This window comes from Cyprinodon tularosa, unplaced genomic scaffold (genome assembly GCF_016077235.1).
Source record: "Cyprinodon tularosa strain WSP-4 unplaced genomic scaffold, ASM1607723v1 ctg210, whole genome shotgun sequence".
NCBI classification, from domain to species: domain Eukaryota; kingdom Metazoa; phylum Chordata; class Actinopteri; order Cyprinodontiformes; family Cyprinodontidae; genus Cyprinodon; species Cyprinodon tularosa.
The window spans coordinates 2,144,785-2,716,043 of NW_024038779.1; the positions used below are offsets into that span (position 1 = coordinate 2,144,785).

The window sequence follows — 571,259 nt, forward strand, 5'->3', positions numbered from 1 at the left end:
AAGTAAATTGAGTTTCAGTTTGGTTTCTTGGGTGGCTCTACTTTCACCCTAGTACTGTCAGATACCACCAGGTGCTAACAGGAGGGCAAACTTCCTCAGGCATAAGTCCCGGTTTAAATTATTTAATACATTTTTACCTGCTCAAGCGAACATAAAGGAGACTAAGTTTAATTCTCTTCTTTTTAAGTTTCGGAACCGAAGAGTTTTTGGAAAATTCTGGTTTTGTAAATGCTCTGTATCAGACCTCATCTGGGCTTAAACTGTCCACAAGATTCCTTTAAAAACAGCATTTCAATGCTACACTTGCACCAGGGAATGAAAGCAGCAGTTACTACCTGTAGTTGAAAGGTTTACCTCATTCCTACCATTTACTAAATGTAGAACTAACTTATATGCAAAAAGCAGTAATTTCTAGATGACTCTCTAATATGTAAACTTTAAAAAGACTTTTTAAAGATGTATTTGAAAATGTATTTTGAGTAAGCATTGTCTTTGTAAAAAAACATTTGATTTGTTGAGAGCACACTGAAATAGATCAAGAGCACTGTAAAGAGGGCTTTCAACCTTTTGTATTTACACGAGAAGCATCTAATTCCATTGCAAGCACAAATTCTGTAAAAACAGATGCCATCATGGAAAAAATATTACATGCTTGTTTACTTTGTCCAGTTTAATGTATTCTTAAAAAGATGAAATTAAAGAAAACCAGGTTGATAAAGTATGTTATCACTGTATCAAACCATGCGTGTGCAAGGTTATTTTTCCTTTATTTGTTTCAATCAATACTGAATATAAGACTGACAAATAAGAGACTATTCTGTTTAAATTGAGTTGTTTTTACATATATGCATTTGCTGTAAATAGTCCCTGCATGTGTGTTATTCTTCACTGCTCGACTAAAGCCCACATATTTACATGGGAAGACGAGATTCAATTTAATAAAAAAAAATGTATACTTTAAATATGTTAATATAAATTCATTAATTGTTGCAGTAACTCATACAGTAGGTGTTTTTTTTTTTTTTATGGAGTGGTTGTAGGTGTTGATAGCTGTAGGCAGGAAGGATCTTCTGTATCAGTCTGTCTTGCACCAGATCTGGAGAAGCCTCTGAATGAAGGCATTTGTTGTCGCTTTAAAGTCTCCCAATAGGTTTTCTATCGGATAGATTGTTCGAATTAACCTTTGATAGGTTGTCAATAAGGTTCTTCACTTTATAAAGAATTATTCTTGGTGAAATAGTCTACAGATGTTCTAGATGTGTTCCTTAATTAGGCTGGTGAAGACTCTGTCATCCATGTCATAGTCATCCCAAATGAAGTTTAAAACAAAACCACTGGGCTCTGTTTTCCAAGTTTGAGGATGTTTCCGTTCTCATCCAGGAAGCTTTCTCAATTCAAAATGTCTGGTGTAGTGTGGATCTCCAGGCTTTATAGAATAGCCCAACAAAAGCCTTGTTATAAATGAGAAAACATGCAAATTGAACTCGAAACAGGTCAACCCCTTGTATTGTTAAGATCGTTGCTGGCCTGCAGGTTAACCGAAAACTGGCCCATGCCTACATAATGGGGAGTTGTTAGGGTCATCATTGGCCTGGCTTACCGGAGCGATGTTTTGACCACCTGTATAGCGATGAGGATTGAGTTTATAATGGGGAGAAATCAAATCTAAAGCTGCGTTATAGGTTTTTGAGAGCAAAAACCTGAGTCTTCCTCCTCTGCTTAATATTGGTTATTCTCTCTTAATGTAAATGGCTTCCTTCACACCCCTTTAAAATCATCTGTCTTCTTCTTCCAAAATGTGAATGTTTTGGAAACGCTTTTGAGGATGCTGATAAGCTGTCTGGACAAATAATATAGCTGAAGATTAACTGCTAACAGTTCAATGTCTAGGCTGACAAATCTTCACAATAACATGTCCTGCATGAGAACATCTGTTTTTCACGAGCACTCTTTTCAATTTTTAAATCCCCTTTGAATCTCTGTCTGCTCATATGTTCAGAAAGCCTGCCAGAGAGAAGCATAAGTTTCAGTTATGATGCCATGTTTCTGAAATGTACATAATGCTGCATTGTCAATATTCTGGCTGGATCATTGCTAGGGCCAAGAGTTCTTGTAACTTGTTTCCTAAAGATCTCACATTTCCCACAATGATTGATAGAAGGAATGGCATAAATTCCTCTCTCATATCTTTGCTCCTGCTCTGCATCCATGTTGCCTCGTTTTTAATTCAGCTTGTACTTGAGGAAGTATTATTTTACCTTTAGATATGTTAATTAGCTGCTCTCGCACAACCCTGTACCTGCTCCAGAGAGGGAACGCCTATTAAATGCATGCAAGAGCCAGCATGAGCCTATTTCTCCTTGTACATGCTGTGTTTTAAAGTTGCTGTTCTCATAGCTCATACAAGCTTATTGTGTCTGAACATTCGTCCTAACCCCTAAATCACTTAATCACTATAGAGTGGGGACTATATAGTGGACTATATAGTGGACTTTATAGCGAACTCAGTTAACTGTTCCGACAGATGATCACCACTTTTTGCTCCCTGTGGTTCACGTAACTCCTCCTCCCATTGCCTAAGCCATCTTTATTATTAGTTGCCATGCTGTCGGGTAGTGACACCTTATGGCGACAGCGGGCCGCTCTGACAGCAAATCCCATAATGCGATGAGTGCCTATCTGCCGCCTCTTCTCCATTATTAATAGCCTTTCCTTTCTGTTACGCACATGCACTTACTTATTATGGTTTTAACTATGTTTCCCCCCATCTTTGTCCAGAGTAGCTTAGTTTAGTTGGGTTTTCCTAGAGTCAAGAGTCTTCTTTTCAAACACTCTGTATACACTTTTTTTTCTAATGACCCTCGGCCATTTTCAAAGAACCCCAGTTAGAATTATCTTTAAAAAGTTAATTTATCTCACTTATTACGTTCTCTAAGATAAACACATTACACAGACTGATGTTTTTAGGACTTAATTTACTGTATGCTAATTATGAATAATTTTTATTATTATTACTTACAACTAATAAAAAAATTATAATATAACATTGCATAAATATAAAAGAAAAAAAACTGCACTGTGATTATTAAATGTAATTTAGGTACACAAAGTTTGGTATTTTCAAAAGTTTGCTTTAACACAGGAACCTTGATGGAACATGTATTCTAATATGGTTGGTTCTGTGATTGTCACGGCAGGGATCGTACTCAGTGCTGTGTTCACATCAGCCACGACATCATCTGGTTAATCATCTTGACTTTGCGAGCGTTGCCAGTCTTGACAGATTCCTATCTGAGCCATGATTTTACATCTTAGGTCAATAGTTGATCTAAAGGAAAAATGCCCAATAGTGGTTGTGAAGAGCCAAAGACGCACCCCTCCAGAGCACCGAGGCGTCAGACATTGGCATTTTTGGCACCAAGACAATTATTCTTATTGCCACATTGCCAGACTGTAAAAAAAAAATGTATTAAAAGCTGTAGATCCACAGTAGGCCCTTTTCAAGGCAAAAGATAGGACCATCCTGAGGCATAACTCTCCTGCGCCCAGAGCTGAAAGCAATTTTATTTGCACACCACCTCCCTCCACAGTGCTGATGTCACAGTTGACTGTTTGACTGATTGACAGGTTTGTATAATTATTTAGCAACAAGGCTTTGCTAACTGCATGCAGTGAGGCTGCAACGCATTATTCTGCTTTTCCCACCTCCCTTTTCAAACGTCAGGATCTGACCCAGCATGGATTAAGACCGATATGACTGATTTAAAGCACTTTTTAGAAACTTTTATAATGCTGTTTTTTGTTGTTGGCATTCATGTAAATATACTGGTGTGATACCTTAGTATATATTAGATTAGTTTTGGGTATAAATCTTTAAAAAGTTATAGCCATCCCCACCATCCCTGGAGAACACTCCACCAGCCCCCATTGTCTATACTGTACTGGCCTAACATCTGTTTTATGGGTTTTTTTGGTTCTTATTTTTATTCTTTGTGTAAAATGAACTTGCCAGGGGGATCTACACTCACCGGCCACTTTATTAGGTACCCCATGCTAGTAACGGGTTGGACCCCCTTTTGCCTTCAGAACTGCCTCAATTCTTGGTGGCATAGATTCAACAAGGTGCTGGAAGCATTCCTCAGGGAGTTTGGTCCATATTGACATGATGGCATCACACAGTTGCCGCAGATTTGTCGGCTGCACATCCATGATGCGAATCTCCCGTTCCACCACATCCCAAAGATGCTCTATTGGATTGAAATCTGGTGACTGTGGAGGCCATTTGAGTACAGTGAACTCATTGTCATGTTCAAGAAACCAGTCTGAGATGATTCCAGCTTTATGAAATGGCGCATTATCCTGCTGAAAGCAGCCATCAGAAGTTGGGTACATTGTGGTCAGAAAGGGATGGACATGGTCAGCAACAATACTCAGGTAGGCTGTGGCGTTGCAACGATGCTCAATTGGTACCAAGGGGCCCAAAGAGGGCCAAGAAAATATTCCCCACACCATGACACCACCACCACCAGCCTGAACCGTTGATACAAGGCAGGATGGATCCATGCTTTCATGTTGTAGACGCCAAATTCTGACTCTACCATCCGAATGTCGCAGCAGAAATCGAGACTCATCAGACCAGGCAACGTTTTTCCAATCTTCTATTGTCCAATTTCGATGAGCTTGTGCAAATTGTAGCCTCAGTTTCCTGTTCTTAGTTGAAAGGAGTGGCACCCGGTGTGGTCTTCTGCTGCTGTAGCCCATCTGCCTCAAAGTTCGACGTACTGTGCGTTCAGAGATGCTCTTCTGCCCACCTTGGTTGTAACGGGTGGTTATTTGAGTCACTGTTGCCCTTCTGTCAGCTCGAACCAGTCTGGCCATTCTCCTCTGACCTCTGGCATCAACAAGGCATTTTCCGCCCACAGAACTGCCGCTCACTGGATGTTTTTTCTTTTTCGGACCATTCTCTGTAAACCCTAGAGATGGTTGTGCGTGAAAATCCCAATAGATCAGCAGTTTCTGAAATACTCAGACCAGCCCTTCTGGCACCAACAATCATGCCACGTTCAAAGTCACTCAAATTCCCTTTCTTCCCCATACTGATGCTCGGTTTGAACTGCAGGAGATTGTCTTGACCATGTCTACATGCCTAAATGCACTGAGTTGCCGCCATGTGATTGGCTGCTTAGAAATTAAGTGTTAACGAGCAGTTGGACAGGTGTACCTTATAAAGTGGCCGGTGAGTGTAGATCGATGCACAGAGACGGAGAAATAGACAGACCCTCCCTCCCACCCTCTTCTCCCCTCTTCAACTGCTTGCTAACATACACACCACAGTCACAGTGAAGAAAATCAAGATAATGAATAAATAGTTTATAGCTTGTTTTCAATTGCCGCTGGAATCAGCTTGACTATAATCTGGAATATTTACATCAGTTTAGATCAGGGGTCCCCAAACTTTTCCCTGTGAGGGCCACAAAACTTTTCCCTTCTCTGATGGGGGGCCGGTGTCAGTTTGTAACAGAAAAAGACGATCGTAGGGGAGCTTAAAGAATTTATTGTTTTCCAGAAAGCCACACATAACCAAATAACCCTTTCCAGATTCTTTACAGAAAAAAAGTCAGGAAACAAATAATAACACTATTAATGAAATAAATAATAACTAAATATCCCTCTCTTAGTTCTTCACAGAAAAAACAGGAAATAAATAACACTATTTATGAAATAAATAATAACTAAATAACTCTCTCTGGGTTCTTCATAGAAAAAAAAGCCATGGAACATTAACTTTCTGTTGTGCCATGCACAATCTTAACACATAAAAGTTCAGCTCAGTTGTCAGAGCAGAATCTCTCTGACACATATGAGCAGTCTCTTAAAGTTCCTGTGTTCCTTCCTTATAATCCTTTTGTAGGTTCCAGTAGGCTTGTAGACACCGCTGTTTCAGCTCTCCCTCATCAACTTCTCTGTGAAAACCACAAAGGTAACAGGTTGAGAAAGTGAACTAAGTGATACAGCACCTACACAGCACAATACATTTCACTACCAGTATGGTTGTAAAGATGGATTTTATCCCAGTAGATTTTATTATGATTATATTTGTTTATGCTCAGAATTACTCATTCAAGTCAGAAAAGTGAGCTTACCTATGTATGTTCATCAGTGTGAACTATGGGCCTGCATCTGGCTGGTGAGAAGTTGAATATCAGGTTCCATTCTAGTTACAGCCAGTCTCAAGCACTGATGCAAATGTTCATCTGTCTATCTTGATCTCATCAGAGTTTTCAGCAGTTTCATGCGAGAAAAGGTTTTCTCGCAGATATACGTGCTGCCAAAAACTGTGGACATTTTCATTGTGTGTTTTTTGATGTTTGGATATGTGTCGTTTGGGAGGGCGGCATAGAAGTCAATGAGACTGTTGGGCTTGAATGCGTCTTTCAGAACATCACAGTTCTGTAACTCAGCCAACTCAAACTGATATGAAGGCTGGGCTTCATCAATGTCAGCAACAAAGGGGTTCTGAAAAAGATGGATTTCTTTTGCATGAACATGTAGTTCACTGAATCGCACACCGAACTCCGCCTTCAGCATTTACAGTGCTTCCACGCACTTTTCAGCTGGGAACGGTACCGCTGGGTTCTCTGTCGACAGGTTTTGGGCAGCAGGAAGATGGACAAAGTTGCGCTTTTTCACTTGTTCCAAAAGAAGCGCTAATTTCACCTCAAATGCTTTTATGTGTGAATACATGTCGCAAATGAGTTTCCCCTCGCCTTGTAGCTGCAAGTTAAGGCTGTTAAGTATTTCTGTCACGTCTGTTAAAAATGCGAGGTGCCATTTCCATTCTGGGTCGATCAGCTCTGGGACCGTTTTGTCTTTTAAATGAAGAAATGTGTTAATTTCGGGTAGCAGCTCGCAAAAACGCCTCAAAACTCTGCCCCGGCTCATCGGACCTCTGTGTAGTACAGCACATCTCCGTGCGTGGGCTCCAGTTCAGACAGGAATTCTTGGAACTGCCTGTGTTTAAGTCCCTTTGCTCTGATAAAGTTTATGCATGACACCACAACCTTCATTACAGAATCCCACGTCAACACTTTGCAGCACAGTGCTTGCTGGTGAATTAGGCAGTGGACTCGTAGCGGGGCGGTGAGACCCCTTTTTTCCAACTCCCGGTTCATGCGTCTCATTAGACCGCGAGTTTCGCCTACCATGCTAGGAGCCCCATCAGTCGTGATGCTAGCTAGCTTTGACCAGTCCAGGTCCAACTTCTCCATGGTTTGGCACACTTTGTCAAAAATATCCTCTCCCGTTGTAGTCCCTTTGAGACTTTGGAGGGCTGCCAGCTCCTCGCATATCTCAAAGTTTGCGCTAACTCCACGAATAAAAATTAGCAGTTGCGCTGTGTCTTGCACGTCCGTGCTCTCATCCAGTGCTAATGAAAAAAAGTCAAATTCTTTCGTCTTCTGCCGCAGCTGAGCATATACATTACTCCTGATTTCTTCAACGCGTCTGGTGATTGTACTCGCCGACAGACTTACGGCATTAAATGCATCTTTCTTCTCAGGACACACCTCCTCCGCGACAGCATCCATACATTTCTTAACAAACTCTCCATCAGTGAAAGGCTTACCGCTGCTTGCTATCAGTTTAGCAACCCGAAAGCTGGCCCGAGCGGATGCCTGGTTCAGCTGAGCTTGGCGTACAAATGTATTCTGCTGAGATAGTAGTCCACTATTTAGCTTTGAGAGTTTGTCTGCTCGTATTTGGCCTTGCAAGCTATCGTACTTGTCTTTGTGACGGGATTCATAGTGTCGGCGAAGATTGTATTCTTTGAATACCGCCACCGTCTCTTGACAGATGAGACAAACAGCCGTTTCTTTGCATTGAACAAAAAAATAATCGTTTGTCCACTGCAGGTTAAACACCCTGCATTCTGAATCAATTTTTGTCTTACCTAACCTTTTCGCCATTATTCCATTCTCTCTTTGACAGGGTGTAACGTGAAAAGGGGGTGTCGACGGAGAGGCTAGCAGGGTTAGCCGTTAGCTCGGAGAGTTAACAGGCTATGAAGTTGGGATTTCCACAAGGCACTTTAATCCACGATAGGCAAATATTAAACAAAGACCTTATAACGCCAGGTCTCCATGGCGCTACATTCACCAAACAAACATGAGCAGTAAAATGTAGGCAGCTCAAACATCACCTCCATCACTGAGAGTCTTAGAATGTGTCGAAGTCCGGATGTAAGGAAGAAGACTGGCGGACAAGATGGCCGCTGCCTATACCTTGTGCCTCAAAAAAGAGGTAACACCACCTTGTGGCATTATTTGGTATTGCAGTAACACATATAGTCTGACTGTTACAAGGGCCGGGCCTAGGATTTTTTTTCTGGAGGCCAAATAGGAAAAATGTGCTGACGGGCCGTATCCGGCCCACGGGCCGTAGTTTGGTGACCACATTCCATTAACCCTCATTACTAGCTTGGTTTTTACTATAATGTTCCAGTCTGCGGCTGATTATGTAACTACTTCTATGGTAACTGAAGCCAATTCAGTGTTTTTTTTTGTCAGCTACTATAAGTCCATGAGAACTTACGTCTAACTTTAAAGATTACACCAAGTAACACCAGCTCTAGATTTCAGTGTCATAAAATTGAAAGTCTTCATGTTTGGAATCTTGGTCACCTAAACAGCACCTGTTCACACCACATTGGACCTCTCATACTGTAGCCTTCATCACGGATAACTCTTACCTCTCCAAGACAGCTCCTGAAAGCCCTAAGCATTAAACATCTACAGGTGCTGGTCATAAAATTAGAATATCATGAAAAAGTAGATTGATTTCAGTAATTCCATTTAAAAAGTGAAACTTGTATATTATATTCATACATTACATACAAACTCATATATTTCAGATGTTTATTTTGTTTAATTTTGATGATTACAAATGACAACAAATGAAAATCTCAAATTCATCATATCAGAAAATTAGAATATTGTGAAAAGGTTCAAAATTGATGGCCCCTGGTGCCACACTCTAATCAGCTAATTAACTCAAACCACCTGCAAAAGCCTTTAAATGGTCTTACAGTCTAGTTCTATAGGCTACACAATCATGGGGAAGACTGCTGACTTGACAGTTGTCCAAAAGACGACCATCGACACCTTGCACAAGGAGGGCAAGACACAAAAGGTCATCGCTAAAGAGGCTGGCTGTTCACAGAGCTCAGTGTCCAAGCACATTAATAGAGAGGCGAAGGGAAGGAAAAGATGTGGTCGAAAAAAGTGTACAAGCAAGAGAGATAACCGCACCCTGGAGAGGATTGTGAAACAAAACCCATTCAAAAATGTGGGGGAGATTCACAAAGAGTGGACTGCAGCTGGAGTGAGTGCTTCAAGAACCACCACACACAGACGTATGAAAGACATGGGTTTCTGCTGTCGCATTCCTTGTGTCAAGCCACTCTTGAACCACAGACAGCGTCAGAATCGTCTTGCCTGGGCTAAAGAGAAACAGGACTGGACTGCTGGTGAGTGGTCCAAAGTCATGTTCTCTGATGAAAGTAAATTTTGCATTTCCTTTGGAAATCAAGGTCCCAGAGTCTGGAGGAAAAGAAGAGAGGCACTTCATCCACGTTGCTTGAAGTCCAGTGTAAAGTTTCCACAGTCAGTGATGGTTTGGGGTGCCATGTCATCTGCTGGTGTTGGTCCATTGTGTTTTCTGAGGTCCAGGGTCAACGCAGCCACATACCAGGAAGTTTTAGAGCACTTCATGCTTCCTGCAGCTGACCAACTTTTTGGAGATGCAGATTTCATTTTCCAACAGGACTTGGCACCTGCACACAGTGCCAAAGCTACCAGTACCTGGTTGAAGGACCATCCCTGTTCTTAATTGGCCAGCAAACTCTCCTGACCTTAACCCCATAGAAAATCTATGGGGTATTGTGAAGAAGAAGATGCAATACACCAGACCCAACAATTCAGAAGAGCTAAAAGCCACTATTAGAGCAACCTGGGCTATCATAACACCTGAGCAGTGCCACAGACTGATCGACTCCATGCCACGCCGCATTGCTGCAGTAATACAGGCCAAAGGAGGCCCAACTAAATACTGAGTGCTGTACATGCTCATACTTTTCATGTTCATACTTTTCAGTTGGCCAACATTTCTATAAATCCTTTGTTTTTATTGGTCTTCAGTAATATTCTAATTTTCTGATATGATGAATTTGAGATTTTCATTTGTTGTCATTTGTAATCATCAAAATTAAACAAAATAAACATCTGAAATATATGAGTTTGTATGTAATGTATGAATATAATATACAAGTTTCACTTTTTAAATGGAATTACTGAAATCAATCTACTTTTTCATGATATTCTAATTTTATGACCAGCACCTGTATTTAAGAGATGATCATTTAATCATCCACACTTAGACAATACCTAGCTGTTTACTATCGCAGACAACAACTCTGGACTAAAGCAGAGGTAGACGCTTATTGCCTCCTAACCTTTGAATAAATAAAAAGTGTTATTTTTCATCACAACTCTGTTTCTGTGCTTGCTGCTACTGAGTTAACTATTCGCTTTGTTCCAAAGCCCAGTCCAGGTAAAGACACAAAATAAAAAAAAGTTTTAGATACATTAGAAAAGTGAACTAAAAAAAAGTTTGGCCATACAGGTTTTCACTTTCTCTCCAATGCTGCTCATATTCCAAACCAGGGCCCATTTCAGAAGGTGAGGTAAGCAAAAACTTCACTTTTGCTTTATTCAAAGCACCTTGATTTTGAAAATCAAGGTGCTTTGAAAAGAAACACTCTGCAGCAATTTCCACTTTTGTATAATGCATAAGATAAACATTTGTGGCCTAATAATGAGTCATTTTGTACCTTAAGGGTTGGAATAATTACCTATAATTACGTATTTGCACTACTTTTTTATTTTTTTTGTCTCCAATATATCTTTTAAGTCAGTTTAACTGTCATGGTCTTGGTTCTGTTGTTCTTCACTTTGCTCCTTGTTTTCTAGATTTATTGGTTTAATTCCAGTTTTGTTGTAATTTCTAGATTTATGTTAGTTCTAATGTTTTTCTGTTGTCCTCTGTTGCCCTCTTGTGTATGTGTGTTCCTTTCCCCTTGGCTCCCTCGTTGTCTCCTTTCACACCTGCTCCTTGTCAGCTCGTTAGCCCTCCCTTTGTCTCTGTCAGCTATATATGCTCTCCCTCTGCTCTCACTCTTTGTTGGTTCCTTGTCTTTGCTGTCCTCCCATGCTGTTGTCCACATACCTCGTCTCTCCCTGGCTCCTAGTGTTTGGTTTCCCTAGATGTCTCCATAGTTCTGGTTTGCTTTTCTTTATTAGTTGGATTTTTGCATCCCTGCCTTTGTTTACTTTTTGATTAAATCCACAAGAAATCCCCTCAGCCTCTCTGCATTTGGGTCCTAAACCACAACCAACCCTGACATTAACACCTTTCCTCACTTTATCATGTCTCACATTACTTAGGCCGTATTTTATACCTGATAATGTCAAATGCTTTGCTACTGTGGTTGGCACATAAACCTCACTGGAAGACATCAAAGCAGATTGTCATTGTTAAGAAGGCATATAACTGTTGAAACACAACTTTTTCAATAATATTACTAATGAAGGGGAGGTTTGAGATGAGTCTTTTCTTCTGAAGGACCAATGTGTCCAAGCTGTACTGTAGCTACTTTAGCTATTGATCGGGCCTGAGTTCACTCTTTCTTTTGTCCTAACACCACAACTATTTGCTCATATGTTCGCAGACAAAATATAACATACCAAAAGTTATTTAGATACATTTGAAATAATATAAATGCACTAAATGCACAACACCATCAAAAACTAAACAACAACCCTACTAATCTCATTCCAGACAGTCGATGTTTTATTTTTGCATTTACTATTTCTAGATATTTTACCATTATCATTATTATAATTTTATATTATTTACAGGTTTAAAGTAAATCAAAGACATATTTCCTACTGCATTATATAGTTTGCTGACCATTTCAGTTTATATTATTTCTTTTTTTAGCTATCTGTTGTTCTACACTAACAAGGAATTCATATTGTTTATTTTCTTGAAGTAAGTCTTACATCGAAGTAAGACTAGTTAGACATAGAAAATGTTTCATCAGTACAACTCATTTCTTGTTTATTGCTGACATGTACAGGGAATTTTGTATCCAGTAAACAGACAGATATGGATATAAATGACATTTCAGTTCTTCACAACATGGCAACAAACTTTGATTTACTGTAAATAACTCACATAGCCACAGCAAAATATTATGATGATATCTTTGTTTCATCACATAATTGACAGCTTTATTTCCATTTGATTTCCTTATGAGGATATCTAGTCAGATGGCTCCAACAATGATGATCTCACATATGCAGTGTAAAAATGCCTTCTGGAGAGGGAATGGCTTTAATTTTTTTTTTCTTTAGCAGACCTTTTGAATTGCCACATAAATAAAAGGTTTTTGCAAATCATAACACTCGCACACTGTGCACTTAAAATGTCCTGCCCAGACCAACCTTATGTGTATTCTTTATACATTTCATTACTATGAAACTTTTTTTAAATTATAAGAAATGTCATTGAATGTCATTAAATTTCATCTCAACTCAGAATTCTTTGTTATTTTTTCCTTCTGAAAGCATTAGGCAAATAAAACCCAACTTCTATGGCTGATTGATTTGCCTTCTGCTTTTGTGTACATCCGATAAGGTGGACGGTTGTTAAACATGGCTGACATTAGTGAGGTGGTATGGGCACAGATTGAGGTGAGGCAGTATAAACAGATTTCTGCTAATGGCTTCTTCGCTCAGTGTCTGTTATTCACTGAAGCACAGAGATAGCTGCAAACCCTCCTGCTTGAAAGTTGCTCCAAGGAAATTAGAGGCAAATAATTGATGATAGGCTTTAAAATGTGTCTACTCATCCAATATGACAATCGGGCCATTATTCACTGCTTCACAGACATCTCTAAATTATTCTCAAATTATGTTTGTTTTTGTAGGTTGGGTTTGTTTCCTTGACTGAAGTATAAATTTAAATTCATGCAAAAAAAAAAAAAAAGGAAAGTTTATGCTTTATATTGACAGTTGTGGATTCATGTAACTATTGGATAAAGAGAAGAAGCCTATAAAATTCAGTCTCTTACAGTTGTATACAACTCAAAACTGCATGAACAGCAGTACTGTGGACAATAGAACAATCATTTACAAATGCAACAAATGAGAAAAGAGCTGTGTAAATGTTGATTAATATGATAAACCTAATTTATATTACTAATTTATCTATCAGTACTAGGGGTGGGTATTGCCAAAGACGTTTCGATTCGATTTGAATCACGATTCATATGCCACGATGCGATTCTATCACGATGCATCACGATACTTGAATTATTGCAATGCATTGCAATATTTTCTCCTCCATGTTTTGTTTTTGAATGACTCGGCGCAGTATCCCGTGGCCGGAAATGCTTGTAACACAAGGCAGCGTGCGTCAACACATCCGCAGCGACATCTACTGGACTGGAAGTTGTATTACACTTGAATTTGGCTGATGTTCGCCAACCATTCATGCAATTTTATTTATTAATTTTTTTAAATTAATAATCGATACTTGCCGTCAAGAATCGATGCAGTAGATCACGAAAATTAGAATCACGATGTATCATCAGGACGATTATTTTGCACACCCCTAATCAGTACATGTAAACTCTAGCAATCACAGTATGTGGAGGGTTGAGCTTTAATTGTAGAAGTCTTCTATTTTTTTTTTTTAGGCTAGTGTACCTCATAGACCTACTGAGTTGCTAAACAATAAACTTCAGTTTCAGTCGGTTTCATCACATAGAATCTTAAATAAGATGTTTGCAAGCAACCTGTCAAAACGTTTTAGATTTGAGACTTTAAAATCAAACTATTTTTTAATTCAGTTCAAAAGTACCTAAATAAACTTAACTTAATTGAACTAAATAGAAAAGAGGCCCCACTACTGCAAATACCTTAACCAGTTCCAGCCCTTTACATTAACATGTAAATAGATTGGTCAGTATCAACAAACACGTATTAGTGTTTCTTTTCTCATTTCAAGAACACTCCACTCCTGACCAAGTTGGAGTGGCATAATGACTTTCCTAGAGTTTCAAGGCTCAGAACAGAGGACCCAGTATTCAAGGCAAGACAGACAGTGGGATTCTTCAAAAAGCATTTGTTATAAAAAAGGATCTACGGTAGCAGCGGCTAGGGTGTCTAAGGCAGGAAACTCTTCAGGAGAGAAACAGGTTAATCACCATGATAATCTGACAGAGGAAGATTATGCAAGGGATTCACTAACCTGGTTCGACAGTTCAGTCCATGCCCAGAGAACAATGTAGAATCCGGCCGGTGGGCTGCCAACAAGATGCGATGGTGGCGCCCAGAGTGTCCCATACATGGCAGCCCCTGATGATGGAGAACAAGCAGGAGACCAGATCCAAGCAGACAAATAAGGCAGGATAATCCAGAGACTGAAGTCAAAGCCCAGTTAGGACATGCTCAGGATTCAGAACCAGAAGATCAGAAGCCCAAAGAGGTTCCAAAGGGTAATCCCTGTTGGTAAAAGGAAAAAGTCCATAGACAGGTCAGGCAAACAGATCAGATGGGAACAGACACGCTCACTGGTTGAGAGACACAATAGGATCAGGTAATAGGCAGTGTTGTTTTTCACAGCCATCTTCCATTTAGTCTTATACCCCATTTACATTACCCTTGAAAAACCGATCCATGCCGAGACCGGTCCGAGCTTAGATCAGTTAACCAGGCCGAGCTTGGTTCTGACGACCGTTTACACATCACGCTATCTTGGTTCCTTGACTCCTCGCCTCCTAGTGACGATCTGCGGTATTACTGCCAGTATTGAAGGAGGAAATCAAGCAGTTGGTGGCGGTAATGCACCAAAAGTTGTTTGCCAACCACCATAAAACACAAGAAGAAGACGACGAATGAGGGAATCAAGCAAATCAAAATGGCGGCGCCCGTCACATTCAGAAAGTTATGCTTAATTATTATTGCTGTACTTCAGTGTTTGCGGAGGGTCAGGCGAAGACGGCAACCTTTCATGGATGTTTATAGTTGTTTATAGTTGTTCTTCTTCTTCTGTCTTGTGTTGGTTGGTAAGCAACTTCCGGAGGGGCCTTACCACCAACTATTGGAATGGAGTGTGAATCTGGATATGCAGCCAGACGGAGATGACGCGTTCTGCTCATGCGCTCTTGTTATCAGAGAACCGAGCCAAGGAAAAACCGAGCTGAGCCGAGACCACCTCCAGAACTGGTCTGCAGTTAGCTCGGTCCGGTTGTGTCTAGCTCGATTTGCTTTCCATTTACACACGATAAGTTATCTCAGTTACTGAGCTTGGACCGGTCTCGGCAAGGTTTTTCAAGGGTAGTGTAAATCGGGTATTAGTCTCTGTCTTCAGGACGAAAACTATTATCAGTCTTAGTCACATTTTAGTCATGATATGTGATAGTTTTATTCTGTTTTAGTCAACTAAAACTTAAAAAGCTTTTAGTCAAGTTTTAGTTAGTTTTATGTTGCAAAAAAAGTTAACCTTTACAATTTCAAGTAATTGGCATGATTTTAATCTAATTACCTACATTTCAGAAGAGTCGGTCGAAGGCATAATTTATTACATTTGTGTTTACCATATAGAGACATGCCAACATAGATCTCTGCTGGAAATTAAAAATGGGACACTTTTTTTTTACCTTTCCTAATGGCATACAAGAAATATGTGGTGCTTGCTAGTTTGAGCACCGCTCTGCATATAAGACATGACTGCAAAGTGAGAGAAATTTTGGAGGTGAATTTTTGGAGTGAAGAAAGACATTAACAATATATTGGACAGTATTGCAAATTAAGAGGCTCGGCCGCTGCCAAGTGGCCCTGTATGCTGTCAGTCTCTGCGGACGCTCCACCGACAGCTGAACATGACTGATAAGAAGTGAGCCAAGGCACAGCAGCAGAACGAGAGGTACCAAGTGTTAAATAGATGAGGAAAAGAGGAGGTGGGCAGCAGCAGGAAGGATGATGCTTATGTTGTTGAACAAAATTCATACACTGTTAGCTGAAATAATATCTGGACTGATTCAGAGCAAGAGCCTTCCTTAATAAAACAAGTAGACTCTTTACCACAAGAAGATTTTTGAAAAAATCAGAGGTATATATTTTGCAAAGTTTTACTTGTCTGCATTTTTCTCCAGCATTCTTTATATACAGTATAAATGCTCCATCATCAGTATCAGTATGAAACTCTTGTTTATACACTTAGGTTCTTTTTGAGATCCATAACAGCTTTTTCTTAACAAGTTAAATTTTAACAAATAAAAACTTTCAGACAGAAACTGTGTACTGCACTGAAGTATTTGTGAGCATAAAACGGTGATTCACTAAACTAGCTAGGTTTTCAAGCACTTTTCCCTGATGGTTTGGCACAGCAGGCAGTTGATTTTAATAACAGTTCAGGCTCAGAAATTAAATAGCATATTTGGACTTATAAATTCCCATCTGTGACAGAAGAGAACAATGTTGCCTATTCACATTTAGCTCTAATTTAAAAAAATATCTACTCCTCAGTTTTCCTAAGATTTTTCTTTAACCATTTCCATTGTTATGTTATATTCTGAAATTTTCTTTCATTATCTTTTGTCTTGGAGCTAGAATAAATTGGACAATGAAAGAAGAAAGAAAAACAGAAGCAAGAAATAAAACAGCTTTACTGTGGCCTTTGCAACTGACAAAAAAGTGGACATCTGATGGTAAACCACATGTTTGCATGAGAAGAACATAAAACACCACAGAGAAAAAAGGGTTGGGCCTGGCTATGATTTTAACCCTGTAACAAACTGGTTAGGGAGACCTAACATTCAACCACGAATAGCAAACAAAAAGATTAGAACCACTCCAGAGAATAGTCAGAAGTTTCCAAGGGGGGAGATCCTGGCAGCTTTTAACAAGGGACTAGCTGGGATCAACAGTCCAGAGGTAGAACACAGAACCAAATATGAATAATTAGAATGTAATAACCAGAAGGGAGATCCACAGACTGTAAACAGGAAGTCGGGCCAAAGTGCGAGCAGAGGTAGTCAGTCCAATCCAGGGATATAGGAGGAGACAGGAACCAAGGCACACAAAAAAGTCAGTTTATTGACCAGAAGCCGATGAGAGATCCATCAGGAGCAAGAAAGAGCAGGGCTATGTAGGAGAAAGAAACAATGTTGTGATAAGGCAGACGGGAAGAACGGTAGACTTTACTCAACAAGGGCTTTCAAATAATCTGGCAGAGTCCGTCTGCCAGAGAGCTGTATATAAAGGCAGCAGAACAGGTGAGTGGAATGAACTGATTACAACTCCTCCAACAGAGCTGCAGGTGGAACTGATGAACTTGAGTACAGAGGAGCAGGGAAACAGAGTCATGACAAACTCAAGACATTCTTTAGAGGCTTCCTCACACAGAAAGCTTTTAAAATTGTTGGATGATTTTCAAAACTCAAGAGATCCCAGACATTACCTCAAGGCAAATGAGAAGGACAGCACACCACACATGGATTGATTTCACTTAGGAAATTTAGTTGTCAGCTGGGAAATCTCATTAAATATCTAGATCTCAATTAGAGGGTCTGTGTGCAAGTCATAACAAAGTAGGACTGTTTACTGTTTTACATACTGAAGAGGAATTGAGAGCCCAGGATGTTGTGACAGGATATTGCTTGCTTGGTTGTCCTCTGGCAACTCCAAACACACTAGAAAATCAGGTCATGACAATCAGACATGTGTGATTTTAAGATTTGAGTTTGGAGCAGTCCCAACATTCTTCTGAGCAAAACCGACAAATCCTAACACACAACACGTGTCAGGATCGACTATTCGATAATCGGGGTCTCCCCTTCCGTGAGGCCCTGATAATTACAGGCAGACTTGATTATTTTGCTGTGTAAATCTGTCTTAAGCCAGGTTTAACATTTCAGAAAGTAGGTAAGGGACAGATATTCGGTCAATACTAAATAGATTTTTAACCAAAATAATGACCAGACCAGTTCTTTGGCTACAACTCAAATATCTATTCATCAAGCTATAGTGAAAAGTTTAATCCACGCATTAGATTTTTTGAAAGAAGTAGATTTAGGTGGCATTGCTCTTGATGGGCATATCTTGATGTACTGAGATATAATCACAAACATCTTTACTGTTTACAGTAAAATTGTTAAAGAAAAGAGCATTTATCAAGGGTGCAGCAGTTGTGAAAATGGAAATACCTGTTAGAGGACAGAGCAGAATGTCAACTCTTTACCTACAAAGTATGTGTATTATCATTGTTGGCATAACTTGTTGAAGCTTGAAGCAGATGTGAGGAGTGGCAGATTGCTCATACCGAGCGCCGCTCATTTCAAGCCAAGAACAGAACACAGAGACTATAATTTAATTTCTTACATAATTGGAGAAATACAAATTAAAATATCTTTTTTGGTTTAGTATTTCTCAATATTTATATCTACTACTCTATTTAAAATTTTTGTTTCCCTTGATTTATAATCAACAAATAACTGCTTGTAATTGTTGTCTTTTATATAATACCTTTTTAGCGCAAAAAAAAGACAATTGTTTAAGCATGGAGAAAACTAGAGGAGGACCTCAAATGATATATGATTTCACCTAAGCTTATACATTTAATTTTGTAGAATTGTCATTTTGTCCAAATTGTTTTGACAAGAAAACTAACTTAAAGTATAATACTGTGATATTGGTCAAAATTGATCATTAACTGACAAGAAGTATCTCAAATATTTCCCATTCAAACCAGTTAGAATACGAAGTTGGTTTAAAAACAAAAATACACAAATGAAAACTTGGGAGTAAAGAATTTCATTTTAACACAATCAATCCATCAACCATTCCACCATCTATAGACCTCCTTTTTTTCTGTAATCGTGACTCGTGATTCTGTGGGCAGAGCATAGCTGGAGGAAGAAAATTATTTAGCAACAAACTGTATTTACGGTGTTGTTTTAGCTTGCTTTTTTAACATTTATGTTATGTTTTAGTATTGAGGCAATTAATTGCATAGCTCAACAGAAATATGGTAAAATACACTAATAATAAAAATTAGATTAACTCAAAACAATTTTTTTCACAAGGAGGTTATGGTAGCACTAGCAGCTTGGAGGACAATGAAAAAGTAATGACAATAAATTAAGCAGACAGAACCAGTAAAGGAGAATGATAATCAGGAAGCTTAAATAAATGGAAAAGTTGTAGTGAAAGCATGGAAACACGGGTGAGACTAAACATGGATTTCTTTGTCACTGCCATCTGTGGCAGTGAAAAGAAAATGCTGGGCAACTATGAAAAGAGGGGTAATGTAACCATTCCAACCTGTAAACTAGTAGAAGTTTAATGTGGGGGTACTTTAAAAGAGGAATACCTCTGACACACCTGTGCTTTATTAACCTGCTGAAGAGAATGTTGGTCCTTGAGATCATTAACCCGAAAATAAAATTTTTGTTAGCAACCCCACAGAAACCAAATCATGCAAGTCACAGTAACCGCCATGAAGGTGGGCCAAACCACCTCTCCTTAACGTCCCCTCTGACCCATAACAAATGCACTGGAGCTGTCCTGCTGTTTTTGTACAGGGTATGATATTGTACATGCCTCTTTAGGAAGAGACTGTGCTGTTGCCTGCTAGATACTTTTAGACATCTTAAAATCTTATTCACTGCAAATCCCTATCTTACCTTAGAGATATTGACTATCTGTAAATATATTCTTCCAGGCACCTTATGTCTAGCAGCAGTTTCTCCTGTAATAAGAAAATTTGATACAAAGCAATGATTAATGCAAACTTTTCTCTAGCAAAACAATACCAAGAAAAAGTAATTTTACACATTCCTGCCCCTTTTGTAGCAATTAGTATGCTAATTTGATTATTAGCGTCTTTGTCATGCATATTTTGGTGCAGTTATTATGAGATACTATCATTTACCATCTACTATTCTAAAGAAATGTCCTTAAATGCTTTAATCAAAATGAAAAGATGAGCATGTTGATGTTCTACTGTCACATTGCAATTGACAATTTATTTCAGTATTATTTATAATAAGAAAAAGTAATTAAATAAACTCAACGATAAAAGAAAATCATCGTTTACCTATTAGGAAATTAACAGTGCTGCCATATGTGTCAACAAGTGCAGTGTTGGCTATTACAACTGTCACCATATGAGGATAAGGACTGTGAAAATTATGAATAATAAAGGGATTAATTATTTTTCTTACCCATACTACCCAGGGAGCGTTGCCATATGGAGTTTTCACAGAGCGAATTAAACTCACAGATGTTTCAGCATCTGGGTTGATCCTTTTGGCATTTGCCAAGGCAGAATCTATCACCAAGGGGGAACCGAACATACTCTTTTCCCTCCACACTTAGGCACTTCAAAAGTCTAGCACTTTAGTCTGTACATAAGCTAAACAAACACCCACCAGGCCTGCCTTCAGCTCACAGCAGATCACACATGTTGTGTTTAAAGTAGTATTTTATTCACAGCATCAAGTAAAATCTCTTTCAGTTGTGGTGTTATTTAGGCAGATATGCTACTACAACCTTAAAAAGTAAACATGAGGAATGTGCATGATAATGTTCGGAATGTGCATGATAACGAAGAAGCAGTCGTTTTCCCTGTTGACAATCAGTTGCTGATTGTCAAGTGATGCAACAGTTCAATAGATGTTATAGGAATGCCAAAGTTGATATTGATATTGATATTGCTTCGCTTGCTTCAATTTAAATAAAACGTTTTATTTTTATCATTCATTTTAAATAAGATGTTATTTTGTCTATAGACTTTTGTCTCTATACTTATGCATTTTCTTTCACAGACAGGAAGCCAAAAACAGATAGTAAGGAAAATCAAAGTCAGTTAAAAGAGCCCCATTCTGCCAGATTTTTATCACCGCTTGTACCTGATATAATAAACAACCACTTTGAATATATTATTGTGTAAGAAATTCCCCCAATTCCCCTTCATCTGCAGTGTACTTAGAACATCTGACATGCCTTTAACTCTAGCTGCAAAGAACAGGATGGATTAGAGAGAAATCCCCCTTTCCATCACATCGCTTATACTTAATCTCAAACCATTTTCTTGTGCTGAAATCACACCTAAAGCACAGCAAACCATGACCTCTTTGGGTTTGCATATAGATTTTCCCATCACTTCAAAAGCCCTCTCTTTCTGGAAGTAAAGAAGTTAAGTACTTTGCATCAGCTGTAGCCTGCCGACATAAACAACTTTACTTGATAGCTTACAAACACCCTGCAGTGTCTGAAGGAAGTCAAAAGAGTTTAGACATGTATTCTTTCTATGAATCTTTGACTGGGGTTAAGTCAAATTTGGTGAAATAAACTCTTGGCACTACCCCACAGACTGCAATAAAAAGAAGACATACAGATATACTGTATAAAACTGATATCTGTCCTATTTCTGAAGAGAAAATAAATATCAACAATAAGCCGAATTTCTCAAAATGTCAAGAGGATAGAAATGAAATATAAATTTATAATAAAATATTTGTTAAATTAATATTTGCTCTATTGATTTTTTTGTTTGTTCTTTATTACCATGTAATTGTAATTACGTGGGATGCATTGTGCCCAGTGCATTTACTGTATTTCACTGTATAATAATTTTGCATAGTTACAAAGACGTTTTAAAAAGTCTTCAGACAGTTGTTACCATGTCACAGCCATCTAATTTTATGGTCTGTTATAAATGAAACCACATTTAAACAAATAGAATCCTTATATTAAAACATTTTAAAGATTTTTTGCTAAAAAAAACCTGTTTCTTACCACCATTGTCCCATTCTTGAGACTTACAATCTCCTCAACTTTGAGAATTTTAAATACATTAAATTTACTTGCATGGTTTATAAAGTACTCAATGGACTTGCACCACTGCCATTAGGGGAATTCATAAAACTAAAATCCTCTTCTGGCAAATGGTTAGGGGAGATTTTGAGTTGCCCTTCAGAAGGACCACCTTTGGCCAGATTGGTCTTTCAGTCAGGGGCGGTAACATCTGGAACAGCATCCCTCTCACTATCAGAGAATCCTCCGCTTTTAAAACATTCAGAACTCTCTTAAAAAACTGGTTAAAATCAAATCAACAGTGTGCTCAGGGGCGGCCGGCCCATAGGGGGCGCTGGGGCACCGCCCTCCCTGATAAGAAGAGAGAAACGTAAAATATATTTTTAGAAATTAACTCATAAATGTCAGTTTTACTCTCTAGAGTGTGTACCTATAAGCAAAACAAATTATATAAACTACATTTCCCTATCTACTGTTGTTCATTTGTGGATTTCCACAGACAGACTCCTACCGTCTCTGTCTTGGGGCTGTGATCAGACAGCCCCACATGTGCAGAGAATCTGCCAATCATGTACTATTGCTAGGTCAATTTAATAATTTAATGGCCAATCAGCGTCTCAGAATTTTATGGTCTTGGGGCGCTGAAAATACTGCGCTTTAACAGGCTTCTGCACCCAAGCGCAGGTGCAGACAATTAGAGGGACGATGGCGAACGTAACGAGTGAGATGCAGCTTCCACCAAATTCGGTGAGATCCTTATTTATCCACCCGTTTGCCAGAAGAACATCCCTGTTGTAGGGTAGGAAAATTTCATGTCATGGTTATTGTGACTGTGACAAATCCACCTCGTCACTTAAAACAACCTCTAACTTTGTGTGCCACACACATATTCCTGTTATACTGTGCTTGTGAGGACCAATACACTCGCGCTGAGCCCAGTAGCTCCATTAACTTAAAACACACAAGCTGTTCCTGGTTACCTGCTGGCGTATTGAGGGTGCACACTTAATATTTCAGTGGGGTTAGCCGTATGTGTGTGTGTGGGTGATGTGTGTGTGGGTGGGTGTGTGTGTGTGTGTGTGTGTGTACACGTGTTTATGCTACGGGGACTTGTCATCTTCAGTCTGGTGGTGTCTTTGCTGGGTTCAAACCCAGTTTGGTGTAATTGAATAAGTCAATGAATCTGTGTAAAGGAATTAAGTTGTAAAAATTATTTGTTTTTGTACATCAATTGTTTGTGGAGGTAATATATGGACAAAACTGATTAATGAGAAGAAATCAGAAATAAGAGAGCCTGAGGTGAGGGGCTTAAACTATTTAATGAGGGCTGTGGGAAGAAGAGCAGCCATTTTTGTTTTCTGTTTCTTTGTTACATTGCTGGTAACTGGAGGGAGGCTGAGGCCCAGAGGATCTTGTATATGTTTAGTTTCTTTTGCACCCTGTTTTGAGTTTTTGAGCACAATAAATCACCAACACCGGTAACCCGACTGAGCCTGGATTCTTGGAGGCCAAAGAACCCCGTCACAGTGACCAAAATCATCACTGTTACTGTTATTATATAGTAAATTAAATCATTACTGTTAAATTGTATTTCATTTCCAATTGTTTATTTGAATTCTTATTCCGGATCAGCCCCACCAAAAATATTTTTCACCAGCCGCCTCTGAGTGTGCTCATTAGACCTTAGCGATCTCCTGGTGCATGACTTAGCCATATGTCAGGATCGAGTTTTATCTTGTAAATATCTGTAAATATTTATACTAATGTCTCTGTTTGGACTGTATGACCTGCCCGCGTAAGTATGTAACCACAAGTTTTTTTTTATTTTTTTGTTTGTTTTATAGTTTTTTTGTAATTGTTTTTGAACACTATTTTCATAGCTCATACTGACACATTTAAAGAAATGTTAATTAATGTGTATTGTCCCTGACAAATAAATGAATGAAAAATAAAAAATAAATATCCTTTTTAATGGATGTTTATAGCAAATGTTTGCAGCTGGATCCATCCTAAAATGACATTACCATGCTGCAGCCATCCACCTCTTTGCTCTTCTGCCACTTAGGTATTGCCAGAACCGGTTCCTTCACATTCTTGCAGTCTCAATCCCTCCTTAAACTACCAGATTTTGTGCCAACCTTTCCTTCTGTCTAAACAAAAATAACACACTTTCCAGCTTCATCATTCTGCATAGCAAACACACTTTTCTTATGCACACAGCTAAAGGCATGTTGAAAGCCTCTTTATGAATATTTGAGTGAGCTGAAATTAAAATTGGGTAACTATTTTTTTTTTTTTTTGCTTTACCTGACAGAAAAATATTTAATCAGAAAAATGAAACTAATCTTAAGTATGTGATGTATGAAGAAAAAGCTCAACATAATAAAAGCACTGACCAATGTGTATTCTTCCTCACTGAAAAATTTTAGGGTTTCTGGGGTTTCGATGTTTTTCTAGTGTGAGCTGTGTTACTGCACACCTGAGAACGTTTCTCAATCAAGATGACTAGTGTGTATATAAGGAGGTGAAGGATCATCTCTATTTGCTGAATGAATACCCCTGATGGTATTTCAACCAAAGACCTAAACCAGCAATAGCTTTCTTGTTGAGTCTGTCTTCTTGTGAACGTCTTTTAATCAGGACTCTGTTATTGTTCCAGACAACCAGCAGACCACAGTTTGTCTTCAATCCTAACGGAAAAAGGTTTTACCTGTGTTACACAGCTCTTTCTGACCCTGCAAATGAATATTCATAAACATTTTTAACAGTGTAGAATGTCGGATTAATCGTGATTAATCAATTATTGAAATAATTGTCAACTATTTAATAATCAATTAATCATTAATTGGGGTATGGAGACTCTAAAACATGACTGACCCACTTATAGCAGTAATTATATCACAATTGTAAAAAATATATATAAATATTTTGCATTTAAGATTTTCGTCTGTCAATATGCTCTATCCAGAACTCCTCAAATGGAAATGTTTTAGTTTCACCTGTTTTAATTTCGTAACAAAATTAATCGATTAATCGAAAAAAATTATTAACTGATTAATTGATTTTCTAAATAATCATTAGTTGCAGCCCTAATGTAGAAGCTTTACCACATGTATAGTTGCTATGTTCAGACTTTTGTTGTAACTAAACAGAAAGAGTGGTTTCATTAATTCTCCAAGGAATATGGAAGTTCTTTTAAAAGGTCCGAACATCACCTCTCTTCAGGATGAGCACTTTTCATGTGTTTTTATGTAATTGCACCTTAATTTTCAGTCTCTTGAGCACCCCCTGCCATGAGGCAAGAGAACTGCCTGCCTCACCTCGAACTTGTTCTCTGCCGTTTATAATCGCTCATTACACGAAACACGTTACACAAACACAGTTGGTGACAAAAAGCTCTGTACATTAAGCCAAATTATTAGAAATAAGTTCACATATTACATTTGTTTAAACCATTTTATTGACGCCGTACAGCAACATGCTCTCTCCGCTTTGCAGCCAGCGCAGAGCCAGGGGTTGCGCAATCCAAGGTGAGGCAGAGCTCGCTGCTGCCTCACCGGCATCGCTTCCAAGCATTTGAATGGGAAAATAAGAAAATTCAGCGATTTTGAACAAATAAAAATCGAAATTGGTGAAGCTACATGAAAAATGAATATTTTTTAGTACAAACCACCGGATGAATATAACAATTTAAATTACTTTATGATTATATATTTTCTTTCTTTCCATGATGGCTGGTGAGGCACTGCCTCACCTGCCTCCCCTGACCGCACGTCACTGGCAGTTAGATACAAATTTGACTTAATAACATATCTTACTTTTTTTCCTCAGTCTGTAATTAAACTGAAAAAAAAAAAAAAAAGAGAATTGTAATTTCAGGTGCTCTTTTGGCTGACAAAAAGGTTTGTACTTTACTGCGGTACAAATGTACCAATGCACATACAAAAGGCCGGAGTGCACAAATTACATGGTATTCATCAAAGCCGTTTCCTCTGCATGACTCTGTGAAATAGAAAGAGAAACCTTAGAGTTTTAAAGCGTAAGATAAAGACCACAATTACACAGAGTGTTGCTGTTATTTTTGGTCTGTTTAGCAGACTTGCATCATCAGTTCACCTGTTTGCTCTGCATGATTTATTTTTCACTTATTCTTTTCTTGCTCCACAGTATATTTTAATAAAGCTTAAATCTATACAAAAACAAGGCCACAATATACATTTCCCTAAAGAAAATAAATAAATTGTGCAATAATAAAAAGCTTTTTTCTCATTGCAGTTGTATGATCCACACAACAATATGTGACTGTGCATTATATATCTTTATAAGTAGCAGTTCAATAATGAGCATTACATTAAATATTGTCTAAGGAAGCTGAAACATGAAGCCTAGGCAAAATGTTTTTCAAATGAAATATTTCTTTTAAACCACTTTTGCTCCACAGGCGAGTTTTAAAGCAGCAGCAAAACAATCTAACAATATCAAGCCATTTGTTGTGAATGACTGTTGATTATGAAAGAAGTGATCAATCCATCTGTTATTATTTCCCTTTATTGGTGTAATGGATAACTTAAAGTGGTACTTTACCTCAACATTTATAAATATATCTTAATCAAAACGCTTTGTTGTAGAGGGTTACCAGATTGCATTTCTCTTATAATAACACGCTGCTTAAAACTGAATTGAATATGGATTGTTTGCTGATTTGCAGCTGTCCTTTTTCCTTACTTTGCTCATGGTTAATTTCTCAGACAATAAAAAAGACATATAGGATAGGTGCATATTCTGGTATTTAAAAGGCTAAACTACAAATAATAACATGCAACAAACAAACAAATTTAGGCTGAAGAAATAATTGTTTCAACATGAACCCTTTATTAATAGGTTTCCGTCATTATTGATGTTAGAACTAAAGCACAACCCAGCAGAGTTTTCCTTCGTCCTGTCAATTTAATCAGGGCTCTCATCTATAAACTTTCGTACACACAAATAGTGTATGAAACTTGTGTCTGTCACTTTTCATGCAGCTATTGCGATTAATAGAAAAAAAAGATATTCTGACCTCTGCATACAAGACACATGCATTTTGGAGGCAGGGAAAATTAGCAACACAGATGTTGAGCTAAAAAAAAAAAGAAGCAAAATTGTCTCATAATTCCTCTCAGACATTACACCTTACTTCATATCAAGCGTTTATCATAGATGAACATTAAAGCTGAAGTCTGTAAGTTTTTAAAAATCACTTTTTTGTCATATTAGCTAAAACTGTCCCTATGCCCAGACAGCAGTACATGTGATATGTAACCTGTGAAAAAAACTGCTTCAATTGGTACCGCCTACTGCCTGTATTTCAATCTGGAAAGAATAATTTGGGACGAGTCAAAACAACCAATCACAGCCAGAGGAGCGTCTGATGGAGTGTCTACTTTTAGATGTGTCCCTTGCAATACACCGCTGATTGAAATGTCTTAAACATCCCATATTATTCTGCATTTAAAAATAAAAATATTAACAATGAGGCCCCCTGAGAGTGCTTTTGCTGTTTGTGTTGGAAAATTCCTCTCAGATCATGCAGATGGCCTTTACCAAAAAATCTCATTCAGCTCTCTTCTGAATGAGCTGTTTTGGCTTTCCAAGCCCCCTAGGAATACCGCATCCCCACATGACAGCCAGAGTTCGTAAAGACAACCTAGGAGAGTGGGATAATACATCAGATGAAGGCCACAGCTCTACAGATGGGCTGCTAAAGACCGCTCTAGATGGGTCTTTTCCCCCTTATGATGTCATAAGGGGAATGCTTCTGAAACAGAGCATTTTGAGCATATCCAAGAGGTGGAGAAAAGCAATGATAGTGGTGAAAGGGTTTGTTTTTTTTCATTTGTGAATCTCATACACAGGCTTCAGGACAGTATAAGTTAGTATATGTTTGACTGGTGTGTGGTAAACGTGTTAGAATTTATAGCCCCCCCTGGAGAAAACTCCACCAGCCCCCACTGCTGTTAATTGTCTTCTTCTTCAAATTGAGACAGTAGTCATTTGCTTTGCCTCCTTGGGTGACAAGTTTACACTACCAATGCGAGTTGGTTAAAACCGCACTGTTCTGCAGTCCCAGCTTTTTGTGTTTCTGCTTTTTAACAGATTACACAAACATGAGAAATGAAAGGCTTCTACTAATGGAAAACCATTTAACTGTTGGTTCATTTTCATCCAGCTGAATGACATAGCCTGGTCATTTGGACATCCTGGATACTAATGTCTTTACTGTCCAAACACATTGCGGGGGATCAGTGAACACATACACAAGAATATGCTTATACACAGGCCTGAAATATAAAGCTCTGTTTTTAAAACATGAGAGAGTCAAAGTCATATATGTAATACTGTATATCAAAAAGCGCAAGCATAACTTACTTTATTTAATTTTAATTGAATTTACTATAACCTATCACAGTGATTTTAGGATCACTATAACCGGTAAAATAGTTATTTTAAGAGCACTATAAAATAGTGACTTTCAATCATGATTGTTATTTTGATTTTTTTTTTTGCCAAAAACAAATACCATAGCATCTTACGACTGCAATATGCAGTGTTCATCTGAGTGGTCATTCTTTGAAGTGTTTTGGTGAAGCAAAATCAAACAAAATGTCGTAACTTAGTAATAACATTTTTGCAACAAAACTGATCTTAATGCTGAGTATTAATATATTACAATAAAACATGCCTTCTCAAGGCAATTGTTGTCAGTTAATTTAATCCAGACATGCAAATAGGCCAATAGTTTTCTATCTGAGGAAACCCAGCAGATTGCAATGACCTATTTACTTTAAGAACTTACTCCTCCTAGATAAGCAGGTGCCAACAGTGGACAGTCGCTTGTATTGTGTTGTTGACTATTTAGCAATCCTTCCAACCAAGCATGCATGTAGCAAAAGGGGAAAGGAAAACTCTCCTTCAACAGGACAAAACCTCCAACAGTACCTGGATCAGAGTGAGCCACCTTCTGCTACAGCCGACCGACGTGGAAGTTAGCAGACTGAGCAGACACATGGAAAAAACAGACAGATCTATATCTATTCATATCACAGTTGTGCTTGAGACTTTACACACCCCCTTTAAAGACAATGATACATTTGCACAAGTCATTCAAATAACACAAAACTGAAAAAAATATAATAAATAAAAAAAACATTAAATTATCATTTAGTAAAGTAAATATTGATTTTGAATTTTTATTCAAAGAATAAACTCTAACAAACAAACTGACCCAGACAAATGAAAATACTTTGCTCAAGAAGAGTGAACCAACATACCTGTCAACAGCTGCAGAAGTCTGTCTGAATATTTCAGAAAAATGTAGGGTTTCTCAACAAAATTTTAGTTCAGGATCCATCAGGCTTGTTTGCATGTTTTATTTATCTGTTCCTATATGCAGATATGTGCAAATGTATTAGAAATCAATGTCGTGATTACCTTTTTATTGTTATTATTAATTTTGTCAATTTCAATTTATTTTAAAGGCAGGAGATTTTCTATATCTTTAATGTAGAATTTCAAGCACAACTCTATCATCTATCTATCTATCTATCTATCTATCTATCTATCTATCTATCTATCTATCTATCTATCTATTTATTTTTCAGAATTACTATAAAGAGTTAACCTTGAGAGTCTAAATGCTGATATTGTTCTTGTAATTATTCTTTCTCCTTGAACATGTTAAAAGTTTATTTAAAGTTTGCCAGCTGTACTTTAAAGCCTCTTATTAAAAAAAAAAAATATTTCCAAATGTTCACATTTAGTTTTTGTTTTGTCTTTGTCTTGCTTGATATGTTTTTTGTTTTTTAAGGAATGTAAAAAAAAGTAACTTTCTTCTTGCCATCTGACCAGCAGTTTACAGAAACTGATCAAATTAGGGCTATCTTTTCTATTTAGCTGCATAGAGCAGGAGAACTTGCTGACTTCAGCACATTCATTGGTCCTTTACCAATTATCTTAAACTGCAGGGAAGGGATTTAATAAAAACGTTGTGGCTTTAAAACCATATCTTTTTAAATCCTTCTATACCTTAAATCCAATAACCAGCCAATACCTTGTTAATACCTTAAAATCACAGGGTGTCCTTCAAGGTTAATATATTCTCAAAATGACATACTGGCCTATAGTAGGGAAATATTTAACAGGAACCAAACACATATTCAAGTATACCAGCCTGGTGTCTCAATCACTGTCTATGAAGTATATTTTGATCAGCTTAAACCTAAACACAGCAAACCTTCACCTGGAAGAAAGTACACACTTTTTACAAGTTTTAAAAGCACTGTGTAAAAAGTGTTTTGGTTGAGTTCCTGAAGTCTCAGTATACTCAGAATGTATTCAGGTGTCTTTTATTGCTGTATTATTTGTTAATAGGGCTTCTTTGAAGGAAATATGTCTTTGTCTTTCTTTATGTTATGTTCACATATTTCAATAATAACTAGGTTTAAACAAAGCACAAGTGGATATAAATTAAAATGAATATCACACCTTTAATAGGCTTGAATTCTTAAATTTCAAAAAAAATTATAAAGATAGTTTTTCTCAAACAAACTGTGTTACAGGAAAGTAAAAGTGGGAGTCACTTAGGCATGAAAGATTTACACATGCACAGAATACATGATACTGTATGTGCTGCTTGTATGTTGTGTATGGGATGTCCGTGTGGAACCATGAAAGAGTAAAAGATCCCTTTCAAGCTCTTTGTGTAGGTTCAGAGACATGGGTCATTGTCTCTGGGACTGTCATTTGCCAGAACATTCGGTGACACTGTTGGTTGACTTCTTGAGCTCCAGGGAAAATGCTGGGCAGAGAAACTCATCTCTATGCTGAGGCTATAAATAAAATCCTTGGACTTGTGATATTGTTTTAAACCTCTAGGCTGCTTGCTTACCCAGCTGCCGTGAAGGACAATTTTCTGGGTGTGGCAGGTGTTACAAGATTGTTGTGCACCCTGTAGCATTGTAGATGAGGCTCCCTAGATGCTAACAGCAGACCAAATGCATGCTGGGACCAAAACAGTGGCTCCCATCAGGTTTGTCATCTCATCTGATATAACAGAGTCTGTTGAACTAACTGCCACTAAAGGGTTTCCCCACAGCACTAATCCACCAGACTGGGACATAGTGATAAAATAGAGTATAGGGAGAATGCCCCTGACACCACAGCTCACAGATTGGGGCCAGTAATGCCACTGGTCTCTGGCTTTGGCTTTGGGTTTTATCATGCATACTCCCACCAAATGACTTTAAGTTGAGATCAAATATTATAAAGTAAACAAACAATATAGAAAATAAAGTTTGAGGCTTGTGAAATTAATATTTTCCTCTCAGGATAGTATAATTCTCTCAGATTTCAGTGATATAGGAAGATGCACTTCCTTTGGTACATAATGATTTGCCATTAACGTTTCAAGATAAGCAGCACCAGAGGATTGAAACACACACGACATCTCAGCGCCCCTTTATATGCAGCCACTGTAAACTTTGCAGGTAAACAAAATGCACCAGATGCTAAAAACCCTTTCGGTCTCTATTCTTCTTACTATCCTCAATTTGGTTTGCTTTTGTTTTCTTGCTTTAACTCTATAATCAGTCTTCCTGATTTTCTTTTCATATGCCCTCTTTTACCAGTCCTCCACTATTCAAAAACAGAGACATAATATATTCCAACCCGCACAGAAAATATTAAAATCTAGGCCTTTACCATACTTGAAAAATTCAGTTGAAGAGTGAGTTTCTTTTTTTTCAGATAAGATTTAGATCTTTTCTTTTAATAATTTTTTTTGAGTGAGATACTTGGGTGAAATACATACAATATTCATGTTTTCCGATTATTCAATTTATTTCCTTAACTAAAGAAATAAAAAAAAATCATAATTTTTGGTATCTCAAAAGCACCAAAACTAGTATTATGTAGAGCTAAGGTAAACAGAAGAAAAGCACATTTAACGAGGTGATTTTCTCTGTATGCCTGTATGAAGGGATAATTAGTAGGCCTATGCAGGACTACATGGCTGCTGAGGAGCTCAATGCAATCATTTAAAACAGATATGCTGCAACAGAGAAACATCTAAAACATGATACTTGAGGTCCAGGATTGAGAACCATTGCTCCAGACCAGCGATGGGCAACTCCAGTCCTGGAGAGCCTGTATCCTGCAACTTTTAGATATGTCCTTTACTTAGCACAACTGAATCATGTAAATAGATAATTAAAAGGACTCTGGAGAAATGTATGCATACTGGAGAGGCAATTCAACCATTTGATTCAGGTGTGTTGTACCAAGGGTTAATCTAAATGTTGCAGGAAACCTGCCCTTTAATGACGGGAGTTGCCCAACTCCTTCTTTAGACTATATTCACTCTTTCACACACTGCTAATAAATTAGCCAAACATCTCATAACTAGCAATGGAAATACAAACTGAAGATCCCCAGTTAATTCTAGAACATATTTTTTGTATGAACCCTTGTTGACACTGTGGGCAGTGCTTTCCAAGGATTTTCATTTCATATGTAACATAAGCATTATGATTTGCACATCTCTCTCATGCTGTAGCTACCCTTGTGTTCTTTAATGTTCTGCTTGTTAAAGGAGAAGTTCGGTTTTTTACACTTTAAGCTCATTTTCTGTAGTGTCCAGAATGAAATCGAATGATGGACACCAAAAGTTTGACAATTGCTCCTGTCTCTACTTTTTGGCTCATTTAGAATCAACCCCTGGCTGCTTTAGAATGGCTAGCATAGAGCATGTCCGATAATGTCCTTAAAACAACCTTAAACGTTCTTTTTTTAAAATATGCTACTCACCGTGTCGTCAGCGCTGTTCAATGACGTTCCAAAAAAAGTTTCGTGAAGAAAAACCGTTCCTGTCTTGTTTTATTTAGCATTTTGTAAATCCCAGAACTATTTTTTCCGATACATCACAACCGCTTATAAACTTCCGCTTCCCGTTCGAATCTGAAGCGTTGCACACTCCAGACCACTAGTTGGCGACAATGTCTCTATACTTTGGGAATGTAGGACCACTGTCTAGGACATAGCAAACAGAAGAAGAAGATGGTCATCGCTGAGTTCCAATCCAAGGTAGCAGCAGGCAGCTAACTGAGCTAGCGAATTATAACAAGATGGGAAGGATTTGTGCTGTCAGGAACTGCGGGAAAATCCCTTATAATAGGTGCTGTCATCGGCTTCCTTTCCACAGTCCTGAACGACTACAGTTGTGGCTGTTATTTCTCGGGTTCGACCCAAACACACCTGTGGATGTTCTTCGGGAAGCTGACCATCGCGTTTGCGCCTTGCATTTTCGGCGAGAAGACTATGTTCAGTCGACTGGTTTGCGAAAAAAGTCTCCCAGGAAACTATACCTGAAAAGGGCAGCTGTACCGACGCTGTTGGGACCAACGGTAGACGAAGAAGATCTTGGGGTAAGTCAAATATTTTTTATTTTTACTTTATTTTTATGATTCGTTTTTGAACAGTGGGACCTGAATGAGGACACAGACAAAAAAAACGATTTCGTTGTTTCTTTTTTTCTTTACGTTGATGGTTTTGTAGTTTATTAGCCTATACAAGTATTTTGCTTTATAACAGTATTGCATGGTGTGGTGGTGTTGTAGGCATTTTCTACAGAGCTGATGGTAACTTTAGCCACAGAGGTTAGAATTCTGAGGGGGGAGGGTAACGTTAGCCTGCAAAACTTTCCAGGTTAGTCATAAGCTTTCCTTTGTAGCCACAGAGGTGTGAGAGTGTTGGGGGTGGGGGCTAGCATACAAGTATACAATGTCCTCATCGTCTACGCTGTCTCTTTTTTTCTCATTCTCATTTCTCTTTTTTTATCTGTCTCTGTAAAGCATATTGAAATGCCTTGATGTATACGTTTGTAAAAAAATACCCTTGCTTTGCTTATTTGCCTCAATACCCTTCTGGGTAGCCACATTTCAACAGTTTGAATAATGGCCTTGCAGATGAAAAAAAATAATTGTGTCATATCACCAACCACATTTAGCTTATCGACCATATCTCTTCAGTAACTGTTCAAACCACTGTCTGAAATGGCACAGTCTGAGCCTTGTGTCATTATTTTTGATGAAATATTGTGTATTGCAATTTGTTACAGGCTGTTGGTGGTGTTCAACCCTCCACTACCCAACCTCTACAGTCAACCCCCATCAAGGACAGGACCCCTATCAAGGACAGGCCTTCCACCTCCAGCTTATCTTTGGGCCTCACCAGTCCAGAGCCCCAATCCACAAAATCCTCAAAATCCCTATCTGGCAGTTACCTCGCTTTTCCTGTGATCAGGGAGAGGCCGTCAGTAATGGTAAGTTTGTATACAGTCTGTCTAACTTGGGATTTTACAATTTCAGTTGATATACATTTTATGGATTCCTATGTTTCACTTTTCAACAGTCAGATGTTTGTGAAACTGAACTGGACACCACCACCACTGAACTGGACACCACCATATCCTCATTTCACGAGTATGAACCAAAAGACATGAGCTTCAGCCTGAGTCAACAATCAAGTTCAAGCACAACCTCCAGTTCAAGTGCCACAGAAAGTAAAGGGGAGTGGGATGAACGCAAATGGATTGTGAACGAGTCTTGCCTCATGACGCTGTTCAGAACATGCCATACATGTGGTGTAGCCATCAACGATAAAAAAGTGTCAACAAGAGGCAGCCAAATTAAGATTGAATGGACATGTTTAAATAATCATCATGACAAGTGGGCATCATGTCCTGATGTAAGAGGAATGGCAGAGAATAACCTCATTGTTTCTGCTGCTACGCTTTTCTCTGGTACAACCTTCACTGAAGTACATGAGTGGGCCAGCATCCTAAACTTGCAGCTGTTGAAGAAAACAACTTACTATTACATCCATTCAAAATACCTCATTCCAGTCATACACTTTGCATACAAGGATCATCATGAAAATCTCATCAAGCGACTTGTGAGGGCAAAGGCAGAAGGGGAGCCCATAGAACTGTGTGGAGATGCCAGGTCTGACTCACCAGGTGAGTGTTTGTCTTTTTTGAGAAAAAAAATTATCACATGGAGTTATGGTTTGTAAGATTTTTTGAAGTGTTTTCCTCAAAATAGTAAGGTTGACTGATGTGTTACACACTACATTCTACAGGTTAGAGCTGCAAGTACTCCACCTATTCTTTTCAGCTTCTGTCCAGTAAGGAGATTGTCCACTTTGAAGTACTTCAGGTATGACCGTAATACTACTTGTCAGATTTTTTAAAATACAATCTGTGTTACAGAAACTATAGATAAAACATAATTCAATGTGTATTGCATTTGTTTTCCCTTATCCCTCTCTTCCATAGGTAACACAAGCTACCAGTTCAGTTGCCATGGAGTCCGAAGGACTTAGGAGGGGCCTCAACAATCTACTTTTTGACAAAGGACTGTACATAGACCTCATAACTACAGACCGGGCCCCATCAGTACGAAAAATAATGAGGGAAGAGTTCCAGAACGTTCACCATGAATTTGATCCATGGCATGTCTGTAAAGGTAGATAGTTGTATCAATACAATTTACAATCTGAGTGACTCAGTGACCGTCCTCAAATCATAACCTGCTATATTGTCCATGTATCCACAGACCACATATTTTGTCCATTGATAAGTCTTTACATTTGCTTATTAAAATAGCAGTAATATGTGGTCAACTTTGGTTCATGCATGAACCCTTAAAGCATTGAATGATTTCTCCACATTCGCCAGAGAAAGTCTTACAAATCTGCATTTTTATGCTTTTTTTTTTTTTTTTTTAAATATTGCTTTTCTATTATTTTAAATCAAAGTTCTTAGGAACTACTGATGAAGATCCACATAGCCTTTCTCAAGCTGCAGCTTGCAGAACCCTGCTCCAAAATAACCGATGCCTGTTCTACCTGTAAATAATACCACTCATTTAATGTTTTCTGCAAATGTTTTCAATTCAGGGTTTACGGTAAACTGAAACTGATGATAAAACAAAACCTTTTGTAGCGAAAATATTTTTGTCAACTGAAATGAGTAAAATGACTTCCTGAAACTGTGTAGCCCGCTTGTGGTAAACTTGACTTTATTTTCCGTCAAGCATTTAGACCAAAAAATAAATAAATGCATGTTTCAAATCAATATTTTTTTCGCCACTAAAAGGCTATTTTTCAAGTATAATCTAAAGGTTTTAATGTTCCACTTTTGATTGGCAAAAACTTCTAATAAAACGCAATCCAACAAAGAACATAGAATATAGTTTGTAATGTGCACAATAAATATATTTATAGTTTATTTCTTCAGAATTTATTTCCAAATTACTTTTTAAAATATATTTTTCAGAAATATCTTTTTTTAGTTTTTAAGGTTTCATTTTTTAAATCCTTGTCCTGGTTTTCTTTCGATTAATCTTTTAAAATGTGTTTTTCCTACAGATTTTGATAAAACATCTGTAGGAATTACCACACCCACATTTTCACTTGTTAATTTTATGTGTTTATGATTATACACAGGCATAAAGAAGAAACTGGTTGCACTCTCCAACAAAAAGGAAAATCGCGACCTGCAGGGCTGGCTTCGATCCATCCTGAATCATTTTTGGTTCTCATGCTCAACATGTGGTGGAAGTGCAGAGGTAATACCAGAATGTATAAAGACAAACTAGTGGTACTGAAATCCATTCAGAAGATGATCAAAAAGTGTTACAAATAGTATTGAAATATAATCTATTCTTTAGGAACTGAAACGACGGTGGACCTCACTCCTCCACCACATCAGCGGGGAGCATACATGGGAGCAAGGCGGGAAGATGTGGGCATGCCCTCACCCTGCTCTGAGACCAGATGAGCAACGTTCCAAGCGATGGTTACACCCAGAGTCGGCAGTGTTCAAGAGTTTACGGACAGTTGTTGAAGATCCAAGACTTCTAAAAGACCTTGAGCAGATGACTCACTTCAAACACACAGGTATGTGTATTTTTTACGAAGCCGATATACCGTAAATTCTCTAATATTGGCCCGTATTCCAATAGCGGCCGGGACTCTAACATTGGCCGGTCTCGCTGTCAGAGGAGGTAAATAATGGCCGGTCTCTCATACAGGCCGGGGCTATAAACGTTTTTTCTGGGCATACCTCAACATTATACTTGTGGTAGTAACATACAAGTACCACAGCCCTGCGCTGCTGAACGACAGGCCCTGACTGCTGCCCGTCTGCGCGAGGAAGAGAACAGACATGCAGCAGAACATGAGGAGGAGCGCGAGTGATGAGGAGATTAACCTCTTACACCCTAAGGGGGTATAAATAAATTTCTGCCTGACAAAAACAAACAAAAGTAAATAACTTATAGCCTCAAAGCTATTAGATTTAAGAAGAAACTTTTGGTACGTCTGTAAAGCTAAGATGTCATAGAATGGTTTTCTGGTGTCAGCACCATTGTAGCTTTGACCCTGCCTGAAATATTAGGGACAAAATACAAAATATTTTGCATTTTTTTGAACCTCGCCAAAATTTTCTTTGAAATAAACATTGCAAAACACTACCAAAATATTATTTATAGCACAAAAAAGTAGTACATACTTTCAAATCTAAATGTATACAATATATATCTAAAAATATACCAAATTTGGACTCAATCAGATGAATCATATTTATTTTAGAATGGTATTAGTGTGAAATTTCTTAGGCAGAGGGGCCATTTTGGCACATTTATCCATAAATGTCACCAAACTGTGCCAAATATGTTTTTTACATCAATACTGGGGGTTTTGTAAAATTACGAGGTCACATAGCAGCTGGACCCGCCAGTGGGTCCGTAGGGTTCTAGGGGTTAAAGGGAGAGATGAAGAGGAGGAGGAAACTGAAGAGGAGGATTAAACAGAATTGGAGGATTTTCTTTTTTTTTTTTTTTTACTTCAAAACAAACGAGACATGCTAACTGTACTTTTTCAATAAATGAACCTAGTGTTTAATAGGTTCAAATAGACACAAAATCTCATTTTTATTCATTCCACTGGTAGTCTGTTTTGCTCAAATAGCAATAGAGGCCTGTCTATAATTCTGGCCTCTTTCCAATAAAGGCCTGGACTGCGATGCACTTGAGTGAAAAAAAGGCCCGGGCCTATATTAGAGGATTTACGGTATACAAGAAAGGAAACAGTTGATAGACATTCTATCTAATGAAACTGTTTCATTTACAGGTTCTCTGGAGGTGTACCACAATATCATGCTGAAATACATGCCTAAAAGACTGCATTTTGGTTACGACACCATGGTAGCCAGAACACAACTAGCCATCCTGGATAATAACTACAATGTCGGCAGAGAGCAGGCAGAGACTTATGAAGGTATTGAGATCTCCTAACAAACCCCCCAAATGTGTTTGTGTAACAACTTGGCTAAAACTACTTTTCTCTTTTTAGGAGTTCCAAGACACAGTTTTGTGTTCCCAAAACAGACAAAAGAATGGGTAGCCAAGAAGATCTATGAGCCTACAAGCCAGTACTTCACACATCACCTTGTGCAACGCGTGTTGGAGAGAAGGGAGGAACAAACACCAAAAGACATGCCACATGTGCAGCAGCCTCCAAACATTGCCAGTAAGGAGAGACCCCCCAAGGAAGATGTGATCAGAAAACATCAGTCTAGATTCTCTCCACAGTAAAGTTTGATAAAAGAATCCTGGTTGTAATTTTTTATGTAAATATTTGTATATACTGTTCGCCAACAAGCAATTAAACCCAATCTGTTTAGTTCTAAAAGCTATGGTGTGCACTTCACAAATAAAAATGAAAACATTTCTGAGAAATATTTTTTCTTTTATTGAAAAAAGAATGCACAGAAGCTCAATGCAAAGTATAGAGTGCAGGTAGGTAAGAACAGTAGAAATATTATTTCAAGAAGGTCAGAATATGTCCTCTATCTCTCTGGGGGTAAACCCCCCATACTGTCCAGTGGGGGATGGGAACGTATCCCTAATGGCCCACACCACGCAGCTGGGTAACGCCACTCGATGTCCTTTTCCCAGAGGTTGACCTTTCAGGGCCCACTCAAGAATGACACGATACGCCACAAGTCGATATTGCCTATGGAATACAAAACACAGAAAAGACTACGTCAGTAAATGCTAGGCTAATAATCTAGCTTCATGTAAATACGGTAGTAGAAATGGACATCTGAATATAAAATGTATTTCATCAGTAACTTACCTCTCTGACAATTGACCATTTGGTCCTTCGGGTGCGTGGCGTTTTTTCCAATTATTTTAGGGACCCAGAAGAAAGTCTCAAGCCCAGGTTTGTTGAGTAGTAGGCGCACTTCATTTTCGGTGATGCACACCGGCGACAGATCTGTCTCGTCAACAGAGACATTTAGCCTGGCCATACCAGTCGTGACAATAAGGTCCCATTCTGTGCAGCACATGCTTTCTTCCTCAGTTGGCATCTGTCTGCACTTTCCACACGCACACCACCAAGTTCCCGTGGTTCGCTGGGCCGCTTCTGCTGTAGCTTCAGGCTCCTCCGTAGCTCTAGCTTCAGGCTCCTCCGTAGCTCTAGCTTCCATCTCGATCTCCATTTGACGAAGCTCCTCCTCAGTATATTCCGGTTCAAAACGGTATCCTCTACCGTCAAACTCAAAGTCCAATATGTCCTCCTCAAGAATCCACCTTTCGTATTCCATTTTCTGAGTTTTTTTAAGTGTTTAACAGAGACGTTAGCACCTCGACGTCGGAGTACACAGAGTGAAGCGAAAAGACTACAAATAAACGTAAACAGGCCCCATTTCCGTTTCCGGTGGCGGAGGGATATTGACTATTCCTACAGAACTCAATGGGATTTACAAAATGCTAAATAAAACAAGACAGGAACGGTTTTTCTTCACGAAACTTTTTTTGGAACGTCATTGAACAGCGCTGACGACACGGTGAGTAGCATATTTTAAAAAAAGAACGTTTAAGGTTGTTTTAAGGACATTATCGGACATGCTCTATGCTAGCCATTCTAAAGCAGCCAGGGGTTGATTCTAAATGAGCCAAAAAGTAGAGACAGGAGCAATTGTCAAACTTTTGGTGTCCATCATTCGATTTCATTCTGGACACTACAGAAAATGGGCTTAAAGTGTAAAAAAACGAACTTCTCCTTTAATAAAAGCTTGTTTCCTTGTCATCTTTAGTAAAAGCACCCTAGACCATTTTTTACACGAGCACAGGAAATGATGACAACACTATCAATGCTGAAACAAACCGTTGTCACTTCAAGGATCAGCCCAGTCCAAACTTTGCTGACTGGGACTTAACATCAGCCCTGTTATCTATGACCATACTGATCCACTACCTTAAATAGCACCTTTTTGGTTTTTCTGTTGAGCTTGTAAGCCAACTGTGCAACTTCTTTAAAAAAATCAAGCCAATGGTTATAAATTCAAGTGACATATTGAATACATCCAAAAAGTGTATTTTGTTAATTCTACGAAATGTTCTCCAATCTATTTTAATAAGTCCTAGTGAAGCTTTCATACTATTGAGTGACCCTACGCTTTTCAGGGGGGGAGAAAAGAGTAGACATAAAAGAGAAATAATATAGATTAGAAGTGATGGATTACAGCAGAGAAGGATTATCTCAGGCGTGTACAGAATGTGAGCTACTATGGTTACAGTTTAATCTAATAAAATAAATGATCTTTTCTTTACAAATTAAAGATTTTCAAGTCATTTTTGTCCCTGCAAATTTGTAAAAGGCAATCAAGAACTTGTTAAATGTGTTAATGAAACAGAGGCACACTTTAAATATGTAAAAAATTACAAGTCCTCTTTGAGTTAACTGAGCATTACTGAAGTGACTGGGCAATAACTTCTACTTCATTTATTTCTTTTTTTTTGCTTCCTTGTCTCTTTCTTCACATGTGTATTTTCCCTTAAGTTTATTGGATTTTGCTTGGTTTTCAGTATTGTATTTTCATGGATTTTGCCTCAGTTGCCTGCAAGTCCTTAATTAAATCAGCAAAACTCATCCCTGCATTTCGGTCCTCAAACCCTCCACCCAACCTGACTTGTTGTTCTCATTATGGAATACACAGCATATTTTTAGAGTAAAAAATTATTTGCAGTGCTGCATTTCAAATTTAAAGATACATTTAACAAACTTTAACTTTTATTCCAACTTGTTTATCCATGTTCATCTTAATGGCCCATTTTCATTTTAAATGAAGTTTTCAAATAAAGTATATTATGGGTCACTGCAAAATTCAAAGAAACCCAACTGGTATTGCAGGTTGCAGCAATTAATCACTCAATAGGTGAGAAAATAAAACAGTGCTTTGGTGGTATATGATCAATGTGTGTGTCTGTATAATTGCAGTTAAAACTTGCACTGCAGTTATTTAATTTGTACTCATCAAAGGTGGTGCTGTTACCTGCAGCTTGATCAGCGCCGGCCACCCACCCACACTTAACATACATTGTAAATCCCACAAGTTACAATAAGGTCCCATATATGGTCAATTGCCAAAGATGCCAAAAAAAAGACTTCTTAAATATAAAATAGAGCTGCAGACATTGCTACAGAGCTGGGCCAACTGTCATATAAACAGTGATGGGACTAACGGCGTTGAAAGTAACGGCGTTACTAACGCCGTTACCTTGTTTTAGTAACGAGTAACCTAACTAATTACTTTGACTGTAACTATAATGCAGTTACCATTGCAGACACCCCGTTACTGCGCGTTACTCAGGTCGCACTATGAACCTTTTTTCATGATAGGACTCGTGCGCTGCTGCGTGAAGCTGACACCCCACCCACGTCAAAAAACTCTGCAAATAGACTGAATGGTTAGTGCAACGTTAGTGCAGATTTGTGCAGAAAAACATATTGTTTGTGCTACTTTTGTTTAACAGATATTAGAGATTATTTTTTAGGTCATCCAGAGGTGCGCGCCTTGTCATGAGAGAGGGGAGGATGAGAATGGCTGATGTATGGTGAGATTCCGTCTGTCAGTTGGGTAGGTGGGTGTTTCTGCTGGCGGGTGTTAACGTACAGCACACACAGAGAGATGGAGAGTGAGGATGAATCCAGCAGCAAAACAGCTTTTTCCTGATGGAAATACCGGTGTTACGTCGAGCTGCGTTTCCTCATCAGATACGGTTTCCTCTGCATCTCCGCACAGCGCAGGCGACAAGAGTCACAGCGCAAGCGACAGGAAACGCGCATGCTCGCTAAAGGCGCGCAACAGTCGCCCTGTGCTCGCGCCACAGGAGAACTATGGAGAGCGTGAACGATCAAATGATTAACCTGATAACAGTCAGAAATGATAGCCTATATGGAGAAAGGGAGAAATCTGGATGCTTGGATGGATGGATGGATGGATGGATGGATGGATGGATGGATGGATGGATGGATGGATGCATGCATGGATGCATGCATGGATGGATGGATGGATGGATACTCTGACTTTTCAACCTACTGTATTTTTTATTTTAAACATTATTTGATGGCCTTTGTGGCAGGGATGGAGATCCATATTTTATGTCACACACAGAGTATACATCTAGATAGATAGATAGATAGATAGATAGATAGATAGATAGATAGATAGATAGATAGATAGATAGATAGATAGATAGATAGATAGATAGATAGATAGATAGATAGATAGATAGATAGATAGATAGATAGATAGATAGATGTTGCAGTATCTATAACAACCCAAACACACAGGATTTCAGAATTAGACATCCCCAGTCATTAATTTCACCAGATCTGAACGCCCTGTTAAAAAACTTCACATGGCGTTCCCCCCTGATGTCATTTACATTGACTTGCAATAAAAGCTAAACTCTATGCAGGCTCTTGTCTTTGTCGTCCGCTCTATTCAGCTGGCTTTGGAAACACACAGCGAGAAGGTGGGGGCTGGGTGGGGAGGGTTACGGGGGTGAGAAACGCAAAAGTAACGCAATAGTTACTTTTACTAGTAACTAGTTACTTTTATTGTGGAGTAACTCAGTTAGTAACTCAGTTACTTTTTGGGAGAAGTAACTAGTAACTATAACTAATTACTTTTTCAAAGTAACGTGCCCAACACTGCATATAAAATACCCAGCAGCTTGCCATGTCATGATGAACCTGCAAACAATGCTCTAAAAATGAATTAGAGCAGATGAGGGATTTTAATAAATATTAATAGATAAAAAATAATACAAGCCAATTTAAACAAATTAAAAGTTTGCCACAGCAAACGCTGAAATTGTTTATAATTGCATTAGGCCAGTGAAAGCTGATTCTCAGAGAACTTTTTGTGAAGTTATTTTTTAAAGATGGTGACAGGATGCAAAGCAATCCTATAAAGGTGACTCACACAAAGAAATGTACAGTTGAGGAAGCATTGCGTGTTCTACATTGTCCCTCATAATCATTGTTACTGTCTTTCATTTGTTTTTCTTCCAAACCAAGAGCATAATCCACTACTCTGTGTGTGTAGAGTACAAAACTAAGTGCACAATTTAGTGATAACATTAGCTTTTTCTGTACCCTATCAACATAATAATTTTTTTGTGCTGTCTTTTCTATCAAGCAAAAAGCTAAAATATTCAGGCCTCCAAAAAAAAAAAAAAAAAAAAAAAAAACCAACACTGGCTCAATCCAGGTGCAATAGCTGCTCACATTTCAGTCAGAATGAAGCTTCGGAAGTCCTTTTGGAGGAGACCAGACACAATCCCATCAATATTTTTAAACAGAAGTGGGCTATCTTCTTAGGTAGTTGTGTGCTTACTTGCAGCATGCAACTTATTGACCTAGGTACATGACAAAGGATGTGCTGAGTCAAACCAAGCTCATATATAAACCCCACCACCAAAACCACCACCATTGGTTGCGGCAAAAAACAAATGCAAGTGTAATAATTGACCATGTTGCAGGTGATCTAGAAAGATTGCTTGCACAAATAATAAGTCATACCAACAGATTTTTTTATAATCTATTTAAATGAGAAGTTTGTGTTTGGCGGGTTAAAGAGTGGCCGTAAAAGAAATATGAAATTCTCAGCCATTCTTATCATTCAGTGTGCCATGACAAGTTGAATCATCATGCAGACCACTGCCGCTCTCTGAAACAGGGTGTCCGTGGTGTTAATTAAATTAAAACGTCATGTATTGCATTAAAAAAAATTTTTAATACATATAACACATTACCACAACGGGTAAAACCACAGCAAGAGTTCAGCCCAAGCTGACTGTTCTGATCACTTTTCCAGAGGGAAGCTTCCTCACTGTCTGACCACTGTAAGTCAAAACTCCATAACTATGTTTTCCAATCAGCATCAGTGAGCCAGCTTTATTGGGGCATGCAGGTAGCGAATTGGTTAGCGCACACAACCCTTGTACAGAGGCCTTAGTCCTTTACATGGCTGACCCAGGTTGAATCTGACCTGTGGTCCTTTGCCACATGTCTCATACCCCCTTTCCTGTCAGCCTACTGTTGAAAAACGTACCACTAGTGGTGCAAAAACTCAACAAAAAAAAAGGAGCCACCTTCATGACCCACCCCTGCTTCATAGACCCTCCCACCCCTGCTTCATAGACCCTGTAAAAGACTAAGCCACAGTGTAAGTGACGTATTTTGGCATGTTATCCAATTGGGAGTCTGTTTTCTCACTTCTTATGTCAGTAGACCGAGGCTCAAACCTCAACAAGGATTTCTCATAGAGGCTGACAGGCAGCGTCCTGTTGCTCCAGAGAGGAGGGAAGGTTGCATCCGATAGCAGAATAAACTTCTTATTTATGCAAAACACATTCATGAAATCAGGCTTATTTTAGCTCATATTTAATGCAGCTTAAGTTGGACGATGCATACAGTATTTTACCAATAATTTTACCAAATTTACAGGGGAGGTTTAGCTTCCCTAGTATTCAATGAAAAATCATAACTGCTGCTGACTGTCTGCATGGTGAACATTGTGAGTATTTTTCAGAAGAATTTTTCAGCGTCCATGGATTTTTGGAACGTATCCTCTTTCTATCTTAGGACCGTAGTCTTCACAGGGAGTGTGATCAAATGTCAACAAAAACTTTCTCTATCAGGCTCATTTTCTTTTAAGTAATATGATTCCTGAGTCTTGTGAAATTAAAAGGAAAATAAATTGTTATTCATTTTAGAATATCAGGTATTTTAAAATGAATTATTGTTCCTTTCTTGGAGGGTGTCTTTCTTTGTGGGAGCTTAGAAAACCAGAGAACTCCACTTTAGAAAAGAGCATATCGCGTGAGAATGAGACGGGAAGAACTGAACAGATGGAAAGCGCATCATGCTGCAGTATCCAAAGCAGATGGAGCATTGACTTTAACACAGTGACTGAGATGAATAAAGGTGGGGCTGAGTTTGTATGATTGCACCTAAAGATTTTGAATATATTTCTTATATTTAAAATGATTTCAAACAAAATCTGTTCTTTCATCATGCCTGTAATTTTCAATATTTAAATTCAAATCATCAAAATTCATTTTTTTCCTGTTAGAACTGATTTGGAGGTGACCGGATGCAAAGATTAATTTAAGTTAACCATATAGTTATTTTCCTATTATGACTGGTCCAATCTGTCATGGTAGCAATGGAGCTGTTTATGTGTTTAGTTGGGGGTGATTACGTGCAGGACATTTGATTGAAGCTTTCACCCTTTTAATTATCCCTCCAGTTGTGAAGGCTTGGTCATTTGCATATCCGGTTTGGAGCTTCACTGCTGGCCTCTAATAAAAATGGAACAAGATTAATCACGTAGCTATTACTAATACATGGAATATATCACAGTAAAGTATAAAAATGGCATGATTACTAGGCCTCATTTATTGTCAATGAAAAACAGTAAACATAAAAAACATCAAAATAGTTGGGTTTTAAGTAACATCATCTTTTAACAGTACCTATTGTTTGACTGCTGTTTATGTCTATGTAAATCTGTTGTTTATGGCTGGAGACGGTCTAAAGGGATTCCTAAAACAAAAGTGTATTTAAATTTGAGAGTTGAAGTCTTAAACTTGTTTCTTGTGACTCAGATTCTGTATAATAAAATAAACAACAAAAAATGAGTTTAACCTGGTAGCAATTAGTATGTATATTTACAATCTTCTAAGCAGTAACTCACAAATTAACTTTTTATGGTAGATAAACTTTGGGCCTTAACACTAGGCTCCCACTGAATGTTGTCTGGCTGCAGTGAATGCAAAAAGTCTCTCACACTAAAAGCTATGACTACCTATGGCCCTGGTCCCTTAAAGTATAACCAAAGACTCACAAATTATGTCATGAATTATAGAAGTTGATGCGTAGTATAGTGTAGGAACACCAACATGCATGTAGGTTAATTTCATTCTTCCAGTAATTAGCTATATTCTTTCTCCACAACTGTGAAGTTTAGTTTAATAGCTTATTTAAAGAGGCAATGTAAAAAAGCATTAATCAAAAAACCTTTGTACCAGATTTCGCAAAAGCTGGTTTACATTTGTAGATCCTAATCATTTAAGTCATATTACAACTTTGTTCAAGCTTACAAAATTTTTACTTTTCTCTCTAAGGAGATGAATGTCCCCCACCAACTTCTCTAACATGTCTGGTCTAAATATACAAAGGAGCTAGAAATAATGGTGCGATTCCTGTTTTTTTACCCTCCCTCTAGGAAATAACCGTGTAACTGTAGCAATCAGGACTCACCAATGTCCCGATAGTCCATAGTCTGTGTGGCATAGCACTTCTTTTCTCCTGCACAGATTGAGTTCAAGCCCTGAAACTGCAAGCAACAATCGAGGCCATTTCCTTATATGTTTTTCTGAAATGAGTCGTCTATACGATTGATGGGGTGTTAATGGATCAAATCAGTTGTCTGAGAATGGCGGCATATCTTGCATACAGTACATCCGAACAACAACGAGACACCCACTCAGTGGCCTTTAATATATGCTGACACTTTCAGCTTCCCAAGAGACATTTCTCATCCAAAGCAGGTTACAGAATGGCAGAGTTCAAGCTATTTAATATTACTTCTTTATACATTTTCTGCATGAACACCTTTGAAGCTTTTATGCGACTTTGTCAGTACCAAGGCTGTCTGTTGTCTTGGTGATGTTTAGTAACTTTATGTCTCGTTATATTTTTGAATGCCAACAGCATGCATACGAAAAGACTTAAAAGCTCAAAAATCTTCTAAATACCAAGCATTCAACCCTAATGTAATTGCAGTAAATAGTAAATGGAGACTTCATTTGGAACTTAAGTGGTTTTTGGATTGGACCATTACACCAAGAAGTCAATCTTCTGAATTCAGTTCAGTTTATTTATATAGCGCCAAGTCACAACACGTCATCTCAAAGCACTTTACAGAGACAATTCAACCAGATCATACAGTCAAATTGATTCAAATACATACAAATGTGCAAATGTTTTCTAGAGATTAATGTGAATAGAGCAAAGATGGCCTGTGTTTAGGATTTAGAAAAGAATAGCTATGTACATGCAAAGTTCGTAAAAAAAAAAAGGGCGATATACTAAAAGTTAAGCAGATAAAATATAAATCCCAAATCTTGAACATCATCCTAAGGTATTGTGCCAAATCTGCCAAAACCTCCTACGTACACTCCAGGATGAAACAGTTCGGAACAGTATTTTTTAAGCAACACAACTTTTTGCAGGCAACACCAAAGTATAAATCTTGATTTAAAAAATTAAGATAAAATTTTTTATGTTTTTTGATAAAGTTAAATTTCCAGTGAGTATGCATAGAATAGATCCGAAGGAATGTATACACTGTAACTTTTGTCCATTTAAAAAATTTTACTAATATTTCTGAAGTTTATAATTTAGACTAAGACTTTGCAATAACATTGTGCATTCATTTTTTTATCACTGCTTTCGAATAAAACTGTAAATATTGTTAGAGAATGGTACCATATTGCATTGTTATGCTGTACAAAGTGAAGCCTAGAGGGCACTGAAGCTTTCACAATGCAATTGCTTTTCTAGGCAAACTAGTTGTTTTTCAAACAGACTGTTAATCTATGTTTATTGGTAGCAAGTTTTTATATGGAGGCAAATTATATATATAAAAAAAAAACTTTTATATACAGTTATGTACAGTTGCTGTATTTATAGAGTTTAAGCCAATTAAATAACTTTAAATAACAGCATGAGAGAGATGGGACCAATAAAATGACCAATGGCACAGGTGGGGAGTGCCCAATGAGGGAGTTGGTGCCAGCTAGACTTACTAATGAGAGCTTGGACCCTTAAATATCTGTTTGCAGGTGTAACCCTCTGGGGTTCCCAGAAATGTGTGTTATTGTTGTTTTAAAAATGACAAGGCTAACAAATTTAATGTCGGTATATTAATATCTTAAAGTAAGATATAATAATATCCAAGACTTATGGTGGGAGAAAAATAACTTAAAAAGTCAAAGTAAAAGACTGGTTAATATGTGGTGTTCTGTTCCTTTAAGAGAGAACAAGTATGGTATAGTTTATATGGAAAGCACACCTCAACACGAGGTGTGACAGACAAGGATGCTGTGTGGACCTTTGCTATTGGGCAACGGCATTTCTCCTAAAATCTGATTGGCCGGGAGGCGGGACAAGAGGGGAGCGAAAAGAAAAAGAGAGAAAAAAGAGAGGATTATAGCGCGTGCGGAAAGGACGTCGGGGAGGAGACTTGGCAGAGTGCCGCTGGAACTTTGAGTGAGCCGTGGTGTGAGAAAAGTTTGCTCACCCGTGCAACTACTGAGTGGTTGGAGGACAGAGTAAGGACGGCTGACGGACTAAGAGTGACGCGTTCGGTGAGCTGAAACGGAGGGTTGCCATGGAGACGGTGGAGTGAGCTGGAACGGAGAGTTGCCAGGGAGACGGTGGATCCGGAGCGACCTGCTGCACCGGCGGTGGGTTGAGGTGTGGATTTTACTCGCCTTCGCGGATAAAGGAGTCGTCGGGAGCTTACCTTCATCAGTTGGGTCGAGGTTTGGATTTTCTTCACCTTCGTGGATAAAGGAGTGCGGGGTTTTACTGCTGTCAGGATCTAGGAGTCGTTGGGAACCTACCTTCATCATCGGGTTGAGGACCCGGTGTGAGTGGAGTCAATAACAGGCCTGCAACGTGGGGTTTGAATGAGTATTTTGCCGGCATTTATTTGTTTTCTTTTGTTGGGTGGGCCCACCATTTAAACAGTACCAGTTAGTGTGTATAATTTGTGGTTATAAATAAGAAATGTTATGTGTTCCGGAAAGTTATAAATAAGTTACTTTTGAGCTAACAAGGTGTTTAATACTGAGGGAGAGTCCCTATTTATCAACCAGTAGTAGGTTGATAAAGTCTGGTTTACTTTTATTTGTTATTGGTGTTAATTTTTGTAAGGGTAACAAAAATACATTTGGGTTTGAATGTGGTTCCCACAGTGATAACCGTGGCATAGTTAATTGTTATTTCTTGAGTTAAAGAATAAATTCTTTATTCTTATAAAGTGTCCTTATTTCTGGGTCAGACATACTCGGTCTCACTGGCAGGACCATGGGGTGTTACAGATAGCTTTACGAACCCGAAGCGTTAAATCTAGCCTAGATGACAGAAAGCGCTACATAAATGGAGGCACCGCTGGGATTGGAATTCGAAAAACAATAAAATAGATAAGTATAAAATAAACTTGCATGTGAAAGCTAGTCCCCAAGGTTTCTTTAGTTAGGCTGTGTTTTGTTTTTGGTTACTGTCTGACCCCGATTACTAACTTGGTTAAATTGAACCTGTAGTTTAACAAGGGAAAAGTAAGAACTACTTAAAACTTTCCAAAACAGAAATAAGTTAGTAAAACATTAACTACAAAATGTCTTTGTTGGAAAATTGGTGTATAGGGGAGGGCTTAGATGCATCCCATGCACTTGTAGTAAAACAGGTCCCCATTGAGACCACAGTTAAGCACATTGAAGAAACTTTGATGACTATCAAAGTCCTAGGACGAGTTAGGGTGAGAGGGCGCATGTTTAACCCTCAATCACAGTCCTTGATGGTTTTATGTGAGTGTAGTGAAAGAGTAAATACAAAAACTATACCGCTGGATGTGCCGCCTATTGAAGGAGGGGAACTGTGGACATTGCATGGGCCTGCAGATGAAGAAAACGTCAACCCTGAAAAGAGACAAACAGATCCTCTCTCACAAGATAGTCCTACATCTACTGAAGAAGCAGCTGCACCAGAAATGCTGTCATCAGAAGCTATGCCAGGAAACTCGGCCGAGTCGATCATCAGAGCGGTTGGTGATCTGCTAGCAAAGACACTGAAGCCTGCCCAAGAAAGTAATGTCTTCAGGCGTCTCCGAACATATTCTGGCATAAGTCCCACACCTCCAGGAGAGGAGAGTTTGGAGACATGGATGGAGCAAGCTCAGCTAATGGTGGATGAGAGTGACTGTTCCTTTCGAGAGAAAAGGAAAAGGATCGTAGAAAGCCTGAAAGGACCCGCTCTGGAGATTGCTCAAGCCGTAAGAGCTAATGATCCAGATGCATCCCCAGGGGAATATATTGAAGCTCTAGAAAGAGCATTTGGATCCCCAGAGATCTCTACTTCTCCTTCAGAGCATTGCGCCAAAGCTCAGGTGAAAGACTTTCTGATTTCTTACGGAGAGTAGAGCGAAAACTAACAAAAGTGGTTCAGCGAGGAGGGATAACTCCCAATATGAGAGACAGTACACGTGTGGACCAGCTCCTTCGTGGAACCACAGAGTCTGAAATAATGCTACTACAGTTACGCCTAAGAGAAAGAAAGCGTAATCCTCCTCCTTTCCTGACACTGTTGAATTAAATCAGAGAAGAAGAGTTTCAACAAGCAGTAAGGAAGAAAAATATTGCTCCTTCTGCTAGACCAATTGTCCGGCAAGTGAGGGTGGAAGATGAAAATAAGTCAGAATCTGAAGTTCAGGAGCTGCGGGCTCAAGTCCAAATGCTGCAGTCCCAAGTGTCTGAACTCACAACTGGCCAGTTAAAAGCCACCTCGGATGCTCAAAATGCATTCCACACAGATGACATGAAACCCAGAAAAAATTATGAAGTTCAGGCTTTGAGAAAACAAGTTGAGGAGGTGCAACATCACCTCAACATGATGACGGTGACACACACAAATCCTCCTCAGACTAAAGGTGCAAGATGGAGACCAGAAAATAAAGTGAATAAAGCTCCCCCTCACCTTAGTAGCCAAAGACCTACTCACACCAGCTATGATGAAGAGGACTTCTTCTGTTACAGGTGTGGGGAAGGAGGACATGTGTCTACTCATTGTACAGCCCCCGAAGACCAGGGCAAAGTCATTCAGAAACTGATCCGTTCTCTAAAAAGACAAAAAAGAAATGAGACAAACAAACAAGCAAAAGAGACCTCAAATACCAACTGCTCTGTCAAAAGGAATGCGGTTGATGCCCAACATGCTACCGGCATCCCGGAGGGACTAGTAGGAGAGGCCTCCCTCAGTAAAGTAATCATTGAAGGTCAACCAACCAACGCCCTGATGGACAGTGGGTCTAGTGTTACCATAATATTTGAAAGCTGGTACACAGACCATTTGTCCCACTTACCTCTTCATCCTATTTCCAGCTTGGCCCTCTGGGGACTCAGTGAATCCTGCTACCCATACAAGGGCTATATAGCTATGAATGTTGAGTTCTTGGCTGAGGGTTGTCGCTCAGAGCCAACGACAGTGTTAGCATTAGTCTGCCCCGACCCTAAGGGTCCAGATCAGGCCCCAGTAATCATGGGAACTAACGCCTGTCGTTTTCGTCACCAGCCCAAGAGTTCAGACGAAGCGGAAGGCCCTGGACAGGCTCGAGCTTGGCGTGTTTCTGTCAGCACACCAAAAACCTTTAAACAGGAACGCCCCTCAGTCCAGCTGGATGATAATGTTGGCCACATAAAATGGATGGGTCCTGGGCCTCTTAAGGTCCCCCCTGGTGGCTCAGCCCTGGCAGCCTGTAAAGTCATTGCAAAAGAGTCCTGGGAGCAGGATATGTTGGTGGTTGAGCCTCCTGAGCAGCCCTCTCTCCCAGATGGAATAATGGTGCCACCATGTGTTCTCTTACCATCTGACATGAATGTAAACAACTTCTCACTGGTGTTAAAAAATGAGTCAAAAAAAACCAAAGCCATCCCTAAAGGCACCATTGTGGCATGTATTCATAAAGCCAAAGTTGTGACTGAGTTGCCTAAAAGCAAAGAGTCAGGTCAAGCAATAGATCCTGGATTGTTTGATTTTGGAGGCTCTCCAATCCCAAGTGCCTGGAAGGAGAGGCTTGCTCATAAACTATCAGAGAAAGCAGGAGTGTTCTCCTTTGAGGAATGGGATGTTGGACTGGCCAGAGGAGTCGAGCATACCATCCGCCTCAGTGACTCACGACCTTTTCGAGAGAGATCAAGACGTCTTGCCCCTGCTGATATTGAAGATGTGCAAAGTCATCTGCAGAAACTGCTGGCAGCAGGAATAATAAAGGAGTCACGTAGTCCTTATGCTTCGCCCATCGTGGTGGCAAGAAAAAAGAATGGCTCCATCAGGATGTGTATTGACTACCGCACCCTGAATGCACGAACAATCCCTGATCAATACACAGTTCCCAGGATTGATGAAGCCTTGGATTGTATGACAGGAAGCCGCTGGTTTTCTGTATTGGATCTTCGAAATGGCTATTACCAGATTGGCATGGCTGAGCAAGACAAGGAGAAAACGGCCTTTATCTGCCCCCTAGGGTTCTTCCAATTTGAGCGTATGCCCCAAGGCATAACAGGAGCCCCGGCTACTTTTCAACGGTTAATGGAAAAGACTGTCGGAGACATGAACCTCCTGCAATGTTTGGTATACCTGGATGACCTAATAGTGTTCGGCCGGACACTAGAGGAACATGAGGAACGTCTCCTCAAAGTTTTGGACCAACTACAAGAATATGGTCTGAAGGTGTCTATTAATAAGTGTCAGTTCTGTCAACCTCAGGTCAAATATGTCGGCCACATCGTGTCTGCTTCAGGAATTTCTACTGATCCAGAAAAAATCAAAGCAGTCCTTAATTGGGAGCAGCCTACGGATCTTAGGAGCCTTCAGTCGTTTTTGGGTTTCTGTGGCTACTACAGACGATTCATTGCCAACTACTCATCCATTGTGAGACCCCTGACTGACTTAACCAAAGGCTACCCTCCTGTTAAAAAGGGACAGAGAGCAGTTAACTCCAATTCGGCCTACCTTAAAAAATCTGAACCCTTTGGGGACAGGTGGACTGTAGCCTGTACGACTGCTTTTAAGAAAATAATACACTGCCTTACAACTGCACCAGTCCTGGCATTTGCCGATCCAACTAAGCCCTACATATTGCATGTAGATGCCAGCTTTGATGGACTGGGTGCTGTACTCAACCAGGAACATCCAGAAGGTTTGCGTCCTGTAGCCTTTGCCAGTCGAAAGCTGAGAAACTCTGAGAGAAATTATCCCGTCCATCAACTCGAGTTCCTCGCACTCAAGTGGGCTGTGGTCGATAAGTTACACGACTACCTGTATGGAGCCAAGTTTACGGTGAGAACCGACAACAACCCACTGACCTATGTCCTTACTACGGCCAAATTAAGTGCTGCAGGTCATAGATGGTTGGCTGCCCTGTCCACCTATGATTTTGGCATACAGTATCGACCAGGTCGGGAGAATATTGATGCCGACCTGCTTTCCAGAAATGCAAACTCTGAAGAGGAGGGGTGGATACCTCCATCTGGAGTGAAAGCTCTGTGCAAAACTGTAAGTGTGGCCGGGTTTCCTGGAAACACGCGGTGTGTGGATCAACTGGGTGTTTCCCCATCTGCCATTCCTGATCTGTATGTGTACCCTATCTCTCTCGGTGAGAACCCAGTACAACAGTTCAGCATGTCAGACCTACAAACTGAACAAGACTCAGATGAAGCTATTGGAAAGATTAAAAATGAGATAAAATCTGGACATTGGCCCTGTAGCTTCCAGACTGAGCATCAGGAGGCCATTCTGCTACAGCGAGAGAAAGAAAAGTTGCAGATAAAGAATGGATTGTTGTACAGGAGGCTTATAAGGCCTACAGGAAAGGAAGTGTTCCAGTTGGTGCTTCCTCCAAAACATCGGCTGCAAGTATTAAAGCAGTTACATGATGATTTTGGGCACCTTGGTATTGAAAAAACGACAGAGTTGGTGCGGGATCGGTTCTATTGGCCGAAAATGGCATGTGACATTGAGCATTATGTCAAGACGTGTGGGGTTTGTGTGGCCCACAAGACCTTGCCTCGCAAAACGAGTCCCCTGCACCAGATCACTAGTCGAGGCCCATTAGACTTGGTCTGTATAGACTTCTTATCTATCGAGCCAGATTCTCGTGGGGTGGCCAATGTTCTCGTTATTACCGATCATTTTACTCGGTATGCTCAGGCCATACCCACTAGCAACCAAAGAGCTACTACAGTTGCTAAAGTTCTGCTAGAAAAGTTCTTTGTGCACTATGGCTTACCACGCCGAATCCACTCTGACCAAGGGCGTGATTTTGAGAGCTCTCTGATAAAAGAACTCCTTAATATGCTGGGGATAAAGAAATCAAGAACTACACCCTATCATCCCCAAGGGGATCCCCAGCCAGAGCGCTTTAATCGCACTCTCTTGTCTATGTTGGGCACTCTCGAGCCAAAGGACAAACAAAAATGGAGTCAGCATGTGGCCTCTATGGTTCATGCCTATAACTGTACTCGTAATGAGGCCACAGGATATTCACCATACTTCCTGATGTTTGGCCGGGAGGCTCGTCTGCCTGTGGATGTGTGTTTTGGTTTGTCTCAAGCTGGAGAAGAAGACATTACACATCATCAATATGTGGACAAACTGAGAAACGAGCTCTGTCAGGCTTGCCATCTTGCGACAGAGGCTTCCAACAAGAATCATCAGAAAAACAAGAGAAGCTACGATGGCAGGGTTCGAGCTCAGAACCTGGAGGAAGGAGATCGGGTTCTAATTCGAGCCTTGGGAATCTCTGGCAAACACAAGTTAAAGGGGAAGTGGAATCCGCAACCTTATGTGGTTGTTGGAAAGCTCCCTAACTTACCGGTGTATCGGGTGAAACCTGAAAGTGGACACGGGGTAGTAAGGACTCTGCACAGAGATCATCTGTTACCAATAGGGATTCTGGTGAGAATTCCAGAACTCACTGAAGGAAGCTGCCTGCCTCGGAGACCTTCAACCAGGTCCACTGATGTAGCTAAAGCCGAGTTTGAGGCGCAGCATTCAGCAGAGGGAGCGAGAGATGAGGATATGAAAATGATGAAGAGGTCCCTCGGCAGTTCTGCAGAGGAGTTGTCCAGGATGCCTGGTTAACACGCCCTCCAACTGTTCAGTCATTGTCCCTTGCTAAGGACAGATCTGATGTCATCTCTGAAGGAGACCTTGGCGGACCAAATCTGTCATGCAATGAGGAGGGAGGGCTTGACCACGACGCAGTTGTAGAAGAGGACACGGGAGATATACTTTCGTCAGAGGACCCTGTGGCAGACACAGGGCTGGAGGTGGGAGACGTCCCAACTTCTAGTGTATCTAATGATGAAGTTCATTCTACCAGTGTTCCTGCTGCTAAACGACTGGTTAAGCCTGTCATCCATCTGAGCTACGACGAGCCTGGAAAGCCCACAGACAGGCCATTGGTCATTGTGCACAGAGGGGTTAGGATATATATAACCACAGGTCCTGAGGAAGATCCCACTATTGTCTGTCATCCGCCCTGCAATGTCCCGGTTCATAGAGTAGCAAGCTGCAGTTTTGGGAGTTGGTTGCATACCGAACAGTCTGATGGGGACATCTAGACATTTAACCCGGGGAGGGTGTAACCTGTTGGGTTCCCAGCTAGGAGAGTTTCTCAACTCTTTTGACACTTAGAGAGTTGTCTGATGGGGACATCCAGACATTTAGCCAGGGGAGGGTGTAACCCTCTGGGGTTCCCAGAAATGTGTGTTATTGTTGTTTTAAAAATGACAAGGCTAACAAATTTAATGTCGGTATATTAATATCTTAAAGTAAGATATAATAATATCCAAGACTTATGGTGGGAGAAAAATAACTTAAAAAGTCAAAGTAAAAGACTGGTTAATATGTGGTGTTCTGTTCCTTTAAGAGAGAACAAGTATGGTATAGTTTATATGGAAAGCACACCTCAACACGAGGTGTGACAGACAAGGATGCTGTGTGGACCTTTGCTATTGGGCAACGGCATTTCTCCTAAAATCTGATTGGCCGGGAGGCGGGACAAGAGGGGAGCGAAAAGAAAAAGAGAGAAAAAAGAGAGGATTATAGCGCGTGCGGAAAGGACGTCGGGGAGGAGACTTGGCAGAGTGCCGCTGGAACTTTGAGTGAGCCGTGGTGTGAGAAAAGTTTGCTCACCCGTGCAACTACTGAGTGGTTGGAGGACAGAGTAAGGACGGCTGACGGACTAAGAGTGACGCGTTCGGTGAGCTGAAACGGAGGGTTGCCATGGAGACGGTGGAGTGAGCTGGAACGGAGAGTTGCCAGGGAGACGGTGGATCCGGAGCGACCTGCTGCACCGGCGGTGGGTTGAGGTGTGGATTTTACTCGCCTTCGCGGATAAAGGAGTCGTCGGGAGCTTACCTTCATCAGTTGGGTCGAGGTTTGGATTTTCTTCACCTTCGTGGATAAAGGAGTGCGGGGTTTTACTGCTGTCAGGATCTAGGAGTCGTTGGGAACCTACCTTCATCATCGGGTTGAGGACCCGGTGTGAGTGGAGTCAATAACAGGCCTGCAACGTGGGGTTTGAATGACTATTTTGCCGGCATTTATTTGTTTTCTTTTGTTGGGTGGGCCCACCATTTAAACAGTACCAGTTAGTGTGTATAATTTGTGGTTATAAATAAGAAATGTTATGTGTTCCGGAAAGTTATAAATAAGTTACTTTTGAGCTAACAAGGTGTTTAATACTGAGGGAGAGTCCCTATTTATCAACCAGTAGTAGGTTGATAAAGTCTGGTTTACTTTTATTTGTTATTGGTGTTAATTTTTGTAAGGGTAACAAAAATACATTTGGGTTTGAATGTGGTTCCCACAGTGATAACCGTGGCATAGTTAATTGTTATTTCTTGAGTTAAAGAATAAATTCTTTATTCTTATAAAGTGTCCTTATTTCTGGGTCAGACATACTCGGTCTCACTGGCAGGACCATGGGGTGTTACAGATAGCTTTACGAACCCGAAGCGTTAAATCTAGCCTAGATGACAGAAAGCGCTACACAGCTCTTATTTAAATCCCTTTTTATCTTATATAATATTCTTGATAGTTTCTATAACAATACAGCCATGAAAAGAATAGAGAATTCTTATCATTCTCATGTGGGGTCTAAGGATCTGGGAAATATGTATTTGTATTACCAGCCAAACAGAGTTACGGTAATTGTAAAAGCTGACAGCTGCCTCTTACTTGGTTCTAACCTAAAGTGACAGAGCTATCACAACAAATAAACCTATTCTTTTCTGGAATTGTGAGTAGGGGATCAGCAAATGATTACAGTTTAGAAACAGTACAATCAGCACAGTGAAGAATTGTTCCTGTCAGGCATGAACTCTAAAGAGACACTGATTTATTGACAGAGGTTTGAGGGGTGTATGATTTCCTACCACTTCTCTCCTGACTCAGGGGTCACTGACAATGACTTATGTTAGGCACAGAAAAAAAATGGCATTGCTAGGAAAATATAGGATGAGTTTCCGCTCACCACAGCTCTTTTTCTGTGTGTCCATCAAAAGCTAAATACTTCCTGAATCTGAAAAAAAAAAAAAAAAACTGCCACAAACTTAGTGAATTGAATTTGAGTTAAAAGATTTACATTTTAAAACACTTTTGTTATGATGCATCTAATTAATAGCTTTGACGCTAGCTAGCATTCTTTTTTAATCAGGTAAAACCACCGACCTCTAATTGAAAACTCAAACTTTCTTGTGCTTTTATTTTAAAAAACAAAAAGGCAACAAACTGAATCTGGACTTTAGTGTATATCCTAAAAACTATAGATATTCGACATTATTTTCAAGGTGCACCATTTTGATTGTTCCTTTCAGAGTTTGTTCCACAATGTTTTTACTAGAAAATTTTCTGAGGGTTCCAGCACAGGAGACAGTTAAGAGCATTTAAGAATCAACAATACATTTAGCATGAGATATGCACAGTAAAAGGAATTCAACTCTCATCTCTGTTGCTCCTTCTCCTAAGTCTCTTGATGGATGAAAGAAGGCTACTTATTCACAAAAAGATTTAAAAAATTTATCTAGTAAGTGCTGAATTCTGGGCTTGCAGGTTGCGCAGTGGTTAGTGGGCATGACCCATGCATGGAGGCCTTAGTCCTCTACGTGGCCGACCAGGCTTCAAATATGGGCTGTGGTCCTTTGCAGCATGTCTCTCCCCCTCATACCCCCTTTCCTGTCAGCCTACTATCAGAAAAATTGGCCTCTAGTGCCATAAAAAGTAAAAAAAACAAAAAAAAAGCTTATTTCTTTTCACACCCAGAACTTCAACAGCTATTAATATGATGTGCTGTCATCTGACATCAAAGAGTTTTTTCAATGTAATATTTGAATATTGTAGTGGGTTAGCTTAAATCAGGAGAGTTTCAGTCAAAACGTCTGTTTAATCTTAAGTTAAAGCAACATATCTAAGCTTTAACCCAACTATCAGCTTCATCTCAGATTGATTAAATTATATATTTTTTCATATCATTATACAGCACCTGATATATATTGATGTCCCAAGTGGGGTGTTTTAAACACATTCTTCATTTTTTCTTTTCTTTTCAGCATTAATATGTCTAGTTCCCCTGGGGTGAAATAGGAACTTCATGTTGTCATGAAGACTTGTCGTATCAATGCTCCACTGATAATGACTTGTCATACATCTGAGTGGCTCTACTTAGAGTTGATAGAACTAATTTATAGCAGCCATCGGAAACCAAAAACTCTGAATTTGGAGTTGTGGATTTGAATCTGAGTTTGTTAAACCTGCTTCGTGAAACGAACCCCTTGTGGCTAAAAGTTACACAGTGTTGCTTTAAACAATTACATAAGGGGGGAACTATATGATCAAACAAAATTCAAATATTTTTGTCCTTGCTGAAGAACTGTTAAATCTAGTTTGGTGCAAGAAATCTGAGACTGAGATGGAGTATTTTCCTTTTTTTCAAGAATCCTACATAAATGAAAAAAACACAAGCGAGTTTGAATAAATGAAAACAAAACAGATAAATGTTTTTTTATCAGTGTGTTTTCACTGCAAACTCACTATGTACAAAATAGGTCAAAGCTATTGTGTGATAAATTATTGTTCAACTGTATGACAAAAATTGGATTTAGCAAAAATCTGTCAGAAAGGCAGAGGTTATAAAACCAGACTATAAAAAATCTGTCACAAAACATTTGATCTGTTCTTTCTTAGTTTTTATTGACATCCCCTTCTTGCTGCTGAATGACAACATAATCTTTCAAAGACCACATGTTAAAAACGTTATTAAAATGTTGAAAACCACTTGCAGATACTTATTGCAGTTCACATCAATGCAGGAAAGCTATCCAGACATCAGGCCAGAGATAAATCCCACTCATTTCCTGTGTTGACAGTCTGAGCCTGTTTCCTTGACTTGGTAAAATTAACGGCCCAGAACGTTATTTTCCCATCCCATATACTGCCATCAATCATTCCGTGTGGCTTCACTTTAAAAAATTATGTGTCACTGTTTTCCACAAAACTATACTGTCACATTTAGTCCCAAGAAAAAGAAGTAAAGGAAAAACAAAAAGATAGTCATAAACCATAACAACTTTCCAATGAAATCTTGAACTATCTAACCATACATGAAGCAAGATGTAGTGCAGACCAATCATTAAAACATCATACCTAAGATGCTTAAAGTCTGTTGGAGCTTAAGCTTAATGTGGGTGAAAAACGGACTCTGAGGTGACGACCTGCAGTGCGGTAATAACCAACAGTTACAGGTTTCCTCTTATCAGCTGTTTGACAAGACATGTGAAATGTCTGCAGCTTAGAGAGCCCAGACTGACAGTCCTAATCTGATTAAGCACTTGTATAGAGGGTTATTCATCGTCATCTCTTACATAAAGTGTCAAAGCCAAATTATTAATAGTTAAAGAAAAAAAAACAGAATCCTGTTTAAGAACTTTGCATCTCCCTGTTTTGAATATGAAAGCATCATTTATTTTAACTTAGACATTTTAACATGAGTAAAAAAAAAAAAAATGCTTTGCATTTCAATTCTTTGCTCATTTCATCTTAGGAGTATAAAATCCAGCTCATGAGATGAGACTATAGATGATGTTGGGTTCATGTAAATAGCCAAAGAGGAGATTTCATTAGTGTTTTTGGGAAACAAAGAATCACATTTTTTTCTAGTTTTTAACAGAGATATTTAAAGGGACATAGCACTAAGCTGATAATAACATTAATAAATCTCATGCAGTGATATGCCCCAATGAAGATTCATTCATCTCAGGATGACATGTCTAAAATTTAATATGAAACAGACACCTTTACCCACTTCCTAATTAATTTGTCATATGATATTATAAGCCATTTGGGGCAATTCTATACAGCAAGGGAACTTTATTCCAAAATTAAACAATTGAAAGTAAACTTCAACTTCAATGATGGTGCAGTTCTACTCCTCCATCATTGAGTCCATCCTCACTTCCTCCATCACCATCTGGTACGCTGGTGCCACCGCTAAGGACAAGAGCAGACTGCAGCGTGTCATCCGGTCTGCAGAGAAGGTGATTGGCTGCAACCTCCCATCTCTCCAGGAGCTGCACGCCTCCAGGACTCTGAGGCGTGCAGGGAAGATTGTGGCTGATCCCTCGCACCCCAGTCACAGATTATTTCAGTCACTTCCCTCTGGTAGGAGGCTGCGGTGATTCTGATTCTGAAGAGCAACTTTGAACATGTTGGATTCCACACCCTCAATCCTATAACTAAAACAGTATTTAACCACTGAATTCACTGTTCAAAAGTTACTTACAAAACAACACACAGCACTGCATGTTTCTCTAAATCTCTTCCACCATCTTCAAATACTCCAACATATTTGGCAAAATACATAAACAGTGTGACAATAACGAAGCTATCCTCACAAATCTTTCCCTTTTTTGTATGTCTTTAGCATTGGTTTATTATTGTACTGTTTTATGAATAGTAGTCTGTTTAGGTTAACACAAAATTAACAATGCAACAACATGCGTTTAATAAGTGAATTGCTGTTAACTTAAAGAGTCCCATTTTTTATGTTCTTAAAGGCGGGTAGTGCAACATTATTAAGCTAAAAACGTTTCAACAATGTGCCTTAGTGCATTATTTCTGTCAAGAGTTTAGTAATCTAAAAGCTTGTGTAAAATAACTATCTTTGAGCTGGCAGGTACCTGTGCTGCCTGCTAGAAGGTAGCAGATGGAAAAGTATAGTGTGCAATGTCGAGGATAGAAGATTTTTTTAAAATACCTTTTTTGTACAATATAGATATTAAGTTGAGGTTGCTGCATTAAATATGAGTATCCAAGAAGTACTAACTTCAGCCCAATTAGCAGCAATTGGTGCCAATTGGAGTATTCTCATTGTGCTTATTTAACTGTATTTGATATAGTAATGTCTAATTTGAACAAAGTACTGCAAATGCTTAATACAAAAGCTAAAAGCGATGGAGGCTTGTTCAACGCTTTTGTAACTAAGCGTTATCAGTCAAATCAGCAGGCTTCAGTCTTTTGTGGGTACAATGTAGGAATTTAAGAACTGCTACCTTTATTACTTTAAAGTAATAGCCCCAAACACACAGTAGGCTATCAAGCTTAAAAAAATTACCATTATATTCATAATACTAGGTTTCATTTACTTCAACAGATGTAGACACAGGTCTCATATTGATGAGAATTATTATGGTCTATTAATATCTTAGCACATCTCTAGCAATTAGGGGCAATAACTGGCTATTAAATCAAATGTATTTATCTTAGAACAAAGAAAGTCACAGCTCACAAGGTGGCCTAATAGACTTACAAAATGGTATATAAATATAGGCTGTTATTATACCTGTGAAGTGCAGGGTTTTATTGCATAGCGAGAAATTGAGGAACAGAAGTGAGTGACATCAAGGAGGATGGTATGGTTAGGAAGCATGTAAAGCACATCCTCATTTCCCTTTTGGGCTGATGCTCTGCCATTCCCTGATCATAGAGTACCAGAGGCTGATGGGACCCTGGACAGGTTGTGGGGGAATGAGGAGCGAGGGGTGTGTGTGATTTGAGGGCACCAAGAAGCGGAACTGACAGAAACGGATTCACTGTGGCCCAAGCATGGAATTGCTTTTCCCTTCCGATGGAACAGAGCTGGAGGTGACTGCAGCTGCAAACAATCTCTAAGCAGCAGCGTTCAAGAAAGCAAGAGCACTCAAAGGTGGGAGAAACAGTGGAATGCCCAGAGTGAATGAAAACCTATGGTGGATAATGCCTAAGAATCAGCATGACTGTTCAGAAACTGTTGAATCAACAAAAAAATAAGAACCATGACATATTAAATCTCCTATATCAGCTGAAGGTCTTCTCATGTGAAGCATGCATTATGCATGATTTACAGAGTTTTTTATTTAGTTTTTGGTAACATGAGCTTGAAGTTTGACTGTGGCATGTGTCAGTTGCACCACTAATAGGTCTTGTGTTAAAGGAAAAGTCAAGTCAGCAAGAAATAACCAATGGGTCAATATTTTTATCTAAAACTAATACGTTAACTAATAAATTAAGTGTTAATCAGTATAAAAAAATATATATAAATATATATAAATATTTTGATATATATATATATATATATATATATGTATTTTTTTTTTCTTTTCGTCGCAATCATTGAGTCCGGGACCCGACCATTTTTGCCCAAATATAGTAACACCTCACTCCTGACATCTTCCGACAGTGACGTCACGGTGCGGTAAGCCGAGCTCTGTTCTCCCCGCTTTACAAGTAAAGTCATTTACTACTAAGTCAACTACTAGACACATCTGCAATCAATAACAATTACTTAGGATTTCAAGAGGACTTTACCATTGAAATTCACTAGAACAATAGTTAAACTGACAATGCCCTCTTGCATGGCAGTTGGATCTTGTAATACATTGGGTAAAATTGAAAAAAAAAATAGTTATTTCACCTTTTCAATTCTTGATTCACCATGTGTTCGTCATTGGTTTGTCAACTTGTAGAGGGAGGATTTGCCATCGTACTTCTGGCCAGAGAAAAAACACTTAATTAATAATTTACTCTCTGCTTCGCATAGTGAACTGATCGTCACCAACATGGATAATAGCGTGTTGTGACAAACACCAAATACAGCACTGGAACTTGCTCAACAGCCGATAATGCACGTGACATCACAAACCGTCAGGTGGCAGTAGTGTTCTTTGACAAACATGAATGTATCCAGTAAGGCACATTCAAATGAAATTACTCTTAATTAAAAAAACTTATCATTTATTGAAAAGTATGTAATACTTTCATACTTTAAGTACTTTCAGAAGTTTGTATTTTGTGACCAGACTTTTCCTTTAAAGAACCACAGAACAGAGAAATAAAAAGAGGGAGGAGTTTTATTCTTTGTTTAGGATAAGATGAATGGGCCTATCGTAAATTTCTCTTACTTTCTCTCCTACCATTGGCTCCTTCGAATGCACCACATCAGATTCAACAAATGTTCTTAACTTCAGTGAATGCTCGTAAAGAATCCTCATAAATGTGATGAAATCGACATGATCCCAAGAAATTTAAATCCTCAAAATTACCACTCTAATAATGTCATATTAGACTAAAACTTCCCACGCTGGTCATTGAAGATGAAAAGAAAACTCTACTGAGGCAGAGATTGAGGTTCTGCTGGCTGAGAGCTCAGCAGCAGCATTAAAGCACCAGTAAAAGCCAATCAGTGGGGAATAGATCACACAAGCAGTAAATGATGTAGTTGCACTGTTACAGAAAAAAAATAAAGAAATAAATAAATAAAAATAAGAAGAAAAAACATTTTTTTTTACTCTTTATCCAAAATCAGTCAATGAAAACTACTGCTCGAGGTACAGTAAGAAGTTCAACATGTGATGTAAACACTTAATATGAGTTCACTATTAACCAACCAATCACAGCACTCTGCAAAATCTACTTTTCATACTTTCATACACATTCACATGTGTACTGTACATCTCCAGACCACATCTGTCATTCCTTCATCACACTCTCTACCTCTCTCATACAAGGCATAGACATAAAAATGTTAACGGTTATACTCTAATTTCACGAATTCAGACAGACCCTAACCCAAACATTCCATAATTTTTTACCAAAGATTTAAGAACAAATTTGTTCATAAAACTCTTCTTGCATGAGACCCAATGTCTCCATTTAAATATACACACTGACCTTAAACCTTAAAGTATAATGAAGCCAGACTATCCATGGCTTTATTTGGATCAAAAGTTATCCCATATTTTAAGTAAATGTTGTCACTAATAAAAAACAAATTAAATGCATTGAATTTTAAAGAGATCCACATATGAGAGATAAATTATATAAACTCGATGATTAGAAAGCATCTGTAAAATATAACATATTTAAATTCAAAGTGACTAATAGCTTTTCCTAATGAACCAAAGTATCAGAGTTAACATTTGTTTTTCAGAGAAGACATGACAGCCCCTGTTGTTCCAATCCTAATGGTGCCTGTCCGCAAGGACATGAGGCATTACAAAAATGAGAACTTTGTTTTTACACAACTTGCACTTGATAATCTATATTAGTTTTTTCATGCACTTATGAAAAACTTATCTTATTCATATTTTTTTCCTTTCTCATCTTATCTTTTTAGTCAAACTGACCGCTGAAAGTGCTTTTCATTATAGCAACATTCGTCAACATGTAACATGAAAGAAGCCTGAATCTTACCTAAAACGGTCACGCAGTGCAGCTGGTAAAGTCAACGTAGAGGCAGTCAAATATTGTCAACATCAGTAATTAGGTTTCTTTTAAACACTTACTCTAAATGATCTGTGAGCTTCAATTAGTTCATTTGAGTAAATAAGCTTTTTAAACAGCTTTCTCAAAGTTCAGTGGTGACATTATTCAAAAGAAAGAGGAAAAAGATATAAAGAAAAAAAGAACAAGCTTAACAATCATATCAAATAGGTCTGAACAGTTTTTCATTTCCAGAAATTAAATTTGCAATTATTGTCAACCAAACTTATGATTACAATTTATCTAAATATTCGTTTGCACTTACTAAAAGATTTTGGATGTTTCCCCTCTAGAGTTTCATTGTTTTCATGACTTCCGAAAGTTGTGGCAGTAAGTTAGTATTTGAACACTTGCAGCTAGCTGTAACTCTAATTCATTTTACATGTATTACCATTACCTGAAGGTGAGATAAGCAACCAAGTGTCTTACACCTGTTTAACGTAATGTGACCAAAATCGAGTGGCTCTGTGATTTGAAAATTGCATTTTGTTAAATTGTGATTACATTGTAAATGAAATTATTAGCCCAGCCCTAATGTCAATGCATATAGATTAAATGATTGCTTGTAAACCAGACATTGTCTTGATGTCACATTCTGTATAAATATCTACGCTTAAAGGGGTCATAGATTGCAAAACCGAGTTTACATTGTCATAGATGAATAACGATAGCTCAGTGGGTGAAAAGGACGTACAGAGAAGTTCAAACCCCATCGACACCTATCTATGCAAACCTCATAATTCCAAACTTACACCATTAAACAGGCAAATCTAAATGAAGGCCCGAGATGAAGTGAACTCAGGGATGTTCCCTATTTGGTTCTGGCCTGTACTTTTGTCATGCCCCGAAATTCACATACAGCTGTAGTGTCGACTGCTGGGCCACTGACTTGACCGGACCTCAGCAGAGAGCCATGAGCCGCCTGTCCTCAGCCCATTGCCGCCCTTCCTCAGCCCACTGTATTCGACCAAAATCCTGGACGATTTTGAAATTCCCCCCGAAGTTTTTATCATGTATAAAAAGTAGGACATGTCTGGGAAAAAGAGGACGTCTGGTCACCCTATCATATCAGCAATTTCGATGATTCAGTGAGTGAGTGCTTGTTGCTATGATGCGTCTTTGCTCAGCAGCTTCGCTTGTTGTAAACCAACCAATCAGCGCACAGCTCATCTAAATATTCATGAGCATACCATAAAAGGAAGAAAAACCTGTTGTTTAATTCTACAGCTTTTAATTAGGCTGGCATTAGGGCTCATAGAACAGCAGATATGCCATTTTCAGCCCAACAAATGTTACACACCCTATTCAGAGACCTTAAGGACCAGCACCAAATACCTTACATAATCATTCTAGGACCCCTTTAATAAAAGAGAAAATCCAGCTGTTCCATTTAGCAACCTTTCTACGTCCCACATGTACATAGATGTCATGAAAATAGGCTAAGCTCTGCGCTCAGAGATGGAGACATTTAACCAGTCTTTTGTTTTTTGTATCTACTTCATTCCTTGTTCTCACCATGATTTTCTTTAACCAAGGTAAGGTGTACTTTACAGGATGTACCTACACTTTTAAAAAGAACCACCTTCGAGACACTGAAAATTTCAAGTAAAATCTTGCACATTCTCTAAATAGGGAGAAATGGATTAAATTAGTACACTGAGTTCTGGGCAGTCTGAACTGAACTATTGAGCATGTCAAAGATGTTCTCCCTGTCAACCAAAAGGAGGTTTTTCCACAGTGTGATTTCATGTGTGAAAAAGACAGCACACTTTATATTGTGGCTGAACCTCAATGTTTTCCTTTACACTAAAGCAATCCACTTGCTTTAAAGCCTGCTGAATGAGAGACCAACACTGAAGAAGTAATATTTGCCTTTTAATAACATCTCACAAGGTGTGTAGATAGCACAGCACTGACACTTCCGATGTAAGAAGTAGCTCTCCATACACTGGAGCATCATACATCATACATAAAAGAGTTAAATTAGCTGTAGAGTGAAGTTTTCAAAACGTAAGGCACACAGAAAAAACTGAGAAGCATCAAATGCTGTGTATAAATGTTACAGCAAAGTTTATCTTCATATAACGTACAGTTAAATACAGTCTCATGTAAATTTTTTCCTTCCCATAAATACAAATTTAATTCAATATAAATGCCAGTAAGGCTCAGTTTAGTTTAGTTTTTGCTTAATGCCAATCACTGTAAAATTGAACAAATGAAGACAAGAACATTACCCTGTTGATTATAGTAGAAACACTGTCCCAAAACAGACTCCGGGGAATACAGTGACCGTTTAGAAGAATTTTGGCGAACGCTAAAAGTAAAACAAACAAAAAAACAAAACAAAAAAAAAATTATATATATATATATATACATTTTTTTTTTCAAATTATTGACTGATAATAGCCCTCACGTAAGGAACTGCTTGAAATCAGTTCCAACCTCAATTATTATTTTGAAAGGATGTAATGATGATTACAAAAAAGATCAGTCAACAATCAAATATAGGTGCACCGCTCGGTTATTAAAATGCTTTCTATTCTTTGAAGTAAAGCACACATATAAATACTGCGCTCTTGTATTTATATGGGAGCAAACATATCTGTAATTTTATTTGAAAACTGGCTGCAAGTGATGGCTCAGGGTCAATGGCGTAACAACACAGCAATAGGCCCATAAGAAACATTATCTGGGTGGGCCCCATATGAAGTACAACATCCCATCCCCCCTGCCACCGCTGCCGTAGAAAAACAACCTAAAATGTGCACTCTTCCATACACGCTTTATTGATATACTTTAGTATATTCTGGTGTAAGATAAGTCTTATCGGGCTACCTTGAGCTTCCCCTCCTCACCCACGTTCTCTACATTCATCTCCGGGTTGCAATCCTTACTCACTGTAGCAGCAACGTCTTCCTCTCCCTCTTTGGGTCTTCGAAAGAACGTGTTTATTTTGGAAAGTTTTTTCCATTCTTCCAGCAGCTCTTCTTTCCTTTTTCTTTTCTTTTTGTTATCCATCGACGCTAGAACATTGTACGTAACAGTTAATCTACACTCTGGATTACCCATAATTCCAAGTCGTATTGTAAAGTATAAAATACTCAAATACATTGTTCTTTCAAGATCTTTATTGTGGTTTGAAACATATTATATGAGTGTATTTTTTCCCAGCCGTCTAATGAACTATACACAGTTATTAGCATAGTAATTAAAAGTACCACTGTCTGCTTTGCTATTGATGTCGTGTTTAAACGGCTCCCCATTATGGTAAAATCTGCCATGTTTTGGGGTATAAATAAGATACAGTCAGTCATTGTGGTATCAGGTGGGTTAAAAGGAATTTTTCACACCATTACGTCTGCAAAGAGATGTCCTAGTGTACAATTGCGTAGGGGGCCCACCAGGTGTCAGTGACGTGGCCCCAAGAGGTCGGGGCCCTAAGCAACTGCATAATCTCCTTACCTATAGTTAAGTTCAGGGTGACTGTTAAAATTCTCAGTCAAATCCTTCTAAAACAAAAAGTGATTTGCAAAAAAACTAAAACTAAACCTTGAACCTGAATGAAGACACAAGGTTCCTTAGTGTTCCAGCGTGACTCTTTGTTTTAGGGGTTATTGATGCTCCTTGCTTTTTGTATGGTTTGTTGCTATGGAAGTGTTCCTCAATTTGTTGTTTGTGCTGCGCTTAACTGACTGGATGCCCTTCCTCAGCTCTCTCAAGGCTCTGCCGTAGGACAGTTTGTCTCCTGATCTTAAAGTTGCATGTAATGTAGGCCTTTTAGCAAAGTCCCGACTGTGCTATATGGCCAAAGCTTCTGGATGGAATAATAAACTAAATTGATTTTGTTGGTATAACATTATAAGTACAGAAGCAAATGTAGGACAGCACATATTGTGTATATTGTATATCTTTCAAAGCAGCCCTGTAAGACTTAGTGGACCTCATTAGTACAAACCTAGATGGTTCTGATGGTGGGATTGGTTCTACAGATCAGGCGTTTAGATGCTACTATCAGGTTTATGTCCATTCTTATGCTATAATGACACTGAAATCAATGTACTTTAATATTCAGCTCTTCTCCAATTAATACAATATTTCATTTTACTCTCATTGAAAAAAAAGTACTATTGTGATTAAGTCCTCATCTATTACCTTTATCTTATATTTTATTGGAGTTGAAATGCTCAGTGGTTAATAACTATCTTCAGGTAAATGATAGTAGGCTACAGTAAGTCGTAGTTGAGAAAATTATCAAATGATCTTCAGGCCTCTGTAAGTCATCTCGCTGGAATCTTAGATTCTCAGATGAAATAAGCTATTCAAAAAAAGGTAAAAAGCTCTTTTTTACACCTTTGCACAATCTTTATCAACCCTATATCTCACTGGCATGGACACCATTATCTAAATATAACCACTGACTGAACAATCTAAACTTTTTACTTTAGCATTGATTGACATTTGCTGTGCACCTGTGTACGTTTCTTTGATATTTGATTAATTTACATTTGGTTTTCTGTGAACACATGCCTCTGGCTATTTGTTTAATCCAACCAGCCATCCCCGTGTCCTTCTTGGGCTGTACTTGTAACACTTCAACACGGCTAGTCTTGCTCTGAATGTGTTTTATGTGTTGTCTCTGTTTTATAAGATCAATCTGCACACCTTCCACCATAAGTTAATGTCATATTAGAGTTTAAACCCTTATTGAAATAAGGTTTGTTAGAACTTTAGAAAGACAGCTCAAAACATGTTAGCATCTAGTTCTGCTAGCATCAGCATTAGCATGTGGTGGCTATTAGATTATGCTGTTTGGTTTTAAAACACTGTAAAAACACATCAAACCAAATGAAATTATTAAACACCCAAATTGGTTAGCTGGAATCACATTCCTGGTCATACTGAGTACTTCTGTTACATTATTTTCTTGAATGTTACAAACACATTCACTGAAAACATGCCTCATATTGTAGGAAATTTACACACAAATAAAAAAAACATGCACACAATCTTCAAAACCCCTCAATTCTCCTCCAAAATCAACCTTTACTTTAAAACAACATGGATTCCTCCCAGAGTGCTATCTTGTTTGCAAATGACAAACACAAACTGTCAAATGAGTAAATATTCATAGGAATAATTTACACACTGATGTGCCCAGTTAAAAACACTATGATGAATTGAAAAACTTAGACCCTTTTTGTCTTTAGCATAATGCTGCAGACTTTAAGTTTTTATATCTGCAAACTCAGAATACACAAAAACAGTCATGTCATAAACTGTTCAGTATTTTATTTTCCCCACAAAAAATAGCATCTACTGTAACCAACACAAAGTTTTACATGGTGCTACAACTAAATATAAACTGAATTTACTGTACATGTAGTACCAACAAAAAACATTTAAGCATTTTTTTCATATATTCCAATGTGTGCCTCAATTTCACGACAACAGAGGGTCTTATCCTTAGTCCTTTTTTGCTATGATTGCTAATAGTAAACTATGTGACAGGTGTTTTCTCATGTGATGAGTCATGTACAAAGTCAGTGCTATTGCCTTTAGAATTTTGAATAATGTATTCCTTGTTAGAAGAGGATATTTTACTTACATTGTGCTAAATGCTTGAGAACTGTGTGTAGTGTTTTGAAAAGCATATGATTTAGAAGTACATCTACAGTAGATAAAAAAAGCCAGGATTGTGTTTGTAGTTAGCAGAATTGGTTCCAGAGTTTGGTTAATGAGTTAAATGATGTGGTCATTGTGACTAAAACATCAGCTATTTATGTCAACATTTTAGTAAAACAGCAATTTCCATTTTGCAAAAGCTGAGACGTTTCCAATATTTAGGAAAATGTTAGCATGTCCAAGCTGTGGTACGCCGCTTTGCTATAAGCTCTGTGACTTGTGGAAGGAGCTGCTTTCATCATGTTGCTGGTGGTCTCTGGTTCCAGGCCTTCCTGCAAAACTCAAAGTGAAAAGTGCAGAAAACCTGAACTATCAGGTTGTCTGAAGCAGGATAGCCCTCCTTATTTAACGTTGGATCAAAGTTAAAGAATTCAGTCCCTTGCAAGCAGGGGCATTTTTTAGCCTGTTGAGCAAAAATGCATTTTATAGCATAGGAAGTGTAAAGATTTTCCAAGAAGCTTCTTCTCTGCTTCAGAGTTCTATCAATCTTGTATCCTGGTTCAACCAATGCTTATTATTCCATCATTATTCTCTGAAGCCTAGACATGTACTGCCCCCACCCCATCAATCTAAAGCAATCATTATAATCCTTTAGATTATTGTCCTTTTGCACCTTCTACATAACATGTATTTTTTTCCTAAAACTGCCAAGTAGAAGTACTGCAGTTTATCTAAAATGTAGGCAGCAAACAAAAACCGCTAGCATGATGAAACTGTCATTTTTTGATGACAGGTAGTAATGTTAAGCTGTTTGCAGCATATCAGGATGTCTCATCACACGTGGATATCTTCTGTCTGTAGCTTTCAAATGTCAGCCCCCTTATATTTAATATCAACAAACTCTACTCACATAAACACTGTTTAAGTTTGCTCACATTTTTATTCAGCACTGGTTGATGATGTATCACCATAAAGCCTTTGAGCATTTTATGATGGATTTTCTTGCACTAAGAAATCTGATATTTTTCAATCACCAGACCAGGAAGAAAACAAATGTAAAAAAAAAAAAAAAAAAAAAAAGAGAGAGAGAAGAAGGAGGATACAGCTTCTGTTTTAAACATAAGATACATGCAGAACATGTAAGGAAAACTTAAATCATTACTAACTTTAAAGTTACTATTATTATATTTAGTAATGTTATAGTAATATTTTCTTCAAAAAATTTAACAAATCAACAGATATAGTTGCAATAAAGCCTGTTTTTCTTTGGGATTCAGAGCCTCCTTAAATGGTATTAAAGCTGGATATCTCTAACTGGGCTGTGATCTTTTTGTATAACCATACTTCAATGAAATATTAATAATGAGAAGAGAAGAAAGCTGTCATCAGAATAGAAAGGTTTTATCTATGAAGCAAAACATTACATTTGCCTATTATAGTAATTACAACTAGTTTGTTGTTGCTTTTAAGACACGTGTCAAGCACAATACAATATGCATCACGGTCCAGTGTTTTCCTGTTTTTCTAGTCATTCCAGCAGATTATCATCAAACACAGAGGTAGGAGAGTGCCAGTGAACATCAGAGAACTCAGCCTTTAAACGACAATGTTTAGGCACAGAGGCACTGTGCAGTTATTGTTAACACCTTGATGAGCGTGACTTTTCTTTTGCCTTTTTATTTCCAAGCCAAGGAGCAGCTCTTTTATTAATATGAGAACTCAAACATCGATGCAAATGTTACGGGTCTCAAGCACGATGACCACAGTAACAAAGAGAATCTGTAAAATAAAGGTTGAGTCTTAGAGCAATGAACACAGGAACACTCAAGTCTTCATCCAGGTTAGATATATTAGGTCAATTCCACACACAAAATCTACAATCAGTACATTTTCTTTGTCCTGTTTTCAATAACAAATAAAGTCTAGATAAAGTCAATTTACAGGGATCTCCACCTGCAATTACAGCATTTGTTATTACTGCTTATTACAATCTTAGTTGACTGACTAACTAAACAAGGCCTGTAACCATCATTTCGGTCTTCAACGAACAGTGCTAAATTTGGGATTTGCCCTTTACAATCTTATATTCAATAAACTTATTCAGGTATAAACACTGCTCTTTAGAATATATGCAAATCACCTTTACATCCCGGCACCCGAGCATATATGTGATAAAGCATTTATAATTTTAAGCTCACTAAGCTCAATTAGATGTGGACAATGTACTTTATAAAATATGCTAATCACTTTAACCTCACAACTTCTAACCATATTTCCATGCAATAAACCAACATTCATACAACATGGTAATCACTTTCAAACCTGAACAAATATTCTGGATCCTTTAAACACATTTGAGTTCCATCAAGAGCCTTCTCAAATAATTTGGAGCGATCTGTAGATTGTAAAAAAAAAACCTAAACTATCTGATTTTACTATCAAAGAGATTACATCTCAAACGAACGGGCGAACTCTCGCGAGAACAATGCTAAGTCTCGCGAGACTTCCGGCGCAACGCGGCTCGGCTTTCCCGCCACACAACGACGGTGGACAAACAAACACCCACAAAACTAATTCAAAGTTACGCCCATTGTCATAAAATTATTACCTGTCACTTACAGAAAGAATACGAAGCTTAAAGCTCTCATGTATGGCAGTTTTAACCATGTACTGACCTGTAAAATAAAGGTTGAGTCTTAGAGCAATGAACACAGGAACACTCAAGTCTTCATCCAGGTTAGATATAAGGGGAACACCGGGGTGCCTCCCCAATTAGCAACCGGAATGAACGACCGTAGCGTCAAAGGTTCCGCCTACCCTTTTCTCTCCTTTACCCACCAATATTCACCCAGGAAAACATCTCCTAAATGTAAGATAATGTTTGAATCGACTACTGCCGTATGTTTTTTTCATACTTAACATCTATAGGATAAAAATTACTTTTTTTCCCTTTTGATCCATAAAGTAATAATTCCAAATGTGGTTGCACATACACTATATTGCCAAAAGTATTTGCTCACCTGCCTTGACTCACATATGAGCTTAAGTGACATCCCGTTCCTAATCCATAGGGTTCAATATGACGTCGGTCCACCCTTTGCAGCTAGAACAGCTTCAACTCTTCTGGGAAGGCTGTCCACAAGGTTTAGGAGTGTGTTTATGGGAATTTTTGACCATTCTTCCAGAAGCGCATTTGTGAGGTTGCACACTGATGTTGGACGAGAAGGCCTGGCTCTCAGTCTCCGCTCTAATTCATCCCAAAGGTGTTCTATCGGGTTGAGGTCAGGACTCTGTGCAGGCCAGTCAAGTTCATCCACACCAGACTCTGTCATCCATGTCTTTATGGACCTTGCTTTGTGCACTGGTGCACAGTCATGTTGGAAGAGGAAGGGGCCAGCTCCAAACTGTTCCCACAAAGTTGGGAGCATGGAATTGTCCAAAATGTCTTGGGATGCTGAAGCATTCAGAGTTCCTTTCACTGGAACTAAGGGGCCAAGCCCAGCTCCTGAAAAACAACCCCACACCATAATCCCCCCTCCACCAAACTTTACACTTGGCACAATGCAGTCAGACAAGTACCGTTCTCCTGGCAACCGCCAAACCCAGACCCGTCCATCAGATTGCCAGATGGAGAAGCGCGATTCGTCACTCCAGAGAACGCGTCTCCACTGCTCTAGAGTCCAGTGGCGGCGTGCTTTACACCACCGCATCCGACGCTTTGCATTGCACTTGGTGATGTATGGCTTGGATGCAGCTGCTCGACCATGGAAACCCATTCCATGAAGCTCTCTGCGCACTGTTCTTGAGCTAATCTGAAGGCCACATGAAGTTTGGAGGTCTGTAGTGATTGACTCTGCAGAAAGTTGGCGACCTCTTCGCACTATGCGCGTCAGCATCCGCTGACCCCGCTCCGTCAGTTTACGTGGCCTACCACTTCGTGGCTGAGTTGCTGTCGTTCCCAAACACTTCCATTTTCTTATAATACAGCTGACAGTTGACTGTGGAATATTTAGGAGCGAGGAAATTTCACGACTGGATTTGTTGCACAGGTGGCATCCTATCACAGTTCCACGCTGGAATTCACTGAGCTCCTGAGAGCGACCCATTCTTTCACAAATGTTTGTAAAAACAGTCTGCATGCCTAGGTGCTTGAATTTATACACCTGTGGCCATGGAAGTGATTGGAACACCTGATTCCAATAATTTGGATGGGTGAGCAAATACTTTTGGCAATATAGTGTATTTGGGTGCACCACACGCTCCCCAACAGTAGAAGTGGCTCCCGACACTTAACTCAAGTATTTCTGAATCCCTTTAACATCAATAAAGTCTCTTTACAACTGTCTCTGAGATGTGAAGTGTCTTCCTTTTTTTTTTTTTTTAAGTCTCTGATCCATTCAGTAGTTACCAACAGCCCATGATCCCGGTAGGTAAGGACTAGAGGTGAGAAGGGGGGAATAAAGGGTTTGAGAATAAGGGGGAGGGTAATGCAAAAAAGGATATAGTGCCGGTACACTGGCAGCGTTTACTGACGGATGATGCTGGTAGGCTGGCTGACCCAGAGATGGGTAGGTGAAGACTGTGTTGGGTCGCCTCTGCCTGGTGGACTGCCTCAGGCGGGGTGGTGGCTCTGAGTGATGGTCCTGGTCTGTCTCAGGGCTTGGTGCTCTCTCGGTGTCCAGTTCAGGTCCAAGCCCTTGGGTGTGCTCCTCTTGGTGAAGCTGTGGCACTTGCAAGTCTCTACCTTGTTGTGTGTCCGTGTCTTGGTTATTTTGTTCCTCATCGGGGGACTTGTCTCTTTCCTCATCGGGTCGAATGTGAACTCTTTCCACTTGTCCTGTCTGGCTTGGTTTAAGTCTGTGCTCTTTGGTTGATCCTTGACTCTTCTGCAGGTATCTGGGTAACCGAAGCCAGTAGGGAGCTTCATCTTCCTCTGAGTCACTGGTTTCAGAACTTTGGGATTTTCCTGGTGCCTTTGGTCTTACTGTGGTTTTGTTATTCATCCTTCGTGGCCTGGCGGCTGGACTTTGGATAACATCTACCGGCAGATCATTCACTTGCAGCAGCAAGTTTCTGTGCAAAGTGCGACTAGGACGGTTCCCTGTCTCTGGGCTCACCTTGTACACCGGATTTTCTCCAAGCTGCTCTCTTATGATGTAGACCGTTTGTTCCCAATAGGGTCGTAGTTTGCCAGGGCCACCTCTTTCACTTAGATTTCGCACCAGTACTCTGTCCCCGATCTGTAGGGTTGGTCCTTTACATCTCTTGTCATAGTTTTCTTTGCCCTTGGAGCTTGACTTTTCACTGTTCGCACTTGCAATCCGATATGCTTCTGTCATTCTTTCTTTCCATTTCTTTGCATATCCTTCTGATGTCTTTATATCTTCTCCTGCCAGGAGGCCAAAGAGAAGGTCTACTGGGAGGCGAGGATGTCTGCCATACAACAGGTAGTATGGAGAGAAACCGGTGGCCTCATGCTTTGTACAATTGTAAGCATGGATCACATGGGGTAGGTGTCCTTTCCAATCTTGTTTCTCTTTCTCTCCCAGGGTACGAAGCATCTGTAATAAAGTGCGATTTAACCTCTCGGCAGGGTTGCACTGTGGATGATAGGGGGAAGTTCTTGAGTGACCAACTCCTGCAAGCTCTCTGAGGGATTTAAACAGCTCGTTCTCAAACTCACGACCTTGATCGTGGTGGAGTTTGGATGGATATCCGAATCTGGGGATGAAGTCGTTGAAGAGACGATCAGCTGCTGTTTTTGCAGCCTTATTCTTGGTGGCGTACGCTTGCGCGAATCTAGTAAAATGGTCCACTACAAGTAGGATGTATTCAAATCCACCTTTGCAGGATTCCAGATGCAGAAAGTCAATACAAACAAGCTCGAGTGGGGAGTTGGAGACTATGCTACCCATTGGAGCTCTTTCATGTGTTGCTGGTTTCTTTTGCTTTAGGCACTGGCACTTTCTTGTGACATACTCCTCAATCTCTCTTCATGAAAGGCCAATAGAACCGATCTCGGGCTAGGTTTAGGACCTTCTCTACACCCACATGGCCCATTTTGTTATGGAGGTGTATGAGAACGGTCTGTTTATAAACAGCATGGAGAACCAGCTGCTTACGTTCTGTGGTCTTTCTGTAGAGAAGGCCTTCCTCCAGGTGTAGCCGACTCCACTCCCTCAGCAGTCTCTTTGTGTTAGTGCCAACCTTGGCTTTTTCATCTTCAGTTAGTGTTAAGTTTTTCTCTTTCATCTCTATGACTTTTCCAATAGTTGGGTCTGCTTTTTGTTCTTGGACCAACTCGTCATGACTAATGGATGTCAGAGGTTCTTCAAAGGGCGGTCCTGGTGAGGTGAGGTTCAGAGCTGCAATCCATGCAACATCCCCTTGCTTGGCCCTCCTGCTTCCTTCCCATACTGCATCAACAGCCTCTTCTGACAGCTCCTCCGAGCACTCTTTCATGAAGGTTTCGATGTTGAGGGGGCAACGGGACAGTACATCAGCATCTATGTTGACTTTCCCTGGGCGGTATCTTATCTCAAAATGGAAATCTGCCAGTTGACCCACCCAGCGATGTCCAACCGCGTTGAGCTTTGCAGTGCTGAGGACATACGTCAAGGGGTTATTGTCTGTAAAAATTGTGAAATGTGGGGCATAGAATAGGTAGTCTCTAAACTTGTCGCAGACTGCCCACTTCAGAGCTAGGAACTCCAGTTTCCCGCTGTGTAAGTGGTAGTTCTGTTCTGCAGGTGTTAATGTGCGAGACCCATACCCTATCACTCGCATCCTATTGTCCTGGTTCTGATAAAGGACTGCTCCAAGCCCCTTTTGGGATGCGTCCGTGTGGAGTATAAAAGGGCGGGTAAAGTCAGGGTACGCCAACACTGGTGGCTGGGTTAGCATGCTGATTAGGCGTTCAAGGATCTCTTGGTGTTCTTATTCCCATTGCACTGGAGTCCGAGAAGATTGCTGGGCACCCTTCGTTCTGGCCCTCGTAGGTTTTGGTGATGATGGGTCTAGCTTAACTTGAAGTAAGTCATACAGTGGTTTCGCAATACGTGAAAAGTCCTGAACATATGTCCTATAATAACTCAGGAATCCCAAGAGCTGCCTGACATCCCCAACTGTTTGTGGTTTCCTGTGTTTGAGTGCCTGCACAGCCTCAATGTCTCTAGGGTCCACTTTCACACCTTCTTCCGACACGAGACGTCCAACATATCGAACTTCCTTGCGGAACAGTTCACACTTTTCAGGCTTCAGCTTAGCTCCATGACGCTGCAAAGCTTTGAGAACCTTCTGTAGTACTTGGACATGTTCATCGAATGACTTGGAGAAACAGAGCACATCATCAAGGTAAGGAATGCAGCACTCATCGCGGAGTAAGTCGAGCATTTCTTCCATGCTCCGTTGGAAGGCTGCAGGGGCATTTGACAATCCGAAGGGTATTCTCACCCATTCGTAGAGGCCCCATGGAGTGGTGAATGCGGTCAGGTATCTGGAACCTTCTGCGATAAAACCTTGATGGTAGGCTTTACCCTGATCCAGGATCGAAAACCAACTATAACCTCCTAGAGAGTCTGTGAGGTCCTGGATCCGGGGAAGGGGGTGCCTGTCTGGGACTGTTTTGCTATTCAGAAGGCGATAGTCAATACACAGGCGTAACGATCCATCCTTCTTTCTTACGCAGATGACCGGGGCCGCATATGGTGACCGAGATTTAACAATCCATCCTTTGACTATCAGTTCTTGGATGTGCTCTTTCACCTCCCTGTAAAGAGGTTTTGGGATAGAAACGTAGGCCCTCTGGACTGGCGTTTCATCCTTGAGTTTAATGTCCATTTGCAGCGAAGTGATACAGCCTATATCAGTACTATCACGGGAAAACGCCCCACACTCCTCTCTTAACACTTTTTCTACTGACTGCCGCTGGACTGGACTAAGGTGGCTCAGGTCGACTGGGGGCAGCCAGGACTCAGCAGGGGGGCTGTGTGTAAGAGTTGTTTCACTATTTTCGACCAGAGTCACTGCTGTCTGTGCGGATTGGGTTGTGATTGGCCCTGGTATATCTGTTTTAATAATCTTGGCGACATGTTGGATGGTAGCTAGGGTCGTTCGTTTTGGTAGGATCACCTCATGTTTTGAATGGTTGGAAATTGGGATTTTTACAAAAGGTCTTTGGGGGTTGTGTATTTCTAAGAGACCATCTCCTACGCTTAGGTGTCTTAAAGCAATGTTCCCTTCAGCAGATTCATATAGTACAAGGGGGTCAGAGGTGTCAAAGTTCTGGGGCACCCTGCACCATACTTGAACTGTTTTGCCTGCTGGGATAGTTATATTTTCTTTTCCAACTCTCATTGTAGCTGAGCCACTGTCTGTTCTTTCTGGTACTTGAATGAAGTTAACCATGGCCTCAACCTGGTTTTCATCCATTTCAAATGCTCTGCACAGTAGATCATAGAGTACTCCAGTAGCTTCCTTATTTGACTCCTGTCTTTGGATAATTGCTCCTAGCACATTAGCCCCTACTAGCGGTTGTGGCAGTGATAGTTGGCTGACTAGGAATGGAGCTTGTACAGTGAGGTTTGGGTTTTCATGACCAGCCAGGGTTACTGTCAGCTCAACCCACCCATCATAAGGGACTACTTGGCCATTAACTGCATAAACTTCCAGATCATCATTTAGCAGCTCTTGGAGTGGTCTCACTTGGTAACTAGGAATGTATCTTTTGGCCCACTGTCTATCAACAATGCTCACTTGTGAGCCTGAGTCAAATAACACTGTTACAGGATACCCACCAACCAGGCATTTAAGTAAGCTTTTCTTGCCAACCAGAGGAACTTTGCGTCTTACCTGACCTTGGCTAGGTGGTGTGCAGTGTTCTCTTTCGCCAGCTTTAGAATAGTTCCTCAACTGTTTACTGCTGTGCCTGGGTCGCCGGGTTGTAAGTTGTTCAGAGGTAGACTTTACTGACTGGGACCGGCATTCTTCACTGGCCTCTGGCTGTCACGTGACAGAGGCCGATTCCAGTTTCCCTGAATCCTGGGCCGCTTTAGACATCCAACTACCCTGTGCCCTAACTCACCACACATAAAGCAATGGCCACAGTCCTCCAAGTTCTGCCCAATGCATTTTTGGCAGAGAGATGTTTTCTTATGGGGTGTAGTAAGTTGGGTTGTTGATGGCTGAGGAGGTTGGGGGGAAGGGTTGTAGGAGTCTGTAGTTCCACGTTCCATTAAGGTGGCCACCATGTTGGTTAGGGTCTCGACTTGTGCAGCCAGCTGTTTGATCGTCTGTGAAGTCTGTTGTTCTCTAGCTAATTTCTCTTTTGTTTCAATCACAGCACTTTGAGCTTGCGCTATCTTTTGGCGGGAAATTTGGCCTAATCGCCGCTGATGCTCGTTCTCATCACAAATAATCTTTGTAACTTCTTGAAGAATCTCTTCATCTGTGACGTTACTATCAGAGGTGAGAGGTCTTAGTCTTCGTCGTAAATCTGCATACTTAACCCCCAGGCCCTGATAGATGGTATGCAGGAAGACCTCCTGGATGGTTCTTGGGTCATAGGAAATGTCTGTATCTGCATGCTTTGACTGGAAAATAAGCTTCTGTTTGAGTCCAATCATCCTGTATAAAAAATGCTGGGGTGACTCTTGTTCATATTGTCTGGCACACATGAGCTCTTGAAACATCTCAGTCGCGGCCTTTTCTCCGAGGTGGGACCTAAGGAAGCCTTGGAGTTCAGGGAGCGACAATTCATCTTTGAGCATAAGCATGTCCCTGAACGTGCCAGGTTTCACAATTCTTAGGACACCCCTCACAATTTCTGCTGGTGTAAATCCTCCTTTATTCCTTCATTGATCTGTTTTGTGAGACTGTTGTAGCTGAGCTCGGAATTATTGTCTCCAATCTGCCCTCCGAGCACTTTGAATTCTTTGCGAGACAGATAAGCAAGATCTTTGAGGGTGACAGGTCTCTCTGGGCATGACAGTAGGGGACTCTGATGATTGGAGGTAGCTGATAATCGGGTTGTCTTTTCTGCCAGTCGTATTCTCTCCCCCAGTCTTTCATACGCTTTCTTCAGCTCCTCTACTGATTCATTTTCTGTGTCAGCTTCAGTCTGAATGCCCGGTTGGTTGTTAGTTGGTGGGTCTGGCAGCTTATCAGACGGGCGTGGGCTGAGGTCGTTTGGTGTTGCAGCTCCACCAGCCGATTGCACAATGGAGTCACTTGTTTGAATAACTCTGTCAATTAGATCATCCAGCGCTAGTAATTGGCTCATGCCTTCATCCTCAAGTTGCAGCAGAGTTGGAGATTGCAGGTAGGAGGTGACATACTCCATACAGCCCTCTTTGTCCCCCTCACTAACCTGTAATGTGTCCCTGTTTTCTGTAGCAAGGCTCTTTGCTAGCTCAAAAAGGTCTCTGTTGGAGAGGGCAAACAGGCGTCCCCTGATGCACCATACAAGTTCTTTCCGTGTGGTCGACATGTCACTTGATCCCCTTTTTTTTCTTCTTCTTCCTTGTTTCCAGGCGTCGTGTAATAGCTCTGTAGTGACTGGTGCACACTTTGCTTCCTCCTTCAATAGTGCAGTTCCACTTTAATCTTCCAGTTTGGACACTCACTAGTTGGTTAGGATCAGATAGCAACCTGGTCACTGTCGTGGTTCTGGTATCACTTGGATCTTTCCTCAACTGCTGGCGAGAAGAGATCCCGGACGAGCCCCCACAAATTGTTACGGGTCTCAAGCACGATGACCACAGTAACAAAGAGAATCTGTAAAATAAAGGTTGAGTCTTAGAGCAATGAACACAGGAACACTCAAGTCTTCATCCAGGTTAGATATATTAGGTCAATTCCACACACAAAATCTACAATCAGTACATTTTCTTTGTCCTGTTTTGAATAACAAATAAAGTCTAGATAAAGTCAATTTACAGGGATCTCCACCTGCAATTACAGCATTTGTTATTACTGCTTATTACAATCTTAGTTGACTGACTAACTAAACAAGCCTGTAACCATCATTTCGGTCTTCAACGAACAGTGCTAAATTTGGGATTTGCCCTTTACAATCTTATATTCAATAAACTTATTCAGGTATAAACACTGCTCTTTAGAATATATGCAAATCACCTTTACATCCCGGCACCCGAGCATATATGTGATAAAGCATTTATAATTTTAAGCTCACTAAGCTCAATTAGATGTGGACAATGTACTTTATAAAATATGCTAATCACTTTAACCTGACAACTTCTAACCATATTTCCATGCAATAAACCAACATTCATACAACATGGTAATCACTTTCAAACCTGAACAAATATTCTGGATCCTTTAAACACATTTGAGTTCCATCAAGAGCCTTCTCAAATAATTTGGAGCGATCTGTAGATTGTAAAAAAAAAACCTAAACTATCTGATTTTACTATCAAAGAGATTACATCTCAAACGAACGGGCGAACTCTCGCGAGAACAATGCTAAGTCTCGCGAGACTTCCGGCGCAACGCGGCTCGGCTTTCCCGCCACACAACGACGGTGGACAAACAAACACCCACAAAACTAATTCAAAGTTACGCCCATCGTCATAAAATTATTACCTGTCACTTACAGAAAGAATACGAAGCTTAAAGCTCTCATGTATGGCAGTTTTAACCATGTACTGACCTGTAAAATAAAGGTTGAGTCTTAGAGCAATGAACACAGGAACACTCAAGTCTTCATCCAGGTTAGATATAAGGGGAACACCGGGGTGCCTCCCCAATTAGCAACCGGAATGAACGACCGTAGCGTCAAAGGTTCCGCCTACCCTTTTCTCTCCTTTACCCACCAATATTCACCCAGGAAAACATCTCCTAAATGTAAGATAATGTTTGAATCGACTACTGCCGTATGTTTTTTTCATACTTAACATCTATAGGATAAAAATTACTTTTTTTCCCTTTTGATCCATAAAGTAATAATTCCAAATGTGGTTGCACATATTTGGGTGCACCACACAATAAATATGATAAAAACTGCTGGCGGTAAATTAGTATTTTGCTTTGCTCCTTAACTTTATTTTGATGCTGTGACAGTTACACAACAATCTTTTGTAGTATGTAAAGTAAAGGTGGCCTTCAACAAGGAATCTACTTTCCTTACTCTTTGATTGGCAAAGCAACATCTAATACAAGTTTCCGCAGCACATGTCACGACCCCGTCACCTCTTACGAATGGCTTGGCAGACAGCTGATGAGACACCAGGCAGAAAAACTCTGCCCTGCTAACGCTGGAGTAGCTGTCAGAGAAACCGCACTTCCACCTCCTCTTTCCCTGACAGTGCAGGAAAATAAGACAAGAGAAGGCGCTGTGCCAAAGGAAGAGATAAAAAAGGTGTTTTTAAATAGAGAAAACAAATGCAGGGGGGGGGGGGAATAAAGGAAAAATAGATTAATTGCATTTGCAGGTTGGAATTTTGTTAAAGGATAGAAGAACCTAGAAAAAACAAGGATCTGAATAATTTTAAGGTCTTTCTCTGATAGGCATCTCTAAAGACTTATTTTTTTTTAACAACAGTGGTTTTCTTCAGGTGCAAGCAGGCAGACAGAACTGAGCAATGAAATATTAAAGAGTTGACATCTGCATGCTGGTAGAGATGAGGGCTCGGCCTACATGACACGACAGCATAATCCCCAATACTCTCTGGTTCAGGCACAGTATTAAATGGAAAAGCCAAGGAGAGAGATAAAGAGGAGTAGTTCTCTTCGCCATCTAATTAGGTTTGAAGGTTGTGAAAGAGCAGAGCATGACACTGACGGTTGTTCTCTCTGGAAAGGAGACAGGACTCTTAAATCTCCCAACCAATTTGTACCAAAGTCAGTCAGTCTCACTGTTTGAATGATCTGCGGGGGCATCGGAGGATAGCTGTGACAAAACATAACCATCCTCCTCCAATGTATTAAATTAATGCATCATGCTCCTGGGCAACCATTTAGAGCAAAGTTTTAATGTCAACAGAAAATAAATAGTGCTGTCATGCTCTTTTGTTGTGTGTTTTGTTATATTTGTGTTAGTATTTTGGTTTCTACTTATTAATTTTTGTCTTTTAGGAACAAAAAATGCCTTAGCTCATTTGAGAAGTTTTCTCCCTTGTCCTTATGATGCTGCTTTGGTAAAAAAAAAAAAAAAATATATATATATATATATATATATATATATATATATATATATATATATATATATATATATATATATATATATATATATATATATATATATATATTATGTGGATTTAAATAGGGGGGAAATTAAACCAATTTTGCTAAACATAAATCCTCTACAATACTATAATAAGTGTGTCTTTAGGATTCCCCTGTGTAACATAAAAATGCTGTCTATATTATGAAGAATCATGCAAAATTGATCTGTGTGTCAATGCATGGGGTCTAAGTAATCTTCACTGTGACCTCACCATCTAGACTTTCTGATTTTTCACACATGACAACCTACACTTCTTGGAATGAAAGTTCAAACCCATATCCTCAATCTGAGTGACCGGGATGGTTGAATGATTATTACCTGAATCAATCAGAAAATATGATGATATGTCAGTCACTTTATACATTCAGCTTGAAGGAATCATTATCATCAGCATAGAGCATGAGATTAAAGGCTCAGTTATGAGGTTTTGTGAAATCATTATCAGTAATAGTTCCCTTACCTGCAGTAGAAAAATGTCATCTCTTGTTCAAATGACATCATGTTAAAAAATAAAAAGCTTACCAAGATGTTGAAAGAATTGGAATAAACCTTTTGACTGTTGTTATTTAAACCGCTAATATATGCTATCTTAGCGCGTTGAAAATGCTGCAGCAGGTAATACACGTCTATTTTGTAAGAAAACATCCCCTCATGGGGCTGGAAATACAAATATGACATCTTCCAACTATAGCTGTTTAAGGCACTGGCTGGTAAGGCATATCATGTCATTTCCTGTTTTGATTGTTTTAGACCTACTTTGTTTGGTGCCGCTCGGGCTCTCTCCATTTGATGTAAATTCTATTTTTGTGATACCTCTGAGTGTCTCTAACTGAGCAGAAGTAAATTTAAACACATTTTCTACTGCTGCACTTTTCTATTGGGCACTTTTCACGATTACATGGTTTGTATTACAGGTGGTAAGGGTAGCTAGCCCCATGCAAGCTTAGCACTAATATGTCTTCTCTGTCCTCTTGATGATTTTTCAACTCTTTCTAAAGCTCTATGTGTCATATGTTCAGTTATTCCTTTACCTTCTTTAATAATAATCATACTCATAATGAATGTAGTATTTATGTGGCATTGGAGACGAGGGTGTCAGAGCTAGAGTCCCAGCTTTGGGCTGTTGAACTCTCAGTACCTAACAAACTGGAGCGACCAAAATCAATAATATATCCATGTAGTTCTACTCCAGCAGTTGCTGATTAGCCAGGAACTGAGAACAACTGAGTAATGGTATGGCGAAAGCATAGTTCTAGATGTCATAAACTGAGAACTTACAATAGCAGCCATTCACAATGGTCCTTCCCAGTCAAATGGCAGCCAAATGGCAGCCCATTTCCTTGCAACTCTCAGCAAAATCCCCTCCAACTTCCAGCCACTGGAGTGACCCCTCATTCTCCTGGGTGTGCATATTTTTTACTCTGATTCCACGCTTTCACTAAATTACAGGGTCTGACCAGGAGAAGGTGCTTCTCTTTAGATCTTAATGTCCACAAATCATGAAAGAAAGAATATTTTAGTACAAAGATTGATGTTTAAAAAAGAACTGTAGGGGACCAGCCAAGGGCTGTGGATCTGCAGCGGATGCGGCTAGGGTGGGACACCGCCCATCACTGGAAACTCTGGTGGAGAAAATCACAGGTAAGTGACTATGAAAATCTGACGGAGGAGGATTATCCATGAGAGTCACTTACCTGGTTTATTAGTTGATTTAAAAGGTAAGATCCAGCTGGAGGGCTGTCAATTAGTGTCAATTAGATACGGCAAGCGCCGCCCAAGAACAGGGCATGCTCAGTGGATAAGAGGTAGAACATAATCAGGAAATCAGAAACTCTTAGTCTCTTACTACTGGCCACCAAGAACAAGAATATGGACTATGCCATCAGCAATGATCTAAACATTAACAACAATAATCTGGATCCTATGGCTGGGGCTGAACCATATATATAGAAGCAAGAGCAAATTGGAAACTGGGCAGAGTTAGGCAGGTAAATGAAATGACCAATAAGACCAGCCACCAGCGTCATGAGCATGACCCTACATCTTTTCCCACTGGTCATTACCAACCTGTTAGCATTTCTGATTTTCCCAGCTCAACGACACACCCGCTGAGAAGTCTGGTATATTGCAGCCTGGTATATGGCAGCTCCATAGTATGAAACATGGGACTAGAGACTGAAATAAATGTTGCTTCGGTGTGCAAGTTTCCCCAATATCGGCTGTGGTGATACTTTGTAAATTTTTATTTGGAAAACTCTGAGAAAACCCTGACATAAAAGAAGCCCAGAATGCAGACCAGGAAGGAGAGACGTAGTTTTAACACATCTGCTATAAAATAATCCTTGACCCTCATATATTGTGACACGAGGAGGTGCTAGGTGTATTTCACTACAGACACTGTTACAGCAGGTGCTTGAGCGTCAATACAGTATATGATGGGTCTCAGATTCATCCAGACATGGTCTTGCCCACAGACAAATTCAAATAAATTAGAAGAAATTCTACAGGAGTTAATCATGTTAATATAATTACATTTAAAAAAGGATTCTATAAAGAAAACACGTAAAAATAAATTTCTGTTGTTTATTAAACATAAGAACTATTTCTTCAAAAAGTTAGTCATACAATGGCTTGATCTGTGATAAATGTATTAATTTGTGTTGTCTTACACAAACCTGGCTGCAGAAAGATAATTATGTTTGCATAAATGCAGCAACTCCTTTCAGCTATTCAAATTTTGTATTCCCAGAAATACTGGGCAAGAAGGAGGCGTACAGTAAGAACGATCTCCAAGTCTGACTTATTTATTTGTTAACAGTTACAATTCTTTTGAACATTTAACCCTTGGTATTCTTCGTCCTAATCGTAAAGAAACAACCCTTCTGTTTATAGCTTTGTATCATCCACCAGGTTTTCACTCTCCCTCTTTGAGATCAATTTTCAGAGTTTCTATCTAATTTTGTGTTAAGTACTGACAATGTCATTATAGTGAGGGATTTTAACATTCATTGCACCATTATAGGTTATAGTGTCATGATTACTGGCACTAGTGCTGGTTTGATTCAGGATTCAACACTCATGTCAGCTCTGCCCTGTTTCCAATCAGCCTTCAACTGATTCAACTGCTCACCTGACTATTGTATATAACCAGCTCTCAGACCAGTCACCAGTGCCAGATTATTACGAGCCCTCGGTGAGTTTTATCCAGCATTCCTGTGTACTTTGACCCAGACCTGTCATAGTTGTGGATTGTCTTTAGATCTCTACTCACCTGGCTTTGACTCTGGACCGGCTTTTTGTCCCCTTGATTATTCTGCTCTTAAGGATCTGGCCCTGTGCATTTCCATGGACCAAGGAATAACTGTCAAAGTAGTATTTTTCCAAATCAGTCTGGACAGATTAGGGAATCCTCTGAAGTTCACCAGTGGCGTCTCACACCAAGCTGCAACATTGAACCTGGTTGTTAGAGGTTTCTTCCTTTTAAATTTGTTTTTACTCTCTACTGTCACGGCATGCATGATTGGTGTGAAGAACTGCAATCAGTCAACATGTGTTTTGTGCAAATCAATTACTTAATGCAGTCAGCTGATTATCCTTAGAAACTTTGAATTGCATTGAAAGTATTAAATTTAACTTTTTTACATAACCTAATTTAAACAACTTAAACCCCAAAAGTAGCAATATTAACCAAAATGTTCCAATAAATCAGCAGATGATTTATTTTCAGCCTGATCCTCCCTGACAAACAAGCTGCTGATTGAAAACCTTTAACCCTTTTTCTGTTCATTGACATATAGTAGCATAGGATGCAAGAGTTCATGTAAAATATCTTGAATCTCAGCAGTTAGAAGGTACAGAATGCAATGATGTTGCTATAATTCATCCTTCTGGGCAATTAACTCCCATTTGTCATGGGATATGCTTGATTTGGAAATGTTGATAACTTTCTGTTAAAGTAATGACACATGTTTAGGTGTCTTTTTTACATACAAGAGACTGCTGTTTAAGCAATGATAACAACTTTAAGTGGTAATTTAAAATGTTGTAAACGGTTACATTTCAAAACTATAATGTGCACTTTATTCTAAAGCTTTGCTTCTTGTATAAAGTACTCATAAATGCTCATGACAGAAAGACATTAGAGAAATATACAGACTGTTATCTTTATACATTCTTTTCAAGCTAACGTTTTTATCAGCAGGTCAATCATTTACTGTAACTAGAGATCAGACTTTTAATCTCAAATACCTGTTGGTCCTGGTCGATGCTGCTACATTTTTTTTTATTTTTTCTGTGGAAATTTTGTAGCTCTACTGTCTGTACTCATTTCTGTATGTTATGACCCACTTGGCACCAAGCTTTTTAACCCTTGTGTGGTGTTTATAATTTGGTTATCAGTGCCAGTGTTCAGGGGTCAGGTAGACCTGTATGTTACTTTTTAAAATAAGACACATAGGTGGATAATTCAGCTACAGGAACTAAAAACCCTGTCTATTTCCCTCTAATATAGATCCCTCATCCTTTTCATTTATTGAGATGATTCAAAGTTTATGTTGTGGAACTGGTAATGGAAAAGGTTAGAACTACTCTCTGTGAAGGCTTTTTGTTTTTTTCTCTGGACTTGGATAACCCCCCTTTTACAAGAATACAAAGTCATATATAAAAAAAACAAAATGGGTGTTTACTTTTAAACAATTATATCAGTACAGGCAGCATATATGATTTGTTGTTACCTCTAACTGCCTGATTCTCACATTTTAAAAACATGGTCTTTATATTCTGTTACATCGCCCTATATATGAGAATACCTTTCTCTTCTGAAGCTAATTTGAAAGACTGATCCTCTAGATGTTCTGGTTGTTATATGGATCTGATAAGCAGCTAAATCAGAAAGGTATTTTTACATCCCCATCCTAACACCAGAAATATGTCTGTTGTTTTGCATCAGACAAAGCTCTGAATGTGAGGGAAAGTTAAAACACAGAGATCTCATTGGTTACACTTTTCATCAAGGTTTTGAGTTAAAAAAGCCAAGATTCACAAAAACAAGCCAAGAGACCCTTTTATCAGGTCCAGTAGACCTGAACACCCTGGGTGCCATATAAATGTGCTGGTGGATGAAGAGTGGATGATAATAAAATTGTTTACCTAATTTATATTCTTTACAAAAAAATTAGCCAAAACTGCTGAATATACCAAAACAAGTCTGAATTAGATTTCTATAATTTCTTTTCAATTTAAGAAAAATGGATCCCAGAGCCCAATCATCATACAAAGATAAACTCATCTAAAACAAATTCCCCACATTCTCATTTTGTTAATATTATATATGCTAAAAGTAATTTTAGAGTGTTATGAAATTAAAGCTATATTTATTTGCAATTGAATCATTAGTTAACTCATTTAGCTTTTCATGAAAATCAGACATTTCACAATCTAAATGTTCATCTTTCCACTGTAAGACAGATTACTTTCTTAAGGACAGCTGAGGCTAAACTGGAGTAACAAAAGCCATGGCTTTTAGGTAAAAATCTTTTAATTACATTTTTAACACTGATGTGTGATTGCAAAAAAATGTCGAAAAGTGTCATCTTAAAGGATTTAGCTAAATTTGAAACACTTCACTAATGAACATGCAAGGATAGTTCAAGAACAAGCTTTATCAATCTATTTTTTACTTTCCTTCAATATTTAACAGTATTTTTTTTTATTGCAAAGAAAGACCTAAAAGCATTTTTGACTGTACATAACATCAATTTCATGGACATACGGTAATAATAAAAATAATACTGGTTAAAACCTAGGTTTTAGTTTAATTCATCTTGTCTTAGCAAGACATTATTCATAAAGATTTCTTTTAAAAGATGGACATTTTATATTAGATCTATTTTATATGAGTAATAAATATTAGGGTTTACTTTTGTCCATTTGCTCTGAAAGATTACTATTTAAATATTTTTTCATCTGTTTTTCTCACCCTTCTTATCAACAGTGTGCTACATCTGAGTGCCTCAAACAAAAGAAAGCAAATGTTTTCCATGGTTTTCATTTTGTATCTATATCAAGTGGGGTGTCCAAAGGGATTTTTGGGTTTTGTGCTCATACTTGACTAGAAAGTCAAGGGCTATCAATGTTTTCATGTAACCAGAAGCTGAAGGAACAGATTGAGCTGAAGCTAATTTTTGAAATTTCTGTCATGTGAACCACACTGATAGATGTGGCAAAATGTCTCAACAAGTTTGTGTTTACAGCACCCTTTAATGAAGCCCTTTATGTGCAGGCAATTATCTCTATTTATTCACAACAAGGGATTTCATGTTTTGGTTATTATATTTGCTTTACGGGCCATAGGAGATAAACCACCTGAACAGCGTCATTCCCCTTTCGTCATCTTCATCAAAATTATAAGAATTTATAAAGTATTTATGGAATCATGGAGAATCTAAAAGAACTTCTCACAGTTACACATAAATATAAGTACATTTAGAATACATTCATAATACAGTTGTAGCAGTTTAAAAGTTCCCCTTCAGGCCTAAAGCCAGCCGAACAGCTTTGTTTCCTGATATCTTCCAGCCAGCTTCCCAAATTCCAATAATTCAAGAGCACAATTTTGTTTCCAGTTGGAGAATTAGTGAATTAGCCTCTGGGTGTACAGTTTCCAGCATGGCCATCTTAACTAAGAAATTGCAGTTTTTAATTCCTGATAAAGATTTAAACTGAAAATAATCAACAAAGTAGCAGCAAAATAGCAACCAACAGACCAAGCTTTGAAATATTAATAAGGATTCATATCAACTAGATTTTCTGGTAGATGCACATGGTAAAAAGTATGTGAAAATACTTAGTCATCTGGATCATGGAAATGACAAAACAGTCTTAAGTTGGAGGGCAATTTACGGTAGGTAATGCTTACAGTATGTAATTTATTTGGAGTCAGTTCCATGACTGAATTATACAGTAAATGCTTGGAGCCAGAAACCACAACCCTCCCCCTGTGTTAAATTTTTTTTTCTTTTTTTTTTTCCCACAAAGATAGCTTCCTTAACCCCTCTTTTAACCAACTGTCCTCTCTGTCAAAAATTTTCTGAACACTGCGGTCTTCAAAGGTGTGTCCTTTGTCCTTGAGGTACAAGTGTACAGCTGAGTCTTTCCAGAGCTGCAGGCTCTCCTATGCAGTGCCATGCATTTGTTTAGTTCTTTGATTTCTCCAATATAGGATATAGGAGGCTGTACAGTCTTACTGCACTGGATCGCATACACAACACGGCTCAGCTTAGGTTTGGGTGTTCTGCTTTAGGATGAACCAGTTTTTGTCTGAGTGTGTTATTGGGTTTTAAATTCAGCAGTATGTTCTCTTTCGAGAAAATCATTCTGAGTTTCTCAGAAAGTTCTGACACATGGAATTACAATGTTTTTGCCTCTCCCTGTTTTGTCTTCTGTTAGATGCATTGTTGTTCTTCCCGCTAGTTTTTTTTTTGGCTGACCTAACAAAAGCCTAGTTTTTATAACCACATGCTTCAAGAGATATCCTAACATGTTTGTGTTCTTTTCATTTCTCCTCTGTAATGGAGGGAATATTGTCAGCCCGTAACTAGAGTTCAGATAACAGAAAGCTTATGTACAAGTGGGTGATGTGAATAAAAATGCAGGTTTTTGTTAAAAGAAAAAAAAAAAAGAAAGGGAAAAACCATCAGAGGGGGAGGATTGCGGTTTCAGTTTCCAAGCATTTACCGGTACAAGAAATTACATACAGTAGACACACATGTAATCTTATAGATAGATAGATAGATAGATAGATAGATAGATAGATAGATAGATAGATAGATAGATAGATAGATAGATAGATAGATAGATAGATAGATAGATAGATAGATAGATAGATAGATAGATAGATCGATCAAAATTGAAGTATTTAAGCATTAACAGTTATATTCCATAAAGATGTAAACTAAAGCTTTTTTCCTGTTTTCAAACTGATTTTCTATATTTAACTTTATTGCAATAATATGTTTAGGGCTAAATTATATGTTTGCTTTTTAATGAAAGTATAAATAAATAATATATAGCATAGTATAAATGTATAAATACTGTGCTTTTCTTTTAAAACTAAGCTTTGAAACATTCCTATTAAGTTTATGAGGAAACTGCTTTAGTAAAATTAACACTCATTTACTCTATCTGAGAAAGCCTAGAATAAACATATTTATTTTTGATAAACTTAGTTTTACTGAGCACTGCAAAATTAGATATCTGTACCACACATTCTGTGGAGGTCTAAACATTTAGATGGAGTTTCTAAATCTACAGTGCAGTATATACTATATGCAGCTTACGATGCATTTGAAGAAGTGAGATGAAAAGATGCTGATTGAGTCGGCAGTAGTGCTATTATTAATTTAAAGTGTTTTTTGGTACATTTTACAGCTTTTTTAGAAAAAATCTATTAGTATAAAAAAAAAATACTGTTGCTATATATTTAGATGTAGAAACATTAGAAAGGTCAAGCTTAATTAAACCAGAGCTTCATTAAGAGTAAATGCAGCTCAAAATTCTGCCTCAATATCTCCAATCTAAAACCAGTAACTTTTAAATGGGGGGAAAATGTGTCAGCAAATAACAAAACCATTTGTAACATTTAGATCATGGTGTAACAGTATGAACTGGTTTGGGAATAAAAATTGCTTAATCCAGATGTTAATATGAGGCTTTGTGTTAATGTTGATTGGTAAACTATATTGCTGTGATGGTCACCTGGTCAGTAACCCCACACACCACCAGTTTTTCACTTTAAGTTTTAACACACAGTAGCATAGATATATTGGTTTGTTTATTTTTACATTTGACAATTTTAAAAGACATTAGTTCCAATTGTAGCGTACACATTTGGTTAACTTTTGTATATTTAATTTTGATAAATGCTTAATATTGTTTTTGCTTCCTTTTCTGGTGTTTTGGGAGTATCTTCAACTGGGAGAATGCAAAGGACTCTGGCTGGCACACTCACTGACTGATTGGGTGATACCATCTGGAGTTCCACTATGGGGGAAGACCATGGAGTTTACATTCGAATATGCTGCACAATCTCTTCTTTTGCTTTTGTGATTTGCTCATTTTTTAAATTTTGTTTAGTAATAGTAATGTAAGTTTAATCCGTAAGCTAACTGTTTAGTTATTTTTTGTAAAAATTTTGTAGATGTTCTCCCTAGTTCTTCCTCAGTGTGTCAGTCTGGTCTGATCAGCCAGTATTTAAGTCCCCTTTGTTTGCTGTTTGTCAGGTCAGTTTTTTTTCTTTGCAGTTAATTTGATGTTTTGCTTTGTTTAACCTTGATTTTTTTTTTTTTTTTTTTTTTTGCCCTAAGTTAATCTCTTCATTTGACCTCTTTTAAGGGCCCTGTACTCCTTGTTTGGATTCTTGTTACTTTGGAGAAATAAAACACATTTTTCTTGATAATCACCATTGTGTCCTCATGCTTAGCTGGCTCGGTCCCTCACAATCACTCTTTTTGCCATTTCTAATCTGTTCAGTGTAGATTAGCCACCCCAAAAATGTACACAAAATAAAGTAAGATATTTCCCAGTAGAAAAAATATATTATTTTGTTTATAAGCAGGACCCCACTATGTTTATGACTTAAATGAACAAAGGAAATGAAGACTTAGAGAAAGAGAATCATCCCAAAGAGCTTAAGGCTGTTCAGGTCTACAGATACCAGATCAACAACAAATAACTTATAGTAAAATAATTAAAGTAATAAACCTAAAGCTCCTTTCGCTCCTTTCAGTTAATTGATTTAATAGTGACCCAATTTATCGGCTCCAAACACTGTTCTGCTTTTCTGTTCTTGAAAATGTTCAGATTCACAAAACTATATTTATGCTCATTTTTAATCTGAGCTTGTCTTTTAATCGTGTACTATACATCAAACACTGCCCTTAAGAAAATGCACAAGAGGGATTGTCGTTCTTCCTCTGCAAGCTCGGGCGCCGCACCAAAATGAGGACACTGAATGACAGAGAACAGGTGTTCAAGATTTGTTGAAAGGGGGGCAGCATTGCAACTCACATTATTATTGGGATGTAATACCAGGTTTTTTTTCCAGAAGACTCAGGATTGGTTGTGTGCAAACAGAGGCTCCAGGGATGTTACAACTATGGGGAAGAGAGATGGGGTAGCATCCTGCATCTACAGCAAAACCTGGATCCGATGTAAAAACAATCGAAAAATGAGGACAAAAGATGGAAAAAGAAATAGGGATGTCAAAATGCAGATTTAGAAATACATTAAAAATATAGATGTCATCACTTTATACAGGTGTGATAGTTAGGAAAACACTTAGGATACTTACTTATGTATACAAAGATTTATTTACTCTTTCTAAACCAAGACTCTTCAAACAAGGCATCTGTCTGCGGTTGCTGAATTTGGATGAAAAAATAGTTTGTTTCGTAGCGATAAAGATACATAACCCAATGGGAATTATTAATCGAAACAGCTTGTTTTTGTTTGTTTGGGAACCCAATGAAATATGATTGATTTTAGTCGCTGCCTGTGGCCCCATTTTTCTGCTCCAAATAAACTAAAGGATAAATCCAGTTGCAAAGCCAGTCCCTCAAAGGACTGACCTTTTGAGAAGCTCATCTCTCATATTTATGGCAGCTCCAAGAAGCTTTATTGCCACAACCTAGAAATTGCTCATGTTGACACAGAATCATTTACAACCGTCTCCTCGGAAACCCTTCAGGTTCAACATTGCTTTATGTGTACTAACAACGGGAGATTATCCTTGGAGCACAATGACTTGAGGCAATGTTTCATCTGAGACTGATTTCATATCAAAGAAGAGCTGATGGAAACCTGTTGTATGCATAGTTATATTTTATCTATCTATCTCTTTATGCAGTTCTGCAAAGATAGATAGATAGATAGATAGATAGATAGATAGATAGATAGATAGATAGATAGATAGATAGATAGATAGATAGATAGATAGATAGATAGATAGATAGATAGATAGATAGATAGATAGATAGATAGATAGATAGATAGATAGATAGATAGATAGATAGATAGATAGATAGATAGATAGATAGATAGCAAGCAGCTGGAGATTTATTCTTCTTTTCTGTAATAAAAAATCATATATTCAACTCCATCTTCTCCTGACCAGCTTCATCAAAAATGGTGATGAAAAGCATCCCCAGAGCATGATTATTCCACCACCATGTTTTACTGTGGGAATGGTTTGCATGTATTGTTTCCACACATGGTATTTTGCATGTATACATAAACAGTCACATTTTCCCTCCCAGAGCACCCTCCTAAACATGATTCTAACTACCCTACATAGCATGTGTTCAATTTAGAAGGACTTGAAATGTGTGCATTCAAAATAAAACATATTATTCTTACAACTGGATTGTGTGTCTCTAACAGAAACTATGAGCAAAGGAACTGTATGAGTCTTTAACAGCAAAAAGTTTGTGTTCTTTAGAGAAGTGGGCTGAAATAGCCACTGGATGAGTTCTGGTTATCTGTCTCAGGCCCTTGTTTGCCTCTGTGATCCTAGCTCAAACCATCAGGAAGGGCACTTTCTCTCCTTGTTAACGTGAGCCACGACTTTCGCTGAACTGGAAGCTCTCTGCAGAGATAAGGGGCTCCGATCAGGCTGGCAGCGGTTCTGGAACCAGTGAGAAAACATGGTGGAAGGAGCCATCTGGACAGCTTTTCTCTGGCCTCGCTCTGCTGAGCACAAAGCTGGGGCCACCTGTCTCTGTCTGTTGGATCCAGCAGAAGCCGACTATCACCGGGATCACAAGACAAGATAATATAGGTGTGCATGTGTTCACTTTTACCTTGTGTTGGTGTGTGTGTGTGTGTGTGATAAGGGACACACTGAACAAAAAAAGAGAAAGTTTCCTAAAAGCCTGAAACATAATTTTCATGTTAGATGATATGCATATTCTCTTTCGACTTATTGACTGTGGCTTGGACAAGGTCACTGTCAAAAGCTGTGGGGACAATAATCTCCAAGAGAATATAGTATTTTATCTGCTTCTATTAGCAAAGCTTTTGGCATAACAAAGGGACATCTAGACCGAGTATCCACTGTGCTTTGGATAATAACACTAACACAAGCATTCAGTCAGCATTTTGCCATAATTCTTGATCATGGAACTATGTAATTAAGAATATCCAATTTAGAATAATCAAAATCCTTAAAGCAATGTCTATTGCATTAGAAGATTTGTCAGCCAGGTGCCTTTTTGTATTTGTTTGTAAATTACAGTGGAAAAAGCACAAATTTCCTTGCAATCGGTCAGAAGATAACCAGTAATGCTCTTCAAAGGCAACGTGCTTGTATTTTTGTTTGAAAGGTTTATATTCCTATCTTCTAAAATCACAAGCTGAGCTTTTTGAGGAAAGTCTACTTAACAACATATAAAGAAGGAAGATAACATTACCAAGCAGAGATACAAAAAGTTTGCTGTTACATCTCCAAGATGTTTGTAATTTTGTTTTTTGCACCCAAATAACACCTTGTTCTGTTTATTATTAGGAATAATACTGGGTGCTGCTTCCTGAGTCTCAGCCCAATCAGCAATCACCTGCCCAATATTTAAGGCCTTTTAAGCTGTACTTCAGGGCCTCTGGGCCTTTTGTCTGCCATATAGCTCTGCAGTTGTATGTAGCATTTAATCAGCTGTTAATTGGCTGCCATGTAAACCTGTTCAGATGTTTTTTGTAGGGGAGCGCTGCCTTTTGTTTGATCCCTGTTTTCTCCTGTTTGTGTGGTTGTTTTGTAGGTAGGTTTGTAGGCTTGTATATTTTGGTTTTAGTTTGAGTCCACTCTTCTTTTTCTGTTAGGGTTCTGCTGTTTGTTTATTTGAGCTCCTACGGAAGCTTTTACCTCTCTCGATAAACTGTCTTTAAAAAAGATGATAGAATAAACCTCCTTAAATGCCCTTTTGACTCCTTGATGTTTGTAGGTCCCTTATACCCCCTAGACCCAGCCAGGAGACGTAACACTTCTTTTTAGTCTAAAAGATAATAATTTAATCAAAACACAGCAAATAAATTGTGTTCTTATATTTATGCATTTGACAAAGGATTTTATTCAGAGAGGCTTTCCAATGACTAAATATCATTGCAGTTTATATCAAAGCTAATAACGAGCTACTCCGAAGGAAGAGACCTATTCATGGTCTTACAGAGGTCATGCAGTTGACAGTGTAGAAACAGAAGGAGGCATAGAGGGTGTGCAAAAATACCATGAAGGGAAGTACAGGGTAGGTGCTAGTGATGAAAATGGTCTTTAAAAAGGTGGATCTTGAAGAGCTTCTTGAAAGGTCCCTTGTTGTGTTGTAGGGGTCATTCCATCATTGTAGAACAACACATGAAGAATTTTGATTGTCTTGAGTCTGGAGTAAACACCGTGAGTCATCACCACAAAAGCCCTCGCAAAAGTTTAAGTTGATGGAAACCATTTAATTAAGCATTTTGTAGGTTATCAAAGCTTGAATTTCATTCAGGGTTTTACAGCGCAGAGACCAGTAGAAAGGTGCACCAATAGTCAAGGCAGGAGATTACCACAGACAGCAAGAGCTGATGTTTGATGTTTGATTAAAGGTTGGGTTATGCTTCACCCGTAGAGTATGTGCGGGAAAATGAGCCTCCCGTCACAACATTTGGAACATTGATGTGGCATTGGCCCCATTCTGGCCAACTCAAGGGGGGTGTATTCAGCACAAACTGCAAGCTGAAAACAACACACTACACAAGGAAGCAGAAAACACAACCATTTCCAGCTTTTTCAAAGTCTCTTCATGCCGTCCAAGGGTGACAGTCCCTTATTTGCAAGAGTTTTACCACAATCAATTACCACAAGCCAAAAATTGACCTGTTAAAGTGAGGAGTCCACTAACCTTGTGAAGATGTGCTAGGGTGGACTGTAAGTTTTGCAAGTGGAAAGGTGGGGGCCACACAGATCACAATTGTTTGTTCCTTACACCCAACAGATGCATGATTTTATCTAAGCTCTAGTGCATTTTAAAGCTAAGCCAAAAGTTGGATCTTGTGCTATGGTTTTCTGAGTCAAGGTGCATTATGTTGCGGAAACAGATCTCAGCTATCAGGGAATACATTATCCATGAAGGATAACATGGTTTGTAGCCAGTGATGTGAATTTCTGAGAAATTTGATTCTGTTTAAGTGAGGAATGTGGAGAGAACTGAGGTTGCCCTGACGTGATTAAACAGTGCTCTGATAAGGATTAACAAAATATGTATACTGTTTATGCTAGAGAAAATTTAGGATGTTGCGCTAAGACAGAGCAGCACCATATTACACCCTGTTGTCTGCTGGGCCCCTGGCAGAAACCGGTTAGAAAGGTAATTTCTGTCCTAGGCTACGCTCTCGACTTAGTGGAGGAAGTGGCTTAGAGGAGAGTGCTTTCCAAGCTTACATCCATCATGGACAACACCTCTCAATCACTGCACCAGACTGTAGAGGAGCTGAGCAGCTCCTTTAGTGAAAGATTTTACACCATGTTTGGTAAAAGGAGTGCTACCGAAGATCATTTATCATTGCTGCCACCAGACTATATAATGTGACACTACAATGACAACTTGTGCAATGCATAATGTGCAATTACTATTTGAGACCCTGTGCAATAACCTGTCTCTCTATATTTGACACCCAGTGCAACAACTATGTATATATATATATATATATATATATAAAAACATCTATATAAATACCCATGTAAACACCCTGAGCAATAACCATATATAATAATCCTGCTATAAAAAAAAAAGCTGTCACATGTGGAAGCCCTGTATATACTGTATGCATCCAATGCACCCTTTTCGGCAGCAGGCTGACCCATCGGAGAGAAAGTGGCAGCAGCAGGCTGACCAATCGGAGAGGAAGATGGGAAGGTGGTCTAAAAAAAAAAATAAATCACTTGCCTTATAGTTAGGCGGCTCTGCTGTACCCATGTTGGCTGGTTCCTTCTGTCACAATTTGAAAGGAGGTTGGTAGAGTACCCAAATGAAGACTCTGAGTTTTCTGTTATCAGTTGTTTTGTTTTTATTTTCCATAATATTCTAGCATTCTTTAGTTACTCTCTGTTCCCCCCTTTGTGATTGTTTTTTTTCCCCTTGGATTCCCTCTTACCAGTTCCACCCACACCTGCTCCTCATTCAGCTCGTTAGTCCATCCTTTGTTTTGTTCTCCTTAAATACTACGCCTCTGCAGTCACTCAGTGCTGGTTCCTTCTCTATGCGGTACTCATCTACTCAGCTCATCTCCCCGTGGCTCCTCAGCCTTGTTTTTCCCCTGATGTCTCCATGGTTTTTGTTTTGTTAAACTTTTTATTTAGATTTCTGGATTTTTACCTCTGTTTCCTTGTTCTTCAATTAAACCTGTCAGAACTATCTTTGCTTCACTCGGCTCTGCATATGGGTCCTTAAGCAACCTAACCACCCATTGTTGACACCAGGAGGCATACAGTAGGGGAATCTTGTAGATTTAATAAAAAAAAAACAGTGACAGAAAACCAAAAATCTGAAATACCAAGAGCTGAAAAACCAGAAAGCATCAGGGAAAACTCGCGTGAGAAGCAAGAGACGAGGCAACAACAAAACAAAAACAAGGAATCAGCACTGAGTGACTGCAGAGGTGGAGTTTATAAGGGGAACAGAACAAAGAATGGACTAATGAGCTGAATATGGAGCAGGTGTGAGGGGAACTAACTAGAAGGAAGCCAAGTAGACAGGAAACAAGCACAAAGGGGCAACAGAGAGTTGCTAAAGACTGCGTGAATACAATGGAAAATAAACCAATCAACAAAACAGAATGACTTATAACTGAAAACTAAAAGAGGAACAGAGATGCAGATTAGCTATACAGTAGAAAGACCTACATTGATAATTGAGGTCTCTGTCTACTGTCACTTTAAATTTGATTATGCCACCTTTTGGCAAGCTGATTTGATCATAATCAAATAAAATCAGCTTGTGCCATAAAAATTGCACAATAAAAGAGTTTTTTGTGAAACACAATTTAAGCATGCATTATCAGTCAGATGTTTGATATTAATGTGAGCTTTTGAATGTGCAATAATTTAATAAGTAAAAATAAGTTTAAGTTTACTCCTTGTAGTGCAACAAATAGATTATTGAGGAATTATTCATTGAAGGAGCTACACTGAACAGTGCTTCTCTACAATTAGGTATTATCTACAATAATGAAGTTTAGGTCTGGGAACTTTTTCCCCTTACATTCTATATATTTTTGGCTCCACTTGGGCCTCTTCTTTAGGTGTTTGAAATCACACAGACATATATATAGGCATAGTGGGGCATAGTTTTTTCTTTTATGATTAATCTCACTGTAATCCTGGAATTATTTTAGATTAAAATGGCTCATTTAAATTCATCTCCTGTCTCCAAAATTGGTTGAGAAAGCTTTTCTACTATGATAACTGGTGAGTAAAATAAATAATATTCAATAATATGTATTTGTGTTTAATGTATATTTACGACAGTGGTGTTGGATGTAGGAGTGCCCTGAAATCGAAAGGTTGACGGTTCAAGCCCCTACTCCGACTTTCAGTGTCTTTGTGTCCTTGGGCAAGATACTTCACCTGCATTGTCTACTGATGGTGGTCAGAGGGCCCGGTGGCGCCAGTGTACGGCAGCCCCGCTTCTGTCAGTGAGCCCCAGGGCAGCTGTGGCTACAATGTAGCTTGCCACCATCAGTGTGTGCGTGAATGGGGGAATAAATGTAGTGTAAAGCGCTTTGGTCAAGTCTGCTGGCTTGAATAAGGGTGCTATATAAGTACATGCCATTTATTCAGACAAACATGAATTCTGAACTGTAGGCCTAAATAATAGGTCATGATGAACTGTTAACAGTGAGTAGCCTTGTGTCAGTCAGTCCAAGCTCTATTTCTCCTTTTTCCTGGTGTGACTCAGGCAGACCAACTTTGGGGCCAAACTTTGGGGCAACAGTCATTGAGGACTAGAACCTGTGTTTAGAATGTCTCTTGTGTTGTGAAGATCCAGGGGTTCTTAAAAATGTATCACATGAAACTCTAGCTCCAGAAATTAAATAGGCCAAATAAATATCACAGAAGCTACACTTTGAAAAAGCATCACACTTTATGCACATAGAAAAAAGCAATCATCAAGAAGCTGACATAATGTTATGGTAGTCATTCGTAGGGTTGTGGAAAATGAAATTTAAAATTACATAACATCGCCTACCTCAAGCGAAGGAGTGAAGTTCCCAGCTGGCATCCATGAGGTGTACAGTAACGCAGTGGACTGGAAGAACTCCTGCAGTAAACTAATTATGCATTGCACGATGTGCAAACAGCTTTAGTCTTGACAAGGTTTCCATTGGGAAGCTTCTTAAAAATACACTTTCCCTGAGGCAAACCCAGCTTTATAGCTGCATTTATGTCAGCATGTCACGTTCAATGTGGTAATTTCACAGTACGCCTACACAAGTTAGAAGACTGACAGACCCCAGATGTACATTTGCACCAGATATACATCTGTGCTAAAATATCAAGGTGAAAGTCATTATTATACACCAAAGGTCACGGATTAGCAGAACAGGGTAGGGATCCAGACCCACCTGCAGGCTAATCAGGACCCAACCTGATTTAAAACATTTATAAATTACTGCATGTTGTCCAACGACAGTGTCTAAAGGTTACACTTCTCCTGTTTGTATGGTACAACTTTTTGAAGCATCCACCATGAGGCTGCACATGATAAAAATTAGCCAATGAGCTGTGTCAGTCATGGTTGCTGCTGCCAGCTGCTTTTAGACACAGCAGGTACAGTAAACCTGTGGCAAGCCAGGTAGTCGGAAAGAGGGAGAAGACGATGCGAAGAAGAGAGCAGAGAAAGTGGGGACTGCTGGAAGAAGCACAGTGAACTAGAGAAAGAAAAGTGAAATGGTGTGCTCAAGGTGACCCTGCACATTTTGAATATTTTTAGCTCATTCTACTGCTGTGAGGCAGGATTCTCCACCATTAACATAATCAAATATAAATCAATAGATCCAAGCTAAAAATGAGCACCTTGATATGAAAACCACAAATCAAAACCACTTCTCTCATTAAGCCATAAAAAAAGAAAGAAAAAAGAAAAAGGCCAGGTCAGGTGTTTTATAAAAAAAAAAAGGGAGTCAGGATATTGTCTATATACCAAGCTGAAAGATTGTTGTTCTCTACTTGAAAAACAATTTAGATTTTAAAATTGAAATATTTTTTATTTATAAATTCAATGTATTACATGGATGCCTAAACACCTGCATTTTATTTCAGCGTTAAATGCCTTTAAAGTAATGGATTATAATTAAAAATGTGTCTGTACCTAGACATATGGTGTGTATGATACTTACTTTTCCCCTCTCTCATTACTTTCTTCAGTGTATGTGTATTTTTTTATCCTAACACCAACTACGAAAGCATGAGGAAATACACATATGGAAGAAAAAGATATAAATATAGCTGGATTATTATTTTTGTTGTAGCTGTTTTTGTGTGATACTATAGTGGGCATGCACCAACTTGACCAATACCTTAATGTCTCTAGTAATCTTCCATTAGCTAGTTCACATAAAATACTGCAAATGTCTCCAAGCCTCAGTTTGCCACATGTTTCCAAGTGACGAGATGCTTGAAAAGTGGCTGGAAATCAAATTTTTGTTAAATATTGAGGTTATTGTGGAAACTGCCTCACTTTACAGCCCCTGACATCTGTAACTCATCTGCCAGTCCTCAGTCAGCAATCATACCTTTAAATTGATTTTTTTTCCTCAGTCAGCCAGGAGATGATCTGGCTAGGATGAATGGTGGAGAGGAGTGAGAATGGTTTCCTTAAATGAAGGGGAAGGCATTTCTTAGGAGCAGGATGAGAAGATCTGTCTCTGACAACATGAAGAACAATCTTGAAATCTAAATGACCAGTGATCACGGGCTGATTGATACACAGAAAGTTTAAAATTCTCCAAATTGATTGCCTCAATTATATACAGGAACATTTCTGTCAGACTCCTTTATGTTTATAAATGCCACATGGTCAAAAATGGCATCTCTTGCTTTTCTACATTATTCTGACATCCACCACTAAGACCTGCCTAGATGGTAATGTCCAGCTATATCACTGTAATATAGGCTTATAATTTTCAAAAGCTTCCACAATAATTTTGGTTACATGTTTAACAATTCTGCCTCATTAAATCCTATTTAAATTATTAATCTTAATTTTGTAATTTTCTTCCTGTTGGCAATCTTACTTACAAAGCAAATACCGGATTAGGACAAAAAAAGGACAAAAATAACCACACATATATCAAATGAAATCTAGGGTTTGTAATTTTGGATTAGTTATGTCTTAATATCTTTTAACTTCATCCCAGTTCATTACAGTAGCTTGATCTTAACAAGAAAAGCAGTAGCACTAAACCAGTGGGTGTGACTGCATCATCAGAATACAATGACAAGATCTCAATCTGCTAGATTAAGTTTAGCATTTATTTGTATATGAATGGAATATCTAGGATTCTTTTTATAGGTGAAAGAGGAAACAAAAGCATTTATAGATGTTCAACATGACTAAAAAAAAGTAAAGAATTCCTTATCTGTCTATAAGCATTACTGCTCGCTTCTATTGACATGACAAACAGAAACTTACTTTAAATAGTCTTTTTCTTCTCCCTAACGGTTTGTTTCTGAAGGCTAATCAAGGAGTAAACCCAAACGCCCCACTTTGTCTTTAAACCTAACAGCTAGGGGGTCTCCCCCTCTAATTAATCTTACTTGTCCCTCAGCTAAGTACTGGATCAGTTTTCAGGACTATTGCATTATTCAGCGTAGCTGTGGGTGGCAGAGGAGGTCGGTAGACTGGTGTCGCATTACTCTGCGATACAGCAAATCTGCAGAGATGGAATGAAATTAAAAGAAGAGGAGCCAAGGGCGAGGGGGAGGTATTATGATGAAATACGATAAAATGGAAGAAATAAGGTGAGCAAAAAAAAAACAAAAAAAAACAGTTAAGATGAAATAGCCTCATGCCTTCGATTTCAATTGTAAATGGCTGCTATTCAAATCACATTGTAGTATCTTCCGAACTATGTAAAAAGCTTTAAGATTTTGTTAACAAGATTTATGCTTTGAGGTCCTTCTTGATTCAGTGACCCTGATGATTCTTATGAAAAAGATCAAAAACAGACTCTGTTGAAACAGAGTTGTTTCTCTCCACTGTCACTAAACTTGCTTTCAGATATGGGACTGTGAAACAGTTCATGGGGCACTCTGCTGGGCTTACCTAGATAACTTTTTACCCTTAGGCATTATGATCTCAACTCAGCTGCATTTTTTTTTAAATAACTAAAATCAAATTAGATTACACAGTAATTGAGTCACTGTAGAATGGATCTATCACATTTTAACATTCATTTTCAATTGAATTTTTTTTTATATATAGTGCCCAATCACAACACATATTACCTTAAGTCACTTTAAAGACACAATTGAATCAGATCATACAGATTGGCTGGAATGTAAAAGGGAACATTAAACTAGCTCCATAGGTGTCTCTGTCTTGGAAAGAAACAGTTAAGCAGATGAGCTCTGAGCTGGTTTTCATACCAAAAAGGATGAAGGAGACCACATAAAATTAGTGATAGTAAAAATTAGCTATGTCTAGGAGAGAAAAACACAAAGTACAAAAAAAAACAGGACCAATAACATAATTTGTAATCTAAGGTGTTGATGGCAGAAGCCCTGCTTTTCAATAACTTTTTATGATTTCAGTAAACATAAAAAAAACACATTTTCAAACCACGATTGCCTTTATTAAGGAAATCTACCATTCTGGATCCTCCTTAAAATTAAAAATAATTTAACTTAAATTTTCTGAGTTTCGACATGGGTAACCAGTTATAAATTATTACCTAAAATTGACCAAACTTGGGTTTTAAAGTCAAACAATAACCCAAAGAATATCAGTGAGTCTAAATCGAAATTAAAGCTGCGAGTGGCATTTGGCGGCCCTCGTAGCTCAGCGCCGCTCAGCCTATCGCACCTGCGGGAGCCAAGCAACCGGGACAAATCTCATCTGTTGGATAGACGCTGCGGCCATCTCAGTTGGTGGATCTAAAGTGATGTTGCCACATGACAATGTAAGCTTGCTATCAGCAGTCTATGTTTAGACACAACAGTTGGAGCATATATGTTTAAAGCAAATATGCTTAATAGCTTTGTAGGAGACATTAAGTGAGATGAAGTTGCTGGGAACTTCAGTCATTCGGTATATATTTGCATCTAAGTCTTAGATTTTATTCTTGTTTCTGCAAATTCATAACAAAGTTAAACTTTTAAGTTAAACCTGAACTAAAGTACCAACAGTTCTATTTGCTTTACTGCCTCCTTTTATGATGTCTTTGCCCCTAATAGTTTATATTCCATTACTAGTCCCTCTTATTTTATTGTTTAATTAATGTAAAGCATTTTGAATTGGCTCCCATGCAGCACCACCTCCTTTCTTCTTTCCAGTAAGCCAATAAGTTCCAGACTTCACCATTAGATGAACAGAAGACATCCAAAGCTTTGGTCAGCAAGGTTTGAACTACAGTTAAAAGACATTACCTGGTCAACATCAACAGTACGTTCTTATAAAAACATTTTTATTATGCCTATTATAGAGGAGAAAACACATTAATTCCAGATATACAGTACCTTTGAGCTGTATCCAAAAAACATGACTTAAATAAGTAAACACCATTTTACATGTAAAGGATTTATGAAAAATGTCACTTTATAAGTAAAGAGGCTTTAATTTATCCTGTCTTTCCAGAAATATTCTTCTAAAATTTTGAAATTATATAGAAAATTAAAATATTTTCCAAGTTATTATCATAATATATAATCAAAAAAGGGAGAAACAGTGCCCCCCCAAAGCCAGTGGTTGGAAAAGCGGTGTTAAACCCAACAAAAAAACTATAAAAAATCATAAAAAAATCCATAGTTTGCAGTAAAACCCCCCCCCCCAAATTTTTTTTTTGAGATGATTTACTAAATAATTCAAAGAAAGAAAAATCTTTAAACCTTAATGCTATATAGTGAGACAGTGAAAATGCCACTAAAATGCTTAAATAAGCACAGATTCATACCAAACCTGGTAATATTGACTGTTATTAAAGGATAAATAACTGGTTCAAATTTGACTTGGATTGTTTTAAAACTTTTTTTAAAACAACAATTTGCTGTAAATACACAACAACTCTTGAAAAATTGAGTGATAGACTTTTAAGAAGAGCTATGTTAAGTGTACCATCAAACAAGTAGCTATTAAAGGAATCTATTCTAAAAATCCTATCTCTTTTGGGCAAATGGCTGATTTATAAGAAATACTTTTAGGAGATTAATTCTTTTGTTGTTTGGTTCAAAATGAACGACTTCCTGTGGGGTTTAGACCATGGCCCCAAATCAACTTTTTGTAGGTACTGGGCTCATACAGATATGTGCCAAATTTCATAATCCTTGGAAAGAGCATGGCTCTGGGCTGATTGATTTTCTGTTCAAATGGCCAACGATTAAGTAAGCACACAAACTCTGATGGGAAACAAATGTGTACAAAGTTTCATGATTCTTGGACTAATCATGGCTTAAGGCTGACGATTTGAATTATTTTAATTCTAGGGGGCACCGTTGTGAAATTAAGCCACAAAATATTGCTCTGGATTCCTGTTTGGGGTTGGACTAAAATAATCTCTTGTGATTTTGGTCCAGATCTAAATATTAATGAGGAAATGAGAGCCAATCGTATTTTCATGGCGAAATACCTCACTTTGTCAGGTCGCCATGGCAACAGTTTTTTAACTAAAACTCTGTGCTTTAAACAAAGTTAGACCAACATGTTTTCTGCCTTCTTACCTAGTTTCAAGGTGATCAGATAAAAAATGACAGAAAGGGACCCTCCCAAGTGAAAAAAGTGACTTTCCTCCCTCTGGGGCAGGGCTTTGATGATGTTACCATTTGACCAGCCAGTATCGTAAAGCAACCAAAAGGGCTCCTTACTGCCTAACTTGGTTGGATTAGGATCATTTTTTTGTTAGTTATTCCATTTCAAATTTCTCAAAAAGTACCCTAACTTAAGGGCCCTGGAGGACCCTTTCAGCATGCACGAAAACCTAAAAAAAAGATCATTTCTGATCTGACATGCCTTATCTGCATATACAACAATTTTCAAGCCGATGGCTCAAAATCTCTAGGAGTTAATTAAAGTTCAACTTAACAAAATTTTAAAAATAGCAACAATCGGCCTTTGACCTAAAATGGCCGACTTCATACAGGTTTTAGAGCATACCTCCAATCTACCTACCTGCCAAATCTCAATACTCTGTGACTGTTTTCCTTTTGGCCACACCCATTTTTTATTAATTTCAAATATGTACATTTTCGCAGGGGGACAATTTACTGCCAAGTTTGGCAACATTTTGAACATGTTAAAGCCTCCTAAAAGCCGCTTCTTTTGTACGGAGAAAAATAATAAACAGTAGAGATACAATAGCCAAATAATTCATAAGAAAGGACAAGGTTTTGGCCAAGTAAAAGTCCAGGCTTTGGTTCAGTTAAGAGCATAAATCATTCATGCTTAATAAAACTTTCTGTGGCTGATATTAGATCTCGATTCAGCAGAAGAGTGGATCAAAATTCTTCAACACACCTGAAGGCTCCCATTTCCAGATATTTCTGACACTTGATGACAAATGGCCAGGCTGAATATGGCTACATTACTGAAAAAAAAACCTACAGTACATAATTTGAAAACTGGATTTGTATAAATTATTCATGTTAGGTGTGTATTGTATAAAATTGTATTTATTGATGCAAGATATTCTGTTGAGGTTAAAAAAGAAAAACAAATGACATCTTACAGGAGGGGAGGAAGTTTTTTGCAGCTATGTTCACTGCAGTGAGTTTTCTAAACAGGTAAATGGTTGGGAGCAAGGAGGAAAATTATTAAACTGAGTCTAGGGTTTGTGAGCTCTCCTGCAAACAAAACCTTCGTAAAAACAGGAAAAATATTTTTTCTTTTTGTGTGCACATTTAAATAATAAAAAAATAAAAAAAACAACAAAGCATCTAATTCTCCCCATTTCTTTTTTATTGTTGATCAATATCCATCACAGGGAATTCCTTTCTAAGATATACATCCGCCCCCCATCTCTATATGTCCCCTTAAACAAACTCCTATTCTCCACAATTACAATGGTTCAAAAACACAGTAGTCATGTATGTTTCGTACAGGTATAAACATGGGTTTTCAGGGAGGCTATGATGGCAGTCGGAGCCATAGCCAGAGAGCTTTGGAATGGTTTAAGTACAATACACACACACAGCGGGTAAAATAAATCATATGCACAGCAAGATAGGCTGAAATCAATAAACAGAAATGAAAAGCTGAATAATTCATGTGTGCTTTGATGAGTGCAGGGATCAACACCCAAACTTTGATGTCTAGCAAAACCAAATGATCACGAAAGGTCATTTACAGCACATTCTGCTTTATGGGTTTGCAGTGCTTACGTAATGAACGTCTTTACTCAGATCAGACATTTAACATATTATTCACATAGTATTCACAGAACAATATAAATCTGTATGTACATATTCCTTCCACTCTCAAGGAAAAAAGTGTCCAGGCACTTTCTCCAGCAAGTCTGGAGCCAGATCATTAATTGTTATTCTTTAGCTTCTCATCAAAACTCAAAATACTTTACTTTGTATGTGTGTGTTTGTGTGAATAATCCTTCACACGCTCACGCCAAAATAAAGTGGACTGTGAGCAGCAAACTTTCAGCAGAGTATGTCTATAGCTGCCATTTTTCAGCTTCATTGAACTTCTGGCTTTTTCTTTGCTTATCAAGGAAGGTCCTGCAGCCAAGGTCTTCACCTCCACCAAGAAACCCTTTTTATCTCAGAAGAGATGGGTGAGCACACGCTTTAAGTGGTGATAATACAAAGTAGTATATATTAGTTGTTCTAGAAAAGAAGATCTATAATGTATTAGGCATGGGTTGGTTTCAAACTGAGGAAGGCAAATATGTAAAACATACTCTAATTATTATTACTCATAAACAATCTAATTTTTTTTTTCAGCTTTGTTGCTGAAATATAATATATTGATCATTATAACTCTACAAAAATGTATTCCAAGAAATGTATATCTATTCAGAAGAAATATGCATGAATTTTATTAGAAGGCTTAGACATAACAGAAAAATGACAAATGAGTGTTTGGATAGTTTTGCATTTTTAAAATCAGTTTTGAATTTAAAAACCTAAGTTTATGTCTAAACTCAGTTAGTGTTACTGAAAACTATAAGATAAATGTGTTAAAACTGTAAGCTAGAAATATGTTTGTGCAGGCCTTTCCACCTTAGCTTGAGATATTTTATTACTTTTTTATGTACAAAAATGGCATGAGGCTGCTCATTCCAGCCGTGCGTCAGTTTGAACCAGTCTGGGAAGTCTTTTAAGATTGGAGGATAATGCAGACTATCTTCTTCATTGATTATTCAAAATACTTAACGAAAAATATAAATAAGCTAACAAGCAACAGCTAAAGTTAGAAGAGCAACACAATCTTGCAGCATCATATACAGTAATGTGAAATGCTGATGAAATGTGCATAATGCTACACCAAAATAGCAAAGTTTTACTCTTTTGAATTCTTCACTGTAGCTTTGAAAGGCCAAAGGGACTATTTCTATTGCTGCTCTAGTTATAGGAAAATATTCTATACAGTTTTTCAATTTGTTAGTTGTATGTACCATACTAGAAAGGTCTTGTCATGTATTTATATTCAAAATATAATGACAAGACTTTCTGCCTCTTGATGATTCATCAGATTATAATCTAGGGCCAAATCGTTGCTTTTCTTTTACTTGGATTGTAAAGAAATGCTCCTAAATCTAAACCTTTAGCTCTCGGACTTGTAAATAGGGAATGGAATATCTTACCCCAAATACAGACACTTTAAAGCAGTGAACATATACAGATTAGAAAATTAACAGTAAAATAGTTCAGTCCTTTCTTTAAGAATTTAACCAGACCCAGTTTAGAAATCACAAGTCCAGTTGAAGCTAAAAAAAACAGCAAAATAAATTGTAAAAAAAAAAAAGTCATGATGTGACAAACAATAAAAACAAAGGACATCATAATATCACGTTAAGTCTTCAGCATGCAAGATGTTGTCCTTAAGTAAAAAATGTCTTGTAAGGTAAATATCTTTCCCTACCCGTTTAGACCTGGCCCTTCATTAAATTGAATAAAGCACATTACTGTAAATACATGTCTTATTATTTAAACATGTGTAAAGCTGTTTTGTCTCTGATTAAAAAAAAAGTGCAATAAATTAAACAGGAAACCAGCCCATGCCAAGAAAAAAAAGTTTCTGTTATATTTAGAAATGTTGCTGGTTGGGCCAACTAATAGGATGAACCATATTCCTTATTCTGACCTCATGCAGGCAGACAGATCCGGTTGTCAGCAACATTGACCTGTAGCTGAAAAATATATATAACTCTTCTTCTTCTTTTTTAATACAGTATCTGATAGCCATGGAGCAGCTTCTGAAGTCAGAAGTTATTCCTTTTCTTTACCATATTCTTACCAAAAATAGGATGGAAATCCACCAGTAATGCTGATGGATAAGAAGTTGTTTCCCTCTGCACAATCTTAATGCAGCTCTTTATTAATACAGTACATATTTACTCAACAACAATAACAACAACTAATTTCATGTCAAAAAATCTCTAATTCCCACACCTGAAATGTTCAAATTGAAACTGATTTAGCTTTGATAGTTTACAGAATAACCTAATAATTCAGACAACGAAATAGTAAAACCAGGTAACGCTGCACTGGTAAGACACATCACCACAGTATTCATGGAACATCAGTTTTCACATCAGCACTATGGCAGCTCAGCACAGTTTCCTGCTGATCCTTTTTCTTTTGCATGGGGGTATATAAAATACAAACAATCACTTGCATGATACAGTTCAGCTGCATGTTTGTTGACATACATCGAGATGAAGTAGAAGAACAAAGCAAAAGGATTCAAGTCAGTCAGTCAGTCAGTGGGATTGGCACTGTGAGAGTAATGAGACATGAATCTCTCTTCGTGGTACCAGAAGTCCTGCTGCGCTGCCTGGAAATGCCCGGCTGTAGCACACATGGTAATCCAGCACACATGTAAGGGCAAAACACATCACACTGCAATACTATACAGTTTATTCTGCAATGCTGCTTAATTCTGGAGAATGGAGACTTTAAGTTCGGATTCTGAATGAGCTTTTCTCCAGCAGTATAAGTTTTAAAATTCATGTTTAGATTTAAAGATTTTTTTTATTTTTTTTTGGTTACCATTATACAATAAGGCAGTTTATGGTACTGTACATAAGTCATGCCACAATCACAACGGATTGTTTTTGCAGAGAGCCATTTGGAAAAAAAAAATGATTTACCCAAGTTTGAGTAAGTCAGCTCCAGCTTTGGAATAACCAGCCAGTCTCCATCCTGTTTGAAGAAAAATGACGCATAGCCATGGGGAACGTTCCTTAAGGTAGGGTCTGGATGTTGTATTTAGCACAAGAGGTTCAGTCCAAGAGGCAAAAATAGACCAGGTGAAACAGATATATCAAAAGGAGATACACATCACCAACAAGAAGGAAATAACTATTTTACATTAAAGGTTAAATGTTAGAACCTTTTTTTTTTTCCCTCAACATTCCTTCTGTTAGTTCAAGGCCGAGTCCAGAGGTCCATATTTTAAAGACGAAGGGAGGACACCGGTTGGCTCCAAAGCACATCTCCCACGTAGGAGGGAACCGCTGCAGCTGTCATAAACATTTAGCTGCTATCTGTCTTCAAAGCAGTCCAAGTACTCCAGGACAAGGTCATAGCAGAATCGATACTGGTCCTAAAAGAATAAATAAAAACACAGCCAGAAATTGTTATTTCTCTCTTTACTGTTCATTTGTAATAAAAAATATTTAACTCTTTTTTTCTTACCAGGGACTCCACCATGTTAGGTTTACAGTTACGTAAAGTTTTGACAGCATAAAAGATGTCCGCCATGTTCTGGTACTGGATCATCTCCAGGAGGATGTTGCAGGCACAGAAGGTCCCACTACGACCCCCACCATTGCTACAGGTAAGTATAAAAAGGATTTTAATGAATGGCAACACCTGTGAAAAACTCTTTTTTCTCATTATCTGTCAGTCTTCATCAAAGGCAGTACGCAGTGAGAGTAAAGGAATATGATTTCATTAAAGAGCATTTTGGTATTTAAGGTTTGCAGTCTTTTTGTTGTCTTCTTTTTCCAGCAGCCACTAGCATCTTTTGACCTTAGAATTTACAAAACGACATGCTGTTAAGCAGCTTGTCATATATCTTTTCTTCCTCCCTTAAAATGTTCATACAGCTATACTAGACCAGAGAGCTAAAATATCAACACAGAGTTTTACACCTAAAGCAATTCAGTGAGTATTTGAATGAGCATCATTTAGAAGCATCAATATATGGGGGGAAAGAGAGAGAGAGAGGAGGTGGAAACATCCCTTCAAAACCTTCTCGGTACATATAAGACTTAAGGAAAATGTGTTTTGCTCTGAACTTGAGATAACGTTTTAATGCTTATTGAAAGAGCTGTCAGAAATCCTCTCTTCTCATAAATACAGACTGTTTGGAGCACTTGGTCTTCGTTCAGTGGACGGTAATTTGTTGCTGCCCCCCAGGTGGGTATAGAAGTTGGATGGATAGGTATTTTTAAGTTTGGCTTTATTTATTCAGGTACATTGATGGGTTGAGGTCTTATTCTTTATTCAAAACTACTGTTAGAAACTTGTCGTGTAACACAGAATGCATCCAGTATGTGTGTCTGTGTGGAAAAGGAGCGCATTGCAATTCTTAGTATTGCATAATTTGCATAATCTCAACAGAATTGATCAAAACTTGTGAATGTTGATCATTGTGAAGAATTTGCACACATCATTCATACTTTTTCATAGTACATTCCTACTTTTAAAGCTTGCAAACTAGATTAAGACTGTATTGAAACATGTTTCTTCTTTTTTTTTTCCATCAAAAAAGTTATTTTATATATTTCGTACTCTTTTAGTTTTATTCTTTTGTGCTGGACTATATATATTAGCTAATTTAACAGTTCCCAGGACCCATTTACAACTCTCTGCTTCCCCCAAAGGGCCAAATGTTGGCTTAGCTTCGCATGTCTGTGGTTTATGCAATGATCTTAGATTTCAGCTGCATTCTTTCTAAATCTAAGTTCAATAGGTTCAGCAGTGGTGTAACTAATACCTTAAAAGAAAGCATCATTGTGGTGAAAAATTAGTAAAAATTTCCAGAGGGAGTGAATATAAAGCTCAGCTGCCCCACTTTCTTCCACAAAAACACCTACTGCCTGTTTGACCCATTATATACTAGTGTGTCGCACTCACAACCATGACAACCAAAGCACAAGCATGGCTGCAGACACAATCACAGTGACAAGCCGTGTCATCCCACCGACACAGTCATAATCACAGCTACAGTCTAAATTAGTCAGTGCAGCTTTTGTAGTGAGACATGGATGAATCAACTCTCCAAGTTCTGTTTCTAAATGCAGAGGTTCAGAGTTGTGCATGAACATACACACAGTTCAGGGCAAATCCTGTGGCTACAAGCGGGATCATTTAAACACACACAGCATGTAGGACTGAGTCAATCTTGTGTGGATCAAAGGGAAAGGAAAAGGAGCTGCAAGTTTAAAAAAAAAAAGTGAGGAATAGCAAAACATCATGCAAGAAAACACAAAGCTTCAAGAAATAATAGACGCTGACCCCCTGGGATCCCCTCACATGTATCGTTCCGGTTAAGAATAATACAATTTTCATAATTCTCTTAGTACTTCACAGAGCAAGGAGAAAGGACAAGTGAGATATAGTTCAGCCTACTATTTCAGGCTCCGGTATGTCAGCAAAATATAGCTGGATTGCCATGAAATTTCACTTAGCTAAGTTTTGATTATCCCTGAAGGGTTTGTCCTCTGAGGTTACCACCAAATTCAATATGAGTCTCAATTTTCCTCTAAGAATAAACAATTCTTTTGATCAATAAACTACTTAGATGGGATTATTCCACAACAAGTTTTAAAAGAGGAATTTAAATACAAAGAATGTCATTTATTAAAAGGCTTTTTTCCTAAAACGTCAACGTGACATTATTTTCTAACCTAAAACTTAAATAGTTTGTGTTAACATATGTGTTTATCTGTTCACTGTTGTTTTTCAAAGGAATGTGGAAGGGTGGTCATTCTGGGTTAGAGGTAATGACCACAGCGATTACATGACTGGAGTCAATGCCAGTCTCAAAACAACACTGAGGATCAAAGAATCCCAGAGCTTTTCATTCATCTGCTGGAAGAAATACAAAGCAATGCAAGAAAACCTGATAGGTGTAATGATATTGGTATAAATCTGAAACAACCTCTGAATTTCTGAAATCAAGTGAGATTCAATCAGATAGTGATTATAATGATCATAAGGATCTTCATGGCAAAACGCCCAATGACTGAGCTGGGACTGGGGAATGGTGAGAACTGATTAGCCCCAGTTCATTGAGTATGTGTTAATTTGGTGCATTAATTAGATTTTCTTTTCTCTAGATTTAAAGAGCAATGCTAAAATAGTCTATAAGCCTTTTAGCATAATACGGCTATGCTTATGGATATGTTCATAAGGAGGGTCAGTGTCTTTCAGTGTCTGTCTTTATGTATAGTCATCGTACCACTACAGGAATAATGATGTTAGTGCACAGTTCATGGTTAGGTTGGTAACCCATTTACTTCACTTAGCCCTATGTTTTCCAAGGCTAAAGTTGGCTAATTGTAGCTTCTGGTTTTATAATTAATCTAGATTCAAACGTACAACTTTTCAAACTAGGACTAGATTATTCTAAACTAATAACATAATCAAACCAACCCAGTCAAGTTCAAGTTGTTAGAAAGGGCAATTGTTATTTAGTTGTTATTTGTTATGACAGAGGTAATTGGAAAGTAAATAACACAGGTAACATACAAACATACTAAGTGCCTTGCAAAACTATTCAAATTCCTAGTTGTTTCAAAATTAACATGTGTAACATAAATGTTTATGTTATAATGCAACTATATGTCAATCTACAGAATCAGATTGTGTCATAGTTGATATAGTAGGAAAACATCAAATAAATTTGATGTTTAAATTTAAAGTAGAAAGATTTTGTAAAAACATTAGAGCTGCAGGTCTTCTGGGTATCTGGCTATAAATAGAGACATTCTCAGATGGCCATTTTACCCCAGATAGCTTAAACTTGGCCAAACTCGATGGTGACTATTGGTAAATATCAATATCCAACTCTTACTCCCAACTTTCCATTAAATTTAAGTCTGGATTTTGAAGCCGTTAAGCTAATGCATTAATATATTGGTCCTTAACCAGGAGTATCAAACCCCAGTTCTCAAGGGCCAGTACATTTAAATGTTTACATCTAACAGTTGTTTCATGAGCATTACAGTAGAACTTGGTCACATCCTTAGTTAAGGTCAATCTATGGCAGATATTTTAAACTCTAATCTGATCTGAATGATGTTTAGAGATAATGTGGTACTGGAAAGTAAATTTCATTTGCACGGAGAATGCCTTTACAGCCACTAAAAGATTTTCTTTTAGAGATGTCATGAAACCTGTGTTATCCAGCTGGACTTCCATCTTCCAGGTCCCTGAGTGAAGCTCTAGTATCAGCTCACGCAATCCACTGGATCTCCCCATAAAGCTCAGCAGACCGTCTCACTAACCAGGAGTCTGCAGACTGACCAACTTCATCTATCTCCACTCCACCACCAGTTTCAGGCCTGGGGGAAAACAGCCCTATTCTTTGCTCCTGTTCACGCATATCTATTAAATTCAGCGATATGTTTCCTGCCGAGGTCTGAGCGCCAAAGACAAAGTAATTCTATCAATACATTTCTTCTAATTGTCTTTTCTCTTCCTGTGAGTTTTTCAGAATGAATTGTATTCAGCTCCATTTATTGTCCTGTTAACACTGATCGCTCCCCTTTCCTGCTTAGAAAGCAAACCAACAACGTGATGCTGTTACCACCAGAATTCACTGTGCGGAAATGTTCAGGCAGACAGCATTATAAGTATTCCGTTGCACAAAGGATTTTGCATGGAAGGTCTCATGTGACCAACATGCTCCGTTCACTATAGATTCTCTCTCTCTAACAAATCTTAGAAGCTGATACAGAATAATAGTTATAGTGGTCTTTGAATATTATTATTGCCAACGGTAGCTGGGTTTAGGACTAAAAGCAAGTATTGGTTAAAACTTTTTAAATTTGTATTTGTGGTGAAAATAACCACTTGTATAATTTGTTTGTCCTTCAAATGTATGTTCTAGTTTATGTTCTTCCAGCACTTTCATTTCAACAATGATTTTGATAGTTTTGATGTGAAAAGGTTCAAAAGGTATGACTGTTAACAGCTACTGTAAATCCTATAGGTACCACACGTACAACGTTATGTTGCAGTAAAAAGAGTACATATAGAGAGAAAGAGATTTCTCTCTGCAGTAAACAAGGCTTTAAAATGTTTAAATCAGTTCTGGGAAACAATATTGGATTTTCTCGAAGCTACATCTGTCTAATCTGATTAGGCTGTTTTTGAGTTTATAACACTTCATAAAAAAACATGCATTTGATAGAGTGCTTCTTGCATAAAGTAGAAATATGTCCTCTTTACAAAACATAAAAATAGCAGTAGGAGAAATGCTACAAGCAGCAATAAATTGAGAAACAACAGCAACGAGTGGCATGTCTGGTGAAATACTGTCCTGGTCATCAGAAATGAAAGGCAATATCTATAAAGTACTGGAGGACAATCCACTTCCTCTCTCCTGGGACAGATGCAGCAAATGTGGGTGTGGGCGACTCTGCAGCATATACAAGCAATATTAAGGTAATCAATCGTCGTCAGTGCTTTGGCAGTGCTGGATTTAGTGTAGTTGGAGCCATCGCATTCTGTATTAAGGCATAATTGATTTGATCTGAATAATCTCCCTCCTGGTTGTCGTGTGTAACGCTGTGTGACAGCACTGAGTGATGTGTTTTCGGATGAGAGAGGGAGAGGGTGGCGGGTAAAAACGTGTGACGGGTCGGCAATGAGCTAGGCGCTCCATTCATATTCATCAGTAGGGTGTTCTCTTCAGGGGTTTGGTGTGACAGAGGCCCGTAGATACAGCATACTGCTCCATACAGTAGCCCAGCATGAAGCATTACACCAAAAATTTCATTTTCCACATTATAAAAATGCAGCCATGATGAATCGTGCAGCTTCTCAATGCACCAAATGACAGAGCAGGCTTGACACAGCCTCTGTCTCTCATCAAACAGATTTGCTTATGATGTACTGTGTTATTTTGCATTGCGCCCCTCTGCGAAGAAGCCTTATGTTTTAAATGTCATTCTTCACAAGCAGTGATTTGCCATGCTAGACCCTTTTAAAAAAGGGACAGAATGTTTTTCTTCCTCGCCTCTCTGTTCTTTGATTTACAATACATTATAGATATCCAGAAATGGTGACTTACAGGCAGTGCACAACAGTACGCCCTTCTCCACACTCCCTTTGCCACTTGTGCACTTGAGCCAGCAGGCTGAGGAAAGCCTTCTTGGAGTCGGGAACGTCCCGATACGCGGACCAGCGAAGGAACTGGAACTGACACACCACAAGCTGGCCTTCCTGGAGCTTTAAAACACATAAGATAAAATACATCAGCAAGTGTTGTAACTGAGTAGAACTTATGCCAGATATTTCTATAGTTTACAGACTTTCAATACCTAACCTGATAAAAACAGGCTGGTAGAAAGGAAGGGAATGAAAAAAGATACATTTAGATGGATGGAGGGACGGACGTCCCTCCATCCATCTAAATGTATCTTTAGATCAGAATCAGGGAGTTGTAAAAACTCTCCAAACTGCCTCCAGCCTTATCAGCTGTGCTCACTCAGCAGCCTGACTGTCACATATACTGTATGAGTCTGTAGGTGTAAGTGGGCCCTGTGTTCTGTGTGAAAGAGGTCCCTGTATGTTCATAACCCTATCTTGTACAATCTCACCCAACACTGAAGGACCAGCGGAGGACTGTAACTCATGCAAATTGGGCCAGCAAAGACATTCACGATGCACTAAGGAATAGCTTCTCAGAGATGTGAATTTATACTTTCCACATTTGCACTGTTTTCTTCCACAGATATGTGCTTACAATGCACATCCTCTGTCTTTTCCTCTCTAGTGTAGGATATCACGGTCTGAAACATGACATCTTCCCTATACAGCATATAGACTAGCTTAAAGTAGTTGAGGTATGAGTTATTTCTGTCTGATTTGATTCTGCCCGTGTTTTGTTAAGCTGCCCTTTGCCTGACTGATGTGAACCGAGTGGAAAAAAGGTGCCACAGGTAGAGAAGGGGAATGACAAGGGCAACCAACTGAAGAGGGAAGGCTGCCAATCAACAAAGAAAGTCGTTGTGGATTTTATAATGGCACAGGGGAGAACACTGTGAATACAGATTCCCTCTATAATTGGCGCAATAGTTATCCTCAGAAGAATGCATGCATGTTCTTAAGCAAAGAACTGCATATGGGGGGAGCCATGTTCTGTAATCTACTATCTAAGTCAGTGTCTTTATTTGGAATATATTACAATCACTTTGTAGTTCTGTAAAAGTTTAGACAAGTTTTTGAACAAACAAAAGGAAAATCTGCTTTCGAGTGTTGGAAAATACTCTACAACTCATAAATAAATCAGCCATTGCGGCTTTAAAATTTCTTCTTTTGAGATGCTAGAAACCGCATAAGAAATAATGACATCTAGAAATTGAAAAAGGGAAGAGAATGAGATTTACGGTACGAGTGTCAATGAGCTTCCCTTAAATCTGTTCCATTTAAAGAAAGCTTGATAAGATTCACTTGTGTGGCAATTTCATTTGATGTATGAAAGCATTCACATCCCTGGTACTTTTTAACATTTGTCACCTAAGGAACAAAAAAATTCAATGTGTCTGAAATCCAATATTGCTTTAAAATTTTTGAAAATGTTAATAGTGCAGAATGTCTCATGCATTTGTATGTAGCCCACTTTTATTTGATCCCATGGCAGCAATGCTAAAAAAAATGACTGGTTTTATGAGAATAGAGAAACATACAGCAATACAGCAAGTCTTGGAGAAAATCTGCTGGAGCCTTAAAAAGCCTTGGAACTAACATGAAGGTTCAATACTTTGTGTTAGAGTGGTCGAAGACTGTACCTAAAAAGATTTCATACAATGCATTTTCTGCTTGCAAACTGATGTACTTAGGTTTTCTACATCCATTCTAACCTAAATCAAGCTATTATACAAATAAATACTGCTATACTTTTCAGTCTGGATGTGCAATACTTGAAGACACACACTCACAAAGAACAGTGGTGCCAAAAAATATAAAAAGCATAGAAAATATAAGTTTTTAGTTAGAATGTGACAAAAATATAAAAAAGCTAAAGGTGTATTACTTGATTTGCACAGCATTGCTTAAAGTACTGTGCAGAAGTGTTGTTCCTCATAATTTTAAAAAAGTCAGATTTATAAAATTGTCTAAATCAACTTTTAATCAGTAGTTTGATATGCTTTCAAAGAAATAAGGGCTGTATAAAGATTTTTACAGTACTCTTGCTTTTTACTTAACTGCTACAATCTAAAAACTTCCACATACATTATACCTATAAATATCCGTCATAATAAATCAGATACACACAAACAAGAATTCAGACTGAGAGATATTTTATGTCTTATCCATCATCTATTTTTCAGGAGCAGCTTTTTAATGCTATATGATTACATTGCCAGTGAACACAGCTAATGTAGCTCTTAAAAGGTTATTTGAAACAACATGTCCTCTGCAGTGGACTTACCCTGGTGACGTTCTTGACCCTAAACAGCCGGGTAATAACATCTTCATCAGCCGAAATGGACAGAAACTCCACCTCCATGGGTCCGTACTGCTGTAAACCGGGCTCAGGCCAGTATTGCACACATGGCTGTGGAGAGAACAGGGGTCACAAAGAGAGGTAGTTTCATTAGTGATCTGACCTGTACAGCTTTAAAAATTATAAAAGAAGAGAGAATGCTGTGTATAGTTAGAACATCTGTATAAACTGTTGAAATGAAGAAGACAACAAGCTTTCCACACCAGTAATGAGTAAGCTAGTGTTACTACCTTTAAACTGCGGTTAGGAAGAGGATGCAAGGCATTAGAAAATGACAATAGAAGTGCAAAATAATAAAATCCAAAGTCACAAACAAGTTCTCAAAGTACGACGGAGTATTAGGGCCATACATGAAGAGAAAAAATATTTTTGCCATGACGAGATTAAAGTCGACATGTCGACTTTAAAGTCGAAATGTCGACATTAAACTCAACATTTCGAGAATAAAGTTGAAATGCCATGTTGAGTTTAATCTCGACGTGTCGAGAAAAGAGCAACCGCGCTCCACAGCTGCAGTCTGCGTTTGGAGAAAAGAGCAACCGTGCTCCACAGCTGCAGTCTGCATTTTAAGAGTGAAGGTAGTCTTTGACGTGCTGCAACTGTATAATCATCACAGGAAGCGGTGGCCTACCAATAATAACGTAACGTCTTTCCCTATGCTTACCCAGGCTCGCAGTTCTGAATTTGAGAACATGTCGACACGTCGAGATTAAACTCAACATGACATTTCAACTTTATTCTCGAAATGGCGAGTTTAAAGTCGACACGTCGAGATAAAACTCAACATATTTCAACTTTATTCTTGAAATGGCGAGTTTAAAGTCGACAGGGCGACTTTAAAGTCCACATGTCGAGTTTAATCTCGTCATGGCAAAAATATTTTTTCTCTTCATGTGTGTCCCTAATACTCCGTCGTACAAAGAGATGTCCGAGCAGGACCCTTCCATAAACAATAAAGTGGAGTCTGTAGAGCAGCTTTTAGGCTGAGGTCACAAATCCTCCTTTGACCCTAAGTTTTTAAGATAAAAGATCCTCAAAGTAGAGAGATTGAAAGGCAACAATGTTAGCAACTGTCTTTGATAAAATCAAAATTTACACCATCTTACTAAATATCGTATTCATATTAAACAATTGCAATATTTACCTACAAAAAATTAAAGCGGATTGTACCCAAATAAGCACCATATAACGATGAGTTACTCTAACAATTACTAAAAGTCCAGAGAAGTTGATATGGATTCCAATATGTCCAAGTCCCAAATGTTTCATGACTAAGGATGAAAGCAATTCAACAGTGTTTACATTCTAACTAAATGAGTGAGACACTGTACTGTGATAAATAGAAACTTTAACCTCTTAATGATCAGAGTGGAAAGTGTTCTTGTATTGAACTAGAAGTATGTGAGAAGTAATATTGGGTAAGTAATATGTATGTCTTCCTGAAAGAAAGGTACAGTTTTCGGTTGGAGAGTAAAATTGTTTGGAGTGATTAATCGCCTGTGGTCCATTAATATTACTGGCTGGCTAACATACATGCCTCCTTAAACTAGACAGAAACTTTTGGTGATACTAGAGTCTAAGACCATAAGTCATAACAGCACATATCTTAATCAAGTCTGAAGAATTAGTTTTTTGAATCTCGCTACTCGCTACTCAATTTCGAATCCAAAACGGGCCCCAAAACACTACCCCTACTAATAAACCCTCCTTTGAACACCCTGCTATTGTGCAAATTCTCCCACTTCGAAATCATGGAGGTGTCTAAAATTGTCATCGAAGGTGCATGTCCACTGTGAGAGAGTTTGCATGAAATGCTGACGGATCTCTCCAAGCCAAAACAGTAACATCCATCCTTCCCCTTTCTGTCTGATGCTTAATAGGTGCTCAGCTTGGGGGAACTAGGTAGAATAGAGAGTTGTGTTTTTGTTCTATTTGAAATAAGCTTTCTGATTCAACTGCTGACGATTTTAAAGAATTTTAGAATTTTAAACCCCTCTTCCTTTTGTTTATTTGTGCTTATTTTCAGTAGTGATTAGTGTATGCATTGTTATTATATATCATAATACTGTGATTTTTAGCTAATAAAGGTTCTATTGTATGGTGTTCTTATGTATTTATTTTATACAGTGAATGATTAATTAATTGGATTTATTCTTCTTTCACTAATATCCGTATGAACGGAGACACATTTATTTGGTTGGTGATGAATAATTTTGCTAATAGCCATAGTCTAACTTACTAAACTGGGGAAAGACAGCTGAATATAAACAGCTGATTCAGGAGTCCAACCTTTTATGTAAGAGACTAAGAACCATGGCCATTAAGGAAATTACAGATATAATCATTCAGCTAATAATAACTAATTAGTTTTACCCTTGATTTGAATGACCTATTAAATAACTAAAACTTCCAGTTGTAGTTAATAAATATGTTTATAATATTCTAGTAAAATGGCACAAAAACTTTCACAACATAATCTAAAAAAACTTCCACAAATCACAATATATATATTTTTTTAACAATTTATTTGTATGAAACAGCTGCAAATAAGTATTTGAACACCTGACTATGAGCTAGAATTACGACCTTAAAAGACCTGTTAGTTTGCCTTAAAATTGTCCATCTCCACTCCATTTATTATCCTAAATTACATGCACCTGTTTGAGGTCCTTAGCTGCATAAAGACACCTGTCTGCCTTATACAATCAGTAAGAAAACGACTACTAACATGGTCAAGTTCAAAGAGCTGTCCAAAGACTCTAGAGAGAAAAATGGAACCCTCCACAGGCTGAAAAGGGCTATGGGGAAATGGTCAAGCAGCTTGGTAAAAAAAAGGTCCACTGTTGGAGCAATCATTAGAAAATGGAAGAAGCTAAACATAACTGTCAATCTCCCTCGGACTGGGGTTCAAAGCAAAATCTCACCCCGTGGGGTCTCAGTGATCCTAACAAAGGTGAGAAATCAGCCCAGAACTACAAGAGAGGAGCTGGTCAATGACCTGACAAGAACTGGAACCGCCGTTTCCAAGGTTATTGTTGATAGTAAGGTAAGAAGTTGAAAAGTTAAAAAACATACCACTAAACTTAATTTTCCAAGTTTGAAGACATTTCCAGTTCAAATGTCTCGATTAGCGTTGAGTTCCAAGCTTTGTAGAGTAGCTTAACAAAGCCTTGTTGCTTAGAAAAAATGCAAATTGAACCAGAAGAACAGGTCCAGCCCCAAGAAATGAGGAGTCATTGAGGTCTTTGTTAGCCTGCAAAACCCGATACTGGCCTACGCCTCTGAAAAGGGGAGTCGTTGGGGTCATTGTTGGCCTGGCTGAACAGGTGAGATGTTTTGTTCCCCTGCATGGAGATGAGGGTGGAGATGATAGAGGGAAGGAATTAGCTCTTTCGCTACATTGTAGGTTTTTTAAAGCTGAAACCTGAGTCCACCTCCTCTGTTTAAGGCTGGGCTTTCTCTCTTAACATAAGTGGCTTCCTTTACACCCCTCTCAAACCACCTGTCTTCTTTGTCAAAAATGTGAACAATCTGGTCCTCAAAAGAATGTCCTTTGTCCTTCTGTCTCTGTGTTTCCTTTCCCTACTTTTCTAAATCTTAGGGATACACTGGTTCAGAACTTTGAGCTACTAAATAACCCCAACACCATGTTATGCTTCCTCCCACCTGCAAAATTTTTAAAGAATAAAGTATTTATTTTTCTTTCATAATAATCAAGGACATTTTACTTGCTTTCATTTCCCTGAATCTGTGCTTGATTACTGTAATGATCCCTTTTAACTGTCCTATTCAAGAGGCAAGGAAACAGCTCAGCTATTCCAAAGCAGAAAGAAATCTTAACAAAAAAAAATCTGACAAATGCCATTAGGTTTATGTTGATGCAGATTTTAAAAATATTTTTTTCAGTCAATAGTCTGGTAAGCAGTCATGCAAATGTATCAAAATAAGTAGTACAGATCATTTTATCAGCATTCTACAGATGGATTTTTGTCTTTAGCTTCATTATTTGTTTAGAATTATAAATAATCGAAATATTTACAGATGCTTCTCAATACATTAGAATATCATCAAAAAGAGCATTTATTTAATTAATTCAAATCAAAAACAGAATATTTATTTACAGATAAATTTTTCACATAGTAGTTAAGATTAAGTATTTATTCATTTTAATTATTGTGGCTAGAGTCAGCAGCTTCAAAAGGCAGAAAACATGAATACAAAAAAAAAAAAATCGCTGTTCACACAGAGCTGTATGCCAGCTTAATCATGGCCCATTTAAAGGAAGGAATACTTTGGGAATAAAAAAACCCAAGCAACATGGACAACAGTAACCTTAAAAGGTTTGTGTCACAAAGCCATTAAAGACTTTAGGGCTGCATGGACTGTAGCTGGACTCAGTGCTTTAGCAGCCATCAAAGACAGATGTACCAAGAACACAGGCTAAAACATTGGCTTTTTTCATTTAAAGCTACTTCAAACTCAGACACGATGCCAGAAACTATTAATTCAAAAATCTATGTTCCAGAGTCTGGAAGAACAGTTGAGAAGCAATTTTCAGAGATGCTTGACATCCAGTGTGAAGTTTCCACAGTTACCAGTATTGTTTTTGACAGCCATCTTAGATTAAGTCTTAGGCTGAGGCCGTTTCTTAATATGTGTATTTCTGCGTTCTCAAGTGCTCGTGTACTCGTGAAACGTCATCAACCTCAGCCCTAGTACTGTTCCGATTCACAAGAGCAGCAGACCGAGATCAAAGTCCCCGGATGTCCCCTCCCTATTTACTGAGTATGCATCAGAGCAGACTTGTCCGTTCTTGAGCTAGACAGCTGACCCAGCATGCACTGCGGCAGCAACAGCTTTCAATGGAGCGCTCTATTGAAAGTTCAAAGTTCTCTTTTCTGTTGCTTTTTTTCAATAAAAGTACATTTTAAGATAATTCGAGGCAAGAATATTATACTTTAAAGCGTCACTATATGGTCTATTTACCGATTTAATGCGTAATTAAAAAAACAATTTCCGAAGTTGAGTGGACTGCAGCAACCAGCGGACCTCTGAGGCTAACGGCAGCCCATCTGCAGCAGCCCTCTCTAGACATAGCTGTGGGTGAAGTACCGCAGGCTTTGATGGCGATTGTTTTTGTTTTATTTGGAAATTTTTTTTATTTGATTAGTGCTTATCTGACTGTGTTAATTATTATTCCCCCACTAAAGAGGGAATATTAGGGAATAATAGGCCCATCTAGGCATGTAGTATGAGCCGGGCATGAGGTGACATCACAGGTACGCTTCTGTTCCAATTGACCCATGTTTATGCTGCATACTCCCGTTCTCACCAAGTCCATACTTTTCTGTGTTCTTCTCAAGAACATACTTGGCAAGGACACGAGTCCGTACTCGCGTTCTAGTGAATTTAGAAACAACCTTAATTTTCAGGACGAAAAGTATTATTAGTCTTAGTCGCATTTTGGACATTATGATATGTGATAGTTTTAGTCGGTTTTAGTCGACTAAAACCTAAAAAGGAATTAACAACCAGATTCTTCACCGGACAGACAGCTCTTGCCTAGATACTACAGTTGTTGGGTATGGAATGCTGCCATGCAGTTCATCATTGTTGTTGGGCAGAAAATTTTTATAGACTTCAAATAAACCTTTTAATGAATTAATGCCCTACTTTATAAAAAAAAAAAGTGTCTCACAAAAGTTGTGAAAATAACAGATCTTGTTCAACACATTACATTGTTTAATGTAGCAGACAGGCAAGCTGACGAAATGTACAATAAAGGAATGGTTTAGATATAAAAGGTTTCCATCCCAAAGCAAACACTTCCTGATTTACATTAAATTATGCATTACACACAGATCAATGATATCTTCATTACTACCAAAGAACAAAAACATTATTCTTTCTACCCTGCAATTTTCTGAGAATTTGCCCCTTGGATACCACTGCTCAGGAGTCAAAATAGATTTAAATTCACAGGGTTTTGGTATTAAAACAAATACAGAGAGAACCTGTAATGCCATGGCAATCCAGACCTAAAATGAATGAATATGCTAACTAAAATGTTGAAATATTTAAAGGAAAGATAGAAAATGTTTTAATAACAATACAAGGAAACATTTACATCATATTTAAATAGATAGAAATGAGAACAACGAGAGAGAAATATTCGAAGATCTATATACCTTTTCATCTGGGTCTCTCTGCAAAAATAAACAGAATGCAATGAAATATTTTCTTTGGATATTAGTTAGGGATTCCTTTTGGTAGAAATTAAAGAATGTTTAGTATCACCTCTTGTTAGCTGGAAGAAATAAAATCTTGAAACTTAGAGAAAAGTATCTAAGTATCACCCCTTCTCCTCCTCCTACAATATGGAGGCCGTCAAGGTACAGTACAAAATGGCATCTGCAAAGTCTACATGACCTTTCTTAAGTGATGGTTTGTTTACATGGATAATTCTATCAATCATATTTTATCCGGTCTGTATAGGATATAGATATAAAATAATTGCCATCATGGCTTTGTCCAGCTGCTGCCTACCTTGGTGAAGCAGGAAAAAGACTAATACAAATTGAACCCAGTAGAACTTTTTATTGCCTACCTGGAATGGGTTACAATAGTTGAATAAACTTTTGTCTCTCAAAATGGTATCGGTGCCCTATTTGTTGGTACTCGCCGATACCAATACCACCTTTTTAGTGCTGGATCGGGGCCCCGTCCGATACTGGTATCAGTATCGGTGCAACAATAGTTATTGCACTGTAAATATGACAAACTTTCTAAGTGTTTTGTGAATAAGTCTTTTATAAATGAATCAGGTAAAAAAAAAGGCTTGCACCTGTGTTTAGGTATATATCGTGAGGACTGAGGTGGATTAGTGGGATGTGTGTTATTTAGTCATGCCTTAAAGTCTAGCTTGTAATAACTTAAAACCTGACAAACCGGGATGAAGTAAAGGAAATAGGAAAAGGAAATGTGCATTTCAATCTTTGAGCCTGAAAGCAAAAACGTGCAGAGGTTTGTGTGTTTTAGTAAGGTGAAACATTTTGTTAAGTTTGTGCCAACAAATCACTTGTGATAAAAGTGAGCAGAAGTCCTTGCTCTTACCCATGGTGAGTTTGACTGGTTGAGTTGGTTGAGCATGACGACTGCTGTGCAACCATAGTCCGAAAACCAGCCTCCAAAAATCTGCTGTGGTTCCAGGCAAAGGGTGAGGGGTCACAATGAAGGCAGCCTGCCGGTGGAAACTGTCAGCGAGAGCCGCATTGATGTAGTTATTGCTCTCTCCTTCTGTAGTGACCAGGAAGGCAAGGGCACGATCAGGAGGCAACACATCCATGCTGCGATTCTTTTCTCGGTTTCTGGGCAACAGAGCGATGCTGCACTCTTCCACATCCAGATGGGGAGTCACAGAGTTCAGTGTCTACAAATGGAAATGTTAAAGCAGAGCATTAAAGTAAAATCAGTGATCAATTTAGAAAAAGACTAAATTAAGAAACGAGGTACACAATAAATCTAACAAATATGAACTAAAGCACCATTTCCAGTATAAAATAATGTATCGATTGCTGTTTCAGTGATGTAAGGAGAATGGTTGGGATTTCTGCAGAACTAAGGAAAAAAGATTATTGAGAATTAGCCGAAATGAAGCACCTAAAGGTCTAGTTCCCCTTATTCAAATAATTTAGATTTGTCAACACATAATATGACATTTGTTTCAGGAAAAATACAGGTAGGGGTTATTAACTATGTTATACTTTATTAATCCCACCTAGAAATACAATAACAAATATTGTATATGTATGTGTTTATATGTATAAAGTATTTTTGAATTGAATTGTTGTGTGATTTAACAAATCTCATTCATGTCTGCTCAGACCTTTTCATATTTAATCAATCACTTTTAGCTTTATAATCCCAAAAGCAACGCTATTTTAGACATAACAAACAGACATTTGACAAAGATAAATCCTTTATAGTTATAAGGTTTTTATCTATTTATAAAACATAGTGTGATTAAAAATAACAAAAGATGTTTAAAAGGCACATAAAGCACATCTTGACAGTAAGTCACATTTCATTGCTTGATGGAGGTTGGATATAATTGTAGATTCCATCCATCCATCCATCCATCCATCCATCCATCCATCCATCCATCCATCCATCCATCCATCCATCCATCCATCGAACCAAGCCATCAGCTCCGGGGCTGGTCCGGGAACCCAGGTGGACGGGGGTAGCGAGCCAGCGAGGGACGGAGTGCCCAAACCTGACCCGGTGACGGTAGCCTGGACACCGGCGGCCCCGTGCTCCCACCGTCTGCTTTATGGCGGAAGTTTAGAATAATGAAATTTGCTAAGAAAGGAAGTGTCGATGGGGTTTGAACTTCTCTGTTCACCCACTGAACTATCGTTATTCATCTATGACAATGTAAACTCGGTTTTGCATTCTATGACCCCTTTAATAAAACACCAAAAATTTAAAGATGCATTAAAAGCATTTGGGAATACTCCAAAGTCATGTGACTAATTTGAAATATGTATCTTAAACAAAGCAGTTGGAGGCAATCAAAGAGCACAAGGCATTTAAATAATTTAAAAGCTGCCTCTGTTGATGTCTACCTGTACTGCTGTGGACTTCTTACTTAACCGAAAATTATACATGTTGGGAAAACTGTATTTATACAGAGAAAAGAGAAATACAAAGGATTTGCTACAAACCAAGTTGCAGTTGAACTCTCTGTTCATTTGTTTCTAGTTACTTTAGACAAAATAAGAAAATATGTGGGTCATTAGAACAGAATATCAATAATACATCTATGAGCTGCTGATCTCCATACTGTTTGCAGAGCTCATTGGGTGGTGAACATGTTTTTAAAGTCAACGCCAAACAGATAAGATTACAAGATCAAAGAGAGCAAGACTTAACATTTTCCTTCATGAACAAGGAACAGTTTGTAATCAGTGCTGCACCACCTACAGTGACATTTCTTAATCATAAACAATCTATCCATCATCACTCCAATAATATGCAAACTGTATGAGGATAAAACAGAATGAAATTAAAGTAGGAGTATAATCCTTTTCCTGTAACACTTTGAAATGCTAAACATGGAAGTGAGTGTTGAGCAGAGCAGCACATGGAGGTGGCTGAGATGGGTAAGATGTGGAAACAGCTGGCTCTCCACATTCTTAACAACATCTAATAAAACGTTCTGCAAGTGGAGGAGGATCTTGATGTCAGTTATACAGAAATAAAACGGAAACTAACACCTCCTTGTAAACACAAATACAAGCATATATACAGTATGCATGTTTGTTTATGTCATCATTTGTCATAAAGCAAATCTTCTCCAGAAGCATTTCTGAGCAAATAATGAAGGAGGTGATGTAGCTGAGATTAAAGCATTCAGGGTAAAGAGTGAGTCATCAGTCTCACCTGAAACTCCTCCCGTAGCGGAGAGGAATTGCTTTGAGAATCCACCCTCAGCATTTCCTTGTAAGTGACTGCGAACTCGTTCACCAAGATGGCCGTCTCTCCGCACAGACAGGCCTCTAAAATGGCATCATGGATAAAGATATACTGCTCCTGAAAAGACAAAGGGTCAATCAGTGCATTGCTTTTGAATCCATGTGCATGTGTCATTTCAGAAAGCACATCAGGGTAGCTGTCAAGTAACAGCTGAAAGAAAAAGGAAAGCTGAGAAGTATATGTACAGTGCCTCTTGCAAAAGTAATTTATTTTACACAAGTTTTCATGTGTTGAAGTGAAAATAGGAAAGGGGGTATGTGTTGTTCTCAGCAACTCTAATTGTAGACAGCATTTCTTCAAGGTTTGATCATCATTCTTTTTCTAGATCAAATTCAACCACATTATTTAGAGAAAATCTGTGAACATATTTAAATCCTCAAACTTTGCCATATAAACTCATTTGGATTGGGGCTGTGACTTTGATGTTGCAATTCTCCGCACATGGTTTAATCTCTATCAATATATTGTGAAAAGTGCACGAAATTATACATCACAATTATAAATAGGAAACCAGATCTACTTTTAGAATGAGTTGTTCTGTTCTCTTTTGTTCTTTAATGTGTTTCTCTTAATGAATTGAGTTACAAAATTAAAGGATATTTTAGTAATATTTTCCTTTATTGGAAATATAGCTGTATAATACTAATACTGTTCAAAAAATACATAGGGCTGTCAGCTCCAACATGTAGCGGTAGGAATGTTGATGCCTTGTTTAGCCAATTTGCACACAAAAAAAAAAATTACATATATTTATGAAAACTAATTATATTTTGTTAGTTTAGAATCAGATTGAAACAACTAATAAAACAAACAATAATTTTCTCATAGAATTGTAAAGATTTTGTGTAAAATACTTCATTTAAGCACTACATTTTTCTACATTGTATCGCAAAATACAAAGACTTTGAGGTGTATGAATAATTCTGGTCTGCTTGTAAATAAGCAAACAATCAAAATGTGTTCAAATAAATGACTTTTTGTTAGTGATATTTAAAACGTGTAGTGGGATTTGTTTACAACACATAAGTATTTATCTCCAGTCTAAAATGCAACTAATTCATTGCAGGATTTTCATTGCATGGGATGGCTATTTCATTTTACCAACCATATCGAAGACAGCTCATAGCCACACATTGCAAAATGAAAGACAATCTATTACATCTAAATCTATTACAGTGACACAAGAACCAGAATTGGATTGTATGATTGTAATATGGCTATACTAATAGAATGGCTTTTATCAGTATATCAATCTGTCCAGGCTGCTGAATATGCAGAGCGGTGTGCATTAAAATAAAAGAAGTGTGACTCAGTCTGTGAGGAGGTTTTCCCTGCTGCACATTTGTTCTGACCTCTGTCTGGATCATGTTGATGCGTCGAGAGCAGAGGGTTTTCACACAGTTGTAGATATCCACCACACCTTCGCACTCGGCCATGTCCAACATGACATCCAGCACGATGTAGCAGCCGGTGCGTCCTGCCCCCGCACTGAAACATAAAGGCCACAGTTCGCTGAAAATTCTCAGATTAGCTCTTGGGATCTATTTAAAGGTAAGAAAAGGCTCCTGAATCTCTGATAGATCCTGCAAATCTGTAAGAAATAATAAAATGTTGACTTTTTTTAATTACAGTTTAAACAACCTATGTTCTTAGTCATTCACTATCTGAAATAAACAAGCGTTTCCCACTCCTGACTGAGGCATGGAGCAGGGGTGCAAAAAGAGCTGTTATGGAGGCCAAATATATATTCTAGGGAACCACAAATAAGGGTTGTTTCTTCCATCTAATTAAAATAGGGTATATCAAATCAATATATCCCCAAAAACAAATTCTTTAAATTTCCATAGAAAAGGGATGCCTCAATCACTGAAGATGGGAAACCTAAAAACACTTTTTAAGGTTTGAGTGGTTGAATATCAAGGGAAAAAATGGCTTTCAGTGTTTTAAATTGTGTCTGGATGTTTAGAATAGAATAGAATAGAATAGAATAGTCCTAGCCAGTGCATTTCAATATAGTGGGCCAGTATGATCAAGTTTGTTACTGTTATAAATTCAGGCCACAATGCTAATTTTTTATGAGCATGTAAACCCTTTAATAGACATTAATAGAATTCTGTCCAGCAACATTTCAGTAAGACTGTTGCTACGCTGAAAATAGTTAAAATTACATTGAAATGTTGCTGATAAGCTGACTTTTAATAAGCTTAACAGCTGGTTTATAAACACATTTACCTCCTTATTCGCATATATACTGTATACATATGATGTTCAGACTCTGTCTCCCTAATTGCTTGAGCCAGCTTTGAAAGCAGAACTTATTGAAAGCAAAATGGCTTGTTTATCCATGAGAACCGACTGATGGTCAGAATGTTTGTTTGTTTTTTCTGCCAAACGTCACTGGTTCAGTCTGAGAGATCACATGTGGAGGGGAGATACTGTATGAACATTGCCTCTGGAGAAAAGGCAGAAAGAAAAAGGGGGAGTCCTAATTAGCAAAGAGACATAGAATAGAGACACTTTCAACTGTAAAAATGTTTGCTGTGTTAGAAGCAAATGATAGCATAGAAGACAGAATAGTATGACAAAGGACACAGTTCAATGTCCAGTTCAGTTAAACATTACAGAAATAATACCAAAAAAAACGTACTGACAAAACAATTGCATATTCAAAATGATCATTGGATGGAGACTTCTTTCCAATCAGACTATATGATCTGATTGGATTGTCTCTGTGAAGTGCCGTGAGATTATGTTTATGAATTTCTGCTATATAAATAAAGTGAATTGAATTATAAAAACAAATAAAAAAATAAACAGAAGCCTTTTTGTTGTACAAAAACACCTGGAAAAGCTATTACCTATCTGAGCTGATTAAAGTTTTAAAGTAAAAGAGGAATATAAGTGGATGAAATTGGAAGTGGTGCAAATAACAGTGTGTATAAGAAAAAACTATGTCTATCCAATTCAGATATGGAAACTGTGGCAATAAGAATTGGACCTGCAGGGAAAAAGAGAGAAAGAAAACTGGGAGGAAGGATCTTCCGTAGCTCTGATTTGTGCAACCTTGTGGTCCTATTTAATATCCAATTAAATCAAAATGATAAAAAATTGATAAAAGATGCATACTTTGGTACACTATTTGAGTATTATTTTGCATCTGCATCAAGGAGTGGACTAGTCTATATCATTTGAAGTGTGCAGAGGAACAATTTTCAAAGTATGTGCTTTCCAACTCATGCATACCTGTGGGGAAATATTGGGATACTTTGAAGTACCAGAGGCTACTTAACACCTAAATGTTGTTATGCTGTTGGGAAACGTTTGCATTGCATTCCAAAGTGATGTAGGTTATTTGCATGATAAAGTACAATAAATGCCCACATCACTACTGAAGTGACTTTTCGTGCGAAAACAAGTGTATGAAAATACTGATTTACCTCTGTGGGTGTGCTTTGCTTAAAAACAAACACTGTACAGACTGTTTTTTTGTTCTTTATCTCATTTTGCTGGTGAATCCTGGACAATGATATGGACTTTTATGATAGTGGAAGATCAATTATTCCAAAGTAACATACTTCAAATGATTCCTATGTAATAAACTCTATTAAAAGGATGATATTACTAAATACAGTGGATGCTTGGCTAGGTCTACTCGTGTCCTCAATAAGCCCTGTTTAAATAAAAAAATAGAATTTAAAAGTTTTGGAAGCAAGGTCTTTGCGTTAATCTCTGCAATATTTCAGACTGGCTAGGTGGGCCAGTGCAGTCCAGCAGTGCTTTGGGAACTCTGCAGAAGAAGTAGGTGAAAAAAGGTTGTTAGTAAACTATAATCCATCACATACGGCCAGACAGCACATCTCATCTGCTTTCTATGACACTCTGGGGGCCTTCTGCAGCTCTTTAAGCATAGCATAGCACTGCTGAAACAACAGCGCAAGAAAGAATGCTATTTCAGATCCTTATTCTTCAAAAGCAGTCAGGCTCATTAGCAGCAGCAGGGCCTGTTGCTAAAACAGCTTTTTGTGATTTTATGCAATGTCAACTGACTCTTTTTTTAACGACTCTTTTTTTAATGCATGTTTTCCTCTCCTTAAATTGGTAGTGATGATTTATCTCAGTATATCAAAACTGCAATATGATTTTGATGATTTTGTCAAAATTTTGTTTTGTGCTTTTTATATGAAACTGTAATAAAATAGTATAGCTTTCCAGATGTATACTGATGAGAGTTTTATATATGGTTTGTAAGCACCTTGCTTCTGCTTCGACTCAGCTTTCATAGTATTTATCTGGAGTCTATTGCTGACTGTAAATTCTCACTCTGAGTATAAAAATAATCTTCTTTTTTTTACATTAATTATTTATTTATTATTTTTACATTTATTATTTTAAAGTTATCAAGTAAGTCTCATAGGCAAAACACCCTGATGTCATGGCATGTCAACCTATTAAAAGACTAAAGCAGACAGGAATACCTACAGTATATAGCAATTAGATCTACCATTTAATGATGCAAATATTTCCAAGCACTCTGATTTTTTTTTTCTCCAACTAATTACCCAGCAGACTCTTCATCACAAGCAGCACCCACAACAATCAAGCCACTAAGAATGATAATCAGGCTGCTATTATACCAGACAGGAAGCCTTTTAGATCATATCATTGTCAGGTTCTTAAGAAACAGAATATGATGAAACCCATTTCTAAGTTCTGATACTGTAAGGCTACTCAGGCGCTTGTTGATCACTGTCTTCCACTTATAGTTTTTGTTACATTTAAAGCAGTATTCAGTGTAATGTACAGTGTAAAAATTCTTAATGACTAACATCCTGTGAGGGTACAGCTGGCCTTTTTTCTTTTTGGGGTCACAGCAAACATGCTCCCTAGATAATGAGTAGTTTCTTTTGAGAAAATAAAATAAAATTATTTTCATCTTAACAGTGATATATCATTGAATAAGATGTGTTTGCTTTTTCTTCAAGATTTTTCCATACTTTTTCCCCTTATTACCTTAAAAAATAAATGACTTTTGAACCTAAATATATTACAGGCACAGAGAGCATTAAAAGTCCTTAAAAAAAGGAAATAGCATTCATTGCAGTCCAAGCAGTTCACCCCAATATGCCTCTAACAATAGATAGCACCCAGATGAGGTTGTGTTGTTATTGTATTAAAAAAGGGTTAGGGTTAGGGTTAAAGATGGCGCAGGCACTTTACTTTACCTGAGTTACGTGAGTTATGTGACAAATAGAGCAAAAAGCAGTGATCAAAGCAGTAAAAAATGGCCTGCTGCATGCTCTTGCATTCGCATTTTCTTTTGAAGTGGAGAATGCAGGTCTTTTAAGAAATCCTCCCCAAATACTTTAAATGGTTTTAGAAATTTGGATGTAGCTTTAAAAATGTAAAGCTACATCCAAATAAACAATGAGGAATAGAACAAAAAATCACTTTCACATACTAATCACCACATTTCTGTCACATTCTTGTAAAAAAATTTATATCATGTTGTATCTACATTATAGGAACTAGAGGCCGGATGAGGAAATGAGACTCATGAGAGACATGATAGTTGCTGTCGGTAACTGCAGCCACCAGCCAAGCCGCCACAGGAGAAAACAGAAACAACTTTACAGAAAGGCCGTAAACACTGCACTGCACTGGTGATGTTGTTTGCATGTTTACTACGTCACTTCTTAGTGGGATTTGAATAGATGTCAGTTGTCTGCCGACTATAGAGGAGTCCATTGCTACCCCTGACAATGTTTGAAACAAGCTCTTATTTTTCTTCAAATAAAAACCAAAACAAGCACCACTTCCTGTATCAAAGCTGTGTCAGTGTTCCCATCTGTAGGGCTGAGCGAGAAATTCAGCCTGTGAATTGCGGTGTATTATGCAGCACACAGCCTATTGAAGACAATGGAGAGATACGTGGATGGGCCCATTGGTTTTTAGCGCCATATCAGCCTTTAGCATTAAACAAAATGGACATGCATGTATATTCTTCCCCAAGTTCTATTTTTTTTTTTATTATTATTATTTTGAGACAATAGATGAAGGCCATATCAGCATACAGAACTATTATAAGCAAATATCATTTACTTATATAGAAAAACAACAGTTTCCTTACCCTGCATTTTGCATTTGTCCTCTTCATGTTGATCTACAGTGTACTAATAACAGTCATCTTTACTTTAATCCTTTTACAGATGCATGATGTAACTTCTAACTTGCCGCAGTAGTTGAAAAAGCCATAATTCAGATAAAATAGATAAATAAGAGTAAAAACGTCTGTGATGCATTAAAGCCTCTGCTCATTTCCAGTCTTCTGGGAACAATTTAGTGCAATATATTGTGAAGCCTCCCACCTGGACTGCGTTAGTTTCTTTCTGTCATTCTCAGGGGAATAAAATGATGAAACCTACAACAAATCTAAAATCAAACAAATCATGCTATAAAAATATATTGTACCTGCAGTGGACCACCACTGGGCCAGCATCAGGGGGCGTAGAGGCTTTTACCCTTCGTATAAAAGCCAGCAATCCAGTGGCATGATAGGGCACGCCATGTTCAGGCCAGGAGGTAAAGTGGAACTGACGGACCTCATGCTTGGTTGAGTATCCTCTCTGTCAACAGGAAGATAGTTGTGTTTAAATAGACAGGCACCCGAACATCAGAACCAATGGAAAAGCTGCTACCCCGTTTTCAAATTTTGGAGCGGAAAAAAACAAAACATGTTTCCACTCCTCTGCTTCTGCTAAAAATGTCTGATTTGTTCCTTCAATCAGAGAAATGCGAGGCAACATCCAGAGGCATGATGACAGAGCTGAAAGTCTTTTACTTGCTTTTGTCTGTCGCTGCATGTCTTCACAAGAGTTCACAAGAACAAAATGATTTACGTAGAGCCTCTCTCGTTACCTTAAGGCTGTGTGGAGGTTTCTCTGCAGCCGTCATACAGCAATTTCATCCTCTGGTCAGATATGATAAATTAAGGCAAATACAAAAAACAAATAAAAAAAATTCAAAGAGGTTTGAAAATGAACAGTTACCAGATTCCAAATTCACCCTAATTTAAATAAGCAGTCATACAGCAAATGTGACTGTGTGGTGATAATCCTGTGTTTGTGCCACTGTCACTCTAGCCTGACTCTGAGCCTTTCCAACACATGATTTCCCTCAGAGATTGACAGGATGGAGGCCATCAGGGGTGAAAACACTGTAGCAGCAATGCTAGAAACCTGTTAATTCCTCTCAGATTAAAATATAGACTTCACATTCATCAGCGCAAAGTCCTGTCAAGCATCTAATCCTTTTTATTCATGTTTTACCTTTAATTTTACTTTTCACTATGCTGGGTAACATGAGTACTTTTTATGAGGTATAGCTGCAGTAGAATTCAATAAGGGGACCAGATTTTACTATTTAGAACATGCAAACATGTAAGAAATATGTACAAAAAAAAGATTTAAGAAAGAAAGGAATATAAAACATATGGGAAGCATTAACTAAAGATAAACTTACCCTCTCCAAAGCAAAGGTGCGGACTGTGTATTCGGCCAGGGTTTCTGCCTTAAGTAGAGTGATTTTAATATCCCCATACATCTCGCTGTCATCAGGCCAGTATTTACAGCACTTGACCTTTCAAAAACAGAAACGCATCATTTTAAACTTTGGAGTGTAAAAATAAGATAAGATGAATCCTTTCCTTTAACATAATTTGAATTCCAAAACCATTTGTTCAATTATCTAGAAACATCTCTGCACATGCAGTCCATAATCACTAAAATGCACACTATTTAACTTCATTTATGTTATTTAAGGAGCTGGTTATATGCTATGGCTTAATCCTATGGTGATATTTGCTGGTAGTTTGACCAGAACACAGGCTGACAATTTGTTTCATCACAGCTGTCCTTTAAATGCTGCACCACCTGCTTCTGTACATATGTTTTATCTTGCAGGGCGAAGGGGAAAAAAGCATAATAATGACATAATGGTACGGAGCATTATGAAGAAGAGTGCATCATTTTTCTTTTATCGTCATTCAGCACAATGGAGGCAATTTATTTCTTTATATATATAATGGAGGTGTTATTTGGATTCAGCCACACAGATCGCTTCTCAGTTATTGATTGTTTCCGGAAAGGTAAGGATGGAGAACCAAAGCGCATGAGGGGCTTCTGCTAGAATGGTGTCATTTTAACCATCTGCTCTGGTAATATGATTTTTTTTTCTTTTCCTCTAACGGAAAAAGATAAGGTACTTGAAGCTAAATTCATGGTGCATGAGAAATGAAACATAATAGTTCTACATCAATATGCCCTGTATATCCAAGGACAGAAGCACTGCAGATGCTGTCACAAACATTTTGTTCTATGCTTTTTATATATATATATATATATATATATATATATATATATATATATATATATATATATATATATATATATATATATATATATATATATATATATAAAAGCTATGAATTTTCACAAACAATCAAATTGGGTCTATTTTTTTCTAATATTTGAAAATTCATGAAGGCTTTAGACCTGATATTACCTGATATATGTCTACAAGTAAAATATTTTGAAGGACAAATGCCTTTGACCGGTTCTTATCTATGTTTAGATCCAATTAACAACTTAAAAAGCCTTCTGTAGGAGGAAATGATCAAAGATGAACTTGTTTAAACCCAGAAAAAGGCTGACCCTTTTCTTAAACTTTCAAAGGCAAAACCGAGCTGACAAATTAGAAAGTTTGATCTCATAGGAATAAAATAAATATATATTTTATGTTTGTTTGCTGCACCTAGTATAATGACTCTGTTAGTTTTAGTGGTTCTTCACCGTTTTTCCCTGATAGGCATCCTTCTCTTTAGGACAAATAGGAAATGTTGTGAGCTTGATATTTCTGTGTTTTTTTTTTTTTTACTTTTGGAAAGTAATCACCAGAATTCATTTAATGAGGAAAATAAACAGAAGTTGTTCAAACTGAACAGGCAAAGTAATTTTTTTCCAACATCCTCCGAAAATTATTCACAATATGATTTAGCCTAAAAACAGGTTGGATCATTAAAGCTCAAGTATTCTATATTCTGAAAAAAAAAGGTCCACTCAGTTAATTGTTTTCTACAAATCATTTTAATCAAATCATACAGACCGACTGGTTAAATTTAATCTGTCTGATGAGCATGTGGAGAGATTAGAGATTAAATTGTGTTGCTGACTTTACGGCAACCCCTAACACCATTTCTCATAATTCAGGACTGAATAGGTGTCAGTAAAACCCCCAAAATATTGTCTCTCTTTTTGTTTTACCAGCTATATTGTAGACATAGCTATGGTTATCCAACAAGGTTGCATGGCTATGAACATAAGAAATAACAACATAGGATGTGTAACATATGTGTAGCTTTTGTCACATATGTCTAAGGTTGGACTACCCCTGTAAGCCAACTTTTTCTCATCATAATGGCTTTATCTGGCCTGCTGCTCAGTTTAGTTGTGACACCATCCAGGAGGGAGGCATCAGCTGGGCTGCTACTGTCAACAACATTCATCTTAGATAATAGACTTGGACCTGTTTTTAGATGTTTAGCCATTTTAACCGCCTAGACATGCAAAGAAAACTGAAACTGAATATGTGGGGTATATATTTCTGACCTCTGATATTTACTACCCAGAATTCTTGGATACATCCCAAAAAAGGCTTTTGTGGTAGTCTTAGGCCAGAACTCTTCTTTCTGAGGCTCTGAATATGAGCAGTTTGGACTGTACTACAGAAAAAGCAAAAGTCAGATTTTTCCTGTTCTTGTTTCTTTATCTGCGGTGTGTTATAAGACACCTTCTGAAAAGCTGTTTTTTGCTCCTTCTCACAGTCAAAAATCTCAATAAATCTGGATCGTAAATAGACATCAGCAGATGTCCACTTGGAGAATAAGTAGCTTGGACCTTAGATCGAACAATGTTTGCAACAATATCTGATGCAAAAAAAGACAATGCTGAACCATTATTCCCTCAGTATTTTGCTGCGAGGCATATATGCAATACTTTCAGACATATTTAAGCTAACTAATTAAAACCTGTGTTGAACTTTATCATATCCAGCTTTTTGGAAAATATCTTCCTTTTCAAGTGAACAGCTTGTTTGAACAATTTGATCTGCTGTTACAGAAAGCTACAGCAGACCATCATTAAATCTAACAGCTTTAAGCCTTCTGCAAGGCAGATGCCCTTCAAAGACATAAATGCTTCATTCATAGACACAAAACAGTTCCCTTTTAATGGTTTCAGTACTTCTGTGAACGCTGACAGAAGGGGGATAAGCATGAATAACATACCCTGCCAACCTCCACCAGCTTAGTGATCATGACGATGCTGAAGCAGTTTTCCTGCCACACCATCCTCCAAAAATCATACAGGGTCTCCTGCTTGGGCCCTAGTTGGAAGAAAGAAGATAAAACATAAAGAGACATGAAACTAGATCCATACAAACCTGCCTTGTGAAATTGAGAATTCTTTCCATTGTGACTGAATATAATTGTAACCCAAGTGACCTTTCTAGAATGACAGGGTGCTGACTTTTCAAAATTTTGCCAAATATATATTTGTCATGCCAATTTTAAACAGGCAGCAGGGAAGGAGGTGACAGGTGACAGAAGTAACAACAATAATGAAAGACTGGAAGACCACCAGTTACTGTCATCTGAGGAGGAGACATTTAGGAAGTAATGCTGAGCATCAAAACCGGCTAAGAAATATTAAACAAGACAAAGAAGTGCTCAAATCTTCTGTCTCTCTTGCTAGTTTTATCTGCTTCTCTGAGTCTGCGAGGAAGGGGTTGTTGGTGGAAGATAAGCAGATGAGCAGACCACTCAACTTCTGAATGGGAGCTGCATAAAACCAACAATCCCCAGGGTTCAGAAACAGTAGAGGGGAGTTTGTAAACACCCTCCCAGCACACAACTCCCATATAGGGGTAGCTACATCTGTTTAGCAAAGGGTACACTGAGGATTGGAAAAATCTTACCCCTAAATGTCAAACACAGGGCAGGGATAAATTATTCACAATTATCTAACTTTTTTCACTTTTGACAGGGTAAAAAAACAAAGGCATCTAAGGCAAACTATAGCATAATTGCAAAGTGGAAAAAATCATGAAGTGTAATGAATATTTTTTTTCTAAATAGAATCCTCAGAAGTTTGGAATGGGAATCTCTACCTATTGTCCCTATGTCCGTAACTTATACAACCTCCTTTTGGGTTCTGCAACTATGCTGCAGATCTACAGACAAAAATCGCACACATTGTACTTGCAAAAAAGCCTTAAATTCAGTGAGATTAAATTGAGGGCATCAGTAACTATAACATTTTAGGTCAGGTAATGGATTGCCATTTGGATTTAGTTGCCAGTGTCCAGCTCTGATTTTTGATTGGGTCATTCTAACACAAAAATGATTCAGTAAAAACCTTTTCTGTACATGTTTAGGTTCTGCTGGGAATTCAATCTCCAAACCAAACTTCTTCTGCTGCCTCATAACAAATGTTCTTTTTAGAGTTGTCTAGGTTTCCTGACCCTACTGGAGATAAGTTTTCCCACACCATGATGCTGCCACCACAATTTTTCATAGACAGAAAATTGTGGTCAGGGGTTGTCAATATATTATGTTATATTTTGTTTTGCAAATAGGCCAGACAGTTTGATTGTTCTTTCTGTCCATAGCATCTTTAAGATGTTTCCCCCTGAATGCTTGTAGCTGGTGAGATTTCTAAAAACTTTCATACAGCCATTAATGTTAATAATGTCCATGAAAGGACAGATTTATGTAGACGCTGATTCTGTAGCTGGCTACAGATCTGATTAATGGTCTCCTTGCCAATCAGGTCAGTTAAGGTCAATAGCCATATATGTTGCTGGATTTGCATGTTATGCCACAATGCAAACCATCTGAGACTGTTTTTCTGAACATAACAGTGAGGTAACTGTACTCCATTTCTCAATCCAGTAGAGCACTGTTCTACCAGGGACGTGGGGGAATGGAGGATTTACATCATGGATATGCTGCTGACAAACCTGCAGCGTCTATGTGATGCTATCATGGCAATATGGATCAAACTCTCTGATGAATGTGTCAAGGATCTTGTTGAATCTAGCCACATAGGATTGAGGCAGTTCTAAAAGCACAAAAATGCCCCAACATGGTACTAGTAAGGTGTACCTAATAAAGTGGCCAGGAAGCTATATTCTTGGTGGTGTTTGTTTATTTGAATATTACCTGACTATGTCCCTTTATTGTTAAACAAATCTCTAAATTATTCAAAGAGGAACTGGATTCAAAACAATATTAAAGCCCCATCTGCACAGAGATGAGCTTAGATTTAAACCTAAAATGTGTTTTGTTGTTTAAGCCATAGATCCAAAGGGAGGTGCATACTTTGGAAGAAAATAAAAGATAATTTTAGAATTCAGATAAATTCAAAAAATGTAATGACGCCCGTTTCCTGCTTCAGTGTGTACACACAAGCAGCATGTTGATGTAGCTCTCTAGCTCTGTAATTCATATGCACCTCTTTATTACTTTGTGTTACCATATGTACTACAGAGCCTTCATTGGTGCTATGCACACTTGTGTGGAAGCTTTCTTCTGAGCGTTCATAAAGTGTTTGTTTAGGTTTATTTATTTTTTATTTATTTCTTGTAAGTCTTTAATTATCAAAATAATATGAAAACCAAAGGTGATTAATTGTGCTGTATTGTATTTAGGGGTATTAAAGAAAAGGGGGTGGTTATAAATCAACAGGTCTTTATATTTTTATTTGCTGAAGGATAATGTTTCCACAATTTTACAATTAACTGGTGACTAGATTTAATGTAGCCTCCAACCTACACACATTTGATAGTACTGTAACAAAATGTAAAAAAACTTAAATGGGTATCAACATGTTTTTGCAAAATGCTATAGCTCTAAACTGAAGCTAAAAGCCAAGAATTCTACATTATATTTAGTCAAATGATATATTTTTCCTTCACTGCTTTTAGATACGTTGCCACCCCTGTTGTCACAACGAAAACAATTCTTTAGGAGAGCATCTTTAAACTATTAAAAAAACTATTTTCTATTTTCTAATCCACACACATTCACCCATAGAAACATCTACTCTAGCCTTGTGGGAATACTCACCCTGAGTGGCGATGAAGTGGTTGGATCGATGGTAGCCCTGAAAAAGAGAAGAGGGATGACATGCTGAGTAAGCCATCTGAGCCTCAGGCACAGCTTTAACAGAGGATGTCCCTGACCGTCTACCGCCTTTTTTTCTCCTCTTCTGCCCCTTACTCCCCTCCACTGAAAATTTCACCCTTCTTCAAAATGTTCATGTTTTAATTTTCTACTATTTCTGCTGAGGAAACCATATCTTTTGCATTCAGTATGAAATGTTTTTGAAGGATAAGCATCTTTAAACAAAAGGAGTCCTGGGAAATATTTGAATAGAGAAATAACTAAAAAAAAAAAAAACACAACTGAATCACTGTAGCTATTCAAGGAATATATAAAAACCAAGAGCTTAAGCATTTGAGTTTTAGATGCCCAATTTACAAAAGAATGTCCCTTATAACCGAATCATTAAAGAAAAAAAGAAAAAAAATCAATTTACAACGTCCGAGGTCGAAGAGGTGGACGGGGAGTAGAGAAAGAAGAGATACAGGCTAGTTAATAAAAGAATCTTTGTAGGTACAGACATTTTTCAGTGAATGTTCACTGTGTGCTTTATCCAAGCTGATTAGTTAACCAAGAACAAGAAAATTCAAACTGTATATAAACAAAATTCCTCAAATATTGTAATAGAACAAAACCCACTTCAAACCAAAATTAATAATGAGCAGCAAAACAGTCTAAAAAGCTGTATATGAGAAAAGCATCATTTGATTTAGATGAAAGATGTTTTCACACAGTGTACATGGAGTGGATATGAATGAACAATGAATTGTCACCTCTACAGCGTGGAGGTGAACAAATGTGAATTATAAACACTTTCAGGGAGAGAAAACTGTTCAAAGAAACTCCCAATTTTAAAAAAAAAAGAAAAGGACAGGTGAGGTTACCTCTGCGATTCTTCAAAAAAGGTCACCTAGAAAACCACTCTGATGCTGTGGTTCACTGTTGATTAAAAGGAGTAGCTGGAAGGATAATTGATGCTGCAATTACACAATATCACGATTCTGCAGTGTGAAGAAGGCAGGTCTAAAATAATCGACATGAACTCCAGCTCGAGCCCACCGGCTCTCATCAAATCAGTCCCATGCAGCCATCCATGCAGATACCGGCTTATATCTTTTTTTGCAGAGGGCATCCTCGTTAAATGTCGAATCCATCTATGTTGCTGATGAATTGTAGCTTGGAATCGCATCTGGCCAGATAAAGGGGAAGGGGGGGGAGGGACATGTTTAAAATGGAGATGGATGTCCGTCGCTGCAAGGCCGCTATCCACAATTCCTCAGGCCCTGGCCAAACTTGATGATCGGGAATACAACCACTCCTCTTCTTCAGACAGTTGCCATAGCAACTAAACTTCCTGATTCTTGGCCACTTTAAAAAAAAGCCACTAACAAAGACAGCAGGGTCCTCTATCCAGAGAGGACACATCTCCTTGTGTTCATTTTAAATCCTTCACTAAAAAAGGGGTTTTCTGTTTTTGATCGAATGTGCACCTGAAACGCTCTGACCTTTGAGCACTTGTGGATAGAGGACAGCTGAAAGCGAGCGGAGAGGGGACAGCAGAAATAAAGCAATGGGAGGCAGAAGGATGAGCAGTGAAGTACTTACTTCCCTGTTAATCCGAATCTACAGGGTCCGAGGTCGAGGAGGTGGGATGGGGAGTAGAAAAAGAAGACACACAGGCTAGTTAATGAAAGAAGCTTAGAAGTTACAGAGAAGTGGGAGGTCTGTGAGTATGCAGAGATGTTTGTGCAAGGGCTAAAAGTTATGTTAGTGCAAATAAAATATTAGTTTATGTAAAGTTATATATTATTTATGAATTTTTGTTGTTGTGAAATAAGCATTGTGAATCCTTTCTTTGTTGTTATACTCAAATACCATATGCTGCTAAATACAACACACACACATATGTATATATTCATAAATGTGTGTGTGTGTGTGTGTGTGTGTGTGTGTGTGTGTTCATCAGCCAAACGGTAACTTTCATTGTCTTGACTTAAATATCAGATATATCATAGAGAGAACACAGTGAGCTGTATATATATATTTTTTTATTTTTTATTTTTTGCTTTTTCATATAAATAAAAGCACGAAAGAAAGCATGTAGTTATTTCAAAAATGAAAAAAGTTGTTTGCAGCGGTACAATGCCTGGAGTGTAATAACATGGGGAAATCATGTCCAAAAACTGCCAGACTTTGTTATTATACTGTAGGTGAGGGAGAATTCCTGTTGTGAAATCTTTCGGGAACTGAGCTGTTACAGGAGAGTTGTTTTAAAAGTAAACATGACAGAGAGCAGAGCGACTCCTAGCAGACTGGAGTGAAGGTTTAAAGGTTTTATAGATAGATAGGTAAACTTTTTCACTTTTTCAAAACTTTGGCAAGGAAGCAATACAACTTCCTGACTGCCTTGAGGGGACATTGAGATATTGAAGCTGTAACTTGTGATAGAATAGATGAATGCTTTGTTGACATAATTTTTTGTCTATATCTTAATCAATGTCATTACCTGGAAATTACACCGGTATTAAATATTGATTATTAAAGAACTATTTGAAGAAAATCATTAACCATTTACAATGATCAATATTGGAGATGTTATTCTCTTCATTTAGTCTCTGCATGTAGAATAGGTCATGTGTGTGCACCAATTAGTATCTATTGCATACTTGCCAGTTTGGCAGGATTCTGAGTTCATAAGAAGTCTTCCTAAAATGAAGAATATTATAGACAACCTATAGATTACCCTCTTCAAATAACTGTTAACAACAACAGAGTGTCTTCAGTCTAAGGTTTTTCCAGATCTGATGCTAGACAGACTGCTAGATGCTATCTTTCCCATCCTTTCTTAAAGCCAGAGTATCAACATCTACTATAACTCATTTAGAAAAAAATCATTTAAATTACTATAATATTGAATTTCCCTTAGGGATCATTAAAGTATATTTGCATTGAGTTGCAATGAATGTTCTCAGCCTGTTTGTTACTGGTGCATTTTCATGCAGTCTGACTGTGAATAAGTTGGACTGCAAATATCTTTGAATTTATAAATAATTTAACATCGAATAAAAGTTAAAATAGTAACACCGTTGAAAAATGTCAGCACTTAATGTTTAAAACAGCTCTTTTTATTTAGGAGTTACTGCTATAGGACAGCAGGAAACAGGACTAGCACCGCTCAACCTTGTGCTATATCATATCAATTTTACCATATTAATGTTGCCATTTAATAAAACTGGAAAATGGAAATGCACTTATTTTAACAAAGTAAACCTCAAAAGACAGAGATAATGAGTTTATAATTAGGCATTATCCTTATGCTCAGATCTCAGAGGTATGGGCACCAGGCTTTCTCTTCAGGTTCTGAAATTTGTGGCCCCAGATTCATTCTATTTTTACATTTAAATGTTTCAAATGAACCTGGCCCTATGTAGGTATTTTACTTCACTGTGGATCAATTTACTCTTCTCTTCAATGCAGACTCAGATGGTATTGTGCATTGACTGTTTGTGTCCTAAAACACCCTCTTCATCATACTTAAGTGTGAACCTTTACTAGGCTACTGAACTAATGGATGGAAATCCCCTACATGAGCAAAATTTAAGGTTCCATTAGTTAGAGCAAGATGTCCATGTTTTGTGGCCCACATAGCTGTGTTCCCGAGGTGCCTACCATGAAATCAACCCCTGGAGGAGACTAGAATTAGGGATCTCAAGCTAAAAAAGTCCTACCAAGTCTTATTGGATTGTGGGGCCCCTGAGGCATAATTGGTACTGTAAGGCATCAATTATGTTACCAAGGTGGAGATGTTCAGAGAGACCATGGAGAAAGACTATAGATGAAGATTAAAGGCATTCTGGTAAACTATCCTGCTCCTCCAGAAAGGGAAGCACTGGTTGGCTAACATTTTAGTCAAAGTTGGAAGCTGCTGACCTTGACAGAGGACATTGTTGGAAGACTTCACACCTTCCCTGGTGGAAGCAAAAACTGGACGCTCGAAGTTGAACTTTTTCATCCAGGCCCAAGTCACCAGGGTGGTCAAAAAACTCAGGTCCCTGTATAATGTTCAGCTGTCGTGGTTGAAACAAAGTTTCAACATTATATTCCAGTTTAGGAAATAGCTTCCAGACTGGGGTGGTAGTTCTCCTTCATAAGAAGGGGGGCATGAGGGTGTGTTCCTACTAAAGGGAAATCACGCTTCTCAGCCTCCCTAGAAAGGTCTTTGCCAGGGTGCTGGAGATGAGAAGTCTACTGTTTGTAGAAGGTCGGTTTCTTGAAACGTGGGGTTTTCCCTACTAGTCCACGTGTGCTTTTTGGTCCTGGCAAAGTCATATGACCACATCCCTTTCGATGCCCTTTGGGGGGACACTTATGGAGTGCAGAGTCCTTGGTCCTTTACCAGTGGACATCCTGTTTCCTTATAAGCAAAGCAGAAGTCTGGCCCATGTTACCACCTGGTAGACCCATTTCTGGTGCATATCAGACTACGGCAGGGCTGCCCCCTGTGACCTGTCCAGTTCATAATTGTTGGTTAATAGGAACTGGCTTGGTCATCACAGCAATTAGTAATAGTCTTGTGATTACATGCTTTTCTGATATACCAAAGAAGCCTACAGTCTTCAATGGCTTTAGAACTGTTTCCCTGACATTCCACATCGTGATGGTCCTATGGACACTGGTTTATCCACCTCCGCAAGCAACAAGCAGCTATCAGCACAACCTGCCGTTTTCCTATTACCGTAGAATTGAACTTGAAGATGTCATCAATCACCTGCTTCAATTAGACAAGGCAGTCTGCATAGTGAGGTTCTTTGATTTCTCCAGTGCATTTAACACAATTCAGCCGGACTTATTTCATGGAAAACTCCAGAAAACTAAGGTGGAGGCATCAACAAATGCCTCGATTAAAGACTACCTGACAAATGGATGGTTAGTGAGAATGAGGGATCAGGTCTACCCAGGTAGTCGGTGGCACAGGAGCACCAAAAGGGACACTCTCACCATTCCTTTTTACTCTGACTACCAGTACCAGACTGTCATCTCCAGGAGTACAAGAAGCTGAGTACAGAGAACTAGCAGACTGCTTTGTGGCATGGTGTGAAAGCAATAATCTGAAATTAATGTGAAGGAGATGATTGTAGATTTAAAAGAAACAGGTTGAATCCTGTTAACATCATGAAAAAAAAGTGGAGTTGGTGGAGTATAACGACCTCGGACAACAAACCTGACTGGAGACAAAACTGTGGAGTTATCTACTAAAAGAGGGCAGGCAGACTGTAATTATTATGGCAGCTTAGGTCTTTCTGTTGTGGAGAGTCACTTCCTCTATCCCCTGCTGGGGTAACAGCATCAGAGCAAATGACTTAAAAAGCTCAACAAGCTAATAAGGAAAAACGGCTCTGTTCCAAGACCTCCTCTAGAACATCTAGATATTATTTCACAAAATACTATTCTTCATAAAATGTGTAAGATTGTGGACAACAGTGTGGATCCATGTTTAGAAGATTGTTAAACAACCAAAGACTGTCTTCAGTTAAAGGCTGCTCCATCTGGTTCAGGGAGACCGATAAAGAAGATCCAACTTTAAACCCAGGAAAGGTTTTCATATAAATTTCAAGTACTTAGCTTTCCTCATTCAGTCGCATCATTACAGAAAAAACAAACGAGTTGTATGTGAAACCATTGAGCAGTTATCCAAAGTTATTGTTTGTTTTAAATAACTCAAAGAAAACCTTTAACACCTAAATAAGTTTTAAACATGTACTATAGCTGGATGCATCCCAACAACAGTCCACACATCTGTCATATTATGACAACAAAAATCTGTTGACAATCCAAGAGCTTAATGGTTTATTTTTATTTGTACTTTGGGAATATAAAGTCAGACAAATTTTCCAAATAAGCACGACTCGTTTTAACAAAGATCTGAAAAGCTTCGGCACCAGGGTTTAAGGTGGGCATGAGCTGGGTACCTGCTTCATAGGATAACTTCAAAACTACTACATCACGTTTTACAGTTTGACATCATGCTGTGATGTCAAACTGTAAAACTTATTTTTTTTTTATAAATAAAATCTAATCAGAAAGAGTGCAACAGAAGAACACAAGCACCACTAGAGAAAGAGTGTTGTCCGCAGTGCAGGATGTGTTTTCAAACAGTGACAGCCAGTGGAGATGATGCATAGATCTACAGTATAGGTGCATCACTCATCACTATTTGCTAAGCAAATGAACAAGCTACCTTTGCCATCAGGCATTAGTGAAACAAATGCTAACAACTTTTTACTGAGACAGCTTTGTGATTATGTGGGTCACAACTTGTCTCTCAGAGTGTTCAAGTTTTTGGAGTGTATATTTGATTAGTTTTAAGAGAAAGTATCAAATTACTTGGTAGCAATGTATTCTGTGTGTACTTCTTGATCATTTTAATTTCTATTGCTTCTTAGTGCATGTATCATAAATAGATATACATATAATTATTTGTATATAATTTTTTTCTAAGTTGAACACAACTGCGGAATCTACAACACAATTAAAAGTTCCAACATGAAATGTCATTCAATAAAGAAGATGTCTGTTGTTGTGCAGTATACCCTGATTTATTTCATCTATTTAAGAAATGAAAAGCAATCATCCTATCACATATAAACTTTTTTTATCAGTAGTGCTCACTTGTGTTAGGTGCCAGAAGTCATAAGTGAGAACCTGCAGGAAAGTGAGATTTTAGCAGACACGTGTGATCTAAAAACAGATCCCACCAAATATTAAAGTTGACTCTGACTATAGAAGTTCTTTTACAAGGTTAATTGTAAATGTAGGTCAAATTCAAATTTCTGTCTTAATTTTCTTTTAGATCAGCGACAGATCTGGCAACAACAGGCCACCCATATCAAAAGCTGAAAACCAGCTCACAGCTCAGCAAGCAGTTCATTTTCTTCCCCTTTCTTTTTTAATGAAGATATGTCAACATTATAAGCACTGTAATAATAATGTTGGGAAGCCTTGATATTTTTTCTTAAATTTATCATATTGTCCTTTTTTTTTTTTTTTTTTACCGAGCCATACCTAATTAAGGGTAATGATGCAGTGGAATAAGAGTGGGCGAACACTGATCATTGGAAGCTACCATGGTTCCTGTAAAATGTTGCTGCAGTTGAAACTTGCCTAAAGAAAACATTGCAAACTTAAAAGTAAGGAAACAAAGAGCTTTTACTTTCCTCACACTGTTCAAAGCACAAATGTGTTTCAAAGGAAAGAAAAACTTTCCAATTTGACCTCTGCTAAAATAATAACAAGGTATCTAAAGTATGTTCCTCTGTGGCTGAGGAGATACAATTCAGTGAGCAGGGGTCAGGGCAACCGGAGAGTAACATCTCTGACACTGAGACTGTAAAGGCTGCAGAGTGGTGTTTTTCCACTAATGCCTGCACTTCTGCACCCTAGACACTAATGGAGACCCTTACAATAGCTACAGCCCGAAAGCAGCCAGGTTTTTAGCACCCTCTCATTGTGACAGCCGCTCTAAAAGCACGTCACCGCTGACCTTTCTCCACAATGAAATAAAAGAGAGGAAATACTCTTTAACTCCAGTGTCAAGCAGTCTGATGATAAAACTTGGTCAAAAAAAGGAGGATTCCAAAAATGAAGCCATCCAATACCAAGATGCAGCTGGACATTTTACCTTTAATTAAAGGTAAAGGAGTGGTAGGTATTTTTTTTTTTTTTATATATCAAGTACAACTATTGTTTACAGAGCTGGTGTCCTCTAGCCCCTTATCATCTGCACACAGAAGTGGGAATGCAACAGTCTCAAGATCTCTCCGAGTGTCATATTTACTTTGCAGAATTCCCCAAGAGACGCGTGCAAAATAATCTTGGGAGATAGAGAAATCAAATCAGATTTCTGGGCTTCCCTCGACACAACTCAAATAAATGGCAACAACTGTGGACTATAATAGATATTTCACTCTGGGAAGCAAACCGCAGGTTTCTCTTTGCAGCAGAATATATATATTTTCTGCCTCCCTGATGAACCGTTCCACAGATGACCAAAGAGCACTTTAAGATGCACCTTGGGCTTTTATGAACAAAAACACAAATGAATGAAACACATCAACAACACATGTATTTGTTTTTACACCATGAGCAGTTAGTATATTACTGCAGTGCTGCATGTACGACAGTTAAACGGATCATCTCCAACTGCCTCATACAGAGATTGAATAACGTCAGTGGCGTCTATTTAATTTGGGGGGATTTAAACTGTGGGGTCTTACAGAGAGGCTCATCTCCTCTACAGGAATTAAATGCATTTTTTTCCACTCTGTATTAATAAAAACGATAGCAGAGTTGGCCGGGGTCAGGGATCTGCAGCAGCACCTGACAATGATGGCATCTGGCTCAACCCTGCGGGGGCCGGTGTTTGATTGGATGGATGCTCTAAGGTGGAAGCCGAGCAGCAGTATGGTGAGCTTATGAGAGAGAGATGGGCCATGGTTTTGCAGTATGTGGAAAAGAGCTTGAGATTGGGGAGTTTTAAATTTTGAAAGGGAACAGACTTACGTCAATGTAGTTAGCGTTGATATAGTCTGAGTTTAGATCTCCCAGCAGAGGGTGGAGCTTTACTCGGTGACGATCATCTGGGATGAAAAAGCAGAGAGAAAACATTTAAAAACAAGGTGTCACAGAACTTGTTTTACCAATTAAATGCTTTCAATGACATACATCCCAGCAAGGTGTCGTGCCTCCCTTTAGTTTTGTCCTTCTTTTTAGTGCAGTCCCAGCCATCGAAAAAGCTCTGTAAATATGAAAATGAAATAGATTTAGCATACAGAAAAATATTTTCATAATAGAGGAGAATAAATTCCACATGGAAAAGGATTCAAACACCTTGATATCCTCTAGATCAGGCATGCCCAAAGTCGCTCCTCGAGGGCCACTGTCCTGCAGGTTTTAGCGGTTTCCCTCTCCACCACAACTGTTTTTCATTGATAGCTGATTAACAGGCTTTTTCTAAACTGCATTCATCACAAAAGGCTGTTGCACTACAATTAGTTTGCCAATCGCCATAAAATACCACAACAAGAAGAAGAATGAGGTGTGCTAAGACAGGGAAACCTGCAGGACAGGGAACTCGAGGAGTGACTTCGGGCATTTGCTCTAGATTGTGTACAATTTGAATATCAAAATTGAAGGTTTTTTGATTGGTGTATTTTCATCCCTGACCACACAAGGTAGAACACATTGTGCAGCAGAACAAAAATGATAGATTGTTTGCAAAATGATTTAGAAAACAAAAAAAGTTTCATGAATTAGCACTGAGGATCTACTAAAGTCAATCGGAATCACTTGCCCTCAGAATATACCAACTTACCTACAAACAAATATACAGCTACTCCAAGTGGTTGAATGTCATACTAACACAGGTTACCATTGTGTTTGGTCTACTTTGATGTTGGCTCGCACCTGGTTTCAATAAGTCAATTAAACAATTAGAATAATGTCTATCTTTATCCTATTTGAAGAGTAAATCTGCATCAGCTATAGTTGGCCTTTCGAAAACATCATGACAGGACATGTGACAACAGAAAAAAAATAGGAATAAATAAATTACTAAAATACAAATTAGACAAGTCAAAAAATATCATTATCAAATATCAAAATAAATATAAATGTGCAAACTTATCTCAGAATCAGTCCCTATTTGAAAATAGTTTTTTCTTTGGACAGTGGAATTTATTTGAAATATGAAAATATTAGGATATCAAATAACGGTAAATAAAAAATAAACACCATGGCAGATGATCTGTAATTCAGGGTCAGATTCTAACAGAGAAAAAAAAAACATCCAGCAAAACCTTTTTGACCTTTTAGCTAACCTACTGTAAGCTACATTTTTAGCACTAACCCTTTGATAATCCCCTTGGTGTTGGTTAATAGCAATTTTTTAAAAGTTCATCCACAGGGTGGGGGCAGTTCTGTTTTTTCATGGTTTCAGTGATAATATTTGGGGTTTTTTGTGTTTTAGTAGATGCTGCTGTTTCACAAATTCTAAAAGCATGGTAATCTTTTTGCAGTGAATTTATTCAAACCATTCTCTTTGCTTCTCAATCGATTCATGATAAAGATTATGCTAAATAGAGCATAATAGTTTTCCTGTTAGGTTTCAGTTCTTGGGCCACAAAAACAACAGATGCAAAATCACCAAGGAGAATAAGAAAAAAAGCATTTCTTTTTTCCATTCTTCATTTAAATAATAGTACTGTACTTGAACAACAGCTAAGCTCAGCTAAGTTGTGCAATAAAGATGTATCATAATCATGCAACTTAAGTTAAAAAGAAAACCACATCACTCATTAGATATATGTTGTTTTCTTTTTTTTTCTTAATACAGCTGCACAGCGGGTAATTCATTTTTCCTTTTCTTCTGCAAAACAACATATCACCAGCCCTATTCATACTAAATTTAGCACAATCGTTTTAACAGCAAAAGGGAACAGCATTAGGGACATGCCAGGTAATTTACTCTGGCTATAAACATGCATATCTAAATACATAAAGAAAGGCTATCTTGCATTCAAGGTGCTTAGTTTGAAGGGATGCTCCCACAGTTGGCACCAGTAGAAACCTTAATGAATGCGTTGTTAGGGCAACAGATCTGTTTCAAACTGAGATTTTAGGTATTTTGTGTCAAGCAACAAACAAATTCATCCCTGGATTTTCTGACAATGGTTATAAGAAATGTACTCAAAACTACCCAAAAAGAAACAGTCAATGTTTCAGGAAATAAACCTGAGACATACAAAAAGAAAAAATATGATATAAGTAGGCTTTAAAATTATGAAACAAAATCTGACTTGTGAGACCTATATGAAGGAATGAAGACTTCCACATATTATTATGTATCTATAAGAGACTACTCCCAATAGTTTCTGCAACTATGGAGAAATTTGGTACAAATTCTGCACAAGTCTGAATGGGTAGCAGGGGATTACAACACATTTCTCCTCACAGAAAGCCAAGAAGCATCTAAATCCTGCCTGGGATTACATCCTCCCCCTCACTTTTTCCCTCCTCTTTCATGCGCTGCCTCTATAGATGTTACTTTCTGAATCTCAGAAATTTTGTTCCCTCCCTTTTACTTCTTGGCTTCCTTCCATGTCCACCTCTTCCTTCTTGGCATGCTTTTACTTTTGACAGAACATCTCTAAGCCCTGTTTTTGTCTCTTCCCACCTCACTGACACTAAGTTCCCAAGCGAGATGACAGAGATTATTGGGGACTGCAGGGAAATGACAGTTCTTTGAAAGAAAGCAAACGAGAAGCAGAGAAGAGCTGATTGCATTAATTCACTGCATACATCTTAGAGGTGAAACGGTTGCAATCACCCAAAAATCGAATTACATAACTTTGTAGAGCATAATGATATATTTTAGTTTAAACATTTTTGTTGCGTCTTTCATTTATTGTTTCACCCCAAAATGTCACATATTCAAGTTAAAGTAGGAACAAAAACATATCACCAGCTGTTCTTTTTTATAACAAATCAGCAGAGTTCCCAGCAGTTACTGATATAACTGCTCTGTGGGTTAGTTTTAAATGACTCTATCAGTTCTCCAAGCCAAAAGTGTTATATTGGGACATGTGAGTTCTACTCAGCTGTTGTTTGGTTGAGGCTCCGAAGGGAATATGAAAGCAGTTGTCACACAAGCAATCCCATTTACTAGCAGACAGTAAAATCTTGATCAGAGTTTTTACAGAAAGCAGGTATTCCCCAGGGAAATAAAAACCTATGCCTGCAGTGTGAGTCTAATATAATAGTCCTCATGATTTTCCTTCATAATATCGAGACACAATCCATCAAAACACACACTCTTAGCGCAGAGAGGGTAAAAAATACAAAAGAGGTGTGTATTGATTTTTAGAGTGGAGTGTGTTTTGGCCGTGAGGGACCATTTAATGAGTCTACAAGCAGAGTTCCAGAGGGGGACACCATGTATTGGAGACAAAAGGTGTTTTCTGGTGCCTATGAATGCCACAGGCTGTGGGTGACAGAGATGGACTCCTCCCCAGGGAGCTAGCTAAACTCTCAGCCACAAATAGCTTCAAGGATCTGGGTCCTTCATTGTGTTGGCTGAATAATAAGGCTTGATGCTATGGCTGCAGCGTTGGGGCTGAAAAAGCTTTGTTCAATGAACTTTTCTGTGCTGATGGGTCGATGAAGGATAAAACACCCATGACGCACAGGGTCCAAAAAGCCTTCCAAGAAATCTTAAAGTTTTTATACAAACAAACTTAGTGAAACAGCCAGAGGGTATACAGTGCTGTAGGTTTTGAATTGGGATGATCCAGCAAATTTTCAAAGGTACTAAAAAAGTTGTTTGTAACTGGCAAGTATTATCGTTCATTAAAAAAACAAATACAAGAAGTTAAATTAACCTCAGAACAGTAGACCTAAGCAGACCCCGAATCGCCTGCATATAAAATAGCATGCATCCCTTTTTGCTCTAGAGGTGGGATGTGTCTGGGATGATTGTAGATTATCCATTATCCTCACAACGGCACTTTCAAAAATAAGATGAGAAAAGCACTGATTAATTAGCCGACAGAAAATAAGCAGGTGAGTGAAATAATCAATGCCCCATTTGAAATGGAGTGTTCTGAAAAAGAAGTGCCTCACAACTTTCACCTAAAGCAGAGGTTTAGTGTGTAGTTCTTTGTGTACATGCAGCTGGTGTGTAACAGGTCTTGAAGTTATACAAACTATGGTTGTCACGATACTAAACTTTTCAACTCGATACCGATACTAAGGAAAATATTCGATACTCGATACCATTTTCGTTACCACAAGAATAAAAACTCAAAATTTCAACAGAAATATTTTGATAAATAATAAATACAATAAAAATAAGAACAATATTTTGAGGTTGTATGCTGTGCACAGTATTAAGCAAGCTTGATAAAAAACTTACAAAATTAAAATTAAGTTTTCCTTCCTTTGCTATGCTTTGCACACATAGCAATGACATTAGCCAAACCGGTTAAGAAACAAAAATAATTCTCAGCAGCTGCACCTGTCACAAAAAAAAAGTCTGAAACTGAAAAGTGCACAGAATTATTCAATCACACAGTGTTCAGAAAGTGCATTTTCCTCTATTCTGCACTTTAGATGAATGACTGTTTAGGTGCCACTGGGAGTAGCACTGTATCGATACTTTAGAAAATGAGTATTGTATCCGGATACAACGGTTCAGTATCGATACTTTTTTGAGTATCAATACTTTTGACAACCGTAATACAAACTCCCAATTTGCAACAATATTACTTCCTCTTAAAAGAAAATGCTGTCTATCATTGGAAAGATTAGTTTCTCTAGTTTCATACGGTGCTGGATATGATGGGTTTGACTAAGAAGATGGGTGTCTTCTGTACTTTTTTTTTCACCGAGTCAGCCATGTCTAAAGGACCTGTACTGTAAGTGTGCTTGCTTATGTTTAGATTGCTCTGAAGCCACAACCATTGGCAACTTGTTTAGAGGCATTAATGCCCTCTAATGGGCGTAGATTAAGGGTAAATACATGTGAGCATATTTGACCTATTTTAGGGATGGCTGGGTAGAAAAAAAAAACATTTTTTTTAATCATTTAATTTTTTTCAATCTTTTCTTATGCCCTGTATTTATTGACTGCCCCTGAAAAAAAAGGCAATAAGAAATTTTCTGGACTAAAAGCATGCTGCCATGGCGACACTAACAGGGTGTGATCACATGTTCTTCTGTTTGTCCTCTCACCCTGTCAAGATGTTTATTGCCCCCCACAAATGTTCTCTAACCCTGGGTTAGAAAAGCTCACTTCGAGCGGTAATGATTAACAAATGATTAGTTAGAGTTTAATTTTACAAGCTACTTAATAATGCAAACTTGCAATGAAACTATGCTGCTCTCAGCACTTCATGCTGCTGTTTAATGGATAGCAATGCTGATGATCAAACACACTATAATCAACAGACCTCAAACTCTATTCTGTGTTGCCTTCACTTGCATTGGCTCATTTAGTATGATGTTTTCTCATTAAACAGCTAGTTTACATACCATATGTTTAACACACATTTGACTTAAAACAGGTGCTTGGGAGGCTGGCATTCCTTCCCTCCTCCAGCTTTCCTGGGCAATATGTCAGCCTTGTTTTTGGGGGCCCTGGAAATCAATTCTAAATATTTTCATACATCATTGTTTTCTTTTGTAAATAAACCAAAATTACTGTGAAAAACTCCCAAGTCGTAGGTAAATATGAAATGCACTAGGACTAGTACTGCTTTTATTTACAGTACATGAGGGTATGTTGGTCAGGACAGAATCACTGATTTACAGACAGCATGGTTTGCTGACATGAATTCCAATCCTATTGTCAAATCTCACCCGAGGGAGGATGCTGTATTGATTTCAAGGACAAACAGTCATATTCAGGAAATCGCATCAAACGTGAAGAATTTTGATTTGGCTGAAAGTAAATACTTTTTGCAGAAATTCGAAGACATCAAGGTTTTGAAATTCCGTAATGTAGTTTTCTTTTAATCACAAGGTCAGAAAAAAAAGAGTTTACACTAATTCCTATTAATTTGTCATCCCTTTTCCATACACACTTTCATCTGATCAGGGATGGGACGTTTGTGAACAGGTTTATGATAGAATGGGAAATCAGATTAGTTTTAAGTGAAACTAGTTTCATGTCGTGCAACTCATTAAGAAAACTACAGAACTTAGACGACACTACTCATAAATGCCAAGATGTTTTAGTTATCATATAGAAAACACTATCAGGCATAAAATCTGGGACTTGGACATGGCCCATCAGAGATACATAAAGACAGTTACAAAGTCTGTCTGGCTTCACCTAATGAACTTTAAATGACTAATTCTTTAATTAATCTTTAATTTGTATTAACTAAACAATTTTTGAAATTATTAATAAAACAATATTCACAGGTCTGCCTGAAAAAGTTGATCAGACAGCTAGAGTTGAGGTAGAATGTTGCTGCCCAGGTCCTCACTAAAACTAGGAAAGCAGATCAGTTGATTAAACTTTAGAGGACTTCTGTTAATTTATAAATCACCAAAATACAAAAAAGATCTGACGTTGTATCAACCTTCCACAAACCCTCTCTACTTCCCGTTCAATTTTCCACATAACCTCGAATCACAGCAAAACATGGAGAAGCAGCACTCTGTTATAGTGCTCTAATAAACTCCCAGAAAACAAAAAGAATGGTAAAACACATTTTTTTAATTAAGGACAAAAACACATTTGTTCAAGCTGTTTTTGAATGTTTTTTTTTTTTTTTTATTACCAGAAATATTTTTTAAATTTTTCTCCTGCCAATCGTTTATTATTCTGCTTTATTAAACTACTCTGTTCTTGAGCCAAATACTGGCTGTCGCAGGTTTGAGTCCCGGTCCTGCTGACCTTTGCCGAATGACTGTCCCCTCTCTTCTAACCCACTTTCCTGTCTTGAAAAATAATGAAAATAAAGGCCACTAGAGTCTAAAAAAAAAAAAAAAAAAAAATTGCTCATATATTTTCATCATGTATGCACTTTGAATTGTCTTGTTGCCTAAATATGCTTATACCGTACACTTGTCATGCCTTGTTTCATCTTTACCACCGCAGTTTGTTTTAACATTAAATATCTTGTGGTTACAAAGAGCTTAAAGAAATGTCAGTAGGTCCCAACTACTGACCTCCAAATGTCAATCCAATAGAATACACCTTCTGTATTGTTATCATCCAAAAGATCAAATGGGCACATATGAGATATGCTTGGTAACAACAGTGAGACTAATGTTATGTGTATTCCTACTGGGAAAAAAACCTGTAATGACCCTATTGCACTTTTATTGCACCACATTTCACAAAGGGTGGTAAATACCAACATAGCTGCTGGGGAGGAAGACAATTCTTACCGGATTAAAGGTAAAAGGATCCAAGAGGGGCTTTTTTGTTGGGCTTTTTTTCAGTTTTCATCATTCTGCACTTTTCCAGACTGTCCCTTCTCTTCTTTACAGCAATCTGTCTGCAGCCGACAGAGACTCAGTAGGAGGAGGAAGGGACGTTTAACCTCATCAACCCTCCCATCACAATAGAGGTCTTCTTTTGGTCTAAATGAGGAAGATCTATTCATCTGAACAGCAGTGGTGTCCTTCAGATGCCTTTTTGGCTTTGGTGATTAATTTCAGTAGCTTCAGTTAATGCTCCTTCTTCAGAATGTAAACCCTATAAAAATTTCACTAAAATAATTTTATTTTTGAAGTTTTGCGTAACTAGGCCTGATGAACGGTTCCCCGTGAAATATTCTTGGAAGTGGCTTTAACCTCTAAATGGAGTACCTGTGTTTAACAGACTAATACAACCTTCTGAGTTAGTCCTTGCTACGAACAACCTAACTAATCAAGGTCAAGCATGTCTCCTAGAAAGGTTTTTTGGGACAGAACTGGGACAATTCCAAAAGGTAATAACGTCTCTGATCTAAAATATTTTCAAAAACTGCTTCGGGCCAAAATTGAGTACTGTAGCCATGTTGTCATTTTCGATGGCCATGTACCTTACAGTCTTTATTTTTATCAGTTGCATACAGCACAAGCAGCATAACTGTAAAAAAAGATATTTAAATATCAACTGTTGTTTCTTTACAATCTAAAACTGCAGTAATTATTTTACTTTATTGATGTTTTGTTGCCATAGAAATAATATTTCACATCTTGAACAAGTCGATCTTAACACTAGCCTCACACCAAACCTTTGGACTTGAACAAATTAAACAGAATATCTAATGTCTTCTACGTTGCTTCATTAACGCAGAGCTCTCCCTCATAGATGTGATGGAGTGTGAGAGTTCTCTGACTGTTTTTAGCATGCACAAATCTGTAATGGTGAGGTTCTGATTGTTCCTAATCATTTTTATGGTAGCAGAACTTCTGGGTCCTGGTCGGACTATGGAGGATCCTGTTACCAGCACTGTTTTTTTACCGATGAGTGGATCCTAAGACCTGCGTGGGCTGGCTTGATGCTAACATAATCTTGTTGGCAGAGCTCAGAGTGTTCTGATTTGTTTACAACTCTTTGCACTATGGCTGCTTTATGCATGAGGTCCTGCAGTTCCTCTGACTCCAACAAAAAGGATACCAAAAAGCAGCTGAAGAAAAAATTAAAAACATTGTTCTTTAATCATCTGATAGTTTGCCAACACTACTTGCATACCAGTTTCAACTGCCCTCAGTTTCAAATACATCACATAGTTTTTGAGCGATCATTGAACATTACATTTGACACAGTATGAAATGTTATTGCACCTTCAGCTGCATTTACATCATCCTCTGTTTTCCCAGATACAAAGTACTCAGTCAACTTTGCAGAAAAACTCTAACCTTGCACAGCTTTGTTTACGTTTTTTATGTGTCCATGTGAGCTTTAAGATATCCAGCAACTTTATTAGACACTGAAACATATCTGCCAGCTTTGCACACTTTGCACAAAGCCTCCCACTTGCTGCAACAGGGACGGCACATGTAAAATTTTTTATACAGTTTCGTTTCGGGATGACTGATTAAAAAATTACTGATATAATGTATGTATGTATATATATATATATATATATATATATATATATATATATATATATATATATATATATATATATTATTATTTTTTGGCACAATAAAGCTAAAATTAATGCTGGAGGTTCAGAAATATCAGAAAATCCAAAGATGCTTGAGAGCTTGTGGCAGTCATGGAAACTATAAAAGTCTTAATCTGCTGTAAAGGGGTTTTAGACGAACACAATGATTTGAGTGTAGCAAATCCCGGGTGTCTCATAACAGCAATCACTTAGTGTTGATGTAACAATTTGCTATCTCAGTCATGAACAGCAAATCTAAAAAGTGGATGTAAGATCCAAAGAATAGCAAGATGTCAGATTTAAAGCCTTAAGAAGAGGTGAAAAATCTATTTCACAATGAGTTTGAACATTTATGTTCAACATGTTATTAATGAGCTTATACATTGTAATATACATGTAACATTGTATGAGGAAAAATTATGATTGAAACATTATTAGAATTTGTTTCGGACTCCTATCTATCAAGGAGGAAGCGGTTAATAATGACTGGATGAAAAGAATATCTATTTGTATATCTGTACTGCCTGTGGAAAGAAAAATAGTTATTCATATTTGTCCTGAGTAACTTGAAGGCAAAAAATATTATACCAGTGATTTTAAATACAGACGCTGATGCTGCTTTTTTGAGTCAAAGTGTGACATCATGAAAACCAAACCTGAAAAAAGTAACAATAAGGGCAAAAGTAGCAAATAATCTTTTTTTTTTTTTTTTTTTTTTTAAGCCCACCAGAGAGGACATCTAACTGCCTCCTGTCTAGTTAAACTTGCAGTGCAACGGGAGACTTCCAAAGCAAAATCATCGCTCTTCATATTCTCCTAATGTTGGATCGGTTTCTATCGTTCATATTTCTTTAGCGGTTCCTTTGTGCCTAATTTGATTTCTTCATATCATTTATTCCTTTAGTTTGGTTATCTAGATGCTTCCATGTATGTTTTCCTTCCTCTATTTATTTTCCTTGGTCCTTATCTTTATGTTCTGCCCTGCGATGGATGGATGGATGGATGGATGGATGGATGGATGGATGGATGGATGGATGGATGGATGGATGGATGGAAGGAAGGAAGGAAGGAAGGAAGGAAGGAAGGAAGGAAGGAAGGAAGGAAGGAAGGAAGGAAGGAAGGAAGGAAGGAAGGAAGGAAGGAATCAATCAATCAATCAATCAATCAATCAATCAATCAATCTACAATTATACCTAATAATTTTTTTTGTGTTCATCTGATTTACATTATGTTACATCCCTTCCTTGTGTTTTTTTTGTTTTTAGCTCCTTCAGCTCATTACCTTGATCCTTCTCAGCTATTTCCATATCGCACTTCACAACTGTTTATCTTGCCTTTATCTTTCCAGTATTTAAGCAGCTGAATTTTCATGTATCTAAACTGAAACATTAATTTTTGTCTTTCCTGTTTCCAACTCTAGTTTGTTTTCTCTGTCAAGTTCTTTGTAAGTTTGTTCTTATTTAGTCATTAAAGAATTAAAAAACTGCCTTAACTACATTTTACCTTTGAACCCTCTAATATGACAACACTAGATGTGTTCTTCGTCTGTAATGGAGAACAGATGTAGATGATCTACTTGTATCAAGGTCTAACATCTTTACATGTTTTGGATTTTCTGTGTTTGTTTTATGTTTGGTTTTATTTTACAGCACACGAGTCAGCCTTTTTTTGCTTGTTTGTTAGTTTTCTGAAGGGCTTTACAAAGTCCTATGGAATGGTATCAGCCTCTCTCGTTCCTCCATTTTATAAAATCTGTTGTATTGGTTGCTTAATATAGAAAATGATCTAGTGAGATTTCATAAGAAAAAAGCTATTCTAGTTGATCTAATTCTAAAACAGTATTCCATATTTTCTATTATACTCATAGGTAATACACTTGCTAGTCTTTTTAGTCAAACACACTGGAGGGAGTCTGACAGTCACTAGACTATACTGTATTATAAGCACATTTGGAATGCAGGCCAGAGACTTAAGGAATTAACCTCTAACCTTCCTGTGAGTGGGAGACTTGCTATACCTCCTGAGCCCCAGACAAAGAGCTGTCTAAGTTGTTTTATAATGTCAGTGGGAACAGACTGTAACAGTGCCCTTTTCACCTCATATTCCTGTTTAAAGCCATAGCCCTCAGCGGTCTTCATCTGGTTGATGTGCTGGAGAAGGTCGGCCACTCGGACTGCGGGGTGGAGCTGTCCTGTGTGGTAGGGGGAGCCTTTACGCCCGCACTGGTGCCTCGGGGAGCCCCCTAGCAGGCTGCTGGCCTCGTTCACTGAACTACGAGCATCACCTGAGCAAGGAAAGGCACATTGGCAGTTTTAATAAGAAACTGGAGCTGTATTATACAACGTAGTTAGGCTCCTATAAAATACACCTGTAGCAACTAAATACAACACATTTGAAATGACTCAGTTGTTTTCTATATCTTACATAATTTAGGAACAATTACGGCAGGTAGAACATGCTCATAGAGCTCCTCTTTTAAGAACTGATCATGTGCAATCTAAAGAATCATTTCATTTAACCCAGCGTGAGCCTAAGTATGAGTCTCTTACTTCGTGTTCCACACGTATGTGAATCCATGAAGGAAAGAGCCAATCTTTCATCCTCCTGCAGGGTGCTCTGGTCTGTGAAACTGCGCTCCAAGGAGCCCATATGGCTCTTTTCCTGCCGGTAGGTAATAGGAGTCTTGTTTACTGGTTTCCTGGTAGGGTAGACGGTGGAGGGAGAGTTATGATACAGAACACACAGGATTTTAATAACATAAAAACTTGTAACTTGTTTTCTAAGAAACATTTTTTGGGTTAGCATAAACGGTGATAAATTACAGCTACACTAAGGCCTTGGAAAAGATTTGTTCACATTTAAATTACAAAGTTTAAAGCATCCGTCTTGATTTAGCAGAGCTTAAATTTGGTTTGGAAGGAAAATGATGTATTGTGTTTGTATTTGTGTTAGCGCTCCTCAATCATTTCTTTGTATAACAACCTTTAACTGAAGTTAAATCTTAAGTCTTTGGGTGTATGTCTCTACAAGAACATATATTCATACATACATGCATATATACATACATACATACATATATACATGCCCATCTATTCATCTATGTTCCTCTTTGCTTAAACCTAATGAGGTAAAAAGTAGAGCATCTCCAAACAGAAGTCTCCTGTTGTTGTCACCGATCCTCAGCTATATTTGCACTTATGTTAAGCAGGGATGTCAGAAACCATTCCTGAAAGGCCGATGTCCTGCATCTTGTTAGACGCATGTCTGCTTTAACCCACCTGAATTAAATAATAGGGTTCTTTGCAGGACTCTGGAGTACTTGACTTCAACTGAGGAGGTAATTAAGCCATTTGATTCAGGTGTGTTGGACCACAGAGAAATCTAAACGTTGCAGGATGAAGGCCCTCGAGGACTTTAGTTTGACATCCCCGACCTAAACCATTTCATTGTTGCTTCATTGTATGCCAGTGGCGGCTGCTGCTCTTTGAAACAGGGGAGGCTCAGTGGTGTTAATTAAATCTGAATGTGACAAATTGCATTAAAAAAGTTGAAACACATAAAACACAATACTACAACGGTTGAAAACTGCAGTTATAAAAAGCTGGGAAATAATAAACTCTAGAAACCACAGCAAGAGTTCAGTGCAAGACGACTATTTCGACTGAATGATCCATTTTCCTCCCACCTCTGAGCATCATGAGGAGAACCATCCCCTATGTCTGGGCACTGTCAGTCATACAGTGTGTTAGGCCAATCAGCATCTAGCAACCAGTTTCAAAACCCGCCCCTGCTCTATAGATAGGTTTAACCTGACAGGAAGTGATGGATTTTTGTATGTTTTTCAATCAGGGCTCTACTTTCTTGCTTTTTTCACACGTCAGTACAGGGAAGCTTAAACTTAGACGTAGAGGCTAACGGGCAGTGTCTTGCTGCTCCAAAGCACACGGGAGATCGCGTCGGAGAGTAGGCTCAACAGTTGATTAATGCAGAACATACCCATAAAATTGATCGCCTTTTAGCGCATATTTAATTCATTTTAAGGAAAAAATTACTAAGTTTAACAATGCATATTTGACAAATTATCTTATAAAATATACAGGAGAAGTTTCGCCCCCTAGTGTTTAATGAGAAACCACCACTGCTATATGCTCAAGCTCCTTCTCCTGCTACAGGTCTTTTATCAGCATCAAACATGTTTCTTTCTTGTATATCCTGCCTTTTATCTCCATCTATCTTCAAATTAACCAGCTTCCTTCATCTGATGATGAAAATTATTCCCTCAGCATAATGCTTCCAACCCTATGTATTACAACATGGTGGTAATGTTTAGGTTTATACCTGGTATAGGTTTTTTGGCCGACACTAGATTTCACATGTAAGACAAAGAGTTCAATTTTAGTCTCATTTAAGAAGACCATCTTAACCCACATGGCCGTGTCCCCTATATACACTGTGTTTTTTCAATCTCCTTTATAAAGACCAGCTTTATGTAGATTTTGTTCCCACCTCTGCTGTGGATCTCTGCAGAATTACATTTGACCTCTTGAATGGCAAACATTATAGAACAACTGTATATAAAATAAGCTTAGCTTACACATAGGATATCCCTGTTTATTTTATTTAGGTGAAAGATAAAACCTGTACTAAGATAAATGTATGGGAATCAGAGTAGCTATTTAACTTCTCATTTATGACAAGCTTTGAAAAGGGTCCACTTAACTTCCCCACCCCTAAAAATGTATGCATTGCAATTCGTGTTATAATGTGGTAAAATGGAATAAAAATGTTGAGAGGCATTCAAGGCACCGTATTTAACATATAGAAATACTGTGTTGAATTTTTCCCTTCAACTGATGAATGATAAGCAGGAGCTTAAGCATGTAAATGATGAATCCCCAGATGAGAGGTGGAGACACTTACGGATAATAAGAGTAGTGGTCCCTTCTGGCAAGAGCGCAGCAAAGGGAGGAAGGTGGGGGGGGATCAAGAAAAAGAAGATATGTAAGATGAAAGCAATGCCAGCTGAGAAGAGAATGCATTGATTACAGTGAAAATAAAGAGTCCAGCTGTGCAGGCAGCCTTATGACATATGTGAGTGGATCAACCAGCTGCTGGCAGATCAAACACACAGCGGTAGACAAACTTTCAATCGACTCATTTTCTGGCCGTTACACCTCGAGGACTGAGCTGTGTGGCTTCCTGTCACAGCCAATCTGGCAATCAATCTCCATGACAAAAAGCTATAGAGGCTCAGGGCCCAGTGTGCAGAATAGTGACTTCAACTATCGGCCATTTTAGTATGTTCAATTGTTGAGGTGGAACACTGACTCCTCATTTGGAAAGCTATACTCTAACTGTTGGATACTTTGACTTGGAAAAGACCCATGGTGAAGGTATCTAAGTGGAAGAGTTAAAGGTGCAAATAATTCACTTGAGGGATCATTGGCTAATAATCTCTGAAGGGACACCTTTCCTCTCCCAATTGCCATTTCATTTAAGGGTCAGGCCTCTGCTCAGTGTGTGTAATTAGGCGATTTAATTGAATTGCATCCACCTTTAATTAAATACTTCACACTCAGATAGGCTCTGCACATGAGCACTGTTTGCTTCCTCTGGGATAGGAAAACAACCCAGCGCTGCTTGTTGGACCTGCCTATTCCCTGGAAAGCATGACCTTCATCAAAGTTCATCAGGCGCATAAAAGGTGGTCACTGAGCTGTTCAGAAATGAAATGCAAAGATGTGGCAGATATGGCATGATTGTGCAAAATGAGGCATGTTTTTAATGCACAGAACAATTAGGTAGAAGTCATTTACCCTTTCTTAATGACGATGATGACGGCACCAAGCAGGAGGATCAAGACCACCAGACCTCCAGCGCAGATGCCCAGGATCAGTCCCATCTCCTCAGTGTGCTGAGACACCTCCATGGCTTTACGGTGATCCTTGCAGGCGGCTAGAAACAAAAAATGGAAAATAATGGAAAATGGAAAATTTCAGCCTTTGCACAAGAGTACAAAAGATATTATTTTTGGGCACTCCCTCCAAAAGAGTGAATGAAAAAGCAGATTTTAGAAATGCCCCCATTTTCTTTTATTGAGATACAGATCCTAGGCATGTATAGGACTGATGTTTGTTCAAATGATTTTTATTAAAATGTTTACAAAAAAAAAACAGTTCAGAACATGGAGGAAAAGTAACAAAATAGACCTCTCTTTTTATGTTTTAGAGTGGTCTGATCTTGAATCATCAAGGGTTACTAGTTTGACAGAAGGATAAAATAATTGATGTGGCTCCTGCACTATTCATCAAACACTGTCTACTAGCGAAACTGTACCTACAAAAATAAGAACAATACATGGCTAAACTCCTATTCACAATATCAAACATCCAGATTGTCAGACTGCATTAAACCCACCAATTACCAAGTAACCCCTGTGTTTGGAAGTGGACACACATGCTAGCTGTTACGTCAAGCAGTTTTCCTTAACTGTTTTATGTTATTGAAAGTGATTAAAATAAGATCACGTGAGTAAAATTGGGACCCCTTGCAATTTGCAGTAAGTCAATTAAAACAGGGAGACATGTTTTGAAAGCGATCCACGGGCTCCGCGAGGTCGGGAGAATGAAGGAGGGAAGAAAAGAGCAGTGAGGCTCAGAAGCACAACATAGTGGTTAAGCTCCGAATTTAGGGTGAATAAAAAAAAAGGATTCTATTAACAGTTGCAGGTAGCCACTCTTCCCTCTTTGCATGTGTGGAAAACAACCTGTTCCCACAACATTGTAATGTAACTCTGTAACATATTCTCTTAACCAGAAAGATTCACTATTGTCCCAGGACTCATCCCTAAACCTAAATGTTGATTTACATACTTTCTGCACCCAACGTTCCAAAAAACGCATTAGGGCTACTCTGTACAGCTTTTCTAGCTAATATTCTTGCCAATTCTAAGGGGAGTGAAGGAAACAGACTGCAAGCTTAGATGTAAGGAAGATAGAGGTATTCATTTTTAAACAGCACCATACATGGTTGTTATATATTTTTATTATATGCTCATCTGAACAGTGTCTCGGCTGTTCCAGATCTTTTAGCCATTCAATGTTTTAGTGTTTTAATGTTTTATCATTGAAGCAGGACCTTGATAAAATGGTCTTTATCAATGGTTTCCTAGAAGAGTTTTTTTCTAAACAGAAAAATAAAAAATAAATGTTGTAGGTATGAAATGCTGCACTTTTTCTATGTGTTACTATTTTCAAGTTTTTGAGTCACAATTATTTCTGACAACTTTGTTCGCCTGAAGGTCAATTAATTAACAAATCATACAAACCTAAATGTATTTAATTTTTTGATCTAAGTCGGGATGAAACGTATATTTTTTCCAAAAAGTCTTACTTAATACAACATAATAAAGGTTCCTTTTACATGATTTACTGCAGCAGTGGTGTGCTCTCTGTCTACAGCTTTAGTAGCGGCCTTAAACTTGTCTGCTTTGTTGGCTCTGGTATCTCAGATCTTCAATGTAGATGAGATGGTTAAGGTTAGGGCCCTCTGCACCTCATTCCTAAGACATGTCTTTGCTTTAGCACAACTTCATCAAATTATGTATAACCTCTTCAAACGTTGAGGGTTGCAGAAATCTGTTAATCACCTACAGTATCTATTTAAGTCAAGTGTATTGCAGTAGGTGAACACCTAAAACATCCTTTACAGTGGGCCCTGAGGACTAGGGTTGAAGACGTCTAGTGCAGACCATAGGTCTTCCATCCTGGTCCACAGAACCTACTGTTTTAGTTGTTCCTCTGCCTCCGCATGCTACCTAAATCACAAACACGTACATTTGAATATCAAAGTAGAAATATAGTAAGATGGCCTCTCTTGTCCCTACTTTTTCTTTCCTTCTCAAGTTCAACATTATAGCAATACTGCCTCCAAAACCATTCATTTCCACTTCATGGTGTTGTTTTGCCCCATCCCAAAATCTATTTGTGAAAGAAAAAAAGGCATCAATTTAATCAATATTACTAATTCCTCCAGTGATTGTGCCTGGAATACCTCCATTCAGCTCTGATGATGCTTCAGATGGAAGCATTTTTTGCTCTTAAAATTAGCTAGTGGGTGACTGGACTAACATTGCCCTTTGCTTTGCAAATGATCACTGATTGTGCACAGTGTACCTCAAACACAGAGACTCTGAGCCTTTCCACCTTCCCTCCCACCTTTGGCACTTTAATTTCTAAATGCAAATATTGCATTTTTGGTATTATTTCTGATTAAAAACAGGATTAAAACGAGCAATATGAAAGCTGTAGCTAAAGTTCTATATAAATATGTATACAATGCATATGAAGCACTAGCTGCAGCCGTAGTTGTAAATCTCCCTCAGACATTTGAATAAGCTTTGCTTCATTATTTATATGAGGCTGTGGTGACCACATAACATAGTGGAACCCATAGCTTTTGAACAATTATCTTTCCTGGTTTACCCTTCATATGAAATGTGTCACTGACTGTGGGCTGTACAACTGTCACTCTGCAGTCTGCCAAAAGATTGAGTAGGGCCTCCAATTGCAATAATACTACATTTCTATGTACAAAATGTATATAGATGTGTTATAATACTTACAATGATACTTTGAGGTTAATTTTAAATAGAAAATGAATGAAATATCCTGTTCTCAGTCAGAACAATCTACCCAGGCCCGCGGCATAATCTCAAGGTGCCCTGGTGTCCGTTATCCAGCGAAAAGGTCATTACCATAATAGCAGGTTATTCATTTCTCCACCGTAAAGCTTCATACTTATGTAAATGGTGCTGAGCAGCGGGGCTGTCTTTGTCTTGTTAGTGGTGCCCACTGATCTACTTTTTTTTTTTAAATCCTACCCACTGCCAGCCTGTCCTCCAGGCTTTGACAGCCCTGAAACCAACCCCTCTGATCCCAATGGAACAGCTCAAACTATCTGGAGAGCAGGAGAAAGTCAGAGCACGCCTGGGGACAGAGCGCTATCTCACAGTCTGCTAAGAGGGGGAAAAAATCAGATCTAGGGCAGGGACAATAAAAATACAGCCATGTTTTAGCCAAACTATCAGCAGCCATGGGCGCTGCTTTTGAACCCCCATCACAAACAAAGACAAGAGTGGTAAAATATAATTTTAGTCCTTGTCAGGGTTATTAATAAATAATCAGCATCTGGAAAAATGCAGTGCAGAATATAAGTCACTGGTCTCATTTTACAATGGCTGAGGTCCATTAATAGAAAGCATTTCACAGGTGTTTTATGTATCTGATAAGTAAAACAGCAAATCATTCAGCCTCTAAGAAGCTGATCACTATAAAATATTCCTCGTAATAAATGTATATCCAGCATTGTCTTTTCATTTAAAATTAGTTAAAACTTAAAGCTGTTAAACATGTAGATGAGGAGCTGAGGAAATTCCATTTCTGTTTCACAATGTTTTGGACAGAGAAGACTGTTTTGTCATATTTAGCTTCAAAAATTTCTATTAAGCCAAACATGAGCATGAAATAGATTTTCACATGAATCCAAGCACCTGCCTGCTGCCCTGTGGTGGAAATTGGCACTTAGGGGAGAAATGGAAGTCTATTGTTGTGTTGTGCCTGCCAGAGGATCCTTAATTAAACTGTCACCTGGAAGTTGAAATGTAATCTCCAGCTCTGTTATCCAAGCCAGAATCATTTGCCTCCACTTTACCTGTGATGGGCTGCTTGATAATAATGGCTCAGGACCTGATGATGCAGAGGTTATGTTAATGGCCAAGGAATCATCGAGAGCAGCTACACGGGAAAAGAAACAACTCCAGCAACACAGAGAAACCGGCAGTTTGCATGAGATTTCCAGCTAACATCATCTTTAAAGAATGTATAACGTAATCCTAAACGTGCTAAATTTGCAGCTTAGTCAAACACAGTTTCCTATGTTTATAAAGAGGAGACTATCGAAATTTATTGGGAGTTTAATAGCTTTAAGTTCCTATAAACAAATTGTCTCATAAATCTACTTGGAAACTAAGTGGCAGGAGTTCTATTACAAACATTTTTTTAAATGTTGTTTTGTAAATGACTAGTTTTCAACTGAGTAATTTGATGTAGCGTTTGAAACTTTTCAGTATATTGCATTCGGTAACCCAAGAAAAATACCTCAAAGGCAAATAATTTCAGTTGTAATGTTGAACTTTGATGCATAAAATTGTGGTTGATTAAAAACTTTTCAATTCACAAAAAGAAAAAGATATAAAGTTTTCTTTTTAAATAAAGAAAACCACAGAACCAAAATAGAAATAACCCTTTGATCTGACTGAATATGTTTTCATGTACTTTGTAATTGAATGCGTTTGTTTAAGGATGAATTTTCCTGATTGAAACTGAATTTTATGGTTATATTTTGAGCCACAATGTAATTAAAGATTCACGGATTGACTTTTTAGATCAGGTTAAATTTATTTTAAGTTGCAGCAGAGAAGCAGACATATACTTGGTAGACGTCATTAAAACCAGTAAACTATCATGTCTGAGAGGTGTCAAGAAAAAAACATTAGCTAAAGCTAAGTGTAGCCACTTCCTGTAGGTATTGAAAATGAAAGTGTAGCATAGCTTCATGGATTTGATGAGAAAATATTTTTACGTCATCAGAGATTTGAGACGTGACTTCGCCCTCAGTTGACTTGGAGAAAGGGACTCGTGGATATCCTTGGTAAAAACCGTGGCTTTTTGGTCTACATGCAGCCCCAGGAAATGGGTTAAATCCTAAGAGTGCATTACTCATACAGTATTGCTTTTAAGTTACTTTCTCTTCCATTTCCTCTCTTTTTGTGACATTGTTAATATCTTACTGCACTATTGCATTCCGTTCTTTAGCAGCATTTCGTGTCAAAAGGCACGAGGCCAGCGCAGTGTTCAGTTCCTTGCTGTAAGAAAGCATAATTAATCAATGCCCAACTGGGTAGTGGGAGGCAGATGGAGTGAGAGCTGAGCTTTGCCTTTTGGCTTTATGCTTGAGGAGAGCCTCATCTCTCGTTATGCAGCCTTCTCAAAAAAAAAAAAAAAGAAAAAAGGAAAAGAGGCAACCCTCTAAATCAATTGACTTACAAGGCTCCGCTTACTGTTGCAGCAACGATAACTATAAATACATGACTTTTATTCGCCATGATATGACAGCGTACTGTGGCAAAGATTCTCCTGCCATCAGGACTTAGAGTCAATGTCTCTGCCCTTTTCATGTCTTTTGAATTGGAACGCTGAGGAGCAGAGGAATAGAAGCGCGGAGGGGGCAGCACTTTCTTATACTGAGAGGCCAAGGTAGCTCCATCTGGAGGTTTTGATCTGGAGAACCTTTTTGGACGCAACCGAGGTCGGAGCTCTCAGATGTAGCTATCTAGTGGGCTGCTGATGAGAACAAAGAGACTAGTTTGATGTGATGTATTCTAGTGTCTGCCCCCAAACAAGTAGGATGAAAGCCTGACCTCTAATCCCTCCCTGCCTGTTGCCCTTTTCTCTGGGGCCCACTGTTGAACAACAAGAAACCATCAGAGAACATTTGGCGAGATCTAAACCTTTGTACTTAAGAAAAGGGTAAACAAAAGTGCATCAAACACACACACACTTAAAACACAATACATCCTTATGGTTATTTCCTAGCTTTTTAAACAGAAAAACCCTCACAAAATGTTTAATGAGACTGTTGGCTGAATGATAAAGTAAATGCTCTGAATTACCTTTGCGAGCGATGCGGATGCAGTTTATTCTGGATTCCTGAAATATAAAGAAAGCAGCAATCAGAGGTGAGGTACAACTTAGCATTTCAAAGCAAAAACTGATGATGAAAGGAAAGATATGAACCACCCTGAAAGCCTGACATGAATGTCTGATATGAAATGAAACTAAACCTATGGATCTGAATATATATGTTTTAACCCAAAGGTCAGCATATTAAAGATTAGATTTGAAATAAAATAAAAATAAATAAACTTTGAATTACATTTTAGGCCAATATGATGAAAGAAAAGGTTAAAAGTAGAAGGAGAAATTATGGAACAATATTAGAAAAAAAATATAAAACATGAGAGTTTCAGTGAAGTGTTTAAAGAAGATTTTTTTTTTTAAGGAGAAAAGATGGGAGCTGAAAGAAAGAGCATAATTAAAAGGAGGGTTTCAGACCAGTGCCCCACTAAGAAAATGAATTAATTTTCTTCAGATTCCAGCTGATGACATCTCAGCATTATGAAAAAGACCTTTGTCAAATATCTCTAATGAGATCCAAGACTGTAATCTAATTCCATCCTGCACCTCCCCACACCCCCCACATAGAGGAGATTTATTATCAAATTAAAATTTACAGATGCCAATTTAGGCACTATGAGGCAATTATGCTAATTCTTTTCCAATTTGGAAATGAGGGAAAAAGGCCTTTTTTTAAACTGCGGTAAAATTGCATTTTCAAAATGCAATTCTACATTGAGCTGAGGGATACGTCAAACATTTTGTCATTTGGTGGTTTCATCTTCCAATTCCCAGCCACATGCTGTGACAGGCAGAAGTTTTTAAATACACTCACCGTGGCTGTGAGTCTCATTTTGATTATTCTGGGATATTCCTTTTCTGGTTCAGAACAGGATTTAAACATAAAATCCATTTCATTTAATCAATTCTCTCACAACCACAAAGCTATACAATTAAACTACATTTGACATCAATTTTCATATTTCCATGTTCTATCTATTATATAACAAACTGTCCACTTGGACGAGTAAAATCGTTTTCAGGTCGAATCAAGCTTGTGGGCACATTACGGGATGGTTGTGGAGGCATTATCATGATGAGCTTTTCCTCTATGATATATTTATTTAGTTTTTTGTTTAGAACTTACACATTTATTATTTTTACAGAGCAATTATACAGCCATACATCAGTGGTAAATAACACAAATGTTGACAATATGAAGTTTTCCATAAAATAACCATCTTAGCATGATATCCTACAACCTCAGCATTACATCTGTAGACTCATGTATGATTGGGGACTGCTGAGCCTAAGTCTCTCCAAGCACAATCTTGGTACTTTAGCATCCATCTTTGCAACTACATCTGGGGTCCTGAAATATCTGCTAATAATTTTCCATTTAAAATCCCGCCACGTATGAGTTTGTAACTCGATTTGCTTCAGTCCAGACTGCCTCCCATGTTTCGTCAGAACCACTGGGGTTTTTAACAGGGCAATTATCCCAAACACACATCAGATTAGAACACACAGATTTTAAATGACATGAAACAGGCTTAAATTAGGCTTTCGCAAAAGTCTGTTTAAAATAAATGTTTGTCAGCACAAGGAAACCAACCAACTTTAATGAACACTAAGATTTCAGCTATTAACTGTCGAATATTTAGCCAGAACTATGCAAACTTGGTGTTGTGTTGAGTTTAAAATAAATTGCTTATTAATCTTGGGGAAAAAAACAGCACTAATGAATCATTAAAGCCCAAAATGATCTTCTGTCATAATGAGTGAGTTCAAATGTTGCACCGCATCTGTATGTTTTCTAAGCAGCTTTGATTAAAACTAATTTAAGTTTCACAAAATATTTGACCTTTATAAAAAGGTATTTGAAGAATGACTACTGATTTAAATTTTTTGTTACTACTTTATGTTCCACTGGAGAATAGTTCATTTTGTTTGATATGATCAAATTAACTTTTTTATTTTCCACTTTTACTGACAGTTGTATCTGTATATGACTGAATCCAGTCCTGATTTTAGGACTACTGATTACATCTTTTTGCTATAACATCTGAATTATAACTAACTTTAAAGCTGTACTTTAAAATGCAAGAAAAAATGAAACAAAACAAATTAAATGCAAAATGTATCAAAAATTATCTACAGGAACTCATCTGATATAAATGTAAGACTATTGTTTTTGAATTAAATCCTTATGTCTGATTGACATTGTGAAATTTACCAGTGTAAAGTTTAAAGACCCCGTTAGTACTGTACAGATGAGGACCCTCAAAAGCTCCCCGTATTCAGCAGTGGTTTGTCATTCCTGCTTTAGTTGAAGCTCCATTTTCCCTCTAAGAGAAATCCCCACAAATCCTGATGGAGCCTCCAATGTGCTAAAACACTGAGACAGGTATGACTGCAGCCTGGAGACTTCCTTTGTCACAGCCTTTGCCTCCTGGAGCTGTTCGGGTGATTTGAAGCCACAGCCATTGCTTTTAACTTTTAAAACAAAACTTCACATCACATTTTATCAGCAGTTGTCCTTTTTGGGGTGATAAAATGTCTGGTGTTACGCCATATTTTGTAATTCTTCATATATTGTGACTTAAGGTGCTGGTGGGTTTTCTCCTTACCAATCTGCTACTTACATTTACTAACTTCGAAAGATGCATACCTAAAGCAAATTTTTAAGGTAACGTTTAAAAAAAATCTCTTCAAGCATCACTCTTGCCATTATTTTTTTACTAATACTAGCTAAATGGTAAAGATCCAATCAAAACCACACACTTCATCAAGAAAAAACAAGTTAAGATATGTAAGGGCATAGGGAGTATGGCAAGCCGATAAAAATGTAATCAGTAAGTTTAACAATCCGGAACTTGTTACATAATTATGGTTATCTATGATCATAACCATAGTTTAATTACTTGTAAATAATGAATGAATATTAATTCAAAGCTACATTGTGTAATTTTCAGCAGCATTTAATGGTCCTACTTCAGGGACATGAAAAACTCCCCCATCATTGTCATCATGTTTTAGTGAACGACTTACCATAGTGATTTAAACAGACTAAGTAACTGTAGTCGTTTAGTGTGATGTGAGATTATGTTGTTGGAAGCTTATGTTTTCCATGTTTAAGGATTCCAAGTTTTAACTGTGGCACGGGGGTATTTAGACAAGAAAGTGGGTCTCTATAGTCACTAGCTTGTGAGCATAGAAATTTCTATTGAGACTTGCACTTCATAGATTATAAAACTATATTACACAGATTCGTAATGAATATCCAGTCTAGCAATTAAATGTTAAAAAAGCTCGCCACAGTTGCTGAGATTTAAGTTCGACAGATAAGCAACATAAGACGAGGGCTATGATACGGGTGATCTTCAGGCTGAATCCATAGACTCTTGATAACTTCACCAGTGGAATCTCCTTATTATGGTATTAATAGTAACATCCATCAGAACTGGTCACAAAAATATTTTTCTAATTTGAAATCAGAAAATAAAAAAATAGTTTATGGTGAAAGATGTGTTGTATGGAAACCTTGCCATTAAGAATGCTCTGCAAAAGACTTTGGCTAAGGATCTCAAAGTGTGGCTGCATTCAAAGACACAGGCTATGTCCGAACATCCGCCCTAACCCCTAAATGCTTAAATTACTATACAGATCAGGAACTATATGGATTTATGGTGAACTCGGGCCTCTGACTGTTCATACACGTGACCACTACTTTCCCCTCCCTGTTGTTCATGTGACTCTGGCTGCCCACACGAAGCCTCCACCATATTTGTTCTCTCTTAGCCCCAAAACAAATATCATGATGCTTTGTGAGAAGAACTCTTGCAAAGCATTCTAGGATACATCTGCTTGTATAGTTAGAGTAGCAGCCATTCAAAATTTCCCCACTTTCCTTGATAGGCCACTGGCTGGCCCTTGGCTGGTCCCCTACAATTCCTGTTTAAACATCAACCTTTGTACTCAAATATTCTTTCTGTCATGGTTTGTGGACATTAAGATCTAAAGAGAAGCGTCGTCTCCTGGTCAGACCCTGTAATTCAGTGAAAGGGTGGAGCCAGAGCAAAAAACATGCATACCCAGTGGCTGAGGGGATTTTGCTGAGAGTTGCAAGAAAGTGGGCTGCCATTCAGCTAGCATTTGACTGGAAATAAAAACAGAAAACAAAAGTTGATGCATCTTATTCTGCCTCCAAAGCAGTTGCAATCAGTCATACATTTAGTTATTACAGGCTTTGGCGAGCTAAGACACATACATTGTCAGCTATTTACTGAGGTAAATAAATATGCTATTGTGATGGATAGAGGCATATTCTGTAAAATGGGCAACTAAATCAATGCACAAGAGCTCAGTAGAAGAGTAAACTGCCAAGGTCCAGACTGTCAAACAAACATCACATGTCTCTGTGTGCACAGCCAGTCATGCCAGAGGGGCTGCTGGTTCCTGGCAGCTCTAAATGCAAAACACAAATGCTGGAGCTCAACATAGGGCTCCACAGCACACGTTTTGTGTATGTGTCGAGAAAGCTGGGAGATAAAAATTCAAATGTTACAGATTCCAATGTTGTGGCCCACAAAGCAACAGTCTGTTATTTATTGTTGTGATCGATCAACTGCAGCAATAACAGGCTTGACAGTTACTTTGATATAATAGAGGCGGTAAAATGCCAAATATTGTGGGTCAAACACTTCCAACAAAACTAGTTAAAAGACTACAAGGTAAACAAAATACTAAGCGCACGAGTACTGATTTAATGAGGAATGCAATTAAAGGGCCTGACAATTCAGTCTGAATTACAATGAGGAGGTCAGGGTGCAAGGACCTGTAGTGATTATCAAATCTGACACATCAAAACAAGTCTAGTGATAAGAAAGCTTAATCAGAAACAGATTTTGGAAGGGTTCTAAATTTCTTGGAGAACCTTTTTTTCTATTTCTAAACTCCTCAAGGCTATTGTAAGTAGTAAAAGACAGAGATGTACAGGGGAGATAGGTAAAGTAAAAATCCAACCTTTTTTGTAATCAGTTAATACACCATAAGTAGGAGCTAACAAGTCTCACAGCTGATGACACTGTTTGTAGAAAGGTGACATACAGTAGCTATTTTCAGCATAGCTTTGGTGTTTGAAAATTAATTCTGTAAAGCTGTTAACATTTTTAGAAAAGGTTTTCAATGGAGCGCTGTTGAGCATTAATTAAGGCTGCCTCTCAAACTAAACAAGGAGGCAGAATTCAGTGGATAACAGATCGGCTGTTCTCTTTATCTTTTGTTGTAAACTTTTGCATCGGACATTAAGGCTAAGTCTGTACCTTTCTTTATGAAGAGACAGATTTCAGTCTATTACTTTGTCTAAACTTATATAAAAAAAAATGTCTTTAAACTGCAGAGCACCACATCACAGAATTGTATTTCTGTTCTGAATTCCGCCTGTAATGCTAGTAGTTATATTGAGCTGGCTGGCTGTGACACACTTTACTCTGCTCCTCTCTGTACCCTCAATGCTCACAGTCAAATCATGTCTATTATTTTCTGCCTCTCTCTGCCATTCTTTACCAGATTGTCTCATTGCTGCCTGTATATTGATTGTTCTGAAGTCAGTGTGAGCCCCCTTCTTTCAAGTGTTCATATGCTCACCCAGCCCTCACTGGTATTTCAACACACCTTTTAGAATCTACACCGTATCTGGCTAAAGATCGGGTTATTAGAGATTTTCCGAGAACAGTATCGCCCAGTTTAGACTACCCCTATGAAAACCAATTTGTGTCGAGTTCGAACCGAGCTTGGATCAGTTAACCGTGCTGAGCTTGGTTCTTACGACCATTAACAAACCATGCTAAACATCACGGTTTCTAAAGGGTAGTGTAAATGGGACTTATCGCTGCAGGCCAGTGTGGGCATGTTGATTGTGCAGACGACTATTGGTTCATTGATTTACCAACCCTGTCCCTAAGCCTAACCTACACAGGAGTATGAACGACGTACGCACGACTGCAGTTATGTTTTACTGAATTTTCCTGAAACACTTTCCCACAATAATCCTGTAAATTCTATTGGGGTTTATTATCTACAAATACTTGTGCCACGTTCTGACCCAGGTTTTACAGTATCAAAAGATTTTCTGTTCTGTAGTTTCAGTTCTCTCTAACTTTTATTTTCTAAATTTTTTGATGTTTTAATAAAAAACCTATGTAATTATTTAGATTACTTAACTATTGATATTTTAAAATTAAAATTGGCTAAAATCATAATTAATTGTATTTCTGGAAGATAAGTCTTATAAGTTAATAAAGTAGTGTTACTTTAAAATATTGTTATGGTTGTCCCCTTTTGGGACTCTGAGTTTTTAGTTTTTAGTTATCAGTTACTCTGTTATGTTGATTTTTGGTTTATTTTCCATTATATTTAAGCTGTCTTTAGAAACTCTCTGTTGCCCCCTTACACTTTTTTCCTTTTCCCCTTGGCTTCCTTCTAGTTAGTTCCTCACACCTGTTCCATATTCAGTTCATTAGCTCATCCTTTGTTCCGTTCCCCTTATAAACACCACCTCTGCAGTCACTCAGTGCTGGTTCCTTGTTGTGTTTTGCTGCTTCATCATCTCTGACTCCCCCTGAAGTTTTCTGGATTATTTGGTTCCTTGTATTTTTGTACTTTGGGTTTTTGTCTCAGTTGCCTGAATAAATGTTCAAGACTCCCCTCTGCCTCCTGATCTCTGCATTTAGGTCCTCAAATACCCTCATGCTACCATGACAAACATGGGATAAAGACTATTCAAAATATACATTGGCTTAAGCTTGAAGTGAAAGGTTCTTAACTAATGATTCAAAACTGGAATTCAATTTGTTTGGCCTAAATGTTTATAAGCCAAAGTTTGAATAGGACGTGACAATAGAGTGTTATTTCAGAAGAATATCCAAAAGAGCACCAACTATTTAACTGCTGGAAGACTCCTGGTACAACCTTAACATAAACTCAACTTTACTACTTGTTTCTAATAGATTAATTCAAACATATGGATGTGATCATTCTCAGATAACAATGTGAGGGGAAAATGATGGCTCTTGAATGCTAGTAACACCATTAACAGAGATTGGTATAATGACTGCTTTGGGAAAAGTCTAATTACCAGTTTTACATACTTTCAGAATATTCACTTTAGTCTCCTTCAATTTCACTTTAGGAATTTGTGTTGTGTCTTATCAACACAGCTCATGGCGTCTGCAGGATTGTGATGACATGCCACCATTTGTTTTGTCCTGAAATTTACTGCATTTTACAAACAACAACCTCTGTATGATTTAATTGCCACAAACTTGAATGCTCTTGAATGATAACCTCTTTTTATTTTTTGCATCTTTTACGGAATATTTGAACACTAATGTGTGTCCAGAAAAGCAGCAAGATTTTAGCCCTGAATGAAAGTGTATTTTGCAGCATTTGAAAGACTGGAGACAATGTTGGCTGTATGATTTGGCACTATGGGTCAAGAATGCTGGCCTCCTGCCAGGCCAAACAAAACGTAATCCTTTCCGCTGGTAAAGCCAGGCGTCCCCTATCTAATCCCATGCTTAGCAGTCTAGTTTTGTGAAGTGCTCACACTGCACTTCCCTCCATGTGCTTCTCCACTGAGTTGGAAAAAAGATGATACTGGTGAGCATGTGCCACCCAGTCATTTTTGTGGGACTTTATATCCCAAACAAGGCTCAAAAAGAAAGGGATAAAAAGAGCAACTATAGTGTAACAAGACTCAGACACAAGCAAAAACTTCTTATTTGACCAAATTCAAAGCAGCGTTGCTCTGCTATAATCATGGCACTTGGTTTTGGCAGTCAAACATATGCTGCTTTTCAAATTTCACTGCTTTAGTTAATATTGTGACAGTTAATGTTTTTTTTTTTTTTTAGAAAACAGTGTTTAATGAGGAAATGGATTTTAAATAACTCAAATGATAGTTATTCTGTTTTCACAATGCTTAGACTCTGGCATTAAACAATAAGCTAAATTTGCTTCTAATTAACATAAACCAAATTCAAGCCTAATGGAATCACTCAACTTAATAAGCAGACTGGTTTCTATAGAAGAATATAAGATAGATGAGAAGTGCTAGCATCCTAATCTAGTTTTACGTATTTTAGGGTACACATTGTGATGTTTCTGAACCAGCTTAACATCCACCATCATTAAAAAAGGGAATAGCAGGATAAAGATGAGACATTTTAGCCATGGTAACATCATTGGTGGGTGAGCTATGATACTGATCAAATGTAATGTGGTATTTTACTACACTCCAAAGCAGGAATATTGGAAAAATATTTATAGACAGGTGTATGTTTTTCAGTGTCTGACAGGTATGGAGATTAAATCATAATCATGACATAATTAAATTAAAAACATAAGTGTTTCTGTATTAACTGAGGTATACTTTAAAAACAGGATCAAACGACTCGGCAATCGACCCGCGTTAAAATCGGCTCGGCTCTGGTCAGCATGCTGTGGGAACACCAGACCAGGTTGACCTTTTAAATTATGTGAAACCATTGAACACAACGTACAGATGTCAACACAACCCGCCAGTCGCTTCTGATCTAACAAGCCGGAACAACTCAATAAACATGGTGCGTCACTGGTAAGAGGGATTGGAACAGATAAAAGTGCGAACTAATAAAGAATACTGACTATGCTCTGGCTCGCGTCAATGTTGCCCTCTATTATTTACATCACCCAGCGTGATGAATCATCAGATACACAGTGGTGGAGGACAGTGGCCACACAGCTTGCCAGCGGGGGTCAGACTCGGCTTTTAAGTCAATTGGGAAAAGAGGTAAAAGGTGATTGTTAGTGGTTCAACCTGGTTTTGAAAAACCCGGGTTTACAGAAAGTGGCTAAAATGACCTCAGTAGTAAGGAGTCTTTTGCTAAGAACAAAATATCAGACTACTCCCTATTGAGATTTTCAGCTCAATAGGAACTTTAAATATAGGTTTATTTTTATTGTTAAAACACCCAAAAGTATCCATCAAGCTCCATAACCAGGTGTAGAATAAACAGCAGTGTTGCCCCCCGGTTTGGTGCTGGTTAAACAGTATTTTCTTGCACAGAACCCTTTCTGTAATTGTTTGAGACATCTGGAAAAAAAATCCTTTTCACATAAGATATAAGAAATGCTGCCACCTGCCATGTCTGCTTATCTGCCAACAGTGAAGAACATTGAACTAATTGTGGGTCTGCTTTCTATCTATAGGAAAGACTAACAGTACCTTTAAAGTATTCCCTAAAAAAACTGCAGTGTATAACATCCAGAGTGAAAGGACAACTCAATGCAAACCTTTATGATGATTTGTATATTTCAAAGCATCATATAGCAACATTTATCCCTTATCAAGGGGCTTAAAGTGGGCCAACAGATAAAAAAAAGATCAAGAAAAGAAAAGTGAGCCAAAATGAATCAGGCTTTGGGGCCAAAATTCTAAAGGAAATGATAGATCACTATAAATAGTGACTTTTTGAGAAAACTATTTAAAAATGTTTTCTTCTGCTGCAAGAATCCAATTGTAAATATTTTTTTATATAATTCAGTCTTATGTGGAATATTTAATGAATACTTATTTTTACCACTGTCACATTCACTTATCCTTTAGCAATCCCTGCTAATTTCCACAGTCTTTAAAAATTTAAAGCACAATCTTTTAACTTCTGGTTATCTGCACCTTTGCCCAATTAAGTTTAAGTAATTGCAATGCCAAGGTAAATGCTTTCTCTTTGATGGAGTTTGGAAAGGTAATGTGGCATCACACAAGGTGTGTTAGTGTGTGTTAGTCTGCTTAAAAACAATGATGTAGGAAAACAGCCTTGGATTGGAACTGAGAGCTACATGAAGTACATTGTGTGCTTTAAATGATTCCAACCAGTCAGAGTGTCTCCATACTCAAAAATCTGGAATTAAAATAAGGGGGAAATAAATATTTACAGCCTAGAATATTACAGCACAAATACTCCTTCAGGGGTTGTGATCTCAGACAATGCCAGCTGTTCAGCAGCTTTAACCGCATGATAAGAGCTGATAAAAACAGACTCTTATTTAAAAAGGCTCTTCTCTGGAATTGCTTTAAACCCTTCTGCTTAAAGCTTGATGATCAAATGCTGTCAGATCTGCACATCTCTCGCCAGAGTGTGGTCACTCACCCCTTTGAAGTTGCTCATAGCCTGGAAGTAGACCAGGTAGCTTTTGCGCGGGTCCAATGGGCTGTTCCAGTAGCCGTTGTATGTGTGGTTGTCTCCAACAGTGAAGGGACTGGCCTCTGGCAGGCTGCTGGGCGGCAGCTCGGCTGTGTAGTAGTGCGGTGTACCCCGTGCCTGTGCTTCACCATGAGACATGGGCAATGGGAAGCACTCCTGAAGTCCAAGCTCCCTCTTTACTTTCTTCACAGTTTCCTCTTCAACCACCACCTGGTATGTACTGGAAACAACGTGGGAATGCAACTTTAATAAACCATGGTATTGAAAGCATACAATATGTTGTTTTGGGGTGATCTCCTCACCTGACCGGTGCTCCTCTGCCCTGTGCAGGGCGCAGCAGCACAGTAATTGTGCTCTCTGTTTCACTCAGGGGTGACGGCATGTCTCCATAATCAAACGTGGGGGCTGAAAACATTCAAAGTGGGGATAGTTTATAAAATCTAGGGTTAAAACATCTGAAGCCTGATTATACTTAAAAACTAGGTTGTCTGTGTAGGTGTCGCAGGGAACAAGGGGTACGTTTACACTGCAGGCCTTGATGCTCAATTCCGATTTTTTTTGTGAAATCTGATTTTTTTTTGCGTTGCCGTTCATATTTCCAAATATATGCGACTTGTATGTGATCTGCTGTGTGAACTGCAGTCATACAACGCAAGTGTCCCGCATGCGCAGTAGAGGATGCAATGACGTCACGGGCCAGTGTGCTCTATGTTTACGGAAGTAAACATGGACGGTAGTGCCGGTGCGCATCTAGCGATCTTTTCCAACCATAAAAACTCAATCTTTTAACATGGTTAAACATAAATACTGCTCTCCGCATCATCATCTGACATGGTTGTTGTTTTTCTTGCCGCTTCTGCGTAGCAAGACACAGAATAGCGGCCTTTGTCCAGTATTAATGACGTTCAGGACGGATGAATGCGACCTGGCTGTTCACACACAGGTCGCATTTGAAAAGATCAAATTCGTATCGGATTCAGGACCACATAGCAAAGTGGCCTGGGTTGGATTGGAAAAAATCGGATCTGTGTTGTTCAGACAGCCATGAAAAGATAAGATCTAGGTCGCACATGGGCCAAAAAATTGGATTTGGGTCGCTTCAGGCTGCAGTGTGAAGGTAGCCAAAAAGACGTCCCCGCCCCATCCGCTGCATCTCTCCCAAATTGTAGCTGACTGCAGACAGTGCCGCAGACAGGAGACCAGCTTGTTTTGTTTTTATGACTGCAATTGCAGAAAACAACTCGTGAAGATTGACCAGCTAAAAGAGTGAGGTGCGCGAGAACGCTGGGACCTTTTTTCTACCTGGATCCCTGCTCTTTTTCGCCCTCATGTCCCTCCGTTGTCAGACTAACTCACCCCCACTTCCTCACCGCCTCGGCCGTATCTAGACCCACAGCTAGTTCCTGATTCTCTTGAGCAAAAATCAAAAATGTCTGCGTTAAGCTCACTGCGACACACAGCTGTGCAGTGCATTATTCAATCCATCATTTAAGAATGGCGCAGCTACAAAAGTACAGAGGCATGGTAGTAAATCTAAAGCTAGAGGCTGGGGAAGCAAAGAAGAGGCTCATGGTGAGTCTGGAGGAGCAGCAGAGATCCACGGCTCAAATGAGAGTTTCTGATGACAGCAGCCCTATTAGTCTTGCAGCGACTGGCTAGCTCAAATGGTAAGTCCCCCGTCCTGCAAACGGGACTGTGTTCGCATCCCAGCTGGGGGGAATGAGCAGTGTGGGTCCTTAGGCAAGACCCTTCACTCTAATGCCTGCTTTGGGGAGTGGTGGTCTAGTGATTAGGGCATTGTGCTTGGAATCCTGAGGTTCTGAGTTTGAGCCCCAAACCCACGGACTACCACTCTAGGTCTCTGAGCAAGACCCTTAACCTCCACACTGCTCCCCAGACGCCGCACTATGGCAGCTGACTGGCCCCCAATGGGATGGGTTAAATGCAGAGAGTTCATTTCCTTGCTCTGTACTTGTGTCAGTGTAATGACAATAAAATTCTGTAAAAAAAAAATAATCAAAAACCTCTTTATTATGGAGGATAAACACTAAGGCCCCGTCCACATAAAGTCAAACCCTGGCCTAAACGCACAAATTTTTCACCAAACCAGCCTCTCATCCATACGAAGCCGGCGTTTCGGGGGTCTGTAAACGATCTTTTTTTTATTAAGCATTCAGAGTGGGAAGATTTTGAAACGCCTTTTTTGTGGTTCCATCTTTAAGGTCTAACCGCATTTTTTTTTTCTTACACGCATGTGTCATAGCGTCGCCTCCAAACACGCATGCGCGACACAGTATCACAACAACAATGGCGCCGTACTGTGTTGAATGGTTGCTGCTCATGCTACTCACCCTGCTGTCGGGCTTACAACAGAATCTTCTTCTTCTGGAATATCTCCAGGAAGAACAGAGCAATATCGACGACATAGTTCAGCACCTGAATTTGACTGAACCACGAAAATGGACGCGTAGGGCAACCATGTATAAATATTACTGCGCATGCCCTACATTTTGTTGCCTGTTTTTTTAGCATATTTTTGCTTTGGCACCACAGTACCACTTACAGGCCTGGCATACATTTTGCAGCGTTTTCATGCATTCGTGTGGTCGATCACATTTATTTTATGTCTCCGTCTTTACGACAAACGTTCTGGAAAATATTAGCGTTACGTGTTCGTTTTGACTTTGCGTGGATGGGGCCTAAGAAAAGCCTTTTTTAAAAGGAAGTTATACAGAGCTCTGTTTGCTGCAAGTAGGTGGTAGAAGTGTGTCTGTTTATATAAATGAAAATAAACATTTGGATTAATTGCAAGATACGATGTAGGCCAGAAAACTAGCAGTGAGCATCACTCTGAACCATACCCACAGAGAACTGTGATGATGATACACTATATTGCCAAAAGTATTTGCTCACCTGCCTTGACTCACATATGAGCTTAAGTGACATCCCGTTCCTAATCCATAGGGTTCAATATGACGTCGGTCCACCCTTTGCAGCTAGAACAGCTTCAACTCTTCTGGGAAGGCTGTCCACAAGGTTTAGGAGTGTGTTTATGGGAATTTTTGACCATTCTTCCAGAAGCGCATTTGTGAGGTCGCACACTGATGTTGGACGAGAAGGCCTGGCTCTCAGTCTCCGCTCTAATTCATCCCAAAGGTGTTCTATCGGGTTGAGGTCAGGACTCTGTGCAGGCCAGTCAAGTTCATCCACACCAGACTCTGTCATCCATGTCTTTATGGACCTTGCTTTGTGCACTGGTGCACAGTCATGTTGGAAGAGGAAGGGGCCAGCTCCAAACTGTTCCCACAAAGTTGGGAGCATGGAATTGTCCAAAATGTCTTGGTATGCTGAAGCATTCAGAGTTCCTTTCACTGGAACTAAGGGGCCAAGCCCAGCTCCTGAAAAACAACCCCACACCATAATCCCCCCTCCACCAAACTTTACACTTGGCACAATGCAGTCAGACAAGTACCGTTCTCCTGGCAACCGCCAAACCCAGACCCGTCCATCAGATTGCCAGATGGAGAAGCGCGATTCGTCACTCCAGAGAACGCGTCTCCACTGCTCTAGAGTCCAGTGGCGGCGTGCTTTACACCACCGCATCCGACGCTTTGCATTGCACTTGGTGATGTATGGCTTGGATGCAGCTGCTCGACCATGGAAACCCATTCCATGAAGCTCTCTGCGCACTGTTCTTGAGCTAATCTGAAGGCCACATGAAGTTTGGAGGTCTGTAGTGATTGACTCTGCAGAAAGTTGGCGACCTCTTCGCACTATGCGCGTCAGCATCCGCTGACCCTGCTCCGTCAGTTTACGTGGCCTACCACTTCGTGGCTGAGTTGCTGTCGTTCCCAAACACTTCCATTTTCTTATAATACAGCTGACAGTTGACTGTGGAATATTTAGGAGCGAGGAAATTTCACGACTGGATTTGTTGCACAGGTGGCATCCTATCACAGTTCCACGCTGGAATTCACTGAGCTCCTGAGAGCGACCCATTCTTTCACAAATGTTTGTAAAAACAGTCTGCATGCCTAGGTGCTTGAATTTATACACCTGTGGCCATGGAAGTGATTGGAACACCTGATTCCAATAATTTGGATGGGTGAGCAAATACTTTTGGCAATATAGTGTATCATGTTGTCGGATGCAGTTCTTTAGCAGGGACAAGGAAACGTTGAAAAAAACAATAATAAAAATCTGTTCAAGCCAGCAGAAGATGGCGCAGAGGTTCACCTTCCAGCAAGACTAACCCCTTATATCTGTTTAGATACAATCTCTGCCTAATCTGGTTTTGAGATATTTTTAAAATAATGTCCTAGACCAGTGGTAGCAGACTGCTTACCCCTATTTTACATAAAGCATTTAGCATCACAACCTTTATGTAACAGCTTACACCCACAACCTTATTTTGAACACAATACTTGAATTCCCTTTCCAGTTCTCTTGGACACAACGCCAATTAACAATCACAGCAATGAGGCTAAATTGAATGCCTTTCTCATTGGAAGGGATATGGCTAAAGTTGTGCTCCTCCCCAGAGATGTTGTGGCACATTTCTCTTCAATATCAGCAGTCAATTAGCAAAGGGGAAGCAGAGCAAACTATTCATGAGGCATAGATAATTATCGAATTAAAAAGCAGTTTGCTAATACTGCAGCAGAATAGACCTGACATCAATTATGGGTGGAGGCTTTAAAGAATACCGGCTGTGCTTTTTCTGATGTTAACAGAGCACGGCAGTAAAAAACAGTTTGAAGCCTGCTGCCAGGTCCAGTCTGTCTGAGGGACATTACTGCATCAGCCACAGCGACGCATCCACTGAATGTATAAGGGCATAGGCGAATGAGGAAATGTGTGCAGTCAGGTACTCTGTGGTGGGTGTTGTTTAAAGATGCTGACAGTAGTGGCTGTTGAAGGTGTTCAGTGTTTGCTAGCTGTCAGCGCAGATTTAGGAGACGTTCAGCGTAAGTGAATGTTCTGCACTGTGGGCCGCTGAAGCAAGAAGATGATGATCTGCAAAGACTTCTGAACTGTATCTGTAGTCATGGCTTGATGCCAGAAGTCTGTCTCATAAGAAGCCAATAGGCCAAAATGGTGAGTTTAATCTATTATACGTACAGAGCCTAAACCTTCCTGAAAAGATATATGGGCTAAAAATAAGGATAATTTATTAGCAAAAGAGGAGCAGAGCTCCATTGGGTTGTAATCCCACCCCTTACCAAAAGAAAAAAGCATAATAAAAAAAAAGGCTGAATTTTTACCACACATAATAAGCTCAGAGACTCCTGGAAGTGACATTCAAGTCTCAGGGATTTACTACATTTCTCTTCATATACTACACACAGACCTTTTCCCTATGTGATGTTTCTCTGCCTTCTATGAGTTAATTTATATCCTGTGGACTGTGAGGTGACAGCACCCGGGAAGTTTGGAGGAGCACTGAAATATGGCTCTCCCACAGTATCAGCTTTTGCGTCAGTGAAGGAAAAACATTATAGTCGAAAGAAAACAATGCCAAAATCCATATCGCAGCATATACAGTGGCTGAAGTCTTTGTTGAGTATAAACAATCTGTGGATGAAAGATAGATTTTCCTCATGCTTCTAAAACACAAGCTATTAAGAAGGTGATTACCAGCGAATTACCAATAATGGTCACCAGGGGCATAGCTGATAGAACAAGACTGATTCAACTGCACAGCTTGCTAGCCGCTTTCCAGGCATGACTATCCCCCAACAAGCACACAAATCCAAAAAGTAAAAGGCTCCTCACTGTGTCATACCAAGGCCTCAAAAACAAACCAAACCAAAACATTGCACAATCAATTATTTCTTATGTATTTAAAGGAACTTTCTTTCGTGAATTATTCCTCTGTAAAAAGGCTCATTATTCCAGGTATGACATTACATGGGTACAGGGGTAAAGCTTGAACTAATGTACATAGGCGTTAGTCTTCAAAGCTGCCTCCAGAGGTATGAATCCTGCCCCATTACCTCTGCCGCAGGTCCTCCTAGTGCCAAAAAATCTTTAAAAAAAGGTCTGCCTTCAGAATTTTACAAGCAATTCCACCCATGTGCTCACATCTTGTCATTTACTCCTCGTATTCCAAATCAATACAGTAAATAGGCTATTTTTTGACCCATGGGCTTAATACCATAACTAATCACTTTAATTCCTTTGGTATTTTGGTAATTTTTTATGAGGAGCTGAATAATGATAAAAGGCTAAAGACTTTAATCTTATTATTGCATTTTTTTTTTTTTACAGATTTCTAAAATACATCCTAATTGTCTACTAATCCAATTCCCTTGAGTGATGCATAAAGACCTGACTTCTTTATTTTAAGCATAAAACCATATTTACTAACATTAAACAAAGCTAAAATATTTCTTGTAATTTCTTATAATTGGCGATATTAGTGTACGTAATTGGTGTTTCACCTGAGATGTTAGTGGTGATTTCTGTGAGGGCTGTTTGTCCAAAGCCCTTTGCTGTACGCGCCCGGACAGAGATCAGGTATGTTGTTCCAGGGTGGAGGTTAGAGAACATATGGTACGTCTCGTTTTTGAGCTTGGACACCGTTCTTCTAGGACCTGGTACATTGATGCCTGGATCCGACGACTCAATGCTCTGGTAGCTGATCTGTTGAGGTGAAAAAACAAGAGAAAGTTTAAAATATTGAGATAGGAGCGAGTGATCTAGATTCTGAGTTGTGTTTACAGACTTTTGTAGATTTCATGTAAGACCATTAACTCAGCCCTCGGAAGGTTTTATTGAAGTTACTCACTATGATTCACTCAATTAAAAAATAAATGAGCTTCTTAAATGGTTCTGCTGATTACACCGGTGCAGTCTGAAATTTCACATGAATAAGGCCTAATTGACATTGCCACTGTTGAGTCGCATTAGTTTAAGCAATGTGGGCTTTCTTCAAAAAACTAATGTGAACAATGAGTGATTGCCTGCCTAAGTAGCACATTATTGAGGTCAAAAGCTCTGGACACCACACATTAAAAAGTAGACTCAAGTGTTTAAATCACTGCTGGTAAGTGTTTATGACATCGATTAACTCTTGTTAACAGAATGCCACAAGTCAGCGTCCTTAAAAAGTGAAATTCTGTAGTTTTTCTTCAAGAGGCTTCTTGCCTTTCATGCACCTGGTGGAGAGCTTCCACTTGTACTGTTTGAAAGACAAGAGCTGACTGATGTGACCCGCCTGCATTCAGAGTGAGGATATTAGGACGTATATCAAAGCCTCTAAAGGAATAAATGCAGGAAAGCATTATGAATGTGAATGCCTAGACTGCACACTGAGAGTATCTCTCTAACTCTGTCATCCTCACATTGTGCCTTCTTGTTGTTACAATATAGTAATTTACTTTTAAGTAACAAAAACAAAAAGTGAGAGAAGATGATGGCAAGAATATTAAGGAGGATTTGCAGAACTGCTGTACAGTTCATGGCATTTAGACCATGTGGTCAATAAATCAGTCGTTGAGTAATGAAGATGATATCTTTGTCTTTCTTTCTCTGTCAGTCCATGGTCATCATCACAAGTAAACACAAAAATCAGGTACAGCATCCCCTTTATTTGTCAGCCTAGAGGTCTGGTTCAATAAAGCCCTTGCACAAAAGGTCAAGAAAGGAAGCATTAATCCAAGGATCTGTAGGAAGACCTACTGAAAAAGAGAGAGTGTACAGTAAATACAAAATCATTATCCAGCTAAATAGAGGCCCCACAGCTAAAACAAATGTATGTGAGTTATTGATTAAAAGTTCCAGCCTCGGTTCCAATGGGACAAGTGCAATGTTAAGTCCAAGCCTGTGTGCAAGGTCAGTGAATGTATCAAGCCCTCTCTGCTATTTTTGTTAGTAGGGACACATTGGGCTGTGCACTGAAATGCGCTACAGAGCAGGATTTTTTTATTAAGCACATCCCATAATTTTGCTTTGTGTCAGTGATACTGAAAATGGCTCAGCATATGGACAGTGAGGGTTTTTTTTCCTAGCAGTGAAACAAAAATACCACAAGAACTGCTACATTTCAGTTTCTAGGAAATAAAATATATTTTGGAGTGCTGCAGAAGATGATTCTGCCCAATTATGAACTCCAGTGACCAAAGAAGTGGAGATTTGGATAAGACTTTCAGAATATTTACTTTTGAGAGTCAGAAGTAAGATTCAGAAATTTCCCAAACTGCCTCTGCAATATACTGTACCTGCAACTACTGGAAAATACTACTTAGAAAAACTGCCCCTCACTTTTGTCTTCTTATAGCAACCCAAAGTTTATCCCTTTGTTTGCACCTCTATGTCTGTTGGACATACTTGTTGATCAACTGATTTTATTTTTTATCAGCACTGAGTGGTGACTAATCAAAGTTGCTTTCATTGTTAGCAGCTAACATAGGAGCAGTGCTTGTCATCCTGGGAAGCAATGCGTCTACATCACACTGGAAAAAGGATCTAGAAATAAGTAAAAATGTTTTTCCTACCCTTAATTTGAGTAGGTAAATGAGATAGTTTGCCAATGGAATGAGTATTTTTACCCTTGAATTAAGATAATTGGATAATATGCACTTTAAGTAAGACAATGCAATTATGTTTTCTTATTTTAGGTGTAAAATGTCTTGTTCCATTGGCAAGGTGTCTCTTTTACCTCCCCAATCCAAGAACAAATGCACTTATTTTAAGGAACAATGACTTATCTAGATTTAGATTTTTTTCCAGTGCAGTGGCTAAGATGGACTTTCAAAATAAAACAAAATAGAAGAACTTTTCACACAAAAAAAGTCTAGGTTTAATGCTTCAGAGACAGGGCTCTAAATCACACATAAACATGAATCTTTTTCATTTGTTGCAGTGAAATAAAATAAAAACAAAAATATTACAATTTACTATATATCAAGTGCAATAAACACATTTCTATTTAGGGAGTCATTTGTTTTATCATGTAAAAAAGATGCCCAATGTACATCAATGTACATCTGTGCTGCTCAGTGAAGTGTGTAAGTTAAGTTAGCAGAGGTGTCTCCATGGGCTCACCTCATACTGCGTAATTAGGCCATTGGGCTCAACAGGCTCCTCCCACTTCAGGAAGATCATGTCATCAAGAGGTGTGAAGGTGAGCGACTCTGGTGCTATGCCTCCGGGAACTATGAGAAATTGTCAGAGCAAACATTTGTCAGGGAAATTGAAGTGCTGATCCCACGATGAGCCTGTCGTGTCAATATCACCGGAGTGAATGTCACAGTGGCTCAGAACAAAGAGCCACATGAGAAACTCACTTCCAGAGAGCAGACAGGCAGAGAAGATCAGATAAGGATACTTTTAATATATAAACTGCATGAATGATATATTTTCAACACACACTAGAGAAAACCTTCAACAAAATATTATAATTTCACACCCTTTTCACTTTAAGTTGAAATATATATATGAATATATGAGCTGCCTGCTCAGAAATAAGTTTCTGAGAGGAATACGAACGACTGAATATTTAAGTTGAAGCAGTTTTTGGGCCATAGAGTTGAAGGCTGTGTCCTCAGAGTCTGTCTACAGAGGAAGACTAGTAGATTCAGGCCTGAGGCTAAAGCAAGAGTCAAACAGCTGAGCTGTCTCTTTGAATTCAGATAATCCACATGACAAATTTGTTTACTTAGACTTTGAAAAGGAGCTGTTATAATTGGCATACTCTATATTTAAATAGGCATATGTATCTTTATCCAAACAGTTAAACGAAACATTTCTTGGTTTACAAGTTTATGTTTTTTTCTTCATTCTGTTTATCTTTACCTCATTGTAAGAAATCAGGTTTGGTTGGATTTTCTTTCATGTGAGAATTGATTTTTCTCTCCAATACCAAGGGAACAACGTGCCACCACAGTGAAAAAATAGAAGATAAGACGCATGAAATTCTTTCTCAAGACTCCTTATTTTCTCTCTTATGTCTTAGTCTGAAAATAAACTTATTTTGTGATGCTTCAACAGAATCAATCAGATCAGGCAGATGGATAACATCACCGCTGTACTAAACTGTTGGAGAACTGTTTTATTCTAAAATATGCTGAGCTGAAAAATAACTGATTGATGTATGAACCCCTTGTTTTTTCTGTTTTATTCATTTGGAGTAACAGATTTATGTCCACGGCAACATATTTGATTTAAAAGAGGTTCTGAAGAACTACAGACATTTAAAGTTGGGCATTTCAGACCTGGAAAATCTCAGTGACATTTACTGGAAGATTAAAACACATTAAAACAACAAAAGTCTTATGCTTCATTTAACAAATACACTAAATTATGTCCTTTGGGAAAACATCTGGTTTTCAAAATAGTTAAACCATACCAAGTGCTGCAAAGGAATCTTTTAGTAGAACAAAAAATAAACAATTGTAAAAAATAACTATAAAGTGCATATTGAAGATACCCTTTTTTTAACAATGCATACCATATATATTTGCTGTTAATTTGCTCCCGGGGCACCCCACGATGGCAGCCCACTGCTCCCCAAGTATACTCAAAATATAACACTTAGCTATTCTAAAACATTTAAGTTTACAAGAGAGGTGTATGATTTTTTTTTTTTTTTTTTGAGGAAACCATTTTCATCGTTTAGGGTCAGAATATTTTTCCATCTTAGTAAAGAGAGAAAGACACAGGAAGGCTAAATGTGTTACAGTAGGATCGGTCTGTTTCAACCTGTTTAAGTCGAACCTTACTTTACACAAACTGCTTCATCACACACAAGCCATGATGTTACCTCTGCTACAGTGAACATGTCAGCAAATCATCATGTCTCAAAAATAAAAGTTATCATGTAACAAGACCTGTTAACTATTTTCTTAGACCTGCTACGGTTATTTATTTATTTATTTTTTTTGTGACAACAGATACCTCATGCCTTCTTTTCTGAGATAGGATATTCTAAAATGTATCTTGTACTTTGCTCCAAAAATAAATTTTTTGGTACTGCCCATGGCAAAAAGAATATGTTCACACTGCACACAAATGTGGCCCAAATCAGATTTTTTATTTTTTTTGCCCTGAAGTGATTCAGGTAAGATTCTTTCGTGAAAGTGTGAACAGGCCAAGTCACATGGAATCCATTTTGTTGAGCTCTAGTTAAGCTCTCTTAGGCTACGTTCACACTGCCGGCTTTGATGCTCAATTCCGATTTTTTTGTGAAATCCGCTTTGTTGGCGTTGCCGTTCATATTTCCAAATACATGTGACTTGTATGTGATCTCCTGTGTGAACTGCATTCATACAGCTTAAGTTTCCCGCATGCACAGTAGAGGACTCAACGACATCACAAGCCAGCGTGCTTCGTGTTTACGGAAATAAACATCGATGTAGTGCTGGAGCACATCTAGTGATCTTTCCAAACCTTAAAACCTCAATCTTTTCAAGATGGTTAATAAAGAAACTGCTCTCCGCATCATCGTCCGCCATGGTGTTTGTTTTTCTTGCCGCTTCTGTGTAGTAAGGAGCAGAATAGTGACCTATGTCAGTTACTAATGGCGTTCAGGTCGGACAAATGCGACCTGATCGTTCAGACACAGGTCGCATTTGAAAATATCAGATTCGTATCGGATTCAGGACCCCATGGCCAAGTGGCATGGGTCGGATTGGAAAAAATCGGATCTGTGTTGTTCAGACTGTCATGAAAAGATATAGGATTTGGGTAACTTCAGGCTGCAGTGTGAACGTAGCCTTACTCCCCATTTTACTTGTTTTACATTGTCAGCTGTAACAGCCAACAACTTCCACTGCTTAAAGAACTTTATATCCATCCATAGACACTGACTTCACAGGCTGTCCTCTTTGAAGGTCTGTCTGAAACGTCTTGTTACAGTTTTTCTGCACATGAGGGTCACTTAAGGGCCACAGTTTGAGACGTTTGTGTCAAGAGCCACACAAAAATATCGTAATAGAGCATTAAGATTTGGAGTGTGAACATAGCCAAAGGGCTAATACACACCCCAATTTATGCCTTTCACCTGCACCTAAAGGGGTGGAGTGAGAAAGTTATCGTCTTAATCTTGTAAATTGAAATGTGAACAATATTAGGTGCCTGTAAATTGAAATAGTTTAATAGGTAAATAAACAGCAACATCCAGTTATCTGGATCTTGTCCCCATAAAAAAATATTTGGCTGTTTCAAATAGTCATGTAGGCCTAATGCACTATATGAAATTTCCCAAAATAAAAAAAAACCTAAAAGGTTTTGCTTTAAAACATAAAATACTTTAAAATACTAAAGCATAAATACATAATATGTATATTTGAGACCTTCAAAGTGTTGGTGCTCTGGGCTACAGGACTTGCTAGAATAGCCTTGCCTATTGTGCAATTAATGATCATGTACCATGATATTATACAAATGCTCTCAAAGGGAGGCAGCATGTTAAACCGTTATTGCTTTCAATGTTAAAATAAAAACATGCTGTCATAGGTTATTTGCAATCAAACAGACTTAATGTAAAACATACCTGCACAGCTTTAGGCTCCCAACATGCTGGCCAAATTGAAACTTTTTTAAATCTTTCCAAGTATCAACAGCTTAACCCCTATGAAGTACTTACTGTCCTCTTCAGTCTGAAAAGTGACCTCTCTGCTTTCCTTCTTCCCCTCTGGATTTGCCAGTGACAGCCGAACGTGAATGCTGTGGTATGGTGGAAGGTCACGAAGCGTAAAGCGTGAGGCGTTGTGCTCCACTGCCAAGCACTCACGGACGGTGGTGTTGTGGCCTCCACCGCCTCCCGCCATGGTATAGCGGTAGCACAGGGACACTGAGTAGGTGTGGCAGCGTGTCAGGTTGAACGCCAGATTCTCCCACTGCAGGGACAGTTGCCTGGACTGGATATCTGTGGCGATGAGGCCTTGCAGCGGACGCATGGGCTCTGGGAGAAATAAAAGAACAAAACGAAGAAACAGTAAGTAGGAAAAAATGTTCTGAAATCTTGCTGGGTTGAGGAAATAAAAACAAAATCTAAATGACTAATATTCATGGACCACCTCAACAGTTTTTCATTGCAGTTTCTCTCCTCCATGCTGCCATATTGCCCGGCCGCCACATAGAGGTCAATTTGCTGCCAGCACAGCACACCCACATCCCTGATGGCAGAGCAGAAATCACGCCAATTGCTCTAATTAATAGGACAGGCTGAGTTGCTGTCATTCGCCCACCAGTTCGCTCCTCTGTGCCGCAGAGTAAGTTTACTCTTCACTAGCTGTAACTGTCTGCCCGGAGGTTTAATCCCCCATCGCGCCAAAACTGCCAGAGTTACGCAAGGACGTTTACATGCTCCTGGTCACTTTTACTGCTCGGTCATGGTATATTTTTAGACGTTCATTCTGGTCACAGAGGAGTTAAACTGCACTTTCTTTCACTCAGACTAAAGAGACAAGAGCTCTGTCTTTAATATTCCCCTTGCCACCCTCCATGGGAGATAGAGAAAGCCTCTATGCACAGAGGCACAGATCAGTCTGTGTTTGGGAAGACGTCTAAGGCAAAAGAGATGCAAAGTTGAGCCAAGGACACCGTCCTTATCAATTGAGGCCTTTATCAACAGCTGTTATTGACCCAAACAATGTCCTTTTGTTGAGCAATATGCTACACAACCTAGTGTATGGCTTTATCTGTTACACAGCATTTTCACCAATGGGTTGAGGTTGGATTAAAAGGACATTAGATATAAGGGAGACATCAGAGGACTTTGCAATTACTTACTTAATTCTTAATTTCTCTGCTAACTAACTAGAGTGTAGATTAGAACAAGGAAATTAAAGACAACAGCTTTTGCAACATAAAGCAGAAACCAAAACATTAAACTAAGGGCTATGGTTAAAATGGGATGTTTATGTAGACTGTATTAATAGAAAGGCAAACTTTAGTTTTCACTGTTTTCACCATTATTTATTTATCTCTGACTCAAATCAGACTTGCTGTTCAAGGTCCATTTTGACTTCTAAAATATTTCTTCTTGCAAAATACCAGACTAATGTTTGAATTATTATTATTATTATTTTCTAATTACTTCCTTTAAAGTGACTTTAGGATGGCCCCTGGTTGACCTTATTGTTGGAATGAAACAGGGTCTGCTTTACATGAAATGCGTGTATGAATCCCAGCTCAAAAGGAAAACAACTTTTTAAGATGCTGGCTGATGCTCAGGAGAGTGCCATTATCCACAGTTAAACCAGTCCTCTATTGATATGGTCTAAAGGGCCAATCAGAAAGGAAGAAGATATTACCCCAAAAACAACACAAAATGCAAAATAAAGATTTTCAAATATACTCAGGGGCATTACCTATTAACCTTACAAATTCCTATGGTCTGATGAAACCAATATGGGAGTGCTTGGTTGAAATGACCACTGCTGCTCACTCACTCCATCCATCCATTCATCAATCCTCATCTGCTTATTCGTCAGTGTGACGGAGGCACTGTTGTCTATCTGCAGCAGTCTATGGGCGAAAGGTGCGGTACCCCATGCAAAGGTCATAAGTCTTTCTCAGACCATAGAGATAGCAACTCCTAGAGGGGATAGCAATGGTCTCAGTTTGAATAACAATCCAAACTGAAGTACTGGGATGCCACCGTCTAGATGTAAGAATTTTTTTTTTCAGGGAACGGCCCAAAAGAACTCTACCATCCATCCATTTTCCGTCATGCTTGTCCCACTAGGGGTGCTGGTGCCTATCTCCCGAGAGAAAGGGTACAACCTGGACAGGTGTCCAGTCCATTGCAAGGCAGCAACCATTCATGCACACACTCATACTAAAGCAGAATTTAGAGAAGCCAATTAAACAAAAAGTAATGTTTTTGGACTGTGGGAGAAAGCTGGAATATCCGGAGAGAACCTATGCATGCACAGGGAGCACACGCAAACTCCATGCAGAGAGACCTCGGGCCAGTAATTGAACCCGGAACATTCTTGCTGCAAAGCGGCAGTGCTACCTACTGCTCCACTGAGCAGCCCAGTGAACTTTTCCAAATAAATAAAAATATGTTGAAATGCTGAAGTCAAACGTTTGACCAACGTCACAAAAAACCATTCTGCTAAATACTTACAAAATGGAATGAGCCTTTTCTTTGCTATCAAAGCAAGTCTAGATGTAGTTGAGATATCTGTTGAGGATTTTTAACGCATAACACATTAGCACATAACATTTAGCAGTCTGGCTAATACCAAAAACTAACTTGCGAGTTAAAAGAATTAAGATTTCTTTCTTAAATACTATATATCTGAATAGATTGTGAATAAAGTCTATAAATATATACATACATTATAGACTTTCAAGATGTATATTAAAGAAAAGTGCTACTTAATTTACCATCTTCTTGATTTAGAAAAACAAAACAATAAGTTTGTCTTTTATACGGCCTTGAACAAATTAATGGTTAAAAATCGGAGACATTATTCTGGCATTTAAGGACTAGAACTTATTTTCTGTGAAAAAAAAAAAAGTTTCCTGGTTTAATATCAAAAATAGGCTATCTATCTTAACAAACACGGTATTTAAATCTCTGTTTTCAACTTTCCTTTTTCAGATCTTCTTTCATTTCATAAGAGACAACAATATTATCAATTTCGCCATCCACCTATTACTTTCTTCCTTAGAGCACTTGAGATTTACTGACAATCTACAATGAAGGACTCTGCACTCGTCAGCTCTCCCTTTTAATTTGCTGTCAGAGATCTCACTCTAGATGAAAATATTAGCTGAGCGTTGATCTGGCCCTTATCTGGATTAATGTGATGGTTGATGAATGAGTAGGCACAGTAATCACAAAGTGGTGGACTGCGTTGCACCCGCTGCGAGATGTAAATGCACCATTGTTCATTGTCTTAATGCTGGAGTTGATAGTCTGCACAGTTTGAGGGCTAAATAAAGAGAGGCATTTAACTGCTGAGTTGATGAAGCACTATCAAAGGGGCCACAGTGTGCTCATTATGGAGCTTCTGAAAGTGGACATTTGTGCCAACTTTTTCTCCTTTGCGTCCTCTTATTTGTCTGTGTCCCACAGGGAGTCGTTCTGTGGCAGCCTGTGGCAAAGGATCTGCAGCTGCTCAAATGTGGCTAAAGGTGTGAGCATTGCATCCATGCAACAAGTGGTTGCAAAGATCATGAGTTATATCTTGAAACCCTCTGTGTTGTGCTCTAAACAGCTTTTCAGAGCATAGTTACTATGAGCCACTTTTGCAAACTATTTCTTGAAAGATTTCTACACATCTGCCTGTATATTTTTAAGGCATGTGTGGTTTCTATCAAGACCAATCCAAACTATTATTTGTCTCACATATCTACACATCTGTTATAGTTTACGAAGCCGCTGTATAAAAACAAACAAAAAACCTTTTACCATCTTGTTTAACACTCGTAACTCGAAATCTAATTATTCACTGGCACACCTAGGAAATATCTGTAAAAAGACTAAAAATAAATGCATTTGTACTACTGCGGCAAAGCCTCTCTATAAATAGCAATTAGCAATAGTTTAGTTCATAAGAATCTGTTTCCAACAAAATCCATTGTGGCTCAAAAAAATGTACCTAAAACAATCCCTTTTTACAAACATGTAACCAATGTTTTGGTTGCTTGAAGTTAACAAGAGTTTTAAAGAACTTCAAAACAGTAAGCTATGACTGTTTCCCTGAAATTCACATGGGAAACCAAATGGGGGCATTCCTTTTAACCCCTAGATATAAATCCGACTCATATTTATGCTGATCAAAATGAAGGTAAAAGTCTCCAAAACTTATAAATAGGAAACAGGACAAAACCAAAGCAGCCATATTTTTTTGTTTGCTGTCTGTCATCACAAAGTAATAGACATGTAGAATTTGATGGATTCTGGAACTTTAACAGTGTGCTTTAATCCAATGAGACTAAGAGCAAGCTGTTCAGCAAGAAATACTCGAAAAGCACACTGTTATATATGGTGGAGGACCTGTAATGCTGAGGGACTGTTTTGTCTTCCAAAGACCCTGGGAATCGTGTCACAAAGGATATGGTGGCGAAGTCCTTGAAACACCAGATTATTATTGAAAAGTCGGTGGTTCCTAAAGGAAATTGAAAATGGATTATTTCTAGTTCTCTAAATAGAAAAACATGTCCAGTTTAACACAGGGAAAGTACATCAATCTAACCTGATTCATGCTTCCCCTGGTGCTTAATCCCTGAGCAAAAACTGTGGGCTGATCTACAGAGTAGAGAGACTAGACAATCTAGAGAGATATAGTGCAAAGTCAATTATCCCATTTCTGTGTATGTTCCAACCATGTCAATCATTCTAAGAGAAGATTATATGGATTTCTATTATCAGGAGTTGAAGAAAGTAAAGTACTTGTAACAGAGGTGCCAAGCACTGCATCCAGTAGTGCAGTAAATAACATGCCTTCCAGCTAAGGCAGAAAAGGTTACAAGTACTGAACTCTTGTTGATCCAGTAGTTCAAACAAACCAGCTGAACGCAGCTGAAAACAGCCTAGGTCTATCTCTATTGTGTAGACATGGTTAACATAACTCATTATTTATATGTTACATTCTACTGCTATAAACAAAATATATCTGATTATGAAATTGTACTCAAGCGGTAAGTATACAAGCTAATACGATTATCTCTAAGATATTGTCACTACAACCTCTATGAAGATGTGAACATCTGTCCACAATGAAGCTAAGGCAAATAGGGTAGATGGTTAGACTGGAGGGTATGCAGCAATCTGATAATCCGATGGGATGTACTGGAGCATTACTGATGGTATCACATAAAATAGATTAAAATATAAAAGACTTGTCAGGACTAGCTTAGAACTTATGTTCCTTTTGAGATGACTTTCACCCTGGATTCTTCTCCTTTTACCAGACCGAGAGGAGTACGGCCAAAGCCTTTTTTAAAGGGTTCGGTGACCCAACAGCAGGTGGAGGCCCATTAACATAGTTTGGGGACCACCTGCAGTCAAATACTTGCCTCTCCTGTGCGATTTACTTGAGGGGCTTCAAGCTGTGCTAATGCAGCGTGCTGATAATCACAGCGATGGCTCATCAAGCACACCTGGACGACCATCAGAGCCAGCCGGAGATCGTGTTCACATTCACGGCCATTAGTTTTATAGTCTCTGCACCAGGACAGCTAAACTCTACACATCAGTATGTGTGTGTGTGTGTGTTTGCGCACCCATCTAGCCATCATGTTTGGGACATAGGGAAATATTCAGCGTTGCTACGGAAGAGAACTATTAGTCACGGTGGTCGGACTCTGCTTTTGGAGCGGAAATTCGCTTTCCACAAAGAGGGGTTCAAATATCCCCTCTCACCACTGTCTAATTATTACCTCCCTGATATCGCCACAGCAACCCCAACATCTATTTTCAACTGGTTAAACCTAATCAGGCCAAAAGCAAAGGGAATGGCTGGGGTTCAGTAATAGATCATAGGGTCAGTGGGGGCTCAGCAGACCAGATGATTTGCTGGGTTGTTCAAAGGAGCTCAAAGAAGGGCATGCTGGTGAATGTCTCCTATAGGTTCACAAGGGTCAAATAAACAAATTGAGAAAAGTTCAACTTGGCAAAACTTTTCATGATCCCATCTACAGTATGCCACTACCATACACAGGTATAGCTTAAAACATGATTTGATAATGCAGAGGTCGGTTAGATGCAGATGCAAAGGGAACAAAGACAAAATATGCAATATCAATCACTCCCACACAGTTTTAAAGCTTCAGTGAATGTAAATAGTTAAAATGCCAGTAGTTTTTCAAAGGGAAAAACAAGTTCAGTGTAAATCATTTACATATATAGCAATATATTTTTGTATAGGTCAACTGAAAATTATGGAAGAAATAGAAAATCTGCAGTAACTCAGCTGCATCAGTTTGAACTGCATTAAACTGATGCTTTACTAAACCAGTGCTTAATTTTCTTTCAGCATTCAGGATGCCAAGTCAGCAATGTTTGACCACTCAACATTCCCTAAATTCAATCTATTGCATTAGACTGTGTGGACATGTTGTAGTTGATAGCCATTTTCAAGAGCTCCAGTACTATAGAAGCCCCTTGCAATTTTATTTTCTTCCTCTATAAACAAGGTGGAAAAAGGTAAACATTTACTATCGTCAGGTTTTTAGCTAAAGGATTTTAGCCCTCCATAGTTAATTTAAATCTGTTAACAATTTCATCAACCTTGACTGAAAGATCAGTATCACCTGGAGAAAGATAAGCCCAGCATAATGTTGCTGTCACCATATCATATTATACTTTGGGTGTGGTGTGATTTTATGCCAAATATATTTGTAATTGTGGATTTTTTTTTTCCTTTGTGAGAAAAAGTGTCTAAAAGTAGTTAACAGCAGCAGCCCTGACTGACACAGCTCATTGGTTAATTTGTATCACGTGTCCCGGACGCTCCGGAGGGCTTTACCATATTAATAGGAGAAGCGGCGGAAGTCAATCTATAAAATCTATAAAATTACTACATGTTGTCCGATTAATTACTGTATAGTTTTAAATCAGGTTGGCCATGGATTAGCAAGCAGGTGGGTTTGGAACCGGACCCTTGTCTGCTAATCTGTGACCTCCGTTCTACATTAATGAGGTGTAATGCAGCAGTTAGATCCGATGTATAAATAAAACCAATAAGCAGAAAGATATGAGGCAATGATAAAAAAGAATACCTATTTGGCTTCTGCAATAATCCCACACTGTATTTAAATGCCCACTTGAACAGCCCTGCACACCCAAAAGCATCACCTCCCACACATGGCTGAATGAGCTAATGTCACAGTGGTTGAAATGTAAATATAACATTAAAGGCTGAGTTTGGTGACTTTCACAAACACTGATAGCAGCAGCTGTGAGAGCAATCTCCATCTACGGTGAATCCTGTATCGCTTCATCTGATTTCACCATTTGTGCCCAACGGTCCCACTCCCCCCCCTCCCCACCACCATTTCTTTCTTTGACTTTTTCTTATTGTGAATTATATGATACTCTTCAGCTGGAGATGGGTGTGTCGGGAAGCAAAAGAGTGCACAAAGACTGATGAATGAGAGGTGTCTCTGGCTTTCGAGAGCGGAGAGTAGGTTTAATATGTCATCCGAGAGAAGGCCAGGGAGGTTTTGCTGGAGCAGGGTCGGAAGAAATGTGAGGGATGGTGTGCAGCAGGGAGAGACCGTTGGGCATAGGGAAGAGTGATGACCATGGAAGACATGAATCTTCTGCCTTGGGGTAACAAAAGCTTTTCTTTTTTTGTGCCCCTGTGACTAGACAACGCATACATTGCAGATTCAGGCAGCACTAATGACTGCCTACATCTTCTCTGAGTGTATCTGCCTGAAAACAATATTTTTCATGCTATATATGTGCATATATTTTGAGAATTAGCATGGATGTAGCTAAGATGAATGCTGTTATTCTGCTCGACTGAGGGTAGAGAAGAATTTAGCGAATCGCTGAAGAAAGCAAACGGAGCAAAATGTCAAGACAGCTAACATAAAAAATTTGATTTTCTTTTCTAATTTCACCTTTATAAAACTAAAAAGGCAAATTCCCTGCAACTTGATAAACTTGCACTCAACCCATCATTGCTTTTAAAAAGAAGAGCAGGAACTTTTTAATAAAAATCTGACATCCAAAATTAGAGGCACAGAAATGTTTTGGCAATTAATCTTAATCCATGAGAACATGTTATATGTTTGATTAATATTAATGTTGACGTGTTACAAAGCACAGTCAGATTATTGGATCACTCCTACATGATCTCCCCATATACCCACTCAGAGTTTCCATTTCATCTACATCGTTCAGAAACCAGAAATATTACTCCCACGTGGAAAAGGGTTTTTTAAAACTAAAACCCTATCTTCTTTTAATCTGCAACTCAACCCACTCTGAAGCTCACAGTTTGTGTTCCAAAACACAGCATAATTTTCACTGACACAGAGTGAAAGGGAATTTTCTCACAGCAGATACTGTCGATGCAGTTCAGAAATGCTTTAAAGATCCAGTAGCAATGTTTTAGCCAGGTTTATCAGTCACAGGTTCAATGTATACTGATACTAACCCTTACCTACTTTGCTACCAAAAACAGACACCTTAAAACCCTCAGCAGTGACCAAAATTGCATTTTAGCATTTTCTAAAATATAGTGAACTGAATATCAGGTGACTTCCAGATAAGCTGAATTATCAAAATAAACCTAAAGCCATCTATTTGGACTGCAGACCAAATACCAGAGCTGTAAGGGAAGCCCAACATAGGGGCAGAGGTTATTTTTTACCAATAGGACAGTGATTATTCTTCTCTTATGAGGTCAGAGCAGAGAGACGATCAATTACTATTGACTTTGCAAAATCTCTCTTGATCAGCCACAGTCCTTCTTCCTAACTAATTCTCTTTCCTCTTTATACTCCCTTCTTCATTTGGAAGAACAGCATAACAGTGCAAATCAAACTGCTGTATCATTCTGGTCAAACAAAACAAAATCCTGTGTATCTCAATTTGGTAATACAGGATTTAGACTGTTTATTGAGCACAATTATGGGAAGTTCCCACTGGTTTTCAAAGTTTAAACTTGAGGAGCTGTCACATGTTAACGATTTAGCCAGTGTATGCTGACGTACGAAAAATCTGGCAAAAATGTTGGCGTACGTTGGATAAGTTATCGGTACGTTTTGTATAAGTTATGAGCACGCTGAAACACGCTGGCACACGAAAACATTCGGCAAGATTTATCCAAGAATTTCTTGACGTATGCCAGCGTATGCTCATACCTGGGCCATAAGTTACATGTAAGTTATGTGATAGTGGACACACCTTAATTGCATATTACTCGTAAGTCGTGGTGTCTAGCGTATCCAACCCGTATCATCCCCATCATAGGGTGAACGAGTAGGTGAGTGTGATGGATCCTCCTTGCGTTCACGCCCACGGCCACAACCAACAAACTTCCTAGCAGACATGACGCTGAATCTGCTGCGACTGCAAACCTTCTTTCTTTTTCTTTTTCCTTTCTATTTTTATTAATTAATTAAATAATTTTTTTGGTGGGCGGTAAACTGCATCTTCTTGTGCTTTTTATGCAGGCTGCGGGCGCCACCGGGGGCATTGCTGCCCCTCTCGGGACACTGGTTTGTGACATTTCATGGGCATTACGCTGCAGTGTGTTATGCATAAGTTAGGCTGTTGTTGGACAGAAGTTCTGGACTCGTTATGAATACTCCTTATAAAATACATAGAAAATTCAGTGTATGCCAGCGTTTTAGGAGATTCTGGGACAACAGCATATGCTGGCTAAATCGTCAAGGTGCAATGCATTACTACCGTATCTGTAATATCATTTAATGATCAAAGGTCAAACAACACTATTGTACATTAATGTCAATTTAAAAGCATTAGATGAAAGAAAATAATCACCATGCATTATAAACTCCATACAAAGGTGCTCCATGTATGCAAACAGCATTAATCTCATTTCGGATGCAGGTGGTTCCCTCTGTGATGACGCTGCTAACCTCTGTAATCAACCAGTTTCCTTTTTCTTCTGTAATGTCGTGATATCAGATACAAATCAGGAAAAAGCTTCCAACCCACTATCCCCTATCCACTTGCCATAATTGCACATTTCTGTGTTTTTCAGTATATTCTAAAGAAGAACGCCTGAGGCTAGCTTCAGCTATCATTCATCTGTTATCTCTTAAATAACCCTCAAACCGATATTGCCATGCAAGCAGCAATTAAAGTCTCACCCTCCGTTATCCGAAACTCCCGAGTTCAGAGAACCTCAGTGATATTTTTTTCTTTTCTTTTCTCATGAGATAAGTCCTTGCAGTGACTCAGTCAGAGTTTGCTCCTCTCTGATTGAATTTTCAGCAGATTATCGTGGCAGATTTGGCTTCATAATGAAAGAGCCTCTAAAGTTACAGCGTGTGGCCACTGGGCATCAGAACTTTGTGCTTGGGAGCTTAATTAGAATAACTTCATTACATGAAAAGAAGACATATTAATAAGACATATTCACTGGCATGATGAGTCTACACAAATAAGAAACTCCCTGCACAGAGGGGTTAGTGCCATATGCTTTTGTTTTCTCTTGAGCAATAAAATTCTAATAACCTTAGGGAGGTTTTGTTGCATATATCCTATAGAGAAAACAAGATACTTCCTATTTTAACCCTTTGTAACATGTTGAAACTGAAAATAAGTTGTAACTTCCTAGAAAGTAGGCAATTTAAGGTAATTTGAGGCTACCTACTGGTGTAATGCGGAAATAATTCTGAGGTTGTGCAAACTGTTGATGAAGGTGACAGAAATGCTCTTTAATTAAGGCCACCAAAAATAGAAAAATAACTTTCAGTTTCAGAAGTCTCTGCCTTGGTCTTTATTGATGATGATTAGAGCATACATGATATTAATGGACTGATGGTTTTTGCCCATAAGGGCTTGCTGATTGTTGTCAGTGTTATACGTACGTGCGGAATTGGCAGAACAAGCCAGCTTTAAGTATAGTGGACTGCTTCATTGTTATTTTTTTTTTGTCATTATTTTCTCAGTATCGTAACATGAATGCTTCATCCCGGAAGCATTGATGCCTTTTACGATAAAAAAAAACATCAAAATTATCGCATAGTACTTACTATTCATTTTGAAATTGTGAGCCAGATTCCTGCAGGTTTTATGTTATTTCTGACTGATACTCAACCTTTTTTTTTTTTTACATTTTTGGTAATAATTAACATTACTGTAAGAGAATAGACTTTATACCACTTCTAATCTTTAAACCACTGAATGGCTTTGCACCAAAATACATTACAGGCTTGCTGTCAGTGCGTCAACCATCCAGACCTCTCTAAACTGTAATGTGTAATATGTTTCAATAATCTGGAATGAAAAATAACTGAAACCCTAAATTGCTTTATATTGAGATTAAAAATAAATTTGTTTACAGTGGCTTTTGGCTGTACTACCTAAACATTATTAGTCAAGTTTTCTGTCTAGCTTTTCTTTTTTTGTTGTCAATAATTGTATCTCTTGTTTTAATCATCTTTCCATAATCATTTATATTTATTCTCTCTAATTATTTGTATCTCCTTTTTGAAGAAATGAAATAGTTTGTTTTACATAATCATGTTCCATAATGGAAGTATTGTCACAGAAAATGTATAAAAATCCTATATAAGATAGATATAAAATAGTTTACTCGTGGTTCAATAAGCCAAACAGCTTTCAAATGAGGGTTTTAGGTTCCAAAGACTCACCTGCACACTTAGTTCTGCTCACAAGGGGGGGCCCAGGGGGGCCGGTTCCACCCTCTCCAGGTCGAGTTAGCAGCACACTGATGTGATACTCCGTGTCTGGATCCAGGTGCCACAGTTTATAGGTGACCATGTTGACTCCATGTACCTCTGACCACGGGGACTGACTGGCACGGTACTCAATCTCTTTCCTGATAATGGGCCCATCTCCCAGGATAGAGTTAGTGTTGAGCTGGATGATCAGGTAAGTGGAGCCGGCACGCAGCAGCTGAGGCGGTGCGATGGGGGATGGAGGTACTGTCAGAGGAGAGGGAAATCAGTAGGCCATTATTTGTTCTACTGAAATGCATTTAAAGCTAACAGGACTGCTACCTAATCTGAAAATCTAAACAAAAAAAATCATATTTCACTGATTAGTAGCTATTATGCAAACAGGCTCTCAGTATCTTAAAGCTCTAAGTTTTAGATCCATGAGTGACAGAGTAAGAGCAGGCCAATTTTTTGAAAACACAGCTAATTAGTCACACACACTGTATTGGCAAGGCACCCACAGCCTGGAATAAACTTTAAAAAAGTGATGACTGGAAAGAACAGCTGTGCATTAAATGGAAAGCATGTGACAACCCTTTAACTGTGATTAAGCACCGTTTATGTTTTTCTCTATCTGTCCACAGAGCCCCCTACCGTGATGAAACAGGAGACTCTGCATCACTGTCAGTCAGGATTTCCAAAGCAGGAATTTATACCACAGCCCACTGGTCAAACGTCACTTACAGGCAGATCAATTACACCGCGTGAGTGAGGAATGGGAATAGAAAAGAAACGTCGACAAGGCATGGGAAGAGATCAGAGTGAGATTTGTTGCTGTGACTAATCCAGCGGAGGCGCCTCAGTCTTTTACGGCCCGCCCAAGTGTGTGCTTCGAACATTACCATAACCTCGGCTCCTGGCTCCCTCAGCCTGCAGCAGCTTGTTTTAAGGGTCGGCTGCCTCTGAACTAAAAGCGCATCTTAAGGCTACAGGCAGCAGCCAGTGATTAAAGTTTGACTTACCCACTCATGTTTAGTTAAACAGTTTGCAGTTTTCAGTTTTTCCAACATGTTATTTACCTTTATTTTTAATACAAACACATTTTAGATTATTTTTTTATGTGTTTGATTGCTTCTCACATTCATTTGAATGGCAATCTTTAATTAGGAATATGATAGAGTACAAAGAAAATGTTTATTTTTAATTATATTCAAAGTTGCTCTCTGGTGTGGGGCAGTAGGAGTGTCTGTATGATTCTGCTGTTTACATTTACATTTAACATTACTGAAATGTCTAAGCCTAACTAATCAAAAGCTCTTAGCAGTGCAGTGGAGAAGCAGGGCATTTATTAAGATTGCATAGTTACAGACTGACTCCTCCATAATTTAAGTCTGGTTATCACGTTTACTTGATGTGCAGCTCTGCCTTGGAGGAAGATTTTTTTTTTCCTTTTCTATCCAGAGTCTGAAAAGTTAAGGTTCATAAAGATCCCACCATGATTCATCCAAAGTTGAAATAATGGATTACATGGCAATTTTTCAGTGGATTCTCTCTTGATTTAGTGGCAGCCGATGGTGAGGGGATTGAGAGTTTAGTAACAGAGGATTCATTTTATACTAGCCATGTTTTCAATAGACTAAAACAAAATTGGCATTAGAGAAAGGGATTCAGCTAGAAATCAATGGGCTTGGTATACAAAGGCTTTAAAAAGTAAAAAGATTGTTGATATTTTTCAATATACTGTCTCACATAATTTTAGCGAACTACCTGAAATAGATCCATAATAAAAAATAAAAAAAAAACGTGTTCTCTGGCTTCATGGAGTTCATAGTGGCACAGAGCTCCTCAGCCTAATTTTGTCCTAAAGTCATTGGTGTTATTTTAAGTGTAGCTCAGGATGTCATTGAAGCTGAAAACTGCGGCCTAAATCTTAGCAGTTAAACTAACATTCTAACAAGGTGATATAAGATTAAGAAAACAAAATCGAACAATAAAAAGATATATTTTGTGCAAAACGTATTTGCTCAGTAAAAAAAAAATAATACCTGCTAACTTAAACATTGCATCAGAGTCCATATCTTTTAGAAACTTTTGTTTAGGTCATGTGATTATATATGCATTATATACAAATGAAAGAAAATAATTGCAATTTAAAAAAATAGGTAAAGTGGAGAAGTAAAAACCACTTTAAAGTATTTTTACATTTTGTTATTATTTTTACTATATCATGATGAATTAAGAGACTTTTACTCAAATTGAAATTGATATCAGAATGTCAGTCAAGTCTGAACCAAGTACTTCATAAACAAAGGTATAAATATTGAGAAAACAGATAAAATACCAAATTCACGAGCAACCACGAGCAGAGCAGAGAATATGTGACGTCCTTGTATCCCCTTCTCATCTTCCGTTAGCTGAAGGCTACAGTCTGTTATGCCATCAAACCACTGCCATGTCATTACTATGCTGTCAGAGTCGTGTCAGGCTGTTGGGCTGTGGTGAGTAATGAGAGTGAGGTCACCATCTGTGTCTCATGATATGACAGGGTCTGCAGAAGTCCAAGTCATGCAAGCAGCTTTTTGTCAGAGAGTTGAAGTGCTCAAGATGGCAGCGTGTTTGACAACTTTAGCTTATGAATCACTCATGCCAAAAAAGAGTTTTTTTGTCACCGTAACATGAATAGAATGCAGTTCAGGATTAAGTATTTTTTGCACAAATAAATGAGCCCTATATTAAGGCTTCATCCCACACTGCACAAGTGACCAAGATCAACAGGAAAAACAGCAACATGAAAACTGATACTGAACCAAAACCAGAATAAGGAGAAAAAAAAGACATGTTTTATTTATTCTTACCTTTTACAACAAGCTCAGCAAAGTTGGACACCCCTGAGCCCCTGGAGGACTGAGTGACACAGCGGTAAAGGTCCTGATCTGAGCGCTGAACGTTATCTAGCTGGAAGGACACCACAAAGTGCCGATGACTCAAGTGCTTGACCGAGGCCGCTGTTAAAATGTCGCCATTGTGTCTCTGGAAAACAGGAGAGGACAGGGTCATGGGGAGACAGGATGGGTCATCATTTTGCTCACAAACACAGTTATAATGCAGAACATTAGAAGGTGACCTATGCTCATACATAAACAGGTATAGGGACGCTATACTTTGTGTGGCATCTACCTAATACAATTTCCAAGCATCAAAGAACAGAAATAATGTAACTTTGAACAATTTTAGAGAAATATAACATGAAGACAGAAATGTAATATTTTTTCATTCTTATGTTGGTGCATCTCAGTCTGTGACATAAATGATTAAATCCTTCAGATTCAGGGCTCCATCTTTGTACAAATAATTTTCCTCCCTCCAGCCATCAATCATGAGGGAAGACGTCATCCATTTGTTAGATTGGTGGACTATCCCTTTATTTGCTGCCTGCCTGACTCATTTGTTTAAACTAAGGTTTAAATTGACTTGAATTTTGTTTTTGTTTTTTTTGGTTTTTATTATTTATTTCAGACTTCTGATTTTAGCTCTATTTTAGTATTAACTGTTTGTGGTTTAAGTTATAGTATATTATGTAAAATGACTTGCATACTAGGGGAAAGGCCAAAGGAAAAAAAAAATAGAAACTAAATTCTAGATAAGGTCAGACTGCTATAGCAACACAAAGGACCTGCGCCTTACCCTCCATCTCCCGGTGTCATAGGATACAACACAAAAAGAAAAAAAACAGACAGGAAACAAGATGCCAAAGACACAAAACAAAACAAAGCGCATTCTCTCCTAAAATCCCTTTAGTTTCAGTTCATTTTGTAAACTCTTTTTTCAGTTTTTTTTTTTTTTGAAAGGTCTAGTTATTATTTTGATGTCGGTTAACGAAAACTTTTTTTTTAGAAATAGTTTTAGTCATTTTGATAACAACCTTGGTCTAGCCTTCTCCCACATTTAACATCAATTTCTAACTACTTACAAGCACTGAAAGGTCCATAAAATATATTACTCACTGCCGTTTATTTATTTTTCTTAACCTTTAATCTACAATCTAAGTTGCTGACTAAACTCGACTTCCCATACTTGCTATTGCCGTAATATTATTTTACATCCATTACAATTAAAAAGTCTGTCTTGCTGCTGCACTTTCTTGTCTATCATAAAACCTATTCCTTTTTCAAACAGCAGTCTGGGACCTAATCTTTTTAATTCACACACAATAAACTGACACCTTCTTTTTAATATATTATAGGTTGCATCAGAGCAATAGACCAATGTAAATATGCTATTAGACGACTAGCATACCTGAAAGCATCGCCACCTGGTGCCAAAGGAGTGTTTATTAAGGTTTGCAGATGTATTGCTGAAGTCAAAGTTTAACTTCTAGTCTTTAAAACCCTCTAACAAGCCTTCTTCTACTTTGACTCCATATTTAGCTCCTTTCATATTCCCATACAGTCTGACCAGATTCCTTGTACCTGCTGATAATAGATCGTCATACAAGATAATATAGCAACTTACTACAACTCGATCAATAAAAGGAGTTTGCGCAGTTTGAGTTAAGCACAGATTCTGTGTTGCAGGAGGGCACTGCTCTCTGTTGCTGATGCAGGGAGCTGAGATAGAAGCACACATGACAATGATTGGCTGACGGAGAATAATTCTGGTCCCGATTGCTTTCAGAGATTGAGACAAACTAGAAAGAAGTACAGTGATGTAGGAGAGTCTTGCAGACTCAATGATAGCACTACATGGACCCTATTTTATGCTTGCTAAAGTCAAAGACTAAATCCATCCATCCATCCATTTTCCTACACGCTTAATCCCAAGTGGGTCGCGAGGGGTGCTGGTGCCTATCTCCAGCTGTCTATGGGCGAAACTCGGGGTACACCTTGGACAGGTCGCCAGTCCCAAAGCCTAAATGTTCCTGTAATTTGCTCTTTAAGTCGAGAAAAAAACTTTATCCACAATGTGCACAATGTAAATAATTTCTATTGAATATTTTATATTGGATATTTGAACACACAGTTGTATTTAAAGTTAAGAAAATAGGAAAGTCTGATTTTACACTCTATTATAATTATTTTAACTAACTTTAGTTCAAGTATTTTTTTTTTTATTAGTTTCGGTTTTTGAAGATCATAAAAACCAATTGAGCAGTTACTTTGTGTTATAATGGGTTGTTTTGATAGTTCAGGAACTTACATTCCTAACAGAGCACTGCCCTCTTAATCTGCAGGTTGACTAGCGGTTCCTAGAATTTCTAAATTAGAATGGGAGGCAGATATTTTAGTTATCAGGTTCCTCTCCTGAGGAACCAACTACCAGTTTTACTCCATGAAACAGACACCCTGTTTACTTTTAAGGGTGGGCTTAAAACTTTCCTTTTTGATAAATCTTATAGTTAGAGTGGCTCAGGTTATCCTGAGCTATCTCTATAGTTATAGTGCTATAGGCTTAGACTGCTGAAGGACATAGGGACCCATATTTCATCATTCTGCTTCATTCTACCTCTATTCTCCCATTCTGCAGAATCTGTTAGTTCATTCTCTAATGCTATGCTCTCTCTGCTTTTTCTTATAGTAGCTTCACCTCGTCTGTTCCTGTTTGGCTATGACACCATCCTGGAGAGAAATATCAGCTCTGCTGCTGCCGTCAACACCTTTGATTATATGGTAGATGTTGGAGCTCGGCCTGTTTTTCAGTGTAGTCCTGTTTCTCTGACTGTGACTGGCTGGATGTGTTCTCTTTATCCTCTGCCATGGGAGCTGGCTCAGAGCTTGTCTGCCTGGTTGTATGTTTCCTGGACAGGGCCGCCTGTGAAGCTTGTTGACAGTTGCCTTTTGCATCTCTGCTTCTTTCTGTATGTCTGCTTCTGTCTCCTTGAACCCCAGTTGGTTCTGCTGGAGGTTTCTTACTGTTTAAACTGAGTTTTTCCTCTCCACTGTTGCTACAAGCATGCTTGTTGTGAGGGATCGCTTTCAAGTCAATGAGTCGATGCAATCAACTGATTTTCCTTAAATAGAAAACTATGAATCAACAATGATCTGACTGAACTGTGTCTGTAAAGTGCCTTGAGGTGACATGTGTTGTGAATTGGCGCTATATAAATAAACTGAATTAAATTGAATTGAAATTGGATAATGAATTCACTCACTTTTTGGGAGAATTAACAGTTATTTATAATATTTATTTGTCTAAGTTATGTGTTCCTCACTGGTCATTGTAGCTGCTTACTTAATTCAGGTCACCTCTGTTGGAGAATACTATTATTGATTAGAGAAAATACTGATAAGAAAAACACAAACTGTGACATCTATTGAGAGGTAAATGGAACTCCATTAAAATACTTAAAGGCACATTATAATAATGATAATGAAGCGTTTTTATTGCACTTTAAACCTACTATGTGTTTAGATATTTATACAGCACTGGGTTTAATGAACTATCAGCGTCCATAATGACTCAGATCAATGTTGCCTAAAAAGAAACCCAGATGTCTCTTGAACATGTAAATGTATCACATAATTTCTTTTTTGTCTTATAAGCACTTTCTTCCCTGCTTTTTTCAGTTATTCCTCCCGTTCATTTCCCTTAGTTATCATTTCTGGAAGTTAAGTGTTTCTTCTATACTCCTGAGCACAACATCTGACCTTCCGTATCAAAGGAGCCACAGACAATCATGCCCTTGGCTGGATTCATGCCTTGTACACATTTATTGCCCTGTGAGCTCCTGGGACTCATGTGCAACAGTGCACACACGTTACCGCTATATGGGTCAGTTCCTATTAGCACTGTTAGATTAAAATGGTAAAATGTTCAATTATGTTAAATTTAATTAGAAATGAAGGACCATCTAGCTGATTTATTCTTGCATTGTGACAATCAAGCATGCTTTAATAATTACAAACGAAACCTTGTTAAAATTATACTGATTATCGGGCTAATGCGCATCATGAATGATATTCCCAAATGGAGTCAATCTAAAAATGCGGTCATCATGAGAAACCCTTGACTCCTGTTCAGCAGCCTGATTGATAGTTAGTTAGGCTTTAAATGCATCAAGTCAAGTTTTTAATCAGATTGATAATAGATGAGAAATTGTGGGTTGTTTTTTTGCTGAAGGTAAAAATGGGAGTTTCACAGTTTAAAAAAGGGAAACCTGCAAACACATACACACACATAGAGCTGGACATCCAAGCCAATTCTGAGTGGTTCACCTTCCTGCCACACAGCGAGTGCTTTCTCACATTGTTCCACACCATTAAAACGACTAACATTTGTCAACCCCATGAAGTCTCAAAAACACACAGAGGATCTGACATTTTGTTGGGGGTTTTTTTCGCATGTTTTCAGGCAATCTTCTTTGTGTGAAGTGGTGTATATAAACGGTGATACTTTTTGATCTGTGCTTCAGCACAATCCGAAGGCAGTCAGCATGTTGGGAACCTCAGGGTATCGCTGCACGTTCACAGTTTCCTCTCAAACCCTGAATTGATGGCCTGAAAAAAGCCACAAACCACACAGACCTCAGGCCAAAGCTTCGCAAACAAACTCATAAGCATTAAACTGCTGATTAGGGTTGAGTCGGAAACCAATCCTGAAGCCACAAAAAACACTCTCCTCAGTCCTCTCTACGTGTTTTATAATGTTTTACTAAAGTATTTTTACACTTTGGACTTTTGTCACACTACAGTTTCATAATTCAATGTAGCCTTCGTTATTTGTTATTATTATTATTATTAAAGTGGATGCCAGACCAGTACAAAATAATGCATAGTTCCTTTACATTGAGGTTTGTGATTATAACGTGACAAAGGTGCTACATGGTTAATGTTTTTCTTAGGTGCTCTACTGCTCCCTTTTTTAATTCCAAAATGTAGATTTAAGATGAGCAGTATGGAAAATCTAAATAAAACAAACAAGCATAGGATCACTTGATGTTATCAAAACAATCTGGCTGTGGCTAATTGGCAAGGAAATGACAAACCGATCTGCTAATCTGGCAGACGCGAGCAGCCAAGACTTATCTGCAGCTGTTGCAGCAAACGCAACCAACACAGTGACATAAAAACAGGACTTAAGGTTTATACGAGACAGGAAGATGGTGAAGAGGACAGCTGTAACTAGAGGAGAGGCTAGGGAAGAAAGCACTATGGTGACCATGGGTGCTCATTACAGCAGGCGTCTGTGTGCTTTCTGTCAGCTAATTATCCAAAGCATTTGTCATCGTCCCTGCAAAAATGGTGGTTACTGGGAGAGGTGTGAGCGAGCACACTACAATTATCCAAATCACACAGGAGCGGGGTTTAAACAATGCAGCAGGTTCGCCTACTGTTAAGAACAGTATGTTGTGGAAGGTAAGATGATGGCATGTGTGCCTTTGCTTTGAATGTTACAAAGATAGAAAAAATGAAATATCAGGACATTTCGTTCCTTAATTGAAAACAAATAATAACAAAAGAGCTGTATGGAGCTTCTCTACCTTTTCCAAACAAGGTAGAAAAGAAACAATGAAAAGTTTCTATCTCAAGCAATGCAATTAAGAAAGTTGACAACAGAAAAAAAGCTTTCCTTGACAGGTTATTTGAGTTAGCATTTTCTACTACTGTGGTTATAGTTCTAACTTTAAGACAAAGTTATTGATTTGCTTCACTAAAAGGATCTGTTTGGGAACATTTATGCCCATGAGCCAGGGCTCTTTGAAGAGACACTTCAAATCTTAGTTTTTAAGTTGCTAAAAGAACAAAAAGGAGGAGACAATAAAGGAAAAAGACGTGAAATAAACAAAATAACATTGAAAAGAATCCAAAACAACTGTCAAAGCAGGAAAAACAAAATATCTCAAAGAATGTTGACATGTACACAAATTAACTTTAATCCATTTGATCCATGCAGTTATACGGCCTATGGTGGTTAAGTACTTAATAAAAGTGTTAAAAGTTATTAAATCAAATTTTATTAACAAAATATCAATTATAATCTAGGTCCGTGTCTAAGAAAAAAAAAATAGTGGACTCCATGAAAATTGAATAAGGGGAACTTCTTGGTCAGGGTTTTTATGCCACCCTACCAACATTCTGAATGTGTTTGTGCATTTTTGTGTGTGTGTGTGTGTGAAATAATTTTATATATATTTAAATTAAATCTCAATGGAATTAGAAAACATAATATTGTTTCCTAATATGGACCAGGTCCTTTTTTTTTTTAAAGGACAGTTGGCTTTGAGCGCGGCACCAGAAAAGTGCCAGAGTTCTGTAGAAATTTGAAGAAATAGAGACACTTGATTTTAACAAAGCTACATTCTAATCAGAAAATGCCTTAAAAGTTCATTTTGAGTCACACAAACGTGTACATTTTTAACCAAATGTTTGTCCTTCCTCATACATCATTACAGCCCAATTGTGTCCCATCCACTTCCATCCTCAACTAATCAGGGTACATGAAGGATACTTCTGACACATGCTTTAAATTGGGGAAGGAAATACTCGAAAGGCTGCATTTGAAGGATCCTTGGAGAGATTTGTGAATTCAGACAGGCCTTGTTGATACACAGTGATAATCTGCCTACAAATACTGCAGTCAAAAGTTGCAATCTCAGAATTCGTCTACAGAGCAGTAAAAAAAAACTAATAAGTGGAGTTAAATATAGAAAATAATATGGAATGTCATCTAAAGGGTATCACATATTTGCCCAGACTGTGCACACTGTGAGCCGCGCAGTTAAACCCTTCATTATTGAGCTTCAGCCTTTTTAGCCCCATCGTTGCACCATCGAGCATCATAATTAGCGGTACCTCTTTTCTAGGGTCCTCATAAGAAATACCTTAATTTCCCACACTGTGATGGCGTCATCTATGAGTTTGATGAGTTTGAACTCAAAAAAACAAAAGAAACATAGTCTAAATGGGCGACTTGCACGATAAGAGCACGTAAGAGAGATGTGGTCTTTGTGACTGGCTCCTCTAACCAATCTATGGCTGCTTGGGGAGCTTTATCAGCTTGGCATCAAATTTTAAACTGAATTTGATGAATACCCTCCAAGTAGTAAAAAGAGACACCGTAGAGGCTGTTGTAAAATCTTTGCTTTGTGCGCATCATTCTGAACAGAGCCTGCCTTTAGTTTGCACAAACTCTGAATACATACTGTATCACCGAGTATGTGAGACTTTTAGAGTATAGTAACTATCAAAGAGTAAAAACTGATAAATGTATCAATGTAAAGTTATATGTTGTTCTTTTCTGATACTCTAGATATAGAGGTTACATTCATAGAGGATCAAGCAATATTTTAAGCATCAAGAGATTAATTTATGGGTGCAATTGAAGTATAGCTTTAGACCTATTACAGAAGTTTAGTGTGACACTGCTATACATTTATATTTTCATCCATCACATCTAGGCGGAATAAAGCTTTTGATTCACTGAGATTTAACTGGGATTTTTGTGGGATTCAGTCCATTACTTTGGGCTTTGTTTCATTTTTCACAGCTTATGTTTAGGGGTTTTATTATTGCAGATGTCGACACTTTATTTATAGGTCCTCTGGAGGGCCAGGATAGAGACAACAGCTAGAAAGAATTGTTTCAAATAAAAATCCACAACTTAAAGCCTAACAATGAGAAAGAGCATCTCCAGCAGAACATCTCCAGCTGTGAGGTGTTTGTGTGTTAACATGAGCTGGAATAAAAGAGCCCATACTAAACTGTAAGCATTTTTCTATACTACCTAAGGTATGCTTTCAGAGCCAGATGAAGGATTTGATTTTATTAACAAAAGATCTGGTGATGAAGCTCAGTGAGTGCAGATCAGGTTAAAATTTGAATGCACTCATTTTGACCTTGTTGAACAGCAAACAATGAGTGCAGGACCCCTCTGTAGGTGAGTGGGATTGGAATTATGGTTCTACTGAAATCCTAGACAAAACTCGAATAAAAGAGCCTCCTATACAATAAACAGTTATTAAAAAAAAAAAAAAACTTATTATCAATCTGTTGTGGCTCCACTGTGCATTTGTTTGTTTGAAGCCAACAGCGTACTTTGATCCTAACACCAGGGATTTCTTTAGAGGTTTGCAGGCTTCAAAAATAAAATACAGATCAAATAGGCTGTTTCATTATGAAGTAGCACCACCTTGTTTGGAGTATCCAGTTAGAAGCAACCAAATGATTTAACAGAACCTTCTAAATGCATTTCAAATTTAAAAGGCAAGTTGAGGCATTATAATGTGTTTGGGAGACTCTTACAATCGAAGGATTACCCAGATTTTCTATTTTCAAATGATCAGACATAAGGATGCAGCAGTGTAACATCCATCTACAATACATTTTGAGGGATCCCAAGGGAAGAGATAAGCTGATCCTCGAATAAGTTCTCTATCTGCCTTACGCTATTGACACAGAGAACAAACTTCTGTGTCCAGCGGTTACCTTGAACAGGTGCCAATAGAACCTCAATCTACTTCTTTTCAAACAGAGGAACCGTGACAAGATGCTTGCATGAACTTTAAATATTGATACCTGATTTTATATACTTGAAAAACATTCATTTTCAACATCCTCTCATTTATGTCCCAATTCATTCACCCATTGTGTTACTGTTAAAAGCGTCAAACACAATTTCACTCACAGCCAATATGACTGTGTCAATTATTACTTCTCCTCTCTGAAGAAAATATGTGCTTAAATGTTAATGTGTCTGTTGCTGCCTTGTAATAAGCTTATTGGCCTAATGTGGGGAAAAAAGCTGCCTTTTGTCTTTGCCTTAACATTTTCTGTTCAAGGAACATGCCTCATTAAAGGCCTCAGTTACTGTGACTCACTGTGTAGCTTTTCAAACTACCCTGGGTTTGATGTAGCTTGTATTTTTTATTAACTTGCATTTCTGTGTAGGTACTGTAAAGTTTGCATCACAGCTTGTGCTGGTAACCACCTCTGAGTTCAGCCTAGTGAAGGTTGAACTTATGTGCTTAGAAGTCGGATATAAGTTCTATTGTCATCATGAAGATTAAAGGGCTGGTTATGGTTCCCGCAGCAGTGTGTCACAGTGAGCTTGACGCAAACATTTTCGATTTATGCTCAATTTTTGATTGTCTGCGCTATGTTATATTCCACGCCACAACACAAAAGGCAAAATCATGAACTAGCTGTGGGTCTAGATACAGCTGAGGTGGTGAGGAAGTGGGGGCAAGTTTGACCGACAACGGAGGGACATGAGGGTGGAAAAGGGTCCCAGTGTTCTCACGCCCCTCGGTCTTCTAGCTTGTCCAACTTCTCGAGTTGTTTTCCACAATGGCGGTCATACAAACAAAACGAGCCGGCAAGCGGATGTAGATTTGACCAATCAGAGGCCTCCTATCTGCGGCACTGTCTGCGTTCAGCTACAATTTGGGAGAGTTGCAGCAGAGTGCCTGTGGAGGGGGCGGGTACGTTTTTGCGTTCACTGCGACACCTACGCAGAGGACCTAGTTTTGAAGTATAAATCAGCCTTAAGGGGTTGGTGTTGAATCATATTGGACATAATATACATAATAACAATATTGCTTTTACTTGATTTTCTTCATTTTAATATACAAGACCTTGTTTGCTTTCCTTAACATTTTAGAAGTTGTGTTAAACAAACAAAACGTGTTACAACTCCAACTGTTTTAGTGATTTAAACATCTCTTTTTAAGCGAGATGAGATTTTTCTAAAAACAAAAATATAGCTACAGTCCACAAAGAAATAGTTCAGAAAACCTTATCCCCTTTAGATTGCAATGATCTACTCATCCCTTCCAGTTTGTTAGTTTTGCTTAACAGCATTAACTTTCAGGTAAGAAATGTCTCACAATAGTAAGAGATGATAATCTACATGCAAAAAAATAAATAAATAAATCTTAATACAGAAAAGCGAGACCAACTTTCCTCTTTGTTAGTATAACAAGAACTAAAATGAGTTTTTCCTTGTAAAACCAATAACTCATACTAACCTCCAGTAGGAACTTCTCTGCCTCAGAGGCCCTCCTAGCAGCAACGCACTGGAAAGAGGCATTTTGGCCAGCATTTACCTCCTCATCCCCCAGCCTGGAGAAGTGTGGGGCCTTATCTGTGGAGACAAAAGGAAAAGAAAAAAGCTTAACATACAATATTAGTGTTATATAAACCACATATCCTTTGGTGAGGCTTTTTATTTACTATTTTAAATAAATAAAAAGACCTTTTTAGGAAGAGCCTGTACCTTTAATTAAATCGGTTAACTTAAGTAATAGAATTAATTGGATTTTAGACTTCCTAAAACTATGGTTCTTAACCTTTGGTTATCTGATGACCAGCTTGTGTATATGTTGTTTTTATTATTAGTCTGCTCTGCTGGATTTTTTCTTACTACTGATTCTTCCAAATTTTATATTTCTTGATTCATCAGCACAAAAAAATTATTATTTTTTATTTTCTTTCTGTGTAAAAAAACTTAATCAGGAACATGTTATTAAACCAACGGAAAACTAGTTTGAAGGGAACTTTTTTAAAACAAGTGTCCATTACTAAAATAACTTGCAAACAGACAGGATCAATCAATAGATGAGCATTTTGTACGTGTGAGTTTCCAAAAGAAAAGCCACAGAGTGAGCATCAACCTTTCACGCTTTGACTAATAATGTCTCAGTTTTCTGAGTGAAGCTGCCAATGAGTCAGCGTGTGGGAGAGGGGCCCCTCTCAACCAACTTTGCGATTAACAATAAAAGAGTGAGAAGCAACCCCCTGCTGTGCCAAAGTGCTGGGTAAATGCAGGCCGTGCTGCCAGCCATCGCCGAGAAAACTGTGTAGGACATGCCGATGTGTCACTCTGGATGATTGACAGGAGGCGACGGGAGAGGGAACTGTGAAGCAGAAGCATCAGGGAGAAGCAAATGTTTGGATCTCGCTCATCTCCTACTCAGATTTGCACAAAACTACATTTCTATCTCGCAGAGATGGAGATGACAATTCCTTGATCTTGATTTTGTACAGTAAGTTAGGGAACGCACTTGTGTTTGTACCCCACATGTGGCCATGTTGTGTTTGAGTGACTCACATCCCCTCTACCCCAACCCCCATTCCCCCTAAAAACGTTTCATTATTTATGCCTGGGAGTCAAACAGACAGTAAACAAACATGGAAACGAGTGTGAGTAGAAAGGAACACGCCCCAGAGTCGGCCGGAGCCAAATCGTTATACGGCTAAATGCGTCAGATCTTATCCTCATGGCTCTTTAGCATGATAAATATTTCATTGAACTGCAACACTAGTTTCAGAGTCAAAGAGTGTGACTCAGGAGAATACGACTGAAATGTCAGCTGCGCTTTAGCCAGAATTCTTAACAGGGACATTTTCTACATAGGTTTAGGCTATTTTTGACCATTTAACACTTCCTGCTGGCTTCCGTCTCGTCCTTCCCCCACACTCCTCATTGCCAAGTGATGCCGGCTGGCCGAGTGCCACATCATAAGGAGCGCTCAGGTCTTGATGAGAGTCTTAATTATTTAATGGCCTCAGTGGGAGCAGTCAGTGGATGCCATCTGTTGTGTCTGGGAGTAGCAGGGTGGCCTGCTGGGTGGTATGAATACAGTAGGGGTGCGACCCAATCTCGCAGCTGGTGTTCGCTTCATAAAAACACTGATGAGATCGTCTGTAACATGAAAAGGCGGAAATGTCCAAATTTATCAGAATCACAACATTCCTCCAGTGATAACAGGGAGGGCATCAACAAATTAGTGGGGAGTGATGCCCATCTATTAGGCCTGTGACTGAAGTGTTAAATGTGCAGATAAGAGGCCTTGTGTTCAAGAGTGGGCTGCATGCTGCAGTGTCTCAAAGAGGGTGGCTTTGTCCAGCTATTACGGTAGGTTCAGGTGTCTTAGTGACTCTGCTCTGAACAACATCCTCAGGAGCTGACAACACACTGAACTGCTACACTCACCTTTTACAACTGACAAAAAAAGCCATTTGGTACAGACAGCCACTCACAGTAAAAAACCCTGGTTAACTTTTTTGAGGAAAAGCCATCTAAACAGAGCTGTGACATCTGCCCAAGAGCTTCGTGGCACTTTCAGCAAAGAGCCTTCACTAACCCCTCTAAGGACGACACTCTTCAAGTAGAGGAAAGTTTTGTTTTTTTTGCTTACTCAGTGTTTTCAAAACTGTTGCTGCATAATATATATTTTGAATTTGTAAAAGCTGCAGAAAAATACTACAGATATAACGATCTGATACCTGGATACGTTTTATCATCTCTGATAATTAGCTGGATCCGATATTGATGATTTAATATCGAATATCAGAGATCCAACCCAGTCCACTTTACATGGAACTATTACTTCTGTCTTTTTGTGGCTTACTTGTTAATAAATGACATAAAGCACATTTATATCTTTGTTAATGTGTTACCTTTTTTAACAATGTTTAAGTAAAGGCTAAAGCCTTCACTCACATATGGTTCATTTATTGCACAGTTGAATCTGATTAGTATCGGATAACGGCCGTTACGCTGAGTCCAGGTAGGATTGGATCTGAAAAAAACAGTATTGGTCCATTTGGAAAAAAAAAATACAAATATGTAGAACCATTTAACCCAATGGAAATATCTATTCTATATTAGCAGAAATTTACCAAGAGACTAGCTGGGCACTGAAATCAGCTGATTTTATACATGACAGGTTCTTTTCAGCGATTTTGTTTTTTATTGACAGAGCAGCCCACTCAAAGCAGTAATAATTAAATTGTAAAAAAATAATAATAATAATTAAAACCTTTTCTGTCCTTCCATTTGCTGTATCCAGAACTCCTCAAGTCAAAAAATGCTTAAGTTTTCACCTGGTTTGAATTTAGTAAAAAAAAAATGCTCTTAAAGAAACCTTTTGTCATCAGATTATAAATCAATGAATCAATTCTTCGATTAAATAATAAACAGATTAATCAATTACTGTTGCAAAATAAATATTAGTTACAGCCCCGACACAATTAATAAAATATTTCAATAAACAGAATACTTTTTTCATTGTAGGAGCTCAGAATAACTGAAAACTGATTCAGTGAAAAACTGATGCTCTATGACCTTCAAAAGAACATATGTGGAACACGGATGCTCCTGAGTGACATTGCAAGGTACTCACTGCTTATCATGCAGCCCCTTAATGACACTAAAAAAAGCTCTCCAATAACCAACTTTAACTGGCTTCATTTTCTTGTTTTAAACGTAGTTCATATTATATTTTGAATATGTCAAAATACTATACCTGTTATGTTTTAACAGGTATAGTATTGCAGGTTGGTCATGATGCGGGGCGCCTCTTTGTATATAAATTAAAAGTAGGCGGAGCCGTGTGATAGCTGCCCCTGTCTTTACATTTAAAAATGTCTGTTGCATAGTAGGAGCCTTTCTAAACCTAATGTAGCCACTGTGACAGGAACAATAAATGCATTAGAGCTTAACAGTGTGACCTGGGCTTTAGAATAACTGACTTTTTTCTAATCACACATTAGAGCTAACAGCTTACATGAGTGACAACCCTTTCAGTGTGGAAGGTGTATTACTACGAAGTTTTTAGTATCATAGAGGGATTTCAGAAGAGAGTATTTCATGTTAAAAAAAAAGAAACATTTTCTATGGAGTACTATCAGCTGTTCACTACTTCTAATCAGTAAGAGCAACTTCAGTAGATGACTACAAGCTGAGTGCATTTTAGAAAATGTTCTGTACAAATCTGTCTCTCATGGAATATGCTGAAACAGAAATTGCTGGTCATCACCTCCAGTCTTGTTAAAGTATTTAAGAATTTACCATGGCAACAGGGCTGCTTAAGGCTCCTGCTCCTGTATATCTGTAATAAATAAACAAATGGTTTATTATAAGATGTAATAGAAAATCACAGCTTACTCCTTTCAAAGAGTTTAGTCATAATTTATTTAGCTGTTAGTTTTCTTTTAATCCTATTAGCTACTCTTCCTCAGTTTTCTACATTCCAATCACTTACTGCTGCTATCATGCAGCACCTTGTGTAACTGCTGGGTGAAGTGGCACTTACAGCAGGGGTAGTTGAGCACCATGATGTCATCTATACCGATGTAACCCCTCCGCTCCCTGGAAACCGTTGTCTCAATCAGCACCTGTGAAAACGAGCAGGAACATCTGTTAACCAGTTTTGAATGAGCATACACTTGTCGGTAACCTCGTGCTCTCCTGAAGCGCAGGAGTGATTTTCAAAGTGGAAAGCTCCGGGAGTTTTGTTGCTATCATTCCCCCATTGGTGACAGACACATTAATTACAAGCCAGTCCATTTCACATCTACTGACCCAAAACAAAAGCATGGACAACCAGAAAAAATAAGACATATACAGAAGCCGTGAACACAGAGACGGATAAGTTTTGCCTCTCTCCGCAGGGCCATGGGAAATAATTGCTTTATCACGGAGCACACAATGTGGTGCCTGAATCATGAGCGCCATCGTAGATTCAGGGCACGGGCTGCTATGAAGCCATAACAGCAGATAATACAGCTTTCACAAGGCCATGAGACTCAAGGGAGGACAAACCTCCTATCTGCCCTACGAAACAATAAGCTAGATGAGCACTGGGCTCTCATGAAACCTAATCAATATCAAATCACCATCCTCAGTAATAGTGGAAGAGTTATGAGACACAGGGGTGATGTTTGTTGTCTCTGCACCAAGGACAGTCTTCTATCCATGGGTTTGATTATAGACCAGCTATGAGTTATTGTTTCTTATAATCTTAGCAGCAAATGATTACCACATGCTTCTCATCACGTCTTGGTTTTTATCTTGATCCACCAGAGCACTCACACACTAAAACCAGATCATAACTATAAATGTTTGTCTTAGGATTGGTGTAGGCTGAATCCATTACACATTTAAGAAGTTATTGGTTTTTGTGTAAGGCCGAGACGCCTCACAGGTTCGAGACTAGGCCAGGTACTGTAACTATTGCCGCATGTCTTCCCCTTCTCTCTAATCTCATTTCCTGTCTGTCTATTATAAAAAATAGCAAAAATAAAGGCCGCTAGAGTTTAAAAATAATCTTTAAATAAAAATGGGGGCTGGAACATGACAATAGGATTCCCTAAGATGTCTTATTTTGGTTTTATGTCATAAATCAACAAAAAGTGATGCTTTTTAAGCAAAAACAATATAATCAATGGTTTTCTAAAAATATATTCTAAAAAAAAAATATTTGAAAACATTTCTTTTTTTTCAGTAGTTGCCAGATTTGACTCCTGTTCTTTTGTAAAAGGCTCAGACTCAATCAGATTTGACGGAGAATTTCTAAGAACCATGATTAAAATTAAAATTTGCCACAAAGTCTAAATTTTCATAATGAAATTCTAACTTAATGCTTTATTTAAAACTTAAAACTTTCAGATGCAACACTTTGAAAACAGCCAACCAAAGGTCATTAGCGATGAGTGGCTCACCGTCCTTGTGGAAGTTGGCAATAACTATCTCCCCGACAACTGTAAAGTTATGATTTCTGCTGGAAATTGCGTGCACCACATATATATATTTATATATATACATGTATCGGCCTGCACTTTAATTCTGGCAGTATCAATCAATCAATCCATTAATCCATCAATCAATCTTTAAACTATAATTTGCATTTTAATCAAGATTTCAGTAAATTTATTATCAATGTAAACCTCAGGAAAAAATGTCATTATGATGAGGTTAACATGAATTTACAATTATTGTACCTAGATTTTACATAGTGCTTGTCTACATAGTGTTTTGCATGTGGGCCGTATGAATCAGACTTTAGACATTAGGTTCATTTCAAAATATAATACAAATATGAATTTATGCCCGATATTTGCAGTGGACAGAAACCAAAAATAAGATGGTAAATGGAATTAGGAGGATTTACATGGCATGTTCATGATATATCAGTTTAAAGGTAATGGATAAGAAAAAAAAAAAAAAAAGCTCCAATAGCAGCTAGTTGTTGAAATTTTAAATATGTATCCAACACATCCAGAACATAATATTGCTCCCTTGCAGTTGCAATCTTGACTGTTATGGTTACCGAAAAGCGCTTTAAAATGAAGGGCCTATGCTGTGATTTGTCCAGTCTCTATTAAACCAGAAAGCCTGAGCCTTAGCTTTACCTAGAAATAAGAAAGGAAAGAGATGAGGAAAGAAGTTAAAATACATTTTCCTTCTCTGTATTTATAACAAATAACAAAAAAAAACATTGGTAATTACATTTCAGAACTTCCCAGACAGCGTAGGAAATAAAACTAAGAAGAGACAGACAGTAAGAGATATCCTCTTCGTCCTGCTCTGAATTATACAATCACATCTGTTCATATTGTTTTCTCTCTCTTAGGAAAGAAAGAAAAATGAAAACACACAAACTGTAAAGCCAAAGACCTTTATTAAGCAATATCTAGTCATGTTATGTTGTTAGTTTTGTTTTTAGTTTTTTCAAACAAGAATGATGGCAGTGTCTATGTATCAATAACAACAGTTTTTTTTTTTTTACTTTGATGAAAAAATATCTTCATCACTACATTCCCCCATGGAGGGTCATAGTAACATCTTCCAGACCTCTGGCCTGCTGTCCCTCCATCTACAGTCATTGGTACAGAGTCAGTCTACCTTGCTGGACTTGAAAAAATGATGAAACAGATTATTCTGACAACAGAGCCGGTTGTATGTGACCCCTGAAGAACCTTACTCAGAAATATCCTGGGGATATATGAGGAGATTGGGGTCATACAAAAAAAAAAAAAATCTGGGCAGAAAAGGGATGTGCGGGGGCAAGCGGAGGGATAGGAGAGGTGAAAGAGAACGTAGAAGGAAAGGTCCTGACAGGTAGGCCTCCTGCGGTTGGATTGAGACCCTGCCCTGCCCTGGCTACTCTTCTCAGAGAGGAAAAACTGAGGCTAATCTTCTTCTGCCAGAGTCAATTTTTCTGTTTGTTCCTGAGCACCGACGGGAAGCTGAGCTGGAAGCAGCCGCCCCTGCTTTTGAAAAGAGCAATTTTAACATTTCCTGCTCTTTTTTTTTTACCCTCTCTCAGGCTGTCGATTTGCTAAAATGCCTGTGGCCCATCAGCTTCTTAGTTCAGGATTATTTTCTTGCATTGTAAAGCTACCTCCCCTTCATCTTGTTTCTGTTTTACTCATTTTTACTTAAACTAAAAAACAATATAGAAGCAATGGTTAAACATCAACTTATCTCAGTGTGTTGACCTAAATTTGCTGTGTAAACACGCATGACCATGCCATTAGGCCAACATCAAAATTAGCCAGAAACACTGATTAGGCTTAATGGTATACAAGCAAGAAAAAAGCATCTTTTAGACTCTAATTGAAGCTGTTATTACTCTCTGCTGAGCCAAAGCACTGAGCAGATTGATTACTGGTTAATCCTTAGTTTTTTTTAGCCATTAGGAAAGGAGGTTATTAAAGAGGCAGACGTTTAGAGCATTTGTTTCAATAAAAAAAAAAAAAAAAAACTTCAGAGATTTCTACTGAAAACCACTTTACCAATAAGGCTTTGCATATTCTAACAAGCTGTTCTTTTTCTTTTATAAGGAGAGAAAGCCTGGATACCAGCCTCTGGAGATAAAGAAAAAAACAAAAGCGGGACATCAAGTGATTTACGGCAGATATAAAATGCACATTACCAGAACATATTACATTACCCCTTTATATTGTTCTTCAGAGACAGTGGTAATGTCTACAGATAAAAAAAAAAAGATTTATTTGGCCCTGTAAGTCAACTTCTACCTTTCGCCATTAGACACGCAAGGCTTTCACTCACTTTTTGAGTCAGTCACAGATTAGATTTAAAAAATAAATAAAAAATTCCTTAAAAGTTCACAGAGAAACGCTCCTGTGCTGAAGCAAATCTGCTCAGCTGGAAATGCCAAAGGATAAGAGCTTTGGGTGAGAAAAACAGTGAGAGTTTCTGCAATCTCAATATAATCTGGAGCGTATGGGCTCAGCTTGGAGGGCTTTCAGCAGGCGGCCATTAAGGGGGAGAAATCGAGATGGACTCTGACAGCAGAGGCAGAACAGGATCTAAATGACAGTTTTTATCCACCTCCTGTATAACCATTTTTAGCAACTATTCTCAAAGATTATTCCATAAAAGTCAATCGAAAAATAAATCTTTATGGAAAAAGCATAGAGCAACAAAAATGAAAAAAAAAATTGCTACAGCAACTTTGAATTTAATTCAATTACATTTCTTCTTCTCTAGCAGTAGTCTTTCAGTTTGCCACATCTTTACATGTCATTACCGTATTTCCTTACTATAGAGCCCACCTCGCTATACTAAATTTTAGTGCCCACTGATATCTGCTGAACTGTCTCCCACCAAACCTGTAGGGGGAGCTCTACCTATAGCCCCTGGAGTAGGGACGAAGAAGAATGCTAGCTCCTGTTAGTCAGCAGTAAGAGTTTCTCCTGAAAGATGGGACTTTGGCGGCTTTGTATTTCATGTTGCAGGGGTTGAGCCCAGTTGCTTTATTGGTTGGGCAGCTTTAATGAGGCAAATAAATGGCCAAATGTGTGAATTTGGGACATGTGTTCTACGTTGTGCCTGCTGCTGGCATGTTCTTGTGCTAAGTAAAATTTCAATTCAGTTTATTTATATAGCGCCAATTCACAACACGTCACCTCAAGGCACTTTATAGTTCACCAGATCATACAGTCATATTGATTTAGTTTTCTATCTAAGGAAAACCAGTTGATTGCATCGACTCATTGACTCGAATGCAAATCCCTCACACTAAGCATGCTTGTAGAGACAGTGGAGAGGAAAAACTCCCTTTTAACAGGAGGAAACCTCCAGCAGAACCAGGCTCAGTGTAAGCGGCCATCTGCCGAGGCCGACTGGGGTTCAAGGAGACAGAAGCAGAGATACAAAAAGCAGCTGTAAAAGGAGGCCCCATCCAGGAAACACACAGCCAGGCAGACAAGCTCCGAGCCAACTCCCATGTCAGAGGATGAAGAGAGCACATCCAGCAAGTCACACTCAGAGAAATAGGACTACACTGGAAATCAGGTCGATCTCCAGCATCTATAAACAAGGGTGTTGATGGCATTGATGGCAGCAGCACAAATTAACCCCTTAGTCTTTCATTTCCAACTTTGACTTCCCCGTTTAGCGGTTAGGAAAAACCGCACCTTCTTTTTTAATAATTAGTTCAAAGCAGGGAAAAAAAATTTCTCCAGGTCTATCAGCCTGGGAGATAATCTGATATCATCTGCAGGAGACCCAACAGGTTATCAAGAATCAGATTTAGTCCACTGTTGTTTTCTTCTGTTGACGCCGTTTGTTTCTTAATTTAGTTTTCTCCTCGGTCCATGGCAGATACCAGAAGGCTTTGAAGACTCATCCACCAAGATGAGTCAGGGGCAAGTTATTTCAGTCCATAATGTTGCCACTGCCATGTTTCTTCATGAGTATTGTGTTGGTTGGTTACTGTAGGTGAGATGCAGGTATGATCCTTAAGTGTCAAACATACCTTAAGAATCTTTGCCCTAATAGGTTTAATCTTGTTTCATCACATTTAATATATTTCTCTTAGGTTCTAAGGGATTATATTAAGGCCTGTTCAATTAGATAGAAGATTTCTGTCTGGGAGCCTGATTCCTGGAGTCACATGAGAACTGCAACCAGTATTAAACAGAAAAGCCTGTAGATCCATCTGTGCTCCTATTGTACTCCTTAGAGCCTGACCAGTTTCCATTTTGTCTTCCCATAAGTACTTGAGAAGCAGTCAGTGTTTAAAAAGTAACTGTTGTTGGAGAGCAGGAAAGTGACAGTGAAGCCCATCTCTCTTAGAAACTGGGCTAAAAGTCACAAAAGTAATTGCTCCAAGTGAAATAGCATTCTTGTGGTCAGGTGAAGCCAATGTGAGATCTGAAGGAGTAAAGTGTCAGTCCATGTCCTCCATTCTTTTTATCTTTCTGGACTGCTACTTAGACTCTGTGTCCTTGCTGAAGTTATGGCAGCAGGCAAACTTTGAATACTGTGAAGCTACAGGCCCTACAATCAGACACAAATTCGAATGCATAATAACAAAAGTGACCAAAACTAATCTTTTTGTCACAATGGATTGGTCTGAGGAAGAGTCTTCTGTTCAGTCTTTAAAGTCTGTGGGTTTTTTGGTTTTTGTCTTTTTTTTAACACACAGCTCATATCATTATAGTGTAGACCTGCAGCTGGATGTAGATCCCGGGTTAGCAGATAAAAGATGCATAAGAACTGTTTGAGAATTACAACATGGTCCAAAGGGTTAAACTAGCTGCTAAACAATTTTGGGAGAGGAGACAAACAATATTTTATCAGTGTAGTTTTTCCAATTCCAGATTTGACTACTCAATAATTCTGTTTTTTAATGCCTTTTCTTTCTTTCATCCAATAAAATCTCTTCTCTGTTTAACATTATCAAGTTCAGGTTTGATGATTTACTCTAATAAAAGTGAACCTTTCCAAAGCACTATATTGGCTCAAGGAGCCATTCTGCAGTCAGCTGCAATACAGTACTGACCTGTCTCTTGAAAGCTCTGTGTTTATAAGTCATTTTCTTTGCTAAGACTGTTGAGTGGAACTCCTTTACTTCCTTTGCCAAGTCTTACATATGACTCAAAGAACAAGTCTTCTTCAAAGCAAAGGGAAAAGTGTAGAAGCTGTATTTCAGTCAGCTGGCAGACAACATCTCTGTTACTCTTTATTCCATACAGCTAGAAGAAATTCAGGTAACTCCAACACTTTTTTTTATCTCACTAAAAGGACTTAGAGATGTATGAGCAGAGGGACAGAGAGAATTTGTACACTGCTACTTCTAAGGAGTCCAGACTGACTGTATATTGAACTCTAAAATGATAATTTCATTACCAGCACGAAGAAGGTAACTCAACCCACAGCAACAGTTACCTTGAACAGTGATGTATGACTAAAAGCAAGAATAAATAAAATAGAGGGTAAGAAAAATATGAGAGCCGGTTTTTGGAAGTCAGAAGAAGCAAAAAGCTGCAAAGTTTCTGACATTTGAAAGAAGAGATGAATAAGTAAAAGGAAAAGAGACGAGGTGAGGGAAGGATGTCTCCGGCTCGAGTCGGCCGTCTAGGAGGGCTGGATAACATCTTTAATATTTGATAACAGGGTTCTCCAGGTATTGCAAACACTTCTACCAATAAGACGCATTGAGAAATACAGCAGTGTACATGGGTCTCACAGGACACCCTCTGTTGAGATGCCTCAAGGTGATCTCCCATTCTCAGAAGTGTCATGGGTGACTGATGCATGTGAGTATAACATAAAAAATGTGACTAAGAAAGCATATTATTTAGAAATAAATTTCTTTCAAATATTATATAGCTGTGTTGGGAAAAAAAATAAAGTCTAGATTAAGTGATAACGTTGCAAAGAACCTATGGTGAAAGTAATCAAGTGAATAATTTTTTTAATCCACAGGAAGGTACTGTAAACATATAAGATCGGGATAATATCATTGCTTTATTTTCAACATCTAATCCTCTTAGTTTTGGTGATTATCAGAGCATTTCTGCAGGCTCTTTTTAATTACATTTCACAATGACAATTTCAAGACATGAACAGCGACTGTGTGCTCCATAAACAGTATTTAATTTCAGCCAAAATCTTAAAACAAACCTCAGTGAGCTTTATTTCCCATCTGTATCTGTGCATTACAAAAAGCTACGCTGACATTTTGTAACTATGTGCTGGAGGCAAGTAACTATGGCCTGTGATAAATCCTGATACAAAGAAGGAGAAAAAAAAAAACTTTGATTAAAAGACCATTTTATTAAGTAATGCATGCTCTTCTGGATTCATTCTACTCATGTGGAAAGTCTACCAACTCCCTTTGATCCAAGCATTTGGGACATTATTGTGTTTCAGGTGTTTGTCCTGCTGGAAGACAAACTTCCATCCCAGTTTCAATCTGTTTGCTGTCTCTAACTGTTTTCATTCTGTTTTTACCTCCACCATTCCATCAGTCTCCAACCATCTGTGTTGTCCCTCCCGAAGGTAAGTGTATACTACTACCAGCTTGGGGTCAGGATGTGTAAGGGATGCCCAGTGTTATGCATGCAGGCCAAAACATCCCATCGTGCACATTTTTTGCATTATCCTCTACATGGCACATGTAGAGGTCAGATGTCTACATGTGCCATGAGGTCAGGGGTCATAATCTACAACCAATGATTAGCCTGGCCCATTGGAAGCCTAGCGTTATATGACTTAAGGAAAATGGTTCCTCTTGACTTAATTAGGTGGATCAGAGAATGGAGGCTAGACAGAAAGGAGAAGGATTTTTTTTCTTTATACAAATAGATCTAAGCCAAGTCGATATTTTCACCTCTGCTTCATAAGCATGTCAATAGAAGAGAAACTCTTACTTTGGCATAAGGGTCTACAGTACTCAAATTTGTTATGAAAGGTGTCGGGAGCCAGGTGTGGCTCTTTTGAGGATTGCTTCTGGCTTGCAGATTTCGGCTTTTCAGATAAAACATAAAATATTATCACTTGTTTTAATCCATCCTGCTCACGTCCTATTTAGGGCTGCAGGGGCATTTGTCCATTATTTTAATTGGATAATAACAGGTTTACCTGTTACCTGTAATTTACCTGTTTACCTAACAATGGCCTACATTGGCCATTGCTAGGTAAACAAAGCTAACCCTTCGAAGAAGAAAATGGTGAAAAGAATAAGAGATGAAATGTTTTATACATTTCAGGTCGAATGGAATGAATAATTACATTCGAAAGTAATCATTCGAATTGATAAATAATGCTAGCCAGCAGCAATACAACATATGGACACAGCAAGGTGACTATAATTTCAGTAGTTTGGTTGGATCTTTAACAATAGTGAGGAAAGGAATCCCATTCATAGATGGCGAGTATCCTAAAAGGTTAATGCTGGATGCAGCCAATGAGCTTTTTGATGATCTTCCCAGCAAAGACATAACAATCAAACGGATACAAAACATGCATCTGTCAGCCAGAACTGTTAATGATTGTACCATCATGATGGCAAAGACATAAATGTACTGCCGTTCTTTTCCCTGGCTTTGGATGAGTCAACAGACGTAAGCAATTTGTCGCAGTTCAGTTCAGCAAAACCACGCAGCACCAGAAGTTGCATTAATGGTATTATAACAACATCATTTAAAAGAACTAATTAAAAGGCTTATTACACACATTAAATTGAATTCAGTCTTAAAATATATTGTATCGGTTTCACTGACATACATTTTCAGATATTGTGATCTCATGGCTCTCAGAGTCAAAAAGGTTCCCGACCCCTGTGTTATGATGAACATAACTAATCTTTCACATTATTATATCATGTATGTTAGACCTCAAATGTGATTAGAGGTACTAAAGATTTTTCAATATGGTGACTCTAAATATATGACTTTCTCCACTTGAAAAGTACAGAGAGAACACATTTAAATCAGAAATTTCCCCCATACTAATGTAGCATGAAGGCTCCAATTAGAGTGTTAAAAATATCTAGAAGGTGTCAGCAGGGGTATGATCCAAAAAAAAAAATAAACACCCTCTGTGTTCCTTTCTGTGCTGTTTTCCCTGCTTCTCCAGGGCATTCAGTGCCAAGCAGTGATGATAGAGCTGCTCAATTCCAGAGCCACCACATAGTTGTGTGCAATATATACAAAAAGGACCGTTGTCATTGTGTGTAAATTAATCAAATAAGACTCTTTTGCAGCATTTCTCTTTACATTAAGAATGTTGTGGGAAAATGCAAGTCCCTAATGATACAAGTTCTACCAGAGCTTCTCAGTTGTTATGGGATGTCAGTCCTGCAGATATCTATGGTTGCAAATATGTTTGGGGCCAATAGCGGAAAGCTCAAGGAGGAGGAAAACACTTTCTTTAAGTCCGAAAGGACGTTTGTGAAGTTTGCAATCATTCTTTATACAGGACAAGAAGTGTAAAACACTTCTTCGTCTTAACTATCATTGTCGTGTCAAACTGGGAATCTTTTCAAAGAAACTCTCGTTATTTAATCATTACTTTACATTATGACCCTAAAATAGGATAAATATCTATTATGCTGAAATTGATTTGGAGTGTTGTGAATCTTTTGTTGGAGTTGTGAGTGAGACTCTACTAGCGATTAGATTTTTTCAGAGAAATGCGATTACCAAATGGAAATTCTTCTACTGTAGATACAAACCATTTTATATTGAAAATTAGGCTGCGAAGACAGGATATCTATACTTTGGTTGTAGCTTACCGGATTACACTCTGTGGATGTGCATATTCTCTCTACTTTGGACTATCAGATAACGATACAAACCTGATACAAATTTCTTTTTTTCTGGAAAAAATATGGATGAAATAATAAAAACGGTAGAAAAAGAGTTAGCTAAGTTGAAAACATGGTTTGATTACAATAATTTGTCGTTAAATTAATGAAAAAACTAAATTTATGGTATTCTCTGGTAATCTGGTCCATAACAATGTAAAATGATGTACAAATGGAATTGAAATTGAAAGAGTTTATGAGACCAATTTTTTAGGGGTTATTATAGACAATAAACGTAGTGGGAAACCTCACATATAATATACTAGAAATAAAGTTGCAAAAACTATTGGAATATTGTTTAAAATAAAAGATTTAATAAATATCAAAGGCCTGCATACTATGTATTCCTCTTTGGCCATGCCTTATTTGTCATATTGTTCAGAAGTATGGGGAAATGCAAGCAAACAATTATTGATGGGTTAGTTAAGTTGCAAAAAAAAAAGCTATAAGGCTTATTAATAAGGTGGGATACTGTGAACCAACTGATAAACAACTGATAGAATTCAATTAAAATTTTAAGATATTGTTTATATAAAAATACTGGAAATTATGCATAAAGCAGTGAACAAAAGTCTTCCTTCTGGTATTCAGAAATTATTCAAGTTAGGAGAGAATAAAAATGATTTGTGAGGTACGTTTATATTTGAATGTGCTAAAGAAAAGAGCAAGATAAAGTCCAGGTGTGTTTCAGTTATTGGTGTAAAACTGTGGAATGAATTGAATGCTAATTTCAAGTAATTTTCTTGGTGGTATTTAAAAGAGCTTTAAAATGTAAAATGATAAAATCCTATGTTGTTATGTAGATTGGAATATTTATATATGTACTATGAAGAGCCTGGTAGGTAGTAAATGCTGTAAGTATAAAACAGGTTAGGCAAGCATAAGCTTTGCTTCAGCCTTTTCCTTTTTTGGTAAATTGTGGGTTTGTTTGTTTATTGTTGTTTCTTTTTCTGTTTCCTGTGTTAAATGTTGGATAATTTACCAAAACTAAAGTAAAGTCAAGTGAATGCCAGCTCAAATAATTAAATCAGAATTGCAGTAAACTCTTTTAAAGGAATCGTTTTGAAGCTCTGAAGCGAAGCAGGCTTTAAGATATTTGTTCTTTTCATCTTTTGACTACATGTCGTTTATGGGTTAAGGCGAGGGGATGCCCAGCACTAAAGAAACATCCAACTTTATTCTCTTTCATCTGTTTTGTCTGTGCAGAGGAAAGCAGTGGCAAGACGAGCCTCACTGTCATTCCACAGTGATGAGGTCTTTTGACTGCTGAGGGATTAGCAATGTAAGCCATGGTATACGTGCCTTTGCAGGGGCAGCTTGTTTTGCTCCCTTTGTGCTCAAAAGCAATATGAGGTCAGCCGAGTGAAACTGACATGTAATCCCACCGGTATCACATTAGGATACATTTGCACTAATGTTGCCAATTCTTGATATCAAATCCCCAATATTAAGAAATTTAATCCAATCAATTTAAACAGCATGTTTTCCACAACATGAGATAAAAGCCAGACTATTACCTTTTTAAGCCGTTCTATTAAAAGACTCTGTAGTCAATACCAATTTTTCGGTCAGTCTTCTTCTTTCTCCTCCTCCTCATCAGCCTATTTGAACCATGATTCTGCTTTGTGCTTCCGCTCATCATAAGATTTAACACAAATATCCACATTTCCACATTCACAAAAAGTAAAGCATTCTGGGGAGTCACCTAATAAGTAAATAGAGTCAAACCTGAGTGTAATTTTAATACAGTAAAGGTACAAATACTCTGTGAAAACCTGAAAAGTTCACTGATTACATTAGTGAAGGGAAAAATAACATCATGAAATCTAAGAAACAGCTGGGAATAAGCCATACAGGGACACAGCAACATAGGAGTGCTCTAGTCAAACATAGTAACATGACAAAATGTGAAAGGTTCAAGGGCTATGAATACCGCTGTACTGTATAAGGATCACTGTTTACTGTGATGTGAATAAGCACCCAAATCCACAGAGAGTAAAAGAAAATGGGGCCACTTGGACGGAAAGAACAAAGCAGCTTAGGAAGTTTGATCAGCGTATTTATGACATTTCTACTACATTGGTTCACAGAACAAAGTGGTGGGCAATGAGAATCAGTGAGTCTTTTTTGGAAAGATCACACAGTGGACCACTCCAGAGACACAGGGAATATATATATAAATATATATATATAAATATATATATATATATACATTAAGAGGACTTTAGAGTAACAATTTATACAAAAAGCATCGGTTTTAATGTTATAATTTATGTTCCTATGCAATACATTTACAGCTTTAGTTTATATTTATATTTAGGACGACATTCTATGAGGGACAATTTCCAGGAACAAGCTTTAAAATCCAAAAGCTACCAACAGAACACAACATTCTAAACCCTTTAATACATATTTAACTTACCCCAAAAGCTAGAGCATACTTTTACTTTCAATAATTTTCTAGGTTATTCTATGTCAGCTGAATGATGTTATTTGAGCCAGGTTATGAAAAACTCTTGTTTTCATGTAATAGAAATTGTAGGAGAGCCTTGACTTTTCTCTAGCTGTATGGAATATAGAGCAGCCTGGTGTTGCCCCTCCCCTCCTTGTTACTGGACACTGCTGGCCAGGGGCCTGAACTAAAGCAAGCTGCTGTTAATAATTTGTATGTTTGGAGTGACTGTACTTTTAAACATATAGTACAGATTATTTAAAGGAAAAGTCCGGTCATATTCAGAATTTGAACTTCTGAAAATACTTTAAATATGAAATTATTACATACAGTACTGTTCAATAAATTATAAGTGTTTTTAATTAAGAGTAATTTCATTTGACTGTGCTTTACTGGAGGTATCCATGTTTGTCAAAGAACACTACTGCCACCTACCGGTTTGTGACGTCACGGTACAGTATTGGCTGTTGATCAAGTCCCAGTGCTGTATCTGGCGTTTTTCTTAAACACGCTATTATCTCCCGGCGCTGGACTCAGTGCTCTGGGGGGTGCGCCTCTTCGGCTCTCCACAACCACTATTGAGCATTTTTTCTATGGATAAACTTTACATGCACAAGTGCACCCTCACAAACAATTACAGGTGCTTGGCTCCATAATAGCTAATCAGAAATAGCTAATAACTATGTGTGTCAGTCAGAGGAGGCAAACTAGCCTGCAGGAACATTATATTGCTTACATAATTCTGTTTTACTAAACGTTGTCCCGATAAACTTCAGAACATTTCCACAAAGCTTCATTAGATGCTATTGTTGAATAAGAAAGGATTAAATTACAGAAAAAAAAACAGTCAACCGGTTTGGTTGGAAAACATGGAAAAGGTTAAAGAAAGTAAACATATTGGAATGTTGATTGGTATCAGTTTACAATACAGTCAGCATGTCTCCACATGTGTTTCTCTTCCAGCAGTCTTACATCATGCTCCAGTGGCTGTTCCTTGGAAGTGAAAACTTATTCAGTTTGTTTGCTTTCAATTTTTCTTCCTGTCATTTCCTCCTAATCTGCTTATTCACTTTTAGGTAAAATTGCTCTATCAGAATATACACGTGCAATTATAGCTATACACTTATTAATTTTAACAATGAGAGCTATGAGTATTATTCCATTACATTTGATAATATTTCCTTTTTTATTTTAATATCCCACATGGTTTAAGGTATATGGCAGAATTTTTCTTTGCATGGTCTCTGTAGATCATTCAGCCTATAATGTTTCATTGTTAGCAAAAGGCTAACAACATCACAAACGTACTGTAGCTACTTAAAGGTTGCTTTTATGTGTTAAGTTTATCACAACTTACTCATTCTGGGACATTTGTCGCCAAGAAAACTAAATCTTAGTCATATCTGTCTAAAACAATGTCTGTATATTTAGGAAGGGAGTGTTGGTCTAGTGGTTAGAACAGTCCGCTTGTGTTCTGAGAAAGTTGGAAGTGGTTTGATTCCCACAGCCTGCACTCTGGGTCCCTGAGCAAGACCCTTAACCCACACTGCTTCCCGGGCGCCACACAATGGCAGCCCACTGCTCCCCATGGGGATGGATTAAATGCAGTGGTGAATTTCTCCAGTATGAGATCAATAAAGTTCAATTATTATTATTATTAAACTTTAAATGTTTATATATCTGATGGTTCAGAATGGAGTTTTATATGGCTAGCCTCCCAAAGAGCTAGTTATCATGTAGCTTGCCTCTAATGGTTCTTATGGAACTTTTTGACACCAACACACCAATATTTGCCGTGGTTTTCCAACAGCGAGCTATGGAGAATGTTTTTCATCATCCTCACTGTGAGTGTTGACCAGATAAATTCAGGATATTAACTTTGCAAATTGGCACGGTTTCCAGATTTGTTTTCCTGCTTTTTCACTGACTCTAAGTACTCAAAAGTTTAAAGAATATGCTCTTTGGTGTTTGACTTTTTATTCTCAATAAAACCTCCATGTTTATGTCCTAGGGACACATAATAATAACAGAATACTAATGAGCAGTTTCTCTTCATTTGGATTACCTGAAAATATAAATAAAGAAACTTCAGTGATATATAATTTTAATCATTGTAGAAGTGCATCCAATCATGCCCCTGGCGATCTTGTGAAAAACGGTTTCATAATATGAAATTTTAACTCGACTGAAAAAGTGTTCTCCTACTTAAAAATATTAATCTTTTACCGACAACAGATGAAATAAATTTACTTTGACTTTTTCTACAAATCCTCATCACATGGGCCAAAGTTTGGAGGGTGTTGTATAAACTTAGCAACATTTCTAAGACTTCTTAAGTGCAATCAGACATTGTTGTAAATGTCTTAAACATAATAATGCAAAAAAAGTCCAGAAGAACATATCCCTGTGAAGACCAAGGCATGCTTAAGGCCGGATCATGTCCCTTGCTATTTACAGCAGTTGAATTAAGATTGGATGATGCTGGCTGAAAAGCTTTCAAATGCTTCTGCCCCCAGGTACATACAGTGCTGAGGACTACTATTTACATAGTCAAGGTCACAACATACTTGGCTGAATTGAATTTAATTAAGTCAGGGGGATTGACAGTTCTTGATAAAATGCATGTAACTCAACCTTAATAGCTTTCTGACAGCTTAGCAGAGTTTGCAGAAAGAAGAAATTGGATTAATAAATGGATAACCCTCCCGCTCACATACCCAAGTTATCTACCGCCACATCAGACACCCACAAAGCATGGTAGTCTGGGTCTGAGAACAGTACGTGATGACATGCCATGCAGATGGTTAGATGCAGCTGGGCACAATCTTTACCAGAGATTCCCATGTCACATCTGCTTAAGGACCTCAAGCGTTAACAATGACTGTATTCGCAGGGGAATCACTGCTAATTAAATTGCAAATGCAAGTAATTAACATGAGTTTCACCTTGAGGCTAAAATAAGAAGTGATCAAGAGAGCTTTAGCATGTTATATTATTCAGCTCTACATGATTCTGGTCACTAGGTCTGCATATGTTTAGTCAATGACCAATCTAAGCCCAGAGAAATGTCAGCTATTCATCATTTAAAAAATCCACAAACTTCATACCTGGTATTCACTGGGCCAGAAGGTGCTTACTGCCAGCTCCACCTGGTGCCACTGTTTGCCATGAGACCCTGAGGTGTTCCACACCGGACTTCCAAGTGGACCACCATTCACTCGCACGTATGCTCGCAGGGCCCCGGGACTGTGACCATCTCGGCTGTACAGGAAGTAACTGAACTGGACGCAGTGTGTGTCGTTTTCACTTAGCGTCTGCAGCAGCAGCTGCGCTCGATGGCCGGCAGCATGCTGAGAAGAGTTCACCAACATGTAGGATCCTAAAAGAGACCAGGAGACGTAAATGAATTGTGAGAAGGTGTGAATACATAATGTGGCTGTCAAAGCGATTGTATTATATTCTGAATACAATGGAAAGTATCTCTGTCGTGGGAACTTAATACTTTATTTTTTTGATATAAAAAAATCAACTCTGAATTTGTGGCGATTGACACAAGAAGGGCAACATTCTATAAAGCTTTCTGAATTTCTCTGCTTTGCCATATTGAACAGATCCTGAAGGTAACAGTGGTCTTTGAGATGTTGCTTTATTATCTAACCCTTCTGTAAACATTTTCTGAAAAGTAATTCTATATGTTTTTCTTGGTCTTTATGATGTTCTACTTAACCTTGAAAATATTATCTTCTACTCTAAATTGTGTATAACATTATATCATTATATCAGCATAAATTCCAAATACAATGCATTAATGTTAATGCTGTTACCAATGGTTTCAAAAAGTCATATATTCTTCACAAATTTAAGAAAGGTTGTTTGGTCAAGTTGTTTTTATCCCAAATACTTTTGTTTTATTAGAATTAACTTCATTGCAAACTGAAAACATGCTAATATTCTTGTACTTGCCAAAAGGAAGCATGACTTGAAAAAGTTAAAAAAGTCAGCAAGTTAACTTGTTTGTAGATCATTTTTAATGACAAATAAAGGCAGCCAAAATCTTTGATGTTATCTCTAATGGCTGATTTTCTTGTGGACAGATGGTCTGTTCATCTGTGAGCTTTACAACTGTACCTCAAGAGTTTGACACAAACAATTTCTATGATATGAATTATCTAGAAGTGTTTGACCATCAAAGTTCATTCTGTGAACACTTCCATTGCTAATATTGGCTCAGCTGTTCTTTGACTTCGACATAATTGAAAGAGGTTTGCAAATGAGCCATCCTGGCTTTTTTTTCCTTCTGCAAACAAAACCAAACACCACACTGCAGTAAATTTGTGTTTAAAACCCTTAAGCAGTAAATCACTAAGAGAAAAATGGAAACCATCAGCTGACAACTGACTGCAAAGTCGGCGGTTGACTAAAGGGAGAATGAAAACTGGCTGCAGAACGACGGGACAAAAATCGCTTCTCAATAAGGCGCTGGCTCTTGAATACAGACATTGGGTGAGAGATGAGGAAGAAGTGACAGACTGAGCAGGAAGAGGAAAGTGACAGACGAGTATACCTCTGCAAGGTGACGCCGAGGTAGGAGACGAGATTCAAAGCCCTCCTTCCCTCCGCAAGCCTCCTCTAATCAGCACAACATAACCCTATTGCCCTTTGCCAAGCATCTGTCCTGCCTCGACTCTGTGCCCACTAACGTGATTAGCACGACAATGTTTGGAGACCTTCCTGTGTACTCACATAATCAAGTCTGTTGTCTTTGTACTCCAAGGTCTTTCTGTTCTCAGTCAGAAATGAGCCTGGGAGAAGCAGACAGTCACGGCATTGGCGCCAGGTGTCCTAAAGACATTAATTTTCCCTTAGATGTAACAGCATGTGAATGGTGACATATCAGCCACACTTCTTTTTGTCTTTCTGCAGCCCACACGGTCTACACGGATAAACTGGGAAGCTTTTAGACAAAAGAGCTCTCAGTAAACTTCTGAATGTGTTCACTCACTCTGTGTGAAGGAGTAGACAGCAGAACTATCAAGCAGGAACAAGAAATCCAGCACGACCTGCTGCCCAAACACCATTTACCTCTTTTAGCACTAACAGGACAATCAGTATGATGAAGACGTTAAGATATAGGACCCTTGATCCCAGACTATAAAAACGATTAACTAAAGAGCACCGGGGAGAGCCATTGAGTCAAAGCTAAACTGTGAAATGTATTTAAAGCGTTTTTGTCTTGAGATTCGTCTCTTCACTTGACCCAGATACTTTTTAATTTATCCCCCTTAATTTGATTGGTCAGAACCTGACTCCTCTCCTGCCTTCTATAGTTTTAAAGGTGGTCATAAAAAGGGCTGAAGACATCATACTTTATATTTCATGTTTATTTTGACCCTAATTCAGTTCAATTCAATTCAATGCAAAAGGCATAAATCATAAACTGTTTGCTAATATTAGTTATTAATCACTACTCATACAATTATTACGCTTTCCTGAATTATGTCTATAATTTCTCTTAGTTAATTTCAGCTCATAGGAATAGTCTTTTCTAAATCTAGAATATACCTGAGAGTTATATAAAATCACAGGCATTTAAAAGTTAAGGTCATGGACATTTAAAAAACAAAGTTATAAAGTATAATTAAAGTGAATTACGTTATGCTTAATTTACATTTATTCATTACACAAAAAATTAAATTAGTCTTTATGTACTGGGGTCCTAAGATTACGAAAGTCCTGTTCAATTATTCCAGTATCACAGTCTGAACCAGTCCAGCAGTTAGCCTGAAGATGCTTTGCTCGCATTATGAAGCGCAACTGGAAAGAAAACCAGACTGTCTCAAGAGGCGGGATTTCCTCTAAAAGAGCCAATCACATAACCTTGTGCTGCAAGGTGGATTGTTGCAAGATCTGAGTTCAGTGTCACAACAAATCCATCTTGAAAGACTCCCGCTAATAGATCCTCCTCGTAACAACCAACAACCAAGTCACACCAATGACATGCCAGCAGTGTTTTTTGGGGCGGGACATCTAGGAATTATGACAGTCAGAAGGGCCTTGGTGGGGCATTACAAATATGGCTACGCTAGAGGTAGGGAGAGTCAGCGAGCGGTGGTTTCTCTGGATTTATTGGCTTGTGCTGGTGGCTTTGGCCGCTGTTTATTATTGGACCTTGGAGTAAACTTCCTCCTAAACTTCATCCTTTTAGTAGAAAAATATGCTTCACCTGTCATCTGGTTTTTGGCCTCTTTTAATTTCCCTAAAGTCCACCTCTTTTCTCTCCAATTGTCGAAAGCATGACCGGCACATCCATCAATCGTCCTTGCAAAGTTATTTTCATTAGCGGGTTGACAATGTTCAAAAATCAACTTTGTGTTGCTTAGAACGCCTTTGATGCACAGGTTTGTCTAGCAACTTCTGCAAAAATCGTTGCACAATGTCATAAAGACTTCTCCGTAAACGTCTAATAATGGTCAACATTTCAGTAAACATGTCCCACCTGTCATTCGTGGCGTGCATCTGAAACTTCGCAATTTGCTGCTGCGATTGGCTAAAAGCACATTATGGATGGTAGGTACTAGCTGGCACATCACTCAATCAGCTCAGAGTATTGTACTAAACATACCTCCCTTTCACGCACTGACTGAACAGCAGTCATCCCAGATTGATAATATAGAACTAAACTACACATATCAATTTGGCTACTGCCATAATACCAATCGCAGACAGTTTACTTTCTCAGGCTGGTTCCCTCCCCAAAGTGACAAAAGTTGACAACAGCATAAAAATTAGGTCAACATGCGAATAGGGGAGAATCTACAGGCCTATAAAAAGAATGCACCAAGCACAGAAAAAGAGCCTGCACTAGTACTTGTGATATGTTGGGGGGAATCATGCTATTGGATCTGTACGAATAGAACATTTAAAATGCATGTGGATGTAAACTGCTGGTATAGGTATTTAATACATGTCTACACCCTTGGCATTATTCTGACTTCATCATTTAAGCTAAATATCTGAAAAAACAAAGGGGTTGAAATAGGGGAGAATTATCTATTTGCATAAGGCTGTGAATGTAACTATAAACAGTCTAGACTAAACAACATTCATCCAATTGAAATGATGTTATATTGTTTGAATAAAATAAATCAGTTATGTTTGCTTGTACTGTACAAATTATAAAAATAACAACTAGAGAAATAGCACAAGCACAGATTGTTCCTCCTACTGAAATGGAAAGGTGCTGAAGTGTCAAGGATATACCGTACATGGAATTGATTTCAATAACTTTAATGTACTTAAGGTATATAGAATACACCTCTGTGTGGTGGGAAAAGGCTGGAATTGTATTAAGATGCTGTACCAGCAGAAACTCCATCTTTCCCAGATCAATGAAAATAACAACAATACCCCCCCCCCCCCTCAAAAAGAAAAGTAAGAAATGCAGCAAAATCTTCAAAAGCAGCGTTAAGAAAACAATGGCATGATTTTTTCCCCCGTAAGTTTTTACACTTGAAAACTGAGGCTTTGTTTTCTTCTCTTTTTTCTTGAAGAGATTAAAATCAATTGAAAATACATAAAACTTTCTTTTTTGTGAGGGTTTGTTTTTTCTATTATGCTGCTCTCTGCTACAGCTTGAGGCCGAAGTACAACAGGGGCTCATTTCTCTTTCAATGTTTTAACACAAGCAACCTTTCTTTTCTTTCCCACACAGCCTTACAAAATAATCTTTACCCCTTTTATATGCTGTATTGTATTGGAAGTTTGTGCGACAGACCAACACAAAAAAAGAGCAAAATTGATCATTTCTGATAAAATTGTGTATTTCATAAATAGAAAAAACACACTGCATACTGCATATATATTCAGCGCATTTAATGAATATTCAACAATAGGATGCAAAGTCCTAAACTTTTCATTAAGCACTGTAAAATATTTGACAATAGAAATATTGCAGCATATGATAACTGGAGGAGCTGCAACAGTCAACAGCTCAAGCAGGGGAGCTGTCAATTCGACAGATATTAATTACAATCACTCCACGGGTCTGGCAGTCCAACTTGTAGCCATCTGGAGGAAAGTGTTGGAAAAGGTTCTCTTTTCAGAAGAGACCAAAGTGTTCTTTTATTGGCCGAAATGCAAAACAGTATGTGAGGAAGAAAACAAACATTGGACATAAACCGCAAACCACTGTCCCTATGGTGAAACATAGTGAAGGCAACATCATGGTGTGGGGAGACCTTCTGCTGCACGGACAAAGAAGTTAGTCAAAGTTTCTGGATGAAAATGTACTAATAGACTTACTTAAACACTGAAACTCACCATGAGTGTAATTAAAGGAAAAAGATGGTTGGAAATATGGGTGCCGAATACAGCTTAACACTCAAAAGTATAGATATTCATCTGTCCCTCTACTGCACATTACCTTTTTTTGGTTTATCAACTGAAATTCAAAAGAAATTTGTTTAAAAGTTGGGTTTGCAACTTTACAAAAGTACTTTTGAAAGGTAACATTTAGTTCAGTTTCCTACACATTGAAGCAATTTCTTTGTTGGCATTTTTCATCACCTTCTAACTAACAACAATATTATTAAGCACACAGTAGGTGGTTATACAACAGAAAGGAAATCTTTGTACAACAAATACAGTTTGAATCTAAGTGTGTTTATAGGGAACAAGTGGACCTTTATATACATTAACATGCTAATTTCAGGCCCACACATTTCTTCTGGTAATGATGTGAAGAAAGGCCTTTAAGCATGGGCATTTTGTTTATATTCTGCTTGATTTTCTCTGGGGTGCATATAGAAGTGCAACATAATTGCAGAGCCCTGCAAAAGGGCACTTATGACAAGAGATGAGGGAAGAAATAATTCAGCTTCTTGTCACTAGCAGGCACCCCGGGAAAAACAGAGATTGCTGATAAAGTGAAGAAAATAAAGAGCAACTTGCAAAGGTCAAGGGATCACTTATGAGGAGATCCACCATGGGAGGAGCGTGTTCAACAGATAAATGGCTAGATATTAACCTAAGGGGCACTTCATTTAGCTTTACCTTGAATTTGGGAAAGTCATTAACAACTTCATAAAAATCTGGAGTTGACAGACTTTCATTGGTGAAGAAAGACAGAGTCACAAATGTGTTTAAGTATATTTGTATTGCAAACTTCATTGTTTTTACCTAAATATGTATTTAGCAGAAGAGCATGATACCTTGTTATGCCATAATCCTACATAATTTCCAGTTTCAGTAAAGCAGAGGATATACAGTGTTGAGTTTCCCTATTTGTAAAACGTGTATTCAAAATGTTGTGTGTGACGTACACAGAAGTACTGTATAACTGGCAAAATCACTGCAAATATGCCTGATCGCCAGTATTTTCAAAGAAAATTATTTGTTGGATGTAAAAAGTCTGAGTTGAATGTTAGATCTGTGGTGGTGGTGTTTTTTCTTCTTGTAGTGATGTGAGGAAAAGCCTTTAAGCGTAGGCCCTTTGTTTATATTCTACTCGATTTTCTCTATCATACCTATAGATATGCAATCTATAGAACTCAGAGTAGAGCCACTTCAACTCAGTATCAACAGCCGCCTCCTGAAAGGGTTTGGTAACCTGGTCCAGTTATCTTCAGGATACCTCTCCAGGGTGCTTGCTGGAGGAGAGATGCAATGAACCAGACTCAAGAAAACAACAAAACTATGAAGGTCTTTTTATTCAGTTATAAAAAGTAAGATTTCTTTAATCACATCCTTTCATATGGTTCTCTTTTAAATGCTCAATGTGGGATATTTCTTTAATCATCTCTATTTTTATGGTTGTTTTTATTCTCTTTTGCACTGATTTCTATGCCTTATTGTTTCATAAACCAGGACAGAAAAGAAATCAGATCCAACTGCTCTGTGTAGTTCTCACATATTTGCCTCCCTTCGAGACCCAAAAGCACAGTACAGCACCTTTTATGAATTACACAGCAAAGCACCATAAAATCTGATAAAGTTCCATCTATCCATTGATGCTCCAGCCAAGGGCAAAAGAACCCCTATAACAAGATTAGGACTGGTCCAGTGCATCATAATTCATATGGAGAGCTGCTGGACAACAACCTGGTCACAGTTTGTAGGTGACATTATCTGTGGCAGGCCACAGCAGATGAAGGTGATAAGTAGAAGGTGGGGTTTGCATAGCCCTGATGCATTACAGAAGGAGGGGTGAAAAAAAAAGGGAAGGTCAAAAAAAGGTTCAAAGCTGTTAGCATAAAAAGTGCTCTAGTTGGGACTTTTTATTTTTATATATATTATTATGGTAAAATATAAGCACAAAGTCTTTTAGCTTTAATTATATATGGATCAGAACATAAAAACAGAAACAATTTGTCTATATTTGCAGATTATGTTTAATTTGACCAGCTCATTGTATAACAGTAGGTAACAAATAGGCATTTAATAACAATGAGGATAAGGTCAGTGATGCAATGTTGGATGCTAGATTAGCAATGGATTAAGAAAGTCTTTAGTAACAATATGTAGCTGATTTTCAGCTTTTAATGTTGATTGACTGTTTGCAAGCTCATAAAACTCCTAAATCTCTAGATCAGTAAATGCACAATATCTATGTCACAACTGAGAATTGCATTGACATCTAACAGTTGATTTAGTATTGTAATAATAAACAATGAAAAGTCACTGAAGATTCAAACCCTGAAAATAGAGAAAATTGAAATTCAAACATTGCTACTGAAAAAGTCAAAACTTATGATGATACTCCCATTTCATGTAGCATTTATTTAACCTAGAGATGTTATACTGCAGAATTCCTCCATTTACACTGTCACTACAAGCTGGCTCTGTTTTAGTGTCTGATGAAGGGCTAAACTGAAGGAACCCTCCATTCTCCCCATCCTACTCATGTTCTATCTGCAAAGAACATATGGATGTGGTTAAATTACGGCTGCTAAACCATAAGTAAGGGTTTTATCTTTATTTTAACTTCATTAAGAGTATAAACTGACACAGTAAGTTATCCATTAAGTTCCCTGCCAGATGTGGCTGTTTTGGAGAATTTCTTTGTAAATTCTGAGTTAGTACATAAATAAGGCCATATGCGACAGCAAAGACACCTCTAACTCCTAGGGTAACAGGAGGAAACTAAAGAATGTGTTTCTTTCGTGCTATATTAAACAAAACAGAAGTGTTGTTAGCTTTAGCTATTGACTAAAGTGTGCTCTGGCTCATGTCTAAAATCATAAGTCGCCATTTAGCTTAATCAGGTCTTGGGGTTGGTCTAAGTTTTTGTTGATCATGTAAGCCCACTGGGAAATAACTTTGCATTTTTTCTTTGAGCTTGGCCCCAGATAGCTCTCAGGAGTAAGAACCTGACCGCCATACCGGGTTCCAGGCTCCGTTCTACCTGCCGAAGCTACAGGTAGGTATCTCAGTTTGGTCATCCTTAAGGTTTCTTTCACTGCTCTTTGTATGACTCACCACCCAGAGCGTGTTTGTCTTGGGAGACCGTGGACATTTAAGACCCTGACAACTTAGCCTCTGGGATCATCAGCACGCTAATACCCCTCCTCACCACGTAAAGGTGGCAATCAAGAAAGGGCCATCTTGTACAGTAGAGATGAGCAAATAAACGGAACGCCAACTTTATTAGATGGCAGGAAGGCTGAGTGAAATACAGCAAAGCTGCTCTGTTTCATTATTTTATTTGATGGTTATGAAATGTACTGGAATTAGATGATGTTGGCAGTATTTCAGTAATCCCTCAGGAAATGTAGGACTTTGCATTTTCTAGTCAATACAGAACAACTCTAAAGATGCAAATGGATACTATAAAATGCTAAAGACAGAATACAACGTATTACCTATGATAATTTTTGGCTTTGTTTTTAAAAGGAAAACCTTCTGCACACAATGTGGTATTCCATTTGCTCACAATACAGGTTATTGAGATCTAATAATGGTTGGAGGGCTAGGGATAATTTTAATGCTATTAATAATAGCATTTAAAGAAGAATGGGAATCAACAGGCCAAACTTTTACAAATCTGAAATCATCAGACACTCCCTGATGCATAGTTCTATATCGTATTTCTCATGCTTAAAGCTGTAGGGGAGAGAGAGATAGAAAAGAGATCTTGCAGAAGCTCTCTTTATTGCCTCAGCCACACCCACCTCTGTTACAGAAGACCTGCAAAGATCCATGCAGACTGCTGCTATAGGGCAAAAATGAGGCTAAAGGGAGACATTACGCTGAATCATCACATTTATTACTTTTGTTCAAGGTTTAGTCACATTGTTGTAGGAGCCTTTAAAGCACTGAACACCCTTTTATGCTCTCAAAATGAAGGTGGTAGAATACAATCAGGAGTAGCTCATCAAGAGCACAAATTCACTGATTATCAGCAAGTTTGAGTGTTTCTATAAAAACTGCAGTTTTGGCATTATGCTCTGCAGTTATGCTTCAATACTAAGGTAGGGCTGTTCTGACCAATATTTAGCAGTGGTAGAGCAGAAGAGCCTGAACAACAACTGCACAGTGGAAAAGGAAATGAATCCAAACCATTTTGCTGCCTGTCATGATGGAAGCCTACCTTTAAAGTTTTCCCTTTAAAAGCAAAAGTGTTATTTTCTTAATTTTTCCCCTCCACAAGCTTCTCCCTGTAGGGTTTAAGCTACTTAGCAAAGCTTTGGTCCTCTGACACCCAATGCCAGAGTTCAAATAATCTCACATACACAAAATACAAGAAATACCAAAGGTTTGAACATAATGGGATCAATAGCTGTGTTATGGTTTAAGAAGCATCCTTGAAGCTGCTTGCTATTCCATTACAGTTTGTCTAAACTCCAGCTGGATCTCAGTCCACCAGCCTTGATGCTCATCTTTTTTGCCGCATGCCTGCCACATGCACTGTTGGTGGAGGTCGCCTGCGATTTCACAGTCAATCTCCAAGGGTCCTAAACAATAACCCCCCTTTCCCATCCCTCAAAACTAGATGTTTATTTGTTGCTGTCCGCAATACCCTTCTGCATTACTGCATAATAAATAAATAAATGCTGAACAGGGGAGTAAACGGAGCTCTGGATGCGAGCCTGAAAGGCACATTAGTGTTGTCATTTCCATGATGTTTGGTCTCACTCTGTCTCACAAATGTAAAATTACCTCGTTATGCTGTGAAATTGTTCACAGAGCAATAAGAGCTTTCAATACACTTGGAGAGATGCATTAAAAGCAGCTGTTAATGTGTTTTTAGCCATTACTACAGAAAGTAAAAGAAAAATAAAGTTCTTGTTTAAATGATTGTTAGTTTTTTGGGTGTTTTTTTTTTCTTTTTTGCTTGTCTGACCTTATGGATAATTGGACGTAGCTGGGAGGCATGTAAGATACATAGATGGAGACTTTGATAAAAGGAAACCTGTGGAGAGAATAGACATGTTTCTTTTCTAATGGAAGATCTCTTAAGGGGGGAAAGCAATAATAGGACATCACACAGACTTAATAAACTCACAGCAATGGCACATAATAACAGTGTTCCAACTGGGAGTCAGAGGATGACCTTACACTGAACAGCAAAAAAAAAGAAAAAACAGCTTATGCTTTCCTCTTAACAGGAAGCAGTATAGAATTGTGTCTTTCTTTTTTAGTAATATGCAAATGTCTAATCTACTCTTTTTCTTTTTAATGCTCATAAAATGCTTTAATGGAGAAACTTCACAAATTCTTTTGAGTTAAGCATATCAAATGTTTTCAAAAAGTTTTTTTTTATATCAAGTCCTGGCACCTTTGGAAATTATTATCAACCTATCAGTCAAGTTTCCCATCCTCCTCCTGCCACCAAAACATTTTTCAAAGAAAACATAAAGAAAAAATAAACTCTGAGCTACTACAATGATACTTTATTAATGTAGTGAGCCCTTAAAATTAGTGTTGAACCAATACCAGTACCGGGCGGGGTCCCAATCCAGCACTAAAATTGTGGTATCGTATCGCCGAGTACCAACAAATACGGCACCAATACCATTTTGAGAGCCAAAGGTTTATTCAACTATTGTCACTCATTCCAGGTAGGCAATAATATGTTCTTCTGGATTCACTTTGTATTAGTCTTTGTCCTGCTTCAGAAAGGTAGGCAGCAGCTTGACATAGTCATGATGGCAATTATTTTACATTTAAGTAGTATGCAGTTCTTCATATATACACACACATCAATTTCAAACAGATGGTATCGGTACAGTATCAGTATCAGCCAATACTGCACAGCCAGGTATCGTATCGGGGCATAAAAATGGCTATGCAATACTACTTAAAACTTAAGAGAAATTGATAATTACAATTAACTCTGGCATGAAATGATAGTGTTAGAGACTCATTTAACAACATTTTCGAGCAAATATTGTCTGCACATGCTCCCAGTTAATTAACCCAAATAAACATTCAAGTGTTAGAAATTGAACGTTGAAGAAATTTAAAGCAATTGATCAAACCTCCCAATTAATGCAAACTAGATGGATGGACAGGTGTAGGAAACCTAAAAACACTTTTCTGTGATCTATTTTGTTTTTCCAGAATTTCTCACACTGAGAAAGGCTAAAATCTGGTTCAGTGCATGTTTATTCTGTTAGAGATTTGTTTTTTGGTGCTTTTTTGTAGTTGTTGCCCATCCATGATCAAATAAATGAAAAATAAGTCTGACCAGATCAACATAAATAAAATATCATAGTTTTATTAACCTTGTCAGATGGCATATGAACCCTGATAATTATTTTTTACGTTATTTAAACATTGGATAAAAAAAAACATCTAACCACAAGTCAAATATAGGCATAAACTCTTTACTTCAGAACCACCATTTAACTGGGGTCAAAGTCTGCTGTCTAAAGCCAAGTTCCTTAAACAGACAGAAAGCTAATTGTAATGATGAGCTCCTTTGAACATTATCCTTAGATGCTGTTGCAAATTAAGGATCAAAAGTGCCTTATCCTGAAATCAAATGACTGGAAATGTTTGCTTTCCCACTAAAAGATGCTCTACTGGGAGAGGAAATCTATGGCTTCTTGCCTAATAACAGAATTATGCTTATGGGTGTGGCATAAAGATATACACAGCCTTTAGAAATGCAATGCTTCTAATCCACAAACAGAAGATGTTACAATGTCCAGATGCTGGTAAAGATTCTCAGTCATTCAGGTCATAGTTATTCCAAAAAAGTAGTTGGGAAGCAAAACCTCTTCAAACTTGGAAACAAATTCCAGTGGATTGTTTTGTTTTTTTTACTTTTTTGGAATACAATGTCCAGATCACGTCTGGTTTTTCACCATGTCTGAATCTCCCTCCTTCTTAAAGCACAGCCTACCTGTGCTGGATGAGGCAACAGAAGGACTGCTGGTTATTCCACTCCCAAGGCTGACAAACCACCTGAAGAGCAAACCTAATCTAATTTTCACCCCCTTCTACTCTTTCCATCATTCACAACTCAACCTCTGTCACACTCAGTCTTTCCCACTCAAATCATTTTTCATTATTGCCGCCCCTATCCATCAAGGAGTCTCCGTCTCCCACACAACGTCCAAACCAAAGCAGGGTATTGACATTTTCAGTTCTTTAAAACAATCCGCCTACCACCCCATATTGGCTGTGACATTTTTCACTGACCAAAGATCAACCTCTAATGACATCTTCTTAGTCTTTGGTTTCAAAATGTTAATAAAGGAACATTACTCACTTCATCAGGAAACCATTTTTCCTTTACATGAAGTCTCTTTAGTGAAAGCAGCTTTGAAAGAATATTAGTCATTTGTATCCCATGTCCTTGTTTTACGTATTTATTCCTCCAAGGCCCTAATTTAAAATGCTAAATCCAGCTAAAAGGTGGCAGAAAAGAAAGTATTGAATTAGGCTGTGTAGTGCCGGGGGGAAAGCTTAACCTTTTCCAAATGCTTTCAGTTTGTCTACAGCGTTAGCAACACTGTTGTTTCTCCTTCTAACTTTTTCTTATCGTCTCAGATGAAGCAAGAGCTAGGACTGGTTTTCTCCATTATCCCCACCTCTGGGAACAGACCATTGAGTACAAAACAGAAATGAAAAGTGTAGGAAGGCAGTTTAGGACCGATGGCCAGGAAGCAAATGAAATGAATTACAAGTACCATTGTCAAAGTAGGCAGTGCCTTGCAGCATTCGAAAAAGATAAGGCCACGTCAGCAAGTGTTGTTGTCCTCCTCCGAAGGAGAGAGGTGACCTTTTGAATTGTCCTTCGGGCAAGATAGGAGGCTGTAAGAGGGGGGAAAAAAATAAATGGCTGCTGTATGGCCAAATATATGGGCAAGGCATGGGGAGGTTGTTGGAAGGTCATTTAAACAGTGAAGATGTGATTTTGGTCTCAAGACTTTTTGTGAGAAGCCATAAAAACAAAACCATTATGCCTACAATCTCCAGCCTATCTATTAGGTATACCTGTTGGATTGTATCAAAAAAGGAAACAACCAAGCACACAGTCGGAACTCAGTATAAGCAATCAGCAGTTTGATTAGTTTGATGGCTAAACAGTAAAAGGAAAAGTGATTCTTTCTGAGATATGCTCAATGTTTTTATGATCTGGACATAAGATATTTATGCGTTTTTTTGCTGGTGTTTCAGAAGCTACATCCTTGCAGCATCTGTGCTCCTTCAGCAGCATTTTGTTGCAAAATAGGCGGTGACCTAGTGTTTACGCAGCTCAAAATGAGAATAACATCTTCCCTTGGGCTCGTCAGGTTAGTCAGAGGTGTAATCAACCATGCGGTCAGGCTCTATTGCTAACAGACAAACCACATAACCAGGTGGCCCTGATTAATTTACTCTCCATTCAGTCAGTGTAAGAAAGCTTCACCAAAAAGCAATGCATCACTGTTAGTGGCTTGGTCAAAGAGCAAGCCCACTGTGCTGTTCGACAAAATGAACATGTCATAGAAGTGTCCAGATCACCGTGAAACAGCATGGAGCAGGTTGAAACTGGTGCCATAAATCAAGAGTACAATAATTGTGTTTTGCCAGACAGAGATCACCTGCAAATACAGTTCTTATTTGCAGTGATGTCATGTTACTGCTTCACACAAGAAATAGCTGCAGTAAGCCTGCATGGTCCCTGCCTGCCTCCCTCCAGTGCACATCGGCTCTGCAACTCTGAGAAAAGATGGCATGTAAGGAAGACGCTGAGGAATCTTTGTTGTCCTCCTCGCTGGTAGCTCCAGGATGTCTCAGAAATCCATAAACCTAACATTGAAGGCACTCAACAGCAATTTATCAGCTCGTCATCACCTGCAGAGAACACATTAAACTTCCCTGAAAGTAATGCTTCTGAGTAAAAGCAAGAGCTTCCATAACAGTAAAGGCACATTTGATAAGTGCAGCACTTTTTTTCAATGCTATCAATCGAGAACCAGTGGATATGATTTGTTCTAAGTAAGAGATAAAAGGAATAAATTGCAAAAGATGTGCTGATAGACATAAGGCAAGAAAAAAAATGTATAGCATACTGTGAAAGTGTTTAAACTCCTTGAACTGCTATACATTTTGTGATAAAACGATCTAATAGATATATATTTTTATTGGAATTTTATGTGACAGATCAACAAGCTGTAGTGCCGTTAAGTTTTCACAGTTTTTGTTGATAAAAGCAGGAAAAATTATAGCTCAGCCCTATCCGCCAACAATCACCTTTCACAGCAAGTCTTTCAGGGTATGCTTCCCCAAGCTTAGCTTGGATAGAGAGCAATGGAAGTCACCTATTCCTCTCTCCACAACAGCAGCTCAGCAGGACTGGATGGAAAGCATCGACAGAAGGCAGTTGTTCAACAGTCTGTTGATTAGATTGTTTATGTTTCTTGATTTCATGTCTTTATTTTCATTTATAAATACAACCTTCGTACAATATATTGCAGCTTTTTAATCTAATATAACTAAATAGAATAGAAAATCCGTTTATTGTCCCACAATGAGGAAATTCTGGTAAATGTGAAAAGTTGTAGAGGTAAAAGCATTTTGAATTATGACATGATAAAGTTTGGCTTGAGACATCTCATGTGCTAATAGATATACAGGGGTTGGACAATGAAACTGAAACACCTGTTGCAGTTTGTTGGGTCACCTTTTAGACCCAAATAATTAATCAGTATTGTGTAGGGCCTCGTTTTGCGGCCAATACAGCGTCAATTCATCTTGGGAATGGCATATACAAGTCCTGCACAGTGGTCAGAGGGATTTTAAGCCATTCTTCTTGCAGGATAGTGGCCAGGTCACGACAAGATGCTGGTGAAGGAAAATGTATCCTGACTCGCTCCTCCAAAACACCCCAAAGTGGCTCAATAATATTTAGATCTGGTGACTGTGCAGGCCATGGGAGATGTTCAACTTCACTTTCATGTTCATCAAACCAATCTTTCACCAGTCTTGCTGTGTGTATTGGTGCATTGTCATCCTGATAAACGGCACCTCCTTCAGGATGCAATGTTTGAACCATTGGATGCACATGGTCCCCCAGAATGGTTCGGTAGTCCTTTGCAGTGACACGCCCATCTAGCACAAGTATGGGGCCAAGGGAATGCCATGATGTGCCAGCCCAAACCATCACTGATCCACCCTCATGCTTCACTCTGGGCATGCAACAGTCTGTGTGGTACCCTTCTTTGGGGCTGCTCCACACCATAACTCTCCTGGATGTGGGGAAAACAGTAAAGGTGGACTCATCAGAGAACAATACATGTTTCACATTGTCCACAGCCCAAGATTTGCTCTCCTTGCACCATTGAAACCCACGTTTGGCATTGGCACGAGTGACCAAAGGTTTGGCTACAGCAGCCCGGTCGTGTATATTGACCCTGTGCTCACGACGGACAGTTTTGGTGGAAACAGGAGAGTTGAGGTGCACATTTAATTCTGTCGTGATTTGGGCAGCCGTGTTTTTTTTTTTTTGGGATACAATCCGGTTTGGCACCCGAACATCCCTTTCAGACAGCTTCCTCTTGCGCCCACAGTTAATCCTGTTGGATGTGGTTCATCCTTCTTGGTGGTATGCTGACATTACCCTGGATACCGTGGCTCTTGATATACAAAGACTTGCTGTCTTGGTCACAGACGCGCCAGCAAGACGTGCACCAACAATTTGTCTTCTTTTGAACTCTGGTATGTCACCCATAATGTTGTGTGCATTGCAATATTTTGAGCAAAACTGTGCTCTTACCCTGCTAATTGGACCTTCACACTACTCTTATTGGTTCAATGTGCAATTAATGAAGATTGGCCACCAGGCTAGTCCAATTTAGCCATGAAACCTCCCACACTAAAATGAGAGGGGTTTCAGTTTCATTGTCCAACCCCTGTAGTATGGGGATACATTTATGGGAGGTCCTAGAGATGCGAGATTAAGCATAGTTTAACATATGAATAAAGTTTTATCATGCACATGTAAATTAACAACTGAACAAACATTTATCAATGTTACGGGAAGACTGCTGACTATGTGTTCCATGTTTGATGCCTATGGGGCATCCAGAGACTCCTCTGTGCACCCTGGTCTTTAAGTTTCACTGTAGCAACAAAGCCTGGAGTGCTGCATCCCAGGCAGCGGTTCCCCCGGGGGAACCCAGAGAAAACTCAGGCTTGGTGACAGGAAAACTGCAAAATTCAACTTAATCCTTGTTGTGAAGAATAATGTGACCTTCCCTGCTCGAACACTTTAAACATTTCCCTGGCATTCGATCTTTACCTGTCAACTTTCTGTTAGCTCTCAACACCCTAAGAGGAGAATTAACAGAAGAATAACTAACCTGACCATTTTCCTAATTTGTCATTCACTTCTAATGAATGCGTATGGTACAAGGTATGCCATGTTTGCAACAAGGTAAGTAATGTTTGGAGTTTGGCTCTGCAGATCAGTATCTACATAATCAGACCTGAGATGGAAATTTCCCCCACTAGACCCAAAAGAAAGTCAGGGCTACTTTCTCAGACAAGTGTGTGAGAGAGAGTCAGAAAGACAATCCAGCGACAGGGTAATTTCTAGATTAGATTTTCATTAGCTCCTTGTTATCAATGATGGATCCCATTAACATGTCAGCGTGCCCCTGTGGCTAAATCCAAGACTTCCAGGGATGAAGGGCGCAGCCTCTTAACGACAAACTGCCAGTGTTTGATCATCCAAGCTTATGTGAAGCTACTGAGTTTATTGGAGGAGCAAGTGATAAAAATCTGATGACCAAACAAGCACACTGATTCGAAATATGACAAATTTAGTAACAAATAGTTAAGTATCAAGCAAATAGAGATCAGCTGAGTTTGTTACAGCTGTTCTCTGGAGGCCCCAGATTGATAGCCACAAGGTTTGAACAGCTGAAGGAACAATGTTCAGTCCAACATCTCAGAGTTAAAATTGTTTCAAACCAAAACTGAAAAGTGAATCTAGGGTTTGGGTCAACTTTAAACAGGCTAGCAACCTTAAATGTCCAGATTGTCTCATTGGGTTAGGATTTTAAAAATGACTTATATGCCTAAATGGCCTAGTCAAAGTCCAGATCAAAATCCACTTGCGTTTTTGTACTAAGACTTGAAAATTGATGTTTATAGACATTCAATTCGATTCAGTTTATTTAAATAGCGCCAATTCACAATGTATGTCTTATCAAGGAACTTCACGCATCACCAGATCATACAGTGAAATTGATTCAACGTTTTCTAGGGAAAAAACTGTTGACTGCATTGACTCATTGACTCGAAGGCAATCCCTCACACTAAGCATGCTTGTAGTGACAGTGGAGTGGAAAAACTCTCATCTAAAAGCTCAGAGTAAGGACCTGGTGGACTATACAAAGTTACAAATTGCTTCGCAATTTGGATGAGGGAAACTTATGGTTAAATGTTCAAAAGAGTTGTAATTATTACTTGCCTTTAAGGTAATCTGTAAGTCAGACTGAAAGATGTTTGCTATTCCACCTCCTCGCCCAGAATTTATGGGTATGTGAAAATTTAAATAGAAGGAGTTGCCTCATTTATGCTCACATAATCGTCTTGCTGCAGCCAAGTTTCTGTAAGCCAACATAGATCAATGTGATTATCACAAATCAAGTAAATTACAAACAGACTTTGTGAAGAAAGAGATCTTATGTTAAATAAACCACATTTAATCATTTTAACTTTTTCCCTAATTTGAGTTATTTTAATTTTAATAAGATTATCATGATTTACTCCTTTAAGAATCCTTTCAAATGTATTAGAATTTGGTCTTGGGCAAGACACTCTCTGGATGGAGTAATGAGTGGGTAACAGTAGAGAAGCTGCAGAGAGATGTGTTAAACTATGACTCTACTTCCTGGTCTGCACCCTAGGTTTTTTTACGGTTTTGGAGGACTAATAAATTTGGGCAGATTCCTAGAAAGAAGAGCTGCACCATCCAAAGTGGGATGGATGCTGTCTTTCCGAATCAGACCAGGCTTTCCCCAAAAGGATTGCGAATTATTAATGTAGCCCACATTGTTTTCAGGACACCACCTAGACAGCAGGAAGTGAACACAATGCGTCTTACCAACAACAGCACCCTCTAGTGGCGGGGGGGAAAGCATATATCCAAGACTGAGCCTGAAGGTTTTTACAAAGAATAATTGAGTTATTTGATGCCTTGGCAGTCTGTTATAAGATGGAACAGACTTGTGGTGGCAGATCTGCTAAGCTTAGATCTAGAGTGGCTGAAGCAAGATACATATGCCATAGTTTACAGATTCTGCCTTTAATCTGACAACAATTCATTATTTGGTGTTGCCCTGTTATATAAACACAGTTAGTGAGGCAGTGTTCACACACATATTTGCAACATTTCTTTCTAAATTTATGATTCATGTGATTTATTTGCATTGCTCTCTGTACTATGTATTTCAATATATATTTTAGTCAGTAGCAATAAATCAGTGTGACAAGACTTCCAAACTAAAATATAAATATATATATTAGTCTGCTCTCAGGCTTCTACAGCCCACCCAGTCTTCTCTGATGTGGCTAACCTGGCCTTCAGCTCACTTTTAAGTAATTACTCTGCTGGTTTATAAGAGCCCTCTCAAGCACGATCAGCAAAGTTTTCCCAACCACACACTGGCTTCCAGAGTGTTTAAGTCTCAATAAACCCTGCCAACTATTATCCTGGTGGGAACTGCAAGGTGTTTAGAGCTCTTCAGTGGTGACAACGCGTCTTGTTGGCGCTGCAGATTGTTATTTCTTCATTATGGTGTTGTGTCTGCTGACGAATGTAGAGTTTATATAGCTAGGTTCACTCAGGGAAGAACATGTGGTGCAAGGTAGCCAAAGAGTCTGCATCTATAACGTCACATCAAGGTCTGATGGATGGACAGGTGCCAGGCTCAGCCAAAGACGAGCCCACAGTCAACAGATAGATAAATAAATCTAAGGCAGACACAGATAGGCCACAGAGTCATCATAGTGACAGGCAGGCTGGAGCCAAAGGCAGAAGGCTGCAGGTCGGCCCATCCCAGAGGTGTAATGTGCTTGTGATTAACTGTCAGTCCCCCTCGGTTTGGTGGGCAGAAGCTTAATCTCAGGGTGAAGCACTCATCATCATGACAGCTACTGTAGCTCTGACCTTGGCCTAGACAAACAATACATCACACTTATTCCAATTATCCCAAACAATTAATGTCCAAGGAGGTGTGGGTTTATGTTTTTTTTTCTCTGGTACTGTAAAATATACACAAAAATATATATTAAGACATTGGATAGCCAAAGGGTTTTTTATGTTTCAAGGTTGTTTTTTTTAAATATCAAGAATGAGAAACAGTAAATTAATACGTAACCAGTTTTATAAACCTATTGATCTTTTATGCCTTCTTTAAAATATCTGCCTCATTTGCCTCTGTGATAATTTAAGCTGAGGACCAGAATCCAGTGGGACAGCATGAATAATGTCAGTCAAACCTTATAATTAACAAAAATAATAATATTAAGAGTATTATAAGGACTGAATACCTTGTCAGTTAACCAAGGCAAGGTATGATTCAGGCTTTTATTATTTTTATATCTTTTACTTTTAGAAGAAGTCTGTAATCGTCAAACCTTGTTAACCTTTATTTGAAACAGAAATGTTAAAAAACTACATTTTTCATTGAAGTATTTTTATACAATCAAAGAAGGGTCAGGAAAATCAGTTCCAAGCTTAGTTTGACTATTGAATAGAAAATGGTCTTTGCTTTTGTTTGAAGTTACACTTTGGGTTTTGCTAGTGAAGTGTCAGTGAGGTCTGATGCCAAGGACCCCTTTCTTTATCAAATTGTTTATTATTTTATCATAAACAAATTCTAGATGTAAAATAAAGTATTGGTTTATTTTACTTTCTGATTGTCAAAACAGGATTTTATTGTTGAACTAACAGTTTCAAATATGTTGCTGTTCCCTATGTCACAAATTTGGGGTCTGCTTAATTTGCAGTTCAGTATTTGTACCAAAAAAGAAAACCAGCACTTATTACATACTCATACAGTAGTGTGACTTTGATATAATGATTGAAAAAAAAATTCCATTCACTTTTATACCAAATAAAAGCTATACTTAGATCTGATGAAACACTAAAAGGTGTTACCAATACTTAATAAGGTCTATGTTGTATGTTCTTAGAAAAGAGACAGTATGGCCCTTTCTGTAAATCACAGGATGTTTTTTAAGCATCGCTCTCTGTAGCTTAAACAGTACTTTTATTAAAGGTTCTGTGACTTACAAAGTACCTTTAAGAGATTAAGATTTTTTGTTTTACAGATTAATTTCTAGAATTTATGTTACTTTCTTAAAAAAACTACTGTACAGGTTAACAAATATAAATGTGTCTTCTCTGATTAATCATTGGGCAGCAGCTAAGAAGGTTGACACCTTTGAAGAAAATAGCACTTTTTTCAGTGCAATCATATTTTATATATCAAAAGTGTGTGGTGATATACATTCAGATGAAGCAAATGACCTCAGCTAAAGTCTGGGATACACCTTGCAATATTTCCAATCATTAATCGCAGTCCAACCTCAAATTGTGCAAATTAATTACAGATTTGTGATGTAAGCTGGAATTTAAAAATAAATTAAAATTGGGTCACTATGTGGTCGTTGTCTTCAGAGTTATGTACAAGACCCCAACCTGAACAGGTCCCGACATGCAATGCAATATATAGAGATAGTTAGTAATAACGCATTCGGAATGTGAAAATCCCTGAAGAAAGACTTCTCGGTCTGGTTGTGTTACCGCTTCAACACGGCCCACAACCAAAATTCAAAACAACTTGATTTGTCATGATCTTGGCGCTGATGGCTGGCTTGATTGTTCATTCCGTTCACCTCTCTAGCTCCACCTAGTTTCGCATTACCACTTATCTTTGTCACCTGCTCCAGTCTCTATTTACAGATACAACCATTTGAAATGGCCCTTCCCAGTCAAACGCCAGCCGATGGCAGCCCACTTCCCTGCAACTCCCAGCAAAAACCCCTCCAACTTCAAGCCACTGGAGTGACTCCCTCTTGTATATTCTTTTACTCTGACTCAACCCTTTCACTAAATTACAGGGTCTGACCAGGAGATGAGGCTTTTCTTTAATGTCCACAAATCATGACAGAAAGAATAATTTCGTACAAAGATTGATGTTTAAAAAAGGAATTTTAGGGGCGAGCCAAGTGCCCATCAAGGAATGTGGGGAAATTTTGAATAGCTACTATGATAACCTACCTCCGTCCAGTTATCAGTGCTAGAATATTCCAGTCTTTGGTGAGAGTTTTTTTTTTTTTATCATTATATATAATTTTAAAAAGTATTTGGTGAGAGTTCTCTAGCGTACCTGATTGTTTGTGATTGGCTGATCCTGACCCGTTTTGCCTTTGGACCTCTGAGCCTGCTCATTCCCGTTCTGATCCATTTGCCGGACCTGTCGTCAGACTCTTGCTGACAGATTCTGCCTGTTTACCAAACCTGGAACTGCTTCCTGACACCGACCTGGATTCTCCTTTTTCACCTCTTTGGATCTCTGATCTTCTGGCCTGGATTCCTGTGAACCTCTTCAACACCGGCTTTGGCTTTGCCGTCTGGATTGTCCTGCATTCCTTCGTTAGCTAGGATCTTATCCCCTGTCAGTTCTGCAGTCTTAAAGGCTTCGGCATCTGGGACTCTCTGGGCAGTGTTCGCTACGTACGCCGTCTGGCTGAAATCCACCTCATCCTCTAGGCACAGACTGAACTTTAAGACCAGGTTAGTTACTCACACGCTCGCAATCATCCTTCACCTGTTTAACATGGTCACTAGCCTGTGTTTTCCTCTTGCAGAGGTTCCTGACTGAAAGTCCTAGCTGCTCACTGCAGATCCGCTTTTTTTAAATAAACGCCCTTTGAAAGATCTTACTGTCTGTCTGTCTGAAAGCTGGGTTCTCTGTTCTGAGCCTCGACATGATTTTCTTTTGACCCATAATTTCTGATAGGGAGCTTGTTGTGAGGTCTTAGTCGTCTCTCGTGAACCCCTTTTATGCAGCGTGATGCACAATGTTTCAAAAACTATCAAAAATCACACAATGAATGCCAGGCTTAAGACCAGGCTACCAAAATTATGTGTCTGGTGATATATATATATTTTTTTTATTGAAATTTTGACTTATATCTTATGTCTTGTCTTATATTTTGTCTGACTGAAATTCAGGCGCAGAGTTTCAATGAGGTACTAAGGTACACATTAAATTTCAAGAGTTGAAAAGGCTGCCTCTGATAAGTAATTTACAGCAAGCAGCAACATAACTGCCGAGTTCATGTTTTTATCATCCCAAATGTTTAAGATCAGAGAAAATTGAAGAATCATATTCATTCTCAATAGAATTACTCAGATATCTTTATTTTCTCTACTGTTTACCTTCACAATATCAACATATGTCCTTTAGTGATGTGGATATTTGTGTAGTGACACGTATAGAGGTATAATACTGTAATTAGCATAGCATGAGTAAAGAATCCAATAAACATGGTTGTTAAGGAACAAATTGTTATCAGTTTTGGCTTCCTCTTTTTTTCAGTGGCCATGTGTTGTGTGGGTTGTGTGTGTGTAGAGGGAGTGTGAATTTGTATGGAGGGGTGTGATAAATTAACTGATTTACTACAAAAAAAACAAATAGCCTTTTAGATTGAAATACTCTAAAAGGCTATAAAAAAAAGCATACAAAATATAAGCCTGCACCTTCATTACAACTAATTCAACCTTTAAAACATTTTAAATGTGTGTTCTTCTCTTTTTGAAATAAGATCAGACTTTAATTCCATTATTATAAGGACAGCAGAATATCTTTTTTTTGTCTCAGTAAAATGTTTTGTTTGTTAAATGGAGCCTAGAAGGAAGTTCAACTGAATAAACTGATTACTCGCCTTCATCCACCTCAGATACCAGCCAATCAGCTTTGAACCTCACCTCCACGAAAGCCAAATCAGAATCCAGAGTTCATCTCAAAAGGTGAGCCACAACTCTGTGTGCTACCCAAAGTGCAAGCAGTGGTTGCGCTATGTCTGACTTCAATTCAGACTGACTTCAATTTCTTTCCTCCGGGACTCTTACTGTATTCCCTGTCTCGCTTGAACCTGTCCCGCAGAAGACCAGCATGTTGAGCCTGGTTCTGCCAGAGGTTTTTTCCCCATAGGGAGTTTTTCGTCTCCACTGTCGCTTTATGCTTGCTCATCATGGACAGGTTCTCTCAACCTGTTTATCCAAGCTGGACTTCCTTCTTTCAGGTCCCTGAGTGAAGCTCTAGAAGCAGCTCACTGGATCTCCCCATAAAGCTCAGCAGACCGTCTCATTAACCAGCAGTCTACAGACTGACCAACTTCATCCATCTCCACTCCTCCATCAGTTTCAGGCCTGGGGGGAAACCCGCCCTGTTCTTTACTCCTGTTCATACATATCAAACAAAATCCAGGGTTATGTTTCCTGCCGAGTTAGACTAAAGTAATTGTATAAATAAAATTCTTCTAATTGTCTTTTTCTTTCCATGAGAGATTTTCAGATCAAAATGTTTTTCAGGGAATCAAAAGACTTTTAAAGCTCTAGCAGGCAGTGGCTATTCTATGCTTTCATCATTTTGAAGGTTACTTTCAAAAACTGCTCTGGTTTAGGATTTTTTTTTTTTTTTACCTCCAATCCGACTTCTTCTATATGAGACAAAAGACGAAGAAGAATAGGTATATGTATAATAATTATGCTAAATCATTGTTCATGGTTTTAGTTACCAAAGAGAGCACCAACAATGCTGCTACCTCCGCATTCTCAGAGTATGCTTTTTGAACTACATAGATTTTTTCCCCCCCACAATAAGAAGCTGTGGTAAAAAACTAAGGTTTAGATTTATGGCCAATAATTTACAGTGAGAGGCTGGAGTTCAACAGCAGATACTTTGATTAGTGGAAGACCGACTGTAACAAACACTGAGGGGGAGACCCATAAATAATTCACCTGTAACATGTTTTCCAAGTTCTGCAAAATACCAAAGACATACATGAACTAATGCTCTAACTTTTCAATGCCAAGGCCTACCAGTAAAACCACAGCACTGCCAGGTAAACAACTATATGTTACAGTAAAGGCTGAAAACATTTCCCTGCATATGCAAAGACTGAGTGATTTATCTTCATTCTGAGGTATTCCCAAGATGTTTTATGCAAATTAATGAATGCTGCAAAACGCCATAAGCACTGCACAGTGATTGTAGCTGTCACACCATGAGAAATGCATGTTGTTGGAAAGCAAACAACTGCGGTGTGTTGTGGTGCTCGCCTTGCTGCATAACAGTTCTTTATTGAAGACGTGACTAACAGTAAAACCATGTTTTAACACTCAAAGCTGATTTTTCTAAAACAGATGAAGACGTTTCGTATAGCAAGTAGGCTCGTCCTATACAATGATGGCACACTTATCTACCGCAGTGAACGGCATATGGTTGACATTCAGAAAATCCACATTTGCACAAAGAATAAGTTCTGAGGCAGCATTAAAACTGTTTGCTTTTACAAAGTGGCCGTGCTTTAAACCCTCAGGGAACGTGTAATTTTTCTATCTTGTTTTCTTTTTTTATTTTTAGCTTTCATTAAAAAAATCCTTTTTACCCAGCTCAATCAAGACTTCTCCACTGACTTTAGAGTAAATACAGGGGGCATACTGAGGTGTGGAGTGCAAGCCCCACCACATATTTCTGTTTTTGCTTTTGTGGGTAACTTTTACATGTCATAGTTACTACAGAGTAACACTATTTAACATCTTATTCCGATATGGTTTTAAAAGAGACATCCTGAAAATGTAAAAGGAAAACTTTTTTTTGTCTATCTACTTCCTTGCTAACCTTGGAGAAAAAAAAACCATACATAGAAAGATTTGACATTTCTACTAAATACGGTGACTGTAAACAGTGACACTGAGAGGGCTTCAACAGTACAAAAGTAAATGACAGAAAACATGCCCTGTAAAATACAGGAAAATACCAAACCATGGATGCAATACATCCTGATCCACATTTAGATGCCAATTTATTAAATACAAATGAAACGACATGCTAACCTGCCATTAGCTAGGTGGATACTGTGTAGAATTCAAATTGAACTACATGTATCTGTTACTACATGTATCCTGTTAAAAGTGTTCGCAAAAGGGAGGGACATTCGGTACAATTCTTCAAGCTGATTGGGTAAATCAATTGGCACCTGTCTCCCATATCAATCTTTTAGCCAATCAGGACAGTAGTAGTTGTGATGTATCACATTCTTTTTTATGTTTCGCAACTAGCGAAGTTAACTAATAAATCCGGTCTGGAGGAACTCGCAAAAGTCTTTCCGTCCACAAAGGCAAACATTGTTTCCTTTGGCTCATTTTCAAAAAGAAACAGAGGATATTCAAGCTAAAAACTGGTGCAGCCATGTTTGTTTTGCTTCAGCCTTCCGTGCTCTGGTTGACATGATGACGTCATGATTGTCACTACATTTTATTGATCAGAAACATTTCTGTGTCGAGGCAAATGCATCTCTTGGCTTCTAGCAAGATTTATTTTCGGGGATTTGCAAATTCACAAATCGTGTGACAATTCAACCTGCTTGCAAGGTAAACTAACTGCAATCATCAATCATAAAACCTCCAATTAATAATAATTTGTTACTCACATCCATCCACTTGTCCCGTCCCATCAATAGAATTGAAAGTCCTAGGAATAATTTTATTGTTAATATAGACATTGAAAACACTATGAAGGATTATTTTGTTGTTGTTTTTAATTTATTGCCATGATTGAGTCAAATATTTAAAACATGGATTTAAGTGTGTAATGGACAATGTGAAAATGTATTTTTTAAAAGAAATTATTAAAAGTAAAATAGCAACTAAAAAACAGCTTACTTGTTAATTGTGTCTTAAGTGATAAAAATAATTACACAGCTAGGAAAAAGCTCTCTAAGTCTAAAGGAGGTGCCTTTAAAAAACAGATTCAGTTATTCCTCTTATATTTTATCATTTTTCCCCCCAACAACGTTAGTTCAATCTATTTTAATAAAGCAACATATATAGGGGATCTTTACATTTTAATATCAGTAATTTGGTGAAATATGATTCCAGGTTAAGTACCTTAAAACTTGAACAATAACTGTACTGAGCCACCTGTTTGAAAGTGACACATACTGTGCTTTTAGCCAATTGATATAATAGGAACTGGTGAAGCGATCTAAGCCAATCATAATTAAATAGGTATTTGAACCCCAAAAAAGAACAAAATCCCCTCTCTTTAGTTCTCCAAGAGAAAAGGGTTTTTAATGAACATTAATAGTTTAACATAGATCAGTATTCCTATATCGAGGGATGATCTGTAGCGTCTATCTTTGCAGCACTTTTTGCAAAAACAGCGGAAGAGATAACAAAACACTGAAAAATAAATCAAATCAGGGCAGCAAAGCAGCACCAACTTGCCCTTCATCAGGCTTTGTGTTTGCAGCACATGCCTCAAGTGTTAAGCTATACAATAAGTAGTGATTGAAAACGTCAAAAAGGATTGCTTATGACTCTCCTGGCTTCACAGAATGCATTTCTATCATAATGTTTCTCTGCTTTCTTTTCATTTTTTTTCACATCTATCTCCAACTTTAGGTTTTTTCTCACTCTTTGCCTCTTTCTCCACACAGTCCACCTTGAGGCAACAAGATGACGAGCTTGATGTGCTCTAGTTCTGTAATAATTGTCCTCCAGCGTGTTAATAGTCCCTCGGACTAGAGTTACGATGAAAACACATTTGATACATGGTGAAACAAAGTGTTATTCAGTTAATCTGCATTTTGATGACACAGTGTGTCCTTGTAAATAGCCCGCAGAGAAATGAGAAAATAATTGCCTTTTCAACATTAGTATATTGCATTCCTCTTGAAGTGTCGGTGTTCGGTGGATCTATTCTCCACTGTCAGCGAGCCACCAGGGAGTTTTAGGCAGGCGGAGTTCACAAAGTGCTAAATTTACAGAATCGCAGCAGCCTTTGTGGAGTGTTCCTGAAGCTTTAAAGTTCAGTTAAAACAATCAATAAAACACAGAAAGCAAAAATAAACTTTTTTCCCCCCTCAGTCATAAAATCTCAGAGGATGACTTAGATTCTACTTCCCCTCATTTCCTGCCAGAGCCTTTTATTCACACCTCTTGGTTAAAAAGGATCAGAAACTGTCAACTGCCAAACACCGTAGAGCCTCCGTAAGGCCATTAGGCAGCCGCAGAGATCGTGGAGCTAGTTTTTCAGAGAGTGTTAAACAGAGTGGGTCTGAAAAGCCCTGCCAAGCCCAAGCCTGGGGGAGCTCCCATAACCTTAGGGCCCCATTTCTACACGAACAACCAGACTGCACTCATCAGCCAGTCTGTCTTTAATCAACAATAGCGCCATATGGGCTGAGATCGAAGCACTTGCCGACTGGATCTACGATAAACACGGCCAAGAAGGACAAGGCTTAGGAGGGGGCTTTGTAAATCCAGGAGCTTCTTACTGTCACAGAGGCCTCACTTATAAATGTGTGGTTATACTCACACTCACAAAATTAAAATAATTCCCAGTAAAACGGGGAACCTGTCATTCATAACAGATGCTCTGCCTTACTTTCTTACAAGTAGATGTCTCTGGGTCAGAGCAGGATTTCACTGTAGAAAAAAATCTACCAGGCTCAAACAGTTCATCAAATAAATAACAAAGTTTCCCCATGTATATTAAAAAAGAACTAAAATTGACTTTTATTGGACCTTTGCTTCCCATCTCACTGTAATGAAGAGGGGCATAAGCAGAACTTTTGATATTCTAAAATAATCTTCCATTATCATTTAACCGTACTTGTCAGAAGACAGTTGTAATGTTTAATTTTTTAACCCCCTGGTTTCAAAAGGAAAGAAGACAAAGGTGCGTCATGTCCACAAAGCAACAATGCCAATCCAGAGTTTATACGTCTACTGTGTATATTTAGGGTTGTCCCATCCTCAAGGCATTCTGGAACCCTGTAGAAAAGCATTATTTAATTAAAATGAACTGCTGAACAGTGTTAGCTGATTAGCATCCTGAAGGGTAGTTCTTCGTTAAAATATTTCAGGTGACTTTGAGGAAAGGGCCAGAGGTTAGTAATAAGGAAACAACGATCAAGTATATAAGTCAATTTCGCTCTTTGTAATATTACCCTAAGAGGCCTAGTTGTTAATGTAATTCAATTCAGTTTATTTATATAACATCAATTCACAACACTTCCCACATCTGGCACTTTAGAGAACATTCAATCCAACCATACAGAAAGACTGGTTAAAGGTTTTCTTCCAAGGAAAAGCAGCAGATAACATTAAATCATTGTTTTGCAGCTACTCCTGGATGAACATGTGGCAAGCAGTAGATAAGTGCTTGTATTTTGTCATTGATTCTGCACTAGTCTTTTGCACATTGTGACAGTGGAGAGGAAAAACTCCCTTGTAACCGTAAGAAACCTCCAGCAGCACAAGCCTTCTTCAGTGGCTGACTGGGGGTAAAGGAACATGAGCATACTGATCCATCAATAATTTCTGCTAGAGAAGATAAAGTTTTAATTCTAAGTTAGGAGAAAACGTTTCCAGCAACCCAACTTTCTCATACTAGTATTTGTGGTTTGATTTCCTTTACCCACAATTTCAAGAGTCATCAGAAATCTATATCACAGAGCAGAACATTTTACCACAAATCCAGGAGCAGCAGGAATCACACAGGAGACAGGTCCTAGATAAGTGTGATTATCCTAACTGGGCTTTCCTCAGAGCAGACAAGAAACCCAAAAAGGCCAAAAAGCCAGTTATCAGCGGAAATAGATAAACCAAAACCTAGTCCCAGATCAGCAGTCATTCATTATGTCAGGTTTACTTTCTGAGATACTTAAGTATTTATCTTCTAAAGCTGATGTTCAAGTTACTTTAAAACCTAAAAAAAATGGCAAAGACTAGTTCATCTCAAAGATCTGACACAAAAAAAAAAGAAAAACAAAGGAGTACTGTGACCAGTTATACATCGGGGAAACAAATAAGCCACTGGCCAAAAGGACACAATTTCTACAACTTTGCATCCGTAGCTCCAACTGAGGCCGGCCCCTGGTTCATTCTGGCTGATCCAACTCAAGAGTTTAGTGGTAATGGCGATAGTCAGACAGGAAGAGAGAGAGCACAGAAGTAAAATACATATGCTTTAGGGAAAATATAAATACTGTAATCTTTTAAATGCAGTGTAAACCAGCCAGGTTAACCCAGTTTAGGAATAAACTCAGACAAACAAATAATAAAACATTTCAATAAACAGTTCTTACCAGTGATAGTAAAAGTAGGATTACAGACAACAGTTAAAGTATAATGGTGATCCTCTTTAAACTTGAAAAAAAAAACTATTATGGACAATGCAGGAGATGTTTGGCTTATGATGTTCCCTCTTTATGTAAAGGGAAATAAAACAATTCCAGCAAAACATTGTAAATGCCAGAGAGTCACCTTTCACTGGCCTCACCCAGTTATAAACCTTTCCATGATCTTTGTTTAGGCTGTGCTTTATTTTCCTGACACATATTTACCATTAAAAACCTGTACCTTTTCTATTTTAAGACCATGGCGCTCAGGTCTGCTTTTGCATTTGGATTGACATCTGGTGCAGCTCTGAAGCTATGCTTCCTTCACTTTAAAAAACACCTGGAATATTTAAAATAGTTTTTCTACTTTCCTTAATTTGAACCAGTTAAATGCAGAACATTGTTTTAAATGTGTTGGACACTAGGACAGGGGTGAAAAATGCAGCAGAGTCCTACAGAGACTGGGATCTACTCACCCTAGTAGGAGTCTCTCTAGTAGGAGTCTTTCTAGCAGGAATTTCTTTTGCTATGACATGAAAAATGTTGTACCGGAGCTTGCAAAGTTGGACACAAGTGTTGTGATACACACTTTAAGGTTAATCTGTCTCCCTTTTACTAAACTATTATTGCTAGCATGTTTCAGTCCTCTGGAAACAGTAATGAGTCATCAGGGCACTAATGATCACTCGTTAGCATGTTGGCAACAAGTTTCAATTGTAACATTTAAATGGTCTATCCACTATGAAAATGTACTCCTTAAAAGGCTGAGTTTACCTGTACTGCATCATCTCAGACTGAAGATGTTTGTGGATTAATAAGATGTATCTGGATGTCTTCTATAATTGTTTCTAGACAGCTTGATAGGATTATATTTTAACCACTAATTCTAGTTGGGTGTAAATTAAGAGCCAATTGGAGCACTCTAAATCTAGGTCTAACCCTGTAAAATGGCCTCTTACAATGTTAAGAATGTGGTTTCTACAGTCCATTACCTAACTGCTTAGGATTTTTTTATTCCCTTTAACTAGGTAGTGTGTCATCTAAAGAGCTAGATGTAATATTTTATTATCGTAATACACGACAATAGCTTTAATGTCCTTTTTTCTGGTGTGAATCTACCCTAAATACATGTGAGAGATTAAATTAAATTATTAAACCATCGAATAAGATGGCCTAGATTAAGTGTACTTTCTTGGTGTGTAATTGATTTATTCTACTCCCCGGAGTAGTAGTTTTCAATAAAAACCAAAAGATTATTCAAGTGTTAGAAGAAAGACATATAACTGGAGATGTGATTTTTTTTCTGTCTCATCCTGACAAGTTTCAGAGATCTAAAAGTGGTTATTGTAGGAGGCAGATACTGTATTTAACATGCATGTCTGTGATTTGCTCAGCAAGTTTTGTGAGCTGTTTTGACAGCAGATACGGGCTTCCTCCAGGGTTTTTGCACCATATGCTCAGCTATCGCTTTACTTCTGCTCAGTAGATGATTGCTAAGCCAGCATTTCACAAAAGTCCGATCAAATATCTCCAAGTCAAACTTTCATTCAATATGAGGAGACCAAAAGTTCTGTACATGCCTCTATGCTAATCCTACAGCTAAATTTAGCTTTTATCCAAGAAATAGTACAGCTCCCCTAAGTGGATGGCTTACATATTGGGCTAAACACAATCCCCTTAAGACATCTTCTTGCTGTTTTCCGTTTATCTAAAGACTTGAATTGTTGGACCAAATGCCAAGCATGTCAACAAGAAGAGCAAATCCTACATTTCTGCTCCTGATGAGTGTCCGAGAAACAGCAGGACCATGCAGGGAGCATAAAACAAAGGAGACGTCTGAAAATCAACAGCAATTGAAAACTTGCCAATGAACTTAGGTTTAAACCTTCACAACATCAGAGGGTGGATTTTTAATTCTATAAATAAGACTATTCAGTTGGGCTGTCTGTTGAAATACACATATCTTCATTTTCAATGTCTGCTGCAGGCTCTTTTTAATCTAAACACACACATGCACACAACAAACACACAGCCAACAGCGCCATTTGTATGCGGAAACTAATTTAAGGTTTTCCGTTCTTGCTTCGTCTTTGAAGTGTTCTTCTGCTCCTACTGCCAGTGTAAGGCGGTTCGACCCTCTAAAGCCCATGAAAACAGGATTAGTCTAGCCTCGCCTCCTAATTAATTGTTGGGATGTTTGGCTAATAAATCTTGGTTATCGGGCCCTCTAATCTTAGCGGGAGATAGCACAGCTCCGACCCAGCTGCTGGAATTTTTAACAGTCTGTGCTTTCTGTAATCAAGCTCCAAGAAATGTTGGGGGAGTATCTTTATTTTTCCTGCTCTCATCTCCTGATTCAATTAAAAATAGATAGGCGAGTAAACTGCGAAAATTGGGCAACACTAGATAAGTCTCTAATTGGACGGATATATTCTGCACAAGTTTTCTCTCCCCCTCTTTTACTTTATTTCACACAGAGGCTAGGGCTCTAGTGGGAGACACCAAACAAAATGACAAAAAGCCTTTCCTCACTTTAACTTCAGCTGCGGAGATAAAAACAAAAGGGCACTATGTAGGTAAAGTTGACATACTGGCAAGGTAAAAAAAAAATAAAAGTCTCTCCCACACCCCTGGGTATACAGCAGTGAGAACAGGTTTAGGATGTTCAGCTGCTCTTGCCCTACGATAGACAGCCCACCTCTCCTGAGATCTGCAGCCTGTATTTTAGTCTGGTCTTTTGCAGCATCCCTGTATGAGAGGGCATTTATAATGCACCAACCAGAGCTGAAAAAAATAGAACTGCAAAGTCATCTTATTCTCCATTTCTTAACTACATCTAGGTGTAAAATAAAACTCCAGTGCAAGACTTGGAAAGTACATTTTGGGGGTGGGAGCAAAGGAACAGAGGATGCTCTGAAAAAAAAAAAGTAAATGAGTGAGAATAAAGATGATGCATATCAAAGAGAGAGCTGAAAATATGCAGAGACTGAGACTAAACTGCAAAATAAAAAAAGTCATTAATTTGAGGAATCTGGCTGATGCTGGTTGCTAATGTTGTGAGAGCTTCCAGGGCTTGTCAAGGCTCCATTAAATGAAACCATTTTCATTTTATGGAACCTAAGCTAAAACAGCTCTCTGTAGATTGATTATCTAAATGCCACGTCACTCAACTAAAAGCACAAAAAATTCCCCAAAATAATGACTTTCAATAGTTTTTCAACTCACTTTTGCAGATAACAAAAAGTTTCTTAAATGTCTCTAACCCTAACAGATATTACACCAAATCCCATGCTTCTATAAGTGTGACAAACATTTAGAGGTGTCACTGAATCCATAACCCATTTTGTCCTATGAATCATATCAGGGAATGACAGCAGGGATTTCTCCGGTCGTGTACAATGCAGACTGCAAGGTCAGAGGAAAGACTGCTGAACCTCTCTTGTTAAAAAAAAGAGCAAAAGCTGGCTTTTGGATCCTCAAATCCATCTAGTGGTGAAATATCAACACTGTGTCAAATATTCCAGACGGTTAAGTAACTAATATCATCTCGCCAGACTGATAAAATTAACAAAGAACAGAGAAATATAGGGAAGAATTAATGCTATCATACTTAAATCAATATTAGTAATGATTTAGCATTTCTTTTAAAGCCTTCCATCACAGTCAAGATCACCTTGAAAGATCCCGGCATCATTGCAAAGGATCTGCCTGTTGGTGTTTAAGCTGATGATGAAGATTTTAGAAAAGTGAAAATGTCAACGCCCTCCCCTGTGTGTTCACACTGTCATGGCATTCCTTAGTGCACTAAAAATGAAAATAGGTCTTCTTTCACTTTTAAAAAAAGATAGAAAGCAAGATAAAATCTTCTTGATTTTGAGGGATCTTGTTTAAGCATCACCAGTAAAAGTAGCATGTGTTTTTATGTAAAATCTATTACCTCATGGGATATATTTGAAAACATTTTAATAGCATACCCCTGTGGTACATATTAGTCACAGTTTTGTACAATTAGGCTTTGATTATTATGTAATAATTAAGTAAGGGCTCTGTAGAAGTTCTCACAACATTAATTAAAAAGTTCAACATTAAAAGTGACAATACTAGTTTAAGTGTAAGGCTTTTTTTTTTACAGTTAATAAAAAGCCTATCCAAATATTTTTTTTCAAGCCAGGGTAGAGACTGTCTAGTAAAAAGATTGTGAGGCTTCAAGATTCTCTGTCTGAGCACTAGATGGAACCTGAATTATAAAAGCAACAGATTCCTTATATTTGAAATGTTATATGGGACCCATGTACATACTGAACTGGTTAATGTCTAAGAAATACTTTAGCTATTATTTGTTCAAAATACGGACTAACTACTTAAAACTGTGCATGGAGGAGTGGCGGCCTAGTGGTTATGGCATAGAGCTTGGAATCCTGAGGTTATGATTCAGAACCCCACTCCCACAGACTGCTACTCTGGGTCTCTGAACAAGACCCTTAACCCTCGATTGCGCCACGGGCACCCCATGATGGCAGCCCACTGCTCCCCAAGGGGATGGGTTAAATGCAGATGTAAATTTCTCTGATGTGATACCAATAAAGTTCAATGATATTATATTATTAAGCACCCCTTTCTACCAGTGATATAGGGGATTACCCATATCATATTTCTAAAAACAAAGAATTAAAGGCTTATTTTACTTTTGAAATTATAGAGGAGCTAAAACTTTTACAGCACATAGTATGCCATATTTATTTGTTCATGTCATTAGGCTGGAAAGATTGTACTTCTTTTGTTATAAATAACAATCCTTTACAGTATAACTACAGAATTCAGTTAAGCGTATAGAGGTAGATCTTTTATTTCCGGGTGGATCATCTAAATAAGTGGTCCTCCTAAATGTCAATCATTCTGGTGATATGTTTACGTTTGGCCGTCCTACATGCTCGTCCCATAAGCTATCTTTTTGTGCGCATACGCACTTCCAGGTGTATATGTGTGGTGAGCTAAGGTTTCAGTCATTGAAGCTCACTTATCTCACAGCGATTCTTTGAAAATGACCGAGGGTCATAAGAGAAAAAGTTTTTACGAAGTGTATGAGAAGAAAATAAAGGTCTCAAAAGAGGCAGATATATCCCGGAAATCTTTGTGCTGAGAGCTATCATCGAAAAAGCATTATGGGATTTGCTGTCACAGTGGCCCGCTGTCGCCACAGCAGCGACTAATGACAAAGATGGTGCAGGCATCAGACAGTAGAAGAACGTTACGTCAGCTGCACAAGCCGCAATTGAGCTGCACAAGCCGCAATATCAATTTAAAGAATCTGGAGGAGCGGCCGGAGAGCTGCGGGCTGAAGCGGGGCTCCTGTTTTGATTACACCGGCTACCTGGCTGCTACCCACCGGCTACCTGGCTGCTACCCACCGGCTACCTGGCTGCTACCCACCGGCTACCTGGCTGCTACCCACCGGCTATCTGGCTGCTACCCACCGGCTATCTGGCTGCTACCCACCGGCTACCTGGCTGCTTCCCGCCGGCTACCACCGGCTACCTGGCTGCTACTTACTTGCCTGTTGAAGCAAAGCCCAAGAGATTTTTCCAGTCAGCAGGAGCAACGTCCTTTTCCACAGACGGCGAGGTACTCATGGTGTCCCGGACGGGCGAGGCGATCAGCGGAACGGAGCTATCATGGCCCGGGAGCGGCGTGTCTACCTGGGACAGACCAAGCATGCTAGCCACGCTGCGGCTACATTCCGGACTGGCACATCATCCCCTGACGGCTCCAGTCAACCATGGCGAGACCGGACCGCACCACTGTCGACCTATATACGGACGCGGATCGGCCATATCCCACAGATGGGGAGACTCCCTCACCAGCTCGTATCCACCCGGACCCCACCATGTTCACCTGCTGCAACTCCGCGGCGCTCAATCAACACGTCATCAGAGCATGCCCAATACAAGGACTAATAAGCCACAATACCGGAGGGCTGGAATACGCGGAGTGGATTTCAGTCTTCTTCGCTCTTTCCCAAAATATAAGCCAGCCTCCAAAATAAAAATGGAACTCTTCAACACCCAATCACTAACAAATAAGAGCGGCCTGATATCTGACCGCATACTGGACAAAAACATAGATATAATGTGCCTCACCGAAACCTGGCACAAACCAGGGTCGTATCTGACATTAAATGAAGCTTGTCCTCCAGGATACACCTACCTGGAAAAGGCTCGGACCATCGGCCGTGGAGGAGGTCTTGCTGTTATTCATCACAAGGACCTAATTATAACTCCCCACCCACTGCCAGAGCTGACAACATTCGAATGCCTTCTCTTTAAATGCAAATCACAAATAGAAACAGTTTCAATTCTTCTCATTTATCGCCCTCCCAAACCACACCCCCAATTCATAAATGAACTGCAGGATCTCCTGACAACCCTTTGTGCAACAGCCAAAAACACACTTATACTGGGGGATTTCAATCTACATGTAGACTCCCCCACTAATCGCCCCGCTGCAGAATTTCTTGAACTCCTGGACTGTCTACATCTTACACAACATGTCACAGTACCAACACACACCAAAGGCCACACACTGGATCTGGTTATTACAGACAGTGCTTCCATCACCAATCTGCAGGTACATGATTTAGGCATGTCAGACCACAACAGCATCTCCATGGAACTGTCCTTAGCAGGCCCGTTAAATAAAACAAAACGTCAGATCCATTTCAGAAACCTAAAAGCAATAGATGGCAACCTCCTCAACCAGGACATACAAAACATCTCACTTGACCCACAGTTCACATCAATTAATGGATCTGTTAACTACTACAATTCCAGCCTCCATAATATCCTGGAATCTCATGCACCTCTAAAAACAAGAACAGTTCACTTTTCCAAATCAGCCCCCTGGTACACCATAGAGCTCCGCAAAATGAAAACTGCTGGCCGTGCCCTGGAGCGGAAATACACCTCCACTGGACTACAAGTTTTCAGACAGGCTTACCGTGAACATCGAACATCATATGTCAGAGCACTCACCACAGCCAGATCCCAATATTTCTCACAAAAAATCTCAAACAGCACTGGAAACCCAAAACAACTATTCTCAACAATAAATTTTCTGCTCAAACCTCCCACACATGCACATGTCGATAATAGTACTAGTCAGTGTAACAGATTTATGGACTTCTTCAAAACAAAGGTAGCATCAATCCGGTCAGCCTTCCCTGTTACAGCCCCATCACCATCACCCGCTGACGGCACTCCCTCAACCCAACACAATACTTTCTCAGTTTTCTCAGACGTCACGCAGACAGAGGTGGAGAAGATCTTAAAAAGCATGAGGCCATCCACCTGCGTGTTGGACCCTCTCCCCACTGCACTACTAAAAAATCACATCACAGCCATCAGTCCATTAATCACAGCAATAATTAACCAGTCATTACACTCCGGTCAGGTTCCTCCAGCTCTCAAAACTGCAGTCATTCGCCCCCATCTGAAAAAGCCCTCACTCGACCCTGAAATCCTGGCCCACTACAGACCCATTTCAAACCTGCCATTCCTATCCAAAGTTCTGGAAAAAGTTGTAGCAGCTCAACTCCACAGTCATCTTCACACCCATAAACTATATGAAAAATTTCAGTCCGGTTTCCGATCAGCACACAGCACAGAGACAGCCCTGGTCCGCGTCATGAATGACCTACTCATGACTGCGGACCAGGGCTCACCATCACTCCTCCTCTTATTGGATTTATCATCTGCCTTTGATACCGTTGACCACACCATCCTACTCCATCGTCTTCAGTCCACAGTTGGACTCTCTGGAACCACACTCAACTGGTTCCAGTCATATATCACGGGAAGGTCCGAATTTGTTGCCATAGGACAGTCCAATTCATCACCCCATACAGTCACCTGCGGAGTGCCTCAAGGGTCGGTCCTTGGGCCGACCCTTTTCACCATCTACATGCTCCCACTCGGTCAGATAATCAAAAAACACAAGGTATCTTTTCATTGTTATGCAGATGACACCCAGTTGTACATAAAAATGGACTCCACTTCTCCCACAGTTCTGCCATCTGCTTTTCACTGCTGCCTGGAGGAGATAAAGACATGGATGGCTGAAAACTTTCTACAGCTCAACAGCAGCAAAACAGAAGCCATTCTCATTGGCACCCCACACCAAACCAAGTCCTTCTCCCTAAACAGTATCCCTATCTTCGGTCAAAACATCCCTCTGTCCTCATCTGTCACAAACCTTGGTGTCAAATTGGATCCACATCTCACGTTTGACTCCCACATACGTCACCTCTGCAAGGTCTCTTTCCTCCACCTCAGAAACATCGCCAAACTCCGCCCCTCCCTTTCCCAACCCGACGCAGAAAAGCTAATCCATGCCTTTGTCTCCTCCAGATTGGACTACTGTAATGCCCTCCTCGTCGGGGTCCCTGGCAAAAGTCTACAAAAGCTGCAGCACATCCAGAACTGTGCTGCCCGGGTCCTGACGAGGAGGCGCAAACACGAACACATCACTCCAGTCCTCAGGTCCCTTCATTGGCTGCCCATCCAACACAGAATACATTACAAACTTTGCCTCCTCACTCACCAGTGCATACATGGAACTGCCCCGGCTTACCTCAAGGAACTCCTCACACCTCACACCGCCTCCAGAACCCTCCGCTCCACCACCTCCACCCACCGACTGCACCAGCCAAGAGTCAAGCTCTGCACAATGGGAGATAGGGCCTTCCAGGCAGTTGCCCCACAACTCTGGAATGGCCTCCCAGAGTCCCTTAGGGTCCCACAGAGTGTGGAGGCGTTCAAGAAAGGCCTCAAGACATTTTTATTTAAAAAAGCCTATGAACATTAGTTAGTATTTTATCTGTGTGGTTTTATGGTTATTTTACTGTTTTGTTTTTACTACGTATGTTATTTTACTGTAATGTCTCATTTTAACTATGTATACTGTTTTTATTATACGGTTTTGTTTTAACTATGAATTTTGTAGCACTTTGAGATTTTTTTTTTAAATGTAAAGTGCAATACAAATAAAATGTATTATTATTATTATTATTATTGTTACAAATGTAGAAAAAAGTAGTGATCATCTGTCCGAACCGTCAGTTAACTGAGTTCGCTGTACAGTCCACTATATAGTCCCACTCTATACACATACACACATCTACAGTATACTCTGTTGAGTGATATAGGGGTTAGAGCAGATGTTCAATTACAGTAAGCTTGTATGAACTATGAGAAAAGCAACTTTTAAACAGAGCTTCTTCTAATTTTCCTCTTATAACAATTGGATGTTTAATTTTAAAACCTAAGAAAACCTTGCCTAAGAGGAAAGCTTTTATTCCTGTCATAACATGTTTTCCACCTCCTGCCCGATGCTGTTTCAGAACTGGAGAGCTCCTTCAGCAACAGACTACTGCATCTTAGGAGCAGTTAGGATGGTTATCAAAAATTCTTCCTCCCAGCAGCTGCTATACTTTATAACCACTTCTCCAACTAGGCATCTCCGCAAAGTGTTTTTTTTTACTGTATAGTCTGTTAATATTATAATAATTAATAATGTATATTAATCTTTTTGTAAGTGCTTATGTTTATACCAATAAAACCTGATTTTCCAAATCAATAATATTTGTAAAGTAAAAAATTGCATAAATAAGAAAATTGAAGATTTATTAATCTTTTTATAAACAGAAAAAATATGGTTTTACAAATTTTTCTTCCTTGTACATTACTTCAATCTGAAATGTAATATCATTAACACAAAGTTTGTAATTTGTGAAGACTTTATTAAAATATCACAGTGTTAAATATGTAGTGTCAAAGTACATTGACTCTAAAAGTTATTACAACAACTGGAGTAAGATATATACTTTGTAGACAGTTCATTTAACACTAATTCAGCATGGGACAAAATGCACTTGGATTGGTGGTAAATTTAACTCTTAAAATGTTACTTTAACACTGCAAAATGTAATATGTGGGAAAATAAAACTATTCTGTTACTTCAAAATTGTTAAAAGGTATTAAAAAGATGTCAATTAATGAGCTGGATATAGTTATATGTGCCATGTAAAAACACAACAGTTTGTATATGAAAGCCTGCTGCAGTGGTCATGGGATCCTTAAGAAACACTCCCACCACACATTTAGCTCTTTTAGGATCAGAATGCTAGACACCACAAGCTCAAACATGCAGGCTAGTGACAATGATTATAGAAAAGTAAGAAAGCAATTCTGTGTGTATTTGCATGTCAGGTGCATGTGATTGCATGCTGAGACAGCTCCTCTAATTCAACAAAGTAAAAAATACATTAGGGTAAGTGGCGTGCAATTCCTGCAGATGTTTCAAGAGGCACTTTGCAGCCACATAACAGGCGCCCAGTTGTGTAGCACAGATTGTCCTGCCACCTCAAAGAGAACACAAGAGCAGCAGCTGCAAACAGCAGGAAGACCTTAAAACCTTTTAATCTTCACAAGTTAGATCTTGAAATTCCCTGTTTTCTACGAGATAAAAAAAAAAATATATATATATATTACGACCATAGCATAAAAAAGAATATGAGTTTCCACTGAAGTTATGATTATTGCCTCCTGTATTGCTCCCTTCAGAGAGCATGGCCCTCAGCAAGGTGACGAGGAGCCGGCCCACACAGCAGTGGAAGCTGGAGTGTCATAATTGTACTGTCACAATAAAACTGATGCACAGCTTCTGGTTTTTCAGCTTACGGCGTCGAATTGAAAGTCACTTAAGGGACCAGAATGTGAACCGGCTGATTCTCTAAGTTTGTTTCATTTTCATAAATCAGTGACATTGTCTGCAAAGCATGAATCTTCCCAGCATGCTGTATGCATGGTGACAGTGGGCTGCAGAGCTTTTTTTGTCAAGTTTATGTCCGGCGTGTGTGGCAAGAATTTACAGGCAAGTGCCACTGTCTTCAGTCCAATTATCCAATATTAATATCCGGGCAAATTCTGTCAGACAGCTCGTAGTGAAGAACACGCCGGCAGTAATTAGCTGGGACAACTTGGGAGTTTTCCTCAGAGGGACATCCTCTCCACAACCATTACCAGCAACATGAAAACAGCAGGGACCGCAGAGCCACTACAGAACTACCTCGCTAAATCTCTGGTATTTCAATGCCTTCATAATGTTATGAGGGTTTTTTTCTCTCTCTCTCTCTTTCTGAAGCAATTCTGAGGGCTCCAAGCTAAAACGCTCACTACTAGGTGCATCCACATTTTCATCACGGTCGCAAAACACAACCCTGACATTCCCAATGTATAATTGCAGACAGTATTTGCGAAGGTAGGGGGTAGTGAGCAGATTTGATAGAGGCAGTAAAGGCTGTAATGACTGCGAGAAAAGGCATCAAATGCAGTAATCTTACAGATGCCATAAAGCCTCCATAAGGTACTCCTTAAAATGAATATCCCTCATTCCCGAGGCGGCTGGATCCTCCTTATTTCTGCTCTTGCCATCTAGCCTGACATTTACAGAGAGAGGGGGGAAATATTCTGTCTGTGTTAAGTCCAGCATTAGAAAGGCTCTGTTCTTTCTCACGCATATCATCTTCTCAGACGTACTACCATCCACTTACTCTCCGGTGACAGTGTAGAATTCCCGAGTGAGGCAGCCTTTCTCTCGACTAATCCTTCAGTTCTGCCTTTGGAGGAGAAAAGGGGATGAAAAGGGACGTTTATATTTAAAGAGTGTCTTGTCGAAGGATGTCATCATGAGCTAAATTGTCATAGCAAAGAAGAACATTTCCCTTTTCATCCAATTAGGTAAAATAGTAGGTTTTCTCCTCATCTCCATCGTAGAGATGTGATGGCAGAATGGGTTAGAGGGGAGCACTGCGGTTTGCAGAAATTCATCAATTCATCCCCATTCTAATGTGATGAATCTGGACACCAAATCATCCCAGTATCCATGTTCAGTTATTCCATCTAATGCTGCTTTGCATACAGTGGATGTTGCAGCCTCTTGGAGAGGAGCTCCTACACATCACAGATTTCAACATATTCTATTTACATTTTATGCAACAGATGAACACTAAATAATAAAACAATAAATATTTTCCCTTTATTTTGTTTAGAGATAAAACATCTGTAAAGTTAGACATGTATCCGCCCTCTATTTCTTTATTCGTATTGCCCTAAAGCACAGAAATTGAAATCAGAGCCCTTCAGAAGACACATAAATAAATAGAAAATCAGTCCAGTTGTTTGTCATTTGATCTGAGTACTATATAAATTCAGCTTTCTGTGCTGTGGAGCCTAAAGAGAAGATGAGTGAACCAAAAAATACAGCATAAAGACCAGGGAGCACAGAGGCAGTATCCCTATCCAATCCAAACTGGAAGCATGATCTGTACCTTCAGCTCATTTGCACATGTTCAAACAGATATGTTCAAGCAGATGTTGAAGCCCCATCCCCTGTACAGGAGAGTGGAGGACCTCGTCTATTCAGCCAGTCCAACAATCACCTTTAACGACTAACCTTTCAGACACTTAGATGGGTATGGTGTATTGCAGTCTAACAAAAGAAGCCAAACGACCCCCATTTCAAATGGATGGCCCCCTTCGTCTGTTCCAATTGGCATGGTTTTAAAACAAAAACGAGGCTTTGTTGGGCTACTGTATAAAACCTCGAACTCAACGCTATTCCTGATATTTTGAATTGAAAAAGCTTCCTGGATGGGAAGCGAAACATCTTCAAACTTGGAAACAAAGTCCAGTGGATTGTTTTTTCACTTTTTTTTTTGGAATGACTATGACCTGGATGACTGATAACCTTCACTAGCAATACAACAGACATTAAAGGGACACTATGCAACATTTTTCAGTTAATTAATGTGTTCCATAACGTTATGGATGATTAAATGAGTCATTTCAGGTTGAACAAAGGTATTCTCGGCCGCCCTGGTGGTCTGTGGGGGAAATACTGCACTTGCAACTGCAGGAGCACCGACCCGCACCCACAGGCTCAGAAGTCTCGTGAGAGTCAGTCTTGCTTTACGGCGAGAACTGCTACACGCCCCCAGTTAAAAGCATTCTCGTTGCTAGCACAGTGGCAATCTTTGTGCAGTTATGCTACGTTCACGCAGCAAAAGCAGCAAAATCGCGTCTGCTGCTTCATTTTTGCTGCTTGTACCAGTTAGTTCTGACGCGCGGCTGAAGCAGCTTTGCTGCTCTGGCTGCGCGGTGCAAAAGTGTGTCTGAGGCGCAGTGGGCGGAGCTTCACTATCCTTTCTCTGCCTTGCAGCTATATTTGCTGTGATCAGTGGGAATAAAGTAGTTTTAATATGTGTTTAAGTGAGAAAATACACCTGAAAACGTAATCAGTGCAGTCAGTTCATTCAGATTATTATCCTGCCTTCCATATTTTTTCTGTCGGAGCCGCTCAGACCCCCACATACCAGGGATGCGCCGACAGTATGGATCCCTTCATCAGCAGCGGTTCACCGCGGCAGCTGGTAGGTGTTTTTCATCTAAATAATCCAAACTGCATATTCTGCCGGCAGATTTCTGCATTTTCAGTTAATTTAGGCGTCTGTTTAAGAGGAGTGATCATCAGCGCTGTCTCTCTACCTGCGTTAAACGCGCCCGATGCGCTGCTTCAGCTGCTTAGACGTGCTGCGCCTGGTGCTCAAAACGAGCCGCGGGACCTTTTGCAACGCCTTGACGCGCGTCAACCATTGACTTTGCATGTAAACTCGCTGCTTCTGTCGCGCCAGCTATGTCCAGTGTGAACGCAGCATTAGTCATTCGCTGCTAAGCTCAAAACAACCGCGCCTGGCTTGACGGAGAAATCAGAACAGCTGAGCATATTTACGACAGTGCACTTTTACTTTCGCCCTCTGGAGGGAGCCTCACTGGAAAATCAACACCGGTTGCATAGTGTACCTTTAAGCTGTTTTCAGCTAGATAGCCAGACAAGGACAAAGTCTTTGGTGACTTTGGAGGGGCAGTGGAAATCTACAACTCAAGCTGAAGAATCTGTTGACTTGAAAGCTAATTAGCTGACAACACAAATCTGACCTTTTTAGAAATGTGCATTCTGTTGCAGGGATGCTTGATAAGAAGCAGGATGGAATGAAATACAAAGTAAGATTTGGTGAAAACTAAACAGAGGCGACAAAACAGACAATCCTGAGTTGTGACCCACAGCTATGAAGGAACATTTCATGCTCTCAATATGCAAAGCTGGTGGAGACATAAGCTTTCTGGTTTATTTCAGCCCCTTAATGTTCCTTTTACATCACATTTATGCTCACTTGGTTGGTCTATATAGAAAACCCCACAAACAAACACTGTTCTGTAGGTTTTTAGCTGAACAGAAGAGATGTTTATAAGTTTTTGAGGTATTCAAACTTTTGCAAAGCATGTCTTAACACTGAGCTGGGATGACTGAAAAAAATTTCTTAGCCACAATATAGCTTGTAAAAACACTAACTTCTATATTAGTACTCACCTTTCATGACCTGGATAAAGGCCTTATCACACAGTGCTGGAGAGGCTGAGATGCTGGAGATTGTGACGATTTTTTTATTCACAGCAACAGAGTATGAGACAGAAATTCAAGGTATCTGTCAGCAGTGATAACACAGCTCAAATTTACTTTAATTTAAAATCAGCACAGCATGCAGTCTGCTGGCCTCTCTGAATAAGAAGGAAGGGGAGGAATGTAGGGAACTTCAGTCTGTTTGCTAAAGCCTGCTCTAACACTGTATTAGCTTTTTGTTGACAGCCAGCTCACATAATCGTCTCCTTGAACTAAAACCCCTGCAGAAGAAAGCTTTGTGTGGAATTATTTAGTTCATTAAAGCACAGTACCGATCTAAACAATAGAAAAAATGTAAGTTGCAGCAGAAAATTCATCACCGCTGTCCGTCTCAGTCCCCCCTTCCCCATTTTTTTTTCTTCATTTTTTTGAACCTTTAACAGTTTATCTGAAAGCCAAAACACTTCATTTATATTAATGGAGAATAATAAAGTTTGGTGAAGCTTGAGAAGCTAATTATCTCTAGTCTAGTCAAAGACACAGAGATTGACAGCATACTAAGCAGACCGGCATGTAGGGAAAAGAGACAGGGTGCTCGCGTTTTTTTTTCTTTTTTGTCAGATATTAATTTTAATAAAATATCACTACTCTCACCCGTCTGAATAAGGAGGTTTATTGGGTCTCACTTTCACCATCTATTCCCTCATATTTCCCCTCCACCTCGTACATCATTAAGGTCGCCCGAGGATGAAGAAGAACATTTCCCCATCTGAGTACTATTTATATCCGAGCAGCTCCAGCGAATCCCAGTAAAAGACAGGCAACAAATTCAGAGAGAGCACTGGACCCTTGAGACCTGAAATAATATATTACTTATTGTGTATAATTCAAATAGCCATCCATCCACAGTTAGTCATTCTGCTTGCATCAGGCCTTTCCCATTCATTATCGTATCAGTTAACATGATTTAATGCAAATGGCTCCACCCAGAAGCAGCGCCTAGATATCAATTACTGACAGGGAGTTGTGCGCGACAAGAGTTATTATGGTAACAGTGCTGAATTAAATTGCACCACAGAGGAAGTTTGTGAATGACAGCGATGGATGAGACATTATCAGGGAGCATGAGGAAGAGGGATACAACGCAACGTCTCCTCTTACTTTATTCTCTAAAGAACGCTCTTGACACTTGACGAGTCTCAAACCAGACGCAGACTCAAGAGGATCCGACTTCTCAAATCAATGTTATTTCAACAGACGGTGATGAAATAACCTATATTCAGAGGCTCTCCACGCAATGGGATTGCCACCCACCATCTACAGAGAAACACACTGAAATCATTAAGTCTCACAGCGGTGAATCGATGGCTTCATACAGATTGGGCTCATGCAATGTTCGCTAAGATGTTTATCTCTGACGTTATTGAGCTCTTTCCCCAACCCATGATTACGGTAAGGACACTTCAGGCATATGCAGCAGCTCCAGAGTGATACCATGCCCTGCAAGAGCATTAAAGCTGCTCACACTAGTTCACGTGTTCTCATCTTGATTTTGGTCGAATATTCAAGGGACAAAATAATCCATAATAATGAAATAAAAACGAAATATCAATGCAACGTTCATAAGCTGTATGTAACGCAATTTCGTTCTGTATGCACCCTTTGCATACAAAATGACAAATAAAGAAGTCTAAGTCTAAGTCTAATGTGGAAGGAAAAGTGAAAAAGGGTTTTATATTGTAACTTTTTGAAAGGAGTTGCATGTCTGTGTGTCTAAATTTGTGGAGCAATTTTTCACTGCCTTTACAGCAGCAAGTCTTCAGAAGTAGACACTTTGCGCAGCAACAGACGGACATTATTGTGTGCTGTTTTTAAAAGAGGTCAAGCTCGATGCTTAGAGTGTTCGTTTTTTAAAGAACTTGGCGAGTAAAACCAAAAAAAAAAAAACACAGCTTTCTCTTCATTGTCCAATAGATAATTTCAGACTGCAGGAGAAAAATAAACTCGTTTGTCTTTCTTTTAACATGTCGGTATTTTTGCAACTCTTCCATAAATTAAATATTTGACAAACAATCATTCTTTCCACAGATTTCCCCATATATGAATCAGATCACTGCAGCTTCTCCAGAATTACTATTATTCTCTTAGATGAAACCCTGTAGGATGAACTATAACCTAACACTGGCATCTCTTCAAAGCTTATCTGGTGGCTTCCTTTGTCGTCATGATGCTTTTTGATTTCGAATACATCTCTGAAGCCTTCACAGAACAGCTGACTAGTTCTGTAACTAACAATTATGTTGCAAATCGATTAATCTGTCGATTATTTTGGGGATTCATTGATTAGTAATCGTATAGCCAAAGGTTCCTAAAGGAAGGCTTTCTGCAAAATTTAACCAGGTGAATCTAAAACTTTTCCACTTGGGAGTTCTGGATAGAGCGTATTGACAGACAAAATGATTTATATCTGAAATGCAAAATGTTTAAATATTTTTCATATTTATTTTCTCAAAGCGGGTTTCTCTATCAGCTGAAGGCATGTTTTAGAGTCTCTACACTCCAGTTAACGATTATTGATTACAAAATTAGCTGACAATTATCTCAATAAATGATTAATCATTATTAATCGGATTTTTCAGCCATACAGCTGATTCTATGCTAAGATTGCAAACTATTCACCAATTAGTTGACTTCATAAGGCAATTCCTCTTTATTTTTTTAGCTTAGAAAGGCCACATTATTGAGGTATTTATCTTTATCTTCCACTTTTATGCACAACTATCGCTTGGTCTAACACATACAGCAGCAATAAAATATATTGAAGTTTGTGGTTGTTACATGGCAAAATAAACAAAAAAATGTCTTTTAAGGCTCTGTACGTGCTCCTTCTGGAACAGATTACATATTCAGTTATTCTGTTTTGGAACAATGACAAAATCATCAAATGCTTTGTGGTTGGGAAACTCATGGTGCAACCTTTTATGAGTTCCTTTATCAGAGCGGTAGAGTCGCAGAAGATGTTTTGCAAATCCTTGGAGTTGCAACCAGTTTTCCCAGCGGGGCCTCTGAAGTATGAACTCTGGTCCCAGGGGGGGCGCAGGGCATTGCATTTATAAGCAGACGGCGGCAGTGTCGGATTCCCACAGGAGATCACAACAACATCCTCCTCCCTCCTTGAAAAACAGTCAAGCATACTGTGAAAAGCAGCACACGCAGGAGAATAAAGCCATTCAAACAGAGAAGCAGCCAGTCGGCATTGTTCAGTGCAACATTTTCATCAAACAGTAAAATTAGTTTAGTCATATAATAAAAGTGCTTCAGTCAGGAATTTTAATAAACCAAAAGGGCTCAAGACTTTATTTTTTAATCAAACAGCAGCAGCAACTTTGACATAGTTTACAATAACATCATATTATTTTCTGCAGGGAGCTGCTCTCAGTTCCCCAGTCTGCTGATAAAGCAGTCAGGTATGAAATCAACCCAAGAGCATCACAATTGAGATGAGATCAGTTTTATGCAAAATATAAGAGATCAAGGATGATATTAAAAGCTTTAGTATGACAGTATGTGACTCCTTTACCAATACTATTGTTTAAGATCAAATCAATCTGCTTGGAAATATACAATCATGGCCTGAATTACGATTAAATTGGGCTATAGTTCAGAATTTCATTTAAAATGGTTCTAAACATGACTATACAGATTGATTACAGATTTGGTTTTATGATTATTGAAGCAGTTTTTTTTTCTTGCAGAAGGAAAAACTATTTATTTATTGCAATAAAAATTATCTGTTCAGAATTCCTCCAGCATGTCCTTTTTCATGCCACCAAAGTTTGTTCACTTTGGCCTGAACTTTGGTGGAGGATGTATATTACCGTATGTGGAAGTTTAAAAAAATAGCCTGAGGCCAAATTGGCTCATTGTTGCCAAGTCACGTCCATTGCTAAGACAACTTGTTATGAAATATAATTACTATAGTGGAGAATGTTCAAACGGTACTTTGAATTCTGGACTCAGTCTAAGACATCAAAGTCAATCCACTGTTTCCTTAGAAACCCCTTCATCAGACTAGATAATGGCACACTAATCCTACATCCTACCCTGGATGTTGACACAGGATTTAGATTGTGTACTTCACAATCAGCCCAAAATAATTACACAATTGAAGCAACTGTTTACTGCCAGATAGATTAGCAAAATAAGTATAAAAGCTGATTGTTTGTGTTTCTAGCGGACTACTGGATTTAAAACAAATCAATTTTCAATCATTACATTTAAATTCTAGACCTAAAATTGGTAGAATAACGGAAAACTGACATTCAGTAGAAAAGAGAACACCACATATGCCCTTAAACACGTTGACTATGGCTACAAAAATGAGGACTAACACATATTGTGGGGAAATCCTGATCTCCAGGTCGCCTATAGTCTGATTAAACTGCATTTCTGTTTCCAGTGTCTGTGTGCATGTCATATTGGTTTGTAGTTTTTCATATTTAAAGAATTTTAGGGATTTATTTACAAAGCAACAAGAATCTAGAAGCAGAGAACTACAGGAAGTCAGTTGAACATTCTGGTTGGTCTGAGGGGATAAAGCAGACTGATCAGGAAGGAGTTGGTTGATGACAACTGATGACTGATTGATTTGCTTACTTGAGAGATGAAGGGGAGGTAGCATGGATCTGCAGGGGTTTGATTCAGCAGGCTTTGCAGGCTGTGCCCCAGAGGTCCAGGAGAATGTGAGTGAGATCTAACAGCGTTGGTACTTGTTAGAGACATCATGCTGGAGAACATGATGTCATGATGGCAGGGCATCAGAGCATGATGGCAAGGAGGTGATGAAGACTGGGAAGTGCTGCACAAAGGAAAGACCTTTTCCATGAAGATCAGATACAAACTGAGTTTCACTGGTTGTCATCTGGGGTAATAATCTGGTGAAGAGAGATGATCCTTCACCTCATTATATACACGCTAGTAATCTTGAATGAGAAATATTCTCAGGTGTGCAGCAACACGGGTCGCCCCAGCCACTAGCAAAGATCCTGTCTTTGAGAGGAAGCTCACTCAAACCAGAAAAACAGCAAAACTCCAGAGATCCTTACAGTGAAAGACGAATAGCAATGAGGTAATGAATCTAACTGTGGTGAAACATCATATGAAGATATTGAAAATAAGAAACATTTAACTTTGGTTTTGTAAAGGATTCCTGCACTACTGCCAGTCATTTTAATAAAGCCTCACAGGGAAACTTAGTCGCATCAACTTCTGTCTTTATAACGAATGGGAAACATTTATAGTTGTTTTGTGTGGCAGGGTTACTGCCATCCTGATCAAAGTTGCTTACTGCACAGTGGTACAGCATCCTTGTGTCATGACAGAGGTGTTAATTAACTAGTTTTAAGTGGACAGATAATCAGTTATGAAATATTTTATGAAGTTTAAAAAGCTACTTATAGTTGTTTTAATTAGCATCATAAATCAATCAAATATGTAAGACTTTTTTGTTTTTGTTTGCGCTATCACATGTTAATATTAGTTGAACTTATAACATAAGAAGAAGAAAGGCACAGAAAAGCTGTCAATAATTCATTTATCAAATTTAAAGAAAACATCCCAACATGTGCAACAGAGAAGTTGTCAAACAGAGAAGGTACAGAGCTGACTTTTTCCTAAGACTCAGATTTTAAAGATAAGATAAAACAGCCGTTTCCAAAGGCCACTTCTAGAAAGTGTACCTCCCCACGGCAATCCTGAGATTCTAAAGTCATTACCAAAACAGCAAAACTTTGCTCAGACCTTTAAACCTGCTATCTAATCAGAGGTTTAGCAAGCTTTAAAAAGTACGGGGGTGATGCTTGTCTGTGAGTGGCGTCGACTTTTTATTGAGATTCTCAATGTCTGTAGGTTTCATGTGCCTATCAATTTTTATAAATATTTGTCTCAGTTTCATAAAACTGCTTATAAACTTTACACTAAACAAAACCAGAGGAGGTGGGTAGTAGTTACGTTTTCAAGAGAATTTTCAATAATATAATATAATATAATTAGCATGGTCACTTTAGAGTAAAAGTTTTAGTTTATCTTATCAATATTAATAACTTCACTCAATGAAAAAAACATTAGTCTAAATAATTCAGGTATTAGCTTCATAAGTTTTATAACAGAAAACGTATTTTGAGTTTTTCTATCTGAAATTGTAATTATTTTTGTCTTTATTTATTTCAATAGTGTTGTTTATTTATGTTACTTAACATAATTTTATAAATATTAAATTAGATGGTCAGTTGTTTTTTCTTTGTATTAAATACTATTTACTCTTAAGTAATTTCTTAAATTAGAACTTCTGGGTAGCCAATCCACCTTGTTGGTAAAGATTAACTTTATGGATCAGCTTAAATTAAAACATTTTAATCCCCAAAATAGTTTTGTTTGTTTCTTTTATTTAAACAGGCTCCTTTTCTTAAACATAGTTTTTTTTTTTCTTTTTTGTGTACATTGATATCACTTACAGAATTTCTCTTGAATAGAAGTCATTCTTCTATTGTTTTTTTTTTTCTTTTTCTTTTCTGGTTATTGTTTATACTATGTAAAGACAATTAAAAGCTTACCAGTGTCGGGCATCTGACTGCTATGACTGAGAGAAACTGATTTCATAGGAAAAAATAAAAGTCATATAAGATGTTATCTTCAAACAAATGAAATCCGTATCAAAAAGCTACAAATCCCTCATTGAGATCTGAAGATAAAACAAGAGCAGGACAGGAGGCAGGACTTAAGGCAAGAAAGCCAATCAGCAGCCCGTGAGAAACAGAAAGGAGGGCAAATACAGCGAGTGCAACACCTTAAAACACCAATGGATCTGATGAAATCTAACTCACTGCATGATTCTGCAGAGATCTGTCTTTAAATACCTTAGTTTCAGACCCCCTGTTCAAAAACCAGGGCTACTCAAGATGTAAATATTTCTTGGTATGTCTCTGGTTAATAAGGAGTTCAAAGCCTTGTTAAACCCAAAAGGTTTCATTCAGAGCTAAGTATCCCTCCATCAATAGGAGAGGGACATCCTGGCACCGAGTGCAAGCCATCAGATCATTGCAGGGTCCAAACAGTGAAAACTATGGTGAATTTACAGTTGCCAGGTAACCAGAGGTGAATATTTTTGTATGTGGAAAGGAACCCAGGAAACCAAAAGATTGCAACAACAGGAAGAAGGGCTCCATCATGGCATTCAGGCCACCAGCGCACTAGTTGGGCAACAACAATGCAACCGGCCTTCAGCATATTGTGCTTATTATATGTTTATTATCCTTTTATAAACATACAGAGTATAATCTTACATGGAGCACACATTTAATAAATGAAAGATCCTGTTAAAATGTTTAAGTAGAATATGCTGCCATCTTATGTCTTAGCAAAAGTGAGGATAAACTAACAGAAACTCTTTTACCTCTAATCAAGATCACAAATGAATGAGTGAGCTGTCGATAAACTTTCATTTCTGGGATGACTTTACTCCTATAGGAACTAATGTGCATTTAAATAAAGCTAAATATAGGTCTGGATGCACAGAGATTTTTTTTTAAATGATTACTTTTATGGATTCAAACATCTGGCTAGGGCCTGGGATGATGGCAAATCTATTGTGAGCTATGGTATAAAGCAAGTGGCACAGCCAGTTAAATATGCTACAAGTAGAGAGCCAGCCTATGTAGAGAGCTTCCACCAATCCCATCATCACCAAAGAGATCATGGGATACTGTCAGAACAGAGAAGACAGCAAATCTGAAATATTTAGAGAAACTTCAAAGACAGCAAGACTGAGAAGAATTTCCTTTTGAAATTAATTCTAGTGTTCACATTGGATTCATGAAGGCGCTTAAAGTCTTTTAATTTTTTTTGCTTACTGAGAAAGTAACACAGCCTGTGTCTGAACAAGTGGTATAAAATTCTGTTTAACAAGTATTCCTCTGATGTCAGCGCACTGTTTGCACATTAACATTATTGAGTTATGGACACATCAAAAAAACAGATCAAACTAGGTTTTCAGTTTTACTATTCCACATAAACATTAACTTACATGTATTATTTAAGCCCAGACACATTCTCTGGTGGTTATTTAAAATTACATGAGGCCAACTCATCAGAGCTCTGTCTGTCATATTTAAATTCCTTAACCTCCAAAAAAATCTAATCTTGGCTGTTCAAAAGCTAACAATTTAATGTATTTTTTCAGCTTCAGGAATTATTTTTCAAAGAAAAACATTTCCTGGGGCAGACGTTGAAAGGAAAATCATTGGCAGCATGTTTTAGCCATTCAGGTTTAAAATTGTCATATTTTTTTTAAAACTAAAAATATCTATGTCTGTCATGTGTGAGAGTGAGTTGGGGGTATACAATGAGTCTCACAAGCTTTTGCATATATTTTTTATGTCTGTTTAATGAGAAAAGCATTTTTTTCCCTTTTCTGTCACACAATCTCAGCAGTATACAGCCAAGGAGGACCATATTTTAAGGATCTACTCAACAGAATAAGATCCCAGAGACATAATTCTAACACTTTATACCTAACAATAAAAAAAAAAGAGTGCACCAATATTGTTGTGGGGGGGTGGGGGGGTTGTTACTGCCACCCACTGGACTGAAAGTGAAGTGCAGTTTTTATTACGCTTAATGTCCCAGGGCTTCAAACTTAATGGGAACAGCATGCTAATGAATATGCTGAAATATGCTGAAAAAAAGCCACACCGAAAAGCAAAACAATCTAACATCTACTTTATTAGGAACACCTGTCCAGCTTAGTTTCAGTTCAAAGTAAGAATCAGAACAGACAATAAAGAGAATTTAACTGACATTGAACATTGAATGATGGCTCCTTATAGGCTGGTCTGAGGTTCAGATGCTAATCTAGTGAGACTGTCATGCACAACCATCTCTCTGGTTTAAAGACGCAAACAAAATGTCTTCAAAATATCCATATCCTGCTTACATATATTTTAACAGTTTTATCAATGCTTAACGCCTGCTAAGTCCCAGACCACCTCCGGAAGATTAATATAATCTTTTGGATTTAAAACATCAGACGATGTGCTTTCACATAGTTTTCATCCATGCGAGCCATTCCCCAGTGCAGACATAAAACACTGAGTTTTATGAGCAAACAGCTGTTAAACGGGAATTCAGCCAGCATCTCTACACAGAGCAGCCTTTCAAACAAGTATTACTTTAAAAAAGTACAATGCATTGAATAAGGAGGGAAGATTATTCCAAGCAGTGACTAAATAGTCTGCCATTACATTGTAACTTTTTCACCTTTTCTACAAGCACTATTCAATGACACCCACCCATAATGAAAGGGTTGAGGATAATTAATTGTATTCTATACATTCAGTACTTTACCTCCCATTTACCTGCTAAAAGATTCATCAGATATAGTAAGGGGGTTAAGCAACCAGTGGCAAAGGTCTAATTTGCATGCAAGTTTGTATTTTTTCACATATTGATAGCTGTAACGCTGATCTGCAGGCAGCTGGATTGTCTAGAATAACACAAAGGGGCGAGATGGATTCACCAATAGTTGATCAAGACAGAAACTGAAGGTCACCAGAGTGAGAGCAGGACCAATAGATGCATTTGATAGAAATACCAAAACTTGACAGTGTTTGAATAGGTTCACATGGTATCTTTACATGAAACCAGGTGGATATATCATGGTATTTTCAGGTATGTGGGGTCAATATATATAATGAACGGCTCTACCAGTGAGCGGTAATTGAAGATACAGTAAACTGTCCGTAACTTTATGAGCTATTTTGCTGTATGTTTCCATGTAAATGTTTTCTTTGTGAAAAAATGACAAAAGTGCAAACATAAAAGGTATAAACTACTCAGAGTTTTAAGGGTCGATCTTTAAAACAATTTATACAATTGGAATTTCCGATGTAAAAAAACGAAAATAAGAAGGTGATATTGAAAAATACCAGTATTTACGCTTAATTTATGGATATCCAAATATATTCATGTGGACTTTAGCATGTGTTCTCCATCCATCAGTCTGTCTGTCTCAGAATATATCTTAATCTTCCAGGTTTGAGGAAAAGTGCTTCTCAGTTGAACCGGTACATACAGCAGCCTGCACTGCTTTAATGTGGTGCTGTCAGATATATGATTACTTGTGAACTTACTTTGAAGTAGCTTATCATTGTTCCTATCCGCTCATGTATCCAAGCGTTTGATGTAATCATATTTGATTCTAGTGATTAGGTTCAAATAACCATGTGTTCAGTCAAACATACATCAAGCAACTATATTGCCAATGCTTCTATATAAGTGCCACTATTATAATAGTAAAATGCATGTAGCCTAGAGTTTCTTTGTTTTTAAATTGTTCAAGTCATATCAAAAAGCCCATTGGTCTTTAATGGGAAAAACTAAACCTTTACAGAATAAAATGTGACATGTTTCACATTGTGCAGAAACACGTTTTTCCTCCATATGCTGAAGTTAAACTTTCTAAATTGTTCATTATGGGCACAGGCTGTGTCTAATCACCCTCATAAAAGCAAGGCTGCTGCAGACCAATGTCTGCTTTTACTTTTTACTTGATTTGCTCTGAAGGCTGAGCTCCAGCTTGGCTGCCAATCAGCACTGGAATGACCAGTTCCTGCTACTTTAGTGCTTTTTAGGAATGAGTGTTCATAAGGATAATCATTGAAACAAGCACAGTCTGTGATGCAGCGGTCATTCGTTATTCTCCTGTACATGTCACATTTGATCTGAACATGAACTTTGCTTTAAATGTTTCACTGTCGAGAACACTTGGCTGTCTGAAATGAACTTATCTTGAATGCTTGAGAGCAATCTTTGTCACAGTGGTGGATGTAGAATTGATTTAAAGACTACTTAAAATAATTTCTTCAACAAATTTCATGTTAACTCCAAAATAACAGCAAACAGACAAAACTTCATTCTTTTTTAGCATCTATTGGTTGGATGGATGGATGGATGGATGGATGGATGGATGGATGGATGGATGGATGGATGGATGGATGGATGGATGGATGGATGGATGGGTGGATGGATGGATGGATGGATGGATGGATGGATGGATGGATGGGTGGATGGATGGATGGATGGATGGATGGATGGATGGATGGATGGATGGATGGATGGATGGATGGATGGATGGATGGATGGATGGATGGATGGATGGATGGATAAAAATCTCATTTTATTTCAGTGTTAAATTAAGTAACAGATTATAATTAACAATGTCTCCAGACCTTTACTGGTCAATGATTTTTTTTTTTTTTTATTACCCCTGCTCTAATCCATCATTGTTTACTTGAGTAGAGTTTAAACCAAAGGTGGAGAATGATACCCACACCAGCTCCACCTTCAATTACTTTAAGCATCCTAAATCAGTCACAGACTAGATGTTTGCTTCTGTGTTTTTTTGGGGGTTTTTTTTACCACTCTGATGAAGAAAAAATACCTGACAGCAGAGTTAGCAGAGACAAAAAAAAAAAAAAAAATGGAAAACTTACTGTGAAGAGAACCATACACTGTTTTATGATTTATCATATCTTATAGTATATGTTGTTGGTTTTCAGATTCTTGCCTTGTATTGATTCAGCGACGCACTGTTGTGAGCCTCCTGAGTCAAATTCCAGGACTGTTTTTTTAGTCCTAATCCATTCCTTGATATTATTACTACTGCAAAGCAACATCAGATTATTTTCATCTGTGAACTTATATTCTTTTACATGGCTTTAAAAAGTTAGAGATTCTATGATGTAACAATTGTGCAACAGAAAAACCAAAACGTATAAATATACCAAAACATTCTCAGTAATTCTGTTTGGTGCAGTTTTTGGGACTCTAGACTAATCACACATGCACACATACCTGCAGAATGATTTATTGAACATGAGACGGTTTATGGGAATACAAAGAGCTGTACTTTGGGTATGAAGCAGTAAACATATTAAATAAGCTTCTGGATAAGGTATACATCATACACGGTGAGTGCAGACTACCTCAAGGGACAGGTCAAGGAGGGCAGCATGTATAAATACTGTATGCTCTGATTAAAACCACTTTCCCAGGTACCTCTTCTCCACCTTTGACTCTTCTCTATCAGAAAAACAAAAACTGGGTCGACAAATAGGCAATAGCAGACAAATAACATTTATTTAAATGTTTTCAGGTGTGCATTTATGACTCATTACACCCCTAACATGTTCATTTATGTGGCAGAACAGTATCTGGATTTGAGTATTAGTAACAGGACATTAGCACTGAACTTGTGACTCAGATGTGAAAAGTACTAGGTGTGTGTAGTGAGAGGGAATTACTCACTAAAAAGGTTTTGTTTTTTTTTGTTTTTTTTTGTTAAAAAAAAGGTAATTTTCTGCCCAAACTACAGTCCACAGGTCGATACCTACAATGCATTTGGCTCATAGGTCCAGTCTATGAGTAATGTTCACTCATGTTTCCAACCTCTCCCAGAATAGGTCACTGTGAGCTGAAATAGAAGCGTAAACCATTTGTTCCCATAACTGCAGCTTGACAGCAGCAGCGTTTCCCACTGCACCCGAAGGTCGCCGCAGCCATCGAGGGGCTCTAGTTCAAATGCTACTGGAGAAGTCAGAGTCCATTATTTCTGAGGGGATAAACTTAATATATGTTGCTTCTGCCCTTCCTGCCAGATAGCAATGTATCACACATTGCATCAATATCTAAATATAGGAAAGGCAGACCCGATTTCAGAGTGAATTAAAATTCCTAACAACAAATAATCATTACTCTATGTGCAAGTATCACATAAACCAAACATTGTGAAATGCAGCAACAATTTATTGCACTGTGGTCATACAGCCCCTCATTTGTTCTTTAACTGGAAATTTCCCTGTCAAATCAATAAGATAGGATGATTTTAAATGACCAGATCAGTTACTTTAGATTTGCTATATGTTATTATAATAATTTAGCATTCAATAATATATTAAATAAGAAAATATAATATTTAATAATTTAAAGGGCCTTTAAAAAGTAAATTTGATTGTTTTTATTAGCTTTTAAGTATGTTATTGTGTTATTCTTGATCAAAATCATGCACAAACAGGTAAAAGTTGACGAACCCCCCCCTCCCCTCCCCTCTCTCTCTCATGGGAAAAAAAATAAATAAAAAACAAGTGGCCAAGACAGTTCTACATAGAGCTGACATTACTCCCTCCAGAAAGCACCTACACTGACCGTGCTGCACCTGCACAGAAAATAAATGTCACCTTTCTCTGATCGGTGACTGATGATGTGGGACAGAGCACTGCAGTTGAAGCTTGAAGTTGAGATGAAGTGGCTCTTAGCAGCATCTATTCCTTTTTAGGTAATGTCTAAGTCATTTTTCTAAACTGCAAGAGATTCAAGAATTTGTTCAGTCTTCTCAGAACATTCACTGGAAGGGGTGAGACACGGCAACATCAAGACACTGGCAGCACCCACATAGGAAGAGGCAGCTTCACACTGAAGGCAAATGTCTTCCTTTGGGCTCGGAAGAAAACAACTAATATGTCATAATAAATCAATACTCTGTCATGCCAGAGGCAATATTTCATCATGTTTATGTCTATAACCGACTCTTAAAGGCTTTAAAAAGCACAATCTAAAACCTTTAATGGGCCAGCCTTTTTTTATTTGACATTTGCATTAATTCATTTCATTTTCTATTTTATTATTTTTGCTGCTTTAGGCACGTCGCACACTACAGGGGTCAAATCAAGATCATTCTGAGAAAGATATCCAGACTAGGGTTGCCAGAAATACTTTAAAAGGCAGAGACAGTCCCGTATTTAGTATACAGCTAATTAAATTTCACAGAATCATTCCAGACACAGAAAAAAAAATCTAATGCTGTTAGGGTGGAGGACAACTCAGTGCTAAGAGGTCTCCTTTATCTAGTAGTTGGCAAGAACACGTCAGGAGTGTCACCCTGAAACCCCAGTTTTGGGGATACACACACAGAGGCTTTTGTTGGAAAACATCAGCATTGCTGTCATCAGTGGAGGCTAAAGATGGCTTCACATGTCAACTTGGTAAACATTTTGTTTTTTCTTTAAAAACAGACAGAAAAACTCTTGTTTTCATGAATTTCTTCCTCACAAAGTGTTGTAACACCACCTCTACCCCTACTTCGAATGAAAAATAACAATAAAACATTGTCATATGTAATAACAATTACACACCAACTTAGTGCTATTATTTTGTGGTCCACTAATCACTCATGAATTGTTCAGGTTACAGAAGGGATAAGTCTGAATACTTATTTGGTGTAATGAAGCTAATATGAACTAATGAGCTTTAAAATTAGTTCTCTGATCACACCAAGACAGAAAGTCTTTGTGGAAATGGCAGTTTTTACATGGGGTGTTTAATGTGTTAACACAACAGGGGAATCAGGTAGTCTAACATTTAAAATCTAACACCTGAATCTGTAAGATACCTCACCTTTCTCCCTTCGAGGGTAATGAATAGATATTTCCCCCAAAGGCAAACCTTATGTGCTAATGTATACCTGACAATGTAGAACGCATCATTTTCAACTCCTAACAGTAGAACCAGCTTCACTTCTCTGGAAGGTCGTCATCCTGCATGCCTGGCTCGTTTGTTAAAGCAGCGGGATAGCTAAAGGTTATCAATATCTCTCAAACATCTTCAATCCCACTGCAAATGAGGCAACTATGATAAAAAGTGCTATTTTTTATGACCATCTTTCTCTGCTGTCTATCTTCGTCTTTTATTCCAGCACTATTTATTCTTCCATGGGAGCGGTTGTCTCTAATTTCTCCAGGGACCCACAAGCTGCTGCTATCTCAGCTGTGTTTACTAATCTTCCCTCGACACCAATTTCTCAGCCCCGCAAAGTTAATGCTGGTCCAGTGTAAATAGCCTTATCTCATAAAACCTGTGTTCTTTCCCCGCCCTCTTTTAGCTTGGATGCTTGATGAATAAAGCGTAAGCAGTCTAAACATGAGGGAGGGGGATTAGGTCAAACAAGACGTACAAGAAGGCAAGAAGTTTGTGTTACCCCCCCAACCTGCGGCAGAATTATTTTTTGAGGATAAGCAGGTTTTCCATCCAACCAAATGCGTCTCCCAGTACTTAGAAGTGATCGATGTTGGGATCATTGTCATACACAGATTACAGTACCTACCTTTCCTCCACCTGCGCCAGCCAGCTTCAACGAATGCTCTGGATTGTTGTATATGCCACAGCAGCGAGTTTTAATTAAACCCAAAGGGGAAAGTATTAATTGTCTCATTGCCTACTGTGAGTAGGTTAGCTGCTGCAGGCAGATTCTCACATGAATGCTGATGATGTTGAGGTGAGTGAGGTGTGGCTTTGAATTAAATGCGGGATTTATCGAGCTATCGAGCGATTGTATTGGATAAACACCTGCAGGACCCCCCCCCCTCCCAAAAAAAAGGGACTTTAGAACTGTAAAATGTGGGATTTTCCTCCCTCCAGGATTTTCTTGTCTGTTTTTTAAAAGGCTATTTGAGCTGATGGTTGTGAAAAAGACAGAACGCTCCCTCCGGGGCATCCATTTAACTCTGTTTAGATTGTATCTGTTCCACTCAGCCTATCTATCTTCATATCTGCCATATTAACCGTCTCCTCAGCCATCAAATCATGTCCATCCTCTCCTCAGAGATGGTAACGTTCATACTGAACACAATCGCTCCCCCTCTGCTACACTTGTACAATAAGCACTTCAATGCATGTTTTTGTCATGGGTTTATTGAGTTCTCATTACCATATGATAGACTGATTGATTAGCTACACTAGAGGGATGTCATTTTCCCAAATCATGCTGCATATTTTTCAGTAAAAGGCACTTTAATAGAAAGCCCTGTTGATGTCATTCTTTTTTTTCTTTTTTTTTTTGCTGAGAACCTGAAACAGCAGTCCTCTCTTTGCCAAAACCCTGTAGGTATTTGTTAATGCAGAGATGGAGGAGCGCCTTATAAACTATGCATGTCATATCCCTCTGGCAGTCACCAGTAGAGAAGATGATGACAGGAAAGGGCTGGCTTTCATTAGTCTTGTGAGGCTGCTTAACATAAAATGATCCTTGGGGTCTGCAAAATGCAGACAAAAACAGGGTGAGGGCTTCATTAGGCCTGATGAATTACAGACATCAGACATGAATGTCAGCCGACTTACACAAGTCCAACTTTCCTGACACTTAAAAATGGCCATTTATGCTGCACTAAATCAAACATAATGTTTCTTTGAAGTGAAACTTAATGAAGATCTGTTTTTAACTATCAAAATATTTTTATAAATAATTTTTAAAGGGAATTTTACCTTTAAAAAATATGACAGTATTTGCTGGAAGCCAAATAATGTTTTACAAAAGAAAGTAAAAAAAAAAAATGGTTCATTTAAATGTTTCAGATTGAATATATTTGATTTAAACAAGGTCTTTAAATTAGTTTAATCCAAAATTGCAAACAAATTTCAGATTTAGCTCTGCAGATTAAGTATTACCAACAGTGATATAGAAGTGACAACATTTCCCACTGGATGTTGCATCACTTATTGAGTCTGTTATCCCAAAATGGCCCCATGGGTCACAAGGGGCCTTAAGCCTCAGGAATCTTAAGACCATCACATTTAATTTCTTATAAACATTAAAACAATATATTCCAATAACCTTTTTTAAAAAGATTTTGTTGTGTTATATAATATCCCAGGTGGCTTGATTTTTGTATTTACTGCCTGTAAGTTAAAATGTACATAGTGGTTTGCAATTAAAAATATAAAATCATAAAAATTCAGTTTGGAAATGATAAACAAAAGTGAAGGAGAAATTTGATATGGCAGAAAATATTTAAAGCATAAAGTGATGAATACTCTTATTAGTCTAAAGGTATAAAGGTTTGCTTTGGCAACTATGACTAATATTTTAAGATGTTTTCAAATTTACCAGACAAACTCTAGGTTTTCACCACTGGTTTAAAAAGAAAACAAACTTCCCTTGTTATTTTTAGCAGAAAATTCGTCTAAAATATCCTGCCCAGGAAAGAGGAGTACTCACCCCTCAGGAGGTCGGTACTGGCTGAAGGTGCGCTGTACGTCCTAAACAGCATCCAGTCAAAGTCATCCTCCTCCCCTTGAGTGAAGTCACACAGATTAGGGTCTGAGTCCTCTTCAAACGTGCAGCCAGCAGCTAAATAGACGGGAGGAGATAGAAGAAAAAGACTTAAGGCTAGAATAGGTGCACGACTCCTACAGAATGATGCAAACAAATGAGATGATAAAATACAGCTGCCAGTACAAAAGGGTTTTTTCTCAGATCAGAAAGTGAGCAGTGTGAGCCGTTAACGTGACAACTCTGCAGTGGTTCAGTATCAACACAAGGGAAACGGTAGCTGTGGTGTGACGGCTTAACATTGTGACCCTGAAATATACACCGATTACACATTCTGGAACCGCCAACCTCACTGCCCACACGTACAGCAAATAAAAAGAAATGCTGAGTTTAGAGCAGCAGCCAAGCGCTTAACTTTAAACCTCAGTGGGCATGCAATCTGAAGAAACTAGGGTCTCATATCAATATCAGGCTTTAGATTTAGATGTTTTTATAATACAAGTGACGCTGGATATTCTGAATTTTCTCTGACCACCGGTCAAGTATTTTCTCTAACCGGTCTGGAACTAACTGGTCTTCCAGCCTCTCTCTCTCTCTCTGATGGTATTTGTTGATAAAATTGTGCACTTCCAATAACTGAAATCTAAATAATTAATTATTTCTTAAAATAAGTGTATTTGTTCTTGAATTGAGGAGGCAAGTTTGACACTTTGCCAATGGAACAGGATAATTTACATTTAAAATAAGAAAAAAACAACTGCAATGTCTTATTTCAATTGCATATTATCTAATATTATTTTAACAGTAAAAATACTCATTCCATTAGTACATAATTTTATTTACCTGTTCAGATTAAGTGTAAATACACTTATTTTAATAAATATTTGCTTATTCCTAGATCGTTTTTGCAGTGTGCACAAATTATGCATGCACAGCTAAATGATTTAGCTGGTTTAGCTTAGAGAACAAGGCAACACCTTTAAAGAGAAATAAGAACAGCTGAAACAAAGGGAAAAATTAATAACAAAAAAACGTAAATGTGCTCTAATAATCACGATTTGCTACCTTATCCGATGTCATTAGAGGACGGAAACGAGGTTTCATCTTGATTAAATTAATTTACAACAAAACATATCAATTCTATGTTGTTTTAGAAAAAGAAAACACAGTATCTGATGAGGGTTTCAATTATTTTAGTAAAAATACTAAAAAGGATTTTCTAAGCATTCAATGCTGCAGTGTTTACTTACTGTACCTGTCAGAATTAGAGTACTATAATACAGAATCTCATTTATATCAAATTATCAGCTCAAGTGTTGTGAAAACAACAACATGTTCCAAATATCCCTCAAACATATTAAGCGACATGATTTTATTACTTTAGCCTTGAGGCACTAAAACTAAACATAGCAGAAAGCAATGCCCCAGCATGTGTGGAGATATGCATAGAAAAGTAGATTTTAGAGTGAGCAGGTCCTTTGGGAAAGGCAGTTATTATCATAATAACTTGCAGTCTGCCATCTATTACATCAAAAGGCATCATTTTTCTAAATGATATTAGATAGTGATAACTTTAATGGGTCCTGGGTGCAGAAATGATGGGTTTTGGTTGTTGTTCCCCACATCTGTTGCCATATTTCCCATTTTTCAGTCGGTGTAAGAGTTACAGCGTAGCAGTGGGCAGTTTTTAATGGTTCTGTCATATGACCCCAGAGCCTGTGTCAGTGTTAATTTGAGTGGGACAGCATGAGACGTGACATGCTAATGATAGAAATAATCACTGGCAAGTCCTGAAGGTGACCCCCGTGGTTTACTGCTCTTTTTTTTTTCTTCTAATCTGCCATTAAACAAATGCTTTCAACGTGACAGTGTGCCAAAAAGGAACTAGAACCGGACTCTCTGTTGTGATGATTCATCGCCTGTTTCAATACACGTGTAGTTTTTTAAATGCTGAAAGTCTATTCAGACTGCTGCAGTGGTTCGGGAGCTAAAATAAATCTGCAGCATAAGAAACCAGTTATGTTCATCACTCACTTATTATTTGTTTTAGTGTTACCATGAAGGTGAAACAAAGATAACTTTCCACTGGTGGGAAGAATAAAATAAATATCATTGCTCATCTTAGCTTCTGGATATTTTTAATTCTATGACATTTCAGGAACTAATCCCTAAAATGACTGTGTAAACAGTTTCTAATACATGTTGAACATAATTGAGTTTATTAGTACCTTTCAGAACATTTTAATCATTCACTGTGACATTGATTGTTAATGGCCAATGAACATACTTTGGTTGGTCGGTTTTGTTTCCTTTTTGTTGTATTTCCAGCTTTATCTTTAGTTGCTTTTTTTTGTGTAGTTGTGTTTCCCTCCAATTTTATGCCACACCTGTGTTCGATCCGCTCATTACTCACTGTATGTAAACCCCCAGAGGTTCTCTGACTGTTTCCTGGAAAGCCTTTGTATTCTCTGCATTCAAACTTTCCAGCTGCTTTCTTTTCTCTGTATTCCTTGCTGGCTCCTCTGTGCTTGTTCCCGCACTTTTGTAAGCAACTCATTGTGTGCTTTGGGATTTATTTGGACTTTGCTTGTATGTGTTTTTTTTGCCCTTTACCTGTTCTTCTTCTTGTGTGTGTGTGTGTGTGTGTGTGTGTGTGTGTGTGTGTGTGTGTGTGTGTGTGTGTGTGTGTGTGTGTGTGCGTGCGTGCGTGCGTGCGTGCGTGCGTGTGTGTGTGTGTGTGTGTGTGTGTGTGTGTTAATGCCTTCTCAGCTTGAGAATCAAACTTTGGGTCATAGACATAGACCCCTGTTGCTTTTTTTTCATAAAGTTGTTCGTTTTACATTATCACACCTTAGGTAGTGTCTTAAAGTTCTTGTTATTTAAAAGGAAATGTCTAATAATAACTTAAAAAGGTCACATTTTGATCCGTTGTTTTCCATATCATTTACTACATTATTATGGAACATCTCATTAAAAAAATAAAAATAATTGTCTAAAGTCTTTACAAACTTAAATAAGAGCAGAAATATTGATCTGATTTGTTTCCAATCAATAAACTGACTAAACCTGTTTACAATCAACTAAATTCTATTGTACATTTTACAACTAATGATCCGCCTGTTTCTTGTTGCTTTGTGCTGAAATCAGTGGTTTAGATTAATGTAATTACATTGATGCATAATGGAATATTTAATATAAGTTTACTCTCTTGCTGGAGAGTAAATTTAGAAAAGAATAATCCATCTTTATTCTTTAATGTTAATACTTTGAACAATGCCTAATAAAGACTGCCTGACCAGAACGTGCTGATATTGTCAGCTGTCTTTAAAATCCTTGTAAGTATAAGAAATCTTTAAAAGCCTGAAAGTGAAAAGATTTGTTTTAAAATTCAGTTGGACCTTTATTGACTATTGACATAACACAAAAAAAAAAACATTTTTGGAAGATATTTATTATTAGTAGCAGTAGTTATAGTTGCAGTAATAGTAGTATTTTGAGGAAGAGTTCGTTTGAATAAACAGATAAACGCCAATTAAAAAAAAATGAGCAGAGGCATGTCATTTACTCTTTGCATGGCACTGCTAATATAAGTATTTTTTTGAAAATTTATAGAAACTGAGTTATCTGTTTTTTCAAATGAACTCTTCATATCAATAAATGTAAATTAATGTTAATATTATAAAATTCAAATAATCAAAGTAAATATAGAAGAAATCTTCTTGTTTCCACTGTTTTGACAAAATCCAAGCTATATTAATATATATAGCAATATAATGGTGTTACTATTTTAAGACAAAGCTTTAGGTTAATTAGCTTAAGGAATGTGAGTGAGAGCAAGAATAATTAGATAAAAGGATGGCAAATCACATTAAAGCAAAGTTTTGAGCTTGATGTTTCCACCTCTGTCTGTCATTGAGAACAATACATTTGGAAATCTTATTGTTAATTAGACCTCCACAATTTTGGGTGAAGAGGAACACTGACACTACTTCTATTCAGCAGGAAACCTAAACAACAAAACCATTTTATCTCTGAATAAAAATGATAGTAAAAATCTTGTTTAGTACCGGCTGTTCTATTACTCTTGCAGTCTTCTCCTTATCTAAATAAATAATGTTCAGTCATGACAGGAAGATTAGAAAAAAATGTAGTTTTCATATATGCTTCTAATGTAGTATTTCAAAATAAATTGGAATCAGGTAGTAGCTGTATCAGCGCTGCAAAAGCTAGGGATTAAAAGTCGCCCACAATATTCCGATGGGTGCATCCATTAGGGCACTGACACCAACTGAGGATGTGTTTTATGCCTTTATCAACACACCACGACCATGGACACAGGAAACCCTCATCTCAAGCAAATTTATGAAATTCCAAAGTTCAGTCCAGTAGGTGATAGTAGAAGCCACCCAAAGCTGGAAAGACTCTGCGTTTCTCTTGCTAGGTTTGATTTATTTCCCCATACTGGGCTGTAACTGCACAGATCTGAGGCCGAGGCCAGAGGTTAATTGTCACCACACCGGGGTCTATTTCTAATAGAACAGCCAGAGATATGGGACCTGACACATCCAAATGCTGGCACTACATTATTCCCCGCTGGTTCAGTAAATGAGGCCTGCATACTTGTCTCAGCAAAAGTCACATCATAAAAAGGGAAGAAAGGCGTGATCCAAACTGCCTGGGAATGTCAACTCCTCGGAGCACGTGGTGGGAGATCAAGCTCATCTATCATTGCAAACACCCTCTCCCACGCTGCTCCCTGTGGAGGACCAGGGAGTGTGTGGGGTGTCGGTGGTCATTTTTTAGCTGAATAATTACAGCATCATTTACTGAATGTAGCAGAGCAACAAGGGAAAGTTTTCTAGTTTATGTTAATGTACAGAACTCCACAGGTTTTAAAAAGCGTTCATAAATATCAAACTTTTTCACTTCTTTTTGGGTCACAACCACAAACTTTAAAGTCTTTTTATTTGAAGTTCACATGACAGACCAACATAAAACAGTGTGCTAAAAACATGGCATATTAATATTTTTATAAATGCATTACTGATTACATTTCGGCATAAACCCAACTGTTACGTGAACAACACAGAGGTTTGTTAGACAACATTAAAGAACAAAAGGCATCATGAAGACCAAGGACAACAGGATACAGATGAGGAAATAAAACTGTGCAGAAATTTGAATGTATAACAAAAAAAGACACTATAAAGGTACAGCATTAGATATGCTGTATGCTGTGTTCTCCAAGTCATGGAGGAGAAACAGAAACCATGCGGAAGACTATCAACAACAGTTTTAGTCTATATGGCAGAAAACTAAGGCTGCAAACACTCTAATGTACAGTACCATTTCTAGTTTATACCACAGATGCAACTGTATATACTGGAAAGATGTATGGGTGTGAGGTCATCTAGCAAGCAAATCTGTCAGAGGCTGAAAAGAATGAGATCAGGTGGTTTACCTTCCAGAAGGGGAACAATCATAAGCTTAAACGTAGATCTAAAAGAAATGGAATATTGTTGGAACGTTCCATTCAGTTCACTGCAGACAGAACAAAAAACTTTAATCCTTTATTTCTTACACATTTTTCAGAATTATATTTTAGAGAAAACAAAATAAAAAGTTCAATATTGGAAACTCTTCTTATCTCATAACACCTGCAAAGTTTTCCTGAGGCTCTTAATGTTGTTTAGTCTAGGTAACGGGGATACACAATCATAGAGAACTGACTTGACAGATGTCAAGAAGACTTTCACTGACAGCCCTTAGAAAGAGGATTAACCACAAAAGGTCACTGATAAAGAGGCAGGTTGCTCATAGTGCTGAACCCAGGTGTATAATTAGAAAGCTGTTTAAAAGGAAAATGTATGATAAAAATAGGTTTGATAGCAACCTTTAGAGGGTTGTAAAGCAAAATCTATTCAAGAATTTAGAGGAACTTCCCAAGGGGTGTAATGACGTTGGTGTCAGCTCATCAAGAGTCGCTTTGTACAATTGAATCCTTTGCAAAAGCAACAAGTGGGTTGTGGAGAAAAAAAACTAGGCTGTTGCCTATACCCCTTTCCCACTGGCCAAAATACCTGTTTGAACCCGGCTTTCGGTGGCAGTGGGAATAGGTCATTAAGTCGTTTCGACCCGCGTTAAACATCTCGGCAATCGACACAGGGTAAAATCACCTTCAAACACAGAGGCAACACCAGACCCACGTCACCCCGCTAATTCCCGTTATGCCAAAACAAACTCTGCTTGCATTCAATAAACATGGCACAGCACTGGTAAGAGGGATTCAGATGCACAAAAGAGCCAAACGATAAAGCACGCTTACTAGGCCCTGGATCCCTTCCATGTTTCTCTCTATTGTTTACTTTTCTGATTTCTGTCGCACTGATGACATCATCAACAGGAGCAAGATGGGAAAGGACCCAAATGCAGGTCGTCAGCCGGTCAGTAGTTTAGAAATAAAGCACCTAAAGTCTGATGGAGGAGTGGAGAGGCACAGAATCCATGTTGTTTAAAGTTTGTATGTTTTCACAGTTAGTGTCATTTTTAGCGGCAGGTTATCTTACTGGTGTTGCTCCACAGTGCTCTCTAAAGAATATATTCAACACAACCATCTAGCAGGAAATTTAAAAGTACTCTTTGCTTAGAGTACTTTATGCATCCTTCTAGGGTTGAGCAATTAATGGCATTTGTGATATGAGCACACAAATGCTAACAAGTGTAACAATATCTTGTTTATAGATCATTTTTTCCAGTATGAGTGAATCCTAGCTACTGTCAAGTAAATAATGGGCTAACATTTTAGTCTCTAGATGAGCAAACCTAGCAGAAAATACTCCAACATTCTTGCAGCTTCAACTGTATTTTTCAAAATTCACTTGCTGAAAATGTTGAACAACAATCTTATCTTTTTTGTGTTTCCTGGGACCTAAACAGAAGAAATGCTCACACCATCTAGGAAGCTCTAGCACTGCTGGGGTGATAATTAGTAAACATAATAAACTAGCTCCTACACAACTGCAGAGTGATGAAGAAAACAAAATGATGTGATAATATTGTGATGATGTTAATTTAAAGGCTCAGCTGAGTCAATAACTTTCTCATTTTTTCAACTTTGTTTTACAGTAATCTTAATGCCTACTGTGAATCGACACTCAATCCCTATAAATAACTCAGCACTTTAACACCTCTGACTACTGCCGACCAGAATAACCTTAGATTTACACTGTGGAAGTGATGAGCCGCGCTTCGGTGCAATAACTCGTCTTGCGTTTCGTGAGGACATAAAAGAAGGTGGAAGGCTGTTTACCAGACACTTCAATTTGCCGCTACATTCGTGGTGATACATAAAGAAACGGGTTGCCTGGTTTTATGTGTGTAGTTAATCACGGCTGTGAGGCTCCCTGAGCTCATATCAGTCATCTGTGTCATGTGGCTCTTCATGTTTGGTTTGGTGTCTTAACCCTTTGTCACCTGCATGCCTCAGATTTATTTCATGTCAGCAATACACCATGCATATTGACAGTTGCTGCTTATTGTCTTTCTTTGCATATGTCTCAGACGTAAGGATGCTAGCCTAAGCTTATTTAAGGTGTCACAACTCCAGCTATTCCTCACTTGAATAAATCAATCAACAAACACAGTATCAGCCTACCCTGCACCAAGTACAGCATTCATATTGTGAGTCCACAGCCATTATATTGTAATCCCAAAACACCCAATTTTCCTTTAAAAAATGCTTCAAAGAAAAGAAAATGCCCTTATTTCATGGAAAGCAATCGTAATCCTTTGATCTGAGACATAGCAGTTAATCTTTTCACTGGCTTCTAAAAGATTCAGTACAGTGTGTGAGCTGAATGAGAGCATGGAGTCCACAACAGGGCTGTATTTGTTCAGATTATAGATTAGCAGCACTTGTTTGAGTACCAGACACTCACAGAGGTAGTAAAGAGCGGTATGTGAGATGTAAGTAAATTAGCTAAGGAGAATTCAGAGTGGTCTCGAAGATTTCCTTGCCCTTCACTGCAGCTCATTTTCAGCATAACAGCAAACATCCTCAATCCTTTGACATATTATGTTGCGTTACAAAAGTATTCATTCACTCCATGATATTAGGATGGGATTTTATTAGAAGGAAATCAAAACATAATTCAGAGGAAGGAGGGGGGAAAAAAAGTTTTTTTTTGTTTGTTTGTTTTGGGAAATGGACAGAGTATTTTATAACAGCAAATCTACGAGGGCAAGGCTGTCCACCTAAACTGAATCATCACAAAATACGCCCTATGAAGACTCTGGAGGAGCTGCAGATATTCACAGCTCAGGTGGCTAAATCTGTTTACATCCTGAATGGAAAATAATATTAGATTCTAGAAAAAACTGAAGTCTTGGGTGAAAGTTTACCTTGTTGCATAAATAGGGCAGAGACATAATAAAATGTGTTAATAAGGAGCAGTTGGCACCTGAACCTCAGCAAAATATAGACATTTCTGTTTATACACACTCTCTCTATTTGACTGCGGGGGGTGGGGGGGGGGGGTCCTCTCTATCTGCAAAGCTGATAGAAACATTCTCAAAAAAGACCTTCAGATGTAACAGCACAAAGCTGCTTCTACAGAGTAATAAGTTCAACAGAAAACAAACACGCATTTTTCTGATCTATCAAATAATTTTAAATCATTTGCTTTCACATCAATTAGGCACCTATTTTTTTTAGTGTAGAACATAAAAAAACATAGAACACCTTGAAATGTTTTTCTTCATTTTAGCAGATTGCAGAAAAGACCACTCTGCCAGTTAAGGTTATTTTGGAAATAAAAAGGCTAAATATAAATCTGGATGTTCTAAGCATGATAATGACACACGTTGATTTACAGGATCAGAGTAAATTTTTATATGTTTGCAGTCTATAAAGGATAGAATTATGAAAACAAATTTTTGTTTAAAGCACATGAAACACCAAACAAAGGTGGGTATTTAGGCCTGCATAGGTATTTAGAGACTACACTATGTGCACTTATATGTGGAGTTTGGATGAGACAATAAAGAAATATGAAGTAAACAGACCATATCATGATGTGTGTTTTCCTTTAACTAGGCTACAAATCATTAGGTGAGGGAGCAAAAAGGCAGCTATGAGCAATGGAGCCTTGAAAATAAAACCCACTGTTAGTAAAATGATCATATCTTGGTTCAAATGTACCAGTTAGATGCTGAACCAGTCCCATCCTGCATCTCTCAATATAAACCAAATCAGCTCATGTTCTATCCTCCCCACCATCACCTTGGTTGTCATGACTAAAAACACAGAAGACACTACGGCTGTGTCCGAATGTCCGTATAGTGCCCCATATGGGGGTTAAGGGCTGGTTATAATCCCGAAGCAGTGAGTCACAGGGAGCTTGTCGCGGGTATGATGCAGATATTTTTGATCTATGCCCAATCTTAAAGCGTGGTCGGCGCTATATTATTCCACGGCAAAACACTAGAGGAACAATTACGAACTAGCTGTGGGTCTAGATATGGCCGAGGTGGTGAGGAAGTGGAAAAAACGCAAGGGGCAAGTTTGTGCGACAACGGAGGGACATCAGAAAAAGAGCGGGGATCACGGAAAAAAGGGTCCCAGCGTTCTCGCGCACCTCGCTCTTCCAGCTGGTCCAACTTATCGGCCCTGTTCGAATTCATGGGATGCGCCCTCCTAAGGCTAGATTTGAAGGCCGATTACGTCATAGCGCGGCGCCCAGGTCTGTTCGGATTCCAAGACTCCTCTTTATGCAGCCTTAAAATGCGTCCTTCTTTTTGCCCGATTTGAAGGATGGGTCCGATGTATCCTCGGTATCGTTGGATATCCAAGGATTCATTGCAAGACCAAGCAAGCCGGCTGCTCCGTGATCAGAGGAAAAAGGCACTTGACGCCTCAGTGGTGGAAATTAAAAGTTCGGTTTAATATACCGGTATTACAAGTATGTGAATAATTCCGTCTGAAATTAATGAAAATAGTTTTTTTTAATGGTTATTGAGTCAGATATGTGGCGGTAATGTTTGGTTTATCTAAAGGTTTTTATCTGTTACTGTGTAAATGAGTTTGGCTGTAATTTAAGGACAGATTCTGATATATCTGCAGGGTGGGGACTATAAATCTGATAGGATTTTTTTTTTTATTGCTGTTTTGCACAATATGCTTAGCTAAGTATTTTTTCTTGCTGAATATTAGAGATTTTGCAGATATATTTTTTATACATACATTGTTTACTTATATCTTTCTATCCCTTTTATAGAATAGAATAGAAAATGTCTTTATTTTCCCACAGTGGGCAAATTTACAGCAGCAGAAAGATTATTGAAAATGGTCACACAAATGTGGACCTTAGAGAAATGTCTAAGAATAACATAATAGGGAAGAGTTAAAATATGAACAATAAAATACTGTTAAGTGTTTTAACAATATTAAGCTGGAGAATAAATAACCAATATGCAGCTATGGACATTTTTACAGTAATGGATATTTGAAAATAGCAACAACATCAGAGATGTGCAGAATGACAGCAGCATGTTATTTAACTGACTAAGGTTTCTATCATTACATTTGATTTTATTTGTTCATGCTCCCAGTGGGTATTACCTTTATTTCACTCGTGAGTGTAGTCTTTGTTCACTTTACAATAAAAAATAAATCAATAAACAGTTTTGAAAACTTTGGTATTCATTCTTTTCCTGCTTTGTGTGTCAACTGTCACGGTTGCTAAGCAACATAGCCTTAAGGTGGTAAAACCCACAGAAGGGTAGACCTGTTTGAATTCACAGCCAAAACTCTTACGGTCTCTTTATTTTCACGAACTTCGAAGGATGCAGTCTAGGTAGACCGCGTCCTTAAAGGAAGCAACCCATGAATCGAACAGAGCCATCAAGTTGTTTTCTGCAATGGCAGTCATACATAAAAAACAAGCATGTAAGGTACTAAACAGGAACTACGTATAGTGTAGAGCGGATGTAGATTTAACCAATCTGAGCCCTCCTGTCTGTGGCACTGTGTGCGCTCACCTACAATTTTGGGGAGGTGCAAAAAAACAGGCAGACAACCTGGTTTCTGAGTATAAATCTGCCTTTAGGGAAGCCACAAAATATGACCTAATCCACTGGCTTGTAGATTTCTTATCAAATGCTTTAGATTCCTGTTTTTATCATATTGGATATTAGCAGCAGGAAGAGATGTTAAAAACCTTGGATCTTAGCAACTCAATGAGGAGTTTATCTTCTGATCTTCTGATCCAATTTATCCAGAATATTCATGGAGGAGAAAAGCAATGGGAAGAAACTTTAAACTGGAACCATATAATCAAAACAGAACAACTGGTACTATAGCTTTGTTAAATCATTCTATATTCTCTTTCACTATTCAGACATTAAAAGTGGGAGGTATTTAGAGTTGTAACTAAGGGAAATATTAACCAAGAAAAATAGTAGATGAAGTGCACACAGCTGTGTACTTATGCAGCCCTACAGTCCTCTAGCCCTTCCTGTCAGATGAAAGCTAAAGTGAAAACACTTCATAAGCTGCAGTAACTTTCCTGTTTGTGACAAAAATAGTAAGTGTGTACTCAAAGAAATCACAGCCTTTGATTTTATTTCAGTTTTTAACTTCTGCCCTTGGGAAGTAAGGATAGGTAATTGAACAGCAGAAGTTGTAAGTCATCTGGGTAATGTGATTCGACAGCTGAAAGATGCTTGTTGAATCTGCAGCAACACAGGAGTATCAAACCACGCTGGGAAGCTGAGAGCTCCTCCACTGCACACAGAAACCCTCATCTAAATCCGGTGAGAGTGAGTAAGTGTGCGGCTGCTGGGGGATCCAGGTGGGAATGGGCGGAAGCAGATAGAGTGGTTGATTTGCATTGCAGTGAGTGTGGCCCTATGCATCAGCAGGAGACAGGTATATTTATTCTCTACAGACTCTCCTCCCAAGCACTCCCCCAGCTGCCTCTGAAAGCCATCCATCCCCACACCTGAATACGCAATGAAATCATCCCCCTGCCTCCCCAGGCATTAATAACTCAACTCTGGTGGCTGGATGGGCCCAGTCAGACACAGAGGGGGCGCAGGAAGCCAAGAGAACAAAGAATAGGTTGGTGAGCAGTTCAGCCGAGATGCGTGGCTTCAGGGGAGGACCGCGCAGCGTTGTGCTGCAGGACAGCCTCTGATGAAAGATGAAGGGAAGAACAGACTTTATGAAAATGCCTAAGATGGGCTTTAGTTTGTTTTCATGAGAAATAAAAAACTCCATGAAAACTTTGAAGTTTGGTTAACTATAAATGGAGAAAGTAAAGCACCTGATATTTACCTGATATTTATTTTTTTTTTAAACACATAAAAATACAGATAAACCTTGTTTCTAACTCTATCTTGTTTTACTGTTCAAGAGCTGTAAGAGCTGCCAAAGTGAATTCCATTTGACATAAAAGAATATTGAAAAAAATATATTTTCATAGTATTTATTAGTTTTCTTTTTCACTTCTGTTTTTGTTATTCCTCCACTAACATCTTGAAATAAAATCCAAAGAAAAAGTATAAAAAATAACTGTAATGGTCAGTCCAAAACAGAGAGCCTTTAATGTCCTAGTAACTTATTTTTATTTCTGCCTTCTGTGATCAATCCATATGGTAGAAACCCTTGCGTCCAAGGTTTAACTACTTGGCTGATGTTTTTTCATATACAGCTTGAATGGTTCCTCATAATGTTCTTTCCTCATAGCATCTTTTTTACAAAATGCATGTATCTGTCCATGTAAAATGCCATCTATCCATCAATCATGTTCCGTCATGCTTATCGCTGCCGAGGTCGCAAGGGTTGCTGGTGCCTATCTCCAGCTGTCTATGGGCGAGAGGCTATAGGTACATCATGGACAGGTCACACTCACACCTAAGGAGAATTTAGAGAAGCCAGTTAACCTAACAGTCATGCTTTTGGACTGTGGGAGGAAGCCGGAGTACCTAGAGAGAACCCAATCATCCACAGGGAGAACATGCAAACTCCATGCAGAAAGGCCACGTTGGGGAAGATGTGCCAAATCTGTCATTATGAACAGTAAACCTATTTAACTGCTTGATAAAAAGTAATAGATAATTTAATTAAGCTCAATAATTTACGTTTGCTTGCTTGATTGTTTTCCATGTGTTTTTCTACTAAACAGTCTGGATGACAAAAGGTTTCACCCCACTGCATTGGTCCCCACACCCTTCTCATTTCCTTAGTGTAGCACATAGAACCTTGTGACTGAGGAGTAGCTAGCCAAAGAGCAGATATTATAATGGTTTCAAAACCAAACATAGCCGCTGCAGTGCGGAAGTAGTTTGGATTTTAATTTAAATAACATTTTTTTTATTATTGTAATAATTTGTGAACTAATTCTTCATCCAACAAAATTTGTTACTGTTACAGACCAACACACAGCATGATTCTTACACCCCCATGCGTCACTTCAGGGATGATGTTCCCTGCCAGTGTGTTTGCAAACCATAACGTGGCTTCTTTTACAGTTTTTTAACGGTAGCTGCTTTCTCACTGATGAACTTTCAGCGCATCTCGAACTCAACATTTAGTATTTAATAAAATATGATCTTAGTGAATAAAAACATCTGAATTTAAAGCAACACTACATAGCAGAGTGTCAGATCCATCACTGAATGGTTCATATGACATAGTTCGCTGCTCTACGGCAGTATGAGCTCCCTTAAACACGAGAGCAAGAAAAAGATAGCTAAGGGGGCGAGCATGTAGAACGGCCTTACATATTCATATCACCAGAATGATTAACAGTTATCCTGTCTGTCACTGATGCTTTCAGCCGAGTCCGCCTATTAAGCTTATGGCCACACTTTGCTGATGAAGGTTCTCAGTCATCCAGGTCATAGTCATTCCGTAAAAGTTTAAAAAACAATACACTGGACTTTCACAATCATAGACAGGTTCCAGGCACTACAGGAGACATCCCCCCTTTAACGGCCGACCTTGCACAATCATAGACAGGTTTCAAATATTACAGGCTAACAATGGAACCAAACGACCCGCTCATCAGTTTCAATTTGAATGTTTCCAAGAAATACAAGGCCTTGTATATTTAAAGCCTCAAACTCACTGCGAATCCAGACATTTGAATTGAGAAAGCTTCCTGGAGGGGAAGCGAAGCGTCTTCAAACCTTGGAAACCAAGTCATGTGGATTGTTTTTAAACTTTTACAGAATTATGGCCACACTCTACCCACTTTAATTCTACAGGAAATGTGTGTTTATTAGGAACAATGAGGTTATGTGATTCCAATGACTGTCCTACAGCTGTTTAAAAAAACTGTAGCCATATTTATTTTAGGAAGGAAGGAAGGAAGGAAGGAAGGAAGGAAGGAAGGAAGGAAGGAAGGAAGGAAGGAAGGAAGGAAGGAAGGAAGGAAGGAAGGAAGGAAGGAAGGAAGGAAGGAAGGAAGGAAGGAAGGAAGGAAGGAAGGAAGGAAGGAAGGAAGGAAGGAAGGAAGGAAGGAAGGAAGGAAGGAACACTTATTGAACATACTGACTAAAACGAACATGTTTGATTTACGGTAGATCTCCTTATTGTGAGTCTTAAAAGATCAGGCCTTAAATGTGGCTCTCTGTAAAAAAATCAATAACTCTTTAAAACCATTACCTTTTTAATTGACTAGTTCCCAATGAATACAGACAAAAAGTATAGTTTTGCAATTTTCTGAAGTTTTATATCTAATCGTTTACTGCAGAAGATCAAAGTAGTGGAATCATTTTGATGTAAGAGCTGGATTCACAGCTATCACCCTGTGACTAGTTTAATGAAGCAAAGTTCAAGGTGAGATCAAATCACAGTGTCCTTAACTCCTCCCTCCTCATTTTCGGCTTTTCTGCGATTATTCCTACACTGGGTGCTGCATCAAATGATGTTAAGTCACACAAGGCAAGATCATCTCCATATTTTTCATTTTTCCGATGATGAACAATGACACAAAGGTTTCCTACAGCTGTATTCATGCTTATTTCTAAGATACCAGGCGGCTGCAATTCATCTTAAAATTAATTCTGCCCTCTCTTTTAAGTGCTGGTACAATATTTCATCCCTGATGCTAGGTTGATGATAAAAGTGCCACAGGTGTCAGTGGAAAACAGCTAAAATCATTATTCATTCCATATCAGGTCTCACTGTGCTATTCTGAGGGCAAAAAAAAAAAAACAAGGACACCAAGACCCGGAGCAGCCTGAGCCCATTCCCCACTGTTTCTTTTCACAGAAATACAAGGAAACAGCAATTATTTCACTCTCAAGTTCCTCTGGTTTTTCATGTGAGGCATACAGGAAAATTTAGCTCACACTGAATGAAAGATACTTTAATTATCATGTTTATTTCCAAAAAAGCCTATTATAAATTTATATTTTAATGTTATTAGGACATTAGGACGTTCTACTAATAACTACGTAGCATTCGCCTTGGCTGCAGCTCCCCTGTTTCCAACACAAGGTTAGATACTGGATACATCTGAAGTCAACAGCAGAACATCGTCTGAAAGGAACATGAATAAAAATATTTAATTCCCAGGAACATTGTCTAGCATCTGTTGCCCCAGTCTTTCCCCGTAAGTTTAGTTTTACTCTGTTATTGGTTCCTATTTCATGAAACCCTCTTTAAATTATAGCAAAATAGATGTTCATTCATTTTGCAGCATGTATTTCATTAGTAGAGGTTCCTAAGAGATAAAGAAAGCAACTGACCTTCTTTTTTTTCTTGAAGACATGCTACCCATCATAAAAAAGCCTTCTTCAGCAGTTAAGCCGCTTGGAATTGACCCATTAGTGACTTCAATGGCACAGTTGTTTTGACTACAGTTTATGTTGGGTACTATTACTAAATCTAAAGGGTTTGGGGAGGTAAATACTGGACATCTGGATACATTTTTGAAGACATTTGAGCCGCTGCAAGTCTGATTATTGTGTGTGAGATGTAACTTATTTTGTAAGCAGGGGTGTGAAGATCAAATCATATAAGAAAATAGCTTTATAACCATATAAAAGAGAAGGTTTTAATAGTTTTACACAAACTGTGTCTGTCACCTGTGATAAAGATGTCTGAATAAGTTAGCCCACTTTTGACCAGTCATTATGTTTGTTCAATTATTGCTGTGTTCGATTGCTTAAACAAAAATTGCCATTTAGTTTTTTTATGTATTTTACACACAAAGACATTGGGAAACATTTGTTTTCTGTTTTTTGGGAGATTTTAGAAAATCACCAAACACCTTTAAAGTGATATTGAAAGTGTCACCGAGTACAATTAAAAGATAAAGAAATGATTGCATAAATCTATTGACAAATAAGTTATGCCTGCAGTTTATACACCAATACTTCTTATTCTTGATTGCACATAATCCTTTAGGGTACATTGATTCACATTGGCGTTATTCCTATTCTAAGCAAATAAAATAAAAAAACAAGTAGTTTTTTCAAAGATACCTAGTTTTCTAAGGCAGTTGATGTAGAAAATATGTGCAGCTACAGTTACATGTACAAAAAAAAAAAAAAAAAAATTCTCCAACAGGATTTGATTATCTGCATGGCTGATCCACTACAGGTGGTAGGAAACCACTTCCTGGTTCAGGAAAGGGTCATTCTTGTGTGCTTTCCATCGAACTGCCAGCAGGAGGAAGAGCTGGGCAGGCAAAGGACAACATAGGGTTCATTTAAAGGTTGCAAGTGCAACATTTAACAGCCGCTTTAATTTTGGCTCCGTAAAACAACATCCCACACAAACACAAACTGCTCAGTTAAAAGACAGCTGCAGCATGGAAGCCTCTGACCAGGTGAGTTAAGTTGCTTTGACTGAGTCCTCTCCAAACTGCCTGTGGTGTCGCAAATCACCAAGGGCGGGGGGGGTTATGGTCGTCTATCAACTCTGCTAAAGCACATACCCTGTGGCAGCTTCACCGCTCTACTGCCTGTCAATTCTACTTGCATAAAAGCGGCCGATTGCTGTCTGCACAACCTGCAGCCTTTCAATTCCACTAAAACCCACATGCAGCAGAGTCACATAAAAAAGGAGGCAGCCACTGTATTTCATTTTATACAAATTTCTTATTCCTTATTTGTAAGCATAAAACACGCCTCTGTTTTGGTTGCGGTCAATGGCTGGGGGCGGGGGGTAGAAATATTGGATGAAATGAGTGACTTCATCCTTTCTACAGTATATAATTCTAAACTGCTTGAATTAAAGGTGCCATAATGGTTTATAAAACCTCAAAAACGAAAAGGAGAGTACTTTATTACCTTAGAAGCTTTATAAATGCAAGAGAAATCAAAGTAATGACAGCTTCTCAACAAAGGAAAAAGAAAAGGTGCAGTAAATTTGGTGAAGTGTCTGTAATGTTTAGTTATCTCCAAAACACACCGTTCAGCGATTTTAAGTCAAACAAACTTTCAGCTCTGAGCTCCCAAGGCCATAACGTCTTGACAGAGATGGAAAGACCTCTAAAATGTTTTCATCAAGCAAGAGTTCAACTTCAGGGTAATGAGTTTGCTCATCTGAGAGATGTCACTTCAGTGTGGACTTGTTTTTAAAAAGGCCTCTGAAAAACAGCAAGGTATCCAGGAGTCGCTGGATTCATTTTCTTTTTATAAACCAAGAAAAGATTCAGAAAAGAGTATCAATATTGCAGGGTTCACCCATGCTGTCAACAGCCGTCAGGCCACATGATCTAAATGCTGTAATCAAAAGATGTGTTTGTGTTTCTTACTCCCCAAATTAAATTCTTTTTTTTTCACCATCTCTCCTTCTGTATGTGTCTATGGATTTCTAAGCAGAGGTCCTTATATCTTTGAACTTTATCTTCCAATGAGTTCATTTATTGGGCTCATGATCAGTTTACCTATAATGAAAGATAAGCAATGGTTGCTTTAATTGAACGATAATTAAAATCTCTCCTATGTAGAACAGCAACTATTCTACACACAACTAAAGACCTTCAAAACCATAGGGATGACCAAACTCATCAGTGAGAGAAAGCCTGTTAAAAAAAAAAAAAATTTAACACAGACTGAACAAGATCCGATGGAACAAGCAATATGAAATTGTCAAATTAAAAAAAGACTAATATCACCCCTGAGTTTTATTCCCTGGGTTTCAAATATGTAGGTAATAAAAAAATCCCTGCATGAAATTGTCACTTTGCTGTAAGATAAATAACCATTTAAAAGGGTCGTGCGACTAATTAATAGCTTTGCAGATTAGGAGCCTCATTCTGTTGTCTGCCTGACATTTTAAAAGATTTACAGAGGGGAGCACAGAAAATTATTTACTAAAAAAAAAAAAAGCCTTGCAAGCATTTATGCAAAGATTGGGTTATAAATTAGCTGTGTAAGTGTTTTTGCAGGGCGGGATTGCATTAAAACCAGCTTCAAGCAGGTGCTCGGGTAGGACGTCTTGAAATGATGTCAAATTCACAGCTTGGCAAGGATCCTAATGGCAATAAGCAGGGGCTGCAAAATAAATACTCGCCAACCACTAATGCATTGAAGCATAATGAATCTTCAGAGCCATTTTCACACAAAGGCAGTGTGACAGCAGTAACAACGTTTGGACACTCTCAGGGTACAACGTTATGTGAAGGTGAAATCAGGACCGTACACATGCTATCACGTTCACCACAATGCCAAGTGTCAAATTCTGACAGCATTAAACTCCCTACTGCAGGATGTTACAGCCACAAAATCAGTAGTAGACATTGATAGAATCTTGCAAAATGTCTCCTGTGTCCTCCAACGTACAAAGTGAAGAAGGGACTGATTTTTGGATGAAGTTTCTTGGTTCCTTGGGAAAACACAAAGTAGGAAAAATGAAAAGCGAGTGGCCTGCTTCCACTCTGGAAAAACATAGACAAGCTGGTACTCCAGATGGCTTTGTGCACTCAATTAACTGTCCTGGGGGAAATCTGAACAACAATGCCACTCAAAAAAAGACAACAATGCCAGCAGCCACAGCAAAAGAAAACACTAGAAATTTAAAAAAGTCCAACTTCGCAACACAGATGTGCTATTTCACCTTTTAACTATTTGTTCATCTCCTTCCGGCCTCCAGCTGCTCCTCTCTGGGCCTCCCGCCCGGCCAGCCGTCAATGCCCACCTGACTGTCGCCTCATATCCGGGCAGCTCTTACATGCACGCGGTCATTTGGCCTGCTGTTGGACCAGCTTCCTGATGCAGCTGCCACCTGCCCAGTCGTGTGCTAGTTTGCATCCATCTCTGTGCCGCTGGAGCCAAAAGGGGGACAGTCCAGTGTGGCTCTTATGTTAGAGACTGCATGATTCCAAGAGTTACAGGCTAGTACTCATATGTGTGTATTTAAAGATGTCTCCTGCTGCTTACTGCAGAGACAAGACTGTAGGGTAGTCTCTCTATTCGACAGACGTGTAGAGAAATAGGAACAGACATTGAGAAATCGCACCTGAGGATGTTCTTTCCTAAACAATTTAAGAGGAGCAGCTGAAGGCAAAGGGACTTAACTGAATTTAGTGGTCTGCTTTACAGTTTTTGCCTTTTTTTTATAATCTGTCAATAGGTCCAAAATTCTTAAGAGCAGAGGAGTGAGACGTTCATGTTTCGTGTTTTTCAGTCTCCCGGGTGACTGTTGCTTAGCTTTCTTCCCTTCAGCTTACAATTTCAAGTTCAGACAAGGTAAATGTTGTACAAAATGCAGTTCAGACAAATAAATTACACATTCTTATTGATTTTCTGACAAAATACGCATTTCTAATTCAATCCTGGCATGTGAATTCTCCACTTCACCCAAACACAATTCAATTTTTTCTGAACTCTCTGTAAACATATAAAGCGGCAGCGCCGTTTTTACTTTTTTTTTTTTTTTCGGCATACTTTATGTGCTTCCAGCAATGTTGGGCTGATAGAAATTCTTTTTTCCTTACATGTGTTACAAACTCTCTGGCATAATCCCAAAAACATAGGAAAGGCCATAGATTTTGCATTTTAGGCCTCACTTTGACAATATTTATGTAAGCTATAAAAATGTTTCAGCAACAGCTCTATTGTAAAGGACTTAAATCTGCCCCTATGATATGACAGCCTCAAGTTAAACTCACCTCGTCATGCTTAAAGCTCAGAGGAGCTGAAGCGGCAGTGAAGCTGGCTGTAATTTCAGATCATGTATGTTTGACAACTTTATTGTCACTAAACTGTCACAAGTACAAAGCTAGAGAATTAACTCTGTGCATTTAAACCGCCCCCTTATGGAGCAGTGGGCTGCCACTGGGTCTTGCTCAGGGACCCAGAATGGCAGTCCGATGGAGTGGGGCTTGAACTCAGAACCTTTGGGATCCAAGCACAATCCCCTAACCACTAGGACACTGTAAAATATACAGCATCAAATATACAGCAAGATAAGAACGTTTTAGCTGGAGCTTAAGTAAGTAGAAAAAAAAATATTTGTAAAGGTTGACCTGAATCCTACCCTTTAAAAATGAACCCTTCACTTTAAATTCCACATGTCCTAAGTCCGTGTTTACAGCTGACAGAATCAAAACTTAAAATATCAGATTGGCTTACTCCACCTCACCACCACCCAATAACTACAACCAAGTTCCCTCTTCACCCAAAGTACACAATGAAAGAAACAGAGCATCTTGCTTTTCCATGTCAAACTGCGTATTTTTAAAAACAATAAAAAGCGTGACTGAGTATTTCCCTGAGCCTCTGGGGGACCAATCAGGATAGGGCAGGGAGGTGATGAGTAAGGAGCCATGTTTCAGTCGTGTTAGACTGAGTGAAGACAGCAGGAACAGAATAATGCCTTGTTTAAAGTTATAAACTGCGCTTCAGTCAGAAAGCTTTGAAGACGGAGTCTCTGTTCACTCAGTGAAAAACAAAACACTTGAGCTGAATCTACATTTCCATTCTGACACTGCAGGTTGGGTGTCAGCTATGTACATATTTTTATAATAGGAGTTTGTAGTTAAATAAGAAAAGGTTGCAGGTTTTTCCCAATAACATGTTCATTTTTTAATGAGAGCTACATCTGGAGCTGCCTTTGCTATTTTTTTCCATTTTCAGTGCGCTCAAAACAAAAAGTGAAAAGTAAAGAGAGGGATAGATAGGGGAAAAAACAGAAAAGATGCTCTACTGAAAGGAATGGCACTGTCTCTTGGACTTGAGCCAAGCAGTAGGGGACAGTTTTTGAGGTGAGAAGCCTAGGGGGAAAAGAGCAGGGAAGGCTGCCAAGACTCGCTGTTAGAAAGCTAATTAAACTATTGGCCTATTGTGAGGGAGGTGATGGTTGAAGAATGGGCTCAAACTCACCCCAGGAAGCAGCTCAGCTGCTTCAGAGCCGGCTGCGCTTCCCAAAGTAAATTTTCCCCAGAAAAAGGCAGATGAGGGCTTTTTTGGGAGACGCCGCTTAGTCTGGTCGGCGAATCGACAGTCCTCTCTCTTTTCCTATGGTTCAGAATCAGCCGAGGAAAAAGCAATTCCAGCAATCCCTCAGCAGCTTCAATCACTGTGTCCTTTGTTAGCTGTGATGAGTTCCTCGTGTGGGTAGACATTACGCAGCAAAGCACAATGCCGCAGCACACTAAATTCTGCTATGAATTGGCGGTCATGCCAACACTGCGCTGACATCTACCACTGGCATGTGGGTTCAGACACATAAATTCAGCATGGACACAACAGATAGGAGATTAAATTAATTGTTAGTTAAATGTAATTTTTCTAACTCAAATCTGAATGCAGTACTTTTAAACCAATAGTAACCAAAACTAAAACCGTACCTGTTAATGTACTCTGCCTGTGAAACTTATTGATTCAGGCTGAATGTGGCAAGAATTTAAAAAGGCTGCAGCCAGATGCTTTTTTTTTTTTCAATCTGCCACATCTTGAGCTCTTTTGTAAAGAAAAACGCTAAATATTTCTGTCTCCATATGTGGAAAATTTTTTGACTTACAACTATGTATCCTGGATTAGAAAAATAATTCGAATTTTACGGTTGATGCATAAGAAAATTGGAGTTGTATTTCTCTTGCACAGCACTAAACTTCAGTAAGATGTTGCTTTTCGCTAAACAGTGCCATGATCTGCCTTGATAGCTCACCTTGATTGTTCATTTCACTCATCTGCCTTTCTCTGCCCGATCTCTTATTATCACTCATCTCATCCACCTGCTTCTGCTCCTTTATATTCGGTTCAGCCCGAGCTATCGGGGCCAGATCATTGTTTGCTGTCTGTTTGTTTATGCCTGTTAGTTTTTCTGTTTAATTAGTTTAGTTTATTCCGTGGTTCATGTCCTTTTTCCTGGTGTCCAGCAGATTGAGAGGGTTTTTGTGTTTGTCATGTCTCGTGATCGTGCCCTGGTCCTTCTCTGTGGAGCTTTCAGAGTTTTGGGCTCAGAATGCGGGGAGGTTCAGTTTTATTCTTCTGAGGACTGGCTCCAAGGTGAAGACCAGTTTAAAGTTTCCTGTAGTAATCTTGGTACCATGTCTTGTCTCTGTCCCTCAACCGCTGAGCCTGTCCGTCTGCATCTGACCCTGCCTGTCTGCATCTGTGCGTGTCTGTCTGGGCATGCTTCTGGACCCGTTCTGACTCTGAACCTGCCTAACGCTTTGAGAATTCCTGGATCCCAGGATCTATCTGATCCTTGGAGGATCAGAACCCCTGGTCGGACTACGGACCCCTGCCTGATCTGTTTTTCCTTGATCTGGATCGGCTGCCTGTATCTTCTCCAGGGCTGCAGCATTGGGGACACTCTGGGCAGCTCAGGGCCATATTTCGTTGGCAGCGCATCGGCTGATCTTGCCTATTATTGAGAGGATGGACTGAACTGTCAAACCAGGTAGGTGACTCACTCAGATCATCATCTACTGTCAGATGATCGTGGTTACTTACCAGTGTTTCTCCCTCCAGAGATTCAGTGATTGGGCAGTGCCCTGCCCCCTCCTGCCGTCACTGCAGCCCCTTAAATCCACAGCAGCTCTACGCTTTTGTTCTATCTGTTTATGTTTTTGTTTTAATAAATGTTTTGAACTTTCCTACTGACTTTCTCACCTTGAATACTGGGTCCATCTGTCCCTGTTAATAACAAAAAGGATGTAACTAATATTTTAAAGACAAGCTGAATAATTCCAAAAATGAGCCAAAATATCTTCTTGCGAGGTAAAACATAACCAGAGTTATGCAGATGAGCTTCATGCTGGGAATTATTAAGAATGGAACAACTAACATTTCACGCGTCACATCATCTGCAGTAGCTTCCAGCACAGACATTAGCAATAACAACGTCAAAGGAGATTTTAGATATCTGCACCCTGCTGGATTACAATTGCGATTCTGCCCCAGCTGGTCTGGCTCACTGATGGAAGACCCAACAGGCTCATTCCTTCCCGTCTTCACATTTCAGCCACAGTTGTGAGGACCCATGCAGAGGAAACTAAAGGTTTCTAGCCACAGATGGCTGCAAGCTCAGAGAAAGCGAGAGCTGAGAGGAAACACTGCAGGGTTTACAGATGTACAGCAATTTGACATCATGCTGAGATGGCAATGTCTTTCCATTGCGGGGTACATGTGGCCATTGTGGTCTAAGATTTGCATGTAAAAGATGTTGGTACTTTCAAATGCATGCGCATGAAATAATGTTTTATTTACTGTTTGGATTGATCTAAGATGACCCAATTCTCTTTTCACAGTCAACAGTAAAATACATCAAACGCAAAACAAATTGCCCAAATATGTAGCAGTGTATCGACTAATTCTGACAAAATCAATAAAGAACCACTTTTGATCTTTCTTTCAATAAGTCATCACATTGTTTTTTTTGGAAAATAAAAATAGAGCAGTGCAGAGCATAATACTCCACAGTTTCAGAATAGCTGGGAATCAGAACCCCCCCTCCATTGCGGCACCTGAATTTAAGAGAGGGATAATTTTCCACAGGACCTCTAAGCTTCTCTAAAATATTTTCACGGTGACAGTTTTTGTGACGGGCTTTACCTGCTTTTGCAAACCAGGGCAATTTGGAAAGAGTTAGAAAATAATCCAGCCCTTTCAAACGGTGTCTACTTTTCTTTTTTTTTTTTTGTACTTTTTTAAAACTGCTGAATTTGTGTGTAACAATATCCTATAATGGTGCCAAATTTTATTTAAAAAGGTACTGAAAGGGAAAAAAATGAATTGACAGCTGATGAAAGCATTTTTCATGTGTTTTAGTGTACATGTATGTTTGTTTTTACATATAGATATAAGAATGGCTCTTCACTTATACTGCACAATTACAAGCTAAGGAAATTGTTTTCAGTCTTAACAAGACACTTAACCGCATCAAAGCAGCCATTTTCATATACTTATCCTCACGTTAGGACTTTTATAGTCTCATTACTCAGTCAAGGTAAAATGAGTTAGAGGTCTTAATCAGGGATCAAGTAGATGCCGACTTCAAACTGAGCAGATTAAAGGTGAAACTACCAGGAGACCCTTGGTATTATACGGAGGGGGGAGCTGAGCGGCTTTTATGAGACTTCGCCTTTCTAATATCCTACGTCTGCCATGTAATAGTTGGAGAGACCCCTGCTGCTGCACTTCATATTTTCACAGCATGAAGCTTATGCTCAGGAAAGGTGTTCAAAAAGAGCAATTCATCTGCTAATTATGGAACTAATTACAATGAAATTGGACTAGTATTGTTGCATCTGGCAAGTTCTGTAAAAGTTCACTTCTATTCTAAACAGAGGTCTTGATGAAATATGTTTTCTAAGTACAAGACATACAGGTTGTGTGCTTTGTATATTATATTCATTGAGAATACTTACAGCAAGTTTTGCAATAATCTGTAGGTGTTGAGTTCATGCTTTTCAGCAACATTGTACTATGCCGTTTAGAGTTTGCCATACAATTTATAAATTCTCTCAATGTCAGATGTTTTTAGCTGACGTTTATGTGTACTTCTTATTGTTAGAAGATAGTCATGGCGTACCATGCATAACTTGCAACAGTAGGTTCTTCCTTGTGTTTTCCCCGGTCTGCCCCTGTCTTATACTGGCTGTTTCTCAACATGTGTGTTCTCATCTGCTCACGTGCTCGTGAAATGTCAGCAGCATCAGCCCTAGAACTGTTCTACTTCTCAAGAACACAAGACCGAGAATGGACAAAGACCCCTGATGTTGTTCTCGCCCCTCTCTTTTTATCAAGTATGCATCAGAGCAGACTTGTCCGTTCTCGAGATTGACAGCTGTTCCAGCATGCACTGCGGCAGCAGCAGCTTCCAGGGGAGCCCTCAAAGAGCTCAGATTATTAAGTTAAAAGTTCTATATGAATAATCTATTTGTTAAAATAACAAACTTACTACTTCTTTTTTTTAAAAGGAAAAGGCAAACCTGGCATGGTAATGGTGCAATCAAACCCAAAAACAGCCAGGCAGACTCATTGTCTGCCTGGCGTGTTGTGAATTGGCGCTATATAAATAAACCTGAATTTAATTGAATTGAAAGATAAAGAGAACAGAAAAAAAAGGAAAAAAAACAAAACAAAGGGGCAAATGTCTAATGTTATGGTAACCTGCACTATAGAGCTACAGCAACGCAAATGGGGCGTGACTGTGTTACCATAGCTACGACTGCGTTCTTTTCCTGTTGGAGGGAAGAAACTTTCACATTCTCTTTATACCCCCCCCCCCCCCCCCACCCCCCACCCCCCCACCCACCTTAAATCAAGGAGCCTTCCACAGCTGCGAGTGAAGGGGAGTGACACTTGATAGTTAAGGGTTAGTGGTTAGGGAGCGGTTTGTGATTGGGCCAGAGATTACACATGCTGGGAAGTGGCAGCAACAGGCTGTGGTCTGAGCTGGAGGTAAGGGAGGATTATGAACAATCATTTTAGGGCTAAAGTAAAATGGCTTTTTTAAAAGCAACCTACAAACTTCCTCACAGCATTCCTCATTCCTTCCTTTGTTAAAAGTATTTCCTATGTATTCAACGACGTAAGAGTGGAGCAGTGACCAACATCAACACATGGTATTCACCGTTGGCCGCTTCCCCACCCTTCCCTGCAGCGGTTTACATTGGGATACTCTGGAAATCCACCTCCCTTGCTGTGCTTGGTCTAATTGCATCATTACAATGCTTGGTTTTGTTCTCCATGTTTTTTATTATCAGTTTCTTATTTTGCCCTTTTAAAATCTTCTACTCACCAATTCGATTACCAAGCATTTAACTATAGCTTGGTCTTAAACTACAAAACCTGACAATTTTGTATTGATCTAGAATGACTCCGAGCTTATGGATCGTATTACTGTCTATAAAATATCTAGACACCCACACCATTTAATGGCAATCTCTAACTTGGCTTATGCTTGAAAAAACAAAACTTGAATCAAGTTTTTCCCTTCAAAGTTTGCAATACTTAAGAAAATACAGGTTCAAAAGCTTACAAGTCTTGATGAAGGTCAATTGCTTAACATCTATGTCTTCTACAACATATAACTTCTAAGGCCCTGTACCTGACTTTATTTTGATCTTTCTAAGAAAATGTTTTTTACATGATATATTATGTGGCAAAATAAGTCTTTTTATTAAAATAAATGACTCTTTAATTACACATATGCAGGAATCAAGGCATTTTAAGGGTACCTTAACTGCTGACAGTTTTCTCCAATGGGGTTCATTGTGTAGAGCCTCCCGTTTCCAATTAGCCACCAAGAGCATTTCCCAATGAGGGGTGTTTTCTCCAAGCATGTCTTGTAAACATAGAAGCATGGTAGCCAACAAAAGGAAAGTGAAATTTTCTTTTATTACGAAATATCCACATTATTATCTGCACAAGGAGTGGGTTTTCCCATTGAGTTTCCTTGTGCAAAAGGTAAGCGGCTAAAACTGAAATCCACCTTAACACTTGGCCATGTGCATAATCAGGTAAAGCGCCTTTAATAAGTTTAATCAAATTTACAAGAGTTGAGGCTAAAAACTTATTTCTATCTGAAACTGTTAGCATTAATGTAACATGGGAATTTACTATGACACTCTTGCCACACTTTCCTATCTATATCTATTTTTGTTTCATATGCTTATGAAGGTACAGTGCTATCGATAAACAGTCTTTCAGCACTGCTATGTTAACATATTTGATCCTATAGTATATCTAATATGAATCTAGGTAAGCCAGGTGGCCAAAGATTATTTTGGGCCTCATGAATGCTTTCTCTGAATGAGTTTCCTAACTTGAACACAAAAAACAACCCACACAAACTGGAATCCTAACAGAAGGCTTCATACATAGGTGAAGCAGTAAGCTACATTTTATTAGGTAGAAAAAAAGCAAGACTTAGTATTTGAGAATCCTTCTAAACCTTGACACTTCATCCCTACCTTCAAAGGTTGCTCGGTAGAGTTCTCACATGCCTGCACATTACTGTGGTGTAATTTTCATCTTTCACCATAACAAGCACTTGCACTAAAATGTGCCTGTAGAGGCAGCCTACATGTCAGTCAAATTCATACAAACTAAGGGCATTGGCCTTATTTCATTTGAGCGGTAATTTTACTGTATAAGCCCTGCACAGTGTAGCTCCAATCAGTAAGACTAAGATTAATTTGTTGCTAGTTTTATTAAAAGTTTTTAACCGCCTCTGCAAGAGACTAATAAAATCAAAGAAAGATAGGATTATGTATCCCGGCCGCCTTTTCTTTGATGCATGGCAATTTCAATATAGGCCAGAACATTATAGATGCTTGGCAAGAAAGAAACAACCCAAAAATGACACTTTGAAATGTAATTATGATTAGGTTAAAAATAAAAGAAGTAAAAATTAAATAAATAACAGCGTGAAACTCCTGATGATAAACATAACGAATAAGATGTAACATCAGACAGAAAAGAGAGTAAACCTGCAAATGTTCTGACCAGTGCAAAAGTTCTGAAGTAAACATGGAATTTCTGAACCAAACAAACTGAACAAACTGAATATCTCTAGCTGCCAGCTCAGACAGCATGAGTCTGCATTGTATTTATGGCCGCACAAAGAAGAGGAAGGATCCTATCACAGCGTCTTGGGACTGAGATGTTTCCATGATGATGCTCTCTGACAACATAATTATGCATTATATCTTCCTTCTCACGGCTCGCCAAACCACATCAGCTGCAACTTAGGAGCCTCACTTCTATATCCCAGCAGCAGCCGTGGACCTTAGGGAACGTAGGGACGAGGTAGAGTGGAAAGATGTAGGGGGGGTTGGGATTGGAGGGCTTTGGAAAGTGGTGGGGGGTGTCTGGGTTAGTTTAAAGCTGGGAGCCTGGAGCCATGCATAGGCGATAGATTGAAGATGCAGATGCAGAAAAAGACGAGGAGTTGGCAACAGGCATGTCTGATGAGCGCCAGTGGTCCTTCGGTTTGCATAAACGTCAGATTATGGGGGACTTGCAGTAAGAGCAGGAGCTGAGGCATTGAGGGGCAAAGGTGGCAAAACAGTGTGGGGAACAAGAGGAGAGTGTGAATCCTAAAGGCAATGTTACCACCGAGCATAACTGGGAGGCAGTTCAGTTTCAGGAAGTGGAGACGTAATGAATGATGAGGAAAGGAAGAAATATGCTGCAGCAAAAAGAGATTAGGGCTGCAGAGGGGGGGAAATCAACAGTCATGTAATTAAAGATGACATTTTTGACAACACGTACAGTTTGAAATTATCTTAAGAGTTTTGAGGGGAAATAATAAGTAGCTGTCTGCTTTGTGTCAATATGATTATTTCTATCTTATTGTAAAAATATTAAAAACATATTTTCATATATCTGAAATATATCAGGCATCTCTCACCAAGACAAGGCTAGCAGCAAAGCTTTGTTTGAAAATATCACTACTGTTTGACATGAGTTTTGTTGTAAGCAGTTGTTCTCATTTGCTCCTTTTCTAATTAGAACAGCATGATTGAAAGTATTCATAAGCTTATATTAGGATCCATTCTCTCATTTCAGACTTTATTACTACAAGGCAAACTTCATCTTAAACCCTTTCTGCTTGTGTGCAGCAACCTTTGAGCTATAAAAGAGTCTGATGCAGAGTCAGTCTTGACTAAAATTCAAAGATCCTCCTCTGAAGACACCCGTATGTTTCTCTGGTGATGTGCCTTGTGTAAGTGTTACAAGTGAGCCTCTGATAACATCTAAATTCTTTATATTTTTGAAACAGTGTTTTTCAAGCCTTTGTCTGTATTCATCACCGTTCATGCTGTTAATCTAAGCTGTAAAGAAACCATCATCAAAGATTTTTCTTTTTTTCCTGAATACTTCAGTACTCTTCTTTAAATGGTTGGTTCCCTGAGCTGTAGAGCATGGTCATAGAATCTTCAATCGGCAGAACAGGCAGCATAATGCAGACAACAAATCTCACTGAAATATATATATATATATTTTTGTAATGAATAAAGAAGTCTGTACTTTAATTATTTCACCCTGAGACAAACTATTCCAAATAAGGGGAATACTATGTGTTATTTGATGGTCCTTCTATCTGATCTGAAAATTAACCAGACAGGAAATATTAATGTTTTAAGTAAGAATAAAGATGCTTGATTCATCAAATTACATAATATTTTTCTCAAGGCTATAAGACGCAATGGTAATAACTTATCCAGAGCTCCATGTTGAATAACATTTCCTGACAGCAGCCTTCGAAGAGGAATATCCCTGACAATAAAGGACCAGAAGGACCCTAAATGGCAGAAATGAAGAACCAATATTGAAAAAAGCCACATTAACAAGCTTTACTCCTCCCAGATGAGACAGCAGGTCTTTTACAAAGCAAACCATGAGTTATAGCCTGTGATTGTCCAAGGTCATTGCACTGGAATTCCTATTCTGCACAACGGCTGTGGCCGACGTTAGACGTCAGCTAAAAAGGGGCGGGAGCTCAGAAGTGGCTCCTTAAATCTTCACCTTCATTAATCACACTTTGCATGCCTGCGGCCCGCTGAGCAGTGTGACAGTGACAGCATTGAGAATGATTAATACTTAAGGCAGCGTTTAAGAGAATGATTTATGCCATCTGTTCGTCCAGGACATGCTACAAAAGTTGGCTTTGCCGCTACCTCGCACTTGTCAGAGAGGATTAGGAGAAAGATACATAACTTAATCTCAGGTGCAGTGGGGTCACCTACCAAATTAGGCTGATTTTAGGCCATGAACACAAAGGGGAAGAACTGGGTGTAAGGGGAGGAAACACAAGGGTGCGTCTACCTAACCTCTCTATTAAACTGATGGTTCTCATCAGGGACTGTGTTCATTCACCATCACTGCATGAGGAGGCTTGTTGGCAGGACCTCACAGCCACCATAGTATTCAATCCCTGCACAACACATCTGGCGCTTTTCAAAGCTGTTTTTTTTTTTTTTCAAAATCCAACATCTTAAACCTTATCACAAGTTAAAAGCACCTCCCATTACAAGAGCACATTATATTACAATGTACATTCTGCCTCCACACTGTTTAGCAAACTTTTCCATTCAATTTGCAGACTGGGACTCTATTCAGGCTTATGTGTTGTAAGGAGATATAATCCAAGTAATGCCTAGAAGAAATCAGGGCAAGGACTTCCTGTAGTGTGCCTTTGTCATTGTCTGAACGTAGATATATTTGGAAAAGCTCATCTTTAGACAATATGCAAAACACAGCAGTCACGCGTCTTTAGAACAGGCTCCATGTTTCTTGGCATGGCTGGTAAAGATGTGTAGAAAGCCTTTAAAAGGTTAATCTTTAATTATTCCAGTACCATAATTTCATACTAAAAAATGTCCTCTAGTTTCCTATGGTGAGTTTTCTTTACAAGCTCCTCACTGCAATTGGTAGCAGGACAAACTCATCGTCTGGTCTTATTTTGTTACAGTTCTGGTTGTTTTGAACATTTCTTTCATTGCTTCGACCGTAGATGTGGCAAGTGTCCATGTATTTTTCAATAATTTACCGACTAATAAAGGCAAATTTACCTCTGCCTTACTTGAATGTCATATTTAGAAGAGTGAATCTTGAAATAAGCCTCTGTGCTCTGTGTCATATTTTTACCAAGACCAGGGAGAACACAACCAAAATAAGTGGACAACAGGCCCAGTACATATGGTAGTTGGTTTTATATATATATATATATATATATATATATATATATATATATATATATATATATATATATATATATATATATATATATATATATATATATATATATATATATATATATATATATATATATATTCAGGTGACTTCAGGTGAATTCTAAATCATATTTGACCATTCCCAAGATAGCTCTATCATAATGGGCTGTTTGATTAAATAAAGAGCGTCCCATTTCCTTAATTAGGGCTGTGTCTAAATGTCCCAACAGATTCAGTAACTTGTGCTGTTCTGGTGGGGCTAAATGCTCCCTGATGTTTACTAGTTGCTGGTGGGTTAGCAGGGGAATTTTCTCAGTGGCTGCCTCCAATGTTGATAAAACACAAACTCCTCTTGGGAAAACCCACACACAGCTTAAACCATCTGATTGCAGACCACACAAGGATTTTGTTGTTGTTTTAGTATTTATATCCGAGAAACAATTACATTTTTAAGTAGGTGATCCTAAAATTATTGCTTCAGTCACTCCAGTCTAGCAGATTTAGGGATTCCTGAACTTCTGTTTGAGGAGAGATTTAGAGCAAGTAAAACATCAATCTGTGACAGAAAGCGCATTGACATACATTCACTACAACTGAGAGGAAGGAAAAAAAAAACATGCAGATATTGTACCAAGATTGTGGCAACAATAAAGTCAACTAAACAGTTATCTTTGTGTGCCTTCCATCACCTTTTTTTGTTTGTGGTTTGCTCTCTGACATTTACATATTCAAAAGCTCCAAAACAAACAGTGAGTTATGCAACCGAGTTTGCGTCGTCCAAAATACCCCACATCTAATCTGAATAAAAAGTGTCGCTGTTTCATCAGAAATGACTGCCTTGCCTCCTCTGCTCCCTCCTCGCCTGCTCCTCACAAAGCGATCAGATAACAAGGTGAGCACAAGGGTAATAAGCTTGGTCACTGCTTTGAATCCGCCTCTTCAAAAGGGTTTCGCTCATTTTGCCCATTTGATGTTCCAGCCGAGAGTAAAATCGATAAAAATCAGTCCTTCAGCAACACTCTCTGTCTTTTTTTTTCTCTCACTGAAAATAGCCAAAACTTCACTTCATATTAGCATTAACATTAGTCGGTCATAAAAAATCAAAAGAAGTCAGTTCAGGACCACAATTAAACAGAATACCCACTTATACACCAACACAGGGGACAATGTGACATTGTTAGTTGGCACTTCTAAACAAACCATGCACTTTTAGGGACAAGATAGGGTATGTTTGTCAGTTGAAGGCAAGATCGGGCTTGTTTATCAGCATCTGAAATGTTCCAGAGCAGCAGAGCAACATGCAAAGCAAAAACACTGGGCTTCGACATTATAGCACAAAATAAATCCAACAAGATCCTACATGAAGTCAGTATTTTTGGTTCCAGATTCTTATCTTTCTAACAGTCTAGAAAGTTGCCAAATGTTAAAAGACAGTTTCAAGCTGAGAAATTCACAGAGCCTCATATTCAGGAAAATCATGAAAAGGTTGTCATCTTAACTAAAGATATAAAGAATAGAAGCTGTTTAAAAAACTCTTCAAGCTGTTGAAGGACCAGCATGACGTGCAGTAATTAATTGGTACAAAAATGTTGCTCCCCAGGGGAAAAATCTTGAAGGGGAAGTTAAGCCATTAGGTTATGACCTAAAGTTTGGGGGCACAATTGTTAAAAAGCAGGACAGCTTTTTAAAACACAGCAGCAAGTCCACCTCCGAATGTCTAAAAGAAAACAGCAGCCTAGTTTAAGTCTGGAGGTTAATTTAATTAAAATCCAACTATATATATTAAGTAATACAGTTCAGGGTAAAAAAAAAAAAACATTGTCCCTTAATTGAACCAGTTCTACAGCACAGAGTGGCACAGAATACTTTTGTTCATCTCTTTAGATACATAAATGGTTGCAATCCTCACTCAAACACTGCCTTTTGTATTCAATCAGGTTATTTTTTTACCTATATCACTATTTATCTGATAATCTGAGACAATAGGAAGAAAGCATTTTATCAGTTTAAACACTTGGAAAAGTATAAACCAAGTAGCATAACAAGTGGCTTTCATAACATTAAAATCCTACTAAAAAACACATGGTAGATTGATTTAATGGAGTGGTTTCAAACAGGAGCCCATCGTCATGTAACAAGAAAAAGCTGCAATCAAACCCAAAACCTTCCAGTTGCAAGACAACTACTCTACCCACTGAGCCACAACCACCCACACAATGAATTAGAGACTTACAGACTTACAGAGGAATATACATCAATATTACTAAGATGCTGCATGACTAATTTTTCCTTTCATATGCATCCCTCGTATCACATTAGTATCCAAGCACCGGGGGTCTAATAATACATGCAATCTTCCCAAAATGCTCCTGTTTTTATATTACGCTTTGAAGTAGGCAATTATAATCAGAAAATGGCACAAGAAACTTGATGAATAGAATATCAACACAAAAGTTACTCTTCTTTTGATTGTTTGAAAACTAATAAAAACTATATACAGGAAAGCACGGCAACTAGAAACAGAAAGCTACAAAGGGTGATACAGAAATGTCATCTTGAACACATTGATTTGTTATTCAAAAGCATACATCAAATATATCAACGTAAGAACTTACAATACAATCCTTTTGCAACTTTTACACATCTGTCTGAAGGGCCTTAATCTGATCTGTTCATCCTCAAAAAATCCAATGTAAGTCACTTCCACATGAGTTTGGATAGTTTGAATCTCTTCCGCTGAGCGGTCATACGTTGTTGTTTTTTTGATCAACCTTCGTTCTTGGTTAATGACAGGGCCATGAATTCTGGTGGGGAGAGTTTGAGCTTTTATGATTTAAAATTCAAATATGAAATCGAATCAAATGTATTCTCATACAGCACAGATGTAAGAAAATGATGAAAAACTGCCTCAGCCTTCTCTGTTTGAGTCACATAAATCAACATATTAACTCAAAAAGTCAGGTGTGATGATCCATCAGGTTGTAATTGTGTAGACAGTTGCACATGTCCATTAATAATGCCATAGTAAAGGCATTCGTAATTGTGCAAGGATAGATATTAGCCTTGTTGCTGCCATTAACAGAGGATGAATGGAGGGGGCTGTTTAGAGATCCTGCTGCCCTAATAATAACCATCTAAAATTATAGTCGCATTGGGAACAGACTCCAAGCAGACTCCATGTCCAAAGGCTGGCTTCTATAAATTTTATCTATCTTATTTTTTCGGAGCAAAGTATCAAATCGTTTTCAACCTTAAGTGTAGCATACTTCACTTGTTTAAGTGATAGAAACATGGGGATGATATTTTCTTCCTAATAACAATGTGATACACATTACCATGATCTTGATCATGTAATAACTGAACCTTCCAAACTTCATACAAACTTTGTATATGAAAACTGGGCAAAAAGACTTTATCTTTTTCTGGTTTCTTCAGTGAGCTGCTGATGTCATTTAAAAAGTTGTTGGTTGGCTGTAATAAATCTTCCTGAGGTGTGTTGAGATGACATGTGTTGTGAATTGGCACTATTTAAATAAACTGAATTGAAACTGGATTGTTGACAAAGTCCCTCTGTTACAGCCTGATATCATCGTTGCCATGGTTATTTTGACACACGTTCGGTGCCCTCTGGCTATTTATACTACTTTACATAGTAATTTGTAGGCAGTCACTGGATGTACAAATCAGATGCGTCTCCAAGGAAAGGTGTGCTGTAACAAGTCTACGCACGATTTTGCACATTCCGATTTTATTTCCGCCGCAAGTTTTGGATTTTTATTTCATGCCAGCTTTAATTATGACACGGCCGCATTATTTCATGCATGAGGTCGCTGGTGTGCGAACGTAGCACACGCTAGAATTATTAGATCACAATTTAAACTCCAGTCCAACATGGGGAATTAAACATTTGGTTTGTCAACTGCCTATGCCTAAGAGAAGATATTTGAGAAGCAATGTCCTTATCTGATCCCTAGGTACCAGCTTTGGGTCCAGATCACAGCTTTTTCTTCAAAAAAAACTATTGGGCAATGCCAGGAGTATCGCGATACAATACAATACAATACAATACCGATATTGCAGCTTTGAGAATTAATCGTTACCGATATTAACCTGATACTACATTACTACGAATCATACATGCTTTAATTACTTATTTTGTAATATATAATGTTAGACCAGGCTTGATATTTGTGATATTTGAGAACAATAGTCAACAACAATAGGTATGAGAACAGCTTATTAGGGAAACTTTAAACAGAAGGAGTGAGTTTCTACCAGCATGCCAATATCAGAAATTTTACATCCCAGCCCATATAATCCAATATAAATTTTTGTCCAAGAAAGGACCAATAACCGATATTAATGTTCGATCAGGATCCCGTTAAGCTATACACACTGTTTTTGCTGATCTAGCAGAATGTGGCCTATCCACACAAAGCTGAGTGCCTTTCAGCGTTTAGATGTCCCTGATATTCCAGACCGTCTCTCATGAGACCTGGTTTGTATATTCAGGAAACTTTTATTTTGTTTTGTTGTTGCTATTGGGCTATTGAAGACATTTAGATATTCTGGTTTAAAAGCATGTTATTGCTCATAGTCAGGGGGTACCTAGAACTAACATAGGCCCATTCATTCAGCTCAGGCACTAGTATGAGGCAGTCTTCACTCAGCAGTCCCTCCCAGCTTCAATAAGAACAGGAGATGTTGCAGAATCAAATTAGATTACTAATGTAGACTGTATTCAAAAACCTGAACCACATTAAAAGATGTGACCAAAGTATAGTTTTCTTTTATGCCTTTTTATTATAAAGTCTCATAATCTAAGTAAAAAGAAAAGCCAGCAGTGTGAGGGAAGCTCATACACATGACTCATGATTGATTGATTGATACATGCCAGCAAATCAAAGAGTGGAGTGGCTTTTCAATCACAGGCAAAGTCTGGGAAAATAAATAATAGTGAGCATACTGCCTGCAGCTGTCTCAGCGGACTATAAACCGAGGCGCTCTGCAGTCAGCAAGCACCAAGAAAAACTCTCTTTGAGTCTGGCAAAGAATTCTCTAAAAATTTAAATTTATGTACACCCATTTGACACTTTTCACTCTTGATTGGTTTGTATTTTGCCTCCCTCTCCCTCCTACCTATTATAAGAGATGATAAGCATTATTTCTAAACCCAGTCAGGCAATGAATACAACTGCTGGGGGGATGAGGTCCTAAAAGGCATTGGTGGTGCTCAGTAGGTAACCTGCATCTGCTGCTGACAACAAAAAGCCTGTGCTGCTTGAGCTGTGAGCCTGACACAGGCCCGCAGAGACACTGTAATAACAGCAATTAGTTGTAAAAAGCTTCACTACTCTCTTTCCAAATAAAATTATATGCAAAAGGAAAGGGCAATTTAGCAATACTTTTAAATATTAAACTCCAGACATTTAGTCTATTATTTCTGATATTAGTTCCACTTTTAAAATTGCTCTGTGTTGAATTTAAAGCATTTAGGGAGACGTTATAAGCAGGGAATTTCTAACCATTTAAGGCATTTTTAGCTGCCTGACTTTTAATGGATCCATTTGGGGGAAGGTGTCTGTGATGCACCCTACATCAGCTCTATTAGGTCCCAATATTAACACTCTTCAGTGTAAAAAATTTTACTGCAAGAGGATTGTGCTGCTTTTAGCTTTAATGAGAATTGGAGACAGGAGGAGAAAGCACGGTATGGTATAGAGTTATATTTAGGAAAATCTGCAATGACATTATGAACTGCAGCAAACAAAGACTAAACCAAATAATGTCTATTTGTTTTTGTTTTGCATCAATTACAAACATTGATCCCAGATATCCTTCACTGTATACAGTTACTGGAAAATGATTAGATTCAAAATTTCCACCAAACTCTCTGGTTTTCTTTAAGAGTTAGCATCTGTCTACATCCACATATCGGGCATAGAGAGCATGACAGCAAGCTACTTATCTAGCTAACATTAAATGTAGTCCAAACTGTTTTGCAATATTGATACAACTTACAATATATTGTATTATTATACTATATTGTGGTACATTTGCAATTTTGTGTGCAGTTTTTGTAAAAAAAAAAAAGGGGGGGGGAGGAAACAATAAAAAAAAAAATGTTGTTCTTCTAATCTACAACAGAGAGTGATACTTGTAACAGACAACAGGAAGGATGTACGTGTCACAGCAAAGTGGCTGTTTTATTATATGAGCTTTAGGAAATATTGCCAGCTTTTTATTTACAGCTACAGTATCAGTCATGCAAACTACTTATATAGATTTTCTTTCTAAAATGAGCGTTTTGTGTAATCTTTAAATGTCACACATTGTCTTATATAGATCAATCTCTGGCCGAAGTTATATGTTAAAAAGGTTATTAAAGACAACTAACAACAGTAAGTGCTTTTTCATCCAACCTGCTGACCATTTTATTTAAAGATACTGTATTAATAAATCAGAGTAAAATTCAAAGAACTTTGATTTTTTTCATTAACCCACAAACGATGCCATAAGGATAGAAGCTGTTGGTCAGTTACTAGAAAATCATACATAAATTTCTTATTAGTATAGATATTCTGGGGAATTCTTGATGTTTATGCATTTGATAAAAAGGAGGGGGGGGGGGGGGGGGATTTTTGTATTATATTTTCAACGTACATATGAAGGATCTGAGCCGATCCAAAGGAAACTAGATCCGCTCTGATTTCTGACCAATTTTTTGGGTGAATCTCTACAACAATTTATTTTGATGCATCTCTTTTGGCCTTTTTAAGGAGAAATTGATATTGATTAGAAATATTTACAGGTCACAGCTTGAGAATGAGCCTAAAAACACTGACTGCATTTCTAAAAATAGATAAGGAGCAATCTTTTCTAGGTAGGACTGAATCATTATAAACTCACACTGAATATAAATAAAGCATGATAAACACCTTTAAAGCTCTGCTGCTTCTTCGATCCACTTTCTAAGAGTGTGAAAAAAGATTCTCAAACTGCAGTCGAAGACAGACAGCCCAATGATTCATTAGTGGGGGTTCAGCGCTACTACTGCCAACCTTATGCTAATGACAACTGAACTGTACAAACTTAAAGTAATGGGTCGCAGTTTGGTACATTTATTAGCATACTAAATGAACCCATTATCATGTCAAATGAGGTCCAGATTCTCTCTCCATGATGAAAGCTTTTATGTATCCACATTTGCATATATTTTCTTCCTTCCCCATAAAATGGTTCCACACTTTCCATAGAGACATATATCCCTTTATTTTAACTGGGTCGTCAAATCTCCAGGCACTTCATAGTTTTATGAATGCACTGCGAACTGTCAAAGCAAAGGCTGTTGGGTAAAAAAAGAAAAAAAAAGAAAAAGAGTTTGGATGGAGACTGACAAAAGACATATGCATGTCTAATAAGCCAGTGAGAAACCAGAAGTAGTCCCCCTTGTGGCTGCTTTGGTCTTCTTCTGCTAAATGTCATTTGACTTCACAGATCACAGCAAGTTGCAGAATTACAGTGAGAAGGAGTATCGATCATTTAATCCTGTTTATGCCCTCCGGCAAAAGATGAGTGGGGGAGAAATTGATATGCAGCAACACGACAGTTCAAGTACCGGGAGAATCATCTTAACAATCCAACAAACACACTGATATGACATGTTTTACAGATTGGATGATGTTCTACAGAATTGAAAAATCAATTGTTGTAAGAAGCTGTCTGAGCTACATTTTTACAGCTCACATTTGCTGAACGCAGCTTGCTCCAGCTTGGAAGGTTCAGTAATTTCAATCAAATAAGGCTTCTGTTATTGTCCATACAGGACAAATATTGCCATCATGAATGCTTAAATGAATCAAGACACATTTAGATAAAGCTTTCTGTCTAACTGTGAAAAGATTCCATGTTTATTTGAGCATATTTTCTGCATTTAACACATTTTCAAAGTACTAAACTAATTTGCGCTACACCTTTGCTGCTGTTTTAATGGGGGTTTTTTTTATCCATAAAATTTAGATCACACATTTTTTACAGTTAGTGCAACTGCAGTTTATGGTTGTGCACTTAAATGAGTTACCCATAATGAAGACAAAATGCTTTGATTGCCCCCAGATACATTATTAATTGGCTACAAGTAGAACTGCAGCGCGTAGAGTGGTTCCTTGGGGGGTTATCAGGAACCGCAAACAATAAGTCAGGACCACATTAGAGTCGTTTCATCTGCTATTATTCATCAAAGTGATTTAGTAATGTTAACTATTGGGACACTGTTTCTCTGTTAAGTATTATGAATATGACTTATGGTTCTCGGAAGCTGGCTTTCAGTAAAGTGGGTAGAGTGAGTCAGTTGGAAAGGGCCAGAAAGTGTATATCTATGAGACAAAAATGATGTTAAGGTTTGAAATGCAGCTTGATTTTCCTTATTGTCATTATTTGGTTGAAAAATCTTTTTCCTACAGCTTCAATACAAACTATTAAATATGTCCTGACATATATGTAAGTTTGTATTATACCGACATTTATATTTATTTTCCATACAAAAAACTTTCTATATACTAGATAGATAGATAGATAGATAGATAGATAGATAGATAGATAGATAGATAGATAGATAGATAGATAGATAGATAGATAGATAGATAGATAGATAGATAGATAGATAGATAGATAGATAGATAGATAGATAGATAGATAGATAGATAGATAGATAGATAGATAGATAGATAGATAGATAGATAGATAGATAGATAGATAGATAGATAGATAGATAGATAGATAGATAGATAGATAGATAGATAGATAGATAGATAGATAGATAGATAGATAGATAGATAGATAGATAGATAGATAGATAGATAGATAGATAGATAGATAGAGGTGTCATTTTAGACACCCATGATTTAAGGTTCAAATGACACGCTACAAATAGAGAAAAAAAAGCTGTATCTTTTGTAGCTATAGTTTTATTCATTCGGAAACATTAAAGCTCAGAAATTTGAGCTATAACAGCGAAGTATTACTTCACTTTGTTCTACACTGTACAGTACATTTACTAGTTGCTGACTTAGTATGCATTACAATGTTTTAATTCAGTGTTTTGACTTGCAGTCAGCGGAATCTGCTGTTTTCCTTTCTTTGCGTAACAGCAAAAGAGAAGACGGGTGTGCCTAAAAAACCTCATGAGGAAATACTAACAAATCTGTTCAAACGAGAGCAGCCCGAGGCTGTTCAAACGATCACTCGGGGCTGCTGGATAAAAGGTGTTATAAAAAGTAGGTTAATCAGGCAACCAAGTTGATATGGTGGCAACAATAAGTGTTAGTATGAAAATATGTTACTGTTGATAGCTTCAAAGCTTAATTTGTCTCTTTGGGAATTAAAAAAAGGGAATTTCAAGAAGATAGTTTTAAAAGCATATTTTAGAATGAAAATAGTATAGGTGGCTGCAAAAGCAACAATCTGCATAAACAACCAACAGGTTGTCTAAAAAATAAAAGACCTAAAGTAGATTTACAGCCAAAAGAAATCTGTTGCATTTTGGAATACTTTTCATCTTCACTTTTACCATCATATTTCATAAAACACATCTATACAACCCATATCTAATCGAAAGTACTCTGCATAGCTGATCAGCAGTACTTCCAAAGATGAACAGCATAAACAAAACTAAATAAAAAAATAAATAAAACAAAGCTAACACTGAAAAAACTTGCATTAATAGTGAAAAGGGATTTTAGAAAGTATTTACAAAGGAGGTCTGAATATAAATGCATGTCTTACTTTTCTCTAGTTCAATCTGAGCAGAAAAAAATCCCCACTGAAAACAAGGAATCCTTCTTCCATTTCTCAGGTTAGCACCATTCTCTGGTATTCTATCACATTAGATTACTATAAAATACATTTCAGTTTGTGGGGTTACAGGGCTCTGCAGATGAGAAAGCCACCCATGTGCTGCAATGCCTTCCCTGTAGTTGCTTGTCTTTCTACAGAGAAATGAGCTTGCTTTAATGCTGCGTGGGTTAGGAAATGTGAGCCGAAGTATTTGATAAATGCGTCACTTGGTGCTGACAGAGCAGGTCCCACAAAATCGGTGCAGTCCCAGGGGTGGCTAATCACGCTGGTTTCTCTGGAGTGTGATTGGTAAATAAGTGTGAGCCCTACTTAAAAGAGTCCCACACACAGGTACAGAACCTCTGTGTGTTTCCTACAGACCCAAATGCTGAGGATGAACTGAAAGCAAAGCAGGTATTTTAGGAAAATACCATGTGACAAAAACAGAGCAAAGTCATAAAATTGATAAAGGTCCCTTCCATCTTTGAGAAAATGCTGTGAATACCTCAAATTTAAACAACTTATGACTGTTTCCAGCCATTTTTAATTTTCCACAATTATCAGCTGCACAATACTGGCATTTGTGATCAGAGATTATACTTAAGATTGACACCGTTGGGTTTAACACAACATTAATTATGTAAAAAAAAAAAATACAAATGTAAAGTCAACAAAAGGACCAGTTTGTCCCTTTCCCTACCCTCACTCCTTTGTTTTACAGCTATCTCCCCACTCAGCAAATGACAAACACACGCTCAGGCACACACACAGCAAGCGCAGTGAGCCGGAACACATCAGACTGCACGGCCCGTCAATCTCACACGGCTGTGTGGGCCTGCCCAGGGACGACACTGGCTCTGCCTGGCCTTGCTGCCGGTGTTGATGTGAGGTTCCACTCAGGACAGAGTGATATCCAGAGAGAAAAACAGAAAAAGCCAAAGAAATAGTTGGAACGTGTCTATATCAATATCTAGAGAGCATTCAGAGCCTAATCTGTGCATTTTCTGAGTTAGTTGAAAATGATGACCAAATAAAAAGGATTCTTATTTCCAAAATGCGTCTCATGAATTCACAAGATCATTCAGTACTTATCCCTGTGTAATTTCACTTTACGGACATTTTTGTTTTCATTTTTGCAAATGTGTGGATTACTTGGTTTTTTACAAACATCTGGTTTATTTCATGCCAACAGCTCCATTATAAATATGGTTACTGCAAAAAATTGTCTCAATATTTACTCCCTCCTTTGTAGGAAGACAAAACTGACACGTGTTGTAAACTAAGTAAAGAGACTACAGAAGAGGCCGCATTAGAGAGTTGAGAAATCTGAAAGACTGTTGCCAGCCAAGCTCCTATTTTTAATCTCCGGCAGCACTAAATACATCTGAAAGGCATAGATGGAGGCTATTGCTGCAGGATTTCTGAGAGCTCATTTGAAGCATGGCGCAGTCTTTACTGGGAGAACTGCACATAGTATTTTCAACTTCAATGCTGCGCCACTGGCATCTAAGAAATGCAAAAATCTTGGCACTTCTAAGAACATGCCAAAGAACATCTGAAAATAATGCAACAAAAAGGAAGCAGCCGAGTAAACAGAGTATCCCCTGCATGAATGCAGCCTCGGGGTGAGTGGGAGGTTGGAGGAACGTCAAATGAATGGATCAGGCCAATCGAGATGTGAATGGAGTGAGAAGAAAGTATGACAAACAGAGCCGGAGTTGGGCGAGTTGTAATAACCTCTTCTAACCTCAGCGCCTTCACTGCTCTGCAAGGTGAGAATGGATCCTGCTGAGCAAGCGGCAAAGAGGGGAGCGGTGAAAGAAACTTTCAGACATAGTAGAGAATGCAGGGTACGGCTGGTTAAAAACTCCTGACAGATACTAAAAGAAACCCTCCACGATATTTTAAATTCTAACTTATGCTAATCCTGCCCATTTAACCCCATTATGCACTGCAGCAGCACAAATGTGTGCTTTAAAACAGGAAAGATAGCAGCTTTCTTTACATCGCAATGTAAGCATAAACCATATGGCGGAAAAAATATACTGTGCTTCTCTATAGCTATACTAATATAGCATGAATACGCAGTTGTAACCTAATTTTCTTCAAAAAGGGATTTTAGATACTGCCGTTAAAATGCTTAAAATTAACTAAAGTGTACCTCTAATATTGCTTTAAAGAGAAAATTCCTGCAAAAATTCTTAAGAGATTTCAGCAGGTAATCCTGTGGACTACTACATTCAATTGCAACAAAAACAATAAATATATTATAAAAATATATATTTTTAACATGATTTAAAACTGAACCTTGAGGCTCCCCCTCGGTCTAAGTATGTAAGAAAGTACAACCCACCTTGGCTGACAGTCTACTGAAATGTCTTTTCCCTTTTGCAATAATATACCCTGACCTTTCAATTTTAAAGGTACTCAAAACAAAGAGCATGTATATGTGTCACTGCCAAGCATTAAACCAGGCTCTCCCACTACACACAAAATCCTTTTGCTTTGTTAACAGCTTGATGAAAACTTAAAAGAATTAAAAATAAAAAAACAATTATCTTTAAATATTTAGTAGTACTGTCTGTTAGTTTGTAAATGAGGTCCCCAGCCAGAAGCTAATGCTGTTTGGGGGGTTTTGACGTGGAAAAGTTAGTAAACCCCTGAAATAGGCAACCATGTTAATCATTCAGGTGTAGCAACACTCTTTGTTGCTTGAGGCCTTTATAGGCTTAAGTGTAACTGCCTTAAATCTAACACTAAGCTGTTTTCCCAGTTCTACCTGTGATCTCTCCAGTGCAATAATTCAAGTGTTCAACCAAAGTAAATCAGACACTTGATAAACAAAGTGGGTACTAATGGCACCAGTTTCTCTCCACTAGTTTCATATATCACTAAGTATAAAATATCAGTCCCCATATTAGCTAATCTCATTAGTTTGAGGTAGAGCTTTTTCAAAACCAAAGCACTTTGTCCTAAAAGTTCCTTTAAACACATCATTATCTCCATAAATATCTTTATTTTTACCAAAAAAAAGACACAAAGTGTTGTAACATCCCCAGGCTTATATGTAGTAATTCTCACCCATTAATATTTGTGCGTGTGCATTTTTTAAATGTGTTAATATTTGTGCATGTGAATAAAAAAAATGCACATGCATTTAATAGGGGAACGCCTATTAAACGCATGCATGCTCTGTTTCAAAGTTGTTGTTTGCGTTGCTCATATAAGCTTCTTTTTCTAAAGATTTGCAATTTTTCCACTAAGCCAGACTCACCACCGGTAAGTGAAAATGGGGATGCGTCATGCTCTGCCCTGATAGCTCACCTTAATCACTCATGTCTTTCACCTGCTTAACTCTGTCCAGCTCCTAATTATCCCTCATCTCATCCACCTGCCGGTTTCCCTTATATTGGACTCAGTTCCAGCTATCATGGCCAGATCACTGTTTGTTCCCTGTTTCTGTTTCTCCTGTCTGTGGGTTTTGTTATTTTTAGTTATTTCCAAGGGTCTTGTCCTTGTTTCAAGTAGGAGATTATTTTTGAGCCCATGTCTTCAGGTTAGTTTATTCTGTAACCAGTGGTGAGAGCATTTCCCGAGTGATTCTGATTTCCTGATTCCGTTCCCTCTCACCCACTGGCCCTGTCTGTCCCTGACTGATCTGCCCGCCTGAACCTCTGTTGGACTCCTGCTGGGTTCTGCTGTCTGTTCGTTTCTGTCTGAGATGAATGCTCGACGCAAGCGACTCTGAACCTGCCTTCACGCTCTGATGGATTCCTGGAACCCGGATCTGTCCGTTCCTGAGTGGTTCAGAACCCCTGACCGGACTGCGAACTCCTGGATTCCGGTACTACTTCAGTCTGATCTGAATCCCTGTCCTGATCGGGGTCGTGCTTGCTCACTGGGGTTGATGCATCGGGGATGCTCTGGATGGCTCGGGGCCGGTTCTCTTTGGCCGTGCATCGGCTTATCCTGTCTAAGATTGCGAGGATGGACTGAACTGTTAAACCAGAATGTCAGGGAATGAGTGGTGCCCCGCCCCCCTCCTGCAGTCGCAACAGGTCCGCAGATCCTCAGCAGCCCCCTTCAGTTCTGTCTGTTTTTGTGTTAATAAACGTTTTGAACTTTCCTACTGACTGTCTCACCCTGAAAACTGGGTCCATCTGTCCCATTTTATGACAGGATGAGAACGTAGGACGGCCTTACGTTAACACAGTGGTTCTCAAACTTTTTCTGTCATTCCCCACTTTGGACAAGGGGGAATTTTCAAGCCCCGCCTGTCCCCATCGCCCAAACACAATGCTAATGAAATATGAAACAATCTTAAAATGTTCCAATTTTATTGAAGTAACAAGTAGTATCTAAATACAAACTATCTACATCAAATAACAGCAAGCTCAAAAATAAAGAAAATAAAAACAAAAATAAAGAAAATAAAAATGCAGCTCAAAGATAGAAAAAATTAAAGTGCAACTCTGCAATCTGTTAATAAAAGAAAAGAAGTGAAATCCATCTGGCAAGACAGGTCTATTTATCCCTGCATTAGTGGCTGCAATGAGCCTGTTTTGCATTGCACAGTTTATCAAAACGGGGTTGCAGGCTTGATACTGCCACTCTCAAGTCATGCTTTGTTTTCAGTGAAGCAACAGCTGAAAAGCCCATCTCACAGAGATATGATGTGGCAAAGGGAAGACGAATGCACACAGCCCTCTGCCCGATGAGTGGATACTCCCTCTCCACTCCAAACCAGAATTCACTAAATAAATTCAGTTATTTATGATCAACCTGCACCGTCAATCCCGGCGCATGTGCGCTTTATTTGCAGTCTGGACGCTGAGGGTAAACATGCTGTGACTCTGACTGCAGCGCTGAGAGGGACTCCTGTGATAGCGGGGGAGAACGGGGTTGGGATTGGATAGGCGCCCCACAGCAGCACCTGCCGCTGGAGGACAAGAAAAGGAACGATATGTGCTTTCACGTAAGAGCCTCCAAAAGTCGCTAGATTTGTCGCTAGTCGTTTTTTTGAAAAAGAGTCGCTGAAGGGGTCTGAAATATAGCGACAAAGTCGCTGAGTTGGCAACACCGGGGCGCGAAAGTTTATTCCGTTACAAATAATATGCCGTTGTGACAGATCAACTGGGGAGGAGATCAACTGGTTAGAATCTATGCGCACCGCAGATGTTACTGAAGCTAAGGTGGCTGTGTTGATGCCTGGCGAAAAAATATTCCTAACGTAACAAAACTGTTCGCCCAAAAAAATCAACCGACATATCTAATGAATTAATTTCTGTTTTGTTTTGTTTTTTCAGATTAGAACGATGTGGTAAAGAACTTGTATCCTCAGCAAAGCAGATAGTGCAAAGAATCCCACACAGAGAACAGCGTCGCTCACAAGTGTAAAGAAAAAATACAAATTAAAGTCTGTCTCACACTGGAGTGTCATTTCTCCTGTTGAACGATAAGCTATAAATGAAAACCTGTAGCTTGGAAAATAAAGTCTGCCCACTTTATAAATTCCTGAATGTAAAAATAAATCCTTTAATGAGGCCTGTCATTCCGAATGCACGTGTGTAAGCAGCACATTTTCAAGAAAAACTGACTGCAAACGGAACAACTGGGCTTCTCATCCTTCCAACTATTCCCACTTTATTTTTTGAATATTGACAAAAAGTAATTTTCTTAGATTCAATGCTCTCATATTTCCTTTATTCTCCTGTCTGGACACAAATACAAGTCTCTACTGCGGTGTTGTTTTTTTTAGTGGATCCCTAAACTTTGTTCCGTATGATGAACTGTATCAGGTCAAACACCTTTATTTTTATTGCTATTGTGTTCAGTCTGTTCATAACATCCAGTTATGAGACCATAGCGGGCTGCTGCTGAGCTGATTTTACTGCCCCATATGTAAAAGGGGGTAAAATGTATTTACTTAGGCGCATTGCAGCTAATAGAATCTGAATCACATACCTGTTGATGCGGAAACTTTACTTTTTCTGTTTTCACAGTAGAATTTAAATCCCAGAGTTAGCAGCTACCACTATGGTGTGGGTATGAGTCGCCATGACTGCTTTATGTTTTATCTAGTAGAAAAATGCAGATTTTCTTAAACGAAGAGCTAGATTAATTTGTGACGGGGTCCACAGCACAGCTGTTTGGAGAGATTAGTTAGCTGCGTGGTTGCCAGATCAAAATGCCGCAAATGTAAACAAACGGGTCAGAATAAAGGTTTTAATTGATCCTGGCCTAATATCTATCCAACACACGTCTGTAGTCTGTGGATAATGTGAAATATTATGAGTAATTTAAGTTTGGGGATCAAATAAACGCATCGTGAGGATCTGAAAGCGTCAGAATCTGCAGAGTGTCACAGATTAACTTGTGATCCAGCGGGATCTGGAGGAATATGGGCTGTAAAACACTCCATCTCCTGGGATGTTTGGATGTTATTAACTTATCCTCAATTAGGGTTGTAGCAGGCTACTTTAAATTTTTAACTGTTATTGTTGATTATTTTTCTTACCGCAATTACGAACCTGTCATGATGTGTGACCATGTTCATGCTGTCAGCTGTCATCTTATTCCCTTCTGTTGTTTTGAGGACGCCACATTCTTTGGTTTGCATGCAGAACAACTTTAAATCATTCACGTTTTTCAAGTTACTGGCAATAGAGTATTGTTTTGTCTACTTTTTACTATTAGTCTAAATTGTTTGCTTCACTGGTACAATTAGAAGGACAAAAGGCAACTCAGCACAAAACGTTGATTGCGAGGAAATGTTTGTCATTTCAGAGTTAGGAGATAATATTATTTTGCCCATCTGTGGAAAATCTGTTAAAATAAAATGAGGGATTAAGAGTTCGCGTGGGATCGAACCCGCGCGGCCGAAACTGTCTAAATTTGCAGGGCGTCTGCTTACCCGCTGAGCTATTGATAGGAACACTACATATGACCCCACCTGTGATAATGAACCTGTTGCGTGTGTCTGTTCTGCCTGTTGAAGAGCTGGTCTTAGATCAACTGGTGACAGTTAATGTTTCAGAGTCCGCTGTTCGCTTAAAACATGTTTGAATTCCAGAATATCAGATATTATTACTATTTTTTCCTTCTTTACTCTTAGAACAGAATGGGGCCTCCCCGTTAAGAGATAGTTAGACAGTAGGTTATGCTATGCTATTAAAAGAAAAAATAATAACCAGATCTTTTTTTTTTCCGATCAGATATCTACCGTAAAATCTCCCTGTTTTATTTCTTCATTGTTTGGCAGCAGTTAGCCTGGAGGCTGTGCTGCTTCTTTTAATGCTTTAGTACAGTAGGTTCTGCATTTGTTCGCCCCGATGCCCAAAATATCACATATATTCACACAATATATAAAATGAATTCAGAGATTTCACTCTTCCCTGCAGCAGTTATGTTATTTTGCTTTGTTCCTGCAGCACATCTTCAACTTTAAAGACATTTATAACTCCTCTGGGAACGAGTTGGGCTGTAAGTAATTAGTCTCCCTCCATATAAACAGTCGGCGCTTTTCAGAAAAAAAGAGGAAATTTTTATTTTCGTTCGTTTTAATTTACAAGACATACAGGACGACAAAAACATGGAAGAATTACACCGTTAGTTGTTCCATTGACCTTTTATTGCACTGACTGTTTTTACTTCTCATACAGCTTTCTGTGGTTTTTCTACTCGGTTCTTTCTCTCATCGCTGAGGCTCTGAAACAAACAGATAAACAACAGCAGGACAAGTTCCTCAAATCTCTGTGTGCGGGTTCAGAGAAAACCCTAAAACATGCTATATGCTTTCTTAATGCAATTAAATACCTTTGTGATGGTGACTTCTTAAAATCTCAACGTATTTCGTATCGATCAGATAACAAAATAATTTGTAGTTCTTGGAGTCTACACGCAGTTTACTTCCTGTTTGAGGCGAGGGGTCCTGAATAGCCCCGCCCACAGACACATCTGCAAAAATCAGCGGTTTTCCAGCTGCCGTCACCAGTTGATCTCCTCCCCAGTTGATCTGTCACACCGTCACGTCAATCATTATTTTGGCACTTCAGTTCCAAGTGAAATTTTTCTCATATCTAATGTTCTTTTAATTAGACTGCATGTAGGCTAGTAATGATTACTTTGTGGGTTTGATTGGTCTAAACAGCGGCAACATACAGCTATAAGGACAGTTTGCTCTCACATGTTCTACATTTATAGTCACACAAAACACACACACACACCGGAACTTGGCGCGCCCCACCTGTCACGTCTCAATTCCCCACCAGTGGGTCGCGCCACACACTTTGAGAACCGCGGCGTTAACATATCACCAGAATGATTGACAATCAGGAGGACCACTTATTTTGATGATCCGCGCAGAAAAAGAACATCCTCTAAGATACCTTTAATATTATTTGGAAAATTTTTAAAAAGTGAACATTTCTAATAGTAGCCCAAAGAATAAAAGATAACAGATTTCTGACATCTCATTAATTGAATAAACAAAACTGTTCCGGGATATGGAATTTTACATATATGTCCACCATAAAATGCTTTGACAGGCTAAAAAGGTCATTTATCCAATCATCTGCAAATCTCTGCTTCTCTTTTTAGCTAATATGACCCTATTTGTAAGAAGCAAAAAGAGCAAATCCATCTCACATAACCATTCTCGTCTCTATTTCCACTGGGAGAATGTTAATGTAGCGGATTTTATCAAAGGTCAAGCAAAGAGGGCATCATTTCTCTGCAAAGGCAGCTGATCCCGGCCCTGAAAAAAAAATGGGGCTGAAAGCAGGAGCCGGGAAAGGAAGACCTCCTCCCCACATGTCACCGGAGGCAACAGCAACACAAGTCTTCACAGCGGCTGCAGTGATAATAACATAACACAGTGAGTTATGAGCTTTGATGTTGTTAAATCCACTAATGATGTACCTGAGCGACTGTATTTGTCTGGCTGTACTGGTGCCTGCCGGCTCAACTGTAAACACCACCGCACACAGCGTCACCAGGATGATTGGAGGATCTGAAACGCTGTAATTTCCCTCAAATTATATTTTTCTCTTATAAGCATATGGTGTGCAGTAATCTGCGATCATTGAAACTGCAGCCTCAAAACCTGTTATTGCTGTACTACTATTGAAAAGTTGTTTTTTTGTTTTTTTAAATCTACATCAAAACTTTCTTTCAGCTGCCTAAAGCCATAGGTTGAAGCCACCTCATTCCCCTCCCCTCTCATCCCCTCGCTTCCTGAAAACATTTCATCAAAGCAGCAGCTCCACAGAATCCCTCTGAATCTGGCCTGTCAGCTTGAGACTGACAACAGCAGTGCAGCTGCCGGCAGGACATGCGAAATGTATCCCCTTTTCCCTCCTTTCATCTCCATGTGTCTGCATTTCTGGAGCTTCACATTCACCACCTCCCAAACCTCCCTCCTCTTTCCTCTCAGCTCCCCTTTCTGCCAACCCTTTCCTTAAACTCCTCACCTTGACCAGGATACATGACTGGGGAGCTGACAAGTCTGAGCATGTGTGCGTGTGTATGTGTACTTTTTGAAGCATTTGTAGGTCAGAAAAATAGCCTCAATGAGACTCTGACAGACGTCTGAGGAATCTTTTTTACTCTGGACTGTATGGAGGAAGATCTGTCTCAATTTTCACAAATACACATATGTGATTCATACATGCACAGGACAAGATTCACACCCGCACAGAACGATTCACACAAGCACACAAGATCCACATAAGCACAGCACAAGATTCAACAAAGTATGTTTTCTTTGTAAATTAAGTTACAAAGTACCAGTGGTCCTTAAAAAAGTGTGTCATAGTCAGGACCCGCTAACCCACCTAAATTTTTTGGAATTACCTGATCCTGACCTTTTGTCGCTCTGAACCTGCCTGTTCCCATCTGATCTGTTTGCCTGACCTGTCTTCTGACTCCTGCCTGATCTCTGCCTGCTTGTGTACCGAACTGAATTGTTTACCGACCACTAAAGGGCTGGTTATACTCCTGCAGCAGTGTGCCGCAGTGAGCTTGACGCAGACATTTCTGATTTATGCTCAATTTTGAGCGTGGTCTGCGCTATACGCTGTGGTTCTAGATACGGCGATGAGGAAATGGGGGCGAGTTTGTCCGAAAATGAAGGGACATGACGGTGAAAAAGAGCGGGGATCCAGATGGAAAAAGTGACCCAGCGTTCTCGCGCACCTCGCTCTTCTAGCTGGTCCAAGTTCAAGAGTTTTTTTTCCGCAATTTCGGTCATAAAAACAAAACAAGCCGGCCTCCTGTCTGCGGCACTGAGAGGTTTCAGCAGAGTGTCTGCGGAGGGGGCGGGAACGTCTTTTTGTTCACTGCGATACCTACACAGACTACTGGTTTTGAAGTATAAATCAGCCTTAAGTTTGCCTGCCCTCGTTCAGCCTGTCAACCCCACTGTGTACGCTACCTGGAACTGTGACCTGACTCCGACTTGGACTCTCCTTCGGCACCTCATTGTGTCTCTGACCTCCCGGCTCTGACAACCTACTACATCCTCAACACTGACTTTGGCTTCACCCTCTGGATCTTCCTGCCTACATCCGTCTGCCCGGTTCTGATCTCCTGCCTCTCCTCCAACCTCCAATACAACAGGTCCCTCCCTTAGATGCCAACACCGTCCAACCCAGCTGTGTTTTTTTTTTTTGAGAAATCTGTTTGTCAACCTCTAATACTGGATCCTTCAGTTCTGAGCCTGACAAAGACCAAGACTTTTAAGGTTAGACCAAGACTGAGACCAAGACCACTGTCCCACCCTGCATGTCACAAAAAATGTGAAACAAAATTCCTCAAATCAATTTAAATCCTCATTCTCATACAACTAAAAAATATTTAACACTCAGAGCTGAAATAAATGTAACTTTCTCAAATTAATACTAACATCTAAATCCTTCACATGTCTTTTTATATCCAAATATCTGTTTAAATTGTGCTTAAAAATATATGTTTATGAATGCATTTTTTTTTTACCAACATTGCTAAAGCTCATAATGAAGCTCATTATAAATATTAGCCGCAGATTACCTTACAAACCCGAATCAGTATGCATGTCTTCCTTGTAGCAAGAATGGTTTTGATTTGTAAGGCAGAAAGACAAAAGAAAAAAAAAACATGATTTTAATCATTGTGTTTTTCTTCAGAAAAAAAAATCAAGGGAATTAAAAAATAAATTGACTTAAGGATATTACTGGTCATGAAATTAATCTGTGGATTCACATTGGTCTGCTATCGGATTATTAAAACAATTTGGCGACATTGCAATGCTGCCAGTGGCTCAACCTGGACGTTAAAGTTAAAGCGCCCCCTGTGGTTAAAAGTTACAGAGAGTTGCTTTGTATTCCCTCATATTATTTGGTTCTGACCAACATGAAATTATATGGATTTAAAATTTAAGATAATTCGTCTTGTTTTAAGAGTATTTGACTAGACTATAATTTAAAAAATTATTTGAATTATCTTGCTGCATGACCATATAATTTCAATTGTTTTGAGCATTTGGGTTTGAGTTTATTGAGTTTTTCTCTCAGATACAATATTTTTATCCTGTGTTCAGACAGGCATTTTCTGCATTTTCTTGGTCTCAAACAGCTGAAATGATGTCCCTCCATATGTTGGCTGAACTCCTTAGAGAGAAGGTTGGGAGCAATATCCTCTGCTTGGTGTAGAGCTGCAAAAACAGAGTTTTTGCCAGGTTTTCATGGCAATTCCAACTGGGAGGAGACCAAGAACCTTTGATTACTTGTCTGCTTTGGATTTGGAAAGCAGATAAATAGCAGAAATGTCTGGGTTTTGTTTCTTTTTTTTCAGTGATGATATCAAGTTAAGGATTAGATGAGCAGATAAATAGGATTTAAATACATTCTATAAAACAAAATACTAGTGCTTTGAGTGACACTGTATGGTCAACACTTAATAGGATCAATACAATAGATGGTGCACCTCTGTATAAAAACTGCTTGTTTAATTTCATGTGAATAAGGCAAAAATGTCAGAGCCAAGCTGTCGCCACAGATTACACATAAAGAGAAACCAGTGTTCTACATCTTCAAGCTAAAACTACTATACGTATTCACCCAGAGGATTTTAGACTGCTACCTGCTCATTACCTGAAAGATGAGTCACTTTGAAAATTACAGAGGAGCCAGATGTCCCAGGTGTACAGCCTGACCCTTCTTTGTCCCTTCCTTCCTGCACACACACGCACACACACTCTGCTTCCATCTCTGCTGCATTAGGGCAAAAAAATAAAAAAATTGAAATCAAGCTGAAACATTCTGCTCTGCAAAAGCCATTATGTCTTAGACTAGGCTATGATAAGCTGTGTGACAGGAACTAGCTAATGAAGTTACCTTCCCCAGTCACCTCGAAATAAGTAAATTAAGTCTCTGTAGGGGGTCTTTTAACCTCCATATCCGCGCTTGTTTTTCAGCTGCCTCAGGAAACATGCATGCATTCAGACGTCAGCTTAATGAGCGGCTTGGGAGGCAGGCAGAGGCTCATGCTCAAAGGTGGGTCTGCTTTGAGCTGCTCACCCTGTCTAGAATACTGAAGCCTTTGGCTGAAACGCTGGGGACCCCAGAGTAGCTCTGAGGCTGGGACTACAAGGGCAAAGATGGAGGAAAGGCAGGAATTATGAGTAATGTAGACAATTACTGAGGCACCTTGACACAGAAAGAGACCGATTGAATGATTCGTCTTTTACAAAACACTTTAATGTCGGATTAAATCATCACAAGAGCAGAATCTTTTTAAACATGCAGAGGCAATTTCAGCACATCTGGTAGAATGGTGAAGAAAGACGTCTTTGCTTCAACACTTAGCAGTGAACAGTTCCTCTTATGTTGGTATGAATCACAAATAGGAAATCTGAATTGGAATAAACAACTAGTTGCAATGCAACAAGTGTTTGACCATTTTTATAATCAGACTCCTTTTTTTCCTGTGTATAAACATGCATCTAAATTAAAGCAAGTTGTAATTTTCTTTTCTTGCTTATTTTCTTCTGCACTTTGTTTTAAATATGTAGATACATGTCAAAGACAAATGCTTTGATGCAGCAATAGGAACATTAGATTACTTCATTTTGGAATCAAAGTTACCGGATCAATCAAATAGGGCTGAAACAATTAACGGGATTAATCGCGATAAACCGATCATTAAAACAATCTTCAACTAATTTACTAAGGGATTAATAGTTAGCTAGAGTGAACAGCTCTCTAAAACATGTGATTTGCCAAAAGAGCAGCCAACTCAGAGCAGTAATTATCTTCTAACCATAAAATGTATGCATTTAAAATTAAAACATTTTATTGTCTTTCATTATTTTTTCCAGAACTCTTTGAGTGGCATAGTTTAAGCCTCAAGTGGTTGCAAATTATGTATAAAATCTTCCTTAAGGCAACTTTCGCTATCCCATTATTAACTAATTAATTGAAAAAAAATATCAACAGATCAATAGATTAGCAGAATAAGGGTTATTTGCAGCCGAAGATACAATAACTTCCTCCATGTGTGGAGGAAGTTGCGGGGATTTAATATACAAGTGTGAATAGAGCAAAACATCGAGCTTGTGTCTGCTGCACATAATTTGATTTATCTGTAGGTAATGGCATGCTGCTCAGTTATACAGAGCTCAGAATCCCATAGTACATCTCAACAGCTAGATGTACCTCTAAGCATCGATCCAAAGAAAACTTGAGGGAGACTAAAATGTAACAAGGACTTTCCATGTCAACAAGAATCTGATGGGAACCCAGCGAGACCCAGTGTGTTGTCTGTCAGCAACCCTTTTGCTGAAAGTGACCATGTTAGGCAAAGGCTTTGCAAGGGTGAGTCACTGGGGTAACTCCTCTGTGATCAATTTGTTTTCGATGAGGAGAGAACCTGCAAACATCTAGATGAAGCTTACAGAACTACAGTGCAAACTCTTATAGTAAATTTATAATTTCTGATATAAATAACACTAAAACTAAACTTACATAATAGACATGTTATAATTTAGTTTGCATTCAGAATAACTGCAATTTGAATGTTGTGTTTAGGGCTGCAACTAATAATTATTTTCCAAATCGTTTAATTTGTTGATTATCTTTTCAATTAATCGATTAATAATTGGATAGACAAAAGTTCGTTAAAGAAGTTTCTCTAACTAAATTAAACCATATGAAACAAAAAACATTTCCACTTAAGGAGTTCTGGATACAGCATATTGACAGACGAAAACATTTTTTTTTATGTTAAATGCAAAATGTTTATATAGTTTTACAATTTTCATATAATTAGTGCTCTGATGCTACCTTCAGACCGCAAGCAGCAAAGGCAGCAGGAGCATCTAGTTTACATGCAAAATCAAAGTCAGCAAAATGTCCCCCAGCAAGTTTTGAGCAGCAGGAGCAGCTTGCTGAGCAGCTGAAGCAGCGCGTCATGAGCTTGTGAGCGTCTGACACGCGGGACGCGCTGCAAACGCAGCAGCTGCTGGAGAGGGAAAAATTTAACTTTTACTGCTCAAAACGACACATCAACCAATCAGAGAAGTTGACCTGGGAGCTGGCAGGGAGACAGATGATGCAAAGCGCTATGATCACGCCTCTGAAACAGTTTATTAACGCCTAAATTAATTTAAAATCTGTCAGCAAAACATGTTCACTTTTATTATCCTGGTGCCTGCAGTTTGGATTACGTACATGAAAACTGCAAAGAGGGGGCCGGGCCAGAGGCTGCTGTCATTTGGGATTCCTAGTGACAGAGCACCGCCGGTATGTGGGGGTCTGAGCGTCTCCGGCAGAGAAATAATATTTGAAGGCAGGATGGTAATCTGGATGAACTGCCTGCACAGATAAAGTTTTCAGGTGGACTTTCTCACTGAAAACATATTAAAACTACTTTTTACCCGTGATCACAGCATATATAGCTGCCATTGTTACAGGCAAAGAAAGGATAGGGTAGCTCTGCCCAACGCGAATGACACCCACTTTTCCACTGCGCAGCTAAAGCAGCAATGCTGCTAAACTTGTACAAGCATCAAGTGCAACAAGTGCGTTTTTGCTGCTCTTGCTGCTTGCGGTGTGAACATAGCATTAATGGGTCACTCTGTCAGCTAAAGGCATGTTTTAGAGTATCTATACTCGAGTTAACAATTAATTGATTACCAAATTATTTGACAATTATTTCAATAATTCATTAATCATGATTAATCTGTGTCAATCCTAGTTGTTTTAAATGGCCAAACAATGCATGAAGAATATTTGGTTGTTAGCTAAATAGAAACATACAAATAGTTGCAGATGGTGAAAGTAGATATATAACAAAACAGAAGCTGAGAAAAATTGTAGGTCAACAAATATTTGATTTTCCACATTATCTTAAGCTAAATCACTGCTAAAATCACTCAACTGTCCCCATAACTTGATAAAGATTAGAACTGTTTTATAAGCAAAAAAAATGTCAGATAAATTTATCACATGATTTTTGAATAAAATAAAAAAATAACAGATTTCCACATTTCTAACGGAGAACCGACAAGAAAAATTGGACAAAAAGAAGTCCCAAACAACTGGACAGAACAACATACAGTTTGGTTCACTTTTCTGATTTGAAATAAATTTAGATTAAGCTTGGAAACATCTGCTTCGATGCAAAACTGCAAAAAACAAACTTGAAATTCATGCAACAAAGGACTTTAACTTTTTATGCATTATGTTTTCTCTTATAAGTTACACCAGCAAAATAAGAAAGTCTGACCTTAAAGAAATGGTAAATGGGTATAAGCCAAATGAAAATACTTATCAGAACTTTATTTGTAAAGTTAAAAGTATAGGATAAAGATGAGACAACTAGCTTTTATTTCTATGTGGTTTTATACCATTTAGTGGTTTTAACTAATTAAAAACAAATAAGATCTGCTGCTTTGGGAAAAATGCTAATTCACATTTTTCTTTGTCAAATCCAACAATATTATATATTTATGGGTTTTTGTTACTAAAGATGACATATTTCACATTCAGTTTGCAGATACAGGCTGTCCTGAGGCCCCTTACAGCAGTTCATCTATGCCTCAGACCACCTCAAGATTCGAAAAGTTTACTTTAAGCACCACAACCCACTTCTGAATTTTCTGATCAAAAACACCGTCATTTAAAAAGGAATGGTGTGAAGCGAATCCTACTGACTCGGCTTGGCTGTGGAGACGTGGCGGCAGACGACAGCTGGAAGAAAGCAGATGCTTTCTCACCGCAACTCAGGCTCAACGCGTTCTGCAGCTGCTTCACAATAAACGGCTTCCAAAAAGAAAAAAAAAAGAAAAACAAGCAGATGCCAGCTGATTACTGTGAGGGAAATACATCAAACATGGAATGATGTTTTGCTAAAAAGACTCAGAAAACCACCTCAAGTCTTTCTTTTGAAGAACAGAAAGACCATCAATATCCTTCAATCTAGTTTATTGTCATGTTTATACAGTAATTAAAGCATTTATGAATGTAGGCTGATTATTCATATAGAAACGGAAAAGCAGCTCCCTCTTCTGAATGTGTGTAACAGTAGCTAAGAGGTTTGTTTTTCCTATCTCCTAAAGTTAAAATCTCAAAAGGACATTCAAAGAATCTAAAACAATAAATAAATGCTTTACAGTCAGATGCAACGGACTCTAATGATAGATCAAGTGCAATTAAGAAAGAGTTATCAAACCTTTAGGAGGTAAAAAAGTTAAAATGCATAAATAAAGAGAACCTATCAGCCATTTTCTACCTCTTTCATGCAACAAAAACTTTTCCTTTTTAATAAAATCTCCTTCCACTCCCCATCATTTAAACCTTCTTTTTCCATTATTATGTTCAAACAGAACTTATCACCCAGACAGACATTTATTTCCACTGAAGGAATAAATCTTTTTTCTTAATCTCTGTGGAAAAAGAAAAACAGACGGACAAGGCCATTCTTAAACCCTTCAACTGGAGCTTCTGGCACCACGGAGACTCACTGGACTGGGATAAATCCTCAGCTCCGCAACTCCCCGGCACAGACTGAGCCCATTTCCCCCAGGTGCACGTCTGCCTAACCTGCCTAACCACACCAATAGACAAGCAGCGAAGTGAGAAACCCTCCACTGAGAGGTAAAGAGAACGAATGAAATGAAAGTCAACCATCACATCTCAGCAAAACCTCCCATGCATCCCGATGAGGAAAAACTCACAAAACTCGGACAGCAGACGAAGCCAATTGCTTTCCAGGTCGGGGCAAAATAAGTAATGTCACTGGGGGAGTGGATGGATGGATGGACGGACGGAAGGATGATGTGTAGAAACATGCTTTAAATGCTATGCTATAATCAGGATTACCCCTCTGCTCAGCAGTAAAGTCATTAGAAGCCATGATGAATAACACATCAAGTCATGTTTAAAATAAACATTATATGTTTTCCACATAAATAAACAACTTTTAACAAGGAAGCGAACCCTGTAAAGCCTGGACCATGAAATAATAAACTGGTAATTAAATTTTTTTAACAGAGCTATGGTTGAACTTCCTGTCAAATTAAATAGATATCATAAATTTTGTATAAGTGGAATTAGATCATTTTTTTTGCATAAATTTTGATACATTAGGTATTTCTTTATAATGCATTTTTACATTTTCTGTTCACTACATGTATTTAAATGTGTAAGTCAAGGTTTTTAAGATCAAAGATATTACACTGATGATGCAGATGTCTCAAAAACTCATGTATCAGACATGATACACTTGGCCTTAAAGGGTTAAGGATGTTAAGATAGATCTTGCCATCCAGACCAATCTTGAAGAAATGTTGGCTAGAAAACTAGATAGAAAGAAAATAAGTCCCATATAATGACCAGAAAGGCATCATTACAAATATCTATTATGACGAATATGTGTGGATTTAACAGCCTTTTTTCTGCACTTTAAAGAAAGTAAATGTTAAAATTGTCAGCGGTTTTTTTTGTAATAGAAAGAATCTTAGTCTTCAAAAATAATAATAATAAAATTATAATAAAAGCATATTTAACCAGGCAAAGTTACACCCTGGGAGCAAGAGCAGCTTTCTTTAGACGACAGATGTTGTTGCATATAAATATTGCAAAATCAACAGATCTGCCCCAAGATGCATGAGTGTTAGCAAGAGAAAAAAAATACACATTCCTGCCTGATTCATACTGCGGCAGCGGTATTTTAGATGTGACTGACTGAGTTAGTCTCTCCACACTCCACAGTCCCTCTGATGGGATTAGCTCTTTAAGACTCCGGAAAACAATTCCCCACTCCCTCTCAATAAGGTCAGAACAAAGCATTGTTATGTCGCGTCATGCTTGGATAATTCTGCAGAGTATGCACCTGCAGCAGTGTTCTCCTCAGAGCAGGCTAACTGTAAATAACAGCAATGCAATAAATGAGATGGTGCTTTTGATATAACTTCCCTGTGTTTGGATAAATCTTCTCCCTGTGATATTAACACTGGCCTCCTTCCATAGCCTCTGCAAAGGCCAACAAACGGCTTTGGTAATAGAGGTGGTCTGGAGGCTACAGGGATCGGGTTACATCTCTGCAGAGTGAACAACAAGGCAGCCATGCTTTGTTTCACGAGCCATAACAGACGCTATACCCTTTAAAGAGAGGGAGAGACAAGAACCCAAGGGTATCGTCTTTTTAGTGGTGCCATGCATCTCTTTAACTCGGCTAATGAAAACATTAATTGCATTCCAGAAAAAAAAGAAATGCAAGAATTCGTCCATGTGTGCAACCGCAGGGGAAATGAACAATCGCGCATGCTTCATTTCAGAGGTGCTTGTGTAAAGTAAATACCTCTAAATGAGGAGAGTGTACCTCCAGGAGTTGTACGGCAAAAAAAGTAAAATTTCCCTTATAAGGTGGAGAAAAAGTTTTTGCAGGTAGGGAAAGAAAAGAAAGAAGTGGATAGCTGCAGATAAACAACCCCATTATGCAGTAAAGCCTATTAGCTCAGAGGTAGGGATGCTTGCACCAAAAGGGCCCCATTGTAAGTTGTCTTAAAGTCACATGATAACACCACTAAGCACATTTATACCCTTATTAACAAGCATTTTTCTAATGCTTTTTCTCCTGTCCCCTGTGATCAGCCTGCGTCCAGCCATAATCCAGGACTAAGCTCATTCCTAATTACCCCAACGGTCCAAGCGGACAAAAGGCCATAGCAGAAGTGAACGGAGGGCCCTGATGCAGTGTGTTGCTCTCCAGCTGCCAGCTAAACACATACCGCCTGATCCGAGAACAAAGCCTGACTTTTGATCTTTTAAGAGCTACGCATTTATCACCAGAGGACCATGTCCTCTGATCACTATGCTAATTTACTTTTTTTTTCCTCTACTTGCATTTTATACCATGGAAGAATAAAGCAAACAAAAGCCTGGTAATAATCCACATGGCCGTGATTTATGGAAGTTCAAAATGGCCAAAAGAGTTCAGCAAATATTTACGTATAATCAGGTGGGAACAATCACCAATCTGGCACTTACATGCTGGCAAAAAAAAAGACAAATTTAAAAAAAATGTGGGGCACTCGCCAGTATGCATACAAACACCCACACACAAAAGGACACAGCAATAATTACAATCTTTGTGGTTTTTGAATTAAGCTCTTTGTTAACGACAGCCAGTAGGCTCCCCTGACATTCCTGCATATTTCCGTGTTAATGTGAGAACCACAAACTGAGGCTTTGGCTGAAATAGGTTCATGCTATTTGAAAAGCTCCCTAAAAGCTTTCCATTCATATTATCCCTTCTACTGTTTTTTTTCTCCCTCCTAATGTCTGGTATTCACATCAACAATTCAAAAAAAAAACAACACATAGAGTGCGCCTGTGAGCCAGCAGATTGACAGGATATAACATAACGGGTAACCTGTCAGCATTCTCACCAAGTTGCCATTTTTCCAGAAAATACTGGAAATAATTTATCAAATGATAATTGTAGAAACAGCTTTTGCATGGATGGCAAAAAAGAACATTTTGCATTCCCCTCAAAGCAAAGTCTATATAGCTTTTGAAGTCAACAGGCTATATCTGCATTTACAGACTTGCAGAAGTGCAGATGAAGGCAAACACCTAAGGTACAATCAATGGGCTTTTAAACTCCTGGATGAGCTATAAAGATCCTGAAGAAGCGTAAAGAGGCCACAGAGAGCATTAAAGGTAAAGGCAATCCACCTGGAATTTACAGAGGCTTGCAAAAGTATTCACTCTAAATTATTAACTTTGCTCTGCTGGCCGAAAAAAAATGAACTACAATCAATTAATTTTAAAACTAAAATAATGAGTAAGAAGATTTAGCTGCAGCATAAAAACATGTCAGCTTTTTACTGCAGGCTTTTAAGTTTGTTGGTGAACTTAGGAGAATGACTGGCCTCAGTCCAATTTGCATGGAAATAAAGTTTGTTGGCAATAGACCCTGATGCAGTTTGCTTATATTTAGGAAGATCCAGTGCACCAAAGATAGACATAAACCACATAGAATAGAGGAATAGAATTCAGCTTTATTGTCACAAGTTTAAAGTAATGAAATTCACTCTCTGCATTTAACCCATCCCTTTGGGGAGCAGTAGGCTGCCATTGTGCGGTGCCCGAGGAGCAATATGGGGTTAATAGCATTGCTCAGGGACCCAGAGTGGCAATCCGTGGAAGTGGGACTTGAACTGAAAACCTCTGGTATCCAAGCACAATGCCTAAACCACGGGGCCACCATTCCCTTTAAGTCTCACATTAAGTAAACCTCCATGGATGTGCTTCATCTGAAAACTTACATTTTTGGTCTGCGTCTTTGTAACAATTACCGCATTTTATCATATCTCCAACCATCTTGTTAAATTGTTGTTTTTTTTTTGTTTGTTTTTTTGCTGCACACTAATTGTCACACTAGATAGCTCACTTTGGCTACGTTCATATTGCAGCCTGAAGTGACCCAAATCCGATGTTTTGGCCCATATGCGACCTGGATCTGATCTTTTCATGGCAGTCTGAACAACACAGATCCGATTTTTTCCAATCCGACCCAGGCCACTTGGCTATGTGGTCCTGAATCCGATACGAATCTGATCTTTCAAATGCGACCTGTGTCTGAACGGCCAGGTCGGATTCAACCGACGTGAACGTCATTAATACCAGACAAAGGCCACTATTCTGCGTCTTGCTACGCAGAAGCGGCAAGAAAACAACGATCATGGCAGATGATGATGCGGAGAGCAGTATTTATGTTTAACCATATTAAAAAGATTGTGTTTTTATGGTTGGAAAAGACCGCTAGATGGGCGCCGGCACTACCATCCATGTTTACTTCCATAAATATAGAGCATGCTGGCCTGTGACGTCATTGCGTCCTCTACTGCGCATGCAAGACACTTGCGTTGTATGACTGCAGTTCACACAGGAGATCACATACAAGTCGCATATATTTGGAGATATAAACGGCAACGCAAAAAAAATCGGATTTCACAAAAAAATCGGAATTGAGCATCAAGGCCTGCAGTGTGAAAGTAGGCTATGTCATCTGCTGCTTATACTAGACAGCTTCTTGTGATAGTAGATGTTGAGTCTTTGTGACATTTTCCAGAAGGTGGTCCAGTTTTGAAAATGAAATTGAGCTAAACCAAATGAAGGCATTTATTCCTGAAACTCACCCTTCTTTTAAACCAGTTCTCCTGTACTGTCCATGAAACAGAAGCACCCTTAAGCTAAACTGTGGAACCATGGAAAAACATTGGACAGGGAATTTGGTTTCAGTAAATACAGGGCAATTCTGGACACAAAAAGCTAAAAGAGACTGCAAAAATTGGGAAGGGTTACATTCTAGGGTTACATCCCAAACACCAGATAGACTTTATCTCAACGCATCTTTATAGTGTAGATTTGGTTCAGGTAATGTCCAGTCCTAAATCTAAAGCCCCATTTACACTACCCTTGAAAAACCGATCCAGGCCCAGACCGGTCCGAGCTTGGATCGGTAACCAGGCCAAGCTCAGTTTTGACGACCGTTCACACGTCACACTTATCCCGGTTATCTCGACTCCTCGCCTCCTAGTGACGATGTGCGGTATTACTGCTAGGATTGAAGGAGGGACTCAAGCAGCTGGTGGCGGTAATGCACCAAACGCTGTTTGTCAACCGCCGTAAAACCCAAGAAGAAGAAGACGAAGGAGGAGGGAATCAAGCAAATCAAAATGGCGGTGCCCGTCACATTCAGAAAGTTATGCTTGATTATTATTGCTGTACTTCCGTGTTTGCGGTGGGTCAGGCGAAGACGGCAACCTTGCGCGGATGTACTTGAATGGAGTGTGAATCGGCATGTTCAGCCAGTCGGCGATGACGCGTTCTGCTCATGCGCTCTTGTTATCAGAGAACCGAGCCAGGAAAAAACCGAGCCGAACCCACCTCGGGAACTGGTCTGCAGTTAGCGCGGTCCGGTTATGTCTATCTCGGTTCAGTTCAGGTTGTTTCCGTTCACACACGACAAGTTATCTCAGTTACTGAGCTCGGACCGGTCTCGGCTCAGTTTTTTAAGGGTAGTGTAAACGGGGTATAAGTGTCAGTCCGCAGCAAAAAAATTTGTTTTCCCACCCATCATATCTAACTGAGCCTGAGCTGCTTTGCAGGAGGGCGTACAGATTATTTTTGTACGGCTCTGCATGCAAGAGGAAGATTTCAAAACATTAAAGCAGCCGAAGCACATCAACGGGAATCCCTCACTAGTTTCTGAGCAACGGCAAGTAAGAAAAAAGGATCTAAAGGTTGAGGGCATGTAGCTTGTTGGTCAGATATATTTCCTAATTAGTATCTCTCTTGGCAGCAAATACACATTCGCCCCATTTTGCCCTGAGGCGCTCATAGCAGCATGTCAAATGAAATGAACTATTTCTGTGAACTGGCTGTTTAACAAATCCTTAAACGTGCAAACTTCGTCTCACAGGAAATGAGCAAAAAAGAGGCAAATGTTGAACTGCCTTCCCCATGAAATCTTGAACAGCCATTAAACGTTCTTTTATTATCTCTACAAAAAAAAAAAGAAAAAAGTACATGGGACCTCCCGTGCGACTGTTGAAATGGTGACAACTCACAGAGAGAAAGATTTTGATGGGAGGTCACGTAGGATCGACAGGGAGAGTTTGAAGAGAAAAAAGGCAGCAGAGCCGGCTGTGAAAGGCTGCGTTCGAGAAATCAATAGGCTCTGCTTTTGTTCTGTCTCACTCCAACACCTGCATCAGAACAAAGAGTCTGAGGCGCCACTTGACAGACGCCTTCCAACCCATCTCTGGGTCAGACATGGACATGAGTGAAAACATAAGACATCACAATGGAATACAGCTCACATCAGCTTTGTTGATTTACATTTAAATCAGACAGCAATCCAAAACATCTCCAGCCCTGATGATTGCAAGAAAAAGATCTGCGAACACCTTTCTTTCCTAATAAAACTGTAGCAACTTTTCCGTGCTTGGAACTGTGATGAAACTCTGAGCAATAATACCATCCAAGCGGCGGTACTACACCAATTTGGGTGAGTCAGATGTTTTCCCCTCTTTCAAAGAGTCTAAAAATTATAGATTCACTGAAACGCGCCATAAAATGCATCCCCCAGAATGACCTAATTCTAATTCATTATATGTTAAATAGAGGTGATATGTGCTCAACAGGTTTCAGAGGAGTCTGGGGGCTGATTTACCACCAGTCGGCTCTTGTTCTGCACCACGCAGCTGCCACCATGGTGTAGCTGCTGTGCTGAGACCGCTGGAGGCAGAGAAATAGAAAAAAAAATTTACACTCAACAGCAGGAAAAATAGAAAGTAAAAGCTTCCATGTCATGCAAAAGTAATCACACTCGTTTAATCTTCACCTTTGATCACTTTATAGCTATTTTCTTTATGGAAGGTCATAACTGTTTTCACATAAACAGTGAAAAGATTAATATGCAGATTTATTCAGACCCCTGCATTCAGTCCAGTGGACCCAACTGCATTCAGAAGAAATCAAATAAATTATTTGTTTTCATTTCTGTATCACTGTAGTTCTTTAGCTATATTTTGGGGTTTTAGCAATATTAGAGAAACATGCAGCTTTTCCATTATTACCAAATAGAGTAATAAAAACATCACACAATATCCTGTTTCATGTCTTTTTCCTCATGGTGTTGTTCCCACAGCTATCTGCGAGCTGCAGAAAATTAAATCGTACACAAAAGCTGACCATCAACTGAGAAAAACTCCATCCAGCCGGACAAATGAAGAAATGTTATCAGCATGCAAGGTCTGAATAGTTTACACTTGAGTTACTGCATCAAATCAGTCCCTTGCAGTAGGGATTTGTCGCACACTGATTATCTAAACTTGATTGAAATACCATATATTGTTTAGCTCTATTTTGTAAGATGGCCAAAACATTTACCACATCAAACATGACAGATAAAAAGTTATCACATGTTTTCGGCTTAAGGTTGAGCTATTTTGCAAATGAATAAATAAAATAATAATACTGCATAATTTGTTAAATGACTTGTGGCTGCTATTGCCTCAAAATGGTGTTTTGACTAAGGGAAGCATCATTAGTTTAGGTTTGCCATCCAATTTGTCTTAATCTGCCTCTGTGTGTTTTCCTTTCTTATGTTCTGCTCATGCACAGCCCTTTAAATTATCTGCTAACTGAGATGTGATGCATAAATAAACCTGCCTTGCCTTAATATAAATGGACACCATATTAGGGGGGGTTCTCTCAGTCGGTTTGTCTGAAAGACAAGCTTTCATTCCTTTTAATCAACAATTATGTGCAACATTTTTGATGAATACATGAGTTTAATGAAATGCATTAAAGTTTATGGTTGTGATTTGTCAAAATGTATAAATGTTTAAGGTATATGAACAATTTTGAAAGGCAGTGCATAAAGTCGAGCGCAGCGGATATGTTTTTCTAAAGAGAAAAGATTGCAGATGGGCTTTAGATGCCACGCTGTGCAATTCTCAAATACTTTGCTCCCTTTTAAGTCGGCACAGCAGACGTTATCAATGCTCTGTTACACTTTAATGCTCTTCAATTTCCACCGTCCAGATTAAGTTTATGTGAACGTCTTGTCGGTTTAACGAGTCTGAGATAAAACGGAAAGCCTTGGCTTTATTGCAGGGCTCCTTTCAGCTCAAAAAGAACTGGTCAGACCAGAAATATCACTTCTTTAGATAGGAGGCATAAAGCTTTAGCCCACATTAGACAGTCAGGGGGGAAGAATATCCTGCAGAGAGTGTTTTGACTTTTAAAGGAGTGTCAGTGGCTCAGATTTCAACGGGCCTTTCATAAATAGCGGACTACACAGGAAGCTCTAAACAATAGGTCAGAAACAAACGCAGCAATCCTGAGCTTTGTATTTGACCTGCAGCATGTCGAGTTCTCTGCAACAAAAACTCAAAAAACCAGCCATAAATATGTTGACAGAGGCGACGTAGGTAAAGAAGTGAAACGCAGCCAGAAGTCTAAATATAAACTGCTCAGGAGGCTTTTCTTTCCTCTTGGTAGGGGATAAGGAACGGCACTCGCAGCATCCGTCTTGCAGACCCAGTTTCTGCAGTCTGGAGCTCACTTACCTTGGGGAAGAAAGCGAAGGGAATGAAACGGCTGCGACTCAAAACTCTGCCTTTTTTGGTGCATAATTACACATCTGTCTATGCTCTAAAGCTGTGTAGCTTCACTCTATCTTATCCAGGATATAAACACAAGCCCATCTGTGTTTAGCATTAGTGTCTCTGCAGTATTCCAGCGAATGAGCATCAAATCTTTGTGTTTGAAGCAACAACATGAAAGTGAGGCTCATGATTTGAGAACTGACACATATTTTTTCACATCTTCCACAACACATTATGGGTTTCACTCCGCTGTTATATACCGGTGCTCGGCCATGCAGTCCCACTGGCTATTTCCCACTCCCACGTAAAGCTCAAAGACCACAGGCTGGATGCCACTTTGATCAAACTTAAGTAAAATGGACTTCCCAGCGTTCCAAAGATCAATACCACTTTAATAACACCTGGGTGAGGGAGCTGAGAAACCTGCACTCTGGAGGCTGCTGCAGAGTGAAAGAAAAAGCGAGAAGAGACAGGCCATGGCAGGCCACAGACTGTAAATCTCTCCAGTCCTGGCATCTCCCCCACTGCAAGGTGTCACAGTAACCCCAAGGAGCCCAAAGAGGTGGCAACGCCAGCCCCAGACGGCATCTTTGTCGGGGTGGGCTGGGAAAACCAGAATCTCTCTGCATGGCAAGGCTTCAGGATGTTTCCTGCTATTCGAAGCAATGAATAAACACATACAGAAGGAAACTCTTTTTCAGTAATATATATTTGTACGTATATTTACTAAAGAGTGAATTTTCTAAACATATTTTTAAAGTGGTTTGTGGAGGTTTTGATAAGGAAATGTGGTCTATTTGAAAGTGTAGTCTAGTCAGTTTCTACTGAATAAGTGCTTTAACCAACTAGACCATACTGGCTGTCTGGTCAGGTTTAAGTAGCTTTAAGCAGGTTTAAGGTATAAATGAGAATGTCCACTGCCAATAAGCCTGTTCTGCTGGAGGAGCTTCTTCTAACGAGTTACTGACCTTTTTTTGCCAAAAAGTAACAACCTCAATTTGCAACGACACACCAAAGCAGGACCGCTGGAAGTACTTTTGAACAGGGGGTGCTGTGAAAATGTTTTTGCTTTTTTTGGACAAAAGACTTATGAGCCTACAGGCCTGTTTAAATACGATAACAATAAATAAGTAAATAGATTGACATTCACTACTTTATTGTCATATACACTTCAGTGCATGCAACCAGGGTCTGTAACACACAGGTGAATATATGCACTATTAATTAAACTTCACAATAACACTAAAACAACGTAGATTCCGTCAGCTGGCAGGAACCTGAGTCACTATGTTTATATCACTCTGACTCTATTAGCTCCGAAATCCTTTTATGCAAACCACAAGGGAAAAATAATTTTTTATTGTCATAGAACAATTCTCCACATCCATTACACACAGAACACAAGATCAAAAAAACACTCTAAAATACTATGGTTACGTTAAACTGCACCAATAGTTATGGAAGTGCACGGCGGCACCATACTTTGAGCTACAGGCAGGGTGCCCTGTTTACAGGTGTCCAAAGGTTCAGTTGCGCTCTGAGGTCATGGAGATAAAAGTCTCTCATAAGCAGAAGAATCCGAAATGCATTTCTGTGCCAAATTTCCTCCTCGTTTCTGTCATGAGACAATGAAAATTTACTAGTCTGCTGCTGCGAGCCGGGTGCCATGCTCTAGCTTGCTTAACATCGCCATGACAATGTAACATCCATGAATTTGTGTTGATTAGGTGTCAAAATATTTACATTAAAATCCAAATACATGTCATAGAAAAATAAAAAGCCAAAATAATTTTCCAAAATACTCAAAAGAAATTTAAAAACTGTGCAAAGTATTTTACTTTTTTTTTTAAATCCCCCTCTCACCACTTTCCGCGGCCATGCACCAAAGGTTAAAATGGTAAGGAAAGGTGGAACTCGTTAAGAACAATTCAGCCAAGAGAAAGCTGGGGATGATCAAAACCTTACCTGTTCTAGGCTCTTTTCATTACCAATTAGCAATGCTTTACTAAAGCAGCAGTCTATCTGAATGTTCCCAAGAGAATACAAATACTTTCCTTCTAACTAAAAAGAAACCAAAACACTTTCGCTGATGTTTCATAAAAGAAAAAACTTCATGCTTCAGAGGGTGAAATAGAGGAACTTTTCACTACTCCATTTAGCGAGCCTATTTTCTATTGAATATATTGCTCTCCCATATTTGGAAAGGGTGCAATGTTACCTCCGACTTAATTTTAAACCTTCTTAACTGTTACAGAAAACATCTGCATCAAATAGTGTTGTGGTTGGTGGCCACTGACCAGACAATCAAAGTGATGCTTCTCTAATTTTGTTAGGTGACTGTAAGTCAGGGGTTCCCAAAATTGGTCCTTGAGGGCCTCTGTCCTGCAGGTTTTAGGGGTTTCCCTGCTTTACCTGATGAATTTGGTTCAGCAAAAGCCTGTTAATTAGCTATCAATAGAATAGAATAGCACACCATGAGAACATACATTGTGACTTGGGAACTTTTAAACCCTGCGGTTTGAAATGTAAGCTTTGTGTTTGTTTTGTTGTGGTTAATCAGATGTAATATCTATTTGACAAGTTTTTAAGCCATTTTGGCTATCTGGCATAAACTGGTCTGTTGCTCCTTGGGGTATCAGACTTGGTTTGGAGGACTCATCAAACTCATAATGAGACTAGGGATTTAAGCAAAGAAATTTACCCTAGAGAATGACAAATACCCCGGAACCATCTGGTAGGCATGGAGAAAAGGTTGATGTTTTTTCAAATTCAGGTTAATTGAACTGTGAACTGCTAAGATGCTGCTATATATGCTGACATACTATGTGTTACGGCTATTTAACTTCTTTCTAAGAGGGGAAACTCGTTTTTTTTATCTATTTCTTGTTGATTCTCTGGTCTGTGCCCTGATTCTTGACCCTTCAATAACACACTTACAAAAGGAGGCCTTGACAGGAAAATAAGCATCATGGATAATTATCTACAATTGGTCTTCTCTTTTCCATCTAAGTGATTTCTTTCAGTGCTCTCCTTTGACCAGAGAGAGACTTTATTTAAGTAAGTGGAGCCACACAGAGAAGAAACGGACTAACAGCCAGTGGAAACACACATTCCATCTACAGGGGTTTAAAAACAGAAACCTGCTTCTTGTATCCTTTAAAACATAACTCTCCCTGCATGATCCCCTCTTTCTGGGGGATCAAACAAGCATCTGTCCAGACAGACAATATAACTGGATATTGCATTTATTTCAATAACCTCATCCAAAAAGTGAAACAGTTAGAAAATAATATTAATATTTCAACACAATGTACATTTCAATAATTTATTTTGTATGATAATGACAAGAAAACTATTACTTAGCTAAAAAACTTAACATGAGACCAAAGAAAAAGGATTTTCATCCATCCACCTATCCATCATTCATCTTCCACTTATTCAAGTATGGACCATTGGAGTGAAAGGTCTGGAAACAAAGACAGTAATCAACTACATTTATTCTCTGAGATACCAAGAACTTCCCAGGGGAACAATCTGCATTGTGACGTACATTATATGCCCTCAATCTTGGGTTGGAGTTAATTTTATATGAACTACTTCATTAATGCACTGTAGCATTTAGGCAAACGGTCCCTAGCTCTGCTGGGGTGTTGATAAAGCTTGCCTCTCTTGAGGACAGCACTCAGCTGGGTCTGATGTCTCTAATCTTACCCTTGGCATTGTCCTGTGAGATTCTCTCTGATCAAAACTAAAAGGAAAACCTCCTAAATCCTCTCTGATGTATAGGTCTGGCCAATCAAGTATATTCTAGAACTCCAGAATCCCGAATTCATTGTTAATTTTGCATTTCAGTCCTAGCAGCCCATGAATGACATAGAGCTTCTAGGATATTCTTGTCATTCTGCCAGTTGCTGCCCACAACCAAAGGCCTTTAGATTCCCAGGCAACAGGAAAGTCCCTCTTTATAGACTAGGAAAGAAATTTCTGATGTCACCTCTGGATATGGAGTGGCTTAACCCAACTAAGATAACATTTGTAGCCCATGTCCTGGTCGCTGAAAGCGCCGATTCTAGTTGGGGACACACCCTTCCTCTTCCCACTCAACCTTACTACACTCAACTAACATCCACTTCTGTTGGCAGTGACCCTTCAGGGCTTACCTTCCTCATGGAGGGTATCAATTACTCTCTGATAGTTAATTGTCAAGTTGGCCATATTATAACAGTTCTCTAGCAAAAGGTATTGGCAGGATTTGCTAAAGCATTGCTAGTAAGACCCACGGACATCATGTTTCAGCTGGTGGTTGAGTTTATTTCATCTCCCCAACATGGGAAAGTGCAAAAAATGGATTGAGAGAAAAAATATTTTCAAAACCGAAAACCTTTGAATGGATCAAACCAAATCTATATTAAAATCCCAAATAAAGCACCAGGCTATGTACCTCTAGCACCCTATGGCTTTAACTGCTCAAACCTTGACAGGAGCTTCCTCCCTGGCTATAGACTCGAAGCTCTTTTTATAAGAAAAAGAACACCATAAACAGAAGCAGCAAAATGATAAACAACCCAAACACAGAATATCTACTAGCACTACACAAATACATGAATACAAATATGATGTAATTGAACTGTTTGACTGCATATGCATTTATTTTTTCATATTTTTAAAACTGCTGTTGCACAAATTATTTAGGGTAAGTGCATCCCAAACGAAACATCCCATAAGTATGTGTGTATGGGGCTTTTCAGGACTCCTCCACTGGCCTTACACCCAGACCTAGAAAAGCAATTAAAGGCTAGAAGGAAACAAAAAAAAAACATGATTGCTTTGTAATCTTTTATATCAGCACTGAGGAACTAACAAGTCATCAGATTCAAGTACAACGCAAACAATTAAATTAAACCCGTAAATTTACTTTTCCCTGACATTCTAATTTATGGAGATGTGCCTGTATGTAGAGCCTTGAATGCAACAAAACAGAGCTATAAATGTGTTAATTAAAACAAGAACATGGAAATGCTTAGCAGGATTAATAAAATGCAGCATTTACAAGAAATGTCAGAGCTGTGCCGTAACGGGCCAAACGTCCGTGCAGTCAGCGCAGCTCAAACATACATCCATTACAATAAAATGAGAAATGAGAGCTGCTCCTATAAGAGTAGGGCCCTCGTGCTTCCACTGATGAAGGCCAACATGAATCCTCCTGACAGGGGGATGGAGAAAGATTCCTTGAGCACGTACAGCCGGTGGGTATTTTTCAAGTCTAGAGGTGTAGCACTATTACATGTAGACCCACATTACAATAGGTCAGACATGATGCAGATCACAGAGCTCATCTCATTTACACTGCCTAATCGCACACAGCTCGGCTCACTGTCGGCCTCTCGTTCGCTGCCTCTCTCTCAGACGGTCCCTCCCAATGCCCCTCTCCACTAACAAGCCTTCTCCCCTGGACATAAAGTTTCTTATCAGCTGACTGAATTATGGCTTGCAATCCCCACAGTGAGAGAAACCAACCAGTGTTTTCTGAAGTCTGATTAAGGTCTAATCCCCGTTGCCCCTCATAGTCTACCCACAGATGGGGGTCCTTTGCTTCTGCAGGAAACACTTCCACTTAGAGGATTAGGGATAAGCAAAAAAAAAAAAAAATAAAATTCTCAACGAGAAAAATGTTTCCTTCCCCACCGGTTCTTCACTAATGCATCTTGAGCTCCTGTTTTTCCTCCATTCAGATAGATGCTTATTAGACTGAGCACATCTAATGGACTCTTCAAAGCCAGTATGTGAGAGCGGCAAATAGCCAACATTAGATGAATAATGTCACAATAATAACACTCTGCTAAACACACATCTAAATTGGTTCAGCAGCAGATTTTAATAGTATGAATGTGAAAAATATTTCTTATAAATTGTTTTTAACAACCCCAATAAATAAAGCTGCTCTTATAAAGAGAGTCTGCTGAATGTATCTGTGCTTTCAAATCATTTGTTAATGTGTTCATTTTCTGGTTCCTAAATTCTATTTACTTTATTGATTATATTGATTAACATTAAAAAATGAAAAAGGGTGATTGTTTTATCATTATTATTATTATTTCTATTTATTTAGTTGTCATCACATAAATTGCCAGGAGTGCAGACATTAAAATCATTGGAAAAGAATTGCTGTTTGAAGCAAGTTCTATGTTTTTAGATATATAAAATCTCATACCTATCCACATTTTTAACACCCTTTTATAAGATAGCAGTAAATGAGTTGTGCCATGTGGTTTTTTTAGACCATAACCTGGAATTGGTCCCATTCTCTTTTATTTCAGGAAGCAATAACTCCGTTATTTCTCATTAAAAAAATTGCAATGTTGCTCAAATGAATGCACAACAGCATCAGCCTTTAAAAAAAAAAAAAGAGACATAAAAGCACATTTGGTGATTTTTATTATTTTTTTTTTTAAGTCACAGAAATAGGATAGGAGAGATATAACCTGGGAAGCCAGATTTACTATGTGTAGCACACTATTTCATATTGTCAATCTGGGATTGCTCCCATCTAATCCGCTCGGAGAAAGGAGGTGCATCAACAGAACATTACGAGCTGATTGGAAACGACACCAAGTGCCTGCCTTCCAAAGTTTGATTTTAGCCAATCGCAGAAACAAATGAAAGCGGCACACGCCATGGGAAACCCCAAACAAATATCATACCAGCAGCTACATGTGTGTCCTCCTGACATGTTCATTTTAAATTATAATGCTGCATCGTGATTGGCTGGCCAGTTTTGGATCTTAAAATGGCTAAAGCGCGAGCAGGACAAGATGGATAATGATAATGTTTGTGAGCAAATACTGTGAGAATTTAGCGTGCAGGGAAGGTCAGGAGAGGTTTAAAACCAGGCATCATTTTAAGGACAAGAATTTATGAAAACATTTTTGTAGCAAGCTCCAAAAACTAACCTGTCTGACTGAACAAAAAAACAGGCATTGCAAATTTATCACCACGTAGTGAAATAAAATATAAACTTGGCTTTTTTATTAACATTAAGGCAGTTTTAAAATAATAAGCTACGAGCATGACCATGTCTGCCGGCATAATTAACAGCTTGCTGTGGATTTCCTGCTGACGAATAGGGAAGTTGCCTAAAGGCAAAAAAAAGGGAAAAAATGTTAAATAATTTTTTTTCTCCATTTCCTGGTGTAAAAAATGTATGTGCCTCAAGAGAACGTCTTCTTTATGAAATCCAGTATGGAGAATAAAATGTTAAAACTAGATAGAGAGATATTTTTGGTATTGTCTAACTGTATCAAACGTGATCAAGTATAAACTGATATTCTAAAAGGTTGAATACAGATTTTAAAGCTACACTTTTAAGACATGTTCTAATACTAGAGTTCAACAAGGACAATAAACAAGTGTATTTTTGCAATATTGTAGTTTGTGACACACAATGAAAAAGTACAGAAAACCAAAGTGATGGAGCCAATCATGCCCTTATAAAAGAACTGTGCTTAAATCAGACTTAAATATGACAAAACAATTGATCTACTTTGTTAGATCCTCAAAACCTTAATCTAACTCGATCATCACGCCTTTCCAGGTCTTAGCAAGTCCAAATTACTACCAGACAAAAAGTGGCGAGAACCGAATGTCCCCCCAATAAAAGCAGAGCAGAATAAACAGCACGAAAGTCAATACTGATATCTGCTATTGTATATATTTCTTGTGGGGGATTGTTGGCCTAGTGGTTAGAGCAGCGCGCTTATGCCCTGAGAAGGTTGCAGGTAACCGGTTTGATCCCCACAGCCTGCACTCTGGGTCTCTGAGCAAGACACTTAACCCCACACTGCTTCACTGGCAGCACACTGCTCTCCAAGGGGATGGGTTAAAATGCAGAGAGTTAATTTCTCCATTGTAAGATCAATTACATTCAATTTGTATTTTTTAACATTTTACAACATAGATAATGGTTTTTAGCAACCTGGCAGCATTTTGATGTATGAAGTAAGACTCTCTTTAGATTTATATCTGCAGCTAAAACTGGTTTAATATAAATTTTAAGACAAACAAAAAAGCTAAATCTAATTGCAAATCAATAATAAGTCCCTCCCTCAATCCTATTTTGCACAGCTACAGCAGGCTTACTTGTCCAGGAAGAGATGCAATGCAGCTATTTCTGGCTATATATACATTAAATGAAACATGAAAAAAACTTTTATTTAGAGACCCATTCCTGCATTTTTTTCTTATGCCTTTAATGATTTTTTGAATCATTTCTCAGTATCTAAATGCTCATATGCTTGTTCCAGATAAATATGAAATGTTCTACAGTGTAAACCCAAGGTCCTTCAGTGTTAGCCATTTCACGCAATGCTTCAGCCAGCCCTTTTCATCTCAGTCCAAGTGGTATCTCTCATTCACCTGAATGGGCAGAAAGGACATTCTGCCTTAAATTTAGATCTATCTTGGAAATGAGTCATCAGTCACAAGGTAATTATACCACTCAGTTGACATTCTTCAAAGTTAATAGAGAAGATGGTCGGTGTGCAAACAGCTGTAAGAGCCCTAAAAGAAGAATAAAGAAGCATAAAAGTGTCAGATAAGGTTCAGAACACAGAGTCCATCGAAAACACCTATAACTGCACCTTTATAAAAAATTTTATCAGAGCAAATGTTTTTTTTTCTTTTATCCTTCACCTTGCAGTCTGTCGAGTGGAGGTAAGAGCCTCCATATCTTAAAGCAGAGAAGCGACAGCTAGACTTCTACAAAATATCAAATGCCCTGAACTCAACAGCAAAGAATGATATGAAAGTAATACCCACAACGCCTTTAGAAACTTTTCACAACCCCTTGAACTTTTTGAATTTTTTCTCACATTGCAACCACAAACCTCTATGTATTTTGTGGGATTTTGAGTGATATTTCAACCACAACAATGGAAAAAAAAATAATAAAGCCAATGAACAAGATGAAGCCGGTGGTGGCAGTATGCCACTGTGGGGGTTGTTTTATCAGCAGAGATTAGGAAGCTGGACATTGGTGATTTAGGGATGTATGATGCTGAATAGTGACTGTCATGTGACGGGGACTGTGATTCAGCAAAAGCAATGTCACCAATGATTTCCTGTGTACAAAGGATTTGGAAATGTATAATACAAAATATCAGTAAATATAAGTTATCAGCCAATATTGGTATTGGGCATAGAAGATTTTCATATCTGTGCATCCCTTAAGCCCAATGAAATACATTTCCATTAAGGATTCTAACATGACAATGTTATAGAAGGCAGTGTGTGTATCAGAGCAGGTGATACGGGTAAAGAGTCCCAAACAGCCCACTATGCAGCTTTCAGGGTTAGGGTGTTGTCTAGTGGGAATCAAGACCACATTTCTGCCACTTCATTTGTTTTCCATCAGACTGAGATGCAGGCAGACAAGGTGGGGGGGGGGAGAGAGACAAAAAGCCTCAACACCTGCCAACGGTGACTATTAATGGCTAATGGGAAGGCAATGGCTCTGACTGCGAGGCTCGCAAACGGAACACCAAACAGCATGTAAATATTTGTTGACAGACACTCAGACAAAGGGTTGAGTGGTGGAGCGTTACTGTTCCATTGAGCTCTTTTAATTACCTGTGTGTGTGATTTAATCCGTCATATGTTTCATCCCATTCCTCTTAATGATGTACTCCACTGATTTCCTCATATTACCGCTTCAGTTAGGCTTATAGAGAATCCTCGCTAATGAAATACAAGAACAGGCCTGAGTTTAACAACGGCATATGAGGTGGATCTTCATCCAAAGGTGTTGATCAGAGGCGTTGCATTGTTAATGCATCCTGCGGTGCAAATGTTATGCCTTATTCCCATTGTTTCATCTCTGTGTTCTCTCCTTGTTTTAGCTTTGGGATGTGTGCAAGAAAAACCAGCCCCAGATCATATCAGTGTTCTGGCTAAAGAGGCGACATTGAGCTCGGAGCAAATACCAGACTGAATTTAGTGGAAAGAGCCGAGGGTGAATACATGAATTTGAATGACGGTGAGAAGGTTTCCCATATGTTTATTTTCAGCCACTTTGTCCACCTCCCAGACTGATTTGAATCTTGAAAAGATTTTATCCAGCTGAAACACTAGATCAAAGACCAATACAGGAAAAGCCTGAAATGCCAGAGTTTAATCAATAACATGAAATGAAATAAATAAAAAGAAAAAATATCCTCTCTGTCTCTCCCCACAACCCCAGGAAACCAGAGGCTGCTGACCAAGAGCCAGACCAAGAAATCAGCCATGAAGGCTTTCTCAGGGCTCCTCAGGAAAGCAGGGGGGCCCAAAAGGTAGATGCCACAGTTATAATTTCATCATTATGTTGATGAAAACATACATTTAGATTCACTTTAAAGGTTTATTCATTACAAATTTCAAATAATTTAGGCTATTCTATTATTTTAGAAGATTTACCAATGACAGAATTACAAATACTGTGGAAAATATTCATAGTCTGTGAATGATGTTATAGCTTGATGTTAAGGGTGTATAATTTTTTGGTAGTCAAAAGTCCTTTTTCAGGCAGCTGACTAACAGTGCACAGCAAACTCATAGAAATATAGCGGTGTATTACTCAAACCTCCTTAAAAGGCCACCATAACTTTATTGATTTTTATATCTAACTCTCATTTCATTTCTTAAAGTACTATAGTTCTGTTTCTAAAAGAAAGCTAAAATAAACCTTATCATTATACTGAATTACATAAACTGTCCAGCAGACAACTTGCAACATATGTGTTGGTTTTGAAGCCCAGCTCTCTCATAAATTGTCTCCGGTTTGGTAAAAGTTGTGCTGAGGCTTTTTCTCGTTTATTAATTTGTTTTCTTGTTTTGCTTGATTCTATTGCCTCTCACTGGACAAAGAGTACAGATGGCCCTCCATTGCTTGTTTTCAATTTCTCTGGCACCAATAACACATTTTTAGATCCAGATTAAATGTATAAGGCCGCCAACTTTGTCCCCTTTCAGCTACACTGATCAAAAATGGTGAAACAAAATGGCATCTCCCATTAGATGTTCTGCTCCTATCTATTAATAATCTACTAATTCCAAAATATGAAAACGCTTTCATTTTTGATATGATTTCATTAGACATTCGTAGAAAACATTTTTATTAAAGCAAACTCTGATTTTTGCTAGTGAAATGCCAAATTTATTACGCACTATCCCTTTAAGGCTCTTTCTTAAGGAAGCAGAAGGATAGCCTGAGGTTACCAGGTTCTGGTGTCTCTCCAGGCCACAAATGCTCTCTAACCACTAACAAATCACTTCACTTTGTGCGATTCATAAGAAACATTTCGGGGTTAAACTTTCATTAATAGTTCATTTACAGAGAGGTGGCACATATAATAACTGGGGGAGTGGCGGCCTAGTGGTTAGGGCATAGAGCTGGGACTCCACAGACTGCACTCTGCGTCCCTGAGAATTCATTTCATTGCTCTGTACTTGTGACAGTGTAATAACAATAAAAGCTGGGAAAAAATAACATATAGACTTCAATAGTGTGCTGGTTGGTGTATGACAGCCTTAACAGCAATTGGGACCACAAACTGAATCTAAAGGTCAGGATGGCTTACTGCCCTAAGGAGAATTTTGTTGGTGGGCAGCATGCAGTGGCACAAAGCAACTAAAATGGTGTTTTTAGTATTCGATTTAAACTCTCTAATTAGATAATAAAATAACAGCCTTTTTCAGTCTTTTTATTCACTCTGGAGTAATTCAGAATAATCAAATATAAATCAAATATTCTACTTTTAAGAGATGCCTAAAACCTGATCAGAAAACACAAAACATTAAATTTGACATATCAAATTTGAACTAAATTTCTACTTATATATCTATTCAGTTTTCTTATAAACACGATGATCTCCCTCATTTTTACATCATAGGAGTTAGTAAAATGTCAGCTGAACAAATCAGTAGATCCAGGGTTAATAAATATATAAATGTGAAATTAAAAATGCATAAATAATAAAATTAGTAGGGGGTAGAAGAAAAAAGGGAGTCCATGTTTTAGATCAGATCAAATGTATCACTATAGAAAACTGCATCAGAAAATGACTTTTACATGAGCTCAATCTTCATGTATATGTAGCTCAAGCAGGTAAATTTTTGTCTTTAATTGATCTGTCATATTGTGTAATAAAAAGCTACTGGTTTTTGCAAAAGGGAGGTGATGGGAGCATAAGGGAGGGGCTTGCACGGGGTGCAATAAATGCTGGAACCTCCACTGGTTCTATGTTATCTTGTTTTTCTTTTGTGATCACCTTTGGAGAAGGAAATGTGCAGCTTATGGAAAGGATGGGATAAACTTCTCTACAGAAAAAGAAAGATTTTGGTTTATATAATCAATGACGATTCCTATGCAACAACCCACAGTGGGATGTCAAACTTTTATGGAGTCACTGAATCAACTATGCAACCTGATTCCAGCCTGGAAAGTCTTCAGCTTTTTAGTCTATGATTCAGGATGTGGGGGGATTTGAGAGACTTGCAAGTATTGACTCATATATTCTTCGCACTTAATACTTTCTCTCTCTCTCAGTTAGTTTCATTTTGCCCATGCAAATCAAATATTTTTAGTATCCCTGGGGAATTTACAGGGTGCAGGTCAGATAGATGCGGTGGATTGTTTTGCTTTGGGGGAAAATCTGCGCGCTCAGCCGCACGCATTTCTAAATAACTAACATTTCCCAGCTTTTATAAAGATGCACACATGTGATTAGGTTTAGTATAATAAATAAGTTTTATTCATACAAAACCCCATAGATAAAGGCAGGATGTTTTTTGGCACAAAGTTGTCATCTTTCACCAGACGCGCTCCGCTTCTCCTCTCTGGACTTTACGCATGTGAATAAAAATCAAATAAAAACTTCCCAGCTTCGCTTCAGATCTGCATCAGTCTTACCTGTTGGCCCCTCGATGCCATCAGCGTAGATCTGGACACTTAAAATGAGCAGAAAGGCGCAGGTGTTCATCGTGTAGATGTTTTAGTCCACTTTACATGGAAAGAACAGGTCATTTCATTCACTCCGTCAGGTCCAGGAAGGCGGCAGAGAGCAAAGCAGAGCCCATCTATTTCCCTCAGTTTTGTTTCTTAACTGAGTTTCCGAGACACTGGAGTGAGACAGGGCAGAGCTACTTCTGCAAACTGACGTCAGGGTAAACAGTTGAGGAGAGAAATTTGCTTTCCCAAGCCCACTTTCGCTCCCCACACTTCAACTTTTCCATTCAAAGCATGAGTCGGGCGCCTCCAAGTGGCCAGATACTGAAATGACAGCTTCCCATTAGATTGGGGGCTGAATAAATCTTATCTGGTTCTGCTTCATTCAGGGGTGGGATTAAAAAAAAATATTTGTCTTTTTCTTTGGGAGCATGACTCTGGTCATTTTAGTTCTCCACTTCATTTCAGCACATTTCTAAAGTATTCATATGTTTCTTCACATTATGTCATGTCACAACCATAATCGTTGATTGTTTTGTGAAGTGGAAGAAATATCAGTTTTTGCTAATATAAATCTGTGTACAAAAAAGCCTAGCTATTGCAGATATAGCCACAAAACTAAGGGTTCTTTTTTCTCCCACAGTCAAATTTAGATGCAAAGTGTCTGTGAAGATCCCGTGAGGTTAATTTAAGTCTAGACTTTGACTGGGCCATTTAGACTAATAGATATATGATTTCAAAAAAAGAAAAGGAAGAAAATAAGCGCCCTTCAGATTTGCAGGCAGGACCCGGTTTCTAGATACACATCGAGAAGAGTTGCTTCTTGAGATCATATTCAGAAATTACACAAATTACACAAATTAGATGAAAGTATCAACCTTACAGTAAATGAAGTTCAGCTTTATTTACCACGTATAAGAAAATGTGTCTTTATTTCTTTGTAATGTTGGTTAATAGAAAAAAGAAAAAAAAAACAAGGCCCAGGAGATACTAAACACTAAACGAAAAAACCCATTAAGATCATAGATATTGGTCAATTGAGAAACGTTATTGTAGTTGGCTCTGGATGCTCTAAATCTCCTTCCAGTTGGGAGTAGATTCACCAAATGGGATTGTATGTGTGTGTATGTGTGTGTGTGTGTGTGTGGGGGGGGGGGGGGGGGGGGGGGGGGGTTGACCTGGGTCACCCACAATTTGGTGATGGTGGTGAGCTTTTTGTTTGTTTTGTTTGCACATATCTCCCAGCATTCTTTGCTTAGGACCAATTATCTCATTAGCCATGCTGCTATTCTGGACAGTCTGTTTCTATCTTCCACTTCTAAATCAATTGCATAAGACCAACAAGCACCAGGTCATCTGCATACTTATACAAATAGCAATATGGATTCACAAGTAGCAGCTCGCTGGGAAGAATAACAAAAAAAAAAAGACCAACACAGTAGAGGTCACACCTCCTTGGGGAGCTCCTGTATTTACAATAAGCATATCGGAGGAGATGTATCTTACTCTTTGAGGTAAAGTAAGGCTGCACAACATATTGTTAACATAACTTATTTGCTATATCAGTGTATTTAGAATAATTATTGGTTAATTTATAATCAAGCAATTTGCATTTAACATGGTAATGTAACATCTAGCCAGTTGGATAGAGTCCAGGGAGAGCATCTGTTGCAATAAAAGCTAAAGCTTAACGACTTTTAAAAACATACATGAAAAGAATGGAAAGAGGAATTTAGGTGTAAAGTATTTATCAGAAATTATATCATCATCATAATATTCACTAACACTATTTCTGTTGTGAGGTTTTCTAATATCCTGCACTTCCATAATAAAGCGGCTTCATGCAGTTAAAGATATGATCAAATTCAGCCCCTAAAAACAGGAATAAAGAAAAATGCATGTTGCATTATCATTATACCCCTGCTTTTAGACTGAGAATAAATGACCATTGAGACTATTTAGTTTTTCCAAAACTGAAGCCCCAATATGCATTTGGTAATGTCTAACATACAACACAAACCTCACAGTAGTACTCAATATAAGATCTGACAACACGCAGCAGAAATTTGGTGATCATTGGAGGTTCTATGTTTTATGTAGGAGAATCTAAATAAAGGGGCTTCAATACAATTGCATTCCATATTTGTTGAGATTTTTAGTTGTAAAACCTTCAGTATGCTTGCACTCTCTGTTGGTAAACCACAAAAAGCCAATGAAGCTGTTCTGTCTCCAACTGTGGAAAATGTGAATCAGTGTGAATGCCTTAGACAGTAAAGGCCCGACATCTGAGATAAATTCAGATCAAATAAAGCAGAAAAGGTGGCTGAAATTTTCAGTTAGCAGTAACAGCAGGTTTCTATGTACTTGTGATTTCCGACAACTGCAGGACAGTGACGGCAAACAGCAGCATTTTTAAATGAACTACAGCTGGAGTCCTGCCTAAAATCTTCCCATTAGAATTATTTTCAATTAGACACCTTTCCCTGTAGAAGTAGCAATGACAAACAATGTGTTTTTCATCATTTATATCACATTGATTTAATGATTATTAATTGTATAGTGACAGATTCATTTACATTTTCTCAATTCTTTTTTTTTTTTTTTTTTTTTTTGTAGAGATGTCAGACAAGTCATACCAGACTGGGTAGCAAAACATGTCCTGTCCTGTCATTTGGTTAATGCTGCAACCCTAACTTATAATAATAACAGCAAAACCCATGCTGTCTATTGCAGGATCATTACACCAAGGCTCTGGGTGACATTTTTAGCCATAAATATTAACATGTGGCTGACACCGAGGCATTTTGTACAATATTTCATAATGTCAGTCTTTATAATAACCTCATTATAATAACATGGATTAGGTTTTTTTTTTTACCTTAACAGAGCTTGTTAAAAATTGTATACATTTAAATAATAAATAATTTGTACTGAATATTGTAAAGTCCAAAAAGTCAAAAAAATTTTAATATCCTTTATTTATATTTAATTTACAGCCAGAATGAGTTTCATATTCTCTCAGATATGGCAAGTATACATACCTTTGCAACTTCCAATGACAGCTGCAAGGCATATTTCTCCATAAATTAGGAGAGTTGACATGTTGCGGGTATTAAATTTGCATTTGATGGGGTTACTTTTCTCCATCTCTACCAACAGCTGTTTGTGTTATTAAGTCCTTGAAATGTTGGACTGCAGAAATCACTTTTGGATCTAATGGAATGTGCACAAACCAAATGCAAACATATGGCACAAATGTAATAATTATTTCAAAGTGCGTGATCTGACACATCTTTGCAAGCTTGTCTGGTGTGTCGTTGGCTTGTTGCGCAAATTGTGTATGAGAATGGACAGTGGTGTTGTGATGCACGTAATCAAGAAAATATAGTGCATTTGAGATTTTAACAAAGGTCTTCATATCAATATCAAGTTATCTGTTTTTTCTACTAAATTAATAACTCATTTATTAGTATAACCTCTTCTATATTAACAATGAAAACAAAAGTGCTTGACAAATACAATAAATAACAAACACACACAAATAGAAAACAAAAACATAAAATTTGGTTAGAAACAAGGTAGATGAAAGAATAACAAGTAAGGAGTAATAATAATCTGTAAAAAAAATTTTGAACTTGGATAAGACCAAGTTCATGTATAGATGCAAAGCTAAGTCCAAAGCTGTGGTACAACCACAAAAAAAGCTCAGTCAGCCCCAACGTTTTTACTTTTCCTTGAAACTGTGACCTTGTTTTTGATCTTGAAGTGTTTTGCATAAATAAAAGTCTCTAAATTGATTTTATTCAGTCAGAAAATGGAAATGATTTTTAAAAATGACTAATGATTAGTTTGATTTGAACTTGTTATAAGCAGAGAGTGAATTTGCCTTAATGGAATCTTAGTTGGAAACCTTAAATATAAAACTTTTTCTGCATGCAGAAAACTATCTAAAATCTTTTATTGGTTGTTTACAGTTTATATTATTTTCTGCAAAATAGTCTAAATAATGTTACAGAAAATAACAACTGAATTTTTTTTTTTTTTTTTTTTTTTTTTGTCTATTTCTGATTGGTTGATCAAGTCCCCATTAGGACTCTCTTCCCCACAGCTGCTACAGATGCAGCTATTAGTTCATAACCTCAGAGTAAGAAATCCTATCCAGCCCATTCATACTTCGCTCTAATGTCCCTCTTGATTTCCAGTGATGATAGCTAATTATTGTTGTTTTGATCTAGGACTATATAAAGTTTCAGCAAAGTTTTTTTTTCCTTTTTCACTGACTTTGTTCTTTGTGTATGTCTCAGTTTCAAATGTGAAGTGAGTCAACCTTCAGACATACAACAAACTGAACCAGAACAAAGAGTCTTCCTGTCTGAGTGACCTTTCCAGCTGCGCAAACTGTTCTTGTGTCAAGATCTCCCCTTAAACTGAACTGAACACAACCCTGGTGTAATCAGGTGCTGAGACAAAAGCTTACTTTTGATAGAAGTTCAAACCTAGACGAGCTGGGATTATATTTCCATCCGAAATTCTTACTTAAATAATGATTTCATTTGTTAAGAGAGATTGTCTATTAAATAAACCTAATCCAAGTTAACCAAAACAACCATTGGTGTTTCATACGGAGGATGAATCGTGAATATTTGTAAATCAATGAAAGTGAAAGCCTGAAGTACTCCAAATGTTGTTCTACATCTTTTTATGGCCTCTTGATGAATTTTGGAAGAGCACCTTTGATCCATGACAGCTGATTAATTAAACGTCTATAACTTTTTTCTCAAATGATGTTGAATTTCTTTTCCTAGGCGCCTGATGTGTTGCTCTCTGAGATGTATTACCTTGCTATATCTAGCCAGACGGTTTCTATTTCAGTGACTTCTGGATTTAATAGGTCTATTAGAAATGAGAGCTGGGTGTGGCGAGTAAAACAAATAAAAAAAAATGGGATTAATGAAAAGTAAATGCAAATGTAACAAAATGGGCAATTGTCCAGGTTGGTTTTTGAACGCTTTCTGTTCTGTTCCCGTTAAATCTCTAAAATCCTGACTAAAAATGTTTGTTGATTTCAAACGTCTAAGTGACATGAAAGCAAAATTAGTAAAAAACAAAATGTTATGGGTAAAACATTTTCTCTTAGCTCTCCATGCTAACTTATTGCAAAAAACAAAAGGACCATCAGAGCCACTTCTCCTTGGGATAACGCATTTAACTGTGACTCAGTTAAACTGGCTATACATCTTTTAATTAGCTGCAATGTGTGGACATTACAGCTGAAAATTAAATTAAAGGTGTTCACCATTAATTGACTCTAATATTGTAAGACCTGAATTAACAAACCATCGTACTCAGAGTAATTTGATTAATGGAAAGAGAACAACACAATGTCAAGTAAAAACCTGTTATTACACCTGCTTTACATGTGACAGACACGCATTTAAAGGACATTTATTAAAACAAAAGAAGTGTTTTGACTGGAATGCATTTTGCTGCAACGTATTTTAATGTGCAGTAATGTGATGTTGCAAAACACTGCTAAATTCAAACGGCAGGACAGGTGTCAGCAGAGATGCGCCGTGATGATAGTCATTTTATCAGACGCTTTATCGACTGCCACTCATAACCCCGGACAAACACCTACATCTGGACAGGCTGTGCCACATGCCAATGTGTAATAACATATCATCACAGTTCTGAGAGAAGTTGTCAATTTCAACACCATCAGTGTCTATCTCGCAGCCTGGGCATGCAGAGCTGCGCTGAACAAAAACAGGAAAACATCACTGGAAAAAAAAAAGGAGGGGGTATAGTTATATGGAAAAAAGCGTCTCCTTAGGCAACATGACATCTGTGTTAGTAGGGTTAGTAAATTATGGATCAGAAAGGGTAATTTATTTAAGCTAAATTACACTGTAGCGTATGTCTTAGGAGGGGGTGTATTTAAATCAGAGAAAAGAAGTGGAAGTGAAGTAAAGTCAAAGCTTTTAAAATAAAAAGAACAGTATAGTACAAATAAAATTGACCTGATGTATTATTCATTGTTTACCCGCCTTTAGCTCTTTTCCTGTGTGGGCTGTCAATAAGTCCATCAGCATTTGCAACACTCATCAGCTGCCTGACGATAAAAGAATCAATAGCCGGAGGCGTGTGAAGTTAGCTCCTTAAAAAAACTCTAACACTACATTTGATTCCGATTCAAAATATGATCATTATCCGATGAGATCATTCTAGGTGTAATTGGTCTTTTTGAAAGCCAGTTTTTATCTTTATTTGGATTTTATTATTTTGTTATAACTAACAACTGGAAACTAAATACACACTAAAGCAGGGAGGTATAGACTACATGCAAAAGATGTGATAAAGCCTTTTCTTCAGGGAATCTCGGATGCACATGAACTGATTTGATCTAAAGTTCAAAATTATTTGTAAAGTGATAAATAACAAAACAAGTGAATCCTTAAATTTTAAGTATGATTTATTTAAAAATTAAAAACCTATAAAATATGATTTATTCAATAGACATTAAAATAAATAAACCTCTATTATATTGTGAGTACCTGTATCTAATGTACATTTAAGTAATCAAAGAGTCATTAGGTAATGACATGCTTGTATTATTTTGTAATTTATTTATGTTATCCATCAGTCTCAAAGATTAGTGTAAGAAGGGCTACCACTGTTTTAGTCAATATAACTTGTGTGGTAAAACCAACATTCAAACCCATGATTTCACTCTGCACGTACCAGAAGAATAAATGAATAAATGATGAAAATACACCCCATAGTTTGACAAAAATATTTAAAACAAGAAATCTTTGTTTAATTCATGTATTTAAAAAATATCCATCCATCCAAAAATATCTTTTCTGTTATTTTTATTATTTATTTACTTTTCATGTTATTTAATATTTAATGTATTGATTAAGTGGCACTTTTAGCCCTCAAATAAACATCAAGTCAGTCTTTGGATTTAAGATTTCCTCCAATTCAAATAGTGCAAACATTTGCAGCAAATTTACAACACATACAAAATAGGTTTTTAAATTAATAATATAAAAAGTATACAGTGTTCTGTAAACTAACCATTTAGTAATATTTGGTTTATGACATAAGAGGAGAAAAGAGTGGTAGAGTTACAACAGACAAGTAATATTTTTAGCAGTCTCAGTTAACTACTTGAAAACAGCATGGTACTCCCCACCCACCAACCAACCAAACACCTAATCCTTACAATAATAAATGTCCATTATAATGCTTAACATAGCTTTATTTCAAAACACTAATTGCATTTTCTTAGTGTCTTCTTTTTCTGATAGACAACCCTCCGATTATGCTTCTGTTTTGGGATCCCCTTATAGATGGCTAATAAATAGGGTATAGAAAATTATGAATTACCGGTAATGTATTATAGCTCATCAATGAGTGTATTATGCAATCACCATATGATGCGTGCCAAAAATTATGCTTAAAAATGGTATAAAAATAGTTTAGTCTGAAACAGTAAACCTAAGTACTTCTTAGTCATCTATAGGTGAAACGTTCTAAAATTGTTGTTTTTCTATCCTCAGAAAGCACAGCTGGTTAGCTGATTACACTCTTCCAAAACCCCCAGTTGGCCACCACTTATTGCGGCTAGGTTCTGTCACATGTTTCTTCCTGTTTATAGAGAATGGGTCTGCTCCATTGTCACCGACTTGCTTGCTAATGATAAGGGATTACTGCAAAATTGTGAACAGTGCAAAACAGGGAGTGCAATGCAACTAAAAACACTATTTAACTTGTTACCAACAGTACTTAAAATAATAAAGTGAATTAGTAGTACTGCATTATACTTTGGACTAAATAAGTCAATGTGAAAGGATCTTCAGTAGAATATAGGGTTAGATTCTTTGTATGTTTTATAGATCATTTAAGATTCACTGGACCCTAAGTTATTTGTCGAGTAAAATTAGTTTAAATTATGCTTGATGTGAATTCGAGCAAATAAAAATGAATAGACTTGAATGGAAAAACAATATATCAGGGTAAAAGCAATGCACATTATAGATCAGACAGCCAATACATTTTTATTACTTAAGTTTTTAGCTGGGAAGGTTAGAACCTCCGGTAAGACACTCTTCTGGATATTTTTTAGGGAATTTTTAGACCTTCTGTGCAAACCGATTTGCATACCTACCATACATCTAAAGATGCTAACAGCCAGAATACCTCCTAATCAGGGAAGTTTGTTTTACATCATAAAAGCAGAGTGTGGAATCTTTGCTGCAGCTCTTTATTCAGTCTCTTCATTTCCTCTCAGTAAGGGCTGCTAGAATCTACTTAAGCTTCTCAGTGTCATGTGAGCTTTTCGCCTCCTCATATCTAGTCAGACCATCTCCAACAAGAAGCTCCGTTTTCTGTTTCGTCCCTTTGTTCTTTCCAGAGGTATCTTTTTTCTCGTTGCCACTTTGGCTCACTCCGTCTGTCCTGCCGGCTCCAAGAAGGTGACTCTGGCCAGCGGGGGCAGAGAAATGGCTGCAGACCTGAGCGTGAGATGAAGCAGATAAGCCAGTAAAAGGAAGGGGATAGATCACTGTATTCGTCCTTTCATTCGACAGCAGGTTGTGCACGCATCTTTTCTGCTGGCTCTGACCGTGAGGTCGGAGGTGTTTCAAGGATGAAATTTTATAAGATCTTCTTTGATTGCAGCTCTGCTTCTGGTGTTCCTCTGAGACTTCTTCCAGCACTATATAAAACAAGATAACAGTTAGTACAATCCACTGGGGGCATCAATGTGTGAGCCGTGTATTGGATCTGGCAGCGTTCCCACCGTACACACCGTGATGGATGTTACTCTCTTGGTTCTGGGTGCACCTGAGGGCCAGAGCTTGTTTCACGGAGTCCAGAAGCCCAAACATTTCACACAGGGAGTTAAGTATAAGAGCATCTAACAAAACAAAACAGTAAGAAAAAATAATGAAGAGTAATCTTTTTTTTTTTATTGTACACAATCGTCTAAGATGAACAATTTATTCACCAATCAATTATTTTAACAATGATGAGCTAACTTTTTTTAAGCAGACCTTTCTATTCCTATAATGGCCTAAAAATTATAATGACTGCAAAATTATTTATCCCCACTGAACCTTTTTATTTTTTATTTTGTCATACTGGAATTTCAAATCTTTTTGTTTTTTTATTGGGATTTTTACAGGTAACAACATTTTGAGACCACATGAAAATGAAACATAGATTTCCAGTGTTTGCTTTATGCTGCAATTACAGCTGCAGGTCTGTCTGGCTGAAGATTTTTTTCATAGTCAGACTGGAACAAAAAGGAAGCAAGAACAATAGTTTTTCCAGCCACAGATTGAAAATTGTCTTGATACTGGACTTTAATTAGGCCAATCCAGTTAAAAGTGTTAAACTAAATCTTTATTGTAGCTTCTAGTCATTAAGTTTACCATCATTATTCTGATTAAAGATGAACCTCTGCTTCTCTAAAATGTTTTCCTGTTCTTTTACCTCTATCAGTCTTCTCATCATTTATAACCGTCTTCTCTGTCCCCCCACATAAAAGCATCTCCGACAGCATAATCCTGCCGCCATCTTTCATTGTGGGGCATTTGGGAAGTTCTTAAAGTTGATGCGGAGAGATAGTTTATTGACACACATAAAAAAGTAAAAGTTCAGTTTCCTTATTCAACTACAGCATCTCTTTCCACATGTTAACCATTTTCCTACAACGCTAACAGAGTTTCTCATAGCTTTCCCTTAACAATGGTTTTCTTCTTTCCACCGATCCAGAGTTTTAAACCTTCAACAAGAGAATCTTCTACCAGAGCTCTAAACCTCTGAAACCAATCCATTCGGACCGAGCTTGGCGCGGTTAACTGATCCAAGCTCGTTCCCTCACCGCCGAGGGACGACCTACTGTACTACTGCTAGGACTGAAGGAGGGAATCAAGAAAATGGTGACACCCGTAACATTCAGGAAGTTATGTTTGGTTATAATTGTGATATGTTGTGGTTTGCTGACAGTGGGGCTCTTTTGAAGCGTTGAGAAGATTTCAATTGATGTTTACAGTTCTTGTTCTTCTGTTTTATGGCGTTTGGCAAGCAACTTACTGATGTGCATTACAGCCAACTAGTGGAAGCTGACTGTAAATAGGAGATGACGCGGTCTGCTGGTGCGCTCTTTGTTATCAGAGAACCGAGCCTCAGCTGAACCGCGCCGAACAGTGTTGCCAGATAGAGTTAAGATTTTCCAGCCCAAACATTTGTTAAAAGCCGCCACATCGCACAGAAACCCACCCAATTAATGTATTGTTATATTTACTGTGTGAACATGAACACACTTCAGTACAACTTAATTCAACACTACAGGTCAAAATGCTGCAATTCATAATAATGTTTTTTTTAATAATTGAACTTTATTGATCTCACATTGGAGAAATTTACCTCTGCATTTAACGCATCCCCTTTGAGAGCACTGGGCTGCCATTGTGCGGTGCCCAGGGAGAAGTGTCGGGTTAAGGGTCTTGCTCAAAGTCCCAGAGTTGCAGGCTGTGGGAGTGGGGCTCAAACTCAGAGCCTCGGGATTCCAAGCCCTAACCACTAGGCCAGTACTACCCAATCCAAGAAAATCTACTAACATGCTTGCAGATCGATTCATAACCACGTAGACTACTCCTCTTTTTACATTTAGAAGACAAACTACAATCAGTGTGCACACACAAATATGCTAAGCTTATTTTTACATAACTGAAATAATTCAATTTATTATAGTTGATTTTGAATTCTTACCTTTAATGCTTATTAGATTGTTGGCTGGAATATTGAACTTCTGAACGCTAAACTTTTACTCAGATGAACTATAATACAATCCATTGTGATTTGTGATCAGTACACGGTGGAATGAAATCTCCCCAATAACTGCTGGAGAGGATGAAATGTTGCTGATGTCCAGCGATTCCGTATTAATCCAGTTCACACATTCATCAACCTTGACAGGAGCGGCAGGCCCATGCGATTTCTGGACTTGTGAAAAGGCTTTTTCAACTGTTGCACTGGATATAGGGAGGGTGAGGAGTTTAAATACACCAAGCACAAAATCCTGAAAGCAGTGGTTTCCTCCAGCATCTTTAAAAGATTCATCTTCCAACAGAACGCATCGATCATCAGCGGGAGGTTTATCACACCAGATCCACCTGATGCTAAAACTAGCACAGTTAGTGGCACCGCTGCACAAGTTCTTTGTTGTAAACACTGTTGCAGATGATATTAGCTAATCAGTGATGGAGAAAGGTCAGGGAGGCTTTTCTATGAACCAGTAATGATGAATGACTGGTGGACAGTCTGGTGGAGACTCAAAAACCGCCAATCTGACTCTGAATCAGCCCAAATTATCTCCATCCGCCCAAAGCAATTTTTACCCTCAAAATCAAAATGAAAGCCGCCCCATCTGGCAACACTGGCGCCAAGCCCTACTGTTGAACTAGTACTAGATTTAGTGCGGTTCGGTTGTGTCCATTTACACTCAACAGTTATCTTGGTTACCGTATTCACACCGCTCTCGGCACGGTTTCAAAATGGTAGTGTAAATGGGGTATATGTCTCCACAGCTCCTCCAGAGTTACCATCAGCTTCTTGCCTCTGATGCTCTACTTGTCTGTATGAGCGGACCCTTATGTCTGATTATGTTTGGGGCTGGACTTTGATGGATCATGATGGATGATTAGTGTCCAATAAAGCGTTAAAAGCTTAATACATTGTTTTTAACCTACCCTTGCTCCCATTTTTTTCTACAGCCTTGCCTTTGACTTATTCAATTCAATTTCAATTCACTTTATTTATATAGCACCAATTCACAACACGTCATCTCAAGGCACTTTACAGTTCAACCAGATCATACAGTCAAATTGATTCAAAGTTTTCTATCACTTATCTGCTGTGTTTTCTATGTAGATATAATGTGACATAAATTTTATTTATTAATCTATTCACACTCTTGAGGAACTTACCTGTCTCCTGCAGGCTATCCTTCTCACTGCGAAGCTCCACACCTTTAAGAGCGGTCACCAGTTTGGAGTAGAGACCAGACAGTACGTCGCCAATCAGCCCAGATTCTGCTACGCCTCGCCAAAGACTCATCACTTCGTCTAGAGAGGATCAGTTACAGGATGTATATGAGAGTTTTGTCGTTTTTTTTTTTTTTTTTTTTTTTTCTCCATTAGAAGGTTTAAAAGTGGGAACAGAGAGATGAGATAAAGCCATAAATGCACCGGAATAGATTTGATATAGATGAGGATATGAATTCCAGTGTGGGTTGCCAAAAAACAACTGTAAAGAAATATGGTAAAGATTAATGTTATCTGTGAAAAATATGCTGTGAAGGAGAAAGAAGGGGACATCTGGGTCTGAGATTTCAAGTAAAAACATATGAAAAGATAGAGCTAGATGTCATAGATGGATGAAACCATTTAAAAAGAAGTGGAGGAGAGAGGCTGTTAGATAGGCGACAGATGTTGAGAGGAAAGAGGAGGAAATGGGTTAGGATAGAGAAGCTCCGGGAAGACAGAAAGGAGGGCAGGACGGATTTGAAGGGGAATGAAATATAACTTGAATTTGGCACAAAACTGATACAACCAGGAGATACGTTGAAGAGAAGAGGTGCAAAGCATGTGAGATGTGTTATCTAAGAGGAAATGAATGTATGCCCACTGATGTTTGCTTAAACTTCTGTCACGGTGGTAAAATATTTGAAAGTGTTCCAGTTCCCATTTACATTTCTAAGTTTGTTTAATTTATTTCTTCATGAGGGGAATATAAACTAGAGTGAAGCACATTTCAGGAGATTTGAAGAAGAGAGCAAGAGGCTGATTAGCTTGCTGAGAGTTATCTACTTGAAACTCAGTGACAAGCAAGACTGCATCTAGAGCGAGGTGCTTCAACCTGCCTTTCAGGGCATCATCATCATGGTCGTTGTCGGGTTGTTTTACTGACTTAGCTCCACCTGGAACAGTGCCTCATTAGGTCACCTTTAAAAGTCTTTCAATCAAAGCTGCTGCTATCGCAAGTAAAAAGGCCAGAGCTGGAAATGTCAGCTGCTGTCGGCGGCTTTATAAATGGACATGACTCTTTCCCTGACTGTGGTCAGCAACTTTTTAAGGGCAAGTCGTCAGGATCGTCCCACAACTGCCGATTCAGAGGTTCGCTGGCTGGCTGGGTTAGGGAGGTCAAACCTTTTGTGGTTGCCCGAAGCTAGACCAGAGCAATCGGTAGACAAAAGTTTTGTCAATCTTTATAACTAGTTGTCCTGTAACAGATCTCTTTTCTTGAAAAATTATCTTTTTGGAATAGTGGGGAAAAAAACTTAATTTTTACAAAATAAAAAATAAGGCAACTTCCAGAATTATTGGTCAAATTTGCATAAAAGCCTTTAAATGATGTTTTTTATAAACACTTGATCATCACAGGATGCTGCTACAGTTCTCTAATAGTGATCAAAATGAAGTGATGGCCTAGTGGGTTAGAGCAGTGCGCTTGTGCTCTGAGAAGGTTGCAAGTACCCGGTTTGATCCCCACAGCCTCCACTCTGGGTCCCTGAGCAAGACCCTTAACCCCACACTGCTCCCCAGGCGCCCCATGATGGCAGGCATCTGCTCCCCAAGGGGATGGATTAAATGCAGAGGTAAATGTCTGCAGTGTGAGATAAATAAAGTTAAATTATTATTATTATTGTCAGATTAAACCTGGACTTGAACTAGGCCACCCAAACTGTTTAATGCTGTACAGAAGTGGACTTGCTGTTGTGTTTTGGATCATTGTACTCTGTTATAATCCAAGTGCACCTTAGCTTAAGATCTGAGATGCACTGCTTGCTTGACTTTCTCCTTTCCTAGTGGAAGCAGAATGATTCAACCAATAATGCAAAGTCGTCTGGGTCACTGAGCACGGCCAACACCGTATTCAACTCCTGATCCGATTATATGCTTTTTCTGAAATGCTGTATAAGCTTTATACAACAGTTTAACAGCATTCACATTCTATAAACAGTTCAACATTTGTCTCATCACTCGACCTGAAATGCTCCCATAGCTCCCATTACCCTGCTCCTTGTTTTAATGTTAAACAATAAACGGTGCATTCAACTGAGGCAGGTAAGGCCTGTAGTGAATTAGATGTTTTTTTAGGTTGTTATGTGACCTCTAGGAGTGATTTGGTATAAGTTAATTGCTCCGAGGAATTTTAAGCATGATGCGTCTTGTCTCTATTTGGGGATAATGTTTCTCACTGTGGGTTGGTTAGATCCTAAAAACATAAGAAACCAAAACTTTTTAATAATAAACCTCACTGACTTTTTCTCATCTCTTTCTAACTTCTTCCAGCTATGGCAGCTTGTGTTGCTCTCTGATAACTTGGATCCTGCTTCATGTTTTCAGACAGGTTCAATTTCAATGATTTTCTGAATAAAATTAACCTCCCAAAGATAGTGTCAATTACCTTTTAAATTATGCATGTTTTTCGTTATATTTTATCAGTAGAAGTAATGATAACACCTATAATCTGTACCAAAATACACTGAACCAGAGAATAAAAAGAGCATATGGCATTATTGAGGCCAGCAGGTGAAAACCAAGGGACTAAATGAACATAAACATTGGATTAACACACATAATTTAATCTTTTATTTACAGAGTTTGTCAGTCCTCTTCATCTTAGAAGGATGCCCATTGATTTCTGTTGAGCTTACATGTTGTGTTGAACCATTTCTTTGCTTTGTTGCTGCAATAAACATTTTCTCCAAATTCTCCTCTACAACATCTGCATCACCCGTTTCTCCTTAAATGGGAACATGGGAGATATATCTAGTTATTATAGGTCTACATATATCATGTTTATGCAGAATTAATTTTTTTTTTGCCTTAAAAAACCTTTAAAGGTTTCAAACTTTTTTGCATCTTTTTTCAAACCTTCAGCAGTAGGTTAAGAATATGTGGCTGCTATAAAAACTGCAAACTTTAAATGCCAACTGTAATCTACCTGTCACAGCAGGCAGCTGTCCTCCAACAGGCTCGAGAGCCGAACACAACAAGCTCGGTTCCACCAAGGTCCCTGGAGGAGGCCGCGTGCTGTTCATCAGCACATCAAACTTGGTGCTGCGGCAGGTGTTGCTGCACATGGACTTATGCTGGTAGAAATCTATCTGGCCAGAGTCCATCATTTTCCTGCAAAGGGGAACAAGCGGGTTACAAAAATATGTTTGAGAAAACACATTTTTTTTAGCTTTTCCAGTTGCATGAGGGACTTTTGGTCTCACTATTTTGTTTGATGCAAAAGCTTGTCGGTCAGGTCTCTGGGGGAATGAAGATGAAAAGAGCTGATACCGCCTGTTGGGTTTTACGTGTTGCCTCCCAGCAACACCAACAGCAAGTGCAAACACGATAAAAAGGTGAGAAGTGCCGCTTGAAGGCTTATATGTTAGCCATTTGATCCTGCTATCATCACACTTCTGATTACCCACCACCCCTGGAATGTAGATAGACACTGAGACAGAGACGTGCAGATGGATCTTACATAAAAAGATCCTGTAGTGCTTTCTGACGACCTGAATGGTGAACTTATTCAAACCTCTTTGAAATTCTTTACATTGTGTCCCAATTCAACCACAGACTTGTTGGGTTTTTATGTGATAAAGCTACACAAAGTAGCAAGGATATGTTTAATGTTAATTAAATATCGTTTGTAATTAAAAACTATGTAACTGACAAAGTGATCCTGTGGCTGTGTGTGTGTGTGTATACAACTCCTAAAGTCAATACTGTGTGGGAATATTTTCCTATCAGTCGCTTTCCCTAGATTTAAAGCCATAAATTCACTAAATGATGCTCTAGATAGGGGCCTGTAGTGAAGAAATATAAATACATAATCAATTCCTTATGAATATGCTTTAATGTTTTTCTTTTCTTTTAAAGGTCATAGCTACAACTTTTTCATCAAAACAATCAATAAAAAAATAAATCCACAGAGAGACTGTAAAAAAGAAGAAATGTAAATATATATATATATATATATGTATTTTATACATGTATCCATCAGTTAACTTAAAAGTTTGCTAACTAACAGGGTAGCATCGCCACCTGGAGGAATTAAATTTGTGGCTATCTCCTTTAAGGATGATTTAAAATTAAGGTGTTGCACTTAGGATTGGGTCGCAGTTTTTTCTCTTTTGCCCCCTTCATATATTTAAGAACTGGCTTTTATCCTGATGTTTGCATTTCATTCTTTTTTTTGTGTCCCTATGATAAACCTCCGGCCCCATCCTGGCCTTCCTGTTAAATTTGGTCTAGAACCACACATTGCAAAATAGCCCAGTTTGAGTTCAGACTGGGTGGAGACTGGAAAAAAAAAATTCACACTACAAACTTTTACTTGCATTTAGGACTAAACTTGACTAGACTATTTCATATAATGAATATTCTTTGATATAAACTATTGCATCCTAGCTTTGGCTTTTTAGTGTCATTGTCCTGCTGGAAAGTGAACCTCTGTACCATTCTTACATTTTTTCGTAGCCTCTTAGCTAATGTAAACCAGCTTCCCTTTCCATACGGAAGCAAAACGTTCCCACAGCTTGATGTTGCCATCTGCATGTGTCAAAGCGGTATTGTCACCACACCAAGGCCAGATTTGTGGAGTTTAAACCTAATAGTTGTCCTGGGATCAAATTACACTCAAACCGATCAGTTACTAACTCACTTTTGAAGGCAACCAGTTGAAACAGATTTTATTGAAGGGTGTCAGAGTAAAATGGGGGCTAAATATACAATATACAACAAAATCCTTTAGATTTACTCCTATTGCTTTTGATAGTCTATAATAGTAAAGATTAAAAGAACACATTTAGAAAGTAGGGGTGTGAATACTTTTAAAAGCACTACACAAGACACTGATGTGCATTTAACTATTAAACATGGCAGTCACCACAAGAAGGACAAAATAATGAGGTTAAGAGGAAGACAGATGTTTCTTTAATGTTTCATAAGCTTACCTGAGCATAACCCCTCCCACTCTGATGGCTCTCTTCCAATCCTTCAGAGTTGCTTTTCCTGCCAAGTCTACAAATTGCTTGGGACTAATGAGTTGGTCATTGAACTGTAAAAAGCAAGAGCGAGCAATTTATGCCATGTAAACAGTAAAACAGGCTGTTAACCCATGTAGTGATTATCTCACCAGAATAATTTATGGTTAAACCAACCATACAAGAAATATAAAACTTAACACATCACCACAAATGTGTTAGGATACACCCTGAAAAATGGGGTATAAACAGACAAAAGGTGAGGAGAGCAAATAGAAGTATAGGATCCCTGTAAACGGAGGATACTTATTCATCCATTTTGTTTTGTAAAGAAAAAAGGAAAATCACAGATTCGACACACATGAACCATCTGAACATTGGCTGAACAAAAGTTCTTTAAAAAATTTGAACTGAAGAAAATCTTCAATGAAAAAATATTTCCAAACACAACATCCTTCAGCTGGAACAATAGGGAAAAATGTCTACAAATCTTTTAAAGTGGGAATTTAACCAAGTGTGCTGGAAGCCTAAAAGCTGGCAGAGGTACAAACTGAAAAGGGTTAGTAAGAAAAAAAAGGTGGACTAAAGTTCAAAACACAAAGAGACAGGGAACCGAGAGCCATATGGCTTGAAAATTGAAAAATAATGAAGTTGGAGAAAATTGGATATAGAAAAAGAAAAGTCAAGCCTTGAAGATTTCTGTTACAAACACAGAGGAAATCGAAAACACTAACAATAAAAAGAAACAGCAAAAGTTTGATGTCTGCATAAAAGTAGTATTTAGTAATAAATAATATTATAATTATACATTATTAAACAATTATACCTTATACAACATTTTTACAAAAAAAAATTGTAAATTTTCAGTTCTATGTTTATATATATATATATATATATATATATATATATATATATATATATATATACAGAGAGAGAGAGAGAGATCGATATATCTATCTATCTATCTATATATATATATATATTTTTTTCTTTTTTTTTTTTTTTTTAAGGCTGCGCTTTTAAAAAGATGAAACTGTCCAGAGAGCAGTTCCAAACGAAGTTTTTGTTTTGTTTTACACTTGTGTAAACAAAATGACAAATAATCTGTCTAAGTCTAAGTCAACATAATTCAGCATTGGAGCAATGGATAATGTTGGAGGTGTAAAATAGGCTAATGTGTAAAAAATAAACAGACTCTCTAGATTTAAAGGTATAATGGAAGATTTCAACAATTTTGATTTTTCAAAAGACCTGCCCTCTCCACTTAAAAAAAAAAAATGCACATGCACAACCCTGTACCTGCACCCGAGAGGGAACGTCTATTAAACACGTGTGAGAGTGTGCACTAGTTGATTTCTCCTGGTGCACACTCTGTTTGAAGTTGCTTTTTGCATCGCTCATACAAGATTACTTTCCAAAAGAAGGTTTGCAATTTTTCCACTATGAACATAGAGACGACCACGTAGGACTGCCTTACGTAAACATATATCCAGAATGATTGACAATTAGGAAGACCACTTATTTTGATGGTCCACCCGGAAAAAGAACATCCTCCACTATACCTTTATTTTACACAAAAAAACAAGAAAAATTACAAATTATTATCTTTACTCTTGTTAGACAAAGAAAATTAGGCTATAATCTAGTTATACATATTGGTATCAGATAATGTATGTTAGATGGATCTAAATGTTAACTGAAACATTTAGTCCTGTCCTGTCAAAGTGTATGTGTCGTAAATGTCAATGGGGATGAAGAGTGTCATGTTACGTATTACACAGTAACATGACACACCTGTGTTACCTGTGCTGCGACGCTACTGCTTCATTTGTTTTCTTTTTAATAGATAACAGTGTAATTTTTAAAAAGGCCCAAATTACCCCCCGAAAAATAACGTTTTAGTACTATAAGTTTAATAGTTGGGTATTTGCTATCTTATCACGAGGCAACATTTCAACTTCTGCAAGACTAAATTATATTCTTTCATCTTCTGTAAGAAATACTGTCAACATCTCTTTTAAATAAAACATTTACAGCTGTTTAAAAGGATCTCCTTTGTTGGTTTATTTGTTTATCTTAAGTTATTGGGTATCTGGAGAAATATAATGGAAATAAAAACGTACCTTTCTTTTGTTTAATCTGTATGGTAATCATGAAACTATTGTTGCTCTCTTCTGCGCTATCACGCAATAGTTTCAATTTCAATTACGATCATTTTCATTAATCGGCAGGAAACAAAAGAGATGCCATAAACAATGTTTTTTTGTTGATGTTATATGGTTATTTTTCCCAACTAATTAATATTTTTCATGTTAAATAATGTTCCAGTGATGATGCAGTAATTCTAGTCACAACCTTCAGAAAATGTGAGAGCTCTTTAAGAGTGATTAATTGTTTTTTCATAGAAAACAATTCAACATGCTCTAAAAGTATGTGATTCTTGTTTCTTTGTTGTTTTGGTTTAGTGGAAGTTGAACTCATGGCCCCAGAACATTTCCTGATTTCCTGATTACTCCCTGATTCAAATGCTTAGAAAGTTAGAGGAAGTTTCAGTCTAATGGGAAAGCAATGCAGGTAAAAAGTACAACCTGGCCGTGAATGATTGTAGTAATAAATCAGCACTTCATGGAAAGACTCAGCATATCGACCTACCTTAACGCATCTAACATTGATCCCAGGACACACAAACTTCTTAAACAGCAGCACAGCTCTGCTTTCTCCACAAGTGATTGGGTAGCCGTACTCCGTCTTTCTTCCCTCTGCTTTACAGTCACCTTTACAGGACACAGCAAAAACAAAAAAGTGATCTCTTGCAGGAAGAATGATTATATCCACTGTTAGAAAGTCAAGTGATTTAACAGCCAACAAGAAGATCAGGTAATGCAGATATCAACTCAGATGTTTTATAAAAGAGGTTATTTTCATAAGCTGATAACATTTGAAAGAGATATTGTTTGGTGTTTGCATATCTTTACTTACTTTGATGGGTCTCTATGGCAAAGACTGTGGTGGTGGTCCCAGCAGTGACATCATTCAGCCTGTAGAGGGCGACATATTGACATAAAATGTTTCTGTTTTGTTTTGTTTTTTCCACCACTGCACACATCCCAGTGTGGTTACCCTGAGACCATATTATACATAATATACAACACTAATACTTGCTTTCTGTACTATTTGGTTGGGTTTTTTTAAATGATGCAAAATAAAAATAATGAGTTTTAAACTTCAACAGTTATTTTAGCTGAACTAAACCTTGAACGTGAGAGAGAATTTCTGAAGAGGCTCTGGTTATTAAAACATATGACTTAAAAAGAAAGACTTGAATTTAAACTTGCAGACAGAGAGCTGGCTAGTACCACTGAAGACACTAAGACATTTTCTCACCCATTTCGCTGCAGGATGACTCGTCTCCTATGGTCGTCACCCATGCACCCCTCAGCTTCTCCTTTAAGCATCTTTATTTGTCCTGAAGGCTCAGTGACCTCTGTGGAAGCAGCCATCACTTCTCACCAACAGGGCTGCATGCAGACAGCAAATTGTCCTAATGCTTAGATGATTGACTTTTACAAACCATATAGATTAAAAAGATTTTCCTGTTGAGATTATGTGTTCCTGGATTAATTGACATTAATAGAATGGTGGGGCATCCTAGATTTTAATGAAGTATACACCAAGATGATGGGATAGCAGTCCTTATCTTCAGAGAACTACAAACCTGAGGCCTATATAAAAGGTTTGGAGGTTCTGTGACATGTAAAATTCATGGTAGAAAATATAAAATTAATGATAGATTATATCAGATGACTTTAGCATTTTTTTCTTGACAATTTAACAAAATAAAAATCCTCGTGGTCGCAAATTTGAAAAGTTTTAACATGCGGAAACACCCTCTGATTTAATCTCACCGTTCAGTGGTTTAACTTACAGTTTATACCAGTCATTTAGAGGAAATCTGTAAAGCTCACCTCTGATTATTGCATTATTTTACAGTCTGGAAGAGACCAAATATTCCCCTGTAATATATCATCCTTAAAAACAGATGGATTTGTCTTTGTTGATGAACTACAAGTCTGTAGGTACAAGTTTAAAGGTCTCCTTGTCATCTAATCTCTAGCTCCTTTCAAAGATTAAAATTAAGAGACTATTATAACGTTAATTTTAGCAGGGATGTAAATAGTTTTGGAATTTTCTGTGTTCAAATTAAGAATGTCTTTCAAATGTGTTTATTGCTTTTTTCATTGTGATATAATAATAGCTGGGATTATAAGTTTTTTCAAAATTGTTATTAACCTTTAATGCACAATTCAAATGGATAAACTAATACAAATGTATAATCTATGAGGTTGAAAGTCACACAGAAGAAGCTTTGGGCCAAATTAAATCTGAAAACTTGGCCATTATTCTAAAAGGTATGTTTTGGAACAAAAATAACATCAAAGCTGCAGGAAATGTGGTGCTGTTCATTCAGGTAGACACATCATGAATGCTGCTTAGATGAGGCTTAGGAAGCTGAAGCTAAGGAGGAGCTTTATCTTTAGCAAATAGAGTACATTGATTCTTTCAAATTCAGATATCACTGATGTGCAAAAATAAAAAGTAAACTAGAAATCTGCCAAATTTAACGCTTTAAATAGATTATAAAGATGAATTTTACCATAAATGTATTAATTGGTTTGACCATAAGGGGGAAAAGGCATGATACCTTTTTTTGGAAAAAAAAAAATAATAATAATTACAGTTCTTATGTTCTTTTCAAAATATAACCTTTTTTCACTTCAATGAAAGAGGCGTCTAATTACAGTGTCAGACAGGCTATAATATCCTAAACATTTTCTACAGTATTCTTTAAATGAGTTCATATTGGATTAGCATACCCAGAGAGTTGCGTGCCTTTTCAACCCTGTTCACCGCCTCACTGACGTCTGTTGGTGCGGCATCACGCACACTCCGCCGGGCGCTCCTGTCCCATCTTCACAGGAACACAACAACAACAAACCTAGCCGGATTTTACTTCTCGTTGAGCTACTCTACGTTTAAAACGATGCAAAATATTTAATGAAATGTTAAATCTAGTTTTGTCCTCTCGTTAGAGTGGAGTCTCGCTGTGTCGCTGCCCTTCCTGCAGCCAAAGCAGCATTTGCCTGAGAAGCATCTGTCCCGCTGTCACGAGAAGCGCTCTGTTGGCACGCGATCTGCAACTCGGTCAAACTGCTCCCGTGAGGCTGGGGCTGCGCTCCACTGTCATTATTTTATTTATCCAAGTTTTAAATTCGTTCACTACTACTAAAAAACACACAATTCTACATAAAACATGCTGCACTATTTAATGACTTTCATTCTTGCTGCTAACCTACTTCACACAGGAGCGGCATGTTTGGTGTGTTCCTGCGCTGCATGAGTTTCTCCACTAGATGGCAGTGTTAGCTATAAAGTACATGGCAGCTCTAAGCAAATAAAAAAAACATTTTCAAAGTATTTCCCTTCCCTGTTTGCATGCTAATTGTTAATTTAGTAACCTTTTATACTGTTTAATATAATAAAATGAAATACAGTATCTAGTCACTGCATGGTTTCAGATCAGCAGATGCAAAAAAAAAAAAAAAAAAAGAGAGAGAAAGCAAACTCCCCCTTCCCTCCCTGTGCTATGGGCTTCCTATTATGCCAAACACATTTGTAGCTACGGCCCCTGCAGGGAAGCATTTAGGCATGCCGTTTTGACATTAATTAGAACCCCTGTCAAATCAGAATCAGAAATACTTTAATAACCCCAGAGGGAAATAACTTTTGTCACACGCTCCAGATACAATATATATATATCAATAAATCCAGATAAAGTGATAGCAAACAGAAGCAGTGTAACTGCAGCATGCTGCTTTCGGGTTGATCTCTAAAATAAGATTCTTCCTGGTCAAAACTTCATTCCTACTAGCCAGAACTGTACAGATATCCTAAATTACATTTTTGCCAGCAAAAATTCAATTTCAGGATGCTAAAAATATAATTATTTATAATAAAGTAAGAACAAACTTTCAAATACCTAGAAATCTTTAAAAAAAAAAATTGTGGCCCTTTTGACATTTATTAGCTTGACTCAATATGTAATCGGGGTGTCTCAAATGCATCTGGATACTATTAAAGATATGTGAAATATATCTCCGGTCAAGCAAATATATGTAAAAGCGGACACTTAAAGTAAGTAAAGATTTGTAGATATCTTAAATGTAGTTGTTACTGGTACGAACTTGTTCCAGATAACTTAAAAAATAATTTCTACTGGTAGAAATGTAATTAGTGATATCTGAAATACAACTCTGACTAGGAATATTGCAAATGAGGCAGGGTAGAATGCTTTAGTACTATCTATAATAGAAATGTGACTAGTCAGCCTGCTTATGTTGTGTTAAAATGGAGCCTCATTACTCTTTTGCTAAATTTTAGATAGGCATTATCAAAATTGAGATATCTTTAATTCTATTTTAACTAGTCATAAAATAAGTAGTTGATATCTGTAATGAAATTTCTACTAGCAGAAATATTTTTAGATGTCAAGAATTGTATTTCTGGATATCTAGAATGTCATATTAATTTTTCATATCTGAAATAGTACTTATGACTAGCAGTAACTCTATAGAGTTCATCCTCTGCAAAATTCTTTTTTAGATAGGAAGAATGATTATTTTAGATATCTGGAAGTAAAAGCCAAATACACATCAATGGGAAACGTGATATCACTTGCACTAGTAGGAATTACATTTCAGACATCTGAAATGTTTACTTTAGATAGGGAGAATGTTATTTTAGATATCTGCAATGTTCATTTTGACTAGGAAGAAATGCATTTGATACGTCTGGATTACATATTCAGTCAAGCTAATAAATGTCTAAATGGCCTGCCATAGTATTGTGTATTTATTGCTGAGCTTTGGTCTTGGTGGTACAAAAGCCTGAAACAGAAGATAATAATAGAAAGTGGTTGGAAATAATAGCCAGTGGTAACTGAGATGCTAAAAAAAAAAGTGCTATACAAGTTTTATTCTATTTATTTGCTCTATTTCCATGTGTCAAACATCAGAGGTGGTACATAAGGGGGGGGATCAGATTTCAGAGCGGGTTTTTAAAAGCTTATTATCTATTTAAGTAAGGTTGATATGATGTGAGTGATGCTAAAAACTGAATACAAAGTATTTCTTTGTAACAAACTTGGCCATTAAAGTTTATTCTGAAAAATGTGGCAGTGGCTCCAAGGATGAGGCTAAAGGCATTGGGGATTAAAAGTTATCAAAAGAATCTTTCTCACAGCATGTGGGTGTGGCCAAGCTTCAAAATGAGACTTTCCGACATAAAACAAAAGGTAAGCACCCGACCATGATTTCACTGAGAATTATAACATTTGATTTGTAACCAATCAAAACCTACAAAACAATCTTTTGGAGCCTTGGTGCGTAGTCCACGGGAACTCAGCCATTTTGAAATAAAAGCAATTCTTGGTGTTTTTAAACTCATTTTATATCTGAACAAACTAAGCTTTTAGGTAACATACTTCTAAGTGACTTAGCAAAGACAAGGCATTATGGATCAAACATTATCAAGAGCTTTCTGCTGCATCAAAGGATGTGGCATGGCCAAGCCTCCCAATTTGGACTTTTTGCTGTAAGTCAACAAACAATCAGCCCTATTCTTTTATTTAGGATTACAAAATTTGGTACTCATGTGTAACCTACCAGGCCACACAAAAAATATCTAATATTAAAACTTTAATATGCAAGGTCAGAGGAGTATTAAAGTTCTGTGTGTCATCTCAGACCAGAATTCATCATATAGAGGTTCCCACTGATAACATCACTTTAGCCCCGCCCCCTGAGAACAGGAAGTCCATTTTTACTGCTGGAAGTTCTTTGTTTTTACTTTGAATTCAATTCAATTCTTAACATTGAATGCTGGACCATGTGGACATGGCAAGGAGGCAAAATTCTATATCTGAACATTTCGTCAACGTTTTGCTCTAAATAGCATATGGATAATCTGATTTGCTTCAAACTTCATATGAAAGATCTTTGAGTCTTTAAGAAGAGGCTCCTCTGATGACATGGAACTTATACTTAACTATGCCCCTATGAAATTCAAAATGTGGACAATTGCTATTTGGAAGTTGTATTTGGGCCAAATCGGCATAACAACACAAATCTTCCATATTCACAATAGGCTGAACAGCTCTGATCGGACTGGGAACAATTTTCGGCCCTGCGTTTCATTTTTCCATCTACACCCCCCGTGCCTTGCACTGCTTATGGTTAGCGTGCACAACCCATGTATGGAGGCCTTAGTCTTCGACGCGGCCGACAAGGGTACGAATCCGGCTTGTGGTCCTTTGCCGCATGTCTCTCCCCCTCTCTCATACCCCCTTACCTATCAGAAAAACGTGCCACTAGGGCCAAACTAAAAAAAAAACTCAAAAAAGAACAAAAAGGATTTGTAACATTTATTTCTGCAAAAGTATCAATAGGAATAAAACTGCATTCACTTTAGTTTAAGTTTTTAAATAAAATAGTCTTTTTTCATCCCCCCATTCAACTTAATCGTCAATTCATACAGTTGTGTTTAATTTTCTCCTTATGTTTTTTTTCTTTTTAGCTTTAACTCCCTTTTTTTATTTATCAACCTTTCAAGCTATATATTTAATTCAACACGTATATTATCTATAGGCCTACTATACTATTTCTTTAATGTTTTTCTTCCATGATTCTTAAAATAGCTTATAATCTTTAAAACTCTTGGTAAGTCTGCTAGAGTAGATAAATACAGACACATCTGGAACCCCATACCTTTGAATGGAATGTCAGGGATCATTTGATTGGCAGTCAAGCCAACCAATAGAACGTCGACTTTGCGACTCGTGGCCAATAGGAAACACGCAGCACTCAGCTGCTTTTTTTTCTTTTATTGAAGCGATAAGTCGCCCCATCGAAGTATGCACCTTACTTTTTCCCTCGGACAGGGCTGGAAACCATGCCTGGAAAGAGCAGAAACACGGACAATGGAGTAAAGTTTCTTTCCGCCAGTTTGTGGATTACTTTCAGCGTCTGTTTAGTCGGTGTTCGCTGTCAGGAGGGTAAGAAAAAGCCGTTTGTCGTTGACTTTTTGGGGGGTAAAATAGTGATTTTGACGTTACACCGTATATCTAACATGTTTGCCTGTTGATGAAAAAATATATAGTTATTAAAAATGTATTATTACAGACTAATATGTGATCGATCCAGATAATTATCTGAAGCAACAACTATTTCTGAAACTGGGGCATATTTTATACAGTTTACGGTTTCCAACAGGTTGCAAACATTTACTGCTGTTTAAAAAAAAAGTCAAAATAAACTCCAACTGAAAGTATTTTTTAATATTACAGCATTTTGTTGAAGCACCATAGGTGCAAAGGTCGCCCAGTTAGTATGCAGCAGACATTCTTTGCAGGCTGTTTCCTTGTCCATCTGTTTACCTGCTGCTCCCAGCTTTCCTCACCAAAAGCTTTTCAATACTATATCCAAGCATGATTCACAGTGACCATATTTACACACAAAGACACAACGAAGCAAATGATCACTCCTGCCTAGACTATGACAAACACTCACAGCCACACCACAAATCTTCTTTTGTTGTTTTCGTCTGGCTCTTTGGTTTCCTCACATACCTGAATCATTTTTATTAAATGATAATCTCTCATAGCTCTGGTTAGGACAGGTTTAGGGAGACCTATTTGTTTTTTATTTATTTATTTACATTAATTGTCTTATTTTAAGAGCAGAAGGCTATGGAGTGACAGGCAGGACAGGTGAACATCCTGTCTGCTTGCTTAGACCTGTAAAGACCTGCCAGAAATTGGAAGATTTGGGAAAAGAAAAAAAAAGTTTGTCTTTCATTTAACAAACCAGACACTTTAAATTCCTGTTTTGCGTTTAAGAACAAGCTTGACAGATTGTTCTTGAGTAAAGCAAAACGTGATTGTAAATTAGAAGGGGGGGGGGGGGTGGCCTTTCAGTTATAATAGTTTAGCTGGTATTCCCATCTTGTCCATTTAGTGCTGGAAGACAATGCCCATGATTGCATGATGCATGATGCTTCCACCATGTTTGCCCATTGGGAATCTGTTAGATGTTGGTAAATATGTCTTTTTTTTTTTTTTTTTTTTTTACAAAAAGGTTAGATTTACCATATTTCCTAACATAGCTCTGTCTCTTTGCAGCTCCTCCAGGGTTCGATTCAATTCAGTTTATTTATATAGCACTTTACAGTTCAACCAGATCATACAGTCAAATTGATTCAAAGTTTTCTGTCCAAGGAAAACCAGTTGATTGCATCGACTCTTTGACTTGAAGGCAATCCCTCACACTAAGCATGCCTGTAGCGACAGTAGAGAGAAAAAGCTCCCTTTTAACAGGAAGAAACCTCCAGCAGAACCAGGCTCGGTGTGAGCGGCCATCTGCTGAGGCCGACTGGGGTTCAAGGAGACAGAAGCACAAATATAAAAAGCAGCTGTAAAAGGCGTTACCAGGAGTTACAAGGTGCTTCTTGACTACTTCTCCCTTTTTGCAGTTGTTGACTCTTTTCATTTTCAAATGAAAAAAGTAAAAAAATCTTTCATTTTTTCTTTAAATATTTTTTTAACATAATCTAACCCTATTAAAGTTCTGCTCAACTTTATTTGCCCCTATTTGTTTCCTGATGTTCTCTATGAAGCCTCTTTGACCTTTTAGAGAAAATCTGTAAACTATATACTGATCAATATACTGCTTGTGGCTCTTCAGTTTTAGACAGTTTTTTCTGCAAGTCTGTATTGCCATTGAAAATGTTTTTAAAAGGTTAAAGGGATATATATATATATATATATATTTGTCGGGCATTACATCAGGATGAAGAATAAAATGGAAAGAGACGGGTTTGTCAGAATGACTTTAGGTGAAGGAGTTCAGCCAGGAGGAGACAGTCAGCAGTCACCCAGAACGTGGCCAGAACTGCTGTTGTTTTGTGGCCTCCCACCGGAAGGTGACAGATCCATGCTCTGGTGCCCACAGCAACAGCTTGTCACTCTGGCATTTCCAGAGAATCCTTTGGGGAGCTGCGTTCAAAGGTTGCTGCTGGGATTTGCAGAGTTGTTGGGAAGTGGGGCGGATGGTGTGATGCAGGATGTGTGGAAAAACAGTAAGCGAAGGGTTATCTGGGGGGGTTCCGGAGCCTTATATGGAAGACATGAACCATGTTTGGAGTCAGACGGGCCTCAGGGTCTTACTAAAGTTTTTGACCATTCTGGGAACATGTCACCTCCTGCGTTTTTTGCGGGGGTTTTGGATTTGTGCAAGCAGCCTCTGTAACCTTAATCTCTTTGTAACCACTTTTGGAGCTGACTCACTTATTTCCAATGACCAGCAGAGATATCAGACCAAATATCTAAATGTTTGTGTTAGTGTTAGTCAGCACACTCACCGGTCAGAGGATGTAATAAATCTATGACTAAAATGTTTTTCTTTTTCCACAATGATAAAAAAGTTTCTAAGTTTCCTTCACCTTTTCTTCTAGAGGGTCAACAATAAATCTGCATCCTTTTATCTAACCTTTTCTGGTTTAAATAGTTCACCATTCTCTCCAGGATGTGGGTGATTGGTATTTTTTTTTTCTTTTTATGATTTGAGTAATTTCCTTTCCAGCTATTCGTGTCATCATTCAGTTATGAATGTAAACATGTCCAGGTCTGCAGAGCCTGTTCTGATGATACAGACATGTTGCACGTTTGTCCTGTGATATTGCTGCAGCAAATCCTTAAATATTTACTGAGTTTTATTTAGGAAATTTATGACAAACCTGTCTGCGGTTTAGACATTTTGGCTCGGCTTAGGATGTGATCATTACTTTCAACAGATGGTTTAAAAACTGTCTGTTACAGCAGAAGGTGTGGATAAAAATATATATCTGCTTTTTTTTTTACCAACAGAAATGTAGCTTATCTGTGGGTTTCCTTTTATACTGTAACCCCAAAATTAGTTTTTTGATGTATCATTGAAAAAAAAAAGATCAAATATTGTCCATCTGTTATTGATGTGGACGTGAACAAAGGATCTTCTGTGGAGAAGCTTACAGCAAAGATCAATTATAACAGAAAAGTGTAAAGAGTATACAAACCACCTATGCTACAGAGCTGACACTGGAGACTAATCCAAGCCAAGGAAGATTGCACACTGCAAAAACAATCTATAAAATAAGCAAAAACTTCTTAAATGAAATGTATTTTGCCCTAAATTTGAGGAGGTAAATAAGATGATCTACCAATGGAATGGGTATTTTTACTCTTTAAATAAGATAATTAGATAATAAGCACTTGAAATAAGACAATGCAATTGTTTGTTCTTATTTTAGTTGTAGATCGTCTTGTTCCATTGCCAAAGTGTCTCACTCACCTCCTCATTAAAAGAAAAAAGACACTTATTTAGATTTCCATGGATTTACAGTTTAGGCAGGAGTATCTTTTGAAAAAAAGTCCAGCATTTGCTCTCAATGCAAAGCCTATTGTAGAAAAGCTGCAAAAATATAAAAGGGTTTGGTGTTTAGGGGACACAGCAGCCATGGGAAATAATCAGATGCATCTACATTCCAGCTTTTTGTTTTACATGCTAAACCGAATGCATGGCAGAACCCTAAAACTGCAGATCCAGACTGTCTTCAGTCAGAGCCTTCTTCAGATTCAGTTCAAGACACAAGATGCTTTTTGCCTGCAGCTATCAACACTTATAACTACTGGTTTAAAAAAAACAACCTATGATTTACTGCAGCATTTAATTCCCCTTTGGGATTGATAATGTATTTTTGAATTTAATTGAATTAAATCACCCCAGATGAGTCGGTTTCACAGGGAAAGATGGTGAAGGAAACATCACGTTAAGAGAATGCTTCTCTTCTGCTGGTCTAAGCCAGATGTGCAGAGCTAAAACAGACGGTCCTGGAAAACATCCTGCTGGTAGTTATGAAAATCCTGGGACCAGGATGGATGTTCACCTAACAGCAGAATAGCAACCCCTAATTAATGACTGGAGCTAAAATAAAACATTTAAAGCAAAACATTTTATGACCTAGTCAAAGCCCTACGACGGAGTATTAGGGCCAGGCTGGAGATCTATTTTTTTTTTTTTTGAGAATGAAGCCTTAATATTATGAGAATAAAGTCTTAAAATTGCAAGAAAAAGTTGTAACATAACGAGACTGAAGTCATCATACATTAACCCGTTGCATAACTTCACATGATGCTCAACATTCCTCATTTTAGGGAAGAAAATGCTTCTTTTAAGAGTTGTCATAAAATACAACTTGTTTCTCGTAATTTCAGGACTTTATTCTCTTAATATTACGACTTTATTCTCATAATTTTAGGACTTTATTCTGATAATTTTACAACTTTATTCTCGTAATGCTATGACTTTATTCTCCCAATTTTATTACATTATCCTCGTATTTATGACTATTCTCGTTTCAACTTTATTCTCGTAATTTTACGACTTTATTCTGGTAATGTTCCGACTTTATTCTCGAAATAGAAGAAAAACAACCCTCTATCCTGGCCCTAATACTCCGTCGTAAAGTCCAGACCTCAATCTAGTCAAGATTTTGTATTTTTTGGAATGGAAAGTTAATAAATTATCTGATGAAATGTTTCTCTCCTCCATTGAAATGAGTCCCAGACAATGAAACCTGAATGGTTCTGATGGTTTCAGTTTAAAGCCCTCATTGTTTTATTCTTGCTTCATGTTAGGTAACGATTGTGGACATGCGCTGCTGGGAGCAGAGTCAGGCACATTGGCCTCTCCCAACTACCCAGGCACCTATCCCAGCAACACCTGGTGTAAATGGAGGCTCCGTGTGCAGGAGGGCCGGACGCTACGGCTGCTCTTTGGAGACTTTGACATTGAGAGCAGTCCAGGCTGCAGAAACGGATCCTTAGTGATCACAGGCAAGAGCGGAGAACGAAGACTGGGTAGGTCCATGTCCTTTTGTTCATATTCATTCCTATGACGCTGTTTGGGTCCTCACTGATCTCAGACGTAAGTCAGTGCTTAATCAGGATACCTGCTGACAGATTTTAATGCTCCGTGTCGTTATTAGAGATCTCCCAGGCATGTCATGACTTTAGGCTCATGGCATGCCATTCGGCTGAAACATCGATGGGAGAGGAACCCTGTTTTGCAACAGGAACATGTACATTTTGCAACCAGCTGTATCAGGTTGAGTCCTGAGGCTACAGATATTTGACAGTGCACCAAAAAATTCACGTTGGGAGATTAAAGAGATTAAATTATTGTGCTAAACATCTGTTGGATTATTTTAAACCCAAAAGCTTTGAATGTTTTCTGTGCACGGCTGCTGATAAAGATAATCTATAAATATCATGGATCTATGTGAAATGTGATTTCTCTTAGACAAACAGATACAGCAGCTTTTATCCTCTTTAAAAGATCACTCTGCAATCAGTACAAGGTCACCATCCTGAATCGCATGCTAATCTGTTTGCTTATGAAAGTGGCTCCTCTATATCTGCACTAAAAGAGTATGGTTATTAATTCACAGCAGCATACACTTTTAGTAAAGAGTCAACAAATATCAGATAATCCTTTTGTTCAAAGACTTTGGAACATTTTTTTTTATCTTGCCTTCTTTACTAGAGCCAAACCTGTAGCTCTATGAAGGCCTTTAATGTTGCTTTTCTTTGGAATTTGACTCAGTGTCTTTCGGGTTCTGGCTAAAACGGACTGAATGTACTCAGGTGTACAGTCTGCACTTTTATAAATAAGGCAAAATGTGATTTTATGCAGTTGGAAAGGCATCCAGAAATGTATGAACTATGAGATTCTTTATTTTATTGGTTGGACAGTGTTCAGGTTATAGCTGTTTAAGGATCACCTTTTTCTTCACATGGATGTTTTCATGATAGACTGATGGAAACAAAAAGCCTTAAGATCACATCTGGAGCTTTGGACAAATGGTGCAAAAGCCTTTAAAGCATTTAAAGACATAACAAATCTATGTTTTTACATCACAGAACCAAGCTTTGGTGTATTTTATTATGATTATGTGTCCAACACACAATAGTGCATATTTGGAGAGTGCAAGAGGATGATGAACAGTTTGTAGAACGTTTTATGACAGAAGCTGAGTGTTGCAAATATTCATATAAGGCCCTTCAGAGTCACTGATTTGTGTAATGCTATCTGCTATTCCTACAGTTACTACTTCACAGTCTTTACATTTTATTTCACCAGCTTTAGAAAATCGAATCACTCATTATTTCACTAGATAGCTGCATACTGCTCAGATAGGATGGAGAGCATTAGAGATCATCATACTTTTAAGCTTTGTCACAGATTTAAAATTGAATGTAGTTCTATAGTCTGGCTGGAGCAGTTTAACACTTTAGACTTACAGACTTTATTATCATTTTGTACACACAGAGTGTTTACAAAAGTTTTTTTGACATTTTAATTTTTTTAAAGTGCATCTATGAGAAAACACGTGATGTTTAAAACATAAAAAGCATTCAATTAAAGTCGGTTCATTTATATAGTGCCAGTTCACCACACAGGTCGCAGGTTTACAGAGCCGATTCAGTCAGATCATACAGTAGGATTTGTTAAAAGTTTTTGATCAATTGCTGATTGCATTCAGATATTGACTGTGCAGGATTCATTCATATGGCTACACTAAATATTTACTTGCATTATGTTGTTGACTCTACAGCAATCCCAAATACTGAACGAGCATGGCTTCAGCAACAGTAGAGAGGAAAAACTCCCCTTGAACAGGAAGAAACTAGGGCTGGGCAATTTATTACATTTGTATTATAATCACAATTCAACAAAACGCAATTTTCAAATCACAGAGGCACTCAATTTTGTACAAGTTGCATATAACAACACTAAGAGACTTTTTTTTGTTTGTTGTTTTACTACAGCACTAAAGTTGGCGTTGATATGTTTATAGTGGGTTTGCTGCCACAAAAAAAAGGAAAGAGAAACCTCTATCATTGATGCAGTTAGAAGTGAAGGTCATGAAAAAGCTGAAACCTTAGCGTTAACCATCTATACACTCGTCGGTATTGCAAAGAAAAATCAAAATAACATCTAAAATAATTGCAATTTAGGTTTTTGGTAAAATTGTTAAGTCCTAGATGAAACCTCCAAAAGAACCAGACTGAGTGAGTGGCCTTAAGGCCAATTTATGCTTCTGACGAATAGCCTCGAAAACCGACGGTTCTGCAACCGTCGTACCGCACCTCAAAAAAATCCTGACTTAGTGTCAGACGGTCGCAAACCTGCGCAGACCTAAAGCGGAATTGCGCAGACAAAAAACAGCTGTGATAGGTCCTTGGTATGCCTTTCCGGCTGTCTGTGCTGTCATCCTTCTCAATTCGGTACCGGGGAGCGGCATTTTTTAAAACCGAGGAATAACTACAATGAACAACTACGACGAAAGGTTAATTGAGGAGGTTCGGAAGTACAACCATTTGTAGGATGACCCAGGCAAATTATATAAAGATGCCAAGGTCTCTGCTAAAACAAAGTTCTTGTGACCATCCGCCAAAGTTCTTGCGAGTTCTCGAATAGGCTCCCCCTTGCGCTTTGGGGGAAAACTGCTGTGCGTCCCTAGAAATTCCAGACCGACGGTGCAGAAGCATACCAGCAAAACTGGTTCGCACACAGATTTAAATTTAGGTTTCAATCTTCCTGTTTCGGGTGTTTTTGGGGGCTATCTTAATGTGTATAGAAACAAAGTTAGGCTGCTTTTGCATTGTTGCCAACTTAGGGACTTTGTTGCTATATTTGGTGCATATTTTTTTTTTCCAAAATTGCACGTAGTGACAAATGGAAAAGGCTTTTCCTGTGTTGTTAGAAACTTTAGTGACAACACATAAACAGCTTGTTCTGGGTTTACTGTCTTCAGCAAACATTCAGTGAGCGAGCTGCTCCCACCTTGAATTCACAGGGACTCAGGCGCAGCAGCTGCAGCCTGTGTCTGCAGTCGGAGAGCAGAGAAACTCTCGTCTCCCCATTGAACATGAGTCACACATGCGCAGCTCATCCTCTGATCCCCCATGAATTAAAAATCAGATCATAGATATAATATTTACAATATTTTTCCTTTAAAATGTGTAATAAAACAGTGCATGGGTGTGGATTCAGTAACCTTGGCAGACACCCATAGACCCTGCCGCAGTGTCTATGGGTTTTTCACTACTATTGAGACCTATTTTTCTATGCTTAGTTGTGTTTTTAAGCATGCCAATTTAGATTGATGATTGGTAAAACATTTCTGTGGAGTGACAACCTGACAGTACACATTTACGCAATGTTTAAAGTAAATACTGTGGAATTGAAGAATAGAGAAAGAGGTCCCTATGTCCTCCAGCAGTCTAAGTCTATAGCAGCATAACTATAGGGATAGCTCAGGTTATTCTGACTCATCAAAATTGAACTATTTAAGCCTTGCCTTTAAAGTAGACAGGGTTTCTGCCTCACGGACTAAAACTGGTAGTTGGTTCCATAGGAGAGGAGCCTGATAACTAAAAGATCTGCCTCCTATTCTTCTTTTAGAAATTCTAGGAACCATTAGTAAACCTACAGATTGAGAGCAAAGTGCTGTGTTTAAAACATAAGGAACAATCAGTTCTGATATGAGATGGAGCTTGGTTGTTTAGGGCTATATTTGTAAGAAGGAGGATTTTAAATTGTAGCTCTGATTGTCTGATTGTATGCTTTCTGTGGTCTTCATCCATCCCGGTCTAAAGTCTTGCCCAGCTTCTAACACGTTGTCTATAGGGGTTAACCTGCATCTAGTTCCATCCACCCTCATTCAACCATAACCAGCTCTCTGTTTCCTGCTGAAAAAAAGCATGATGCTGCCACCACCATGTTTTACTCTAGGTATGAGAAGACATACCAGTCTCAAGTTGTGCAGAATGATCGGGAAATATCCAAAAAGTCCTCCCATGTTTTTGTTTTGGAAACATTTTCCATATGAAGTATTTATCTTTTTCCGAACACATTTATGCTTAACTTTGTATATCAAACTGTTACAAAAAAACTTCAAGGGGTATGAATGAACCATTATTTTAGTGGAGATATTTTCATTCTGTTACTGGTTGTTTATTTCCAGGTCCAGTGTGTGGGAGGCTTAATGCAACAATGAAGAATGTGACTCTTGAAACCAATGAAGTGACGGTAACATTCATGTCCGGCCCACACCGCTCTGGACGAGGGTTTCTGCTCTCTTATGCAACCGACCAGCATCCAGGTATGGCTGCATTATATCCTCTGTATTCTGCTTAAATATTTTCCCAAACAAACATAAATAGATGACCTTTTATTAAAACAAAAAGTGTTTTATCAGCATCTTGGAGTCTATTTTAGTCCTCCACACTGTGTTGAACAATAGCTGTCTGTGGTCTGATTTACAAGCTTCTGCAGGGGTTTCTTTTTTGTGCTTAGTGATCTGTTAATATTTACCTGTTTGTGTGGGTGGGTGTGTGTTGATGATGCATCATGAATTACTGGCATTCATTCTCCATTGTTGTGTTTACATTTAAACAGGAGTAGGACTTCTGGCCAGAGGCTGAAATTGGTTGTCTACTTCCCCTTTCCCCCCCATAAGGCCTGTCATTCCATAGGCTGCTGAATCCTGCTCTAAATCAACCACCAGTGATGCTTTGAATTCAAACATGTCTTTGAATGCAGAACAAAATGCCTCATGTCTTAGTTCATGCATTACATTTCAGGACGTTGTGGATCTTTTTGTTTATGGTGTTTGTTTAGATCCGATTGCTCCGATATGTATTAGGGGATAGCCTTCTTTTCTCTCTGAGTCTGTGGTATGTATCATAGTTTCCTGTTTTTCACTTTTGTTGTTTACAAAAATCCAACATCGTCTGGAGCTGAAGCCTTGTGCAGAGACACAACCCGCCGTCTGTTTACTGTGACGGCAGAAGGGCTTTTGGCGAGACTCGTGAACTGTGACTAAGGGACAGCAACAAAGGCTTCAGTCACATTAACAGAGATGACTGCCTTTCTCCTAATATAGCATGCTTAGAGGATGGCAGCCCGTCTCATGCTGGATCTGGGCTGTATGTTTTTCTGTGTCTGTGTGGGAAGCAGTGGGGAGGCTGTTATGTAAGAAAGAGACTGTGCATCAAAATCCCAGATTCTTAAAGCTCTTTTTTTTTACAAATGTGTGGATTCATTTTAGCGTCTGTATTTTTTTATTTTTCTTTCAGATCTGATCACTTGTTTACAAAGAGGATCCCATTTTAGCTTTCAGCGTTTAATGTAAGTTTGTTCCCAAAGTATTATACTTTATATTTTTTATTTTAACCTTGTGAAATTGTTTTGAAATTGCTGTTTTTTGTCATAAAGCGATCAAAAAGCTTCATTTTATTTGTTCAGATTTTATGCCATAAACCAGCACCAAGAGGTGCTCTTTTAACTGATATAAAATCACCATTGCTGCAGTGAAACATGGTGGTGGCTGCATCATACTGTGGAGATGCTTTTCATTAGGCCTTGATAAAGCTCCATCTCTCTTCCAATCAAGTCCGAATAGTTTCCCTGTACCTGCTGAAGAGAGGCTTTCCCTCAGCATGATGCTGCCACCTCTGTGTTTCATTATGATTAAGGTATTATCAGAGTTGAGAGCTGTGTTTGCTTTTGTTCCCATTTTCTCTTCTGATCTGCTTATCACTATATCTCATGTGCTTCTCAGTGTTTACTGCCCAGCTGGATGTAAGGATGTTCCGGGGGACATTTGGGGAAACTCTGAGCAGGGTTACAGAGACGTAAGAGCCAGTTTTCCCTTCGCCAAGCTATGCTCTACCAAAGTTATCTGTGGTTTAGAAGTTCTCCTTTCTGCCACAGACTTCAGTCCTGTGTAAGTCTGCGGTCCACAGCGGAGCCACGTCTGACGCCTTGGGAGGCCGAGTCACTGTGAATCAGGGGAGAAGTCTCACACTCTATGAATCCACCTTCGCCAACGGAATCCTCTCTAAGACGTTAGTAGTTGCATTGTGCTCATGATAAAGGATCGTAGTAATGTTTGTCGGCAGCCATTTTGACCCATCCTTGATTATGTTTTGACAGGGGGTCATTATCCGAGAAGAAGCTGCTTTTTAGCAGAGGTAGGATTTTTCCCCCCCTCCAGCAGCACATTATTTACATTCCTTGAGTTTGTTTCCTGTAATGAGCTCCAGTGTTTAAAGTGTTAGGATTTCATCCCACCCCAGCTAACCCCATTATCTAGCACACAGAAAATTTTGTCTTTATCGTAAAGATGAGAGTTGAAAGTTTCTGTAGAGAAGATGGTGAAACAATGGGCCACGTTCATCCTTTCCTCTCATTCCCACACAGAGTGTAACAACATCCTGGCTGTCTCTCCTCTAAATGCATCGTCTCTCTGGGACAAAAACAGGGAGGAGCACACAGTGCTCTCATCGTCCAGAAACACGGAGCCAGGCCCCGACTTCCTGCGCTGGACAGCAGACAGCGGGGATCCCAACCCCTGGGTGGAGATTGAACTATCTGAAAGGAGCAGTGTGACAGGTAAGAAAATAAATAATTCCATAAACATAGTTTGATTCTGCACAGTTTGTTGCATTTATACAAAATCTGAGTGCAGATTCAAATTAGAAAAATATTGGAAAATTTAAATTTCGGCAACCGTGTTGGGCAGCAACAGGAACAGCTCCTGTTTAACAGGAAGACGCCTACAAGAGCCTCCAACCCTGTGAAGTTGGTCTATCTTCTGCAGACAAAGGACATGAAGCAGTCACAGGAAATAACGGATAAACATTAAAACAGTGGCTTAGAGAACTTTGTAAGGGGAATCTAAAGAAGATAGCTTCCAGTTACTCTGTCCCTGGCCTTACTGGGCCAGGTGTACCTTCTATTAAAACTAATGGCTGCTGCAAACAATATGTCACTGGAAGGTGGTAGGGGAAAATGGCAGACCAAGGAAGAGAGGTCATTAGATCCTCTCAGCCTAAAGCAGCATGAAGTTAGAAGAAGGGGAACTAAATTGCACGGGTGTTGCATGTGATCTACAAAGATTGCTGCCCAAATGTTAAGAGGTGTAAACCAGTTTTGGTTTCACCCATTAAAAAGAGCAGATTTTGTTTTCCAAAAAGAAAAAAAAAAAACAACTCAAGCTTTGTGTACGTTTATGTTTACAGGTCAAGGCGTAAAATATCCCTTTTGCGAAAAGAAGGGCATTTTCACTCCCCCCCACATCCCTTTACATTTTCTTTTCAGTATGATACTTTTTTATATATATATATATATAAACATGACGAAATATTTAAGTTAAGTCAATATTTTATGTTTTGGTTCAATTGTATAAATAAATAATAATTTGTGCCGGCCTGTCCACCTTTTTTTCTTTATTAATGTTACGCTACTGTTATTTCTTAGAATCCATATATGTTTCCATGCACACAGAATGTCTGGCATCGCACCAACTCCTCCTTTGTGCCAGCAAAGTTGTCAGTTTTCACCTGGTTTTCAGAAGAACCAAAAAAAGACATGAAAAACTGAGGCCTCAGTTGAGTTTCAGATTTAGAAAATCCCTTTGCACGTGATGAATGTTTACATTTCCGTATCCTCCACCCATGAAGTTGTGCAGTCGGATCATTAGAATTTGATCTGCATATTAATGAAGGCACACAAGCAGAAAGAAAGTGTACTGCAAACATAAATGATTTTCCACCTCCTTTTAAGATGTGCTTTGTGCATAGAAACACGTTTGCGCCTGTTTTAAGACACAAACCTTCTGAAGATCTGGTGCTGAGAGCCAAACAAGAGCTGCAAATAATCTGATTATTCATTAGAATTGAATGTGATATAATCTCATTGTCTTAACCCCAGGATTGGTCACAACAGGCTCATCGACGAACTACATCGAATCCTACAGTCTGCAGTTCAGTAAGGACAGAAAGAGCTGGAAGACTTACAAAGATGCTGCAAGCAAAGAGAGAAAGGTTGGTGATCCAGCCTGTTTCAGACATTCAGTCACTTTGGCCATTTCTCAGTATGTGTAATTGAACGTCCTCCTGTGCTCATGAAACGTCATCAGCCTCAGCCCTAGTACAGCTCCACTCACAAGAACACAAGACCGAGAACGGACAAAGTCCCCGGATGTTGTTCTCGCCCCTCCCTCTTTACCCAGCATGCATCAGAGCAGACTTGTCCGTTCTTGAGATTGACAGCTGTCCCAGCATGCACTGCGGCAGCAGCAGCTTTCAATGGAGCGCTCACAGAGCTCAGAGTATTAAGTTAAAAGTTTTTTGTTTTCGTTATTCTATAAAAGTACGTTTTGAGATCATTTGAGGCGAGAACATTATACTTTTAAACTTCAGTATATGGCCCATTTAATGATTTAGTGCGCAATTTAATAAAAAGGTTCCGATGTTGCAACCATTCTATCATGCTATCTCTCGATAGCCGTGTGCGAAGTACCGCTAGCTCTGATGATTTTTTCTTTTATTTGGCGTCTATTTGTATTAATACGCAGAAATTCTGAACATTACTTCCAACACCGAACTGCTGAAGAAATAAAGAAATAAGGAAAACCTTTGAGTTCTTTGACAGTAGCTTGATTTTTGGTTGTCCCTGTTTGCTCCCAGGTGTTCCAGGCTTACACAGACGGCCACCTCAGGGTGCTCAACAACCTGTTCCCTGCGGTCGTCGCTCGGTTTGTTCGGCTTCAGTCACTGAGCTGGCGTGGCAGAGCCTCTGCTCAGGTTGAGCTTCTGGGCTGCCCCGCTGCCAAGGCCACGCCGAGGTCACGACCTCATGGAGGTGAGCGCATCCTGTTTGCTCCATTCAAATATTATCTGTTCACACAGTCTCGCCAGACGCTACAGTTCCTGCTTCTTTTCCAGGAGAATCTCCTTCAATCAAATTTAACGTGGACAACCTAAACCCAAGCCCCTCTCCCACTCCCACAGAGAAGACACCGTTTGTGGAAACAACTCAAAGTATGAACTCTACGTAGCAAAGTAGAAAACGTTAACTTTCGACCGTAGCCTGTGTCGGTGACATCACTGTGACCTCACATGCACATCAGTCACAGACTTGTTCTGTTGCAGGCCCCAGTCAGCCAGTGATCATCGCAGTGGGAGTGGTCCTGGGACTGGTGATGTGTGGGAGCTGCTTATTGGCTGGAATCTGGTGGAAACGAAGGTATTTCTTCACTCGTTTCCTTCTTATATTTTCTGATGATCTGCTGTAATGGATGCTAGAATAAATCAGGCACAATCCGTCAGATGATCACACTTACTGTGTTTGTTTTCTTTATTTAGGGCTTTTCATATCTTTTAACGTATATTTTGTGGTAGTATTACAACCTAAGAATGAGGTTGTATAGCAAGTCTGAATGTATTGCAGAAAGGCTTAAAATTCTGCATACTTGCTAAAGTTACACAAACACTCCCAGTTAGTTTGCCTAAATTTGCTTCTGCAGGAAAACTACAGACTGCAGGAAAACTACAGTTTTTTGCAGCCTTTAACAATTCTGACCCTTTCTGAATTTGTTAAAGCATAAAGCCATTGATTTTCAGTATTTATACAAACGGCCTACTTTATCTATTGTAAAATCAGTTTTACAACCAACCCAGCAGCCACGTCTTGGCAAGCATGCCCTGAAATCAGACCAAAAATGCTCAAATTAATAAAATGAAACCCAATATTTTATAATTCTCTTGTACTATTAGGACACTTTTAAGTTTATATTTAATGAGAGGTGTACTGGAAGGAAAGCCTTGCTCCCCAAGAAAAACCTAAAGGTCAGACTGAAATTGACCAGAGAGCAAACCAGCACCTTTTGGGAAAAAACTTCCTCTGACTAAAACTGTTTATTTTAGACTCCAGAACAGAGGACATGCTTGGCATGAAGCTTGCTAGGAAACCTCAAAGCCTCCATGAGGCAGAGATTTCATGATTTGGGCAGCTTTGCTTCAGCAGGATATGGATCGCCTCAGCATCATAGAATCAATGACACATTCTCTTCAACATGGCATGGACCCAAAACAAAGCAGTAATTCACCAAGTAAAAACTCCCTGGCCTAGTCAAAGTACAGATCCTGATCATTTTTTTTCCCTGGTTGTTAAATGGACTGCACCTTTACATGCACGGGTCTGTATGCATTATTAGACATTTATTTATTGTGTCGTTAGTGTATGTTAATATCTGACCAGCACTGAAATCTTCTAAGTTGTATTTTGCTCACAGAAAATGGAACATTTTGATCACATAACCCTACCTATAAAATGTAAAGGTTTCTCAATAAACTAAAAGCTGTGTGCAGTATGTAAAATATCTTCATGTTCTCCTGGTAGGAAAAAGGACTCCCAAATGAAGAACTCCTTACCCACAGGTGAGTCAGGCTCTTAGGTTTAACGTATTTAAAGCTTTTCATAAACTCTGATTCTGACTTTCTCTTCATGTCAGTTGACTGTCAGAGTCTGAAAGCGAAGAGTCTGTTGCATCCATCATCAGAGCTGATCTCATACCCGCTGGTGCGAAACGTACACGATGCTCTACCAAGTCCCCCTCTAAACGGTGAGAACTGAGGAACATTTTCTGCTGCTCTGTTTTGCTTCTTTTTTTTTCTTCCCTTCTTTGTTGCCGGTGGTCAGTTTGAGCAGCCAGGCTTTTCTTTCTTTGTCCCGGCTCAGCTCATCGCCAGCCACTGTATAAACATTCCTTTCTTTGGACCTCAGAGTCGCTGTGAAAGAGCTCCTTTAATTGGGGCTCAATAAAGGCAGCCGTCCCATCTCTGCCTCATCGAGCGCCTCGGCTTCTAACTCCACAACTCAAATTGAAGCTGTGTGAGAAAATGAAAAAGTGATTCTTAGACATTTAAATCATCCAAAGTTGGATCCATTCTGGGTCTAAACAATAAGAAAGACATTTCCAAACCTTTTCTTTTCCCATTAAATTAAATAATGCAGTTGTGTCCCGTTTTACGCATTGACTTGTGAGTTCCATTACTGAAATACAAAAGCTGTTTATTTTGATGCGTCTAACATGCTGGTTTCCTTTCCAGACTATGCTGCTCCTGCCGTCACAGCTGGTGGACAGAAGCTTGGATCTACATTCAGGCCCTCTTCCAACGATGGATACACCACCCCGTTCACCTGCGCTCATTATGACACACCTGGCAGCGTTCCAGAGTACGCCGAGCCTCTACCTCCGGAGCCCGAGTACGCCACTCCTTTCAGCGAGCTGCCCCCCGAACATAAACCGCCCACCTTGACGGGGTTACTTCACAGCACTGCACAGAGACCTCTCGCTCATGTGTCCACCGGTCACAGTCGGTATGACTGCCCCTCACACAGGGTGCTGTTCAACGGCTACTGCACCCCAGCTCTGCATGCCGGCAGCCCTCGACCTGCCAGCGAAGTCTATGCAGAGCCCAAATCAACTGACTCCTTAATAAGGAAGCACACATATGAGGAGCCTTTGTGAATCCAAGCAGCTCAGCTGTGGAGATCTGCGTGAACTAGAGGAGCTCTGAGATCTTATGACGGAAACCGGAATTTTCCTCTCAGGAAAAACTCCTGCTGACCGGTCGCTGAATGTTCAAGGACATCAGGAGTCACTCTAAATATAAACAAAGAGGACACCAGGGTTGAACACTGAAAAAAAAAAGATCTGAGACCCACAGAGACCAATATATGCGTACTTGTACAGTTTTTATTTTATAAAATGCACAGAGAAGCTCCAAGTTTGATTGTTGTCTGAGAGAAACAGTCTGCCAACGAAATGCTCAATCACAAGCTGCACTTTCTACAGAAACAAACACGTCCATCTTTTTTTAAAAAGATTAATGCAAAACAGAACTTGCTGTAAAAGAAACACTGTAAATGTTAGACAGGTTTGAAGCTGTGACTAAATGTGACCACTAGGTGGCACCAGAGAGCTTCAGACCTCTAATAATATACTGTATTGTGTATCTTTATGTGGAGAAATAACCTGTTTAAAAAGGACTTGGGAGCTATAGTACAGCAGAGGCACAAGAATAAAGGAGAAGAAAAGTATCATGAACCTTTCATTTTATAACACATTTGATATCAGGGAATTTTCTCCAAACTCTGCTAGATGTAGGAAGAAGTGCAAAATTAAATTAACAGAGCTTGTATTCTTATTAAAATTGTATGCAAAGTCCATTGGATTCAGTGACTGCACTGTTTGCTTTCGCTACTGTATAAAAAAAATCTGTATTTTTTTCTAAAGCAATCAGGAAATAGCACTTTGTTTTTATTATAGGAAACTTTATGCTAAGATTAACGGTTGGGAAAAAAAACGGTTAATCGTTTCTTCAATTAATCTTTACACTGTGACTTTTATAAGTTTTCCACCGATGCCTTTTTCACTGCAGAATAAGGCACAATAAAAAAAGAAATGTATCAAAAATACAATGTGGAGCATTTTCAACTTGTAGTAAAGCTGGACATAAACCTGCAGCGCTGCCACACTGTAAACATGATCGCTGCTCGGTCAGGACCGTGTTTGGTTAAAGCTCCATTAATTAACTATGGGTTAGGGCTCATTTCAGTTTGCTTTATGGAAGCTGTTCAACAGGTTCTCCACCTGACAAACTGCACTGCAACAATGTTTTCTTTGTTTTTGTGCTCCTTCCTCCTGTTGATGCAGTATCAGGTTTAAGTATTCAAACCTCCCCGACCTTCTTGCAGAGTTGTTGCTCCCACAGGTTTCACATGGGTTTGTATGCAGTAGACTCAGAGAAAGTGGGAAATCATCTAACCTTTAACCTTCCCTTTGTGTTGGCCCACTGCATACAAAACCAATAAAATCTGAACTTTGAAGGGGAAAAAAAACATGATTATGTTTCATTCGCTTGGATGCGGAACATTTTCTCTTGTGCTGAAGTCTTCACCCTGTCTCTGATTCTCCTCCGCCTGACGCTCGTGCGAGTAGTGCACCAGGGTCTGGTGTCTATTCCGGGATGGGGCGTCTTTAAAACGGAGGCCGCAATCCTCGCAGGCATAGAGCAGCCCCTCTCTATGACTGCTGGCTCCTTCCTCCTGTGACCTGCTCTCACTGCGGTTGGTTGGGATCAGCTCTGAGGAACTGAGGGGGTCCGGAGCAGAAGGCCTGTCCAGGTTGCTCTGCCCGGCGTGTCCGATGCTAGTTGGAGGAAGGGATCTTGGACGCCCAGGAGAGAATCCTGATGTTTTTGTTCTTGCCTCCCCATCGTGTTCTGGGGACAGCCCATGGACCGTGCGATAGTGGAAGCGGATCCCGGAGCGATTTGAAAAGCCCCTCCCACAGACGCTGCAGATGAAGGGCCTCTCTCCTGTGTGGATACGGGTGTGGATCTTAAGAGCTCCTGACTGGGTAAAACACTTCCCACACAGGCTGCAGCTGTAGGGCTTTTCCCCCGTGTGGGTCCGTAGGTGTGCCCGGACCCCCGCCAGATGGGGAAACCCCCTGCCGCAGAAGTCGCACGAATACGGCCTTTCGCCTGTGTGAATCCTCTTGTGGATCTTTAGCGCTCCTGACTGGCTGAAACGCTTCCCGCAGTCGGTGCAGGAGTAAGGCCGGGCACCTGTGTGCACATTCAGGTGTATGCGGAGGTTGCTGTGGGAGTTGAAGGCCCGGCCGCACTCTGTGCAGAGGAAACCGGAGGGTTTGTGGGCGTGCTCGGAGCGCTGATGCTGCAGCAGCTGAGACGGTCTTGAAAAAGAGGCTGTGCAGTGCATACAAGGATGAAGCGACAGGAGGGGCCGCCTTCTCTCCTCCTCCAGCTGCTGTTGCTCCGTTTGTCTGGGCTGCTGGTGACAGGTGGGAAGAGAGCATCGGCAGGACAGGCACGGAAAGGGAGCGGATAGCTGTGCAGGGTGGGCAAGCTGAGGACAGGGAACGCATGACGTCATGGGGCAGTGATGGTGGTGGAAATGATGGTGGGCATGGGTGTGTGAAAAGGGGGAGTTGGAACTTTCCTGGTTGCTCACAAGGTGGGTGCAGGTTGGTAATCTACGGTGGCAACACAAGCAGGGAAACATGGAGAGATGGGCCAGAGTGCCCGCTGACTGTCTTGATGGAGGGGCGTCGGGATTTGGGGTTTGGCTCTCTCTGTCTGTCCCTCTGTCTGCATCATGACTCTGTGGTCGATTGGCCGGCCTGGAATCTGACCCGGGGCCGGTTGTGTCAGGCGAGCACAAGTTCACGCTCAAGTCTTTAGGCTGGCATGAAGCATGAGAATAAAGAGATGAGGAAAAGGACTGTCTGGGTAGTAAGGTTTCAAACGAGGAAGAGGAGCTAAAGAAAGGACAGCCTGGGCAGGTGCAGGCATGATGCTCATCCAGACCTGCAGAATAGACAGGAAAAACAGGTGTTAGACATGTTTACCAAAAATAAAGCACCAACTTAATCAGTTGAGACATGGAACAAGTAGGGATACAGTGCTGGTGATATATAGTGGAATTCTTGGACTTAAATTTGATCTTTCATTCATTTAGGGGGAAAAGGTTACATCTGAGGTAAGAGAGATATTTACACTCAATTATACAATCACTGTTGGCAGTATTAATACTGTATGCAGGTGTTAATACTGCAGGTGACGCAGTGGTAAGCGTGCACGACCCATGTGTGGAGGCCTTGGTCCTCGACGCAGCCGACCGTGGTCCTGTGCCGCACGTCTCTCCCCCTCTCTCATACCCCTTTCTTGTCAGCCTACTGTCAAAAAAGCGAGCCAATAGTGCCATAAAAACTAAAAAAAAAAATCTTAAAAAAAAATCTCTTTCAAAAGTAAAAAAAACCTTTTCATGCTGATCACATTGATCAATTACTACTTATTTCCTTGGGGCATAAAAGTGTATTTGGATAACTAAAGCAAAACATAATTATGTACATTGTAGGAACCATGATGCTCTGGAAAAGATAGGAGGACTGTTGGCCTGCACTGTATCAGGAACTTTTTTGAATGCTTTCATTTATCTGTTCCAAAAAAGTAAAAAAAAAAAAAACATCCACTAGACTTCCAGGAAGCCTTCTCAATTTGATTTTAATCGATCTGTTATTTTAGTCATGGGTGATAAATCACTAAAATTGATTGAGCTTTTTAATTTGAGGATTTAATTTTAATATTTTTAACTTCGATAGCTCAGACACATCAGTTTATTTCTTTTGTTCTTAGATGTGCACTTACAACTGATATACTCTGAGGTAATGCTAGCTACTAACAGTTTGTTGAATTTTCATTGATTGCTGTGAAATCCGATTATTTCTACAAGCATGTTTCACAGCTTGAATTTCATTGCCCTTTAAATGAAGGTCGCCTCTCAGAGGGAATGATTCAAAGCTAGGTTTTTAAAAGCAATAGGTCATAAAACTAAGTGACAAGAAAATCTATTAATTCGATTTGATAAGAAAGAACTGAGATCAGGTTTTTAAGCCACATTGCCTCGTTTGTATGGAAACATTTTTTTAAATAAGATTTTCTATTAGAAAAATTACCATAACTTTGAAATTCTCTAGCATACACCACAAAAGAAAGGTAACGTACCCATTTATACCAGTCTTAATCTCCAGATGTAAACAGATGAACACTTCAATATCAAATGGTGAATATTGTAGATATCTAAGCACAGAAATCTCCCATGGAGACTCCAGTATTACAGATACCCCGTTCTGATATTACTAAATTATTTTTATCATTTCAAAATGGAAAATAAGTTATATAAATCTGATTTTTTTTTTTTTTTTTACGTTCGATTTTAGTTATTGGGTAAAAACAACCATAAAATTACATTTTTTCATTCGGTCCTTAGAGATGGAAAGCGGTTTATTAGTAGACAGTAGGGTTGTCAATTTTCAAAATAGTATTGATACTAAAACGTATCCTGATACTATACTCATTTTCAAAACTATAGATGCCACTGAAAAGAGTTATTTTCTCTCTTGAAGTCACAGAATGAAGCAGAGAGAAGTAGAGCTGCTTTTAAAACGCCATCAGACACAGCCGACTCTACCATCCATTATTGACCAACATCCGAAATATGAGGCCAAGTCCCCAGAAGCTATGAAAATAAACAGCTGTGGCAGTGAGTACATATGTATGGATCAGGTTTCTATTTAACTGTGGAGAAACCTGGGTTCTAACAACTTATTAAGCAGCTAAACCCAAGGTTTGCTCTTCCCTCCCAGAATACAGCATTTATTTTTATTTGTTAACTGGTTTGGCTATTGTCATTGTGTGTGTAAAGCATAGTCAAGGAAGGAACACTTTTCATTTTTTTTTTTTAAATCAAGCTTGCTTAATTGCATTCATTTAGTTACTGTATTTTATTTAAAAATATTTCTGTTAAATTTTGTGGTCTTTATTTTTATCCTTGTATCGAAAATGGTATAAAGCAGGCATCCCCAAACTCGGTCCTCGAGGGCCGTTGTCCTGCAGGTTTTAGATGTTTCTCTGCTCCAGCACAGCTGATTTTAATTAATAGTTGATTAACAGGCTTTTGCTCTACTGCAATCATTATAATCAGCTGTGCTAAAGCAGGGAAACCTGCAGGACAGCGGCCCTCGAGGAACGAGTTTGGGGATGCCTGGTATAAAGTATCGAATATTTTCCTGAGTATCAGTAATGAGTTGAACATTTTAGTATTGTGAAAATCCTAGTAGACATCCATTTTCTAACACGCTTGCTCCCAAGTGGGGTCGCATGGGGTGCTGGTGCCTATCTCCAGCTGTCTATGGGCGAGAGGCGGGGTACACCCTGGACAGGTTGCCAGTCCAAAGCAGGGCAACACAGAGACACAACCATTCATGCACATACTCACACCTAAGGGCAATTTGGAGAAGCCATTTAACCTAACAGTCATGTTTTTTGACTGTGGGAGGAAGCCGGAGTACCCAGAGAGAACCCACGTATGATCAGGAAGAACATGCAAACTCCATGCAGAAAGAGCCCAGGGATTGCAGCAGTGCTACCCACTGCGCCACTGAGCAACCCTAGTAGACAGTGTTATAATTTTTTTATATATTTTTTTAAGAGTGGGATTATTTAAACTTTTTTTTTTTTTATTTAAGGTAGGGGTTATTATTATTGATGGTGTGCTAAAGTAGGCTGTCATGGAGAAGCCACCTTCTGCTCCATCTCTGGCCTCTGCTCTCCTGTTAGATGAGCCAGCATTGATCGCTCTGCCCGGGGCTGCCTCTCTCCTCTCCTGGACTTGTTGAAGAGCCTGGAGGGGCTGCATGGAGGAGGCTTTGACCCCCAAAGGAACACTAGCAGCAGCCGTCCCCCATGCTGCGTTTCTCACGTCTGGCGCGTTTTTGGATTGGTTTCCAGATGCGAGAAGCTCACTGATGTACTGGTGCATCTCCATCCATGAGCACTGTGCATGCTGAGACACGTAAAGAAAAGTTAAATGAGCGGAAACCATCATCTCCTCACTTAACCAGGCCGACAGACATGCAGCGGAGCGACTCACATTATCGCTGGACTTCTCTTTATCCATGAGCTGAACTGAACACCGGAGCTCCCTCCTCTACAGAGCCGAGTCACAACATTAATTAAAAAGAAAACAACATAAATATAAAAAACAAATGCGTATTTTTTTCTAGTATCAATGACACGCCCAGTTGGGGTTAGCAGGCGATATACTTCCGGGTTACTGGGTGACGTATAAGTTAGCGTCACCCATTCCATCCAAACAAAACGCTTGAAACATTTCTGCAGTTTCCCTCCATTTCAACCAGACTAAAAGCCTGCTTGGTGTGGCAGAGTGAGGATCCCTTACATTTCTTTTTTTTTTTATACATTTTGTCTCATCAAACCCACAAACGTCAAACTATTTAGTTAGCTGTGATGGACAGCCACGGTGGAGCATCTGCACAGTGAAAAAAAAAAAACATGCCATGAGAGTATACACTATATTGCCAAAAGTATTTGCTCACCCATCCAAATTATTGGAATCAGGTGTTCCAATCACTTCCATGGCCACAGGTGTATAAATTCAAGCACCTAGGCATGCAGACTGTTTTTACAAACATTTGTGAAAGAATGGGTCGCTCTCAGGAGCTCAGTGAATTCCAGCGTGGAACTGTGATAGGATGCCACCTGTGCAACAAATCCAGTCGTGAAATTTCCTCGCTCCTAAATATTCCACAGTCAACTGTCAGCTGTATTATAAGAAAATGGAAGTGTTTGGGAACGACAGCAACTCAGCCACGAAGTGGTAGGCCACGTAAACTGACGGAGCGGGGTCAGCGGATGCTGACGCGCATAGTGCGAAGAGGTCGCCAACTTTCTGCAGAGTCAATCACTACAGACCTCCAAACTTCATGTGGCCTTCAGATTAGCTCAAGAACAGTGCGCAGAGAGCTTCATGGAATGGGTTTCCATGGTCGAGCAGCTGCATCCAAGCCATACATCACCAAGTGCAATGCAAAGCGTCGGATGCGGTGGTGTAAAGCACGCCGCCACTGGACTCTAGAGCAGTGGAGACGCGTTCTCTGGAGTGACGAATCGCGCTTCTCCATCTGGCAATCTGATGGACGGGTCTGGGTTTGGCGGTTGCCAGGAGAACGGTACTTGTCTGACTGCATTGTGCCAAGTGTAAAGTTTGGTGGAGGGGGGATTATGGTGTGGGGTTGTTTTTCAGGAGCTGGGCTTGGCCCCTTAGTTCCAGTGAAAGGAACTCTGAATGCTTCAGCATACCAAGACATTTTGGACAATTCCATGCTCCCAACTTTGTGGGAACAGTTTGGAGCTGGCCCCTTCCTCTTCCAACATGACTGTGCACCAGTGCACAAAGCAAGGTCCATAAAGACATGGATGACAGAGTCTGGTGTGGATGAACTTGACTGGCCTGCACAGAGTCCTGACCTCAACCCGATAGAACACCTTTGGGATGAATTAGAGCGGAGACTGAGAGCCAGGCCTTCTCGTCCAACATCAGTGTGCGACCTCACAAATGCGCTTCTGGAAGAATGGTCAAAAATTCCCATAAACACACTCCTAAACCTTGTGGACAGCCTTCCCAGAAGAGTTGAAGCTGTTCTAGCTGCAAAGGGTGGACCGACGTCATATTGAACCCTATGGATTAGGAACGGGATGTCACTTAAGCTCATATGTGAGTCAAGGCAGGTGAGCAAATACTTTTGGCAATATAGTGTATATGGCAGTTTCTTCCAAATAACATCCAGAAAGTGTGGCCTGCATTTGCACTGATCATCTGTATCCAAAGTGTCTCAACAAACAAGGCCTCATCAGCACTAATGTAAATCCCTTTATTGTCCCACAATGCGGAAATTCACTCTGCATTCAACCCATCCCCTTGGGGTTAAATGTGGTTAAATGGATTCCCCTTTGAAATGGCTTCCATTGTGTGGAGTCCGAGGAGCAATGTGGGATTAAGGGCTGAGAAACCCAGAGTGGAAGCTGTGGGGATTTGAACCGGGCACCTGCAACCCTCTAGGCCAATACTAAGCTCCATCCTAAATATTTTCTATTTCAATATCGCCCCATATTTAGCATCTTCAGATCAATTCCACTCAGTTCATTGGTTTAGTACAATAAAACAAAACATATTTTGCCATTAATTACAAGTTATTAGCAGAGGTGTCAAGTAACGAAGTACAAATACTTCGTTACTGTATTTAAGTACACATTTTAGGTACCTATACTTTACTCCATTACTTATTTTTCTTCCTACTTTTGACTTCTACTCCTTACATTTTCACACAAGTATCTGTACTTTCTATTCCTTACATCTTTAAAACACTTACTCTTGGCTTTGGATTTATGTGTATAAATTTTTATTTGCGCCATCCAATGCAGATCATTGGCTCCATCCACATCTAGTGAAAACTAGTGTGATTGGATGAGTCATATAACGCAAACACTCATTGGTTAGCTAAAGGAAATCAGAAGCAAGGAGGTGTTTTTCAAACTGTAAACACAAATTGTCTATGCCATGCTACAATGTGGGATTCAGAAAAAGATGTTGAAATGTTTAAAAGGTTGGACACAGGCGAGAGCTTATCGGGAGATGGAGACCAACAAAAACTCCCTCATCCATGGCCCTATCTAAAAGAAATTTTGGAAATAGTTGAAAAATTTAGCTTTTAATTCATATAGTGGCATCTGGCTGCTTTTTTTAAAGGTTACTTTACACTTTAAGTAGTTTTTGGAGCACATACTTTTTCCCTTTTACTTGAGTAAAGAGGTCAAGTTGATAAAACTGCCGTATCTATACTTCTACTTAAGTTTCAAAATGACTGAAAATCAATTGAAGTCAACACACGGTCCTCACTACGATGGTGGAACGAGTGTGTGTGATTTTGCATTTCAGAAAAAAAAATAAATAAACTTTTTCCTTCTGTCAATATACTCTATCCAGAGCTCCCCAGGTGGAAAAGTTTTAGTTTCACCAGGTTCAATTCTGTAAAAAAAAAAAAAAAATCTTTAAGGAACCTTTTGCTATCCGATTATTTTCTAATTAATCAAAAAATCAACAGATTAATTGATAAGCAAAATAATTGTTAGTTGAAGACCTTGTATTAACTGTGGAAACATTCATGTAGATTAGCAAGAGAATAATTGATACTTAGGCAGACAAATAAAGTAGAATTTCTCAAAGGACTAAATTCAGAGCAACCACTAAAAATTAGATTTAACCAAGAAATATGCAATAAAATAAACCACAAAAACAATTAAGATTACTTCCAAGGTTATTGATGACTTGAAAATCGTGCTGCAGCTGCTGTTTTCTGTTACAATTTTCAAGTGATCAATAACCTTGGAAGTAATCTTTTAGATTTTGTGTATACAGTACATACGCACGCACCGAGGGAAGGATTGATGCTCAGAGAGCAGACTATACATTGATCACTCAGGGATGCATGAACCAATCAATTTTGCTAAATAGTTAAAAGCTTGAAAACAATTTGATTGATATAGGCCCAGTAAAGTTAAATACAAGGTTTTGCTTTGTCAAGACCTTGTATTTAACTTTAAATTTTTTTCATTTGGATCTAATAGTTTGTGAACGGTGCTTTAGCAATAAACTTCCACAGCTTAAGAGCAACCAGGATCCATTACAATATATTTGGGACCAAACCAGGATGATGAAACCTGAGGAGGAAAAATGATCTTGTTTCAAAAACAAATTTTTATTTACCTTTGAAAAAAAAAAGGATTATAGTTGGAGAACAAGCAACACATATATTGTGAATCCCAAACCCCTGTGTTTGCGGTACAAAAATACACACACATATACAGAAAAAGAAAAAAATAATGAAGACAAAGATTGTAGATGCCAAGAGAAATCCAGCACAACTCTGCTGCATAGGCTTATTCACTCCATCTGGGCCACAACACATATTCAAATGTGGAATGTCTTCTTGATTTTTAGAAGCAAACTGTTTTAGCTTAGGTCACAGTTTCTCTCATTTATTGCTATTATGTCCTAAATCCCAACAAACAGAAGAAATCCTATTGAAAAATAAAACAATAAGAAATACGTTGCATGTTTCACTTGATACTTTATGTACACACAATATTTATTATGACTAGGAATATAATTCAAGTGCTGTTTATAGTTTGAGCATTATTGCAAGTTATAGTGTTCCTCTGATGCATTAGGCTAACCAGAGCTTTAAACATCCATTTCAATCTTAATGCTTTTCTCTGGATTACAGTCCGTCAGCTGGCTGCACGAGGAGGACCACACGTCCACACCTGCATCAGGAGAGTGAGGAGCTTTCTTTATGCCCACAGTAAGAGGAGATGATGCTGTGTAGGTACTAAGAGGGAGAACCGTGGGTTCCATTTTACATCTCTTTGCTTCACTACACAGGTCCAATCGTCTGTCTGTTACGCAACTTTTCCTTTGCTTTTCCAAATCGTTGCCGTGCCCAGAGATTTCAAATTCACTCGGCTCACTTTTAACGGAAAGATGAGGAATGTCTGACTCAGTGCATTTGGGTGAGTTTGGCCTTTTGGACAGATCCAAAGGCGTTTCTCTGTCCTGCGAAGTAAAACCTGTTACTAACTCCAGGGATGGGTTCAGTGAAGATTCAACAGCAGCATTCACACCCAGCAGTTCACTGCTTGACAGTAAAGATGGAGGCCCTTGAGGCAGAGCTTGCATGGCGCCGACTGGTAGTGTCTGAGGGACGCTGGATGGGAGCCGTAGCCCATCGGTTTGTGTTGGACAGACAGGAAGAAAAACGACCAGATTCATACAGGCAGGTGTCTTGTCTTCCAGAGTTAGGGTCCACGTTCCCTCTGACTGTCCGGACTCGGTCGACGCTGTGCTGTGTGGTCTTAGGCTACTGGGACCCTGCTGTTGTGGGTCTTTGTTGGCTACAGAGGTTGTTTTTGCAACTTTCTTTAGAAGTTTCTTTTTCTCTAGAACAGAGCTCTTTGAGGTGTGATGCTTCTTAGGAATACTCTGCAACAAAACACACAAAATCATGAAAAAAAACACATTGGGGAGAAACGACTACGGTACCTGTTTACCTCAGCATTAAGACTGCTAAAACAAAAGACTTGATGAGAACGCTTGATAAAACTGTTGATAAGATTACAAAGGTAAAAGAAAAGAAGGTATTAACTTCTATTAAATTTTCTCATCCATTTGTGTTCAACAAGGGGGCAACTGAAACACATGTCTGAGTCGGCCTCAGCAGACTCCTCCTGATGTGGAGGAAAAGTTGCTCTAGTCCGAGCCTCTCTTGAATGACCGAGCTCCTTGCTCCTCTCTAAGGGAGTGCCCAGCCACCCTGAGGAGAAAGCTAATTTTAGCCGCTTGTATCAGAGATCTAGTTGTTTCTGTCATGACCATGTTTCAGGGTAGAAACATAGACCAACCATTACATCCAGAGCTCTGCCTTTTCGCTCAGCTATTTCTTCACACAACAGTATGATTCAGAGAACACAGCACGACAGTAGCCGCATTGATTCGTCTACCATCTTCTCCTATGTTGTCCCCACACACGTGAAACAAGATCCTTGAACTCCTCCACTTGAGGCAAGAACTCTCCTCCAAAATAAAGAAGGCAAGCCACCATTTTCTCACACTTGGAGGAGCTGATCCTCATCCTAGGTGCTTAAAACTAGGCTGCAAATCGCCACAGTTCTTGCAGTAGGTCTTGGCAGGAGGGAGCCAGGTGACCATGTCCTAAGTCGAAGTTAGCACCTCCCGTCTCCCACTAAAAACACCCAAGTGCAGCTTCCCCCTCTAAAGGATCCAGACGGTTTGCCAGACTTGCTATAAGGCTGACAACGGTCTCTCCAAACTCCTCCCAGTCCCTGCAACCACCCAGGCAGTTGCACCTTTGGCCTTACAATACCTGAAGGGTTCCTCTGGAGCACCTCTGCCTCTACCCACAGGCCACTCCAGAGTAGAAGAGAGTCCAACCTATGTCAAAGAACTGGGTTCCAGAGCAAAGGCTATACCTGAAGGTAAGCCTGACTATTTCTAGCTGGTATGGCTCCACCTCCTTCCCCCAGCAATGCGACATTCCACATGCATAGTGCCACTTTAAGCGTCAGTTGGCAGCCATCATGTTGCAGAGCTGCTATTCAGCATACATTGTTATTAGACATAGAGAGTTCACAGACATAAGTCTCAAGATATTCTTGATAACATTATACTGCCATTAACCAGGATGATGAAAGGTGGCTGGAAATATCAGGAAAAACCCAAACCAGGAGACTGACCTGGCTGCAGAAAAAAAAAAAAGATCATAAAATTATCCAGCCAGTCAACCTACATCTAGACAATTTATGGAAATACCTAGAGAATGGTTTGTAGATGGAGCACGCAGAATTCTAGGATTTAAAAGCACTAAATTAGAGAAATATATTTCTCTAATTTCTTTGCATATTGATTGGACGAGCTGTTATGGACATCTTGTGACAATTCCATGTTACTTTTAGAAATGTGTTTGATATTTTTTGTTTCTGTATTCGTGACTCAGGTTAAATAAAATGCCATGTAGATTTTGCCCTTTTTCCGTTTTAAAAATTATTCTCAACTTCAGCTGTAGAATCTCAAATTAACTTCAGAGACATAAACATCAGTCAGAATATCTGATAAACAATTCAAAGGTCGTACACTTACTGAAGGCGGGGGAGTCTGCCCGCAGGTTTTGAGGTGGATGTCGTAGTTTTGCTGGTGAGGGAAGCCCAGCCCACAGCTCTGACAGAAGCAGGGCGACTGCCCGGCATGACCGCCCATGTGAGACATCAACAGCAATGCAGAGCGGAAGCCCTTTCCGCACTCTGCACACTTCAGCACCCTCTGGTGAGCACCCGCATGCTTCTTCAGCTCGTCTGAAGTGTCAAACCTCTGGCCGCACTCCAAGCAACGGATTTCATCTATTTTCTGGTTGACTTCCTGATTGCCCCAGCAGCCTGTGTCTTTTTTGTGCCGTTGGAAGTCCTCCTGACTGGAGAACTCTCTCAGGCATGCAACACAGTGGATGCGCTTAGGGTCACACTTATGTTGCCGGTACAGCTTGGCTAGGCGGAAGTGGCAGCGGCAGCGTATGCAGGTGTAAGGCAGCAAACCGAGGTGGGAGAAGCTGTGCTTCAGCAGAATGTTCTTTTTGAGAAAGGTTTCCCCACAGTCGATGCACTTAAAGGTGCGAAGGCACCCCTTTTTCCTATGTCGTGCCAGGGATTTTTCTGTGCGGAAGCTGCGGCGGCACGTTTCGCATATGATGTTCACCATGCACTTGTGCAACTGCACGTGGTTCTCGCACTCCTTCAGCGAGGCAAACACGCGTTTGCAGAGGTCACACTCGTAAAACTCCTCCTCAAAGTGTGTTCTGGACAGGTGGCGCTTCAGGTCCTCCTGAGAGGTGAAGCCAGTCAGACAGATGCGACACCAGTGCCGCGCCACCTTGGACTTGGCGTGCGTGCGCAGGTGGAGCCGGTAGTTGTAGATCTGACAGAAGCGCTTTCCACATTCGGCGCAGCAGTACGGACGTGCTCCTGTGTGCAGGTTCATGTGGTCCTGGAGCTTAAACTTGGAGGGCAGTTGGAGGCCACAGACACTGCAGCGGTAGTCACCAGAATTACTCTGCTCTGTAGCGGAAATACAAAGAAGAAAGTAGCCGATGTGGTCAGATATAGATTATTAGCCAACAAATCATTCTACCTTTGACCTTAATAGGTCAAGATTTTTATACTCCCCAGTATACTCAGCAGAGGTTCCTGTTGCTTCTTGTCAATATTCTTTTTTCATGCAGCTTGTAAGAAAACAATTGTGATTGATTTTGCATGGGAGTTTCTAAGCAGAACAATCTAACATTATTTTTCCTTTTAGGTTGGACATTCGCCCCTTATTTCAGGTGTGTGAAAGCATCAACATTTGAATCAATGCTTCTTTCCAAGTCTTCCTTCAATCAATCCTAAAAGGCTTCCTCTGCCATTGTGTTTACTTTCAAGGGTGTGATGTAAGGTAGAGATGATTGGACCTTCTATGAGTTCAGCAGCTGAGCTTCTTGCAAAGTATAAATACTTTTCTTGCTCTTGCCACCTTGAGAACAAGAACAAATTTCTTGCTTCTCATGCAGTATGTAACCTGCTGAGGATAGGACGACCTTTGGAAGAAATTTGAGGAGCTAGAAAAGCGTTAGATAAACCAGACTGCTCTGAAGATTGCAAACATGTGGCTCTTGGAGGTTTTACACCCAATGCATTTTGAGAATCAGTGCCATCAATACATGCAAAGTCTATAAGGGAAGCACGCCAAGACACATGGTGAGGTCCTGCAGCACGTTTAGGGTGTTCAAGCGACGAGCACTTGACAAATGGCAGATGCAAGATTTGAGAAATCGGAACTTCTGCAGCCAATCAGAGGAGCTGGAGACAGACACTGCATCCACTCCATGATTCTACTCAGTGATCCATCATCCATTCAGAGCTGTCTGAAGCAGAGCATAAAACTGTGAAAAATGGAATATATATATATATATATAAACAGAGGGCAAGGAGAATCTTTGTTTTTTTGTGTAACGAAAGTAATTTCAATCAGGGATTATTAAGGTATTTCTGATTCTGATTAATGTACAACAAAAAATTATTGTGACTGTTTTCAAGCTTTTGCTGATATAAGCAAGTTTGGTTATTACATGCAAAAACTAGTAGATTACCTATTCCCAAATATTAAGGAAATCAGGGTGACATAAATGAACAAAGCCCTGGTTTTAAAGAGAGTCTCCTTTTAAACCAGTATTACAGGATCATACATTATTACAACATTCATTTCAGACCTTCCTGTAACCTGGAGGATTTTGGCTGCTTCACTTTAAATGTACAACTTTAACTCCTAAAGGGATAAAGAGCTTAAAACTATACAAACAGATTAGGAGCTGAACACAAATCAACAGCTGCATCTCTTAATGATCCTTATGATTAACTGAATGTTATAGCAGTGGCATGTATACAGATTTCAAAATAAAACTGGATATCAGCTCCTGTAATCAAAGACAGAGCAGGGCACCTCTGTTGCACCAGAACTGGAGTGAAACCGTTTTGTTTTTAAACCTGTTTAGACCTGCCCTCTCCTGGAAGGCTGAGGAGCTTCAGCTGCATCTATCCAGCCTTACCGTTGCTTAAATCCTCCTCGTCCTCTTCATCTTCCTCCTCATCAAAGTCGTCTTCCTCAAACACCTCGGACACATCGCTGTCCTCCGACTCATCGTCCCCCTCCTGCTGATCCCCCTGTGGTGGATAAACTCCATCTTTCCCCGCCTCAGTGCCCGTGGATTCAGTGGATCCTGGTGGAGGGTCGCCGGTCCCGTTAACGGCTTTGGCTCCGTTTCTGAGCCCCCCCCTCTGCTTCACGGCTGCCATGGAAACAGCCGAGCGTAGCAGAGACTTATCTGATCGGATTCGTCCCAATGAGGAGTTCTCCTCAGAGGTAACATCTAGAAATCCCGATTCTACCAGCAGGGTGTCACGCGTGGAGTCGGTGGACATAGCTGCGGAGAGAGACGTTTGATTATTCATTATAAACAAAGGGCGGGTTATTTTTAATTTAACTCACGAGTTTGTATCTAATCTCACATTTAATGCGATTTATCTGGGTGTAGACGCCTCGGGCGCTTACTGGTTATAATGCTGGTTTTATTTTCGACGGAAATTCCTGTTTGACACACCTTTCTGCTCACCTGGCAGCTTGTTGACAACCGTTACCCGCGATGCTCGCTCTCTGTAAACCACCGCAAATCACACACGAACCGTAGAGGCTGGAAAAGCAGAAAACAATGAGGCGAACCGACATAAAACCGAAGCGATCACAACTAATGAGGCTGCAGGCTGCTCTCACCTGGCTCCATGAGAAACCGCGACCAGAACAACAAAGGCGAGCGAAGCAGAAACAGAGGAAAGCTGCCAGGGCGCCCTCTGGTGCACCTGGTGGCATGGAGTGGTATTACAGTTAATTTAAGCAACCGAGATCTGTCATGCCTCAACGGAATTTTAACACAGTAATAGTCTCGTACAAGGGCGTAGGTTTGATTTGAACTTTGGTAGGGACACTATTGGTCTGATCTCATTGGTGCTTTTTTATGCTTGACGTGAAAATCAGGGTGTATTTCATTTAAATTTAAATTTCTTGCTACATTAATACAAATTGTATAAGCACTACACACACTAGATGCTGTTTATCAATGTTTGAAGCATTACTGGCTCTAATGATTGTGGAATTAGGACCATTTTCCACTTTGAAAAGGTTTGCATTTGAAATTACCAGCAACTAAGACAGCAGGTACATCTGTGCCTATTTAACCAAAAATAGTCTAAATAGGTCTGCTTAGTGGGGCAGTGGGTAACACTGCTGCCTTGCAGCAAGAAGGTCCTAGGTTCAATTCAGGGCCCAGGGTCTTTCTACATGGAGTTTGTGGGTTCTCTCTGGGTACTCCAGCTTCATATCCACCATCAATAATGATAACCTCTACCTTAAATTAAAAAAAAGTTTAAATAATCCCACTCTTAAAAAAAATATATAAAAAAAGCTTCCAATTGTAAAATTATAACACTGTCTATCACCTACTAGGGTTGCTCAGTGGCGCAGTGGGTAGCACTGCTGCAATCCCTGGGGTCTTTCTGCATGGAGTTTGCATGTTCTCCCTGATCATTCGTGGGTTCTCTCTGGGTGCTCCGGCTTCCTCCCACAGTCAAAAAACATGACTGTTAGGTTAAATTCTCCAAATTTCCCTTAAGTGTGAGTGTGTGCATGAATGGTTGTGTGTCTCTGTGTTGCCCTGCGATGGACTGGCAACCTGTCCAGGGTGTACCCCGCCTCTCGCCCATTGACAGCTGGAGTTAGGCACCAGCACCCCTCGTGACCCCACTTGGGATTAAGCGTGTTAGAAGATGGATGGATGGATTTATATATAATTGTGCAGAGATAAACAAAGGTAAAAACCACTCTTATCTTTTAAATGTTCTCTTTGTATCATTAAACAAAGCAAAATAATAGATTTAAGGGATGCCGAATGAATTTATTTTATTTACATGAGCACTGGAACTGACACTGAGCATTTAGAACATTCACTCTACAAGTTGTACATCTAGGCTGTAGTTACTCTGTTTAACCCATTTCATGTATTTTATTTAGGGCTGAAACAATTAATCAGATTAATCGATTAATCAAATAATGTCAACAAATTTAGTAATCGATTAATCGTTAACTGGAGTATAGAGACTCTAAAACATGTCTTAAGCTCACAGTGCGACCCACCTAGAGCAGGAATTATAACAAAGTTGTAAAAAAATATATACATATATATACATTTTGCATTTTAGATAAAAACATGTTTTTGTCTGTCAATATTCTCCATCCAGAAGTCCTCTACTGCTGCAACAATGCTGTATTGTAAGTTATAAACATGTTATTCACATCTAATTGTTAGTAGGGACAAGTAGGTCGGTCCAAAATTTTGGTAGAGACATGTCCCTATGGTCCCTATGCCAACCCACGCCCATGGTATCGTATACAGTCATTGGAAATAATGCAGCTGTTAAAATAAAAAAATCAGGCTTTAAATTTAGGTCCAAAAAAATACTATTATATCTTTTGGGGATTTTATGCGATAGAAGAATGGAAGAGATTCCTGCATGTCTATGTCCAACAGTGGGAAAATTTTCTGTGAAAAACAAACATATTTTTATTTCACTAAACAAGTATGAAAATGCTAATCCAACACAGGAATGAAAGATTCAAACAGATTGCCAACAAAATGCCTTTTGTGGCAATTACAGCTTCAAGATGCCTCAGCTTGGCTTTTGCCATCAACACTTTTGATCTTAGAGTTAAGCCTGTTTTTCAGTACTTAGTCTTGTTTCTTCTTAGTCATGGCCTCAGTTTTGAAAGCTTGGAATACTGTTTAATGATCCAATCCTGCAATAAAACACCCCATAAAGGTTAAGAACGGCTAGAAAAGGCTGTTCCAGCAAAAAAATCTGTGAGAATACTAATCTGCTTAATGAGAGCACCAGAAGACACCCTTGAAACTCAAAAAAGGAGAAAAATTGACAATAATTAGTTGAGAACACAACTAACAGTTGGAGGCAGAAAAATGCAGATGCCGAAAAAAAGGAAAGATTATTAAAAATGTAACCAAAATGAACCTGTAATTTAGAAGTGTTAAACTGAATACATTTACTGACATATAAAAGAAAATTACTATAAATGGTTACATTTAATAAGCAGAGAATAAATAACCATATACATCTTTACAAATTTACTATTAATTACTAATGAGTAGTAACACTTATCTTGGCTAAAATAATATCAGCATGCATGCTCTCATTATCATCCCCTAAGTCATAACTGGCTGAATGATGGTGTCAGAATATTTGGACCCAGATTATTTCAAAAATACTTTGACTGGCATCTTCTTTATACCCGGTAATTGTCAATCAGAAGCATCAAGATGTCAACAAGTTAACTTGGGTCAGAAAATCAATTCATTAGATAAACAAGTGGAAACTGACATGTAAATTGTTTGCAGCATCTTTGACATTGCTTTGTTTAGATAATCCACAAATACAAGAAAACGAATCCAACAATGGAGAAAAACACTCAATTATTACATAGGAGGCAGTGGATATGACAGCAAAGTATGATCCAGGTGTTTTCACTCGATGAGCAGTGGATGATTGATCTATTGTCAAATATAGAGATTAAGGTCATTCAAAGGAATGTTAGTCCTTTGCATTTTCATCTAAATAATTTAATAGAAATCTAATATACTAAAAGAAAAAAGAACATTATGAAGAAAAAAAAAACTTGATAACATTAACCCAGAAAAGTGCGTACTAGTTAGATTTTGATCAGTTGGTCTGAAATGGGCTAATAAAACCAATCCGGGCAAAATCCTCGAATTACACCAGAAAAAAACAAAAGATTAACCTGATGATAATCTAGATGGATAAATAGGACTTTAACATGTGTGAGTGGACTAAAAGTCCTGTTTTAACCACTTATTGTAGAAATTTCTGTATCTGTAATGACTGAAATAACTAGTCCAGGTTTGACTGTCCATAATAATGGGTTTTAAATCCATCAAATCAAACTTTTTACTTTTCATACATGCAACACTTTTGATTGCATTTATTACAGAAGTTAATATGAAAATAATGCCATAGGGCTTTTTATTATTACAAAAATCACTTCTAATTAGAGTAAAATCATTAATCTAAAGCTTAAATATGCTTAATAGCTAATATTTGAACTAGCAACAGCTAAACATGATCGTATCATCAAAAGAAACACTAAAATGACTTCAGTTTGAACTCAGTTGTAAATCAGAATCCAAATGCCCATCATCAATATTGTATCACTCAGTACCAGCAGAAGCCATTTCCATGTGATGCAATTTAAGTCTTTTTTGTGTGTGTGAAAAAAAAGGCTTTTATTAACTCAAAGCTCTTGTTCAATTAGAAATCTTTTAAAAAATTGGTTTTACTACTTTTTTGTCCAGACTACAAATCTTCCAAATGTGTTTAAGTTTCATCATCAGCATCTGGAAGCTACTTCTCCACTTAAACCCCAATAGAAGCAGCCGTCTATAGAGATGTCTATAACTATGTAGTAATTGCACTTCATTTGAAGATTTTTTCGTTTTCTCTTTTAATCAGCCGTACTTTAGAACAGAAAAAGTAAGACACAAATCTAAGCGTTTCATTGGTGGCTTCCCTTTGGGACAGCCTGTTTATTATATTTCTGCAGTGTCCAGACACAGTGAGGAGACACCAAGTGAATAACATGATATACACAGTTTCTTAAGGGAATCTAGCACTTTTAAGACAAGAAATATTACTTAAGAAGTTAAAAAAAACAATGTAGAAATTTTCAGTAAAAGAAAAAATCTGGATTACAAAGGATATTTTCTGCCTGCAAACCCTCCGGATTAGATCTGGAGGGTTTGTCTACCATTCCTTCCTGGTGAAACGGAAGAGTCAAAATTAAAATGGAAACTGTACATAACACATTACAATCCGTCAGATGTTCAGACATTATCTCTACAAGGCATCTAATTAATTATTTAAAGTATGTATTTATATCTGTTGGGGAGGGCATCAAGAATAAAAAAAAAGAAATATTACAAACCAAAACTCTCACAAAGTGAGTAAATCAAATGAAAATACCAAATAAATTCAAAGAACACACTTTAAACTAAAATAAAAATCATTCAAAAAGTGGATAAAACTTTTTTTTTTTTTAATACAACTGAACTGTTTTAATGACAAACAGGGCAACAGATGCTTAAAACCTGGTTAGTCAACTTATGAGATGTGTCATAATTGAGCAGCTCCTGAACAAACTCAGCTAAAAATAATAACCGACTAAAACCTGATGCTGCAAACCGCTACTAGTTCATTTAAAACATCATCTTGAAACTGATGTTGCCCAAATTTAAAAGAAAGGGAAAAATTCAGGACTAATTGACTGAAAAACCACATTTCCCACAGGGTACAGCCCGCCTAAATTATCTATTGGCGCCTGACTTTTCAGGCATCTCGTCCAGGTGGATTTTCTGGTGAGCCTGCAAGGAGCGCATCCGGCTGAAGCTCTTCCCGCAGGTGGGACAGGCTAAACGGCCGACGGCGTGAGCCCGCGACATGTGGGCTTCCAGCTGTTCAGGACGGGCAAAGCTCTCTTCACATTCTTCACAAGGATGGGCTTTCCGTGGGGTGTGTTTCTCCTTCTTGTGCGCACGGAGCTGACTCAAGCCGGGGAACGTGAGGTCACAATCTGTACAGGGGATCTGAAGGACCGGTTCTTCTTTTGGTTTCTTCTCCTTTGCTGCATCCTGACCGTCATCCTCTGAACCTTTTTTATCTTCTGCTTCCGACGCTGCTGCTTTAGAAGGACGGCCACGCTTCGCGCCGCCTGCTTTTCCTTTGTCTTCTCCCGCTGCAGCCTCAGCTGTGCCGCCTGCCTTCGTTGCTGCTTCTGAAACTTCGTCTTCTTCCTTCTTTTTCCGCTTTCCCTTTTTCTCAGAACCCGCTGGGTCTTCAGCTTTGGCGGGGCGGCCCCGTTTCTTGATGGGGGAAGCACTGCCGTTGCACTGTTGGCCTTCGGGGTACTTTTCCTGGTGTGCCTGCAGCTCCGACTCGGCTTCAAATCCCTGTCCGCACTTCTTACAGCGATGTGGTTTTGATGGATCCTCTGGATGTTCTGCACTCTCATCTGGGCGCGGATGCTGGGTCAGGCGGTGGGCACGCAGGAGTCCAGGACTACGAAAGCCTTGGCCACAATCTTTACAGAACAGCAGTTTCTCTCGACACATCTGTCTTCTGTGAGTCGTGACCTAGAAAGGATCAAATTAGAAACATTTTAGTTCTGAGCGTAATTTCTATATGTTTTATCACGTCATAACCACAAGCTTCAGTGTGTTTCGAAGTGTTTTTGCCCACAGACCTAAGCCTGACTTTATTGGAGAAGGCTGGGGTTGTTTAAAAATAGGTTATTAACACTGAAGGCGAAAATCTAAACAAAATAGAAGGAATTCTTCTGTTGAACAAAGGATAATCATTTGTTCATTATTATTTAACATTTTGTGCATTGCAGCTGTTCTTTTTTTTAAGCAGATCTGCTTAAGGCAGGGAAATTGTAAATGTTTTGCAATAAACTAACAAGCTAACTTTTAAAGATTGCAGGTTACAGCTTCGGTTTTACCAGAGTTTAGATAAATATGCAAAAAAATCAGTTTCTGAATCAAAATATTATTGTATATGAACTATTTAGGCTCATTGGGTCGTGTTTGTGAGAACATTTTTTTTCCGTATCTAAAACGGACACGGACAAGTGATGTCACGTCGGGGAGTTGGCTAAGCTTCGCAGCACTTAACGCTGACCTGGTGACCTTCCCACTTTCTCTACTCTTGCGTCCTGTCTGCCTACTTTCAAAAATAACTGATGAGAACAAGCATGTTGCTATGTTTGCAAACGGGTAAGCTTGAAACTTTAAAAAGTTTACGAAAACTCATCGAAGGCCTGATAACTATAGGATTATTGTGGAGGCTTTTTTTGTTCATGAGGCGTCATGAAGCATTTAAACACATTTGCAAACTATATTGATATTGCATCGCTACTGTGTCACTGAATACTGACACCTGCTGGACATTTAAAATCCCTACATGCAGCCCCTTTGACAGACTAAACTGAGACCGATTTGATGACCTATAATATGATTTAAGCCCTTGTTTGCTATAATGTATTATTTCATATTTATAGTTGGAATTGAAAATATCTTTGATATTTTTTAGATGGAATCCATAAATGTGCACATACAATGGGAAAATTTAAGTGAACATGTGAATAAAGATGTTTGTGGACTAGGATTTATTAATTTTTTTTTTTCAACATAACTGGTAAGGAGTTAGTGAATTTGGGGAAAATTAAGAGAGGGGAAAAAAGGGAAAACCACAGAGAGCAATCTCCAGCTTCTTCAAGAGCAATGAGGCAATTAATGTTGTGACTTGCATAAACTTTTGTTAAAGATGATCAACATTGAATTAGAAATCACTGATTTTAACCTGGAATTACTGTGAATCTCCAGCATTAATTTAAAGTAGGGTATCAATGTAGAACTCTTTCTTTCTTATTGTTATTTCAATATGTACTGGATACATTTTTTTGTGTGTTTGAAAGAATTTAATTCCAACTCTGAGAGTTAAGAATTCCAAGAACAGCAGGGATTATAATCCAAATTAGCCACTCCGTCTCTATTGTTCCCTACCAGGAAGGACAATTGTCATTTAACCCTACGAAGCTTGCGTCACTGCACAAAGCCTTAAGTCCTGGTGCACCAAGGTTTACACCCTATGAAATATTCCTAGCTAAAAGCCTGGACGTCATTCTAAGAGATTTTGCACGGCGATCCTTTTGCAGAACTTGAAAACAGAACACAGGGCAAAATCTCTAGTGCTAAACAGTGAGAAACACCAGCCACTGTTAGGACCATTCCTGCTGCTTTTCTCTTCATTTTAAGTTTTACTCCAGCATTCATATTGATCCCAATCAGACATCTTCTTAGCTAGTGCGTGAGGGATCTCCTGTTTATTGAGCCGACTGGTCCTATAAGATTTACATCAGGACTGGAATTCCAGTGGTATCTCAGTTCTGCCGCCTCTCTGCCATCTTGGCTGCAGCATGATCTTGTAATTAATCATCATCTAAATCGTCCCCCAAATTAAAGAAAAAATGAATTAACATAAAAAGTTAATGAAAATTATTTATTTGTTTCTCCATTGGATAAAATGCCATTGAAACCCATTTATGTTTGTAAGTTTGGAAAAAATAAAAAATAAATCAAGGGATAATAATATGGGATAATTTCCTTTTTTAAACAGAAACTTCCTTTCAAATGTTGTCGACTATCATGTTGAGGAGAGTGATTTTAAATAAAGTTTCTTACCTCAGAGAACGTTTTGAAGCTCTCCTTGCAGTAAGCACATTTAAAAGGCTTGTCATCATTGCTGTGCGTCGGCTGATGCTGCGTTAGTTCCTCAGACGAATGAAAGGTGCGGTCACACACGTAGCACGTAAACAGCGTGTTGCCCTGAGTAGAGAAAACATACAAAACAACTGAACTTCCTTTCATTCCCCACAGACAAACAAATATGTCCCTAAATAGATTGAAAAAAAGATTCAACTTGAATAAAATGTATAATAGAATTCAAAGTTTCAAACACTGGCAAATATAAACTCAAATATACATTTCAAAAGAGCTTCAAATAAATGACAAACCAATGAGACCATCTGCCTTTCTCATTCAAAAGCAATTATGATAAATACATCATTTTCCTTTTAGTTATTTAAAAAAAATTCAATGTCATAACAATAATGAATTATCACTTAAAAGGTGCAGTAGGAGATATTTTCTGATGCATTTCTTTACCATGTGGCCTAAAGATCTCCCCACAGCTGCTTAGCAAGCAGTGAAATAGAAGGTCTGGAAGTGAAACTAAAATGGTCCCAGCTACAGTCAGAAATCAATGAGTAACCTCAACCAATCACAAACAACGGTCCGTTCTACAACAACAGTCTCTGGCCAGGTTGCTTCCTCCGACTTCCCCGGAGTTTGAGGAGAGCAGGTGCAATATTATTATTAAACTCGTAGGAGCAAAAGACTCAGAAATTACGATTAATTCAACATGACCTAATTAAAAACTCACCATCAACGTTTCTGCCAAAACATTTATTTTCATTGTGGGTCTTTGTTATAGGGATAATTGGGATCATACAAAATTTGTTTGTTCCCTACTTCCAAATTCAGCATCTCCTCATCAACAAAAGGTTGTAAGATGTACTCGTGAAAGTTGTTGTGACTGGATTTGATAAAACTTTTAAGCCTCTCTGTATAAAATAAATATTTTGATTGAGATGCATAATTTGCTCCCTAGTATGCTGAAATACCAATAGTTTACATCCAATAATTTAAATAAACGGTGTTAGTTTTGGGAATATATAAGAATTATGCTCTTATTTCCAGTTACTGATCTGTTGTTAAAATATTTTAATTTGACAAACCAGATCTTCTTGCCGTTCTTTTTCCTGTTAGGTGCAATTACAATAGCGGATCCTAACCTGGCCGGACCGGAGCAAAAAAGTAGCTCGGCTCCATATTTTGACGGTGAAGGACGGAGAAGCGGTACATGGACGGTGATGTGCGGAGGAGTAGCGGTGGATGTGGAACAGTTCTCCTCGATTAACATGACTTCACAAGTGCTCCGAATGACGTACGTAAGCGGAGCGGTGACAGAGGATGTGGAATTTGGGGGTCAATCACACGTACCTGCTGAAGCTGCTGTTTGTATTCCTCCCTGTGACTCTTCTTCATGTGTCTCTCCTTTGCTTTGGCATTGCAGAAGGTAATGAAGCACTGGAAGCACTGCAGGTTCTCATGCTGGTCTGAAAGAGAACAGAGACGAGATTAGGGTTGTGTTTGTGCTTAAAAACTCAGATCAAACTGCGCCTCTTTACTTACAGGGCTGGATGGAGGGAGCAGGAGGTCCATTCTGAATGCTGGGTTTGTATGGCTCTGTTGGCTTTTGAGGGGGAGCTTCTGGTGGCGGATCTGGCAACCCTCTTCCCATCACTATCTCCTCTATGTTCAAAATGTCTGAGTCCATCCTACTGCTGCGATACAACCTTTCTGGGTTAAAATAACATAAAAAGAAATAAATATTTCAAAAACAATAAATAAGCTGACTTACATTATCACGATATTAACTGTAAGATAAGTTTTGAATATAAAAAAACGGCAAAATAATTAAATTGAGATTATATTAATCAATTAAAACCCAAAATAATAAGTCTAAAAAGATTCTAAAACACTTATAATCCGATATTTAGCATCAAAATCGGACTGCCTGTGAGTTGTACCTGACGTTGAACGTAAGGCTAAGGCCACGCGCTATGCTAGCTAGCTAGCTTCATGCAGCTGTACCGTTCTGTTATATATAGAAACATATGTTTTCAAATATTTCCTATTATATCCTAGCTATTAAAATGATTCAGCTCGTTCATCGGTTAACTTCGCTTTAACGTGAGCTGTCTGGTTTAAGCTCATGATGGAAACAAAGTGGTATGACTAGTTGAGCGGGTTAACGGCAGCTAGTTAATGCTAACGCTACTTCTGCCATTCAAAAAAAAGAACCGCAGACTTCGCGTCCATCCGAGCGCTTAGTTTCTACTTATGTTTACACGCCGATTACACGCAAATCGCCATTTGAAAGTATAATATTAGAATACAGCGAAGTTATACAAATATATGAACAAGATAATTATGCTAAAAACAACAGGACGTTACCTCGAGCCGCTCTTTCAGGCTAGTTTGAGTTGACCCTAGAATTACAGGAGATAGATCGCGCACTTCCTGCTGAGGCTTGTCGGTGGTGATGGGGACAGTCAAGATGGCCGCCGCCCAGACCCTTCAATGTGGTCACTGTTTGATTACTATTAAATAAATCCTCAAAACACAAATTACTGGAAAGTTCCGGTTTATATAGCTTTAGGCCGTTTTTTCTATGCCTGTAGAGACCAAATTGGATCGCACATCACTGATTTAAAACAAATACATATTTTGTGCAGAGCAGCAGTAAATTCCTTCTATATATATTCTATTAAAACATATTAGTGTAGCTACTATACTGAATTGTAAATGGAACAAATGCACAAGGAAATATGTTTTGCCTAGATTTTGGGAAAACTGCAAATTTACACAAATTTGTCTCTATGTTATGCTTATCTATGGCTGATCTTAGTCACGTGACCAAACAAATAAAAAAGTAGGGTTATTTGATTTTTTTTAAATTTATATGCAAAACTATCAATACACAGTACTGCTTACATTTATTTTTCAGATAGTTTAGATGATTGCTGATGCTTACAAATAATTTAAACTTTAAAGTAAAATGTTGGATTGACTTGTTTTGAATTTTTACAATGGCAACAAGTGTCTTTTTTATGTATATTGTAAAACAAGAGCAACTTTCTTGTCCTGTCATATTTTTACGGAAGACGAATAGGGCCACTGAAGGAAAAAAAAGTAAACTGATTTTTAAATATTTCAGTTTAATATGGGGAAAAAAGTCAGAATTCTGACTTTTTTTCTCAGAATTCTGACTTTAATCTCAGAATTTTGGATCTTAATGTAGATGGGCAAAATGAAGGAAGAGATGTGGGAGCACTCAGCTACACTGACAAAGACATTAGTTATTTGAAAAGAACAGTAACACATTGGTGGAAAATTAGTGGAATTAGGCGACTTTTTAAGTGCCCAATGGGTCCCTGGGGATGCCATTTCATTCATGGAAGAGCAGAAGGTGATTAAAACAAGAGAGCTGGTTTAGTCTCTAAAACAGACATGGCTACGGCTTGATGCTAAAATGTTTGTTAGTGATCAGAATTCAAAGATTATAGTCAGAATTCTGAGATTTTAGTCATAATTCTGAATTTTTTCTCAGAATTCTAACTTTTTTTCTCAGAATTCTGACTGTAATATCAGAATTCTGAGAAAAAAGTTAGAATTCTGAGAAAAAACTCGGAATTCTGGGAAAAAAGTCAGAATTCTGAGATTAAAGTCAGGATTCTACAAACCAGTTAACTTTTTAAAAAAAAATTTCAGTGACCCTAATCCTCTTCCGTACATTTTAAACCAGCTAGTTGGACAGTTTCAATTATGTTTTGTCACAAGCATACAAAATCAGTTTTTTTCTTTTTCTTCTAAGATTTTTCTATTTTACTGTTGCACTTTAAGATATATAAAGTCATGAAAGCTTTACAAAATGAAATTTCGACTTGTATACACAAGGTTTCTCTCTTTATGTTTAAAACTGATAGCACGTCTGGTAATAAATGCAGCCTAGAACAAATTAAGCATTGGAAAGTGCAAAACTCACAGTTATCACATTAGATGTAAGCGATAAAATTATTGCACTTTTTTTAAGGTTGTATCCACATTAGTTTGAATCACATCGCTAAATCATTTCAGTATTTCTATTTAAAAAGTTAAATGCCTTTTTATGGGGATTCATTACAGCACGGTGCATGTACAGAAGTGTTTGTGCAGTACCTTCTGATGACTATGGCTCAATGGAGCTGAAAAAAACCACTGTACAGTACAATACTATATTTGTTTAATTTTCCTATCTGTATTTTTTATAAATTTTTCTAAGGTGCACATTGTGTGACCACTTCTACTATATCCCTTGCTGCTGTTAACACATCAATTTCCCCATTGTGGAACAATAAAGATATTTTTTTTATATATATTCTAAATAGCATAAATCAAATCAATTTAAACACGAAGTAAAAAAAAAAAATTTTAAATAAAGAACTGGAAGCCATGTTAAATAGTATACACCGAAAAACAGTGTTTTTAGCAACATCTCTATATACCGTCAGCAGCCCTGTCAGATGATCTGTTCTATCCTCCGGCAGCATTTTCACCGACACTTCCAGAATCGAGAAGTTTATCCAGAAGCTCCCTGTTCTTCTGTCTTACAGCATCCCCAGCGAACAGCACTACACCCCAATCACCAACTTATGAAAGCATGTAAAGCATTTCACTGCACATATTGATCTTTGACTGCAAAAGGAACATAAAAAAGTGCTGGATCAAAGCATATTTATGGAAAGTAGTCATAGGCAGCCAGCCTCTTTTTATTCAAAGCCCAAATAAAATATAATACACATTTATCCCAATACTTTGATTCAGTTTTTCCTCAACATGTCTGAGATGATCATATAGCTACAACTAGTTGAGGCATATTGCCTCTGCTAGAGAATAAAGTATCATTTTTAAAACCCAAAGCTTGGATATTTGCTTCTTGCTGCCTTTGAATGTGTAACTGCAGTGAATTAAGAGCATTTTACATTAAAATTTTGTACATTTTGCTGTTTAAATGTTAGAAACCCGAAATAAAGACACAGCCACTCACTCCATTAAACTTTATTTTTTCAACGTGAAATAAATAACACTGCACTTTATGGAATTGAAAATAAGTTCATCATGGAATGAAAAGTAGTTCATGTGAAAAATACAACAAATACAATAGAAATTGTTTTTGCAACACAGTTTATGGTTCATTTCATTTTTCTAAAATGTCAATCCAATTACAATTATCAATTTACAATTGGCAAGTAAATTTATGAGCTCTAACAAGACAGTTATTTAAATGGAACATCAACAGTCCAATAAAGTCATGGCACTGCCAGTACAAGGTATGCTGTAAAAATGTAAGGATGGAGGAGCAGATTTTACAAACATCAAGTGTACTTTCTATATCAGAAAGCAGCCCATTTAAAAAGACAGAGACATCTCAGTATTAGTGCTCCTCTCCCACACTCTCTTGATTATGGAAATTTAAAAAGCAGTTATGGTTTCGTGAGATACAAAGAAAGACGCAGCACTTAAGGCACAGCACTCGCGATGTTCTCTGGCAGCCCCCAAAGCGACACCTGCCTCCTTCTCCCTCTGAAAGCTGCTCAGGCCAATGGCCAGATCCGTCATACCGTGTTGCTGCTTCTGGAAGAGGACTCTCATTGAGCAGGACCGGACTTGGAGTTTCACTAGTTGCGTGGTGAGCGTTCTCCCCGGGAGGCTGAGGGGGAATGGAATCCTGGGTGTCAGAGCCGCTGGAGAGAATCAAAGCTTTGGACACCTCCAGTCTGAAGGCCATTAATGTCAGCGGGGCAGACGCTGCTCTGTGGTCCTGCCGGTACAGGAGCCAGGAGTTCACCAGCGCCGCGTCAATGAGGTGCCATAGCACCGCTTGGGGCCAGCAGGTAGGTGAAGACACGGTGAGAGGAGAAGAATAAAGATTTAGCAAATCTCTGCTGAGACGCGCCGACATCTGAGCCTTTTCGTAGCCGTCAATGAGTGAGACCATGTCCCGCTGACCCTTCCCTGCGGTAGAAAGTAAGAAGCCGCACTGCGTTCTGCGCAACATCAACTTCCCATCAGAGCTCACAAACTCGTCACCAACCTGTCCACGCTCTCCTTCCACCCTGCCAGCTCCGTGGATCCCAGCAGCTAAAAGGTGCTCCAGCATGGCGGGGGTGGAGAGCTCCTGTTTGCAGAGGAACACCGTACTCCCTTTAGGGATCATTTTTTCTACTGAATCTTGTTTCTCTGAAAGATCCAGTTCAAGATCCACGTGTGTAATTAAGCCATTAAGGCCAATTAACGTGGTGCAATGGAGAGATGGACTGCTTTCGTTTACTTTCCCAGTCAGAGCTACTGTGTACTGGTCCACAGCATAATCTCCCTGCTGCCTGAGTGAACGGCATCCTGTGTTGAAACGATACAATAATGGACGAACCTTCCACAGCGGATCAACCGGCGTTTGCAAACTTATGGGATCAGCTGAGCACCCAGCGCCACTGTGATCAGAACCTAAACTTTCACTGCTTTGGTGAATACCACCCAGCTCCTGAGCAGTGTTGGGTCCTTTGGTATCATTTGAAGAACAGAGCTTCAACATGCGAGAAAGCTCCAGAAATCGGTTTAGCGGCATGGCTTCAGCTATCAACGGCAACTTTGTTAGGTCGTCCCAGTAGAGCCTCGCACTGGGAAACTAAAAAGAAACAACAAACCATTAGAGCATAACTTATTAGAGGTGAAATATGCAACAGCTACTGCCACTGTGAATTTAATGAAATAAAGCACACACCTTTAAGGTTCCCATTGCAATGTGGATCCCAATGAAGCGTGCAACCTCTCTGCATGTCACCGGATTTTGATTCTTGGAAAGTTTATTTGTGTAATTGGCAATTTCTACCCATGTATCCCAACTGAAATATTCACAAAAGTAATCAATAGCCTTTTCTATCCTGCTGTCATCACGTGGGACTGGTTGAGGCCCAGGTGAATCTGGCAAACCCCTGGAGACAGAAAACAAATTTGGACACATTAATGGGTGTGAATCCATTATCTCATATAAAACCTGCTGCTTCTAACTATGAACAGTAGGGCAGAACTACAAAATAAAATCAATAGAAGTTCTGATTGTTTTCCATTTCATTACAAAATAAAGAGTTACTGTACACTGAAGAGGGTCGAGGTGACAGCTTTTTGATTCTGCTCTGGTTCTGGTTGAAGTAAGCTAGAATTTCTGCTTCCTTGTTCAGCTGAGGCTCTGATAACTCCAAACTACCCGTGTCTTCGTCATCTGAACTCTGGAGGAGGAAGTCGCAGAGATCCGATCGAGTCTGCCACTCAGAGTCTGATGCAGCTGAAATAATAATAAATATATATTAATATATAATAAATATTTTTTTGTGAGAAATCCCAAAAAACAACTTGCAACAGACTGGAAAGTTTACAAACCTTGTCCATCTGTCAAGTCACTGACACTTTGCTCCGATGCGAGACATGCGACTTCAGACTCCTGATTGCTCTGTGGTGACGACCTTCTATCATCTGTTTAATGGGGTTCAGTATTGACATAGGACATAGGAAATGTCAGCATTGTCAAAGCAGATACTTACGGGCATTACAATCTGTACTCTTGTGGTCGGTGGGATTTGAATCACCTGAACCATCAGGGGTTGAAGTTCTGGTGTGGGTTTGGGTGGCTGACAGCAGAACCTCCCTCACCTCCTCCTTTACCGGGTAAAAGATACAAGGGTTGGAATTGAAGTCCGGAGTCTTACAGCAGTCCTTTGTTGTTTCTTCATTCTCCTTTACTGAAGAGATAAAAAATGTTTGTGAATTTCTCAATACAGATCTTATTACATAGGTTTTAAGAAGAAAATGCACTGGTAAAGCTCTTGGTTTGTAAGTAGAGCTAAAGTTAAAATGTAAGTCTGAAAGTTGGATAATCCAATACAAATTAGATACTGGCATAAAATCTTAATATTTATCTGTACTTGGTGTGTAATTATTTTAAACTAATGGGATTAAGTACATTCTACAAATAAAATTACTTTTTTGAATGTACAGTTTTAAATATATTTCATAATCCTGGACTGCTAGAAAAACAATTGGCCTCTGTATTTAAGAACAACATCCTGAAGAGCTACATTCTCCTTGGAAGAATCAAATGTTCCAAAAAATTTAAAAACAACACATGATATATATAGGACTATTTTGATTTGCATAAACCTGGCTAAAAAAATCCCAAATGTAAACTCTTTTAAGCATTCAAATGACAACATGTAGTAGTTACCCTTTTCTCTAAGTATGGGCTCCTGGTGTAGTGACATTGCATGATTCCTACAAATCTTCCATGTAGAAATGCCTAAATCTACTTTTCAGGGTTCTTCATTCTTTTCCTTCACTTTAAACATAAAATACTAAAGCCTACTATGGAAAGATGGCAGAAGAAAAAGAATGGAGGAGCAGAGGTTAGGGGGTAGGACATAAGATGAGAGAAAGACAAGCAAGAGGAGCATAATGAAGAAAAAAGAGAGATAAGATGATATAAAGAAAGAAAAGATGGACCAAAACATTTGGTGGAACTTATAGCTATGGTCTCTAAGTGGAAACTTTAGCTTCTTATTCCGAGCATCAGTTTTGTTCTGATTCAATGAAACCTAATGAAGCCCAATGCAGGCTTAGACTTACGACGCATATTGATGTCTTTACAGCTTACTGGTTCCTCATTCCATTTCATGTGGCGACTTTCTTGCACACTCTGGGTGTCGTTCACCACAGAGTTTCTTTCCTCTTTCACTAGGATGCTTCTTATACCTTGCTGATGCTTCGGCGGACCACACGAGTTCTGCCTGCTTTGACAGGTGGGAAGAACTAGCAGAGGATCTGAGCTGTTCTCTTCAACCTTGATCTCTTGGCCTCTGGGAACTTGAACCCCGTTGTCAGCAATGCCGCCCAAAGCCTGGTATAAACATAAACATTGAAATATAAACACAGGTAAAGTCCAGTCCTTCATGGTCTTTAAAAAGGTACATGAACCAAGCAGTCACCTGTGGTTGGCTGCTCCTTCTTGTGGCCAGATCTGTCACACTGTCGGCTGTTGCTCCTCGCCCAGAGGTGGGGAACCTCTCAAGGATGATACCCGGAGACTGGTCACTCTCCCTCTCCTCTTCTCCCTCCAGCCCTCCATCAATAATTGCATCCTTAACATTAGAGCTAGGCTCCAATGCAATAGCTTCTTGAGAGGATTCTTCAACCACTGCATGGCCAGAAGGCAAAGATGTAGCGGATGGTGTACATTTTGTCTTTAACTTAGGACCAGTCTGCTTCTTTGTGCTAACCTCATGGTCAACCGTCTCCAAATCAGAGAAAAGCGGAGGTTTTTCATAAACTATCTGGCATTCATCTGGTCCCTGCTCTTGTTCTTTACCCGAGTTTGCTTTTGTGGTCAAATCCCTGTTGAGAAGTCCTTCTTTTCTGATCTGACCCATCACTGCCTCCTTTCTCTTCTGGACCAGCATTTCTTCCTCTTCTTCTTTGACATCCAGACAATAGGTAGCGCATGACACAGTCTGTGGTGTTGGACAAGTCCTTCTTGTCTCATTTCTGCCTTGCTCACAGTCCTTGTCAGCGATTCCACTTTTAGTCATCTGGACACTGTTGGGTTCATTTAGGAGTATGGGTTCCTCTTTCTCCTCCTGCTCTCCAATAGTGACCAAATCTACCTCTAGAAGGAAATCTTCCTTAACATCCTCATCTGTCATTCCTTGAACTCTAGATCCATTGCTGAGGTTTTTATTGGGATCTTCTTGCATTTTCTCATCTGATGCCACAGGTTCTACTGTTTCAGATGTTCTTGTCTCAGTCAAGTTTGGGAAAGAGGTTTCAGCTATTGCAATCTGTTTGGTGTCTCTAGAGAAGCACTCAGGTGTACAGGACGTACCAAGGTGAACTTCTGTCCCAGTTTTACTTTCATTTCTGTGCTCATGAGTACTCATTTCAACATCCTGAGGTGGGATTTGTAGAGATGGAGATGGAATTAAAGCAGGAAAGGAGACACCTCGATCACGGTCTTCCAGCGACATGTCTCCCATCTCCGGTTCAGTATCCCAGTCTGTGGGAGCATTCATCACCCTAACAACCCCTCCATGCTCTTTAGGAAGCCGGTAAAGATCGAACCCAGAGACGCCCTCAAAGATGTTTCCATTGGTATATGTGAGGCCAGGACTTTCAATGATGTGTGCTGTAGTCTTGTGCTTTTGAAGTGACGCAACTTCGCTGAATTTCTCCCCACAGTCTTTACATTCCAAGGCACGCTTTGAAGTGATCACTCCTTCAGTTTCCACATTCAAAGGGGCTTTACGCTTCCTGGTGGTCTTTGGCTTGGATGGTACTATTTCCGGCTGTTGACGTGGACCTTTTAGTGAGGACAGCAGGGAAAGACAATTAATGCTTTTCTGCTTTTTTGTGCCTTTTTTCTTGCCCCTTGCTGTGACATCATCAGTGGACTGGGAGTCCTTAACTGAACCCTCCGGAGTCGGGCCTGATGGCTTTGAAGTGTCTAACTTGTACACCTTTAACTGAGGCTGCTTATGACCTTTCAGTAAAAGAAGAGAGTCTTGATTAATGTTTGAATCAGTGGCTTCAGCTTTTTTCACTTTTTGTGCTTTGGATAAGGTTTTCTTTCCCTTGGGACTCTTGGGCGGACCTTTTGGCAATACGTTTGCTGCTTTTTTCTTCTTAAGCATTGGCTGGGTCTCAGCGTTCTGCTCACCAACATGCTCTGCTTCTCCCTTGCTTTCTTTCTGCTTTTTCATTTTATTCTTTTTTGGAACTTCTTTCACTTGCTTTGTGTGTGTGCTTTGGGGTTCAGGCAATTTCATGTCCATTCCAGATGCCATGTTCTCCGTCTTCTCCTTTTTCCCCTTTCCCGTCTTCTTCGGTGTTTGTACTTTCTGTACTTTCTCTGGTGATTTCTTTGGAGGTGTTTTACTACTGTCATGTATCGGCTGGGGTTCTTGTTCTGGCTTCTTCTGTATTTGCACTTTCTGTACCTTCTCTGATAGTTTTTTAGGGGATGTTTTACTTTTTGGCGAACTTTCCTGTATCGGCTTATGTTCTTGTTTGGCCTTCTGTTTTTTGGATTTCTTGTCTTTGCCCTGTGATCCAAATTTCACAACAACACAAGACTTCTTGGTCCGCTGGCGCTTGGCAGGCTTGGCATCAATGAGAAAGTCGTCCCTGTATATGGATCCAACAAGATCATGCATATATCCTTGAAAAAAAAACGTCCTTGCTGGTTTTCTTTTCCGCACCTTTACTAACTCTTGGGCTGACATTACACTTACAGGCAACTCAGAGGTTCGCTGATCCTCTTTGGCCTCTGATTTTGAAGGAGTCTCCTCTTTAGCAGCAGGGTCTTCGGATGAGCTACGTTTCTCTTCCACTGGATCTTTTTCACAAGCCTCCTGTTCCTCCTTTTCTTTTGGCTTTTCATTAGACACAGGAGACTGACCTGAATCTACCCTTTCTTCACGTGAATTTGTGTTTTCCTGCAAGGTAGTTTCGGAATTACTTGGCTCTTGTGTGATTGTTTCTGGTGGATCAGAAGGGCAAGAAGATAGGTCCTCTTTTTCCGGGTGAGGAGATGGGAGTTCTGACTCAACTGTGGGTGTGAGTGGTGGGATTGGCATATTGGTCTCTTCTGGCTCTCCAGCAGTATTACCTGCAGCTTGATCAGGAATTTCCTGCTCACTGCTTTGAACAAAAGAAGAGGAGCCTACCTCATTTTGTGGCTCAATTTGAGACTGTTCCAGCTCTGCAGCAGGTATTAGTTCTAATATGACAGTTTGCTCAAGGTCTTGCTTGAGATCAGTTCCCTCATTCATACAAACACCAGGGTCAGTATTCATTGGATTCATCTGTGACTGATGAAGATTTAGATGCGTTTCTCCTGTGAGTTTTTCAGTCTGTTCAGCTTGAACAAATTTTAGCTCTAGGGGTTCTCCTGCAACTACTTGGGAGCCGAGATCTGAGAAGGAAGGGTTTTCCGGCGTTCCTTCTGGAGTAATAGGCTCCAATATAATAGTTTGTTCCAATGGACTGACCGAAGCATCTAGCTCAACCAACTTAGATTCTGTCGGTTTTAGTCCAATAAAATCTATCTGCGGTGGACCCAGATTCAAATCAACCTTTTCTGCTGGTTCCAACACCTGCTGTACCTTCAGTGGCGGGGCATGTGGTGGCACCTGCCCCAGTATAACAACCTGATTTACTTTGTGCACATTTCCCAATGACTCAATAAGTTTCCGGATATTTTCTGTGTCAACATTGGCATCGACCTTTTGCAGAGGTCCGTTTGGCTCTACTTGCAATAGCGTCGGTTGAGAAATAGATATTGGAGTTATAATAGGCATGCTTTGTTTCACCTGCAGCCCAGTCTGCATGGGGTTACTGACTGGATCAAGTTTGTGCCTTATTTTAACATGAAGCTGCCGCGATTTGGGACTCCTGAAGGAGGCGTTGCAAACAGGACAAAGGTAAACTTTGGCAGGAGCACCTTAAGGAGAACAAATAAGAGGTATGTCATTTAAGAATCACAAAATTACTTCTATCTGTTCCCAGTATGGCCTCAAAATATGCAATGAAAACATATATACGGTATGTCAAAACATCATTTTTAGAATTAGTGGATGCTTATACCTCCTTCGCCTCCCTCTGATGAATGTGATAAAATATGCTTATGCAGAAGGCTGGATAGGGGGAACCTCTTTCCACACTCCTTGCAAACGTAAGGCTTCTCTCCTGAGTGTGTACGCTGGTGGTACTTCAGCAATGTCAGCGTCTTGCAAGACTTTCCACACCCAGAGCAGGGATACCCGTTCTGGTTGAAGTGACTCTTTTTATGATTTGTAAGCTCTGACGTCTTCTTGAAGGACTGATTGCAGAGTGGACACTTGAAGGGTCTCTTGTCAGTGTGGGCCTTCTGGTGGGCCAAGAGTTCCACTGAGTTTGTGAAATGGCGGTCGCAAACGTAACAGGCAAAAAGCGAGTTCCTCAGGATGTACTGCTCGTACTCGGCAGGGTGGGTGCTCTTCAGGTGCCGCTCTTTGCTTTTAAAATCGCTGAATATTATGTGGCACTGGATGCAGTGTAGAGAGAGCTGAGGCGCTGCAGGGACATATCACAGGAGTCAGAAAGATACATTTCACCAGTATTTTAAACCTTTTTAATTTTAAAGAAAAACCAACCTTATAATTTTAAATAATAATTGTAGCTGCATTAAAACAGTTTATGCATTTTTAAGGTTATTTTTTAGAAATTATAGAATGATACTTAAAGAACCAGCAATACTTCTAAAACACAGTTTTTGATTGTTAAAGGGGAACACCGTTTTTTTTTTTTTTTTACATTGGTTGATTTTACGTTATTACATCATTTTTTTTAAACAGTGTCGTCTGTTGGCAATAAGAATAATTGTCTTGATGCCAAAAAGAGCCCAACAGATTGTACTTTCACAAGTGGAGGAGTAGGGTTATTGCCATAGTGTTTCATGCATATAAATTGCAATTTATCATAATTATGCAGGGAGTTTTACAGATTATATGGACACTGCAATGTAAATAGAACAGAAGAGGAAAAACAGAAAAAAAGGAGAAAAAATTAAAGAAATAGAAAATAAAAGGGAGATAATGATAAAACATTTTCAGTCTGCTTCATCACCTGCAAAGAGATGTAAAAAGAACAGCACAACAAACAGACATGGTACGAGACATACAATAAAGTGATCACCTAGATACTATCGCTGAAGTAGTATTTAATCTGAGATGTACTCTGTTACCTGAAGATATTCCGTTATATCCCAGTAACATCTTCCTATGGGCAACGAGTTGAGGGCACAAACTGAACTGTTCATAATGTGTTCTTTATGGTACGGCAGCTTTAATAACATGTAGGCGAATCACTGTCCCCCAGACATCCGCGGTTATATTTTTTATATTTATATTTTTTTAAAACAAAGCGGCATGTGTATGACGTCATCCGCGAGCCGGACTGGAGTTGTGACAGGCCGCCTGGGCGACAGGCGGCTACGCTAGCTAAGTGCACGCAGCAAGTTTGCAGAAGGAGATGTTATAATCTACCATTATCTGTGTTAGTAGCACTAGACATCACGTGAGTAAAACTAGCAGCAGTTATATAAATATAAAAAATATAAAAATATAAATATAAAAAATATAACCGCGGATGTCTGGGGGACAGCGATTCGCCTACATGTTATAAATGCTGCATTATCATAAATAATAAATTATGAACAGTTTAGTTTGTGCTTCAAGTATTTTTCCTCATAGGAAGACGTTACTTGGATATAACCTAACGGAATATCTTTAGAACAGCTCAAAATGACACAAAACTCATATGGGTGAGTAGAACATGATGTAATAACATAAAATCAAGGGCCCAATGTAAAAAAAAAAAAAAGGTGTTCCCCTTTAAGTTGGAAATTGTAGCTTTGTTTACTTTTTTCTTTTTAGCACATAACATCTCAAAGAAGAGAATGAGGACATCCTCAGAGCAAAACATTTGAAACAGATTTTAATCTTCACATGACTGTGGCTGTTTTAATAGAGAACATGTACTATGCAGTAATGAAAGGACTGGTTAAAAGGACTATAATACATAAATTTACTGATTATAAAAAGTAAAACTAGGAAAAAAATGTCTTGTCTTTTTTTTTAGGTATTGTTTATTTTAAAAATTAGAACATACACATAGTCTTAGTTCCTTGTTTACATACATAATTCTGACAATATTTGAAGTTTTATTGAAGCTCTTTCAAGTAAAGATGTATGTTTTGACATACAGTCCCTGAAAGTCTAATTTGAGAAGGTTTTTACTAAACCATACCATGTTCACAAATGCTTATCACGCAACCCCTATGCATAGAATCTATAAAAACTTTAAAAAAAATTTCCCTGAAGGCACAAATAAAATATATTCTAATCCAAAGCTTCATTTAAACTAATTGATTACAGCTTCCAAAATATTATAATACTACAATTACTAAATTGTGATTGATATTATTATTGATAGTATTGATATCTGGTGAAACTCTGGCTGACTGAAAGATGCACCTCAGTTTGGTGGCTAATCTAAAGATCATTAGCATTTAGGACCACTTCCCCCCCTCTCAAATTAGAAACAATGCTTCTAAACGGCAAGTAAGAACATAAATAAATAACTAATCAACAAATCTTCCAAAATTTAAACAAGTGTAAGCTTTATATAGGTAGGTAAAGCACTTACACGTTAAAGGCGTGACCACAGGTTTTGACATGTCCATCTTCAGAGGATCAATCATGGCTTTCTTAGAAGGAAATTTCCTGCCATCACTTGCACCTTTTCCTCGTTTCTGTTCTTTATTCACATCATTTCCAGGGCTTGCATCAGTTTCAGCAACCGATTTTGGCTGGTCGCTGGACTTTGCAGAAGAGTCTGTGTCCAACTTTTCCCTATTTTCACAGGACTCTGTAGGCGAGGGGACAACAGACTCCTTCTCCAAGGGTGGAGTTGGGACCATACTTCCAGGTGCCTCTGCTGTGGCCTCAGCAGGGGCCTCTGATTGGTCCTCCAGCTCTTGTTCATCTGGTTTGCTTTGCATTGTTTGGGCCCCAGTTTCTAGTTGATCCTCTGCAGCCGATATAGCCACAGGGTTTGATTCAGTGTGGTCCTCTGGTGAACTCTGCATGGCTTTTTGGTTCTCACCTTCTTATATGCAAAAGTGAAATCAGCTCCTTAAGAGAAGAAAAAAAGAAGCAGATTTAAATGCAATAGAATTGTATGTATAGCAGAAGGTAACCCCCCTCCCCCAGAAAACAGGGGCAGCTGGGCTAAAACATTTGAATAACAATAGCTCATGGGTAGATATGTAGGGCAGCTGATGAAGACAGTCTAACAACATAAAACACTTCAGTTTATTTATTTTTTTTGTTTTTACTACAACTACTTAGTATACTAAGAGCTTTCCTGATAAACCTATTCACAGTCTTATGGGATACACAAATAACAATAGCCCCGTTAGCCTCCTGCACATGCTGGGTTAAAATCACAGAGCAAATCACCACCTCCTCGTTCTGCTACTCTGAGATGCTAAATGTGCTCTAGTTTAGCTCTTCTTCCTGTTTCGGAATCACATGAAGTAGCAGGATGCACAGATACCTTACCTGGCCTGGGTTGAACGCCCAAACATCTCTGCGACGCTCCTCACAAAGCCGCAACGGAGCAGATGCGGACCGCGTGACGTCACTTAGGACAAGGGACGCGCAGGCGGGAATCATGGGATATGCAGTTTCTTTTTTCTAAGTTACTAAACGCCGATGGGACGTGATTTCCCTAACCTTGTTTTATCTGTAAGGATTATTTGTGCTAAATCCACTATCCTTTACAAAAAAATCCACACATTTAAAATAGCTGTTGTTTTTTTAATGAAATTTAAATTTAGGGAAGCCTACCTGGGATGTCTTGTAATAGCTGCATTTAACAGTAATTAACTGAACTTTAAAACATTTGTTTGAGCCAGCACAAGGCACCATAAAATAATTCTTACTCCGATATTAGCGTCACAGCAAAAACTGATCTCCCCTACTCCGCTACCTCAAATAAAACTGTAGAGCCAGCCATGACACATCACTGTGACCTGTACTCTCAGGTGGGATGGCCTTCCCTCTCTATGAGAAGGCAGTGTCATTGGTACAATTTTATTTATAGGCCCTTCTTGGATTACTGCCCTCTTACATTTGTACCTTACTTGCAGAGAAAAGCATGGCTTCTTCTGCCCTGAGATCCAACGATCAGCTGTTGCTAACTGTTCCTTTTGCCGCAGCTCCTTGTGCGTGGAATTTTTTACAAAGAAACTGGAAGTTGACTGAGTTTTTAATCTTTAAATGCTTTTAAGTTGAAAGTGAATTTCAAGCAGTCTCAATGATCTGTTTTTTAAGTACCTGTCATTTATTTTAATGCATCTATGTTTCTTATGTACCTTTTATGCCTCTTGGCCAGGACTCCCTTGAAAGAGAGGTTTTAAGTCTCAATGGGATTTTTTTTCCTGGTTAAAAAAAATAAATAAAAAAATCCACCAGGGTCACAGCTTGTGCCCATCTCCAGCAGGCTATAGGTGAAAGGCAGGGTACATCCTGGACAGGCCACCAGTATATCGCAGGGCAACACTGAGGAACACAAAGACATACAACTATGCATACACACCTAAGGACAATTTAGAGATGCTAACAGGCATGTTTTTTGTACTGTTGGAGGAAGCTTGAGTACCCAGAGAGAAGCATGAACAGGGAGAACAAACCAGTAGAAACCTTCCCCATAAGACTTACATCTTAGTATTGATGCATGGGGATGAATATAAATTGATAAATTTCAAACGTTTGTTTGTAAAGAAACCTGGTAACTATGTACAGGTTTGTAAACACATGCCAATTGAATAAAAGTCTACTAAAACTCCACACCTAATTTTTGTTTGTAATTTTAAAAAAGTTCATGCATCCCCAAAAAGCTGAAGAGCAAATGTGCTTGAAGTTAACTCGCAAAGGTAAACATGAAGAGTTACTAAATTTATGAGTAATAACACATTTATATAGATAAAAAGTCTGCAGTGAACTCTCAAACTTGTATGAGATGATTTTATTTGGTTTTAAAAATACATGGCTGATTCATTTTGCAGCTGCTTTCTGCCTTCCTCTTAGTCAGTCCTTCATAACAAACTAACTTATCTAAAAAACAATGTTATCCCCCTTGGACAAACACTTTGAAAGACAGTTTTTTGTAAAAAAAAAAAAAAAAAAATCATACAGTAAAGTTTCAACCCACAATTTCTACCTTCACTATGGGCAACTCCCCTGTTGCATGTTTTACATAATGCGAGTGCAGCTTTATCATTTCATCAAAGCCCATATCGCATTCGATGCACTCCCATTCCCAGTACTTATGCTCTCTGCACAGCTTTGTCTCTGGACTCTCCAGGTTCCTTCCTGGTGGTGACTGCACAGCTTCCAATTTCGGTTGGTCCAGCTGGTCCTCAGAGTGTCGATGTTCTGCAAAATTGTAGCCATGCCCAGGTTCTCCACAGTCAGAATCCTCAGAGTCTTCCTTATCCTCTGCCTCTGGATGTATACTCTCACCCTCAGTCTGCATGTCTTCTTCCTTCACCTGCACCTCCTCCACTTGTTCTTTTTCATTTGCAGGTGATAATTCCTTTTTCTCATCTCCTATATTGTCACTCAACCCAGCACCCCCTGGACGCTTATTGGCATCCCTGTCATAATATCTGTAATGATGCTTTAGTTTGTGACGGAACAGTCTTTTAGAGCGCCAGTACCCCTTTCCACAGTGTACACAGTGAAAAGTCATATTTCTAGGTTGTGGTTTTGGAGGACTCCGGAGTGGTTTAGCGTTCTGGATGCCCTGGTCATCAGCGTTGTGGTTCTGCAGGTGTTTGTCGAGTAGCAATTCAGTCGTGAAGCCTTGAGCACAGCTCAGACACCAGAAACGCCTCTCTCTGTGCAGCTCAACATGAGATGCCCATGACTTACCAGACATGAAGACTTTGTTGCATTGATCACATTTAGGCAGCTGTTGGAGCCTTTTGGACCGGTGCACTCTCAGGTGACTGATTAGTCGCGTTCGCCTGATGAACGACATCCCGCAGTCTGGACACTCATACTTTCTCAGGTTGTGTTCCACCTGTGGGGGGGGTGTTTCTTTCTCAGGTGGTTCTTCATGTATTTTTAGGTGTTTTTGAAAGGAAACCAGGTAGGTGTAGATCTTCCCACAGACCCCACAGTTGTAAACCGGTCGAGAGTTATTCATAGAGACAGGGGAGTAATTATCTATTTGTGATGAGTTGGGAATTTGGGTTGGTGGCCAACCGCTCACACCTGGACTATCAGCACCAACGCTCCCATCTTTGTGTCCATTTTCTTCAGCTGCCACACATTGAGCCATTTTGTCTCGGAGCTGGGATTCTTCTTCTTCCAATGCGTGCTGGTGTAGGTGAGTCTCATAGGCATCCATGAGGGTAAACACAAGCCCACAGTCCTGACATCTTATAACATCCTCATTAGCTGAAAAGAAAGAGAGAAAAAAAGTATTTAATATAGAATCGTCTGCTTTATAAACAACACTTTGCTCTAACTTTTTTCTCCTAAGTGGGCTTTAATCAACAGAAGCGTAATGGTCAAATTTAAAGACTATTTCAAAGGGTATCAACATTTTTGGGCTTAATCTTAATTATATTTAGGAGCCAAAAGCCACTATGGAAAAAATAAAAACAAAAAACAACTTTAAAATTACTGGTATACTGATGTAGCTGGCCTGTTGAAATCCTTTTATAGAAATACATGCTTACAAATGCCCGGTTAAAAAGAAAAAACTTTATTTTTCTATGAAAAGTCAATTAGCAGCGAATGTGAAGCGCACACACAGCCTGATGCAGGTTTGGATTTAAAGGCTCCTGAACCCTGTTAGAAACAATACTGGAAATGCAACAAGTAGGTTTTATATGCATAAAAAGACAAATGGAAGCACTGATCTATAATTTGAAGATATTCTTTATGTCTGGAGTACCTGTAATCTACCAGCAGGGGGAGTCACCGTCATGTTTTTTTGCTTGTCTATTTTTTTTAATCAGTTGGCCCAACACAGGATTGTATTTCACAAAGTTCTTAGACATTAAACCTCTTATGCAAAAGTATGGAAAATTAACATTTCAATTAATACAAATACCTACGTATAAAAAAAAGATCTGATACGCCATATTTAGGGACAAAATGAAGACTGTAAATATACCTTATGGTCACTTTGCTAAAGTTAAAAAATAAGCGGTTAACATAAAAGTAGATCTTTCAATATCTAAAAGCATTACAGTTTTAGTTTTTTATTCTAAATGAGAAATGAAAATACTCCCCAAAACCTTAAAATGACAAAAAAAAAAGGCAAGGTTCAATTAAATATATTTATTGTTGTTATCCAGTTACCAACCTTTTCAGTCCCATCAAAATTGTATTGAACACCTTTGGCTTTTAACCTCCACTGATTGGAGCAACATGATCTAGTGCTATGTTTTCCATTGAAGTATTGACTGGGATAGGAATAAATAACCTAGGTCTAATTTTTGGTTATGAAACCATCAACCTCTCTGATCTAATCTTTGACAACCATGGATCATTTCAAAGTCTAAGACACAAAGAGGATTCAGATTAAAACCACAACAAGGCCTATAATGAGAGATCATTTATGATAAACAGTCAATTTAACATCCGCAGTTTTTTTTTTTTACATCTGACAGGTTTCAGAACAACCAGACACTTTTATAAAGGTCACCAAGGTTATAGGTGCTTAATTCCCCAAAATACTTCTGGCCACAGAACAACAACTTCGACAATAGTGCAGGAACCATCATGAATGATAAAAATCTCAGAAAAAAAAAATTGAGATCAAGTCAATCAACCACACGACTCTGTAAGATTTAAACACTTTTATCTTATTTTGTTTCTGAAGCAGCAAACTAAACAGTCAAAGAAACATTGGACATAAAAAGAAAAGCATAAATCTGATATATATTAATAACTAAACCTTTTCTATTTTACAACAATCCTTCAGAAAACATGAAAAGCACATTTAGAAAGTCTTTCAACAACAAAGCTTTAGACAGCTATAATGACAAATGAAAATGACACTTATTAAGTTTATGAATCAAATGTTCCAAAACCGTTTCAATACAGTGAGACTTGCTGCAAAATATATATTTATACAAGTGCTTTTTTATTTTTTTCACAAAAAAACAAAAACAAAAAAAACATCCACAGCAGGAATTATGTAGATATTTTATTAACGTTAAATTAGCAGTGCATCTTTTCAGGGCAGCATTTCCTTTTTTAAAGTTTTAATTCAATAAGGATTGGCAAGTTAATAAAACCTATTGTTCTCTCTGAGAACACAAACACTAAAGATAATTTTTTTACCAACAAAGGCTGAGCAAACATTCATCCACTTGCAATAAGAGGTTAACTGGCTAAAAGGAAATCACTAGGAGCAGTTGTGCATTCACATTTACAGTGATACTGGTCCAGTGTAAAGGAAAGCCTGAGAATAGAGGGCCTAAAACATCACAAAGGTGCAGAAAGAAGAACTAAAATAAATCTGCAGAGTTCTACTTAAGAGCATCCTCTGTAAGATGCTGGTGCAGGAGTTCAACATTCAAGGTAGATTAGGGAAGTTGGGGTCTTCGAATGAGGTTTTGTTCCCAGGGAGACCGTGTATAGATCCTGGTGAACCCTGTTGATGATCAAAACACTCCTGTATGCCGCTGAATACCCTGGGGCAATCAGAGCAGCAGTATGACATGCTGCTGCTGCTGCACTGCACTCTGTGTTTCTGTAAGGCTGTCGGCGAATGAAAGGCTTTCCCACAAAGTTTGCATTTGCAGCTGTGTCTCGAAAGCCCGGTGGAGTCAAGGCAGGGCTGGCTCGCAGCAGAGGGTGGGGGAAGCTTTCCTCTGCCATCGGTGGCGTTGGCGAAGTTTTTTTTCAAAAGCTTTGAGGTCTCAGCAGAGCTGAGCCATAAGCGCACCTCGTTGGGGAGGCGGCAGCGCACCTCGTCATGCCAGATGAGGTGCTGCTGCAGCTGATTCTCCGTCCAGAAGCCGTGGCAGCACAGAGCGCAGCAGTAAGGTCGACTCTTCGCTTTGTTCTTGTGGCCTTCCAAATGCTCTTCGGTCTGAAAAGCTTTGCCACATTTATCACACCTGAAGAGGTATTTCACTGCAGGCTCAGAAAAACGGCTGAGCGGCGAGGAAACCTCATCCGTGGCTTCAGCAGTTTCTAAATTCTGTTTGAACTCTATACAAACTGTGTTAAGAGAAGCCTCAGCAGAGCTAGGCAATGTCTGGGTATCGAGACATGGGTCAGATCTTACGGGTTGGGGATCGGGTTTAGCTTCCTCTATTTCTCTATAAGTGTTTACACAGTGCTCAGACTGGTCCACTTTGTCTTCCAAAGCCATTTGTTCAACTTTACCACTCTGAGGCGGCTTGTTTTTGTTTTTTTTGCTCACTGCGTGGGCCTGCCATTTATGAGCACGAAGACCTCTGGCTTTTTCAAAAGTCATGGAACAGACAGGACATTGATGAGTTTTAATCTTTAAGGCTGATGGCACGGATTCAATTCCATCAGAGGGCTCTGAGGCAGGATCTGAAGGCTCTCCTGTCTCCAAAACTTTACGATACTCATCCAAATGATTAACCAGGAGTGAAACTTGCCCGAACGTTTGGTCACATTCCAGACATGAAAACTTTTCCATTGCTCTGTCTCTCTCCAGATCTGCGTTTGTATCTGGATCAGTTCTGGTCAGACACCGAGGATTAAAGATCCGATGGCGCTGGAGGACGTGACTGTTAAAGAAATGTTTGCCACATTTCTCACACATAAACCCCCCGCCTTCAGTCTTTTGATCAACAGAATTGAAGACGTCTTCTCCAAGTGAAGGTGGAGAACACTTCTTATTCCTGTGCCATCGTTTGTGGGAGCCAAGCGCCGCCATTGTGGTGAAACGCCTCCCACAGTCTGAGCAATGGATATTCATTCTACTCTGCTTTTCTTTTTTGGTCATTTTAAACAGAGAGACATCAGAGTTTGATTCTTCCACTGCTTTGCAGCCTTTAGTATGAACTCTTTTATGAACGTTCAGGGCTCCAACCACTGAGAAACTTTTAGAACAAATCTCACATTTGTACTTTAGATTATTTGAACCTGAATCCTTCTCTTTCGGATGTTTTCCCATCTTCAGTGCATTACCGCCCGCTTCAGTGATTTGCTCGGGTGGTTCTGGTAAGTCCACACCCATAAACTCCGCTTTTGGAGCATCGCTCACAGTTTTCACTTCTCCCTTTCCGTATCGTTTAATGCAAAGCTTTTGATGAGCCCTTAAGGACGACTTCTTGCTGAAATGTGCTAAACATGTCGAACACTGCAGGTCCTTCACAGCCTCCGGTGTTATCGCTGAGGACGGGGAGTGGCTGGTCTCGTAGCCGTGGCTATTCATGTGAAACTGTAGCGCTTTGGCCCGTGAGAACAGCTTCCCGCAGTCAGGACAGCTATATGTGTTTTTCTTCAGCTGCTCCAGCTGATGCTGGAAGGACTTAGCGGGTGGCGGGAGCAGCTGGGCGCTATGAACCACCTCATGCCTGACCAGGCTGGAAAAAAGACGAAAAGAGCGACCACAGATCTCGCACTTGTGGTTTCCGTTTTCATGCTTTCGCATGTGCAGTGCCAGGATCCCTTTATGGCGGAACTTCCGGCCGCACGCTGGGCACGCCACCTTAATGCCGGAACGGTTGCGCCCGATAGAGTGTGCAGATCCCGACAGCCCTCTTCTGAGCCTCAAATTGATGCACTCCATCTCATTTTGCTTGTGATGAGAATACGCCCCTAAGGACCAAAAACCCTTCCCACACTGCTCACAGTGAAAAATCTTTGGACCCAGAAGGGTTTTCTTTGGATTGTATGCCTTCTTACTCACAAATATACTCTCTGACTTCTGTGCTTTGCAGATTTTCAAGTGGTTGAACAAGCTGGTTGCATGCAAATAAGACGAGGCGCAATGCTGGCACTGGTGTTGTTTTCTTTTGTGATGCTGTAACTGATGGGACACTAAAGCAGAAGACTGGGCGAAATCCTGGCTGCACTCATTGCAGGCGTAAGTATTTTCTTCCAATCTCGGTATGGCCTGATTCAACAAACTGTTCTCTGTTTCACAAGGGAACGTCTCACAATCGGTCCCTGCCTCTGACCGACACTGATTCTGCTGTCGTCTTCTACGGACACCATGCCACGCTGCGTGTACGTGCAGCGATGAGGGATTATTAAATGACCGAAAACAATCTGGACAGTCTAACATCTCCTCTGCAGTTTTTTGTAGGGTTTCACCTTCAATTAGTTCACACTGCGAGCTTTGCTCTAAATCAATCTGGACTATTTTAAGGTCCAATTCTGATTTTGAAACCAGACTTTCAGGGGAAAACTCTCCATCCTCTCTCAGCTCCTGGTCAGATTCACACAGCAGCTCCAGATCAGGGTTCGGCTCTTGAAAAGCCTCGTCTTCAGATTCACTTGGGCTGATCACCTGTACGTTAAAGTCCCCTGGCTCATAACTCTCCAGGTCTTCATCCGTTTCGTTTATCTGCTGTTCTCCATCCATACCACTAGGAGGGAATGTTTCTGGTTCCACCGCTCCTTCAGCTGAATGTTGCTCGTTGTCTTTCTGTATATTCTCCGATATCCTCTGAGGCTGAAGAGGGGGTTCTGAAGGTGGCTTTTCAGTTTCTTTAAAGACATCCGTGTGCTGAAGCTGATGGGACTGAAGAGCTGAAGGCCTGGAAAATTTCAGTCCACAATCTTTACATTCGTATGCCTTCTTCTGGAGCTGACAGACTTGATGGTGAAAAGATTTCGAAGGCGTCTCAACGCTGTGTGCAGTGCGCTGGTGTCTGTAGTAGAATGTCAGAGTCATGAATACTTTTCCACATTCCTCACAGGGGAACTTTTTCGCCGGATCATCTGATTGATTAGTGTGCCATCGCTGGTGGTTAAAGAGGGCGATGTAGCCATTGAACGCCTTGTTACACTCACTGCAGTGAAACTCACCACAGCCTTTCTTTGGCTTTTGCTTCAGCTCCTCTGGAGAGCAAAGAGGGTTGCGGCTAAATCTCTGATGTGTTTTCAGGCGCATCATGTTAGAAAAAGCTTTGCCGCACAAACATCTAAACAGGTTTTCATAATCCTCAACCGTTGGATTTTCACTCAGCGTTGCTTCTGGCTCCACAGCCTGAACAATTTCTCCGGAGCTCCGGTTTTTGGACTTCACCAGCTTCTCTTCATGGCATCGTCTATGAGCATCGAGGGCCGAAGAACGAGAGTAACTCCTTCCACAGGACTCGCACTGAAAAGACTTCTTTTTTAAATGTTCTAGGTCATGAAAGACCGATTTGGAGGGTTGTTTGTGTGACCGCTGATGGTTGAGAAAGTGTCCAATCACTGTGTAAGATTTGCCGCAATCTGAACATTCGTAGACGCGCTGTTTTGTTGCTCCAGGATTACCAGCATCAGAGCGCTCCAGAGAGGTCTGAACGTGGTCCTTCATATGTAAGTGCAGTTCACTCTTTTCAGTAAATGAAAGTGAGCAGAGAGTGCAAAAATATAGTTTTTCATTGTCTTTCTCAGCATCCAGCAAACCATCCGAACCAATTTGTGGAGGGTGCTGATGCGGACGCTCCGAGTACGCCGCCTCCTCGCTGAAAGCTTCTCCACAATCCAGATGGCAGAAAAGCCCATCCCCTAGGAATAGAAACGGGAAAATAGGAGGTCAAAGAGACTCCTGCTTCCAAGAAAGGAATTAAATATATAACCAAACAGAGGTTGAAAACAGGGCTTTTATTTATGACCACATTTAGGTTTACAGAAAAAACAAAAAACAGGCACACAATTACCACATAAAAAAAACAAAAACAAAAAAAAAAAACAGAAAATACACATTCCTTTGAAAACACAAAACTGAAGTGATTTAAATCATGAGGTAACATTTAATTATTTGGTCGAATAATATTACAGCTTTAGGTTAAACTACCGTTTATAAGACGGAGACAAATGATGATAAAAATAAACATCAATACTTTTTTGCAATCTTTCTTGGGTACCTGCATGGGTGTGACCGCATTTCTCAGCAATCACAGCATTGCAGTCACAAATGCTGCCTTTGAAAATTATCCAATTACAAATAGGCTTCTTGAGGATACCGGTTACATGAAAGAGTCCAATCAATCCCAGAGTAAAAGACATTAAATTATATCCCAAACAGGAACAGGGGGGTTATACATTCATTTATTGTTTAGATGAAATCCAGAAGCCCTGCAGAATTATTTCACTATAACGATACAAAATATTCCCGACCCTATCAGCACTATAATATTCCTCTCCCACTGGCTGAGAAACCTGTTTAAACCTGGCAACAGTCAGCTTTTAGTCGCAGTGGGAACAGCTCACTGTCCCTAGTCAAACGACTCGGCAAGTGACCTGGGTTAAAATCCTCTTCAAACAGCTCGGCTCTGATCGGCATACAGTGGAAACCCCAGACTCGGGTCGACTGCTTACCTGATACTATTGAGCTTGAGGTATCGACGTCACAACATCGAGGCAAACTCATATAAAAAGCTAAAACAACTCAGTTTACACGTTGATAAACATGGCAGCACTGGTGGGAGAGATCCGGATGAATAAAAGAGTGAAACAAACAATACAGCACACTGACCATGCCCTGGTTTCCTTCCATGTTGCACTCCATTATTCACTTTCTTGATTTCTGTCACACTATTATCATCATGTATGCTAGCCCAGCATGAGGCACATGGGGCAGTGGGACAGAGGCCATGCGGCTCGCCTGCAGGGGTCAGACCAAGCTTTTTTTGCTAATGGAAAGGGAGCCAAACGCAGATTGTTAGCCAGTTGAACTGTCTATGAAAAATCTGCGTTAACCCACTACCGGTAATTTTATTGGGAAAGAGGCTTCCGAGGCAGGCCCACCACACATCAGCAACAGTTTAAACCAACGTAGCTCAGTATATATATAGCTCAGAAGTGTTTTATTTTTAACAAAATGCTAACTCTGAAAAGTACTTTATGTGCTTCTGACTGAAAAGATACAAAATGTGACCTGAGAAATTTTTTTTATCATTTAGGTTATTTAACAAAGCGTACAAAAAAATCTAAACAAAGGATATGCATTGTCATGTCTTTACACTACAGTGGCTCCACCAACAGAAAGTAAGTAACCCATTTTAGGTCATGCTTCCGATCCATGATCTACAATAGTGATCAGCTGTAATTTCCCTATATAAAGAAATGGATTAAAGATGGCCTGATGGTAAAAAAAAATAAGTGCAAGTGCAATGCCCTAACCACCAGGCCGCCACTCTCCCCCATGGTTATGCTTTCCACTGACCCCTGGAGGTCCACCATGAAGCCACAGGGATTAGGAGCTGTAAAGGTGAGATTATACTTCTGCTTGGGTCTGGTGGCGAACCTTTTGCTGGTATGCTTCTGCACCGTCGGTCTGGAATTTCTAGGGATGCACAGCAGTTTCCCGTCAAAGTGCAAGGGGCCGCCTATTCGAGAACTCGCGGGAGTGTTTATCCTCCAAAACAACAATGGTGCATCTGCAAGATATCACGGTCACTAGGGGTGGGTATTGCCAAAGAAGTCACGATTCGATTCGAATCACGATTCACAGGCCACGATGCGATTCTATCACGATGCATCACGATACTTGAATTATTGCGATGCATTGCCATATTTTCTCCTCCATGTTTTGTTTTTGAATGACTCGGCACAGTATCCCACGGCCGAAAATGCTTGTGACACAAGGCAGCGTGCATCAACACATTTGCAGCGACATCTACTGGACTGGAAGTGGTATTGCACTTGTTTTTGGCTGATGTTCGCCAACCATTCATGCAATTTTATTTATTCATTTTTTTTAATTAATAATCGATTCTTGGCATCAAGAAAATTAGAATCACGATGCATCATCATCACGATTATTTTGCACACCCCTAACGGTCACTGTTGCTTTTTTTTCTGAACTCTCGTTTACATTTACACACAGCCTACAGGAGGATTTTGACCTACAAAACTCAGCTCTGTTTAATGGGAAAAAGGATGCAGAATTAACTTTATCCAATTCTGCTTGTAAATATAAACACCCAATAAACTCCTTAGGTTATCACCTAAATAGTGCCCATTTAGCGTTGCTGCATGGTGGAGCAGCAGCAACTTCTCTTCTCTGCTCAGAAGGTGAAGATAAAAAAGTAGAGGGCATCACGCAACCTTTGTGAGTTAATAAACTTCATAGAGCCAGGTTTTAACATGCGTCTGAGAGCAACACTTTAAAAGTACTGATAACAGCACAAAGCCTCAACCAGCACTGAATGCTGATTACACGAAAAACGGTGAGTCCACTTCATTCACATACTCTAATGACAGATTTTTATCTCTGTACATTACAAATGTAGAAATATAGAGGGAGTGTTGGCCTAGTGGTTAGAGCAGTGTGCTTCTGCTCCATTCTGAGTGTCTGAGCAAAACCCTTAACCTCCCACTGCTCCCCGGGTGCCGCACAATGGCAGCCCAATGATCCCCAAAAGGATGGGATAAATGCAGACGGTGACTTTCCCCATTGTAAGATAAAGTTCAATCATTATTATTATCAATTATTTAATCATTTATTAAATCACAAACGTTTCACAGATTTTATTATTCTTGTTTTCTCATTCAGCGACTTGATAGGTTCCTGTTTTGCTTTATCTTCATAGTAACTTTAATGTCATAATTTTTCATGATACAATGTTGATGGAAATCATACAGCAAGTCAATAATCTCTATAGTTCAATAATAAAGGGCAATTCATATCACTAGAATAACAATTAGATCACCTTTTCACACTAGGACAACACACAGGCAGATGTAGCATATATTATAAAGATGACAATGTGAAACAATATTTTAATTTCAGATTTATGTAATTGAACTGTTAATAATTTATCAATATAGATTGAATTATTTTTACATACCAAATTGCTCCAAGATCTTTGCAACATTATTTATAAACGACAACTCAGATACAGGGAGTGCTTATTATTATAGTAGATAAAGGGAAAATCTATGGCATATCTGCACTAATAATGAGTACAAAACTATTCATATTTAAAAGGAAAAGGTCAACTTTAAGAAAAGATGGAAAAGTCTGATACAGGTGACATTAAAAAGCCAGAAAGTTGATCAATTTAGAGGAAAATCTTACATGAAGAAAAGAGTTGCAAAATACTGTGGGGAGGTTTTAATTCAGGAGAGAATAACATCATATTCTAGTGTAATAAACCCTCATCGTTATCCATATAATCGAGCTAGCAACGTTTTATGTTTTCTGATATACGAAAGCATCAGTTCAATATAAACGGGTTGAAATGTGCAAGATCTTAAGTTAGTACAGAAAATGGAAAATAAAAAGATGAAGCATAACAGTGAGAGGACACTTACTGTCTGCGGGCTCCTTGCGGTCCTTGTTTTCATCGTCTTTAACATTGTAGGTCGAGCTTTGAGTGTCATCTTTGATTGCTAATGGAACAGCAGGCTCGTCCATCTTGCTGTAGCTGTTTGCTAACGTTAGCCGCACTAACGAAGCTTAGCCAGTTGGGTAAACTGTGGATTAAACGCGCCTGTCTTTAATAATGACCAAACAAATCAGGTAGTCAGGAATAATTAGAAATAATTATATATAGATATATATAGAGAGATATTACAAAATGCAAGTTATTACAGTGCAGCGTTAATATAAACACGCACCACAATTAAAGCAACTGTTAATAAACAGCTAGCCGTTTTGCGTATGCGCATTTCAGCCGGTAGTTCGCCTCTTCTCCTTCTTCTTCTGTTGTTTTTTTTACTGACTCAACAATGCCTCCTATTGAAGCGGTGTGAGATTAAAGTTACATGAAGTGTTTAATGCAAAAAAATAAATCAATACATAATTAATTAAACAATCTAAGTTTTTTTGTGTAAATTCAATATTGAAAATGTTAAGAAGATTCTTTTCAAATATGTCTGTAATAAAACGGGAGCCACCATAATAAATATATATATATATATATCATGTCCCTTTAGAAGACAGCTTTTTTTTTTTACAAAGTACACTGGAAAGCGATTATCTTTGCTTCACTGACTCGAGAAGTCGTTAAAAAATCGTATCATTAAAATTATCAGACCTTTTTTTATGCAAATGACAAATCATCCAATTTGATCAAAATCAATGGAGAATTAAGGCAGAGCAGAGAGTGTCTGTCACGTCATTATTCAAATCATGCAATAATTTTCTATTTAAATTAGCACCAAATATTGATATGTGTAAATCATTGCTTTAAACAGGCTCATGTATTCATCCTCACATTAACAATGTTTTTGTGTGCATGAAGTTTCCTTTCAGTCAGTATATCAAAGCAACATCTAAGTATTTAGTTACCAAAGCAGCTTGCATCAGATTTCAGAGGAAGTATTAATTAATAATGTTGACCCTTTACTTTCTGTTTCACAATTAATTGTATTAACCCATAAGGTAAGTTAAAATCAACTTTAATGTTGGAACCCTACAATATGTAGAGTTCAATAAGTAGGAGTACTAATTAAGCTAGAAGTTGTATATTTATCAAATTTTACAGAATTTTGAATGGTTCTATAATAAGCGTAATTTGTAAAATAGTATTTTTTTTAATAATGACAAAACAAGGCTTGAAATAGAGCCTATCAAATCAATGATGCAGATTCACAATGAAATCACGGTTCTTGTGCTGATACAACCTTTTTAAGCTTTCAATGTGGCCTAGATATAAAATATCAATGTCAATTAGATGTCTGATGAGCCTCAATTCAAATAAAAATGTTTGTTTTTTTTCTCTGACCCTGTTAGCTGGGATAAATGGAATAAACATTCTGTCTTTTTTGGTTTTAGTTTCCAAATGAACCTCGTGGCTGCTTTAATTCTAATTTGGGCTATTGCTTAACTACATGATTAATATATGAAGACTTCATTTGCAAAAACAGATAAAAGTCATAAAAACAAAAAAAAGAGCTGAGGTGTGTAATTTACTCTTTGCTTGATGCTGCTGATAAAAGTATGTTTTCTTATGTTTGTTACTGCAAATGAACTCGTCATATCTTTTTTTACTACGTACCAAAGTATATATAAAGCTGTGACTATTTCATGGCATTTTAAATTATTTTTCTCATCAAAAGTCAACCCTATTCAGTATTTAAGGGTCAAACCCATTAAAACTAAAAGTACAACCGGGTAAAATAGTAAACAAAAATATCTTTAGTTTCAGGTTTTAAATCTTAACATAGATGTGAAAGATTGAAGCAAACAATATAGTAAAAGGTTTTATTCAATCTGATATGACAGGGGGGAAAAAACCCAGTGATGATTAAAAAGGGTGGGTGGAGGTAGAAAGGCAAATTTATGGAACCAATGAATGCAAAGGAAAGAGGGTTTGGTATTTGTTTTTACAAAGACCTGTGTTTATTGTACAGCAATAACAAAAGGTATTCTGGATTATATTCTCCCCGGGAAGCTACTCCATTTTTTTTTTTTTTTTTAATATGGGGAAATGAGAACGTGAAGTCAACTAAACTTACAGTCATGGAAATAAATGATAATTCACAGAAACACATTGAAGTACTTCAAGGTGGGATTTGGTTTTATTAATATAGGTACATTTCTAGATTAAATCTAAGCAGGAAAAACTGGAATAAAGTGTAGGACCTGTTCAATGCCTTTGTAGAAAAAAAAAAAAAAAGACAAAAAATCCCAAATTAAAGTCTGTTTTATTACAAAACTTAACAGTGCCATGATTAATTGCTAAACTGCAGCTAGATTGCCAGATTATTACTGGAAACTAATGTAAAGGTACCTTCTAAATGATACATTTATTAGTTCCGGTAGAGAAAGTTTGTATTTCATTCAGTTTTCCATTGTATTTGGTGAGACATTTGGACCCAAGGAAGAGATCATAGTTGTAGGCCAGCAGCTTTAATATGTAGAGTGCTTTGCAAAACAGACTTATACCCCTTCAATTTATTAATCTAGTCATAGAACAGCCAAAAAACAATGTATTGCACTGAGATTTTATGTGATGGATTAACGCAGAGTGTATAGAAATCATCCAGCAGCAGGAAACATGGTGGTGACGGTATCATACTGTGGGGACAGCAGGAACAGGGTAGTTGATCAGACTTGGTGGGATGGAGTTAAAGAAAAATTAAAGTCATAAGCACTGACTCAAAGGGATGAAATAGAATGCACAAGTTCCAGATTATATGTAAATAAAAAACTTAATAAATAGAACATGTATCCATTTTTCCGGCCAGGTTTCTTCTGCTTTGTGTTACTCTCTCACATAAAACCCCAATAAGATACATCAAAGTTTCTGGTTGAAAAGACAGAGTGAAAAACTTCAAGTGGTATAAATTCTTTTACCAATCAATGCATACTTTAAAATACATTTTACCTCACAGCCCCCCTATTCCAGACTCTTCAGCACCTTTAAACAAGTTGCGCTGCCTGTGACGGGTTGAGGTCACACTGTTCAGTCTACTTAGAAAGCACAAACTAGGGCCTAGAATACCAAGACAGCAGACATGCAGACTGTACTCATAAAAGGCACACTGTATACTGTACATGGAGAAACACAGTACAAATGGTTCAAGACATATGGACAGAACTAGAAAATTACTAAGATCTAATTCTAACATAATCAGCAATACATGAAATGTAGCCTGCAGAACCTCATTAATCCGCACCCCTGAAATGATCTGAAAAGTTGGCGAAACCAATTATAGACATATACATCCTCTGGTCAAACACGCTGCACAGTCTTACATCAAATTTCAAAATCAAATGTGCAAATTGTGTCTGGTTTCACTTACACCTTTTTTTTTGTTTGTTTTAAATCATCATCCACTCAACAGCAAAGTGTCAAATGAATGAGGTTTTACAGACAAGTATAAAAAACAGAACTAAGGTTTGTTACTAGTGTAGAAGTGTCATATCTCCCCCTTCGCATGTTGAAGGTAATGCATCTGTAGATCCAGCTCCCGGGGAACGGAGAGTCCGCATATCATGCAGTGGAGAAGCCGCTCCGGGGGAAATGGCAGACGGGTTCCCAGCTTGTGAGGTTCCGTCTGTGGGGGGAGCTGAGGTAGGGGCAGGGTCTGCGGCATGTGTGGCCTCTCGCTCATGACCGGCTGTGGGGTGAAAAATATGTTTGGGTGTGGGGGTCTGGGTATTGCACCGACCGGGACCGAGTGGAGGGGGTGAGGGCTAGGCAAAGCCAAGGGGGGAAGAGGAGCGAGCGGAGGAGAGAAAAAAGGAGAAGGTTGATTAATGATGATCTGAGCGGCTGATGCCATCGGTTGCTGCTGCAACTCCTGTCCGCCACCTGGTTTGAGCTGGCTGGAGAGCAGAGACTGAGGTCCGACGGAGTTGTTCTGAAAGCCCCAGACGGGGGTCCCCACCCCCTGGTTGAAACGATGAGGCTCATATTGGATGGATATGGGAACCTTCTGCGTGGGGGTCTGCACGCCACTCCAGCCGGGCGAGACCTGTTTTTGTTGCAGCTGAAACTCTTGGTTATTTACCAACTTATCCACAGAGTTCACAGTCTTTGAAATCCCCGGAGGGGTTTGAATGTCCCACAAGTTGCTGGTAACCCCGTGAGAACCAGGAGCTGAGATGGGCATGGCGTTGCTTTGGTCTATTTGAGCTGAGGGTGGGGCACCTGTGAGACCGGAAACCCATGGTTTTTGCGGCTCGCAGCCGTTCCACGCCTTCTCTGGCTGAGTAACAGTCGAAGACAAAACTGAAGGACTATTGATGTCCCACAGCCTTTCTTCTTTCTTGGGTGGCGGGGACGGCTCTGGGCCGCCCGGCCACCGTGGCAGCTGCAGGTCTTGGCCGAGCTTGTTTGGGGAGCTCTGAGAGTTTGTAAGTGGAGTGGGGCGGACACTCCACAGCGCAGCTCCGTCTATGTAGGAGGAGGGAACGGAAAAATCATGCTGCAAGGAGCTTGTTGCAGCCAAGCCTGTGGATGTTGGAGTGTTACTCCACAAAGAGAGTTTATGCTGTCTTTGTTGCGCAATCTCAGTTGCCACTGATGGGCTGGATTTCCTTGGCATATGAGAGGCCAGAACAGAAGAAGTGTTCTCCTTCAACTGGGAGTCCAAGTTGGGAGCCAACCCAGGTCCCAATAACGACATATCCGCCCAGCCTGGACTCCTTTGATGATGCTGCTGCTGTTGTTGAAGCGCCGGCTGTTTTGAAACGTCATACTGTGGAGCCTGAGGATGGTGCTGCGTGGGAAGTGGGGGCACCTCTCTAGCATCCACGCTCCACTGCAGCGGCTGACGATGCGGCTCAGACGGCCATGCCTCACTTTGTTGCCTTGTCTGTGAATCCATGCGAGACAGAGAGGGCTGCTGCGGCGCTTGTCTGTGCAACTCGGAATCTCTGTGAGGAGAAACTGGGTAGAGGTGATGTTGAGGAGGAGGAACCACCTCTGAGATCCCAGATGGTCTGGACAACCCCCACACTAGCCTCCCTCCCCTCTTCCCCCTTCCCCTCATCCGGGCACCAACTGGGTAGGAGCTGTAGTGGCTTAAAGCTTGCTTTTTGCGTGCGTGAATCTTCTGATGAACCAGCAGGCTACTGAACCAGGAGAAGGATTTATGACACTCCTCGCATTGGTGCGGCCTCTCCCCGGTGTGGGTGTTCATGTGGTCTCGCAGCAGATAGGCCAATCCGAAGCTCTTGTCGCAGAGGTCGCACTTGTGCGGTTTGTCTCCGTTATGGGACAACATATGGTGCTGGAGTTGGGTCTCGTCGCTGTAGCCTTTGCGACAGCTCGTGCAGCGGAAAGGCTTCTCCTGGTGCAGCTTCTGGTGAGTCCTCATGTTCTGCAAGAAGGCAAAATCCTTTCCACAATCGGGGCATTTGTAAGGCTTTTTGCCCGTGTGGATAATAAGATGCTGCTGCAAGTAGCTGCTGAATCTGAAACCCTTGCCACACACTTTGCATTGGTAAGGCTTGTCCTTGGAATGTATGCGCATGTGTAGCTCTAACACTGAGCGGTGCCGGAAAGTTTTTCCGCACTCTGAACACTTGTAGGGTTTTACATTAAACAGCTTTCCCTGTGTGTTATCACTGCTTAATTGAGCTAACTGCTTTTTTGGTGTGGGCAACCTTTCCAAATGCATTGTATTTGTCTTGTGGACACTCAACAGATGCCCTTTTAAACTAGATTCCTCTCGAAAAATACTAGGACAGTGAGGGCAGGTGTGCCCCTTGTCCCAATGCTTGTTGGTCACCACCGGAGATTGAGGTGTCCTTTCCAGCTTTTCGTACTCTTCCTCGTGGAACTGCAGGTGAGCTCTGAGGTTAGCTGGAACGTGAAAGGTCTGGGGACAGAGAGGGCAACAGAAGGTGCGTTTCGTATCCTGGCTAGTATGAGAGTTCTCCTTCTCGGGACCCTCAGCCACTTCGGGTCCAGACCTAACAGGCTGTTTTTTAGGTGGCTCGCTTAATGAGTTGGTTTCTTGTAATCTGTGCTGGCGGCAGTGCGCCTTCATGTTTTGGGCGAAGGCAAATGTTTTGCCACATTCAGGGCAGCGGAAAGGCTTCTGGCCCGTGTGTAGATACTGGTGCTGTTGGAGGAGGCTGCTGTACTTAAAAGTCTTGCCGCAGATGTTGCACAGGTGAGAGCGGCTATTGTCGACGTGCTTGCGCCGATGGTCTTCCATGACGGAGTAGTGTTTGAAAACCATGCCGCACTCTGGACACTCGTACGGCTTGAGAGCACCGTGGGATTTCTGGTGGAAGCGCAGGGACATGATGTTTGGAAAGGTCTGACTGCACTCTTGGCATTTAAAGGCGCACTCACGGGAATGGGTCATCATATGTTTGGTGACAGACACTTTGAACTGGAAATCTTGGCGGCAAAGAGGGCAGTGGTAAGGCTTTTCTGATGCATGGTTGCAATCATGGTCCCTCAGTTTACCTACTGTAGAGAATATCCTCTTGCATTCTGCACACTGATATCTAAACGGCGCCCGCGTTTTGTCCTCCATCTTTGTAGTCTCCAGGTTCTCTTCTTTTTCCTTGTGTTCGTTCCTGTGTTTGATGAGGCTTCTGCGGTGCTGGAAGGTAAGGCCGCATTCTTTGCAGGTCAGGGGCAGCAACTCATCCTCATGTGCGTGAAAGTGCCGATGGAGGTTGAACATCTCGCGCTGGCTGAAGCTCTTGCCGCACTCCTTGCACACCAAGCTAAATTTCCTTTGTTTATTCGTCGGATCGGCCTCTTCGTCATCGTCCATCCCGTCTTCCGCTGGATCAACTTCAACCCCCAAGCCCTCAACTGGAGACTTCTCTGCTGAACTTTCTCCCTTGTCAGTCTTTTCTGAGTTCTCCTCAGGAGGTGGATGCTGGATTGCATCATTAACAGTCTTAGCAACTTTGTGGTCTGTAAGATAAAAGCAAATGACAGCAGACAGCTTTAAAATCAGTCAGATTAATCTATAATGCATAATAGATCAGACCATTATCTTGCTTCACATATTGTTCGATAGCAGGAAAATAGGGCATTATAATATCTCTGATTAATCATCCTATTGTAATTTTGTTAATGATTAACCCACATTTTTTCTTCACATCTCCTTTCTCTTTTCATCATCATAGTCGCACAAAGTTAGCCGTAAACAGTAAAGTTTTATTTTACACCCTTTGAAATATTGGAGTGCAGGCCAGTAATGAACTGAAGCAGTATGCAATATTCACCTTTCTGAGATTGCAATGGGCTACATGTCCAAATCCACAACCCCCTGAAATTCATCCAGCTCCTGTGTTTATTGTCTTTCATTACTTGACTGATTGAACCAGGTGGGTCTGCCCACAGTTACCGGGGCTGGCTGAAGTTCAGACAGTAGTGGAGTTTGGCATATAGCCCAATGGATATATTGTATATTTTCAGCAGACAATATTTTAATTTGATCCATTGTATTCATTAAAGTAAAGGAATGACTAAACCATTCAAGAATAATAAGCTGATTTCCCCTTCAAACTGCTTTGAATGCAAGAGGAAATTCGAGGTTGGAGTCAACAGACTTCTGTTTGGCTTGAGGGAGAGTTGGTCCATCAAATAATTATGATGGATCAAATGTAATGAGACTAAACAGGAAATAAAGATTACGCCTAATCTAAAACAGTATTTAAAACCCGAATGAAAAATATGTTACCTGTTATTCGAAATTTGATGTAAGAGACCACAATGTTTCACTGTACTTTGTTTTAATTACGTAGTGTTAGATTTATCTGATATAATTTGATTTAATCATATATATATATTAAGTTGATAATGTTATCTAAAATTAAGTTGATCTGATTTTTTTGCCTGCACAAACAAACTTGAACTCAATGTTTTTTTTTATATGCCGAGTTTACACTTTAAGAACAGAAATCTAGATTTAATTTGAGGGTGGAATCAGGAACAAGGCTGCTAGTAAAGTAATTTGGGCTTTTAATTTATTGATGCAGATTTTAAATAATCAATGAATCCAGGTTTTTCTGAATTTTCCTACAAAAAGACATCTGCACATCCATCCTTACATAAACTGAAAATCAAATATGATTACTACAAACTATGTATACAGGTTTGCATGCATCCTATCAAAACCAAATTAAGATATTCACATCTACAGGGATTTATCAGATTTTTTTAATCATTATAATTATATTTTTATCATTTATGCTTGTCGTGATAAAAAAAACTTTGATTAATTGTCTAAGAGATTAATTAGAACAAAATATATTTAAAAAGCTGTTTTAACCCATTCAGTCATACATGCAAAGCTCCCTGAAAAGAGGAGTCCCAGCTTGTAGTTCTTCCCCTTTGCCTGCAGCTATTTAACTGGCTGCAGGGTGGGGTGGGGGTACAATGTAGATTGGTAAGCTAGCAGCATAAAACGACTGCATCCTTGAAGAAATCTTTAAACCAGGACAGAACATGTACCAGGTGACTATACCCTGACTGAAAATAAACTAATTGAACCTGGCTCCCTGAACTCCTGCAGAAAGAATCTAAAACATTTATAGGTTTTCCAAAAAGAGATTAAGCTTATAATTGTGTCTTAAGTGTATTTTCTTCTTAGGGCCTGGAGAGGACACGGAAACTGCAGCTCTTCCAGTCAGAGAAGACGATCACATCGGCCGCTAGACCAAGAGCTACAACCCTGCCCACCCTCAACATTGAACGTCCATCGAAAACCTTCATCATTGAAATGAATGAACAGTTAGAGGCTCACTGGCTATATACCGTATTTTCACGACTATAAGGAGCATATAAACGTCTTTTTTTCCCCTCAAAATGTGCGGTGCGCCCTATGTGTGTTGTTACTGCGGACTTCTGAGACCACCATGCCTTATGCAGAACTCATGATGAAAGAGTGGCTGAGGGAGGTGAATGTAAGGACACCAGGTGTTTTTTTTCCACTCATCACCATCACTGTTAATCTGTGACTCCATGCGTGCCCATCTCACAGCTGAGGTGAAAAACATGGTGAAACAAATTAACGCTGTGCTCGCTGTTATTCAACCGCTCGACATCGGTGTGAACCGGAGGCAGCAGGTGCAGCAGAAGCAGCGAGTTTACATGCAAAGTCAAATGGTTGACACGCATATAGGCGCAGCAAAAGGTCTCGCAGCGTGTTTTGAGCAGCAGCGTGTCGGGAGCGTTTAAGCACCTGACGCGCTTGATGCGCTGCTGCTGCTCGAGATGGAAAAATTGAGGTTTTGCTGCTGGACAGCAAATATAGCTGCAAGGCAAAGAAAGGATAGGATAGCTCTGCCCAACGTGCGTCAGACACACTTTTGCACCGCGCAGGCAGAGCAGCAAAGCTGCTTCAGCCCTGCGTCAGAACTAACTGTAACAATCTAAACTGCAGGCAGCACGATAATAAAAGCGAACATATTCTGTCGGCAGAATAATTCCACGGTAAGTGGAAGGCAGCGCTGGGCAAGTTACGCCACAGTTTGCGGATGGATTGTAGATGCTTGGACTAACGTGTCTGCTGGCACTGTTGTTCGAGCTTTCGCAAAAGCCGGCATTATTTCTGAGGAGCCGCCTGGCACGGAAAGTGACTCTGACAGCGAAGAAGGGGAAATTGGCATGTCTGATTTAGCGCGGCTGTTTAATTCAGAAACAGAGGATGATGACTTTGATAGGTTTGATTAATACTTTGTAATAAATACATGAATAAAGCACAATCATACTCAGTTTTGCTCCCACTCTATTTTTCTACCTGAAAACTTAATTCAACAGCTGCCTCTGGGCCGGGTCGCCTCCGGGTTCACCGCGGCGGCTGGTAGGTGTTTTTCATCTAAATAATCTAAACTGCACGCACCAGGATAATAAAAGCGAACATATTCTGTCGGCAGGTTTCAGGATTTTAAGTTAATTTATGCGTCAATAAACCGTTTCAGAGGAGTGATCACAGCCCTGTGTCATCAGCGATGTGTCGCTCACGGCCGGCTCCCAGGTTTGAATAATACTTTGTAATAAATACACCTTGCAGCTATATTTGCTGTGATCAGTGGGAATAAAGTAGTTTTAATATGTTTTTAAGTGAGAAAATCCACCTGAAAACTTAATCACTGCAGTCATTTCATCCAGATTATCATCCTGCCTTCTAATATTAGTTCTGTCGGTGCCGCTCAGACCCCCACATACCAGAGGTGCGCCGACAATAGGAATGTCTCACGGCCAGCTGCCAGGTTTGATTAATACTTTGTAATAAATACATGAATAAAGCACAGTCATACTCAGTTTTGCTCCCACTCTATTTTTAAATACACAGTAGAGGTATTTAAAGGTAGTAGAGGACATGTACCTGTATATAAAAAAACGCGCCCTATAGTCTGGTGCGCCTTATGTGTGTGTTAAATACAGAAATGGCACACATAACTGAGACTGCGCCTTATGGTCGTGAAAATACGGGTACCTTTAACTCACCCCTCTAACCTGCATCAAATAAGTTTGTTTAGTCCTCATAAAAATGCTGCAATGTGCCTTTGTCACCACAGCTGCCAATGCTAATGAAAACAGTAGAAAGCATCAGTTCTGCTTAACTACTTCGCTCATTCACTGTGACTGACTTCCTATCCCTTCATACTCAGGCTAATATTTGTATTGCTGCTACTTGAAGGTACACCTGGTTGCTAAATGGGGCTGGAGCTAGAGCTGGGCGATATGGCGATATATATCGTGAGGACGAGAGAAACATGTCTATCGTGACCTTTCTCCTCTATTTTTTCTATCGTGATAAACTTCTTTATTATTATTATTACTGCTAATATACATTGTAATATAATCTGTTAATATAACATTTTGCGTTTTTGCTATGCAAACTCTAAGTGTATATAACGAAAAAAAAAAGAGAATAAAAAGATAATGTGTAGAGAACGTGGTTTTGCGACACTACACCGCTTTACGTCACGCGGCTTTGCACCATACGTTTGCGACATTACTGATGGAGAGAGCCCGTGAAATTTCTTTCTGGCTTGAAAAAAAATTAATGATGGACACCCAAGAAGATTTTACCGTTAAAGCGGAGCTGCCTGGCTTATATGCTAGTTGTCGGGCTGAAGTGGAGAGAGAGGTACGCAGTGGTGCGACGCATTATGCGTTGACTACGGACATGTGGATGAGTAGAGCAACACAGCCTTATATGAGTCTCACCATCCTTATCACGGACTGGACCCTCCGCGCTCGGTGTCTACAGACCGTGTACTTTCCTGAGGACCACACCGGAGTGATGCTCGCCCAAGGTATGAGCCTGACATTGCTATGCACTTTTGTACGTTCGCTAGTTTTACTATTATTGGTTTTACTAATATGCTTACACCAATGAACTGTGTGCTTTTACAGCATACGCATCCATTACTGGACCTCACTGATATTATAATTTATTCTGAAGGGGGGAAAAGTGAAGGCTACTGCACCTGTGAGTGTTGTGTTTACACACAAAGGTGCTGTAGCATTCACTTTTTCCCCTTTAGAGTAAATCATACTGTGTGTATTAGTGTGTACTGTTTGTTATAGTTTGTTGTATAGTACTGTTGTGTTCCATGTTTTTAAACTGTGCAGCACGTTTCTCTTGTGACTGCTGAAAAATAAAGAGAACAACTGAAACACCCATAATTGTGGTACAGGTCGTATGATGGATCACATTTTTAACTACACTGACACTCCTATCCAGTAGAACATGTGGGCATTTTAATTAATGTATTACCAGTGCAGACACATTTCTTCTTAAATAGGCGAGGCGCCCCCTAGTGGAAAACAAGGTAAGTGAAAGACAAGAGAAAAAACTGGCCTTGGAATTTTATAAAATGTCAATAACAAATTAATATTAAATGATTAATTACTGCAGCGCAATAGCCAAGATTCTATACTGTTCACTGTCATGGCCGCAAATTGCATAACTGGTGTTCTTGGTTTGGGGTTGGGATTCTCATATTAGGAAACAAGATGATGGGTAAAAAATAGGCGATGAAAGATTTTTTTCAACCCTGTCCATCTGACGGACTATGAAAACATAAAATGCAACATCAGTTGTGGTATATCGTGATATATATCGTTATCGTGATATAAAATAATCCATATCGTGATATAGTATTTTTTCCATATCGCCCAGCCCTAGCTGGAGCCATTGTCCCAGTTTTAGAGTTGATTCTAGTGTATACATACACATATACACCTTTTAATCCACCATTATGGTAGTTCCCTCATTTAATCAAGTCACTGTTGTGCTAATTTACGCAACATTAAAAATTCATTTTGAAATGGTTATTTCACATTTAGCATAATTTTCAACCATGAATTTATTAAAATGCTTTTACTTTCCCTTCTGCTTTTCGTTGTGATCTAGCTGACCAGAGACCGATTGTTCTTAATTCTAAGGCCCATCCAAACTATGGTGTCAGGATTACGACAAAAATGAACCACAGTTGTAAATGATGCTCCCGGGTTCCATCGGGGCCACATATTTTTTACTTATCAGGACTTTATGTAGCTCTAAAATCAATTAATTTTACACTAGATGTATTTTAAGTTTCTTAATTTAGAGACCACAAGAGCCACTAAGCTGAAACCACGTAAAAAAAAAATATATATATTCACCAGACAGACTGAATGGTGAATGGTCAGTGCTATATAAGCTTGTGTTGAATGAAAATGGGTGACCCCAGTGCACCCATGGAGCATAATCTACGCTTGTGGTTCACCTTTGTCGTAATCCAGAGTCCACAAACAAAACAAAAAAACAAAAAACAAAAAAATTTCTCATCTTTTTTTTTTTTCTCTATTTGGTTCACTCAAGTGCTAATGGAAGCATTTTATCTGAGGTAGAAATATTTTCAGATTTTTATTTTTTTTTTCGTTTTCTCCAGTATGCGTGTGTGGTGTTTACTGTGCAAAAGCACTCTGCTGTGCTGTGATACATCTAATCAGGCAGGTATTCAGTCAAGAATGACTGACAGACTAAAAGATTTGGCTATTATTTCAATAAAAAAAAAGGAAGAAATAATCAGGTATTTCCCTCAACTTGGTATTTTGATGAAAATGACTTACTTTGTTAATAAATGCCTTTGCCATTTAACACTAATTCATAAGAGGAAACGTTCGTTCAGGATGAACACTGCTAACCCACGCAGCATGTTCATACCTCTTTTAACACAGAAATTTAGAGGAAAACAGGCCAAACTGTGGATGACAATGTAGAAAACACAGAAGAGAATGTTAACATTAATTGCCCACTCGAGATTGACTTTGAAAGTTTACCGCAGTTGGCTTTATAGGGTATATTCAGTCTGGAAAAACTGCTGATTTTGCGGGCTTTACACAGAAGAAGAGCAGGAGGGCCATTTTATTTTTCTTCCAAGCCGTTGAATGCATGATCCAGTTATAAATGCCTGTGTGCCAGTGTCAACTGAATAGATGCTTAGATAAAAGGTTAAGTCAGAGTCTGGGTTTCATGCCCGTCTGTGTTAATGTGCAGTTATGCAGCTAGCATTTAGCTTCTACCTGTTTTAAGTCTCAGTAAATCTTTAAAACATTTATATATATATATATATATATATATATATATATATATATATATATATATATATATATATATATATATATATATATATATATATATACATAAACACACACAATTTGTAATTTTTAATAGAAAAATATGACCTTAGAAAAAAAGCTTTTAAGGGGTAGGAAAAAAGAAAAGGGTTGGAGATTAGAAGCCATATGGCCCAGCTCTAAGTTAAAGGAGAAGTTCAGTTTTTTACACTTTAAGCCCATTTTCTGTAGTGTCCAGGATGAAATCGAATGATCGACACCAAAAGTTTGACAATTGCTCCTGTCTCTGCTTTTTGGCTCATTTAGAATCAACCCCTGGCTGCTTTAGAATGGCTAGCATAGAGCATGTCCGATAATGTCCTTAAAACAACCTTAAACGTTCTTTTTTTAAAATATGCTACTCACCGTGTCGTCAGCGCTGTTCAATGACGTTCCAAAAAAAGTTTCGTGAAGAAAAAACGTTCCTGTAGTGTTTTATTTAGCATTTTGTAAATCCCATTGAGTTCTGTAGGAATAGTCAATATTCCGCTGCCACCGGAAACGGAAATGGGGCCTCTTTACACTTAGTTGTAGTCTTTTCGCTTCACTCTGTGTACTCCGACGTCGAGAATCAAGAATCCACCTTTCGTATTCCATTTTCAGAGTTTTTTAAAGTGTTTAACAGAGACGTTAGCACCTCGACGTCGGAGTACACAGAGTGAAGCGAAAAGACTACAACTGTGTAAACAGGCCCCATTTCCGTTTCCGGTGGCAGGGGAATATTGACTATTCCAACAGAACTCAATGGGATTTACAAAATGCTAAATAAAACAAGACAGGAACGGTTTTTCTTCACGAAACTTTTTTTGGAACGTCATTGAACAGCGCTGACGACCCGGTGAGTAGCATATTTTAAAAAAAGAACGTTTAAGGTTGTTTTAAGGACATTATCGGACATGCTCTATGCTAGCCATTCTAAAGCAGCCAGGGGGTGATTCTAAATGAGCCAAAAAGCAGAGACAGGAGCAATTGTCAAACTTTTGGTGTCGATCATTCGATTTCATCCTGGACACTACAGAAAATGGGCTTAAAGTGTAAAAAACCGAACTTCTCCTTTAAATCATTGGCACACATTAAACATAGAACATATTTAAGGAGGTTGCAGAAATGACCAAAATTGGGTTAAGAACTGTCAACGGCATTAATAACAACTGGAAGGATAGTGGAGACGAGGAGGGGATCCTGAATGATGGCCATTTAAATGCTTAGTGAAATCAAATTGGGAAAAAAATTAATAGAAAAAATAACGGAAGAACTTCTGCGGATTAAATCGGGCCATTTTGTAGATAGCCAAACATTTTCTAAATATTTCAAGGTCAAACTGTGACACTAAACTCTCACAGGCTTCTTTTTTGCCTTAAATATTTCTCTGATGCTCTAAAAGGCTGCAGCTACCACTCTAGAACCAGTAGATCCCGTTATCCCACAACATAGGTCAGAACATAATAAAGATGATCTTTTTCCCCACACCCTGTGGGAAAAAATGACTCCATTCAAAAACAAAATAACATCTGCTAGGTGTAAGAAAAGGGAGGGAACTATGCCAGCAGCATAAATGACACATTTAAAATTTTATTACACCAGCTTTTTTTTTTTCTTACTAGTTATTGTTGCATGGTAGGTGTCTTCACCTTTCATATCTTTGTTTGCCAATGTATGCTCACTCTGCCTTACTTTAGTTCTCTAAATCCATCAGTTTTTTACACCCCCCCTTTTATTTTTATTAAGCTAAAACTTGTGGATCTAAACCTACTTTAAGGCAGAGCAAAAATTACCAGAGTGATATTAAAACTACATGACATAAAAGAGCAGAGACCAACATAAAATGAATTTGGGGGGAAAATAATCGGCTGTGTGCAAAACTATAAGTGGCGCACTGACCTACTTTAACTCTCCGATGGATTTCAAAATAAAGTGCAGGAAAATAGGAGACACTCTGATAGCATTAACCTCATGATTATTATCCAACTCTCAAAACTTGTGTTTTTATTTTTAATTTCTCTGATTTGAAATGTTTTTAAAACACAAGAATAATGGTGCTTGGTAAACACTGGTTAATGAATGAGATATACAAAGCCTTTACTCAACTATATTTTTTGTGACTTTTTTTTAAAGCTATTTTGATAAGTGAGTGCCTGATATTATTTAATAAGTTGTTGCAGTCATAAAATTCAAGTAACAGCCTATAAATAAAAAAACAAACAAACCCCACTGCAGTCCTTTGTTTAGCCACGTTGCTGTTGGAGGCTAAAAACAGGTTATGGTGGAGAGAAGCTGAGAATTAGAGCAGAAAAACAGCTCCCTACCCTGTTATGATAATCACTAAAGAAAATATTATGTAGAGCCAACGGAAAGGCAGAAACCATACAGGGCTGCTGCATACATTAGCATTGACCAGATACATTTTGCACTGCAAAAAATAGTTTGGTATAGGCCAGGTCCTTGTTTAATTCTGGCATAGAATGGATTATCTGTGGGCTGGTAGCAAAATGTGTTATTTTTAAATTTATAGGCAAGTAGAAACACAAAATTATAAACATAATGAACCACAATAAAATAATAATAGTTATAATAATATGACTAAATCAAAGCTGCATGGTTTAATCCTTGTTTTCCTAAAGTGTTAGCTAGTTAACAAGTTTTACATTAAGAATGTCTGAAGGAGGACTGAATGCTATGGAGGGACAAAACTGACGGAATTAAAAAATTAAAGCACAAATAGATAAATTACCCAATAAGAAAACCCATACATAAAAATATCACTGCCACTTTGTCAAATTCTAATATCACTAAAGATCAATTAGTATAAAGATCAATTTAAAAAAAAGGTATTTTCTACTGATCTTACAGCAGCAAAGAACTAATATTAGTATCAACATGTTGCACAACTGCACAGTCATGTAATGAAGGTAAAAAGGAAAAAAACGCAACATATATATTTAGAAAATGTTTAAATACGAGTGAGCAACTTAGTAGAAATGTTTTTGCATTGGTCTTTATGTCTGTTTTGATCCTGCAGAGAGTCTAGGAACCAAACCAGTTTTGAACTAATCTAGCCTCAAAAAGATCTGCAGTATTGAAATGGTATTGCAATAAGTAACAAAAAACTTCCCCATCTACTGTGCATATTTCTAGCTTGTCTATTTCTATCATGTTAGCAATGTTCTGCATAGTGCCTCCCACATTTCTATCATCATATCCTCACCTTCCATGCACAGCAGAGAAGTTGATGCGTCTCTGCCACGCAGCAGGGCTAAATGGGCACTATTTAGGCAAGAACTTAAGGAGTTTATCGAGTGTTCGTACTAACAAACAGAATCACTTGAAATACATTCTGCATCCTTTACAGAGTAAATAATCCCAGAATGGATTCTCAATTGATCCATATTTCCCCTCTAGCATGTCTTCGGAAGCGGAGCCCTCTACTGGACGCCGGGAACACTGCACCAACGAAAGATTTCCCTTCTCAATGGATGTTATCAGTTAGTCTAAGGAACACATTTTTAAATAAGAACCCATTAATGAACAATAAATTGTGAGTCGATATTTTTTTTTTATAACATCCCTAACACAAACGTTAGAGATGCACCAATCCAACACTGGAATCGGATTTCAGTGATTTGATATCTGATATCAGATCCAATCCAGTGCACTTTACATTGAACGGTTATTTCTTTCTTTTTGCTCCATATTCATATCTGTGTTATTTTGTTATGTTAGGATAATTATCTCTGATGATGTGTGACTTTATTAATAATAGGGTTGAAATAAACATTAACAATGTTTATGTCAAGGCTAAAGCCTTCACACATATGGCAGGATATATGGTTGATCCATTCAACAGTTGAAATTACCATTACAGAGCGAGCAGCTTTATGCAACCAGGTTTAGGTGTGAATAGTTATCAAACACAACATTTACTAGCTGTGGCATCTTTAAAAAAATAAATGTCTTTGTCCTCTGAATTTCTAGAATATTTATGCCACATCAAAGAGGATTTGATTTGGACTGATTTCTTTCACAACTTTGAAATATTGCTGTAAAAAGATTTGTGAAGAAAACCAGGTCCACACCACTTCAGAACACAATTAATGTTTACTTAAAGGTATAGAGGACAATCTTAGTTCTGGGTGGATCATCTAAATAAGTGGTCCTCCTAATTGTCAATCATTCTGGTGATATGTTTACATTTAGCCGTCCTGTGTTCGTCCTGTTAGCTATATTTTTCTGCGCACTTTCAGGTGTTTGTGTGGTGACCTATGGTTCCAGACAGTCAATGAAGCTCACCTTTCTCACCGAGGTTCTTATGGCCGAGGGCCGTAAGAGAAAAAAACAGTGTCTACAAAGTGTATAAGAAAAGAAAGGCCTCAGAAGAGGTAGATATATCCCATAATGCTTTGCGCAGAGAGCTCTCCTCTCAAAGCATAATGGGATTTGCTGACGCCCGACAGCAGCGACTAATAACAAAGATGGCGCAGGCACCGCGCGGTGGAGGAGGAGTTACGTGACCAACGCGGAGCAAAAAGCAGTGATCATCTGTCCTAACGGTCAGTTAACCGAGTTCGCTATAAAGTCCACTATATAGTCCCCGCTCTATATAGTGATTGAGGGATTTAGGGGAAACATTCAGACACAGTAGGCTTGTGTGATCTATGAGAACAGCAACTTTTAAACAGCTTGCACTAAGAGAAATTGTCTCATGCATGCTCTCACACGCGTTTGATGGGCGTTCCCTCTCGAGAGTGGGTACAGGGATGTGCATGTGCAGTTTTTTGTGTGGAGAGGGCAGGTCTTTAAAAAAATAAAAATCACGAAAATCCTCCACTAAATCTTTAAACAAATTGAAAACTTCTGAAAAGACCTAAAGATAGGTGTCATTTTGCTGCCAATCCAAAGTGACAGTGTTTGAGATTATCAGGAAGGAAGATTGGGAGAAAATAAACTACAACAGATTTGCAAGCCTTATGCAGGACTAAGAGCTGAGGTTCTGATTTGCGTTTCAAAAAATAAAAATATGATGAAAGCATGGGTGTGAATACTTAAAGAGCAAAACTATTGCAGGTTTTTTCTTGATGAGCATTTGAAAGTTTCCCTCAGGTTATAGGACCCACCCCTTAATCTGTGCAGACCTGCACAGAGACTACAGATTGGAGTTGGCCAGTGGTTAAATCTAAAATAATCCCACCTTTCCTTTATACTGTGCAATATATATACGGTCAAATGCATGCACAATGACAGAAACTAGAGTTAAAACCAGGTAATCTATAGTAATGGGTCCTTGTTTGATTTTGCAGTGATAAATAAGGAAAGCAGATGTGAACAGAACCAGCAGTGGAGTTTATCCCAGGTTAGCCGGAGGCTAAAGCTAACTCTTAACATATATCAACATTGTTGGCATACCACTTTTGTCATTTTCCTTCTTGCGGGCTTTCGCCCCCTCCTCGTTGTCCTCAGTCTCTGACCAGACGAAAGCCTGCTCCCGGCTGTCGAGGGCCTCGGCCATTTTTTCGGCCGCTGCTCGGTCTTCTGATGAGACGCATGTCGTTTTGTCTGCTGCTCCAGCACCGGATTCGACACTAACCTCCCCAGAATGGCTGGCAGCACCGCCGCCTTCACCGTTACTGCCAACATCCTCGGCTGCGGGCTCACCATCGGGGGAGCACCTGGTTTGGTCACCAGCCGCATCCTCCGTCTGGTTGGGGCTGCATCCAGACTCCGCCGCCACGGCCTCCTCCCCAGATGTTTCCACCTCCTCTGTGGGGTTTTTCTGTCGATTCGGAGACTTCGATGGGTCTACGGCGGCCATGTTTCACCCATGCACCCCCTTGTCCGACCGAAGCACACAAGGATCATGAAGCCAGGAATTACATTTCCGGTCCGACCCTTCAAAATAAAACCACCGTTACTGACAAACAGACGTTCTTCATTATTTAAGAAAGCACGTTTGAAGCTTTAAATTACACATTTCCAGTTTACAAATGTTGTGATTTTGTTGTTCTACGCAGTACTCTTAAAACTTTATTATAAATAGACATAACTTTGCAACTTAAAGTGCAAGCATAAAACTACATAAGATGATTAGGGCCAGTAAAAAAAGGTAACAGATTTTTTTTATTTTGAGAAAAAGGTAATAATTCTGAGATTAAAGATATAATTCTGAGAAAAAAGTCATAATTCTGACATTAAAGTCAGAATTCTGAGATTAAAGTCATAATTCTGCGAAAAAAGTCATAATTCTAAGAAAAAAAGTCAAAATTCTGAAATTAAAGTCAGTATTCTGAGAAAAGAAAGTCATAATTCTGAGATTAAAGTCATAATTCTGAGAAAAAGGTAATAATTCTGAGATTAAAGATATAATTCTGAGAAAAAAGTCATAATTCTGACATTAAAGTCAGAATTCTGAGATTAAAGTCATAATTCTGCGAAAAAAGTCATAATTCTAAGAAAAAAAGTCAAAATTCTGAAATTAAAGTCAGTATTCTGAGAAAAGAAAGTCATAATTCTGAGATTAAAGTCATAATTCTGAGAAGAAGTCATAATTCTGAGATTAAAATCAGAATTCTGAGATTTAAGTCAGAATTCTAAGATTAAGGTCAGAATTCTGAGGAAAAAGTCAGAGTTCTGAGAAAAAAAGTCAGAATTCTGAGATTAAGGTCAGAATTCTGAGGAAAAAGTCAGAGTTCTGAGAAAAAAAGAAAGAATTCTGAGATAAAAATCAGATTTCTAAGAAAAACTTCAGAATTTTGAGATAAAGTCAGAATTGTGACTTTCTTCCCATATTAAACTGAAATCATATTTAAAAATCGGTTAACCTTTTTTATTTCTTCACTGTCTCTGATCCTCTTCCGTATAAAACAGGTCTATGGAGAGGAAGAAAAAAAACTATTAATAGATATAAGCAGTGTATATAAATTAGTTTGAAGTTAAATTATATATCCCCAATGAATTGCTATGGTATAGTTTAACTAACAAGCAATTGTTTTGATATTGTTAAATAATTTTTTTTAGAGTTTATCAAATAATATCCATTGCATTGGAATTTCTATGGTGTAACAAATCAACAAGAGATGCATGTGTTGGTTTTTTGCAGCCCATAGTTATATTTTATTAAGTTTAGTTACATTTCATTTGACAGTATCTATCTACAAAATATAACTTGTGCAAAACTACATAGATGATAGCCATATAATGCTTTCCTGGTACTATTTACAAACACATCCATGATACTGCATGCAAGATTATCAATAGCTGCTAGATACTAAGGAATGCTTCAAAAGTCCATCATAAACACAAGCTGATATCGGGATCAATTTGTAATGATTACACTTGTTCGTTGTTTTTTTTTAAATATATATATATATATATTCTTTTTTAAAAACTCTTTAAAATAGAACAATTTTGTCTCAAAATGCACTCAGAGCATTGCTTAATGTTCAACCAAAGCTTAAGTGAAATATAATGTCACTATTAAAACAGGACAAGCATGTGGTGACTAGACATGGGCCGGTTACCAGTCTGCTCATTTGGTTTAAAGTAATAAAAAAAAAACATAAAATAAAAACGCAAATGAAAATAAGATGGAAGAACAAGTAAGAGACTGTGATGCAGGGCTGCTTTTGGCACTGCAGCATCCGAGTACTCAGTACACCTGTTAAGAAATATCTTGTTTCCTATGAAAAATAAATAAGTACATATATTTAGATTTTGTTTAGAAAAAAAACAAAACACAATGCAATAAGATTTTTCTAATAAAAATAATCTGGGTTTAGATGACCCAGTTGGGGATGAAAGCCCCTTTGTGTGTCTTAAGCTGCAGCTCAGAGAGTTTAAAGGAAGATCTTTAAAGTTGTCCTCTTTAAAAGAAAGAGATTTGCTTTGTTCGACGATATTAATGGTCATAAAAAAAAGAAGACAACCATCTTTTACTCTCCTTAAAGAACCTGCTATAAAACAAATTGAGACCTGATTATCATTCAAACATTTGCATTATGTCTCATTTTAAGTTTCCATGCTGATACTGTGAAACTTGTAAACATGGAATTTTGCTCAAAGAGAAACCTCATACCGGCCCATGCCTAGGGAGACCCAATCTCACAATAAGATCTGCCACAGATCCTTCTGTGATTTTTCTTTATTTTTTTTATTTCCCTTCCCTTTTTTCTAACCAGTGAGGGGACAGAACACGCCCCTGGTAAAAAAAAAAAAAAGCACAAGCATACATTAGAGGGTACTTAGAACAGCTGCAAAAGTACAATTTATGGAAACAAGTGCAAATCACAAGTACTTTATGATGATGTAGTTAGTCAGGAAAACTAAGACGGATTGAACCCGAAAGAATCAATGAGCTTTGCTGAGGAACATGCGCTCTGAGCATGAGAGGCTATGGTTCGCATTTTTCCCTCTCACTTCGCTTTTTTCAAAAGTCTTAGACCTGCTTTATCCACACGTTTGTGTGGAGCCACGGTTCTGTTAAGGCCACCCTATTATTTAGAGTCCACTTCACCAAACTGCTTCAGTCCTTTCAGAAAAAAACAAAACACACCAAAGTACACTATGGAGTGAGATTTGAAACAGGATATAACTATTAGTTATTACAGAAGTACCGCAAGTAAAAAGAGCATCACATCTTCAAACATCAACAGTTTTTAAATACATTCTCAGCGCCGTCTCTTGCGCCTATGTTCCAGAGGTCTCCCCCTCCGTGGCCTGTGCAGATTTCCACTCCTATCTACAGCTGGATCGGGGGGGAAAGTGTGGTGTATTTCTGGGGATGACGGTGACGAAGCCACCGCTACAGCTGGCAGGTTATTAGAGTGCTGGCTGACCTGCGGTTGCTGCTGTAGGTGCGTTTGATGTTGTTCTATGTGCTGTAGCTGCTGAGGCTGTAAGTGCTGCTGCTGCTGCTGAGGCGTTTGTGAGGGGTGTGCTGGTTGCACCCGATGCTGCTGGGGCTGGGGTTGCTGCTGGGCTTCCAGCACTCCCAGAAGCCTTTGCAAGAGGACATTGTTTTGCTGCAGACTGACTGCTAGTGCTTCTTGTGATGCGACAAGGGTTCTCATGTCCTGTCTGAAGCTTTCGCCAAACTCCTGCAGGCTCTTCTCCACCCGATCCCCCAGTTGAATCGCCGCCTCTCCCAAACCTCGGAGCTCATCTTCAAGCCAGGAGCTGCGAGGGGGGGCCTCAAGAGGACCCTGCTGTGTTCCAAGTGACGGCTGGGGGCTGCTGGGCTGGGGGCTTCCGTTCAGGAAAGGAGCGCTGTAGAGAGGAGAAGGAGGCAGCCATCTTTCTGACGTGGGTGGGGGTCCTATTCCCAGACCCAGCCCCAATCCCAGTTTATCATCTATACTGTTTTCCACTGGGTCACAGTCAGGATCTCCCATGTCTTTCTCACGCTCAGGAATCTCCTCTTCTTTCTCCAAACCATCTCTCTCTGAGCCATCCATTCCTACACCTGCACAACGAGACCAAACACTACTGCAAATTTTGCAAAAAAACGATAAACTGAGAAAGACAAACAGACATCTGTTTCTTACCTGGGTCAGAGTCTGGAAAGCAGGGGAAAATGGGCTTTGGTCTGATGCTTTGCTTCTGCCTCTGCTGTTGGAGCCTTGGACTAGACTGAGAGGAGCGCCCCAGCATGGAGGCCCCTCTGCTGGAGGGCAGGTAGCAGCTGCGATGGCGGGCGTCTGCAAGCCTGCCTCCGTTGCGCCTCTTTAGGTCGTCCCAGCGCTTCTTCACCTCTCGAAGGGTACGGGGTACTCTGGACACGGCGTTGACCCTCTCCAGGATCCCCGCCCAGATGCGCTCTCTCTCCCGCCTTCTGAGTCTTCCAGCGGGTCCAAAGAGCTCCCCTTCACACCGGGTGACTTCTGACACCAGAACCTCCAGCTCTGCCCCACTGAAACGACTCTTCCTTTTACCTGCTCCTCCAGCAGCCAGCGCAGCTGACATGGCTCTGTCTTTGGAGAAAAGGTAAACAAAAAATAAATAAAAGCTTGTGGAAGGGTGCCCGATTATTCTAAAGGCATTTCCATCAGACTAAAGAAAGAAAATAAAAACATTCGACTGGACTTTGTTTCCAACTTTAAAGACGTTTCGCTTCCCATCCAAGAAGCTTTTTTATTCAAATGTCAGGAATAGCACCCAGTTGGACCTCTTCTGTGTTGGGCCACCCATCTGTGGAGAGGTTGTTTGGTTTCTCCAATATAAAGATCATAGCATTCCTCACTACATTACTGAAGAGCGACCTCCTAGGGACAAGACTCAGCTGTCCACCTACACCTTTTGGACAAAGGACATTCCTTTGATGACCAGAATGTTCACATTTTGAAAAAAGAAAATAAGTGGCTTGAGAGGGGCGTGAAGAAAGCCATGTCTATGTTAAGAAAGAAAAAACAACCTTAAACAGAGGGGGTGGACTCAGATTTCAGCTTTCAAAGACCTACAATGGAGCAATTGAGTTGATTCCTTCCCACTATCATTGCAGCCCCAGCCCCTGGCCTGTACAGGAGAATGGAGGACCTCGCCTATTCAACGAGGCCAACAATTCCCTTTAACAACTCCCCCTTTCAGAGACTTAGATGGGTATGGTGTATTGCAGTCTAACAAAAGAAGCAAACGACCCCCCATCCAAAGGGGTGGACCCCTCCGTCCGTTTCAATTTGCATGTTTTCAAAACAAAATCAAGGCTTTGTTGGGCTACTGTATAAAACCTCGAACTAAACGCTATTTCTGACATTTGAATTGAAAAAGGATGGGAAACTTCTTCAAACTGGGAAACGACGTCCAGTGGATTGTTATAATTTTTCTTTTTTTGTAATGACTATGACCTGGATTACTGAGAATTTTCACCAGCATTTCTATCAGACATTAAAGAAACATGTGAACTAAAAAAAAATATTTTGTTATTCTTGGTCCTCCCAATTGTTATAGGACAAAGAAAGTTATATATATATTTTACTGAAGTTAATACCTGATGTAAACTGTATATAATAGCTTTATAAAAAGGCTGCTTGTATTTTAATGGTTTTACCGGTATTTTACCGGTAATCCCACCACAAAATAACAAATATAAAAATTTAGTTTGAGCTATAAGATTTTTTTTTAAGCACTAAACTGCATATGCAATAAATGGGAATGTTGCAGGGGACCTAGAAGATGTGCAAACCCGTTCAGATTTAAAGTAGTAAAATGTGTGTTTTAATGGGAGAGGCTGTAAAAGAAGATGAGGTTCTGCCATGGATATGCAGGTAATGATGGTAATGATTAGCAAAAAAAAAAAAAAAGAATGATCACAATAAGGATAATGATGAATATTATGTCCTTTACAATGATGTGAATCTCAATGTGCCACGAAAGATGAAAATAATGAAACCTTTTATTAAGAAGCACGGCTCAGGACACTTAAAACAATAAAAAATTGATAAACTTGGAAAAAGATAAATTCCCTCCTTTGGCTCCCATTGGACGGATATGTCTTAAAGGAGCCACGGTCAGACTTAAAATGTCTAAACAGCTGGATTTACTTCCTCTTATTTGAAATATTATAAATTAAGCGCAATCATTTAAAAAAAAAGCATATTGGTGATTCATAAAGAGCCTTGAAGGAACTTTAAGGGAGAAAAATAATCTCTCTTTACAGAAGATGGAGAAGCTGTTTTACTGGTTGCCAAAAATGTCAATACCACAAAAAGCATCAATACGCAGACGCTGTAGCCGGATAAAATGCTAATATGGTATGAATGCTAAAGACAAGTGTTGTTTGCATATTTTTGTTATTAGTAATTTTAGATTTCTAAATTATTTTTTCGTTATAATAATAATATTACAACTTCCAAATGTTGTAAAACATTTTTTTATACGTATTTTCTTTGCGCACATGTCAACTGTGATCTGTGATTCTGCTGATAATGCATGGTCAATTTTAAGATTGAAAAAGGTGAGTTTTCATGTTATAAATACTTCTCTGTGATGGTTGTTCTCACAAGGTTTAGTTAAATGCAGGAAATACTGTTTGTTTCCAATTGCATTTATTTGTACAAGCCTGCACAGATGTATTCTACTATCGTCCATATCATTATGTCCATATGTTCTCAGAATGTACCAATTTCCTCCTTTTTGGCCTGAAGGATGCAGAATAGTTAATATGAAGTTTGCAGCTTACTTTAAGGCGTACTAAATATAGACACTAAAACTGTGTATGCAATAATTTTCAGGTTTGATAAATAACTTTTCAAGGAGTAAGTTTTTACATCTGCATATCTACATCATGGTATTTTGCTTAGTTGGGATATGAAGATATGATCCACACATTCACAAAAAGAAAAGGTTTTTCGTGACTGTTCCCCTCATTTTACACAAGCAGTATGATTTGCTCCTGGTTGGTAGGTCAGCTTTGTACTTGCTATTTAGTTAACATTTGTTTTTATTCATGTAAACAATTTAAAGATCCCCTAATCCTTTCTTAGCATCATTATCACCTTAAATATTATAATTTGAACAATTTGGCCTTTAAGTCATAATTCCCTAGTCAGCCAATTCCAATACACCATCTTAAATTTAAGCTTTAAATAAATTGTTTTACTTAATCTTGTTCCTGTTATTAAAAATTCATGTGATTCATATAATGAAAAACTGTTCAGAGGAAAAACAGAATCAACCGATTGGTTGTGGTGAAATTGTATATATATATAATTATATATAATTTGTTGTAACCTAACATAAGCAAACCTGAGTGATTTGTAGGTTAGTGTAGAAGCACCAGTCTGAAAACTTTAGGATTTAAAGACATTCCTGCATTGTTCAGCTACATAAAATTTAATTGGATTTAAAAAATCCACTTGCTTCTTGCACATATTTTTTGAAAGAAAAAAAAAGAAAAGCTCTACCTTAAATAAGATGAAGCGTTTTTTCCCTCAATACCTATTTTCTTCAAAAACAAGGATTTCTGAATCGTGTAGAAGCAATTAACTACACCCTGCTTTATTGCACTCAAAGGACAACATAGGAATGTAGGAGCGAATTAATTAACTAGAAGTCACCTAATTAACTAACAGTTTACATTTGAGTAATTCAACGTTAGCGTAGACACCGTTTTCTTAGGTCATTATTGGATTTATCAGGGAAGCGTTAAGGAAGCAGAGATCCACAACTCAGGTGGGAGAACCTGTTGTCAGGACAACTAGTTACACACACCTCAAATCTGAACTTTCTAGGAAGGTATTTTCAAAGAAAAGATTCACAAAGATTGACATTTGGAGTTCAACACATGCCATGTAGCGTTTGCAGCAAATGTATGGAAGATTATTATGTCAAGTAGCAAATAAGTAATACCAAGTATCCAGGTTAACATATCCCCCCGATGAAACATGATGATGGCGGCATCATGATGTTGGAAAGCTTGTTTTTTTTTCAGTAGCAACAGGAAAGCTGCTCAGAGTTAAGGATGGTTTATACTTGGAAACTAGGTCGTCTGTGTAGGTGTCGCAGTGAACGCAGAGACGTCTCCGCCCCCTCCACAGACACTCTGCTGCACCTCTCCCAAATTATAGGTGACCGCAGACAGGAGGCCTCTGATTGGTCAAATCTACTCATGCGTATTTCCTGTTTGGTACCTTATTGGCTTGTTTTTTTTTGTATGACCGCTAGAAGAGCGAGGTGCGCGAAAACGGTGCAACCCCCCCCTATGTCCCTACGCTGTTGGACAAACACACCCCCACTTCGCCGCCTCGGCCATATCTACACCCACGGCTACTTCATGATTGTCCCCCTTGCGTTGTGGCGTGGAATAACAGAGTACAGACCACGCTTCAATATTGAGCATAAATCAGAAATGTCTGCATCATACCTGCGACACACTGCTGCGGGAGTATAACCAGCCCTGTACAAGGAAGATAAGTATGCAAGAGGAAAAAACAGACTCACAGGAAGGCCCACCTTTTAACGCTGGTACAATGAGAACCAGAAAAGGCTTTACTACCAATAGGAATTAGCTGCTCTCAGCCAGCGGTCAAACCTGAATTCAATTCAGAATATATAGAAAGAGTTCAAAATTTATATTTTTCTATAGTGTTTTTTTTTTTTCAGAAGCACTGCATACCAAAGTAATTCCACATTTTTAATTTTCTCTTTTAAGATGTCAGAGCCACAGGTGAAAGGCTCAAGGGCTCCTGATATGAACTACTTTAAAAGAAAGAAGCAATATCAGGGCCCTTATGCTACATTCACACCTAATGCGCCATGAGCAGCAAAAGCAGCACATTTACATGCAAAGTCAATGGCTGACGTGCATCAAGGCGCATCAAAAGGTCCTGCAGCGCATCTAGATCAACAGCAGCGCATCTTGACACATCTGAGCAGCTGAATCAGTGCCTCGTGAGCCTCTGATGCACGTGAAGCGTTTCAAAAGCAGCAGCTGCTGGAGATGGAAAAATTGAGCTTTCTGTGCTTGACGAGCCACATAAACCAATCAGAGAAGCCGATCTGGGAGCTGGCAGGGAGACAGACAGAGCACTGCTGTTGCAAAGCACTTTGATCACTCACTGTAAACAGTTTATTAACGCCTAAATTAACTTAAAATGTTGAAACCTGCCTGCAAAATATGTTCACTTTTATTATTCTGGTGCCTGCAGTTTGTACCACATACCTGAAAAACACTAACATCTATTCCCAACCTCATCGAACAGTAGAGGAAAACCCCAAGAGGCGACACAGTCTGAGGCAGCTGTTGGGATTCCCAGTGCCCCCGCCAGTATGTGGGGATCTGAGCGCCTCCAACAGCAAAATAACATTTTAAGGCAGGATAGTAATCTTGATGAACGGACTGCAAAGATGATGTTTTGAAGTGGACTTGCATATATTAAAACTACTTTTATATAGCAAAGCTGCTCTGCCATTGAACACAGGAGCCACACAAGCATCAGACGCATCTGTACACACTTTACTGGACGTGCCTCAGGAGCATCAAAGATGCTCTTGAGGCGTGTCTGAGCTTTATGTGTACAAGCATCAAAAATTAAGCAGCAGGCTCTTCTTTGCTGCTGAAATCGCGTGCGGTGTGAATGTAGGATTATAAATTTCAAGAAAATAGCCTTAGATTTTCCATCCCAAATAGCCATCATTCTTCCACACTTACTTTGTTCAATGGACAAGAGGTCGTCTGAGGACATGCCGGGCGCCATGATGTTGGGATGCACCACTACCACGTTGAAGGGAAGTCCTCCAGGTAAGGCGCTGGTCTGGTCACAGCTGTTCTCCGAGTCTTCATCCTCCCTGGGGAAGCCGTTCTCTGAGGCCGCCCCTCCAAAGGCTCCCTCCGGGGACTCCACTTTGATGTGCATGGGAGGTGATTGCTCGTACAGCAGCCCCCCCTCCTCGTAGTACTCAGTCATGGATCAGACCTGGTTTAGAGCAGAACTGCCTGGTGGGCCAATTCTGGTACTGGCAGCCCCCTCCCCATGAACTTCAGATCAAAGTTTCATATAAACCCTGCATTCTAACATGGCTGGGGTTGAACAGACACTCCAAAAGGATTTTCTTTTTTCCTTTTAGGAAATACAATATGTTATAATCTTAAAATACTATTTTACACAGAATGCCATAAAAACTCTAAAGTCATAAAAGTAAAAATAAAATAAGCATGTTCTCTGATTATACGTTTCTAGACACCTTGATGTCTATCTCTGGCAGCTTGAATACATGTCAACTATTTTGATTTGCACTGCTGTGTTCCTAGAACCACATAGAGCATGGATAAAGGTGCTACAGAAAGCCCTTTATCTGCCTGACACCCAGCAGCATCCTCCAGGTGGAGACTCTCCTCCAGATCTGAAACACAAAACAAAACAACAACACTTACACCTGTGCTGAATGCTCACAACACCTCCGATTGCTTCCCGGAACGGCATTTCTCCTGTTCCGTGTCGCATCGCTGCGCATATCTATCTGCACATCATCCGCAATGGTTGCGCATTCCGCATACATTAAGAGCTGATGTTGGAATGGAGCTAGCAGTTAGCCTGAGCTGCGGGTTAAAACGGTCGCTTCCTGCCGGCTGTCCGCTTCAAGATGAGCTAAAACGATTCAAGAGAGGACAATATAAGGCGTCCTACCTGAAAATGAGTCCACATGGGATGTAGAAGCAAACAACAACAAAGGAAAAGCTTCAGTTAGCAGCCGATACACAAACCCGGAGACAGTCGCTTAATGTATACGTCATCGGTAGGCGGCGCTCGGGAAGAGAAGCTACAGCCCATAGATATCTATGCTACAGCCGACCTGCCCAAACATGGCTGCTATGTCAAAGCTGCTTTAGAAAGTATTCAGGGAGAAGGAAAAGATAGAAAAGATCTACTATTAGAAATCCAGCACAGTCTATTTAGATTATATAGGGGTGGCATTGATATTTGGCTATGTTGGGTTCCAGCACATGAAGGTGTAAAAGGCAACGAAGAGGCAGATATAGTGGCAAAAATGGCTTTAAAGCCAAGGGAACAATAACCATTACAATTAATTTTGGGAAAGGGGAAAGTAAATGACTTATTAAGAGTAAAGAAATGGAAAAATGGCAAAAGAGGTGGAATGAAAATAAGACAGGAAGAGGATTATATAAGGTAGCAAAATTAAATGAAATTAAATAGAATCATTAATGAGAGAAACAGAAGGGAAGAAGAAATAATGATACCTATTTAAATGAAAATTTACATTTAATAGGGAGGGAAAATAATGATAAATGTGAGGGATGTGAAGAAAGAAGTAGAACATCCCTGCTGAAAAATAAATGTGCTAAGTGTACTAAAATTTTGCATACTTTTGTGTACTTGAAGGCACACTAATCATTACTATACTTTAAGTGTGTTTATGATTAGTTAACTTGAAGGATGCTATTTTGGAACAACTAATTTTGTACTAAATATATTTTAATTGTAATTAAATTGTGGACAAGCTCAACTTGAAGTGTATTTAGTGTACTTTGATGTGCTAAAGTGGAACAACTTAAAGTATATTTTGTATACTTTAAGTATATGAGTTTATATGTACTAATATATGCTTAATTAGTCAAATTAAAGTGCACTATGGTTGTATTATAACTACATTAAAAATGATTTGTTAGTGTCTTAAAAATATATAAGCTTTATACTTTTAATATACTCTTACTGTGGTAATAATATGCTTAATTATACTGTTGGCTTATTCCAATTACTAAAAAAGCATACTTTGCAGTTAATAGTAAATATACTTTATCATTACATTGCTATACTACTTTCTACCTTGCACATTCTTGCAAATGTATTACCGGTAACAGTATACTAAATGCTGAAAGACTTGTGGATATACTTCCGTGCAGATGAAAAAATATACTTTAATGTATTTGAAACATGTCCAAATTATAGTACATTACAAATAATATAACTTGTACTATCTCAGAATGTATAAACATTTACATATCGACGTTAACCATTTTCATTATAAAACTTACAACACATTTTCAAATATTGGTACTTTAGTACACTTTGTAGAAATATGTCAATTTCAGGCAGCAGACCTAAACATTACAAATAAACTTTAAAGAACGCAGAGGAATACTGAACAATGAAAAACAACATTCCTTATTATTGCACCCCTAAACCCTCCCACCATACAAAAACACGCCCACCACACATTATTTTCCTTTTTTTGGCTGAACTGCTCATTGTTACATTTTCGTCTGATGGCCGTGCGCACATCAGAGACACTTGTCTACGGAAACTCCAGAAGAACAGCGTCTGTTAACCAAACAGAGAGATACTGTAAATTCATAGTATTTTTGAGCAGTACATCAGAAAAGTCTGACAAATTGTATCAGTATGATATACCAGGGTCCATAAGTGCACCAGAAAAAAAAATTGTCCATTTCAGTTGAATTTAAATAAATCTGATGCATCAAGTGGTTTTATCAGATCTGATCAAAAAAATTAAACAAAGTAACAACAAAAATTGTCAGAGATCTCAGAAAAGAAAAAAATTATGAATCCGCAGAAAGAAAGGGAAGAAAAATCCTTAAGTTTCCTTGTTTTTCCTACCACCCTCCAGGGAACCGGATGGCATTCACATTGGGAACATTCTGCATCAACATCTCTGGTGGAGTCTAGTCCAGTCCATACAATGAACTGCTCAGCTGTAACAGCAGATTCTGCAACTATGTAAAAAAAAAAACAGCCTGCACACAAATGTGCAGAGCAATTACTTCAATTGGAAAATAAATCATGTAATCACCATAATATAAATTGGTTTTTACCACATTTATACAGACAAAAATATAAAGTAAAATTATCAATTTACATGTGGTTCACTGTCTAAGAAATCATTATGGTCAGTAGTCAATACTTGTATCTGGAAAAAAACAATCCAGGACACCTATGAAGGGTTAATTTTACGTTAACCCCCTTGTGGGGGTTTTACAGCAACATCACACAAGATGTAGCTAGCTTGAAAGTGCATTTTCTTTTTTAGAAGAGCACATGGGGGGTGTGTTAGCCTCCTTCTCACTGTGCTAATGCATTCAATAAATCAAAAGAGCTAGTAAAATTACATATATTACAAAACATTATATCCTGACTGGTTTTACATCTCAAAAAATATATATATTTCATTCACAGGTTCATGTGAACTCACCAGGATATTCTTCAACACAATAATACAGCAAATCTTCCTGCTCAACCGATTACATCTCCTGTTTCTACAATACAAATATAATAATCAAAATCGCGTTTTATACAGATATCTTAAGATTTCAAAACCAAATGGGAATGTTTTGAAAGTTACCTCTCTCCATGCAGACCAAGGCCTTAAAAGAAAAGCACGCTAGCTCTGAGCAGGGAGGAGCCGTGACTAACTGCTGTGCAGGTGTGGTGCATTCAAAGTCTATGGGAATTCTGATATCAGTACTGAACCAAAAACTCCCCAAGACTAAAATTCTTGGGGAGCTACTACTTTACAGACATCAAGGCCAAACAACCTCCACATATCACTCCTATATGCATGAAGTGCTGTCAGCGACTTTTAAATATGTGCACTCACCAATTGGTCTTGTTTGCAGTAGCCCTGCTTTGATCCATTAAACAATACTAATGAAATGTTCTTTTTTGAACACTTGAGACAATTGTAATGTGTTAAGTTTATTTCTTTTGCATTTGGCCAGTATTAACTTTTCTGTTGCAATGTGGGTTATGCTATTTGTTAGATCATAATGTAGCACTGCACCAGCTTTAAACCACTTGCTTTTCAGCAGAACACACATTTTTGTGCACCTGTACTTTTGAAGTGAACATTTAGTGTTTTGTTCAATGTGGTTTTGTGTGTAAGATGTATTGTATCATATTTCTTTTTCAAAACTTATTAAACATTACATAACAACTGCAATAATTGCTATCTGTGTACTTTACACACAGCACAAAATTGCATAATAGGGTTTAAGTGCATTTTTGTAGTTATACTATTGAACACTTTCCAAAAGAATTACCTGAAGTACAAGCGTATATAACTTCACTTCATAATTAGATTCAAATGTAACTTAAAATGCACTCAAACTTAATATTACAGTGTCGATATTAAAATGTGTACTTTTAAAATATGCTTTCAATGTACGTTACAATGACAACTTTGAGCATACAATTTAAAATATAGCAAAAATATATGTAAAAACAAATTTAAAATAAGTACACTTTAGAAATTACACATAACTTTCACTTAAAGTATACTTTTTTAATAATATATTTCTATAAAGTGTAACATAGTGTAATTATGTTAAAGTGTGTTAAAAGTATTAGCATGAAAGCGTAATGTTAGTATACTTTTTATATATTTACAAAAAGTACAATTTGTCTAAGTACATTTTCAGTAAACTATAGGAAATATGAATATACTTGAAATACAATAAAGCACATTTTTTTTTTACCAGGGATGTACTGATGAGCTGTACAACTTATTAACATGAAATTAAAAAGGATGGTTGGAAGGACATGCCAAGAATGGAGTGTTAAAGGAATATTGGGAAATGAAGGGAATATAAAGGATGTTCACAGATTAAGGAAAGCATAATTTATTTATCCACAGAATAAAAAAAATAGGATTGATGTAAGGTAATGTTGCTACACAATCATGTACAGTAGGTGGCGGTATGCACCTTAAAGTTGCTTGCGGTCTGCCATAATAGAAAAGAAGAAGAAGGAGGAACGACTGCTATGTAACTTTTAGATAGAACATATAAAGTGACGAAAAGGACGTTTCTTTCTTTCTTTTTATTTATTTTTTTTATAGCAATTTTAACATACCTGGCGTTTATCTTTTTAACACGCACAAAGAAGAACCAATGAAGTGGAAGAAAGATTTTTTTTCAATATATTTTCATAAATCTGAAACGTTTTTCATACATTTTTGTTCGCCTTCATTTACCATAATATTCCAAAAGAAAATAAATTAGCTGCCTTCAGAATTTACATTGTTTGTATTTCTGTGGCCACAAAGGGTCCTTGGAGCAGATTCTCAAACCTTTTTGACTTCTTCACAAAATAATACCAGAATAGATTCATGACTTAAATTACTAATTGAATATTATAACTTATTAAACATCTTTAAACGATTTGTATAACAGTAATGAAGCCATAATTAACAACCAACATTTTAACAAAAAAAAAAAAAAAATTAAAACAAAAGTTTCTGCTTTTGCTGCTCAAAACAGGTTCAATCTCTAAATGAATTCAAAGTATGATAACTATGAAAGCATATTTAACAAGGAAAAATTACAAACACAATAGAAGTATTTTTTTTCCCCCTTTCTTGATGTAATGTTTGACATTCCTGTAAAGCACAAGAAAAAGACAGATCATATGACTGCTTAGACTGTATCTGCAGGTTTTAAAGCATCATTTTTAGTTTAAAATAAACTGGATATATTCTGGCTAAAGGTGCTGGAAAATACAAATGTATAAATAAAAACAGATTTCCACATAACTGTATATATGCAAGATTGTACTTTCTTTTTTATTTAAGCTTTTAATAAACTACCAAAAAAAGGCAAAAGATATACATTAAGAGATATGTAAAAATACAAATATCTTTTAACTAGAAAGAAGAGGTATGCTGACTTCTAAGAAAAAAAGCAGGTTCCATTCAGACCGGCTGTGTTGGACATTCAGTGATAAGATAGATGCAGGGAAATATACCATATGGCTAGAGACTCCTTAATATATTCAGGCAATAGCTTTGAACACGCCAAATCCTTTCATTAATGTTCTTTAATTGAATAAAAGAAATTATACATGGGAGGTGATACATTCATCAAACAAATACAGTATCTTCAATTGACAGGAAATAAAGCTAGATATTAAAATATATGTTATTTAGTTCAGGCTGTTAAAGCTGTTATTCAGATTGTCTTAACAATACCATTTAAAATATTGAAAAACAGCATAAAAAGCTCATCAAATGCATCAACCACTTTCAAACTTTATCAAGCTCTAGTGTAACATATTATCATTCAAGTGCAAAACAAACCCACTTTGTTTTTTTTTATATAACCTATGCGAGGTTGTGGTGAATATTTTATAAACTACCATTATAAATCCTTTTATATTTTCTCATTTACCCCCCCCCCCCCCTACCCCCCAAAAAAAAATAAAAAATAAATTAACTGGTGAAGTTAGAAAGGCTCAAATTACACAATTGTACATTAGTATAAGTCAGGAGGAGGACACAGAAACACTGCAATCAGAGAAGACTGTCTGATTTAATTCAACTGGATCTATTGGCCTCAAGTTTGGTTTCAACATGGAGTGGGAAAAAAAATTCAATAGCAACAATGAAACATGAATGTAGAAGCATGAGACAGTGGAGTGACTATGTTCAGATGGAATGAGAATATATATGTGTTAATGTGAATGAAATCATACACTGCTCCAATACTTTATCATTCAGTTATGATCAAAATTACAATGCAACACTACAATGGCAATAACTTGTGCAATGTATAACATGCAATTACTATTTAAAACCCAGTGCAATTACTTGTTTCTCTAAATTTGACACCCAGTGCAATAACTATATATAAATATAAACACCCATTAATGTAAATACCCATGTAAACAGCCTGTGCAATAACCCTGTATTATAATCCTGCTATAAAAAAAGCTATCAAACGTGGACATACTGTATATACTGTATATATATCCATGCACTTAATTCTTCCTTTGGAACCTTCTTCTCTTTTGATTATTTGAGCTGATGTAATGAGTAAATCAATCAATCAATCGTAACCTCAGGACGAAGATGGAATTCATTTTAAGCATTGTTGGGTAATGAAGCACAGGCAGCACCTAAAGCAACAAAATGACACATTTTTCATAGAAAAAGACAAAATGTAGAATTTACATAAACAGTGAAGTAAATCTGTCCGGAAATCTTTAGGTCCACATGAAGAGCGATGTGTGTAAGAGATGTCTGAGAAAATCGAATCATTTGTAGATGTTGGGCGCTGCAGAATGTCTCTATGTATTAAAAAAAATTCAGGTGATTTATCAGGGAGTCTTTTTTCAATAAAATCTGTAAATTTTAAAATGTATAAATTTCAGAGCTGCTGTTGCTCTTTATACATGTTTTAAATGTGTGTATTATATGCGGCTGCATTAGTTAGTCAGCTTAGAAACGGGTGATACGTGGAGTTCTGTGTTTGTTCTGTTAATTTTGACAGGATGCTTTTTCCCAGGTAAGATAATATTTAATCACTGAGAAGGTCACATGGAGAGCAAAAGACTGAGAGTCCCTCTGTATAAAAAGCCACGGCCTCTGCCCCAGCTTTGTGTCGATCCACTGGTTGTAACCATGAAGTGCTTCATTCTTCTGGCCCTTGTTGCCGCAGCTTGTAAGTATCTGAAAAGACATTTGCTGGTTCTTGAGAAATTTTGAGAAAGGTTTTAAAAGTCTTATACTTTGCTTTTCAGATGCTGCCCCTCTTGAGGATGATAAGATCGTTGGAGGCTATACGTGCACTAAGAACTCTGTGCGCTACATTGCATCCTTGAACTCTGGCTACCACTTCTGTGGAGGCTCCCTGATCTCCAGCTACTGGGTGGTGTCTGCTGCTCACTGCTACAAGTCGTAAGTCAGCCATCTGTGAAATACGTCCAAAAAAGGTATCAAGTATGGGTTTTCATTTTATACCTGCTTACTTTTCCCTACAGTCGCATCAATGTGCGTCTTGGTGAGCACAACATTGCCATCAGCGAGGGAACAGAGCAGTTCATCGACTCCTCTAAGGTCATCCGTCACCCCAGCTACAACAGCTACAATCTGGACAATGACATCATGCTGATCAAGCTGAGCAAGCCCGCTGCCATGAACAGCTATGTGAGCACCGTGTCCCTTCCCTCCAGCTGCGCCGCTGCTGGAACCAGCTGTCTGATCTCTGGATGGGGAAACACCCTCAGCTCTGGAAGTCAGTAACACATCATCATTCACAGTGTTAGTTTAGAGTGGATATTCACAATCTTTTTGTTTCTGTGTCTAAGCCAACTACCCTGATACCCTGAGGTGCTTGAATGCCCCCATCCTGAGCGACACCAGCTGCAAGAACTCCTACCCCGGAGAAATCACCTCCAACATGTTCTGTGCTGGATTCCTGGAGGGAGGCAAGGACTCCTGCCAGGTAGGACAGGAAAAACACTGCATTTAGAGAAAAAAAATCAATCTTAGGAGGACTTTATCTCACACCCGCTTATCTTCTCTGTTTCAGGGTGACTCTGGTGGCCCCGTGGTGTGCAACGGTCAGCTGCAGGGCATTGTGTCCTGGGGTTACGGCTGCGCCCAGAAGAACAACCCTGGAGTCTATACCAAGGTGTGCAGATACAACACCTGGATCCAGAACACCATGTCCTCCAACTAGATGGGAGATAAAGCCACCGAGACCTTTCATGGAGCTGAAGAATCTGTCATTGTGACAAATAAAGTGTTGAAATAATGTAATTGTTTGGTTTATTCCACTGGCTAAAGAGAAATTATTATTAATAGAATGAAACTCCTCTCAAATAGTATTGAATTAAATTAGAGAAGTGAAGAAGAAGACAATAAGACATGAACATGGATTAGTGGCAAGGATGAAAGAAAAAAGGGGAATTATTTTTTTAAGGAAGAGAAACTATGGAAGGCTTCTCTTGCATTTTAACAACATATAAAATGTGGCAAATGTGGAAAAACACCTATGGGGCTCCCATATATAACAGATCTTCTGGGGGCCCAGAGATCTCCCCCAGCCCACCACAACCACACTAACACATTCATGCAGAAGTGTACCTTTTTTAACATCTCATTATCATAGCCAGTTATAAAACAAACATATGTAAAACAGGATAAAAACACACAAAAAAATAGCACTTGAAATGTACATTGTTTGCAATAATTGTTTAACAATTAACATAAAGCAGATGACTCTGGAACATATTGCATCAACCTACAGTGTTTTCTTTTATGTATTGAGATAAAACAATAGAAAACATATAAACATACAATATATAGACATACATTTAATACTTGCATATCCCCTCAAATAGATAAATACATTAGCAAATAAAGTATGTGATAGATCTGACACATCTTTTAAGATGACAAACACTAAATGGTCAAATTTGAATTCTTTTTTTGCTGGATAAACAGACTTGCTTCTCAAAAAGCTCAACAGTTAGAAACATAAAAAAAAAAAAAAAAATAAAATCTTTAAGATTAGCACCTGGAAAAATAAATACCAAATAAAGTTATTTCTATCATCGTTGGGAGGGACAGCTAATGCGTTTTCTATTGGTTTATTATGCAGTGTGGGCCCGTTATCCAAAGGCATGGCCGAAGAACCTCAATATACTTTAAGGGGCAAGATGAAAGGCTCTGACTTATGTCTGTGTTTATTTGTTAAACATCAGTCTAAATGCGTCGGCCATCTTGGTGTATTTGAAAGATTTCCTGGGAATGGTTCCATCTGCGTATTACGAAATGCTAACAGGGAACCTCTATGACCCGTGGGCAGGGATAGTGTTACCTCGTTGGGCATCAGTAGATAGAGTCTCCTCCTGAAGCGGAGGAAAGTTTTTTGTTCAATTAGACTTTAATAGAGTAAACTGCGAAAATATTGCATAGGCATATATTACAGGTTATTAGTTAAGGTTATACACTTTGCTCGCTTGGATAAAAAGAGAGTAAAAAAATGAAAAAAGGATTTAGAATACATCAACTCCTCTTGAAACTGGGATTTTATTTCATTATGGTTCAGAGCATTATTAAAAAATATCAAAATAAAAATACTTCAAACAATGCAGGAGATGTTTCAGAGCAAAAAACTTTTCTCAGTTAAAAAATAGAAGATTTAAAGAATGCTCAGCAAGACCATAAAAAGACATATTTTTTTCTTGTCATCTGACATTAGGTCAAATCTGATCTGCCTTTGAATAAATAGTGAAAGCTTTAGTGTGTTTTGGTGCAGGGTGTGTGTGTGTGTGTGCGTTTACCTTGAACCGAAGAGAAAACCCATGTGAGCAGAGGTCATATCAGGTCGTGTGCGTGTTTTTTTTTTTCAGTGACTGGTTCTCCTCAGTAAAATGCTTGATATTATGAGGAAAACAAGATCTTAAAATACATGCGTAACATCTCAAGACATCAACAAGGAACTTAAAGCTTCGGGACAAATGGCTTATTCACGATAACTCTGAGCAGCCATCTAAAAGACGATTTTACTGATTACTATGCATGTGCACCTAAACTTCTAAACATGAAGATTTCTTTAAAACAATTTCTAATAAATTCTATTTCATTATTCTGGCATTAGAATAAAAATATATTGGATAATACAAACAACCTACATTCAGAAAACTGATGTCAAACAGTGAGAAAAAATATTTGTTTTTAACCGGGCATTTTAAGAAATTCTTAACTCTACAACTGAATTACATTTTTTGGGTTTATATCGCCAGCAAATGTTGTTTTATATAGTTTCATGAAACCATGGTCAATAAAAGTAGAATGTAATACATTTTTTTTTTTACTATAACTACTAAATTATATTAAAATTGTCTGCATGGTTTCTTTCATACATTTTAAAGTCATTCGGAAAATTGGTCAGAAAAGAAATTTCCTGTTATCACATCGGCAAAATCCAGATGTCAATTCACACAGGTTACTGTCCAAAACGATAAAAATAGGTGCCCTGTGTCCTTGGCCAGTGTGATGTTGGAGGGTTGGGTGGGTATATATAAAACAGTAGCGGAGATGAACCAGTACACAGGTGAAGGAAATGACCATGAAGTACTTTATTCTCTTGGCCCTTGTTGCTGCAGCTTGTAAGTTTCTGTAAAGGACTCATTTATTCCTTTTAACACTTTATCAAAGGTTTTTAAGAACATTTTGGTTTTCAGATGCTGCTCCTCTGGAGGACGACAAGATCGTTGGAGGCTATACGTGCACTAAGAACTCTGTGCGCTACATTGCATCCTTGAACTCTGGCTACCACTTCTGTGGAGGCTCCCTGATCTCCAGCTACTGGGTGGTGTCTGCTGCTCACTGCTACAAGTCGTAAGTCAGCCATCTGTGAAAGAAGTCCAAAAGAGGTATCAAGTATGGGTTTTCATTTCATACCTTCTTACTTTTCCCTACAGTCGCATCAATGTGCGTCTTGGTGAGCACAACATTGCCATCAGCGAGGGAACAGAGCAGTTCATCGACTCCTCTAAGGTCATCCGTCACCCCAGCTACAACAGCAACACCCTGGACAATGACATCATGCTGATCAAGCTGAGCAAGCCCGCTGCCATGAACAGCTATGTGAGCACCGTGTCCCTTCCCTCCAGCTGCGCCGCTGCTGGAACCAGCTGTCTGATCTCTGGATGGGGAAACACCCTCAGCTCTGGAAGTCAGTAACACATCATCATTCACAGCGTTAGTTTAGAGTGGATATTCACAATCTTTTTGTTTCTGTGTCTAAGCCAACTACCCTGATACCCTGATGTGCTTGAATGCCCCCATCCTGAGCGACACCAGCTGCAAGAACTCCTACCCCGGGGAGATCACCTCCAACATGTTCTGTGCTGGATTCCTGGAGGGAGGCAAGGACTCCTGCCAGGTAGGACTCCAAAAACAACATTTGGGAGAACAAGTCTAAATGTTAAAAGCATGTTATATACTCATACTTTACCCATTCCCTCTGTACTTCAGGGTGACTCTGGTGGCCCCGTGGTGTGCAACGGTCAGCTGCAGGGCATTGTTTCCTGGGGTTACGGCTGCGCCCAGAAGAACAACCCTGGAGTCTATACCAAGGTGTGCAGATACAACACCTGGATCCAGAACACCATGTCCTCCAACTAAGCTGACACCTTTAGCCTTAAAGGTGCAGGAGGAAAACACAGAATGTGCAAATATTTCCTCACGAAGCAAAAATGTGTAAACATTAGTGTGAACAGCAAATAATAAAAAATAAAAAATAAATAGTGGTTAGCTCTAGAAGCTTAATTCAGCTTTGGACAAAAATTTACTAGTTAAGCAGCTAAATTTGAAGGGAAGGATAATGTAAAGAGCATATGTGGATTTTATTGATATGAATTTAAAGATAGAACAACAAGTGTGAATTTTTACCTACTATTCTTAAGGAAACTCCTAACCTTTAGTGACAGCAGGTTTGCTAGAATGGCTCGAACCATAACTTGACTGGTATCTAGTTAGAAATCTATGGGGATAATAAGACTGGAAAGCATAGATTGGAACTAAAGAAGAAAGATGTGAAGGAAGCTTGTGTGGATCAGAAATCATACCTGGAAAAAGAGCATAAAGAGTTTCTCCATGCAGAAGACATCTGGAAATGGTTATCAGAAAAATGCCTTTACACAAAATATTCCTATTTTTAGCATGTTCATCCTTGTGTCATCGTAATGTTATACCAATAACTTCATCATTGAGAAGAAAAATAACTTTGATGCTGTGACTTTCCATTGAGAATTGGTATGATTTTCATTTCAGAAGAAATGAATTAGTCCAACACTGTAAAAACAAAAAAATGCAGCTCCAATTAAAATGAATTTGAGCTGACCAGTTACTGAGTAATTGATCTACCTGCTACCCATAACCATAACGTATTTCCTATTTTACAAAAAGACCAAATATTAAGCGCAAATTCTGCTGTTTCAAGTAATAATATAAAAATGAACATAAAAGGTACATTACAAAATAAAACATTTAGGTGGAATTAGCACTCGTTAAAATACTATTGGGTTACAAAACTTACTGTAGCATATCTGTAAAAAACAACAGTATAATATATTTTAAATCAATGCAAATGCATCATAACCAATAAGGTCAATAGGCTAGTTCTCAGACGATAAATAAGACTCATGAAACAGCACAGACTAGAAGCTTGCAGTTGCGAGTGCCTTGTATTTATAGTGAGGAAAATTATATACTGTACATATTTACAACATCAGTGAAACATCCAAATGGCCATATAAAATCCGCAAAAGAGAAAAAACAAAACAATAAAGAGAAAAAAATAAAATTAATCAATTCCTCAATTAATGAAACCACGTCCCTTCAGTCCATTCACCCAAAGCTGGGGTTGATTAAAGGTCCCAAGCAAATTCCTTTTAAAGTGCTTGGTGCAGTGCAGGTCATGGACTGACAAAAGTCAGAGCAGACTGGAAACATAATTGTTTGTTGGCTGCAAGGAGCCTCCTACCAGCCTGGCAGGAGATCCAAAGTCTTCATGCACCCAAAGTGCAATCTTTCTTGGGCTCTAGGCCTGGACCTTCAGCTCGCCATCAACACCTGGCCAATTCCATAGTTTGTATCTCACACAAACAGGTTTTTTCCCCATCTCACCTCTGCCATGTAGTTAGTTCCTGCAGCTCTGCTTCTCCCAACATGCCCTAATCTTTCATACTTCCCCACTCCAACTAATATACCTAGCTGATAGGCTGTGGTACATGTGAGCCTGATACTCAACTGGCTGTGTAGTAATGAGGGGATGGAAGTAAAAAAAATACACAGATTTGATCACTGGGATCTTTCTCCATTATCTAAACATGTAACAGGAAATCACTGGGATTTACACCCGGGTTACATTACACTAGGTGGAAAATAATAACATAACAGCCTTTAATTGAATGGCAACTAGAGTTTTACTGAAGACGATTCAACACGTTTGAACGAGTTTTGGATGGTTGTCAAAATGTCTTCAGAAAAACAAAACTAAAGTCTGTTTGCCTTCCAAGTAAAGTCTCTTTTGTGGTTGCCATGACCTGGATGACAGAACCTACACAAGCATTAAAACAATAAGCATTGAGTCCAAAAAAAAAGGGTGCATATTTGTTTTAAAAAAGATTGTTTTCATTAAATGAATCTGCTCACAATGAAAGCAGTGGCCAGAAATTTGAGTCAAGTATGAGTAGTGATACTTTTACTCAAGTAAAAGTAAAAGGTACAATGGTGTAAATACTCCAAAAAGCACATTTGTTTCAATAGGTTACTTAAGAAAATTTAACAAGCTACTACCCACCTCTGGTGAAAATGATCAGGATAAAAGTAAAGATGTGATGCATTCCATAAAAGGAAAAATAAAAACAACTTTTATTCAAGGCCCTGATAGTCTCCAACCAATACCAAAAAATGCATCCTAAAATATGCACTTTCTGAACATGGCAATATTCACCGACTCAATGAATCAGACTGAGCATGACCAATTCACCAGCAAACAGGGTGCACACACCATGCTGTTATGGCCTTTAGCTACGGTATGTAGATCAGGGGTAGGCAACATGGGACCTCGTCTGCCGCTGTCCTGCAGCTTTGCATGCATCCCTGCTCCAACACACCTGAAGCAAAAGGCCAAATGACCTCCTGGGCATGCCGGTAAGTAAAGCAGAGACCTGGCCATTAACAATTTATTTGTTTCGGGTAGGGCTACAACTAACGATTATTTTGCAAATCGATTAATCTCGCAATTATTATTTTTGATTAATCAATTCAAAAGGTCCTTAAAGAAGATTTTTTACTAAATTAAACCAGGTGACACTAAAGCTTTTCCACTGAAGAAATTCTGGTTAGAGCATATTGATGGACCAAAACATGTTTTTTTTTTTTTCTTAAATGCAAAATGTTTACTATTGTTTTTACAATCTTTGTATAATTGCTACTAAAGGTGGGTTGCTTTGTCAGCTAAAAGCATGTTTTGGAGTCTCTATACTCCATTAATCGATTCATATATTAGTTGACAATTATTTCAATAATTGATTAATCACGATTAGTCCGATTTATTGTTTCAGCCCTAGTTTCAGGTGTGCTGAAGAAGGGATACATACAAAACCTGCAGTGACACTCGAGGACCAACATGTAGATAATAAACAGCAGAAAAATACAATGCCAAATCAAACTAGTGATCACACATTGACAAACCCCGAAAATATTCCAGGACTCTCAGTAAAGGGTGTCTTCTCATTTACGTTTCTAAATAAAACTTTTCAGGGTCATCCCTTTAAAGTGAGAAGAGTGGTGAGAACAGCAGAGAAGATCATGGGGGCTCCTCTTCCCTCCATTAAAGACATTTCATCCCAGCGCTGCGTGTCTCGAGCTCGTAACATCATTAATGACCCCTCACACCCCCACCATGGACTGTTCTCCCTGCTGCCCTCTGGGAAGAGGCTTTGAAGCATCCGATGCAGGTCCAGCAGATTCCAGAACAGTTTCTTCCCCACTGCCATTAGACTACTGAATGTTATTTAAAATGGTTTAAAAAACAAACAAACAAAAAAACAGAATGTTGGAACTGTAACTATACAGTTATAAGCTTATATCACTTTATTTTCAACAAGTTTTTATTATTGCTGCTTACCTTTATCAAGGCTGCACTTTAAAAAAAAGGAAATAGTCTAGAGCTGTTCTTAAAAAAATTTCTTTTTGTTTACACTTCTAAGTCTTAAAAAACGTATCTTTTTCAAAGTCATAAACTTTGTAGGACCACTGCTTGAATTTGTTGCTTCAACCAGTCGTGGTGAAGACTGTAGTGGTGCAGAACACACTGATGAAGAAGACGCTCAGGGATGTCAATATAAAAATAATAAAACCAATTTTACCAGCTGCATTTAACAGGGACAAGCTAATTCAATCAGAAATGTCATAAATGAACAGAGGCTTGAACATTGTAGAATACATGATTTGAAATAGTGGTGTTATTTTTTCTAATGAAGCAACAAGTCCTACGACAGCCTCTGTTAATTCAAGGCGTCTTTATCAAGTTCCTTTGAAGTTCAGTAACATTAAAAGAAAAGAACTCAGTTACTTCTGAAAAGATAAAAATTATGTGGAAAAAAGAGACTTTATTTCCAAGACAAACTATAGCATAAATTCATATACAGCAAAAACAGTGTCCATCAAAAAATCTATTTTCCATAATTCCAAGATACTCAAGGCAACGATACAAGGAGCAATATGCACTCTGTCTAATGTGCTGCAGAGTTCACAGATACAACAGGAGGGGCGTTAGACGGCCGGAGGACGCACGGTCACATCGTTAAGTGTATCGCAAAATTATGTTAATTCATTATGTTAATGAACAAGTATAAAGCTGCAGATCAGTCTGAAAATCTTCTAATACTGATGGGTGTTTGTGACCAAAACACTTATTTTCTGTCTCCATTGAAACAAAATGAGACCTCCCCTTTAGGGAGAATACACCGACCTAAAGCATTTTCACAGTTCCAGTTTCTGTTTTCATTTGAGGCCAGGTACATTGAACTGTAATTTCTTTTAAAAATACCATATTCATGAGGATTATCAAAGGTTTTGTTGTTTTTTTAATTTCTGGATTGCAAAAAAATAGGTTTGCACACTGATCCTAATCCGATCGCATTAATCCATTTCTTAGTCTGGTGAGTAATCTACAAAGAACACTTCATATCCAACAGGTTTCTGTGGCTGCTTTCCCTTCAGGCAGACATCAACAATTTCTGAACTCAACATCTACTGTTTCTTTTTTAGTTTTTTTTTTTAACAACAACAGAATCTACTTTGGAAAAAACAGGTAAAATGTGTCTGTTTTAGTAATTTTGCTAAACTGAATGGACTTAAAAGTCTTGGTAATCTAAATAACTTCCGGTAGATTAACAGACTAAGAATGACAGATAGGCAGTGGCTAATATTAAGACTCAATCATTGAAAAGAAACACAGGAACTAAAAATAATAACTAACCAACATTTAACGACCACACAAGCAGCTTTTAGGTTTGTCACTGTTTTTATTTTTAAAAACACTCTTCCAGATGTTAAAGGGGAAAACCCCCCGTCATTTATAGTCACCTATTGAAAAGAAATATGATTTTTTGATTCCATCCAAATCTAGACTTTTCTACAATGATTTTTATGATGAGACATTTAAAATGTTTGTTTCAAACCTGGCCTCTTGCATGATCGATATAATGTTGAAAGAGGTCTGAAACTGCTGGAAACGCAGCTCCACACACAGCACAGTCTAAATTGTCTAAGGCGGATTCTTTTGATTTGCTGGCATTTTGAGTCCAGGATGATTTCATGTGTTTTGGGGGAGTTAAAGCTTTTCCTGCTTCGTTTTCTTTCACTTTGTCATAGCAGATATCTCTTTCTGGGCCTAAATGTGTCTTGATCGGATAAAGAGGAGAACATTCTCTTTCTTGACTATTTTGGAACAAAGGTGATGGTTGAGAATTTAGATCAGGGTGTTTTAGTGAGGGGCTTAAAGTAGAGCTGGTTCTGGCAGCTGACTGAATAGATGTTCCTGGATTACTTTGACTGGGAGGGATTTCAGCCTTCAGCTGGAAGGTGGAAGCGTCTGTGAGCAGCACTAAGTTGGACTCTTTGCGTAGGTCTTTCACTGAGGAATGGCAGAGCTGATGGGTGAACAGCAGGTCGAGCGTCCGGAAGCTGCTTCTGCACTGGTCGCACTGATACGGCAGGAACATTTTCTTTGGCCGCTCCTCGATCCAGCGGAATTCGGGGTGCTCGTTCATGTGCTTTCTGTAAGAAGAGGTAAATCGAAAGCCCCGCCCACACTGCGGACAGGTGAAGCGTCCGCTGGGTTGCCGATGGAACCTCTGGTGAGTCCAGAGTTTCTTCCAGCTACCCAGCGTCTTGCCACACTGGCTGCAGGGGTAAGATTGGTCGGGAGAGTGGGTGAGCATGTGGGCTCGCAGCCTGCTCATGTGCCGGAACTGCCGGCCGCAGCTCGGGCACAGATATTTCCTGGGGTCAGACCTGTCGTCCAGCTGATTCAGCTTCGAAACCAGATACGAGATTGGAGGAGGGGGGCTGACTGGACCCTGAGGTCGCTTCTTCAACTTCACAGGGCGTCTTTTGCGAAGGATAATTAGTCGCTTTTTCTGTGGCTGGAAATCAGGAGTTTCCACAGGAGGCGGACTGTTGTATTTGGAAGAGGTTTTGGAAGGCACTCTGTAATGAATCATTGTCATCATCTCCTCCTCCTTCCCCGAGCTGGAAATATTCCTTTCTGCTGCGCAAGGAACCCGATGGGCTTCAAAATCAGACATCAAACTGAAAAGCTTGTCGCAAAACAAGCATCGGAACAGCCTAGTTCCCGTGTGTTCCTTCATGTGATTGTTGAAGTTCTGCAGATGATCAAATACTTTTTTGCAGATGTGGCATGTGTACGTCAGCAAAGGCTTGATGTGTCTGTTGGCTTGTGGGTTGCCGCTGCCTCTCACTGGTCTGCATGTGTGGTTTTTGGCATTGCTGTAGTGGGAGAAGGATTTCTCGCAGCGCGTGCAGTTGTAGCGCTTCACAGTCCAGTGCGTCAGCTCATGCACGCGGAGAAAATAGGACTGCCCGAAGGCTCTGTCGCATATTTCACACTTGTAGGGCTTCTCTCCCGTGTGGATGCGGACGTGTCTCTTGAGGGCGGACTGGAACGGGAAAGTTTTGCCGCAGTACTGGCAGGTTTTGCCGCCTTTCTTTTCTGGAACATGCTCTTTCTGAGTCTCCTTGGGACTTTTGGTGGTTCTGTCTTGGCTCGGTTGTTCAACGACTTCGTCTGGAAACGCCAGGGCCAGTTGGTCCACCCCTTGCGTGTGTGTCTCCATGTGAGCAGCGTACTGCGAGATGGAGACGCTGCTCTTGCACAGCGGACATTTTTGATACATGTTGTTCTTCAGGTGCATCTTAAGATGAAGATTTAAGTTGGAGTTTTTGGTGAAACCTCTCCCACATTCGTCACATTTAAAGGGTCTTTCTCCGGTGTGGATGCGCTGATGAACTACTAACTGAGACAGAAACTTAAACAGACGGCCACAGTAGCTGCATTTTAGCATGTTTTTGCCCCCTTTTCTAACATACGTGACATCTTTGAGCTCTGAGCCGACTTCTGTTTTCACGTCACAGTGGTCTGGTTTTTGTTCAACTTCGGGGGTCCCCTCGTCTTTCTCTACATGATTGTTACTCAGCACAACTTTAACTATTCTTCTCTTTCTTTTTCCACCTTTCTTGCACCTAAAAACCACTTTCCTTTCTAACATGTTTTCACTACTTTGAGAAGCTGTGCGACTATCAGACACAGGAGCTAAAGCCCCTACCTCTGTCTCTATATTCTCAGATTTCACAGTTACAGATTGTGGTTCTTCTTTAGAGGATGAAACTAAATCTGTGCTAGAAGATTCTACCTTCTGCACATCTGCATCAAGGGGAGGATCAAATGATTCAGAAGTTTCTAAATCTGACTCCTTTCTGCCATTTATTGTTGAAGGCTCCCCTACATCTGGAATATCAGTTTGTGATGTGTTTACCAAACCTGATCTGTTCTGATCCTCTGCAGGAATCTTTTCAGTCTCTGAGGGAGATTCAAGCGCCTCTGTTTGCTCTGCGTGCTGCTCTTGTAGTGACGACTCAGCAGTATTAGTGTTTGCATCGGTCTCCTGTTTATCAGCACTCTGTTCCACCAGTTTCTCTGTCTCTGGTTTCCCCTCACAGTACCCCTCGTTGCTCAGTACTGATGAGGACTCTGTGGGATCATCCAGCTTCGCCACCTTTTCTGGAACCTCCTCATTAATCGGGGGCTTAGTCCTCCTCCTTCTCCTGATTCCATGGCTGTGAATCAAGTGACTGAATTCTGTTAAGATCCCCTCCGCTTGCGTTGTTTCATCAAGGCTGTCCGATTTTCCATTCTGCGCTGAAGGGTTCTGCTCTGCTCTGCTCCTTAGGGTCCATCCGACGTTATTAGGACGAACTATATGGACGGCAGCCTTCTTTGAGACCGCATGTTGTGAAGTTGAAGCTTCTGATTTTTTCGGCCGTCCTCTTCTTCTTTTTAGCTGCGAGTTGCCATCGCCATCTACTTTATCATTCAGGACAGCATCATAACCTGATTTATCATCTTGAGATGATTCACTGACCATATGATGGTCTGAATCCCCAGTGCTGTCACTGACTGAGGCTGCTGGTAAAGCCACTGGGAGGCTGACCTCCTCAGGTTGATCCCCATCCAATCCAGCGGCCACTGAGTCCTTTTTGTCTTTGATTGGATGTCGTTTGATTTTAGCAGGCCTACCGGGTCTTCTTCTGACCTTTCTACTGACTGTGGGCGGGCTTTTAGCAGTCAGCAGAGATGTGTCTATCTCCGTAATTGGCTGAGAGCTTAGGTGTGCAGTTTCAGAGCTCAAACAGACGTCAGACTCTACAGGTCCTGATACCTCCATGTCCTCAGAAATCTGTGAAAAATAAGGGAAAATGGATTCAATTTATTAATGTTCCAGAAATCAAGAATAGAAAAACAGCCCTTCCTACACTTTCATATTGTTTTGTATCTAGACATCTTTATGCAAACTGGTAACATTATGTGTGGATTTAGACTGGGTCCCCGTCTCTGACTCCATCAAAGGCAGCAAGAAACTTTGGCTTCATGATTGACGATCAGCTGACCTTTAAAGATCATACTACCTCTGTCTCTCAATCTTGTCGCCTCACACTACTAAACATAAGAAAGATCTGGTCATACCATAACCCAACATGCCACCCAGTCTTCCAGCCTGTACGATAAAACCGCTACAATTGATCCAGAACCCGGCGGCGCATCTGGTCTTTAATAAGCCCAAAAAGTCTCACGTCATCCACCTGTTCATTGAGCATCACTGGTCACACCTGGCTAACCGCATTAAATTCAAGTCCCTGAAGTTAGCCTACAAAGTGCTGTAGGGTATGGCTCCCGCCTACTTGAACCGTCTAGCAAAGGCTTATGTCACATCTGAGTCACTCCGGTCAGCAATGGATTGTCATGTAGTAGTGTCTACACCATGCTTAAGACAATCCAGACTGTTTTCATGTGTTGTTCTAAGATGGTGGAATAACCTACCAAGCACTACAAGAACTGCAGCAGCATCCCTGTCTATCTTCAGGAAACTCCTAAAGACCCGCCTCTTCAACGAGCATCTCCTATGCTAACTATTACCCATAGCTCTGTACCCTTCTACTACTCTTTCTGTACTTCCCTCTATCTCTTTGCTGTCAAACCTGATTGTGACAAGGGATTTTGCCCTAGAGAAAGTATTTTCATTTTGATGATAACCATAACATAACATAATGCATAAACATTTAATGTAATGAGCCAACAACACAACATGGTGGGGGGAGAATCATACTATGAGGATTATTTTCTTCAGCGGCGGTCAGTAAGATGGATAGATCAATACAGAAAAAAAATAGTTAGAAGAAGAAGGAGACTAAAGACTGTGGCACAGCTTCACCTTCTAATAGTGTAACGGCTGTAAGTATCCAACCATAGAAACAACTGAATGGTTTGGATATAAGCGTATCTGTGTTAGGATTGAAATATCAAAGTCCAGATCTTAATCGAAGAAAGAAATCTGTTGAGAACTGCTTTCCAAGGATCTAAATGAAAGAGGAGGAGTGAGCAGATTATATGAGGATATCCAGAGGATCACTTCACCATCTCTTAGTCATACTAAAGCACAGTGGGAAGAGGAGTTGGGATTCGAGGTGTCATCTCCTGGCAAAGCGCAATTAGGGGAATACATTCAACTTCGATCTGTATCAAACATGGTTTGCTCCAGTTTAAGGTACTACACAGGCTTCATCTATCCAAGAGCAGGCTTGAGAAGGATTTACCCGGATGTCCATCCGACTTGCTCCCGATGCGGTCAGGCTACAGCTACCCTCTATCATATGTTCTGGGGTTGCCCAAACTTGACACAGTTCTGGTCTGAAATTTCTGATACATTTTCTTACATTTGTGACAGAGAGATAAGCCCTGCCCTAGAAATTGCTATATTTGGTGTGGCCCCTGCATAGATGGTGATATCAGGTGCACAATCAGATGCTATTGCATTTTCATCTCTATTGGCCGGACATCTCATTTTGCAGAACTGGAAGTCAGAGAAGCCCCCCACACACAGTCTCTGGGTCCAAGATGTAATGGCACATTTAAAACTTTAGAAAATGAAGCGCAAGATCAGGAGATCAACCCAGAGGTTCTATAAGGTCTGGCAGCCGTTTCTAAATTATTTACAATTACAATTGTCTGCTGGAAACACAGGAACATCATTGAGTGATAGGCTCTGTAACCCTACTGCAACATCTCAATATTAACTTATTTATTCATTTCTATTATTATGATTTATTTTTTCTCTTTTATAATTATTTCTTATTTTTATATGTTGTTATCCCTTTTGTTTTTTTGTTCTCATTTTTAATTATTTTCCCTATGTTATTGCAATTTATTGTTAATGCTGGGACTGTTGTTTTTATTTTATATGGACAATTCAAAATCCAATAAAAATATTTGAATATAGAACTGCTTTACCCAGATGTTACATATCTGCCTATGTTTGAAAGGCCCAATAACTTTACACTGTTAGATAATATAATCTACTGTAGAATGAAGACTCCATATGTAAGCAAGTAGGGCATGGGGACATGGTTTCAAACTCGAGAATTTTCCCAACCAAATCTAATTAATAGATATTTTCTCTCACTTAATTTAAATAATCAAAACAATAAATTACATATTTGGCTTATAAAAACTAGGTTTTACTTCAACAACCCGCTCTGGGAGGTAACTTAAAAGGCAACGGAATTCAGAAATAGATAAATAAATACAAAAAAACTAAATGTTTGCAGCTAGTGGTATCACACATATAATTAGTTTATCACATGTAAGTACACATCTACGAACAAAAAGCGAAAAACTGAAATAACTCTGAGCTATGGAAGCGAGAATAGAGAATCTACAACCAGCTGCTGAAACACAAAAGCAGTCTTATTGAACCAATGGAAATAATGTGTACCCATTAAGGTGGATTGGCAGTTTTTTATAGGTTTGGCTTTTACTTTAAAATAGCAAAAATTGGAACCAGTGTTGCCCGATGGGCTCTGGCTGACACAGAGAATATGCAAATACATTGATTTCCACTGTATTTTCCTGTTATGTCTAACAATAGACTGAAGAGTCCTGCTGTGAAATTGCTGGTTTTAATTTGTGAGGAAATGCAAGATACCATATCATTGGTGATAGCTCATTTAACTCTAATGAATGTGTTTTCATATCACCACGATCTTACTGAAAAAAGTAAGTGAAATGGAGGGAGATGAAATACAGATTTTTCCAAAAATTAAATCAGATTAATCGATAAAATTGATTAAACGCCAGACCCTACGTGCAGATACTGCTAAAATGTCAGCAGTGTATAAGATCTCAAGCTTTACGTTTACAAGTTTCCATCTGGGGCTACCTGCTTGCAGTCCGATGGGGCATGAACAAAACTGCAGGGAGGGCTTGTAGAAGTTAAATCACAGTCTGTGTTTTGGTCCCCGCTTCCTCTGCCAAATGACATTTTAGTTCCCATGGCAAAACGTCTGCAGAAAAAGAGAATAACAGAGAGGCAGTGAAGTTTAATGCAAAGCAATAGTTTACCATAATGCCTGGTAGTCATGATTTACAGCCTGGAAACCAAGTTAAATGTGGGTGCAGTGTTAGTTTGTGTCAACAGCTTACAGGTGGTTGATGCATTGTGCTTGAGCGGGGATGATAAACAAGCATGGACATCATCGGATAATGGTTGTATGAATCTGAAGCAGACAAATGGGCTACAATTAAACATTTCATCAAGGTCCAATGATTCACAAGAAAACCGGTCAACTGCAATGAAAATGACACATAAATCCTAAATCTTAATTATTCCTTTATAAAGTAAAAATTTTTTTTGCCTTCCTAAAAAAATCTCCCTATTTACTTTGTTGTAAAGTACGATAATGAGCAGCTGCTGGGCAACAATCTCAGAAAAATAACGTACCCACTCTTGAATTGGAGGAAATGTAATTATCAGCTGGGAAATACACAATATATTTTATTTTTTACCTGAAAACAATACAGCCTAAATATGCAGCATGCAATTTGTCTGCTGTGTGTTCATGACCAGAGGTTGTAACATTAAAAACACTGAATCTAAAGTTATAAAGTGAAAATGAATCCAATTAAGAGAAATTGATGATTCTGATTTTGATTAGCCTCCTTTAAAAAAAGAATACATAACATATTTCAGCTACAAGACCTCTGAAATAAATCCAACCTTTGAGGCGCAAACTGTCATTAGGCAGGAGATTGGAAATGTTCCTCTAAATAGTGTTCATTTGTTTTTTTTTATTTTTTAATAGAATGAAATAGAAAATCCCTTTAATGTCCCACTATGGGGAAATTCTGGTGTTACAGCAATAAAAAAAAAAAAGATTATAGAAAAAAAGGTCACACAAATGTGGACCTTAGAAAAGTGTATAAGAATAACATAATAGAAAAGATTTAAAAAATAAAACACTGCACTGTAAAGTGGTTTAACAATATAAATACTTTGCATCTTGAGAATAAATAACCAATATACAGCTATGGATATTTTTACAGTAATGATATTGGAAAATAGCAGCAACATCTGAGATGTGCAAAATGACAGCAGCATGTTATTTACCTCACTAAGGTGGAAACTGCAAAATCGGCATGAATGTAACAACTTCTATAGAGATGGTTATAAAGTCTTACAGCTGCTAGGAGGAAGGATCTGTGATAATGCTCTCTGGTGCATTTTGGGTGCAGCAGTCTGTCACTGCCAAACACATTTAATAATAATATGCATAAAGTGCATAAAACGTGAATTTGCAGCAATCCTCATGTTTTAAAACTATTTCATGTATCAGTCGATTTTTACTGTGACCGCTTTGAGACAACAGTGAGATATTTTAGATAATTGTCTAGTTTTACTCTAAATAAACACAAATTTAAAACTTTGTATAGACTTTAATATGAATAAGTAACAAATTAAAGAGCAGTACCCTCATAAATAGATCATATATCTATATATCTATCTATATATATATTTTTTTTTTTAAGAAAAAGTCCACTAATTTTTGGAAATTGAAAATATACATTAGGCATAAATAACATCGTTTGCCTAAGAGGAGCTCCATTAAATATGGAATCATGTGTTGTAACAAAAACTCTCCAATATTTCGAATTAATGCAACAAAAGACGCAAAGAAAGCCATTCAGTTTGTCCGGATGAAGGAGACGCAGCTAACATCAGCTCTCCTCCTCACTGATCATTATCAAAAGGAGACTTTCTGATCAACAACCACCTGGATCTGTCTGTTATTCTACTCCACTCCCAAATAAATTCCCTCAAACTTGTTCTCAGAGCCCGTCTGAGAATTTCTCTCACCCTTTCATCAAGCTGATGGTTTAAACATCACAAACTAATGACAACAATGAGAACGAGGCGCGCGCGCAGGCCAGTTAGCTAGCTGTTTCACAAACACGGCGCAGGCCAGCCGCATCCAAAGGATAACTCCAGTCTCTGCCTTCAAAACTTTGTTTATTCGTAATAGCGAGTGTGGAAAATATCTGTTTCAAGCAGCGTGATGGGTTGTAGATAACTCAAAGTGCTTGCCTTGCCTTGAGTGTGCGGTAAAGAGGAGTCGGGATTGGTTTCTGCGTCGCATGCACTGACCGTTGCTCCGCTAGCTAACACTAGCTAACTTAAATCTGTCTCCCTCTGTGGCTCTTAAAAAACTTTGAACAGCTCAACAGCGACCTGAACACTGAGCTGCTAAAGAGGACCAGGTTGGACCTTCTTCGCTGGGCAGTTTTCCTATAAAGAAACACTCTTTATCCATGCCTAAAGTAGCTTAGAACCACTAGGCTATTAACGCGGAGTGGTTAATGGAGTGTCTACTTCGAGGTCCGTCGGAAATATTACTATTTTCACTCAGCTTTGAGGACAAAAGATAAAAATTACAGAATGTGTTTTAATTCCAACAGAAGCACATTATTGTATTGTTTAATTTATTTATATTGTTTATGTACATTTTGGCAGTGCGCAAATGCCTCTAACGTAAGACTGAATAAATGGTTTTATGTTGTTTTGATGGAGTGGAATTTAAATTTAATGCAGAGAATGGCTGCATTCATCGTATCAAAGGATGTAAAATTTTTATCCTTTTACTTATAGGAAATTAGTTTTCACTGAAATGGGAAAAAACGCAGTAAGTATGTTTAAACTTGATAACTTCCTCATTTAAAAAGCTTTTTTCCCATCCGTTTTTGTCACAAATACATGTTTCACATTTTTAGATACATTCCTATATGACATAAGAATCAATTGCATCTTGTATAAAACTACTTTATAAAGACTAACTATATGTAAATAAATTTAATCTAATACTAAATTAAAATAAATTTAAAAACTAGTATTTCTAGTCCAATTTAACAGACGAAGCCTTTTACACTAAAGAGCCATATATAACTGGCGCTTTTTCAAACAGCACCTGAATCCCTCATAAACGCATTGATGACGAACTGGACCGTCAATCATTTTTTTCTGTTTATTTAAACTGCTCCCCCTGCTGGAGATACTATGTAACAGTTGGAAAGGTTTTAAGTTTTCCAATGTTGGTTACATCTTTGGGTTTGCAGTATTTCTGTCCGAAAATCTGACTAAATCCTGTGGTATTTGGGTTTTGTTACTGTTTTTTTTTTTTTTTCTCCATGTTCTAACTTTAAATTAATGGAGTGGTAGAGGGCCCCATTACTATTCTTTTTTGCATTTTGACTCATTCAGATTATGAGTTTAAATACATTTTAAACCCCAAAATTATGCATAACTTTGTAGAAATAAAATTACATGCTTTTACCAAGAAGTGTTTCAGAGTTTTCACTGAAATCATCACCTAAATCATAATGTTGAAAATTAAAATCTCTTTCAACACATCGGCCAGTGTTATGCATAACTCTGGGATTAAATATGTTATTGTATTTATAAAAAACAAATAAAAGTGACATTTCTCAAAGAAAATTGAAAAAGCAAGTTTGAAAATATACTTTAATGCATCATATACTGTATTCATAAACTCCAACAAAGTTTGTAGGAACACACAAGGTATGAGAGGTTCAGTCCCGCAGCTTAACAAATTTTCATCCAACTAAAAATGTGAATAAAAACATCAAAGACCTTTACACAGTACCTGGTTTCCCCACCAAAAGTAGATAAACCATGCACATATATCTTGAAGCTGACTAATTTACACAAATTCCCATTCAAGGATCAGAGACTTTCAAATCTTGAACAATCTACATGAACAATTATTTAATTAGAAAAGGATATCTGGTTTAATAAAGAAGCTTTATTTACTTATTTTCTACTCCTAAAACAGTTTGGGAAAAGCTCAGAAGGTCCCTGTGTGATGAAAATATGCCGATGCGCCCTTGGTGGTCAACAGAAACGATGACATGCAAACACAATGTGCCTCGCTAGACTACTAGTCAACTTTTTATGGGGACAGACGAGGTTACTTGATAAATCACCTCAGCAGGCTTTGCAGGTCCGCTTTCAACAATAAAACAGTCATCGTCAGACTCTCCTCCTGCGCCGCCGTTGATGGGGGCTGATGTTTTCCCTTTATCCAGACTGACTGCCACTATTTGGGGCTTCTTTGTGTTGCCGGAAGGGCTAAATCCAAGCTTCCTCTCACCATTTATTTGAGGGGAACTTGGCGTTACCTTAACTATTTTGTAATCTCGCTTGGCACTCATGTGCTTGGCCATGAACTCCTGCGCTTTGACGCACTTGTGCCTCTGAAGCCGCTGGGCGCTTTCAAAAGGAAGATGACACACCCGACAGGTGAAGCCGCTTTGCTCGCTCGGCGATGCGGAGACCTCAGCCGACTTCTGTACCACAGGAGGATTGATACGGGCACTCGGGCGGCCTGGACTGAACGTGGCGTCGTTTGGAGTCTTCGCCGGCATGGAAACTCCAGACTGAGGTTTTGATGCGTTGGCGTTCTGACTCTTCAGCTGCAGAGGTGCAGTGATGGCTGGTACCCGACTGTTGGATGTTCTGATGTTTTTCTTCGGGGCGGAGGCAGGAGATGGCCGGCTCCCTTTCCAAGCTGTCCTTGGGTTTTGGTTTTCCAGCTGCTGAGCGGCGGCTATCTGAGGCGGACGGGAAGGTTGATTCTTTTTAGCAATGGCTCCGGGCCGGGGCTTGTAGCTCAGTGGTTTTGCGGTGATGAGCCGGTGTTTGCTCTGATTGTTAGCGTTGCAAACATGAAATCGAGGCACTAGCTTTTTGCTCGATAGCAGCAGCCCGCATCCTATGCAGCCACAGACTTTATCTGCCACGTGCGAGCTGTGGTGGGACACTAGGTCGACCTTTGACACGAAGCCCTGTTCGCATTTACCACAAGTGTATGGCTTTGTCTTACTGAAGTTCTGCATGGCTTGCAACAGCACAACAGGCTGATAGAGCGTCCAGAGGTCCACGGTTGGCGCTCCAACCTCTGCAAAGATGTTCTGCACGGCTGCACTTTGGGGGACAGGGTTTGAAAGCAACGCAGGCACTTGTGAAATCGACGCGCTTTTTGTTGAAACATGTCCTGAAGTATTTGGAACTTGACGTTTGGAAACTGAGGGGAGATTGGCCTCATTGGATGCCTTCCACACAACCTGCCCCTCCTCCAACCTTTTAAGCTTTTCTTCCTCCTCCCTGTACTTCTCGATCCTACGCTTCTTTATGGTTTGGTGATCGAGCATTTGATGCCCAGGTACGTGCGTGGTGCTGTGCTCCAGCATGTCTTTGTACTCTGTGAACTCTGTTCCACAGGAGCAGATGAAACTGGCCAAGGGACACAGGTGTTCTTCCAGGCATCTCTGATTTGCAAATATCTGCTCACAGCTGAAGCAGAAGTGGCCTGAGTTTGTCAGGTCGATGGTATTGCCGTCCTCGAGGATGCTCTGCAGGATTTTTCTCTTGCGCTCCATGGCCAGGCTGGGCATAAGTCCGTGATCAACGCTGATGTGGGGTCTTCCAAGACACAGGTCCTGTTATGTGAAACAAATGATACAAACATGTCAAAAAGACCAATAAAGCCCAGACTATTTCCCTCTTCTAAATGTATTTTCCTTTTCTGCCTTCCTTAAATGTTCCAGATAATAAAAACAGACCAGAGAGCCAGAGCAGAAACAAAAAGTTAGTTTCAAACTATTATTCCATAGCGACTTCATCTGATGTTAATCCAAAACTTAGTTTAAAGAGTTTGATGTGATTTACACTGGAAAAAAAAAATCAAAAGCTAGATAAGTCATTTTTTTCTTAAATTAAGTGCATTTGTTCTTGAATTGAGAAGGTAAAAGAGACACTTTGCCAATGGAACAAGAGATTTCACATTTAAAATAAGAACATACAATTGCATTGAATTATTTCAAGTGCATTTTATCTAAATATCTTATTTTAAGAGTAAAAATGCTCATTCCATTGGCAAATCATCTCATTTACCTACTCAAATTAAGGGTAAATGCACTTAATTTGAGAAATATTTACTTATTTCTAGGTTGTTTTTCAAGTGTAGAGGTAGACGATAAAGTACTGAATATTATCCAACAGAGTTTACTGCTACAAAGCATAATGATAAATCAGCAAAGCAAACCCCAGACCACCATGCTACCTCCACTGTGTGGTCGATAGCATATCCTTTATTTGTAAGGTGGTGGTGGTGGTGGTTTTATGCCGGCTCTAACGAGACCCGGATATTCCAGGAAGTTCCACTTTTGTCCTCAGTCAAAAGAATATTTTCATGAAAGTTTTGAATGTAAAAATGCTCATTAGGTTCATTTTGGATTTGTTTAGTTTTCACCTTGTAACTCCTCTTTGGAGCACAACCCCTCAGTGTTAAATCATGAACACAGACCTTAACTGAGGTCTCCAGCGCTTTGTTCTGGGTTTTTTTTTTTTTTTAAGTAGAAAACAGCTTTTTTTAATATAGTTTCATTAGTTTTGTATTTAGGAATCCTTTCCAAAATATTTTGAGTATATATTAAGTCAAAAATATTAAATGTAAGTCACTCTCCTGTTATATAACAGCTAATGGTGCAATCAGAACAAACACATTCTAGTCGTCAAAGCGTCTAATTTACATGCAAAGTCAATGGCTGACGCTGTCAAGAAGCGTCAAGAGGTCTTGTTGCGCGTGAAAACGCCAGGAGAGGTACATCCAGGCGTCGGAGCATCCCTGCATTCAATGCTGGAGATCAGAAATCTGAACAAGGGATGCACGATATAATCGGCCCCCTATCGGTATCGGCCTGTATCAGCCTTAAAATTGAATATCGGACATCGGCCACCCATCCGATATTTAACCCGATATTTGATCAGCTTCTGAGTTTCTAAAGTCTAAAAAAAAAAAAAAAAAAAAAAAAAATACTACTTCTTCTTCCTCAAAAACTTCTTTTTTTACAGAACTAAAAACTTCTAAAGACGAGGGAAAAAATATTGATACATTAAAATATCACAATATCTTCATATGCTGATATATTGCCATTTAAAAACACCATATCAATCTCTTTTACTAATGAAATATTGCTATATGTAATCGATATGCTACGAAATACCTCAAAAATTCACGAAATATTGCCATATTTTTATATGTTGATATATTGACGAGGTATCGATCTATTTTACTAACAAAATCTCACAAGAATTTGAAAAATATCACGAGAGTTTGTAACAGAACGATTAAATTTTACGAGATTTTGAAAGTAAAAAAGATGGATACCGCGTTTTTAAAAAATAAATTTAATATCAGCATATGAAAATATATTTGAGTATATTATTTTTCAAAGTGTCAGAAATGGAAAACAAAACTGCTATTTTCAATGACTACTTATTTTTGTCCAGCTTTAACATCGGTATCGATATCGATTATCGGCTACATGAGTTTTAAAATATCGGCATATCGGCCAAAATCCCAATATCGTGCATCCCTAGTGCTAACCTCCACTAACATAATTCCATATATGGTTTTTTGTGAAATTTTCCTTCGTTCAGTCGAGGGTTGTATGGGTCAGCAGCCGCATCATGGTGTTATGAAAATTTAGTTAGTTTGAAAGCTACAGAAGTAAAACGCTGCTGCACATATATATTCTTAAACTACACTTAATTCTATGTATTATTAAAAAACAAAACAAAAGCTAACATAGGAAAGAAAACATAACAGCCTCAGCTCCAGGATTTTAAATATAAGGCCCAAATTTTTTTTTCATAACACGTGATAAGCTAGCGTATTTACTAGCAAAGCATGCTGCTCACCTAGCTGCAGGAAACTCATGGTATGAAAAACACAAAGAAGGCATTTTTAGATCAACACTGAGCACTAGTTTTTTTTTTTCAGTTGCTGGATTACTGCTTATGTTTACTGACTATGGAGTGAATTTAATTCCTTTAATGTTGGAAAAAAAAGTTTAAAGTAACTTTGCTGCTTTCTCAATTTTTCTTATAAATTAAAATTTCTTCTTGTTGGAGCTATTCTATTAAATTTAATCTTATCCTGTATTAACATTGTTTATTCTTTCTATTATCTTTATTAGACTCTGGGGGAAAGTATTCCTCTGCAGGTGCCAGGAACTGAGTGTTTTTCATGTGTAGAACTCAAGGTCACTGCCTGCATGAAGAAATATATGCTATCACCGTATCACGCTGCTACTTACTACCAACAAATTCCTTCAGTTTTGGCGTGACCTATTGTAACTAACGACTCCCTTTTTCCAATAAAGAGATAAGTGAAATAATATATAAGTTAAAAAAAGCAGTTCAAAAGAATTCCATTTGGAAAACTCAATCTGAGAAATAGGAAAGTAGTGAATTTGAAAATATGAAATCTGTGAAACTACGCTGGAAAAGATTTTTTAAATTTAAATAAGATCTGGGGGAAAAAGGACGTTTTCTGGAATTTTATTTCTGGATTGCATGATATAAAAATTTTAGTTTATGCATTTTTTTTTTCCATTTAGAAAAAAAAAACATTTGCTTGCACTAATAATGAATACAATTCTCTCCGTACTGTTGCCGATATTTTGGTTGGAAAAATTCAACATAATAATGGAAAGAATTTCTTAAATGTACCAAATAGCACGGTTGAAAATGCTTAAAAGATTCCATGCATTCATGAGATAACTGTGGTTTGTTTATACAACCGCTTATAACTGTGAAGATCCATTTTAACAAGCATGGGCTAAAGGCGAAAAATTATTTATTATTTTTCAAATATATCAGTTGTGTGTTCACTGCAAAATGTTAAGGATTTTCTTATTGAGCATTTTTTTCCATCTTTAAATTCTTTTATAGATTTTTATAAAGGTTTTACAATGATTAATTCATGACCCACGAAAATGCTTATTTTAATGAATAACTGCACAATGTATTTATCCTTATTGCACTGAATGCATTACAAGAACTGCCAGGACTGCAGTTAAGGAAAAAAGGGCATTGAGGAGGAAGGACTAGTCGTTATCCGGTGTCCTAGTTTACTGTGATTTATAAACAACTTGTTGATTACTGCCTAATTACATAGTAATAGCAGCATCCACGAATTCAGTCCCATAAGTTCGTGTTATCCAGATATAACTGTTTAAGAAAAACTACAAAAAAGCTTCAACACTGTTGCTTATTTCCTAGTTTAGCTGATTCCCATCACACAACTTTTCATCATTAGTTTCTCTACATAAAACACCAATTTCAGTGAACTAATTTTTTAAAAATTCAAAGTTTGATGTTTACAGTAATTCTTGAAAAAGATCAAAATCACCTTTCCTTGGAAAACTGGAAAATCCTCCCTTTCTTTGTGGTTTAAAACAAATATTTAAAAAGAGATATTTCACAGAAATGTTCACGTGCATATTCAAAATCTTAATTTGGCCGAATATAACATTTTAAGTCATCTAAAATGTTATATAACCCATGAACATCAAAAAATTAACTATTAGTTCAAATAATTACAGAGTACTAACAGAACACGTTTATAAAGAATGTAAACCACTATAAACGTTCAGAAGTGTCCTAAACTTAAAAAATATGGTAATATTTAACATGTTTTACTGATCTACCGCCTTACTTTGTTAAACGCGGGCTTGCTTTGCTATTAGCCTGCTATGCTAACGTTAGCATCAGACACATTAGGGAGGCTAACTTACCTTCAGCTTAAAGTGAATTAGAGATATGTCATATCTTTGGGCGGAGAAAGAGTAAAAAAAAAAGATCGGGCGCTGTTGGTTGAGGGCACAGTAAAAACTTGCTCCACTTGCCGGCGTTGGACACGAACAGGTAGCAGTTTGGTTAGCCCTCAATCCCGGATAACAAGGGAGGAGGAAAAAAAAACGTTTTTTCTTCTACGACACGAATCCGGCGGGTGTTGTTGGTTGTAGCGCCCCCTGTCTGTTCTCCTTCTTGAAATTTTTTGTGGCGGATGGCAAAAACGTCAGGTGAGAATTACCGCCACCAACAGGTGAGGAGGGTTGACCACATGGCAAAAAGTATATCTTATTATACAATTTGATCTGTTTCAAAATCTCAAATATAACCTGATATCCTCTGCTTCCTGTTTCCTTTTGCAGTAAATAAACAATGCCAAATTTCATTTTCATATTACTAAATTTCCTAATTAAGTTCTCTGAATCAAATACTTCCTACAGCTCAGAATAACATGTTCCACTCTCTCATCTTCCCCACAGTCACATTTCCCTGTCTGATGATTCCCTATTAAAAAGTTGTGAAATAATTATCTCTTCTCTCCTGCTCCTTTCAGTTCTTCCCATTTGTCCACTTCTCTTTTGGATTTTATAGAACCACCTTCCTTTCTTTTCTTCTTCCCATAATTTTTGCCACCTCTCTTTTGTTTTTTGTTTAATTATAACCTTTATTTCTGTTATACTAAAACTAACATTAATATCTATCCTTATCTTAGCCCCCTGCCTGTTGGAAAACGTCCTCATTAATCACATTGACAGCTTTGACAGCTCCTTAAATTTGGCCCTTTAAAACATATTTACATGATCATGTGGAAATTAAGCGGTAATAAATCCACTGAAAAACACAATAGTTACACCAATAGTTAAACAGATATATCTGGATGTAATTCAAAAATCTTGAATAGAGCTCCTTACTACTTTAAATTAAAAATCTTTTGAACAAATAACGCATGAAATTAGGCCAAGAAACAGTTGTTTATATTACAGGTGCTGGTCATAAAATCAGAATATCATGAAAAAGTAGATTGATTTCAGTAATTCCATTTAAAAAGTGAAACTTGTATATTATATTCATACATTACATACAAACTCATATATTTCAGATGTTTATTTTGTATAATTTTGATGATTACAAATGACAACAAATGAAAATCTCAAATTCATCATATCAGAAAATTAGAATATTGTGAAAAGGTTCAAAATTGATGGCCCCTGGTGCCACACTCTAATCAGCTAATTAACTCAAACCACCTGCAAAAGCCTTTAAATGGTCTTTCAGTCTAGTTCTATAGGCTACACAATCATGGGGAAGACTGCTGACTTGACAGTTGTCCAAAAGACGACCATCGACACCTTGCACAAGGAGGGCAAGACACAAAAGGTCATCGCTAAAGAGGCTGGCTGTTCACAGAGCTCAGTGTCCAAGCACATTAATAGAGAGGCGAAGGGAAGGAAAAGATGTGGTCGAAAAAAGTGTACAAGCAAGAGAGATAACCGCACCCTGGAGAGGATTGTGAAACAAAACCCATTCAAAAATGTGGGGGAGATTCACAAAGAGTGGACTGCAGCTGGAGTGAGTGCTTCAAGAACCACCACACACAGACGTATGAAAGACATGGGTTTCTGCTGTCGCATTCCTTGTGTCAAGCCACTCTTGAACCACAGACAGCGTCAGAAGCGTCTTGCCTGGGCTAAAGAGAAACAGGACTGGACTGCTGGTGAGTGGTCCAAAGTCATGTTCTCTGATGAAAGTAAATTTTGCATTTCCTTTGGAAATCAAGGTCCCAGAGTCTGGAGGAAAAGAAGAGAGGCACTTCATCCACGTTGCTTGAAGTCCAGTGTAAAGTTTCCACAGTCAGTGATGGTTTGGGGTGCCATGTCATCTGCTGGTGTTGGTCCATTGTGTTTTCTGAGGTCCAGGGTCAACGCAGCCACATACCAGGAAGTTTTAGAGCACTTCATGCTTCCTGCAGCTGACCAACTTTTTGGAGATGCAGATTTCATTTTCCAACAGGACTTGGCACCTGCACACAGTGCCAAAGCTACCAGTACCTGGTTGAAGGACCATGGTATCCCTGTTCTTAATTGGCCAGCAAACTCTCCTGACCTTAACCCCATAGAAAATCTATGGGGTATTGTGAAGAAGAAGATGCAATACACCAGACCCAACAATTCAGAAGAGCTAAAAGCCACTATTAGAGCAACCTGGGCTATCATAACACCTGAGCAGTGCCACAGACTGATCGACTCCATGCCACGCCGCATTGCTGCAGTAATACAGGCCAAAGGAGGCCCAACTAAATACTGAGTGCTGTACATGCTCATACTTTTCATGTTCATACTTTTCAGTTGGCCAACATTTCTATAAATCCTTTGTTTTTATTGGTCTTCAGTAATATTCTAATTTTCTGATATGATGAATTTGAGATTTTCATTTGTTGTCATTTGTAATCATCAAAATTAAACAAAATAAACATCTGAAATATATGAGTTTGTATGTAATGTATGAATATAATATACAAGTTTCACTTTTTAAATGGAATTACTGAAATCAATCTACTTTTTCATGATATTCTAATTTTATGACCAGCACCTGTATATTTATAGCATTGGTTCTACGTGTGTTATGTACTGTTTATCTGGTCAAGAAGTGGTTTCACATGTATGCCTATAATTACCCAAATAGCCCGCTTTTACATCCACGCTGTTAAAAACATTTTTGCCTATAATGGGCTGTTTTGATCTTTTAAATAAAATTCAATAAAATCGTAATTAAGCTTTTTAGTCTTTAATTGCAACAGCTAAATGCCCTCACTGCAGGACAATAGAGTATTACTATTTTACTCCCTTGGAAAAGCAGTATTGCATTTTGCAGCTTGGCCAAAACATTCTGTACAAACCAATATATATAGAGGTTGATGAGTGCCAGAATAAAATAATTTATACAATTGCTATTAAAAAAAAAAAAAAAGAATACAACTGGGGATAAATGCAGAATTTAATAAATAAATGTAATATTAAATATATGGGTATCGAGTAAATAGTGATTTTATTGTAAGAAGTGAATATAATAATTTCATGATTTAATTAATTTACCTAGGCTGAAACACACCTTGAATTTATTTAAACCATCAAGCGTTCATCAAAGTCAAGGAGACGGGACTAGGGAAATTCTGTCATCTGATTGGTTGCCAGGCTTCTCACAAAGCAATGAGAGAACTTTCTTAAAAAAATATTAACAATGAAAAAAGGGGAAATAACTCTAAACGGGGGGTTGGAATTAATTTACAGGACATTAGGAGAGCAAGTTTAGCCTGTATCCCGAGTTTGGTTGGAAACATATCTAATAAACTTATGAGAGAACTTACAGTGGTCCAGTTTCTCACCCAATATGCTGTAAATAAATTGCAAAGTGTTTTAGAAAATTATATTTACTACTTTTTTTTTAAGGATGCAAGACAGATTAATTGCAGGCTTTACCAAAAGAAATGTGAATTGATTTATTAAATCCGGAACTAATTAAATTAGGTTTTTAAACAAAATCAATATATTTCATTCTGGCAAAGATAATTAATATGTTCATTAAATAAATTCTGCAATTACTTCCAGTTTTAATAAATAAATGACAAATAATGATCTATATAGTCACCCTCCAGTTAACATATTTGCTGTGTACATGGGTGCAGGTAACTGCATAATGGATTTCTAACTGTCCAAATACGAATTTCAGGTATGGTTGTCCTCTGAATGGGTTGTGCCATCTGATCTGAGGGTTTGTGGGGCTCCTCCCCGGTTATTATCCTTTATGCCACTTCAAATTTAACTGTTGGAAATGAAATCAAATTCTTTTAAATCTTAAGGCATACATTTTTTGTTTTTTATGGATTTTATAGCTTTCTGCATGTATTTATACTTAATTACATCTTAGTAGAGGCAATGTTTAGTACGTTCACTAAAAAGAATGTTTAACATTTAGATTTTTATGTTATGTATAAATAACACTTTATCAAAGTATACATATAAAAAAAAAAAAAAAAACGAATGTACACCAGCTGCAGTATGTCGCTTCATAGTAATCTACCAAGCTTTGTTGTATACTTTACTCTAAAAGTATACAACATATGGCAGTAAGGGAATTATTCCATGAACAACTTCGTTTACTACCCTTTCATAAAGTTGAGCAATAAAAACATTTTCTTAAAATGGGGTTTAGGTTCATCATTAAAGTTTAGGTGTGACTGTAGCTCAGATTTAAATGAAGTACACAAATCTTTTCAGAACCATCTTTATTACTGCTCTACACATTTAAGGATACAAAACTTGATAGAGAAGCCAAATTTCTCACTTCAAATGCTAATTTACATTTACAATGATAAAACCCTGTAGGGGTAACATGAAGTTCTAGGGTCAAGCTTCTATTAATTATTATAGTGCACTGACAACTGCATATCATGTATTTAACCCCCCCCTGCAAAAAAAAAAACAAAAAAACAAACAAAACAAACAAAAAATGTTTTTTGAGAAAACATTTTTTATAACCTCAAATAAAAACGTTATAACTCAAAAAGTTACAATCAAGACACTGAACACACTTCTGTTTATCAACACCAAGAACAACAAGAAGCTACTTCACCAAACATGAGAAGAAAGTTCATTTACTTAAAGTCGTAGGGAAGCGGCTGTTCCAACCGTTGTTTCCAAATTCTCTCTGCCCGACTTTACACCGTTGATATACGATTGGCCGAATTTAGGTGTACAACTGACGTATAGCTAACTGGCCTGCATAAAATAACGAGAAAACCCCCCCACAGATTTTAACACAGGATTTTTTTTAAATAGAAATTTTCTAAATTTTAGTACATTTATATACATGTTTAAGCCAGAATGATTTACCATTTAAATATTATTTCCCTACGACTTTAATAGTAATGGAATTATTTACCGACTGAAAATACTACTGAATCTACGGGACTAACTTAAGAGACTAAAATGTACACTGTGACTAAGCTCATTTATTACAGCGGCAAGCTAAGATTAGTTTTAAAAGTCCTAACAGCTCCCAATTTGCACAGTCCCTTAGAATGCAAAGAACAATTTAAAAATCATGAAAGGAATATTGAACAATGGAGACATTTTAATGAGGAGCTTTAGTCCGTTAGACTTGGGTGGCATTCTGGGGCCAGCGGTTCAAGTGGTGTCGACTTCGGCTGTCCAATGAGGATGCGATGAATCCTCCTGCGGTGGTTCTTCAGTGATTTGAGGCTCCTGTACATTCCCTGACACACGTCGCAGCGGTACGAGTCAGACTGCTTGTGAATCAGTAGGTGTTTCTGGAGGCTGTCCATGGTGCCAAACCAGCGAAGACAAACAGGACAGCGGACAGGCTTGATGGCAGGTTTGCACGCGCCATTCCTCTGGTGGAACATTAGACTGATGCTGTTGGGGAAGTCCGAGTTACAGTGGGAACAGTGGAAGGTTTTGGGTGGATTTGTGAGGGGAGCTGTGGCCCGCACACCTTTGCAGCGATTCCAGGATATGTGCCTCCGAAGAGAACATCGTGTGGCAAAACTATTTCCGCATCTGGTGCAGACGATCCGCTGCCCCTTTTTCACAGAGAGAGAGTGTAGGTGTTGGGACGGTTCTGGGCGTTGGAGTTTCTGCTGTGGTGGAAGCACTGACTGAGAAGGCTGTGGCTGCTGCAGTCGGAGTAAAAGAGGTTGGGATCGCTGTGGTTGCAGTCCCTTCGTCAACCCCTGCTGAGGATGCATATGAACCTGCAGATGAACTTCATAGTCAGCCCAGGAATTAACGGTCTCTCCACAGGTTGGGCATGTGTACGATTCCTGTGCATGCTTTTGCAGATGCTCGAGGAGAAGCCTTGGGGATGTAAATCCGACTCCGCATTCACACGTCACCCTTCTCGGCAATACAGATGGTAGGGACATGATACCCCAGTTCTTGGCGCTGTCCTCCTCTTGGATTGGACCGTTGATGGGTGTATTACCTTGCATGCCCTGCAGCATGATCCCCCCACCCACCCCAGACATGGTTCGCTTTAGTTGACATCTTTTCCTATGAGTCATCATGTTGTCCTTGCGGTTAAAGGCCCTCCCGCAGACAAAGCAGGAAAACATAGGTTTCACATTACCGGTGTTTAGAGTTGTGGCACAGTTGGCTTGGGTCTGAGCTACAGTCCCAAACCCAGCTGGCCTGAACCCACACAGTCGCAGATGGCGTCTTAAAGTTGTGGCCTTACTGTAGGTTTTGTGACACCGCTGACAAGGGTAACGCCTCACACCATCATTGATGAAATAGGGCAGACTATGAGGAGCCATCTCTGCATGTTCAGCAGATCCACCCTGCCTGAGCTCTCCATCGTCAGCAGATTTGTCAGTGGAACTGATCAGCTGAAAATCATCATCTAAGGGCATTGTCCACTGTCCCTCATTGCCATTTTCCCCCTTTAGCTCTTCCATTTTCCAACTTTCATCAACTTCGTCAAGGGAAGCCAATGAGGGATCCTGACGCGAGTCGATCATGGAGGATTTTAAAGTAAATGGGGGAAACTGTTTTGCAGGAGGTGTCCAACCAATATGTGAAACTGAAGTCCCCTCGACCTTGATGTGAGCAGCAACCTCAGTTCCTACAGCAACACTCCTAAGCCCGTCATTTGCCTCTTCAACTTTTGGGGTTTTGGCACCAAGGTTTGGCCTGAGCGCAAACATTCTTTGAAACGGAGGATAGTTCTGCCTTGGGACGCCTGATGCTGGACCGTGACAGCGGTGTGTTTTAAGGTTCCACCTTCGTGCATAGCTGTTTTTGCATACTGGACAAAAGTAAACCTTTTTGGCATTGTTTAGACTATGAAATGGTACAATTTTGGGGGCAAATGGAGACTTGTTTTGAGGAGCCCTTGCTGGTCGAAAACTGTTGTTTCTCAAATGAGGACAAACATGATTGTCAGTAAAAGGTAATCGCCCAATAATGAGCTGTTTGCATCGGCGGCAGCATTTAATCCTTTCCTTTTTGTGCAGGAAATGATGCTCTGTCAATCTGTCTAAGTTTGGAAACACTTTACGGCAGCGGCCACACTGATATCTTCCGTAAAGACCTTTGAACGTCGGATCCATTAGCTTTTGCCGCGTCTCCAGAACCACAACAGGAGACAAAGTCTTAGTAAGAGAGACAACCCTCTTTCTACTCGACTCCAGAATTCTGCTGATGGGTGGAGCTTTTGTCTTTACACCTGGTTTAGTAAGCAGCCGCCGCAACTGGACAATAGAGAGATCATTAATCGCAGAAGGTTCAGATTTGGCTACTGGGGATATATCAACAGGAATATCTTCTTGCTTGGGAACTAAATTGTTTTCACTTTCAATCTCAGACACAGGGGTTGGCAAGCAGTTCTGGTAAGCAGACGCTAGCAGCTTCATGAGGTTGTTGTTTTTTTGCACATTTTCCACCTGTTCAGAGTCTGGAACAGAATCACCATCGTCCTCCAAATCCATGCCTTCACTCTCAGGCAGGGGCTCTTCTGTGGTACACATGCCCTCAATTGGTTTCACACTGACATCTTGAGGGGGTGTGCACTGGCCATGAGGAGGGGTTTCCATGGCAACACTGTCCTCCAAGGCCACCTCTCCTGAAAGCACATTTGATGTGGATAGCTCAGAGCCTGAGGGCTTGGAAGTGGAGGGGGAGCTGAGGTCTAAACCTGTCTGTATAACAGGGGCGAATGATGCCTGCTGGGTTGGAAAAACATCCTTACTTCCTGCTTCACCAGACATGGCAACATTATCAACCACAGGCTGCTGTAGCTGACCAATGTGTGAACGTTTATGCTCCAGCATGAGATGGAAGTCCAGAAACTCATCCCCACAGTCACAAATGTAAAAAGACGATGCAGGGCTCTCAGGCAGACGTGTTGGTGAACTGGGCTTTTCGGTGTTCGAGACCTCTTTTGCAAACTGGGTTTCCTGCAGGCCATCGTTATGCTGTGTCAGAGTGTGGGTAGAGCTTTTGGAGTCGGTATTTGCATGAGTGGCCTGATGTACGAGTAGAGAGGCCAATCCTGTGAAGGTTTCTGAACATGCCACACAGCGATACACCTTGGACGGTGAAGCATTTCCCTGCAACCCCAGCATTGTGGTTTTAAAATGTCAGAACGCCAACCCTGGGTCTTCTGGTCAGGCTCAGTGGATTCCTGTAAATCAGACACATACAAAGACTATTAAAGGTACAAACACAAACTAGAGCAAGCAAACTTTAGTTTTTTTAGGCCTTTCCATAAATGACTAAATTACAGTTTAAATTCCTAGAAATGTTTCATATAGTTCCTGAAAAGGGTGGTGGTAAATTTAATTTGAGCCTCAAGTAAAATACGCAAGGATTTGACTGTTGTTAAGTTAAATAGTCACCCAAAGAACTTTCATATTAACTGCAAACACCATAGTTTAGGTTTCAACAATCTGCCAACCTAAAATGCTGTCAATGTAAAATTGTATTCAATAATGTTAATGCAAAATGGATATTTTTAAAATCTGTACAACCAGTTAGGGCATTATCCTTACTTAAAAAAAATAATATCACACAGTCCTATAATCTATCTGCTTTGGCAGATTATCTGAATAAAACAATTCCTTCCACACCATACAGAGCATCTGAAGCACAAAATGGATTCATACAATGTGACAGTTCTGCCAGCTTTTCTTCAACAGTTCCAACAGATTTTTTTATACACAAACTGCAATTATAGTCATACATTCCACAAGAGTGAACCGGTTTAGTTAAACTGTATTATTCAATCAGATAATGACAACAATCAAGGCAAACCTGCAAAGTGCCTAATGACATTACAAGCTTGCTGATCAAAAGATTGAGTTTGCTCATGCTTTGATCATAAAAAATATTATAACCAGTGCCGTTTTCGTCAACGATGACGACGATGTGCTTGTGCAGAAATGCATCTTTGCAAGTGCGTAGCTCTGAGTCTGCGCTTTATGCTCTACACCAGGGGTAACCAGTTAAAAATCAGCGGGGTCCGAATAAAGAAAAACAACAAATGCAGGTCCGGAGACATTTTTAATTATAATCCGTTACTTTTAACAGAATTTAACACTGAAAGAAAATGGTGTTTCTGCATCCATGTTATACATTGAATTTTAAAATAAAAAATAGAATTTTTTTCCAAAATTAAAGTGTTTTTTTTAAGTAGAGAACAACAGTCATTCAGTTTGTTATACAGACAATTTCCTGATTCACATATTTTATAAAACACCTGAACTGACAGTTACTTTTTTCTCTCTCTTTTTTTATGGCATAATGAGAGAAGTGGGCTTCAGGCTGCCCTGCAATGCTTTTAAAACTGGGTTTGATTAGCAACAAAGCCATTTTCGAGCACATATTAAGGTGCTAATTTTGAGCCTGGATCGGTATTTTTGATTATGTTCATGGTGGAGAATCTGCCTCACAGCAGTAGGTTGAGCCAAACAAACTTTAAATGTGCAGGTTCCTCTTTGAGCACACAATTTCACTTTTCTGTCACCCGTTCACCACGGTTTTTCCACTAGTCACTTTCTCTGCTCTCTTTTTCTCATTGTCTTCTTTCCCACCACCTGGCTTGCCACAGGTTTGCCTGCTGTGTCTAAAAGTAGCTCGCAGCAGCAACCCAGACTGAGATCATTGGCTAATTTGAATCATGTGTAGCATGGTCCCGGACGCTCTGGATGGCTTTACCGTAAAAACAGGAGTAGCAGCAGCACAACAACAACATGCGGTAACTTATAAATGTTTTCAATCAGGTTGGGTCCTGATTAGCCAGCAGGTTGGTCCGGATCCAGACCCTGGTCCGCTAATCCGTGACCTCTGCTGTTGACTAATGTTTCGCTCTCAGCATTATGGTTCCTGATCTTCCTATCGTTCCTGCTCTTGCTATTTAATAAACTATATGGCTGATCATCCTCTGCCAAGTGTAAAAAAATCATTTTGTCTAACTATTAAGATTTTATTTCTTCCAGCTAACAAGAGGCAATATTGTTAAGTGATACTAAACATTCTCTAATTTCTACCAAAAGAAATCCCTAAATTATATCCAAAGAAATTATTTCAATGCATACTGTTTATTTTTGGATAAAGAGCGAGGTAAAAAGGTGCATAGATCTTTGAATATTTCCCCCTCCTTGTTCTCGTTGGATCTATTTAAATATTATGTAGATGATTCCTTGTATTATTTCCTTTAAATATTTTAGTTAACATATTCATTCAGGTCTGGATTGCCATGGCTTTACAAGGAAATTAGGTAGGTTCTCTCTGTATGTTGGAATTTAAATCTACTTTGACCCCTGAGCACTGGTAAAAAAAAAAAAAAGGGTAAATTGAAGAAATAAAGCCAAAATTGCCAAAGTAGAAAGAGAAATGTTTTTGTTCTTTGCTTTTATGGAGCAATGAAGATTTTATTGATCTGTGTGTAATGCACAACTCATAGATCAGGAAGTGTTACTTTTGAACTGAAACCTTGTTTCTCTAAAACCATTCCTTTATTTTGCATTTTGTCAGCTTGTCTGCCTGCTATATTGACCAATATGATGTGTTGAACTAGATCTGCTATTTTCACAACTTTTGTTAGACACTTTATAAAGTAGGGCATTAATTCGTAAAAAAGTTTGAGTTCTATAAATCAGTTTTCTGCCCAACAGCAATGCTGAACGACACGGCAGCATTCTGTACCAAGAAATAGTATCTAGGCAAGAGCTGTTAGTGTGGTAAAGAATCCGGTTGTTATTCAAAATTGTAAAGGTTAACCTTTTTTTTTGGCACGTAAAAATAACTAAAACCTTTAGTTTTAGTCGAATAAAACTGAATAAAACTATCACATATAGTAATGACTAAAATGCGACTAAAGGCCAATTTATGCTTGTGACGCTTAGCCTCTGCAACAGTCAAATCTGTCTCTGCGTGAAGACGCCCCCTGTGCAGAGGTTCTGCAACCGCACCTCAAAAAAATCCTGACTACGCTTCAGACAGTTGCAAAACCATGCAGACTTCAAGCGAAAGTGCGCAGACAAAAAGCAGCTGTGATTGGTCCTTGGTATGCCTTTCCGGCTGTCTGTGTGGTCCTCCTCCGATTCGGTGCCGGGGCGCGGCATTTTTAAAAACCGAGGAACAACTACAATGGAATACTACAATGAAAGGTTAATTGGTCCTCTTCAATGTCTAGCAGTTCTAGATCCATCTCCGTGACTGTGATATCTATGCAGACGAGCTATTGTTGTTTTGTCGTTGGTGCCACCGAAGTTCTCACCGGTTCTCGAATAAGCTTCCCCTTGCTTAAAAAAAAAAAAACGTTTACAAAAAAATCTCTTTGTGTAAACGTACGTTCAGGCAATGAGAATATTTCAACCTAAACAGTTTAGAGATTGCCCCTTCCTCTTTCAACATGTCTATGCATTATTACATAGAGCAAGCTCTTTAAAGACTTGGATGAGAGTTTGATGTAAATGAGCCTGACTGGCCTGTACAAATTCTTGACCTCAACCTGGCAAAACATTTTGTGTTGAATTAAAGCAGAAACTAAGGGCTTCGCAAACATCAATCTATGACCTCACAAAGGCAATTTTTGAAGAATGGTGAAAAGAATTTAACATTAAAACAGTCCAAGCCTGCCTTAAGTTGGAGGAGTTCATGGTTTGTACACGAAAAAGTGGAGAATGTAGCCGGAGATCTATAGATGGATCGGTGTAGTAATGCAGAACGGCATATGCTGAGCTAAAAGGCCAAGCGCTATAGCTTAGCTTCTTAGCTCAGCTAAAGGCCAAGCCCCCGTTATAGAATCAGGTTTAGACCTCAGCTCCCTAACCACTTCCATGCCCTCAGCTCTGAGGTATCCACATTCCTACATTCACCAATGATATTTGTGTCATGACCAAAATAAAAAGCAGATAAAATGGGTTGGTTGGGCACCCCTTAAGGCGTGTTCATCACGTGATTATCATGTCATCCCTATCTAAAGGCATGTTCAGGAGCAACTAAACAGTGAACGATGCAAAGGACACCTTTGATTGCGTAATTGTTAATAACATGAAAGCTGCAGCTCAAGTACAGGTATGGTGATGCAGGAGGAATGCTACAAAGCAATATTTGAAGAAGTCTAAAAATCATAACTTCTGTCTATGGGCTAGGGCTGGATGCGGTTGTGACCTGGTGCTCAGTAGCACAGCATCCAAGGTGTTTGATCTACCTCTCTAAAGCTGGAGAGCAGCTCCTGGAACAGGTGGTGGTACCAGCCAAACAGAGCTGATTTGACGCCGTTTTTCAGCTTTTATATTACATACAACATAAAGACTAACTCTCAGTGAGCTAAACAGACAACAGGAACCAGAGTTATACCATATTCTATGCCCAACCATGTATGTTGACATATATAGGACACATAAGCTAATGCTGCACTGGTAAGCAGTACATCCTGCTCTGCTTGATGACGCATTAAAAAAGATGAAAAAAAAACTGGGTTTGATGTGATTGCACCTTTTGAGATGTGAGGAGCTCAGGCATCTGGGTTTGGAGTAGACCTGCTTCTCCACCACATCAAGAAAAGCCAGTTTAGGCATCTATTTTGGATGCCTTTTGGATGGCTCAATCGGTAGGTATTCCAGACATGTCCAACAGGGAGGGGACAAATGGCCCACTGGAGAGACTAATGATTTAGACAAACTGCAGCTCTTCCACTGTTCCCATCTCCTATTCCTTCACCTTTCACAGGGGCAACAGTAGAACAGAAGAACCCAATCATTGGTAGGAAAGGAATCCCAGACTGCTATGATGAATCCAGACAATCTTTAGCCCCTATAGATGTCATTATGCAATGTACATGCACATGGATGATGTTTGTCAAATTGGGACCTACAACCTTCTGAAAAGCAATGTACCATGCAGCTGAAGCTCTACATTATTATATCCATAACATACAAAGGTGTCTAAATGTGCATGTGCCACAAAGATTACATGTCAGGAAACTGTATTTTTTCTAAACCCTGTGAGGTGGGCTATGTCTTTATGATCTGTCAGACAACTAATAATGAGCAACCGATTAGGTCTTTCATCTACCCGGGGAACATCTTGATGTTTTACTAGAAAAGCTGGAGGAGCCTTCTAGGCAGTTTATGTCAAGTCTGTCAACCCCTGAACCGGTCCAGAATAAGCACAAGAAAACAAGTACAAGTACCGGCACATCCTAAGCCTTATGGACAGCATTCACTGACGAATTGCAGCACCAAGGTACAGACCGATGCCACATTAATTGACAAGGATGTCACTTAAGTTCAAATGTGAGTCAAGGTAGGGGAGCTAACACTTTTGGCAATATACTGTTTAATTTGCTTTGTATATCAATTCATAATGACCACCATTTTTGAATATGGATGTTTATCTCAATATAGTTTTTTTATTTATTTAAGAGACTAATAGTATATAATTCACCTTCTGATATATGACTGCTCAATCGAATTCAGCACAAATCACTATATTAAATGCACCAAAAGAGGAACTGAGGTATTTTTTGGATTGATTTAAGGAAAAGACCTCCACTTTCCTTAATGGCAGATTTAGAATAAGGTCTAAACATCTAACTTGAACATCAGGAGCTTCCCCTGTCATAAGGACCAGTAGTTCAGCAGTACTGAATTTGTGGGAGTCCACATTACTGGGAACATCTCCCAGTAAAGAAAGCTCTGAAGCGAAAACACTTCCTCAGGAGATTGAGGCAGGAGGAAATTCCCCTCCTCCACCCTCACCACAGCAGTCTTCTGACAAGCTGCTTCCCATCTTGGCAACAGAAACTGCAGGATACCTGACAGGAGGACTGCAACGATTGGTAAGGACACCTTAGAGAGTCATCCGGCCTCGTCCCCTTTGGCGGAGACCATTTTCAGTGCAAGACACAATGAGCAAGCCTACTGCATCAATTCAGACCCAGACTACGCCTAAATCTCCTACCATCTGGAAGCAGATATCACTCGACTGAATCGACAACAGCTAGAATATGGAGAAAGCTTCATGCAACCTTAAATAAAGTTGCTAAAATAACATTTAAATAATGAAGACAAAGATTTAAAGACTACACTACTTATCATTTTTCAATTTTATTATTCAATAAAGTAAGACCTCCTTTGATTTTATGGCAATTTCCAAACCTATTTAAAGCCACCAAAGCAAGTTGGTATGATACCATGCTTTTGTTTTTCCTTCATGATTCATTCTCATTGAAAAAAAAAAAATTAAAAAGAAATCGCCTAAAACTTCTATGTTTTGCCTTGACGATGAATACATGTAGCTCCACCTTAACCCCTTGAACCCTACGGACCCACCGGCGGGTCCAGCTGCTACATGACCTCGTAGTTTTACCAAACCCCCAGTATTGATGTAAAAAACAAATTTGGCACAGTTTGGTGACATTTATGGATAAATGTGCCAAAATGGCCTCTCCGCCTAAGAAATTTCTCACTAATACCATTCTAAAATAAATATGATTCATCTGATTGAGTCCAAATTTGGTATATTTTTACACAACATTTAGATTTGAAAGTCTGTACTACTTTTTTGTGCTATAAATAATATTTTGGTAGTGTTTTGCAATGTTTATTTCAAAGAAAATTTTGGCCAGGTTCAAAAAATGCAAAATATTTTGTATTTTGTCCCTAATATTTCAGGCAGGGTCAAAGCTACAATGGTGCTGACACCAGAAAACCATTCTATGACATCTTACCTTTACAGACGTACCAAAAGTTTCTTCTTAAATCTAATAGCTTTGAGGCTATAAGTTATTTACTTTTGTGTGTTTTTGTCAGGCAGAAATTTATTTATACCCCCTTAGGGTGTAAGAGGTTAAAGGTTTATTATATAAACACTTGATGAAAATAATAAATGATATCATTAAGGGTTTCTTTAAAAATTCTGGAAAAATGTAATCATGCCCTACAATCGTAGTTCACTGAAAATCTTTCATGTTTTTCCTTATTTTACTTATGGAGCTGCTTTAATGCATGGCATCAGAGCTCCAAAATTATATCAAACATATCAACATAGTAATTTAGATATGTGTAACATGAATATCACAAAGGACTTTTAGCAATGATTCAACTGTTGGATAAAACATCCCAATGCTATGGTGACTTAAAACCCATCAGCACTGATAGATGGAGCTGCCTTTATAACACACCTCTACCCACAAACTCAATAGGTAGCTGGAGTCATTTAATTCTGTTGGTGTTTTAAACATAAATATATATGAACATTTACCCTTATCGGCTTAGTCTTCCTTTTTTAAATATATTCTGTATCTTTTCATGCATCTGCACGCTTATTTTCTCTAGTTTTACTTTGCCGCTAATGCGCCTAAATTTCCTCATTCTGAGAGAATAAAGGGTGATTCTATTCTATAAACTTGGATTTTTGAGGCCAATGTTATATGTTGAACATTGCTGAGGCAGCAGGTGAGCACGTCATACAGAACAAAAATGACTTTTTCCAAAATAATTAGGGTCTGAGAGGGATAGTAGAAGACAGAAGAAGGAAAAACACAAAAATAGGCACATTTTTATATTCATCTGCATAATTCCAATCCCAAAATGCCTCACAAGAATCTGATCTGAACATAAACCATAGTTGTCCACCAAACAAAAGGTCCACAACCATATTTATGAATCCCCAATATCTGTAATCAGAGGGTTGCTGATGGGAGCAATCACAGCATTTATTGATTAAAGGAAAGAGTGGTAGATTTTGAGCAACTTTGTAGTTTATATTTGAGAAGTATCTAAACATGCTTAAAAATGATATGAAAAGGAGGAATAACAAAAAAAAAAAAAAAAAGATTCTTATTTCATCATTACTCCTGGAGGAAGTCACTGCGATGCTGTGTTGGTTTTAAATATATAAAGAAAGGTAAAAAAAATAAAAAGATTTTATATAATTAGTGTTGACAGTTCAGAAATAAGCATGGAAAAGCTCGTCCTATGTAATAGCTCAAACTTAAGTTATTTTTTTTTAAACTTTTTCACCCTACGTTGAGTTGCCATTGGTATTGGAGTTGAGCTTGATGCTCAAAATCCATCTTTAACATCTTTGAAAATGGACGCGCATCTACAAAGAAGTACGGGACAATTAATCCAAAGTAAATTAGGAGAAAACAGGCTACAGGTTTATAGATGCATCTGCACTGAGGTGTCAACCTGCTCTTCAAAATGTGTTTTAATTGTAAAGGGTAAAATAGAATAGTAATTTACAGTTATGTTTCGGAAAAAATTTACAAAATGTCTCAAAGGGTTTATCTCTGAAACTAGTCTAGGAAATAACGATAAAACAAAACTGCTGGTTCTGAACAACTGAACGATATAGACGCCTGCCAGAGGAAGAATACATCTGCAAGTCATGTAAATCAGATGATGGTCATTAACCTCTGCATAAAGTGCATCTTAACACTTAAATGACTTTCAATATATGGATTAAGTAAAAAAAAGGAATCTTAAAACTAGATTAGCTCAATGATGTAACCAGAGAGCTGCCCAGATCTCAGTGTATATCTAAGGTGAAATACAATTGTAGAAAAGAAGCTAGTCTGGAAATTGTCTATATGAGAAAGGAGGAATCTAATGGAGGACATTGTTTAATTGGAGAAATCAATATTTTTCACAATTACAGCTGTCAAAAAGGCCAAAGGAGATCCAAAAAGTGACCAATTCTTTGATACGTCTTCTGTAAAACATGATTTTCTTTTAAATATTTTGGCAAAAAGTGAAACTGACTGCTAAGAGCATGAATATATTTTTTTATTTAGGGGTTCTACTAAGGATGTGTGAAGTCTTAAGATATGAAAACAAACTCAGAGGGATTAACAGAGCTAAGTAAAGTGAAATGATGCTGCTTCTAAATTTGTCTAGACTGCTAGGAGAGCTGCATTCACTGTACCTCAAGGTGAGCAATTCAATTCTTTTTCTATTGAATTTTACTTTTCCTGTTAAGAACCAACACTTAACTGTTTTATCTTCACTCAATAATTTAAAGAAACAGTATATCATCTCATTTTTAAAATTTGCTTAATCTCTTATGATCTTTGAATAGAAAAGTTCAAAGTTGCAACCAACTCCAACTATCTTTTTACATTTACAAAAAGGATCATTAACGATTTGTAAGTTTAAACCTTGGTTTAAATCTGTGTGTTAGAACTTCAACAAGTAATACATTTAGGGCTGGGTATTGTTAAAAAAATTTCGGTTCCGATACCAATACCGATACCTTCACTTCAATACCGGTTCCTGAACGATACTTTTTTCGATACCAGTTTTATAATATCAATTCGAAGAAAAAGAAAATTACACAACATAAAAAAAGTACAAATCTTGAGTTTTATTTTAAGCTCTGATTTTTCCATTTACATTTTTCCTCTTACATAAAAAAAAATTCAGTGTCTAATATTCACTGTTACATTGTGAGGACCTTTTTACTTAGCAGTTTTCCTTTAGAAAAATTACCATGTCTGACAAAAAAGCCTGTTGAATGGGATCCTACTGACAGCGCACCGCTGGTATGTGGGGGTCTGAGCGGCCCCGACAGAAATATTGGAAGGCGGGATGAACTGACTGCACTGATTAAGTTTTCAGGTGGATTTTCCCACTTAAAAACATAATAAAACTACTTTATTCCCACTGATCACAGCAAATATAGTTGCAAGGCAAATAAAGGACAGAGTAACTCCGCCTAACGCGGAGTTTGAAAGCAGCATGATTCACTCCGCTCTGGCTTTGCTCTGCCCACGGGCTGCTGAGAGGAGGATGGTCGCGCTGGCTGCGGTCCGCTCTTCTTGCAGTCAAACTGCTCTTAAATTGTTTACGTGCACGATGTATTGCATTGAGCACTATTGGCATCACTCTTAATAAAGTGAAGCCGCACTTTAGACCTGGGGGGCATTTTAAAGGGGTTCCATGACGCTCGCAACCAGTTCACAACAGATACACATGAACCCTGGCTGTAGGCGTGACCACCTGTCTATTTTTCCTGGATGACGCAATCACGTTAAGTGTTACAGCCAATCACCGAAACTTGGTACCGAAAGACAAGGCATGTTTCGATACTCTGTAGAACCGAAGCATTTCGGTCGGTACCATAAAAGAACCGAAGTTCGGTACCCAGCCCTAAATGCATTATGGGAAATGAAAGGAAAATTATGCACAATTTTCAACTAGAAATAAACCTGTAAAAATATGTCCATTTGCATTTAGCTTCACTGAATTAATAATTTGTAAAAGTGAAGTCTCCAAATCTGTTTTTTTATTTTTTATGATGGAATGGAGACATTATAAAGACTCATATTTATAATTTTATAACTAAACCCTGCACAGACAGTTTGGTTACTTTTTAATTTGTTCAATAATATTCATGAACAACCTTTGAAGCTTTTAGTGAGATTATATCAAACAAACATAATTAACTTAAAAAGTAACTGTAAGGCATTTCACTCCATTGAATAATATGTAAATTACACCTTTAAGAATTTAATTTAAAACCCCATACATCATTGTTCTTCCACTTCACAGTTAGGGTACAATTATATGTTGGTTTGATAAATAAAACCCCAATATCTTGTCTTATTTAGACAGACATGGGCTAAGGGATAAAATGCTAGCAAAGTAATACAAGTTATATGAAATTAACACATTTAGGATAAAAAAACAACAACTAAAAACCGATTTGAAGCCTGAAAGACGTCAAGCACTTACAATAAAAGCGAATTTAGCTCAAATAGTATGCAAACATGCATATTTTATGATTTGTTGTTTATATATTTATGCTAGTTAAACAGAAAAACAACAACACAGCGTGTTTAACAAACAGTAGCAAGGTTAGCTAGCCAATGAAGGTAAAACCAAGGAGGACCAAGGTAAAAAAAAAAAAACGGGTTACCATGGGTACGTTTGAACCTACCGCTAAATATGAGTGCTAATATTATTGCTGGGTAGTCCAACTTTAAGTTTTAAGAGCTGCTTAAAAGCACCCAGTTAATCTGCGACGGTTGCTTGTGTTAGCATCTAGCCTTGCGCTAGGTTGTCCTCCAAGACCTGAGAGAGCAGGCTAAGCATGGAGAGGGCTGGCTGACCACATTCAGGCCTGAGAGGGACGACCAACCAGCGCCTATGGAGCAGCATGAGGCGACTAAACACCCGTTTGCAATCAAACATACTCACCAACTACTGCAGAAGGACTATTTTCTGTCGAAAACCCACTACAAAGGCGGCGAGGTAAGGGAGCAACTGGCTCGGCAGACATCTGTGCATGGAAAGCCAGGAGTCTCTGGGGAGGAACCGGGACTCTGGCTGCAGGGCTGTGAGCTGAACCGATGCTGGAAGATCACTGAGCCTGGAGCCCACGCTACGCTGCTCCTGCAGAGCATAAAAGGCGCGGATTGCTGCGCTCAGCGCATGCGCACTGGGCTGGGTTTGCGTCTGCGTTTGACAGGTCATGTGTGCAGGGGCGGTGATTGCATTTTACCACTAGAGGGCAAGGAGCAGACACAGAGCCCCCCCCCCACCTACACCCACCAGCTGTGGTCCTCCTTTTTCATTCCCTTTCAGTAGATTCAGTTCTTAAAGGGAGAGATCAGGATTTTTAAGGCTCTAAGAATATGCCCAAACAATATTTTCCATGGTAGATAAAATTGGTTTCTTCGTTTTTATTTTGGCTATAGATTAACTGGTTCAAAATGTAGCAAAGTAAAAGGCATATATGCCACATTAGAGTCTGGATTGTACTTCAAAAAATGCTGACATATTGCAGTAGAATTTATAAAAAAAAAAAAAAAAAAAAAAAAAAAGCTTACAACCAGACTCTTTTTCCATCAGAGGTGGGTGGTTCGATCCTAGGATCGATACTATCGATACCAATGCTGGTACTGATATTGAACAATACTCGTTTAGCATGATCAATGCTTTTTACTCTCTCCTACACGCACTAACTGCAGCAGATTCCTCAGTCACCCTGTCTGTGTCACAGCGCTTTGCTGCTCCCCATGCAGGCTCAGCCTGGCCCGCCCACTCAGCTCTCTCTCCACTCGACACAGATACCACTGTGCTGCTGCACCTCAGACTCAGAAAGAGAGAGACAACCAGAGCAGAAAATACCATTAATGAAACCAATGGCAAGCTCTATGGTTTTTAAAAAGCCAGTTACATGTAAATCCCTTTATTGTCCCACAATGGGGAAACTCACTCTCTGCATTTGAACCATCCCTTTGGGGGAGCAGTGGGCTGCCATTGGGTGGCACCCAGGAAGCAGTGTGGGGTTAAGGGTCTTGCTTAGGAACCCAGAGTGTAGGCTGTGGGGATCAACCCAGGTACTTGCAACTTTCTCAGAGCACAATAGCACTGCTCTAACCACTAGTCCAAATCTCCCCATGCAGTGGAAACACAACAAGTTTCAATAAGCACATGAAAAACCATGAGCAAAAAAACGTTGAGCTACAGAAATGGAGAGAGGAGACAAAACTTTGCCCCGACAGACCCTCGACCCTCAGAGAGACGTCACTGACAGAGGTGTTTCAGACCTCCAGAGCAGAGAGTGATCACCTTCATATTAACTTTCAAAGTATATTATATGTCATATGTTACTGGACCCCACTCAGCTCTTTGGCAATTAAGACCTTAAAAGCACCCAGTACATTTATCCCATTAAAATGTGTTATCTAAGTGGGCTAACATTAGCTAATTTATCCATTTTAGATTTTATCCATTTTTCCTTCTTACGAAACCCAATAGCCATAAATCTATAGGGTTTAAGTCAAGCAAGTTGCTGGTCAATGCACCTGATGATTGATACCTTTGGCTGGTCATCCCATAAAATCAACAGCATAGACTTAGACTTAGATGCAACTTTATTTATCCCTTGGGATTTCTCCTTCTGGGAAATGCTGGTTCCTTTAGTTTATATAGAGTACAAAAGGCAGAGTTAAAGCAAAATGCCATTAAATATGAAAATGCAACAAGCAAAATGTGTAGTATATAGTGTATATAGTACAAAAGAGCTTAAAATGTTGTAATGTCATGGAATATGTTTCCTTTAGATATAAAAATATCTGCTCAGTAAAGAGCAAAGGAAAGACTATAGTTGACTTGAATTACTGCACTTGCACTGCAGAGATGTACTGACCATTTAAATAAGTAAAATTATACAGACTATACAGTAGTTGACTTGGATTATTGCACTTGCACTGCAGAGATGTACAGTACTGACCTTATAAATAAGTATATAATACACAGACTACACAGTAGTTGGCCTGTGTTATTGCACTGTGAGAGAGAAGAATATTGCACATACGTGACAATAGGTAATGTTTTCTACAAGATGTCCAAGGAGGGGAGTGCTGACCCTTTCCCCTCTTCCTATCACCCACCAAAACTGTGTCATCTGCATACTTCTGTATGTGACACAGCTCAGAGTTGTAACAGAAGTTTGAGGTGTATAGGGTGAAGAGGACAGGGGCCATGTCTTCCTTATGGAAGACATCCTGCATCACACTGGTGATGGACTTCAGGAGCAGAGTAGGATGGTGGTGCCGTGATAGCTAAGATGGGGGGGCAGGTAGAGGCTGGGGGTGGAGGTCCTGTTTCTGGGGGGAGGTGAGTGCTGGGGAGAAAAGGAGATGGAGATGGGGAAGGTGAATTGTGGGGGGAAGGGGAGATGGCTGCAGCAGCAGTTGGAGGGGTCACAGGCTTGTCAAACCTGTTGACGACCATGTTCAGTTCATTTGCCCTCTTCATTGTCCCATCAACGGCACGTGGTCTTTGTGTTGTGGCCTGTAATTTTCTTAAAAGGAGTTTATTTGTCCTTGATTTTACTAGGCAAATAATCTTGTCAGCCAATGGAAAAAGTATTTTGACCTTTAAAATAAGATAAGAAGACATGCTGCACTTGAAATAAGATGATGGAGATTAATTTTTGCTGTTCTAAGAGCAAAAACCTTTCATATTGGCAGGTAATCCTATTTACCTGTTCCAATCAGGGACACATATAATCATTAAAAACAATTACTTAGTTTTAATTCCTTTTTTAGTATGATCTTAATGGATTATAAAGAATAAATAGATACAATTACGAGCTAATGAATCCATTAATGCTCTCAGTTACACCCTGATATTATCATTAATTTATTTTCAGCTATATGTAAGTGCAAGTATGATCCACCTGACTAAAACCTCACGCCACAAGAAAAGTTTCTTCCCATCTGCTCTACCAGCCTTACCTACCAGTGGCATCTCCAGACCTCCTGCGTTACATTAATGCACAGCCTACTGTGTATATAGTACATATAGTATATAGTATGTTTTATATTGTATATAACTATAGATTCTGTATTCTGTATATATATATCTAATTTGTCTGTACCATCAACATCAAGTCAAATTTCTTGTAAGTGCAAACCTACTTGGCAATAAATCTGATTGTGATTCTTTTATCCTGTCATTGACTGCATGCTTAGTGAACTGAGCAGACATTTTTCAAAGACCTTCTGTGAGCTGATGAGTTGTGTCCAATCTCTTAACCCAAAGAGTGATGCATTTTTAAGAGACACAACTCAGTTTGAATTTGGTGGTCTATATGATGAGGGTCTGGGACCTGAATTCCATCAGTTCAGAAGACTTTTAGAGAGAATAATAAAGAGTCACGAGATTGGAAACCCTTCTGATACAGTGAAGTTGATCTATTTCATTGAGCCATACAAAGAAGTATTCTGCAAGCTCTTTAGACTGTGCAAAATCACTGTTGCACTACCAGTGTGTTCTTCTCTGAGAGGAGTTTTTCCAAACTAAAATGAGTGAAAACCTACCTCCGGTCCACCATTACTGATTAACGACTTAGCAGTTTAGGGATGCAGAGCCTTGAATCCAGAAGGGCTAAGGCTTTGGAACTTGATGCATTTGTGGACTATTTTGCAAGAAACCACAAACGCAGAATACTTTTATTGTTGTGTTACAGAATTCAGTGTTGCCAGTGCAACACTCCATGTACAACAACATAAACATATAACTACAGAGATAATACAACTTTATTACATCCAAGTGAATATAAATGTTAGTGTACAAAAACTGTTTGTGAAGGTTTATTGTTCTCATGTGTAGCATGTGAAATCTTTTGACTAGAATTAATTTTTGTTTTGTTGGTGCCCTAATTAAACAAAAATATTGTAAAAAAAAAAAAATTGTCCTTTTTTTGTTTCATTTCTGTGCCCCCCATGAAAAAACGGTGGCCCCACCTTGGACCCCCAGGAATTTGTTTCCTATAACCGCCCCTGCATGACTACCATTAGGTACCTAGTGCAGGACAATGTAGACCTCATTTGTCTGGAGTGTGTCAGCAGTTCCTGCAAGAAGAGGGTATTGAAGCAATGCAGTGGCCCGCTCATTCGCCAGACCTGAATCTTATTGAGCACTTCTAGAGCACAATGTCTCAATCCATCCACCAACGTCAGGTTGCACCACAGACTGTCCAGGAATCAGGGGATGCTTTATTCCGGGTCAGGGAGGAGATCCCTCAGGAGTCTATTCGCCATCTCATCAGGCATTGTAGGGAGGTCATACAGGCATGTGGAATCTACACATAATACTGGACCTCATTTTGACCTGTTGGACATTACATCATAGTTTGAATAGGCTGTAGTGTGTTTTTGTACACTTTAATATTATGTATGACTCCAAATCGAGGCACTCCATTTGATTTCCACTAATGATTTTTTGTAATTTTGTTTTCAGCACTATGCATTGTGTACATTACATAGTATTCAATGAGAATATCTAATTCTTTCAGATCTAGGATGTGTTATTTGAGTGTTCCCATTGTTTTTTTGAGCAGTGTATTTCAAACTTTGTGAATTCAAAATTTGTGAAAACGGTTTCTCAGGACTGGAGAGAAGGACAATTCTTATTCTAATTGTTTTATTCAAATCCCAAACTCTGTGCAAACTTCTCTACTGGATGGTTCCCTCAGAAACCTTTTTTTTTTAACAAGTCCTTGCATCTAAGGCTTAAACTGCCTAACATGGGTTTTTATTTTTTCAACTTTGATAGATAATAGATATTTTAGCATAATTTATCAGGTAGGCACGGACGAGAGAAAGACTACACAGAAGATTAATGTTAATGGAGAAGGATGACAAGGGGATCATTGGTGTAAAAGCAGGAGAAGCAGCTGCATCAGCTGTGGTAGCAAACCCTGAGGGAGTAGCTGAAAGATCTCAGTGGCAATCGGCCATACAGCAGATGTGTGCCTACTCACGTTAGACTGAATTTTGTGCTTGATTTTTTAGATAGGATTAAGATAGGATTGGGGAGTCATGGCCTAGTAGTTATAGTAATGTGCTTGTGCTTAGAGAAGGTTGCAAGTACCTGATTTGATCCCCACAACCTCCACTCTGGGTTCCTGAGCAAGACCCCTAACCCCATTCTGCTCCCTGGGCACCGCACAGGGGCAGCCCCCTGTTCCCCAGGGTGAAGGGTCAAAATGCAGAGAGTTAATTTCTCCAGAGTGAGATTAATAAAGCTAAATTATTATTATTATTATTCATGTGGCAGTGTCTTGTGTGATGTTAGTGAACCTTTCCAGGAGTGGTCAACCTACAAAATGTAACCTTTCAGTATATCATCTACTTATTAAGGAGCTTAAAAAACAATGAAACCGATGGAACCACTCTAGACCCTATTCGCCTGAGTTTGGGTCAGTGTTCATGATTTCACATTAAGAAAGAGACCACTGAAAATGGCAAACACCCAAGAAGAAAACAATATCGCTGCATATTATGTATAGAGATGAACATCACACCTGGTAGTAGTGTGATGATCTATAGCTATATGGAGTAATTTATGGAACAGCCCAGTGCGCAAAAATTGGTTGAAAAGACTTTCAGAAGATGACATGATTTACATCCAAATGATGACTACATTTGGTTGAAAAGTGAAATAGTAATTTTCAAATCCTAAAAAAAGACATTAAAAACCCAAGTTCTAACGTCGTCACTAGGAGAAATAAATTCATAATATCTTTGAATATTGGCAATAAATAATATAATGTATTTAATATTAAGAAATATTTAAAAAATACATGTATTTATAATAAAGGTAGTTTGATGTATTAAGTAATATCAACGGGTTTTAATTTATTTAATTTGTGATCATTTTCTGTGCTTGCTGCAGTTCCAGTGTTTCTGAATGATATTACAGTTAAAATTCTTCTTAAGCAGTTGCGTTTCTGCACCAGAATAATTCATTCCTGGGCACTCACCTCCTGATCCTGCTGGTGCAGAGGTGAGCTCACTTGCTATGCATGTCAAAGCAAGTTAGAAAACCATGTCTCTAAACCAGAGCAGCTATTTTTTTACATGGACCAAATGAGAAAGAAAATAATGGGAAGAGTCAGACTTTAAAGCTAAGCTCTATTCTTTATAATATTATCTGTAATTCTTTAATGAAAAATTAAGAAAATGTGGAAAAACGTGGAATCATTTTGACAAGTTTGTAAATTTGACAGATTATACAGTGAAGAAAATAAGTATTTGAACACCCTGCTATTTTGCAAGTTGTCCCACTTTTTCTTAGAGAACTTAGAGAGGTTCATAACTTTTGGAAGCTGTTACACTGTTGCAGTTGTACAACACATATTAAACAAGATGCATCAGATTATAACAAGGTTGTCACTGTGATATTTAAGGAAAGGGCGTTAAAAGAAAGTGTTTAAATGGATTGCTACTTATTGCATTAAAAGGTCTATATTTGCAGTCTACGCACCTCTTATATTTTCTAGTGGGAGAAATCTAGTCTCTGTTAGGCTCTAACACATCCATCAAATTCAGCCTAAAAGTCTGAAGTAGAGATTTAAAGCATAGCTGACAGATAATCATCTGTAAGTGAGGATTTATTTCTGAATATGGCAAACGCTACCACTGAGAATGTTTGTTCACACATATAGGTAGAGCCAAAGAGAACAACACCATTAAGGATTGAATATCTTTAATGACAGTTAACATTAATAATCTTGCACATCTAAAACAATATATTTATATATTTCAAAATATTGTAATTTTTTTTTTGTCTTAAACAAGGTCGTTGGGTGGGTGGGGCGGAAATCTAGTGCCCTCTATTGGCCAGCAGACACTGCTCTGTGTGCTGAGGAGTATAAACTGCACTATATAACTCTTTAGTGGCATCCCATTCCTCATCTTTAGGGGTTCAATACGATTTTAGTCCACCCTTTGCAGCTAGAACAGCTGCAACTCCTCTGGGGAGGCTAATGCTGCGTTCACACCAAAAGCAGCAGAGGCAGTAGGAGGAGCTAGTTTACATGCAAAATCAATGGTTGATGCACGTCAAGGTGCAGCAAAATGTCCCGCAGCGCGTTTTGAGCAGCAGGAGCAGCGCGTCTGAGCAGCTGAAGCAGTGCGTCGGGAGCGTTTGAGCATCTGTCGTGCCGAACGCACTGCGAATGCAGCTGCTGCTCGAGATGAAAAATAGAATTTTTGCTGCTCGAAGCGCCACATCAACCAATCTTAGAAGCTGATCTGGGAGCTGACAGGTAGACACACATCGCTGATGATACAGATCACTATGATCACTCCTCTGAAACAGTTTATTAATGCCTTAAATTAACATAAAATGCTGATATCTGCTTATATATTATATACATACAAAAACGCCTTCCAGCCGCCGCGGCAAACTGCGAGGAGGCGACCGGGCCAGAGGCTGCTGTTGAATTGGATTCCTACTGACAGAGCCCCGCTGGTATGTGGGGTCTGAGCGGCTCCGACATAGAAATAATATTTGAAGGCAGGATGGTAATCTGGATGAACTGACTGCACAGATGAAGTTTTCTGGTGGATTTTCCCACTTAAAAAGCTATTAAAACTACTTTATTCCCACTGATCACAGCAAATATAGCTGCCGGGCAATGAAATGTTAGAGTAGCTCCGCCCAACGCGCATCAGACTCACTTTTCCACCGCATAGCTGAAGCAGCTTTGCTGCTCCTGCTGCGCGTCAGAATTAAACTTGTAGAAGCATCAAAAATGAAGCAGCAGACGCGTTTTTGCTGCCTCTGCTGCTTTTGGTGTGAATGCAGCACAACAACCTTTAGTAGTGTGTTTATGGGAATTATTTCAGAAGTGCATTTGTGAGGTCACACACTATTGTTGGACAAGAAGACCTGGCTCTCAGTATTCGCTATAATTGATCCCAAAGGTGTTCTATCGGGTTTAGGTCAATACTCTGTGCAGGCAAGTTCATTCACACCAGGCTCTACCATCCATGACCTTGGTTTGAGCTATCATGTTGGAAGAGAAAGGGGCCATCGCCAGACTTTTCCCTCAAAGTTGGGAGCATGGAATTGCCCAAAGTGTCTTGGTATGATCAGCATTCAGGGTTCCGTTCATTGTAACTAAAGGGCCAAGCCCAGCTCCTGAAAAATAAAACTAACAAAAAAAACCACAACATAATCCCCCCCTCCACCAAACTTTACACTTGGTACAATGCATCTGGACAAATACCGTTGTCCTGGCAACCACAAAAACCAGACTGATGCATCAAATTTCCAGATGGAGAAGTATGATTTGTTGCTCCAGAGTGTGTGTCTTTAATTCTCTGGTGTCCAGTGGCAGCATGCTTAACACCACTGCATCTGACACTTTCCTTTGCACTTGATGAGGTAAGGCTTGAATGCAGTTGCTCGACCGTGGAAACCTATTACATGAAGCTAACTGTTCTTGAGCCAATCTGAAGGCCACATGATGTGTGGAATTTGTAATTGTTGAGAAACACTTCTATTTTCTTATGATAAAGCTGAAAACTGTGGAATATTTAGGATGGAGGAAATGTTACAACTGGATCTGTTGCAAGGACCTGGGTGGCATCCTATCACAATTCCATGCTGGAATCCACTAAGCTCCTGAGTGCGATCCATTCTTTTACAAATATCTGTAACAACAGTCTTCAGAAAACCCAGGGTGCTTTTCTCTTATACACCTATGGTCATAGAAGGGATTGAAACACCTTATTCCAATCATTCGGATGGATAAACAAATATCTTTGGCAATTTATTGTATGTGTGATTCAGGGGGGCGTATTCATTTTCACTGAAATATAAAATGGTGTAGGATCATCAGATTAATTACCAATAAATCCAATGATTTCTAAGGTGGAAAAGATGTAAAAAAAAAATCATAAAGTTCTGTGTAACTGTGAAACACCGTCCGCTGTAGGACACTTGGATTTCATCACAATGGAAGAACGTGGAGGACGTTCTTTAGGTTTTTCAGAGACTGTACTGCCCTGCTGCCACATGATTGTTATTTTGGAATCAATCCAAAAATAACAGAGGGAAAAAATGAGAAACATTGCACTGCTGGTACCACTTTAAGATCTCACTATGCTGAGTTCTTTCCAGCCACTCGGTTTCGAAGGAGCTGACTGACAGGATTGGTATTTCAAGGTGTCATTCCAGTGTGGGGTCCTGTCACCATACCTCCGACTGATCATGCGCCTTAGCTACTTGGCCAAGAGGGCATCCCTTTGGCTGACTGGTCAGCATGCATGGCTTTCTCCTGGGAGTCCGAGGATTGGATAGCGCCCGGGCCATCTGTAGTGTACCATGCCACTTTTGCCGTTGCTTGCAGGATCTGTATGCTGTGTCGGTAAAAAAACTATTCCTGGGTTCAAAACAATGATTGTGGAGCACGAGGGCGTGCTAGGGAAAGAAGGGTAGGCTGGGCACTCTGTTGTGTACCTTACCACACCATCATGAAAAGGCTTCAACGCAACTAAGATATATAAAATTCCTATTCACTGCAATTTGTTACTTGTGCATTTACTGGTGATTTCACCAATGCTTTGCACTAAGTCTTAAGTATCAAGGGCACCTTGATTGAAGGTGGGGGTATAAATTAGAACAGGACGCTCTCTTTCCTCCACTGGAAATGGAAAGTAGTTGTTGCTATGGCAACAAAGCGATACCCCATGTGCATCCCTTTTGAAATAAATTACAACCCGTTTCTTGGTACTTTGTTACTCCCTACTCTCACGGAGTTGTGCCATAAACATGCTGTCGTGTAAAGCATTTGGCTGCAATAACAAGCAGTTTTCTGCTGTGGTAATATGTTTCACAGGTAATATGTGTTTGTGTGTGTGTGTATACATATACATATATATAGAAATATATACATACACATACGTATTATTATGCTCCATTAATACACTAATTATGTTGTGATGGATTTGTATAATATGTTAAATATTACATGATATATTGACTTAATACTGAATATGCATTATGTAGCAATTTTTTATCATATACAGTATCATATACAACATCTACTGATGCTATAAAACAGCTATTCTGTATCAAAGTGATGACTTTAGCTCCAGTTACACTACCCTCTGAAACCGATCCTTGTCGAGTTCGGACCAAGCTATGATCAGTTCACCATGCCAAGGTTGGATCCTTACGACTGTTTAAATATCACGCTAGCACGGTTCCTCTCCTCCTAGTGACAATCTAGGGTACTACTGCTCTCTAGGATTGAAGGAGGAAATTAAATTGGCGGCACCTGTAACATCCAGGAAGTTATGCTCGGTTATAATTGTGATATGTCGTCGCCTGCAGAGTGAAGAAGGCAGCCTTTGTTGAATTTACTTGACACAGTGGGCTTTTGGCAAGTGGATACGACAAACAATAGTCTAATCAGGGCTTACAGACACATGAAACAATGACAGACGTTGACGTTCATCACACTGCTAAGCAGAATCATCTCTGAAAAATCATGTGACACAGTAGGGAAGCTAGTACTTCTATGAATATCTGAGATGCTACGATCTGCTAATGCTCTCTTTGTTATCAGAGAACCGAGCCACAACTCTACTGCGCCCATGCCTACTGTTGAACTAGTATTAGTTTTTTTAAAGAAAATCTGTGATAAAATGCACAGAAATGCCTGATGTAGCACAAATAACCTACCCAATTTATTCAAAATAATATGTCAGTAGGTTCAGTGATGACTAGCAGAGGTGGTTGTAACTAGTTAAATTTTAAATAAAGTACCTTTTATTTAAAAATAGCACTTTAGGTGTCCTTTTACAGCACTTTACTTTTATTTAAGTAAAAATATGATTAAGTATTACTACTCTTAAATCAAAAGTCTTGCTACTTCATCTATTGTAACTTTAGTTAATGAAAACGAACTTGTTCTAAAAAAAATATGCACCATTGACATTTGTTTTTTGAGCTCAAGGCTTATTGATTAAATTGTATTTTTCCATCTGGTCTGTATGCGGTGTCATTTGGAGATTAAACGAAAATACTGTAAATGGTATACTCCAACTTAACCTATTCTACATACTGTAACTGTTGATTTTGTAATTTTTATAACGGATTAATAATTTTACAAACATTTAATTTTCTAACAATTGTTTCACGGATTAGGGTTAGATGCATTAATATACGGGGAAAACAGTTTATAAGCTAATGATGAAAATGTATTTCTGGTTCTTTAATGTCATTCTGTAGTGAATGTTCAATTTAAATGTCCTTTTATAGTCTTCTAAGACTGGTATGTGTTTCTACACTTATTTAAAACTATTAGTGTAATCTCTACCATTTGTAGCCACAGTTATGAGCCATAGTAGAGGTTCCAAAAAGCCACTTGAAGCTCCAGAGCAGCAGGAGACCCATGACCAAGGGTCCAGAAGCCACAGTACAGGTGCTGGTCATAAAATTAGAATATCATGAAAAAGTAGATTGATTTCAGTAATTCCATTTAAAAAGTGAAACTTGTATATTATATTCATACATTACATACAAACTCATATATTTCAGATGTTTATTTTGTTTAATTTTGATGATTACAAATGACAACAAATGAAAATCTCAAATTCATCATATCAGAAAATTAGAATATTGTGAAAAGGTTCAAAATTGATGGCCCCTGGTGCCACACTCTAATCAGCTAATTAACTCAAACCACCTGCAAAAGCCTTTAAATGGTCTTTCAGTCTAGTTCTATAGGCTACACAATCATGGGGAAGACTGCTGACTTGACAGTTGTCCAAAAGACGACCATCGACACCTTGCACAAGGAGGGCAAGACACAAAAGGTCATCGCTAAAGAGGCTGGCTGTTCACAGAGCTCAGTGTCCAAGCACATTAATAGAGAGGCAAAGGGAAGGAAAAGATGTGGTCGAAAAAAGTGTACAAGCAAGAGAGATAACCGCACCCTGGAGAGGATTGTGAAACAAAACCCCTTCAAAAATGTGGGGGAGATTCACAAAGAGTGGACTGCAGCTGGAGTGAGTGCTTCAAGAACCACCACACACAGACGTATGAAAGACATGGGTTTCTGCTGTCGCATTCCTTGTGTCAAGCCACTCTTGAACCACAGACAGCGTCAGAAGCGTCTTGCCTGGGCTAAAGAGAAACAGGACTGGACTGCTGGTGAGTGGTCCAAAGTCATGTTCTCTGATGAAAGTAAATTTTGCATTTCCTTTGGAAATGAAGGTCCCAGAGTCTGGAGGAAAAGAAGAGAGGCACTTCATCCACGTTGCTTGAAGTCCAGTGTAAAGTTTCCACAGTCAGTGATGGTTTGGGGTGCCATGTCATCTGCTGGTGTTGGTCCATTGTGTTTTCTGAGGTCCAGGGTCAACGCAGCCACATACCAGGAAGTTTTAGAGCACTTCATGCTTCCTGCAGCTGACCAACTTTTTGGAGATGCAGATTTCATTTTCCAACAGGACTTGGCACCTGCACACAGTGCCAAAGCTACCAGTACCTGGTTGAAGGACCATGGTATCCCTGTTCTTAATTGGCCAGCAAACTCTCCTGACCTTAACCCCATAGAAAATCTATGGGGTATTGTGAAGAAGAAGATGCAATACACCAGACCCAACAATTCAGAAGAGCTAAAAGCCACTATTAGAGCAACCTGGGCTATCATAACACCTGAGCAGTGCCACAGACTGATCGACTCCATGCCACGCCGCATTGCTGCAGTAATACAGGCCAAAGGAGGCCCAACTAAATACTGAGTGCTGTACATGCTCATACTTTTCATGTTCATACTTTTCAGTTGGCCAACATTTCTATAAATCCTTTGTTTTTATTGGTCTTCAGTAATATTCTAATTTTCTGATATGATGAATTTGAGATTTTCATTTGTTGTCATTTGTAATCATCAAAATTAAACAAAATAAACATCTGAAATATATGAGTTTGTATGTAATGTATGAATATAATATACAAGTTTCACTTTTTAAATGGAATTACTGAAATCAATCTACTTTTTCATGATATTCTAATTTTATGACCATCACCTGTAAATTTGGGGAAAAGGAAAGAGCAAGGGCGAACTGTCTCTGGTCTACACCTGACAGGACCTGTTTTCACAGTTGCTTTATTGTTTACGCTTTTGTACACAAAAGTAGTGATAACTGATCGACTACAATTTCTTAATTGATCAGATCAATACTCAATTAGTGAGGCAGATATTAACCTCTGACTTTTTTTAGCTGTGTATTTCAAAAGGTCTTGAGGAAGAGTACACTTCTGATTCATGTTATTCAATACAGCCTATACATAACAGTAAGAAAAATCATTGTCCCATCACCTCTGCTTTCTGAAAAATATCCAAGCGATAATAAAATAAACATTATTTCTCAGACTATAGGGGGCACGTTGTCAACTTTTTAAATACAGTATATGAAAAAAGGATTGAAGAATACTTTATATAAAAAAAATATTTGTGATGTATTTACAGCAGGTTTCCTCAGTCAGATTTATGAATTTCTGTAGAATGACCTACTAAGGTTAAACACCAGACTATGTTCAGTGACCAGATAGTTGTATAGAATACTAAGTCTAATAAGACTGGCCTATCAGTTTCAAAGAACTTTATTAAAACAATTTTTTGTCATTAAGCATACCTTTCATTAGTCCAACACATTGGCGTAACTTTCTGAAGGACTGGTGTGGACATGTCCCCACCA

At 38.7% G+C, this 571,259-nt stretch overlaps 14 protein-coding genes and 2 long non-coding RNA genes across 30 annotated transcripts; 3 read left to right on the forward strand and 13 right to left on the reverse strand.

Moving 5' to 3' along the window:
* Window positions 1-110,654: 110,654 nt before the first annotated feature.
* Window positions 110,655-380,938, reverse strand: ptprub (protein tyrosine phosphatase receptor type Ub). Its single transcript, XM_038285405.1, is given in 32 exon segments — window positions 110,655-111,920; window positions 112,013-112,148; window positions 117,624-117,781; window positions 119,988-120,113; window positions 127,176-127,235; window positions 127,237-127,491; window positions 129,507-129,656; window positions 130,952-131,087; window positions 136,068-136,222; window positions 137,118-137,234; window positions 139,939-140,036; window positions 142,780-142,816; window positions 144,421-144,438; window positions 151,375-151,451; window positions 151,537-151,609; window positions 162,578-162,765; window positions 163,031-163,179; window positions 165,402-165,425; window positions 166,298-166,436; window positions 172,213-172,249; window positions 182,410-182,683; window positions 182,766-182,868; window positions 188,907-189,108; window positions 191,512-191,621; window positions 195,053-195,370; window positions 206,734-207,027; window positions 209,616-209,790; window positions 219,722-219,837; window positions 223,793-223,874; window positions 239,663-239,934; window positions 301,033-301,164; window positions 380,681-380,938. Coding segments are annotated over 32 exon segments (4,344 nt in total). The 5' UTR covers window positions 380,751-380,938; the 3' UTR covers window positions 110,655-111,857.
* LOC119783760 lies at window positions 349,724-350,097 on the reverse strand. Its single transcript, XR_005280854.1, has 2 exons — window positions 349,890-350,097; window positions 349,724-349,781 (listed from the first exon to the last, which is right to left on the reverse strand). It is a non-coding gene; the product is annotated as an uncharacterized LOC119783760 (long non-coding RNA).
* Window positions 380,939-388,712: 7,774 nt separating the features above from the next.
* On the reverse strand, window positions 388,713-403,168 carry LOC119783735 (glucocorticoid modulatory element-binding protein 1-like). Of its 4 annotated transcripts, XM_038285381.1 has the most exons (11): window positions 402,650-403,168; window positions 401,160-401,293; window positions 400,755-400,813; window positions 400,428-400,549; window positions 397,746-397,849; window positions 395,738-395,922; window positions 395,390-395,536; window positions 392,716-392,853; window positions 389,532-389,639; window positions 389,346-389,438; window positions 388,713-389,235 (listed from the first exon to the last, which is right to left on the reverse strand). In XM_038285381.1, the coding sequence occupies exons 2-11, from the start codon at window positions 401,273-401,275 to the stop codon at window positions 389,075-389,077; spliced, it is 1,233 nt and encodes a 410-aa protein (XP_038141309.1). In that variant the 5' UTR covers window positions 401,276-401,293; window positions 402,650-403,168; the 3' UTR covers window positions 388,713-389,074. The 4 variants fall into 4 exon arrangements, with proteins under 4 accessions (XP_038141309.1, XP_038141307.1, XP_038141306.1 ...); XM_038285379.1 differs by having other exon boundaries at window positions 388,713-389,438; window positions 401,160-401,300; XM_038285378.1 differs by having other exon boundaries at window positions 388,713-389,438; window positions 402,650-403,167.
* Window positions 403,169-406,709: 3,541 nt separating this feature from the next.
* On the forward strand, window positions 406,710-424,017 carry si:dkey-34d22.1 (discoidin, CUB and LCCL domain-containing protein 1). The gene is made up of 15 exons (XM_038285431.1): window positions 406,710-406,884; window positions 411,562-411,783; window positions 415,956-416,093; window positions 417,070-417,121; window positions 417,555-417,627; window positions 417,707-417,840; window positions 417,929-417,966; window positions 418,196-418,387; window positions 419,708-419,820; window positions 420,466-420,640; window positions 420,724-420,819; window positions 420,931-421,024; window positions 422,180-422,217; window positions 422,292-422,402; window positions 422,890-424,017. The coding sequence occupies exons 1-15, from the start codon at window positions 406,782-406,784 to the stop codon at window positions 423,309-423,311; spliced, it is 2,001 nt and encodes a 666-aa protein (XP_038141359.1). The 5' UTR covers window positions 406,710-406,781; the 3' UTR covers window positions 423,312-424,017.
* On the reverse strand, window positions 423,520-429,499 carry si:ch211-79k12.2 (uncharacterized protein LOC568844 homolog). The gene is made up of 3 exons (XM_038285432.1): window positions 429,302-429,499; window positions 428,953-429,214; window positions 423,520-426,177 (listed from the first exon to the last, which is right to left on the reverse strand). Exons 1-3 carry the CDS (start codon window positions 429,326-429,328, stop codon window positions 424,697-424,699), a joined length of 1,770 nt encoding a protein of 589 aa, XP_038141360.1. The 5' UTR covers window positions 429,329-429,499; the 3' UTR covers window positions 423,520-424,696.
* Window positions 429,500-433,142: 3,643 nt separating this feature from the next.
* On the reverse strand, window positions 433,143-439,251 carry wu:fe05a04 (zinc finger protein 628). Of its 3 annotated transcripts, none has more exons than XM_038285477.1 (5): window positions 439,160-439,251; window positions 438,898-439,079; window positions 438,438-438,812; window positions 435,944-436,911; window positions 433,143-434,269 (listed from the first exon to the last, which is right to left on the reverse strand). In XM_038285477.1, exons 3-5 carry the CDS (start codon window positions 438,808-438,810, stop codon window positions 433,472-433,474), a joined length of 2,139 nt encoding a protein of 712 aa, XP_038141405.1. In that variant the 5' UTR covers window positions 438,811-438,812; window positions 438,898-439,079; window positions 439,160-439,251; the 3' UTR covers window positions 433,143-433,471. The 3 variants fall into 3 exon arrangements, with proteins under 3 accessions (XP_038141405.1, XP_038141403.1, XP_038141404.1); XM_038285475.1 differs by having other exon boundaries at window positions 439,002-439,079; window positions 439,160-439,250; XM_038285476.1 differs by having other exon boundaries at window positions 438,990-439,079; window positions 439,160-439,250.
* Window positions 439,252-443,012: 3,761 nt separating this feature from the next.
* On the reverse strand, window positions 443,013-449,313 carry znf576.2 (zinc finger protein 576, tandem duplicate 2). Of its 2 annotated transcripts, none has more exons than XM_038285499.1 (5): window positions 449,160-449,313; window positions 448,335-448,502; window positions 448,143-448,258; window positions 446,763-446,906; window positions 443,013-444,653 (listed from the first exon to the last, which is right to left on the reverse strand). In XM_038285499.1, the coding sequence occupies exons 2-5, from the start codon at window positions 448,477-448,479 to the stop codon at window positions 443,829-443,831; spliced, it is 1,230 nt and encodes a 409-aa protein (XP_038141427.1). In that variant the 5' UTR covers window positions 448,480-448,502; window positions 449,160-449,313; the 3' UTR covers window positions 443,013-443,828. The 2 variants fall into 2 exon arrangements, with proteins under 2 accessions (XP_038141427.1, XP_038141429.1); XM_038285501.1 differs by having other exon boundaries at window positions 448,335-448,498; window positions 449,160-449,254.
* A 2,474-nt stretch (window positions 449,314-451,787) lies between these two features.
* Window positions 451,788-463,051, reverse strand: LOC119783802. Of its 2 annotated transcripts, none has more exons than XM_038285485.1 (10): window positions 462,950-463,051; window positions 462,033-462,520; window positions 459,432-459,899; window positions 455,780-459,288; window positions 455,421-455,691; window positions 454,388-454,540; window positions 454,182-454,274; window positions 453,900-454,086; window positions 453,526-453,736; window positions 451,788-453,429 (listed from the first exon to the last, which is right to left on the reverse strand). In XM_038285485.1, exons 2-10 carry the CDS (start codon window positions 462,472-462,474, stop codon window positions 452,179-452,181), a joined length of 6,585 nt encoding a protein of 2,194 aa, XP_038141413.1. In that variant the 5' UTR covers window positions 462,475-462,520; window positions 462,950-463,051; the 3' UTR covers window positions 451,788-452,178. The 2 variants fall into 2 exon arrangements, with proteins under 2 accessions (XP_038141413.1, XP_038141412.1); XM_038285484.1 differs by having other exon boundaries at window positions 454,343-454,540.
* Window positions 463,052-467,826: 4,775 nt separating this feature from the next.
* On the reverse strand, window positions 467,827-476,202 carry si:ch211-261d7.6 (zinc finger protein 91). The gene is made up of 2 exons (XM_038285486.1): window positions 475,877-476,202; window positions 467,827-472,123 (listed from the first exon to the last, which is right to left on the reverse strand). The coding sequence occupies exons 1-2, from the start codon at window positions 475,977-475,979 to the stop codon at window positions 467,991-467,993; spliced, it is 4,236 nt and encodes a 1,411-aa protein (XP_038141414.1). The 5' UTR covers window positions 475,980-476,202; the 3' UTR covers window positions 467,827-467,990.
* Window positions 476,203-478,402: 2,200 nt separating this feature from the next.
* Window positions 478,403-495,476, reverse strand: zgc:66448 (uncharacterized protein LOC327401 homolog). Its single transcript, XM_038285487.1, has 2 exons — window positions 495,010-495,476; window positions 478,403-482,901 (listed from the first exon to the last, which is right to left on the reverse strand). The coding sequence occupies exons 1-2, from the start codon at window positions 495,413-495,415 to the stop codon at window positions 479,432-479,434; spliced, it is 3,876 nt and encodes a 1,291-aa protein (XP_038141415.1). The 5' UTR covers window positions 495,416-495,476; the 3' UTR covers window positions 478,403-479,431.
* Window positions 495,477-496,685: 1,209 nt separating this feature from the next.
* si:ch211-261d7.3 (myb-related transcription factor, partner of profilin) lies at window positions 496,686-505,849 on the reverse strand. 2 transcript variants are annotated; one of them, XM_038285497.1, is made up of 4 exons: window positions 505,719-505,849; window positions 504,743-505,434; window positions 499,143-499,568; window positions 496,686-499,060 (listed from the first exon to the last, which is right to left on the reverse strand). In XM_038285497.1, exons 2-4 carry the CDS (start codon window positions 504,996-504,998, stop codon window positions 498,267-498,269), a joined length of 1,476 nt encoding a protein of 491 aa, XP_038141425.1. In that variant the 5' UTR covers window positions 504,999-505,434; window positions 505,719-505,849; the 3' UTR covers window positions 496,686-498,266. The 2 variants fall into 2 exon arrangements, with proteins under 2 accessions (XP_038141425.1, XP_038141426.1); XM_038285498.1 differs by lacking the exon at window positions 505,719-505,849 and adding an exon at window positions 505,466-505,611 and having other exon boundaries at window positions 504,743-505,007.
* A 1,428-nt stretch (window positions 505,850-507,277) lies between these two features.
* LOC119783818 lies at window positions 507,278-509,232 on the reverse strand. Its single transcript, XR_005280863.1, has 4 exons — window positions 508,411-509,232; window positions 508,261-508,324; window positions 507,669-507,805; window positions 507,278-507,371 (listed from the first exon to the last, which is right to left on the reverse strand). It is a non-coding gene; the product is annotated as an uncharacterized LOC119783818 (long non-coding RNA).
* Window positions 509,233-512,355: 3,123 nt separating this feature from the next.
* LOC119783814 (trypsin-3-like) lies at window positions 512,356-513,599 on the forward strand. Its single transcript, XM_038285505.1, has 5 exons — window positions 512,356-512,503; window positions 512,583-512,739; window positions 512,823-513,076; window positions 513,150-513,286; window positions 513,374-513,599. Exons 1-5 carry the CDS (start codon window positions 512,380-512,382, stop codon window positions 513,521-513,523), a joined length of 822 nt encoding a protein of 273 aa, XP_038141433.1. The 5' UTR covers window positions 512,356-512,379; the 3' UTR covers window positions 513,524-513,599.
* A 2,285-nt stretch (window positions 513,600-515,884) lies between these two features.
* On the forward strand, window positions 515,885-517,092 carry LOC119783815 (trypsin-3-like). The gene is made up of 5 exons (XM_038285506.1): window positions 515,885-515,960; window positions 516,036-516,192; window positions 516,276-516,529; window positions 516,603-516,739; window positions 516,832-517,092. Exons 1-5 carry the CDS (start codon window positions 515,915-515,917, stop codon window positions 516,979-516,981), a joined length of 744 nt encoding a protein of 247 aa, XP_038141434.1. The 5' UTR covers window positions 515,885-515,914; the 3' UTR covers window positions 516,982-517,092.
* A 4,882-nt stretch (window positions 517,093-521,974) lies between these two features.
* Window positions 521,975-530,881, reverse strand: si:dkeyp-84f3.9 (zinc finger protein 37). Of its 5 annotated transcripts, none has more exons than XM_038285489.1 (4): window positions 530,591-530,659; window positions 528,647-528,720; window positions 528,384-528,507; window positions 521,975-525,347 (listed from the first exon to the last, which is right to left on the reverse strand). In XM_038285489.1, exons 3-4 carry the CDS (start codon window positions 528,495-528,497, stop codon window positions 522,045-522,047), a joined length of 3,417 nt encoding a protein of 1,138 aa, XP_038141417.1. In that variant the 5' UTR covers window positions 528,498-528,507; window positions 528,647-528,720; window positions 530,591-530,659; the 3' UTR covers window positions 521,975-522,044. The 5 variants fall into 5 exon arrangements, with proteins under 5 accessions (XP_038141417.1, XP_038141418.1, XP_038141416.1 ...); XM_038285490.1 differs by having other exon boundaries at window positions 530,586-530,653; XM_038285488.1 differs by lacking the exon at window positions 528,647-528,720 and having other exon boundaries at window positions 530,591-530,881.
* A 1,117-nt stretch (window positions 530,882-531,998) lies between these two features.
* On the reverse strand, window positions 531,999-557,684 carry im:7147486 (zinc finger protein Xfin). 3 transcript variants are annotated; one of them, XM_038285495.1, is made up of 2 exons: window positions 557,443-557,674; window positions 531,999-534,013 (listed from the first exon to the last, which is right to left on the reverse strand). In XM_038285495.1, the coding sequence occupies exon 2, from the start codon at window positions 533,966-533,968 to the stop codon at window positions 532,457-532,459; it is 1,512 nt and encodes a 503-aa protein (XP_038141423.1). In that variant the 5' UTR covers window positions 533,969-534,013; window positions 557,443-557,674; the 3' UTR covers window positions 531,999-532,456. The 3 variants fall into 3 exon arrangements, with proteins under 3 accessions (XP_038141423.1, XP_038141422.1, XP_038141421.1); XM_038285494.1 differs by lacking the exon at window positions 557,443-557,674 and adding an exon at window positions 538,157-538,355; XM_038285493.1 differs by lacking the exon at window positions 531,999-534,013 and adding an exon at window positions 542,713-546,413 and having other exon boundaries at window positions 557,443-557,684.
* Window positions 557,685-571,259: the final 13,575 nt, after the last annotated feature.

Excerpts from the sequence above, each read along its gene's own strand:
- si:dkeyp-84f3.9 (XM_038285488.1), bottom strand. The coding sequence starts at position 530,637 with ATGCGACGCAGAAACCAATCCCGACTCCTCTTTACCGCACACTCAAG. Across the intron at positions 528,508-530,590 it reads CTCTTTACCGCACACTCAAG|ACGTTTTGCCATGGGAACTA; the intron begins GCAAGGCAAGCA and ends CTTTTTCTGCAG. Across the intron at positions 525,348-528,383 it reads CCCCATCGGACTGCAAGCAG|ATTTCTGAGGACATGGAGGT; the intron begins GTAGCCCCAGAT and ends TATTTTTCACAG.
- si:ch211-261d7.3 (XM_038285497.1), bottom strand. The coding sequence starts at position 504,998 with ATGACTGAGTACTACGAGGAGGGGGGGCTGCTGTACGAGCAATCACCT. Across the intron at positions 499,569-504,742 it reads CCTCTTGTCCATTGAACAAA|ACAGAGCCATGTCAGCTGCG; the intron begins GTAAGTGTGGAA and ends TTTTCTCCAAAG. Across the intron at positions 499,061-499,142 it reads CTTTCCAGACTCTGACCCAG|GTGTAGGAATGGATGGCTCA; the intron begins GTAAGAAACAGA and ends CTCGTTGTGCAG.
- LOC119783815 (XM_038285506.1), top strand. The coding sequence starts at position 515,915 with ATGACCATGAAGTACTTTATTCTCTTGGCCCTTGTTGCTGCAGCTT. Across the intron at positions 515,961-516,035 it reads GGCCCTTGTTGCTGCAGCTT|ATGCTGCTCCTCTGGAGGAC; the intron begins GTAAGTTTCTGT and ends TTTGGTTTTCAG. Across the intron at positions 516,193-516,275 it reads GCTGCTCACTGCTACAAGTC|TCGCATCAATGTGCGTCTTG; the intron begins GTAAGTCAGCCA and ends TTTTCCCTACAG.
- si:dkey-34d22.1 (XM_038285431.1), top strand. The coding sequence starts at position 406,782 with ATGCCTGGAAAGAGCAGAAACACGGACAATGGAGTAAAGTTTCTTTCC. Across the intron at positions 422,218-422,291 it reads GAAGAACTCCTTACCCACAG|TTGACTGTCAGAGTCTGAAA; the intron begins GTGAGTCAGGCT and ends TCTTCATGTCAG. Across the intron at positions 422,403-422,889 it reads ACCAAGTCCCCCTCTAAACG|ACTATGCTGCTCCTGCCGTC; the intron begins GTGAGAACTGAG and ends TTTCCTTTCCAG.
- LOC119783802 (XM_038285484.1), bottom strand. The coding sequence starts at position 462,474 with ATGCAGAGTTCACCAGAGGACCACACTGAATCAAACCCTGTGGCTATA. Across the intron at positions 454,541-455,420 it reads TAAAGACATCAATATGCGTC|TAAAGGAGAATGAAGAAACA; the intron begins GTAAGTCTAAGC and ends TTATCTCTTCAG. Across the intron at positions 453,430-453,525 it reads TTGCAATGGGAACCTTAAAG|TTTCCCAGTGCGAGGCTCTA; the intron begins GTGTGTGCTTTA and ends GTTTCTTTTTAG.
- LOC119783735 (XM_038285379.1), bottom strand. The coding sequence starts at position 401,275 with ATGGCTGCTTCCACAGAGGTCACTGAGCCTTCAGGACAAATAAAGATG. Across the intron at positions 397,850-400,427 it reads TCAATGTTAGATGCGTTAAG|TTCAATGACCAACTCATTAG; the intron begins GTAGGTCGATAT and ends TGCTTTTTACAG. Across the intron at positions 395,923-397,745 it reads GTGGGAGGGGTTATGCTCAG|GAAAATGATGGACTCTGGCC; the intron begins GTAAGCTTATGA and ends TCCCCTTTGCAG.
- wu:fe05a04 (XM_038285477.1), bottom strand. The coding sequence starts at position 438,810 with ATGTCCACCGACTCCACGCGTGACACCCTGCTGGTAGAATCGGGATTT. Across the intron at positions 436,912-438,437 it reads CGAGGAGGATTTAAGCAACG|AGCAGAGTAATTCTGGTGAC; the intron begins GTAAGGCTGGAT and ends TTTCCGCTACAG. Across the intron at positions 434,270-435,943 it reads GGCAGACTCCCCCGCCTTCA|AGTATTCCTAAGAAGCATCA; the intron begins GTAAGTGTACGA and ends GTTTTGTTGCAG.
- zgc:66448 (XM_038285487.1), bottom strand. The coding sequence starts at position 495,415 with ATGGCCGCCGTAGACCCATCGAAGTCTCCGAATCGACAGAAAAACCCC. Across the intron at positions 482,902-495,009 it reads GAAGGAAAATGACAAAAGTG|ACCACAAAGTTGCTAAGACT; the intron begins GTATGCCAACAA and ends TTTATCTTACAG.
- si:ch211-261d7.6 (XM_038285486.1), bottom strand. The coding sequence starts at position 475,979 with ATGGACGAGCCTGCTGTTCCATTAGCAATCAAAGATGACACTCAAAGC. Across the intron at positions 472,124-475,876 it reads CCGCAAGGAGCCCGCAGACA|GGGATGGGCTTTTCTGCCAT; the intron begins GTAAGTGTCCTC and ends TTCTATTCCTAG.
- si:ch211-79k12.2 (XM_038285432.1), bottom strand. The coding sequence starts at position 429,328 with ATGGATAAAGAGAAGTCCAGCGATAAT. Across the intron at positions 429,215-429,301 it reads AAGAGAAGTCCAGCGATAAT|CATGCACAGTGCTCATGGAT; the intron begins GTGAGTCGCTCC and ends TACGTGTCTCAG. Across the intron at positions 426,178-428,952 it reads GGCCAGAGATGGAGCAGAAG|GTCTGGATGAGCATCATGCC; the intron begins GTGGCTTCTCCA and ends TCTATTCTGCAG.
- im:7147486 (XM_038285493.1), bottom strand. The coding sequence starts at position 546,354 with ATGCTGGGGTTGCAGGGAAATGCTTCACCGTCCAAGGTGTATCGCTGT.
- znf576.2 (XM_038285499.1), bottom strand. The coding sequence starts at position 448,479 with ATGGACTCAGACATTTTGAACATAGAGGAGATAGTGATGGGAAGAGGG. Across the intron at positions 448,259-448,334 it reads TGCTCCCTCCATCCAGCCCT|ACCAGCATGAGAACCTGCAG; the intron begins GTAAGTAAAGAG and ends GTTCTCTTTCAG. Across the intron at positions 444,654-446,762 it reads GCTTCAAAACGTTCTCTGAG|GTCACGACTCACAGAAGACA; the intron begins GTAAGAAACTTT and ends GATCCTTTCTAG.
- LOC119783814 (XM_038285505.1), top strand. The coding sequence starts at position 512,380 with ATGGAGAGCAAAAGACTGAGAGTCCCTCTGTATAAAAAGCCACGGCCT. Across the intron at positions 512,740-512,822 it reads GCTGCTCACTGCTACAAGTC|TCGCATCAATGTGCGTCTTG; the intron begins GTAAGTCAGCCA and ends TTTTCCCTACAG. Across the intron at positions 513,287-513,373 it reads GAGGCAAGGACTCCTGCCAG|GGTGACTCTGGTGGCCCCGT; the intron begins GTAGGACAGGAA and ends TCTCTGTTTCAG.